Below are 576716 nucleotides of genomic sequence, written 5' to 3' on the forward strand. Positions count from 1 at the left end.
CTTCTTTCTGAGTTTACACCATTATTTTGTTCTTTCTGCTAAGCTGCTCTCTCTGCATCAGCTAGCACACAGCTCATAATTGCTACATGGCCTTTCAGCTGCAGTCTTCTCCACCAACCAGCAACTTCTCTCTTTTACTTTAGTTCAAATTCCTGAAAATCTAAGTGGACAAGCTTATTTTTCCAGTAAGGCCACAAATTTCTGGCTAGCCTCTGGATGTATTCTTTTGGTCAGGTGTATACTCTGGGTCTAATAAGGCTTAGCCACTTCAGAGCACGGATGGTTAGGTGTGAGGGGCTGTGGGCAGGCAGCCAGGCAAACACAGACATTTCTAGTACATAGAGCCATTGCAGCCATACGGACACCAATGCTCTTTATGGTCCCAAGTCCTGCTCATTAGTCCTCAATTCAAAGCATCTACTTTCTGCCTCCATGTCCCTTCCTGATCAAATGACTTCCCTATTGTTTTCTATTGTTATATCCCTGTGTTATATATAAACTGTGCATCTGTAAAATTTCTATGATAAATAATATATCCATGTCTCTGCCTTGATCCTAAAGGCAACAGAAAGCCCCTGCAGTGCCATTCCCCTCCCCACCCCCAGCCTATTCCACTTATGTGTTTGAATGGCAGGTAAGAAATCCCACGTGTCTTTACAGAGATCCTATTGTGGACACACCCTAAAGTAACCCCATAATGTGTCATACCTTTGCAAATCCCTCTTCTTTAGTTAAGTTTGGGTGGAAACTGTGACTTGCTTCTACCCAATAGAAAATGGCAAATGTGAAGGAATTTTGCAGATGTAATAAAAGTCCCAAATCAGTTGATTTTGAGTTAATTGAAAGGGTTATTCTAGGTCAGCCTGACTTAATTAATTGAAAGTCCTTGAAAGAAAGACTACTACCCTACTCTCTATATATGAAGACACATTCTCCTGGTGGCTTGAAGGAACTGAAGAAATGAATTCTGCCAACAACCTGATTGAATTTAGAAACACATTTTTCCCCAGTCAAATCCCCAGCTAAGAACACAGTTCAGGTGATACCCAGACTGCAACCTTGTGAGTTTGAGCAGAGTGTTCATCCAAGTCATGTGTGCACTGCGAACCTACAGAACCTGAGATAATAAATGTGCTTTGTTTTAATCCACTAAGGTTGTGGCAATTTGTTATGTAGCGTTAGAATACAAACACAAATTTTCCATTCTAGTTCATTGTAAAAGACAAATATTTAGAGTCTCCATGTTATTTTAGTTCTTTAGACCCCACTCTGATTTTGACTTGGACCTTTTTTTCTTTATTTGAGTTTTACATGCTCACTGTAAAAATAGAAATAGCTTAATTCATTTCCTTAATATACTCCTATTTGGAGATGTATTCTTTTCCTGTATTTTCTCATGTCAGTGTCTTAAGACTAACTTTAGACTTTCTTTCAGGGGACCACACATGACTGGAATATTTCTCTTCCACCCCTAACCACATAATCATCTCTTTTTCATATCATGTCATCTATCATTTTCAGCTTTTGGTTCTTATGAGCATAGACACAAAGACCCTGACTGTGAAATGTGCATGTCTACTCCTCTCTTTGAGGTCTAATTCTTTTTTTTCTTTATGCTTGTGAATATTTACTTAATCGTTTCAATAAAGTCATTCTTGAAATTCTGAGAGTGATTACTTAAATAATGATTTTGTAAGGCCAAAGCATTTATGTTGGGATATTTTATCCCATAATTTATCTCTTTGTTACTTCTAAATGTTCATGTATCAAGTTTCATTTGGTAAAAGTTGACATATTTTTTTTGGTCAGTGTTTAATACTTTATTATTTATAAGTTTATAAATGCTCTTTATTCTGCTTACTGTATCTTTAGTCTTAAACTATATTTGAGTGTCTTGCCTTTCTAAGAAGTTCTATACAATACTTACCATAGTGCAGAATATGTCATATAATTTAGGAGTCAATTAGTTAAATAATATGTTTTTAGATTCCACAGTGCTAGGAGTTGAGGGTATAGAGACATGAAGAGTTAACTCTTTTTTTTATTCCCACCAGCACATACATTTTCAGAGACTTTAGAAAGTCACAAAAGTTATTGTTTGACTATTTGGTACATAGTCTATTTAAAGGAAAATCTTACTTTAGAATGTGTTTAATGGTATGTGTTTGAAAAGCCAAGATTTTCATTTATCATACACATGGAAATAAAAAAAATTGAGATGAAATATTGATGAGACAAATTTCTTCTGTTTATTATGACAAAAATTCTCAAACACTGATTTGAAATTGAAGTGATTAAGAGTTTCTATTTCCCAAAGGGAAATACAGAGTATGTAATCAAGCTCTTGTCCACATTTGCCTGAAAAAATATATAATGCTGTATATAGGTCCCTTATTCAATAGGTTAAAAGTCAAATTTTAATTTTAAAGGGAAAATGAAATCCCAAATTTTGATGCCTGGTAGAAATCAGAATAGGGGTGATGGATAGGAATAGTTATGTATGTTCACTTTGATCTGGAGGGAATAAGGAAACATCCAGTAATCACATTTCTAAATGTATATCAGAGTAGATAATCCTTTAAGTGCTCTATTCAATTAATTAATTAAGCTTATATCTCATTCAGGTATACAAATTATCCTCTTTAAGGGAAAGAAGCTTAGGGAAATATTTAGAGGGAAATTAATTCAAAGAGCTATTGTTGAAACATTGAAGTCATATGAACACGTTATCACACAAACTATAGCAGAAACTGGTTTTCCTTGTTAGCATACTCAAGTCAGTATAATGCATCGATAAGGAACACACTAAACATTTCCAGAGGTAAGGTTTGTAATTGTGTTAAGTAGCAGGGCATGTTTAACACACTTGCATTGTGTTAGTTCAGGGCATGTATTTCTCTTTTAGAAAGCTGCCTTTGAGTTAAATACCAAAATCTTGGAAACTTCTGATAGTAGCCAGTGTTAATTATTTTTCTTTGGGATGAGTCAAGTAGATAATTTGACATCTCCTTATTTGTACACATATTTAAATCACGGTTTTTACTTTATTGTGAAGAATGAAAGAAGTAGAATATTCATAGGAAACAGAAGGAGACTTTCTTGTGTTGTTTTTTAATTGTTTTAATGTGCACAGAAAAGTGTAAATAAAACAGTTATGCTTATTTAACAAAGAATGTGCTGACATCCTTGTTCTACCTAGTTGTTCTAAGTTTGCTGTAGGTGCTTCTAGGCGCCCCCAGATGGCGCCCTGGAGCCCATTCTCTCCTGTGGCCGACCAGTTGGCAGGCTGCAAGGGAGAATGAGATTGAAGCGGCAGGGCTTAACCCCGTGCAGCCGAGAGAGATGGGTTGCAGAAGGACTCCGAGAGGCAGCTGCAACAGGGCGTCACTCACTGTCCAAGTATATCCATTTCTGAGCGCAAAAGGAAGAACTTAAGCGGGCGGCAGTTGGAATATAAATTTCTTTGTAGTATTAAAAAGCAGCATGGATCATGGGCAGCTGAGCTGGTACGTGCAAGTGAAACTACTGAATGGAATTGTGCTGGGTAGGAACCCGTCTGATCATTCTTTGTGTACCAAATGTTCTGTGTCCTGACTTGTGCCTATGTGTATACAGTCATTTCATTTTCACCTGGCTCATGGGGACTTGGGGTTACAATCTTTCATTTTTCCAACAAGATACATTGAACGCTTCACAGAACATTGTTTATTGATAGAAATATGCCCTAGTAATGGTCTAAAGAAACACATGATAATAGCACCAAAATACTTTTTTTAATGTTTCTTTGTTAGAAGGAAAAAAAGAAAGTAAACCTAAACCATATTACCGTGTATGTTTACCCGATATTACTTTTAAAAGACAACAGACTATATATACATATATATATATATATATATATATATATATATATATATATATATAACTATATATGTGTGTGTGTGTGTTTATATATATATATATATATATATATATATATATAAAACTACTATGGACTAGATATTAAATCACTTTTACCTGTGGGTACAGACATAAACACACCTGTAAAATATGAATGGTTTTCACATCTGTGTGCCAGAAAGAACATTATGTAGCTACGCTGACAGTATGATGAAAAATACATATCTTGTGTATACATTTTGTATGGTCTAATGTGCCATGTGAACGTGTGGTGTGTGTGTAGACAATACCATATATATGTGACCTAGATGCAGAATTATTTTGTTACACAGTTATAAAAGTGTGTTGGAGATGGATAGATTCTTGCACCTTCATAAACAATATGTCTATGTAGTTTACTTAGTATAAAGATCATCTATTGCCTAAAAAACAAATTTAAAGAATGTACTGTTATATTTTAAATTTCTCCAGTTTCATCCAGCACTTAGTTTTCTGTGTTTTTTATATTCTGGTGAAAGCTTTCTTTTCTTTTCTTTTCTTTTCTTTTCTTTTCTTTTCTTTTCTTTTCTTTTCTTTTCTTTTCTTTTCTTTTTTCTCTTCTCTTGTTTTCTCTTCTCTTCACTTTTCTTTCTTTCTTTCTTTCTTTCTTTTTATTTGAACATAAAGCATTGGCTAAAGTGATTATATGGACATACATTGCATAGATATATAAATATAGGTTCTCTGGGCTTGAGGTTACTGATAGCTGCAATTCACTAGAGCTTTGAAAACTTGAGAGTTCTGACTGGAAGTTTACATTAGAAAGTAGCCAGAAAATTGAAAGATTCAAAAGCTCAGAACTAAACTGGAAATAACAGAGGCTGAGGTTTTACTCTTAGTGTTATTACTCTAAATAATGTTAGGATGCTTATAAACTTGTATGTATTCTCTTGTAACAAATGTGTGCATGAAGCAAATACTGAATTTTATGCTCTGCCATTGCACACAAGCAAATACAACACAATTCAGCATAAGAACTATGTGTTGGAGCTAACTATGTAAGACAGCATGCTAAGTAAAGCCTGAGATACCAAGAAAACTTAGAAACAGTCCTGCCCTCAAAGATTTGCCAGTCATATGACTACAATGGACATATTCATGAATATGAATATACAGTAAAATACAAATCTAAATAGATGCTATTAGAGAGGGACATGCACAAGGTGTATAACATTTAAATGGACGGAGAACTCTGACTTAGGGCTTTTGCTAAGGGCTTTGTTTTAGAAGGCTCTCCTCTTGGGATGGGTAGAAATAACAGTTTTGGTAGGTGACGATGATAATGTTCAGTCAGACGTTTCGTTTGTGTAGGGTACGGCCTTCTTCACTGACCTCAGATGTGAGCAGTAAGAGATAGTATTATACAGGTAGGTGGGGCAGTATCGGAGATGGCCTTGAGCATCAGGCTGAAAAGTTTGGATTTCATCATTAGTTTATACCCAGGACCACGAACAATACAGACATTCAGTACTCTTTTAGAAACATTGAGTCCTGCGCATAATAGTGAGAGCCAGTATGAAATTTTACAATAACTTTATCATTTATTTATGGTGTATCTACCATATTAAAACATAAGTTCCAAGACAAAGCAGTCTTTTTCAGTATTATATCCACAGAACCAAGAAACGTCTTGAAACATATTTATCTACTGTACAAATGAGTGAATGAATGGTACATGAGGATAAGGCCAGGATTCTATGTTATTTACATTTAGTTTTCCTAATAGTCATCAGGGAGTAACATGCTCAAAATTCACCAAGTGTTTAGAGCTGTTGTCCAAGCTGATTCCATTGTGGTGAAGGTAATGCAAAGCAAGTTCCCTAGAATAGCCACTATTGATGTTGAATCTTATTCTCTTTTTAACCTCTTTCATGAATAGTCTTGCCTTCACATTTCTAAAAGGGTTATTAAGATAATTATAAACTGCATAATTATTCGGGCAGAATTTACCAGTTCATCTTCATATCTGTACAGTAGACATGCAGTGGATATATAGTCACACAATATAGATGTATACTGGATATATAGAATGCTAAGCAAATAAATTCAAGGGAACAGTTTTAGGAATGCCTTTACACCCTGAAATAGATATTTACCTCTCTATGTGGATGCTCCAAATATTTGATTGTCTGCAACTTAGTTTAGTGCAAACTCTCCAGAGCCTCTTTATAATTCTGGGGGTGCAAAGTGATCACTTGAGAGATCCTCAGCTATTTGCTTCCATAGTTTTGGGGAGCTCTGAGGTAGCATAGTTGAGGTTCCAGCTCCATACAGGAAGGTAGTGTTTTTCTCTGTCCCTATGTAATGGTATCTGTACCTTTTATGGACAGGGACACACACGTGTAAAGAAACTAGTGAAGAAGAAAAAAATGTAGTCATTTGAAAGGATGATACTAAATAAAAATAGACATTTTAAAGAAACTTATAAACTTATAAATGAGGTTCACTCAACTAAGTTATAAATGTACGTGTACTGTCATACAAATGAAAAGGCCAAATAAACCATGTCATCAAACCAAAATCATGAAAAAATGTAAACACCTGGTGTTTCCCTTTTTGCCCAGGAAAGAGTTTTTTCTTCTGTGCTGAGATTTATGTATCTTCACTTACCTTTATATGATTCATCTAAAAAATACAAGGGTGGAATTTTCAGTTTAAAAATACATGTTCATGGGGATTCTATGTGTCAGTTAAACTGAGAATGCAGGATTTGTTTCACTTTGAGCTAATCTGTGCAGAGTCAGGATTTTTCTTTCATCAGTGTCAGTGTCCTGGTCTCTGTTCTGCTGGACCTGCTGTTAATGCTTTATTTTTAGCCCCTGTGAGAGGAGGTATAAGATATAGTGACCCAAGACTCGACCTATTCTAAGCCCTGGCCATGGCTGGACCTATAGACTAATGGGTTAGAGGAAGAACATCTTGTTCAAATAAAGCTGGAGATTCAGTTTCAGAGAAATATACTGCAGTATCTACTGCAGATTTTCCCCCCTAGTGGTTGACTTAAAGCTGTTCTGTTTTGTTTTGTCTTGTTTTGTTAACAATTGAAATAGACTTTTCTTCATATACTGGAGTGAGTTAGTTTGGTCAAAATTCTCTAACTTATGTTTTTAAAAACATGCTTCAGGAGAGCATATGCTTTTCTTTAAATGATCATTTTGAGAGATACAAAAACAATGTCTTGGAAAGCATACTGGGTCTTTTTCTTTATTCTTTGGAATGCTAGGCATCCAAAAACTACACAAATACAAAATACGCACATACAATGGAAATGTTCTACATTTGAATCCCATATTGTGCTCCTCTTTTTTAGTGTAGAAAAAAGTTTTCTTCTTCCTCTGATGTCCTGATGTCACTATTTTCTTTAGCCAAAGTTACTGAATCAGTTTAATATGATATTTAGCCTTTCCAACCAGACTGTAAACTCCTGAAGGAAGCAAATGAATTCCATGCTTCCTTTGAATCTCTCTATTAGACCAAACACACTGTCAGCCACACACAGCACTGAAGTTTGTTTTTTGACAATTAATGTTAACTTCTTTTTTTTTTCATACACGTTTAAATAAGTAGATGTTATAGAGCAGTGACTTTTAAGGGGCAACATGGAAGTCTTTCTAGAAGCTCTGTATACTGAGAACATTACACCTGACACACCATAGTAGAAAGAGAAAGTTCCTTCTCCTCGAATCAACTATTTAAAATGAGACATCTTTTTTAAAATAATGTTCGAAATATGGAGGTATCTATAAAGGCACAAAGCTTGCCTTCACTTGGTAAAGCTATTTCTATCTGGAATAGATACCTTCTGGCAAACCTGTGTCTCTCGGGTGTTGTGTAACTGCAGGTGGAATATTGTGCAGTCAGAACTGCTGAAAGGGGGGAATGAGAAGAGTTCCTAGCAACCACAGTTGACCTTAAGGGACCTTAGGGGCACTGACCATGTTTCAGAGCTGTTCGTGGGATGGTGGGGAGGGGAGGAAGCATGTATATTTTATAATGAGTATATTTATGAGCATACAGCAACCTGCCACCCCGATATATAAAAATGACTTAGCAGCAGCAAACTTGTATTTTAGCAAGTGCTAGAGGCAAACAACAAAGGATTTGTGGCTGTACTGTTAACAGGAATGAAGAACTTCTCTTCTTTCTCTAGTCCAAAAGCTAACATAGAGCTCTTGGTTCCTAAGATGTATTCTTTTCTGGTCTCAGGCTCATTAATGATGGAAGTAGGAGGGAGAGGGTATAAAGCGGCAGCTGCAGCTGTGGGCACTCAGATCATTTGTCACCTGGCATGAAGTTAGTGTTGGCAGCTCTGGAGTTCCAGCACAGAACACCAGGGAGCAAATGCCAGTTGATTGTTGTTCCTCACCAGCTTGCTGGCTAACTCTGACTCATTCTTCAGATCTCTGCTGAAGTGTTGCTTCCTCCGGGTAGCTTTGCCCGACCTCTCTTGAATATACTTAGCACCTTTTTCTCTGCTATTATGGCCTCAGATTCTCTTTTTTGCCATCACACTTCCCACTTGAGGACCTGCCTGCCCTCCTCACTAGACTAAAGGCAAGAGCTGAGTCTTGTCTAATATTGCTGTGTATCTGACTTACAACAGAACTGTGAATATTTATGAATACTGTTTGTTGCATGAGGGTTTAATGACTATGTATGGCCTTTAATGTCAGTAAAAGTTGTGTGTGACTCCTACTGTCACATATAAGAAATAACTAAACTCTTAGTCTCAGTGTCTTCATCTACAAATGGGTAGTGATATACCTGCCTCTTAGAGACAGTTGCTAGTTATAATAATAATTATTATTCTATGATTATTAATAATCATAGTTGTTCTATGATTATTTTCTCATGGGCTTTCTAAATATTAACTGAGTCAACGCTCAAAAAATGGCTTTACATTCTATTTTATATAAGAAATAGAGGCACAGAAAGATTAAGTTACTTGCTGCCCAAGGTCACAGAGAGAAGAATAATGAAAGTCAAAAACCTAGAATAGTTCCCAGGAGAGAGTAAACTTGTAGTACTAAGTGCTGGGATGGGGTGTACTACAATTTTATTTTGGGAAGGCTGATTCCCATGTAAATGAGAAATTACCCCACATAATTAAGAACGGTTTGTTCCCTGACTTCAGAGCCTTCTGTTGCAGATACTTTATTTGTAGAATTATGTCATTAGCAGTTCTTTACAAATTATAATTTGCAGTGCTTGCGTATTACAATAGTGTGGCTGTATTATAATTTCATATAATAATTTTGTTTGTGGTTAATATTCTTTTAGTTTTGGAAATTCCCCTATTGTTTCCAATTTTAGCCTATTTAAACAGGCTTGATATGCTGCTTTACACAACAGATATACCTCCTAACTAATCATATTTAGATGATTAATTAACATCAATAATAAGGTTGTTAAAAAGGGGTATGCATTCCTACTCAGAAGTAAACAGGCCAAATGAGGCATTTTAAAATGACTTCATGCTTAAGAAAATAACAAGGAAAAAATATAATTGCAGATGGAAATAAATTACTATTTCTTGAGTGACCATGATATACTATGACATACAAAGGTCAGCATTATAATCACCGTTTTACTGTGATGAGCTGGGACTCAAAGACATTGAATGACCAGATCAGGCCTTCTTAGTGGTACTGCCAGGATTCAAATACAAGTCTCCCCTGTGGGCCCTTATCTCTTTTATCCCATCATGTGATCTACACAGCATGCTGGCAGTGCTCATAGCTCCACATGATACTTAATTTTTTTTGAGACTCAGTTTCCCCTTGTGTAAAAATAGAAACAGTAATTCTCACTGCACAGGGTTTTGTGTGGTTTTTGTTTGTTTTGTTTTTTTTAAATCTGCATAGGGTTTTTGAATGTTATATGAAGACTGAGATCCTAAGGAATATATCTTAGGGGTCAGTGTTAGCACTGAGGTTGATAGATGTGTCATAAAGTACTCTCTCAAACTGATAGAGCGTGGGAATCTCCTAGGAGTTGAGGGACTGGCAGAAGGCTTGTTAACAATTAAAGGGGTTCATAACAAGCCCCCCAAAAATGTGCCATTTTGGCATGAATATTTTGAGCTGAAGGCAATCAAAACCAAGCAGACTCAAGAAAAACTTTTACCTTCCTTTAATTGCCTAAAGAATTTAGATTGGGGGGCCTGGCCCAGAAAGATAGATAACCTATCTGTGTGGCAGAACAAACATCTAATGACCAAACCTGTTATTCTTAATGTTCTGTGAATTACCCTCCTCCCCCTTGAAATCCCAGACCCTATGCCATTCCTTAGCTCATATAGACCTCAACTTCTTGTCCTGGCCTTGGATCTCACTGTCTTTGTAGGGAGTCTGTATATAAATAATTACATTTGCTTTCCCCGTGTTAATCTGTCTCATGTTAATGTCATTATTAGACCAACCAGAAGAACCTGGAAAGGCAGAAGAAAAATTTTTCCTCCTCAACACAATCCATATTCTCAGACACGAATCTAGGAGATTCAGATTCAGAAGCTGAGTGGGTCACTGTCTTTGTTTTTAACAAGTTCCCTTGGTGATTTTGATGATATATTACATGACAACCAGAGACATAGACAAGAAGACAGATAAGGCTGAAGGGAGGATGAAAAGTTTAAGATGAGACAGAAATTTGGCAGTCGTTGGATAGTGGTTGAAAATAGATTGAACCCATACCTCCCATGAGACAGCATGGATGAAAACTGTAAGGATTCAAAAACAACTCAGGACTTGAACGCTTTATTTTCCCAGGCCATTTAAAATACAAAACACATTAAAAGCACTTGAAACCAAAAGCAGAAATAATACGGAAGTGGCAGACAGTGAAAGGTTGACTGAGGTAGGTATGATGAGTGTTAAAGTAGGTTGTTTATGACAGTAAATACACTGGATCCTTGATGTCTGTGTATTATAACTACAAGTACACTTCCTAGACTAAGAAATCTGATTTGAATTTTTGTTCAGTGTAAGTGTCTTAGAATTAGTTCCTACTTTCTCTGCATTTCCATTCGACTTTTTCTAGCCTTTCATGCACGATAGCTGGTCATGAAACTGATCTTCCTTACTACAGAAGGAACTTCTGGAGGAGAGGGGTCCTGCCTTGTTCAAAAAAAGTTTGCAAGAAACAGTTTTAGAGTGACTTAGTCTTCCACCCACATTTTCATTATTTTTAATACTTGACAGAAACATTTTGTAACTTTAAAAAATGTTGTTCATTGGAACTCTTTAACATGATACTGATGGTTTTAGGACTTTTCATTTTTTCCTATTGTGGGTATTAGATGTGACTTTCTAAAGAGTACTGAAGAAAACATTTCTAATATCTGACTCCAGTGTTCTCTAAAACTGTGGGGTTTTTCTTCAGGAATTAGTAAACTATCTGACATTAATTTCTTTAAAATTATTGAAGGCATTAAATTCCTCGTTGTACCATCAGCAACAGAACATTTTTCAGTTATTCCAACTAATTGTATGGATCTGTTACTGAATAATAAACTTAATGAAAGCTACATATTTCACTGATAGAAAAGTGACATCCCTGGTTTATTAATAGGGTTTTTCTGGTTAAATATAATCTATAAGTTCTGGATAGTTGTATTTTTGAATTGGCCCTTGCATACACTCTTGAAATCTTAGAGAGTTAAAGAAGAGCTTGAGGAGTGATTTTCAGGATGAGCTGAGATCTCTACAATTTCAAAGCACTTTTAAAGAAGCTATGTCATAACTTCCCTTGCTAATCTATCACCATGTGAAGTTATCTGCATTGTTGTGAAATTCTTAGTTAAACCCTTTCCAAAATCTCTCCTGCTGCTACCGTATATATGCCCACGTCTCCCTGCTTGATCTTAGTGGAGACTGAGATAACCTAGTCACTGTCCTTTTAATACGTCGTTTAAATATTAGGAGTTATTATAAAAATCTTCCTCTGCAAATATTGCAGACAAGTTACCTATGTAGCCTTGCTTTCCTGATGATTTCCTTCTGCAGAGGACCTGGAGCAAGGTATGGCATACTTCACAGGAGGGGCTTCCCGGGGCCTCCTTGCCTTCTTATTACTAATTTTTAAAATAACTTTTAGCTGTCACTTCTTGACCTTCCCCATTTGCCTTTTCACCTTCCACTCTTGACCAGCTACAATCAGAAATGAAAAAGTTGGCGGCTGGATCCTTAAAAAACTCTTTACAGTATGATTTCATATATTCATGATTTTGTATGTACATTTCAGAGACACTTATCATTGTCCTTTAGGCATGTAGTATTCACATGCAGAGCTTTGTGCCAAACATTAAGTGGGTTTATAAATAATGCAAAAGAGTAAACCTTGCCCTTGAGGTATGTATATAATAACGGTAACAATGACATTACCACCCACTTGCTGTGTATTGAATCCTGATAATAATCCTAATGGTAGGTAATATTATGAATACATTGGGGGGAGGGGATTGTCTGACTAAATGACCATTTCATCTGGTTCCTGAGTAATGACTTTCTGTCAAAGTAAAAACCTCTTCTCTCCTTTAGCTTCGAAATTTAACCTGATATCATTGTTCCTTTACTATCATCTGCAGTAATTTCACCATAGTTTTGCACTAACATTTTCATGGTTACCAACATTTTCATTTTCATTCTTTTCATTTTGTAAGGTACCTTCTATTCTGGCATGCTCATGGATTTTTCAATTTGGTAGGGTTGTTGGGTCTCACTCATTGCCACTTTCTATACCGTCTATTCTAGCCAATGTCAATGGGGCTTATTATATAGATATCTCACATACAGGAAATTAGATTCACTGTACTGTCTTTGTGAAATTTGTACCCAGTTATTAAAATTGGGTACATTTCATGCAATAAATTACACTGCTATATGTTTATGATATCGTAAGACAATTTTAGAGACACTATTCACATCTACCGTTATGCTTTTTTTAGAATACACTTTTTCAGTTTTGCTGAAAAATATTATATATATATATATATATATATATATATATATGTATGTATACACACACACACATATATTTAATTGTTTACTTTTTTGTGTTGAAATATTTCTGGAAAATTAAAGTGGTGAGTCGCCCTAGCCTTTGTCAGTATTGAAAGATTAGGAAATTATTAAGTGCCAAAGAAATAATATATAGAGTTTGTGAAACATGAAAATCTTTTTCAGTAAGAAGAAGATGCTATTTGTCTGATTTTGATGATCTACATAACATTGAAAAGAATATGAAAAATCAAGGTTTGTATAATTACTGGGCTAGATATTAGAAAATGATGCTTTGCAAATTACTCTGCTATATTTTTAACTTTCATTTACTGCTGATAAGCAAACTGCAGAGCTTGAGAAATTGTTCTGTTTCATTTTGCCTAAAACGCTACTTAAACTGATCAATTACTGATTTAGGTTTTATTATAAAGTATTGTTGAGGAGGAAATTCCCTGTATGGAAATTTCCTGAAGGGAATGCAATGTTTCAAAATTGCTGTTGTGCAATGGTTTCTTAGGATCTGATAACAAATTGAATTATATCAAAACTAATTTATTACAAGGATAAATGTGAAATGCAGAAGACTAATGGAACTAAACGAATTTCAACCAATAAAACTCCAGGAAATATGCTTTCTTTTAAAAAAAAACTGCAGTGATGACAGAGATATCTTAATTGATGTGATGTCTATGGCTTCATTTTGATAGAGTAGTCTATTTAATTATTACTCAAAATATCAGCAGTGATGCATGAAACCTCACTTTCAAGTATTAAATCTGAATAGAATACATCAAATTATATTGCTAAAGGCAAGAATAAGGCCTGAGAAATAGCAGAAGGACTTTTATACCCCTCCCCATTTTTATTTTGTGTTTTGCTTGTTTGTTTGTGTGTGTTTTTTCAACACCCTCCCCTGTCTTCTCTCTTTCTTGGTCCATCCCACACCTAGAACAGCTTGGCGTAAAGAGAGTTCTGAGTGAGGAACTCCGGTAAGATTAGAACACTAAAAATAAGGTTTGGGTGGTGGGACAGGCAAAGCAGTTAAAGAGGTTTATTTCCATCCCAAGGTATATATATCTGCACCTGCCAGAAGACTGTGCCATCACAGTGGACTCTTTATTATTCAGAGAACTCCCTGCTTTGTGGAGATTTGGCCATAACCCCAGACTTGCTTCTCTGGAACACCTAACTTTGTACTTGGCTTCAGGCAGTACAGTCTACTTAGGAAGGATTGAGTTTTAACACAGTGGAAGACACTGTTAGCGTACTTGTGTAACTGTATAAACAAGCCCAAATTCCTAAGGCAGATATAAAGGGTTTGGGGGCACTATTTTGTGCACCCCAAAACATACCTCTTTTTCTACCGTATTAAAAGAGATTTTAAGATTTGTGTGCCATTAATATATTTTAAATGTGCATATTCAAATGTATTCCATGAAGTCTTTCTCAGCTTCATACTTAACATTTAACCATTTGGATATACAATTACTTCACCTTGTGTCCATGTGTTAGATAGTCAAAAATGTGTTTTCCTTTCAGTGCTACCCTCAAAGGACTATGATGTTTTTAACCTTCCTTGAAGAAGTTTTAACACTTCATAAAAATCAGATGTAACATACACCTTATGATACTTTCATCCAGTAGGAGAATACAGTATGTGCTTGTGCTGGCCCTTTGGATTCCTGATCTTTGGAAGTATGTATTTGTAAAATCTCAATAGTTAAAAAACATCACAAAGCCAACCATAAATAGCTACTGGTGTCTTTTGTTTGGCTACCAAACAAATAAAATAACTATAATCATTATGGTAGGGAAGAGACCATTTTTTATGTCCTGTTCTCAATGTATTCTCTCTAGGAATGTCTACTCAAAATTAAAGACTCATCAGAAATGAAATTATAGATGTTCATGTAAAGATAACAATATAATGGGGCATATTTAATGTGAATACTTCTCACTCTTTCATCCGTAAGAGAAAAACATATTAGAACTATGAAATCTCAGTATTTAAAAGAACATTAAAAAAATATTACAATCTAGCATCCAAGGTGAGGAGGTAGAGCTATGGGATGAAACTGTTGAGAGAATTTAGGGCCAGATAGTCTAGCACCTTCCATGTTCATTCAGAGGTTGACCTTTTATTCACTGGACACTGGAGGCTTATCTGTGGTTTCTGCATGGGATAATGGGACTATTGCTTTTATGTTTTAGGAAGGTAATCTTGGCAACAATGTGAAGGATGAGGTTTTTTTTTTTAATCTCATTGGGAGAATATGTAAGATTGAGCTAAGTAAGTGGCAGTAATAATGGAAAGGAGGGGGAGGATTTAGAAAGGCATTTTAGAAATAGATCGATAGATAAGGGAAAGTGAGGAGTTAAGGATTACCCAGAGATTTCTAGCTAATGTGATTGGGGAGCTAATGATACCATTAATCATAATAGGGAGCTGTAACAGTTTTATTGAGAGGAGACTTCAGCTTTTAAGGGGAAAGAGGGATAGTGGATGGAGTACAGATAGTGAGTTTGGAGTTGGTCATGCTTAGTTTGTTACCTGTTAGACTTCCATGTAGATCAGTCTTTCTTAACCTTGATACTACTGACATTTGGGGCTAGATAATTTTTTGTTGTGGAGAGCTACCTTGTGTATTGTAGGGTGTTTGGTAATATCTCTGGCCTCTACTCACTAGATGTAAATAGCACTGCTCTCAGTTGTACCAACTGAAAACGTCTCCACATTTTCCAAGTGTACTCTGAGTCAGGGACAAAATCCACCTCCCTCCCCCAGTTGAAAACCACTGATAAATATACAGCAAAGTGGGTGGTGCAATTGTGTGACTAGAATTTAGGATACAGATGAGACATGAAGTCAATATTTAGAATCATCAATAGTGGCAATTTAAGCAATGCAAGTAGATGAGATTGTGCAGAGTAAGAATGTAGATGATTATACCATTGATGCTTGAACAATGCAGGTTGAACTGCATAGGTTCACTTATACATGGAGTTTTTTCAGTAAATATCTCTATTCTTTTCTCTCTGTGTTTGGGAGGCCGCGGATGGAGAGGGCCAAGTTTACGCATTAATCGAGTCCATTTTATATGGAGGACTTGAGCATCCACAGATTTTGGCATCTGTGGGGGGTCCTGGAAGAAATCCTCCACAGATACCTAAGAACAACTAACTTTTTGGAAGTCAAAAGTTACACATGGATTTTCAACTACATAAGGGGTCAGTGCCCTTAACCCCTGTGTTGTTCAAAGGTCAACTGTATAGTTATCTAATTTTGCTTAAATACCTCCAAGGACTGAAAATTCCTAAACTCATAAGCTAGATTGAGACAATCCATTTTACTTTTGGATACTTTCAAATGTTTTATATTGTTATTGTTGGTATATGTTGTTACTTGTTGAGTCAAATTTCTTGTATTGAGTATAAATAAATCTTTCTGTGACTATTATTCTTTGGTTCTGCTATATTGTGATTTATAAGAAATATATATATGGTCTTCCACCAAATTGAATTTATGTTAATGAAGGTGACTTTTGGAAAGCACCAAAGAGGGGACTGGTCTCTGGGGGAAACAACCAAGATACAAGACTTGGAATTTTCAGTCCCATCCCTGATTTCTGGGGCTAGAGGTTGAATCAATCACCAATGGCAAATGAGTTAATCAGTCGTGGCTATGCAATGAAGCTTCCATTAAAAACTCAAAAGAAGGGAATTTGGAGAATGTACAGGTTGGGGAACCAGAATGTTTCCACATGCCACCATGCTGGGCCCCAGGCTCCATGAGGACACTGGGACCTTGTTTGGGACCTTGCCCTATGTATCTCTTTATCTGGCTATTGATTTATATCCTTAATATCCATTGTATTTAATTGATAATCCAGTGAGTGAACAACTGGGTTTCCTAAGTTCTGTGAGCTGTTCTAGCAAATTAATCAAACCCAAAGTGAGAGTTGTGGGAACCTCTCCTTTATTGCCAGTATGTCAGAAGTACAGGCAACAACTTGCACTTATGATTGGCATCCTGAGTTGGAGGCGATCATTGGAACCTCCAATCTGTAGCTGGTAGAATCAGAAGTACAGGTGACCTGGGCTTGCTATTGGTGTCTGAAGTGGAGGGTTGTCTGATGGGACTGAGCCCTTAACCTATGAAATTGGTTGCTCTCTCCAGATAGAAGGTGTCAGAACTGAGTTGAATTGTAGGACACCCAGATGGTGTCCCAAGAATTGCTTGTCTGTGTGGGAATCCCTTCCAACATTGGAATATGTACCAGCATACCAGAACCTATTTAAGTCCTAATTTTGCTTTCATGGAACACAAAGCAAATCTATTAAAACAAGTAATTTTTTTTCTAAATCCCTCCACGTATTTTAACACATTTACTGAATTAATTTCTAGAAGTCACTATTAGTTTCCTAGCTAAATAAGTATCCTTAATATTTTCAACTTTCTTTAATATGTGGTATTTTGACAATTTTTTGCAAAATGAGCATTCTCAATTAGATGATGAGCATATAAAATATCGTTCTTATGGTATACAGCAGAGAATAGAACAAACTCCATGTTTGACCTGCTCAGTTTAGAGGAAAACAAGCCTGTAATTTCCTGGGTTTTGTCACATCAGTTTTATTAGAACATCTCGGAATTGTATTAGCATTTTTGTCAGCCACATTATACCATTGTCTTTTTTTTTTCATTTTAATTCTGTGTGAACTTTCTGTTAAATCACATTCCATATCATCTACTACCGATGCTTTGTTTCTAACTCAAGCATGGAAATTTATTTTCATCCTTTAAAAATGCAGTCTTCTTTCATTTAGCCCATCATTTCAACTTGCCTGATCCTTTTGGATTATGATTTCATCATCCAACATGTTTATTATTCCTCCGAGTTTCATGCCATCTGCACAGTTGATCAGCAGACCCCACAGACACAGTCATTAATAAAAGTCACTAATAAAAACGTGAGTAGGTTAAGTCCAGAGTCAGTGGGATTACACAGTGCTATGGATTTTCTTTTCACTCTTCTTCCAGCTATTTTTTCTTAAAGGTCTTTTTATTTTCCTTTCAAATATAATCCTCCTGTAAGAAATGGTAAGGTAAGTTATATTCCATTTATAGAATGGAATGGAACATTGCCACTTGGAACAAAATGATTTTATTAAGTGATAAAAGAAGGATACAAATCTGAACACAAAACATGGCATCTATATCTATATGTAGATAGATAGATAGATAGATAGATAGATAGATAGATATAAATATTAGACCTAGCTTTAGATGTAGCTATAAAGCACAGCAGAATCTCAATGATAGTTGCCTCTAAAGTGGTAATTGTTCTTGATTTTTTTGTATTACTATTTTCCTAGTCTTAATTGTTATATAGTGTATTTGTCCCCTTTATATGAAGAAAATAAATATTAAAATATACTTCCATGTTATGTAATTTTGAATCAACAAAGTTTAAAGCAGAACCTGGGGGGAAATCCATGCATCGTCCCTGAGGACCAGAATTTGATGAAGAGGCCTGACCTTTAATCATAGGAGAAACCTTTTTAAAGAAAGTCACAGGTTTTCAGTGTTCTCTAAAAAGGGGAGCTGGAGTTGTGCTAGATTTCCCATCACCAATACTCTTCCCTCAGGGATCTCTTAAGAGATGACAGATGTGACTAGATAGGCCAGCAGAAACTGTCAGATGGGGAAACATACCTGCCTGTCTTAACAGGGTTGTTATAAAGATCAAATGAGATGTTAAGTGTGAAAAAATTTGTACATAAAATATTTACAAGTCCTATTCAAGGATAAGTTGTTTGTGAAAAGGAGTTTAATTTAAGTTACTTTAATTTGAATGAGTATTGTGCTTCATAAATATGTAGGAGGAATGCGTGACCATTCTTCAAGGTAAGTTCCTTGAAGGCCTTGAAGGCAGGGACCATGTCCTATTAATCTATATATCTCCCAACACCTCGCACATTACCTTACACTTATGAGTAAATATGCATGGATATAGGATGAATAACATTGCTGTCAATATTTGCAAAATAGTAATGATTTTTATTAAGATAAGAAAAATGAATAATAAATAGTGTTATACATTATCAAGTACTAACACTGTGATTCTGGCATCTTGGTGAAGAATTGATATCACTGAATGATAAACAGCATTTGATTTCCTTTTTCTGTTTCCTAATTTTAGGCACTCACTGAGATTTTATGTTTGGACCTGTTCTTTCTTTCTATCTTTATTAGTTTTATTTCATCCATTCATATGGTCTAAACTATCTTCTCTGTGCTGATGACCCTTACCAGTCTTGATTATTTTCAGTCCTACTTCTCTTGACTCTTTGCTAACCATCTCTTCTGGTTATCTTCATATACTCAAATTCAACATTTATAAAACCTACCTAGATTCAAAACCCTGCATTGAACACCCACCTTCCAAATATACATGCAACATACCCACTCTTTCAGGTGTTTTTTCTGTTAAGGATGCTAATCTTTCCTAGTCACTCATGCTAGATCCCATGTTCTTCTGGGTCCCCTTTCTCTAGCCTGTATCTCCATTATAACAAAAAGTTTTAAAATCATAATCCTTTTATCTCTAATTATATCCCTAGAATACATATTTTTCCTTAATTAGTTCTAAGACCAAGTACAGGTCTTCATGATTATTCATTTGACCATCACAATACTCTCTGCTAAGTTATCAAATTAAAATAACTCTTGTTTTATTCCTTCTCAGTTCAAAATCCTTTAATGACTACCCATTTACCTGCTAATTTGAATTATACCATTAAGATACCAGGAATATCATTTGAGAGGAATAGACTTGGGGAAATATTAACTTAATTCTTCAAGTTATTCTAAGCTTTAACCTTGTATACTGTGTTTCATATCATAACTCTGGGGTTCCACTCAAAACAGATATTTTACTTTCTTTTTTTGTATAATACTCCTGAAAGAAGGAAACAGGTGTTCACATGAGGGGAGTTGGGTTGGGATTTCAAATTCTTGGGCACAGAATGAAAGACCCACACCTACCAGTGTCAAATGAAAGGGTAATTTGGCTTCAACATTCAGGTAAAATCAGGCTATCTTTTGTCAAATGGCTGCAAGCTTTGGCTCCTTTGTCTGTGGTCCTGTTCAGTCTGGTACTAAGGAGCCAATTGAATCTGACTTAACGTTTATTTACCTTCCTACGGCCCTTACTTGACTTTCATTAAAAGGAAAGGTGGAATAAAGTGGGATGAGATTAGACACATGTAATGGAATAAGGAAGTCTTTTAGAGAGTCTAGAAAGAGGGAAAGGATGTTCTTTCTCAGAGAAATGTAGCAAGAAACTTCTATTCAGAGAAAGCATTATTGAGTAGCTCTACAGCCAGAAATGGTGAGTCAGGGGCAGGTTGATTAGAGAAGACTTAAGCTGGTCTAAATGGGTTGAGAAGACTTAATGACAATTCATAAAGAAGGTTATGAAGCAGCAGATTAGCAGAAAAAAAAATTTTTCAGTTGATTCAAATACAGTAATTTCATTTCACTTGTCCTATGTCATATTTAAAGGAGAAAAAAGCAGTTTGTGGATATGAAGCTTTTCCATTATTAAGTATGCCCAAAGGAAATGTTGACAAAAGAGATCAAAATAGATGTTTTGCTTTTGTTTTTTTGTAATGAAACCTGCAGACCTTCAAATAGAATTTTGGGATTAATATTTGAATCTAATATACTGTCTTTAAAAGCCCAAAGTGCTAATACTATTGAATCATTTATCTGTGCATTTCTAATTATTTTAAAGAAAAAGTAAGCTGAATCACATTAATGTTAAAGCATTAAATGTTAAAGCATCTTTTCTTCTTAATATAAAAAGTAAATGGAAAGTTACCAAAGACATTTTCTTTATAGTTTGAGAGATGAGAGAAATAGATAACGCTAACCATTAGGTATATTATTGTCGCAAATGAAAAGTGGTTTCATAATGTTTATCCAAAGCAGATATTAGTGTGGTAGATGATTTTGAACATTCCATTTAGAAGTTTTCTTTGGGATTTTTCTAGACTTTACTCCATTTAATGGAAAAATCACATTCTGGAAATCAGATTTTGGTGTACGATATTCCATTCATCCAGTGCCTTTGTCCCAATTTTCTTGAGTTGTACAGAGAGTTAAATTGCCTACCAGTATCTGGTACACAGAGTTAGAGTTTAAATTGATTATTCTTTGTTACCTCAACCCTTAAATCCTTCATGCTACTTTTCCACTATTCAAAGAGTAGTCCCTATCAAGATGTGATCTGAGAATAGTTTAGCCATAAACCCTTCAAGGTGTAATCTGCACATATAAAGAAGACTGTAGTTTTAAAGCCACTCCAACTAATAGTCCACCTTTACTTAGAAAACAAGCTCTCATTCTCCCTGAGATCATTTCTTCAGGAAAAGTCAACCTCTGGTTTGAAACACACAGAAAACTCCAGTCAGAGTACATAAGGAAAGAGTTTCTGTAACCTTGACATGAAGTTGGCACCCAAGGAATTCTCTGTGCTCTGTATGGGGATAAGGGTTGAAGGAAAGCCTCAGTGATTTAGTTCTCTAAGTTGTCGCAAAGCCCGTTTGTGAACTTCAACAAATCAAAATTAGCCTGAAGCAGAGGTTATTTATTTCCCATTTATTAATTTTGTTTTATTTTAATATCCTTGAAGTGTTGGGAGAAAAGGCCAGAAGAGGATCACACTTTTATAGTGGAGAGACTATTAACTATCTTTTTAGATGACAAGTATCAGATAAAGGGGTGAGCCACAGAGCAAGGATAGGCAGAATACAAAGAAGATGGTCTCTTGATTAGAGACTACTAAAGCCTGCTAACACATTGCTGAAAATATTAGATAACTTTAATAACTTTTTTCCCCTTCTTATTTTCTTTTTCTTCCTTTTCTTTTTCCCTTTACCACTTTATCTATTAAAAAAAAAAAAAAAAAAAAAAAAAAACTATTAAAAAGATTTCTAGATGAGGTTTGGAGTCACAGAAAAATTGAGAAAGTACACAGATTTTTCATATACACCCGGCTCCCACACATACATAGCCTCTCCTATTGTCAGTATTCCCCACCAGAGTGGTACATTTGTTACAACTGATAAACCCACATTGACACATCATAATCACACGGAGTCCATAGTTTACCTTGAGGTTCACTTTTGGCATTGCACAGTCTATGGGTTTGGGCAAATGTATAATGATATGTATCCATCATTATAGCACCACACTGTCTTGATCACTGTAGCTTTATTATAAGTCTTAATGTCAAGTACTGTTAGTCCTCCAATTTTGTTCTTCTTCAATGTCATGTGTGCTAGTCTCAGTCTTTCACCTCTCCACGTGAACCTTAGAATCAGTTTGTTGATTTCCACACACCAATTTTGGGGATTTTGATTGAGATTTTGTTAACTCTATAGATCTAGTTGGGAAGAAGTGGCATCTTGACAATATTGAGTCTTCCTGTCCAAAAACATGGACTATTTCTCGATTTATTTAGTTTTTATTTTCATTTTATTCTTCAGAGTTTTGTAGTTTTCCTCATACAGATATTGTACATATTTTGTTAGATTTATACCTAAGTATTTCATTTGGGGGTGGGGATTCTAATGTAAATAGTATTGAATTTTAAATTTCAAATTCCACCTGTTTACTGTTGGTATATAGGAAAGTGATTGACTTTTGTATATTTACTTTGTATCCTGCAACCTTTTAAAAAACATTTTTTTAAAATATAGCTAAAATACAATATTATATTAGTTTAAGGTGTACACCATAGTTATGCAACATTTATATACCTAAAGAAGTGATCACCATGAGAAATCCAGCAATCATCTGACACCATGTCATGCTATCCCAATATTATTGACTGTATTCCCTGTGCTAGACATTACATTCCAATGACTTGTTTTATACCTGGAAATTTGAACCTCTTATTCCCCTTTATCTTTTCCCTCTTCTCAATTTGTCAATTAAAGTTGACATTCAATATTACTTTTTATTAATTCCAAGTGTACAACACAATAGTTAGAAATTTATATAATGTATATAATTTAAGGAATGATCCCACTAACTAGTCTAGTACCCACCTAGCACTATACATAGTTATTACCATACTATTATATTCCCTTTGCTTTACTTTATATCCCAATGACTATTTTGTAACTTCCAATTTGTATTTCTTAATCCCTTCACCTTTTCACCCTGCCACCAACCCCCTAATACACCTGCTACCCATCTGACACCATACGTAGTTATTGAATGTATTCCTAATGCTATACCCTAAATACCCATGACTATTTATAACAATACTCTGTACTTCTTAGACCCTTCCCCTTTTTCACCCACCTTCTCAACCACCCTCCCATTTGGCAACCATCAAAATGTTCTCTGTATCTACGAATTTGTTTCTGTTTTGTTTATTTTGTTCTTTAGATTCCACTTATAAGTGAAATCATATGACATTTGTCTTTCACTGTCTGATTTACTGTACTCAGCACAATGCTCTCTAGGTTCATCCATGCTGTCACAGGTGACAAGATTTCATTATGTTTAATGGCTGAGTAATATTCCATTGTATATATACGCCACCTCTTCTTTATCCATTCATCCATTGATGGACACCCAGGCTGTGTCCATATTTTGGCCATTGTAAACAATACTGTAATAAACCTATGGATGCACCCATCCCCTCAAACTAGTGTTTTGAGTTTCTTAGGATAAATAACCTGAAGTGGGATTACAGCATCCTTTATTGTCTCTCCTTATAGTCTTTGTTTTAAAGTCTATTTTGTCTGGTATAAGTATTGCTTCCCCAGCTTTATACAATTTTTCATTTCCATTTTAATGAAATACCCTTTTCCATCCCTTACTTTCTGTCTTTCAGTCTGAAGTGAGTCTCTTGTAGGTAGCATATGTAAGAGTCTTGTTTCCTTATCCATTCAGCCACCCTATATCTTTTGATTAGAACATTTAATCCATTTACATTAAAAGTAATTATTGATACATATGTAATCACTGCTATTTTGTTATTCACATTTTTTGTCTTTTTTTTTTTTTTCTTCCCTTGTGCTTAAAGAAGTCCCTCTAACATTCCTTGTAATACAGGTTTAGTGATGATGAACTCCTTTAGGCTTTTCTTGTCTGGGAAGCTCTTTATCTGTCCTTTGATTTTAAATGATAACCTTGCTGGGTAGAGTAGTCTTGGTTGTAGGACTTGCTTTTCATTGCATTAAATATTTTGTGCTATCCTTTCTGGCCTGCAAAGTTTCTATTGAGAATTCAGCTGACAGTCTTCTGGGAGCTTCCTTATAAATTACTAGTTGACTTTCTCTTGCTGCTTTTAGGATTCTCTATTTGTTTTTAATCTTTGCCATTTTAATTATAATGTATCTAGGTGTGGACCTGTTTATGTTCATCCTGTTTGGGACTCTGTGCTTCCTGGACTTGTATGTCTATTTCCTTCACCTGGTTAGGAAAGTTTTCAGTCATTATTTCTTCAAATAGGTTTTCAATGTCTTGCTTTCTTCTCTTTCTGGTACTCCTATGATGTGAATGTTGTTAAGCTTGTTGTCCCAGAGGTCTTAAACTATCCTCACTTTTTTTGGATTTTTTTTTTCCTTTGTGCTGTTTCAGTTGGGTGTTTTTTGCTACTTTGTCTTCCAATGCTCATTCGATTCTCTGTTTCATTTAGTTTGCTGGTGATTCCTCCTAGCGCATTCTTCATTTCAATTACTGTATTATTCACTTCTGACTGGTTCTTTTTTATGGTTGTTATGTATTTTTTTAAATACTTGCTATCTCTTTGTTGAAGTTCTCACTAAGTTCCTTGAGCATCCTTATAACCATTATTTTGAACTCTGTAGATGGTAGGTTGCTTGTCTCCATTTTGTTTAGTTACTTTTCTGGAATTTTCTCCTCTTCTTTCATTTGGAACACATTTCTTTGTTTCCTCATTTTGTTTGCCTCCTTGTGTTTATTTTTATGTATTAAATATATCTGCTGTGTTCCCAATTTTGTCCAGGTGACCTTATGTAGTAGGTGTCCTGTAAGGCCCAGTGGCACAGTCTCCCTGGTCACCTGCTCTGGGTGCTTCAGCAGTATCCCTTGTATGGGTTGTATGTGCCTTCCTGTTAGAGTTGACCCTTGTTTGCTATTGGCACATCAGTGGGTGGGATTGATATTTAGGTTGACTGGCTGTGGGGTTTGGCTATAACCACAGCTTATGGGCTGCTGTGTGGAGAGCTTATCCCACTGAAAAGGATTTGCCTCAGGGGGCTCTGGTGACTGTTGAAATCAACCTTTGCGTGTGACTCTTGTGGGGCTAATTGGGTGGTGTTCTGCTGTGGTCTGAAGCCAACCTCCAATTATGTTTGTTCTAGGGCCTCTTGGGAGGGGTTCCAGTGCAGGTCCAGGTCACCCATTGCCTGTGACTGCTTGGGGACTACCTGGTAGGAGCTACAAAGTGATTCATGCCTGTGCTAAGCCTGGAGGGGCATGGGAGAGGCCACCCTATCAACTGAGGCCGTCTGTCTCTAGTACCTGGCCTGGCGTAGCTCCACAAAAAATCAGAACATCCTGAGAACTGTTGCCACCTGCTAGCTCCTTTAAGGTTCTGCTGCTGATAGAGCCTCCTACAGTATACACGTTGAGTGAGGCAAGGTCTCAGGGAATCACTAGAGTAGAAAGAGTTGTGATCACCAAATTAATGTAAATTCTGATTTGGTGAAAGTGCTGAACCTGGAGACACTCAGCAAAAGTCTCAGAGCACACTGAGGCCAGTCACTGCCCACCAGGGGTCTGCCAGACTCTGATAGTTTTCAAGAAAAAGTGCAATGTGGGTGGCACTGGCTGCTCATGGAGAAAGTGCCTCCGAAGTTGGGGAGTTGAATGGGGCAGATTCCCAGTGAATTGTCAGGGTGGAGCAGCAGAGCTCATCAGGCCAATCAGAATCAGATTTGCTGTGGTTGGGGCGGGCTCAACACAAGAAAGATGATGCCGGCCTGCTGGCTGTATGGGAGGCAGACCTGACACAGGGAAAATGCCAGCTGTCCTCCAGTCCTCCCCCTGAAGATACATGCTTCTGTCTGCCCCACCTGTCCACCCCCAGTATGTCTCCAACACCTCCCAACTCACTCTCCCTTCACTGGAGCCCAAGGTGAGTGCCTACGAGCAAATAAGTCTGTGTGAGAGCCATTTAAGAGGACACCTATGTTTCCCACAGCCTCTGTCCCACCCAGATGGTTGGAATCCCTACTGCTTTTTCATAGACAGATAATATGGGACCTCCACCTCCTGGCACCAGTACTCTGCTTGGGGAACCTGGTGTGTAGGGCTGAGGTCCCTCGCTCCTCCAGAGGGAACCTCCATGGCTGAGCTATCCCTTCTGATTTTGAACCATGACACGGAGGTTTGGGTCCCGTTCTGCATTTCCACCCCTCCTACCAGTTTCGATGTAGCTTCTTTATAGTTTTAGTCATAGGACTTCTGTTCAGCTAGACTTCAGATGGTTCTCCAGATTGATTGTTCTATAATTTAGTTGTAACTTTAATGTGTTCACAAAAGGACACAGGCACAGTGTTTATCTACTCTGCCATCTTGGATCACTCTCTTCTTTATCAGTTGAGGAAGTTCTCTGTTCCTTGATTTTTAAAATTTTTTGATAAGAATGGTGGCTGTTAGATTTTGTCAAATACTTTTTTCTACATCTATTAGTATGATCACGTGATATTTCTTTTTTAGCCTGTTGATTTGATGGGTTACATTAATTGATTTCACAAGTTAAACTATCTTTGCGTATTGGGTTAAATCATATTTGTTTATGTATATAATTGTTTTTATGTTTTGTTGGGTATTTGCTAATATTTTGTTGAGGATTTTGCATCTATGTTCATGAGAGATATTGCTGTGTAGTTTTCTTTTCTTGTAATTTATTTTTTCTGGTTTTGGTATTAGTAATGCTGACCTCGTAGAATGTAGAGGTATTTTCTCTGCTCTGTCCTCTGAAATAGATGATAAAAAATTGGTGTAATTTCTTCCTTAAATGTTTGGTAGAGTTCACCAGTGACTCTATCTGGGCCAAATGCTTTCTGTTTTGGAAAAAATATTAATTACTTATTTATTTAATAGGTATAAGTCTATTCAGATGTCTGTTTCTTCTTGTGTGAGTTTTCGCAGCTTGTGTCTTTCAAGGAATTGATCCATTTCATCTGGGTTATCAAATTTGTAGGTATGAGGTTGTCCATAGTATCCTTTTTCATTCCTTTTAATTTGGAAGAGATTTGTATTGATGTCCCCTCTTCATTTCTGATATTAGATATTCATGCCCTTGCTCTTTTTTCCTTAGCTTGGCTAGAGTCTTACTTTTTAGTTGATCTTTCCAAACAAAGAACCAGCTTTTGGTTGTGTTGATTTTCCTTATTGGTTTTGTTTTCAAATTTATTGATTCCTGCTCTAATTCTTGTTATTTGTTTTCTTCTGTGTACTTTGCATTTAATCCACTCTACTTTTTCTAGTGTATTAAGATGAAAACTTAGATTGATTTTCGATCTTCTTTTCTAATATATGTATTTAGTTCTATAAATTTCACTATAAGTACTGCTTTCTCTGTATCCCACAAATTTTGATAAATTGTGCTTTCATTTTTGTTTAATTAAAAATGTTTTAAAATTCCTCTTGAGAGTTCTTTCTTGACCTTATGTTATTTAGAAGTATGTTGCTTAATGTCCACATATTTTGGTGTTTTCCAGTTATATTTATGTTATTGATTTTTAGTCTAATTCCATTGTGGTTTGAGAGCTGATATAGTATGTTTTCTCTTCTTTTAAATTTATTGAGGCTCTGTTTCTTTTAAGGTTGGTCTTAAACCAGGAATTTTATAATTTGTATGATTATATGAAGATATTTCAAGCAGTATAATATACTTTTGTATATAAAGGCATACTCCCACATAGCTCCAATGAGTGACAGTTGTATTTACATTGATGAATTATTTCTATTTCCTCATGTAAAGTATTTCTCCTGAATCCCTATAATACAGAACATCCTTTCTCATTAATTCCTGAGTCTACTATACTTAAATAAGGTAAATTAAAAGTAAGAAAATTCTGCAGTATGATCCCACATTCTTTATTCTGCTTGACATTTCAACTTAGAAATTAAGTACAGAAATGGCTTCCTGAGCAATATTGAATTGATATGAAATATAAGTTTTAGAGCACTTCATTAATTTTTTTAAATTCTCTATATTTTTATTCTTTTTAAATTTGTCTTTTGAATGAATTATTTTGCAAAGTCACTCTGCCTTTAAATGATGTTATGAAGCTTTCAAGTACCCTATTTTAACTGCACAATCCAGATTTAATAGCTTACACACTGGTTTCTCAAAGTGAGGTTCCTGTAACAGAATCATGAGCATCACTGGGAAACTTGTTTGAAATTCACATTCTTAGGTTTATTCCCCAGAAGCACTATATCTGAATTTCTTGGACAGAAGTCTAGCAATCTCTTTCCACTGCCCTCCTAGTGATTCTGACACAGCTAAACTTTGAGAACGACTAGTTTGTAACAACAGATGCATGCAATGGATATAAGTTAACCAAGACGGCCTTGATTTAATAAAGTATGACTTTTTTCTTCTAAATTTCTGTTATTTGAATTTTTTTCTGTCAGTTTTCTACCTCTGCCTAAGATTTCTGTTTCTCACATTGCTGAAGTGTCCTGTATTGGAATTTTTAACAAACAATTCTTCTTTACTATGTTTTCTCTTGTTCTCTCCCTGAATTTATATTTCTTTTCAATAGTGACAAGCCTGCGTTTAAATCTCTGCTGTGCCATTAATTATGTGTCTTTGGGAAAGTGAATCGATTTTTCTGAGTCTTAGTTTCCTTGTCTGTAAAACTGGCGATGATGTTAGTTTATAGATAGCTTATTAGGACAAACTGATGTAATTATGTCAATTGGTGAAGTACCTGACACATAGTAAGGTCCATGCTTATCTGTCTGTCATCTCCCTCTGTTGATATGTGATAATATATTAAAGGGATTTCAGTCTGTTAGATTGGGTACAAATGTTAGTAATTGTCAATGTTAGGTCATAAAACAATATCTGTAACATCGATATTTGGGGGCAATATATTTTAACATGATTGAAACATGTCCCTTTATATTGTCTGATGGTTTTGAGTTGCCTTAAAGGTATTACTATATACCAAGTGTTTGTTTTGTTAGATATTCTGGGCCTACCTATAACGGTAAATTGGTTCCAATCTTACCAATTCTTTTTTACATTCTTCCCCTCACTTAAAACACCTTTGTCTCTCAGGCCAGAGCATGACATATATGTGTATCCTTATTTTTAAACTATTACCTCCATTTTCCTTCCTTTGACTCATTCTTTAGTTTATTTTCTAATCTTATGCCTCAGTAATTACAGCATCCCTACTTCAGATAAAATGGGCAAGTATATCATTACATTTAAAGTGCAAAGCAGTACAGAAAGCTAAAAGATCATAGGTTGTTTTTACTTTGTTTGACAGAAATTCTTCTGGTTCCACTATGGTTCTATGGAACAAAAGAAATGGCACTGAAGACAGCGTTAAATTCCACCTTTGGTTTTAAGTTAGTTTTCATAGATTGGCAACAAAATCCATAGCTTGTTCATTGGGCTTCTGAAATAATAAAGCAAAGTGAGAAAAATTCTAAAAAGAGTGACTACTGGAGACAACTAAAAAAATCCTTAGTTGATGAAAATAATAGAAAAACAATAATTAGACCAATTTTAGAAAGTTAACAGATACGAAAGTTATGCCTTTTAACTTCTTTAAAAATGATACCTTCCTTTTGTCTTCAAATATATGTGTGTGTGTGTGTGTGTGTGTGTGTGTCCTCTGCTTTATAACTTTCTAGCTTGATGTGCTATCCCATTCTGTTAAGTCTTTATAACTCATTACTTTACAGTCAGATTTTTTTGAGACTTTCTGCTTCCACGTTCCATCTTCCCTTTTCTTAACTTCATGAATTCTCATTTCTACCCCACCCCTCTATAGACCACTGCTTTCATGGAAGGTCAGCACTTTGTATAGGCAGGACTGATCTTCATATATCACTTACCCTTAGTACAGTGCATTGGGTTATAAACAGTGAGAGAAGGGACCACAGAGACCATTTATTGAAGCTAAGTGACCTAAGCTAAGAAGCTAAGTAACCTAATCAATGTCCCTTAACAAATTAGTGACTGAGGTGAAGTAGAACTCCTGTGCCCTGATTCCTAATTCAGTGTAGTTATGTGATAAAGAACTAACTTTCTAGTTCTAGAGGTAGAAATAGAAATGCCATCCCTTTCCTGTGCAGGAATGAGTCTTTACTAAGTTTGGTGATAGGTAACAATTCAGCATTTATTGTGTAACACATGCTTACTGAATGATACGTGTCTTGCATTGTGACCACATTTAATTTCAGTAATCCTATAAGGTCAGTTATTTTATTATCCCCATTTTAGGGGATAATACAGATTGGGAAAGTGAGGCATAAATAACCTGTCTAATATCAGACAAAGTCATAGATTCAGACAGACCGTATAAACAATAGTAAGAAGAAACACAGTCAGTCATCTTAGATTAAGGCTACCTTGGGTAACCAGGACATTGAATCCTTCCTTATCTGGTCACAGATGGGAAGGAACAGAAGTGGGAATGAACAGCATTGGCCTTGTTGGGTCTCAGTGGGTGTCTCAGTCTTGGCAAAGATTAGGTGTGTGTCCTGTAGCCTCAGGGACATTTCTACTATCCCATACTACCTTACCATCTTAACAGTACCTAATTCATGCCTTTTGTACAATGCATGTGAATTTTTATTTAAAGTAAATATTGAGTTTCACTATATGATGGAATCTATTATATAGTGGTAAACAAAACAGTCACCAAAATGCTAAGAGCAAGGGGAATGGTTTAACCACTGTCGTCCCTCAAAGAAACCTATATTCCCTCTCCACACCACTGTAGTCCCCATCATTTAGTGCTACTGATGCTAATTCAACCTCTATCCCTGTGTTTCCCACCCATTACTTTTCAATATAAATATACTCTTACTGCATTACATCTTGACAAGTCAACCTAGTACACAAAAACATATAATTATTTCAGCTTTTGTGCCATTCATTTATTGGCCCATTAATACCAGAAACATTCATTGAATGCCTACTCTAAGTATGAGACTTAGCTGAAACAAGGGCAGAAAATGAACACAACACAGTTCTGAACTTCAATTCTAATAATAAATAAATATACTAAGAAAGGCTAATAAACGAAATACAGGGCTAAACATAATAATAGTATTATAAAGTAGTCCTACTGTCTACCTATTATATTACAGACATTATATATGTGGGTATATATATATATATATATATATATATATATATATATGCCAAAAAATGTATACACATTTTAAGACAGGAAAAAAACTGTATTAAAATTGTAATACTCAATATATACCGATAACAAAAGATGAATGCAAGTCATGTGTATACATCTTTTTGGTACCCCCAGTATATATCAATTTTATAACAATTATTATCTACTTTACATGTACCAGGCACTATGTTTTACATGTGTTAGTTCAGTAAGCCCTGTGAGATAGGTATGACTAGTTCCATTTTATATAAGACTAAACTGAAGCTCGTGTAGGTGATTGTTCAGGGTTGCATAGCAGGTAATCAGTAGAGAAAAGAATCAATGAGAGCAATCAAACACCAAACCTATACTTTTCCTATTTCCTTATGACACCTCTCTGGTGTTAAAGCAATGTTCAGATTCTAGTTCATTCTACTTGGAGGATTTGGAGATGGTTTCAATAGAGGTTGTATGTAAACAAGGTGTGAAAGATAAGTAGGAATTCTGGAAATAACAATGTGTATTTCAACCCCAAAAAGGCATAAAGAGTGTGGTGTGGCAGTTTATTGGTTAGTAGTTTTATGGACCTGTTGTGTAGTATGTCCTACTTAAGGATTTGGAGACTTATTCTGCTCTAGCCAATGAAATAGCTCAATTATCTTGGCATTCACAAACATATTTATGTAAAAAAATACTATTCTTTAAATAGTATTTAAAATTATGTATATCCAAATATTGTTTAATATGGAACTGTAAGTTTCTGGAGAACAGGGTCCATATGATTTCTTTCTCTCAAGGAATTTTGTACAATAGCTCTGTAAAGATTTATTAATTTAAAAAAATAGACTTAGTCACGGAAACAGGAAGTTGTTTGAGCTACCAGTCCACTCAATAGTAAAAATAATATTACTGCCCCCTCTTGAGACTTGCCTTTGTTTGGGGCCCGCTCCAAACCCTTAGGAGTATACTTTCTCTCCTAATAATGGCCTTGAGCCACTGCTTTTTGCGTGGGCCCACTTTTATATCTTTGCAGTGTACTTTTTCTTCTAATAAACTGCTTTTTCACTACTTTAAAAAACAATATTACTACTACTAATATTATTTAAAAATGCTACTATGGTTTCTGAGGCTACCATTAGCATCATCACCATTCGCTTCACTAGCATCCTTCAAAAAATGATTCACTTCTTTGACACAAGTTAGTGAGGCCAATAGTGGAGATTTTATTCTATCAGCTTTCTCTTTCTTTCATGGACATAGACATTGACCCAGACCATTTCTGCACTTTCAAGGATCCCATGAGAGAATATGTATCAGTTACTGCAAATTCATCATCATCTGTCTTAAAAGAAACTAAAGTACATGCTTTACTGGTAGTGGGTCAGAAAATGTCATCTTCACATTGGAAATTCAGCAGTTTTTATGGTTGACCTCACAAATCATGTTACATATAAATTCAACTTGTGTTGCACCTTTATCATTATTTCATGGCCTACCAGATAGAGAAGCATTGCTTTTAAAATACATACCAAAGCATATATCAAAGATATTCTTAATAAGCTTTGGTCTAAATTCTCTTCTTACTAGCAGTAGGGCTTATCTTCTGCTTCTCACCTTGGAACACTAGGCCAAGGGACCCCTTATTTCATATACAGTGGTTTATTTAAATAAAACAGGATGAAATTTAAGTCAATGTGGTCTTTTAGTTGATTAAAAACCAGAGTAAACAATCCAAACCTAAAAACAAATCTTATGTTTTGCATATTGAAGAAAGACCAGAGAGATATATGAATGTGTTACAAAGCTTTGTAGTAGTATTAAAGTGAGAGGGCCAGGCTTTCTGTTATTTGAGAGTGAGCTGAAAACTTAAAGAACCTACATGAGTTTTTATTCAAACATAGGAGAAGGAATATTCCACTAAAGAAATTTAACATGTGTGGGGACACGAAAAACATAACTTTCCTCCCACCTTGTAGTTCTTCTAACTGGGCCAATAATCAAATTTAACATGAGACAGATTAACAGGAGAAAATGTCGAAGTTTGTTTTATGGATGTACATTTGGGGGTGCATATAAGGTCCAAAGAGGCATTAGGCAGTTGAGGTTTATATGCCATTCTGAAGCTAAGGAGAATGGGGTATGGTGGTTTGGCACTTCAAAGGGCAGGAAGTCAATTCACATGGAGATGAAAAAGCAAATATTTGGTAAATAAATGTTTGTTGGGCCATCATGAACAATATGACACAGAGAAGACTTTGAACAAATAGACCTTGCTAGGTTCCTCTCTGTCTATCACACATTAGTTTATATTAAACTGTAGTTATCTGTGATATCTCCCTTCCTGGAGCAAGTCCTCTTTCTAAATTCTTTTAGGCCATTAGGGGGAAGGCCAAAGGATTTTACTGAGTCATTTGTTCCTTAGTAACAAGATTAAAATCAACAACCCAAAATGTGTATTTTGGGGTGAAAAACTCTGCTTCCCTTCACAGGGCAGTGAGAGACAAACATGACTTATGTGTCCTCAGTCCTTTATGCTACATATAGGAGCTACATAATTAATTTTCCACATCACAACCCTTATTTACACAGTTTTAAAAGAAGTTGATATTTGAGGAATTGATTAGCATTTGAAAATGAAGAGATGTTTCCCATTACAATTCTCATTAGTAATGGAAATCCTAAGAATGGCCTTTGTATATCTGGGAAATCTCAGAAATTCTTCCAGCAAATTGAACAAACACTGGTGAAACTAGAAACATATTCTAAATATAATCCAATACAATCAAAATCAGGATTTACTTCTTTGAAGTATATGATATTAAAGAAAATGAAAATTTTGATTTCAAATGACATTTCCAAATCATAATATGTCATAAGACTGCCTATTTTATACTGAATCCCTCCTACTTCTCAAGCCATTTCCTTTCTTTTTTGAGGCATCCTACTTTTTAAATTTCTCCCATATGCAAATCATCACAGATTTACATCTATTTCTCAAAGGCTGTGTGAAGATCATCCTGAAATCCATTTTATCTCTGTTACTAATAAGATTACCCTATTTTTATTCATTCAACCCGCCAATAAATTATGAGAAAAATGAGAGACTACATCCAGTGGGCTCATGCGCCTCTGATGAATTTGATGAGTATATATCAGTGTTGGTCACTGATATCAAGGGATGATCCACATTATTGTACTTAAAATTGATTATTATTATTATTTATCATTTGACAGTCTCTGAAAAGATTTCAGAGGAACTGCAGGTCTTTTTGGTTGACCTACATATTAAATTGAAGGAAAGTTCTTAGTTGAAATTTAGTGTGCTAAGCGTTGTGCACATTCTGGTATCCTTCATGTGAATGAAAGTGAAGCCCTGGATACTTTATAAAGACATGAAAAGGAGAAGAAGTTTTACAGTATTTCAGAAAAGAAAACAGTAAGTAGAAAGATTAAAACTTTCAAAGTGATAAATTATAATTTTGCCAAACAGAAAGTAATATTTTGATGTCTTGTGAGAGTTTTTATAAAGTTAGATGAAGATGAAATGTGTGAAATGCAAGACATAAATATTGTGTATTAACTTTTTAAAGACAAATCATGTTGTGCTTTTGTTATAGTTACATATCCTTAAATCATCATGATATTTGTTATAATTTGTTCTGAATTGAAATCTCTATAATAGCATGACTGAGTAGTACTGAAAATAGGGGTTTGTCATTTTTAACTGCATTCTTTCCCCAGTTTGTTAGAAAAACATAGGAAATTTGTTCATTTGTGTGTCTCCAATGTACTGTTTTGATTTTTTTTTACTCAGAGAAACGCAGGCGTGTGTAATGTTTAAAACATACAAATAATATCTGTAGTATGACAGTATGTTAATCATAAAAATTACATCCATTTTAGGGTGATCTCTGAAATGTATATTTTGAAACACCACAGGAGAAAATTGGAAACCCATCCATTTAACAATTAGCTTCAATTAATTGAAAGTACATGTTAAAATTTAATGTGACTAATTTCTTGACCTGACTGTCCATACTTTAATATTGAGATACCTTATGTAGGTCCAAATCAGTAAGTTAAATTGTAAAGTTAGAATATCAATCTTCATTTTTTTCTGAGGTCCATTTTGTCACTTTACTCATTGAAGAATATTTTCCCAACTGTCAGTGTTCTAAAAACAACAACATTTGTAAATACATATTTTTTTTTTAAAGAGGACATGATCTCACAAGTTGAGAAACCCTACCATAGCATGCTCAAGTACAGAACATATGTGTTTTTGACCCACCAAGAGGTCAAAAGAAATACCAACAATAATGTCGTATAAGGCGATTTCACCAAACAAGGCTATCTGAGGGAACTGAGCCAGTAGTAGGTATTCAACATGGTTTTGAGACTCTGTCTCTTTTAAAGCTTTCAGATTTAAGGGATTGTAACAATGGTAGGAAAAAATAGACCAGCCTCTAACTGTAGCCTAAAGTTTATTCCATGCCCTTGTGCCTACTTTAAACTGCAAAAGAGAATTCTTAGAACCAGTCTGGGCAGTGTTCAATATTATTTTCAAAATACCTTAATTATTTTGTTCCTTTTCTTACATGCTATATACCTTTACCTTGGTTACGCCATCATCTAAAACCTTGCTACTCAAAATGTGTTTGCAGTTCACCAGTATTAGCATCACCCAGGAGCTTGTTAAAAGGCAGAATTTAGGGCCCTTCTTCAGATTTACTGAATTAGAATCTGCATTTTAACAAGTTTGTCAGATGATTCTTATGCACATTAGAGTGTGAGAAGTACTGGTTTACAAGACTCATCCTTAGTCTCTGGGAAACAAACTCCCTCTGGTGACATACAAGACGTAACATTTTCTTGTGATTTTCTCTGTTTCTACGTCTGTCCAGTTAATGCCTTCTGCTTTTGGAATGTCATTTTATCCTTTAAGCATTATTGATTCAGGCAAAATTTCACTTTATCATTGCTGTCTTCTAATACATAGTATATGTTTATTTCTATTTTTACTCTTGCTTTGCATCCCTTCTCCATAGAGCAACAACAGTGGTGTTTTAAAATTTAAATATCTCTCTCCATTCTCAGTTCATATCACTCCTCTCATTGTTTGCCATTATCCGGCAACACTGGCCTCATTTCTGTCAGATGAAAACACCAAACTCTTTCTTATCTCTGGCCCTTTGCCCTTCTTCTTCTCTCTGCTTATAATACACTGTCACTTGCATCTTCATGTGTATGTATTGGCCCTTCACTTGTCCTGTTAGCTCAAATACCCTTTCTTGTGAGGGGCCTCATATGTAAATCAGCTACTTTCTAAATATCAACTTTGTCATATCACAGTTGATATTACTTCAAAGTATATAACATAATATGAAATCACTAATTGTGGTTCAGGACTTTGTATATCTTACTCTCCTCTAACTTTCATGACCTGAAACAATGTTTGCTATACAATTAAGTCCTTCATAATTGTGATACATAAATAAATAAACAAATTTCCTTTTCTTATGCCCTTCTTTTTCAGTTCAGGTACTTAACTAAACATATACTGAGCCCACACTATGTTCCAATTATTTTCTAAATCCTGGTGATACAGTGAGGAAAATACGTACAGTCTTAGCTTCCAGGACATTCATGAGCTAGAGGAGAAAGACATGTTTAATGATATGTTATTACAAGTAGGATTTTGATAGGAGAGGAGGTCATTGTAGGCTGAGAAACATATACAGAGAAAGGCTGGTGTGCAAGAACCTAACTCAAAGTGGGTTAAGTTGTGCTTGAATCTCATGTTACAGAAATGGTGACACTCATTGAGATTCAAGCATAACTTAACCCACTTTGAATTATTTAAATAACAGAAGAAAATCACTGCTGAGAAGTAGAGGCAAAGAAAAACAAGAAAATGCAACAGCTAACACATTACTAGAAGGACTATCTAGGAAAACAATTAGATATTGAAACTCAGCTTTGACTGTGCATGTGAATTGTCTGGGAACCTTGTTAAATGATGAGAGATTGCTGAAGCGTAGCTTGTAAGAATGTCTCAGGATTTTCAGCGATGCCTGGGCTCCTCAACTCACCCAACCTAAATAACAAATAAATGAAAATAAAATGAACAAAAAAAGCCATGCAAACAAACAAAAAATATATTTTAAACAAAACAAAACAAAAACAAAAACACTGTAAAAGACAAAATGCACCAAACAATTAAGCATATGATTTTATTGTGGCTTTTACAATTGGGAGCGTGCTTATCAATGAGGAACATCTCCAGGAGAAGACAATTAGGGTTTCATAGATCAAAGGAGTGATTGAAGAAGTATGGAGATGGACTTTATCTTAGAATATGCGTGCAGAGGGTGGTCTCTTGCAATTAGTACAGTAAACACTTTTTGGTTCAAAATTAACTTTCTAACTCTCTGAAATCCTGTCATGTCTGATTAAGCCATCTTCTCTAAGAATGCTGTAATGTTAGTTGCCAATTATTCTCTAATGGAGTAAATATTCTCTAGTTCTTACTACAAAAGAGAAAGAAACGACTTTCATTTTGATATCAGATCCCTAGTCCAAAATAACAATAAAAATTGATGATAGAATAAAGTTGGCACAGTACAAAGTTAAATCCTAAAGTCCTAGAACATTATTATGTTTGAGGCTTTAACTCTTTTTCAGTGTTGAGGGAAGCAATGAAAAGAGAGACTTTGAAAGTTACGCCATTAAATTATTTCTCAAAAATAATGTTCCTCTTGGCACATGTGGGAGAGAGTTTGTTGTTCTCTTTCTTAATTTAGAGATTCATAGACATAGACATGTAACTACCTGAAGAGAGCATTTCAAGTGAAATTGGCGGTGGGAGGGGTATAGTAAATATCTACCACAGAAAGTGATCAAAGCAAGTCAAAGAAAATGTAGTCAGTGATGTTGGAGGCAGTTCAAAACAAAATTAGAATGGCTACATTCCTATATCTGACATATTTTGGATTGTGTCAAGAAAGATGCTTCAGAAGTTGTTGTCACTCAGATCAGAGTATTTGTAAAGACAAAATACACAAAACAAAGCCACTGGAAAGTGTCAGTGCTCTGAAATTTAAGCAAAAATCAAAGAGAAAAGATGACAATATAAGAAAATAATTGCTACTATGTGTGCACATGTACATGTATGAACTGATTTATTTAATTCTTTCTGAATTATAATTTATAACACATGTTGACATTTGGAATTCATAAACCATATCTATACCGAGGCAAGTTTTTTCCTAAATTAAAATTTCCTTCCTCCACATATTTTTTTTCTTTTCATTGTTTTTTATTTTTTTTTCCTTCCTACCAGCTTTGTCCTTAGTTCTTTTCTGAAATACTTAGTCTGTGTACAATTACTGTAAGGTTACCCCTTTTGATGTAGGAGATGTTGGATCTGCTGGCAGTTTCTGAGTGTGGGCCGGGATCATGTCTCGGAAAGCCAAAGAATGGAAACACAGACCACGGAGAGGCAAAAAGTTTTAAAAAGAGGATAGTTTATTAGATGCGGGAGAAGAGGTTGCAGCTCCCGAGCGGGAAGGGGTCCCGAATGGGGGGTGCCCCATGACTGAGGCAAAAGCTCTTACTTTTATACCTTCCCTTGCCTGCTTGGGGAAGGGGAGCTGTTTGAAGAAGGGAACTTGTTTGAAGAAGGGAACTGGCGCCTTCTAATGAAATTTGTCTACCAGGTTTGTTCGGCTTGCCCATCCTAAAGGAATTAGCAAAGTCACCCACTCTTATCTATCAGAGCAGCTCTATTTGTCAGGCCAAAATGAATTTTATGATTAACCTCAGGGCCTTGTTACATTATGTCCTGGAGCGAAGGAGTGATTTCAAAACCTGAAGTTTTAGGATATGCCTGTCTTTTCTTTATTCCACTAGGGACCTCCCTGTCTACCTAGGGACATGCTAACTCTCCTGTATCACTTTAATAGGACTCTGATCACTTTATAGAACTAGGTTTAACAAAGGTAAGTTACCAGGTTGACCTACCAGGGAGAAATATCTTTACCATCCCTCACTGAATTTAACTTTAAATCTGCTTCACCCTATCCCCATCTTCACACATAATATTTATACCTTCATTAGTGAAACCTGAGGTCCACCTAAGAGTAAGGTAAGAAGAGCCAGGCAGTTAATACATGAGTTAAAATGCCTTCATGGGGACTCTGACAATCATAGGGGTGAGTGAGACCGGTAAGGAGTAAGCATTGGGGATGAAGCTTCTGGCTTTCATGTATCTTGAAAGGTTACTACCTAGTATTTCTAAACATTACAGTTTTTATTTTAAAAATAGCCAGAATTCACATTGTAAATGAAACCTCTCAAATTGAAAAAAAATAAACAAAAACAAAAAGGCTTCTTTCTCTCTCTCTGCTTTGTCTCTCCTTTTTTTCTTTTTCTGTTTTTTTTTTTTTTTTTTAATATAATACATCTTTTCTAATAATACATTTTGAATATAATTTAATACATATCTGGGAGCACTAGTTTGAAACGTTTGATCATAGTCTTTGATATTTTAAAAAACGGGTACTAAGTAAGAATCTATTAACATTATATTAGAAATCTCTTCAAATAGTTGGCACTAGGATTGATATGCCAAGAATAGCGTTTTCATTAAACAGCCAGAATGTGCTCTAAGAAACTGCCTAGCCAAGCAAATAAATCTTGCATAGAATCCCGAAATACTATTGTTGACTGAGGCAGAGTCTTGTGAGATTTTTATCTATAAAAGTTGTACTTCAACCTGTCAGCTGTGGACTTGGGGGAGGATTTAGGTAAGATACTTGAAGAAATTAGTGTGTTTTCTTAATTTTGGAAATGTTTGCCCTTCATTATTGTTTTCTAAACACCAAATTCTCTAATTTTCTAAACATCGTTTTTCTTTCTTCTTTCTTCTTCTTTCTTTCTTTTTTTTTTTTTTTTTTTTGCATGGAACGGTAGAGAAACTCAGTAAGCCACATCAGTAGACCTAAATCAGACATATTTACACAAGATGTTTGCTACAGAGGTAGTAATACAGCTGGATTCCTGTTACTTTCATACACCTTTTGATGACGACTTAGAGATTATTCTAGGTTAGTGGTTCTCAGTTTTGGCTTCACATGAAAATAACTTGAGTTTTTAAATATTCTGATGCCATGACTCCATTCCAAAACAATTAAATAAGAGCCTTTTGGAAGGGTATGGGAAGGATCCAAAGGTGAGTAATTTTTCAGCTCTTTAAGTTGAGCAGAGAATTTTCTAAATGATATTCCCTAGAATTCTCCATTAAAGCAGGTGGTTATAAGAATCTTAAAAACCACGAGGACCAGAATGATCAATCATTCATTTAAAAAACATGTATTAAATGCTAACTCCGTATTAGATAGTATTTTGCTTGTGGGTAGGGGCGATATGAAAAAATTAATAAAATATTTTCTCGCCCTTCAAAGGTAAAATCTAATAATAGAAGTCAGTTATTATGAATGAGTGAAGTGTTAAAATTGCTTTGGTAGAAATATGCCTATAATAATAGGGAAAAGCTAGCTTGATCTGGAACTTAGTTGAGTTCCAGGAGGAAAAAAAAAAAAAATCACACAGGAATTGTCCCTTGAATGAACCTGAACAATGAATCAGTGGATATTTTTTGCCAAAATAGAGTAAGATATTGGGAGGGATACAGTCAGTACGGGTGAGAACAATTTATCCATGTTTGATCCACTGAAGACACTCAGTCCGAACATGACTCAGAAGTTGATTTTACTAACTAAAATTTAGTACATAAACAATTATTAAATGTCTTATTTTCATTAATGTTATTAATATAATTAACTTTACATTTTTATTACACCTGTCAGAGTAAAATTTTCAAACTTTAATATATATCATAACCATCTAGAGTGCTTGTTAAAACAGCCCCACCTCGCTTTCTGATTTATAGGGGGGAGGGGGATAAGGGCCCAACATTTGCATTTTCAACAGGTCCCAGGTGCTGCTGATGTTGCTGGTGGTCCAGCGACTACACTTTGAGATACACTGCCCTCCTATAAAGAATACCAGATGAGGTGATTTGGCCAGGGCTCAGGTGAGGACATTTTTAGTAAACCAATCCATCTTTTTGAACCTCATCACTTGTTAAATAAAGAGGTTGGACTTCAGGACAAAAGAACATCAGTACCCCAGGTAGGCTGATAATGAGTATGCTCTCAAAATGAAAATATTCTTTATAAAAGGATGAATGTTTTATGAGAAAAGAGCAAAGAAGTTTAACAGAATATTCAATCTCTGCTCTGACCAGAGCAATTCAGTTCAACCCCTGAACTTTAATACCCAATCAGCAAAATAAAACCCAGCCAGACCTACTATCCTTTGACGGTAGTTTAGAGATCATTGTTCCTCCCTTTCTTATCATCATATCCTCTCTGAACTGCAAGCTACCTTTTTAGAGTGTTTTTTCCAACTTCCAGTCTTGCTCTCTGTCAAAGGAGTTCTGGTATTTGTATGTATTAGTATGTATTTCTGCATCTCATTACATTTCCGTTGAGATCTTAGCATATGATGGTTGGGCCAGTGGAGGGAGCTATTTACTTGGGAATCACTGACCTTTTTGGTATATACAGTAGACAGAAGCACACTTTGCATTGCTAGTTAAGAACCTAGCGCTAAAACGTTTATTGTTCTGAGTCAGCATTTTCACTGAGCTGAACTCCTTATTTTGCTTTGAATTTGGAAAGAAAATCACCTTATATCAATGCCTCAAAGTACTGTACCTGCAATAACCTTTGTGACTAGGCAGAAGGTTGGTAGGAACTGGGCTTGAAAAGAAATGACCTGTAAGATAAGATGAGAAAAAGGCTATTTGCTGAATGTAGTAGTTCCTTACTGAGTGAATTTGAGGGTGCTGAGTCCTAACTCATAAATGGTATAGATTAGATTTGATAAGAAAAGTAAAAAAAAACAGTCTTTCTATCTTGTTGCATATTTATCATTAATTTAGGGTCATGTTTTCTTTGGAGTTCCGGAATTAACTCATTTTAACAGAAGGAGCAGTTAGTTGACTAAATATACTGTAAAATTTTAGGACTGATGAATAATGCCACTAATAGGAAGAAGACCAGGTATGTGAATAAAAGTGAATATTTGATAATGGCTGATAAAAATGTGAGGCTTCCATAACTTGAGATTCGCTTTTAAACTCAGAAGTTAAAAGTTCTGCTGTTTTTTACCTTAGTTATGCTTTTCTGTGACATGATATGGTTCATGATAGTTCAGAATATCTGGTAAACTTACAATTCATAATTTTTTTCTTTACTATTTATGAGATTACTTACAATGAGAACAGCAGCTTAGTTTATAAGATATTCAGTGGTTTGTTTCTATTAGTATTTCTCTAACTATGTAAACTTGTAGCATAGTTAACCTTTAATTGAAAATGATAGCCCAAAAGAATGGAGAGGGAAAATAGACTGATAGTCAGGAGTTCTAGATCTGGCTTCTTCTATTCTAGCAGTATGACTTTGTAAAAATTATTTACTCTCATAGACTTCAGGTTCCTTAATTTAAAATGATAAGGTTCAACTTCTAGGCTTTTCCAGTTCCCATAATTATTTATTTATTTATTTATGTATTTATGCATTAGTTTATTTATTTGTTTATTATTTTTCTAATGATTCCTGATTAGAATTAGGCCACTTGGTATACCAAACTAAGGTCAAAAACTGTACATATTTTAAAACCATGTTTCAAAACCAGATTTATATGAGAAAAGTATTCTAAATTGAATGTTATATGGTTAAGAAATACATATATCTCATTTTATAATTTTTCATCAGTTATTTGAGAATTAGTAGTACTATATTTACTAGGGTAATTTTTAATTATTAAAATTACTATTTCCTCTTTACTTTTATATAATATACTTTGTCATTCTTACAATCTATAAAAACAAAACAAAACAAAAACCTAAAATCTCCAAGAAAAAGAAATTATGGTGTAGTTCGAATTTTTAAAAGTAGACAATGTAAAGTCAGTCAGAATTCATATGAAGGAGGATAATATCAAAGGTCTTTATATTATGCATCACATAGTCACAAATGTTATTTTTCAGAGAGAAAGCTCTAAATATGATCATGATAAAATTATTGATGGAAACTAAAATATTAACCACAATTTAAGAAAGCAGACGCCAGGTTTTAGAAATCCTCCTAATGCCTCTAAAATATTATTATACCATTCTTATTTAGACTAAGAACCTTGAGGACTGCTTTTCAGTTTAATCCAGTAGCTTAAGCTCTATGAATCATTTGGCTGTGATTTTCTATTGATAACTAGTGGTTCTCTGTGATTAAAAAAAAAAAAAAAAAAAAGAAGGAAAAAAAATTGAGTTCAGAAACCTTTTCAGGGCAATCTGTTTGGTTGTGCAGAGCTCTCTCTTCCTACTAAAAAATTAGAAATATGACTTATGATTTTCCTCTCTAGCAATGGGGGTTATTACTTCATAATAATATACAGATTTGGATTTTGAATTGCATTTCAGACAATCAGAGACATTACTAAAGATCTTATTTTATGTGCTGGTAAATGTGTCAGTTTTGTATATCTCATCCCCAGGAAGCATTAATATGATTTTCTTAAACTCACATTTAGGAGGAAATAATGGAGAATTATGGGCATAGTCATTATTCATTGATTATCATTATCTTTTATACAGAATAGTCTCTGAAAATATAAGTTGGATTTATTTCACAACTCTTTTCTTCTGCATTTCCTTGTCTCTCTTTTTTTAAAATGTTAAGTTATTTTTTATTTGGAACTGGAGCCCCCTAACTTCTTGTGTAAAAACATTTCTAACTGGTTTGCCATCTATTAATCTTATATGCTTCTTAACAATAAATTCAGAATCATAACTCTTAGCAATTCGGAATCATAACTCTTAGCTTATAAACTTCACCTTGGCAGCATGCATCCAATTTTATAGTCCCCTCTACTGGCCTGAAATCACTAATGAGAGCATGAATGTCACAAGACAATGAGGATTGCCCATCAATTGCAGAGCTTAGTCCATTGTGTAATGAAATCTTGTTGTGTGCTTTCTTTGTTAGTGAATCCCGGCACATTTTCAGCAGCTTAGTGATATTGCTCATTTCATCACTTTGCAACTTTTTGTGTCATTTTGCGAACCATTACTGAACTTTATTTCATTTTGTATACCTACTAAGGCAGTGCCAGAATAATTGGCTCTAGAGTAGCTAAATAGGCACCAACAAAGGATAATGACACTGCTACAAGGGAAAGTATCAAATACGGTAAGAAATTGGAAACTACATTTACCGTATTTCTTTACACATTTTTAAAAGATTGTAAGACTAAAATAAAAGGCAAATAGATACTTAGTATTGAGAAATAAATAAATGGATACATGTATAAAAAGATTATAAAATAAAATGTGTAAGTCCCGTTTTAATATATCTCTCCCATTCCTACTTTTAATAGTCTGTATTTTTTCCTTCCCAACTTTTTTTTTTCCTGTGTGGGCTCAGAGCCAGACTTAATTTGAATTAAAGAAAAGGAAGTAGTAAGGTGTCATATGTTATACAGTTGAGACCTAGCACCAAAATTTAAATGTGTCATACAAATTTGTAATAAAAATATATATTGGGGTTTTGATTTTATATAAATGGGATCTTACTTTTTTAAATCTACAGTGTTCCCTAAGACAAACATACCACATTTTATTTAACTATTCATTATTGATGGACATTTAGTATTATTCAGTTTTTTATTCTTATGATGCTGTGAATTACTTACTTTGTATATATATATATATATGTATATGTATATATATATATATATATATATATATATATAGAGAGAGAGAGAGAGAGAGAGAGAGGTATTGAGGTATTTCTGTAAGACAGATTCCTTTTTGGTACAAAGAATATACACATTTAAAATCTCCATTCAAAATGTGTATACCAGTATACACTAAAACTTACACTGTATGCTTGTCCCATTTCTCCAGGATCTCAGTTTTTCTTTATTGATTGCCAATGTGCTGGTTGAAACCTGTTTATTTTAAACTTGGCCATTATCCTAGAATCTTGCATTATTTGTATGTATTTATCATTGTGGATAATATAATATGACACTGTAATATCACATACTATATTAGGAATAGGCACTGAATTTAAATGTTTATTTAGAAGTTAGAGATCTTTGACTACCTTTTCAGTTTTATCTAAACTTTTAAAAATTTTATTCAGGTATTTTTCCCTTTTCATCAAGTTTGGTAGTTAGGATATTATAAGAAATTGTATGGTAATGTAAATTTTTAAGATTATTAGCTGAAAGTTATACATAGACTTTGCTACCAGTTAAAAATAGATACTTATGGTTATGGTATTTCCCTATTCCTAATGTAGTTTATTATAGCTTTTTTTTCCCACAAGCCCTAAACACTTTTCTCTTTCGTTGATACTTTTTAAAGTCCACATTTGATTTTATTGCTTGAATTTATTATTGTTGTTTTAGACTATTATGACTGCTTCATTTTAATTTTTTTATTTTAGTTTTTATTTTCTTAGGCTCTTGTTTCCTCTGATTTCCTGAGATAAAAATTTTATGTCTTTTACTTTTTAATCTGTATTTTTATGACAAATATTTAAGACTAAAATTTTTCAGTTGAGTACCATTTTGACTACAATCACAGATTTTTGAGCTGGAGTATTTTTATTGTCTTTGGTTGAGATATTGAGGTATTTCTGTACGAGATTTTCTTATGGTCTATAATTTCTAATAGTCTGTAATTTGTTTTGATTTTGTCTTTAAACCGTAAGATATTCGGAGTATTCTAGAATTTTACAATTTTATTGTTCTTTGTACATTTTTGTTAATTTCTGTTAAAATTAATTTATAAATTTCTTAATTTTGAGCTGCATTTTATTTTGGTCAGATCATATTCTCAGTATAATTTTAATTTCTGTCTTTGTGGAATAGTTTGAGATTATTTTAGCAGCCTAATACATGTTCTTTTTTTGTAAAGTTACATAGCACGATTGTCTGAAAAACAAGTGTATTTTTCTACATTAGGTACAAAGTATTATGCTCACTTATATATACAAGTTTGTTATTTTTAATACTCATATTTTTATATAATTAGGGTTTTGTCCTGAAACCCATCTTTTTATGTATAAGCTTTCTATTTAATTTATATATAAAATTTGATTTATGGATATATTGTTTTCTTCCTATACTTATAAAGATTGAAAATATATTTGATAATATCATATGACAAAAGTTTATGATTGTTATCTGTTATATATATTTTGGTAGTGTCTACATTTCATTAATGTAAACTTTTTTTTTCCTATTGAATGGTTTTGCTCTGCGTTCCATTTTCTTACTATATTTGTGTTTCCTTTTATTTTCAACCTTAAATACTCTAATTTAAATACTTGTATGCACTGTCATGGCAACTTTTAGAATTTTTATCACTGTTCTTTATTTTTTAAGTTTAATAAATATTAATTCGTTTCTATTACATGTATGCATACATATATACACACTGATTATTTGAAATACAGTGGACATCTGTCTCAAAAAGCTCATAATCTATTAAAATTTTTGTTGAATATTAATCACATATATCCACTAAAAACAATTAATTCAACTCCATTATTTCAAATAATTGTGGAATCATAATTTCTATAAACATATTTCTAAGAATTTACTGATACTGTTTCAAGAATGTCATGTAAATGTGTTGCCAGATATTGGTCACAAATCTTGGCTAAAAGCATAAGGAAAGAATCAAATAAATAAAGAATGTAGGTCTTACAAGTCAAAAAATAAATTTTTGAAAGGATATTGAATAGCTTAAAAAAAAAAAAAATAACCAAACAAAAAATGGAGAGAAATAAGGAAAGTTAGGCAGCACCCAGCCCTGTAGCCAAAATCATTTCAGCAAAACGTTTCCCACTGCCAGTTCTGCTGAGCATTGAATGTCATAGTTGCTCTACTGCTACTAGCAGCACTATACTCTGGATTTGATTCCACTTCTGTCTCTGGAAACCACTGTCACCTCTTGCGGCTATAATGAATCATTTGCTTTGTAAATAAGAATGCCTGAGTCTTGTACTTAGGCAAGTTGCTCATGCCCTAACAATAAGAGAGGCCTGGGAAGAATGTCTTTGTCTTTATCTGGGCTCTGTGACTTCTGAAGTCAGGGATCAGTTCTATGTGCAACTCAGACTCATAGAGTAGGTATGTTCCAGTATAGAAAGAGGGTTCATATTCAGGGTCAGAAAAGAAATAAGAAGAAAGACAAATATCCACTACTGTATAGAAGAAATTAAAAACTTTGAGTTAAGATCTGTTGAATTTGGGGGTATAAGTAGTCAACCTTGGTTCATAAAAACATAAGCTATAAGGAACCATGGAAACCATCTAATTTAGCTGTTTCTTTTTTGTTTGTTTGTTTTGTTTTTAGTGAGGCAACTATGTGTGGTTCAGTGACTTGTCCATTGAAAACTAGCATGCTGTTCATTAATTCATACATTTAGCAGGTATTTACTGAAGACCTAATATGTATTAGACACAATTCCTGTTGCTAGGTAAATTGAAAACAGTAATAATAATAATAGAAGAAGAAGAAGGAGAAGAGGAAGGAGAAGGAGGAAGGGGGAGAAGGAGGAGGAATACATTTCCTGTCAAATATCTTACATTCTAATGAGAGGAGGCTGAAAAAAAATCAGGTAATCAGATTAAGAAGCATGATCTTTTCAGAGAGTGGTAATTTATGTAATGGGAGTGACCAGGAAGTGACTGGGAATGGAAGTCAGAAAGAAAGGTCAGGTTACACTGAGGAAATGACTTTACAATTGAAACTTGAACTGCCTAAAGAGGCAGCTGGCAACCATCCAAGGCAAGGGCATTCCAAGCATACGAACCAGCTCATTCTGAAGTCCTGATGAATGAACAAGCTTTGTGGGTTTAAGGTACAGAAGGAAGGCTTGTATGGTCGCAGCATAAGCGAGAAAGGACAATAGTGGCACAAGGTGAGATTGAAGAGACAATGTCTAAACTCTTGCTCATTTCATACATTATAGGTCAAGATTAGATATTAGTATGATTATCATTACTTTGTATTTTTTATGAAACTTTTCAATTTTATTTTTATCTTTCTATTCAGTATTTAACATTTTCACATTTATATGTTTTGGGGGGTGATTTTGTTTTCTTTTACCATTTTATGGTACTTACATTATTTCTCTGATGATTTTCCCCCTCCATCCTATCCATTCTTATGTTTTAGAATACCTTATCAATGGTTATGAAAATTGCATATATATGTCATATCTCTTAGCATTTATTTTCTATTTTAGAATAATATTTTGCTTGTTCTTCCAGTTTATTAATTTTATGTATAATGCTCTTCCATTTGCACTTTATAGTATATATTAAGAATAAAGTTTTGTCATTGTTCTGTTTTGCTTCGTGTGTGGGAGAATACCGGTGATACCGAAAAAACGTATGTAAGTGGACACTTTGGTCAACTCAAGCAGTCGTTCCCCGTAATCAGAAGTGTCTGAACACTGACGGTAACCACTTTGAGCACCTCTTGTAATTTCAGAAGTTAAATGTGATTTCTATTCATTTTTGTTATTGGTATATATTGAGTATTGCAATTTTAATACAGTTTTCCTTACTTAAAATGTGTATACATTTTTTTGGCACCCTCTGTAAATTAGCGTTTTGACTTCTGGGAACTGAATTTTAAAAAACATTCTATTTTTATTTTTATTTTCAGTTGTAGAGTTTTATCATATATTAAAGTTTCACTTATTTAATATTTATTTAGTTTACTTATTTTCACACTTTACATATTTTAACATTAAAGTACAAATTCAATATACAATAAACATTACTTATTTTAATATTTTAACTTGTTTGCTTATTTTATTTATTTATTTATTTTAAATTTACTCACTTATTTTAATATTTTAGTCTTTTCTTCTGTTAACTTTACTTCTTTAATTAACTTTATTTCCTTGGACCCTGGATAGTCCTGCATTTTTGTTGTTGATCGTGATCGTTTTATTTGTTTATTGTTTTTACTTTGCTAAAAACTTTCTTTCATCTTGCTGTTTTCCTGAAATGTTTGATGTCTCAAGATTTTCCACTCTTTTTTAAGGATAAGTAAGAGTTTGATTTGAACCATATTGGTAGCTGGTAGCTAGAGTGTATTTTCTCAGCAAAGTGAGTGCCAAAGATTTTATTTATAAACAAACTGACTTCCAAGTATATAAACTATTATGAAGAGGGAGAATCCCTAGTAATGAAGGTAGGTTATAATTCCTGCACACTTAGTTTCAGCGGTAGGGATGGTTATGTTACAGGAAAGCTTTAGGGAAATATAGGTGGCTCATTTCCTGTGTATGAGGTTCCGCATTCCTTGTCATAATATAGCTCATTACTTGGGACCACTGTCCTGCTGCTGTGTTCTCATTAATCACTGAGAATCGTGAGTGTCGTAATTTACTAATCTAGCTTTAGCTTTGTGATGCAGGGAATCCTTATGCTATTTCTCTGAGATTTTAAAATGCTCTTTACCCAACTGAAATGGATTTAACCACACAATTGCAATTTTAATTAATCATATGATTGAAATATTTTTTAAACTAGAATTTTGAGCAAGTATAAGGAAAAAAGAAGTTTCAGCATGCATCTCAACAATTTATCTCCCGTTTTTCCTTAAGCTCCTGTAGCATCTTTTCCACCAAAACAATAGAAAAAGGTAGCCAAGAAAAAGGTAGCCAAGGATATGATGCAGAGAGAAACATTTATTTAAAAATACTACATATCATTAACTTAGTAAATTGACTGCTCTAAACACTTTATACATATTAATTCATTTATATCTCCTAACACTCCCTGAGAAATAGGATTTGAACCCTATTAGACTTAGCTTCAAAATCCTTCCTTGTAAAGCCTACAATATGCTGTCTCTCCCTGTGCAAATTCTCAGAATTATGGTGATGCAATATCCCCAGCTATGCAGAGGCCTTTGAAAGCTTTGTGCCTCTCCAGGTCTCTTGGGGGCTGGAGGAGAAACTGATAGAATATGTGATGTTTGATCTCATGAATAATTGAATTCACTATTTTACTTCAATTAAAGAAAGGTATTAAAAGAAAATTTAAATGAGAGCCTGTTAGATGATTTGAAAAGGCACATTAGAAGGACCAAAGAAAACTAAAAATGTGAAAAAATGTAGTAATTACAAATTAAGGAAAACAAAGAAACTTGTCCAAAAAGAAAACAAAATGTAATTAGAGTGCACTGACTCAAGAGCAACAATATTTAACTATTCATAATAATGAAAGGACCAAATACTGATTTAACAGTAATGTGACATAATTGTATCTGGATTATAGAATAAGTTATAAGAACTAAATCTCAATTTATCCTAATGAGAAGACAATAGATAATCTATTAATTGAGAAATTCAGAGTTGGTGGAATTTCAAAATACAGCAGTAAATGCCAAGATAAATAATTAAAATAACTTCAAGTCCCCTGATTCTTGGGAGCAGAATTAAAAGGCTATTTTTCTTTTAAACAATTTTTAACTTTTTTCCACTATATTTTGAATTTTTTAAATAAGGACACAAATCATTTGCTAAAAACAATATATGTATTTTAAATGTAAGACTAGAGAAGGAAGCAAGAAAGATTGACAGAGAGAAGCTTTTTACAAACCAAAGTAGAGGAGAAGACAGTGGGAGAATAATTTCTGAAGACATTTGATAGATTTTACTGTTAATTTGATTTTAGAAGTCAAACGTTATTATGGATAATTATTGCATTTTACTTTGATGGTTTTGGTTAATTTAATATGTCCAGATGGGTCTCATCACCTTCTGTACCAAATTTATTCTCCTGTGCTCACATCTAAGTTCATTGCATCACCGTTTTCCTCATGTGTCTCATGTCTCAATTATGACATCCACAGTCTACCAAGTCATCTCAACCAGAACCTTGACATTGCCATCTTTGGCACCTCTGTCCTTTTTGTCTCCACAGATCACAAACTCCTGTCAATTCTATCTAATAATATATTGGTTCTCTCCTTTCAATTCCCCTCACTATTGCTGCGTTGTCTCCTGTTTGGCTTATTGCAAGACCCTTTAAATGCAAACTTCAACATTATCTCTTTTATCAACACTTTTATTATGAATAATTTCAAACATGAAAGCAGAGAGAAATGCATAATGTTTCCTCACAGCATCTAATTTAAAATATAATTTTATTTTAAGTTAATACCAGTATAACAATCTGAGTTTAAATGCTTTTCATTTACTCTCTGTATTTTGACACCCCATTTTTTTGATAGTTGTTTGTTTTCTAATTATATAGAAATTATATAACCATCATTTAATTTTAGGTATGGTTTATACTTAATATTTGCTGCCAAGCCTAATGCTCATGTTTATTCAGTCGTTTTCTTTGTGTGAAGCTTACTCTCAGTGAAGGGCTTTTTAAGAAAAATATTCTTGGAGCATTTGAGATCTTGCTTCCTGGCATATGTCGTCAGTTTGGATCAAATACACCCTTATAAAAATTCTTTAGAAAAAACAGTAATTTTTTGTTGTTGTTCATAATAGCTTGTAGTGTGTTGATTTGAAATAAATTTGGTTATCAATAAAATATTTGACTCATATTTTTTTTCCTTGAGTTTAATAAATATATCATTCTATTGTTTTCTGGCATGTTAAGGTTGAATAATCTGATAGCTATCTGATTTTTTTTTTTCTTGTCTTTAAGTCACTTGGTCTTTTGCCTGTAAGAAAAAAATAAGTCTCTGTTTTTAAAGTCCAATGGCTTTACCAGTGTATGTCTTGTTTTAGCTCTTCTGGGTGGATTTTCCCAAGTACTTAGTCTACTATTTCAATATTTTGTTTCAAGTCTTCTTTCAATTTAGAAAAATGTTTCTTAAATTATAGTTTTTAGTGTTTATTACATTTCATTGCTTTGATTTTGTTGGCTTCTGTCTCTCAATATTTTTAAGTACTTTGTAGCTACTTATTCACTTCTTTTTGATGAAAAGTTTCCTCCTTTCCATTTTCTACTTCTCTTAAGTACAGATCTTCTAGTTTAGTTTTTATTTCTAACATAGTTTCTTTTCTTCTAATTATTTTTAAGTTATATAAGATTTCTTGCAAGTCTATCTTCTCCAATTAAACCATATATGCATTTTTCTAATTCCAAAGTTTGTTTTTCTTTCATTATTCTATCATTTTATTAAGTTTCTTTAGCTTGTTTAGAACTACTAAGTCATTTTTCCCCCCTGGTGTTCTTTTATTTGCTATAGATAAGTTATTCTGCTCTTATTCTTGTTTAATTTAAAATATATTTGCCTGGGCTTTATTACAATTGTATCCTATTTTTTTTAATGTACAAATGAAATAGTCTTTTTTCCTGTACTCATAAAGGATACTTCAAGATAGCATTCCTAACTTCATAGCCCTAGAACTTCTGTAACTGTTATAGCTATTAAAAAATTATAGCCATGTACTTTTGAAATCTATTGGCTTTTTTTTTTCTTTCTCAATTCTGGCTGAACTTTCTCAATTTAGATTTTGTATCTTACAACTTCTCTTAATGTAGGACTGTTCTGGAAAAGCCACCGGATTAATTGGTTACAAGGGTCCATAAGGCCCAGCGTCTTCCACCACAAACTTTACACAGCATCCTTACACATGCTTTGAATCAGAATGCACACGCAACCCTGAACCAGTTTTGGCTGCTGTGCTCTGATTAGCTGGCCAAGTTTTTAAAGAGTATCATTTAGCAACCATCAGTTTGTACTCTGTATCTTTTGTTGTTTATTCTGTTGCTAGATGGGAGGTGGGTAGGGGATGGGTGAGAAGGGTGAAGGGATTAGGAGGTACAAATTGGTAGTCACAAAATAGTCATGAGGATGGAAATACAATATGGGAAATATCGTCAATAATATTGTAAAAACTATGTATACCATAAGTTGGGTACTAGGTGTATTGTGGAGATCATTTCATAAATTATATAAATGCTTAACCACTACACTGTACACCTGAAACTAATATAAAATAATATGTAATGTCACCTATAATTAAAAAGTAGTCACAAGATGTACTTGAAGTACAGCATAGGAAATATAGTCAATGGTATTAAAATAGCTGTGCACAGTGTCAAATGGGAGGTTATCACTGTGAGGTGGGTAAATGTCTAATCAACATGTTGTTTTGTACACCTGGAACTAATAATAAATAAATAAATAGTACCATCTATAGGTGACATGACGGTTCTCAGGCTCTCAGGTCTATCCAAATTCCCTTTGCTATCCCGCTGCTTACTTTTTCATATCTGCTGATACCATGTGGATCTTGTTTTGTTTTAGTTTTCTTTGGTTTTGTGTTGTATGTCTTTTATAACAGCTTTATTGAGCTATAATTCATATATCATAAAATTCTCACTTTGAAATGTACAGTTAGTAGTTTTCAGTATATTGTCGTGCGGGGCGGCCTGCGGGGTCTCTGCTCCCGCTCCCCATACAAGAACGCAAGACATGGTGAAGCCAAAAAGGAACACCCACGGAGCCATAGGCAGGGGACTCATACCACTATATTCTCTCTGGCGGCACTATACTCTCACTGGAGGCTGGATCCACACTGTCGGCAAACCGCCATCCACACTTGCCAGCCCAGCCGCCATCTTCTTGCTAGCCCCCACTCTTTTTCCTCTCTCTGCTAGCATAGCCACAGCAGTTATATTAGTGGCCAATGGCTCACTGGTTACAGCTGACGGCCAACTAGCCACAGCTGATGGCCATGCAATCACAGTTGATGGCCATTTACTACCTGAGCCAGCACCTGTCTATGTGAGGCTGAGAGCCTGGAAACTACTTTCCGGGGCTCTGCCCCCACAATATTCATAGAGTTGTGCAGCTCCAATATCTAATATTAGAAAAATTGTATCACCTAAAAAAAAACCTATTAGCAGTCATTCTGCATTACCCCTTACTTCCAGTCCCTGGCAACTACTAATTTACTATATGCTCCACTGGTTGACATACTCTGGACATTTGATAAAAACAGAGTCATCAAATCTGTGTGTGTGTGTGTGTGTGTGTGTGTGTGTGTGTGTGTGTACAGAGCTCCATAAAGTAGTTTCCAGGCTCTCAGCCTCACGTGGAAAGGTGCTGGCTCGGGTAGTAGATGGCCATCAGCTGTGGCTGATTGGCCGTCAGCTGTAGCCAGTTAGCCAATTAGCCGCTAATATAACTGCTGCAGCTACAGAGGAGAGCCGAGGAGAGTAGAGGAGAGTCGTGGGTCGGTTGGCAGAAAACGGACAGCAGGTCTCACGTCCGGTGAACCCAGCCTCCAGTGAGGCCATAGTGGTATGACTTCCCTACCTATGGCTCCGTGGGTGTTCCTTTTTGGCCTCACCATATCCTGCATTCTCATGTGGGGAATGGGACCAGAGACCCCGCAGGCCGCCCCGCAGGCCGCCCCGCACGACAAATGGCACAGCGTGCAGGGTCCCCCGCACGACAGTGTGTGTGTGTGTGTTCGATTTCTTTCACTTAGTATAATGTTTTCAAGGCTCATTGATATTGTATTATTTTTATATTGCTGAATAATATTCCATTATATGGATATACCACTGTGGGGACAGAGCCCCAGAAAGTAGTTTACAGGCTCTTGGCCTCACGTGGAGGAGTGCTGGCTCGGGTAGTAGATGGCCGTCAGCTGTGGCTGATTGGCCGTCAGCTGTAGCCAGTTAGCCAATTAGCCGCTAATATAACTGCTGCAGCTACGAAGGAGAGCCGAGGGGAGTGGAGGAGAGTGAAAGAGAGTCGTCGGTGGGTTGCAGACAAAACGGACAGCAGGTCGCACGTCCAGCGAACCCAGCCTCCAGTGAGACCGTAGTGGTATGACTCCCCTACCTATGGCTCCGTGGGTGTTCCTTTTTGGCCTCACCATATCCTGCGTTATGTGGGGAGCGGGACCAGAGACCCTGCAGGCCTCCCCGCACGACAACCACATTTGTTTATGTATTCATCAAATGATGATTATTTGGGTTCATTTATCCAGATCATAGTTTTACTTTCCAAAGCTCCTTAGAGTATTTCATTGCTCCTCGATCTCTCTATTTTCACTATACCAACTCTTACTCACCCTAATAAGCTTTATTTTACACAAAGAGGGACTATTTTAAATATATTTAAATATACAAATTCAGAGAAAAAAATGTAAGTATAAATGAAAGTAAAATTTAAAAAGTAAGTTTTAAAGATATTTCAAAAGTTGTCATTTAGAAACCACATGAGGGTATAAGACTCTAACTTCAGTGGGCTCTATTGTAAAGTTCTGAATTTTCTTTAATAGAAACCTTCAGTTACTGGATGGCCATCTAATAGAAATATTATAGAGAGTTTTCTGGCATCGTCTGCAAGTTACTCAAAATGATCATCAAGTCTCTGCCTCTGTGATGTTATGGATCCTCGAAATTATGAAAAGGTTTTAAATCATTGACAGTTTATGGTATAATTTTTAATGAAGATTTTTCATGGGGCATCTACTCACAGAAAGTATAGGCATTTTTATTATCTCACAAATTAATAAGTCCTAAAAAAGTTTTGAGCTCTTTTGCAAAATCTCAAATTAAAAATGAAGGAGCTTTGTAGTAAAATTAAGGATAGGCAAGGCCACTAAAAATCTGTAAAACTTTGAAGTAGGAACATTCCTTATAAATATACTGATGTAGTTACAGAGATATATGAAATTCCTAATGAGCATGAATATTACAGTACATATAGGACTTTATTAACCAAACTAGTAAAAGATAAAAATGTTACCTCTGAAAGGATGGGTGAGAAGGGTTTGAGTTAAGTTGTTCTATTATGGAGACAAAAATAAAAATTATAAGGTTAATTACTTTACAAGCAACACCATAACAGATTACTATAAACTGGTGGCTTGAAACAACAAACATTTATTTTTCATAGTTCTGGAGGTCATAGATCTAAAATCAAGGTGTCGTTAAGGCAGTGCTCCCTCCAGAAGCTCATGAGAAAATTCTGTTTCTTGCCTCTTTCAGCTTCTGGTGGTTTTTGGCATTCCTTGACTGTGGTTGGCCCACTCCTATCTTTGCTTTCATCTTCACATTGTCCCCTGTATGTCTTCTCTTCTTCTGTCTCAAATTTCTCTCTGCTTTTCTACTATAAGGATAGTTTTCTTTGGATTTAAGACCCATGCAGATAATCCAGGATAACACCTTCATCTCAAGATCCTTAATTACATTTGCAAATACTTTTTTCTTTTTTACTTTTCAAATAAGGCAATATTTACAGGTTCCAGGAATTAGAAAGTGGACATATATTTTTGGGGCTACCATTTCACCTAGTACACAAGTATCACAGCAAACTATGTAATAATTTTCAAGTCAGAAAAGTTTTCCTTTGTGGGATCAGTGTGCACCACATAAAATTCTTTCATGGCTTGCTGCATGGAGCAGTTACATGTCACAAAGAACTAAAGTGCTAGGGAATATCATGTATGAACCAATGCAATTTCCATATCACAATGACATCATTCCTACTTACCAGTTGTAAATGACTAATCCACTTTATAGAAAATACTCGTTGTAGCAGATAGGCTCTATCTTTCAGAATAAGCCTTAATAACACAAATATAAATTAGCTGAAAACTGCAGTGGTTCTGAAAATTTTAATTCCTATTAGTTTCAGAATTTTCAGAAAAACAAATTTATGTTCTAATTATTGAGAAAGACTGACAGAATAGCATTTTACCAGTCATTTAACTGGAATTTGAGGTGAATATACAGCAGAGGAAAAATATTTTATCACTAAAAATTATGAGTTTATAATAAAACCTAATTCCTAAAAAAGGTAGTGTTTGGATCCATTTAAGTAATGATATAAAACAGAAATGTTGAGAATGATTCACTTAAAAAAATATATATAATATCTACACACACACGTACAGGGGCTGCCAACAAAATGTATACACATTTTAAGAAAGGAAAAAACTGTATTAAAATTGTAATACTCAATATATAGTGATAACAAAAGATGAATACAAGTCACATTTGACTTCTGCAATTATAAGAGGTTCTCAAAGTGGTTACCATCATGTCCAGACACTTCTGATTACTGCAAACTATAGCTTGAGCATAGATAACATCTCTTCAAATATGTATACTATATACTATATATATATACTATATATATATACACACACACAAACAATATGTATACTATATATATAGTATACACATACACAATATGTATACTATATATATATATACACACACAATATGTATAATATATGTGTATACACACACACACACACACACATACATGCCGGGTGTGCAAAAAAAATGTTTACATATGACTTATATTCATCTTTTGTTATCACTATATATTGAGTATTACAATTTTAATACAGTTTTTTCCTTTCTTAAAATGTGTATACGGTTTTTGGTACCCTCTGTATATAAAATTTCAAAGATGGCATTATCATAATACAGACTTTATGACTTTAATTTTCAAGGTTCACAATGCGTTACTAAAATTTAAACTTTTCTAGCTTGGTTTTTTTTTTGCCCTTAAACTATTTTTGTCAACTGTAACAATGTGGAATATACCAAGTTATAGTATTTCCATCAATACCTTTTGTTGATGCAGACTGAAACTGAATCAGATCCACTGCATGTCTTTGGGGACTAACAAGGAAATCCTTTCATATTTTATTTCTGTCAGGTATTCTTTTAAGAGAATATAAAATACCTTACAGGTCAAGAATCATATTTAGAAGAGTCTCTGAAGGATTTGATTGCCTTGTTGAAACCCTGCACTGGTTTCAGTGAAATCATCCTGAGGTACACAATACCTTACAGAGTGTTTCTTATTTTGGAGTAAAAATAGAGATATTTTGAAATATGACCACAGTAAAGTGACATTGCCTGATACATGCTTCAAGAAATTGACAGTTAAAAACACTTTTTTTTTCTTAATAACTATTAGGCTACATTTCATAATTTCTCTTAGTAGCACTATTATATTAAAGAATATCCCATGTTTATAAAAATCAAGACATTTCTAGCACAACAAAGAAACAAGCTTTGGATTCACAAAATAATGCATGTTTTACACATATAGTGCAAACTGAGTCGCTTTCAGAAGTGAAGTTGGATTTGCTTTTGAAAAGGGCTTCCAATATTTATTCATTTGTAATGATTTTTTTAATGATTTATTTTTTAATTATTTTTAAGATGGAAACTTTCTGATTCATAGCCTATACTCTAAAGAAGGGAGTATCTTCTGTGTATCCCCTTCTGTTTTGCTTCTTTCTTAATCTTAAATACTTAATTACATTCTTCAAGTTAGTTTACTCATTTATTTGGTGGATTCTTATTAAAAGCATCATAATACATGTTTAAGACCCTCTTCAGTGTATGCCTTTATCAATTTCTTGATTATTATACTTCAAGTTAATTTAAAAAATCTTACAGTCAGTGAGCACTTAATGTTCTATGTGATGCTGTGCTCATAACTGTGTGGGCAAGGTGGATAGGATATGGTTACCCCAGATACTGGGTTTAGATCAGTGCAAAAGAGCTCCACAAATAAGGGGGACGTGAATAAAAAAAAATGAATTTATTAAAGAATACAGACACTTCTGCTCAGCACACCCATAATCTTAAACATTTGGTCTCATGATTGACACCATTCAGATCCTAAGAAAAGCTTCACTACATATCTTGGCACTTGTTCTTGAAGAAAAAGGTGATTGCATCTAAATGTTTTGAAGATTTATGGGTGGCACCACTGCCAATGTCAAAGGCTGACATCTTGCTTCAGAGTACAGAGAAAATCTGGGCGGTAGAAGCACTTAAAAAATACAAATTAATTAATTTTCAAAATCCTAGACTTCGAGTTGTGAGCACACAATGCAGTACACACATGACGTATTAATAAAATTGTACACTTGAAACTTATATAATGTTATTAATCGTTGTCACCCTAATAAATTTAATTAAAAAAGTATTTTCTTTCAGATAACATAAATGTTTTATATTCTTATATATGAAGTACTGTTTCCCAGGAATGCCAAGTGCTCATTTTCTTGAATCTCTTTTTTCTCCAATTTGTGATCCTTGAAGTACTCAGACATAAGCATATTTTTTACAAGTTTTGTACATTCTGGCTGAGGAACTTTTTCAGTATTTGACAATTCATATGTCTCTGTATTTTAAGTAAATGTAGGTCTAGATGTAATATTCCTAAAGCATAATACCAGTTCTTTACTGGGTAAGTAGATGGACACTGGCTAAAGACTTGGGGATAGTTCTACATTCATAAATATAATTATTTTAAATAAAATTTTCATAAAGTTAAGCTCATCTTTATAATTTTTAAAAGTTTTTGATGTGCATTAATGACTATTTTATTTTACCAGAGTATTTTGAATATTTTAACATAATAAATATATATGAAAATATTTTTGTTTTTCAAGTTTTGCATTCAATTTAATTACATAGTCAATTAAAATTTCCCATAATTTGGATAATTAGATTTTATTTCTTTAGATCATTATGTGAAAATCTTGATTATTGCTACCAGGATTAGTGATTTTGATGAAGGCAAGAAAATATATTTCGTGAAATAGACATGTAATAATTTATGAATATATATATGTTTACACATGTACATATGTACATATATGTATATAATGTATGTGTGTATATATATTTAAGCATCCTAGCAGCAGTTTATCCAATACACAGCATCCACACAGGTGTAGTGATAGCTAAATTTCTTTATCTTTGATATGTTACTAATTCAGTCTTCTGAACATAATAACTTGGCAAATATATATATATATATATATATATTTTGTCATTAGGGAGGTATATTTGCTAAAGTAACAGGATAGAGCATATTCTTTTAAGGTTTGTTAGTTTTATTTATACTTTTAAATACTAAGACATATGATATGTGGGCCTGCGTTTATCCTCATATCACGGGCCCTGTCAATGTCAGGGGCAAACCAGATTTGTTTTTTAGGAAGCTGCAGTTTAGTTGAGGAGAAAGGTGTACACAACAACCCAAGTAAATATCTGTGAAGAGCCCTAAGGTCATGTCCCAAAATGCCTACTATGCCCAGCATGCCAAGAAATAGAGTAACGTGACAAAATATGAGGTGTGCTCAGAAAGTACAGTGAATGTTTAAATTAAAATATATATATATGTACATATATATGTATTACAATAAAAGACACATTGCCATTTATCTCCCTCAAAATGTGCCCACATCTCCCTCAAAATATGCCCACATCTCCCTCAAAATATGCCCACATCTCCCTCAAAATATGCCCCCTCTCTTTGAACACTCTTATTCCATTGTTCTTGCCACTTTCTGAAGCAGTTCTGGAAGTCCTCTTTTGTGAGTGTCTTTAGTTGCGCTGTTGTGGCTGCCTCAATGTCCTGAATCATTTGGACTTTGGGGAAGAGCCAGAAGTCACACAATGCCAGATCCGGTGAACAAGATGGATGAGGACATACCTTAATATTTTTATTTGACAGAAATTGCCATATACCAGAAGTGATGAGCCTTTCCATTGTGATAAAAAAGAAATATGGTGAATGCTGCTACTGAGTGCCATCAACGGAAAGGCAGGGATCTTCAACATGGAGAGCAGCGTGTTAAACCTTTTCAACAGTGTGTGTGACAAATTTCAACGTGTTGGGTGCAATCAGTCAGGTGCGAACTACGGTTGAGAGAAGGTGTATTTTACAGTGTGCCTTCAATTATCCTCCATCATGACAATGCTCCGTGTTACACATCACTTCTGGTATATGGAAAATTCTGTCAAATAAAAATATTATTGTGTGTCCTCATCCACCTTATTCACCGGATCTGGCACTGTGTGACTTCTAGCTCTTCCCCAAAGTCAAAATAATTCAGGACCATGAGGCATCCATGACAGCACAACTGAAGACACTCATGGAAGACGACTTCCAGAACTGCTTCAGAAAGTGGCAAGAAGGATGGAGTAAGTGTCTTTAAAGTGAGGGGGAGTATTTTGAGGGGGATTAATGACAATGAGTCTTTTACTGTAATATTTTTTTTTTCCATTTAAACATTCACCATGCTGTTTGATCACATCTCGTATACTATATTCATGAATGCATTTCTTGTATAATAAAATAAACATTCATTGGGAAAAATTTGACAAATATAAAAAGGTATAAATTTTTACAAACAAAAATGCCAAGTTGTTGAGGAAACTATTATTAATATTTTAGCTATAGTTTTGCAGTCTTATTTAGTTGTGATTATTTTCTATATTCAAATATTGGCCTTTTACTCTTGTTTTCTATGTAGAAAACAAAATTTTCACTTTGAAAAATGTGTACATTAAAAATACTAAAAGTTATCTAGAATTTAAATAACTCAATATTTTTAGTATTATATATATACGTATACATGTATATATATATATACTTTAGGTATACTTTTAAATATACTATTCTTGTATATACATGTTTATTTTTATGCTGAATATTACACAGTTACTGAAGGAACATCACTGGTCTGAGATTCAAGAGAATATGAAAAGGGAGCTAAATCACACACAATATCATATCCTAAATGATTTATTATTATTTCTCAATTAAAATCAAAGCAATACAATAAATCAAGTAATTTAATATATATTTTAATTATCAAAAAATAATTAAGTTTGTTGGTTATTAAAATGTCTTTCTGTTTCTCTAACCAAACTAATAACTTTGAGGAGGCACACAAAACAAAACTTTGGTTTAATAATTCACTGAGTCTAGTAGCTCAATTGTATATTTTAAGTATTATTAGCAGGTGCCTGAAGAAAAAAAGCATGATTTCATGCTTTAAGCTTCTGTCAACTCAGGGAAAAGATTTTATCCGCACTTTTGATGAAGGATGTTTGCTTAAGAGATATTTCCTGGTACAGAGAAAGGAACAAGGGCAACAAAAACAAGCTGAAGGAAGTATTACAGGATTAAGCTCACACTTCACACTTTAGGCTATAGAATTGATTCTTGTCTTTAGCGTCCCAACAGAATAAGAAGTTCTGTTAATCCATTAATATGACTTTTTTCTTTTTATTATAAAGTATTATTTACTTCTTGATTTTTTGGGAGTTAAATTTTATATATATATATATATATATATATATATATATATATATATATATATAATAATAATTTTAAGTTTATTGGTGTGACAGTGGTTAGTAAAGTTACATAGGTTTCAGGTGTATAATTCTATAATACATTATCTATGTATTACATTGTGTGCTCACCACCCAGAGTCAGTTCTTCTATTTGTAATTTAAGATTTATTAGTGCCATTGTTTCTGAGACCATATACATCTAAGGACATCTTTTAGTCTTCTGCATGAATGGAAAATAACTTGAAGTGGTATAAAATTTCTGATTTTTAACATTTTCTTTTTAAATCCTATGGCATTACTCCACTATTTTCTGCAGAGGAGAGTTTGGAAACTAACCTGTCACTTATTCATTTTTCTATATGGATGACTTAGATCTATTTATCTTTACAAATCAAAATTTGCTATGGCTTAAGAATGTTTTTCGGTTTTGTTTTGTTTTGTTTTTTAAATTTAAGTTTATTGGGGTGACAATTGTTAATAAAGTTACATAGATATCAGGTGTACAATTCTATAATACATCATCTATATATCACATTGTGTGTTCACCACCCAAACTCAGTCCTCCTTCCATCATCATATATTTGATCCCCTTTACCCTCATCTACCACCCCTCTGCCCCTCCAACCTCTGGTAACCACTAAATTATTGTCTGTGTCTATGAATTTTTGTTTCTTCTTTTGTTTGCCTTGTTCTTTTGTTGTTTTCAGTTTTATATACCACATATCAGTGAAATCATATGGTTCTCTGCTTTTTCTGTCTGACTTATTTCGCTTAACATAATAATCTCAAGATCCATTGATGTTGTCATAAATGGTACTACCGTGTTTCCCCGAAAATAAGACCTAGCCAGACAATCAGCTCTAATGCGTCTTTTGGAGCAAAAATTAATATAAGACCCAGTGTTATTTTACTATAATATAAAACCAGGTGTTTAATATAAAATAATAAAAAATAATATAAATAATATAAATAATATAAATAATATAATATAATATAATATAATATAATTAATATAATATAATATAATATATGCCGGGTCTTATATTAATTTTTGCTCCAAAAGACGCATTAGAGTTGATTGTCCGGCTAGGGGAAACACAGTATTTCATCTTTTCTTATGGCAGAATAATATCCCATTGTGTATATAAACCACATCTTCTTTATCCATCTAAGGAAGTACACTTTGGTCGTTTTCATGTCTTGGCCACCAGAAATAAAGGAAGTAAAAGCCTGTATTTTATTTTATTTTTCTTAAAATGTAGTAATAATTTGGACTGCATTTTTCTCTTCTCTTTAATTTCAAGATATTTATATGATTGATTTATGATGTAGATCATTGCTTCTACTTCAGTTCATTTCATTTCTTTTTTGGAAACATTTTCTTGGAAACATCTCCCATGTTCCCTATCCTTTTTCCTTGCTCTAGGCCTCAGGAATTGCAAGTTCCCGTGTGATCTCCTCTCTACATAATTTCTCAATTCCTCTGAGAACCTACTTTGTTTTTATTTGGCTATGTGTGCTTGTTGACTGAGTACAGAGATTGTTTTTGACTCTTTTAGACATTTTTACATCCTTTCCCTTACCTAGGACATATGTCCCACTTTATACTCTTCTAATTCTCAATGCTATATTTCTAAACTGATCACTTGCCTCTTACTTTCAGTTCCTAAAAGGAAACCAAGCTATTCTTACAATAGTTCAAATATTCTTCAGTATGTATTTTTAAAATATTTTAAAGCTATACCAAAAATAATGATAAAATAGTCAGAGCCTCTTCATTCGAAATGAGGGTATCAAATACATTTTGCTATTTAAAATTAGTAACACTAATCAGATATTTCATAATGTCTTCTGCTCTGTTATTTGTTAATTATGTATTAGACTTTAAAAATGTTAGATATCTTTCTGTTTATCTCCTTCATCAAGAATTATTAAATGAAGGCCTAGAGAGATTAAGCTACTTACCTCTATTTCACAGGTAGTTTGTAGAGGACATGAAACTTCTGTCCCTTGTTCAAGGACTTTTGTACTAAAACATATGATTTCATCCTGGGTGAGAGATGTTTGGCCGGTGTATCTTTTTTAGAGCCATTTCTTTCTTTTGATTTACAACTATTTTAGCATATCTTCTAATAAAACAAGGTTGAGAGTTCTAACAGCAAGGCAGAGCAAATATCTGTGGTCCTCACTTAGCTGGATGTCAGAGTACTGGACTAACGTTGACAAATATTTAATCATCCGTCAGCCTCTTGTTGGTGACTTTGAATTAATCAATATCCAATCATGCATTTATGCCATCTGTATTCAGTTCAGCTTCAATGGTAAGCCTGATTCTATTTAGATTGGCTTTGAATCTATTTTACTCTGCACTCCCGTTATCACTATTGTGTATTTCTTATTACTATAGTTTCCTGAATTCTCCTTGTCTTCCTTTTAGGCTGTATTCAATGCTGATTCAAAATGTCTTACAAATAATAATAATAATAGTAACATTCTGATCATACCCATGAAGCAAAAGCCTGATTTTAGAGATGTAAATCACCAAGTGAAATTTAGGATTACAAAATTGGAAAGAACTATAGAGATCTTCTAACCCAGGGCTCTAGAGATCTTTGAATCAAAACCTGGGCATTCCTGAGATTCTTTCAGGGATATGCAAGGTCAAAACTAATTTCTTAGTAATTTTAAGGTGTTATTTCTTTTTAACTTTCATTCTCACATGACTATACAGTGAGCTTTTCCAGAGGCTACCAGAATAGATGCCAAAGATATGTCCAGCTGCCTTCTCCTAAACCAATAAAGAGATTTACAAACTGTAAAATAACGTCACACTTCTCAATACATTTTATTATAGACAGCACAGTTTTATTTTGTCCTTATAAATGTTTTTATATTAACATGTAATAAGTTTAGTTTTGTTATTTTAATGCAAATTAACACATTTAAAAAAAATTCTCAGTTTTGCAGCTTCTAATGCAGTAGAAGTTGTTACTCACTTTAAGACCTGTGTTTGATTTCTGATGTTAACATTTACAAGCTGTACAACTTAGGACAAGTTAATTAACCATGCTAAACCTTCTGCTTATAAGTAGAGGACTAAAATAGGATCATCAAAACAAACAAACAAAAACGCGTTTATTTATTTATTTTTACACTTTATTTAGACATTAAATATTATTTTATATTAATTTCATGTGGATAGCATAGTGGTTAGACATTGGTATAATTTAACAAGTAATCCTCCTGATTAGTATGGTACCCACCTGGAACTATGCATAGTTATTATCAAGTTATCAACTATAGTCTCTGTGCTTTACTTTATACACCCATGACTATTTTCTAATTACCAGTGTGTACTTCTTCCTTCCTTCACCTTTTTTGCCTTGTACCCCAATCAGCCTCCCATCTATCACCCCAATAAATCTAGTACCCATCTAACACCATACATAGTTATTACAATGTCATTGACTATATTGCTTATGCTATACTGTACATCCACATGACTACCGTATAACAACCAATTTGTACTTCTTAATCTCTCCCCCTTCTTTCCTACACACCCCCAACCCCCTCCCATCTGGCAACCATCAAAATGTTCTTTGTATCTATGACTTTGTTTCTGTTTTATTTGTTTAGTTTGTTCTTTAGATTTCACACATAAGTGAAATCACGTGGCATCTGTCTTTCTCTGTCTGACACTCCACTCAACAAAATACCCTCCAGGTCCATCCATGCCACCTCAGATGGCAAGAATCCATTCCCTTCCATGGCCAAGCAATATTCCATTGTACACATGTATATGTACCACCTGCTCTTTATCCATTCATCCATTGATGGACACCCAGGCTGCCTCCACATCTTGATCATTGTAAACAATGCTGCAGTGGACATATGCATGCACACATCTCCTCAAAGTAGCATTTTGGGTTTCTTCGAGTAAATACCCAGAAGTGGGATACTGGATCCTTCTTTGTCTCTTGTTATAGCTTTTTTTAAAGTCTATTTTGTCTGGTATAAATATTGCTACCACAGCTTTTTTGTTTGTTTCCATTTTCATGAAATATTTTTCCCATTCCTTTACTTTCAGTCTGTGTGTGACTTCGGAACTGCAGTGAGTCTCTTGTAAGCAGCATATGTAAGGGTCTTGTTTTCTTATTCATTCAGCCACTCTATCTTTTGAATGTAGTGTTTAATTTATTTACACTAAAAGTAATTATTGGTAGATATGTAGATATTGCACTTTATTATTCGTATTTTTTATCTTCTTTGTTTCATTCTTCTTAAAGAAATCCCTCTAACATTTCTTGTAATACTGTTTTCGTGATGATTAACTCCTTTAGCTTTTTCTTGTCTGGGAAGCTCTTTATGTGTCGATTTGAAACAATAGCCTTGCTGGGAAGAGTAAGCTTAGTTATAGGCCCTTGCTTTTCACTTTGAATATTTTGTGCCAATCCCTTCTGGCCTGCAAAGTTTGGGTTGGGAAATCAGCTGATGGTCTTATGAGAGCTCCCTTGTAGGTAACTAACTGCAGTTCTCTTACTGCTTTTAAGATTCTCTCTTTGTCTCTAACCTATGGCATTATAATTATGATATGTCTTGGTGTGGGCCTCTTTGAGTTCATCTCATTTGGAACTCTCCACACTTCCTGGGATAGATATCTAATTCCTTTGCCAGGTTAGGGAAGTTTTCTGTCATTATTTCTTCAAATAGGTCTTCAACTTCTCAGTCTCTTTCTTCTACTTCTGGTACCCCCATAATGTGAATGTTGATACACTTGATGTTGTCTCAGAGGCCCTTTAAACTCTCCTATTTTTTGGACTTTTTTTTTTTTGTTTGTTTGCTGTTCTGATTGGGTGTTTTCTGCTACCTTCTAAATCACTGATCTGATCCTCTACTTCATCTAATCTACTGTTGATTCCCTGTAATGTCTTCTTCATTTCAGTGTTTGGAACTCTGCATCTGGTAGATCTCTTGTCTCCATTTTCTTTAGTTATTTTTTCTGTTCTGTTCTTTTATTTGGGACATGTTTCTTTGTGTCCCCATTTTGGCTGACTCCCTGTGTTTGTTTCTATGTGTTAGCTAGGTCTGCTCTGCCTCCTGGTCTTAGTAGAGAGGCCTTATATAGTAGGTGTCTGGTGGCACCCAGTGGTGCAGTCTTCTTGGACATCAGAGCCAGGTGCTCCAGGTGTGTCCCTTGTATGAGTTCTCTGTGGCCTATGTTGTAATTGAGCCTTGGTTGCTGTTTACACATCAATGAGAGTGATTGACCCTCAGGCTACTTGGTTGTAAGGTCTGGCCATGACTACAGTGGAGGAGCTGTGGTGCAAGGGCTGACCCTATAGAGCAGGGTTAGCCCTAGTGGGGCTCTGGTGCCTGTCCAGTCTGTCTTTTGGATTTGTCATCCTTGGAGGCATCCGGGTTATCCTCCAGCTTGGTCTGAAGCTGTCTGTCAGGTGACCCAACCCTGGGGTCTCCTAGGAGGGGACCCACTGTCGGCCAAGTTTAGCCACAGCCTGTGCTCCTCCTAGGTCCAGCTGGTATGAACCACAAGTCAATCTGCAGATTGCTGCAGCTTGCACTGGGCTTAGATGTGCCTTGAGAGGACAATCTGCAAATCAAGGCTGGCTGCCACTAGTGCTGGTCTGAGGGCTACTCAGCCAGAGGTACAGGACATGCTGAAACCAAATGTTGCTTGTTTGGGTTTTGTGAACATTTGAGAGATTTTATGAAAGTCTAAAGCATGAGCTAAGATAGGTTGTACAGAAAAGCCACTGGAAGCTGCTTGGTTGTGCCTAAAAGTAGGGTAGGGTGGAGTCTCCAGGAATTACTAAGATGGGACAGATGAAAGTTGATAGCCAGTTTGTTGTACACTCAGATATGGTGTCTGGCGAGTCTGCACACAGGAAGGGGGGAGAGCTCAACAAAGAAACAGTGACTTCCGCCAGCTCCTCCATTGTGAGAAAGGTATCCTTCCAGCACTCGCCTGGACACCAGACAATTCAGTTCCTCCTCATATTTCCCTGCCAACATTCAAGCCACTGACCAAGCACTGGAGCTCAGAGTGAGTGAGTTCGATACCGAGTAAGTCCATGTGCGGTCCCTTTAAGAGGGTGCCTGGGAGTGCAGCTGCTCTCCATCTCACTCAGGCAGAGTCTCCTCTGGTTTTTACAAACAGAAGTTACGGGGTCTTTGCTCCCCAGCACTGGAACCCTGAACTACGGAGTCTGGTATGGGTCTGAAACCTCTCACTCCTCCTCCTGGGGCTACCTTGCAGCTGAGATATCCCTCCCGATATTTAATGATCACATGCAGGTGTGGGACCAGCCCATTCTGTGTCTGTGCCCCTTCTAATCTTGAGGTGGCTTCGTCTGTATGTCTGTAGTTGTAGGGCTTTTGTTCAGCTAGACTTCAGGCCATTCTCAGTGATGGTTGTTCTGTAGCTTAGTTGTAATTGATGTGGTCCTTAGAGTTGGTGAGCACAGTGTTTATCTACTCCACCATCTTGACCAGAATTCTAAAAAATGCAACTTGTCATTAATAAGTAAGATTCAGGATATTTATGTTGCCTTTTCTTTTAGAAATCGTGAAAGCATTTTGTAAATGGTAAAGTTTTATAAGAATATTTTAGCTGATTGTCATTAGCATTCAAATTTGTAGATGTCCCATACTAAATCCAATGCTATAATTTCCAGAATCAGAATTCCAGGTGCCGTGTTAAATTGTCCACTCTTTTTGTGCCTGGAATAACACTACTTTACCACATGGCTCTCTTTTTTCTAAATTTAGAAATAGAGTTTTGGAAAACTATATGTCTACCATCATGCTAAACAATAATAATAATAATAATAATAATAATAGTAATAATAATAATATTTTAATACAGAAGATCTGCTGAGTCATAGAACCACTCAAATAAGCCACATCATGACATACTGTTGTTGTTTTTTTGCATAAAATGTTTAAAACAATTCTCCATACTTTCTTTAAAGATTTCCCTTTTTAATGTTCTTTCAGGACTTCAGATTATAAAGTCTCAATTAGGTCTTTTTTTTTTTTTTTTAATTATTATTATTGACTATAGCTTCCCTTAATCTTTCTATAATTCTGGGGTACCAACCTGCAGCAACTAATTGCAGTTCACAAAGTGATTAGAAGGTAGGCTCTATTCAAAACTAAGAGTCCTAAGTACATAATTCAGGAGAATTCCTTTGAAAAAAGAGAAGATGGGACATAGAAAAACACATTACACTTTCAGTGGTAGAGATCTTTTCTTTGTGCATATCTTCTGTATTATAACTGCTCTGTACATCTGACAAAAGGATTTAGGTTGTAACTAAAAATTAATAAATATAATGGTTTCACTAAGTTTTGTATAAAAGATTTGTACAAAAACACTATTTGCTCTAAACATTTCACCAAATAAGACTATTTCTTTTATTGTATTCCTCACATCAGTAAAAAGTGGGGTGATCTATCCTCATAGTCTTTCTATTACATTTTGTACAATGGCATGCTTTTGCCTGATGGCTTTTAGGAACAGTTCAATTCTAGAAAGTCAAATGGCAAATTGGTTGACATTGGAATTAAATCCCTGTTCCTATCACTAATGAAATATTTTTAAAAATTTAAGGTATGGCAGCCTAAAGCACACTTTATCCACAGAAATTTAAGGAAAGCAAATATATATGAAACAAATTTGTGAATTTTAACTCATTCTGTAGTGCAGCTGTACAGAGAAAAAGTAACTACTTTATTTTTGCTATATTTAATGTGTGAATATTTCTCCTTAAATCCCAACCTTTGAGCTGTGTGTGTGTGTGGCAGAGGAGAAGAGGAGTGACTACCCAAATGCTTCTGTTAAGACCAATCTGATTATTTAAAGTATTGTTTAGTGTTTGCTTATTTTGGGACAAAACTTTTCAATTTCTCAAATTATCTCCTCACCCTTAAAATCACTATAATCCTATATAAATGATGGGGGTGAGGTTTTTGTGTCTTTGTAAATCTGAGAATAAAGGGACTTTGTGTTGATGATTGGGTGTGTAAAGGCACCTGCTGGTCTCCAGGGCAATAACTCTTTTCTACTTGCTCAGGACACATCCTGCAAGTGAAATTGCATTCTATTTTTTTGGTTAAGGTACTGAAGACCTGTCAGCCATTTTCTTATTGAGGATTCACCTTCTCCTCAGCACTCTTGAGCTGCCAGCCACTGCTACCTGACAGATATGATATCACCTCACCACATCATGACAATGCCATGGTGAGTTTTCTGGCTTTCATGGTGAGTAATGAATTGAATTACTTCCAATTCACACAGGAAGTAAAATCAGCCTGAGATAGATACATTTCACAGCTCCTCTCTCCTTGATCACACGTTGCTCTAGGTTAAATATGAAATACCCTGCAAAGTCACCTCCTGCCAGTGGTTTAAGAGGTAGTTGGGGGAGAAATTCCTGCTGTTGCTGCATTTTTCAGCAAACCATTTCTTCTTTCTACAATTTGTTTCAGGATTAAAATAGGGTGAGCTTTTTTTCTACTTCTTCTAAATCATATTCCTCTTCCTGCTGAGTTGAGCTAAGACTTAATGGCAGACACAGAAGAAGAAATTGTTGACAATGACTCTGCAGGCCTGTCTTTGGTATATTACATCAAAACTTGAAAAATAAATAAATAAATAAATCTGGTAAAGTATCTTTCAAGGGAGTAGCCAGACCTGCAAATTCAATATAGATGTATAAATGCATATTAAAGAAAAACAAAAAAAAAGTACAGGGAAAGACAAAATAGAAATGTCTTTAGATATTCAGTCTCTGGATGGTGATATAATGGGTCATTGTTATTATTGGTATGACTTTTTTTTATTTCCCACAATTTGCATTACTTTTCTGATCAGAAAAATAAAAAAGTACTAAAATGTATCTTTATTTTTTCAAATACCTCTAAAATGACTTTCCCCAGAGGTCTCCCTCTCCCATCCCACCCAAATAACAGAATAAAAACATGAACAAAGGAGAAATAAGACAAAATAGGTATTATTGGGTCATAGTTGAGAACTCATTTAGGATAAAACTAACTTACAGATGTAATTTATGAACATTATTACATGTGAACTTTTAAACAAAAAAATGTCATTTTGTTCCTTTCCCCATTATGGTAATGTCGGATTGAAGTATAACACCAGTTAACTGGCCTTATACAATAGTGAGATTGTTTATGTAAAAAGACACAAGAAACATATTTAAGTGTACCAAAAAGGGATAAACTTTAATCAGAACGAGAGATTTTTCAAAAGGCAGCATATTTCTGAAATCCCTTTTTAAACCCCTAAAATAAAAGGAATGGGCAGATGATTTCTGAGGTCTCTTCATACCACAGTATTCTCCGATAGCATGAAATCCGACACCCTAATGAAGGATAATGCAGCATTGAATCAGGCCAAAGAGATTTACTGATAGGAAATATGAGAAATCCCTATTAATCAGCAGAGTAAAGGAGCCTAGGGCTGGTTTATGGTTCATTTTTTTCAGAATAACAAAAATGAATAAAATAGAACTATATCTGATTTGAAATAATGATGCTAAAATAATGTCAACATGTGAAACCAAAGATTTCAGTATTTCAATTTTAATGTTAGATTGTATTGCACCTTTATAATTGTGCAATATAATTATACATTTTGATTATATTTATGGAATTACCTTTTAAATATAATCAATGCTACAAGCAAAGTATTTCATGCTTTTATTTTGTTCATATCTCATAGCATTCAGTAAGGTCAACCAGATGGGGCTTGATAACAATTAACTTCAGTGACACTTCATTTATCAGGAAACTCCTTTCTGGCTGACTCACCTATCTAAAACCCCAGAAAAATGTAGGAGATTGCCCCAAAGCCACTTAAAATCCATGTCACACTAAAATATATGTGAAAGCTTAAAATCAAAGTGATGATAGGAAAATGAAAAGATGGCAGGCTGATAGCAAAGGACACGAGAGATGATGGTAAAAACACAGAATCTTAGCAATTTGAGGACATTGCTAAGAAAAACATTGTTATATACTTTTCTTAATGCCAAATAAGGAATCTTTATATTAAGTCTCAGTATAATAATTGAGGCTCACAATGATGCTAATTATTTTAAGCACCAGTGAAGTTTATCATATTTGTATACAGATTTCATCAAAGATTATTAAAGAAATGCAGCTTTGACTCTTAAATGGATATATTTCAATTATCTGAAAAACACATTTTTGTAAAACTAGTTCATTTCATTGTAAAAAATTATGAGTAAAGCTAATAGTGTTTTTAAGTATCTTCCCTTTATTCTTCTTTCAGTGGAAACATCTATTATTTTCCATAAAGTCACCTAATATTGTTTTAAATTTTATATTTTAAATTCTTTATTTGCTTTTATATTTTAAATTCTTTATTTTATTTTATCTTTTCAGTTAGAGAGTAGATGATCTTAAGATTCTGAGAATAACTTTTTATATGGTATTTGTACAGATATCTAAAAGACTGCTTCTAAAACGCTGCTCTTTGTAACAACCCCTTGCTAGATTATAGCTTCTATAGGTTTGTAATCCATAAGGGATAGGTATAGGACAAGTGATGGCTATAGGGCAATTAAGAATGATAAATTACCAAAAAAAAATTGTATTACACATTTTTATGTATTTTCTGAGAAAAAATGTAATATTTAAAAAAGTAAAAGGTTCTGTTTAATCCTTTTACTTTTTTGAAGAAACATTAGGAACAGACCTGGGGCTGAGAAGTAGCAAGAGCACTTTCACATGAAGTTGCATGGAGATGAATGGGAGATCCAGAGATCTTTTCTTTGAGTATTGCAGACATTTAAAGCTGGTACAGACAATAGTAAATTAATAATAGCTAGATAAAGTCTAGGCGCCGAGGACTAGAGCTAAACATGGGCAATGGAATCAACAGAATCAATTAGCAGTAACAGAAAGAGAAAATGGGGAAAATGAGAAATTTCTAAGGTAGCTATAGACACTGAAAATGTGTTTGGGGGCATTTGTGAGACAACTGGTACGTGTGTGCTGAATATGTATAAAGGGGCTGGGATGGGGTGAAAAGTTTCTTGAGACTTCTACTTCTGAGTATCTAGCAGGATATAATTGAATAAAAAGTATGCAATTTAAGTTTCAAAACATTTTATTGTGTGCACACTTTTATAATATGAAATATAGTTATACCATGTAACATTCCCTGATATTATTAATAAAAAATACATCAATGATGTCTTCAAATACTCTTTCCTGGGTACTATTACTGTAAGGCAGTTTGTCATGTCAAAATTAAAAAGACACATCCTAATTATTACAATAAGGACCCATCTAATATTAGTTGCATTAATCATAAGTACCATTTTCTTGTCATGTGGCAAATTTGATACATTAAAATAGCATTTTTATTTAATTATACAACATTATTTTAATCAAAGAATTACATCCCTTCATATAGAATAATGATGCTTTTCATTTTTTAAGAACATGCATAAATTTCTATCAATTTTCAACTTAAACTCCTAAACTTAAATTTTATACAGATGGCAGTACAGTCACAATAGTAATGACTTGGCTATTTCTGGGGGCAGCTCAAAATTTCTTTCCAGTATCACCATTACCTAGATATTATGCCATTGCAGTCCTTTCAATTCATCTATTTCTAATTTTTTTAATAACTAGACTGTGCCTTCCATGAATGCAAAGGAGCATGTTTGAAAATTCACCATGTCGCACAGTACTTGGCATATACTGAACTAGATATTCAATATATGCCTATTCAGTAATTAAGAGAATAAATGAATAGTGGATTTTTCCTTTCTTTCTCAGTTCATTTGGCTGAATCTGGAGTACTGTGCCTAATTCTAGTCATTGCCATTCCTTTACAGGTTCCTGAAAGCTAACGTTGATTGAGACCAGATGTCCCAGGATAATGACCCCACATTTCACCATAATGCTTCACGTTCCTGAGCAATAATCCTAGAATCCTCACTTTTACAGTTAAGTCCGCCAGCTTGATTCCTCAAATACCAGGCCCTGTCACTGAATTATTTCCCCATAGCTGAGCTACAATATGCAGAATGTAACAAATACATTCTGTTTCACAACTATCGATTCATTGATTTAGATTTCCAAGTACTTGCTCTCTTCATTCCCAGTGCCTCAGGGGTAGTGGTTATGTCTTGGATTATCTAATCCTATGTAACTCTTTAACAGTTTCTTGCATGAATTTGATAATAAATGCATATTTATCTGTGATTTATTTAAAATTCACCATAATCATCTCCTTTGGATAAAACATTCGAGGTTGTATTAGATAAAATACAATCTCAATCGCTTCTTGGCCTTTTGGCTAAGATCAAGTGTAGATAAAATACAATCTCCAGTATATATCATACAGAACTATTATATTAAAAATATTCATTAATTTTCAATGATTTACCCACTTATAAATATTTACAAAGTATCTACTATATACAAGATTCCATATAAGGTAAAAACAGTATAGTTACAATAATAACAATATGATCTCTAGCTAGATGAGTTTACAGCCTAGTAGAAGATGTAAAAAAAATACTCAGATATAAAATATGAAATACTCAGAATATAAGAGCCATGAAAGATATAACACTGTGGTCATATCAGAATTCAAGGATCTGGTCTTATTCACCTCTATCTCCTCAGCTCCTAGCGCAAAGTCTAATGTTGTTATTAAAGTACTGGCTTTTTAAAAACTGGTTTTAATTATTTATACTGATTTTAAAAGTTATATTTTAAAACCTAAAAACATGTTACCAAATAAGACACAATTATTCAACCTTTTAGAGATGAAATAGAGGCTTATGGGTTTCATATCCTTTCTATTGCTGATGAAGCCATTTTTAGTTTTACCCTATTAACCATTGCACCAATTAAGCTCATATACCGTTTTCCCCCAAAAATAAGATCTAGGCAGACAATGAGCTCTAATGCGTCTTTTGGAGCAAAAATTAATGTAAGACCCGGTATTATTATATTATATTATATTATATTATATTATATTATATTATATTATATGAGACCCGGTCTTATATTAATTTTTGCTCTAAAAGACGCATTAGAGCTGATTGTCTAGCTAGGTCTTATTTTCGGGGAAACACAGTAGTATTCTTACACAGCACATTTCTTCTGTGCATAAATGGAAAGGAGTGTGGCTAGGTTTTACAATCAAGGCATGTATGTTTAGGTTGATCACCAACAGCTCAGTATTACGGTTTCCCATTGGAGTATTGTCATAAATGCATGGATAGTTTCTGCTTTAGTAGTCATGGTCTTTTATTACTGCTTTTTTTTTTTCTTTAATCAGACAAGGTTTATTTTCCTAAGGATCTAAATATCTATTTATGCATCTTAATTTTTCTTCTCACCCAGTAGAAATATCATTACTCTTTCACCTTTTGGCTTCTGGATCAGAAGCTTTCCTTTTCTCTTTGGATCAGAGACTCATGTCCTCTACATTGAAATCCACCAAATTATCCCATAGCAGATATTTCATCCACTCAAAATGGCATGACAGAACTAAAGTTGCTTATAGGAAATCACCAATACAGAGGTTATAGCAAATGCATGCAACCCTTCTGGCTTTTGTTTGTTTGTGTGTTTGTTTGTGTGTTTGTTTGTTTGTTTGTTTGTGTGTTTTAATGGAGAATCTTGGCATTGGTTTCAGAATGTCCTGATCCTTTGATCTCTGATGCCAGCTTCAAACAACATAGCAGTGTGAGTATAAAGGACTTAATATTTTCACATGTACCAAATATGATTGTAAACAAATCTAAACCTCCCCCACCTCATCCATAAAGAACTATCAAATTGCTCGAAGATCTAAAACAGCCAGTATTACAAATAGAATCCTCATATGTTTAATCTATGATAGTAATTATAGAAAAGAAAGCATCTTGACTTTGGAATGTTGAGCTAATAATTACTACAATTCTGTTTTTGCTCAGAGAAAGTGTTTTATACAAACATGGTCATTTCTGTCTTTACACCATAAATAAATGTTTATTATTTTTCTTTTTATGTTTTGTTTTCCTTCACCAATTATACTTGTTTTCTCATTCCTTTCTCAATGAGAGACTCACTAATTCAACAGCAAGAAGTACTCCAAAATTAGTAGAGAAACCAGTTAGATTTAAAAAGTGTAAAAGGAGGAAATAGAATAGAAAAATTTCTACATTCAGGCAGTTAAAGTCACATTTGTAAAATAAGAAGTCTACTATAAAAATACACAGTCAGAGAACATTAAAAAGTTATTGTGAATTAAAACTACAATTGCTAAAATAAAACAAATAAAAAACTAGTGTAAGAGCTGGATAAGGGAATAAAAATGCCAAATGAACAAATTAGTCACCTAGAAAATTGAACCAAAGTATTGTCCCCACCATCATTTCTTTGTTTTTGTGGTAATTGTCCTAAGTTAACTAAAAATACTCCCCAAATTAGAATTCATGAAAAGCATACTCTCCAATTAAATGTTATTGATAAACAGAATAATTATAAAGATATTAAACCAATTTATTTTAAAAAGTTTTTAAAAACCTTTTAAAATACTCCTGGAATAAAGAGAAAAGCAAAGCTGAAGTTACAAAATATTTAGAGTGAAAATGCAGCTAATCAACACCTACAGAGGAACGCCTCTACAGGGTTCAAGAGAAACTTCTATCTTACAACATACTCATTCATTATAGAAGAAGAGACTAAAAATATGTGAACCAAGCACTCAACAACAATAAAAAGCTGAAAAGAGCAAATAAAACCAAAATAATATGTTGGGTTGGTATGTAGTGATCAACAGCTTTCTTATATCTAATGAAAGAAAACATTATGGTAGCAGAGATAGAGACTTTCCAATAGTAATAAACTAGAAAATTATTGAACTTTATTCAAATATTCAGGACCTATATGAAAAAAATTATAATTTATTTACTGCTTGTCATAATTAAAGACCAAAATAAATGGCGAGGAACAAGGCAAAGTTAAAACTCAAAAGGACAAGGATTAAAATTTGAACTAATCAAATTTAAAACTTATGATTGGCAAAGGACATCATAACTACCACAAGCATTAAGATATAAAGCAGAGAATCAGAATATGTTTTCAATTAATCATTTTTTACTTTTTTTTTTTTTAGCCACCCCCATGCCACCCCACAAATACAACAAAATTTGAAATAGTCAAGGCTTCCTTCCAGGTATGGAGATCTCATTAGGATTTTCTGTCCTGAATTTTTTTTGAGCAAAATCTGGAAAATGTGAAAGCATAATTAGATTTTATACACTCTCTCGGATGTGATTTGTTAAAATTCTTAAATTTAGGCCTCCTAAATATTTTGAATGAGATCTGCAACTCATTTATGAGAATATTTTCCACAGGTATCTTTCATTAGGAAGCTATTTTCCCCGTTGGTACATTGGGTCGCCTCATTTTGCTGTTTGTTTCAGATTATGAAAGTTTACAGAGGTATTTTTTGGAATCATTTTCTGAGTAATCTCCTCAAATCATATTCCATTATATCAGTTAACATATAGTTTTAAGTGTATGTGTTATAAATATCTGTAACCAAATCATTTGAAGGCTTGATGAATTTTTGACAACGTTTGTACATTTTTTATGAAGTTACTAGTAATGCTTTACTAAGTAGTGCAATAAATTTTTATTTTTAATCCCTGTGCCCAATTTTGGAGTTGAGAAGGTTGTTGGTAATAAATGTATCATGTACACTAAAAAAAAAAAAAAAAGAATATGTTTTCAAAACATTAAAGGAAGGTGATTGGCCTCCTCAAGATAAAAAGCCCTTCAACAACTCAGTCTACCAATACCACTCATTTCTTCTTTGTCTGTCATGGGAAATGCACAGCATTTACAACTTTAATTATAAGTTTAAATCTCCAATAAATTCACAATACAAATGTGTAATTTCTGTGCATCTTTCCATGTGTACTCCAGGTTGGGATATTTAGTCTTTACTTTAATTCTGATGATGTAACTCTCACTGCCTTTTTTGTCTTTTTCTCATACTAAACCTTGACACTTGGTCCACAGCCTTGCTATTCCCCACCACTTATTTCCTCACATAACAGAGTAGATTACCCAATTTTTATTTTTAATTTTTCCTAGAAGTTAGAGATTTTTATTACCTACCATAAATTGAGTAATTAGTACTATTCAACTACTCAACTACTAGTAGTTGAATGACTACTATAAGTTGAGTACCTATCTAATATCAGTTGAGTAGACTGCTTATATTGTGGCTTTGGCATCTCCCTTAGTTGTTCAAAGAACATGTCTCCAGTGGTCCTGCAAACCCCATAGCAGAATCTGAAATACAACCACATATCTGGCCAGTAAATAGTGGGTCATAAGTATTTTACTGAAGCTCAGATATCTTAACTTATTCAGGAGCTTCTCAAAGAAATTGCACTAGGGACCAGAAGTACTTTTCACAGGCATTCTAGATACTGTCAAGAGAGCATTTGACATTCATCTGACAGATGCTGAAGGCTGTTTTGGGGGAAATTTGAGACTCCAGTACAGCTTGATTCCAATATGTGTGTTTTGGTAACCCTTCTCTAGGCAGCAATAGCCTTATCTGTAGTTATTATAGAAACTGAGGTGTCCCAAGAGTGAGGCATTTTAAAAGGAATAGCAGTTTAGCTTTGTTTACTTTCTTCAACGGCATGAACAGCATGTCCTGAAACACAAGAAAAGCTACACAATTTTTTGAGGTCATACCTTTATGTACGTGATTGTTCCATTTGTCTGTGTTGTGCTTTAATCCCACTCCTGAAACTCTAGAATCAATTAAATTCTAGAATATATTCTTATAAAGCACCTGCCAACCATACACACTCAATTATTCCATAATATTTTGGACAGGGGATACAATAAAATAGTAGGAATCTAGGCATTTGATGTTAATGCTGCTGAGTGATACTCACTCATTATTCTCTGGCATTCCTCGGGCCCGATTTGAAGCCTGCCATTAATTAATATGTAGAAAGCTTCTGTTCCTGTTGTCATTGGTTTCTCCCTTGGCCTTCTTATCAAGAATTTTGCTTTAAGGCAACACATCCTTGTCACGACATATAATCCCTTCCTTTGTATAAATTATTGTACTATAAGAGTAAGTTACTATTTTTAAATATTTACTACATGAGGCTGATGCCATACTAAGAACTTTAAAATATATATATTAGCTAATATTTATTGAATGTTAAGTGGTTTCTGATACTGTACTGAGACCTCTATCTACATTATCACATTTAATCTTCATAAAACTCTATGAAGTGTGCATTAGTAGCCCTGCTTACATATTATGAAAGTAACAACCAGAGTTTAAATAACTTGGTAGCGTTACAACATTATGAAATGCTACAGTTTAGAATTTACACCTAGGTCTCCCTGATAGCAAGAACTAGAACACCATCTCCTGAAACTGGTCATCGGTGTTACCTCCTTTGTAGAGTGGCAGTTACAACCAGAATCCATTCCAGCAGGCAGTTTCTGATGGAAAAGGATGTTGGCTTGGGGCCATCTGAGCACAAATTATTGTTCCCTCAGTGAATTTCAGATAGTCACACTTTTGTCCACTCTTTGACTTCCTCTAGCTCCTCATTTTTTATATTTAATAGTTTTAAGACTCTGGGGTCATACAAAACTAACTTATGCATCACAAAATTATAATCTGTTTCATTACAGGTAGAGTTCCTTTGTAGTATCCTTTTGTTCTTGGCTACAACATACAACATCTTTCATATGTCAAACATATTATAGTTGTCAAATTAAAAAAACACTGTTATAGTTCTCACTGTTTTGACAAAGATTATTTTCTTGATCAAACTTTATTCAGGCTCTGGAACCTTCTAGGCCCATCTGTGTAGTTCCTTGTAAAATTCAGTTTTTGCAATAACCCTGCTAAGTCAGAATCCCCACCCTCTTATATCCAATCACCCCCTATCTAATCAGATTTCTCATCCTCCACGACCCCCTCAGGTGTTGTCTGGTTACCCTGGCTTATGTTCAGCAAAAATCCTGTTAGGTCGGGTTAGCCAATTCCTTTTTATCCTTTAGGTTTCCTCTTTGCAATTTCCCATCCACTTGACCCACCATCCTGTTCCATCAGTATAAATTCCCACTTGCCCATGCTGGATGCAAAGTCACTTCCCCTCTCTTCACTTGGCAAACTCTGCTTTCAAGTCCCACGTTAAATGCCATATCTACGTGAGGCATATCCTGACCTTTATACAAAGATTCTCCAAAGAATTACATTTATACGTCTGTCATAGTAAGCATTGATTATATTGTAACTCATCTGTTTATATACCAATCTTCACACCAGTCAGAGAACTCATAATAAATTTTCACTGGCAACTACTTTATCTTCGTCAACCTGGTTTATTTGTTGATCCTCATTGGTCTTTTGTTCAGCAAATTGTCTTGAGAGACTAGCCTCTCTTAAAGATAACTTTTTTAGGCTTGTTGGAAGAATTCTTTTGGAAACAATGGTCTGGAGTATTCAAACTAAATTAAATAATAAATTGTTGAAACAAAAATCTTACAGCAGTCATAGTGAGATTAGAATCTTAGAAAAGTGCAAAGCAGGCTTGAAACAATTACCTACTGATTTCAGAGTTGCACACCATTTCAGGTAGAAACACTGAATGACACTTTTAAAAGTTTATGGACTATCCTAGTAAAGAGATACTAACTCACTGAGGCTTTAGTTTCCACAGAAGTAGCTGTTACTAATAGATTTTTCCAGAATTGCTGTCTGAGAAAATCTAAGTGCATGGATTTAAAGTGAATGTGGATTAATTGGTCACTTGGGGGAGATTATAGAGATCAATAAATGCAGAGGGCTGAAATCAGAAATCTGAGCCCCAAAAATATTTTTGGAATTGTCAGAAGAAAGCCATTTCCTGCAGAAACTTATCTCATAGCTGCTATAGTGTGTTGATAGAGTGATGCCCCCATCTAGCTATTTATTTACTTATTTGTTTACTTATTTACTTAACATATGTCTTCTATTTACTTAGTTGTGCATGAAGGGCATTATAGAAGCATACTTATGTATGATACTCTATCATCATATTTAAATTAAGGCATTATCATCATTATTTGAAACTTGCCTGGATCTCCCCAGACCTAGTACATTCATTTTTTTCCCCCAGTTGAGTTATACTGGTAGCTTAAGCCATTTTCTGGCTGGATCTAAAGCAAAACAACTAAGAAACTTGGAAAATTCCCAGGTTTCAGTACCCAGGATTATTCGCAGGTAGTGCCTTAGGAATGATTCTTGAAGCCCATACTTCCCCAATTTAAATTCTAATACTCCAGGGTAATAACTTGTGCTTTTGTACATGTTTTACCTAAGATGAACATATATATTTACGCATAACATTCTTTTATATTCTAGAGTATTTTTATTTTGGTTAGCAAGTATAGCACATATGATTAGTTCATTACTTAATTGAGGACTTGGAAAATCTTTTCTTTCCCCCCTCCTTCCGCCTCCCCACCCCCACTCCTGTTCAAGCCGTTGTTTCTCAGTCTAGTTGTGTAGGACACAGCTCCCTGGTCCATGCTGGTATTATGAGCTTTGCACTCCCCCTGGCTGAGGCAGTCAGTCGCCCGTCGCTGGTCACTCATACTGGCGGCTGGCCACTCACGCTGGCCACCAGCTGCTCATGGCAGCACATGGTAGCCCATAGCAACACACAGCAGCCTTGCGGCAGCCTATGGCAGCTAACCTTGACCTCTGGCTGCTCACTGCAGCCCAGCTCCAGGGAGAGCTGTTGTTCACAGTCTTAGCTGTAGAGGGCGCAGCTCACTGGCCCATGTGGTAATCGAACCAAGGACCTTGGCATTAGGAGCAAGCGCTCCAACCACCTGAGCTACTGGGCCAGCTCTAGAACTAGGAAAATTTTAAAATAATATTTTCTGTATGTGGTGATTCTATTCAATTAATGAAATTCTAGAACATTAACTCTGAGACAGTATTGATTAAGATGTGCATATATTTATTTGGATATGTCAGAATCCAAAATTCAACTTGATTTTAATAGTTAAGGTAGGATATGTTTTTTGCAATTGGAATGCTTTTAGAATTCCAGTATTAAAATATTCAAATTAGTGATAATTGGATACTTATCGGACATAGTCTATAGAGTCAGGAACATAAATCCATAATGAAGACTTTGATACAAATCTATATCAAGTAGAAATACTGTTGTTATAGCTATGTGTGGTGTTAGACGGGTAGTAGATTTGTTGGGGTTATCACTTTGTGAGGTGTGTAAACGTTTAATCAGTGTTTTGTACATCTGAAACTAATAATAAAAAATAATTTAAAAAGGAAGTACTATTATTTGTATATAACAGAATAAAGCACGAACAGAAATGATATAGCATGGATTATTACAGTATTACATAGTGAAAGAAAACAAAAAGTTACAAGAGGCAATATATTTGTATTATGTAAACAGAAAAATGCAACCTTTTAGGTAACTCGGCTAAGAACAAGTATTGTCACTGTATATGCAACAATTTTGTTTAGTTCTGTTGCATTTTTGCTTCTGAGGTACCTTGTTCTTTTACCTGCTACATGATATAATCTGTTTGGCAGCCAAAGCACCATGATATGATGTGACAGAAAATACCTACACTGTTTCCCCAAAAATAAGACCTAGCCGGACAATCAGCTCTAATGCATCTTTTGGAGCAAAATTAATATAAGACCGGGTATTACATTACATTACATTATATTATTTTATTTTATATGCCCAGTCTTATAGTAAAATAAGACCGGGTCTTATATTGATTTTTGTTCCAAAAGACGCATTAGACCTGATTGTCCGGCTAGGTCTTATTTTCGGGGAAACACGGTAGAAGACATTTACTTACGCATCACGGTACATTTACTTATGTATCACTAATGCTTATTTTCAGTTTAAATCAGAACTTTGAGGTATGACTAGAGTTGACAGATAGAGGCCAGTGTAGGGCTATTGGATTATAGGCATCTGTACCTTTAGAAGAATTTTATTATTTTATCTTTTTAATAAACTCAGCATACTTTTTTTCTCTCTTCAAAAGGAATGCAGTTTGAAGAACTTGTTTTCATGTATGTATTTCCTAGTAAATCACATTTATTTTATACAAGATGGAATTTTTTAATGTAGCTGGAAGGTTATGTCATTAACTCATTAAATTTTTATTTACTAGCCTCATATTTCTGTTAAATGTTTGGCTAATTAACTCACAGAATCTGACACAGGGTGATCTGTGGTGCTGTGTCTTTCAAGAATAACTGGGTATAATTTTAATGAAGTGTGCTTTATTTCAATGAATTTAATCTAAATGCTCTATTTTTTTTAAGAGAGATGTTTTAAGGAAATTAAAACATAAAATTTTGTATTTTTGTATTAACAATTATGTTTTATGAAGGTAAATATTGTTTTGTAAACAATACATATCATATTATTTATGTAGCATCTTTATTTTAACAGTAATTTTTATTAACTGAAATGATAAAGATAACTTTTTGAGTTGCTATTAATGCCTGAGGCTCTTTTTTAACTAGCAGTATCAGCAAAACAGGAAGTAAATCCAGAGCTAATGAAATGGAAGTTTCCATGGTTCTATCTTAAAATAGGAACGATGTAGTAATATGGTGATTAGCAGTGATTTCTTTAGTGTAAGCCCTAGGGATACAATTCTGCATATCATGTCCCTGCTAGTCATAGACTCCGGGCTGGTAGGGAGCAGAGATGAATATTAGGAGAACATTTGTTTGATTAACTCTAGTAAAGAAAAACTCACTACTTCATGAGTTCTCAATTTCTCTTGAAATGTTGACAACTCCATTAGCAGAATATAGTATTGAAATGTGTCAGATATGCCTGAGTAAAAGATCTATAAAATTAATTTTCAACTCTAGCTAAAAACAAAACAAAACACCATAATAACTCAAATTCAAGTCTTTGGAAGTGATCAGTTCTGCTTACATTCTGTTGTACTAACACAAGTTAAATCAAATGTTTTTTGTTTGTTTTGTTTTGTTTTTATTGAGGTAAAAGACAACAATATAAATAAGAGATGACATCCTTCATTTTGAGAGAATGAATGAATAACACTTCTCACTCCATTGCTTTGCCCTAACTTATAACTGTTAAGATTTATGGAGTAAATCAGTACCCTGTTTCCCCAAAAATAAGACCAAGTCAGACCATCAGCTCTAATGCGTCTTTTGGAGCAAAAATTAATATAAGACCCGGTCTTATATAAGACTCGGTATTATATTGTTATGTTACGTTATATTATATTATTTATATTATATTATACCCGGTCTTATATTAAAATAAGATCGGGTCTTATATTAATTTTTGCTCCAAAAGACACATTAGAGCTGATGGTCCAGCTAGGTCTTATTTTCGGTACTACATGTTCTATCTATTATAAGACAGACATGCTTTAAAATACTTAGGCCCTACATTAGCTAAGCGCTGTTATCTATGCTCTTATAAAACTAGATGAAGAATATTATTTGCTAATTTATCATTTCAATAAGAAAGTTTGAAAAATAGTCTCTTCTAGGTATGATGACACATTATCAGTGTAATAAGAAGGCCAAGTTTGTGACAGACTGTAATTGTAAAAGTACATGAGATACAGTCATTTATTGAAAACATTTACTCATAATTTCATTAATTCTATAATTTCTGTTCTGCTTTAAGTCATTGGTCTCTGAGGTAGTTAGATAACAGTTACTTTAGATTAAAGCTAATCAGATTGATCTCAATTTCTGAGTGAGGTAAAACACAAGTAGTAAGAGAAACACAAAACTATTATGAATCATATTTGGGGGGATGTAAAATCTGTAAATCAATATTTCTGAACCTACTGAATATGGTTTATAGGCTAAGAAGAAAATTATCCGTTGTCCTGAGGCTGAAAATTCTTAGGGAAACCAATAGTTCTGTGAGAAAGAAAACTTACCAGCTATTCTCAACACTTTTTTTGTGTGTGTTTTTTTCTGTTCTTTTTTTTTTTTAATCTGTTTGTTTATTTTTGTTTACCATTTACCCCAGTTACAACAAATGCTGGCTAGTCACTGCATTTAATTATTCATTATTTTAGTATTTATTTCAGGCTAATTATGTGCCTGGCTCTTAGTTAGGTACCTTCTGAGACACCCAGTTATTTCCCTCAAGAAGCTTAGAATATAGAAAAAGAGGGACAACATGAACACAAAGAGTTATAGTAATAGAAATATGTGATAACTGCATATATATGGTATACATGTGCTATGCATTTTAAATCGTTTAAACATGTAAATACATTGTAATAAATATTTTAATATTCATAGTATTAAAATATCACATACTTTTTATACTATAAAGTCATGTAGCACTTCATTTTTCACTTCTGCAAAAAGGGATGGTAAAAATAAAACCTAACTCACAGAATGATCTTGAGATTAAAATGAGATAATTAAAGTTTATAACACAGCACTATTTAATAATCATCAATTATTATTGAAGATTTCTAATAAATTAGTTTCTATCAATGTTTTCTAAATGTAATTCTCATTTCTATGATTTCTGCGGATTTTAATTAAAATTATATGTAAAATTTTCGTCTATTTTCCCTACCTTTGCAATTTTCTTTCACCATCCTTTCAGCCACGCCTTGAATATACACACCAAAAATATCCGTATTTTCTTTATTGGTACAATAGAGAGTGAATACTATAGGTAAAAGAGGTAATGATTTTGAAAATATCAATGTAATATCAGAAAAAGTGTAAAAATCAGAAAAAAAAAGTGTAAAATCAGAAAAAACAATCCCTGTTCTCAGGAAGGCAGCATTTTGCAGTGAAAACAATATTCACTAGACGTTAGAAAATAGTTTCTACTAACAGGCAGGGTAGTCTTGGGTAAGTTACTTCACTATAATTTTAGTTTCTTTTGTAAAAATAAGAGGCAGTGGACTAGATGATCTCTAAGTTTTATGATTTTAAGAATCCTATGTAAATGGAATGGGCAAATATCGTACAAAAACTTAAGGAAAATTTTCCAAGCAACCTAAAGCAAGCATATTTAAATTATAGAAGCAAATTAGTTTATTCTTAATCCTTCAGAAAGCTGCACACTTTAAAAGAAAAAAAAAGAAAAAACAATATAACTAAGAATTGTCTTCTTTCCAAAAATGAATGTATCTACTCTGGGTTAAAAGCCACGTTCTGGTTCTCTTTAGAGAACACAATATTTTGGGATTTATCCCAGCTAATAATCAATGCAGGACCCTGGGGCAAAACCTCAACACAGATGGATGCTGATCTGGTGGTAGCTACTGAATTTCACTACCTCTGGTTTAGCTGCTAGTAAATGAACGCTTGGGTAGTTTCATACACAGAACTGAAAGCAAGTAGAGGCGATAGCCCCAAGAGATGTCAGGAATGATAAATGCTAAAAACCTGGAAATTTAGTTGTTGATGGTTTGAGATAGTGTTCCAGCACAGTGAGTCCTGGGAACTGACAGTCAGATATCAAAGTGAGAAAGATCACTTCTAAATTTTTATGTAACTAGGTTAGAAAAGCCTTTGCACAGGAACTACAGATGCATATAAGCAGTATGTCATGAGAAAGTCATTTTCAAAGGCTACAGGGATTTGTGATTTTCTGATAACTATTAATGTACCTTCCTGATAGATTTTATATACAAGAATAAGATAACCCTAGCTGAACATTGCCCTGAGATCAAAAGTGTATGAATTTGTTCATGTTCTCAGTTTCACCTCATTGTATTGCATAATTTTTCTCATTAAATATCTTTTTTTGGACACTTGCTTGTAAGAGCCTGAAGGACAGAAACCAATGCTCTATTCTTTCTGTCTTTTTGTAGCCTAGGAAGGGCCGAGCAGTTATTAGTACATGATAGGCCCACAGTAATAAAGCTTTATATTTAGAAAAGCTCTCAAACACTTTTATATACCTTATTTCTTATAACAGCCTCATAATGAAAACAAAACAGATATTACCCATGTTTTACATAGAAAAAAACAAGTAAAACTGAAGTTCACAGATTTTAAATGGCTTGTCTGAGGTCAACAGCCCTAAATGATAGAGCTAGTACTTAAATCCCATTCTCCTCTTTTTAAACTTAAAAGCTTTAGCCATCATATCACCCTGATTTTTTCCCCCATTTCAGCAGGTGTGCTACCTTATAGAAACCTTAAATGGTTTCCTCTGTGTGACATTACTGACAAGGAGATGAGCCAAAATGCACGCCCAGGGTTAAAAGTTTATCATGTTGTTATTTGGTTCAGAGTAAGGATATTGAAAATAAAAGTATATCATTCTACTGAACACTTTAAATGGGGATACAGTTTGTCTCTGGAGATCCCTGGCTTAATTTATGTTCAGTTTTTGTTTGTTTGTTTGTTTGTTTGTTTTTGACATGAAAAGAAAGTATAATTGTAGAAGAGGCATACTGGAGAGAGAGAGAGAGAGAGCTAGTGTGAGGAAGACTTGGCACTTGACAGTATGAGAAAAAATGCTCTATCTTTCAGTAACAATAGCAAAAAAAAATTAAAAACTCAGATTATATTTAGTGGACTAAGAAATAAACTATATTCTGACAGACAGGAGATGAGCTATTACTTTTTGTTGGATAGGTTGTGTCCTCATTTGTAAAATGGATGTAGCGGTGTGAAATTTCTTTTGTACTAAGAGGAAAGGTTCACATGGTTTTCGATACATCTAACCTTTCACGTATTAACTGTGTAGAGTTTGCATAAGACTAAGAGAAAACATTTGGATGCCTTTGTTGCTATACCTAAAATAATCTTATGTGATGGTTGGAATGACCTTAATGATAGTAGACTTAGTATATAACTAATTCCTCTTGAATGGTGGCTACTGCAAATTGTGTTCTCTAGGAGTTACACTCTGTTCTGGCAAACCTGTGAAATATGTGGGCATTCCTTTGGGACCAGAGGGTTAGCCAAAATTGCTTGGGCATTCTTAAATTTACTTACATATTTGGTTCTCTCATCAGAGAACAAATCTCTGTAATAACTCTACATATGAAGTTTAGTACTAAAGTGTAAAGTCTAGAATAATCTATAAAACCTAAAGTTATGGTCACCTAATTTTAAGCCCTAATGATCTGTAGTGTTATGAAAGATATCACAGTTTGTCTTCATCACCTTTCCTTTTGATGAATCTTCGTTTTACTTCATGTACTCCAGCCTTGACTTTCCTGCCACCTCTCTAGAATTCTGGAGCCCTGTCTATGCCTGAATGTCCTTAGGTCCCTTTGGTCTCAAACTTTAAATATCAGCTTAATTATGAAATTCTTATGAAAATACTGCTTTATCTTCCCTACCCAAACCTAATTGGTGTGTTTCTCTTCCATTGTAAACTAGCAATTAATAAAAGCTTTGGTGAAATGATTCATGTTTAGATCTTTACAGTTATTCCTAAGTGAATGTGTAACCCCTAGGGCAGTACTTATATTTAAGCAAGGTATTACCTAAACCCCAACTGAAAGTGAAATTTTATATATTAGCCCATACTGTACTTTTGGTAGCGTGTGCTTTCAGGTAGTATTAGCATACATTCTAAGCATCCCTTAAGCCCACTGTCTTGGCAAATCACCTACTCCACCATACCTAAAAGGCAACCCTACCTCCAGCTCCAAGATGTCCATTAGAGAGCCTGGCTGCTGTCAGCCTACCAGGCGTGCAGCCAAGTGGCTATGAGCCTGCAGGTTTTGGTGCCAGAATGTCACGGCTTTCTCTCAAAGTTGTTTAGTAAAGTATAGACTGAGATTACCTACAATATCTGTTTTCTTCTCCCTACAGAAATGTGTCATGAGAATAAATGAGATAATTTAGGGAAAGAACTTTGAGATCCTAGGAAGAAAATGCATTTTATTTATTCATTATTGTTGCTTTTAGTATGATTAATAAATGCTACATTGAAGTTGGCCTGAAGGTAACGTCTAACACTTTACTATTGCTGTATTTGAATATAAAGTTTCTGCAAAATCGTTTCCAATTTGCTTTCAGACTACCAAGATATGGTGGGAGCTCTCATTTTATTGAATTCCAAGTCGTGAAATAGTTTTCCTTTCTAAGTCTGTAATGTAAACAATTTGCTTTGTAAGTAAACGGCATTTTTCAGAATTGACATGCTGTAATTTCCAATAAAAATGTAAACTAAATTGATGAATTCATTAGAAAGCATATAGTAAGGTGATACTCATTTATTTTCAAGGAATGAATACTACATGAATGCCTAGTTTATTTTCATTCTTATTGTTTTCATTCTATGCAAAACAATGAAGGAAACTCAAATAGCCTAAGGAGGAAAAATAGACAAATAAGTGCTTGTGAATGGAGAATAAAAAAGGAAAAACTTGCCACAGAAAAGACTATTAATTTGAATGCAATCTTCCCCTTTTTGTGCCTGTACAGAAGGCAGATCTTTTTTCTGCTCTGAGGAATTCCTACATTCCTGTTCCCTGAGATTAACTCTCCGACTTCCCGGCTGCCTAAATCCTACAGAGAGACACTAGTCAAGGCTGTTCAACTTCAGAGCATAAATACAGGCTCTAAACAGCAGGGATTCTGAACCATTACTCTAGCCTCATGACAGGCCTCAATTTTTTCTCTTTAATCTTCTCCTTCTTCATTCTCATTGGATCATTTGTATCTGACAGGGAACAGCCTGTCTCCTAGAACAGGAATGTCCTTATTTATCCCTGTACCAAACCCTCCAGGAAGCACAACTTCCTCTTCAAGGACAAATTAGGGATACTGTTTCACATTTGACATTTCTGGATTGACAAAAGATAGACAGTTTCCCTTCATTCAGATTTGTTTTTTTTTTCCTTTGAAGAAATAGGCTGAGTTCCACAGGGTCACAATGTGTTCCTTATTTGAAATGCTAGTACATTATAAAAAGAATTGTGATGCACCAAAATAATGTCTTAGACAACATTTATGTAATAGAACAAAAATATAATAAATTTTCTGGTATAATTCTTATACAGGCATAAGAATCCAATTCTCTTTGAATTCAAATGTATACATCAAATGATACTCCCCCAAATATTAGAATATGATATGCATTATTTTTATGAATAGTTATTATGAGAATACCATTTCATGTCTATATTCTAATAGCACTATCAATATAATGTATTCATATTATTACAGTTAGAAATGCTAATTCAAATCTGCATTACTTTATCAGAAAATGTAAAAAGGATGCCAAAATGTGTTTTAAGAAAATGAACCTAAGACCACAGAGATTTGTAGTTTATATTTCCAAATAGTTGGCAAAAAAAATAGAGAAAGAACACATATATTTTGGAGAAAAGATAAGTACTTTAAAATTGTGTAGGAATTTATTATTATAAGCAAGGAAATTTATTTTCGTATGTGCTAGAGATAATTTTTGGTCAGGAAATTACTCACCTAGGACACCATCAATTCTCTTTGACCCCTAGAATTTCTTGTAGTTCAAGGCTCCCCAAACTTCAGGACATTTTTTGATTTCTTCTAAATCGATGATTGTGGCTAGATACTCATTATAAAGTTTCTGAACCTAAGATTGAGGAGGGGTGGTGAGGGAAGGGTAATTGAGGATCTCCTACTATGTTCCTTTCTACTAGACATGACTGCAGTCTGCAGAGAAGGTATTTGAGGGTGATCTTTGAGGGTGATCTCAAGGAAATGAATTGCCTGAGAGGGCACTGTCAGTGGTCACCTGGTATTTGTAACCTGGGAGAAAACAAAACAAACAAGAATATAAAAAATATATAAACTGTGTAGAATCATGGAAAGTTAAAACTGGGAATAAAATTTTCAGTTCATGTAGTCTAAACCTTTTAATTGAGAAAAATTAGACTCAAAATGGTCAAATGGCATTACAACCAAGTAACATTAAACAGCATTGAATTTATCGTTTGCTTCTATAATATAACTCTATGGTGAGAGCCTAAAACGTCATGAGACCAGTTCCTTACTGCATTAAAGAGATGATGGAGGAGGTGAGTGTGTCAGGGAATGCAAAGTTGTAGAATGGAGGATCTAGTCACCAAGTTCTTTTCCACATCGTCTCAAAGGAAAACAAACAAACAAACAAACAAACAAAAAAACTACTTGTGGTAATAATTAGGCTGAGTTTAATTTCAAATTCAGAAAAACTTACCGAGCCTCTTCAATGCACCAAACCCTGTATTAGGTACTTCCACATTAGTTATCTCATTTAATTCTTACCACTACATTTGGAGTTAACACCTAGTTAGAGTTAGTATTAAAACCTATTGACAAGCATATTGATTTTAAAATTATCTACGAATTCCATATTCACAGTTTGAAATTAATTATTAAAACTTAATGGCAATCTGGTATAAAAACCAGATGCGTTGGGAAACAGAATTGTCTAGTTAAATGTGCCTTGGTCCATCTAAGTACTTTTTAAACCACCGGGTGTGTTTATCTTACTGTAGCTTATTTATGTAAGTTTGTATAGCCTGTAACATCATACGGTAATTTATGGATGATTTATGGGGGTTTCAAGGGCAATTTTGATTACACATGATCTTTGCCTGATGATCTTATATCTTAATCTCCAGAGAGGAGGCGATTTAATTGTGTGTAGTTATTAGACCAAAAATATTTAATAAATGTGTACATGAACCCGAAACAAAGTTTCTAGTCCATTGTTTCTGGCATTGTCAGCCTCAGACAACCTGCATCATAATAACCTGCGCTGTTACTGAAAATGCAGATTCCTGGGTCCACCTCACACCAACTGAACCAGAATCTCTGAGGGCTTGACTATGGATCTGCATTTTTAACAAACCCAGGGGTGTGGTCCATGCACACTGAAGTTTAGAAGCCTTGTTCTATATTGTTACTCCAAAATGTTCCCCCATTGCCACAGAGGGGTTAAGTTATTATAGCATCTGTGTAAGGTTTTCCCTCATTTATTTCTGTTATAATGTGGGAGATTGCATCTCATATGAATCAGGAAGGAGCTTGTCTTAAGAGGAAAAATTCTCATGGTTGGAGGCAATTATTTTCTTTTATTTTTTTTTTTGATGAATGTGTATTAGAAAGGAAAAATTAAAGTGCTTGTCTTATCCTGACATGAAGAAAGCCTTTGTACTATCAAATTAGGTAAATAACTTTAAGATGCCACATTTGTCTGCATTTGATACTTATTTTTGTTTCCCCTATCTACACAATCCATCTTAGTGAATAATGAAAGTGCTGTCCTCTTTTGTAATAGTCTCTAAATTGCAGTCATGGAAATCATCTTGAAAGGTCATCTTGTCCTTCCCTTGACCTCAAAGCATCATATACTTGAAATTCTATTTTTAAAAATTTCCACAATTGCAGTGTTCTGAAATCCCTTGGGAACCCATTTGGTGTTGAGCAGCCTTGTCCATTATCAAAAGCTTCTTTTTTACTTCCCCTGCTTTGCTATTAAAATTTATTTTTGTGTGTTGTGTTTTCAACCGAAATAAATATCTGGTCACCCGAAATTGTGGAATAACCCTTCATTGAATACCGTTAATAATGATCATTAAGCAGATCTTCTGTATCCTAAATGATATAAATCTTTTTAACCCTTCTTGGAATTCTTATTTAGTAACATTCAATTATTTCTCTTTCTCTATCCTGAACTCTCTTCATCCTTCTTAAGTTCTGAGGTGTGAATCTAGACACAGTAGGCTCTCACCAGTGCTGCATATAACAGGAGGATTACCTTGGTGTTCTTATTTACTGCACTCTTACTCATGAATCCTGTGGAACTCTGAGAGGCACAGATAAGATGTAAACAGCTGACCTGACGCTTATGGTCTTGAATAAGTCCATAGCACTTTTCATAAAGACAGGGATGTTATTCTGAGGCCCTGGATAGTTTGTATCATAGGTAATTAAATTTCCGTCTATGTGTGGGGTTCTAAGTTTCAGTTAGGTGAACTGTTTTTCACTTCCACAGGTAAAGCCATTATTGCAAAAACAGTTGTTTGAGTAGAACAGAACAGCTCTACATTTTGAAAGAGAGAGAAAGGACCACTTTATATCTAGCCTATACGAAGGCTAGCATTCCTTAGGGGTATGTAATGCAGTAATACAGGTTTCTGTTTTCCCAATCTAATGCACAAAATCCAATATGCCCTTTATATTTTTCTTTTATATCCTGATTTTACTTACTTATTCTAAGGCCTAACAGAAAAAAAAAAAATCTTAATAATAGCTTTCATTCACCAATTTCAATGAAAATTTAAATAAATGATGTTTAAAATAGAACACAAAATTGTCAAAGTGATAAGTCAGATTCACGCTTGTTTCATCAATTTAATTGGAAATGCAGAGGACTTTTGTTTTGGCTTGTTTTTTGTTGTCTCGGTCCATATTGAAAATGGCCAATGAAGTTGTATAGTACCTGTCCTAGTAAATTTGTTGAATATTTATTGTGTCAGAAGTGCAATCAGTTTAGGTGCCATCGGTGAGTCTAAAACAGTTTAGCACAATTTGTCTTTCTATGTGTTTTCTCATTTCCTATTGAAATAGGATTTTTTTTTGCCTTTTATTTTTAAAAGCAGTTTTCAGTGTTATCTCATTTATTTGAATCCAATACTTTTCTTTTTGAATTTCCTCCCAGCCAACCCTGGAACTTCAGGTCTCTCTCTCTTTTTTTTTTTTAACTTATTTGGATCTGCAGGTGGTCCAAAGACTCTTGATGTAGGTGAAGGCCAGATGACATGTGCAACCAGCTTTTGTTGCCCAAAAGGGTGAACTCACTAGCACATCCTTATCATCTCAATCTTCAACTCTTTCCCTGTCTTTCTACCCAACTACATTCTTGCTACTCTCCACTTGGCCTATGGGTGGGAACTGAAGAAAGTTTTGCAAAAATATTGAATGATTGAGCTGCATCTTGAAAAAACACAAAGGTCATCTGGCCATTCCCATGAAAAACATACTGCCTCAAGGATAAAATCTACATTCTTTTGTATGCACTTTATAATTTGACTCCATGCTATGCCAAAGTATTCTCCTTTTCAGTTTCTCTGCCCTCTTCTACACACACCTCCATCTTCTATTTTCCAGTTTATACCATTGTGCCCCTTTTGCTCTTGAATGCGTGCTGGTATGGTTGAAAAGTTGTATAATTACCCTTCTATTGTGGTGCTGCTCACACATTTAACACACTTGTAAATCTCTAAGTTTCTGTTAACAGAACCTTGTTTCTTTATGTTCCTATGGTAGTTAAAAAATGTTTGCTGTAATATTTACCACTTTTATTAACAGTTTTGTTGTTGTTGTTGTTTAGCAATCTGCCTTTTGCTCTAGAAAATATGCTTTTAGATGCCAAGACTATATAATCATTCATTCATTCAGCATTTTAAGATAGACGAGAAGTCAGGTACTGTTTTGTGTGATGTAACACTGATGAAGAAAACAAAGGAGGGCCATGTTTTCATGGTGCTTTTATTCTTTTTCTCTCTTTCTTTTTTTTTTTTTTTCTTTTGAGATGAGACAGCACATAACTGAAAAAAATAAAGTTTATTTCAGGTTGACAGAAAATAAAACAATGATATAATAAAAAGGTATTTCAGATTTCATCTAAATTTAGGAAAATCTTTAGCAAAATCATATCTAAAGATGTGATTCTTAAACTGGGACCTGAATGACAAGAATGTGTTCGCTATATAAAGATCTGGGAGAAGATAGTTCCAAACAGAAGGAATAGCATCCACTGAGTCCCAAACAGGAGAAACGAGCATAGTGGTTGGAGGAATTGAAAGGTCAACGTGACAGAGTAAAGGTCAAGGAGCATAGTCAGAGATAACATAGGAGAGGTAGTCAAGAAACATATGAACTCGTTATTAATAGCAATCCCTCAGTACAATTTTTAACCGATAGTATTGAAATTGATACTAATATAATATGTTTTAACTGTGTAATGAAGGATACTGGATGAAAAGGAAATGGATTAATAGATTTATATCCATAATCTTTAAATTATTCAAGGCAGTAATGGTTAAAGCACTATTATATATAGTATAGTATAGCATAGTATAATATAGTATATTACAGTATCCACATCAAAGACAGTGTATTTTTACACCATAAATGTTATTGTAGACAGATTAGCCATGCACAAAAGGAGGTTTAATATGAAAGGAAGCGATGTTGAAATAAATTGGATAATTTGTGAATATAAATCTTTGTATGGAAATATTAAAATGCATTAGACTATAACCTCTTAAAGGTAGGAACTACACCTGTTTTATCTTTGTGTAATATTAGATTATCTTCTACACAGGTATTTAATTAAAAAAAAATATATGTGTGTGTATATATATATGTGTGTGTGTATATATATATATATATATATATATATGATTATCTTTTAAAAGTTCACCCTTGTTTGCTTAGGTAGTCTTTTTTTTTTTAATCTCAAAGACTGAAGTATAACTTTTTGTCTAATTAGTCTCATTATAGTAATGTTAAATAATTTTTACTATTTTTCTATAAAGTGTGTTTAGATCAACTCCAAAATAATTCTGTGCATAAAATATTTTCTTTTATAGAAAATCATTGAGGATGACCTAGCATAATTAATAAATGAAAAAAATCACAAAATAATATTCTAAAGATAGAGAAATCCAACATTACAGGATTGTTTTCTTTCATGAAACATTAGGCAGATGGTTGAGATCACTGGTTCTTGATGAGTGGGAAGTAGGAACATCTCCGTGTTATTCCATGAACAACTGTCAGCTAACAAGTACATTTTTAGTGGAAAATTTGATAGAACCTAACATTCCACTTTTATATCAAAGTGTTTGTGCTCAAATAATCCCCATTTTGAGATTCTCTAATGATGACTGATCCATATCAGAGGCCAGGAATTCCCTGCAATATTTCATTAGGCTTGTCAACCAAATCTATTTATAAATTAGAATAAATGAGCATGTCAGCATAAGTTATTGTGGTAATTTGTGAAACTGTTAATGAGGTATTTTCAGAGATCATAAAAGGGAAGAGCTATGTCATTAAATTACTGCACAATAATTTTGTTTTGATACCATAAGTGAGCCAATATTTTATGAAAAAGGACACCCTGATGCATCAGTGAACTGAACATGGACAATTAAAAGTTTCAATGAAAGAAGTCTGATGTTATTTAGAGGTAGTTAAGACTTACAAAGGAATGTGAAGTTTAAAAAAAAAGTGATTATTTTGAATAAATTGGATATATATTTAACTTTTGGAAAGTAATTCATGAATATTCTGAAACAAATCAATAATAAGAACTACATACATTTATAAAAAAAAAAGATGCACTCAAACATTTTATAGTCTAACAAGTATGTGGTATTCTCAAATATACACCCAAACATTAAATGTTTACTGGGTGTTCAAGGGATAAACAAGTCTTACTAGTGAGATTTACACAGGGACAATCAGATAATCATGGCTATTAAATTTGGACTTTGCTGTGCTATCCTGTTGGAAAATGACATGGTTGCAAGAGAAAGAAGAATATGTGAGTTTATCTCAATTTGGGCACTGTTTTAAAATAAACTGTGTAAGTACTCTACTAAGAAATAGAGGGTGGTGATGTTGGCAGATATCACAGAGCTTTCTATCCAAAGAAGGGGAGAATGGGCTACTGGAATGGAAAACATCTCCATCTGCGTGGAGAGGAGGGAGTACCTGTGGTTTACCAGATGCCAACATTAGCGGTACTCTAGTGTTTGTAAAGAAACCAGTTAAGTAAATGTGTCCCTCTCAACCCTTTAGTTTTGCCTTTGTGATATCCAGAGACCCAGTAAAATTTTTGTATGCCTTTGGGAGCATTAATTAGAGACCAAATAAATCAAGGTTTGCACACCCCAAAGGCAATACAGTATATATTGACAGCGTGTGTGTGTGTGTGTGTGTGTGTGTGTCCTTGAGTCAGCTTTGACTCTTGGTGACCATATGAATGTCCACGATGTCCTGTCCTCAACAGCCCTGCACAGCTCCTGTAGACTCGTGCCTATGTCTTCTTTCATGGAGTCAATCATCTCATATGTGCTCCTCCTCTTTTCCTGCTGCTTTCTTTTTTCCCAGCATGATTGCTTTTTCCAAGAACCCTGCCTTCTCATGATTATCCCGGAGTAGAACAGCTTCCGTTTTGTCGTTTTTGCCTCCAGCAATAATTCAGGCTTAATTTGCTCTAAGACCCACTTGTTCATTTTTCTGGTGGTCTAGGGTATCCATGGAGTTCTCCTCCATATTTCAAATGAATCATTTTTTTTCTCCATCAACCTCCTTCACTGCCCAACTTTCACATCTGTATAGTAGTAAAGAAGTTATGAGGGTGTGGATGATCTTAGCCTTGATCTTCAATGACACATCTTTATTCTTGATAATCTTTTTCTTCCATTGTGTCCCTTCCAAGTCTCAGCCTTCTCTTGATTTCTTGGCTGTAGGCTCCATTTGAATGAGAGACTGAAGCATGGTAAGGCAAATCTTTAACTATTTCAATGATGCCATTGTCTATGTTTAAGTTGTATATCTGTTTTCCTGTCATGATTTTTGTTTTCTTGACATTCAAATGCAGTCCTGCTTTGGCACTTTCTTCTTTCCCTTTCATCAGTAGTCATTTCAATTATTGCTACTTTCTGCCAGTACAATTATGTCATCTACATATCTTAAGTTATTGATATTTCTTCCATCAATTTTTACTTCTCCTTCTTCTCAGTCTAGCCCTGGTTTTGGTATGATATATTCTGTGTACAGATTAAACAAATAAGGAGATAAAATGCAGTCTCTGTACACAAGGACTTAAGAGTCAAAATAGGAAAACATGATATAAATAGGTCTTCATGATACATTATGGTAAGTATAACTCATAAATGCGTTCCTTCTAACTGTAGTTTCATTTAATGTACTTTAATGTACCAAAGTAGATGAACACCTTTGTAAAATCTCTCCTACCTGGGGCCTGGGGCTTTTGTATAACTCAATAAGAAGATCATTACTGGCTTTGTTCTCTATTAAAAGCTAGGCCAGACCCATAAGTCTTGGAGTTGACTAATTTTAAACCTGATTGATGAGCATAATCATCATTGATTTTTCAGAAAATATCTATTGGGTGCTTACTGAGGATACAGGGACTCAGGTGAAAAACTGGGGGTGCTCTGAGATATAAGAGATCGCCTGCCTTGTAGAACCTATAATTTAAGTTGGGAGATAGAAGACACACATTGAAAGAAAAGTGAGTTATAAATGAGTGCATTAAAAAGTGCTATAATTCTTTAGGACAGTCACAGACATAGAGGTATGTGATCGCTAAGAAGGCTTTATGGAGAGGAATGCCTTCAGTTGGGACATAAAGCAAATGAAGTAATAATTTTAGCATGCTTTATGGTTGTAAAGTAATTTTACATACGTGTATGTTATTTAATTTGCTTGTTGCAAGAACGATGAACATTATGAATTTGCTCATGTTTAAGCTACTGGACCTCAGGAAATTTCAGGGTAGAGTTGCAAGTCTAATTCAGCCATTCTGTTTTGTTGCTTACTCTGTGTGACCCAGCGCTATTCAGTCAAGGACTTCTACCATCAGGTAGGCCCTTTATGGGAAAGTTGATCACCAAAATCTTGGAGGTAGTATAATAGTAAAAAGCATGGGACCTGGCCTTCAGTTCCTGCCATTACTCCATTTTAGCTACGTGACCTCTGACAAATTACCATACCTCCACTTCATCTATAAATCATCAAGGTAACATGATTCATTAATAGGTTGGTTTTGAGGATTAAATGAAATGATACCTGCAAAGTTCTTAGACTAGTATCTAGCCTGCATTAGGCTAATGGTTTCTTAAGTTTTGGGTGTTAGGGCCTTTTTATAAACTTAAGCATCATTGTGCATCCTAGAGAATGTTTATGTGGTTTATAGCTATCAATATTCACCATATAAAAATTAAAAAAAATTTCTCAATAAAAAATTGTGATAATAAACCCATTACAAGCTAAAATAAGTAAAATTTTTAGAAATAAAAACTATATTTTTCAGACGAAAATATTTAGTGAAAAGAGTGGCATTGTTACATTGTTATATTTTTTCAAGTTTAGTATTTGTCTTAATAAAATAGAGCTGGATTAGCACATCTTCTGCATGCAGTCTGTTGTGATATTTGGTTTTATAGAAGTATATGAAGAAAATCTGATCTTACACAGATATATAATTGAAAAATGGAGGGATATTTTTATATAATAGTGAATTTCTACTTTGATACTATAACAAAATTTGACAAATGATCGTTTGTTAATGGGTAATTGCAATATTGAATCTGAAATCATATAAATGAACTTTTGGAACACTATTACATTAAAGTTCACTGACCTATCATGTACCTTGAATGGATCTTCTACTGATGCATAATTTTATAGCATTGTGCATTGGTCATTTGAAAAATGTTGGTTAACTGAATTATGCTGATCTTACCAATGTTGACACATTTCATTATACAATATCAGAAAATCGCATTCATTAATGTCATCACTAATCATATTAGACAATCTTCAATTTTTGAGAGGATCTAAAGTTTATGATAATAGATGCAAGTTTTTTTATCTTATGTTTGCTTGAAATCTTCAATTTTATTACTAACAAATAATATCAGCTGTTTTTCTTAAAGTATAAACTTCGTTTATTTTTGAGAAAAATTCTGCCAAATAACCATCTGAGTAATTGTGGTTTGTCAGTTGTTCTTTCAAATAAAAAATGATCTTCCCAGTAAAAAGCAGCTAGTACTGCTCTCAACTCAACAATTGATTTTTTTGGAGATGACCATCGTACTTTAGTATGCAGCAGAAGTATCTATACATGTGTGAATTTTACATTTTATCACACAGAAGGGTAAAAAAGACATATTCAAGGATTGTGATTCAATTAAATTAATGTTTATGGCTTCATGGATATTCCTAAATGAATCTGACTTCTTTATTTTTTTTTTTTTTTAACTGTGTATGTTGTAGTACAAATTACAGTAATAATAGTACAGCTTGGTTCCAGTGCCTTGATGTTTGATGATAACCTAGCAGTTTTCTCCACTCTGCTTTACACTTTGGCACAAATGTCAAAAAAGTGAAAATGGCAAACAACATTTTAGTATTACAAAAATAGTTTTGACCTCATGAACCTCATGAGGGTATCTTGAAGACTCCAGGAATTTTAACCACACTTTGAGAACCACTGTACTAGACATTTATGTTAGTTATTATTACTATTAAGAAGGAAGACCCAAGGTCTGTGCAAAAAGTTAATAGAGTAGGTTAATGTGAATGGCAGATTCATGTAGGAAATACACTTGAAGATGTAACAGCCAGGTAGTGGAGAGTTCTGTTGTATAAGAAAAAAAAATCAAACAAACAAAACTAGATCTAACATCTCACTTGTTTTCAGGCTGCATCAGGCTGTCCCCATGAAGCATAGAAGAATGATTCTATCCAAAAAATGTACAGCAGTCAAATGGATATAGGCCATAAAACTAAATAGTCCACACAATGTTTGTGAACTTGGGTTGTTTAGTATTGTTCAAGTGTGTTACTTTCGTGTATCTAGTTTTGTTAAACTAAATGTGCCTGTCTTTATCTTTTATGGCACCCAGACCAAAGGAGAAGTTATTTATATATACTTACTGAACAATTATTGATTTCTATGCAAAACATATTTTATAGTCAAACTGTGTGTATGCATTAGTAACATCAACCAAGGAAGAGTGATTTTGCATTTAATAGATGGGAATTTTGAAAGTTATATTTAGGTGGACTTTATTTTATGTGCTTCTTAAGGAGAAGTATTCTATTATTTATGGTCTCTCATTTATAATTATATTTATCTGGAAAGGAAAATGCATTAAGGTATTCACCTCCATTAGGTTAATTTTACTGAAACTATCTTTAAAATTTAGAATTAACTTATTTATATAGAGCTTTGTATTTTGCAGTAAATATTTTACATATGTCATCCTCTCATCGAATATTCTTAAGAATCCTGTGAAATATGAGTCTTAGCCTCATTTAGCTGTTCTTCTTAAAAGACCCTCACGCCACAAAGCTGAGGATTGAGCATCAAGCCTTTAACATAGATCTTCTGATTTGTATTCAGTCTTAAAACAAATATACCTCAGTTACCTTCATTTTATATTAAAAATATATAATTTATCATACAGCTATATATGTAAAAATGTTAAAACCTTCCCCAAACTATGCTTTTTATATTATATCTGACATGGTCAAGTTACATTGTAAAACTACAATAAAAATTCTTGCAGCTCAGCTTCTGTTTGCCAGTAGAGGTTGCTCTTCGGTTAGCGATTACCATGAGATTATATCAAAAATATTAAACAGCTCATTGGAAGCTACGTTATGTAATTATGCAAAGTTAGATTTAAATTGAATAATGACTACTTGAGTGACTCTCACTCATGTTAATTTCTCCATATCATCAGAAATTATGCTCTTTACAAAGATATCTCTGTAACAGAGCAGAAAGTGCCATTCTTAAAATGACAACAGTTTATGGTTTGCCATGAGCTAAGAATTGCTAATTCAGAAAAATCAGAAAAAAATGAGGCTTATCAGGATGGATTTGTAAAATCATATACTAATTCAAATCATAACATTTATTTTGTTTGCTAAAAAAGTGCAAATCAGTGCATATCTCTTTAAATAAGTGTAAAAATGCAGGAAATTGCACATTTATAAGAAAAAATTTCATTATAAATAGTTCTGAAATTTTAAACATACTTGTTAATAAGCAGAATGGATACAACTAAGCAGTGATATAGAATGACTATTTTTATTTTTTGCACAGGTATGTGAATGTACCAAGTTCATTTAACAAAAAAACATTATAGAGTTTGAATTCGTGGTAATTCAAATATATAAAATTAATTAAACTAAATACTTTATTAAATTGCTACTCTAAAAACATATTTTGTATTAATAGTTTTAAAATGTTAGAGAACTTTAGCAAATAGAACTTCTGTCTTCATTGTTATGACTTTGAATATTTGAAAAAAGGAAATATTTCCTACAGTAATATGATTTTTTTTTTTTGCAAATATGCATTTGAAACCAAGAAGCATTTTTTCTGTAAAGAGCCAGATAGTAAATATTTTAAATTTTGCATACCATATGGTCTATATCATACTATTTAACTGCCACTGTAGCACAAAAACAGCCATAGACCATATGTAAAGGAATGAATGTGGCTTTGTTCCATAAAACTTTATTTACAAAACAGCTGATGGACCATATTTGGCTTGTGGTCAGTAGTTTGCCAATCCCTGGTCTATATCATAATATTACAGAAAAATAGAGTACATTATTTTTGTCAGTAATTTTTTTTATTTTTTATTTTGATACCAGTTGTCATTGTTTCATAGCATCTGTTGGGCTTACGACATTTAGTGTTCTATTTGTACATTACAATTAGGTTAATTTGCTTACATTATCAATATTTTTCCTCTTGATGCCATAGATTATATGCTTTCATATACATTTTTTTTGCATTCCAGTGTTACTACCCTTTCATAAGTAAAACTATAAATAAAATTTAGTTTAATTTTAAAATGTCACTCTAGGTAGGGGGAAAAAATCATGCGTACTATGGTTAAATCTGTTAGAAATTACAGCTTTAATTTTCTTTCCTTTTTTTTAACATCAATATTTATTTTCTCATAGATATATCCAAAATTATTTTTGTTAATTTTTGTTATTTTATGCTAATATATTTTAAATAATATATTAAAATTTGTTTTCAACTATCATGAATATGGACTCTATTCAATTAGTTTTATATTAGACAGGTAATAGTAGAATTTCAGTACTAAGATATTCTGTGAACATATGGATAAGTAAGTTATTTGGACTTTCTTCACAAGAGTTCTAATTCTATCTTTGTTATTTTATTTTATTGTAAAAATGTACTATAGTTGCATTTGTGTGACTGTTATATGGCAAAATTTTGATTAAGCCATTTTTAACATCGTTCAACCAATTGGCAAGCCTGACAAAAGTTGGTAATACAAAATATAATTTAGAAGCCATAGTTCCAATTATGTTTACCAGTAGCAATAGGAATAATAACACAATTAATAGCATTTGGAAACAACCATAATATTTACCTTTATGATTTCCTGATTTATTAAGTACCTTACAAATGAGGAAATAGACATTTAGAAAAGTTTGCTTATTTGTTTAGTCAATCTATGAAAACTATTTATTGAGCTTTTTAGGTGTATTAAGCAGGAGCAAGTTATACAACTTGCTCCAAAACTGAGATAACAGAGTTGGGATTCACAATACTCTGCAACTCCAACTATCTGTGGCTGATTTCTTCTCAGTTAGGAAATCACATGGGTCTGTAATATGAATGTACCTTGATTCAGAAACATGTGACTTCTGAATCTATAAACAAATCCTATTTTTCTGCTATTATGATCACATAACTAAAGCTTGAAATATGAGTATACCTACTACATGCCGAAAACACTGGTATTAAATATATAAATAAAATGGAAATCTGTATATACATTTGTAAGTACTTTTAAATATTGAAATATATGATTCACTGAACTATCTTCCAAAAGATGTTTCTTAAATTTAATATATTTAAGTATATGTTTTAATAATACTTTAGAACCAACAAAATTAATAGTAAAGTGACTTTTTAAAGTGTGTTGCTAAACCCTCTATGCATAATGTAAGAATTTTTTATATTACTTGTAAAGAGTAGTTGTTAATTTAGAACTTAATGTATATGAAAAAAGTACATGTATTTTTGTAACACAAATATTCACACTAAAAATGTAATCTTGGAGTTTTAAATTAATTTTATGTAAATTCAGTTAACTGTATTTTAAAAAAATTAAAAATTAAAATTTAACTTCTTCAAAGTTGCTCTTTGTTAAACTGAAAGAAAGTTTTCTTCAAATCCTTAATTATCTTAAAATAGTATTTTACTATGAGATATTAGTACTTTAATCCTGACATATGGTAATAAAGAATGTTTATCCATTAAGAAAAATAATGATGTAATATATTGTCAGTGTCATTTATTTAGTGCAGAAAATAATGTCACAAATAATTTGGAACAAAATTTAGATCACAATTGGCTTTTCTGCTAAGAAATTAAAATAAATTATTTAAATTGTAGCTTCCTGATTTGAATTAAGGATCTACATAAAGGATATGCATATGTTCAAAATTTTAATCTGAGAGCCCAGGAAATATGCATGTTAATATATGACATTTTGAATAACATATCTTGTTTCAAGTTATGCATACTTAAGTACATGTGACTTGTGTCTATTGAAATGCAGCATTAGTTTTAGTCAGATTCAGACGTTAGTAGGCATATGCGTGGTGTTTGGATCTGTCAGAGCTGTCAGTAGTTGCATGTTATCGTAGCTCATGGTGAGGAGAGTAATAGGCGGTAAACTTGAACCTAGAGCTAAACGTCCCCCATGAATAAACAGATTTAGCTGTATGTATATGAGAGCCCATGTCATTAGAGAGTACTCAGTACTTAAAATCCTGTCTCAAAATAAAAGTGGGCACATGGATTTGTTTCCTCAATTTACCATCACAAGAATTTAGCACTATAATGACTTCAGTATGTATATCCAAGCAATATGATTAGACCTAACTATGTCTTATGTGCAGTATTTTATTGAACTGTTAGCTAATGAGAATTTTTTTTTTTTAATAAATGAGAAAGACAGGAAGGGAGGGAGGGAGGGAGGGAGGGAGGGAGGGAGGGAGGGAGGGAGGGAGGGAGGGAGGAAGGAAAGAAGGAAGGGAGGAAGAAAGAAAATGACAGAAAAGGAGGGAGAGAGAGAAGGAGAGAGGGATTTAGGGAGGAAAGAAATGAGAGCGAGAGAGACAGAGAGAGACAGAGAATGAGACAGAGTGAAATCACTTATTGGATTTAAAAGTTGAACAGTTTGGGAAGCTTTGGGCTTGGCAGCTTAAGATCCATCACATTCACAGTTTCCTTCATGTGTTCTAGTACAGGGCTTGTATTCTACTATTGGCACAATAGATATGAAATAAATATTTGCTGATTGAACAGTACAACATATCAGTGTCCCAAACCCTTATAGAAGGTTGTATCATTTTTTAAACATTGACTAGTTCTTATTTACATGCAGAGTAATTTTCTAAGCATTTTATTAAAATTAATTAATCCTCCCCCAAATTTAATTAGGAAAGTGCCAATGTTATTACTATTTTATAATAAGGATGCTGAATTCCAGAGAGATTGGGTAACTTGTTCAATACCAAATCTGGAAAGATTCGGTCCAGGGCCAGTGCTGCGAATCACATCAATGATTCTGCTTCACATATAGGACCTTGAAATATCTGCCATCCAATTTTTATGAAAAGTCCATTTGAGATTGTGTGTGTGTGTGTGTGTGTGTGTGTGTGTGTGTGTTGGGAAGTGGGGTGCTGTTTAAAGGCCCCTACCTATATCTCAAATCTCAATACATCTCACCTACCTCTAGCACAAACTGAAGTACACAGTACATTTCATGGATTAGGTAGTGCATTTTACTCTCTTAGTAAGCATTTTATTCTCAGGAGAAAGGATCAATATACTTAGAAATAGATCTCCCCATATCAGGTTCTTCCCAGGAGAAGCATACCTCCCTTTTATAGTTCCTTCTCCATTCCAATGCAAACATGCTTTCTATAGTCTATAAATTATTCCTGAATCAAATTCTATATTTAGATGGCATTCAGAATTATTTTTATAATAACTCTGTACTATCTCCTTATTGAAATATTGACAGACACTTTAAGAAAGAATTATATGAAACTCAGTATTATAATACATTTATTACAGGGAGGTTGTTGGGGATTCGTTACAGCATTTAACTTCTCCTAAAGAGAGATGTTTCAGTCCTAAGTCCCAACAACTCTATTGCTTTCCTCAAATAATTAATGCGTTTATATTTTGTAGATAATGTGAATTGTGAGGCACACCATGATCCATTTCTTGCTTTGACCACCATAATATATTTTAAATTTGCAACTTTTTAAAAATAACTTCATCAACCTAATGACCTGCACAAATCTCATCTCACTTTCACTCAGTATTCATCTGCATTTTCCCTTAGTCCCTTAATTTTTAGTGAATTATTGTAGGCATTTGAAAGGTAGCCTTAATTTTTAAATGATCCATTGTAAAATAAATAAAATGCACAGGCTATTAGAAAGAATAAATATAGTAGTCAAAACAGTCACTCAATGTCAGAAATTGGAAACGGAATGCTTTAATGCACAGATGTTGGGGAGTTCAGGAGCGGGCAATAACTGAATGTGTAAGTTAGCAGTAAGGCAGTCAACCTCAGGATATCTTTTAGCCAACTCCTAAAAGATTGGAATGTGGGGCAAATTACTAAGACAAGCACTTCTGCATGCTGTATCCAGGTTTGAAGCTAGTATGTAAACTAAGGGCAGGACTAGATGAGAAACCCTGGAGTCAGTCTTGATAACTCTCACCTTTAACCCCTACATTTAAGTCATCAAGTCTAGTTGATGCTGTCTGGAAAACTTTTTCAAATGATTTTCTTTATGTCCATCTGCTGTTGCACCAGTCTCATCTGGAATATTGCAATGGCCTCATATTTGATCTGTCTCCTTCTTTTGTCTTTCCTAATGAAATTTTCGCATCTCAGCCAGAGTTATCTTTTTTTAAAACTACTAGCATGAATATGTCTCTACCATCTTTCTGTCCCTACATTTGTTTCCAATTTTCATTTTGATGAATTCTGGGGATTGATTTGTCCCCTTGTTTTTCTACTTCTGCCTACTTTTCTAGCCTCTTATTTCACACCATGTGAAATATTTTGTTTGTTTGTCTTGTTTCGTTGTTTTTGTTTGCTGTTGTTCTCTTTGACTCAGCCATGCTCACTATCCTCAGGGGTCTAGAATGAGTCCTTTTCCTTCCTGTCTAGGACTATTGAACGCAGTGCTTTTCTCTCTTTTTCTCTCCCTCGCTCCTTCCCTCTCTTCCTTCTCTAGTTTGCTCTCTTCTCTCTGCCCCCATATCTAGCTAATTCTTTCTCATATTTTGTATCTCATCTGACATGCCACTTCCTTAGTGATGAATTCTCCCTTGACCACTCAACCTGGCTGAGAGCCCAAGCTATATGCTGTCACAGCACACTGTACTTCCGTTGCATTCATCATATCTATAGCCCCAGCACCTAGCAGTCTTGGGCACACACTAATTCCTGTATAAATTGTTTAATGAAGAAATGCATGCCTAGCTGCAAGAATGATTTCATACTGATTTACATTAGGTTGTAGGTTGAACTAAACATCTTAAATTCCTCCTGGAAAAGGTCAGAGATTGCAGAGTCATGGCTAAGCAAGTAACCAGGTTTTGCATGATTTCAGAGCTATGGGTAGAGGAGACAGGGCCGGACAGATTGCCTCTGTATCTGCAATGAGACTCCAAATCACAGTAGATTTCAGATGCAGGGACTCTATGATTCTGAACTACCATGCCAACATGCTGTCCTAGCCAACAGCATTCCAGTTAAAAGAACTTGAACAGCTGATGTCTTTCACAGTGTACAAGTATAGGATCTCCCTGAAATCTTGTAAAATCTGCTGTGCTTTCAAATATAGCAAAGTTATTCCTGGATGCATTTTAAATGATAGATGAGATATCTTGGTCATTGAGGACCAAGCAATCTTATGATCACCATTTGTCCTCATCTTCATCACTTCAGTTTAGAAGTTAACCTATGAAATCCTATGGTTTTGTTGGGACAGAAGCTAGTAAGATATGATTAATCTTTAAAGGCCATTTTGGGTGGGTATGTTCTATGAATTTCTTTGATATATTTTGTAATAATTCATGAAATAAGATCAGGACTCCATTCCTTAAGAACAACTATCATGTTTTAGTGAACTTGTTTTTATTATAGAAATCAGACAAGCTTATATAGAAAATTTGGAAACTTCAGAACACTAAAGGTTACTCCAACCACCCCAAAACTACTATAGTTACTTTCTGGCATTTTGTCATGCATCTTTTAAAGGAAAATTCTTTAACTTGAAAATACAAACTCAGAAAAATACAGGCAAAGGATAAGCAATAGATAGTAAGAGATAAGGCAACAAAAAGAACCTGCAGCTGTGAACTCACAGGTTTGAGTCCGTCATACAGCTTATAGGAGAGATGATTTAGTGGGACAGAAATGAAAAATTTATTTCAGTTAATTTGAGTGAACTCTGCAATACCAATTTGAGCACATCTTGTAATTAATTGTAGAAGTCAAACGTGGCTTTTGTCCATCTTTTGTTATCAGTTTTTTAATAAAGTTTTCCTTTCTTAAAATTTGTATACATTTTTGTTTTTTGGCACCCTCTGTTTATATGTATTCCAAAATGTATTGTATGCCGTATCCTTTGATGTTCACTGTTACAATGATTTCCTCCATGATAGGAATGGCAATTTATCCTTATTCTTTTATTACTAAACATACTGTCTTCCTCTTTCTAAAATAATTATTTGCTTAAGTTCTCTACTCTCTTGTAATTATTGTTCACTGTCTACCTTCCTTATTGAATGGCAGATATCATCCAATAGACCTCATGTCTCCACCAAACAATTTAGAGGGCCTTTTTAAATTTTCTTTCACTTTTATGTCTTCTGCCTTCCTTATGTTGAATTTTGAATGCCAGTAACACAACCTGGAGATAAGTACTTTTATACAACACAGTTTATACTACACAACAGCACACCTTCCAAATGAAAACATTTTATAAAAGTTATTACAAGCATAACATGAACAAAGCTATCATTGAATTCATCTATACACTCTTATTGAGTGTAATTTGAAAACAAAGCATACATTTTACATTGAGAGGATCAGGGAAGTTGGAGTACAAGGCCTATGCACCTTAAATATATTGAAAATACTTGATAAAGTGTCATATTCCTGTTTGCAGCAACATTTTAAGTGTTCTATAACATTAAAAAACATTTTAAACAAATATAAAGATTTGTTGAATTTCCATGGAAACTTTTCCCTCTCTTATATTTAATAGTAATTATTGCTCTTCCTCTTTTTGATGTCAAGGTGTTCTTATTAGTATCACTCTATCCGCAGATTCCTGAAATTCTCACTGAGAAGAGACCTTTTTGTTAGACTATTAATTTGCTATTCAGTTCCTTGGAGAAGAACAATGTGACTACTTTATGGAATTTATATTCCAATCTGGTTATGACTTAGCCTTGTGCAGAGAGTCCTAGAGGACAGATCTTCTAAGCCGGTGCTACGGGAAGAATTAATAGTGGTACTGACAGAAATTTGAAAGGAAAGGCTTATTTAAATTAAGTTCTAGACTTAAATTTAGAAATATGGTGAGATATACAGTACTGACATCTTGAATGATATATGACATAAACTCAGGAGAGAAGTCAGAAATAAATATATATTAGCATTATCAGCATATAGATATTAATGACAAATCGACAGAAGAAAAAAGGAAAGGCGAAGCAACACTTTTTCTTTGAGCTTCATCATGTACTCTCATTTGGGAGGATAGTGAGGAGAGAATGTAAAGAAAAGAATCAGAAAGGTTTTGACCTCCAGCCAGGTCAAAGACACTCTAACCACGTGCAGTGTTAGGCAAGAAGACCTTTCTCAAGAATGAAGAGTTCGTCAGTGGTGACAAATACTGCAGTAAGATTTACTAGAACCAAAATCTAGAAGAGCACATTTGATTAGTCAATAGGAAATTAATTTGAAATTTACAGTGGATGTAGTATAGAAATGTACACTTGCAACCTATATAATTTTACTAACCAAGCATTTTAAAATATAGATGTTAAGAATGAAATTTAGAAGACAGACACCTCTTTCTTTGAGACCAAATGACAGAATAAGCGATAAATATGGTAAAAGTATTTCGCTGAGTTTGGGGCGATATTACTTGAAAAAGTTCATACTGGGAGTTTTTATTAAAATGTGTGTATGCAATTGGGAATTTTAAAGATATGGGGATATGTAAATTTTTGTATTCCTTCCTTGGGAGTGTGCTAAGAAATGAAAAGAAAAAAAAATGTGTGAATTAGATTATGTTTTGCAATAGTGAGTTCCCAGTAAGAGATGAATGCCATTCTTTTTTAGGGGAATTGAATGCCATGTTTTTTTTAGGGGAATTTGGCTTCATGTATTTAAATCTTTAATCAGCAATAATTCATGTTTTGGAAGCAGAGAAAAGGAAATAAACTCTGGGGGACTCTGAGATTGGAGATGTTTGCAGTGGTGAAAACAAAGGTCATGAGGAATTCTGGAGTTGGTTATAATTAGATTAAAGAACTGAGTAATTTGGCAGGGGTGAGTGATAGAAGTTCATACTGAGAATAAAAAGAGCAAATTTAGTGAACCTGAAAGAACAAGAAAAGTAAAGGGTTTATAATAATGGAGAGAAAGCACCTCATTTGAGATCTTCAAGTGGAGAGGGACTGGGTGATGTCCATGCTGATGAGAGTATAACATAAGGCTTGAAGAATGTAATTTGAACACAGGTTTTCATTTGATCCTATGATTAAACTATATTATCTTTCAGATTATATCATATAAAATAGATGTCAAGGAGAGAAGTTAATAGGTAGGCGATGGACTGGCAATGGGAAAATGGGATGGAAAGGATGATGGGGAACATGAAAAAAGAGAAAAATAATCCAGGTATTTGTTTTGTTTTAGCTGAAGGAGTCACATTTCTGAGGGATTCCAGGGATTAGTAGATAGGAAGGTTAGAAAAGTTCTGGAAGGATCACAACCACCCAACTTCAATTTGAGGTCTCAGAGAGAGGCTGAGCTTTCAAAGTTGTGAGTACACAAATTTACAAGAAGTGTTGGAGGTTTAAATAGGAGGAAACTGTGTGAATGTTAAGAAGTTATTGTTTTGCAGTCTGGAAATCCACTTTTCTACTCACATCGCCTTTAGATATATGTCTCCTTAATGATAATGGAAGCCAATGGGAAGATGTGTTTTTATAAAATCGTTTTACATGCCATGCTTTCTTGTTCTAAGAATGTCTATGTTGAAAATCATGCCAACATGCACATATTTAATGAGTAAGGATATATTTTTTTTAAATTTAGGATGTAAGACATTTATATGACTGCATATCTGTATTCAAAAATTAATCACCCAGTCATTTCCTCTACCTTCATCTCCGCCTACTTCGTTACACATACCCTGGATTCTCAATTCTATTATTTTCTGTTCCCCAAACATTTTCCTGTGTGTAGTCCTGCTTGATAGGCTTTCCTCACCCTGCCTCTCCCCAATCCTAAATGTTGAAGTCATACTAAATATCATTTATAAAAGCTATTTTCTCCACTCTTTTCTGAATTCTTCAGCCAACACATGTGCTATCTCTTTCTCTATATCCCCACTAGCATTTGTCAATATTTTTTATACTTAACACAGCCTTAATTTTTAGACTTAACTATATCCTGATTTTTGTGCACTTTTCTTCCTAGCATACTAAATTGTAAATGTATTCATCTTTGCATTCCCTGAAGTGCTTAACATGGTGTTTTATAGATAATAAGCTCCTATATTTGCTTGAAAATTTACTATTATAATATCTATAGTTTGTTTTGTTTTTTATTCAATACTATGCCTCCTTTTCATTTACTCAACTATATCATCTTTCAGATTGTAACATATATTCTCCAATGTGTTAATATAGTGTCACCCATTTTCTTTATACGGCTCCATAGCTCAGGGAATGTTTTAAATGCAGTAAAGATAGTTTTTGTTCTTGATGATACTTACATTAACTCACTGGGGAATTTACCTTTAAATTTTTCTTTTGCCTGTGGTGATATTTGACAAAAAGAATTGCAGACAATGGTAATTGTAGTTTTTTTCCTCAGAATCTGGAGAACCACTCTCTTAAAGACCTCTAAGATCTATGCGTATCCTCCAACAAATAGAAATATTTTACAAATCACAAACATCTAAGATTAGTTCATACCAGTAAAATTTTTAAAAAGGAGAATATGTTCTCATTAAAGAATGCCATAAACAATTGTAATCTTGTTATGTAATGGATTTTAAAAGCATCTTAAAATATCAATTACAGTTAAAGATAAACAGTAGTCCTACAATAAAGTAGTTACTGGAAAATGTAACAAAGAAACTCTTTTTATCTAAAACATTAATTTCTGGAAGAAAAAAATTAGTAATAATGTATATGATCATACTTGAAACTTGACAAAATTCCTAGTTATAATGCCAAGATAAATAAAGGGATTAATATTTGTTTAAGGTTATTAAAGCAAAACAAATGAATACATTTGATATTATATCATGATGTCATCTATGTCAAGTTAAGTATTGAGCAATTTGCTTCATGTGATATTAGACTAGTTTTTATTTTTGTAGTATATTAACCACACGTTCTCAGACTTTATTACCCTGGGGGTACAATAGAAAAACATGAGTAAAATAATAACAGAACAATCTCTCTCCTTTTGACTTAAATATATATACATAAAACCCCCAAATATGAAATAGGTATTACTACCAATATCCATTTTTCAAATAGTGGATCTCCTGGTTGAGGAATGGGACAGGTTGGGCTCTTCAGGAAGTAGTCTCTGAGATGAAGTTTAGGGACTAAGATATTTATTAGGGTCAGCTCTTGAAATTGACATCTTTGGAAGAGAGCAGAGAGAAGCAAGATCCAGAAGGAGAGGTCCAGCTTTGATGCAGACTGGACAGCCTCAGAGAACCTGAGAGGGAGCTCTGGAGCTAAAGCTGACTTGTCAAAATTGTCCCAGGTTGGGCTAAATTTGAAATGGTTCTACTGTTATATCCCTGCCTGCAACATCAATGGATGCAGCCTCCAGGAAGGGTGTAATCTTGGAAGAGGTGGGTCTACATCTCAAACAATCCCTTAAGAGCTGACAGCTGCAGGCTTTCTGCCAACAGCATTTCCAATATCTGGGCAAGAAGGCCTTCCTTGAAGAGGCATTTGGCAGAGTGTCTCTGTAATGATGACAAGTTTGCATGACCAAGATTACTGGAAGAAACTAGATTCAAACAAATCATGTTTATCTCCAAAGCTTCTGTTTTTAACTACTCTGCTAAAAATCCCTTGTCTCCCTCTCTTCTGAAGGTCCGGAAACCTTCCAATAGGCTGACAGCCTTGACCCTCAGTCTAGCCATTGCTCCTGTTGGAAGTACCATAGCTCATCTTTTGATGTCCGCCACTGAGCACACCTCAAGACTGTGCAAAGATAACCATCCCCACAATCATGAGACCACTCTAATGGAGCTTTACATTTTTTATTTGAGAGCACTTGAGCACTTGTACATTACACACACACACGCACACACACACGCGCGTGCATATGCTTCCACACATACAAAGTCTAACAATTAAGATCGTGAACTTATAAAAAAAAAATAAAAAAAAAAGATCGTGAACTTGTTGCTACAATGTTGCTAGCCTTTTTTGATATCAGAGGGATTAATCATTATGAATTTGTACCAACTGAACAAACAGTTAACCAAGTATACTATTTGGAAGTGCTTAAAAGGCTACGGGAAAAAGTTAGATGAAAATGACCCAAACTTTTTGCCAACAATTCATGGGTCTTGCATCATGATAATGCACCAGCTCACAGGGCTCTGTCTGTGAGGGAGTTTTTAGCCAGTAAACAAATAACAGTATTGGAACACCCTCCCTACTCACCTGGTCTGGCCCCAATTACTTCTTTCTTTACCTGAAGATGAAGGAAATATTGAAAGGAAGACATTTTGATGACATTCAGGATATCAAGGGTAATACGACGATAGCTCTGATGGCCATTCCAGAAAGAGAGCTCTAAACTTGCTTTGAAGGGTGGACTAGGCACTGGTGTCAGTGCATAGCTTCCCAAGGGGAGTACTTCAAAGGTGACCATAGTGATATTCAGTAATGAGGTATGTAGCACTTTTTCTAGGATGAGTCCAGGAATTCAACTGTCTGATCATGTATATTTTTGCATCACATATTTATTAAGTAGTTACTATTTGCCAGCAACTTGTAAACCTTAGTTTATGAATAAAGAGAAGAGTACAATGGTCTTGATTCGTAGAGCTTTGCATTTCACTGGTTCTTTAAATTGATCACAGTTCCCTTACTTCTAGATACTGGGGAATAAGTAAAACCAGTGATTTTATGCTTACCCACTTCTACTTTCAAAACAATTTCTTTTGCCTGGGAACCACCAGCATCTTCAGACCATGCACCTGGACTCTTTATTTCAAGTGGGATTTCTTTTCCTAATCTTGTTATACCATCGTGCGTAAGAGTCATTGTTTTGTCCTGAATTTTTGGTGGTGTGCTTCATCAACCATAGGACTTAATATCTTTCACATGGGACTTACAGGTGTTCACGTAAATAAAATCCTGGTTGGTCATGGTGCCCCAGACTTTAGGTGTCCTATTCTTAAGAACCCACTCTGGAATCATAGACACCTAAATATGGTGAAATGAATTTGATAGAACATTATAATAATACAAGATAAATGTTTCTACTCTGATGGCTGGTTGCAATTTTCAATTATAATTTTAGAAATTTCAAAATGAATGAAAATGTACTGTAGAGCTGATGCCAGGAGAAACTGAACCTCACTGTCTTTCACTGATACTTTCTCTTACCTTGGAATGTCTATCATGGGCAGAGTTTGGCTATTAAACTTACAGCCCAAATGTGTTAACAACCCTGGAGGTGGTCTCTCTTTCATGGGTGTTATTCTAGATTAGCTAACACAACACTTTCATAACTTTCTTCCACTTTCTCTTCCCTGCCATAGAACCTGGAAAACGTAAACACTCATTTTTTTCAATCTTCTTGGTGGTAGGAGTGGCCATGTTACACAGTTCCAGCCAATGTCTGTTGAGGAATTTCTGGGAAAGCATTTTCTTCTCTGATAAAATATCCAGATATTAGGGACATAGACCCCTCCTCTTAATTCTTGCCTTGAATGCTGACATGATTCCTTGAGTGGAGATAACCACGTTGTGTCCCTGAGGAGAAGGCTAAATTAATCTCACATCTGGTCCTAGCACTGCAAACTATGAAACCAACACCAGCAGCTGACTATCTTCAATCTTCTTGTTATGAGAGAAAAAAAAATAACCCCTATGATGTAGCCACTGTTGGTCTGATGTTCTTTTATTTTAGGATGAAAACAACCCTGTTATAAACAACTGTGCATGCATTCAAATGGCACTTTATAAATTTATAATGAGAAACTTAATTATCAAACCTATCAATATGTATTTCAATACGTATTGAAGATGAGAGGACCAAATTGTAAACAGCCTGGAGAGTATGGGTTCTGAACAAACAAGTTTCATTAGAAGAAAAGAATGTCAAATGACAACAGATTCAGATAACCTGGCCCATCATTGCCACAGTAGGAGTAGCTTTGCCTATGGGATGACATACTCCAAGCCCATTGCATGGGAATATGTTTACTCTGAACGGTGCGAGGATGAACCCTGAACATTTTTGCCATTGTGACTCTTTCTAACCTAGTTTCAGTACGTACCATCTGTGTAACCATAGGCAAGTTTCTTAGCCTCTGTGCCTCAATTTTAAATGATAATAATAATATTCCATAGTGTTTGTGTGAGGATTAAATGCAAAATACTTTAAAGAGCTTAGACTACTGCCTGGAATGTAGCAAATGCTCAGTAATTTTAGATATATTTTATGTCTAGTGAATTCTCCATCTTAAAGACATATGCTTACTCTCTATATTTTAATGTATTCAGTCAAGATAGAATCAGGTCTTGTGACTGCAGGTTCCTTCTGCTTCCTTAAGATAGTTTGCGTACATGTGCTCTGATTAATTATGCATTGCTGTAATTAACAAATCTAATGTTTAGAGAGGAATCTGTTTTCTTCACAACTATCTCACAATTTAAAATACAAATGTGTGTACTTTTGTAAAAATGAAGAAATTAGTACTGTTTATACACATGCATATAAATATATTTCCTCATAAAGTTTGATATGACCCAGTATACACTGGATACCGTCAAGTCAGGCAGCAGGGGCTTACATTCAGGGTAGCTGAGGAATTCTTCTGAGTGGCAAAGAAATTGTCAAAGCTCGCAGCTCACAGCCTGTTGCCAAGTGCTTCCTGCCCAGTATTCATTCCCTGCTGTCCAGTACTGCTCAAGTGTTCTGAGATTACCCTCTGTCAACTCCTGAGGTTTCTGAGCACTTTTCAAAATCTCCAACAAAACTTTTAAATGAAATAATGAGGCCAGTTAAGAATTGTGAGAGGCCTCCAGATGAAAAATCCTATGAAAGGGTGTCACAAATTGAGCCAAAATGGTTTTCAGCTGCATTGTAAAGAAACTAACAGATTACCAACCTCATGCTTCAAATTAATGAATGCTCAGGCACAATAATGGGTGACAATCTGCCAAGATTAAATACAGAACTAAACTGCAATCTCATTGAATAACACAAAAGTTTTGTATTTAAAAATCTAAAATTTTAATTGAGGAAGACAGAGAATCATGCAGATAATGGCTGATGTCTAATGCTATTTGTGTTTCTGTTAGTTATTAAAAGTGATGTTATTTTGTTTAGTTGTAAAATTTATATTCGTCCTTTCTCATAAATAGTCAATCTACCCTTCATATTAATTTGAATGACAAGAATGACACAATTGATTTTTTTTTGCAATAACCAGATTTTAAAATAATTTTTAAGCACTTTTGAAATCCTTTAAATTCCTGAAGGTCCTTTTCAGGTAAAACAAGCATCCCACTGAAAGATGGGGTCATTTAATAATTGTAGGGGAGGGCAGATGGTTGGCTCAATGGTTAGAGTACAGTGCTCATAATACCAACGTTGCCAGTTTTATTCCCACATGGGTCACTGAGAAAAAATGGCTTGAGCTTGGAGCTGAGACCCCTGTGGGTGGCCGGTTTTCTCAGTGGTTAGAGCGCAGTGCTCATAACACCAAGGTCACCTGTTCGATTCCCACATGGGCCAGTGAGTTGCACCCTCCACAACTAGATTGAAAACAACATGGAGCTAATGGGTCCTGGATTGACTTGACATGGAGCTAATGGGTCCTGGAAAAAACAAAACACACTGTTTCCCAATATTCCCCAATATTTCCCAATAAAAAAATAAATAACAATAATAATTGTAGGGAAAATGTTTCAGTATAACACAAATGTTTCTGATAACTCCATTGTTTTAAATTTGAGGGTCCTGTTGAGTCCAAATCTTAAGACTGTATTCATTAGTTATCTTCAGTGAAACATAATAAGCATGTGTAAAGATGGCAGTGCTTGATGCAAAAAAAAACACTACCAATATTATTACTTTTTAATAATCCAGAAGATATGTTAAGTAATTCACATATATTTCTCAATTAACTTAACCAACAATTGAAGTAGTTTTATTTTCTGCAGTTTCTAGATAAAATTAAAGCTTAAAGGGTTAAGTTACTGAGTGTAATTTAGTTAGTAAACTAATTTAAACTCAGATCTTTTGGAATCCAAAATCTGTGCTTTTAACCAATGATAATATACTTCATTATGAATATGAGATGAACAAACACAGTTTGCTTTTCACCATTTATTCTCTACTTTCATTCAAGTTGCTCAGGACCATCTAAATATTAGTGCTAAGTACATTCAGATACTCAGTTTTTTATCCTCCTCAATCTTAAGAAATAGCTTTTATAATCCCCATTTTATAGAGATTATGAATGTTTTTGAGAATTTAATTAAGCATCTAAATGAAAATTCCATCATTACTTCCTGTAGTAGGAATGATAGAGATGTTAAGAGTTCAGGAGTCTTTCCTTAAAGAGAATTTGCTAAGGTATGGACAATGTTTCAAGTTACCACAGACATGTGTTACTAAAGGTTTTGCTGTTGCAAAATATGTACTATATCTCTTCAGCGTCTGATAGCAGTTACCTAACTATTTGCCATTCATTTGCTAAACTAATTACCAGAAATCATAGGCTTTTCACTATGGTCACACTCCTTTTCCAAACAATATATGTATTACTCAAGATAGGTTAGAGTATGTTGAAGAATCATTTTAAAAAAGCAAATATCAGATACTGATGGCTTGATACTTTAAATGTTTATTTTTCACAGAGGCGACATCTGATTCATGCCAAGTGTCTTTGCTGGGTGTTTCTCCTCCAAGCATTGACTCATGGAGTTAAACTGTTTCCATCTTTTAGCCATGCTACTGGAAGAACATCTTCCAAGTCACCATGGCCAAAGAGAGGGCCGGAGGTGTGATGGGTGTTTTGAATGGCTAGAACAGTGAGTTTATTACAGCTCTTCTGCCTGTATTAAACTGGCAGTCACATGACCAACATAACTGCAAGGGTAACTGGGGAATCTAGAGGAGCGTATAAGAATAGCCTCTGCCAGCCTCTTACTGAATGCTCTTATTGAACTTCAAAACCTGATGAAACCCATAAAAGAACTGTACTTTTAAGATAACTGGAACAATTATGAATTAGGAAATCTGTAAGACCCATACCATGACATTTAACTGTGTATAGCAAAGTACACAATAATAATTATGCCCTTCTATGCCACTTAGAAGCTGCAGTTAGTTACAAAATTAACCTTTATTAAACTGGTTTTATAAAATCATGATTTTATGTGCAGAAGGAAAGGATCAAGGTTGTCTAGTAAAACAGGTATTAGAAAGTTGGGAGACCTATGCTATGGGGTCCAGATCTTGCTTTGAGCTAACCTGGCATAATATAGGATGTAACCTCTCCATGTGTCGTTCTCCTCAAGTTTAAAATGAGAAGGGCAGCTGATGTGTTCTCCTGATGCTCTATCCATAGAATACTATGGTTTCAGCTTTCTCAGAGGGCAGGACAGCAGTGGTCAGAGGCAGAAACTCTGGGGTAAGAATTATTTGGCTTAGCATTTATTAGCAGTGGGAATTAAACCTTCCATGCACTTCAGTTTTCTCATTCACAGAATGTTGCCTCAAATGTTTCTTGAGAATATTAAATGAGTTAATACATGGAAATTAATGTACCCAGAACATAATATTTAATAATTTTTGCTATTATCTTCATCTGAAAAAACAAACCTCTAAAAGAAAGCTTGATGGCTTTTCAGAAGTAACACATCTATTTGGGAGCAAAACTGGAAATAGAATCATGATTTTAGTTTTTTTTCATTTCTACTAGGCAACGTTATTACTAAAAATTCTAAATATTTTTATAAAATCATTGCTTCAGAAGTGATTATTTTCCATACAAGATATTAAAAATAAAAATGTAATCTTCCCCATCTACAGGAAAATGTTTACAGGTTTTCTTGCAAAATATCTATATAACTATAACTGCGGGGAAAAAATGTTGAGAGTTTTATTTATTTATTTTTTTTAATATGGAATTGAATGCTTAGTTATAGCAGCATCTTATTTCAGACCTAAATTTATTAAAAAATCAGATTTAAGATGTGAAATACCCGATCCTGTACATGGTGGCCTATAAGGCCATTATAGAAATTGGACAGCAGGATATTTTTCTGATTGTGAACATGGCATCAAAACTTTGATTTTCTTAAATCCCAGTGTTTTAGTAGTATTAATCGTACTCACTTAGCTAATAAAATAATTGTTACTAGTAAAACTTGTCATATTTTAAAATAAATATACAGTAATTCTTTCACAGAATTTAAAGAGGAAGAAACTTATTTAGTGACAATTTCTTATGACATGTTTCTCACTTGCTTTCAAATGTAATTTTAACAGTCAAGCTCAATGGGGTGGCTGGATGGCTCAGTTGGTTAGAGCGTGAGCTCTCGAACAACAAGGTTGCTGGTTCAATTCCCACATGGCACGGTGGGCTGCGTCCCCTGCAACTAAAGATTGAAAAATGGCAACTGGGCTTGGAGCTGAGCTGCACCCTCCACAACTAGATTAAAGGACAATGACTTGGAGCTGATGGGCCCTGGAGAAACACACTGTTCCCCAATATTCCCCAATAAAATTTATTAAAAAAAAATACAAACAAACAAAAAACAGCCAAGCTCAATGAAGGATATTATTACCCTCTGGTTCAGACAAGAATGAGCTCACGCACCTTGTGTATGGCAGGTCCAGGATTTATTCAAGCCCAAATGGCAAATCTTGGGTTAATTCTGCTGAACATCAGCCTCTCCCTCACTATCCAAATTAACTAGTAGGGCTTAATGGAATAAAAGAGGCATCCTATGATGAATCTAAAAGAAAGCGGGGTCTTAATCAGCTTTGAGGCTTACATTTTCATTCCTTGCTCTCAAAGCTGCTGAAACTTTCCCAGAAAGAGAATGGTTGTTCTTCAGACATGAGTATAAGAGTAGCTATATTTGGAAATTTTAAAGTACCATGCAGGTAATGTCATTGCTATTATTGTTTTTCTTATTTTAAATACAAATGTAGCTTAAATATGAATTTTTCCCACACAGAAATTACACATAATATACTCTCCCTAAGGTTATCAAATTAACCTTTTAATTATTAAATTCAATAGCTTCTTTATTATCAGTGGTCTACTTAATTTCTCTGTAGCTTCCTTTTTTTTAAAAGTATTTCCTATTTTATTGAGCTATTATTGACATAGAAGACATATAAGTATAAGGTATACAATATGATGATTGGATACACTTATATAATTGTAAAATGATTGCCACAGAAAGGTAGTCAATAGCTCCTTCCCCTCAAGTAGTTATGGGTTTTTTTTTGTGTGGTGATAGCATTTAAGATCTATTCTCTTGACACCTTTCAAGTATATAATGCAATATCATTAATTATAGTTACTATGCTGTGCACTAGGCTCCCAGATTTTAGTTGTTAAAGCTGGGAATTTATTTACTTCTTAAAACTCTTCTGTAGTGTCTTCTTGATGTCCCTTCTGTTTTGTTCTTTTCCTGTGTAGCCCCTCCTCCTACCATCCCTTCTGAGTCTCCTGCATCTTTTCTACACCCCTGCCTGTTGGGGCCTTGGTTGTCACTTCCAAAGTCTCCTCATCTGTCATCTCTTTAGAATGGTCACATTCAGTTGAGTGTTTGGTGTCTTCCAGTGGTTTTAATGGACAGTCTCAGGACAATAACTAAAAATGTGTACTTTTAGCTATAATCTGACTATAACCTGACACTTAAGTGCCAGACCTATATTTTTCAACTGATTTCACTGTCTTCACTCATTTTTTTTTCTTTTCTATTTCTCTTCTCACATTAATAGCATGATTAGCATCAACCAATTTTCCAACTTAGAAAAATAATAGTCACTCTTAATTTATCTCTCTCCTTCGTTGTCTAAATGTAGGTAGTTTCCAAGTATTATGTGTTTTAACTCTCATGTAGATCTGAAACCTCTGTCTCCTTTCTATTCTGACTTCTACTGACTTGGTTGGGATCTTCATTGATTCTTGTCAGATCTACCACAGTAGACTTCTAAATGGGTTTTTACCTCCCCAGCCTTCAGAACACAAGCAGCATCAATCATTTGGTTTGCCTTCTTACAATATTAATTTAAATGGAATGTACCCCCCAAATGCATCACAATATCTACAAGTTCCTCTCACAAACCTTGAGACATGAGACTTAAAAAATGGGACCCTGCAGTCAGAAAGACTTGGATTAGCAATCGATGCAACAATTCCACTACTTCTTTGTGAGTTTAAACAAGTTATTTGTTTCCTTAAAGCATAGGATGCCGCTCTGTAAATGGGATCATAGAGGAATATTGTGACAATTAGAGAAAATATGTGCAAAGCATTTACCACAGTTTTAGGAACACGATAGGTATTCGAGAAATGGTAACTAAGGTCTTTTCTAACTAACACATTATTGCCTATCCAACCCAGTAATTGAAGCATCAGTAAAACAGATTTTTCAGCTTTTTTCAAATGTCTGGTATTTTCTTGTCTATCTGTTCATGCTATTTGCTCAGACCAGTAATATCATTTTATACATTGGTTACTAAATAAATTCCTCCCTATCTATAGAGATTATGTATCATTTTTTTGTGTGAATCGTTCTGTGACATTTAGGCAGCATTTGTTTCTCTCTTATTATAATTCTTTGCTACTTGAAGAAGTCACTTGGGTAAGGAGGCACTCTGCCTCGTCATTCTGGCACCCAGATTATTTATATATTCAGTGAATATTTGCTGAATGAATGCAATATAATGTTTCTACAAATGCCTACATTATAGAATTGTGCCTAAATTCAATTGTAACTTTCATTTTTTCTCCTAGTCTTTTCCCAAAATCTAGCATTTTACCTATTTTTTTTTCTGATTCTTCAAGAATTCCTCCCTAAATCTTTTGCCCATTAAATACTTCCGTAAAATTATTGCCATGAGTGTAAGAGAGGGTTTTTGTTTGCCTCTTATTTTTAAGTGGCAAAATTGATCTTTAAAGTCATATCATAGAAAGAATAAACAATTTGAAGACAATCTGCCTAGGCCATTTCTTATAATAGATTTGTGATTCTTGGTAAGCTTATTAAAACTTCTTTATTTCAGTTACTTGAATGGGATTAATAATTCCTATGTCTAAGGTTAATGTGAAGTTTAAATGTAAAGTAAATATATACAGTTACTAGATAGTACTTGGAATAGAGTAGGCATTCAACAATTATCAAATGTCATCCATATTCTGACCACTTTTACTGAAATAAAAACATTTTCTTGAGATTTATAAAAACATAAAAATTCAAATAAACAAGGAAAGGATAAGAAGAAACAATTTGCAGAAGGTATATTAGTTAATATGAAAATATATTTATCTTCTGTAAAAACTAAAATTGAAAATTAAAGTAACCTTGAGAGGGCATTTTATATTCATGAAAGGTGCAATATTTTTAAACATAAAATACCTAATTCTAGAATGGTTTTGATGAATCTGGTGTATTAATTTATTGCTGTCTGCACTATAAATGTATACAATCCTTTCATAAAAGCAACATTTTTATATGTAATAAGACCTATAATGATAACTATGACTTTTAGCTTGATACATTTCTACTACTTTATTCTAGTTAAATAATTTAATAGAAATAGAAGACTATAGACATTAAGCTATTCATTAAGGCATTATCCAGAATTTGAAAAACTTGATAGTCAGCCAGAATTCCCAAAGTTATAATGATTTAATAAATAAATAGTAATGCTATGATTTAATATATAGGGATGTTATTTGAGCATTAAAAGTTAAACATGAATGTTATATAGTCCAGCTCTGTTCAAATAAAATATTATGTGAGCCAAATATATAATTTAAAATTTTCTAGTAGTCACAATATAAGTATAATTGATTTTAGCAATATATATTCTTAAACCAAATATCCAGAATATTATTTATCTCAACTTGTAATTAATATAAAAGACTTATCAATAAGATTTTTTTTCTACTAAGTCTTTGAGATCTCGTGCATATTTTACATTTACAACACATTTAAATTTGGACTGAACAGTGACAAACTACTCTCATTTTGGACAGGGAAGATTATATTCAAGAATATATTCAGGGTTATATTCAGGGAAGGTATATATTTAAGAGAAATAGAAATATTCTTACCAACATAAACACTATTATTTCAACTACTAGGATGAAGTATTGATTAATGCTTTAGTGTGCAAAAGAGTAAAATGAGGAGAATGAGTTCATGACTTTTTTTACACAAATTTAAATATTCTCATACTTTCATTTTTTTTCAATACAAGAGTCTTAAAATTTCAAACAAGTGCCTAATATGTAAACTACAGACATTCTGTCTATATGCCTTAATAGAAAATGATGATGAGCTTCAATTTGTATTATTTTCACATTTTAACCCTGTTTCCATGGAATTAGCAAGTCTTTCCAATTCAAAGCTGTTCAGTGTGCAAAATAGCTTGAGCATTTTCATAGAGTAACAAATAAATGACCTTTCTGGTTTAACTTAGTCTGGCAGCCTGCTATTTTTCACAGTTCCAACAGTCTATATTTGGTCAATCCTATAAGCAAGTAAAGTAAGAAAATGTATTCAGAACCCTATGAGAAAAAATATCGAGTATTGTGCCTTTCACGTATTAAACACAAAATACATAATTTTGAATCTGTTACTTGTATCAATTAAATTGGAGATGGATTTGTTAAAACCATTTTCTTGGTAGGATTTGTTTTTTCCTCATCTATTTCACTATGATGCCTCATAAGGGAGGAAAGACAGAAATATGAATAACCAGAGTGTTAGAATTTTTGACAGCTCTGGAGGTGAACACAGAATTTTTTAGTATAACCATTTTCCACCTTAACTTTTGTACATGAATGAAATATGTTAAGAATCTTGCTTTTCTTTTTCTCTTTTTACCACTTTATTGAGCTATGATTGACAGGTAGAAACTTATTCATATTTAATGTATACAACTAGATGAATTTAGGAGTAAATATACACTCATGAAACCATCACCACCATTGACATAGACATAGATATATGCATCATCTCTCAAATTTTCCTCTTGCCTTTTTATTATTTTTATTATTTGTGTATGCATTTATGTGTGTGTGATAAGAACACAACATATGTTCAACCCTATTTTAGGTATACAATACAGTGTTGTTACACTATGCTGTATAGGAGATCTCCAAAATTTATTTATTTTGAATAATTGAAACATTGTATCCTTTGACCATCACCTCCCCGCGGCCCCTGGTAACCATCATTCTATTCTCTGCTTCTATGAGTTTGACTATTTTAGATTTCACATGTACGTGAGCTCATACAATATTTACCTTTTATGTCTGGCTTATTTCACTTAGTCTGATGTCCTCCAGGTCCATCCATGTTATTGCAGATGGCAGGATTACGTTTTTTGGAATATATATATATATATATGCCATATATATATATATATTGGTTCATATATATGTGTATATATACATATATATATATATATATATATATATATATATATATATATATATATATATATATATATATATATATATATATCCCTGCATTTTCTTTATCCATTCATCCATTGACAAACATTTCAGTTGTTTTTATTTCTTGACCATTGTTGAGTAATGCTATCATGAACATGGGAGTGCATGTTCATTGGGAGTGCAAACTCTTCAAGATTCTAATTTTAATTCCTTTGCATAAATACCCAGAAGTGGAATTTCTATGAGTGTATATCATAAGGTAGTTCTATTTTTAAATAGAACCATTTATTTTTATATTTTTAAACTTTGTATTGTTTTTCATAATGGCTGCAACAATTTACATTCTCACCACCAGTGTGCCACGGTTGCCTTTTCACCACATCCTTGCCAACACTTATCATTGTTTTGTTTTTTGAATAATAACCATCCTAAAAGTTGTGAGGTGATATCTCATTGTGGTTTTGAGCTGCATTTCTCTGATGATTAGTGACATTAAGCACCTTTTCATATACATGTTGGCTATTTGTATATCTTTTTTGGTGACATGTCTATTCGGGTCCTTTGTCCATTTTTCAATTAGATTATTTTTTTCTATTGAGTTATAATAGTTCTTTATATATTTTGGATATTAACCTATTATTAGATGTATGGTTTATAAATATTTTCTCTCATTCTGTGGATTGCCTTTGATTTTGTTGATAGTTTTGCTGTGGTGAATTTTTTTTTTTTAATTTGATGTAATCTCAATTATTTTTGCTTTTGCCATGCTTTAGATTTTGTACCATATATATATATATATATATATGGTACAAATATATATGGTACAGATATATATGGTTCATATATATGTGTATATATGTATATATGGGAACAATGTCAAGGAGGTTTTTTTGTGTTTTCTTCTAAAAGTTTCACTGTTTCAGGTATTTAATTCATTTTGAGTTGATTTTTGTATATAGTGAGATGTAGGTCCAATTTCGTTCTTTTGCATATAGATATCCAGTTTTCCCAATATCATTTATTGAAGAGAGTGTACTTTCCCTATTTTATATTCATGGAGTCTTTGCGGAAGATCAGTTAGCCATATATGCGTGGTATTTCTGTGAGGTCTCTATTTTGTCCCCATGGTCTATATATCTGTTTTAATGCCAGCACAATATTATTTGCAATACAAAAGCATTGTAATAGAATTTGAAACCAGGAAATGCATTCTGGTCCTCTTTCTTTTTCTTTCTCAAAATTGCTTTGGCACTTTGGAGTCTTTTGTGGGTCCATATGAATTTTCGGATTTTTTTTTTCTGTTTCTGTGAAAAATGCCATTACAATTTTGATAAGGATTGAATTGAATCTCTAAGTCACTATGCATAGTATGGACATTGTAACAATATTAATTCTTCCAATCCATGAGCATGAGATATCTTTCCACTTAGTTGTGTTTCCTTCAAATTATTTCACAAGTGATTCACAGTTTTCAATGCATAGATCTTTAACAACCTTAATGAAATTTATTCTTAAATATTTTGCTATTTTTGATGCTATTATAATGTAATTATTTTCTTAATTTCTTTTTTGGGCATTTGTTGCTAGTGTACAGAAACAACTAATTTTTGTATGTTGATTTTGTATCTTGCAACTTCACTGAATTTGTTTATTAGTTCAACAGTTTTTATATTTTAAAATAATTTAGTCTCCAAACAGACAATTTTATACCTTTATTCTGATTTGGATGACTTTTATTTCTTATTCTTGTCTAACTGCTCTGGCTAGGACTTCCAGTACTATACTGAATAGGAGTGGTAAAAGTGGGCATCCTTGTCTTGTTCATGATCTTAGAGAAAACTTTTTCTGCTTTTTCTGGTTGAGTGTAACGTAAGCTGTGAGCTCATCATATATAGCTTTTATTATGTTTAAATACATTCCTTCTGTACCGAATTTGTTGAAAGTTTTTAATCAAAACTAATGTTGAAGTTTGTCAAATGTTCTGTTTGCATCTATTGAGATAATTATATAATTTTTACCTTTCATTATGTTCATGTGGTGTATCCTATTTATTGATTTGTAAATGAAGAACCACCCTTGCATCTAAAGGATAAACCCCAATTGAGCAGGGTATATGATCCTTTTAATCTGCTGTTAAATTCAGTTTTCTTATAATTTGTTGAGTACTTTTGCATGTATGTTTATCAGAGAAATTGGCCTGCATTTTTCTTTTCTTGTAATGTCCTTGTTTAGCTTTGGTATCAGGATAATGCTTGTCTCATAAAATGAGATTGGAAATGTCCTCTCTTTTTCCCCTTACTACAGGCCCTCTCCCCTTTCTCTTCCTCCTATCTACACCCACTGATTAAATTATTCTGATTCCCTCAGGGTACTGGGTGGGGTGAGACAGAAGTGGGCCTCCTGGGCAGTGCTTCACAATGCTAGGGAAGCCAGACATTTACTTAGCTCTCTTCTCCATGGGATAAATCACTGGCTGGGGGAGTCTCCTTTGACACTGAGTTGTGTCACCTTGGGGGAGGGGGGCGTCAATAAAGTGAAACTTCTTTTTACCTTCTTCCTGTATCTATTCTTAGATGTTTTGCTCTATTGACATGCTTGAACCTCCCAGATGGACTCCTGAACTCCCAGAAAGTTATTCTTGTCTGTGAGTTATTGTTCAAATCGTTGTTTCTGTGAGTGTGTGTATGGAGGGGTGAGACCAGAACTTCCTGTTCCACTATCTTGTGATGTCACTCTGAGTATTTCTGTGTCTTTTATATTTTATTAATTGTTATATATTTATTTAGTAATGATCTATAAAATATTTTTAAACTACAATGTAATTCCAGTTCTGTCAGAATTACATTTCCTGTAATTTTATTTTTATTTTTTTAAACTTGTTATTGGTTTCAGGAATACGAAACAACATAGTGCTCAAATATTTACATAACTCCCAATGTGATAACCCCAACAGATCTACCCACCTGACACTGTACATAGTTATTAGAACATTATAGACTATATCCCCAATGCTGCACTACACATCCCAGTGACTATTTTTTTAATTGTAGTTGACATTCAATATTATTTTATATTAGTTTCAGGTGTATAGCATAGTGGATAGACATTGACATAGTTTATGAAGTGATCCCCCCAATTAGTCTACTACCCATCTGACACTATACATAGATTTTACAATACTGTTGACTATATTCCCCATACTGTACTTTATATTTTGGTGACTCTCTTGCAACTACCAATTTGTAATTCTTAATCCCTTCATTCTCACCCATAGCCCATCCCCTCTCCTATCTAATAACCAGTCTGTTCTCTGTATCTATGCGTCTGTTTCTGTTTTGTTTGTTCATTTACTTTGTTCTTTACATTACACATATAAGTGAGATCATATGGAATTTGTCTTTCTCAGTCTGATTTATTTCACTAAGCATAATACCCTCTAAATATATCCATGTTGTTGCAAGTGGTAATATTTCATTCTTTTTATGGCAGAGTAATACTCCATTGTATAAATGTACCCCAATAGCTTTATCCAACCATCTATTGATGAGCATTTTGGTTGTTTCCATATCCTGGCTATTGTAAATAGTGCTGCAGTGACAATAGTGTTGCATATATCTTTTCAAATTACCATTTTGGATTTCTTTGGATAAATACATAGGAGTGAAATTGCTTGGTCATAAGGTAGCTCTATTTTTAATATTTTGAGGAAACTCCACACTGTTTTTCATAATGGCCGCACCAATTTGCAATCACACTAAAATTGCAGAGGGTTCCCATTTCTCCACAACCTTGCCAACACTTATCATTTGTTGATTTATTGAGGATGGCCATTGTGATATGTGAGGTGATAGCTCATTGTGGGTTTAATATTTCCCTGTAATTTTAATTTGTGTTTCAAACCAAGTTGCAAGCTGCTTGAGGGCAGGACCATTGTTTGTTATTGCTCACAACCCCAAATTACCTCAAATGGTGCTATGCCTAATGAAGTGTTCAAAATGTATTAATGTGATTTTATTTATAAACACTAAAGTAATGTAGATAGGATGAAAAATTATAAGCACAATAATTAAATTTATGTTTTTTATATATAATGATATAACACAGCTTTTAAATATTTTTGTATAATGAGCTATTAAAAATGTCTAATAGTGAATGATTATGCATTGCATTAAAGAAGAAAAAATGAAAATGTGGAGCTGATGCAGTGTGTCATTTGAGAATGTTGATAAAATCAAGTAAATGTTTCTTTATATCTTTTAATAACTCTCTTTGTAGAAAAATCCCCTTTTTACCACAACAACTAATTTTCTAACGAGCTATACCTTCAAACCAAGTTTAAGCAGTTATTGGTGATAATTTATTCCCTTTCTATCGACCTGCTTCAATGATTCAGATCATTTGAGTCTCAGTTTTAGTACTGTTTTCCTCTGCTTCTTTACTTTTCACTACCATTATGTTAGATCATTGTTCAAAAGAATAATCATAGTTGAGTTTATCTAATCTAAAGCAGATTTAGATGATAAATAAGAGTCTACTACAATTTGTAAACACTCCCTGGTTCCAGAAATTCAGTTTCATTTGTAAACCCCCACAGCTATGTCTGTACAATCTATCATCATCTATAGTATGCAAAGCCAGAATGTGATTACACATATTTTATAAAATAGGAACTGCTGAACACTGAATCCACTAGTTATTTCCTAGTGAAAAATCATTAGTGTGTGTATATATATATATGTATAATACTGTTATACATGTAGTAGTTTCTTAATGACTGACTAAATATAGTGTTTTTTTCTTACAACACAATCTTCAGTTTCTCCAAGAGTTATGCTAATTAGGTAGATTTTAAAATAGAATCACTTCATTATACTTCTTTTTTAGTTGTCTTGGAAACAACATAATAACACTAGTAAGATGTTTTCTTCTAGAAATGAAAAATAAAACATTTTGAGATGTTTAAGCTGTTTACAGTTCAAATTTGGAGGACAATATAAACTGACAATTGATTATAGATAATATAACAATTCATCAGGTGATAAAAAGATTAGATAGATAGATGATAGATGATAGACAGATAGACAGACAGTCAGACAGACAGACAGACAGACAGACAGGCAGATAGATAGATAGATAGATAGATAGATAGATAGATAGATAGATAGATAGATAGATAGATGACCGATGCTGATGAATTTCATTATTGTGGATCTACTGATTTTCCATTCAATTGATTTAACTGCTGAAACAGATTTTCAGGTTGGAACTCATCAAATATATGCATGGCAATAGTAGCAGCATTTTCAAAGAAGTCCTTAAATTCCCTATGGCAATGAAACATCTATTCTACTAGATCTCTTAATGCAAAATTTTGCTTAGTGCATGGTCTGGGTAACTTTGCTGAATTTCCTACGCTTGGATCAGTACTAATGGTGTTTTAGTTCTGCTCTCAGAAAATCAAGTGTTATGTCTTAATATATCAGAAATTTTATGGGGATTCTTTATAGAAAACAATCGGGAGGCAGAACATACCAGTTGTACTTCCTCTGAATGATGTGACTTCAAATTTTTGCACTCACAGAGTTAACTACTTTAATTAAGGACATAATTCCAATATATGTTTTTGGTCTGATATGTTAGTTTTTTTTCTTTGATTTCCACAGAACTGTGATCTGTATATTCTCAGAGGATACTGAAGCTCCCTGGATATGCCCACTTCTTGAGACATAAAGTAATTTAGATATTTATAAACTTAAAATTTTCAAAATGTATGTATCTTCCAGGGTTTGGTCCTAGGTCAGCCATTCTTCCCTATCAACTTTGTTCCTGTAGGTGACGTACCCAGTGCCATAACTTCTAATGTCATCTATACTAAACACTTGCCAGCCTTTCTCTCTCTTCTCAGCCTCAAACTTATATATCTAACTGTCTATTTGATCTCTCCATGTGGGTCTCAAAACACAGTTATGCTCTCATCTTCCTGTAATCTTCCCATTTTCTTTCTCCAGTCTTCCTCCTATCAATAAATAACATCACATCCACTCTATTGATTTAATTGACCTAGGCATTATCATTAATTTTCTTTCTCTCAGTTCCTGTACCTTACCCACCAGCAAATCTTGTTGCTTCTTTTCAAAATACACCTCATTTGCATTGCTACTATCCTAATCTAAGAAATTGTTGTTCATCTGGGCTAATTGCAATAGTCTATTTAATGGTTTATCTGTTTCTACTTTTGCTCCCTAATTAGCCATTCTGCACACAGCAGCCAGAGTGATCTTTTAAAATTCATGGCATCCTTCTGTTCTAAACCCTCCAAATGGCTTCTCATTGCACTTAGACTAAAATCCAAACTCCATACGAGCCTCTACATGATATAGTCACTGCCTCCCTCTCGAATCGTATTGCTTCTCTCTCTCACCTCCTTACTTCCTTTGCTCTAGCCACACTATGGTTCTTTAAGTTACTGGAAAACACCAAACTTCTTACCACTTTTGGAGCTTTGTTGCTTTTCCTTTTACTTGGAACTCTCTGATCTCTGATCTTCACATGTATGGCTACCTCTCATTATTCAGATTTCTGCCCAAATGTCATTTTCTCAGACCTTCCCTGACAATCCATCTAAAACTCTCCGCTCTCTCCATTTATCCACTGTTTTATTTTCTGCATAGCACTCACCGTTACCTGAATTTACCTTACTTGTATTTTTCTCTCTTTTAAAATAACTCTATTTGAACAGCAATATGTTCTGCCCTTTCATCACTCTATCTCCTAACTCTAGAAAAATAATTAGAGCATCCTAAACATTTATGCTGGGAAAGTATGGGCGAGAGAGAGAGAGAGAGAGAGAGAGAGAGAGAGAGAGAGAGAGAACAATATAATATTGAAGTGATTGACATTTAATGCACAATCCCCTTAATCTGGTTTTGGTAAATGCTGGTCTAAATGATTCTTAGACAGAAAAAGATTCTTTAGGCAAATCAGTTTGTGAGATTCTATTAGAGACTTATAATTTTTTTTAGTTGATTGTTCTATGAAGTTTTGTAGTAAAGAACCTATTTAGTCATATTTAATCAAATGAATCCCAAAGTTTGTTGGCCCAGGAAAAGTTTTATCCCCACTTTAACAAATTAACCTTTGGAAATGCTAATCTAAATCAGCATAGTATCACACTTGGAAAATAATTAAAATCACAAGAGGGTAATATCTTTTTTCAATTATGTTTAAAATGAAGCCTCAATAAATAAAAAATATATTTGCTGGTGTGTTTTTTGTTTGTTTGTTTGTTTCTTTCTTTGTTTTTTTGTTTTGTTTTGTTTTGTTTTTTTTTTGAGAATTCGATAGGGAATTAGAAATAACTGCATTGAGAAAAGAGGAAAAATACGTTAAAGAGAAAATTTAGTACACAGCACAGAAGTAACCAAGAGTAGAAATCCACACACACGCACACAAAAAAAACAATGACAAAAATGAAAAAGGAAAATAAAGATACTTTCAAATAGTTCCAGATTTAGAAGGATGTTATTGGGAAATTTTGAACAGAAAGCAATGTAGTCAGATAAAAAAGTATAATTATCAAACTTGTTCTTTAGAAGCCTATAAAAGATGGTATAACATGAACATGAATATTCTGGTTATAGCTAGGGAAAGTGATGTAATACCAGAAATTGAAAGTTAAATAATGGAGAAATTAGGGAGGTTAAATTGTGAGGAATGAGTCTGTGAAATGCGTATGCATAATATGGGGGGTTAGTTTTTAAAGCTGCTATTTAAAATAGCTGATTTTCAGCTTCATAAAATGTTACCAGCATGGCTGTAGTGCTTAGAACTTTCATCATAATAGTTATACTTTGCTTTAAGGCTTAGATGAAGAGCAAATATGTGTGTTTAAAAAAGTTTGTCATACATAGGCAATGTATTTTAACCCCCCAAAGGAAAAAATGTAAATTTGAATCCCCATGTCTCTGTATACCTATCCACAGAATCAGTTATATTTTTAAACCTTATTCCTGGAAGAACTGCAGATGTCAGATAGATTTAGAAAGCCAAAGTGTACCTTTGGGAATGACATGGCAGCAACTGAAATTGTATTTGGCCAAATTAAGAGTGTATGCCAAAGATGCCAAAAATCACAGTAACCTGGCAGGTGTGTAGCTATTATTTAACTGTATGGTCATTACTGATTTCTCTACTGAAAAAGTATTATTGGCTGTTTATGCAGTGAAATCGAGCCCATGATTTAGACAGATTATCTCCTTTTAATGTCAGTACTTGCTATTTGGAAATTGTATCCATTCACAAAATATGATTTCTGAAGGAAACCATTAAAAAAAAAGCTTCCAACAAGGTGTGTTACCACTCAGAAACAAAAATGAGAGAATATCAATTTAGGAATTATTTTTGGCTACAGTTTAATATTTATTATATTTCTTTCTTTCAGTACCAAATAGATTGGCTTGATCTCAGTGTTTATTGAATATCTCAAATCTAGATGTTTATTCTGTAAGACAACTAATAAGATCATAATTGTTTTAAATAATTTTCTCTATATGCTCATGGTTCCTGGATCTCTGCTTCCTCATCAGCAGTCTTGTGGTCAGTGTTGTAGTTTAGAAAGAATTCCATTCCCATAGTTCTTAAAATCCCTAATTGACCAAAGTTGTCCATGTGCATGAAAACATAGCATGTGTTCTTAAACTTAGGAGAGTTAATAATATGTATAGTCTCCTTCTCTGTATCTACATTATTGTCCTCCTGATAGAGAATGCTCAGTGAATTACGTTATATTTTAAAGTGGGAAAATGTGCTGTTTTGAAAGTCCTGGAATTTTTCTATTTTATCATTTGAGGAAGAATTTTATACAAAAAACATTTCTTCAAAAATTAAAGAGATACTTCAAATTATGAATGCATTATCCTGAAAAAAATCATATCAGGACACAAAGTTTATTTTTTATGTTTTTAAAATTTATTTAAGTGTGTTTTTCCAGGATCCATCAGCTCCAAGTAAAGTAGTTGTTTCAATCTAGTTGTGGAGGGCATAGCTCACAGTGGCCCATGTGGGGATAGAACCATCAACCTTGTTGTTAAGACCACTATGCTCTAACCAACTGAGCTAACTGGCTGCCCCTAAAGTTTATTTTTTAAGCTTCAAATGTAAACAAATAATCCAATTAATCATATCCATATATATGAAAAAAAGCTTTAAATTTGACCTGTGTTTGTATCCTGCCTCTTCCAGTTAGAGTACGAGTATATTTGGTCAATTCACTTCTCTTAAATTTAGTTCTTTGATTAATAATGTAAGTTTAATAATACCTATCAAATGGTGCTATTTGTAAAAAAAATGCAAAGAATTATTACTATTATCATTGTCACTTCATCACCACAGATTTATATCATTATGATTCTCATCAAATTTTATGGAGTCCACAGAAGATTCCAGAATGTCCACACTCACAATCATACATATAAATCTTAACCCACTATTCATGGTGTTAAAAGGTATTCAGAATTAATATACTATCAAGTAGCAAATATAATTTTAGCTAATTTTACCTATTCTATACTTACAGTTGCCAACATCTCTAAATAGCTACCTTGGACAAATAAGATACAGAAAGTATAAAATTTGGAAGATGAAAATATTTGATTCAAGTAAAATAAATTATCGCTTGCTTCTAGGCTGTTTTATGACGAAGTTGAAATCACAGTACAGGTTTTGGGGTACACATACACAAAAATTGATGCTTTATATTGAAATTTAATCCCCATAGTGTGTCTTAGGTAAAACAGTTATATAAGTTATAGAACTAAACAAATAAATTACATTTGCTAAAGTTATAATAAAATAATACTGATCAAAATAAATGACAATATAATAGAAAAATTAGCTTTCGTATGCAGAACATTTTATGCCATTTGTGCTGAACAATGATGTAATGTAAAATTAGGTTATTAAATAATCCAGAAACTCTCTAATTAAATACACAAATGAGTGTTCTTGACAGAATCAATGATCAACATTATTGAAGGCAAACTTCCAAATCTAGGAAGAAAACATAGACAAACAAATAAAGCATGCACATTTGGTAAATAAAATTGTGGATCATTTATCATTCATTCAGTTTAGTTTTTGTGTTATATATTTTCTGAGTTTTGTATTGCTTTTGCATGGTTTTGTATTTCCATAAGAAACACATAACGTACTATAATATAAATAACTAGGGTTGGATAGTCTGTGAATAGTCTGGTCCTTCATTCATCCATTCATCCACTAAGAAAACAAAAATGTCTGAGTATTTTCAATTGGCATTGTGACACAAAAATAAATGTCATGGCTCAGTCTCTCTCTCTCTCTCTCTCTCTCTCTCTCTCTCTCCCCCTGAGTGTATAGTGTCAAAGAAAAGTGTAATTTCAACTTTGAGACATTGACAAGAAAGGCTTTCGAGAGGAAAAATCACCTCTTCTAGGTTTCTTGAACTAGGTGTTGAAGCTTAACAAGGGCTTTCCCAAGCACTTTAGAGTTGTTTACTCCAAGAGTAGGAAAACAATCATGCAAAAGACCTGAGATAAGTGAAGTGTGACAAGATATATGAGTATGATGAAGACAGAGAGAGAAACTAAATCATGGGATACATTGTAATTGCATTTAAGAAGATTGGAGTTTCCACTGTGGCTAATGTAGTACCCTTGATGCTAATAACTGCATTTAAAAAACCAAAATAAAGATTTTCAGTTTTAAAAACTCATATGAAAGCAACAGGTCTAATGAATTGAGAGTGTGTTAGAGTCGAAGCAGAGACTTGAACCAGGAGGTTACTACATAATTTTACAAGACTTAGTGAGGACCTACATTAAGTCTATTAAATGAAGATAAACAAGAAAATGTGGTGGAAAAAAAAAAAAGGTAGGTTATAGTAGTAGTAATCTATTGCATGTGAAGTCAGGACAGTGAAAAAAAAAAGACTGCCAGATGGCTCTGTGATTCCAGGTTTGAATAATAAAGCTATCTAATTTTTTGTATCCAAATCAGATTTCTGAAAATGAAAGCAAGTTATAAAATAATCAAACTTTTAAAATATGACCATTTATTTCTTAATGAATTTGTTGGATTTTATATTAGTTAATGCATAAAGTACTTTCATTCAAAAACTATTTGAAAAAATAAAATTATTTGTACAAATAAAAATGTGTATTTGTGGGCCAGAAATATTTTTAATAAAGAAACTTTCCACCATAGAAAAATTAACTTTCAAAAGCTTTACTTAAAGTCCATGAATTAGATGAAAATATAAACCCTCATTGGGATTTAACCTTACTGACTTGCTGTTTGAAACAACTGTTAAGACTAATTTAAGACTAATTAAGAGTTGTTTACAAAGTTGTTCTTCGGAAAACAAAGCCAACCCATGAATAGTTGTTGTTACGCTTTTTGTATATACACAAGAAAACTTGTGATAGAAAGAGAGTGAAATTAATTTAAAATAGTCATTTAATCTAAATGAAATGTCAAATTTCACAGTGATACATAAACCCACTTTCAATAACTATATTAATTAAATCACGATCTACTAGAATAGGTTTTCTTTTCGAAATTTTAAACTAAATGTTGTTGCTTCTGCAGATTCATGATTTTTTTTCATGTGGTCTGCGATATCAGTATGGCCCCACATATGGTGGATGATAAACGTCAACAAATATATTGATTAAGTAATAGATTTTTTATTAAATTTCTACTTGGAATTTTTCAGGGGGGTTGTTTATTGATAAAAGAGTTTATTGCAAAATGAAAATTCCAGCAATCAGTGAAATAATTAGTTGCAAATATTCATCATAAACTATAGGACAAAAATCTTTATACGTACTAAATGTGTTGAGGCTACTGTATACTCTATGACAGGTCCTTGCAGCCTCTATTTCCTACATATATTTCATGTACATTTAACCTATACTTTCCCACATTTCAAAACTCCACTAAGTGGAGGGTTAACAACTTCGTGAAATTACAGACCAGGGGACAGGACGGGCATAACTGGTTAGGACATCAAATGGCCTGCAAGGGAAATCATGTCAAATATTTCTTCCACTACTACTTGAAACTAAAAGGAAATACCTTTCTGTTCTGTTTATGTCTAAGAACACTTTGTTTTATCATGTATATAATACTGCGTGTAGTTAACTTGTCTCTGGAAAGGATAAGGAAAAGATAGAAGTGTAAAAACTAGTTTTGTTTTGTTCTTTTTTTTCAGATTAATTACGTCAAAGTGAATAGTCTATTTACTTAATTGATTCTCACACACTACTAGATGACAGCATAATAAAACCTGGAAGTAAAAAAAAAAGATAATGGAGGTTTACCAAACCCAAATTATTTTAAGGCAATTATTAATAATCATACTTCTTATATGTTGAAAGTTGCGACAAGTAGTAACCTGAATAGGATGCAGAAACAAAGATAAACTAGTGCCGGCTTAAGCTAACCAATAGGTAAAGTCAGCCTATATGTGGTTGACTGGTCTACTAACTGATCTAGGGAAGAGAGAGTTTTAAGTTTTGATGATGAGTTAGCCATGATCAGTTATTGATCACTGTAGTACATCCAGGTGGCAGTGCCCAGGAGATATTTGGAAACGTTACTTTGGAGTACAAGAGAGTGATGAAAGGTAGAAATAGAAAATTGGAAGTTTTGGCATAGTAGTTGAAACCATGTGAGACGGAAGATTAGGTAAAATATTTTTAGCACTAATATTTGTTGAGCATTTTATTGGCAGTTTCTGGGAATAGAACCAATGGCCTTTGTCTAGACATTGACAACAAAGGATGGAACATAATGTAATTACTTTACTCTAAATGACTTGTGTATTAGTTTCTTATAGCTGTTGTAACAAATAACCACAAACTTGGTGGTTTAAAACAGAAATGTATTCTCCAACAGTTCTGGATGCCGTAAGTCCACAATAAGTATACCTAGGCCTGAATCAAGGTGTTACTATGGCCACATTTCCTCTGGATGCTTTCAGGGAGAATTAGTTTCTTCTCTTCCAGCTTCTGGGGGATGCTGACACTTCTTGGCCCATGGCCACATCACTCCTGTGTCTACTTCTGTCATCACATTGTTTACTTTTCTTCCTCTGTGGTAAAATCTCCCTCTGCTTCTGTCTTATAAGAATACATGTGGTTGTATTTAATGCCCACTCTGATAATCCAGGATAATCTCCCCATTTTAAGATCTTTAATTTAATCACATCTAAAAAGGCCTTTATTTCCATATAAGGTAACATTCACAGATTCCAGGGATTAGGACATGATTATCTTCGGGGCAGGGGGTAGAGGTTATTATCTGCCTACCACAACGTGTATTTACCTAATCAACATCAATCTGTGAATTATTTGTGCTATCTCTATCATCCCCGTTGTATTTGGAAGACTTGTGTCATGCAGGGTGTCATGCGGAGTCTAAGCTCCTGCTCCCTACATAAGAACGCAGGATATGGTGAGGCCAAAAAGGGACACCCCCGGAGCAATAGATAGGGGAATCATACCACTATAGTCTCGCTGGGGCTGCGTTGGAGACATAGGAAGCAGGAGCCACACTATCCGCAACCTGCCATCCACTTCTCTCTGCCAACCAACCTCACTTGCTAGCTGCAATCCGCCATGCTAACTGCAATCTGCTCTTGCTAGCTCAGCCACCATCTTCTTGCTAGCCCCCGTTTGCTGCTAGCGTAGCCACAGCAGTTATATTGGTGGCCCATGGCTCACTAGTTACAGCTGACGACCAACTAGCCACAGCTGATGGCCATCCAGTCACAGTTGATGGCCGTTTACTACCTGAGCCAGCACCTTTCCATGTGAGGCCGAGAACCTGGAAACTGCACTCCTGGCTCTGTCCCCACAACTTGGTACAAAAAATGTAATGTAAAATATCTCATAACTTTATTGATTATGAATTGAAATGACATTATAGCTATATTGTATTAAATAAACGGTCATTAAAATAATTTCACTTTTTAAATTTTTTCAATATGGCTACTCAAAAATTATAATTGCATATGAAATTAACATTACATTTCTATTAGCACCGTTCTAGAACATGTGTGAGTCTAATTAGCTTCATCTTATAGGAAAATTGATGTTTTCTTACAAATAAATAATTACAATCCTGAAAGCTGCACGCCAAGTTAATTAAAAGCTCAATTTTATCCGATAGCTGTTCTTTGCCCCTTTGTAATCCATACTTACTCAAACTATTTACTGCTGCCTTTCTTGATTTCACAGAAACAGACCAAAAGCACTTCATGTGAAATTACTGATCACCATGGACTCCGTTAGACACCATGAATCCAGATTCTAGTCACCTGAGAGCAAAAGCAAACCACCAAGAGGCACAGGAGCTCACTCTCGGCCCTGAGGAAGCATCTCACAGAGGCGGTCTCGCATGGTGAGTGCCAGGCCAACTGGCAATCTCTCAGCACTGAGAGGAAGTAATGTAATTTTGAGGAGTTTGACATTTTCTTTCAAAAGAAGTCAGATTCTAAATGGTGAAGGGTGGTGAGGAAATAAGGGGGCCATGTTTATGGTCGTGAGGGATCCAGGGAGAACTTATGGGAATGGAAAAGTCTTCCAAAGAAGGAGGCTTGAGATTTGAGAGCAGACCTGTGTGTAAGTCTGAGGGAAGAGTTGCAGAGGAGTGATCAGAGGAGAAAATCTAGGAGGGTCTCCGCAGTGAAGGTCTGTTGAGAGGGAGACGCCACTATTTGTCAAGCCTCTACTGTGTGCTGGGTAACTTCTTACATGTTAATCAAAGTCCATTTATAATATTCATTATGCAGGCCAAACATTTGTGGTGCAGAAAGATTAAACGATTTTCCCAAGGTCACAGCAAATAAGTATCAAGGCCAGATTTAGGATCCATTGATTACTGGGTGAATATTCTTTTAGACTGTTAATGCTAGATTAAAAGGTGAAACTGTGAGGGTGAAAAACACTGAGATAATTTGGGTGATTGGGGTGAAGGAGGGGGTTTGCAGGCCAGAGAAGTGTTTGTACTTGGAATCATTCATGGTAGCTATAGGAGTACATCACATCTAAAGGGCTCAGAGAAAAATGGGATATCGGTTGTCTTTTTAACTAGTCAAGGTTTTGAACTTAACCAGTTCCCTAGCATCCCAAGGTATTTCTGGTAAGCATAGACCTTCAGAGTTTTAGATACGTGCCTATAAGAAATATAAACAATGTTTAAACTTCGACCCCTCACAGATCTGAAAGAAACATAGTCAAAGACAGTTCAAGTTTTAGTTCATCTGTGAAAATGAAGGTATTGAAAGGACCAGTGTTGTGTGGGGTATCAGGTGGGGTCTCTGCTCCCTCTCCCTGCACAAGAACACAGGTGTTGTGCGGGGCGGCCTGCGGGGTCTCTACTCCCGCTCCCCACATAAGAACGCAGGATGTGGCTAGGCCCAAAAGGAATACCCATGGAGCCATAGGTGGGGAAGTCATACCACTGTGGTCTCACTGGAGGCTGGGTTCACACGATGTGCGACCTGCTGTCCACTTTTCTGCCAACCGATGGACGACTCTCCTCAACTCTGCTCCTCTTCCCTCCATAGCTGCAGCAGTTATATTAGTGGCCAATGGCTCAATGGTTACAGCTGACAGCCAACTAACCATAGCTGATGGCCATCTACCACCCGAGCCAGCACCCCTCCATATGAGGCCGAGAGCCTGGAAACTGCTCTCTGGAGCTCTGTCCCCACAACCAGTCTAGCTCATATTTACTGTATGTAATTTAAACATACCATGACTTCACCTCAGCTTCCAGAATTCCCAATTTTATACTTCCTAACTTATGCTCTTGTCATTAGAAATCATTTCATTTTCATTTTTTACCCAGAACCTTCAAGGACTGTGTCACGTGGGGCGGCCTGTGGGGTCTCTGTTCCCGCTCCCCACATAAGAACGCAGGATATGGTGAGGCCAAAAAGGAACACCCACGGAGCCATAGATAGGGGAGTCATACTATTATATTCTTGCTGGTGACACTATACTCCCACTGGAGGCTGGATCCACACTGTTCACAACCCTCACTGTACCGCTTGCAGGCTCAGCCACCAACCTCACTTGCTAGCTGCAATCCACCATGCTAACTGCAATCCGCTCTTGCTAGCTCAGCCACCATCTTCTTGCTAGCTCCCATTTTGCTGCTAGCGTAGCCACAGCAGTTATATTAGTGGCCAATGGCTCACTGGTTACAGTTGACGGCCAAGTAGCCACAGCTGATGGCCATCCAATCACAGTTGATGGCCATTTACTAGCTGAGCTAGCACCTTTCTATGTGAGGCGGAGAGCCTGGAAACTGCTCTCTGGGGCTCTGTCCCCACAGACTGAACATCTTTTCTTGAAATATTAGCATTCCCCTCATTTCAGTGGACTCTTCCAGTCATGGGTTCTGAGATAAGTTACTTTATCGATGCCTTTTCCTGGCACTGTTGGTCTCTAATCACTTAAGCATTCGATCTACAGCACATATAAGTAGATGATAGAGTAAATCTTGGAGATGAAGTGGGAGAAGAAGAAAATCCTATCCTCTAACAGACTTGGTTGACCATACATTTCCAAAGTCCAAATGTAACCTTTATTCTTAATGCTCTTTGGCAGTGTTATATTAACTGCTCAAGGTTTTCCTTATTCTGATTTCACAATATCCTTCCTTCCTTCTAGCTGTTAATCTTGCCTTTCATTTAGCCAAAATCAAGACATTTGTCTCAGGCTCTCTCATTTCACCTCATTTCAATCAATCACATAACAGAAAACAAAAAGTTGCTACATAACAACTTTTCATCCTTCCCTGAAGTCTGAGAGGGGAACATGCTATAAAGTTAATATCTTTAAGCTCTATCTGAAATCCCTTTTTGTTTTGCTTTTTTTTTAAATGACAACTGTAATTTTTACTTTTCTTCTGTTATCTTTAATTTCTCCTTTTGTAAAGATTCTTTTTCATGTCCTGATCATGGCTAACTTTTTTTCTTTTTAATTTTGGTAAATCAATAGGAAAAATGATATATCATTATTCTTTAAATTAACCTTTATGAATCATGTGAATAAAATATTAAATATTTGTTAGTTATTTCATTTCCTACCCAGTGAATTGCCTTTTAAACATTTATGCCGCATTTTTTATTTATAAATCAGTGTAAATTTTGCATTTTAAAAAACAAAACTTGTTTATGAGTTAACATGCAGCATTTGTCTATCATATTTGTGACAAGTACTTTTCAGTTTATTGTATCTTACTAATGTCAAAGAAATGGCAGAAATTTAAAAGTTAAACAAATTTAAAACTTAATTTTATATATCAGATGGGTCACTGTTTCCCTTTGTGATATCTTCAAATTCTTCTATACTTAGAGTGTTATGTGCTTTCTGTATTTCAGATTAATATATATTTATATATTTTTATATTACTGTTTTTATTTTATTTAAAGTTTTGAATTCATATAGCATTTTTTCATAATATTACCAGTTTATCATAAGTGTACAAAATAGCAAATCATCTTTAACTTGCTCAGTTCAATTCCTACTCCATGTCATTAATTTAGAAGGTACAATTTTCCAAAATTAAATAAAAATTGACAATTTTACTGATTCATTCTATTAGACTATGGGTAGCTTAGTAAGGATAAGAATCATGTCATATTTGTATTCTTACCATATAACATAAACCTTAATATATTATTTAAGACTATTTATAATACATAATATGCTTTCAATAAATGTTTGCTGAATTGGATTACAAAATTAGGTTATCATATTAAGTCAATGTCATGGTAATTATTGTGTTAATATAATACTTTTCAGTGTCTTTTAAAATCATACTCTTAACCAAGCCAACTTATATATCATTCGGTTGTCATCGTTCCTTATTCCTATATTCTTTCTTTTTTTCTATCCAGCTTTAGATGATGTTGGCATAGTCTCCTCTCTGCTTCTCATTCTAGAATCAGCTGCTTGATTTCAAAGGGCATGTATTTACCGTGTGTCTTTTATTCTTTCTGATCACTTTGAATGACCAGCCATCTTCAATCCCTAGGACTCCCTATCCGCATGAGCTTTTGTATAGGACTGGCCTTATCCATTCACAAATATGGCAGGCTTCACTTCCTTTATCTGCAGTAAGGAAAACACAGAGACTTAGTGTCCTGGTTTTATTTTTCTTAATATTGGAAAACAGATTGATCAAACTTTCTGGACTGTAGATTGTGTTTATAGTTTAAAACTTCCTGAAGCAAATGTAGAAGGTAGAGTGGAGTGACAGACAGAGGTGAATGCATGAAACTGACAAGACAATTGTATGAAAATCTTAATAGAATAAAATTAAGCACCTAGGTTGCCTTCTATAATTTTTTTAAAGAAATAAACTTGAAAAAGAAATAGATGTACATGTTGTTTTAAGGCTAGTCAGAACAAAAATAATAAGTCAGAGACACATTGAAAACTTTTACATGTGGATATCTAGTTTTCCCAACACTATTTGTTGATTAGACTGTCCTTTTTATATTGAATGGTTTCAGCATCAAATCGTTTTACCATGTATGTGAGGGTTTATTTCTGGGATGCTCTATTCTGTTACGTTGGTTTATATGTCTGTCTTTACACTAGTATCACACTGTTTTGATTATTATAGCTTTGTCATAAATTTCAATATCAGAAGTATGAGTCTTCCAAGTTTGTTTTGTTTTTTCAAGATTGTTTTGGCTATTCAGAGTCTCTTGAGATTCCACATGAATTTTAGGGTTGGCTTTTCTAAGTTTTTCAAAAAACATCATTGGGATTTTGACAGGGACTATATGAACCTAGATCACTATGGGTAGTATTGATATCTCAAGAATATTGAGTACTCCAATGTATAATATTGGATGTGTTTCCATTTATTTATATCGTCTTTAATGTTTTTCAGCAATATTTTATAGTTCTATTTTACAAGTTTATCACCTCATTGCTTAAGTTAATTTCTACATATTTTATTCATTGTGATGCTATTATAAATGGAATTGTTTTTGTAATTTCCTTTTCAGATTGTTTATTGTTAGTGTTTAGAAATTCAACTGATTCTTGTATTATTACTTTAATCCTACTACTGTGTTAGACTCATTTATTAGTTCTAATAGTTTTTTTCTTGTGAAACATTTAGGATTTTATACATAGAATGTTTCATCAGGTATCATTTTACTCCTTCCTTTCAAATTTAGATGCTTTTTTTTCCCCCCTCACCTAATTGCTCTGGCTAGAACTCCCAGTACTACCTTGAACAGAAGTGGCAAAAGTGGACATCCTTTCCTTGTTACTGATTTTTGAAGAAAAACTTTCAGTATTTTATAATTGAGTATGATGTTCACTGGGGTTTTTCCTACATGATTTGTATTATATTGAGGTGGTTTCTTTCTCTTCCTAGTTTGTTGAGTCTTTTTATTATGAAAGGTTGTTGAATTTTGTTAAATGCTTTTACTGCTTCCAATGAGATGATCATGATTTGTTATTTTTTATCTTCATTCTATTAATGTGATATATGATGATTTTTTATGTTGGACCATCATCTCATTCCATTAACAAATCCCACTTGGTCATGTTGTACAATCCATTTAATAAGCTCCTAAATTTGGCTGGCTAATATTTTGTTGAGTACTTTTATGTTTGTGTTCATAAAGGATATTGGTCTGTAGTTTTCTTTTTTGGTAGTGTCTTTGTCTGGCTTTGGTATCAGGATAATGTGAGACTCACAGAATGAGTTAGGAAATGTTCCCTTCTGGGTGTTTTTTTTTTCTTTCTATTTTTTATTTTTTTTTAAGAATTTGAGAAGGATTGGTACTGTAGTCCCCGCTCATTTGCAGTTTTGGTTTCCATAGTTTCAATTACCTACAGTCAACTGTGGTTGGAAAATATTAAATGGGAAATCCCAGTAATAAAAAATTTATAAGTTTTAAATTCTGTGTCATTCTAAGTAGCCTGATGAAATCTCCCATTATCTCATTTTGTCCCACCCACGATGTGATTTATCCCTTTGTCCAGCACATCCATGCTGTATATGCTACTGTCCCATTAGTCATTTAGTAGAAATCTTGGTTATCAGATCAGTTATAGACAGAAAGGCAGACAACCTTCAAATACATTTTATTACAGTATATTGTTACAATTGTTCTATTTTATTATTAGTTATTACTGTTTTCCTATTACTATACCTAACTTATAAATTAAACTTTATTATAGATATGTACATACAGGGAAAAAATCATAGTATGTACAGGGTTTGATACTATCCCTGCTTTCAGATACCCACTGCGATTTTTGGAACATATCCCCCATGGATAAGGGGAAACTACTGTATTAGGTTTTTAAGTGTTTGGTAGAATTCACCAGTGAAGTCATCAGATCTTGGAGTTTTCTTTGTGAGGAGAATTTTGATTACCGATTCAATTGCTTTACTAGTTATATGTCCATTCAGATTTTCTATTTATTTATGATTTAGTTTTCGAAGTCTTTGTGTTTCTAGGAATTTATCCATTCATCTAAGTTATCTAATATCTTGATGTGCAATTGTTTATAGTACACTCGTATATTCCTTTTTTATTTCTGTAGAATTGGTAGTATTTTTCCCACTTTCATTTTTTATTTTAGTAATTTGAATGGTGTCTCTTTTTTAAATCTATCTAACTAAAGGTCTGCCAATTTTGTTGATCTTCTCAAAGAACAAATTTTTGGTTTTATTTATTTTTCTCTGTTATTTTTCTCTTCTCTATTTTGATTATCTCTGCTTTAATTTTTATTACTTTCTTCCTTCTGCTAGCTTTGGGTTTAGTTTGTTCTTCTTTTTCTAGTTCCTTAAGTGTAAACTTTTATGATCTTTCTTTTGTTTTTATATGTTTTGCATTTTTTTTAAAATTTCAGCTTTATTGGTGTATAATTGATATATAAAATTATAAGATTTAAAGTATACATTGTAGTGATTTGGTATACATATACATTGTGAAAGAATTCCTTCCATGTAGTTATTCAACACATCATCACCTCACATTTTCTTTCTGTGTGTCTGTGTGAGAACATTTAAATTTTACTCTCTTACCAAATATAAATTATGCAATACAGTGTTATCAACTATATTCTCCATATTTTACATCAGATCCTTAGACAGTATTAATTTTATAGCTGAAAGTTTGTAGCTTTTACCAACCTCTTCCTATTCCCCCCACCCTCACTTGTTTTTTAATGTAAGTGCTTATAAATTTCCCCGTTATTGCTTTCACTGTGTCCCGTAAGTACTGGTATGTTGTATTTATGTTTTCATTTTTATTTTTTAGTTTCCCTAGTGATTTCTTAATTTATCTCTTGATAGTTTAAGAGTGGATTTTTTTTAATTGCCACCAATTTATGAATTTTCTTTTACCTCTATTGTTGAATTTTAGCTTCTTTGTGTGTGTGTGTGTGTGTGCGCGCGCGCGCACGCGCTTAGCCAAGATACTTTACATGATATTGGCACTTTGAAATCTACTGAGACTTAATTTGTTGTCTATCCTGGAAAATGTTTCATGTACACTTGAAAAGAATATGTATGCTATTGTTGGGTAGAGTGTTCTATGTATGTCTATTAGTAGTTTATTGTGTTAGTTAAGTCTTCTATTTCTTACTGTCTTCTGTCTAGTTGTTCTATCCATTATTGGGAGTGGGGTATTCAATAGTCTCTAATTATTATTATAAAACTGTCTATCTCTCCCTTTAATTCTGTCAGATTTTGCTTAATATATTTTGATAGTCTCTTTCTACATATATAAATGCTTATAACTGCTACATCTGCTTGCTGTTTTGAACATTTTATTAATATATACTAATGTGTTGCTTTATTTCTTGCAACCTTTTTGATTTAGACTCTATTTGTCTCATATTAGGATAGTCAGTTCTTCTTTGGTTACTATTTGCATGGAATATATTTCCCATCTTTTAACTTTCATTCTATTTGTGTCCTTGGATCTAATGTGAGTCTCTTATAGACAGAGTATAGTTTGATTGTATTGTTAGCCATTCTGGCCATCTCTGTGTTTTTCTTGGAAAGTTAATCAATTTATTTTTACAGGAATCTCTGATAAGGAAGTACTTACCTCTGTCATTTTGCTATTTGCTTTTTATATGTCTCATAACTTTTTTTGTCCCTCACTTCTTGCATTACGTTCTCTTTTTGTGTTTAGATTATTTCTTTTTGTTTTGGTAGTGAAATGTTTAAATTAATTTCTCATTTCCTTTTGTGTATATTCTATAGCTATTTTATTTATGGGGGATTACTATGGGGAATACATTTAACATCCTAAAGTTATAATACTCTAATTTGAATTTATACCAGCCTAATTTCAATAACATACAAAATCTGCTCACTTTCAGTACTTTTCCTACCACTTTTAGTTGTTGGTGTCACAAAATTACATCTTTATACATTGTGTGTCCCCAAATAAACTAATAATTCTCTTAAATTTATCTTTTAAATAACATGTGGAGTTACAAACCAAATTTACAATAATACTAACTTTTAGACTATTTTTGTATTAGTCTCTTATATTATGTATTAAAAAATAAAGTTACAAACCATTGTTACAATATAACACACTTTTATAATTTCCATGTATTTATATATTTTGAGACCATTATTTCTTCATATGGCTTCAAGTTACTGTGTAATGACCTTTCATTTCCCCGTGCAGGACTCCTTTGAGCATTTCTTGCAGGACAGATATAGTGATAATCAACTCCCTCAGCTTTTGTGTATCTGGGAGTGTCTTAATTTCTTCTTCATTCTTGCAGGACAGTTTGCCAGATATAGGATTTTTCAGTTGACCGTTTTGTTTGTTTGTCTTCTATTAACACTTTGAACATACTGGCCCACTGCCTTCCTGCCTATAAATTTCTGATGAGGAATATGCTCATATTCTTATTGAGGGTCCTTTGTATGTGATAAGTCACCTCTCTCTTTCTGCTTTCAAAATTCTCTTTGTATTTGGCTTTGGAAAGTTGATTGTAATGTGTCCTGATGTAGGTGTTGTTGAGATCCTTTTGCTTGGAATTTGTTGAACTTCTCGGATAGTTTTATTCACAGCTTCTATTGAATTTGAGGTTTTCAGCCATTATTTCTTCAAATGTCCTAAATGCCCATTTCTCTCTCTTTTAATTTTCCGTGACTCCCAAAATGCACAGGTTGATCTACCTGATGGTGTCCCATAGGTTCCTTAGGCTCTATTCACTTTTCATCTGTTTTTTTTTTTTTTTTTCTCGTTTGTTTGTTTGTTTGTTTTTTGTTTCTCAGACTCAATTTCCATTGTCTTCAAGTTTACACATCTTTACTCTGCTTGTCCAAATCTGCCTTTGGATGTGTAATTTTATATATAGATGGGAAGACCAATTCCTAGTGCTTTCTACTCTTCTATCTTCCCAGAACCCAACTCGCTTGATGTTTTGTTTTGTTTATTTGTTTGTTTGTTTTTTAAAAGATGTTATTGGGGAAGGGGAACAGGACTCTCTTGGGAAACATTGTGTACTTCCAGGACTTTTTTTTTTTTTCCAAGTCAAGTTGTTGTCCTTTCATTCTTAGTTGTGGAGGGTGCAGCTCAGCTTCAGGTCAAGTTGCCATTGCTAGTTGCAGGGAGCACAGCACACCATCCCTTGCGGGAGTTGAACTGGCAACCTTGTGGTTGAGAGCCTACTGGCCCATGGGAGAATCGAACCGGCAGCTTTCGGAGTTAGGAGCACAGAGCTCCAACCACCTGAGCCACCGGGCCAGCCCTTGCTTGATGTTTTAAAATAGCTACAGACTTACTTCAGTTACCACAGTAAAGACAATGTTTTATTGAATGAATTTTAATTTAAGTATGGTAATTATATTTATGTTCATTATATGCTCAAGAATATATATCATATCAGTAAAGGGTTTTCTTTATATTATTTACTTAAAATCCACACTTCTTTTAGCAGTAGTACAGGGACTTATGCATTTTTCTAATCAATGAAAAAGAAAAGATGCATAAGAAAGAAAATATTGAGTATGAATTTCTAGCCTGAAATTTTTTCTTGTCTTTTTCCTATAAAATACAAACTTATCACTGAGGTTGGATTAATTAAAGGAAGAAACATTTAGTTATTTGACAGTTCCCGCTGTTAATCCAGTTATTTAGTTACATCAAGCACAATCACTTTTATCAAGTTTGCTTCTTCAACCATTTTCCTGTTGAGATGTAGAACAGTGCCATTTATCCTAATGTGCTTATAAAGTTTTAATCCTAAATCAGAAACAATGACAGTCTCAGCCTATGTTATCATACTGACAGACTGGAAACTTTGCAACCCATGGAAGACATTTTAAAGGAATATTTATTTTCCATTCATCAGGCATTGAATTACTAAAAAATGTAAGTGCCTGTCATATATATATATATATATATATTACATCTTGGAGAACTATGGATGTAGAAGAGATCAAAACATGATAACTGCCTTTAAAGACCTTCTAGACCAGTAGCGAGAAGTGAATTTTGCTACCAAAAAAAAAAAGAAGTTTATTGAAGAATCATGAATTCTTCAATAAGGATTGAAAGAGGAGCTTACATTCTAAATAGAGGGATTGAAATTGTTCAAGGCAAAGAATTAAACCACATGACAATTAAAGGAACTATAAGTCATTTAGAATGGCCATTAGTATAGGTTACCTATGAGAGGAATCATGGCAAACACTGTGACTGGAGAGGTAGGCAGGCAGGGCTCAGGTCATGGCAAGCCTTGATAACAAGCTAAGGTGTTTGGGTTTTTTTTGAGATAAATGAAAGATTTTATACATGGAAATACAATAAACATATTTGAATTCCTGGGGTTGATAAATCTAAAACATTCTCATGCCTATTCAGAGAGTCTCCAGTAGAATCAAGCTCAGGTGTCCACCTCAATCACCATCCTGGGATTGGGTTTCCCTCTTTGTTTCATTCTTCCCAGTTTCCTACTGTAATTCCTTTGGAAACATTTTCCCAGATAAACTGCTCCTTGCAAACCTCTGTCTCAGGCTTTCCTTTTTGCGCCAAACTATGCTAAGGAAAAGTATAATAATGGAAGTGCTCAGCCATAACCACACAAGGAAATTATAAGATCCCTCAAATTTTCCAGAACACCTAGTGAATGTTACACCACAGCTGAAAACAATTACTTTACATGGATAGGTTTGGGAATGATATTTGCAAAGAAAATATATGTATTTTCTACATGTTGTATATGCTGTTCTAAATATGTCCTTCAGATTAAGTTTATTGATTTTGCCATTCAAATTCAGATTATCCATATTGGTGTGTCACAACAATGATGTTGGTACCATCATTTTGAAAATATGTAGGAGAAATAACTATTTCAGTTGTTACAGTTATGGTAGGGGAGTACTGTCCTTTTATTGGTGGAGGAGGCCATGGATAATAAATATTATTACAATGACTATGAGAGTGCCCAACAATAGACAAAATGCTATATGACTAACCTTCAATCCTAACTTTCTTTGACATGCACAAAGTATTTAATTGGTGTTTTATACTACAATGAGTTTTTATAAGCATATAATTACCATGAAGAAGAAGGGAAGATATAGTCAACACTGAGGAGGCAGAGAGTCAGAAACAGCTGGGTCCATGATGAACTTAGGTGTCTAATCAACTGATTAAAAATTTGTTCTCATTTGTACACTGGCTATGTTTGCTAATATATTCCCTGATTGGTTAAGCGTGTTTGAGTTTTTTTCCTTGTTTGTTTTATATATACAGCTAAAACCAACCTAACATTTTGACACAAAGATTTTTATTATGAGTTGTTATTGTTAGCATGAATGATCACCCCCATGATATAATCCATTAGTAAAATGAAAAAAAAAATCTTAATCTAAATTTTAAGAAATTTTAAATAATCACATTTATTTTAAATCTAGGCCCTTTAATAAACTTTCTAAACAAAGTACAATCAGTTTTCTTTATTTTCCAGGTATATAATTATACACCTACTGATAATTATTCACCATTTTCAAAATCTATATTTGAAGTGAGTATTGAATTTATCAATTGCATGATGAGCCTTGAGATGATGACATTATTATTTTTAAAAGGGTCTTTTGTATTTTTCTAATTTTAAAATCATTCGTGTATTCTGGGACATTACATAATTCAGTTAATAGCTTTTGATTTGCTATTTTTAAAATCTGTTTTAATCGGAGTACAAAATGATTTACTTTTTATACTATATTTGTAACACTTTGTAATATATTAAATTGGTTTCCATGCTTTTCTATACCATAGAAAATTTAAGTAGCATTTGTATTTTCAAAATTACCAGCAGAATTATATTCTTTATAGCTAAGAAAGTATCCTTCTTATCTCTCATGATTTTATTATCCTATGTCTATTTCTTAATTTTATTTAATTTTCAATTTCTCTCTTAATTATAATGGCCAAAGTTTTGTGCATATTTTTTTATTTATTTTAAAGATCCTGCTCTTGAGTATATTTACTAATTCTGCTCTTTTATGCTTTTTAAAAAAAAATTCCTTAATTTCTGCTATTGTTTGATTATTTTTACACAAAATGTAGTTCATATTATGTTACTATTTTGTTTAACATCATTCTTAATTAATTTATATTTGTATGAATGTACCATAACTTGCTATTTGCTTGTTTGAATTATTTATGCTATTTCTAAATTTCCCCCTTTTTTGCTATTATATATTAAACATTGTGATAAATATTATTATATATACTTTCTTGAGAATTCCTTTATTTCCTGAGGATAAATTCCTATAAGAAAAATTACTATGCTAAATAATTTTTCTTTTTCCAGCTTTGTTGTGCATTGGCAAATTAATTGCCTCTTAGAAAGTTTGTACAATATCCATTGTATGCATTCATAAGTTTGCTTTTGAATCATATGAAAATAGATTTAAATAACATTTGAGCTTTTTCTATCACTCTTATTAAAAATGTAAATGGGACTGGGTAACCCTATATTTCTTTTTTGTAATTTAAAAATTTATTGAAAAAATATCAAAGATATTTAGTTTTAGAATTATCTTAATGAGGATAAAAACAGATATGAAAATAGTAAATTTCCATAGAGATTTTGGTGCTATCCCCAGAAGTGATTTAGCGCTGAATTATAAACTTTTAACTCTAACTTTTCTACAAAGTCATGCTTTTACTTTATTATGTAAGTAGGGGAAGGGAAACTTCTCTGGGGTTGTTAATGTTTTCATTGAGATAAGTAAAAGAATCTCAATGTAGAGAAGCAGAATGAGGCTATTCTCTGTATGTTTAATAACCTCTCCTCTGTGACTTTCAGTTTCACTTTGTTTCTTGTCAAATTCTCTGAACTCTTCAAGGACACTCTAACAGTAGAAAAGCGCATTTCAACATAATTTAGAACAACAACAAAAACAACTCTCCTGGGCTTCCCTGACATAAAACTTCTCCAGTTTTATGTATTGAGATGATTGCTTGAAATGAGGGGACATAAGTTTATACTGAGACCCTTAACTGTTTATATTTTTTTGGAATCTGAAGAAAGAGATGGGAGGGGTGGCTGGTTAGCTCAGTTGGTTAGAGCATGGTACTAATAACACCAAGGTTGTGGGTTTGATCCCTGCATAGGCCACTGTGAGCTGCACCCTCTTTAAAAAAATAAATAAATGTAAAATAAAATCAAATAAAGACTGCAGGGCCCACCCTCGCCTCCGTAATTAAAAAAAAAAAAAAGAAAAGAAGAGAAAGAAAGAGATGGGAAAAGATAAGCCATTGGCTTTGGAGTTAGGAATACCTGTGTTCAAATTTGTGTTTGTTACGTATTCATTTAGTAACTTTGGGAAAGATAGTTAATATCCCTAAGTCTCAGAAAGATTTAATGATAGGATGAAAATTTATATAAATTTCCAATCTATTATTTATTATGTAAATATGTTTTCACTGTTCAATTGATGTGCATGTGTGGTGGCATATGTGTTTACACACACAATTTAGTAGGTTCATGAAGCATAAGCATATACAGTAGCCATTTTTTCTGAAGAAGAGAACTTATTGAAGGGAAATTTGTATACAAATTTCATATCCACCATCGATTGGCTACATGACCTTGGATAAGTTAATTGCTCTTCTGTTTTATGCACCATCCATCTTTTTTCCCTATACTGGCTAGTTGAAGAAATTGCTTGGGTAAGGTGAGGCTTTTTTTCCCCCCTGGAGCAGATTCTTTATCTTTTTCAGATCTTATACCCTAGCTAACCATCTCATTATACACACTGCTAAGGTTAAAGAAAGAATGTCCAACAGCAAAAATTTATTTTGTCTTTTAATGTCATTACCACTCATGCAGTATATTGTTTACATTTACACTAAACTACCACTTATTTAAATGTCTTACTTCTATCTGTCAATACTGGTATAACAATGATATAGCTTTTTATTTTTATTTGTGTATTAATCTGCTTAGAACATATGTCAAACTATTCCTGCAAAACACTGGCTGAACCAATCCTCAAGAGACATCTATATTGGATCAATAATTCCCTGGAGTTATGAACGTTTTTTGTTTTGTTTCAGTAGTTTCTTTTTCCCCTTCTTAATCTTTACTTGGGAAAATTTTGCATTCAGTTCACAATCAGGCTTATTCTGCTTTCCTCAACACAATAGTGGAAATGAAATAAAACGTATAGGTAGCATATTGTCAATACACAGTTACTGTAATGTTGCATTTACATGCCTTACAGATGTTTGCCTATGTAATTATTTAAAAGTATATTTTACATTGCTTTTATATAATGCCTATCAACAGAAAGCCAAGAGCTAAAAATTTAACTCTGAATATGTTTTTCACTAAAAATGTATAACAAATAATGTCATCTTTATTTCTATTATCATCAGTTCCATCTGATTGTGACATTAAGTGGCTGCCAGAAGATTGACCTCCTTACTCTCCATCACCTTCTTGAGTTCTTCACACCCTTCCTCCACTAATGGCCACTCCCAATAAAATCTTTTCTTCTTCCTCAGTAAATTACATTTTATATATAAACTGTATTCTTTACTTTCACACTGTTGTTTATTACTTATGTAAATATGTTTTCACTGTTCAATTGATTTAATTTTCTGTGAAAAATTATTTGGATATGTTGGTTTGGGATATAATGCATCATCTTTTCCTCATTAAAATGAGTGGAGATACATATATATATATATGTGTGTGTATATATATCCATATATACACACACACACACACACATATACGCATACACACACATATGTATATACAGGCAAAATATTCAGGAACAAATAAATCTTTTCAACTATAAAATGTGTATAAATTTATTCTCTAGAGCTTCATAAGACAGTATAACTTTTATTGCCTAGAAATGTAACTTCCTTGTTGAAAATCATAAATAAACCTTTACATTAAAAGTCATTAGTTGTTAAATTCCATAAGTATCATGCTACATATAAAATGCTACAAACTATACATTTAAAGGACATTTGTATCACTTATAAATTTCAAATATCATCATGTAAATTACATAAGAATCTTAATATACTGTATTAAAAATCTATAATTTAAAAGTGCCAAAATTTAATAATATAGCTAAGTTAAATTTTATTGTGCCAGTCTGTAGCATATTTTTTTCAATTCCCATCCTCCCACCCCCCTCTATAGCTGTGGGTCTGTTTCTGTTTCATTTATTTTTTTATTTATTTTTAGATTTCACATATAGGTGAGATCATATGGTACTTGTCTCTCTCTGACTTACTTCACTTAGCATAATATCCTCTAGGTTTATCCATGTTGTTGCAAATGGCAAGATTTCCTTCTTTTTATTGATGAATATAATATTCCATTGTGTGTGTGTGTGTGTGTGTGTGTGTGTGTGTGTGTGTGTGTGTACATACCTCATCTTCTTCATCCATTCATTTATTAATGGACATCTAGGCTGCTTCCGTGCCTAGACTATCACTGCTAATGCTGCAATGAACATAGGGGTGGATATATACCTTTTTGAATTAGTATTTTTATTTTCTTTCAATAAATACCCAGAAGTGGAATTGCTGGAGTATATGGCAGCTCTATTTTTAGTTTTTTGAGGAATCTCCATACTGTTTGCCATAGAGGCTGCACTAATTTACAATTCCACCAACAGGGTACAGAGTGGGATTGTAAATTAGTGAAGCCCTTGTTATTTGTTCATTTGTTGATGACAGCCATTCTGACAGATGTGAGATGGTATCACATTGTGGTTTTAATTTTCATTTCCCTGATGATTAGTGATGTTGAGCATCTTCTCATATGTCTGTTGGCCATCTGTATGTCCTCTTGAGAGACATGTCTATTCAGGTCCTTTGCCCATTTTTAAAACGGATTGTTGTTTTTTTGGTATTAATTTGTATGAGTTCTTTATATATTTTTGGATATTAACCCAGTATCAGATGTATCATTTACCAATATCTTTTCCCTTTCAGTCGGCTGTCTTTTTGTTTCATTGATGGTTTCCTTTGCTATGCAAAAACTTTTTATTTGATGTATTCCCATTTGTTTACTCTTTCTTGTGTTTTCCATGCTTAAGAAGATGTATCCAAAAAGATATTACTAGGAGTGATATCTAAAAGTTTACTGCCTATGTTTTCTTCTAGGAGTTTTATGGTTTCAAGTCTAACAGTTAAGTCTTTAATCCGTAAGAGTTTGTCTTTGTATATGGTGTAGAAAAGTCATCCAATTTCTTTTCTTTTCTTCTTTTTTTTTTTTTTTACACACAATGAGATGCAGTTTTGCCAACACCACTTATTGAAGAGACTGTATTTGCTGCATTGTATATCCTTGCCTTCTCTTTTATAGATTACTTGACCATTACTTGACCATATAAGTGAGGATTTATTTCTGGGTTCTATTCTATTCCATTGATCCATATATCTGTTTTTATTTTAGTACCATACATTATTGATTATCATAGCTTTGTAGTACAGTTTGATATCAGGGAGCTTGATGCCTTCCACTTTGTTCTTTCTCAAGATTTCTGTGGTTATTCAGGATCTTTTGTGGTTTCATATATATCCTAGGATTAGTTCTAATTCTGAGAAGAATGCCATTGGTATTGTAATAGGAATTGCACTGAATCTATATATTACTTTAACTAGTAAGGAAATTTTAGAAAGTGACTTTTTTCTACATCCCACTGTTTACAATAATGGTACCTTCCACACAGCCTTCCTTAGAATATATATTATTTGGAGCAATACTGAAATCTTGACGTCTTCAGCAGCACTTGTGGCTTTGTCCTTGTAAATTTAAATAAGCCATAGTTTGGGTGGTGATTTTGTATGTCCATCCATCCATCCCTCCCTCCCTCCCTACTTATCTACCTATTATTTATCTACAATAGGTTTATTAATCTCATTAAGGAAATATATATATATATATATATTTACTTGAAGCTCATTTAAATATAATGAACTGCAATCAACCTTGCTTGAAGAAGGGCTCCATAGATCTTCCCAAATGCTTCTATACATTATTATTGCACAAGTTGTTTAATTGCAACACCTTAATCTGTTGAATAAAAATAGGCATAATTTTTTTTGACCAAGTTGGTGACTGCATCAACATATCAGATAGAGGCTATGATTGTTAAAATATAAACCCTTAAAATAACCAAGTTACCAGAATCAGAGAAGCATAACAAGAAATATTTAGTGATTTTGTTAATGTCTGAAGGGAACATAGATTTTTTTTTTTTTTTTAAACCTAGAAAATATCCACTGAAGCTAGTAAGTTAAAACTAAGATACCTATTGAATGGCTTTGGCATTAGAAGAACCTGACTCTTGTCCTTGTAATAATAATATTGGTGAATCATAATAATATCAATGCTAATACTAATTACTATTTCTACTACCATAGATAATGTTTGCTAAACACAAAACTGACATGACCATTTTGCTTTAAGAATTTTATTTGATTTTGCATCCCCAGTGTGAAAAATGTTTTTATTACCCTTTTTTACCAATGAGGAAATAATCTTTAGAAATTAAAATAAATATACCAACAGTTTTGAGCTCATAAACTGAGAATTTGGCATTCAAAACCAGGTCGTTTTGACTATAGGATCTACCTTCTTAACCACAATGACCTATTATCTTGAAAATAATCAACTTTTTAGCACATTGGTTTCTTTATCTGTAAAATAAGAATATTGGATTAACAATACAATTTCTACGTAAAATATGTAATTTTCTTAAATATTAAAATGCACTGAACAGTTAAGGAGAAAAACTTTACTTAAAAAAATTATTTGTGGTGGTAGCACAGTGTGTAATATAAATATTTGTATTCACAATACCTTATGTCTTTCCTTGATTAATGTTTATGGACTTAGAAAATCACTTTACGAATGGGTAAAGAACACTAAATGCACAAAGTAGTCTCCTCTTTTAATTCTGCTTCTTTCATTTATTGTTTCATAATAATGTTTCTTATTTCAGTCCACTTGTTCATTTAGAGATTTCTTTTTTTGAGAATAGGTTTTGTAGCCTATTATTTATTATGTTGTTAGCTACCATGAAATCATATATATGTAATCATATATATATGTGTGTATATATATATATATATATATATATATATATATATATATATGCTGTTATATATATTTTATATATATTTATGCTGATATATATATATATATACATATTATTTTTTGGGGGATTTGCAATTACTTTTAAAATTTTTCTTAAATTTATTGAGGTGACATTGGTTAGTAAAATTACATAGGTTTCAAGTGTACATTTCTATAATACATCATGTATATATTGCATTGTGTTCACCACCTAGAGTCATTTTTCCTTCCATCCCATATATTTGACCCCCTTTACCCTCCTCTACCACCCCTTCCCTTCTGGATTTTTTATTTTTTTATTTTATTTGTTGCTTTGTTTTATATCCTACGTGTTAGTGAAGTCATATGGTTCTTGACTTTTTCTATCTTGTTTCACTTAGCAAGATAATCTCAAGATCCATCCATGTTAATCACAAATGGCAGTATTTCATCTTTTCTTATGGCCAAGTAATATATATAATGGAATATTACTTGGCCATAAGAAAAGATGAAATATATATATATACCAGTTCTTCTTTATTCAGTCATCTAGCAATGGACACTTCAGTTGTTTCCATGTCTTGGCCACTGTAAACAATTCTGCAGTGAACATAGGGGTCCCTATATCTTTATGTATAAATGTGTTCAGATTTAGATACCCAGAAGACGGATTTCTGCACCATATGATAATTCTATTCTTAATTTTTTGAGGAAACTCCATATTGTTTTCCATAGTGGCTATACCCATTTACATTTCCACCATCATTTTATGAGGGTTCTTCTCCACAACCTCTCTAGCACTTGCTATTATTTGTCTTGTTCATAATAGCCATTGTCACAGGTGTGAGGTAGTATCTCATTGTGGTTGATTTGAGAAAAAAGATGCCATCTGCGCCAACATGGATGGATCTTGAGATTATCATGCTAAGTGAAATAAGTCAGAAAAAGTTGAGAGCCATGGTTTCATTCATATGTGGGATACAAGACTGAAAGCAACAAATGAACATGACAAACAAACAAAAACTCATAGACACAGACAACAGTTTGGTGAATACTAGAGGGTATGGGGGTAGGAGGGATGGTAGAAGAGGGTAAAGGGGGTCAAATATATGGTGATGGAAGGAGAAATGACTCTGGGTGGTGAACACACAATGCGATAAATAGATGATGTATTATAGAAATGTACACTTGAAACCTATATAATTTTACTAACCAATGTCACTCCAATAAATTTAATAAAAAATTTAAAAAAGGATTATTTTAAATTTGATAAAAACAGGGGAATCGGTCATTATATAAGAGTTTTAAAGTAAATGTTTTGTTTTTATTTCTTCTTTCTGATTGGCTTATATAATGGCCCCTATCACTGTTTGACTTACAAAATCGATTACTAGGTAAGGGATTAAAATCTGGGAGATAAATTCTAGATGATACTTTAAAAAAGTATTGTACATCTGAAATATATGTAACTTTACTAACAATTGTCACCCCAACAAACTTTAATTAAAAACACAAACAAACAAACACAAAAACACCCTGTGTTGAAGATTTGATCCTCTAGAGTAGCCTTTCACTGTTATTAATAAAAGCTACAATTAACTATTCTATACATATGCAATTTATCTTGTTCCTTGTGTAGTACATGTGGAATCTCTTCTTTGATGTTTCTGTGGTAGCAAGAAGTAAACTTTATTTGTTAAGTGTATGTAAAGTGAGTTGGAGTTTTTATTTCCCAGCTACTAAATAGTTAAACTGGGCAAAACTAAAATGTGAAACAACCTTAGTCAAGATAATATATTTCAAATCTGAGGATTGCTTTCCCTGATCACAGTTAAACAATGTTAGTTTTACAGCAAATAGGAACAATTTCAGTACAGTCCTGTGTCTTTGCAGTTCCTCTTCAGAGTTATTTTAAACAAGTGTGTTATAAGGGGGGCGGGGGGTTAGGTAGAAGAGGGTAAAGGGGTCAAATATATGCTGATGGAAGGAGCACTGACTCTGGGTGGTGAACACATAATGTAATATATAGATTATTATAGAATTGTACACTTGAAATTATATAATTTTACTAACCAATTTCATCCCTGTAAATTTAGTTAAAAAAAAATCAGAAATGACGTGTCCTAAATTTACTGTATCATCTTTATTACTGATAGTAGACACATTATTTAAAATATTACACATAAACATTTAATGGCTATAGTTTTTATTAATGAATTTTATTTTTAACCATAATGTATTTGTGTTAAAAAATCCCCAAAAGTTAAATATAAATTCATAGGTGAATTAATATCATCTTAACTTATTTGATATAACTGTTATTCTATTAAATATGCTCAAGACATCATTAACTATATTTTATAAATATTTTTATTAGTAGTATAGTTAAAATATAATAGAATGCAGGTTCAGATGGCCAAGTCAGTTACAATGATTACAGTAATTTTATTTGAGATAATTTTTATTAGCATTGGCTAATTCATTGTGAGTATAATTATTTCATTCCCCAAAATAAAACCTATTGGCCAAAACAATTAAGTTTATCAAATAAATGAAGCAAATTATCAGAGAGCTCAAAAATACCTCTTTAGTTTTTAATACATCATGTATTTTATATTTGTTCCGTGCCTGCTACCAAAAGCTTTTGAGGCGACATAAAATTAGCTTGTGTATGTCTGTTTTAAAATTGAGTCAATTTTTAAAAGTGGAGAAATAATGTAACAGATAGCTTAGGTACATTACTTAAACCCTTAGTATATTAGGGGCACTTTGAGAACAAATGAGATAATATATTCAAATCTCTCCCTATAGGTTAAGTTATAATAAATATAAGTAATTATATTCATAGATAATTCCCAAGTGTCTATTTTAATAAACATATTTTTCTGATATAAATTCCTCAGTACCCTTTTTTACTGCTTATTTTCTTTCACTGGGAGTTCAGTGATCAGAAGATGAAATTGAATAGAGTTACAGACTCGGCACTTAGAAAGATTACTCAACACAGTGAAGACTGCCTGAAGTATATATGCTGAATTCATAATCATACATCAACCAGTGCGGAGGGTGTTCAGATATGTATTCGACATGAAGGGACTGCTTTTTACAGTAGCCTGTTCATGTGAGGGACCTGGCAAAGGTGGGACTCAGATGGTTAGAGCATAGCTGGAAGAATTATAAACATTTAAATAGCAATGACATTGATGTTGGACAATTTATAGTCACAACTTTCAAAAAAGAAAGAAAAGGGAAAAAAAAAATTAGGCTTCTTCTGCAACTTGAGCCATTGCTGGAATCCTCGCTTTTGGAGAAACTAATTTTTCTACCAGGAAGAAAAAGAGATGTCTAACAAGAATATGAGAAGACAAACCACAGACTGGGAGAGAACATTTGCAAAATACATATCTAATAAAGGACTGTTATCCAAAATATACAAAAGGGTCTTAAAATTCAACAATAAGAAAAATGCACAACCCAATTTTTTAAATGGGCCAAAAATCTAAACAGGCATCTTCTCAATGAAGATAAACATATGGCAAGTAAGCATGCGAACTGATGCTCCACATCATATGTCATCAGGAAGATGCAAATTAAAACTACAGTGAGATAGCACTACACACCTATTAGAATGCCCAAAATCTGGAGCACTGAAAATACCAAATGTTGGTGAGGATGTGGAGCAACGGGAACTCTGATTCACTGCTTGTGGGTTGCAAAATAGCACTCTGGAAGAGAGTTTACAGTTTCTTACAAAATTAAACATATGCTTACCATATGATTCAGCAATCGTGCTTCTTGGTATTTACCCAAATGAATTAATAACTTGTGCCCACACAAAAACCTGCACACAGATGTTTAAAGCAACTTTATTCATAATTTCCAAAATTTGGAAACACAGTAGGTGAATGGATAAAACATTTTGATGTTTGCTTATACCACAGTTTGATATGCTATCAAGCCATGAAAATACATTGAACAACCTTAAGTGCATATTAATAAGTTGAAATAAATCAATCTGAAAAGATACACATGGTATGATTATCAACTATATAACATTTAGGAAAAGGCAAAACTATAGAGACAGTAAAACGATCAGTGTTGCCAGGGTTTGAGGAAAGGAAAGCATGAACATGCAGAAAGCAGAGGATTTTTACGGCAGTGAAATTAATCTGTATGGTAATTGTGGATACATGTCATCATACATTTGTCAAAACCCATAGAATGTGCAACACTAAGAGTACTCTCTAGTGTCAACTATGGATTGGGGTGAAAATGATGTGTCAGTGTAGGTTCATTGATTATGACATCGCTCTGGTTGGGAATATTAATAGTGGGAAAGGCTGTGTATGTGTGGGGTAGGGGTATATGAGAAGTCTCTGTACTTTCCACTCAATTTTGCTGTGAACCTAAAAGTGCTCTGAAAAATAACAGTCTATGGAGAGAGAGAGAGAGAGAGAGAGAGAGAGAGAGAGAGAGAGAGAGAGACAGAGAGAGAGACAGAGAGAGAGACTGAGACTTTTGCAGAGTAAGGCCAACCAATTAAGCCCAGAAAAATTAAATCAGAATAAACCAAGGGATCCAGAAGAGATAAAAATTCTGCCACACTTTTGAAATCAGGTTGGATACAGACATGTTCTTATTGGACTAGGAAATATGAATTATTCAAACCCAATCATGAGACCCCTTAGAGACTCTTTCAAACTTTTTGAATTATCACCCACATACAAATACATTTTACATTGCAATCCATCATACGCAGACGTGCGTCATACATCTGCACACACAATTGAAGGAAAACATTTACTAAACAATTCTATACTTAATACATGCAATGCACTCTATTTCCTCTTTTATTCAACATTATTAAAAAATATGCTGGACATGATTTAGTTAACTGATTTTTCTCTTTTTTTAATTTTTACAACTCCAGTGTACAAAACATTGCCTGGAAGCCAGTCTAGTGTTCAGAGCAGAAACTGATAGGGTCAGTAACACAGAATGATTGCTGTATTTTTGGTGTTTTGCAGATCCCAGAATGGATACACAAAGCTAATTGATAACTTTCTGTTTACCTGGACATTTAGGGGTTGACTTGAGATGAGGCACTAAGGGACACGTTGTGGTTGAATGCACACATGAAGAACAGGTGCTCATAAATATCCCATTTCCCTCCTCTGCCCAGACGCATAGTCACTAGAGACTGACAGCTTTTGAATCCTAACTTCCAACTGCTGCTTTCCTGGGAATGGATTAGATTAGCCGGAAGAGCTTCTGATGGACACACGCAGCCAAGGGAAGCCACACATCATTCCCTGGGTTATCAGAAAGGAATCCTACCTTATACACAGAGAAAGAATGAAGAGTCAGTGTTGGGCAATGGAAAAAAGGACATGTTTATGACATGTTGCCCTACATTTTAAAAAATAACTATATTGATGTTTTCCTCAGAAATTGCATTGAAGATTAAATTGCTTTCAATCCTATTTTGGTTACCAAATAGTTCTGTTGTTGCATTGTTATTTTTGTAGTAGTACCGTGTTTCCCCAAAAATAAGACCTAGCAGGACCATCAGCTCTAATGCATCTTTTAGAGCAAAAATTAATACAAGACCCAGTCTCATATTATATTATATAAGACCCAGTCTTATATAAGACCCGGTATTATATTATATATTATATTATACCCTACCTTATATAATATTACATAAGACCCGTTCTTATTTTAATATAGTTATAATTATAATGCTCCAAAAGATGCATTAGAGCTGATGGTCTGGTTAGGTCTTATTTTCGGGGAAACACAGTAGTAATAATAACAGTTACTACTACTATCATTATTATCTTGAGAATACTGTATGCTATGACTTACCTACAAAGTGATAGGAGTTAGCTACAAACTTAAAATTAACATTAAAATCTCATATAGCTAAATTTTTGAATACTGTACAATACCTAGATTGTTCTTTAATCTACTTGTGGGTCTCATCTCACATTTGGAAGTTGCTGGCAAAGGGAGGGATTTAAAATACTAGTAAACCTAACTATAGCATAGGAATAAATTCAAGGAAGCTAAATTCACTTATTTAAAACACATTTTTAAATGAGTCATTTCATTTTTCTTTGTAGGAATGCAATGACACTCAACAAACCTGGGAAAAGATTAAGGCTCAAATCTTTAATTAATTATTATTTTTTTTAATTGGGGAATATTGGGGAACAGTGTGTTTTTCCAGGACCCATCAGCTCCAAGTCAAGTCGTTTTCAATCTAAGTTGTGGAGGGCGTAGTTCCCTGGCCCATGTGGGAATCAAGCTGGTGGCCTTGGTGTTATGAAGACTGAAATCTTAAAGCAACAAAACAGACAGATATGAGGGTTTAGATATAATTCAGTTTTACAAAGTTTTCTTTTAATCTCTCCGTAGTTCATGGCATTATTAGACATTTTTGTTATCTACCAGCCCCATTAAAAAGTAGAGAAGACAGAGAATGTGAATGGAGATCACTATTCCTTGGATTTTATTTGACATGATATACTATGGTGTTTTGAATATCCAGTTTTATGGGTCTCTGCTGAGAAATGGAAATCTTTGTCTTTTTTTGTCTGATTTAACACACTATTGAATACAGAAATTGTACTCAATCCAATACGATTCTTCATCTCTCAGTTTAAATATAGCCAAAATAAAATAGAAATCAATGACTGTTTTTAAAAAATGAATCAGATATAGCCCTCCCTCTCATATTAAAAAACAAACAAAACAACAACAACAAAACAAAAAACAAGAAAGAAAGAAAGAAAGAAAGAAAGAAAGAAAGAAAGAAAGAAAGAAAGAAAGAAAGAAAGAAAGAAAGAAAACATTTTCTTTATCAAATATCTTCTAGCCAGGGAGAATCATGCTCCAGGGCACTGGTTTAGTAGATTCCAAGGTCTAGTTCAGAATTAATATTTTAGTTTTAGTTGTGACAACTTAATATTAGCAAAATCTGTCATGTGATACATAATCATAACCCTTCCTCTGGTCCCATATATTGAAGTGATATTACATCAATTGTCCGTTGGGCTGGAGTGGAGTATTTTTGCTTCCTCTTTTGAGGCGTGCCATGACTGTTTCTCAAAGACTGTTCTGGGGACTGTTCACATTAATTGCTTGTCTAAAAAATTCTTCAATCCTATCCCCAGTCCTATTGACAAAGAAAGGATTTAGGATTCAGGAACTACTTTTTTAGAAAGTGCCTCTTGATTGTGAAATACTGGCATACTGGCCTATATTTCAGAATATATCCATATTCCATAGATAACTTTATTATTCTAATTAAATAGATTAGCAATCAAGAATGTTGCAATTAATAATAGCAAATTACTTACAATTAATATTATGCAAAATTTAAATTACATATTTAATTCAAACTGAAATAATATCTTAATATTTTAAGAAATAAAGATTTTAATGTAATTCAAAAATATTTATTATTTTTTAATTAGTTATTGGTAATTGGGAATTAGTTTAATTAGTAATTGGGAATCTAGTTAAAATTAAGAAATATATATGTGATATTAAAATTTACTAATATTTAACAATATAGTGACATTACATATTCCAAAGTAGGATAGTGTTTAATGTTCTCTGTATAAGATTTGTGCCAAGGAATTTATTTTTAAAGAAATGATATAGTTTATCAGATACTATGAGTAGAAGGAGGCTATGACTCCACTAACCCAAAATTTCCACTTTATTGGTGAGAAAAGAGAAGCAGAGCTAGGACCAGGGCTTGGCTCCCCAGGGCATTTTCCATTAGTGTCATTCTGACTTGTTATACATGTGCCTGTCAAATCAGGAAGAGGATTTGGCTAACAGCATAGACTTTGAACTCAGATTGATCTGGACTTGGGCGCTAATCTATTTTTGTAACATTAGAAAAGTTACTTAACTCGTTTCCTCAGCATATTGGGGAAAATAGAACCTACCTCATTAGATGGAAATAAATATTAAATGAGATACAGAGTATCGAGTATCTGACCCATTATTGCTATCTGCCTTATATATATTTACATACATTTATGTTTATAAATATTTATAGTTTGAATTTAATATTTTCTGTAGATAATGCATTCAAATATTTTTTAAAAATTAAAGCACTATGAAAAACTATATTGTGAAAATTTTCCCACCCAGCAAGTCTCCTTCTCCTTGCCTATAAATAAACTACATTTATTTGTTTGTGTGTGTCTGATTCTAGATTTTCTTTATGCAAATACTAGCAAGTGTGAATCAATATCTATTCTCTTTTTTCTTCATACATTAATGATGGCACACTATTTTATACATTTGTTTTGTTTTGACTGAACAAATTATATCTTGGAGGTCACTGCATGTCAAAATACAGAGAATGTCTCCATTTCTTTTTTACAGCAAATCATCATAATAGTAAACATTTTATGGCAATTAGCATACATGAGGCACTCTTTTAAATGTTTTACATGTATTAAGACATATGTAACAGCATATTCCTCAAATCCACACTATGAAATGTGTATTTGTTTCATCCTCCTTAATAGATGAAGTAGCCATGTTTGTGACTTGCCCCAAACCTCAGAAATATTAAGGGGTAATGTAAGAATTTGAACCTGTTAGTCTCACCACAATCTGTACTCTTAAACTTTGCCTTTCAGTTTTATAATCTCATTCTGTAGGTGAACTATTATTTATCCAAAATCATGTTGTTTCCAAACTTTTATTTTTATTAAAACCAATGCTGCAGTAAATAATCTTGGACAGAAAAACATGCAAATTATAATTCTGATCAATTTATAGAAGTCAGATTACTGGGTGAAATTGTAAATGCCTTTGTGATTTTGATAGATGTTACCAAATCACCATCTTTAGTGATTTTTAATATGTAGTCCCACCAGCAAAGTATGAGAGTCTTTATTTCCCCATAGCCCGGCTAACAGAGTATATTGCCAAACATTTAGATTTTTATCCCAAATAGGACAAAAATACTATTTCACTGTAGTGTTAATTGTTCTTATTAAGAATTAGGTTGAGAATCTTTCCATTTTTTTCAAGACCAATTTCCATTTCCTTTTCTGTCCATAACCTTTGCCAATTTTTAGAAATTGTAGTGTTGGTCTTTTTCTGATACATACATAGGAATTGACCCTTTGAATACAATGTAATTTGAATTTTTTTTCAGGTTTTTATTATTTAAAATAGACTTTATTTTGGGGAGCAGTTTTAGATTTACAGAAAAAATGTACAGAGAGTTTTTGAATATCTTGCACCCAGATTCCCTTATTACTAACACCTCACATTAATATGCTACAGTTATTACAATTAGTGAACTAATACTGATACTTTTTTTTTTTTAACTAAAGGCAATATTTTCTTTAGATTTCCTTTGTTTTTACCTAATGGTTTTTTTGTTTGGTTTTTTTGTTTGTTTGTTTTGTTTCATTTTTGTTTTTCTGCTTCAGGATCCCATCCAAATGATCACATTACCTTCAGTCATCAGGTCTCCTTAGGTTCCTTCTGTCTTAGTCACTTCAGCTGCTATAATGAAATACCATAGACTGGGTGGCTTAGTCAACATACATTTATTTCTCACAGTTCTGGAGGCTAGAAGTTCAATTTAAGGGTGCCAGTGGAAAGGTTCTTGGTTAGAGCTCTTTTCCTGGTTATATCTTCACATGGCCTTCCCTGGGTGCATGCACTCAGAGAGGGAGATATCTTCTGACTCTTGTTTTCCTTTTTTAAGGGTATTTACACCATCATGGAAACTCTACTCTTAAGACTTCATGTGAAACTAACTACCTCTCCAAGTCCCACCTCCAAATACCATCACATCAGGATTAGGAGGCTTCAACATTTGAATGTTGGGAGAATACAATCAGTTCATAACAGGCTCTTTTTCACTATGAAAGTTTGTCGGATTTTTCTTGTTTTTATTGACTTTGACAGTTTTGAGTTCTGTTCAGCTCTTTTGTCAGATGCCCCTCTATTGGGATTGCTGATTGTCATTTTTCTTTTCCTTCCTTTTCTTTTTTTTTTTTTTTTTTTTTTATGATTAGACTGAGGTTAGGGATTTGGGGAGGAAGACCACAGAGGTAAATTACCATTTTCATCACATCATGTCATGAGTACATGCTGTCACATGATTGATCACTGTTGATATTGACTTTGATCACCTGGCCAAGGTAGTGTTTGTAGTTGTTTCCGTTTTAAAGTTACTCTCCCACCCCACCCCCTTTCCATACTGTATTTTTTGGAAGAAAGCCACTGTGCCCAGCCCATACTTAAGTGTGGAGAGTTATGCTCCCCGAGGGGGTAATATCTACATACTCATAACTCACTTGGAATTGTTCTACATGGGAGATGTATTTATTATCCTTCCTTTATGCATTTATTAATTTATTTATATCAGTGTATAAAATCATAGAATTTTTATATTTTTGGTTGTAGTCCTATGTTACTTCTCATTTTATATTTTGATGGCTCAAAAAACCCTGTTTTTGGGAGCTCTTTCAGTTGGCTCGAGTGTCTCTTTGACATAACCCCATCAATGTATAGTTGATTTGTTTGAACTCACCTTCTAGCATTACAAGATACACTAGCCTCATCTTGTATATTTACAGCTCCAGTCCCAGAATCAGCCATTTCTTCAAAGAGTCTTGGTTTCTGTTATTGTGAAATAATATTAGAAACCAAGATCTGAGCACTGTGTGTGCTTGTTGCTATGGGGTGTCGTTGCCTTTAGGTTTTCTCAGCTGAAAAAGCAAGAAAATTACCACTTCTTGTATGTGTTTGTGTATAATATCTATATCCATAAATTAAACATAAGGTCATATGGATGTCTTCAACTCTAATCCATTACCACATGGATCATTCTAGTCCCCTTCCTTGATTAGCCATAAATCCCAATTTCAACATTAAAAGACCTGACTTCTACAGTCTGCCACCCATTTATTTATTACTCAATTCATATGTATATATATGAATTCATGTGTATATATATGTATATGTGTAACATAATTACACATATACATATATGTGTAATTAGTACTCCCATAAGAACTAAAGTACAGTGTGCATGTGCATTCCTTTTGTCTTTAGTTTTAGAGACTCAACTCATTTCCAGAGTTAATTAGGTCAGCACTTTTTCTCCTCATCTCCCTGAGTGAAGTCATTTCATATATTTGCAGTACAGTTAGATTCTCTTGTCTTCCTTCCTGGGTTTCCCAACCTCCTAAATGATTTTTTAAATTTGCATATATTAAGATTCACCTTTGTGCTTTAAAGTTTGATGTTTTGACAAATACATAATTTTATAACCAGCATTACAATATTCTACAGAATATTAATAGTCTAAACAATTGCATGAACTACTCCTATTTAATCTTCTCCCCAGAGCCTCTAGAAACCACTGATATTTTTATTGTCTTTATAGTTTTGCAATTTTCAAAAATTTATATAATTGGGATTACATAGTATACAGGTCTCTCAGACTGGCTTCTTGCACTTAACGATATGCATTTAAGGGTCACTCATTCTATGTGTGTGTGTGCATGTGCGTATGTGTGTCCTGATAGAGCACTTCTATTTTGTTGTTGAATAATGGAAGTACCACTGTCTAACTATTCACCTATTGAAGGGCATCTTAGTTAATTTTAGTTTTTGGTGATTATGAATAAAGTGGCTATAAACATTTGTGTACAGGTTGTATGTCAACATCAAATAATTGGGGTAAGTACCTAGGAGAATCATTGTTAAATCATATGGCAAGTGTTTTGTAAGAAATTGCCAAACTGTCTTCCAAAGGAACTATACCATTTTTATTTCCCATTAGCAATGAAAGGAGTTGCTCCAAAACCTTGCTAGCATTTGGCATTGTCAATTTTTTGCATTTTCGCCATTCTAATGAGTGTGTAGTTGTGTCTTACCGTTGTTGTGGTTTGCAATTTCTTAATTACAAATGAAGTTGAGCATCTTTTCATACGTTTATTTGTCAATGGTATATCTTCTTTGGTGGGTCTGTTTAGATCTTTTGCCCATATTTTCAATTGGGTTGTTTGTTTTCTTATTGTTGAGTTTTAAGTATTCTTCATATATTTTGAATAACATTCCTTTATCAGATATTTCTTTTGCAGATATTTTCTCCCACTCTGTGGCTTTTCCTTTCATCACCTTAACAATGTCTTTTGCAGAGCAGTTTTTAATTTCATTGATGTCCAGCTTACTGATTTTTTTACTTTTATGGATCATGGTTTTTGTGTTGTAGTGAAAAACCCATTGCCAAACCCAAGGCCACCTAGATTTTCTCCTATGTATCAAAATATTAATAGTTCAGAATACCTAGTATATTCCTCTCCTTAAGATGCTGGGACTGTTTTTGTTAAAGACAATAATTCGAGTCTGTGATTTATAGTAGTGCCTCTGGTAAGCATCAGGAAGGGGAAACCTATTTGATAGTGAGGTCATTCATTTATTATAATAACCAATAATATCTGAATGGAGAAAAGTAAATTTCTCTATCGGATTACAGTATAATTATTTTCTCAGAGTTTGAGCAATAATTTCACATGAAAGGCAAGAATATTTTATGTATGGTGAGTACATTAACAAAACTCCATGACCTTCTCAAAAGGAATACTATTTCTGAAATAGTAACATTAATAACATTTTCCCTATAAACTCAACCTAAGAAAGGCAAGTGTCTCTACTGGTTTGACAGTTCTTCCTATTTAGTTCTTACAATGGAATTAAGCTAATTAGGAAATATGAAACCTGTGAAACAAGCCTAATCATTCTAGAACACACCCCATTTGGTAAGATGAAATAACAAATCTTTGTGATTTTTCTTGGGGTCCTCTGAGAAAACTCAGATAATATTACTAGTTGTGAAAGATAACTTGCAAATTTTAGTTTAGTTTAGTTTTTAACTTAGGATCTGATCTCGAAAAGGAAAAATCAAAATAATTTTCAAAGGTGGTTTGATCACTTAATAAAGTAAGATCTTAGATGACTCAGAAACTGTACTTGTGTACCTATTTAATTAAAGTGATGAAATGTTTTAAAATAAACATAGAACAAAGTAGCAATATTATCAGGAACTCTAGTCTTTCACAAAGGAGAAACCTTTGTTCTCTCTGTTTTTGCTTATTGTTATGTTTATTTTAAGTAATCAAAAATATGATAAAGTTAATGTAAAATATAGAAAATTATTCTAGAGAGACCTGAAATCTCATGTGTGTCTCGGCAAATTATATAGAAGGTAAAGAGTAATTTTTAATATTCTATTTTAATAACTGTAAAACCAATTTACCATTTTAACAGCAATATAGTCAAATATAACATTTGGCAGTAAAGGATACAGGCTTTTCTTTCTTATGAATAAACCCATCAAAAGAGAGTAATCTTTGTCAAAATGTTAACACATTTTATTGTTCCTTTTCAGACCTTAATATACACATATGAAGCTATTTTAAACTAAGGCAATTAAAAACTCCCTCTACAAACCTACAACTTTAGAGAGCAATGTCAGTTTTGTGTTTCATTAACCTCTTTCACATTCTAGACTGCAGACAATTTAAGACAAAACTACTCTCTTTTTATCTTGATGAACAAAAACATATTCCATCACTTTGTCTCCACATTCATATGTCACTGCCACTATCACCCTAAGTATAGTCTCAACTGTCTTTGTTAATTATAACTTTTACCAAAATAACTATCCTCTATTTCATACAGCAAACTGAGAAGTAGGTAATTGAGATATTCCATGTATGAGCATTTTACCAGACCACCAAGGCTGACTCAATGAACTATACAAGTCAATTGACACTTGTTATGAAATAACAAGCCCAAATCTTTTAAAAATAAAATGTATGCTTACATTATACCCATATTGGTAAACCTAAGTGAAAGACATAGAGTCATTGTTTAAATTTTTAAACCCAAAGTATTAAATAAGCCTGATTTGTTCAAAGATTTATTTTAATTTTGTGATTTGGATTTTTAAAATAATTCTGAGGTAGTTTCCATAAGAATTTTTTCTTAAGATGTCTAGCATTCTCAAGGTATTAGAAGCTCACTTTTCTTATTTTCTGTGAATTTCAGAAACATTACATTTAGGTATAAGTGTATTTATCTTTATAAAACTTTAAGAAGCCTAATCATCTAATTTATTTTAATGCCCTCTGGTGGTAGAAAGATGTCACTTTCACACCAGGAAAGGTAAAAGCTCTTCTGAATTACAGACACGTAGAGAGCTTATAATTTTAATTCTACAACATCAATCACACTTCAGAAGTAAACCATAAACACAAAACCCACCAGTTCAGATATCAAAAAGCGATTTCCTTTCCCAGTGGGCACAGTATCCTTAAGAGATTTAAGTTCATATGTAGATAAACATGTGAGAAGACTAGCAAAACATTGTTCATTATCTCTCATCCAACAGAAAATCAACATCATCCACTGACAGAGATCTTCAAAGGGTCAAACCATAAAATCAAATTCCCAATTACTGCAGTCATGAATGTGAACAACTTACCAGCTCTGTGCAAATCAGACACAAACACAAAACACAAAATTGCTAGGAAAAAATAAAAAGTACAACTAGAGAGTCAGGAAATGTAAAATTCTGGGCTTCACTTTGAGAGTCGAAAAAGGTTTGCTAGGGCTTAAGGATCCCACGAGGTGCAATTTCCTGGCAATGCAATTTTTCTTGACTTCAGCAAGTACGTTTACTTGGGCGTCAAAGTAAATGACTTCCACGATTGTTAAAGGTTAAACACACATGATTCCCATGCAAATATTAAATAAACATGTACCAAATATTTTATTTAACTCAAGGAGGAAACCAATGCCGCTATAAAGTCATACCAAGGAACATTTAAGAAGCTAGGAGTTTTTGATAACGCTAGCCTAAGATTGCTGAGTTTGACTCATACTGGTTAATATCCATAATCTGTAAACTTTGGGGAGATCTTTTTTAACAGAAAAATATTATCAGAATTTCTACCAATCAACAATTCATACATTAAGCTAAGACCCTTTAAAGTTGTGAAAGAACCCAGTAAACAGAAACTAGAAAGTCAAGGCCAGTGCTGCACCAAAGAACACTTGGTAATCTCCGTGTTTTACCTATCTTGTTTATCTCCATGCTTTATGCAATATTCTTCACCAGGATCTATTTCAGATTCTTCCTTTTCCATTAATCATTTTCTTGTTTTATGGTTTTATCTTGGATCTCACTGAGGGTAGTAATTAGAACTTTTTTTATGTTATCTTTGTATCCTAAAGATTTTCAATCTCCTAGTGTCACTTTTTCAATTTTTCATTGTTTTTCACATTTATTTTATTGATTTTTTTTTTCCTTCAGTGTCCAGTGATCCTTGATTCTTTATTCACATTGATGGGTAAAATATATTCATTTGTGTAAGAGATTAGCAAAGCTTTTTTTTTTTTTCTTGTAACATTAGGGGTTATCTCTTTAATAGAGTAATTTTTGCATGGGTTGGTGACTGTTCTGTGTTAGGCGATTGTACAATTTGGCAATCAGGGTTTTCTATAGGATGCATGGGCTGCAAGAAGGCAGTTAATTTGATGACATCCACCATTTCAAAAGTAAAGTGTATTTGTGAGATAGTATTCTTTAATGTTATTCTCTCCTGAATGCCTTTGTTTTCCTTTTACTTTAGGATTTATTGCAAACTGGTGAAGTAGCTTATTTCTGCTCTACTTGTCTTTCAAGTCTCAGAGTTCTAACCAGGAGTCCTCTTCAGACAAAGATTCCTCCTTCTATGGAGGGTTAGTCCTTAAGACAAAGTTTGTTCCTTTCTACTGGTTGGTTTAAGAATGGAAAACCAGCCAAAGCCTGATTTGATAATATGCTCCAAATGCTCTAATTCCTCAGTCTCCTCTTCTGTATATTTGTTGATTTTGAGGTTGTAACACTTTAAAAACTCTCTTGAGGGGAAAATATCTCTTGGGAAGAACAATACATACCTTGCTTTTCTCAGGCTAAGGTTTTACTGTTGTGATTTCTCTACTATCCAATTATGTATGCCTTTTATCTTTCAGATTCTCTAATGAGAGTTCTCCTTTTCCCAGTGTTAATGTGGTTTCATTATTTTTAACTTAACATTATTTTTAATAATGTATTTTTGTCACTTAAATTCAAAATTAGTATGGAGGGTAGGGAAACATTTTGCTTAGTCTGCCATTTTTAACCAGAATTTAATCTGCAATAAACACTTATTTTTATTTTAGTTACAAACTATGAATTGAAATAAAGTCATTAAATATACTTGAACAATAGAAACACATATTTTGTAATAATACCGTGTTTCCCCAAAAATAAGACCTAGCCGGACAATCAGCTCTAATGCATCTTTTGGAACAAAAATTAATATAAGACTGGTCTTATATTATATAAACCCAGTCTTATATTAGATTATATTAGACCTGATCTTATATAAGACCTGGTATTATATTATATTATATTATATTATATTATATTATACCCGGTATGATATGATATGATATGATAGGATAGGATATGATATGATATGATATGATATGATATGATATGATATGATATAAGACCCGGTCTTATAGTAAAATAAGACCGGGTCTTATATTAATTTTTGCTCCAAAAGACGCATTAGAGCTGATTGTCCAGCTAGGTCTTATTTTCAGGGAAACAGATTATGTCATTTTTAAAATATACGTAAGATGTGTTGAGAGAAAAAATATTTTGCCTCTTCCTGCTTGGTCCCAGTTTACAGGGTCTGAAAATCAATTGACAATAAACAGATTAACAAGCAAAAAAGTCAGGTTACTTACACTTTCAAGCTCTCAAAAGTTGTTCAGTGATGAATAACTCACTGAATAGCCAGAAATAAAGGTTTGTATACCAAAATTAAAAAAAATGGAGAGGGGCATTTAGGGTTTCAATGGGAAGGTATAAAAGGTTCTATTGAGCTTTTTGATGCTGATCGAAATGGGCAGTTTGTCTCTAAGACAGCTGAATTCACAGGGAACTTTCTCTGAGGGAAGTTAATGGCAGTATATTTAGGAAGCTCTACTTTAGTCAGATCAAAGAAGTTCAGATAAGATTTCTTTTTGCATCTTCTGTAGCTTAAATGGTTTCACTTTGCAGTGATCTTTATACCAGCTTCTGCAATCCAAGTGGGTCTGTACATTTCCCCATTTGAAACTTCCCTATAGGTTTCACAAAAAAAGAAGCTATATTGACTGGTATGGGAAGAGATTTAGATTAGAAATTGTGAGGTAAGAAATCTGCAAAGGGGAAAATGAGCATTGGTTAAATAACTAAATAACTAACTAAATAAATAAATAAGCTGAAAAAGGCAAGTCTAAGGTGATTGCCCATAAACCAGTCTCCCAGTCCTGGGACTAGGTAAGATCAATCAAGTTAAATGGGTGTCTTTCACTTAAGGAGGCAGTGGTGCAAGAGATAACCTAGCACACATCAAAGTTAGGCTTCTATATAATGCAAGCAGTCAAGCATCCAATTAGGGGCATTTATAGGGGAACAAAATGATAAGAAAAGAGCAACAGCTGGAACAGACTATAAGCCTAGTTTTTGAGTCCAGAGTACAGATAGTCAAGGAGATCCTAGATAGAAGGCTCAACGTGTGTTTAAATGATGGAATGAGAACAGCAGTGGCAATCTGGTGGATTTCCCAGTTGGTAGTTTGTGGTTTTGGTGATGGCATAGATATCAGTATCATAGTCATAGTTATTTTCAGGGGCAAAGCGTGGAAGATGCAGATGTTTGGTGACCTCCCTGAGTGGCCCAGGCTGCTATGGTAAGGCCTTTGAAGTTTCTGTCAAGTTGCCTACCTTGGGCTTCCAGGGCTTTGGGGAAAGAGTAGCTACTATACAGCTTAGAGTCTCAGTAAAGATCTGGATAGTTTTTAGTTCTCAGTGATACCAAGTCAGGAGAGTGGGAGAAAAATTGGAAACATTAATTATTGACAAATCAATTTCTGGCAAATGTTAAAGATAGCAGGATCCAATTTACAAAGAGGTGAAAAATAACTCAAAGACAATGAAAAGGAGCAGAATCTGATAACCACACGGTGGGTTATAATTTCCATTAGAACATAAAATTTATCTCTATAGTAACTCCCGTTTTGATCAAAGATAATCAAAGTAAGATAGTTTTTGTTTATAAGCTAAGTCTCATTAAAGTTGGCCTGATTATTTTCATAAGTGCAGCACAAATAGTAATTGACCACATATGCTTCTTTTTAAATTTGCTTTAGTGGAACTTTCTATATAGGGCCTCAGATTGGACATTTAGAAGCTAACCCAAGCCAAGACCTCATCATTATATTTTACCTGCATTACCTCTAGATTTGGGCGAATTTCTCTCTTGTCAAAGACCCCCTAAATATCGTAAGTTTCCTGAGCTTGCCAGGGAGTGACCTTCTTCACTTACCTGTAAGGCTCAGAACCCGTATATGCCAAGTATCAGGCCAGTTTTTCCAAAGAAGGCTTTGTAAACATTGGCTTATAAAGTCATCTTAGTTCCTTGAAACTTTGTAGTCACATCTGATTCTTGTGGACAAAAAAGGGCCACATACTAAACCTGACAAGTTCAGGGGAGGCCCACATGGGAGGTCCTACAAACTCACAGACCAAAAGTAACCACATAGGATGGTCTGAACATAAAAATCCCTAACTAAAAAGCAGATCATGGCAGGTAGTCACATCCTTGGTCTGCATCTTCCTTGAAAAAGGTCTTTCTTTACCTTAAGTAAGCCTGTTTATTTTCTTTTTTGCGTCTAAGATAACATACCCTTGGAATGTCAAAGTACTCTTCTTTTCCAGACCCCTTAGGGTACAACCTCCTACAAGAACAGGAGACTACAGAACCCCTCATTGTTATCTAGTTCCCTAAATACCATCTCTATGTGCTGTAATTGTTAACTATCCTATACCCAGCAACCTAAAAGAAGCACGGGTCTCTGTTTTACTTTTTATTCAATTCCAGAGATTTTCCCACTTTGCTTTCTCCCACCTACATAATCTACAACCAATGGATTTCATGTAAACTTCCTGGCATCTTCTCTTTTGATTCAAATATGTAAAATAAGCTGTAGAACTACCATTCTTGGAAGCATTTCTCAATCCACTGAGATTTTGCTTCCTGTCACTTGTCATCTGTTTGGCTTAAATAAATGCTTGTAAGATTTTTTTCTTAGGCTGGATGTTCTTTCAATATTCTGTGTATATCATTCTCAAATATGACATTCCAGTTAAATCTTTGATAATATGATCAATTTTCCTAAGTATATTCTGTTATAAGAACAGATTCTCATTGAATTTATGCAAATAACTATATTCCCATGTAAGAATACTTAATAAGAATACTTAATGAATTCTAGAGGGAGAAAAGATAAATGTTTTACTTCTGTGTGCAAAAGTATAATCTACATTTCTCTAATTTAGAGATAGCTTAAGAGAAAAGAGAAAAGGGGTGCCTTAAATCTGGAAAATAGAACACTAAAGAACAAGTAATGTTCCAAAAAAGAGTTCATAAAAATTTATAATTATTTATCACTTCATTTAATCTCATGTAATTAGTTGCTGTTCTTCATTTAGTAGTTTTATGAACCCATCAGCTTCTCCACTAGAGTTCTAGAAATCCTTACTCGACCCAGTGGTATAATTTCAAAGTTATTAACATTATTAGAGGCATATACCTCAGAATACCTGTCATTGTCCTTTCCATGGGTCTCTGAGACAGTCCCTTTTGTTGAAGATGAAACATTCTGGCTTGTAGCTGACTGCAAAAAGTTTCAGGAAAGCATCAGAGTAAAATAATAACTACCTGTGGATGACAAGAAACTTAAAATAACTGTGGTTAAATATTTGACCAGAATTAATTAAAATAATATAATTGACAAGGAAATTTGGTGTTTTTGTGATGTACAACATTTTAAATAAGTAGAATTATGAATGATAACATTTATACCATTGTTTTCTACCATCAGATAAAGCAGCATAATGACATATTATGGACAGAAAGGACATTAAAAAAATTACAGGAATTTTATATAATTCCTGAAATGTTTATATTGATAACATTTACTCATACAAATATAACCTATAGAAGGTTAAGCCTCTCTTCTTATTTGACAATGTTTTTCATGACAGTCAACATATCAAATAAACCTAATTATTTTATAAATACCTCTTCTTTTACCAAGTGAAAGAACAAACTCTTTGAGACTTTTAAGTTCCCCAGGGAAACCTCAAAGTCAGCTCAAGATCAAAATTTGATTTCGGATATGATTTTGGGAACGGAAAATATCAAAAGTTGTCAAAAATGTCAAAAGCTATGAAAACTTGATTTAATAGGATCATATGTCCTAAAACAATTCTTAGTTATCTGTTCAACCAGATTTGTCTCTCCCCTCCCCTCCCCAAACGTTTTCCTTTTCTTTATTGCAGACCCTTTAAAACTTCCTATATCTTTTCAGGTTTTTGTCCTGCACTTTTCTTTTTCTCCTTTTGGAACTAACTTTAAACAACCTCTAAATAACTACCTTATGACAAAATTATTCTTTTTATTGTTCCCTTAATAAAAATACATCCTATATTCCTTGAGTACTTTTTATAATGGTTAATTTTATTTGACAACTTGACTGGGACATGGGGTACCCCTATTAAACATTATTTCCGGATGTGTCCCTGGGGGTGTTTTTGGATGAGATTAGCATTTGAATTGGTGGATTGAATAAAGCAGATCTCCCTATGCAATGTTAAAGGACATTAATCAATCCATTGAGGACCTGAATAGAACAAAATGGCAGAGGAAGAATAAATTCACTCTGCCAGACTAATAAGCTGAGATAACAGTCTTCTCCTGTGCTCTACTGGGACTTATATCATTAGTTCTCCTGGTTCTCAGAACTACATCATGGCTTTCCTTGGTTTTCAACCTGTACATGGTAGATTATGAGATTTCTCAGCCTTCGTAATTACATAAACTGATTCCTATAATAAATTTATAAGGCATATATATTTATTTATTTTATATACTGTTTCTCTGGGGAGCCCTTACTAATATACTTTTCAGTTTTGTTTTGTTTTTCCCTTCACCCTAATTGTTCAGTTTTATTTGCATGCATTGATTATAATTTTTTGTTCAATAGTAACCTTCATTTTACAAACTATGAAATAAACAATTAAGAATTACGTATCATATGTCAGTATTTTGTAGATTAGCAAATTTCATGAATATATAAATTTCACAATTTCTAGAGACATGTACTTCTTTATAGTACAATTTTTCAATGCGATAGAAAGACCATGAACTGACCATTAAGTTCATTAACTGACCCAAATTTTTAGTTTCTCTGCAAGAAGTCTATATGTATACATATATGATTAGCAACTAATGCTTCAGCATTTTAACTTAGTTAGAAATAATCTAGATATTTATTGAATAGCTATTACTTAGAATAATTCTAAGGTTTCAAGTTACCAAAAAGATTTTGGAAACTACTTTTACACAGACATATTATCAAGCAAATTATTGTTGAAATAAACTTTGTCAGAACCATGACACAATTTTATTAAAATTAAATCTATAAGTTTTATAATCTTAAGTATCTAGTAGATATAATATTAGCATATTTGTCTAGTAAGCTCCAGTAGAATAAAAATGCATGTCTGTATAACAGCTAACGCTGTCAGCTCTGAAGACATGCCAGTTTTATTACACCAACTATATTAAACTACTCTTTCTCACCAAGGGCTTATCCAAATCACATGAATTTGAAAATCATTTGAATTAGTTCCTACATTTCTGTGAGTTTTAGAACTATCTAATTTATATAAGGGCTTATTTTTCTCTAAGCCAATTAGAATAGAGCTCCTTTATTAATTTGGTAATTCCCTCCAAAGATAGGTAAATATCACCTATGCATAATATAGTATACCCGTATATACATACAGATAGACAAATGAAAGTAGAGATCTTAATGACTTTCATTATAAAATTTTAGTAATGAGTCAGTCATAAATACAGTAATATAAAATTCACTCGTTTATATATGAGTCAGTTCTCTTCTTTGCCCCAGTTTAAAATTTTATCTGAATTTCTGGCAGAGGGAAGAAGTTGTTACCTGTTCAATATGAATTCTAAAGCTTTCCATCAATATTTGTAGATACTTTTTTTTAACATTTTCTTGTGCCCTGACATGTAATCTTATGGAGACTGTGGAATAAATTTTGTTTCCAGTTAGTCCATTTATTTTCTTTGTGGGTCACTGAGTCCCTTAAGAGCCCCTGAAGTGTATTGGGGTACCAACCCTAAAGTTCGAATAACTGGATAGTTGAGGGGCTAAAGTAGGAAAGGGAGGTCTTAGTGGAGCCAGCTTGGGAGATTTACATTTTCTCAAAGGAGCCATTGACCTTCTAAATCATCCTTAGAGGTACCTTCCAAACTAAGAAGCCTGGGATTCTAACCTAGGTTCAGAGAGTATACTCATTTTACATCTGATTCAAACCAATGTATTTTTTATGGCTTACCCATGGACACAAAAGGTGTCCCCAAAGAGGGCACAAAAGATGCAGCCCCCACGACTAAAAATAGCCAAAGAGGGAGAAAATGAACAACAACAACAACAAAAACCTTTAAAAAAAAAAAAAGTAAGAATAAAAAACAAACAAAAGATTAAAAAAAAAAAAATAGCCAAGGAGAGAGAACACAAGAATCCCCATTGCTACAGGCAGTAGCAAAGGCAACAGGAACGAGACAAGATTTTCTTTTTTAGACTTAAATGAAATACCTGAGAGCTGGTAATGTTCAGTAAGATGCCAGCCGCGAATGGGGTGTCCAGGCTGCTCATATTTCTGCCTGGCTGGCTGCTAATTCTCAGGCACACAACCTGAACTCCAATCACTGATGGGGATGAAAAAGAGGATTCTATGGAAAGTAACTTCACAGGGTGATCTTAACTGGGCAGGTCATGGTGGGTAGTCATGCCCCAGGCATATAACTTTTTAGTAAAAGGTTTATCTTTGCCTTAAGCAAGTCATGTCCATTGTTTCTGTGCATCTAGGTTAACACAACTTTGAAATAAACCATTACCACCCTCAAGAGAGCACATAATCTTGCTAACTGTTCTGTAATTCAATCCCTGCCTTGCTTTCCCCACCTCCATGTACTCATACTCTTCCTTAAATTCCCTCCTTAATATCAAATGGATAAGAGAAGCTGTAAAACTGTTATTCTTGAGAGCATTTGAGATCTTGCTCCCTGGCACATATTGTCAATTTTGCGCCAATAAACTCTTTAAGAAAATTCTCTACAGGTTTGTATGTTTCTTACATCAACACAGATCTGACCATCTGCCCTCAGCCCACCCCAGGCAGTCAGAAAACCAGAGCGAACTCTCTCTCTGGCTCCAAAGTCAAGTTCTTAGGACACAAAACTGAGATGGGAGGAGAACCTCATCTACTTTTATTGGTGAGTCACAAATTCAGCAGCCTGTGATGTGGGCTAGAACAACAGGTTTATAAGGCCTATGATTCTCCTCCTTATGATAAGCAACAACACAAAAGACAGACAAACAGGATACCATGGCTATATATAACGAGTCACAGTATCCAGAGAACTAGTTCTAATCAAAAGTTTTCTGCTGTAATTCTAAATTTTGTAAAACTTCCTTTTAGAAAATATAAGAGGCTCTTGCTGTCCTTGCTGAACCAGACCCCAAGCAGAGATCTAGGAGTCTGACTAGTAAAAGTGTTTATTTTTGCTGGATTGGTCAGAGGTCCTGGGATCTAAGCTGCAGTCTCTGGTTCTAGCAGGGAGTCCCAGCCCTCCTACCCTAGTCATGAAAACTTTGGGGAAGAAAAACTTTTTCCGCTTCCAACTTGGGTCCAGTGATGGGCACCTGTAAATCAGCTGACAAAAAACAGCTTAACAGGAGAAGAAACAAAGTTTATTCACATGGACATGTGGGAGTTGGTCAGTGATAAGTAGCTCACTGAATGGCTAGAGATAAAAGTTTGTATACCAAACTTAACACAAGGTGTGGGAAGGTTTAGGGCTTCAATGAGAAGCAAAGGTTCTATTGGGCCTTTTTGATGCTGATAGTAGTGGGTATTCTGTCTCCATGGCAACTGAATTCATAGGAAACTCCCTCAGAGGTGGGTTAATGGCAGCTGTGTTTTCAGAAGGCTGTGCTTTAGTCAGATAAGAGAAGTCCAGATAAGATTTCTTTGTGCATCCTCTGTAGCTCAATGTTTTCCCTTTATACTAATCTTTATAACAACTCTGGAGTTTCAGTAGGTCACAACAGCTACTTTATATAACATTTCAGAATGTTTTATTTAAATTAGGTTAAATTTAAACCACAAAAACAAAAGCATATAAATTCTGGGGTAGAGAATTGAAAACAAAAGTAATGGCTCAGGATATAACAGAAAAAATAGTGAATTATTAGATATATATGAATACATTCTTGGAAAATTTCCTCCGATACTGTTTCTCAGTTTATCTGAAAATAAGAAATAATAATAAATATAAATGAATTGAATGCTAGCTAATTCTTATCAATAATAATATAAATGTAAGTAATATTGGTAAAATTTTTGAATGGGTGATTTAAAAGCATGTTTGTTTTACAAGACAATTTACAAAATTTTAATAAAGCTTAATTCTTAAAAATAGAATGATGACCATGACGAGAGCTTGAGTTTGATTCTTTCTGTTCATATTCTATTATGAATAATATACTTGGCAGAATATCTGGATATTCACCTTGTAGTTGTTTTTATTATTGTTACTACTGTTTTTTTATAATATGAAATCTGTAATTTGAAAAATGATGAGAAAATTTCAAATAGGATGATTCATGCATTTTTTTGTGTTACACATTATTCTATAGCTAAAAAGACAATTTCCTGATAATAAGCCAGATTAGTTAGCACGTTGTTAGGTAAACCGGGAGGTCCCTGGTGGAATAAACAAAAGGCAGCCATATGCTGAAACTCCAGGTTCTGGAATGTCTCCTTCACTCCAGGACAAAGATATGAGAACACACCTTGAAGTTAATAAATGATCTCATAAATCCCTTTTGTCTGGACAAAGGAGCAAATCTGATAGATAGGAATGGGTTTGTTAATCCTTTCAAAATGGGCAAACAGGACAAACCCGATAAATGAATTCCATTAGAAGGTGCCAGCCCCCTTCCCCAAGCAGGCAAAGGAAGGTATAAAGGTAAGAACTTTTGCGTCAGTCACTGGGCAACCCAATCGAGACCCCCCTCTTGTTCTGTGAGCTGTGACTCTTTACTCTTTACTTTAAATAAACTATCCTCTTTTACAATTCCTTGCTTCTCCTTGGTCTGTGCTTCCATTCTTCGGTTTCACAAGACGCCATCCCGGCACTCACTCACAAAGAAAATATTCTACATCAATAATATATTGGAGCTTAATAATCTGATTCTTTCCTTTAATTAATCTTTCCTAAAATTTACTGTTATTTTCCAAAAGTCTAAATCTTAAGAGGCAGGAAAGTGTTAAAGTATGTCCTCTTAAACAGTATACAAGACAGGCCACCTTGGGTAATGTAACAATACTCAAACCCATATGTATCAGCTGAGTTTTATTTCTAATACCGATAAAACAATCGCAGTTTCTCCTTACAAAGACACAGTTGGAATGGTATGCTTCTTCTTGTTCTGTGTTTGTGTTAATGTTAAAATATGGAACACAAGCTCCCTGTTAATGTATTACACTTCAACTTACACTTTCTTCTTAATGTTTTTTCATACTTATAAAATTGAGGGTTTACTGCATTAAAGAAACAATGCTGACTGGCATTGAATCTCTTTAAGAGATAATAGTTGAAAGGAAAGGAGAAAGATCTGAGATGATGAGTGAGGAAGATGGAGTGATGCCAGGGAAAATAAAATGCTCATTTTACTCAGGAGCATGTGAAAGTGAACGTGGTGGATAAGCGTAAAGAGAACCTGCAAATATTTAACAGTTAATTGTAATTTGAAAGAATGTTAACAATAAAAGAAATGTGACTTTCTTCTGTTTCTGTTCATTTTCATCCAGTGTTTCCTGTGTGGTTTACCTCATCTTGCATTTTTAAAGGGGATTTGGGCCTTATCACTCTTTCATTCACTTTCCTCTGCCTTTAGAACTTACAGAGGTAGCATTTGTTGTCATTGACAGGCATTTTATTGTCTTATCAGATGCTTTTGATAATTTCTTTGTTAAATTCACAGTCTCTACATCTGTAGGTTCCTTTTGTTTCCTCTTTGCAATAACTTGCTGAACAATATCTCTTCCCTCACTTCTTTCCCTTTGTTTTCTCCCTCTTTGCACTGGTCTCGACTCATTCTGACATTGTGTGCAGTTCTGTGCCACAAGTACATCTGCCTTACATATGTCTCTCTTTGTCACACTTCTTGGCTATTTTATTGCTGGGGAAAAACAAATACCATCTTTCCTGATTGCTTATCCTGTTCTATCAAACCACTTTAGTAACTATTTGAAATATTTTTGTAATGTCTGTTAAAAGATAATTTTCAGATAAAGGTAAAATGGACTGCTGTGTCTGCTAACTCTCATGAGGTGGATTTCCTCATGTGCTATTTAATATTTAGGTTTGAGCGGTATTTATGGGAGATCCATGTGCTAGTGGTTTTGTCTACCTCCTGGGTCCCTTGGTTTCTAGTATCTTAAATGCAGTGTAGAGGGGTTCTGCTGATTGTTTCAAGCTAAAGGCAACCAAGCTCCTGCAGGCTCAAGAGAAACTTCTGCTTCCCCTTAACTACCTAGAATTTGAATGAGAGGCCTTGCTCATAACGAGATTGTTAGAGATAATCTGTCTATAGGGCAGAGCAAATTACTGGTTACAGAATTTATGCTCTGCCTTCAATTACCTTCTGAAGCTTCAAGGTTATTATCGCATTTCTAGCTCAGAATGCCTTAAATACCTCATTTTCCTTTTTTGTCTCTGAACCTCTTATGTATGTGGGGTCTCTGACTCTCTTATGTATGCAAATGTGCATGGAAAAAGAAGGGGTTCTATGGAAGGTAACCTCCCAGGGTGATCTGATTTTAAATTCCTAACAGGACAGGTCATGGTGGGTGGTCACACCCCAGGAATATAACTTCTTTAGTAAAAGGTTTATCTTTGCCTTAAGCAAGCCCTATCCATTGTTTCTGTTTCTGTGCATCAAGATTAAGAAACCTTTAAAATAAGCCCTAACCACCCTCAAAAAAGCACATAATTTTGTTAACTATTCTGTAATCCAATTGTCACCTTGTTTTTGCCCACCTCCATGTCATTTTCCTTTCATTTCCTTAATTTTGCATGCATAAAAGAAGCTATAAAACTGTTATTCCCTGGAGCATTTGAGATTTTGCTCTCTGGGATATGTTGTCAAATAAATTCTTAGAAAAATGTTTTACATGTTTGGACATTTTTAACATTGACATTTCCTTGTGTAGTCAGCAGGATTCCCAAGAAGCCCACCAAGAGCACCCCGCAGACCTGGACCTGGTACTAGGTACAAGCAAGGGCCCACTCTGCTGCACTGGCTCCCTGCTCCACCTCCGGTGAACTTGGGTGAGTTTCTCTCAGAATTCCAGCCCTCCTCGAAGTAGCAGGTCATGACTTTACTTGAATTGTTTTTAGAAAATCCTCCATGTAGATAAGGGTTTAGATAAACTAAGGAAAGGAAAACAAAAATGTGTTGCTGCTTTTGATTTTGCCTTTTTTATTTGATTGCTTACCGAGAGTCTGAATAAAGTCTTTGCTGGTTAAATGAGAAACTGAAATCTCTTTAGCTCTGAAATAGGACACTTGCTTTCCCAACCCAAATAGCCAGTAGGTGACAATAGTTGTGCAGATCCCCAAATCTGGAGTGATGGAGATGGGCATGAAGAAGCGGTCAGTGAGGTAGCTAAGTGATCCCAGAAAAATCAGCGGGAGCCCTGGGGGAAATGGACAGGGTCCCTTGGAATGTCTTCACCCTGAGAGAGGGGCTTGAGAGAAGGGCCTTTGCCTTGGAAACCATCAATGTTCTGGCGGCATTAGGTAAGCTCTCGCTGGCCCTTGCCTGGGTATTCCTAAGAATCTTTGTGGGGTTGCCTGAGGAAAAATGTCCTCTAGGTCATAAAGGGGTCCTCCAGGGATATCCACTGCATTTGGCTCTTCCAGAAACATGCATGTAAAGACTGGTTTTCACTAGAAGTTTGTTCAGACTCTACAGATCTCAAAATTAATATGGGAAATCTGTGCCTCTGAGGCCAACAAGCCCCGTGAGAGTCAGCTTCCTGTTAATTCTACAGTGGCTGAAATGAGGATCCTTTGATACTTCTAAATTAATTTAGAAAAGGATGGCTATAAAATTAGGCAGAATGAATGGAAAGAAAAATATGAGAGACTGTCTCAGAATCTAAAAAGACCTTTTCCTCTAAGCTAAATGAAACTATGTAAAATGATTTATTGAAAAAAAAAAGAGGGAGAGATAAAGTATTTAGATAAATGGATCAACCTATGAGGTCATTTAGGTGTCAACCCACTTTTTTGAGGTATTAAAAATCGCTGTCCTTGTTTTAAAAGGGGATAGGTCATTTGGAACTTGACTTGTCAAGGACAGATATAAATTGTAAATGCTCCTAGGGTAAAACTTGGATCCAAATGTCCTTTTATAAACTAGTGAGTTTTTTTCCTGGCTACAATGATTCTGTTTGTGTCTGTCTATATGTGTATGTTGTAAATATGAGAGAATTTTCTACCTCCACATGGTATTATTAAAATGAAAGGCAAGTGCTCATAAGGATTGAGTGTTCTAAAATTCTCAGAAATGTAGAAACTAACTCAAATGCTTTTCAAGTTCATGTGATCTAAGTTCAACCCTTAGTAAACAAAAGCTAGGTTAAGTTTGTTGATTAAACAGACATGTCTTATTTTGCCTGGGTTTTACCAAAATATGTCCATGTTAATAATTGACTTTTATGTCTATGGAAAATATTTCTAGAGGTTTTAAAATGTCCAAGCTAAAAAATACTATATTATTATTATTATTATATTATTATTATTATATATATATTTTTGATACCTCTGGTCATTCACAGAATTCACAAGACTCAGAAAAGTAAGAAAGCAAGAAAAGATTTATTGAAAGTTAGGCAGCAAGGATGCCCATGGCAGTGTCTAGAGAAGACAGCTGCTGTGGGTTTCTGTTTAGAAAAGAGAGAAGCACCAGCAGAGGAGTTGATGGGGGCAGAGTCTAATGTAGACAGGTGCCCCGAGGCAGAGGGGCATAATTCAGAAAGAAGCACTGACAGAGAAGTTGTCAGGACAAAGTCTAGAATAGATAGCTGAAGTGGGTTTCTGTTTAGCTGGGGTTTTATATTTTTCTATTTCTATGCAGAATGTAGGGCACTTGTCAGCTTGCAGGGGGCTGCTGTTATAATTGGGCTTCTCTGGGAACTGTCCCATTCCCATCCATGTTAGATGCAGGTTGCTTGTCAGCTTGCAGGGGGCTTCTTCCAGGAAACCGTTCTGTTCCCATCTATGATGAGTTAGCTTTCAGGGGGTTGTCGTTGCAGTTGGCCTTCCTTGGGAACTGTTCAGCTCCCATCTAGATGGATGTAAGGTGCTTGTCAGCTTGCAGGTGCAGTTCTAGCCAGGAGATTCATAGCCAAGCAGTTAATTTTTAAGCTCGTTCCTGCTAACTCACAAGCTCACTCCTGTTAACTCTTTGCCTGTCTCATCTTGCTAGCTCACAAGCTCGCTCAGGTTAACTCTTTACCTTGTTGCGGAAAGCTGCAAGGACCAAGAAACTCAAGTGGCACGCAGAGATCAGAGATCAGGGAGAACACAGCTTTATTTCGCCAGTGGGCTCAGCGGGATTGTTCCCAAACACTAAGCACTCGCTGGGGTTGGGCATTTTGGTTATATAGCGGCGGGCTTCTGGGTTTGGGAGCATTGGCACCATTGCTATTGCTGCGCTAAAGGATTGGTTAAAGCTGGCTGGGGTGCCCGGGAGGTCCATCCCTAACAGCTGTGATCGCCAGATACTGCTCTGATGGGAAAGGGAAAGCCCCTGACGGCTGTGCCCACAGGAAAACTGCTCTAACAAGATATCAGAGGAGAGAGGGTAATGGGAAAGCCCCTAATGGCTGATATCACGGGTAACTACTCTAACGTGCTGGTAAAGTTCCTAGAGACTATGGTCTCCAGAAACTGCTTCAACAACCTATCTCATCAAATATTAATTGATTACTTCTTAGTTTTCATTAGACATTGTTGTTTTAAGGGTTAAAATACCGTGTTTCTCCGAAAATAAGACCTAGCTGGACCATCCCCTCTAATGCGTCTTTTGGAGCAAAAATTAATATAAGACCGGGTCTTATACAATATAATATAATATAATATAATGTAATATAATATAATATAATGTAACGTAACGTAACGTAACATAACATAACATAACATAACATAACACAGCATAACATAATGCAAGAACGGGTATAATATAATATAATATTATAATACCAGGTCTTATATTAATTTTTGCTCCAAAAGATACATTAGAGCTGATGGTCGGGATAGGTCTTATTTTTGAGGAAACATGGTCTTAATATATGTAGGAATAATTTTGCATTGTTTCAGAGGGCCCTGGAACACCTCCAAAGATTTGAAATTGTTTCAGAAGCATTGTAAAATAAGTGATGAAAACTTGTAGGAACACTGTATGGGTAAAAAATGGATGTAAATTAAACAAATAGTCAGAGCTATGGGAAACCCAAGACAGCTGCTTGGTTCTTCCCTGCTCCCTGGCTTTCCATCTTTCAGTTTTTGCATTCCTTCGTGCATCACAGTGTATTTCAGCTGAACTTAAATGAAGGACCTTATGAGCTGTCATTATTGAAAGGTGACATCTTACACTATTGCCAAGGTACTGTCGAGAAAATGCCAAGTTGGTAATGCATTCTTTCACAGCAAGCTCCCAGGAGACAAAGACTTCAATAGTCATTAACTGCCACTTGCAGATTTTGTTTATTAGAAAGGACACCAAATAAAAAACACTCCTTAACCTTGCTGGAAAGGACCTTATCAGGCACCGAACTGAAAATGAGTATCTATTCCTGCCTAGAAAATAAAAAAAACTCCTTGAGGACAAGAAGCTACCAACACCAGAGATAGACAACTATCGCAAGACATCAGCAAGGACTGCATACCTGTGGATTGATACTGAACTCAGAATCCATTTGTTTGATTGCCTTTACCTGTTTGCTAATGATATTGTTGTGGAAAACGGTGGAAACCGAAAGACTCAAGCAGCACGCAGAGATAAGGGAGAACATAGGTTTGTTACATCGGGAGGCTCAGCGGGATTGTTCCCAAAGACTGAGCACTTACTGGGGTTGGGCGCTTTGTTTTATAGGGTTAGGCCTCTGGGTTTGGGGGAGATTTGCGCCATTGCTATTGCGGTGCTAACTATTGGTTAAATCTGGCTGGGGTGCCAGGGTGGTCCGTCCCTAACAGCTGTGATCGCTCAATACTGTTTTGACGGGAAAGCCTCTAACTGCTGTGCTGGCAAGAAAGCTGCTCTGATAAGATATTGGAGGAGGGAGGGGACGGGAAAGCTCCCAAGGTTGTGCTCACAGGGAAACTGCTCCGATAAGATATTGGAGGAGGGAGGGGTACAGGAAAGCTCCCAAGGCTGTGCTCGCAGAAAAAAAAAAACAGACAAACAAAAAATCTCAACAATATTAGTCATAATAATGGCTATACTTGTTCTTTGGGTTTTTCTTTGTAGTCCAACTGTTCATGATTACTGACCATATATAACTGTTAATACTCTTTTCATTGGCTTATGTGTTATACCAGATGCCAAATACAGAAAATGAGACAGAAGGCAAAACTTGGATCATGGTAATTCATAGAATATAAATGATCCAGAGTGTGTGTTTTTTTGTGTTTTACTTTGTTTTTATTTCCTGCAATGAATGCCATAAAACCTGACTGCCTTCCATTTACCTGCCCTTCCCTTTTGGGGAAAATTTGGCCTCAACTCAGATCCTATGGTTACAGTATTGTCCCATCCTCAACAGTCAACAAGAGGATGTTGATACTGAGACTTTCTACGAATTAGCCTTTCTACCGCTGTGAGACCATACTATATGTCCAAAAGGTTAGTCATCAGTGCATCCTTTGGATTGATCTATGGCTATAAAGGACAACTGTGTACAAATAAAAAGGGATTCTATGGAAGGTAATCTCACAGGGTGATCTGATCATACACTTTTAACTGGGTAGGTCATGGTGGGAATTCACGCTCCAGGCATATAACATTTTAGTAGAAGGTTTATCTTTTCCTTAAGGAAGCCTTGTCCATTGTTTTTGTGCATCTAGGTTTACACACCTTTGAAATAAGCCATAACTACCCTCAGGAAAGCACAGAATCTTGGTAACTATCCTGTAACCCAATCCCTTCCTTCCTTTTTCATACCTCCATGTAATCTTTCTTAGATCCCTCCTTAACTTCAAATGCATAAAAGAAGCTACAGAACTGTTATTCTCATTCTCAGGAGCATTTGAGATCTTTCTCCCTGGCATATGTCATCAGTTTGGCTCAAATAAAGTCTTATAAAAATTCTCTAAAGGTTTGGATGTTTCTTACATTGACACAGGGTTCCCATACATATGTATGTAATTAGATTTTTTTCATTTTCTCTTACTAACCTGTCTCATGTCTATTTGATTATTAGACAAGCCAAAAGAAACTTGAGGGTAGAGGAGAATTTCTTCCCATAGCAGAAAAATCCTGAAAAAGTAGTCAAGTTGTCACTAATGTTTTAGGTTAGCTTTTAAAATATTTCATATATATATTACTTATTTTTCAGGGAATCACTATGATTAATATGTTGGGATTCATTTTTATATGTTTTTAGATAACTTTTAAGTCCTCTTCTTCACAACTCAAACTGATTTATGATTAAAGTATTTCATTTACCAAAACATTTACCTTAAATTCTTTATATATTCCAATTCCCTTTTTAAAAATCATATAACCATTTTTAATCTCACAACTATTTTTTTCAAAAATCAGTCTTCCTATTTTTAAAATAGAATAATGTAAGTTCAAATATTAATTACCTTAAATAATTTCATTTTATTAATTTGTATAGAAATAGAAATGATATAAGAATTTTTTTATTTTATTTTTTACCAAAATTTAAAAGAAAAAAGGAGAAAACAAAATATATCATAGATTTTAGAGCTGGAAAATTCTGCCTTAAAATTTTTTGTTATTCCATTTCAAGTCTATGTATAAAACATTTCCACCATTATTAAACTTTTTAAAGAGGTTCTATTCATTGCATATTTCTTGTTTCTAAATTTGATGAATACAGCTAAAAGTTATTTAATGAGACTTGGGTCACTAAACAAAAGTTGTTCATGAAAAATCAACTTATTTATATTTACATTACTTTTAAGCATAAAATATATAATATACAGAGGGTGCCAAAAATAGTATACACATTTTAAGAAAGGAAAAAAAAAGCTACTAAAATTGTAATACTCAATATATATTGATAACAAAAGATGAATACAAGTCATGTTTGACTTCTGCAATTACAAGAGGTGCTCAAAGTGGTTACCATCAACATTCAGACACTTCTGACTATGGTGAATTACTGCTTGAGCAATGTTGACCAAGTTGTCCACTTGGTCAACTAGGGGGTTTTTTGGTACCCCCTAGTGTGTTTGTGTGTGTGTATACATATTTATTTATATTTATATTTAAATTTACACTGAAAAAAGTTTAGACTTGTAAGCTGAACTAAATAATTTAACCCTTATTTGGAAATAATCTTATTTCCCAATAAGATTTGGAAAATATTTAGAGCTTCCCACAAAATTAGTTATGATACTGTGAGGAAAGAAGAAAATTTCCTGTACCTTCAAGGTTCTTTTGGATGGTCTAATAGTCAAATAGACATGAGACAGATTAGCGAGAGAAAACAACCAAGTTTAATATGCACATATGTATGGGAACCCCTCATGCATGAGAAAGTGAGAGATCCCACATATAGGAAAGGCTCAGAGACAGAAAGGGCAATTTAGCTGTATAAAACATTATGATCTAGGGATGAGGTAATGCACCTTGATGGCTTCAAAGAGTCCTTGCAGGCTGATAAGAGAAGATATTTAGTAAATAAAAAGTTTGCCCAGCTATATGGGTGGGTCAAAAAAAATTGTGCCGGATAATGTCTTATCCTCAGCAAGGACCATTATTCAAGTTTTTCTAGGTAGTTAAAGGGAGGGGTAGAACTTTCTCTTCGGCCCAAGCTAAAATAGCCCTTAGCTCAAAACAATCCACATACCACAGAAGCACATCTTGGGGTGACTTATTTTGAACTCCCACAACATCATCAGCTACACTTAAGCATTATAAAACATAGCAGCTGAATGTATCCTAACTGAATTCCATTTGGTAATTCTCATATAAACCAAATTAGTACTTCTCTGTAGTAGAACAGTGCATGACATAAAGTATACACAAAAATGTTTATCAAATAAGCAAGCACATGAACAAATGCATTCTCAACTGTGTTTTACTGTAATTACTAATATCTCCTTTCACACTCCAAAATGTCCTGGGGTGGGCAAGTAAATTATATGATTATCCTACTTATATTTAAGTGTATGTGAGAGAAAATAGAGAAATGTCCAGCTTGCTTCACTGTATTCATTTCTTTCCTGGGCCCTGAACTAAATGGTTTTACTATATGGATATGACCAGTTTCTATCTCAAAATATTACTATGGTTGCAAAAATCTAATGCCCAAATTTTCATATAATTAACTTATTTAAGTCAAAGCGTAGGTTGCCTATCTCTGTTTGACTTACATGATCAGGTAAAGTTGTTTATCTTCCAAGAGGACACTAGTGAAATGGAAAGAGCAATAGGTAAGTTTTAAAGCACAGCATTCAAATTGTATATGGGATGTGTGCTTATTTACGAGCCATTGCCAGTATAGCTTCTTATTGTCATCAGTAATGAAATAATGTGTAAGAAAGTGATTTGTAACATAAAAGTTCATAAAACAGAAATGAAGTAACAATAGTAGTCATTAACAACTGTTTACTTAATATGTCCATCTTCCAGCTTCTGGACATAGAGTAGAATTGTCCTTTGTTGCCCCTTGGAAGCTAAACAAATGGCTGAAGCAGAAATTTTAAAGGCCAGCCCATGATTTTTCACCACCTTTCCTTTCCATGAAAGCTTACATCAAAATTAAACTTTTGTGTGACCTGCCAAATATCTGAGGGGAACACTTGCTGTTCTGTTATGTAGCATGAGTGAGAAATCAATTTTTATGTTAAACCACTGATATTTTAATGTTACCATAACATAGCATAGCCTAACCTCAACTATGTCAATTACTAAAATAACCTTACGTAGAACTCATCAGCTTTCTGTGAAAAACAATTGCACTGTTTGATGTATACTGTTTCCCAGTCCCTCTCAGCACCTTGAACCTTACTATTCTGAAGTCAGATGGTCATCAGGACGTTTGTTTGTTTGTTTATTTTGTTTCAGTTTTAACTACATGGTCTACAATCCTTTTATGTGGAAAAAAGTCATGGAATTTTAGAGCTAGAAGAGATTTTAGAGATTATATAGTTCAACTCCACCGTTTAGATAGATCGTGTGTAAAAGTGTCTCCTAAATAGTTTCTGGCAGTTACTCATGTGAATTCAGCCAAGGTACTTAATCTTTCTGACTTTATTTTCCTTAACTGCAAAAATGCTGATAATTACACCTTCCTGTCAGATTTGTTTAAAAGATAGAGTGAGTGCATTTAAGTGAACCAATCAGATAATGTGGTCACAGGGCATCTATGTGCCCCTTGATTCCTTACAGTTTTCGTCAGGTTAGACAGGTAAAGAGTTGCACAGCTAGGACTTAAAGGAACATTTATAAAGAGCTTGACAATATTATTTTTATATCCATTAGCCATTTCCTACAAACTTCACAACCAACTTGTTATTCAGGCAAAACAGATACTATTATTATATCTATTTTACAATAGTCAGGTGAGACCCAGAAAGGCTATGATTTATCCAAGATCGTCTTGTTAGTATATAGCAGAGTTAGAGCTCGAACCAATGGCCTCTGATTTGAACATCACACTCTTGTCTTTTCCATCACCTTAAAGCATAAATTTGGGACTATGGACTTACTAGCCAGAGCTTTTCCACTATAAATAACCTTTGTGAAAGTGGGTATTTCTGATTTTCTCAATACAACAATTATAGTTAATATAATATTGCATAATAATGAATATGTTTTAGAATACATTGATTGGAGAAAAAAATCAAAATAAACTTCCATGGAACAAAAAACGTGTGTCTTTTTTCAAGTTTCGGGGAGGTAGCCTCTAAATCCTTGGACTTTTCTTAATGATAGGAGTGTCTTTGTTATTCACAGGGAGCCCTGATGATAAATTTATGCTAAGGAGATGACTGAAGGGTGACTCCTAGGTAATTTGTGCTAATGAAGTAACTCAGGATTGGGGCTGGCCAAGCCAGAAAGACCAATCACTTAATTATAAAGTTGGGAATTTTGAGCCAGGTGGTATCAGCCCAATCTCTGAGTAGGAGAGAGTGACTGGAGATGGAGTTTAATCTTATAGCCAAGAATAGAATCAATCATGCCTGTATAAGGAAACGCCCATAAAAACTTGGAACTAAAGCTCAGGTGAGCTTCCCTGGTTGACAATCTGTATATTGTCACACATGAATGTGCCAGGAAGGTGACATGTCCTGACACCAGGGGGAGAGGACAATGGAAACTACCTACTTGGGATCCTCTTAGGCATTTCTCTATGCTTCTCTTTTTTTAGCTCGTTCTGATTTGTATCCTTTTGCTACAATAAACGTGTAATCATAAGTATAGCATTTTCCCGAGTTCTGTAAGTCATTCTATTGAGTTATTGAACCTGAGGAGGTAGTGGAAACTCCTGAATTTATTATAGTCAGCTAGTCAGAGGGTGAGTGGCTTGGTGGCCCCTTAACTTGCAGGTGGTATCTGAATGAGAATACTCTCTTGGAGGAGTACTCTGTCCCTAATCTGTGAAATATGGCCCAACTCTGGGTTGTTGGTCCCAGAAGTTATCTCATAATCATACTTCAAAATCATAAATATATATGTCTATATAATGTAGAAAGTGCCATTTTTCTTATCCTTTTGACTCACAGGTAAACATACATAACATCTGCTGTTACCCCCCCCCTTTTTTTTTAAGTTTTCAATTATTTTTACTTTAATCAAGGATATTTCCAAATCTTAGAATTTTTGCCTTCATTTTTTTCCAAAAATTGTGTAGGACTAGTTTGTTATTCCCAATGTTCTTTAGTTATTTTATTTATTTTATGAGAACATAGTTTTCAAAACCTACAACATTATCTGAAGGAAATATGACAGAAAGTTAATATTTTTCTCTGGGACATGGACATGTGTTTCATTATATTGTCTCCATCTTTCTGCATGTGTGAATTATTTTCTTAAGTGTATCTATGTTTCAGTAATAATTTTGCTTTTTTCCCTGGCAAAGCTGAATAAATAAGTCATTACAATAATTGAACATAAAAAATCAGAGCATCACAGAAATTTGCAAATGCTACAATTCAGGGCTTTCTTTCTGTTTGTGGAGAGCTGCGATTGCATAGTTGTCTTTTTCAATCTCCTGGACAATGCAAACACATTTTCTACCAGAAACACATTCTCTCAGTAATTTGCTCTGCAGAATTGGTATCTTACTGGATGTAATGTTATATTGCCTGCATTGTTACTGATTAGCAATCTCACCATGTATTCTGCCCGGTCATTACCTGCCAACTCCATAATGAGAAAAAGGCTGCCATTCACAGGTTCTCAGTTGGTGAAATACTTTATTTTTGTATAACTTCATAATGCTGAAATTTGTTTTTTTTATGAATTTGTTAATGTCTCCCTGCTTTGCACCAATAACCTTAATGAAATTTGAATAGATACAATCTTAAAGTCATGACTAATAAAACTATTCATCTTGAGAGTACGTCAGTATTAGTATTTAATTTTCCTCTTGATAATAAAACATACGTATATAAATATTACTTTTTAGTTACTATTTAAACATCAACTTGACGACACTCAATGTGCTAAGTAGTCTTCATATTTTCATTTTCCTATTTCTTTCTTAAAATCTCTACCAAGGAAACAGGATCTGTATATATCTTGCACTGGGATATAAACCTCACCAGAGAAAGTGTTGTCTACTTCTTTAATTACATATCTAAAGAGCCTAGAATAATACTGGGGACATAGTGGACACTCAATAAATGTTAGTTGAATGAATGAATGGTTTTTACTGTTGTGTGAATTAAAGTTACAATTTAACTTATCAGCATCACACAACCTATAAACCTAAAATGATAATTTCAATGAGTATTTTAGTTATGTCACAATATCAGTTGGACAACACTTATACAACAATCATGTATTCACTGACTGAGAACTCTGTCTGGCAATATTTTTCTTATTCTAGAGTTTGCAGAAAGCATGATAAGATTTATGACCAATGAGAAATAGTGAAATGATTATACTGTGGTATCCTGCCAGATGATAATTCCAAAGAGATATTTGTATATTTTGCTCCACGGTGTATCAAAAGCCCCTAGAAGAAGTACTAGTACATATGAGTAGTTGGCACTCAGATCAATTAATATTGTTGAATAGTGAATTTTGTTTTCTGTGTATCTGCAAAGATTAACAGAATTATGGTACTTCAAAGTGAAAGCCACAATTTAAATGCATTTTCCATTATACCATGTTTTGTAACACTTTTCAGTATTCTTTTCTATATTTTATCTGATCCCAACAGTAATTCTGAAGATGCATAAAGCAAGTGTGATTATCTTTTAATAAATGTGCATGCTAAATTGTCTAAGAGCAAGTGAATTTTCTGAGAATATAGAATTAACTGAAGAATCATTGATAAATTGGTTTTAATAAAACAGCTTTTTAAGGCAGGGCTTTTTAAGAATTTACTGTTGTATGAGAAATTTTCATTATTTTAAATAATCATCTGAGAGCTATTATACAAGCATCATTATCTCATTTCATGAAAATAATGTATTAAAAAATAGTATACCATATAAAATACCCAATTCTTTGTGGTAAACAGATACAAAAGTAGAAACTTTATGGCTTCATGAATTTGCCTTTCTCTACTGTTAAAATTACTTGAGAACAGGTCCTATCTATTGCTTACTTAGTTCTCTGAATCAAGGAGAGTCTAAGTCTAGTACTAATTATTAGTAGACTCTTATTTAAAAATGATGGCAATGCTCTAATCCTCAGTAAATTTTAGTTCTTTAAGGCCAAAACTAAAAATTATGACCCAATTTATTATTTATTAGTCAAAGCATGGTACCAAGAACCCTTGCTCTTGTAAATTGGGGGTAGGTTGAAAATAATGGTCCGTTGTTAATAATGCTTGGTCAAAGTTAGACAGAATTTTATTTTGTTTATTTTTCATTTACTCTTTTTGTTTTTTTTAAGGTTTACAGCTTAGAGGATTTAATATACCAATGTGGAGAGTGACTTTCTAAATGTACACCGAACAGTATTTCCCTGATCTATTTGAACTTGAAAAAGAGATTCTCCTCTGTAGGACATCTTGTGGAATTACAGCTCTGTGGATCACACTTTGAGATATATTGCACTAGAAGTTTGTCTTATACCTGTCTCACTCTTCTGAACTGGTGGTCTTACTGGTTTCTGTAATACATGCTTCCTCCACTGTTTTTAATTTTATTTTATTTGTGCTAAGACACATTTACCCTGTTAACAAAGGTTTATGTATATAATACCGTATTGTTAAGTATAGGGACAATGTTGTATGGTAGATCTCTAGAATTTATTCATCTTATATAATTTAACTTTATGGCCATGGATTTGAAACTCTCCATTCCCCCTTTCCCATCCTTTGGCAACCAGCATTCTACTTTTTGATCCTATGAGTTTGACTACTTCAGATACCTCATATAAATGGAATCATGCAGCAATGTCCTTCTAAGACTGGTTTATTTTACTTAGCATAATGGTCTCCAGGATTATCCATGTTGTCAAATATGGCAAGATTTCCTTCTTTTATAAGGATAAATAATATTCCATTGTATGTATATTCCACATTTTCTTTATCCATTCATCTGTCAATGGTCATTTAGATTGTTTCTACGTCATAGTTATTGTGAATAGTACTTCAGTGAACACTGGAGTGCTAATATCTATTTGACATCCTGATTGCATTTATGTTGAATACATACCTAGAAATGGGATTGCTGGATGATATGGCAGTTCTGTTTTTAATTTTTGAAAAATTAGCGTACTGTTTCCCATAGCAGCTGCATCATTTTGCATTCCTACCAACAGTGTATAAAGTTACCAATTTTTCCACATCCTACCCAATACATTGTCTTTCTTTTTTCTTTTCTTTTCTTTTTTTTTTTTTAAATAATGACTATCCTAACAGGCGTGAGGTGAAAATCATTATGATTTTTATTTGATTTTACATTTCACTGATGATTAGTGACATTGAGTATCTGTTCATATACCTGTTGGCCATTTGTATGCATTCTTTGGAGAAATGTCTATTCAAGTCTTTAACCTGTTTTAAAATCAGGTTATTTTTATTTTTGCTGTCCAGGTGTATAAGATCCTTACATATTTTGCATACTAATCTGTTATCTGATATCTGTAACTTACAAATGTTTTCTTCTGTTCTGTAGGTTGTCTTTTCACTCTGTTGATTGTTTCCATTTCTTGCAGAAGTGTTTTAGTTTGATGGAGTCCCACTTGTCTATTTTTGCTTTTGTTGTCTGTGGTTTTGGTGTCATATCAATGAAATAATTACCAAGACCAATGTCATAAAGCTTTTTTTTTTTTTTTTTTTTCTGTTTTCTTGTTGGAGTTTTACAGTTTCAGGTCTTATGTTTAAATCTTTAATCCATTATGGGTTTATTTTTGTGTATGGTTTAAGACAGGGATCTAATTCATTCTTTTGCATATGGATATCCAGTTTTCCCAGCATCATTTGTTGAAGAGACTATCCTTTCCACATGTATGTTCTTGATACCCTTGTTGAAGATCAGTTGACTTTGTAGTTGACCTGGACTTACTTCTGAGCTCTCTATTCTGTTACATTGATATATGTCTTTCTTTATGGCTATGCAATGCTGTTTTAATTGCTGTAGCTTTGTAGTATATTTTGAAATCAGGAATTGTTTTTTGTTCTTTCTTATTAAGATGGTTTTGGCTATTAAGGGTCTTTTGTGGTCCCATATGAATTTTAGTATTGTTTTTTTCTTTTTAATTTCTGTGTACACTGCCATTGGAAGTTTGGTAAGGATTGTACTGAATCTATAGGTTGCATTGGGTATTAGGACATTTTAGCAATATTAAGTCTTTCAATTCATGAACACAGGATGTTTTCCCATTTGTTTGTATTTTTAATTTTTTATCAGTGTTTTCCAGTTTTTAGTGTACAAATGTTTTACCTCCTTAATTAAGTTTATTCATGAATATTTTATTATTTTTGATGCTATTGTAAATGGGATTACTACCCTAATATTCATTTCAGATAGTTCATTTTTAGTGTGTAGAAGTACAAGTGACTTTTTATACTGACTTTGTATCTTGCAACTTTACTGAATTTGTTTATTATGACTAACAGGTTTTTTTATGGGATCTTTAGGGTTTTCTCTATATAAAACCATGTCATGTGAAAACAGGAACATTGCACTTCTTGCTTTCTGGTTTGGATGCCTTTTATCTCTTTTTCTTGCCTAATTAATCTGCTTCCACTTCCAGTACTATATTGAATAGAAGTAGGATCTCCAGGTGGGAATTCCCACCCATTCTCAGGAATTTTTTTCGCTTTCCCATTCCCGAATCCCGAGGAAAGTTGGTCATGAAATCAGGAAAATTGGCTCTTTGAACTCAGGTGGTTGGTAGTATCGGCCATCACTTTGTGGGAATGATTCTTTGTGGAGAACAGAAAACAGTTTATATCTCGGGATTCAGAAAGGGGAAAATGAAAAAAATCGTGAGAACGAGTGGGAATTCCCGCCAGGAAACCCTAAATAGAAGTGGCAAGAGTGGGACATCCTTGCCTTTATCCTGATCTTAGAAGAAAAGCTTTAAGTTTTCCACCATTGTGTATGATGTTAACTGTGGGTTTTTCATATATGGACTTTATTATGTTGAGATCATTTCCTTCTATTTATAGTTTGTTGAGAGTTTTTTTTTATCATAAAATGGTATTGAGTTTTGTCATATGCTTTTCTGCATCAATTGAAATGATCATGTAATTTTTATTCTTCGTTCTATTAATATGGTGTATCATATTAATTGATTTCCATATGTTGAACAATTCTTGCATCACAGGGCTACATCCCACATGGTTATGGTGTGTGATCTTTTTAACAGACTATTGAATGTGGTTTGCTAGTATTTTATTGAGGAGTTTTGCATTTATCTTTATTAGGGGTATTGTCTTATAGTTTTTTTGTTTTGTTTTGTTTATTTTTTTGTTTTTGTTTTTGTTTTCTCATAGTATCTTTGTCTGTCTTTAATATCAGGACAATGCTGGCCTCATAAAGTGAGACTGAAAGTGTTTCTCTTTTCCACTAACATTCCATGGTTGTGGAAAGGTTACCAATACAAGGACATTATTTGAAAAAGAAAAAAGGAAGTTACTTCTTTTGAAGTAAAATGAAAAAAGAAAGCAGATGACATTGGATATTAGAGACAGCATACATTTTTAAAATGACATAGAAAATTGGAGATTGTGAAGCAAATTTGTTTACTTTAGACTTGGATGATTCTTCTTTGAGTGGTAATGTTTGGAGAAGGTCCGACTATGTTTCTTTTCCTATAAATCCAGTCCCACAACTTGATTTATATTGAATACTTATTCACAGGATCTTAGGTTTTAAATGCTGTTTAATGGTCTTCCACTTTTAGAAAACCTATATATAAAGCATAGACAAGAAGTGTAACTACCAACTGGTACATAAATAGTAGATGCTAATTTGTATAATATAGTTAAAGGTGCATTAATTTGTTTATTTGTGATATCTTTATATAATTAAGGTTTATAAATAAAAAATTGGGAAGAGAATATTGGGTGAGAAGAGGTTGAAAAAAGTGTAAATGTTCTATCCACTTTCTCAGTTACCCCCCAAGATTCCCCCAAAGGCTGTAAAGCTGTTGTTTATGTCAGATTCTCTATAAGCAGAATGCAATGGGAAATGTTGTGCTCATGATTTAAAGGTGTGATCTCAGGAGAAATCAGTAAAGGAATGAGAGAAGCAGGCTAGGGAAGGGAAAGGAGCTGCACAAGATGTCGTTTTAGCTACATTCTAGACTAGAATCCCCTAGGAGCTTTGGACAATAAATGGCTTGATGGTCTGTCATGACTTGGGATCAAGACGCAAGGCTTTTGTACATCTCCAATATTCTAGTTTGTCATTGACTATGAGTTGCAGCATGGAGGAAAGGAGACAGTGCCCAGTTTATTCCTAGTTACTTTTAGGAAGATGAATGTATGGTTAATTTTACTTGTCAACTTAACTGGGCCACTGGGTACCCAGATACTTGGTCCGACATTATTCTGCGTGTGTTTGAGAGGGTTTCTCTGGATGAGATGAAGGTTTGAATCAGTAAAGCCATTGCCCTTCCCAATGTGGGTGGGCCTCGTCAAATCAGTTGAAGATCTGAATAGAGTTACTCAGTAAGGAGTAACTCCTACAGGACTGGCTTCCAGTGGAGACATTCAGTTTTTTCCTGCCTGTGCACTTGAACTGAAACACTGACTCTTCCAAGATCTTGTGGCTACCAGTCCTCAGAATGGAACTATACTAGTAGCTTTTCTGGTTCTCAGGTCTTCAGACTCACACTGGAACTACACCATCAGCACACCTGGATCTTGAGCTTTCCAACTGCAAATCTTGGGACTTGTCAGCCTCCATAATTGGATGAGCCAATTACTTATAAAAAGTCTCTCTCTCTCTCGCTCCCTCTCTCCCTCTCCCTCTCCCTCTCCATATGTGTGTGTGTGTGTATGTGTGTGTGTGTATATATTTCTGTTTCTATAAAGAATCTTGACTAATACCATGATAGATGGATTTTATAACATAAATAAAATCTTCCAGGAAAGGGAAGTCAATGTGAGGCATTGGCAGAAGCACCCCAGGAAGCAGTAAAAGCAATCCCAAGGTGTTTGGGTGCAGGCAGCAACAACTTCTGCTCTAACTATGCATCCTGCTTTTATTAGTGCATCCATGTCACTTTAGGCTGTCATCCTGTATGCTATTATATGTAAAGGGTATCTATCTATCTGTCTGTGTCTGTCTGTGTGTGTGTCTATCTATCATCTATCTATCTATCTATCTATCTATCTATCTATCTATCTATCTATCATCCATCCATCCATCCATCCATCGATCCATCCTTCCTTTACATGTTCTAGGAAACTGTCTATATGCATCATATAAAAGCATCTCTATCTAGCCTTTAACTCTCAACCAATACCCCAGCTAATTTTTGTTAAGGTTGAAGTTTTGTGTATGTGCTTACAAAAATCTTGACTCTTTTAAATTCACCTTACAGTAAACTTTGTGCCCTATGATTTTATGCTCTTATTTAGTGCATAATCTACTCTAAAATAATATTTAGAATTTTAAGTTTACTTAATTTTAACGTAGTTTCAGTAGCTTTTATGCTCAGCAAAGCTATTCTCTATGCCAAATTACTACAGTATTTTTCTTGGAGACTTAGGTCTCCCCAAAATTCAGAAAGACATATAAAAATACTAGAGATAATCCAAACGATGATCAATCTATTAAATAAAGCTAAAACACTTACATCTTAGCAAAGGTTGTGGTAGTTGGTTACTTAGCATTGAGAGTGCAAAAGCTCCCCTTGAAAATTATAGAATTAATGAATACAACCATGGAAGCTTTAGGACTTCAAATTTCTTAGAGATCATCTTGTCCAATATACTTTTTCTCTATACAAGTAAACTGAGGAAGTGAATACAAAGTCAGCTGAGGCATACAGGATATATGTGAGCTAACTTTTCACTTTACATTTTTAACACCTTGATCAGCAATTATTCTTAGTTGGAGCACAGTATAAACTCATTTATATACAATAAATTTTTAATGTTGAAATCGTATTGCTCATGGCTCTAAATTCAACTGAGAAAATGTCTCAATGCGATTTTCCAAGAAATGTTTTATTAAATGGAATGTATCTTTTATAGAGAACAGACTACTCTGAACAAAATATAGCCATGATATTTTAAATAGTCTATCATTACAAACTTTTAAAACAATGATGATGACAGTGGCAACAACCACAACAGCAACATCAAAAGCACAGGTATGTTGATATATTTAATCCCCAAACAATCCCATGAGGTAGGTACTTTGTTCATATGAGCAAACTGGAATCTGACCCCAGTCACTCTGGCTCATAAAATTGTCTTCTCAACTGCTATATTCTTCTACAGAACAAATATGCTTTGAACACCTAACTTCTATTTAAAACAGTTGAATACATATTTAAACCATTTTCATACACATTTGCCAGAAACGTATGAACTTACAAGTACTATTTCAGTTCTTTTTTTTTTTTTTTTTTTGCAAATATCAAACACTGAACAGTTTTGTTTTGTTTTGTTTTCCTTTAAGTTTATTGGTGTGGCAATGGTTAGTAAAATTGCATAGGTTTCAAGTGTATATAATTCTATAGTACATTATCTATATATCACATTGTGTGTTCACCACCCAGAGACAGTTCTCTTCCCATCGCCATATATTTGCTCTGCTTTACCCTCTTCTACCGTCCCCCACCCTTACCCTCTGGTAACCACTAAACTGTTGTCTGTCTATGAGTTTTTGTTTCATTTGTTTGTCTTATTCCTTTGTTGCTTTCAGTTTTAGGAGGTCTGACAATTAAGTTTGTGAACTTCTTGCAACAATGTTGCTAACCTTTTTTGATATCAGAAGGATAATTCATTATGAATTTGTACCAACTGGAAAGTTGACCAACTTTACTATTTGGAAGTGCTGAAAAGGCTACATGAAAAAGTTAGACAACCTGAACTTTTCGCCAACAATTCATGGCTCTTGCACCATGACGATGTACCAGGTCACATGGTACTGTGAGGGAGTTTTTAGCCAGTAAACAAATAATTGTATTGGAACACCCTCCCTGCTCACCGGATCTTGCCCCCAGTGACTTCTTTCTTTACCCCAAAATAAAGGAAATTTTGAAAGGAAGACATTTTGATGACATTCAGGAGATCAAGGGTAATACAATGACAGCTCTGATGGCCATTCCAGAAAAAGAGTTCCAAAATTGCTTTGAAAGATGGACTAGGTGCTGGCATCAGTGCATAGCTTCCCAAGGGGAGTACATTGAAGGTGACCATAGTGATATTTAGCAACGAGGTATGTAGCACTTTTTCTAGGATGAGTTTGCGAACTTAATTGTCAGCCTCGTATAGCCCACGTATGAGTGAAGGCATGTGATTCTCGACTTTTTCTGTCTGATTTATTTCGCTTAGCATAATAATATCAAGATCCATACATGTAGTCACAAATGGCACTATTTCGTCTTTTCTTACGGCAGAATAGTATTCCGTTGTGTATATATACCACAACTTCTTTATCCAATCATCTATCGAAGGGCACTTTGATTGTTCCCATGTCTTGGCCACTGTAAATAATGCTGCAATGAAGTCGAAGTACATCTATCTTTACAGATACATATTTGCAGATTTTTGGGTAGATACCCAGGAGAGGGATTGCTGGGTCATATGGTAATTCTATTCTTAATTTTTTGAGGAACCTTCACACTGTCTTCCATAGAGGCTGCACCAATCTGTATTCCCACCAACAGTGTATGAGGGTTCCTTTTTCTCCACAGCCTCTCCAACATTTGTTACTATTTGTCTTGATGATAATCATTCTAACATGTGTGAGGTGATAGCTCATTGTGGTTTTGATTTGCATTTCCCTAATAGCTAGTGAAGTTGAGCACTGTTTCATATCTCTGTTGGCCATTTGTATGTCTTCTTGGGAGAAGTTTCTGCTCATTGGACAGTTATTAGATGTAATGTTATAGTCAAGTGCAGAATCATGCACTTTAGCATGACTCGATCAGTTTTTGAGTAATGCAGTTTGCTGTTTGAATATGGAGATAATGGTCCTGATCCACTGTCAGACGTTATATGTGTGGGTAGATTTTGCAGAATGAGAGATTGCATAGGCTGTAAAAATCATTCTTACAAGAAGTTACAATGGCACAGAAGTCAGGGGGGCTTAGTTTTAATTTCTGCTTTCTAAGTAGCCATCTGGCTTTAGCCAAGTCACTTAACTCTGTGAGAATCACTTTCCTCTACTTAAAATGAGGAGGTTGGATTTTGACCGTGATCAACTTGAAGATTCCCTCTAGGATGTTCTAACATTCTATGATTCTATGACCTCGGACTCATTAGTGTGGTTGGTGGTCAAACTTAGTCCCAAATGAAATACATTAGGTTTCTTTTTATATGTGGCAGATACTGTTCGATTTAAGATTCCCGTTTTAATTTCCATTTTGAGATCCTCTTTTTGCTGCTCTGTGCTCTTTCAGTAACCTTTGCTGTTAGAAGAGAACCAAAGTGCATGGAGTGAATAGAATTAGTTCTTTGAGTATTTTAAAGTTATTTAACAGGCTATAAAGTACAAGGATTTCAGAAGTTAAATGGCTAAATTTTACAAACAAACCTGAAGTCAGCCAGTGTATCAATTGTTCCCTGCTTGAACTGGAATGACAAATAAAATACATTGTCATACCTTATCCATGTAGACAGGTTATGTAATGTGTCAAGAGAGAAGAATGACTTTGGACCTGCCCTCTGGAAAAGATACCCTTACTTGGCATTCTTCACTGTGATCCTTCAACAGTGTATCTGAGTAGTTGGAAGCCAGCTGATACAATTGGAAAACACTGAATTCGTGGGAGGTAAGGGAGATATCTGCAACAGCTGAAGCAAAACGAACTTTTCTGCCGAGAAAGAGGCTTTGTTACAACCCTCTAAGCTTCGATGTCAATCCATCTGCAAGCAGGACAAGTGTGGGTGATATATGGAAAGGATATTTTAGAATCTGCTTGAGCTTGCCAATCTGGAGATTCGCCCAGGAAAGAGAGCCTCAGAAAAATCATGGTGAAAATAATCAAATTTTATTATATTTATGCAGAATTTGAGAGCCATGGAAACTAATTGGACAGACTCCCATTGCTAGCAGATAAAATTTTAATCATTAATAATTAAGATGACAGGAAACTCTTTTAACTGTTTTTCTCTAATATCTGTTGCAGTGATAAAATAAGTGTGTGGATTAGTTTTGTGTGATACCATGATGGAAAAAAATACTTTCCTTACATGCCCTTATAAAGCTAAACCTGCTTTCTTGTAACTTGCTGACTCTATTAAATCAGTTGCCAGTGCGGCTATGCTGTCAAATAGAAGTTATAGGAACATCTTTCTAAAATCAGAAGTATTTTATGTTGAATGCTCATGAAAATCACAAAAGCCCAGTGTTTGTTTCTTTAAAATGAATGTATGTTTAACATCTTGAATCATGCAAAGTATTTGTGACACTAAATAATAGTAATATACATTTTATTTCATGTGAACAGAATCTTTTTGTCAGTAAAGTGAAACACCCTGTATTAAAAATATTACTACTGCTCATTGGCTGTCTGTGTTACTGTCTTTTGCAGACATCAGTTGAATCACTATGATTTATTCCAAATGAGATCTTTTTAATGAAAATGCATCCCATAGACAAGCTAAAGATTTCCAGTAATATTGTAACAGCTTCTAAAGGAGACACAGTAGTGTTAAAGAGAAGCAAATGATTCTTGGGGTCAGTGCCAGAGAGCTATAGTTTCAATGTGTTGAATTAGTTCAAGTGATGACATGAATGAATGACTAGCAACTTAATTTGAAAGAAGGAAACATTTTTATTCAGGGACTTAGTCCAAATTTCCTAACAAAGTTATAAAGAATTAAAATGTGCCAAAAAGTTTTGGGATAACTTAGTTTTAATAAAAAAATGACTTTAGGGTATACTGATTAAGTTTGTGGGCAATAAAACAGTTTTCAGTTAGTGAAAATAAATGGAGTAAGTAATCATATTTACTTTTTCAAAAATTTTTAATATGTAGCTATTGAGATGGTCATCCTAAACATTTATTTAAAGGCACTAGAGTCTAGCATCTCAAATTACCATGCTGTTTTAGAATAGGTAGATAAATGGGACAGATTATATTTATTAACAATTGAGGTATTAAAATAATGGAATCCGTAGCACCCAAAATAGGGTAAAATTCACCAAAAGTTTAATTGGCCTGTGGCTTTTGGAATGCATTAGTATTGATGCACTCACTTTAAAAATAACAACACAATGAGCCCAAATATCATAGATCACTGCTGATAACTAGACAGCAATTATTACTGCACATTGTCAGTGAAGCTACTGTTTTAGATCCTATGATGATATAACATGGAATATATTCTGACCAGCTATATGAAATTGAAAGAAGCTACATTCATATTAAAGGTGATATTTAAGAAAGGGGCTCACTCATAAAATGTTAGAAAGTAACTTCTTTTGCTCTTAGTCGGCATCCGTAAACCATCTCTAAACTCAGTATATTTTCTATTTTATTCTTTTTACAGTGGCATAGTATATGCTTTGCTTTGGGGGAAATCATATTTCCAGATTTTGCAGTTAGGAATAGATTTGTTGTAGAAAATGTATCATTTCGTTTTGGTAGCTTTAATTCAAACTGTAATTGAATCATTGCATAACTGATTGTTGAATGGCTGCCATTCAGCACCTCGCATCACTGAGATTATAAACTCCGTGAAGACTGGGATGGTGTCTGCCCTCTGAAGCACAGCCTGGGCTCCTGGTACAGGGGCCCATAGCTAGTAACTGGAAGGGATGGGAATTCAAGCCCAAGCTGCTAACTCCATTCTCAGTGCTTTAGAGACTGCTTTGAATTTGTAAGTGACAAGGTACAAGCATCCAATGCATGGGTTTATTTCTCAGTGGAATCAAACATTACTAGTAAATAAACTATTGATATAGTGAAGAGCTTGACCAAATAACTCAATCTGTTCTTGTGATTTGATTTCATGGTTTACCATTTATGGAAATATCTTTAAGTTACAGTATATACTGTACATCATGATTCTAGAGCGTTCATGATTAATTCATTTCTCAGAGGGAAAATTAAATTTTCCAGGAAAACTTTTCCATAGTGTTCATCTCCCCAACTCTAGTTGAAAATGCTTGTCTTATTCTAAAGGAAAAATCCTAGACCAAATGTGAGTAAACATTGGCCATTTCCCCCACTCCATCCCCAAACTATCTATTGACCAGTTAGGCCACTGTTAGGAAATTATCTTAAATATCCTCTAAACTCCTTTCTGGTTCTGAATTTAATGAAATTATTTATGAACTAGTTTTATGAAATTAATACAGTAGCTATCAACTTATGTACATTTTACCTCTTTTAGTTATTAAAACAATGAAATAGATACTGACATTCCAATTGGAGTTGAGGAAAATGAGACAGAGAGGAATCCAAACCTAGGTCTTCCCAAGTTGACACAATCTTAAGTGATTATTCTGTAGTAAAATAAAGAGGACAATAAGTATACTATCGCTTATAGTATTTTATGAACATCAAATATGGTATAAAATATTGTGATTAATGTGGTCCATAAAATACAAAGTAATTCACACAACACAAGGTATTACTAGTGTCATTTAATCCAGGCGTCACAATACTGCAATTGGCGAGAAGAATCCTGAGTTGATATGAAATTCTACAAATACAAAAAATATAAAAATTATGGCTGCTGTAAAATTATAGGAGATCTCAAATATTTGGGACTTAACTTTTATGATTTTGTAATGTTTGATTCTTTAAATGGTGTAATCTTTTCAAAAAGTAACTGTGAGTATTATTAGCACTGTGTAGCTGGAACTCACTAGGCATTTTGGGAGTCCATGATAAGCATTCTTATTCTACCTTGGAGGAGAAAACCAGTCAGCCTGCTGTTAGCCCTCTTACAGCTTCATCTGAGGAGGATCATGTAGCATGTAGGGTCATATTTGTATCCAAGCATTTTGTTTATGTGTTTATTTCCCCTCTATATTTAGCAAATTTGATACCAAAGAAGAATCCAAGATTGAATTTCCCTGCTTTCCTGGCAGCTAAGAAACAGATGTTTGACCAAGTGAGATGAATCTCCATCACGCTTCAGTTCAGCAGGGGAAAAAAAAAAGAAAAACTAAAACAAGAAACAAAGGAAACAGGCTTTTTGAGAAAGTCATACCTGGTGAATAAGGCAGAGCTTAGCATAGACACTGAGTCTGAGAAGTAACCGTGACAGAATTGCTGAGAATAGAGTTCCATGTTCACAGCTTATAATGCCTGTGCTAGAATCAAGCCTGTGAGTAATTCAGTAGTGTGGTTTGGGTAACATTTCTGGTGGCATAACCTCTAAACCAAATTTTCTGGCCCTCCTGGAACTCTGACGGCTAATTTATATTGTTTCATAAAGTCATCCTCTGTTTCGCTTAATTTGTTCTCTTCTTGCTGCTAATAAACCGGACAACACTAAGCCTGTCACACATAGCAAGCTTGTGTTAGAATGATTATCCCTTAAAGATGTGCATGTCCTAATCCTTGGAACCTGTGAATATATGAAGGGAATGTGCAGATATGATTAAGATTAAAGACCTCGGAATGGCGAGGTTATCCTGGATTATCCAAGTGGACCCTATTTAATCACATAAATCCTTAAAAGCAGAGACATTTTTCTGGCTAAATCCAGAGAGAGAGCGCGAGAGATAAAGAGAGATGTGACAGAAGGAGAGGAAGGAGGATTTTGAGCTTGAGAATGAATCTATCTGCTGTTACTGGCTTTGAAGATGGAGAAAGGAGGGCACGCTCCACAAAATGCAGGCAATCTCCAGAGCCTGGGAGTGGCCCTCAGCTGACAACCAGCAAGAGAATGCAGACTTTAGTCCTGTTACTGACTGAAACTGAGTTGTATCTATAACCTGAATGACCAAGAAAATAGAATCTATTCTAGAGCCCACCAAATAATGAATTAGTAGTGTTTAAAGCCACTAGGTTTGTGGTTATAAAAAACTAATACAAGGCTAGAACAACTACAGTAGTTCATGGAGCAGTGTCTGACTGGGATTTTCTAACGTTAGTATAAAGCCAGGAAAGTTAAGGCTCTGGAGACATTGAGAGGATGGAGAGCCAGATGTGTAGTAACAAAGTACAAAGCTTATAATCATCTATTTTTGCATAGTGTGTTATCAATCATCAGGTATGCTCTTGGATTATAGAGCCAGTACCCAGTCTACATGGGCCACAAAAACTCTATCATTTATGTCTTGATTCTTGTTATAACCAACTTCATGCACTTGACCTTTCTTTGCTCTGGATCCTACCATATTCTCTTCCTGCCACTCATTCTTTTGTTTGCTGCCTTAAACCTGGCCGCAAGTGTACTAGTTGTCAACTTGGCTATGACATAATCCAGTCCAGTTTGACTATGATTCTGATTCTTCTCCTGCAGACTGCTTTGTTTCACTGTCTGCTCCAGCCTATATTTTAAGACTCTCAGTTTGACCTCTATGCCCAGATTCTCACTCAGAAAGATCTCTGTGCTTAATATCAGGAGGCAAAGTATAGAGCAGAAATAAGCAGTGAGATTGGTACATGGCAAAATTCAGAGGAGATAACATGAAATGCAAGATGAGGATTTGATCAGAAGATACAGAAATTACTCAGTGCTTATGACACTGGACAGTTAAACTGTTCATGCTTCTGCATCTCTATGTGTAAAATTTGGATAGTAATAGCACTTCATAGATTGTTGATAGTCCTGAAGAAAATAATACACTTAAAGCTCTTAGTGTAGTTTCTAGAACATAGCAAGTTCTTTATAAGTGATACCCATTTTTATTTTATAGGCTATATACGCTAGTGTACTTTGTGTATACAGAAAGCATATGGGGGGAGGAGGGTATGTCTTTTTAATTTTCTTTTCTCTACATTGAACTGTTGTTTTTGTGAAAAGTCCTTCAGTTTTTTAATATATCTGGTTATCAACATTTATTTAATAAATCTAAATATTAATACTTGGTTATTTTCAACTAACATGAAATTAGTATGAAGGCTCTTTAAGAAAGACTTAGCTTGATGAAAAAAATCAGTGATCAAAAGCCTTATTTTTCAAAGTATTGTCTGTGGGAATGTATTTGAATGTAAAATCTCAGACCCCACCTGAGGCCTACAAGTCAGAACCTGCATTTTAATAAGATACCCAAATCTGATGATCAAAAGTATAAACAGCAAAAATTGGAAAGGAAGCCAAATTAAAATTTAAATTATTTAAAGTTATCACTCCAATAAAACAATTCTTATTGCTTTTCTATTTTGTTTCAGCATTGATGAAAAGGGGAAAATTGCACTACCTATTTCATAAAGTAAAAAGATTTAATGACCCATATCACAATTTATTAGCTAATACATGGAAGCTTTCTGTAAATTGCCTGGCCAATAATAATGCTTATCAAATGTAAATATGACCAGTAGTCTTTATTAGCCCATTCCAATACACAAGCCTCCCTCTTCCCACACATCCAACAACGTAATGTAAATAACATCTATACAATAACCTGGGTACTCTGGTGCAACTAATCATTTGAAAAATGATCAGTGGTTTTAGTATTACATTAATACATTTGGCTTTCATGCTGTAAAGTAATAAACATTAATTCATAAAAAGGAAACACTTAGGACGGATTAAAGAATATATCCTTAATATGAAATGGAGTATGTAAACAAAGTCTGCAGCTCACCGTAACTTGTGATAAAATATTGAAAGCTTTTTATTTGAAATAAGAAAAAAGATGTGTGTTATCACCACTTCTATTCAACATTTTACTAGAAGTTCTACTCAAAATAATAAAAGAATCAAAAAGAAGAAATAATGAAGATTGAAAATAGAAATAAGTGTCATGATTTATAGATAGTATGTACTATACATAGAAATTAGAAATCAATCTCCAAATAAAGTATTAGAATTAAGAAGTGAGCTTAATAAAGTTATTAAGAAAGCTCATATATACATATCAAAAACAACTGCCACATGATCCAGTAAATGCTCTTCTGAGTAGTAACCAAAGGAAGAAAAATCAGTACCTTAAAGAGATGTCCATGTGCCTGTGTTCACTGCAACATTATTCAAAATAGCCAAGATATAGAAATAATCTAAGTGTCCATGGGTGGATGAATGGATAAAAAAAGTACATAATTTAGAATCAGCTTGTCAATTTTCACAAAAGTATCTTTTGGAGTTTTCACTCAGGTTGCAGTTTGTCTATATAAAAATATGTGGGGAATTTGACCATGTGCAGTCTTCCAATCCATGAAAAGAGTGCATTTACTCACTTATCCCTCAATAATACGTAAAGCTGTCTGGGTAGAGTTCTTGAAGGACATATTAGTCAGGATTCTCAAAATTAACCATCACATCTGATTTTGACTAATTTAATTCTTAGGACTTTGTTATATTTTATGCATTGAAAATTGTGTCTTTTAAAAGATATTTGATTTTGGCATTGGTATTTGGTATGTAGCTATACATCGTTTTGTTCACATTATTTTTCTTATTTTAAGTTATTTTTATTAACTGCAATAGCACTGAGCCTTTGGCCTAGCAGAAAAGATTTCCAAATATTTATACCACTTTAGTCTGGCTATTCTGTATTATTTAAGTAATGGTTTATGCACATTTCAATATTATCATTTCTCTGACATATTTTTTCCTAATGAAATCTATTTTGGGGAATGTGGTTAAAAATAATAGTTTTTAAATTCCCTATTCCAACTAAAACACCAATTTGATATGTTAAACATTTATCCATTTGCGTCTATAAAATTTCAGTTTTAAATAATAAAAACTTCCCTTGTTGGAAAACTCAACAGCAAAATTGCCCGCATTTTTTCGGCTCATGCCCCTCTTCCTCCACATATTTTCATATAGATAAACTGCAACCTGAGTGAAAACTCCAAAGGGCATTTTTCTGAAAATTGACAAGCTGATTCTAAAATTCTTAGAGAAATGCCACGAGCCAAGATTAGACAAGACATTCCTGATGAATAATAATATTGTTGGAGGACTTTCAGCAAGTCTCTTTACAGTGCTACAGTAAATAAGGAGCAGTGGTATTAAAGCAAAGTTAGAGCTATAGATCAATGAAATAGAAAAGAGAGCCTACATACGCATGAACACTTGATTTATGGAATTACTGAAGAATAGTGGAGGAAGAATTTTTTAAAAAATATAAATCAACTGAATATCAATTTGATAGAAAATAAATAAATGAAACCTGACCTGTACGTCACATCATATGCCAAAATCAATTCCAGGTGGATTTTAATATCTAAATGTGACATGCAAGAAGCATAGCCAGAAAAATAATAGAGTTGAATATCTTCATGATATTTGGAGAAGGCAGAATTTATTAACTACTATCCAAATAGCATTAATTATAAAAACAAAAAATGATAAAGTTGACTACATTAAATTAAGAACATCTGTTTAGAATAAAAACCTATTAACAGATTAATAATGTAAGACCAAATATGAGAAAATATTTTCTCACATGTAATTGATAAGAGTGCACTTGTGCATGCACATATATTTACCACCTAATAGGAAAAATGAACAAGGTATATGAAGAGATACTGTACAAAAATAGAATAGTAAAATGTCCTATAAAGGTACATAATTTGTTAATTTAAGTTGCATAATTCACTAACATTCAGGGAAATACAAGGGAAGTCTTTTATAAATTACCATTTTTAATCCACCAGAATGGGTAAAATTTAAAGAACTGGAATATAAACCATTGGAGATATGAAGCATCAATAATTATTGAATGTTCCTACTTGGTAAATTGGTACCAACATTTGGGAAAACAGTTTAGCATCATCTACTAATGTTGCAGATTTGCCTACGTCTTATGATCCAGCAATTTCAGTTCTAGGTGTACATTGGTGAAAGACATGCACAGAAAGACTGTATAAGAATGTTCATAGATACCCTCATACAACAGAATATATGCAGCAATGAAAATGAATGAACGATAGCTACAAAACTAGTTATATATATATATATATATATTTATAAATGGAATCATGAAATATACAGATATACTGGTTATATCTGTATATTTCATATGATTTAATTTATAAATATTTCTAACAGTAGAAAACTTAAGCTATTTTTTCAGATATCAGGGGAGTGGTTACTTCTGGGGAGGTGGGAATTTGTAAGGCTGGAGAAGATACAGAAAGAGGCTTCTGTGGTTGTGATCTATTTCTTGACCGGCATAATTGTTACATCATTGTCCTTTGTAATTATTTGTTGCATAGATTTGTTTTGTACACTTTTCTATGTATGTTTTATAATTCATAATATAAACATTTAAAAATCCTGATTGTTAATATAATAGAAATATTTGTTTAAATAAATATTTTGGTTACAAAGATTAAGTAAGCCTACATATATAGAAAGTGTACTAATCCATTTGCTTAGTTAGGTGTTGCACTTGTTTGTGTATATAGAAAACCACAGAAACGATATCATTTACATCCATCTGGCAGCACCCTAACTCTTTCAGGACAGTAGAGGTCATTTAGAAATTTACTTTCAAGTGAATTAACTCAGCCAAATAGATTTGTATAGCCTTTGATGCCAAATGTAAATAACAAAGCAGCCTCTACATGTAGGATTAGACAATGGAGGCTGACTTGTTTGAAAAAAACTAAGTTTCATCTGACAAAAAGGGAAAACAGTGTCATTAAAAAAAAAAAATCAAAACTCAATTATGATCACTTGTATTTCAGAGAAACTGTGCATTGGGCCTGGAGTGAATCCCCCATCTTTATTTATGAACTCTTCTTGTCAGATGACATCTCCTCCTGCACAGCTACACTAATATTACATTGAAAATAAGTTCCTCAGGAAAATGTAAGATACGTTGCTTTGTTGGAATTGGGTGCTCTATCAAGGCATATGAAGCCTGAGTAGATTTATTGTCTTATTGCCAGTTAAATTAGCAGCCTGTGTCTGACACTATGAATATTATACAAATTCCTTTTGTTATAGCTTTACTATTGAGTAAAGTACAATAGAGGGTCAGGTATTGATCTAACAACAAAGATCTACAATGAATATAATTATGCATCATGCTCCTAATTGGAATAGGCATAGAATCTACACATTTGAAATACAAAAATCAACCTAATCATTCAAGCAAATATTTGGTTAGAATTTTTATTTCTTTATCGTTTAAAAATAAACCTAGACTTTAAATTGATTTTCATTTAAAAAAAAATTCACTAACTTCTTTTAAGGGAGAATATAGTTTTCAATCACAAAATAAATGTAAGCCAATACTAATATAATTTATTATTTAATATACTACAAAACCATTTTACTTTAGATATTAAGGAAACTGAGATAATGAAGAAATATAGTTTCAGGCTAGGATTCCAAATACCTTGGTATATAATTACTTTAAGTATTCAAGAATTTAATAGATGCTTAAAAGGCCTTCTAGAAGCCATATATATATATATATATATATATATATATATATATATATATGTATTATCACAATAATTAATCAAGTGGGGAGCATTATCAATTGTACACAGAGAAGTCCAAAATATTCGAAAAAGACACTTGTAGCGACACTGATATGCTAAGAAGTCATACCACGGCAGTTACCCCCAAGTGAGGCACCTAAGTCTAAGTAAGAAGACTATAGACAAAAGTAAAAATGGATGAAACATTTCCTCTAATGATCATTTGAAGCAGGAACCATAAAAGTTTCAGACTATAAAAAGAAACAAAGCAATTTTAGAGACATTTAAATAACACAAACAAAAGACAAACAAGACCTTTCAGTCCAGAGATATTTTGCCTCATCTACACTAAAATCTTCTGAATAAGTATATATTTAATTGAGTGTGTGCAAGTCACCAAATATAAAAGGAAAATAATTAGTATTACCGTTTGCAGACATCTTTATTGCTCAGGGGCTTTTGAAGCTTGATTTTCTTTCAAATACTTTGTTCCTCTGGTCCTTTGGTATATTAACATCTATTTAGGCTTCCATAGTAATTAATTATCTGAACCTAATTTTGCTTAATATAATACCTTTTCCTGAAAGTGAAGGAGACTGTATCTCCTTGTCCAAAGGGTAAACCTCCACCACACTCCAGGTTTGCTCTCACCACCCTTGCTTTTGGTCTCTGGGTGGCTATAATTAGGTCATTTTGTTGCAAAACTGAGAAACAAGATTTGGCTGTGGAGATGGGGTGATATTTTGAGGAACACTCTGGGAAGTTGACTGTGACTAGAGCAGACACAAATATGAGAATACATGAAGTGGTTTGATTCAGGAAATCAGGATGCTCGAGACAACTGAGTGTTGACAATCTTGGCTTTGAAATGAGGTAGATCCCAACCTCTAAATACCCATGGTATTATTTTTTGGAGCAAGAGTTGTAGTAGGTGATAAAAGGGCTTCATCACGTCTAAGAAACATACAGCAAAAGGAAACAGGCACTAGTGATACAAATGTTCTCACACTAATGGCTCTCTTTGCATACCTGCTATTACTAACTAATATGCCTCTATAGATACACCCTTTTTTAATTTTTTTTTGAGTTGAGTCAGATATTATATTAGCAAAAAGACATTGAACAAAATAACAGATATTGTATTAGCAACAAGAGTTAGTTTAGTTTTTTGGTTTGTCTGTTTATTTTATCATGGTAAAACACATAACATGAAATTTACCATCTTTACTATTTTTTAAGTATGCAGTGTTAACTATGTGCACATTGTACAATGGATTTCTAGAAAAGTTTCATCTTGTACAACTGAAACTCTTTACTTATGGAATAACAAATCCCTTTTTCCCTTCCCCTCAGTCTCTGGCAACCACCATTCTACTTTCTAAGAGTCTGATTACATAATTTATATATGTAGGATCATGCAGTAATTGTCTTTTTGTGATTGGTTTATTTCACTCAGAATTATGTCCTCAAGTTTCATCCATGTTGTAACATGTGACAGAATTTCCTTCAGTTTTTTTAAGGCTGTATCTGTATACCACATTCTCTTTACCTATTGATTAATTAATGGACATTTATTTGCTTCCACCTCTTGGCTAAGGTGAATAATGCTGCAATGAACATGGGTATGCAATGTTTACTTTTTGAAAGGAGTTTTCTCTTACTAACCGTATGTTCTTTGAGATAAGTACATCAGGTTGGGTGGATGTTTTTGACCTCAGTAAAAGAGACTTCAGTGGAACAACGTATGGTGTAGACAAGTAAAAAGAACAAGTTATTTATAATTTTTATCAGCAAAAGAAAACAGAACATGAGAAGGAATAATTGAGGGGAAAAACTTATAAAATATGAAAGAGTAGATAATCTAACTAAATAAGTTAAGGTTGGGGATTTAAGCTTGGACTAAGAAGGAAAAAACTATTTCCTTTGAAACTTGGGACAATTGCGTATGTAAGCATATGTTTTTAGGTGAAGGATTTCATGCCTAGAATCCTCCATATTCTTTGTGAAATTAAAGACTAAATTGCCTATTTAAAACAAGGGTCACACACTATTGAGGCACATAAGAAAAATGATGCAAATTTTCCCTGAATAGAATTGGAGAGCAAACAGTTAAGAGAAACTTAAAATTTTCCAAGCAATTTGTATAACCTCATTGAAGTTAGAGAGCATATATATGTGCAGTGTACTGACCTGTGTAATTTTCTCCAAGGGCTATCAGCAGTCTAGTTGCTGACAGAAGTCTTGGCTGTTTCAGCATTGATTTATTCTTTCATTTTTACTCATTTAAAAGTGTACTGAGTGCATGTTATTTGCCAGGCACTGGGTGTTTTTTTGCACAGGACATGCACAACACACAAAAAAGTAGAATTCATGGATACCAGTTAGGGTTCACCTGGAGAAACAGAAGTGGTGGGAAAGCTCACAAGGAGGGTGAAGCGCCACATGCACAGGTTGAAGCGATCATCGGCAGGAGGAATTCCTGCTTCCTTAGGCAAAACTCAGACCTATTTTAAAGAACTTCCAAGCCATTCAGCCAAGCCCACCCAGTTTATCCAGTATAATCTTCCTTATTTAATGTCAACTGATTAGGAATTGGGAAAAGCCCTTCACAGCAACACCTAGATCAGGGTTTGTCCTAGAGACTATAGCCTAACCAAGCTGACATATAAAAACACTATTGTGCCACACTTAACAAGTTTATTTTCTAGTTCAGAGTAAGATAGACAGATGGTATTAGAGTTTGCTTGTACTGTGATACATGTGGGCACTTTTGAACACAGATCATGGACATCGTGAAAGGAAAGGTCTATCCTAAGCAGGAGCCAGCCAGGAGAGGTTGGAGAGGGGTGCAGGCAAAGGAAGCAACTTAAATAAAGATCCAAAATGAGCATCTCTCATTCAGAGAGCAGCAAGTACTTATTTTAATTTTGGCATGTGAGATAGGAAGAGATGAGGGAGGCAGTCAGAAGCACCTGAAGATTATAAAGGACAATATATACCACAATAAGACTTTTGGAAATTATCTTGAAAGTTATACAAAGCATTCTGGGTTGTTAACTGAGACAATGCACTTGAATTATCTATAACAATGCTTATTATATACTATATCCTCTACGGAACACATATTCTATTATATAAATTTATTTAAGAAAAACATTTGACATAATCAAATTACCCGCAACATGGAGAATACATCAATGTGGACAAAAATGAGGACATGGAGGCTATTACATAATTATAAATTGGAAATAATGTGGGAATTCAAATACTGTGAAAATGTAGAGACACAATGGGATCTGGTGAGTAATTGAATGTGGAAGCAAAGGAAATAAAGAAGATAGTACTTATATCCTTATTTCTGGCTCAACCCAGTAGGTGGATAACAGTACCACTACAAATAAGGGTATAGCAGGAGAATTTGGAGGGTAGAAGAGATGATAAGTTTAATATTGGGTATATAGAATTGGAGCAGCTTTAGAGACATTCGAATGTCAGAAATGTAGACAGGCACTTGGATATCTGAGTGTGAAGCTCAGATAAAAGAGGTCAGATGTGAAGACATAGATTAGTAGTTCTCAAACCCTAGCATGCATAAAAATGCCAAAAGATCTTGGTAAAGTGGAGATTTTAGAGCCACATTCCCTAAATTATTGATTCTTGAGAGCCATGTCCAAGAATTGAAAATTAGCTCATGGACTAACTTAGAGTCATGCTTATAAAAATTTTACAGAAGCTCTCAAAATGTCAACATATAAAAACAAAAGAGTAATATTATCAGAACTGTGGGAATAGATGAATTTGGCTAAGCAGACTAGGAAATGATGACAGATAAGAGTAGAACCCAGAAGAAGAGGATTGAACTCAAGGTCCATAAGTTTAGTACCTATGTTTTCTTCTATGCAGGTTATTGTTTCAAGTCTTATGCTTAGGTCTTTGATCCATTTTGAATTAATTTTGGTACACAGTGACAGATAACAGTCCATTTTCATTCTTTTGCACGTGGCTTTCCAATTCTCCCAGCATCATTTATTGAAGAGGCTGTCTTCTCCCCATTGTATGTTTTTGGCTTCTTTGTCGAAAATTATCTGTCCATATTTATGTGGGTTTGTTTCTGGGTTCTCAATTCTATTTCATTCGTTGGTGTGTCTGTTTTTCTGCCAATACCATACTGTTTTGATTATTGTTGCCCCGTAGTACAAGCTAAAGTCAGGGAGTGTGATACCTCCAGCATTGTTCTTTTTTTCTTAGGATTGCTTTGGCTATTCGGGGTCTTTTGTGGTTCCATAGAAATCTGATGATTTTTTTGTTCTATTTCTTTAAAAAATACCACTGGGATTTTGATGGGGATTGCATTAAATCTGTATATGGCTTTGGATAATATGGCTGTTATAGCTATGTTGAGTCTTCTAATCCATGAACATGGAATGTCTTTCCATTTCTTTATGTCTTCTTCAAGTTCTTTTAAAACTGTCTTATTGTTTTCCATATATAGGTCCTTCACATCCTTGGTTAAGTTTATTCCTAGGTATTTTATTCCTTTTGTTGCAATTGAAAAAGGAATTGCTTTTCATTTTTTTCTTTTAAATTTCTTTTTCTGAGGTTTTATTGTTAGTATATAGGAATGCAATGGACTTTTATATGTTGATTTTGTAGCCAGCCACTTTACTGTATTTGTTGATTGTTTCTAATAGCTTTTTGATGTAGTCTTTAGGGTTTTCTATATATAGCATCATGCCATCTGCAAAAAGAGACAATTTAACTTCTTCATTCCCAATTTGGAGGCTTTTATCCCTTTCTCTTTCTTGATTGCTCTGGCTAGGACTTCTGATACTATGTTGAACAGCAGAGGCGACAGGGACAGCCCTGTCAAGTTCCTGAACATAGAGCAAAGGGCTTCCGTTTCTCTGCGTTAATTATGATATTAACTGAGGGTTTGTCATAGATGGCCTTTGTTATGTTCAGGTATTTTCTTTCTATACCCATTTTATTAAGTGCTTTTTAATCATAAATGGATGTTGTATCTTGTCAAACACTTCTTCTTCATCTATTGGTATAATACTATAATTTTTGTCCTTTGTTTATGTGGTGTATCACATTGATGGATTTGCATACATTGAACCATTCTTGTGCTTCCTGGATGAGCTCCACTTGGTTGTGATGTATAATTTTTTTAATGCATTGTTGCATTCGATTTGCTAGAATTTTCTTTAGGGTTTTTGCATCTGTATTCATCAGATATATTGGTTTGTAGTTTTCTTTTTTTGTGTTATCCTTACCAGGTTTTGGTGTCAGGGTAGTGTTGGCCTCATAAAATTAGTTAGAGAGTATTGTCCATTCTTCAGTATTTTTTGGAAGAGTTGGAGTAGGACAGGTATTAGATCCTCTTTGAATATTTGGTAGAATTCACTAGTGAAGCCATCTGGTCCTGGACGTTTGCTTTTGGGAAAAACTGTAAGACATTCTTAAAAGAAATTGAAGAAGACACAAAAAAATGGAAAGACATTCCATGTTCATGGATTAGAAGACTCAACATAGTTAAAATGGCCATATTACCCAAAGCAATATACAGATTTAGTGCACTCCCCATCAAAATCCCAATGGTATTTTTTAAAGAAATAGGGAAAAAATCATCAGATTTATATGGAACCACAAAAGACCCCGAATAGCCAAAGCAATCCTAAGAAAAAAAGAACAATGCTGGAGGTATCACACTCCTTGACTTTAGCTTGTACCACAGGGCAGCAATAATCAAAACAGTATGGTATTGGCAGAAAAACAGACACACAGACCAATGGAATAGAATTGAGAACCCAGAAATAAACCCACATAAACATGGACAGATAATTTTCAACAAAGAAGCCAAAATCATACAATGGAGAGAAGACAGCCTCTTCAATAAATAATGCTGGGAGAATTGGAAAGCCACGTGCAAAAGAATGAAACTAGACTGCTTTCTGTCACTGTGTACCAAAATTAACTCAAAATGGATCAAAGACCTAAGCTTAAGACTTGAAACAAACTGCAGAGAAGAAAACATGAGTACTAAACCTATGGATCTTGGATTCAAAGTGGATTTTGTGAATTTGACTCCAAATGCAAGGCAAGTAAAAGCTGAAATAAATGAATGGGACTATATCAAACTAAAAAGCTCCTGCACAGCAAAAGAAACCATTGACAAAATAAAGAAGCAACCAACCAAATGGGAGAAGATTTTTACAAACAACACCTCCGGTAAGGGGATAATATCCAAAATATATAAGGAACTTATACAACTCAACAACAACAACAACAACAACAACAACAAAATCCAATTGCAAAATGGGCAGAGGACCTGAATAGACATATTTCCAAAGAGCACATACAGATGGCCAATAGACATATGAAAAAATGCTCAACATCATTAATCATCAGAGAAATGCAAATAAAAACCACAATGACATATCACCTCACATCAGTTAAAATGGCTATCATCAACAAAACAAATAATATTAGGTTGGTGCAAAAGTAATTGTGGTTTTTGCAATTATTTGTAACCTTTTAAACCACAATTACTTTTGCACCAACCTAATAACAAGTGTTAGAGAGGCTATGGATAAAAGGGAACCCTCATATGCTGTTAGTGGGAATGCAGATTTGTGCAGGCACTATCGAAGGCAGTATAGAGATTCCTGAAAAAATTAAGAATAGAATTACTATATGACTCAGCAATCCTTGTCTTGGGTATCTACCCCAAAATCTGAATACATTTATGCATAAAGATATATGTGCTCCGATGTTCACTGCCGCTTTATTTATGGTGGCCAACACATGGAAACAACCAAGTGTCCTTCGATAGATGATAAAGAAGTTGTGGTATATGTACACAGTGGAATACTATTCTGCCATAAGAAAAGATGAAATAGTGCCATTTGTGACAACATGATCATTATGATCTTGAGATCATAATGCTAAGCGAAATAAAACAGAAAAAGTCAAGAGCCATATGATTTCACTGATATGTGGTATAAAAAACTGAAAACAACAAAGGGACAAGACAAACAAATAGGGAAACAAAAACTCATAGACACAGGCAATAGTTTAGTGGTTACCACAGGGTGTGTGTGGGGGGGAGCAGGGAGGTAGAAGAGGAAAAAAGGGGTCAAATATATGGTGATGGAAGGAAAACTGACTCTGGGTGGTGAACACACAATGCGACATATAGGTGATGTATTACAGAATTGTACCCCTGAAACCTATGTAACTTTAGTAACACTTGTCACCCCAATGAACTTTAATTTAAAAAAAAGATAAAGATTGAACAGATGAGAAAGATCTTTCAATGGGAACTGAGAATGTTGAGTAAGAGGAAGTTATGAGGAACACCAGAAACATGGGAAGGAGAAACTTTCTAGAATGAAAAATCTAAACCACTGCCAAATGAGGTGGAGCAGTCAAGAATGATATTTATCTATAAGTGTCATTTGAATTATAAACAAACTCCTTGGAAAACCAATTTTCAATTAAGGTAAAGAAATGGAGATAGTGTTTGAAGAGATTCATTCAACCATTATTTATTGAGTTTGTATTCTGTCAGTCTCTCTTTTAAGCACTACGAACACAACAGCTAATAGTACAAAAAAAAAAATCTACATCCTAGTGTGTGAGATTTTTTTTTTTAAGCAATAAATATGTAGCAGCTTAGAAAGTGAGAGTACTATAGAAAATAATAAAGCAGGGGAAAATGTAATGCCAAGAGAGGGAAGCTTACTGTTTTACATGGGAGAGCAGCTCAGGTCAGACGGCAATTGAGCAATGAACCGCAGGAATTATATAAACAAACCACATAGATATCTGGATAAAGAATATTACAGGAAAAGGTAGCGGCAAAGGTTAAGGCCCTGTGTTGTGTGCATGTGTAGAATGTTTCAGCATTTGCAAGGAGAGCAGGTGGGTGTGGGAAAGAGTAGCAGGAGAAAAGGATGAAGAGATAGTAGGGTTCCAAGATGTGGGAGGCTTCACAGACCTTTGTAAGTTATTTAATTTTTATTCTGGATGATACGGGTTGGCACTGAGGAGTTTTGAAAAAAGGATAAAGTAATATGATGTATGTCTTCATAGGATCACTCTGACTGTTGCAATAATTCAAGTTAGAAATAGTGGTTTTGGCCAAGGGTAGAAGTGGAAATAATGAGAAGTTATTGGAATTGTTTTGTACACTTAAGATAACACTGAATGCATTGACTTGTGAATCGGACAAAGGTTATGAAAGAAAAACTTGAAGTATAATTCCAACCACAGTCATACCCCTTATATGTGGTTTTGCTTCCAGCAGTTGAGTTGCTCTCACAACTACAGTCCAAAAATAGTAAGTGGAGAATTCCAGAAATAAACAATTCATAAGTTTTAAATTGTACGCCATGATTACATCTCATGCCTCCCCACCCCCATCCCTCCCAGGATGTGAATCATCCCTTTGTTTCATGCTTGTATCTGCTACCTTTCCCACCCATTAGTCACTTAGTAGCTGTCTGGGTTATCATATCAACTGTCACAATATCACAGTGCTTGCGTTCAACTAATCATTATTTTACTTAATAATGCCACATACTTTTACTTAATAATGCCACATTATTTTACTTAATAATGCCACATAACTTTTATTACAGCATATTATTATAATTATTCTATTTTAGTTACTATTGTTAATATCTTACTGTGCCTAATTTATAAATTAAACTTTGTCATAGGTATGTATGTATAGGATATAATATATTAGTATATAAATATAATATACTTTGGGTTCGGGTCCACCCATGGTTTCAGGCATCCATGGGGGTCTTAGAATGTATTCCCTGTGGGTAACGGCAAATTACACTACGTAGACATAAACAACTGAAAGAACTGAATGATTGTTTACTTAAATAATGGAGAAGAAAACTGTGGAAAGGACGGTTCAGTCAGGGGTTGTCCAGGGTGGGGTGGGAGTAAATAGATCAGGTATCCAATATTAGGTGCGCTATGTTTGAGGTGTTTGTTTAAACATCCAAATAGTGATGTTGAAAACAAACTTGTATTTATGTATCTAGAATTCAGGGAAGAGATGGGGCTGGAGATATAAATTTGGAAGCAATTATGTAGATACCATGAGTTTGAGAAAAATCACCTAGAAAGTTAATGTAAAGGGAAAAGAAAAGAAGTCCAAAGACTGAGACTTGGGTTACTCCAGTATTTAGATGTCATGGAGTTGAAACAGGAGACAGAAAAGGAGACTGAAATCATATGGTCAGAGATGTAAGAAAAATACCGTGACCTACTGGGCCATATCTATTAGCTTACAGGTGTTTTAGTATTTCTTCCATAGTAATTCCACATTTTTCCTCCAGCTCACTCCACATTTTTTTTTTTTTCCCATCTCTAGGCCACACTTCTTGAAAGAGTAATCTTTTCTCACTGTCTCCAATTTCTCTCTTACAGTTCTCTCTTGGACTCATTCAATCAGGCTTCTGTTTCAACAATCAACCAGAAATGCTCTTTTCAAGGTCACAAGTTTACATCGTCTTTGCTAAAAGTAGAGGTCAATTCTCAGCTTTCATTTAACTTGGCCCATCAGTAGTGCTTTTCGTTTTGGATTTTTCTTTTTTTTCTTTTTATTTTTTTATTAGTTTCAGGTGCACAAGACAAAGTAATACTTAGACGTTTATCATTTATATCCCGCACACTGTGTGAACCCCCCTCCCCATATCCACTATCCCTCTGACATCGCACAGAGCCATTATATTTCCACTATCTCTATTCCTAATGCTGTACTCTGCTTCTTGTAAGTATATACATATATAAACTTGTACTTGACATTCATTATTGTTCAGCTTCAGCTTCAGGTGTACAATGCAGTGATCCGGCATCTACATCATCCTTGAGGTGGTCTCCCTAATGAGACAAGTGTCCATTGGATACCATACAAAATCTTTACAACATTATTGATTACATTCCCCAAATTAATTTCAAAACCCCGTGGCCATCTTATGGTTACTGTTTTCTAATCCCCTCACCTTCCCCCTTATCCCCACCCAGCCTCAATTTTTCCTCTATGTCTCCAAAACTGTTTCTGATTAGTTCATTCACTTATTCTTTTCTTTAGATTCCACATATAAGTGAGATCATATGGTATTTGTCTTTCTCTGTCTGACTTATTTCACTTAACATAATGTTCTCTAGGTCCATCCATGTTGTTGCAAATGGTAAGATGTCTTTCTTTATGGCTGCATAATACTCCATTGTATAAATGTACCACGGTTTCTTAATCCAGTCATCTACTGATGGGTATTTCGGTTGTTTTCATGTCTTGGCTATTGTGTATAGTACTGCAATAAACATAGGAGTGCATAAAGTTTTTTGAATTTGTGTTTTGGATTTCCCCGGATAAATACCTAGGAGTGGAATTGCTGGATCATAAGGTATTTCCATTTTCAGATTTTTGAGATACCTCCATACTGTTTTCCATGGTGGCTGCACCAATCTGCAATCCCACCAACAGTGCACAGGGGTTCCTTTTTCTCCACATCCGCGCTAGCATTTGTTATTTGTTGATTTATTGATGATACCCATTTTGACTGGGGTGAGGTGGTATCTCATTGTGGTTTTTAATTGCATTTCTCTAATGGTTAGTGAGGTTGAGCATTTTTTCATATGTCTGTTTGCCATCTGTATGTCCTTTTTAGAAAAATGTCTCCACATGTCCTCTGCCCATTTTTTAATTGGGTTGTTTGTTTTCTTGGAGTCGAGTTGAGTGAGTTTTTTGTAAATTTGTGATATTAACCCCTTATCAGATATATCATTGGCAAATATCTTTTCCCATTCAGTAGGATCCCTTTTTGTTTTATTGATAGTTTCCTTTGCTGTGAAAAAACTTTTTAGTTTGGTGTAATCCCACATGTGTATTTTTTCTCTTACTTCCCTTGTGCGAGGGGATATATCAGTAAAAATCTTACTCCGGTTAATGCCTGTGAAGTTTCTTTCTATATTTTCTTCTAGGAATTTTCTGGTTTCAGATCTTACATTTAAGTCTTTAAACCATTCTGAATTTATTTTTGTATATGGTATAAGGAGGTGGCCCAGCTTCATTTTTTTTGCATGTGTCTGTCCAGGTTTCCCAGCACCATTTATTGAACAGACTGTCTTTACCCCACCATATATTCTTGCTTCCATTGTCGTAAATTAAATGGCCATATAGGCATGGATTTATTTCTGGACTCTCTATTCTGTTCCATTGATCTATATGTCTGTTTTTATGCCAGTACCAAGCTGTTTGGATTACTGTAGCCTTGTAGTATAATTTGATGTCAGGTATCATTATACCTCCCACTGTGTTCTCATTTCTCAAAATTGCTGAGGCTATCTGGGGTCTTTTATGGTCCCACATATATTTTAGGATTATATGTTCTATTTCTGTGAAAAACATTGTTGGTAGTTTGATAGGAATTGCGTTGAATATGTATATTGCCTTAGGCAGTGTGGACATTTTAACTATATTAATTCTTCCTATCCATGAGCATGGTATGTGTTTCCATCTATTTGTATCTTCTTTCATTTCTTTCTTCAGTGTCTTATAATATTTTGAGTACAGATCTTTTACTTCTTTGGTTAAATTTATTCGCAGGTATTTTATAGTCTTTGAAGCAACTGTAAATTGGATTTTTTTTAATTTCTCCTTCTGATATTTTATTATTGGTATATACAAATGCAACTGATTTCTGAATATTAATTTTGTATCCTGCAACTTTACTAAATTCATCTATCAGCTCTAATAGTTTCTTGGTGGAGTCTTTAGGATTCTCCATATACAGTATCATGGCATCTGCATATAATGACAGTTTTACTTCCTCCTTACCAATTTGGATGCATTTTATTTCTTTTTCTTGTCTGATTGCTGTAGCTAGAACTTCCAGCACTATGTTGAATAGAAGTGGAGAAAGTGGGCAACCTTGCCTTGTTCCTGATCTTAAGGGGAATGGTTTCAGCTTTTCTCCATTGAATATGATGTTAGCTGTGGGTTTATCATATATATGGCCTTTATTATGTTGAGATATGATCCCTCTATTCCCATTTTCTTAAGGGTTTTTATCATAAATCGCTGCTGGATTTTCTCAAATGCTTTTTCTGCATCTATCGATATGATCATGTGATTTTTATTTTTCATTTTGTTGATGTGGTGTATCATATTAACTGATTTGCAGATGTTGTACCATGCTTGCATACCAAGGATGAATCCCACTTGATCATGGTGTATGATCTTTTAAATGTATTGCTGAATTTTGTTCACTAATATTTTGTTGAGCATTTTTGCATCTATGTTCATTAGCGATATCGGCCTGTAGTTTTCTTTTTTTGTGGTGTCTTTGTCTGATTTTGGGATCAGGGTGATAGTGGCTGCGTAAAAAGTGTTTGAGAGCCTTTCCTCCTTCTGGATTTTTTTGGAAGAGCTTGAGGAGAATAGGTGATAATTCTTTTTTGAATGTTTTGTAAAATTCACCTGTAAAGCCATCTGGTCCAGGGCTTTTGTTTGTTGGGAGATTGTTGATCACCGATTCAATTTCCCTGGTGGTAATGTCTATTCAGGTTTTCTGTTTCTTCTTGAGTTAGCCTTGGAAGGTTTTATGCCTCTAGAAAATTGTCCATTTCTTCCAAATTGTCAAATTTGTTGGCATATATTTACTCATAGTAATTTCTTAATTATTTTTGTATTTCTGTGGTGTCTCTTGTCACTTCTCCTCTTTCATTTCTGATTTTATTAATTTGGGTCCTCTCTCTCTTTTTTTTAATGAGTCTGGCTAAAGGTTTGTCTATTTTGTTTATCTTCTCTAAGAACCTACTCTTGGATTCATTGATCTTTTGTATTCTTTTTCTGGTTTCTATTTCATTTATTTCCACTTTGATCTTTATTATCTCCTTCCTTGTACTCCCTTTGGGCTTATTTCGCTGTTCTTTTTCCACATCCCTTAAGTGTGAAGATAAACTGTTGATTAGTGATTTTTTTCTTGTTTCTTTAGGTAGGCCTGCAATGCTATGAATCTCCCTCTTAGGACTGCTTTTGCAGCATCCTATAGACTTTGGGTCATCGTGTTTTCATTTTCGTTTGTCTCAAGATATCTTTTGATTTCTTCCTTGATCTCCTGGTTGATGCATTCATTATTTAGTAACATGTTATTCAGTCTCCATGAATTGGTGTGTCTTCCAGTTTTTTTCCTGTAGTTAATTTCTAATTTCATAGCACTGTGGTCAGAGAAGACAATTGGTATGATTTCAATTTTCTTAAATTTATCAAGACTTGTTTTGTGGCCTAACATATGGTCTATCTTGGAAAATGGTCCATGTGCGCTTGAGAAGAACGTGTATTCTGCAGCTTTGGGGTGAAATGTTCTGAAAATATCGATTAAATCCAAGTGGTCCAATGTGTCATTTAAGGCCGTTGTTCCCATATTGATTTTCTGTCTGGAAGATCTGCCCCTTGTTGTCAGAGGTGTGTTGAAGTCCCCTACTATGATAGTGTCACTGTTGATCTCTGTCTTTATGTCAGTCAATATCTGTTTTATATATTTAGGTGCTCCTATGTTGGGTGCGTACATGTTTACTAGGGTTATATCCTCTTGTTGGATCAATCCCTTTATTATTATATAGTGCCCATCTTTATCTTTAATATGTTCTTCATTTTAAAATCTATTTTGTCAGATGTAAGTATTGCAACTCCAGCTTTTATCTCATTTCCATTTGCGTAAAATATCTTACTGCAACCCTTCACTTTCAGCCTGTGTGTGTCTTTTGATCTGCGGTGAGTCTCTTGTATACAGCATATACAAGGATATTGTTTTCTTATCCACTCAGCACCCTATGTCTCTTGATTGGAGCATTTAATCCGTTTACATTTAAAGTGATTATTGATAGGTACATACTTATTGCCATTTTTAAATTTGTAGTTAGATTGTTTTCATCTTTCTTCTACTTACAGAAGTCCTTTTAGTATTTCCTGCAATGCTGGCTTGGTGGTAATAAATTCCTTTAGCTTATTCTTTTCTGGGAAGCTCTTTATCTCTCCATCAACTTTAAATGATAGCCTTGCTGGATAAAGCAATCTAGGTTGTAGGCCTTTGTTTTCCATCACTTTGAGTATCTCCTGCCACTCCCTCCTGGCCTTCAATGTTTCTGTAGAAAAGTCATTTGATAGTCTTATGGGAGTTCCCTTGTATGTAACCCTCTGTCTTTCTCTTGCTGCTTTTAGGATTCTCTCTTTGTCTTTAACTTTTGCCATTTTAACTATAATGTGTCTTGGTGTGGACCTGTTTGGGTTTATCCTGGTTGGAACTCTCTGAACTTTCTGGGCTTGTATGTTGGTTTCCTTCATCAGGTTAGGGAAGTTTTCGGACATTATTACTTCAAAAATATTCTCAATTCCTTGCTTCCTCTCTTCACCTTCTGGTATTCCTATGATGTGCATGTTGTTAAGCTTGATGTTATCCCAGAAGTCTCTTAAACCATCTTCATTGTTTTTTATTCTGTTTCCTTTCTGTTGTTCTGTTTGGGTGATCTCTGCTAACTTGTCTTCTAAGTCGCTGATTCGATCCTCTGCTTCATCTAACCTGCTGTTAATTCCTTCAAGTGAGTTCTTTATTTCAGTAATCGTGTTTTTCAGTTCTAATTGGTTGTTCATTATGATTTCTACATCCTTCTTTATGTCATCTCTAAGCTCCTTAAACATTTGTGTCATCAGTGTTCTGAACTCTGTCTCTGATAGGTTGGTTACCTCTGTTTCATTTGCTTCCATTTCTGGAGGTTTCTTCTGTTCTTTTATTTGGGACATGTTTCTTTGTTTCCTCATTCTGGCTGACTCTCTGTGTTTGCTTCAGTGTATTAGGTAGATCCCCTAGAGTTCTTAGTTCTTGCTGGGTTATCTTATGTAGTATGTGTCCTTTATATTTGACTTGCACTACTTCCTTCTTCTCTCCTGCATGTGCTCCAAAGGTGACTCTTGTGTTGTGTATACGGTCCTGTTAAAGAAGATTTTTAATTGCTTTTCACTTGTGAGTAGGTGGGGTTAATTCCTAGTCTGACTAGTTGTGAGACTTGGCTCTGCCCACCGCAGGGTGTTCTGCTGCGTGAGAGTTGACCACTTAAATGTGGTTTGGCCTCTATGGGCTCTTGTGCTTGTAGAGAATTCCCTCTGGGTGTGTCACTTGTAGGTCAAACCCAGTAGTGCTCTGGTTTGGTCTGGAGTTGGCCTCTGGGTGTGTTGAATCTTGTGCCTCTTAAGCTGGGCCCTGGTAGGGCAATTTCAGAACAAAGCAAATCACCAAGCACAACAACAACAAAGAAAAAAACCAAATATATTTACATGTAAAAACAACCAACAACCCACACTCAACACAGACAAAGATATCAAAGATATAAAGACAAAACAAAACAAAACAAAAAAGCAGCTCCAGTCTTGACTTAAGCCTACCAAGTAATCTCCAGGTTGTCCTCTGCTGTACCAAAGAGTCCTCTGCATATTGTGCAGGCAGAGCCGGTCACTTGGTGCCCAGAGTGACATTGGGACTGCAGATTTAGAGGCATGGGGCTGAGGGGTCTGGATGGTAGTTTCTACAAAGTCAGTGCAGTTTGTGCCCTTGCCTGCACCTATGCGTACTGAGAGTAGCACCATCAGCCCTGTGCCCAGTTCTCCTGAGTCTTAGGGCACTTTTTCCGTGTGTGTGTGTGTGTGTGTGTGTGTGTGTGTGTGTGTGTGGCGGGTGGGAGATTTCTGAGCTGCTGAAAGCCCAGAGCTACGTCTGCCGCCTACTGCTGATCCCTGGGAGTGCCTCTGCAGGTGTAATTGCCCTGCCCTAGGCAGGCCAGAAAGGATGGGGTCTGGGAATGGAGGGGTCTTCTCTCTTCCAGCCCAGCCATGTCACACTCTTCCCAGCCTCTTCCCTGGGTCAGAGCTGCAAGCTGGTCTTCCCAGAGCCTGAGAACTAAGGCTCCTCTGTAATCTGACACTACTCCTCAGTTCAGGGGCCAGTTTAAGTCTCTGGGGGGTAGGATTGGAAGAGTGTGGGGAGGGGCCCATGTATGGGGTTTGTGTCCTTTGCCTGACCTAGCGCCCAGCTGGAGGTTTCAACTGAGGTTATTGCCGCAAATGCTGGATATGCTGCCCCCTCAGTGAGAGAGATCAGCTGTGGGATGCAGGGAAAGAGCCCATCTCCTGGCTTTTGTGTTCTCTGTTCTGTCCTGGGATCCCCTGCATCTCTGCAACTGCGGATGCCGGCCGTGTTTCCACCGCCACAGATGCAGGCTCTATCTCCACAACCGCAGATGTGGGCAGAATCTCCACAGCCTCGGATACGGGCCGTGTCTCCACTCTGCTCCCTTCCCTCTTCCCCTGCTCGCCCAATTTGCCCACCTTCCAATAATCCTTGCACGAGTCTCTTAGCTGTTCTGTGTGATGAGCATAGAGTCCTTTGATGGGTTATAGATATATCCTGTTTGTGATAAGATCTTGAGGAGAACTCAAAAAGTGTGCCCCGCTGCTGCCATTCCTATGATGTCACTCCAGTAGTGTTTGATACAATTATATATCCTTCCACCTTTTTAAAATATTGGCTTTACTTGGTACTCTGTCCACCCTCACCCTGCACAATTCCTGCCTGACCAGAGCTTTACTTGGTTTCCAGGATGTTACTACGTTACTGTCTCTCTGTCCTCAATTCCCTCCTACATCTATGATGACTCCTGTTCATTCTCATTTGCTGATTCCCCATCATTTCCTTGAGATATATAGGTTTAGGCCTTGGAATTCTTATTTTTAATGTCTACATTCACTCCTTATGTAATCACCCATTTTCATAAACCTATCTGCTAATGGCTCCAAAATTTATCTCTATTCTAGACATTTTCTTTGAACTATAGACTTCTCTATAGAACTGCCTAATAAGTATTTCCACTTGAATGTCCAACAGCCCTTTTAGTATATTCAAAACTGATCTCATAATATTTGTCCTGAATAGATCCATTCTCAGTTTTCCACTTCACAGTAAATGACAACTCTAGTCATCTGGTACTTAATCAAAAAATCATACATCATACTCAACTCCTTTCACATCCTATATCTGATACAGAAGCAACTCTACTACCTTCAGTATATATTGAAATCATGCTATTATTCTGCTCAGTATAGTCCAGTAGCTTCCCTTTCCATTTTGAATAGAAACTGAAATCCTTAATTATCTACCAAGCCCACAGATCTGGCTTCCTATTATCTCTCTGATGTTTTCTCCTTACTCTCATTCACTAGATCTCAATCCATTGATGTTGCTGTTCCTCAAACATATAGGGCATGCTTTTGAATTAGGATCTTTACATTTGCTGCTCCCTTTTCTGGAAAGTTCTTCCCTTAGATATCCACATAAGCTAGTTCCTACCTTTTTTTTAGGCCTTTACTCAAATATCATTTTCTCACTGAGATCATAGGCCACCCTATCTAAAATTGTCTGCATTATTTTTCTCTTTAGTAAATTGATACATCCTGTGTTTTACTCAATGCTCCTGGTTATTATTTTTTCATCCAAACTAGAACACAAATTCCATATCTCCTGGGACTAGAACAATGCCTAGAACAATGCCTGGTGTGCAAGAGTCAATAAATACTTGCTAAAAATTGAATAACAAACCTAACCTCTTTCTCTTGCATTATCACCATCTCCCTCTTTGCTGGATCATCCCTACCAGCACACAAACATGATTTTAATGTCTCTCATCTTAAAAAAAAGAACCTCCTTTTAATCTCTAACTTCCCCTAGTTACCACCCACTCTTCTACTTTAATAGCAATACTTAACGTACAAGGTGTCTCTTTATAGTATTATTTCCTCTTCCTGCCCTCGCATCCATGCCATATCTTGCTCAAATAAGGCTTCCAATTACACCTGTCCCCTTGTCTCTGATGGCTTTTTTGTTGCCAAGAGAACAGTCACATCTTTGTCTTCTTTGTTTTCAAACCTCCTAGCAGCATTCAACATGGTTTAACATTTTCTCCTTCAGGACACACATTCTTCGCCTAGGTTATTGGATGACACGTTTGTACCTCTTGTCTTAGATTTTGCTCTTCCGTCTCGTTTGTACTTTATATGTCTGATTGGTAGAACATAGGTCACATACCTGATCTTCACCTCCACAGAAGGGTGGGAAAGTGAATTTTTATACTTATCTTTTAGTCAGAGGGGAGTCATAACTGGCAAATTAAAAAATATGGAAATATGTCCAAACGTGCTGGAGGCTAAAATATGACAAAAGTTCACTACATCTCCCCAGATCTAATTCATTATGGAAGACTCTGTGTTACCTTGAAAATATATATTGTATCCATATTTGTGTCTTCAGCTTTGCTGCATCACCTTAATTCAAGCTACCATCATCTGTTATCTGGAAAACTGAAATAGCTACCAGATCTTCTGTGGCCACATTTCCCCCTGTTGAGTACATTTTCCACACAGTAGCTAGAAGCATCTTTTTTTAAGAAAGTATTGATATCCAACCACTTAGAAGATTAATTGTTTTCCCATAGGACTTTCACTACGTTTAAACTCTTAACATGTCCTAAAAAGTTCTATATGATCTGGTCCCTTTAACTTCATAAAAGTCTCAGACACCCCATACTTTTCCTAATTTTCAGGGGCTTCTCATTCTTGAATCGTTTCCCTTGTCTTTCCCTTTGCCTGTAATATTCTGCTCCTGACAATATTCTGCTTCCAACAATCCTGGTGAGAACATAAGTTTAGTTTCTTCTTCCCATTCAGTTCTTATTTCAAAAGTACTTACCTCAGATAAACTTTTTCATGACTAAAATAATTAGCCATTCATCCTATCAGCCAGTCATTGTATTCTATCACTGTTTTCTGTTTTCTTTATGACACATGTTTTTGGCTTCTACTTCTGTTCCCCCCTCTCTAATATAAAAGCTACACAGGCCCTCACCATTTCACTAGAGCCTAAACATGTCACATAGTAGACACTCAATAAATTAGGTAAATTTACCAGTTCAACTCAACGATAATATCTAATTGAGAAGTGGAATAAGAGCCTATTTTTTTAGAGTATGGGTATGCTCAGCAACCTCCAAGATGACCCCAAGTGATCTCTACTTCCTGATATTTGTGCTCTGTGTACTTCTCTTCGCTTGAGTTTGGCTGAGTTATTGACTTGCTTCTAACAGAATAATGTGAGATGATGGGTTGTCACTTCTGAGATTAGGTGTACAAAAAGACTGTGACTTCTGCTTTGGGTTCCCTCTATTGCACTCTTACCCACATGCTCTGAGGGAATCCAGCTGCCATGTTGTAAGAAGCCCATATGGCAAAGAACTGATATTTTCAGTTAAGAGCCACCAACGACCTGAGACCTGCCAATAGCCACATGAGTGAGTTTGGAAGGGTTCTTGCCTCAGTCATGCTTTGACATGATTACAGCCCTGGAATCACTGAGCTAAGCAGTACACAAATTCCTGACCCGAAGAACTGTAAGATAATCAATATGTTTTGTTTTAAACAAAGTTTTGGGAAATCTATTACACAACTATAGTTAAATAAAATGGAAAACATCACCAGTATGGTGGATTTGGGTAGGGTGTTTAGTGGGAGATCTTCTGTAATCAGAAACTAGAATAAGGGAAGAAAATTAAAACCCACAATTCAGAGACGGTCACAAGATAGAAAACTGACGAGGAAACACTGTAGCCATTTTATTTACTTTTAAATTTTGTCTTTTTAGAGGCCAAGGCATTATTTTATTTTATTTTTTTTTCAGTTACAGTTGACATTCAATATCATTTTATATTTGTTTCAGATATATGGCATAGTGGTTAGACATTGATACAACTTATGTAATGATTTCCCCAATTAGTCTAGTATCCACCTGACGTCATACATAATTGTTGCAACATTATTGACTATTTTCTCTATGCTGTACTTTACATCCCCAAGACTATTTTGTAACTACTGCTTCGTATTTCTATTTCTTAATCCCTTCACCTTTTCACCCAGCTCCCCAATCACCTTCTCCTCTAGCAGCCATTAGTTTGTTTTCTATATCTATGAGTCTACCTTTCAGGTCCTCTTCCTCCAGCCACTTACTTAGCTGTAGGTGTGACAGAGGGTCATGGAGACCAGGAATGGAGCATCAATGTGAAGAAACAACAAACAATTACCAGATTAGCAATAGTAATGCACTTTAATACAACCTAAGAAGAAAGCATATTTTATGTAAGGTGATTTGTCTATATTAGTGTTCCAATTATAAAATGAAATTCTGATTCACAAAGAGACATTATTATGGGATCTAGAGCAATTACCATTGTTGATTTACAGTGAGAATCCCTGAGTCATTTCAACTGGACTTCAAAAATTTACATAAACTTCATTGTTTGTATAGAAAAGTAAACAGTTTGATTACCCTTTGCCAAGATCACTGTTTGAAAAGTTAGCTTCTGAAAGTATTGATATTTCAAGAGCATTAAATTATGAAAGTGAAAATTATATGACTTGTCAGTTCATTATGCTAAGAAGATTTGAAGAGTGAATTAGATTTTATAAAACATGTTGAATGTACTATATATTTTCACCATATCTTTAAGGTACCTCAAAGATATAAAGAGAAAAAAAAAACAAACTCATTTTAATTTTCTGTCTCCAAAATGCAATTTTATTCCTGGGCTGATTCAGCAGAGTAGAAATAATTTTGACATTTGTAGTTTCGAGATATGGTTTAATATAAGAATAAAAGTCCTTGTGGGAAATTTGTGTTTGTGGATTTAAAAATTTATGTTGAACAGTTTGAAAGTCTGAGGACTACTTTTACAGCTGAGAAAAAGGCAGACATTTGAAACTGAATTGAAAGTCTAAATCAACAGAATAGCTAACGTCTGCTCATATGATTAACATAGACTCGACTGTGATATTACTCTTGAACACATAAATAACACTGCATCACCTAATTCAAGAAACTCCCATCTCTAGGATCAGTGCCAATAAAAACTGGAGGTGGTAGGACTGAAAGAATTTTGATATTATCTCATTCTTGGCAACTCTTATATAGGTCATATGTAATTTTTATTTATAATAAAGTAAAGGTTAGTTTATAGTGGTAATCATACAGGTATCTTTATTTTTTAAATTGTAAACCTTTTTATTGTCAAGCGTGTAAGTTAGTTTTATGTATTATGTCACATATTGGCTGAAATTCATAGTAGACAGAGTACATCTATTCAGTTGAGGATTAAATCATAATTGGTGCTATATAATAAACATTTTGACTCAATTGCCCTTTATGACTAGTGATCAGAAACTTTATGTTTAAGAGTATAAATTTAAGACAATCACTTACCAGTGTGAAAACCTTAGGATAAGCATGTTAAGGTAAATGTGTCTATTAGTTTGTTACTGTGAATTAGTTACTACAAATTAATTAATATTCAGAGCATATTTTAAGATTAAAAAATAAAAATGTTACATAGGAAATAAACAATTTTTATATATTTGCATCATGTACTTAAAAATACTTACATTATGTTTGATGATGGTGATCACAATTTTATATATTTTCAGTATTAGAGTGAATCTAAAGTTACCAATATTATAATCTATCATGAAATGCATTAAGTGCATCCAGTGGTTATAGGAGTAAAATTTAACTTAAAGTAACAATACATATTATTTTTCACAGTTGATACTTTGTCTATAATTGTTTTAAAGTGTTTCTTTTGTTTGTTTGCTTTTATCTCTAATTTTGTTGTTGTTGCTGGGGTAGAATTTTCTTTAGATCTGAGTTAAATTCACCATTTGGGAATAGAATGTTGCTTTGAAAGATTAAAGCAGCACTTTGAGCCATTGAGAGAAACTGTAATATTATTTAGAGAAAACATTTTAAGAGATGAAAGGTTTATATAAAGTAAAATTGTATCTACAGTTTTAGGGTAAAGTAAGAATTGTGCTTCCAGAGATTACTGCATACATTTTAGTTGAAAGGAATTTCCCTGTGGTTTAGTGTTATTAAATTATATGAGTTATGAGCTTTTACAATTTTTTTTTGAGTTATCTATCATTGGCCATGTCATGCATGGAATTTGCTGGTACTGTGCACCAGGGGAAGAGTGTATTCCTTGGGCCCACTTTCTACAATGGGAATTATTCAGGATTAGAACATACTCACAGAGATTCCTACTCTAAAAACAAAACAAAACAGAAACAAACAAACAAAACAATAATAAAAGCATTGCTTTTAAAGATGTAGGGTTCTTTTGTATCATCTTCCTTGAGTATGTGAAATGTTTTATCATGTTTGAGCGTCACTAATTTTGAAGGTGAGTCAATGTTCTTTGAAGATTTGTTTGTAATAATTTCTCATAACCCTGCGCTGACTGAATCTGGAATGTTTAATAGAAAACATTCAGTTCTCGGATTTTTGTGGCTTTGGACTGAACCACTAATTATTGGATATATTTAGTGCAAAGTAAAACACTAAAGAATACAATTCAGGAAAAACAAGTCATTCACAGATAATACATCAAAATTCTCTGATTCTCAGAATTTGCTATCTCCCTATAATTTTGCCACACAGAGTGATAAAATCCTCCATCAGGATTCTTCAGTGTTCTTTTTCTTTTTTATTGAAACATTACAAACAACAGTTCATTATATAATTATTCTTCTGTTTATATTTATCATTACACAGCTATTATTTTTCAAAAATCCCAGGGACATTTAATAATACATACAGGGTTTAAGTTTTTAGATGTTCATTATATAAATCTCACCCTTAATTTCATCCCCATAGACACACACATTCATTTCAGATTGGTTAGTTTGCCAGGAGGTCCATCTATTAAAGATAATTTAAGTTTCGATAGAATGTTTCCAGGAAATTACCATGTTTATAGATCATTTTACTGGGTGTAGAGATACTTGTGTAAGGTGATCATTTCTATTTTGTGTGTGGTTTGAAAATTATGCTTACCTGGTTGGCATTAGCCAATCATGCCATAGCAATCGTTGGTGTAAAGTGTCATAATTGCTTTTTATCTTTTGGGTACAGGATGTCTTGCTATTGTCCTCCAGTCTGGTGACAGCAGCTACAGATCTCTTTGCATAAGAATACACTTATGTAATAGGTTTTGTTGAAATTTTTTGACAGAAATATTTTGGACGTACCTGCCTTAGCAACTTTTTCATTCATTTTCTTTCTTCATAATCTGTTTCCATAAAGTGATTATCCATTACATTTGAAATAATTATCACAATTATTACTACTTTTAATCATAATATTTTACCCTGAAACTACAAAATATGCAATTCATGATTATTCAATCACAAATCACTATTAATATGCTAGCATTTTATCTACTTCAGATCAATAATTAGTTGTCAGTGTGATCTCAAGCTAGACACTTCATTCTGCTTTTTGTTTTTTCGCCACTGTTTTCATCTTCTTTCTCTTTTTTCCAGTTAGCTTTCCAAAAAATGTGTCTTTCTTTGCAATGCTGTCTTATCAAATATGTGAAATTTCTTCTTGGAAGATAGTTTATAAATGCAAATATCTGGATCAGTTTTTCTCAGTATTATATTTTAATTGCTATTGAGAATCTATAGCATAAGTACTTGTGAATTGTATATTTTTAGCAATCAAGTAAGGAAGTAAATTATATTATTTTGTTTTTCCTTTATTATTATATTATATATTCTATTATACAATTAAGAATTTCAGTTATTGGATATATTTGCATTAGTTCCACTGTTAATAGATAACTCAGAAAAATACCCACACACAATACAAAGAGAAACAAAACTGGTATCTAAATAAAAAATGTAATTCACCTTAATAGTCATTTTTATTGCTAAATAGTATCTGAAGAAGATTGCCTCTTACAATTGCATTATATGACTATAAATCTAATTGGAAAAGAAAAAATTCTTAAAATAGTCTGTGAGCATGTTGACCCATCTTCAAAAGTTATGGGAAATAACTTACATAATCAATTATTACGATCTATGAGCATGAGTATGTACTAAAATATTTTCTATAAAATATTTTCTTTGTAGGGTAAAACAATAGTGTGTCATATTCTTTCCCAAAAATATCATCTTCATTTTGACTTAAATTTAATAGGAAATAGGCTTTGAAGAATAACTTGATTTTAAGTTTATGTCAAATAAAAGCATCTCTCTTGTTTTGCAAAATCTGAATCTTTGATCTTTCCAATCACAACTTATTGCAACCCCACATAAATATGCTATGAAATGGATATTATCAAGGTAAAGAAAGATTGATGTTACATAGTTTGCTTTCTTAGCATCAACTTTCTAAGATAAATTTTCTTTTATATATAAATTTTCATATATATATAAATTTTCATATATATGTGTGTGTGTGCATATATATATATATATATATATATATATATATATATATATATATATATATATATATATATCATGTCATTAAAAATGAACAAAGATATCCTAGGGATAAAACAGGTCTTTAGAGGTCATTATCCAGTTTCCAGAAGATACTACAACTCTGACAGATTGGTATCTTTTCTACTTTTATAAACCTCTGGAGAGACAGGTTCTATATCTTTAACAAATCTCAAATCTCACTGTGAGAAATTTTTAATTATTCCTAACCTAAAATACTCATATTTCAGTTTCAGATGATGGTGATGATGATGATTATAATTATTAATTTGGTTCTGGCTTCAGTTGAACTGAAGAACAAACTTTCTACATCTTGCACTGATACTGTTTCATATTTACGAAATTATTAAGTTACACCTCAGCTTTCTTATTTCTATACCAAGTCCTTGTTATTTCATTACCATCTTCAAATTTTCTCTGAAAAATTGTTACGCTTTGCAGATTGAGTTCTATTTTGCTGGTGGTATAGCTATTGTATAAATTAATAAATAGCATACCTGTAAATTTCAGCTTCATTATCTGTTATCACTTTATTAGAAATCAGCTAGATATATCATTACTGTTTGGAGAATATTTTGGATGGGATATATTCAAAACTGGCAGTTAGTGTATGCCAATTTTGTTTTTTTTTTTTGGAGCTCAAAGATACCATTAAAAAAGAGAGGTGATCTTTTTTCACCAGCATTGAAAAAAGAACATAAATTCTCATCAAATTTGTGAATATGCTTGGAATGGTGTGAATTATTATGTGCTAGGTGAAGTACACAAAAGTCATTTGTAGGGTAAAGTCTAGAAAGCAACTCAAAAGGCAGGGACTCACCAGAGAAGCCAAACATGAGGCACTATAAGAAAGCTTTTATACTTAATGCAAAGAGACAATGCTTATTAAAATGTCATGCCCATTATCTCAGGAGAGAGGTGGTGTTACTGACTCAGAAAGAGTATAGGGAGCCTACTGGGAAGCTGGAAATATTCTCAAGTGTGGCTTGGTGGTTAATAAGGGCATAATAATAAATATGTAAAACTTTACTTAAATGTTCACTTATGGTTTACGCATCTTGGTGAAAACCATACCTCAATTCAAAAGAAAAAGAAATCATGGACAGAAAAAATAAATAGTGGTTTAAAATCTGAATTGTAGTCACAAAGGCAGATGATCAAAATTGCAGGTGCTGACTTTTAGCTGCATTGTTTGCAACAGTGGCAACTCACAGTAGCATGTTGTAAATAGCCTTAAAGATTTCTTCATGTAATCATAGCTAATGATTTTTCAGAGCAATAACAACCAGCTAGTACATGCATGCATGTGTGTTTGCTTAGATGTAGATACGTGTATGCATATTTTTGTTGTAAACAATTGTTTTGCTTACTGCAACCAAGAAAGTACAGAAGAAATACAGTTAAATTAAAACCAACATGTCAGTTCAAAACCATATTCAAAAAAACATTGCTCCAATGTATTTCATCTTAATTTATTTGCTTGAAAGCATATTTGCTTGAAAACATCAATATATACTCCAAATTTCCTCACAGATGCACTGGGGAAATAGTATATTAGATTAAGAAATAATTTATCTTTGTAGGTATTATAACTAATAAAGTCTTACAATATATAGCCGGTTACTTAGGGACCAGAGTTTTGTTCACATCACTGAAATCAAGAGATAAAATAGGATATTTATGGGTGAGATTTATGGAACAGAGTACCTTATTAATATTTCTTTCAGCTTTATTGAGGTATATTTGACAAAATTGTAATATATTTAAAGTGTACAAGGTGATGATTTGATGTACCTACACAATGTGAAATGATTCCCATCAAGTTAATTAGCACATCCACCACCTCACATGTTTACCTTTTGTCCTTTTTGTTGTAAACATTAACTTTTCTCTCAGCAAATTTCAATTATACCATACAGTTGGTATCAACTAGTCACCATGTTATACATTTGATCTTCAGACCTTATTCATCTTATAACTGAAAGTTTGAAATCTTTACCAACCTCGCGCTATTTCTCCCACTCTCCAGACCCTGGAAACTACCATTCCATTCTGTAATGCCCTCCAGCTTCATCCATGTTGTAGCAAATGGCCGGATTTCCTGCTTTTTTTGAGGCTGAATTATATATATATATATATAATTTTATATTTATATTTACATATATACAAAGGATGACAAAAAATGTATACATATTTTAAGAAAGGAAAAAACTGTATTAAAATTGTAATACTAAATATATACTGAAAACAAAAGATGAATGCAAGTCATGTGTATACATTTTATTGGCATCCCTGGTATAAAATTTTACATATATATTTACACACACACACACATACACACACACACAGACACACACAGACAGAAGGTGCATATATATATATATATATACACACACACATATATATACATATATATACATATACATACATATATATATATATATATATATATATATATATATATATACTTTATTTTAAATTAACGTTTATTAGGTTTGCAATTGGTAGTAAAGTTACATAGATTTCAGGTGTATAATTCTGTAATATAGCACCTATATATCACATTGTTCACCACCCAGAGTCAGTTCTCTTTCCATCACCATATATTTGATCCCCTTTATATACACATTTTAAGAAAGGAAAAAAACTGTTAAAATTGTAATACTCAGTATATACCAATGACAAAAGATGAATATAAGTTATGTTTATACCTTTTTTTGGCACCCCCGGTATATAATTTTCTTTATCTGATCATCTGTTGGTAGGTTGTTTCCATACCGTGGCTATTGTGAATAATGAACATGGGCGTATAGACATCTTTTCAAGATAATGTTTTCTTTCAGCTGTACACCCAGAAGTGGGTTTACTGGATCATATGTTAATTCTAGTTTTAATTTCTTGAGGAACATCCACACGGTTTCCCACAGTGGCTGTACCAGTTTACATTCCCACCAGTGCAGAGATCCCTTTTCTCCACATTCTCACCAACATGTGTTGTCTCTTATCTTTTTGATGATATACATTCTCACAGGTGTGAGGTGATATCTCAGTTTGGTTTCAAATTGCATTTCCCTGATTAGTAATATTGAGCAATTTTTCATGTATGTGTTGGCCATTTGTAAGTCTTCTTTTTTGGAAACATGTCTATTCATGTCCTTTGCCTACTTTTAATTGTGTTATTTGTTTTTCTGTGTTAATTATTTTATTGAGTTGTATAAGTTAATTGCATATTTTAGATATTAACCCCTTTTTGGATATGTGATTTGCAAATATATTTCCCATTTCATAGATTGCCTTTTCATTTTGTTGATGGTTTCCTTTGCTGTGCAGAAGTTTTTTAGTTTGATATAGCCCCACTTGTTTATTTTTGCTTTTGTTGACTTTGCTTTGGGTATCAAATTCAAAGAAATAATATAATAATTGCCAAAACCAATGTCAAGACATTTTTTCCCTATGTTTTCTTCTGGGAGTTTTATGATTTCAGGTCTTACATTTCAGTCTTTAATTTATTTTGAATTCATTTTTGTGTATAATGTAAGATACGGGTCCAATTTCTTTTCTTTTCTTTCTTTCTTTTTTTTTTTTTTCTTATATATCTCTCTTTTTCCAGCACCATTAATTGAAGACACTCTTCCTTCTTCATTGTATACTCATATTCTTGGCTTCTTTGTCAGAAATCAATCACCCATATATGTGTGGGTTATTTTCTGGGTGATCTATTCTGTTCCATTGATCTGTGTCTGTTTTTAGGCCTATACCATACTCTTTTGATTATTATAGTTTTGTAATATTGTTTTAAATCAGGAAGTAAACCCCAACCTTTGTTCTTCTTTCCAAGATCAATTTGGCTAATTAGTGTCTTTTGAGGTTCAATATAAATTTTAGGATTTTTTTTTTTTTTAATTGAGATATACTTGATGTATTATATTAGTTTCAGGTGTACAACGTAACAATTCAATATGTGTATACATTACAAAAGTATTACCACAATGTACAGTTACCATTTGTCACCATACAAAACCATATATATATATTTTTTTTTCTTGTGATGAGAATTTCTAAGATTTACTCTCTAGGCAACTTTCAAACATGCAGTACAATATTATTGACTATAGTCACCATGCTGTACATTAATTACATCCCAATGACTTATTTATTTTATAACTGTAAGCTTGTACCTGTTGAACCCCCTTCACCCATTTTACCACAGGCGAATGGATGAACAAACTAAGGTAAACCCACACAGTGGAAATTCCTCCACAATAAATAGGGATAAACCAGATATGTGGTAGGTGGAATGATGCCTTCCCTCTTCCCCAAAGATTTTCAAGTCCTAATCTCCAGAATGTATGGATGTTTCCTTATCTGGGAAATGGTCCTAATTCAGACATGATTAAATAAAGAATCCTAAAAGATTCTTTATTGGGAGATTATCCTGGATTATCTAGTTGTCCCTGATGTTGTCACAGATATCCTTGTAATAGAGAGGCAGAAGATCAGAGAGGTGAAGAAGGCATAAATGAAAATGTGACCACAAAAGCAGAGATAGGAAGATATAACCATGAGACAAGGAATGCTGGCTGCCTCTGTTGGGACGTTTTATCCTGTTTGCATAGCTGCTAGGAACTTTCCGTCCCCCTCCTCCTCCGATACCTTATGAGAGCAGTTTCCTGCAAACACAGCAGTTAGAGGTTTTCCTGTCAAAACAGTGTTGAGTGATCACAGCTGTTAGGGACAGACCTTCCGGGCACCCCGGCCAGATTTAACCAATCCCTATCGTCACAATAGCAATAGCATGAATCCCCCCAAACCCGAGTCCTAACCCTATAAAACAAAGCACCGACCCCAGTAAGTGCTCATTCTTTGGGAACAATCCCGCCGAGCCCTCTAGCGTAATAAAGCTGTGTTCTCCCTGATCTCTGCTTTCGCTTGAGTCTCTTGGTCCTCGCCGCTTTTCCGCAACACCTCTAGATCTAGAAGCATCAAGGAATGGATACTCCCCTGCTAACCAGCCATGCTAACACTTGATTTTAGCCCCATCAGACTGTCTTGGACTTCTGTCCTCCAGAACTTCAAAATAATAAATCTGTGTATTTTAAGCAAGAATATTTGTGGTAATTTTTTACAACAGCAATAAGACACTAATACATAAAACAATGTGGATGAATATCAGAAACATCACATTAAGTGAAAGATAACTTGTAGCTGGGTAAGTTAAATTGTGTGTTGAATTTTGCATATGCATATACCCATCCCTGTCAAATCTAATCAAAGTGATAGAGTGAGATCCATACTGTGTCTGTTTGTTTATTCCCTCCTTCCTTACCTGTGACTATCTGGCTTCTTTGATTGTAAACCTCATTTCTAATATTTATGCACCAGTTTTCCACTCTGGAGTTGACTGTGGAATTGAGGTTGGTACTAAGAAAATGTCACCTATATTTAAGATTTATTTTTCCTTTCTTTCTAATCAGACTTTGCTTCTTTAAACTTCTTTCTTCTCTAATAGCTCTTCTTTCCATTAGCCCAGAACTCCAGAACTTTTTTTTTTTTTTTTTTAATTCTATGGTCTCCAAATAAGAAAAATCATTAGGTTAAAAACATTATCCTAGTATTTCTATTTTTTCTAAGAATAAGAAACATATTTATTCATACTGATATTTAGTAGTACTGCAAGAATTGATACTAGTGTTCTTTCTTGGGACATTTATCAGATGACAGAGTATGATAGCCTTAGTTAGTAAACAAAGTAGCCTGAGGGAAGAGTGAGCATTTCACAATAAAGGGGTTGATTAGCTTTTCGTGGATTTTTGTCCATTAAATATATTTATAGATTTTATAATCTTAAATAATAAAAAATAATCTCAATATTTAGCAATGAGATGGATCAAGACCTTGACAGTCTTCTGAACACACATGTGTTTGCTGGTAAAATGTATCAAAAGATGTTTTGAGTTTAAAAATTAGCTACTAATTTACAAATGGAAATTTTACATATCTGCTGATCTTTCTATCACAAAAAAGAGTGTTTTTTTATTGTATAATAACTAAAAAACATTTCTAAAAAAGTAAACACAATCTGTCTTTTAAATGTAAAAGTCAGTTTTAACATGAGTCAAAAGTAAGTGCTTTTTAGAAGAAAAGTAGTGTCATACAGAGTTCTGAATATGAACATTTGGAGGATTTTCTGTCACTGAAATTTATTGGAAAAAGGTAAGCATGTTACCTATAAAAGAGTGGCATATTTTAAATGAAAGCAAACAAACCTTGGCATTCAGGATTTTCTAATTAAAAAAAAAAAAAAAATCATCCAAAAGAAAATGGCAAGTGTACTTTAAGATCATATTTCTTTAAAATATTAAATAAAGCCTATTCAAGTGCAAAAACAACTGATTAAAATCGAGGATGAAAAGTTTTCAGTCAAATTTCCATAGATACTTTGCATAGTTGGTGGTTGAGATTTTTTTAAATGGTAGCATGATTCTTTAAAGTTTCCTCTTTTAAGAAGCTTTTAAACATATTTTGTACATTGTTAGAGTATAAAAAAATATCACTTAGAAATTCTAGCAGATTGTCAGGGAGAAATTAACAAGAATTAATATGTATACAAAAAGGATCTTTTTAAATATATATTGTGTTTGAAATATGTATGTTAAACATCATTTTGATGCTATTGGGCTCATCATTAATTACTGTTTATATGATTTTTATAAACCACACTATTATAAAATTGTGTATTATTTTACAAATCCTCCAATATGCATAGTGATAGTCTAATACATGGAATGAATTAGTGTTAAATGATCTAGCTTCCAGCTGAGGTCTGAGTGCAAAGTTATTAACTAGAACCGCATCTCTTCCCCCACCCCCAACAGTTTCTAGATGTGGGCATAAATTAGAAAAATAAAAGATAGTGGAAAAAATGTTAGAATGAAGAGTTGTTTATTTTTCTCTAATATTCCTCCCACATTTTTGGATGTATTATTATATCTTTTACTTGTAAACTCTTCAGGTGGTCTCCGTACTGCTGAATTAACATTTGTAGAGAGTAAAAAGGTGGAAATTCAAATAGGGTTGTGTCACTACACTTCATAAAATGTCTATTGTTTAAGAGGAGAATTTTAGCAAAGGACTTTCTTCTATAACTGGGCAGATATTTGTGTCATTAAGAGTGGATGCTCCATATAGTCTTTATCTCCATGTTCTAAAACACATTCTTCTTGGCTTGGCAACATTCTCCTGTATTTGTGTTTAGTTTCAGTAATTGTGCTCGTATCTACTTGTAAAACAGATCTCATTTGGTTACTAGACCAGATAAGCCTATTTGTGTACAGAACCCCAAGAGACTATAAAATGTAATCTCTTGAGGACTTAACATTTCTGTGAGTCAGGAGCAAAGCTAAAGTAAATTGGTAATCAGAGGCACCAAAGCCTAAAATTGTGGGTAGAGCTGACAGATACATTCTTTGTTCTATTAAAAGCTTGTAGCCACATTGTTTTTCCTCAATAACCTCCAAGAGAAACTGAGAGTGAACACAACACAAATGCCAATAGAAACATTTTAGCCATTAGCAAGCGTGCATTGATGGTCAACTATTAATTCTTAAAAATCCTATATTGAAATGAATGGTGCTCAGCTGGAATTTCTACTCACTTTGCTTATTTAGAACTAAAAAGAAAGCATGAATTATCTCCATGGCTGTCTTCACTGCATAGTATAATTTATGTGCTTTTGATTTTTCTTTCTCAGATTCTCTAGCAATTATCTGAAAGAGAGAAAATTGAGAAAATTGCCTTATTCACTAATCGTCAGTTCCACTTCCAGTGTTTGTATTGTACTTGGATTTTTTTGTATGTCTATATTCATATTTACTCAGTCTTCTTTTCCTCTTGAATTGGTAAGGAGTCGGACTGGATGACTCATTAGAAAGTGTATGGTAGAGGGTTGACATTTACTATACATATGAAGGGTCACTAAAGTAAACACAGGATACAAAATTCAATACAGCCAAATCAAGAAAAGGGAGTTAAGACGCAAAATCAAGCTTTTAGGAGAACTATGTGTGACTAGTGTTAAAAATAGATGAAAAAAGGTGAGTTTGGAAGCACTCCACCAGCTTGGAGGCAAGTGGGTATAGAATATTTTTATGTGATATCCGCAATCAATGGGGCTTGTCATAATGAGACCAATTCAATGACATTTGAAGTTTATTTTCAACTGATATGCATAATACTTGAGAATTAAAAAAAAAAGTCAAGCTTTATGAGTGTTGCCACGCAGCAGCCTACCCGTCTGTCTCCTTGTACCTGCCCCTAAAGCAAGGAGAGTCTGTGAGACGGATCCTTTCAGAGACTTTGCTTCACATTTGTGCTTGCACCTTATGTCTCCCTGTTTGGCCCCAGAAGGATGGCTGGTCAGCCAATGACCAGTAAGATTTCCCCCCCCACCCCCCCGGGGGAGATAACTCAAGCCAGGTGCAGCGGAGTGGGGACCCACAGGAGAACTCACGGTGTTTGTAGAGGTGGGCACAGTCCCCCACCTTCGCCCTGGTAAGGAAAGCCTGTGCCTCTGTGGCCGCATTCCTTCCCACAACCTGCAGGGGAAGAGACTCAATGATGTGCTCTCCATCTATTCATATGCACAAAGTTTTGTCCCTTGGGGAAGTACATACATCCTGAGACTTAAGTTTCCACTGCCTGCAGGCAAGGGTGATTGGCTTGAATCAGTTTCCTATTATAATAATGTATAGGATTCACAGATCTTGAGATTGACAAGCTTTATCCTCACCTAACTAATAAAAGCTAATGCATAGGCCCAATTCTTGACCCAGTCCTTGAGACTGCAGCCCCTTGGCCCCGCTTGCACTCTATTCATGGCTACTGTCTTTTCTTAACCCTGCACCACCCTCCTGACTCCCCACAACCCTCATCATGCTGGACGTGACTTATGAGGATAAACAGGGTCAAATATATGGTGATGAAAGGAGAATTGACTCTGGGTGGTGAACACACAATGTGATACATAGATGATGTATTACAGAATTGTACACTTGAAACCTATGTAACTTTACTAACATTTGTCACCCCAATACATTTTTATTTGAAAAAAAAGTTCAAGCTAGAGATCAAAGACAGTTCCTTTTGTTTTTCTTTTTAAATGATATGCAGTCATTATTGTATGTTAATATATAACAGGCTGTGACCTTATTTCACTTTTTCCCAGAAGTATACATTGTCTGGCAGTGCTACCTCTTCTTCACAGATGAGTGAATCATAGCAGCTTAGTGCAATGCCAGATCCTCCCATGTTCTCAAAAGATGGATTTGCTGTGGCATTGCTGGGTGGGTTTGCAAACAGACTCTTGTTGCTCAGATTCAAAAACTTTGTGGACTTCCCTTTTTCTTCTGGTAGCTAATGTCTCTAGGAAGTGCCGACTGTGATATCTAGTCACAGGCCAATACTGACGGATGCCACAGGGGTTGCAACCTCCTCCTGCCGTTGTGCCCAGAATTTGGGGTTTATGTGGTCCCTAGTTTGAATTCCTGGATCTGGACCCCAGTCTTAAATCTACTGAAGTAGCTCATTCTGAATCTCTGTATTTGTTGGTAATTAGATTTTTCAGCTTTATAGCAGTTTAACTTTAGGACTGTCAGCTGCTTTCCCAGGAGTCTCAGCTTGTCTGATTTCCTAGAGTATTTAATCAGGAGTATGGCAAAGACAAATGGCCAAATTCCAAAATAAACTAAATTAAGCAAAATTAAAGGGGAAACAGTGGTTTCCGTAGCATCCCCACACCCCGCCACTTCCCTGGTCTTTACTTTTTCCTGTAGTTTTATGGTCACGATCCTGCAGCTAGGCCTTCTCTATTTTGAGGGAAAGTCACCACTGCCAGCAGCAAATTCAGGTTTGCATATTTAGGATCCCAGGAGTAAGCAGAAGGAAAACTTCTCTGCTTCGGAACCTGAAAATCAATCCAGTACAGAACTGTAGCTCCTGGGTTACGAGCTCATAGGTGGCCCATTAACTGGGTCTAAAAAGCCTGAGTCATGTGCACATCTCTGTGCTCAACAAGAAAGGATGGGACTGATGTCAGGAATGTGAAACGGAAAACTTTCCAGACAGATAAAAAGCAGTATGCTTGTTTTTCCCTGGGATTTTTTTTTATGTTAAACTGCATTATTGAATAACTATCCCCTAGATTTAGCCCTCTTTCCAACTCAGCTTAAGTGGCTGGGCAACTCTCTGCTGAGGTCTAAATCTAGGACGTCACTGAAAACTATCAGACTAAGAATCATAATTCCCAGGCACTAGCACCAGTCCATTAGAAGCTCAGTGTGAATCTCTTAAGCTATTAGTAACTCAGTTTTCTTAACTTTAAAATGGGTATAATGAAGATACTATCCTATAGGGTAATTTGAGGACTAAATTAGGCAATATGTATTGATCCTTAAGAATAGTCCCTGGCATACAGTTAAAGTGATATAAGTATTAGTAACAATAATGATAATAATAATAATATCTGTAAGACTCAATTACCTTAGTCAAAAGAGTCACATTTATAATTAGGGAATTTGCCACTTAGGTACTTCTAGTTTTTTGACAATCAAATCTGTGAGCACATTTATGTGGTTTATTGAGAATATACTTGTTTAACTACAATGAGATGCTATTTCATACCAAGTCCAGTGACTAACATGAAAAATACTGACAGCTTCAAATTTTGGTAAAGATGTAGAATGTTTGAAATTCTAATATATTGCTGGTGGATGCTTAAACCGGATTAACTACTTTGCTGTTTTGTATTTCCTTTTAAAGTAAACATAGCCTATAACCTAGCAATTCCACTCCAATTTATTTACCCAAGAGATATGTAAATATATGTCTATAAGAAGGCTTGTACAAAAAGATTCAAAGCAGGTTTTTTCATAATGGCCCTAAACTGTGAACATCCCAAATGTCCGTCTACTAGTAAACAAATAAATAAATGCCACATATGCTTACAGTGGAATACTATTTAGTAACAAACTAAAAGTATGGACTTTTAATATACATTACAACCTGGATATATCTCAAAAACATTATGTTAAATGAAAAAAGCCATTCACAAAAAAGTATATGTATTGTATACTTCCATTACATAAAGTTCAAAGAATAGGCAGAACACATTTGTGATGATAGAAATTAGAAAAGTTGTTACCCAGGAGTAGGTGGATTGATTGGAAGAGGACATAAGTGAACTTTCTAGAATGATAGAAATGTTCTTTTTCTTTGTTGGGATAATAGCTTCACAGGTGTATGTACGCATTTATCAAAGCATGAATTGTACACTTCAGATCTACACATTTAAGTGTGTATACAATTTATCTCAATAAATTAGTAAATACATATATATTTGTCTCATATTTTAGGATAGTTTGCAAAAACATTGTCTATAATTTTTAATAAAACCAACATATTATTGTTTCCAGATGTTTGGCCAAACATTATTCATGAGGGTGTTTCTTGATGAGATTAGCATTTGAATCAATAGACTGAATACCTCAAATTATGCTCCCTAATATGGACGGGCCTCATCCAATTAATTGAGGATTTGACTAGAACTAAAAGGCTGAGTAAGAGGGAACTCCTCCGGCCTGACTTGTTGAGCTGGGACTTTGTTCTTTTCAGGCCTTTAGACTGAGACTGAAACATCTACTCTTCTCAGGCCTCCAGACTGTCAGCTTTTGGACTAGAATTTACACCACCAGCTCTTCTGGTTCTCAGACCTTTGGACTCAGACTGAAACTACACACCAGTCCTCTTGGGCCTCCACCTTGCTGTCTGCAGATCTTGGGACACCTCAGCCTCCATAATTGCATGAACCCATTCCACACATATAGTAATATATAAACACTGACAAATACAGAAGTACTATATATTATATATTATATATTATGTATATTATATAAATAGTTCTTCTGTATTTGTCAGTGTTTATATATAACTATGTGTGTGTGTATGTGTATGCACATAAACACTAATATAATCATGTATTTATATTTTTGATCAATTCACTTAACTTTGGGTCTTGCTAGAAATATGAATTAAATGAGTTTCCCTTATGAATCCATAGTCAAATAAGTTGATTTTGTTTAATGATCAAATATTGATTGGTCATAGGACACCGTTAGCAGCATAAAAGTGATTGTATTTCACACATTCATATCAGACAACTGACTACTTAGTCATGTCGCCTTCCACTCCCTGTCTTCTGGAGATACTAGTCCACTTGGAAGCTAATTTCCTCGGCATAACTCTTTTACCTTGCTGTAAAATTTTATTCTTAGAATTGAACCTCACATATTTAATTAACTCTTGGCTACATAATTCTCAACATCATTTTCTCAGTTATTGTCATCACTACTTCACCATCATCAGAGAGACATTAGCTTAATGGTTACGAGCATAGACTTTACCTCCAGAATTGCTAGCTGTTTGCCTTTAGTTAACCTCTCTGTACCTAGTTTCCATTGCTGTGGAAATAGTACCAGTTTCCCATTTTTGTTGCCACAAAATAACTTAATGCATTTCAAATACTTGAACAAATGTTCAGAAGAGCAGTGGACATAAAGTGATATCATCATTATCAAAAATAAAACTCTGTATATTGATACATTGCATTTATTACCATCATTAAGCATATATTATGTACCTGCCATGAGCTTTCAGGATTTTAAGGAAAAAGAGAGAGAGAGAGAGAGAGGACACAAGCTTTTCTAGTTTTATGAGCTATACCACCTAATGGTCATATTAAGCATTCACACATTCACATGTAGACCACATGATTAATTATAAAGTCATTTCAAAATATATATTGCATATGAAGTTAAAATATAAAGTATGGAGGAATATAAATTTGGTCTTATCTTAAATTTACACCTTCTCTTGGAGCATAATAATTTAGAGCAAAAATAAATGTATTGAAATGATACATTTTCATTGTTATATAAATGAAAGATTTATATAACATATTTTTATTACCATATACTTTTATAACAATTATCATGTAGCCTAAAAATCCCATTCCAAAAGGAGAAGAAATGGAAGACCAATAAAATTGAGTTGTCAATACTAACTAAATCAGTAACAGAACAAAGACCAAAATCTGATTTGGCTGACTCCCAGTTAGGATTAACTAAAATTTTTCATAAATCTAGCAACTAAAGAGATAGTATGAAGACGAGTTAAATTAGAGAAGAGTGGAATTTCATTTCAGATCATTAGAGGGAGAAACATGATTAAGATGAAGGAATAATTGTAGGATCTTGCTTATGATGGCTTTTACCTTAATTTTAAACCTAAAAATATATGAATCAAAAATGATGTCATTAATTTCTTGAGCTGGTTTTTCTTCGACTATAATCTCAAAACCATAATTTGTTTTCACTGAAGTAGTGAATAGTGCATCTTTGTTTACACCTTCTAACTTCCTTCAGGAGGCTATGGATAGAGTTCACTCTCCCAAAAAAATCCAATTTCTTCAACTGTGCACAGAAACTCTGTCTCTCTTTCTCTCTCAAAGACTTTTTGTTCACCCCACCACCACTTTTTCTTTATAATTTTCATCATCAATATCTCTCTCCTAAATTATTTCCATCATCAAACAAATATTTCCTATCTTTAAAAAGACTTACCTTGAACTTTTATATGAGGTCTGGCAATTAAGTTCACAAAATTGTTGCAACGATGTTGCTAACCTCTTTTGATATCAGAGGGATTATTCACTATGAATTTGTACCAACTGGACAAACAGTTAACCAAGTTTACTATTTGGAAGTGATGAAAAGGCTGTGTGAAAAAGTTAGACAACCTGAACTTTTCGCCAGCAATTCATGGGTCTTGCATCACGACAATGCACCAACTCACATAGCACTGCCTGTGAGAGAGTTTTTAGCCAGTAAACAAATAACTATATTGGAACACCCTCCCTACTCACCTGATCTGGCCCCGAATGACTTCTTTCTTTACCTAAAGATAAAGGAAAACATTTTGATGACATTCAGGGTAATACAACAATAGCTCTGATGGCCATTCCAGACAAAGAGTTCCAAAATTGCTTTGAAGGGTGGACTAGGCACTGGCATTGGTGCATAGCTTCCCAATGGGAGTATTTCGAAGGTGACCGTAGTGATATTCAGCAATGAAGTATGTAGCACTAGAGTGAGTTTGCAAACTTAATTGTCAGTATATTTCCAGCTTCTGTATTTTATAGCTCCCTTCAACAGCAAACTTTCTCAAAAAAGATCATTTATTATCACTATTCTCACTTTCACTCTCTCATTTGTTACCTCTCCTCAGTCTGATTTTTAACTTTTTATGTCCTTTGTCATTGGTTATGCCAAAGTTATCGATGACCTCTAGCAGATGTTGTATCCAGTGCTCACTCTTATAGGCTTAATTTAGTAGATATCTTAATGGAATGCAGTATTGCTGACCTTTCTTGATATGCTTCACTTATTGTGGCACACTATGTTTTCCAAAGATGGCTGCACCAATATTTCTCACATGCTTTTCCAACAAAGTGGCATTGAGAGACGGCATTTATGTTTCCTCCCTTCCCCTGTGAAGTGGGGTCTATGTTTCCTTCCCTTGAACTTCAGTGGATCTTTGAAGGTTGTTGACCAATGAAATGTGGTGGATTTAATATTGCATGGTTTATGAGAGTAGAGGATAAAAGGTGATGTGGCTTCCACCTGGCTCTCTCTCTTCTGACACATACCTTGGGAGCCCTGAACTGATGTGTAAGAACTCAACTTACCCGAAACCATTACTCTGGAGCGATTACATGGAGGTATTACATGAAGTTAGAGAAAAATGCTCTAGACTCCCCAGCTGTTCCATTTCCTACTTATGAGTCTTTACAGTATAGGCTCCAGTCACATGAGTAAAAAAGCAAGCTTTCCATGATTTCAGTTTTCACCCCAAACTGCCCCAGCTGGTATTTGGTAAAATGGAGTAGAGTAGAGCCCTGCTTAGTTTGGTGATTAGTAAGAAATTAAAAAAAATAAATAAATAAAAAATAAAAAAAAGCCTAAGTTTTGGAGTGTTTTTATTACACAGCCATAATAATGGAAATACTTGTGACTTCTACTGTAATAGGCAATTTGGATTTCCCTCACCTTCACTAGTTCCTCTTTCAAATCCTCTTTTATTGACTTCTATTTGTGTAATCAGCATTCTAATAGTAGAGTTTTCCAGGATCTGGGATTCCTATTCTTTTCTAAATACATTGTCTAAATTGCTTTATTTCATCATAGCCCATGGTATTTTATGTGGATGACCTCATCTCCCCCACCACATCACATTTCTATCTCTGATGTCTCCTCTGAATCCTTTAACTTCTAGGCATATATATGAAATGGCCTACTTAACATCGACACTTGGATATTTTTTAAGAGATCTAACTTAATGCATACAAAGCCAGGCTCTTAACCGTTTCTCCCTGTAAAACAGAACATGAACCTTGTTTACTCATAGTGCTCCTCATCTCAGAAAATAGGATTACAATTCACAGAATTTCTCAAGCACAAAATTTGGAAGTAAATTTTGATTCTTTCAGTGACTGCATCTTCTATTTTCACTGATTACACTTCTATGATGTATCGCCAAACTTTTCTTCATCTTTACTTCTTCTCCCTAGTGGAAGCTGCCATCATAACTTTCCTAAGCTATGGAAATAACCTCTTTAATTGTCTCCCTCCTTCAGTTTTACTACACATCATTCTATTTTTTACAGGATAGCCAGAGTAATATTTTCCCACAAATATCAGATCTCATTCCTAATCTGGTTCAAAGTCCTTTAATGTCCTCTCATATGGGCAAATTTTATTTTCCAAAGATGTCTCCCATATCCTGATCTTCTAATACGACTTGACGACACTATTATTCCAGTGGAAGTGACACTATAGGTGATAAAATCAGATAAAACCATGCCTGTTCTCTTGGACACTTGCTTTTGATTCCAGACCCCATGCTTGAATAAGACCTTGCAGCCTGTGGAGAGGCCTATATGGAGAAGAACTGAGACCCCCATCCTCAAATACGTTCCCAACCACTTACCAGTGTTAATTTGCCAGCCATATGAGGGAGCCATTTTGACATCTGGATCAGAGATGGGCTATCTACATCTAGATCTGCTGAGATTGCAGAATTATGAGCAAAGGAAATTGTTGTTGATAGTTCAAGTTGCTAAGTTTGGGGAAAGTTTCCTTTTTAAATATAATAATAGAAAACGAACACAGATTTTGGTACCTGAAAGTGGGATTCTGCTGTAAAACCCTAAAACATGTAGCACTGGCTTTGGAGCAGGCCATAAGAGAAAGTTAGAAGTCTTGACAAAATGTTAGCAAAATCCTAAGAATTTTGAGTCTGTCTTTGACAACTGAAAGAAAAATAAAGAAAATGTGATTGAAAGATGTTTGGACTGAAAAAAATTTTGGCAACAATATTACCTGAAGTAACATGGAAAATAGGAAATATTCCACTGAACTCAATGATCAAGCTAAAGGGATTTTCAGGCAACATATTTGAAGTGTCACCTGAACTTTTTACATTGCCTATGATATAATGTGAGGAGGACTGAGCTAAAAATGAACCCTTAAAAATAAAGAATCCAGAACTTTCTTAGTTTCAGAATAAATCTGTTTCTCTTTCCAAATCTCTCTAGGAGGCAAATGATGCTTAAATTTAGAACTGGCTTACAGGGGGACAATCGATAGTACTGTAAAATTCATTATTAAGATCTCAGACCTGAGATGGTTCCTCATTGAACCTTTCAGACAGACAAAAGCCGTTCTGTGGATCATAATGGTGTAATTTTCAGTCCTCTCCATGATATAATAAGGCTTGTAAGCTTCTCAAGGATGTTATCCCACAACAGCGTTGTGGTGAGATCAAGGAAGAGAATGACTTAAAAGATTTGTGGTTATAGCTTTTGTCTGATGGAGTGACTTATGAATCAATACACAGAAAGCCTACTAAATTGCTAAAGGAATTGTATCTACTTGTAATAAAAGGAATATCACAACATGACAAAAGACCCTGAATCCTCAAACCTTTAGAAGCAGAAAAAAAGGCTTACGAAGCCTTAGGGAAAAGGAAGGTGGACTCAGAAGGAAGGACCAAAAATGTATTGAGTTGAGCCAAGAGCCATGGAGAATAACACCCAGGGATTAGGACTGAACTCTGACCAAGGAACTGGTAACATGTACCTGGGTGGATTTCAGAACTGATGTGAACCAGTGGCTACGGTGTTCCTTCCCTTTTGCTGCCATTTTGAATGGGAGTTTCTATAGCAGTTATTCAGTGCCTGTTACATCATTAATTTGAGTATTTGGAGATCTAGAAAAATTATCTCCTTAAGTCATATGTGTCATATGCCATCTCATTGTAAAAAAGAATGCTGAAAAAGCAGTACGTAAGTAACTACTGCACATGAGTATCATCTATTTGCATGTATCTGTCTGGTTTTTACAACACCACTTGTTAAAGTGATTGTTCTTACTCCAGTGTATATTTTTACCATTTTTACCATAGATTACCATAGATTACCATTTTTTACCATAGATTAGTTGACCTTAGAAATAAATGATTGTCTATTCTTGGCTCTCTATTCTGTCCCATTGATCTATGTGTCTGTTTTTGTGCCAGTACCATAATATTTTGATTATTATAGTTTTGTAGTATAGTTTGAGATTAGGGAGTGTCATACCTCCAAATTTTTTCTTCTTTCTCAAGATTGCTTTGGGTATCCGTGTCTTTTGTAGTTCCATGTAAATTTTAGGATTATTTGTTCTAATTTCTAGAAGAATGACATAGGTATTTTGATAGGAATTTTCTTGAATTTATAAATTGCCTTAGGTAGTATGGTTATTTTGATGATATGAATCCTTCCAATCCATGAGTACATTATATCCTTCCATTTATTTGTCTTCTCTTCAATTTCTTTCTTCAATGTTTTATACAACATACAAAAATAAACTCAAAATGGATTGAAGACTTAAATGTAAGGCCTGAAATAATAAAACTCCTAGAAGAAAACATAGGAAGTAAACTATCTCACATCAGTCTGAGAAATATTTTTTTGGACACATCCCCTCAAGCAAGGGAAACAAAAGCAAAAACAAACACGTGGGACTACATCAAGCTAAAAAGCTTTTGCACAGCGAAGGAAACCTTCAACAAAACAAAAAGGCAACCAACTGAGTGGGAGAAAATATTTGCAAACGATATATTCAAGAAGGGATTGATATCTAAAATACATAAGAAATGCATACAACTCAACAACAACAACAACAACAAAACAACCCCATCGAAAAATGGGCAGAAAACACGAAAAGACATTTCTCCAAAGAAGATATACAGATGGTCAATTAATATATGAAAGGATGCTCAGCATCACTAATTATCAGGGAAATGCAAATCAAAACCACAATGCAAACCAAAATCACACCAGTCAGAATGGCTATTATCAAAAAGTCAACAAGCAATATGTGTTGGCCCGGATGTGGAGAAAAGGGAACACTTGTGCACTGTTGGTGGGACTGCAAACTGGTGCAGCCACTATGGAAAACACTATGGAGATTCCTCAAAAAAAAACTCAAAATGGATATACCATGTCACCCATCAATTCCACTTCTGGCTATTTATCCAAAGAAAACAAAAACCTAATTTGAAACAATATATGTACCCCTATGTTCACTGCAGTGCTATTTACAACAGACAAAATGTAGAAGCAACCTAAGTGGTCATATATAGACAAATGAGTAAAGAAGGGGTGATATATATATATATATATATATATATATATATATAATGGAACATCATTTGGCCATAAAAAAAAGAATGAAATCTTACCATTTACAACAACGTTTATCAGCTTAAGGGGCTTTTGCTAAGTAAAACGTTAGGGGGAGAAACACAAATAACATATGGTTTCACCTATATGTGGAATCTAAAAACAAAACAAAAGAAAAACAGTCTCATAGAAATAGAAACTAAAGGGATGGTTACCAGAAGGGAGGAGGTGGGGGAATGAGTGAAAAAGGGGAAGGGGAATATAGTCAATAATATTGATAAGTTTACAAGGTGAAAGATGATTACTAGAATTAGTGGGGTGATCACATCGTAAGGTATAAAAATGCTGAATCACTATCTTGTACACCTGAAACTAGTATAACTGATATATGAGTAAGATTATATACCAACTATGCTTATATGCTTAAATAAAAAAAAAGTATCATCTACACATAGATCTGATTTAGATAAGATTCTTGACTTTGAGTTGATGCAATTATTGAATGAGACTTTTCAGTCTTGGGAGAGCAAATGAATATATTTTACACATGGGAAGTATAAAAATTATTGTAACCTGAAGACAAACTGGCAGATTGTATTTTTTAATGATGGCTTTAACAAGACCTCCCATCTAACCTTTTTTTACTATATGACTTTGTTACTCTTCCCATCAAAAGCTGGGAGGATTGTGACAATGAATGCTATATGACTTTTGAGAGTGGGTCATAAAGCATGGTACATCTTTCTAGGTTACATAGAATGATTGCTTCTAGTACCTAACCACTATGTTTGTATAATGCTAAAAGTCCTGTGTAGAGAGGGTCATGTGAAGAAGAATCTAGGCACCTGGATTACAGTCTTGACTGAGCTCCCATCTCATAGCCAACACTAACATCCCAGTGATGTGAGTAAGCCATATTGAATCTTTCAGCCCCCAGATGAACTTTCAGCTGGTGCTGCATGGAAGATTGCAGATTTGTGAGCAAAATCATTAATGTTGTGGTTTAAGCCACAAAGTTTTGTAGTGGTTTGTTACATAGAATAGCCAACAGATACAACATTGAACATAAAAGAAAATCAAACACCTTCCTTGTCCTATGAAGCCCTGCATGATCTAATTTCTACCTGTTCTCCAACCTCACATCATACTATTCTCTACTGTGCTTGCTTTGTTCCAGTCACACTGACTTTTCTCCTGTTTTCTAAAATCTAGCTAGTTCGTGTCTTTAGGCTTCGTCATTGTACCTCACCTGATGAAAATATTCTTTCTCCAGGTCTTTAATTCAGGCTGAAGTTTATGGATTACCAAGAATTCCAGCCCATTTATTTTTATCATGGCACTTATATGTATCTGTCTATCTATATCTACATATCTACCGTGTTTCCTCGAAAATAAGTCCTAGCCAGACCATCAGCTGTAATGCGCTTTTTGGAGCAAAAATTAATATAAGACCTGATATTGTATATATTATATTATTATATTATATTATATTATATTATATTATATTATACTATACTGTATCACATCACATCACATCACATCACATCACATCATATTATACCCAGTCTTAGAGTAAAATATGACCGGGTCGTATATTAATTTTTGCTCCAAAAGACACATTAGATCTGATGGTTCAGCTGGGTCTTATTTTGGGGGAAACACTGTAGCTGTGTATCTGTCTACCTGTCTGTCTGTCTATCTATCCATCCATCTATCTATTATCATCTTCTATGTTCTCTCTTACCGTTCCCTTTATTAGACCAAACTCGATGAAAACAGAGACATTATATTTTTCAATTTTCTTCTCTATTACCTAGGACAGTAGTTGGCATATAGTAGATACTCCCCCAATATTTGTTGAGTGAATGGACCGATGGAAAGAAATATGAATTCTATTTTACATCATGGAGCAAAAAATAAATTTACATTTAATACAATATTTATTTTCTAGAAAAAATGATGCTATCTTTTTTTATTAAATTTATTAACTTGACGTATAAAAATGTTTATAATCTTGTGATATTGCGCAAAATAGGTTGATTTCTATACCACCTGGATCATCTTTTTGAATTTCTCATATCAATAAATAGCATAAAATAAAATCAAATTTTCAGATAAGCTTAGATATTTAGTTACTTGATTATTTTCAATTGATATAAATATTTTACTTCCTGTAAGGACATATATATATATATATATATATATATATATATATATATATATAATTTTGAAATGTTCTTTTTTTTTAATGCCTCTTTTTTTTATTTGGAGTTTAGTGTTACACTATTAAAAAAATTACTTTCCAGAGTATAGATAATAGTGAATAAAAGAAAACAAACAAACTAAATTTCCAGGAATTTGGAATATGAATCCTTGGCATAGTAGTGATATAGCTTTTCATCTAATCAGTATGTAAAACAGGGAAATAATTTTAACGTATTTAGTTGGAATTTACTTCTCTGCATGCCAAAGCCTGGGTAAGTGAGTGTACAAATATAGTTAGAAAGAGTTAGCCACCTCTTCAGAGTTCCAAAATTCATAAAAAGAATAGCCCTAGTGATTTCCTACCAAGGGTGGAGCAGTAGTTTGAGGTCTCATTAGCATCCAATTCTCACAGAGTCAGAGAATCTATTTAAATTTTAACCTGATGTTTGCAGCTTATCTCAATGTTCTTTGAGATTTCCTTAGATACATCCTTACTGAGAGATACACAAAATCCTTCAGGTTTGAGAGCAATAAAGAGCATGTGACAGCCTTAGGCCAACAGACGGTTTTTCACTATGATCACCACATCCCTGTTCTAAACAACCTCTACTGGTGGCTTTTGCACAAGAATCTATTGGGATTAGTAGTTGTAGACTCTAATTGATAATATTATTTCTTGTTTATATTCTTATTTCTTTGATAAGAGTGAGAGGCTGAGACTTCAGTAGATGTTACACTTATCTCTTATTGTATTAGCAAAATCATAATGCAATTCCACTTAAGTGCAAACACAGCAACAGCAATTATTACTTAATTGTAATTCCTAACTCACTGTAAATAAGCCAGCCCACACTTTACTAACCAATTTCCAATGCACATAAATAAAAGCGTACATTTAGCTTATCACAGTGCCTAACTCTCCCTGATGAGCAAAAATATTATATTGTGCTTATCTTGCAGTTTCACAAAATATCCCATTCATTTCCATACTGTTTATTCCCTGAAGCTATTATGTACAATATCACTTTCCTCATCACCTGCTTCCCACTGTTGGCTCCTTATCTTTTTCTTTAGACTCCTGCTTGACCTTTTTCCTCTATTAGTGACAGCTCCTTTGGCGATCTAGCTTCCTTCATTTTCCTTACCTTCTGATAATCTCATAACATCTTTCATCATTCAACACATATATTTTTTGCCTCTGCCATGCTATATTTGTAAAATACATAAAAGATTGGTGCTCTTATTTTATAGATGATGAAACTGAAGTACAGAAGATAAATGACTCTCTGGAGGCCATGATTTGTGGGCCTTGTAGTGGGTTTAATGGGAGGAAAGTGAGGTGAAATGCCAAATAGAGAAGTTAGAGAGAGCTGAGATGAGTGATAGAGACCTAAGAAAGAGGGAGTTAAATGGTCCAGAGCATAAATGACCTGAGGAACAGTCGAAATAAAAAGAGGGAAAGACTTTAAAATTGATGATCCCTCTGTTCTGATAACTTCAAAGTGCATATCAATTTGAAATCTCTATCACCTCATTGCATGGGGACAGATGATAAAAACACATACAGAGCATTTATCTCTTCCCAAAGCTTCCAAAATACACAAAATTCCTAAGATGTTGAGAGAAAGAAATAATATGAACATCTTAGATTTTATATCAGTTATTGACATTTCTTTTTATCCCTCCAAATACAGTTCATAAATTCAATTTAATATATTAGGTTGGTGCAAAAGCAATTGCGATTTCTGCATTTATTTTTAATCTTTTAAACCACAATTACTTTTGCACCAACCTAGTATTATTTAAACTTATCTACTTAACATGATATTGTTCAGTGGGCACATTCTATTTATTAAATATTAAGTACACATATTTCAGTGGCCTAAAATTATGCATTTATTATATTTTACGTATTTGGGAAGAAAAGTGACTTCAAAAAAGATTGTGGTCCCTAATATTATCACCTGCCTGATAATATCATCAACAGTGGACTTAAGGATGCTTTGTCCTTACTATGCTTTCTCAAAATTTACCAGTTTCCTCTGGTCATCTCTGGTTGCCTCAAGATTAGGTCCCTGTACACTTCTTTCTTCCTTTTTGTTTACATGGCCAATACTTTGTATATGATCGAAATCCAAAAGGTGCCCCTGGCATTCTGAAGTGTGCAAGCTGCAAAAATATATCTAATGGCCCTGCATCCGTTCCATATAACAGAATTTCTATTAGGTCCCCCAACAGAGCATACTCTAATTACTACAAAAAGAAAACAAACATATGCCTACTGATAAACAGATAATTTATTTGATGAGTGTCTACAATGAGGCAAGCTGTTTAAAAATCTTAGGAATTCAAAAGTGAATAGTACAGACCCAGCCCTACTTTCATAGAGCTTACATTCTAGGATGAAAAGTTTATTATTTATTATCTATAATAAATAATAATATAATAATAATAATAATAATAAAATAAAAATAGATAGAACAAAACATTGAGGAGTAATAATGCTAAGAAGGAAAATAAAGTGGGATAATAGGACAGACAGATATGGATGCTGTTTTAGGAAAAAGAAAACTTCTGTTAGGAGTGGAGCTATAAGCAGAAAAGCTACTCTGTAAGATGCTATATGAACAGAAATCTGAATATAGCAGATGAATCAGACTTCCATGCAAGTATGTGGAGGAATAGTATTTCGGGATGGAGGAATAACAAGTGAAAATGCCCTGAGACAAGAGTGTGCTCAGAGTACTTGAGGAAAAGCAGGGGAAACATTGTGCCTAGGGTGAAGTAGGCAACTAGTAGAATGATAGGAAATGAAGACCTGGAGAAAGCTAGGGATAAAGCCAACTAATGACTTATAAGCAAAATAAGACTGAAGAATTTATTCTAAGCACAATGGGGTACTACTGAAAGGCTTTGAGCACAGAAGTAACATTATCTGATTTGCCACTTAAAATGATCATTCTTGCTGCTGTGTGAAAATAGATGAGAGATCCAAGACAATAAGCAATGAGGCAAATTAGGAGGCTACAGAAGCTGACCATATTAAATATGATGATGACTTCACTTGGGTTGTTGTTTGTGGTGGAGGTAGGGAGAGGAATGAAAATAAGAACGTGCTCAAGCTAGCTCAGATTACCTTTGTTGTGACTACTTATCACTGAGAGATTAGATATGAGGTTTAAGACAAAAAGAAGGATGAAAAGTGATTCCAATGTTTTAATCCTGAGAAAATAGATAAGGGGTGGTGCCATTTTCTTTCATAAGGAACACTGGAAGACAAGAAAGTTGAGGGCAGAAAATAATAGGAATCAAGAGATTATGTCTGGAGCATTGAATTGAGGTGCCTAAAGACATCTAGTTAGAGATTATTGTGGTTTGTATTGGGTCAATTGAGCTAATCTGGAATTGTGTTTCCCAAAATTCCCTTCCCTGAATAGTTCTAAATGGGTCATAAGAGACATATTGCATGAGGTTTGGAAGGTAGAAGTGAAGCAGCAGCCATATTCTTTTTATTCTGAGAAGGATAACACAGGGAATGAGGTTTGTTTGAAGTGCACACATGTGGTCATTTATCTGCTGACTCACCTTGCTGATGTGAAGCAGGATCCAACTCTCAGAAACTTAAGGAGTATAAAAAAGAAAGCAAGTGTCTAGCACTGGTGATGTAATTTTCACTGTCGGCATTATAATGGATAAATGAATAGTGAGAATGAAGCATATCATTAAATAATGTGACAAGGGATTTATTTAAGTCATAATTAAAGAATCCTTGGCCAGAACAGATAACAGATACCTTTACACAAAGCTTGCATTGGTCCTGGAGCCTGGCAGGGGCTGGCAGTGTCTTTAAGAGGCTACAGAGTAAGATCTGCCATAGTTTTCTGGGCCTGTTAAAAATAGCCCTAGGCCAGACACATGCCATCCATCAGAATTAAGTGGATCACTCAGCACCTGCTTCCTGTACCCTGTCTTCTGTTATTCCATGTGCTTTCCCAAATACTGACGGGTCCTTGGCCCTTGCTTCTAGGTGTAACAGTGAGCTCTGCCCAGGGAAAAGGTAACAATCCCTGGAACAAGACATGCAAGCTGGGTATATATTTATCATCTCAGGATTGGGCTCCCATTACTAATAACAGCTGTTTTGTATCGAGTCCTCACTCTGTGCCAAGCTCTTGCAACACACATTCAGATTTATTTCATTTAATCCTGGCAACAGTGCAATAAGGCCAGGTCTACTATTATTACCATTTTGCATTTTAATAAACGTAGTTATAAAAATATTAAGTATATTTTTAAGGTCTCACAGTAAGTGGCAGAACAATAAGGATTCAGTCAAGTGCCACCTGCCACTAATGACTGATCTCACTATATTAAATTGCTCCATGGGTAAGCTTGCAGAAAGCTTCTTTCTCACAGAGATTTCTGGGAGTGTATGACTTGTTACTTTGAAATTAAACTCTGATGTGGGCCCGATATTCTTTGAAATCTTGATGGAGAGAGTAGAATCAGCAATAACTCTTGTGATATTTCAAAGGAAATAGCAAGTTTCTGTTTTGAAATTGGGATAACAGATATATCTTTAAGACAGGTGCTTTTATTAGTTAAAAATATCACTTGAATGAACCATATAACTAGGTAAATAAAAAGCTGACTCCACTATCAGAAAAGCCATTTCAGGCTCTTCATTATAAGCCATAAAAATGTTCTGTATAATAATGGAAAAATATGGTCACTCTGGTATATCTCTGCAGACCGGTATCTTCTGATTTTTTTGTTAATGGAATGTGACTTGACTGTTCTAGAAAACAACAGCTTGTGCTGTGGTGAATTCTGAGTGCTTGCTGGTGGAAAATTAGAGGCTGAATACCAAAAGGCAAAGACGATATTTTCCTGAGAGTCTCCTGGGATCCCAAGTCGAAGCAGTGGCAAGCTAGGTGACAAAGGTGAAGTATGGAGCTGGATCAACAATAGCTGGAATAAAAAGACAAAAAACACTACCCATGAGGCAGATGTCACCATCATAACCATGCATGTGCTGAAAAACATAGCCATAGTTATATAGAACAAAACTATTAGAAATAGAATTTCACATAATAATAGACTAAAAACATTTCCAGTAAACAGAGAATATCATTTTTTGAAAATACTCATCCAAAATTATTAGTTAAAAAAATCAATAAAATGCAACCAAAATTCATGTTATATTAATGGAAAACAGCATAATAAAATTAGAGTTTAAAAGCAAAAATAGTCAAAATTAACCTTTTAAAAATAAAAATAAATACTTTATTATTTGTGTTCAAGAGGAGATTAAAGTTTAAGTTATAGATTATTTGGAAATGAAACTCACTACATATCAAACCATACATCAAAATCATGCTTGAAATTTTATAGTAGCAAATGCATTTTTAACAAGGGTGATAATAAATGAAACTTGCATTCACCTCAAGAAGCTAACGAAATAACAAAATATACCCTAAAAAAGTTGAGAACCAAAACCAAGGTAGTTTATGGTCACTATGTCAAATAAAACTGAATTTGAACATACTTCTTGTCTTTCCATTAAACAAAAGTAAGAACAAGCAAAAATAAGTCAATTACTTGATCTATGAAAGTTAGATAGGACTGTGAACCAACTAAAATAGCTTTTAAACAAGACAGACAGCTTATTGATTAATACTCATTTTAAGACCCTCACTTCATGGTGGCCATCAATCCAAAACTATTATTTTGACCAGTTTCTCTCCTGGCAAGACTCACTTTAAACTCATCTAGTCCATGAACTAAAACCTCTGACATCTGCTTTCTGAGTGTCTCTCTTCCTCTGACGTCTGCTTTCTGAGACACTATACAAGACACTAATTATATTAAGGTGGTATTGTTTACTATATTAGGGCTAATAAAGTTAGCTTTGGTTGATGGATTATATTTCTGGAGGAATTTTAGGAAGTTAGTCATCTGAATGAAAAGAAAAAAATTCAGTAAATATTTTTAAAAAAATATTTAAATGAGGGGAAGTAACAAACCTTTTTCATAGAAAAATGTCCGGTACTGTATGGAGAAACTGACCATCAAGGAGGTGGAGCGAATTCTTGTTCTTTCTCTGTACTTCCCCATTGAAGATGGGCTAGACTTGCTGATATCCTCCAAAGAATCATATAAGGAAAGGGGGAAATGGTAAATTTACAGTGGAGAAAACTGACCAACACCTACCTTAACCAAATGATGAAGGTTAACATCACCAGTGATGCCCTAAGGACATCATTACCCCCAGATAGGAAGTGATGAGAAGGCACTTCCTTCTGTGGCATTCTTCCCCAAGCTCCATAGCACCAATCTAATCATGAGAAAAGCAACAGACAGACACATATTTGGGGACATTCAGAAGGAAAACAGGATACCTGCCCAGTGTGCCTTGAGATTTACAAAGTCCTGAAAATCAGTAAAGACTAAGAAACTATCATAGAGCAGAGGACACTGAGGAAATGGGACAAATATATGTAATGGGGTAGCCTGGTTTGAATCCTGGAATGAGGACACTGAAGGAAAACTGTTGAAATCCAAATAAATCTGGAGTTTAGTTATAGCAGCATTCAAAAAAAAAAAAAAAAAAAAGAATAAATTAGTAAATAAAACATAAACACAGCCAATAATCCTGATTAAAAACAGAAAAAAAAAATAATTAGTACTTACAAAGGGATATAACCAAAGATTCAGAGTTGATTTTTTTGTTTTTTGAACTTTTTAAGTTAAGTGTGTTCTTCCAGGACCCATCAGCTCCAAGTCAAGTAGTTGTTTTAATCTAGTTGTGGAGGGTGAAGTTCACAGTGGCCCATTTTGGGATCCAACCGGCAACCTTGTTGTTAAGAGCACTGCACTCTAACCAACTGAGCTAACCGGCTGGACCCCAGAGTTGATTTAAAAATGACTCTATTTTATTCTACTTTTTGAAAATGGAAATGTAATGACTTTTCTAAACCTGAAATACTTAAGATTTTTGTGAAAAAATACAAAACTTTATTTAAAAACTAAAGCATGCTAAAGTGCCGGTGTATGCCAAATGAACATATACACCCAATAAACTCTAATCACCATCAACAATTTAGTAAGGATATTGGTTAGCTATTTTCAAAGCTTATCTGAAAGAGTGAATGTGTAAGGAAAACCATGAATATGTTGATGGAAATCAATTACTCAGAGTGGTGAGCTATCACTGGCAGGTAGCAAACATGCTCTACAGTTATTGGTTAAAACAATACAGGGAAAGAGTAGTGCTTGTATATAATTTGCATAAAGATGCTAGGGGTATGCTGGGGGGAAAACACTGACTTAAGTTCCTGGTCTTTGAGATTCAAAGATTTAGAGTTCTGAAAAGGGGGACTCACATGGCCCTGACCAAGTTCTCCTTAGCAGGGAAGGTCATCAGAGGCCATAGAAGGGAACTCATCAGGAGTGAAGGCGGCATCATCTCAGAAAGCTCAGGTTGTTTACTGGTCAGGCTGATTCAATAAAGTGTGTGGATAAAACAAGCAGGCCCTGTGGATCCAGTCAGGCTGGCACTGGGGCTGTGGTATAGGGCTCTCCAGAGAAACAGAACCAACAGACATTTAGCATGGAAGTTGGTTAGTTATTTCCAAAGTTTAACTGGAAGAGTGAAAGTATAAGGAAAACCATGATTGTATGGAAATGTTGGAAATATATTTATGCCAAGACATTTTAAAAATATTTAAAAATAAATTAAATAGATTTAATGATGATATTATTTTGCACAAACTAAATCAGGGCTTGCAGCATAAAAATGGCACTACCTGATGTTGTATAGGGCCTTATGAGTTTGACACATGGGCTCTACTGTATCCCATGTGATGACTCAGTTCCTCCCTAGTGTTTTCCATTCACATTACCGTGAAATTTCTGTTGGAAAAGAAAAAAAATGGCATTATTTGGGCTTGACTTCTTAAGTAAGCATATCATCCATGGAGAAAGAGCATATTGTTGATGTTCTAAAACTACCTCAGTTCTTTTCTCATTTTCTCAGGGCCATTAAAGTAACCCCTCATGACACCAACTCATTTCCAAACTGATGTGCGATGTGGGCTCTGGAATCCCATGGCAGTTCTTGTTTATGGTGACCACCCTGGTGACCTGATATAAGCTCATGTATATAAAATGAAGAGGAAAATTAAACGATGCCCATTGAGAACTTGCGGATTACTGGAAGACATTTGCATACCTTTATTCAGTTTAAGAAACATGGGCCCTCAGCAAAGGTGAAAGCATTTTGAAAGCATTTTAAAGGAAAGGAAGTGCAGATTTTGGTCACTTTGTTCATTCAGTAAGGAAAAGATGAAAGATGCTATAATTGTACTTAATACCAGAGCAGCTTTTAGTACAGACGTCTAAAGCTTGAGCAGAGTCAAAAACAGGTCTATTGCAACAGAATGCACCCTCCTATAAGCAATACAGTGAATTTCATAAAATAAACACATTAATAGTCAATTCTGTATAATACAGAGTTATGAAGAACTTGAACAGAATATGGAAGACACATTTCCTGTACTGTGAATGCTTATAATCAACCAAAAAAAAAGTCAAATAGTCATGTAGAATAAGGTTTCAAGTCTGTCTGAATAACTGCCAAAACAAGTGGTAAAAATAATAAATACTTCAAAAATTCTGAGGGAGTTTGATTATTAGAGGGCATGATATGATATAAGGTACAGGAATTTGCCCTAGTAAAAATTTTTATAATAATGGACCATAATAAAATTCTGATTACTATAACACCAAATCTGTGTATTAAAAAACTGGCCAAATCATTATATTTCATCAAAAAATGGGATCTCAAATTTTAACTTCATTTAGACATATTGTGTTGCATGCTTAACACCTATAGAGAGAATTAATTTATATAATTATATTTATTAGATTCTAGAATTAGTGAAACAATTAAGAAACTATGATTATTCTGGATAATTCATCTCTGATTTGAACATGTTCCAGGTACCAACCATCTCTACTGTTTAACCAACTGTTCTAGAACAGACCATGGAATTTGCCTGGAGTGAGGATGACTAAGAATGATGACTTGGACTCAATTCTAGGTGATTTTTACTTTGATTTTTTTCCAAAGAAGCAAATAAACAAAGTGACTGATGCAATGAGATAAGGAAGTAGGTGTGTGGATACAATGACATACTTTGCCTCTCACACATCACCGAGCTGCTTCCAAATTTGGCGGTCTTGGCAATCCATTGGGAATGAGATGCAGCTGAATCAGAGTGAGATCTGTGGACTCATGGCCTTTTATGTCCCCAGTAGTCATGTTAGCACTCAGAAGCAACTTACACTATCTTAAAACGTAATAATTCCATCATTTAGAAACCTGCATCGCCATGCCATCTCTGCAGGGCCTTGGAGGTTCACTTTTATGAGCACTGAGGCATAGTTGGGCCTATCATACTACTAGTAATCCAATATCCTGTTTCCCTCTTTACCAGTGCATGGAAAAATTGCTTCTTAAAACAAAGGGAAAATGCAGGTACAAGAAATAAAGAAAATAAGAAAAAAAATGATATGTTTTTAATAAAATAATTCCAAATTATTTTGATAAAACATAAACTATACAGGATTATCTCACCATAGAATACTCTGCAAGGTTTTTTATTATTTTGAAATTTTATGAGTAGTCTCCATAATATACTCAGGAAATTTAGTATACAAATAAATGTTATCACAAATGAAATAATGGCATATTTATATATGATGTGATATATGAACTCCATCTGATACGGCAGCATCTTTTACATCCCCCCCTTCCTCTCAAAATAGACTGTGGAACATTATAAAATAGATTCCCTTTAGTTCATGACTTGTTCAGTTGCAAATTCATGTAAACTACAGGATCAGTTTGGCACCTGCTGTGATCATGAGTCTACTGCTGTTTCTCTAATCAGAAAACATTCCTATTAGATAAACCATCTGGCTTGAAAAGCATCCCTTTTGCATTCAAAATGGTTGTGTTAGAATTCAGCCAAAGTATATTTTAAAAGGAAAGATATGTCAGCAAGACCAGTCTGTTTTCAAATGGAATAGTCCTCTATTAAAATACCATTTATGGAATAAAAGCCATCTAATGAAAATATTACACAACATGAATATGTTCTAGTTACATGTGAAGAGGTAGGTGGTGGCAATCTTTGGCTCAGGCCATCCACTGAAATCTGCTAAAATGCAGTCGGTCGTAGTCATCATCTGAGCAGAGCCAACTAAATTGCCCATCATCTGATTGCAATTATTTTCATTGAAGTTAACATATCCTGAATGTTGCTTTGTGACCATCAGTATTACCTGTGGGTCCTAGGGTACTACTATTATTTGGTTATTGTCTGAATTATGTTTATTCTTGTGGATGTGAGTCATTTTTATTTATGCTCATATTCTTCAGGCTATATATATTTTATATCATTTAGTAAAAACAAACAATAAGAATATAATTTTGCTTTAGAAATATTTCATAGGAACTTAAAACATCTAGCCTTAATAGTTTAAGTGAATTTTGGGCACTGCTAACAGAATAAATAAAATATTGAAGCATGAGTGTCTTAAAGTTAATTAAAGCTTAAGGGTCACCAGGAAAAATGTGAAGTTTCAAAGAAATGCTGTTATTTGATCTTTTCTCTCTAATTATGTGTTTATCAAAATTGTATTGTATGCACGCGCTCGGTAAGATGTTCTTAGTTATATCTCAAAAAATAGAGACAAGGTCCCTGCCTGCGAGGAGTTTGCATCTAGTAGAAGTAGCAAGACTAATAGATAAAATAACCGCCTAGTCATGATATAGTGCCTGTGGACTGAAATTTAATTGAAAATAACAGAAAGATCATAAAAGAGAAAATTAGAATGGTGGAGGTAGAATTTAGAATTGTTTCGATGGTTCTGTTGGTGTTAGAAGGATAGAAGGCAAAAGGCAAGACCCTTGAAGTGAACACACACGGAAGAGCAGAAATGTGTACAGGTGAAATGACCTTTTACATAGCACATAATAGAATTTGAATTTGGATATGTCTAGGGTTTCCAGGCGGGAATTCCCGCCCTTTCTCTGTAATTTTTTTCTCTTTTCCGTTCCCAAATTCCAAGATATAAACTGTTTTCTGTTCTCCACTATGAATCGTTTCCACAAAGTGACAGCCGATACTACCAGCCATCTGGGTTCAAGGAGCCGATTTTCCCGATTTCCCAACCAACTTTTCCCAGGATTCAGGAATGGGAAAGTGAAAAAATTTCCTGAGAACAGGCTGGAATTCTCACCTGAAACCCTAGATATGTCGGACTTAAGGTATTGATAGCTATCCAGACTCCTTGTAATGTGAGCCAAATCATTTAGTATTTGCTTACACAAATCAATTCCCTCATTTATTGCTTTTATTTTCTCAATTGGACTGTGAGCTCCTTGCTACTGGGCATATATCATATTCTGGAGCACATACTAATTTATGATGCTTTGAACATTGTGGCAATCGAATGATACTTTTTCAAAGAAAGAATGTTTGAATGAGTACATAATAAATTCTGGTCATGTGATGTGTGTGTGTGTGTGTGTTTGATTAAAAACACATCTGTCATTTTCTGCTAACAATCCCAAAACTTTTTTATTGGCAGTGTGGCAAGTGAGTGTAAAGTGACTTTATTAAATTAATGTAAAAATATGATTATGCTGAAGAGAAAGAAATTGTAAAGATGAAATCCGAGGATTCCAGAAAATCCTAACAGCCTCCTCAGATTGACTTTTTTATCCTTTCTTGTTACCATTTCTTTTTTTTGCTGGCTTTAAAGTCCCACTATTGAAATCACTCTTTCGGAAAATACAACAGATATGAAATCATTGTCTCCAGGAGACTACCAAGAACACGCTTTATATTTTTGGAACTGTTATGTATTACTGGATCTAGAAATAGGTGTTGGAATACTTTGCCATCACACTATTAACAGGGACATTTTCATCAGATCTGGTAAAAACTTTGAAAGTAGGAAAGAGAGTTTTGCTCTGAAAGAAAATGATGAAGTATAGTTACATTTCAGTAGGCAGGGGAAAAAAAACCACACAGAAACAATTGCTAGGACTTGGGAAGGAGCACCATAAGTAATTAAACAAAAGCAAAAGCAAAGTGTGCCAAAACAGATCTACCTGCATATTCAGGGCGTGTGTGTGTGTGTGTGTATGTGTGTGTGTGTATGTGTGTGTACACATACACATTGTTATGCATCGTATAAAAGTCATGTCTCATAAATAAGCTGGTAAATTACAAAAATAATAAATAAAATAATAAATTTATAATAAGAAATAGTTACTTTCAATAATTGATGCTTATGTTCAATCTCAATATAAGCATCTTCTATTTTCTATTAAGAAGTACTTAAGAGTGGGGATTCAATAAATGTATTTAGCCAACAAACCCGTTTCTGATAGACATACAGGTTAATAAAAGTAACATATGCCATTTATTGATTATTTACACATGCCAGGTACTGTGCTGAGTGTTTATATATTCATATTTTATGATTCATTTCTCACTAACTCCTATGTTTTTTTAATAAATGAGGAGACTGTCAGACAGAGATATAAGAGCCTCTGCAATGCCATAGAGCAGAGCCTATGAATTTAATGCCTTAGCATCCCCATGCATTCTGACGCCAGTCTCGAAACAAAGGAGGAAATGAATGACTCAGTGTTGTTTTTATTGTTATGGTTGACATTTTCCAGATCTAGTGGACTTCCAAATCAGGATACTGTTCAGTAAAATACACTCATTAAAGTTGTTGGGGTGAACAACAAATAAGTGTTACCACTTGAAGGATGACAGTCTAGTTTGAGGCAAGACTTTTTGAAAGCCTTCAGTAAACCCAGAAGTGTGGATCTAATTCACAACATCTGAATCTGAGGTACTCAAGCTTCAAGGGCTTGTTGAATGATCATGAGAATATGCTATTGGATTCTTCTGATCTTGCCAAAAAGAAATAGACGAAACATGAAAGTATTCATGAATAAGCAATTGAATAATGATATGTTTTAACCATGGTTATGCATATATATATATATATATATATATATTTTTTTTTTTTTTTTTTTTCCCTTTCCCCATTCTTATTTTTTATATTAGCTTCAGGTGTATAAAAAAAATAATGATTAGACATTTACAACCCTCACAAAGTGATAACTGCCCCTCCCAATCTATTAGGTTAATGCAAAAGTAATTGCAGTTTTTACAACTATGTTTAACCTTTTAAATCGCAATTACTTTTGCACCAACCTAATACTACACTTGTGACGTCATATATAGCTATTATAATACCATTGACTAGGTATATTCCCTATGCTGTACTTTACATCCTGTATATTTAATTATAGTTGACATTCAGTATCATTCTATATCAGCTTCAGGTGTACAGCACAGTGGTCAGGCATCTACACAGTCTTTTTTAATCATGTGGACGTCCATGCAATCACAAGCAGAATAGCTAAGTGGTTTTTGTGCCTGCTTTTGTATCCCAGATCTGTCACTTTCTAGCTGCCTTACCTAGGATAAGCCACTTAACCTCTCTGTGCCTGAGTTTTTTCATCAAGGGTAGGTTTGAGGATTAAATGGGTCATATACTTAAACACTTAGAAGAAACAGTTCCTAACACAGAGTGAGCACTAAATACTGTTAGTCACTAATATATGGGTTTCATGTAGATGCTTATGGGAACAGAGCCAGGAGTGCAGTTTCCAGGCTCTCAGCCTCACATGGAAATGTGCTAGCTCAGGTAGTAAATGGCCATCAACTGTGATTGGATGGCCATCAGCTGTGGCTAGTTGGCCATCAGCTGTAACCAGTGAGCCATTGGCCACTAATATAACTGCTGTGGCTACAAAATGGGGGCTAGCAAGAAGATGGTGGCTGAGCTAGCAAGGGCAGATTGCAGAGAGGCGGATGCCGCCAGCGAGAATATAATGGTATGACTGCCTATCTATGGCTCCATGGGTGTTCCTGTTTGTCCTCACCATGTCCTGCATTCTTATGTGGGGAGCGGGACTAGAGACCTCACAGGCCGCCCTGCACGACACATGGCGCAGCGAGCAGGGTCCCCCGCATGACAATGCTCTTGAGATAGATGGATACACAGGTTACTTTAAATCACTGATTTTTAAATGTGAAAAGGTGACATATCAAAGGGAGGATGGAAAAAAAAGGTTTATCTGTATATAAACCTCCCTGGAAATTCTGATATGTTCCTTCTCCCCCATCCTGACCTATACCAAGATTCTTATCCTTCTCCCAACTGAGAATCCTAAGTTCTAATGAGAGATCTTACTTACAGGACTCTCTTGCAAATGTGAGTGGTATGGAGGCAGTAAAAGATTAAAAGCATTGATTTAGGTAGAGTTGGATCACATGATCTTACCTGTCTAAATAATAGCTTTCTTCACTCAGGTTTTTGACTTGTTTTATGAAACAAGTTCTGAACCTCGCTGGAATGTAATAATCCTCAACAGTGAGGGTAACATCCACTCCAAGTGCCCTCAATATGAATCTCCAAGTGATAGGCTGCTTACTTAGCAAAGTTCCAGGAATAAAGTGTATCACCCTTGGGACTAGGAGTATTCTCTGTTAACTGGCAAGAGCTTCGTATAACTGATTGTCTTCTTTGCCTTTAATGGTATGCAAAAATAGTAGATATGCATGTTTTTACATATGATTGATCAAAGATGCAAGTTACCAAAAGAGCTGTAGGGTATATGATCTCCTGTTATAGAAGTAAGCCCCCATGAGATGGCAGTTACAGTATTTTTATTATTATTACTATTATACTTAGGAAAAATATTTTTTATATTATCACAAAAGAACCTGAGTATGTTTACACTCACCTAGTTTATTTCATATTTAGTTCCTAACACATTTTTATTAGTTTCTACTTTTGGTTGAATTGTGCTCCCCAGAAAGGTAAGTTGAAGTTCTAATCCCTACTACTTGTGAATGTGACCTTATGTGAAAATAGGGACTTTGCAGATATAATCAAGTTAAATATCATCATCATTAGGGTGGCCCCTAAATTCAGTGACTGTTGTTCTTATAAGTAGAGAGAGATTTGGATATAGAGACGCAGACACGCACAGAGGAAAGATGGCCATGTGAAGATGGAGGCAAAATTTGAGTGATGGAGCTACCATCAAGGAATGCCAAGGAATGCTTGTAACCATCCAAAGCTAGGAAGAAGCAAGAAAGGATTCTCTGGAGCATTCAGAGAGAATATGACCCAGCAGACATCTGAATTTTGAGAACTGTGAGAGAATAAATTGATTTTGCTTTAAGTTTGTGGTGTTTTGTTAGGGCAGCGCTAGGAAACTAATACAGTTTGCATGTTCCACCACACTCCAACCACAATGACCTCATTTTAGATCCTCAAACACATTAAGTATTTTCCTTCCTTGATTCATTTGCACAGGCTGTTCACTCTGCCTGGAATGCTCTTCTACAGATCTCTCTATGGCTGACTTTTACTTTTCATTAAGGACTTAACACAGGCCAGAGACGTTCCCTGAGGATGTGAATTAAAGTAGCCAGTCATTTATTCTTCACCATGGCAGCCTAATTTGACTCCAACATAGAAATGATATTGAATATTTTTCTGTTTTATGTATTCTTTTCTCTGTGGGTTTATTTACTTTGGTTCCTCCACCACTAGAATACAAACTCTATGAGAAAAAGGATTCTGTATATTTGTTCAGTACCTAGAATATAGTCTGGTGAACGTAGACATTCAATAAATATTGACTGAATGAATAATTAAGTCATATTTTTTTTTACCCCTTGAAACAGAATACTGTGATGTCAGAGGATAAGGTCCTGGAATATATTAGTTGTGTCAATGTTATAAAGGGCTATTGTATGTCTCTATGAGCACGACATTTATGATATTTTTAGTTTTGCCATTTCAGTTAGTAAAATTGGGCTTGCAAAAATTATTTCATACATATTATTTTATATCTGAATAACTAACAGATATTGCCACAGTAGCAATACCTGAAAAGCACATTTTCTACTTTGGATACTCCTAATTTTTCCGAATTAGCTGCAGACAGAAAAGTCAGCTTTTAGCAAGTTTTCCTTCTTTCAGACAACAAATTCCTAAAGGTCATAGTTGATATATTCTGCAGTGTTTGGTTAAGTTGTCAAGAATACAAAGTAGAATCTGATTTGCTCTTTCTTGATAATCCTAATGTAGTTAGGCATAATGCATGAATATGTAACAGTGTGCTTATGAAGGAAGTTGATGGGTTGAACGGAACTGAGAACTTCTCTAATTTCCTCTTCAGGCAGTGTTTTTCATAAATATTTCCAACACAAATGACCTCCTTCATTTGATAACTTTGGTGAAATTCTTGCCTACAATTTTAGTGAGAATGATATTAACAAACTTCCTAAAATGTTCTGGAATTTTCAGATACTTTTCAGTCTTGAAACTGCCATTCCAAGTTGTTGATATCTTTGACATTCATCAGAATTCATTTTTGGATTTTTTAAAAAAGTTGTAGTTCTGATTTGCAATAACCTATATAGCCTTGTGTGTTATTTTGTCATAATGAATAGTTTTATTTACATGCATTTATTAAGTATTTTATTTCTTTCAATTGATAACTTGAGATCTGTTTCCAATATTAATTTTATTTTTAAAATACCTATTTTTAACTTTCTATTCACTTTGTTACCCTGTTAGTCATCAAACCATCCCATTTTTGTTCTATTGCTCAGCTCCTTAAACATTAGGAAGGATCCATTCTCTCTTTTTCTCTTCCTTTTCCTCACCTCCCATGTTCAATTGATTCATAAAACCCATGCACGTTTTATTATTTTTTAATTTTCTTAATTCTTTATTAGTTTTAGGTGTACAAAACAATCTAATAGACATTTATACCCCTCACAAAGTGCTAACCCTCCTCCCCCAATCTACTACCCCTCTGACATGGTATAGAGCTTTTACAGTTCCACTCACTCTATTACTTATGCTGTACTCCACATCTTATGGGATATATATATATATATATATATATACATATATATGTATACATATATATATATATATACACACACACATATATATGTGTGTATATATATATATATATATATATATATATATATATATATATTTAGTTATAGTTATAGTTGACATTCATTATTAGTCAGCTTCAACTTCAGGTGTACACAGGCACCTACACCGTTCATGAAATGGTCTCCCTAATAAGACAACTGTGCATCAAATACCCTAAAAAATCTTTACAACATCATTGATTATATTCCCCAAACTGTCTTTCTTATCCATGGTTAGACATTTTTTTTAAAAGAGGACATGCAGATGGCAAACAGACATGAAAAAAAGGCTCAACCTCACTAATCATTAGAGAAATGCAAATAAAAACCACAATGAGATATCACCTCACCCCAGTCAGAATGGCTATCATTAATAAATTAACAAACAGCAAGTGTTGGCGAGGATGTGGACAAAAAGGATCCCTTGTGCACTGTTGGTGGGATTGGAGACTGATGCAGCCATTATGGAAATCAGTATGGAGGTATCTTGAAAAATTGGAAATGGAACTACCTTATGACCCAGCAATTCCACTCCTGTGTATCTATCCAGAGAAATCCAAAATACTAATTCTAAAAAAAAAACTATGCACCCTATGTTTATTGCAGCACTATTTACAATAGCCAAGATGTGGAAACAACCAAAATGTCCATCAGTAGATGACTGGATTAAGAAACTGTGGTACATTTATACAACAGAGTATTACTTGGCCATAAAGAAGACTGAAATCTTACCAGTTGCAATAGTATAGATGGACTTAGAGAACATTATATTAAGTGAAATAAGTCAGACAGAGAAAGACAAATACCGTATGATCTCACTTATATGTGGAATTTAAAGAATAGAATAAATGAACAAACTAATCAGAGACATAGAGAAAAAACTGAGGGTTGGTAGATGGGAGAGGGGTGGGAAATAGGGAGCAGGTAAGGGGATTAGAAAGTACAATCAGTAACCACATGTTTTATTTTTAAAACTGCTTTTCCTTCTCTCCAACGCTATCACCAGAACAACCAAATAAACTTCTGATGGACCCTCCTCACTTAACTATGCTATATGATTCATTCCCTCGCACCTGAGTGACTGGAAAAAAGTGAATACTATCCTGCTACCACCATGCATCATACTGTGAAATAACATGCACTGTGCTTAGCCTAGTAAGGGTCCTTACTAGGACCCTTAGGGACAGCAGGATCGACCCTTCCAACTTCTCTAACATTGACTTATTTTCTGTCTTCGGACAAGCTGAGATCATCCCCCCCTTCTTTTCCCAGATCTGGCTGTCTGCCTACTCAGTTAGGTTACAGGTCATATATTACCTCTTCAGAAATACCAGTATTTAACTCCATCTAAATATGTGTCACTGTCATTTTGTTTTGTTTTGCTTTGTTTTTGTAACAGATAGCTTTTCACCCTTATTCATTTCTAACTACATCCTGAGTTTGTATACCCTCTTTACATAGCCATGTGTTTCATAGGGTGTAGGCTTTCGCCCCATGAGTTTAAATCTTTGTAAGTCTCACCCAATAGTTTTCAATCAACAGCAGGCTCCTACACAGATTTTGATATCATTGATATGAGGTTAAAAACCTTTAAAAAAAATCAATTATGGTATTTTGAGTATGCGTTCAGTGATTTCCTGCAATGGGTTACAATTTTATAAATAAGATTTAAGAAAGATTGCTTCTGAGAAATGGTCTTTGTCTTAAAAGGGAGATCAAAGAAGATCTATCCTCTCAACAATCAATGCTTCATTGTTGTATAAAAACAAGAAGGTTGGCACAGTTGGCACTGCCTAGGAAGGTGGGTAAAAGCCAACATCAGGATGTCAGAGAAGATAGACAGAGAGAGCCAGAATGGCATTGTTGAGTTAGGTAACACACTACACTAACTCTAGTCTTTTTTTTTTTTAATGTAAGGTAATAAATCTCACTCTTATTTAAGCCATTTTAAAATTGGATCCAAATTAATTGCAGACCAAAGCACCTTAACTGATATATTTCCTACTTTGGTACCCTGTCCAGTTGTCTGAGTAAAGGCAATATAATCTGAAATTACCTTGCTTATTTATTTATTTATGCATTTCTTTCTTTTTTTCTTTTCTTTTCTTTTGTCTTTCTTTTCCTGCATTTTAAGAAAAAGAACATTGTTTTATATTCATTTCTGACTCAGTGCCTAGAATATTGTTTGGCACATAGTAGATGCTGAATGAATATGCCAAAATATATGATGAATACATTCAATCTGTCAAATTTATCTTCTTAACATCTAAAGGTAAACTTCTCTATGCTCATTTACTATCACAGCTTTAGTTTATTAGCTTTTTCCAGGAATACTTTAATATTCTGTATTAAAATATCTCTTTCACACTCTACCAATTCATCTTCCACATTGCTACTGGAGTGGAAAAGATTTTACCTGCTTAAAATCTGTCTATAGTGTCCTAAGGCCTACAAAGGCAAATTCATACTCTACTGCATGGTAGACATCAAACCTTTACCTGCTTATCCAGCTTGTCTGCTTCCAGTCTATACTACAGTTATACCTAAGATCTTATATTTCTTTTAACAAACGACATGTAGTAGGCAGTATTCTAAGATGGTTCATAAGATTCCTACCTCCTAGAACACAAACTCTGTATAGTACCTCCCTTTCAGTGTGGAACCTTAATCAGTGAGCCTTTTTAAATGAGGATGTAGAAGTCAGACGTGGAAGAATTCAGAGATATTGCAGCAGATGCCCTGCTGGCCACAAGAGACTTCAGTCATATAACCACAAGGAATTAAATTCAACCAACAACCTGAATAAGCTTAGAAGCAGACCTGAAACTGCAGAGAAGAACCCTATCCAGGAAGACGTTTTGAGTGCAGCTTTGTGAGACACTAAGCAGACAATACCCCGAATTCCAACCTATACAACTGAGATAATAGGTATATGTTTTTCTGAGCTGCTATGTTTGTGGTAATGTGTTATGCAGCAGTAGAACACTGATACAACATGTTTTCTTAATCTCCTTGTCATTCACTCCTTGTTTTGTCTAATTTGTCTACCATGTCTGCCTGGTAGATACTGTCCCACTGTTCAAGATTCAACTCATACGTTATCTCCTTTAGGAATCCTTCCCTGCAAAACACCTTTTTCCCAACCCTCGCTAATTTGTTTTGCCGTGTCTTATTCTTCCCCTCAGTGGTTTTCATTGTGCTAACATTACTTCTTATGTATGTCTATTATATTAGAGTAGCAGTGTCCTTATTTTGAACTAAAGCTACAGTCCCTGTCTGGGCAAGACCAGTGTTACACTGGAACCAAGTTTTCATGATTCTCCTGATAAAAGTGTATGTCAAGTGTCCCTGGAGGCTCACGGAGATATCCAAGAGAGGACGCAACCTGGAGCAGCAGTGACCAGGTTCTTGTCTTCACACAAGAAAGAATTCAAGTGCAAGACAGATGCAGGAAAACACAGGAAGTTTATTTAAACATAAGTACACACTTGAGAGGGAAGTGCAGGGGAACTCAGAGCAAGTTGCACCAAGGAAGTCCTGACCAGGGGTATTTATACCTTCCAGGGGATAGTTTTGGTAACATTTCATTGACGAGACTCATCAGTTTCCTTCCAGTATGTAGGATCCTCAGTTTCCTGCTCTTTCTTCCATATTTGGCTCCTTTGGCACTGTCATGGGGTCAGATACATGCTGGGAGTTGTAGTAATCACAATGTAAATGAGAGTATAAGGACCTTATAATTAGCTAAAGTTCAGGTCCTGGTCAAAGGGATTAGCCATGCTGGATAAAACTGTTTCTTGTTCTTTTCCAGCTGCTGGTGCCAGATACAGTCACTTGTTAACTTTATAACCAGTGAGGCACATCACGTTGTACCCTGGAGGGGGTTGTCAGTTTCCTAGGCTAAATATCCTGCCTCACAAGTATCCCGAAGATATTTGATTGTCTCAGCAGCAATGCGGCAGGTTTTTGTGAGAGTGTAACATTAATCTTACTGTAACTTAGATTTCTCCCTACATTAACCCTCAACAGATTAAGATTTGTTAAGTCCATAGTTGATGATAGAGAAGGTAAAAACAAAATTTTAACAATTGACTTATGGTTTACAATGGCATAATAATGACACCTCTATTACAGTGGCCTCTTCTTTCTGAAATTATTCCAAAACAACGAGAATTGTAAGAAAGAGTTGAGAAAAACAGCTCCATTTTTGGTGAAACCAGAAACTATCTGTAGCTCTAAAAACTACATGAAGGATGCCTGCTAAGTCCAATGAAAATATGATGCAAAAAAATGCTGAGAAAGGAAACCTGCAGCCGTACCATCAGATGATGCTGGCATAGAGAACTCTCCCACATAGGTGGTCACTCACCCTAAAAGATAAAATATCACTAACAATTGCATTTCTAGAATAGTAGGACAGGCTAAGGGAGCTTTTCTAATCCTTGTTTATCATCACAGAGAAGCAAGAAGATGAAGCTGGAGAAGAGAGCACACAAATATGGTGAATGTACAGAAAGCAACCTGCCACAGAGGCCAGATAAATGAAAGCCTTAGAACTGTCAGCCGCCCTGCAGCTTCTGATTTCTTTCAGCGGGGAGAAATAAAAGGTAAATAATCCCTCTCCCTCTGTATATTTCTCACTATGTGTGTACATGTGCTCATGTGTTTGTGTAAATCGTATATACTCATACATGCTGTTATATTATGTCTAAGGAACCCAAAATGCAACTTGAATTATTAAAAAGGAATGCCTTCTTGTTGCACACAGAGACACGTAGTATTAGAAGAATCTCAGCTAATTGTAAACTTGAAACTTTGTGTCATAAGAAATTTCTTATGAACAAGGGAGATATCCTGGTGGCTTATAAACTGTTCTCACTCTTATGCAGCAGCAACCTCAGTAAATACCCAGAAATATATATCAGTTACATACGCATTAAAAGCGGGAATATTCAAGTCACAGTCTCCAGATGGGTTTGAAGGAATAAGGAAGATATAAAGTCCGCTTGAGAACTGGGGGAGGGAGTTTTTCCGAATACCTGACAATATCCTCACCTTGAACAGACAGTATTATTCGCAATCTGCTCCTCCAACAGAAGTATTAGATATGAGCACAAAAGTTGTTCCCTTTTTTGGGATCTTTTGATCAATCCCATCACTTTATACTTATGAAAATGATGCAATTATGTATTTTTAGTGTAATTTAAAATAATTAAAAGGATAGCAGAAAACAACCAATTAAAGTTTGTCAGCAGTTCAAAGAAATAAGCACAATTTACTATAAAAATTATATCTATTGATACTGAACATTATTTTGATCAAAGGCCAAGCCATACTAGATATGATTGCTAAGGTATATACTTCTTTTATATGTTATATAAAGGCAATCCCTTTCTAATGTATACATTTTGCATGTGTGTGTATATATATCTATATATATGTAACATGAACATATGCACATATACATATGTCTTTTATGAGAGAAAATAAGAGAACTTGTAGTAGAGTTGAGAACAAATAAGGAAATTGACTACCATAACTTATATTTAATATTATTTTGTAAATGCACTGGTTAATGGTATTTACATGAAAAAATGGGGTATAAAAATTGGTAAATAGGAAACAAAGTTAAAATTATTTATAGTGATATCATTGAATATCTATAAAACCCGAAAAAAAACAGTAAAAAGGTATGATAAGCAATAAGAGATTTCAATAAGATGGTTGGTGCAAAGTCTATATATATATATATCATATATATGTTAAAAATGTATGCACATTTTAAGAAAAGAAAAGTCTATATTAAAATTGTAATACTCAATATATATCAATAACAAAAGATGAATATAAGTCATGCTTGACTTCTGCAATTACAAGAGGTGCTCAAAGTGGTTAGCATCAGTGTAATTTTAATAGAATTTCTCCTTTCTTAAAATGTATATACTTTTTGTGTATATATATATATATATATATATATATATATATATATATAAATATGTACTGTTTTGTATATATATATGTGTTTTGTATATATATTTATTAGAAAAATATTGTTAGAAAGGGTAATGGAAGAAAGTGTTTCATTTACAATAGCCACACAATTATAAAATATGTCTGAATAACCTAAAAAAGAAAATATAGCTGCATTCTATGAAAAGACTATTATATTATGTCTAAGGGACCCAAAAGGAAACTTGAATTATTAAAAAGGAATGCCTTCTTGTTGCACACAGAGACATGTAGTATTAGAAGAATCTCAGCTAATTGTAAATCATTGTGTAAATTGTGATGCCTGTAGTCTACCAATAGGATATTTTTCATTAGTGATAAACAAGCTGATTTGAAAATTCATGTGGATAAATAAATCTTTGAGATTAACTAGGAAATTTTTGAAAGGTAAGACTCATCAGGTTGACTTGAATACCTGAAGATATTTAAGCACATGAAATATTATAAATGTTAATAATTAAAGTAGTGTAGTATTTATTCATAAACAGAACAATGGTAAAGAGTCCAAATATAATGCAGATATGTATGGGAATCTGGTACATGCTAAAAATGGCATTTAGGTCAGTGGAGAAAATATAGATTAATAATGGTGTTGTGTAATTGGTTAGTCACATTGAAAGAAAAAGTTTGTACCACAACCTCATTTCTTATAATCATTTGGAGATATAGGTAGTAATTAAATTAAGAAGATGAAAGAAGAAGAGAAAAACAAAAAGAGGAAACTATACAATTATTAAAATAAAATTTGATTTTTTATATTTTAAAAAATAATTTTGAAATGGGAAAAGCCTCTATAAATATTAAACAAAATTACAAGAACTGAGACCACCTGCATTAATATAATTAATTGTTAGGATTGAGAACTGAGACCACCTGTATCAACATAATTTAACTGTTTGCGCCATAAAATTCTTGCCTAAGAAGATAAGCCTAAAAATCATTAAATAACTTCACTGTTTACTTTAGGAAATTCTTGCAAATCAACTCATCTGGGTAAACAGTTTGCTTACTGGATGAAAAACTCACTCTCAGGACAAAAATTTGCTCACCGAGAATCTCTTCAGTACCCTTGCTTTGCTGTGTCCACCAGTCCTACACCATTATGTCATGAACTTTGCCCAGTTCAGCCAGTTCTCCACCTTGAAAGACACAACGGTAAACCATCTGTGTGTAGACCCACAAACCCTTTAAGTACCATTTCCTAACGTTCACTTTTTGAGATACTACTAAGATTCTCTCAAGGTAGTTTTTCCCTTGCTATAGTAATTTTTTTAAATTCAGATTTACTTGATCAGTAGGTTTTCCTGGTAATCCATTGTAGACAGTTGATAATCCAAAGCAATTTAAAAACTTCATATGGAAGACATACCAAATCAAAAGAAAAGTGATAAAGTGGGAAGTTGTGATATGATAAATGATAAACTTGAATACAAGTCATTGACAAAATTTTATTTACCTAAACATTTTAAAGACCCAATGAATTGGGGAAAAAAAATGGAAAAGTGTTACATACATGAAAAAATGTTTGTATCACGTGAAATACAAATGGTTTTAAAATACATGAAAATGAGCTCAACATAGATTATTTTGTCAGTAATGCATATGCTGTTTTTCAATTTTCAGATTGTCAAAGGTCAAAGTATTGTAAATATGGGGAAACATTGTTGCAGAGTTTGTTTGGATGCAGCTTCTTTTTTTTTTCTCTACCTCCCCCCTTTTTCATCCCCCCACAACTCCCAGTCAAGCTGTTGCTGTTCTCATTCTAGTTATGGGCATTATGGGCATTGCGCTCTACCCAGCTGAGCCAGTTGGTCGCAGGCTGCTGCCCAGCAACTCATAGCACCTCTCAACACCTGCTGGGCGTGTACGCTTGCCGCCATCCGCTCACAGCAGCCCACGGCAGGCCGTGGCAGCCCAGCTCAGGGTGGAACCGTTGTTCTCAATCTAACTGTAGATGGCACAGCTCACTGGCTCATGAGGGAATTCAACCGGCGACCTTGTTGTTAACCGTATTGCCCTGAAAATAAGACCTAACTGGAAAATAAGCCCTACCCCAAAAATAAGCCTCAGGTAAGATTGTCAGCCAGATGGACACATTTAGTGCACCCATTGCAACACATGATGGATGTATTGAATTATAAAATAATATTAATATATAATTAACTATAAATAAATAATGCTATTGACTTTAATACTTAAAATAAATGATAATATAAATGATAATTAAGTATTTGTAAATACCTGAGTGGGCCACTTTGGATGAGAGGTAAATACCTATGTAAACAGGTGAACTTGAGACTTATTGTTGAATGACCAGTTGGAGTACAGACACAACATTGAATAAGGTGCACACTTGATAACAAACGGACATGGTTGTGTCTAATATGAATCTTCATATGTTGTAATCTGAATCTTCATATGTTGTAATGGACGTACTTAATGCATTTGTATGAAATAAAGAAATGTTTTCTGAATTTTGGTGCCTGAAATTTTTCATTGCTTTTGTGTGGACCATCATTCTTAATTGTCATCATTTTTGTTGCTACTTCTGTCTCATAAGTCTTCAGTTAACACTTGATTTAATGGTAGATTTAAAGGGAACAATATTTTGGATGCTATACAAGATGAGGGCAAAAAGAAAGCTATTCTGTTGAGTACAAGAAAGGAATTGTGAAGGACTCTCGGGGCAAGAATCTTAAGGCTTTCTGCAAAGAGAAGTTGGATATCCGAATGGTCTGAAAATGGTGAGCAGAGGATGACAACCTTAGTCAATAAATGGATGAGGGAAAAACTAAGAAACACAAGTGTGAATCAGGTTGGCAACCATTATTTCCTGAGCTGGGAGACATCATCTGTGAATGGATTGTTGACAGAAGAGCAAAGTCTTTGGTTGTGCGTAGGGCTGGTATTCAAGCATTTGCCCTTGCAATGGCACCACAGTTAGAAATATCCACAGAAGAATTAAAAGCCTCATAACATTGGGCTGGATGGCTTCCTTCAGTGATGTGAACTGTCTCTAAGATCGACAACACTGTTCAAGCTGGAAGATACTGAACTTATTAAATGTGCACTTGCATTCAAGTCCTTTGTTGATGGTATCGACTTTTCTAAATACAAACTCTCCAACATGATTGCTATGGATGAAACTGCAGTGTTTATGGGCCAAGGATCCCAAAGGACAATTGATCAGAGAGGTGCCTCGTCAATCTACATTCCCTCCACTGGTTACAAAAGTGCATGTGTTACTTGTATTTTGGAAATTCATCTGGATGGAAAGAAAGCCCACCTCTAATCATCACTAAGGGCAAGAAAGATAAGGTTGAACATGTTTCAGGCATTTATGTTCTTGAAACCGAAAAAGCCTGGTGCACACAAGCAGTTATAAGGAAGTGGGTAGATTTTATGCTGCCACTTATTTTGTGAAGTGGTCAAAGAAGTCTGCTAATCTGGGATTCAACCAGCACTCGCTGCTCTACAGACATGAAGAACTTCCTTGCAGCAAGAAGAATAGATCAAATAATGATTCCCGCAGGAATGGCTGTCTATTTCCAGACTCTTGATATTACAATTAACAAGCCATTCAAGGGCCATTTGTGTATGGAAATCAATGACTACATTGAAAATAGAATTAAGAGAAATCAGCGTGGAAACTGTGTGAAGCTTAGCCTACAAGAGGTCGTGAGTTGAGTGAAGAATTCATGGGATAAAATCCCTGATAGCTGTGTTGCCAATGCACTACGAGCAGGCTGCATAGACAAGAAGTACTCCTTTAAGGAGAGCTCTATTGCTGGACATGAGAGACTGGGGCCAATGATTCTACAGAAAATGGAGTCACAAGAAATTCAAGCCAGAATTTGGGGTTTGGAGAATTATGACTATGTTCCAGAAGAAGATGACATGATTGTATTTGAATAAATGTAAATTTTTGTACATGAATAAGTGAATAAATGCAGATTGTTGTACATGGATAAATGTAGATTGTTGTACATGAAAAAAATAAGACATCCCCTGAAAATAAGCCCTAATGCATCTTTTGGAGCTAAAATTAATTTAAGACCCAGTCTTGTTTTTGGGGAAATATGGTAGGAGCATAGTGCTCCAACCACCTGAGCCACCTGGCCGCCCCTGGATTCAGCTTCTATGGAGTGCAACATGGCAATATTTATTACAATTTTAAATGCACATAGGCTTTGACCAAGGGATTCTACTTCCAGGAATTTACCCTCCAGATAGATTCCTATTAAGTGAAAAAATATATATGTATGAGGTTACTCATTTTAGCTATTTCTGGGAAGAGCAAAGGATTAAAACCTTTAAAATATCCATTATGATGGTATAATTAAAAAGTGACATTTGAAAGCAGCTACTATACATACTAAGATATGTACTCATGTCCACAGCATGTTAACTTTTAAAAAATTATTGAACGGGAGTGTGATTTTTATGCTATGATTCTAGGAGGAAAAGATATATCATTCAAAAGAGCAGTATAAAAACTCTTACACTGAAGTTAACAAAATGGTTTAGGGAGATAAATACTTTCCACTGCAAATTCTTTTCAACGCTTTGTCAAAAAATGTGCATTTTTTTTAACTCTTCACCCCAATAACATTGACAAAGAGAGCTTGTTTCATTAAAAACTCTGCTGCTTTAGAACCAATATAATAAATACACTTAAAGGGAATAGAGGTCCTTTCTGTATTTCTGCATGGTAGGCAGTGGGGCAAGGCACGTTGAATCTGTAGCAAAGGGAGGCTCCTTCCGTCCAGCACAGTTACAGTGGGGGTGTCAGTGCCCACAGCAGCAGTAGTGGTGCCCAGATGGCGGCTGGTGAACCAACGCTGGAAACACTGACAGGATAGCTTCATGTGGGCAGCACAAAATGTATCGGTGGATACAATATAAGACAAGTCCCGCAGGAAAATGATAAGAAGGTGAATTCACGTTGGTGCTCTCAAGACTGTTTATGAGGATATGTGAAATCCCTCTGCAACCCTATCCCTGGGTAACCCCTGACACTGGGAAAGACTTGGCAGAGAACTTGAGGTTTTGCAAAAGCAAGTGAAGATGTAGAATGAGGACGTAGCTTGTGCTACTCGAGCTACTGTGGTCAGGGGATAAAGAAAGGATCATGGTAGGGCACAAAAATTAAAACAAATATATAATGTTTTTTTGTAAGAGTTTTTAATAACAACAAAAAGTGTATATCAAAATTATCTAGGCACTCATGCTTGGGGTCAAGTCCTCAAATGTTAATGAATTTTAATGGAGCTAATAAAAAATGGCCCCTATAAGCAAAAGAAACACTTAAGGTATACTTAAGGATATTCTTTCTTCTCACTCAGGTGCTCAGAATTCAGTTCCAAACAACTTGTTCTGAGTAGCTCTCCCTCACTGAACAAGGAATGGCTAGCAGTGGGAATGATAGGAAATAGGTAGCATGTGAATATCTCATCAGACCCCCAGTCCTGCCTGCTTATTCAGCTTTATTTTACTTTCATCTTTACTGTTCTAGCCACCACAATACTCCTTGCTTCAGTCATACTAGTGTTCCGAGTCCTTATTGAAAAGCATTTGCTCTAGTGAGCTGCAGGGAGTGGGCTGGCAGGAGTCCTTCCCAGACCTGCTGCTCCCCTGAGGACCATGCCAAGCAGCTGGGTCTTTTCAGAGCTTCTCAGCATCACAGGAAGCAGCAGATTCCTCCACTGCCTTCACACCTCAAGCCTGCATAATGTCAGGGCTTAAGACAACCAGTACCCTAGGATTGCTATTAGTTTGGAAAATCAATCAATAAGCAACTTGAAATTAATTCCCTATCACGTAAACATTATATTAAGGTTGAAGCATAACATAAAGAATCGGATAGCATGATGATTTCAGCCGATAGCTAATTTTGTTTTTCGAATTTCCTTTAGTATTCATTACCTTTACTACTCTTGGTATTAAGGGGCAGGAAATGCTTTTCATTTTTTTATTGCTTTGTATTTGCTCAATATATATTTGTGACTATATCTTAAGTGCCAGTTTTCTGTGGAAACTTGGAAAGATTTTGAACTAACAAGATTATTATTATTATTATTTAATCAAAACATATTGTATTAAAGAAAATGTTTTGCGCGGGAAGTAGGAAAAGGAGAATGATGCTTCTTGTTGGTGAATTCTGTCCTAATCAATGCTTTATTAAGTGGTCTCCATTCATCATTGCCTCTACACTGTGGACTCATGTCCTGACTTGAAACACATATCCCCCTGTCGTAGGTGAATAGTGTCCCCCAAAATTCATCCCCATGTGCAACTTCAGACTGCGACCTTATTTGGAAATGAGAAGGCCATGTGAAGACTTACTAGGAGGAAAGCCATGTGAAGATGGAGGCAAAGATGGGAGAGGTGCATCTAGAAACCAAGGAAAACAAAAGACTGTCAGTAACCACCAGAAGCTAGAAGAGGCATGAGACAGTTTTGTTCTTCAGAGCTTCCAGAAGAACTCAACTTTGCCAACACCTTGAGTTCAGAATTCTAACATTCAGAACTGTGAGAGAACAAATTTCTGTTGTCTTAAGCAACCCAGTTTGTGGTACGTTGTTATTACAGCCCTAGGAAACTATTATACCCTCTCAAAGACAATATCCAATAAAAGGACATTTTATATTATATTTAATTTTATTGTAATGCCAAAAATTTTGCCTCTATTAAGTAACATTATTGAAGGCAACTAACATTTATTGAACATATTCTGATTTCTAGGCACTATTCATTAATAATCCACACAACTACTGTGGAATAAACATTAGTACCCCAAACTCACAGATTAGATTATTGTAATCTTTAGGGGGGGAAGGATCTTGTAGTATTAAGTAGATGAGTCACTATTTAAATTCATTTGTATTTACCTCAGTATTTATAGTCTACCTATTAATTTATAAGGAGAGAAAAATGAATTATTTTAACATATAACAAGATTTTAAATCACACTAAACAAAGAAAAGAGCACTCAACCTTTATCAGTGTGCAATCTCTGTATTTAATTTTTCTTCTCCAGAGCTGCAAGAGGTTGGACGATGTGTCATCAATCAGAATGAGCTTACAAATTCATTTAGAAGCACAGGCACATTGGAGGGTGCTATATAGTCAATTCCCTTTTTCAATGAGAGTGCTCTCTGACACCACAAAGCTTTCATGTCAGAGTAAGCCTAATGACAAGACCATTACTTCAGGTATTGACCAAAATTGCAAACAGAAGAGCAATAGGTAGGTTTTCCTAAAGATGTTCTTACAAAGTGGAAACAGTTGAACAAATGCATTACTCTCTTTTTTAAGTAGAGTTTGCCTTTTACTCTATATTAGTTCATGCCTGTGATCCTTAATGATAGATTGATTTATAGCAAAGCAGTTCTTACCTTGTAAAGGAAGCATCTGTTATAATGATGGGACCAACAATAGTGTTGTGACAGTTCATTAAAAGTATAAGAGTGTTTGGGTTGAGAAGAGTGACTGTGTGGCTCGTCTCCAGCCTACACTGCATCCAACACTGGGATTCAGACCTACTGGATCTGTCAGGGGGATTCATGTGGCAGAGGACTGGAGAGGCTTTGAGAGAGAATTTATTTTAAGGGATAATGGGGACATCAGAGCACAGGCCTCTATTTATAAAACTTTAGCTCTAAAAAGAGAGATGTATTAGTTTGATAAGGCTGCCATTACAAAGTAACACAGACTGGGTGATTCACATACAACAATCTATTTTCTCGCAGTTTTGGACTCTGGAAATTTGAGATTAAGGCGTCGGCAAGGTTACTTTCTTCTAAGGCCTTTCTCCTTGGCGTGTCGATCACCATCTTCTCCTTGTTTCTTCACATGGTCTTCCCTCTGTACATGTCTGTGTCCACATTTCCTTTTCCTATAAGGACACCCATAATATTAGAATAGAGCCCACCCTAGTGATGTCATTTTAACTTAAATACCTCTGTAAAGGGCCTATCTCCAAATACAGTCACATCTGAAATATGGGGGGGTTGGGGGAGGGTTAGATGTTCAACATATACATTTTGGAGAGATACAGTTCAGCTCATCAAAGGAGAGATGATTCTCAGTACAATGTTATAATTGTCAAAAAATTAGTCCTTGATCCAGATGTCCATAGATCTATGTCTAATTCCTTTGAAGGTTTTGAAAGATGTAGACTCTAAGGCATACAATAACTCTGTGACAAAACATAATAGCCAAAGTGTGAGAAGCATCCTGCACTACTGCATTGGACATAGTGCCCATGGAGAATCTTCTGGATTCACAGTGTTAAAGATGCTGAAGAAATAAAAAAATAAAAAAAAGAAAAGAAATTCCACTGACACTAGCAAGAACTAAGCTCCCAACTATTTTCTGTTGTACCTATTCCTAAATCTAGGTCATCATGATTCAGTCCTATGGTCCCTGCATCTTGTCCCATGATTAATACAACCTCATTTTCTTCATACCTTTCAAGAATTTGAACAGTGAAAATTCTCTAAAAAGCAAACAAGCATAGAAAAAACTTTACCTGGCCATCCTCATTTTTTCTGGTAAAGTCTTTAAGCTTCTTGCTCTCCATAAAACTGTCATGTGCTGTTCCCATGTTTCCATATTTTTATAAGAGCTTTGAGCTAATGGCTTTCTTTTTCCTTCTCCTACAAGAGCCACACTTGCTTTCTGAGATAACCATCACAGCAGGGATAGAAGTTCCTGGCAGAGAAAGAGGCAGCAGTAATGCCCAGCAAAGGTGACGGTGCCAGTGGCAGCAGTAGAGATTATTAACAGTGATTCCAAAGCCAGATGGAAACAGTTCAGCCATAGGGGACAAAGTGTAAGTCAAAATGTCTCCCTATAGTATTCAAACAGAGTGGTTTGGCAACAGACAACCCTGTGGGAAGCTGAATCAAGATGAAAAGGAGGAAAGAATCCATGAAGTTACAGGACTTATCCCTGAGGATAAGGAACCTTTTGGAATATACACATAATTTGGAATATACATTTTAACAGGGACTGAAGTTTCAATGACAGTAAGAGGAGGGAGACCCTTGAGATAAATGGGCCTCTATTACCGATATGACCCAGGACAGTAACTTTGTATCATTCTTGTGAATGATACTTCCATAGAGTTGTGTTCTAGGGAGACCATTTTATAGAATGCTGCATTCTACCATATTCTATATTCATATTGTGTTTTCTAGGAATGGTCTGGCCTGAAACAGTGCAACTGCTCATGTCCATGAAATGTGACCCAATATTAAGTCTTAATTTTGGTTGCCTTTAAGAAACACCTTAGATGTACATATTAATGCATTTTCACATGTATAATTATATTTTAATCTCTTTATTCTCATAAGTTCTATTAGATAAACATTATATTGTTCATACCTAATGAAGTAGAAAATTGAGGAGTTATTAATATTTTGCTGTTTCTATTATAACGTATTTCAATAGTACAATTCTTAGCACAGTAAGTGTTCAGTAAATATTTGATAACTATCATAAAATAGATGTTTTAAATCTTCATGGATATGAAAACTATTCACAGTCAACCACACCGGTAAGAATAGAGAGTTGCTTATGTCTTTAATTTTCATGAAGATAAGAAATCCCCTCCCCCCCGAAGCCCCCAGCTCCTTGATGGCCAAGAAAAGATAATACTTAACTTAGTACCACACTCAATTAAAAGTAAATGATATATATATATATATTTTTTCTCCTAGTAGACTAGTAATGATGGGGACATAATTAGAAAATAATTTTCCTATCTGAAGACAAAAATCCATTCATTTATTCAACAAATATGTATTGAGCATTTACTATGTGTCAGGTACTATTCTTGGTGTTGATGGATTAGCAATGAGAAAACAAAATAAAAAACCTGCACTTAAGTGAGCTTATATTCTGTATTTAATTACTTCCTCTTAGGATTTGCATTACAGTGATTTAACTTTGGGAATCATCATCTAGTATTTTTTATGACTTCATAATTGAAGATAGTATATAAGTCATGTCTTGTCCTCTTACAAATGACAGAATTCCAATTCACTCTGGCTTTAAAAAAAGAAAGAAAGGAAAAAAAAAAAAAAAAAAGAATCGTTGAGCAAACATGGCTGAATACAGGAACTCTTGTTGAAACATGAAGTTCCCCGTCTTCCCTATTACTTACTCTGTTACCTTGCATTGACCTTGTTTACTGGCAGGCTATCTACATGCAGGCTTCCAAAACTCCAGGTTTACATTCTACCAGTTTATAATCCCAGGGGGAAAAATATCTCTTTTCTATAGTTCTAACAAAAATCTCAGGTAATACTGTTATTGGTTATGAATGTGTCCACTCATGAATAAATCCCTGACATACAGGCAGTGACCTCATGTCTTGAGCCAGTGGAGGGACTTGTCTCATCTGAACAACATAAACTGCTAATAGATTAGTTAAGGAAAATGCCATTTTGTTACCAAATAAATGAGCTTTAAATTTGGACAGACAACCACAGAACTACATTCTAGCTCTTGATGCATACTGAAATTAAGTGATTTTTCACATGGAATTTAAAGGACTTTGGAACCAAAGCCAAATTGGGTCTTAGATTCCTAAATCCTAGGCCAGAATTATTTAATGGTCTTCACTGTCAGTTTTTATTATGGAGAGTAAATAAGATCATGAGCTAATTGTTCTTTGAAAAAGTAATAATGTGCTGAATAAATGGCTATTATACGTGATTCTTAGGCAATAATCTAGAAAGCTCCAGATGTCCTGATTTAATTTGTGCACTTAAAATTATTGTATCTGAGTGAATGTTTTATTAAAATTATTTGGAAAGTATGATATAATAGGTGGATTTTTTATTCAGTGGGTTTGATAATAACCATTTAGAGATGTCTTCTGGGCTAAGACAACAAGAAGTTCTCTCTTACATAAAGAATGAGAAGCGTTGGGTAATATTTTTGTTTGAATAGGGCTCCAGGCTCTAATATAAGGCTTCATAATGGCTGTACTCAGTCCACTCACTCAGCTCTCTCCACGCTCTGAGTACTATCAAACTTCCCCAAGATCAACTCACTGGTCTGGTAGCTCTTTCCCCAATCCTCTAAACTACTTCTCTCCTAAGGGAAATCATTCCTTCCTTATTGCTTCCCCTAGAAGAGCAGCATTCTTGTCTCTCCTGAAAATATATTTCTCCTTCTTATCTGGCAAGAGACACTTAGGGCCTACTAAATCCAGATTTGGAAACATCAACAACCCTAAAACCAGTTCTCCTTTCCTTGAGGAAAAGGGAAAGCTTAATAATTAATTTTCTTATAGAAGTGAGGAGAAATTTTGTATTCTATTTTAATATAGCAAGGCAAAGAAAAAAAGTTATATTTTCACATTAAAACAGTGGGAAACATTTTGGCACAACTCCATGTAATAATTTTTGTTAAATATAAGTAGATTTTTCCATTATAAATTTTAAAAAGTTTTTTAAAAAACATGACAGAAATTTAACTTTTTTTAAACATAAATATATCCCTAATAAAATATATACATAATCAAAATTAATTAATCTTAAGGGAGAACTTACTTGAAAAATTGGTCTTAATATGACTAAACTTTAGCAAGCCAGAACTTTGATGAAGTAAGTAACGGACTCCTAAATATATAGAAAAGAAAGTGACCTTAAAATTTGTCATGTCCCTCCAAAACATTTTATAGTTTAAAAAACTGTTCAGAGTAATGATTTATCCATGTATGTAATTAAAAATATCATTTTTCAGGTATGCAACAGTATATGTCCTGATCAAGTTTGCTTCAAGTTTGTAACGATTATATATTAACTGTTTTATTTATTAGCTTGTTAAATTTATTTCCTATAAATTATAATAACTATTCAAGATGGTATCACTTCTTAAATAGTGTATTGTATATTATGATAAAACTTCAGCGTGCTAGAAATTGTTTCCTCCATTATTTTTCAAGAAATCATTCAGCATCCACAACATTTATGAGAAACAAACACAGAAACTCTATATTAAGAGACTACAGAAGGAGCTAATTCTTAAAACCGAAATGGAATGAATGTCCACAGCAGTGAGTATTCATCAGAAAAGGCCTATGTGTAGAACTAAATTAAAAAAAAAAAAAAAAGCCACTCTTGCATCTCAGGAGTCCAGCAAAAATTACTCATTGAAGATAAAGTAAACATTTTAAAATAAGGTGAAAAACTAAATATCTTCACTGTAATAATAACATCAAGAGGGAATTGGCTAGAAGTAGAGGAGAAAGGATTAAATGAGAAATATATATATATATATATATATATATATATATATATATATATATATATATGATACACACAAACACGAGTCATGATAGAAAATGCAGGAATGTTTAAAAAAAATTAAAGTAAAAGACACATTGCCATTAATCCCCCTCAAAACACTCCTCCTGACTTTGAACACACTTATCCCATCGTTCTTGCCACTTTCTGAAGCATTCTGGAAATCCTCTTTTGTGTCTTTCGTTGTGCTGTCATGGCTGCCTCAATGTCCTGAATCGATTCAACACGTTTACCTTTCATGGTCATTTTGATGTTGGGGAAGAGTCAGAAGTCACACAGTGCCAGATCCGGTGAAAAGGGTGGATGAGGACCCACCATATGTTTTTGTTTGACAGCAATTGCCATACTAGAAGCAATGTGTGACACGGGACATTGTCATGATGGAGAATGAAGTAAAGACACTCATGAAAGGAGACTTCCAGAACATGCTTCAGAACATGGCAAGAATGATGGGATGTGTGTCTGAAGCGAGGGAGGATATATTGAGGGTGATGAATGGCAATGTGTCTTTTACTGTAATAATTTTTTAAATCTAAATATTCACCATATTTTTTATCATATTGTGTGTGTGTGTGTATATGTGTATGTGTGTATATATACCGTGTTTCCCCGAAAATAAGACCTAACTGGAAAAGAAGCCCTAATGCGTCTTTTGGAGCAAAAATTAATATAAGACCCAGTCTTATTTTCGGGGAAATAACTGTATTAGGTAGGGCTACTATGTCTCCTGTTCTTACTGTGTTCCCCTGAAAATAAGACCTGGTCTTATATTAACTTTTGCTCCAAAAGACTCATTAGGGTTTCTTTTCTGGTTAGGTCTTATTTTCGGGGAAACACGGTATATATAACCATAGGAAACAGTTTTCTCTGTGAGGATGGAAGAAAAAAAAAAGTCCTTGTATGGAGGGGTGAGGGGAAGAACTATATAATACTATTGCCTATTGTCATTGACAAAGAGTAAAATCTCAAAAAATTCAAATTCAGAATCCTGGATCATAGGAAAATCTCCACTTAGCATAAAACATATTCCTACACCATCAGAAATGCGAACTTCCTAGGTGTCAGAACAATAAGTGTATAACAATTAAACAAACAAACAAGAACATAATGATATTTATTATAAGATAGTTTCACTACAGAATAGGCAAAATATATTATGCCTAAATATTTCTGTTTGAATTGTAATAATTGAATAAGAAGTATTGCCACCCAGTAATAATGAACTTACCTTTTTTTTTTTTTTTAAGATTTTATTGGGGAAGGGGAACAGGACTTTATTGGGGAACAGTGTGTACTTCCAGGACTTCTTTTTTTTTTTTTTTTTTCCAAATCAAGCTGTTGTTCTTTCAATCTTATTTGTGGAGGGAGCCATTCAGCTTCAAGTTGTTGTCCTTTCAGTCTTAGTTGTGGAGGGCACAGCTCAGCTCCAGGTCCAGTTGCCATTGTCAGTTGCAGGGGCCACAGCCCACCATCCCTTGAGGGAGTCGAGGAATTGAACTGGCAACCTTTTGATTGAGAGCCCACTGGCCCATGTAGGAATCAAACCAGCAGCCTTCAGAGTTAGGAGCATGGAGCTCTAACCGCCTGAGCCACCAGGCCAGCCCATGAACTTACCTTTTAAAGACTCCCTTACTGAAGTTAAGTAGAACACTTAGGAAAAAAAATAAAAAAATAAAAAAAAAATCAAACTAACGATCTACTTGAAGATGTTGGAGCAATAACATGAGAGTAAAGATCAACTGGGCTGTTCTTCTGGGGAAAGGTGGAGTTCCATGATATATTAGAGCTCCTTTTCTCCAAAAGACATTTGTTGATTGTAGATATAGTGGCAGAGGTGTTGAATAGCACACTTTGACAGCTTTTTATTGCTACAAGGGCAAGACAAGGACTTTAAGACATGTCAAGAGGGATGCCAACTGAACCACCCTTACTTTGTACATAAACCTCTGAGGACACTAATTCAGGAGTAACAATAAACTCAAGTCAATCAGAGCTACATTCCAATTTCAAATCACTTTAGCCTTAGAAATTTCATTATAATGATCCTAAATATAAGACCCAGTCACCTGGCAGAAAATGTATCTTTTTAAAGTAACGTTAGTCATAGGTCTCACAGTATTTATACAAACATTTTTGCAAGTACAACATTGAATACAAAATAAAGAAATAATTAGATAAACAAAGAGATAAAACATAAACAAAGATCACCAGAAGCAGCAGGTAACAAAAAAGAGACAAGTGATGACATTATAAGGGGCAGACATGAAAAAGACAAAAAAAAATGTTAATTCTAGGAGAGAACTGGGAATTATATAAAAGAATACAATTGAACTTCTAGAACTGAAAAAAATCTAATATAGGAAATAAGAACTCGATAAGCAGGTTTAAGTGATTACAAAGAGCTAAGCAAAAAAATAGCTAAATATAAGTTAAAGGGAATATTTAGAAAAGATCACAAATAAATGGTACAAGATGTAAAAGAGGGACTAAAATATGTGAAGAATAAGTGCCAAAAATAAGTGCCTGACAAACTCTGAGTAGGATAAATAAAACTAAGTTTCTAACTACGTACATTATAGTAAACTCCTAAGGAAAATACTACGTAGTGAAATTCAGATAAATATAAAAAATGTATACATCATAAGTAATTGGGTTTATTACAGAAATGGAGGTGAGTTTTAATATTGAAATAGCAACAATTGTTATTCATCATATTAAGAAAATATATTAAGAAAATCATCTAATCTCCATTTGTTCAGGAAAACCCTTTAACAAAATCAATATTCATTCAAGATAAAAAATAATCTTAGCAAAAGACGAATAAATGATAATTTATTTTTTATAAAATATATTTACAACAATCTGAAATGTTTAAACACTTTTTTGAGAGGGGAAACAAGGTAAGACTACTTCCTATTATCTTGCTACTTATTGCTATGCTGAGTCCTCACCTATGTAGCAAGACAAAAAATAAATAATAGCTAAAGAAATTGGGAATTAAGAAAGACTGTCCCCATTTGAGATGGCAAATGTCACAGAAAAATTATTAGAAATATAATAACTTGTTAAATTTCTTCAATGCAAAGTTAATATTTAACAAGTGAATTTCTATATATCAGCTTTTATAGACAGAATTACGCCCCTCACACAAATTCGTATGTTGAAATGCTAAACCCCAATGTGATTTTATTTGGAGAGAGGCACGTTAAAGAGGTACCTAAGCTTAAGTTTGGTAACAAGGATGGGAGCCTAATTCAATATGACTGATGTCCTTAGGAAAAGAGGAAGAGACACCAGGGACAAACATACAAAGAGAGGGTCACCTGAAGGCCAGAGAGAAAGGCCTCAGGGGAAACCAAGTCTGTCAATACCTGGATCTGGGACTTCCAGCCTCCAGAACTGTGAGAGAAAAAAAAGAAAAAAGAAAAAAAAAAAAATATATATATATATATATATATGTATATATATATATATATATATATATATATATATATATATATATACACATACATACATACATATGTATATATAGTTTGTTTGTTAAAGTCACCCAGTCAGTGTGTGGTATTTTGTTATGTCAGCCAAACTTATACGTCAGCCAAAAAAATTAGAACATGACAATAAATATATATATATATTTAAATGCACTAAAAATAATTGGAAATTAATAGCTGATGTGAAAAACTTCTATCTTAGACTGTTTTCTTCCAGAAACAGACCATGAAGGAAGAATATATATATATATGGAATCATATGAAAGAAACAAAAATGAAAACTATTGAACTGTGTTGTCTTTGTGAAATGAGATTTGATGCATGGGAGTTAGGGGTGCTGGGGAGATTTTCTCTACATAACTCACTTTTATACTTTTCATTTTTTTAATTATGTGAATGTATTACTCAGAAACTTGGCTTTAATAATTTGATTCTTTTAAATAAAATTGAAGTGAAAATAGATTTATAAGAATTATTTGATAATATGAAATATGTCAGGCTCTCTGCAACATTAATTTAGTGAAACAAAGATGAAAGATGCCATTACCAAAGTTACTTTCTTGTCTTCAAAAATTATCTTAAAAAAATTATCTTCCAAGTTTTTATCAACATTTTTCATATTGTCAGTTCCATTTAAAACATCCTGTCATTTATTTTTTATAACAAATAAATCAGAATTCCTTAGTTTATATTCACACCTCTCTCATATATGGGTTTATGTTTTGATGAGGGTTGCTTTATTTCTTTGAATTTAGAATTTTTTTATTCTCAGAAGAAAATTGTACTTTTGTGGTTAATGTGGTATAAGACAAAACTTTTCTTCAAGTTTCTATTTCTATTTTATTTTAGAAAAAAAATGCAGGCAAGTATCATTACAAATAATATCTTTGGCAAAATTTTGTCTTGATATCTGTAATAACATATATATTCAGGCATGTATTTTGGTCTGAAAGCTGATTCAGTAAGGCAATACAGGAAAGGAGATAGTGAAAAATAAAATAAAATAAAATCTCCAGGTTAACTTCAGCATGAGAGAAATAATTATTTAAAATAAAATGTTGCTATTTTATTTTTTAAATTGTTTACTGACATTCCTATATGTGCCAGGGTTGATCTATTCAACAGATATTGGTTCAGTTTTCACTTGAAACCATATTGTATGTTGCAGACACAAAGCAGGTAAAATATTATCCCTTCTAGAAAGAAGTTTGTATATTATTGAAGACGGTAGACAATTCAAACCAGCATTGCAGTATAATGGAAGTGTTTCATGAATATATGTACTGGTGGTATGTGATTGTGAAAGGCTGGAAATGGGAGCTTTATTTATTTATATTATTCTGGAACAATAAGAATGATTTCCAAGGAGAAACAATACTTGTTATTACATTTGAAGGTTGAATAAGATTGTCGCAATTCCTCACCTGAAAAGACTCTCCCTTTATTGATGATCTTTTTAATTTCTGTGGAAATGTGTGCTTCTCCTTACATCTGTCACACTTTTAATCATATCTGATACTGTGATAAAACTGAGCATGTCTCTCATGCAATTCTCTCCTTTGATATCAGTTTTCTGTCTAGTCTCTTCTAGTACCCATAAATTTCCCTACATTTTCTTTCTTTTGTTTTAAAATGCTACACTGTTATAGTCATTGTCTACTGTTCAAATTGTTTCTCTCCAACAACTCTTAAATTAGTACCACAGAGACCACTAAATATAACATCCATTCTTATTAAATGAACATCATAAGGACTTTCACTAAGCCACATTTTTGTTGTTGTTGTTTTGTTTTTCTTTTCTTCTTATGGACAAATTTTTAAACATAACAAAAATAATGGAAATAATATAATGAAACTTCATAAACATATCACCATCCCCAAACCATAAACACCTGGCTAATCTTGTCCCATACATATCCCATACATACCTAGTCCATTTCCCATGTGTAAATAAGCAGAAATATGAAAATTCTATAAAAGAATAAAAGGGAAATTCTAGAAATCAAAAAACCTATAGCAGAAATCAAGAATGCACATTAGAATACTGGGCATGCCAAGGAAGGTAGTAATCTTGAATACATTGGTAAAATCTATCCAAACTGAAACTCAGAGAGAAAAAAAAAGATGGAATAGAGTAAGAAATGAACAAATGCAAAGATGTAATTTATATATAATGGGAATACCAGAAGGAGAAGAAACAGAAATGGGCAGAAGAAATATTTAAAGGCGTAATGGCTGAAATTTTCCAAAATTAATAACAGACACTAAACCACATTCCAGGAAGCTTGAGTTATAAAAAAGTCTATAAAAATAAAGGACAAAAATCATCTGATTATATCAATTGATGCAGAAAAAGCATGTGACAAGATACAACATCCATTTATAATTAAAATACTTAATAAAATAGATATAGAAGGAAATACCTTAACATAATAAAGGCCATATATGACAAACCCTCAGCTAATCTCATAACTAATGGTGAAAAACTGAAGCCCTTTGCTCTACGTTCAGGAACACGACAGGGCTGTCCCCTATCACCTCTGCTTTTCAACATAGTGTTGGAAGTCCTTGCCAGACAATCAGACAAGAGAAAGAAATAAAAGGCATCCAAATTGGGAATGAAGAAGTTAAATTATCACTCTTTGCAGATGACATGATGCTATATATAGAAACCCCTAAAGACTCCGCCAAAAAGCTATTAGAAACAATCAACGAATAAAGTAAAGTTGCTGGATACAAAATCAATGTACAAAAGTCTATTGCATTCCTATATACTAACAATGAAATCTCAGAAAAAGAAATACAAAAAAACAATTCCTTTTGCAATTGCAGCAAAAAGAATAAAATACCTAGGAATAAACTTAACCAAGGATGTGAAAGACCTATATTCTGAAAACTATAAGACATTTTTAAAAGAAATTGAAGAAGACACAAAGAAATGGAAAGACATTCCGTGCTCATGGATTGGAAGAATCAACATAGTTAAAATGGCCATATTACCCAAAGCAATACACAGATTTAATGCAATTCCCATCAAAATCCCAATGGCATTTTTTAAAGAAATAGAACAAAAAATCATCAGATTTGTTTGGAACCACAAAAGACCCCGAATAGCCAAAACAATCTTAAGAGAAAAGAACAATACTGGAGGTATCACACTTCCTGACTTTGGCTTGTACTACAGGGCTACAATAATCAAAACAGCATAGTATTGGCAGAAAAACAGAAACATAGACCAATGGAATAGAATTGAGAACACAGAAATAAAACCACATAAATATGGACAGACAGTTTTTGACAAAGAAGCAAAAAACATACAATGGAGATAAGAGAGCCTCTTCAATAAATGGTGCTGGCAGAATTGGGTAGCCATGTGCAAAAGAATGAAACTGGACTGCTATCTGTCACCATGTAACAAAATAATTCAAAATGGATCAAAGACTTAAGCATAAGACCTGAAACAATAAACTGCACAGAAGAAAACATTAATACTAAACTTATGGACCTTGGGTTCAAAGAGCATTTTATGAATTTGACTCCAAAAGCAAGGGAAATGAAAGCTAAAATAAACAAATGGGACTATATGAAACTTAAAAGCTTCTGTACAGCAAAAGAAACCATCGACAAAATAAAGAGGCAACCAACGGAATGGGAGAAGATTTTTGCAAACAGTGCCGCCGATCAGGAGCTAATATCCAAAATATACAAGGAACTCATGCAACTCAACAAAAAAACAAACAACACAATTGAAAAATGGGCAGACTATCTGAAGAGACATTTCTTCAAAGAGGACATACAAATGGCAAATAGACATATGAAAAAATGCTCAACATCACTAATCGTCAGAGAAATGCAAATAAAAACCACAATGAGATATCACCTCACCCCAGTCAGAATGGCTATCATCAACAAGACAAATAGTAACAAGAACCCTCATACACTGTTGGTGGGAATGCAGATTGGTGCAGCTGTTATGGAAGGCAGTGTGGAGGTTCCTCAAAAAATTACGAATAGAATTACCATATGACCCAGCAATCCCTCTCCTGGGTATCCCAAAAAATCTGAAAACATTTATACAGTGGCCAAGACATGGAAACAACCAAAATATCCTTCGATAGATGAATGGATAAAGAAGTTGTGGTATATGTACACAATGGAATACTATTCAGCTGTAAGAAAAGATGATATAGGACCATTTGTGACAACATGGATGGATATTGAGAGTATAATGCTAAGCAAAATAAGTCAGACAGAATAAGCAGAGAACCATATGATTTCACTGATATGTGGTATATAAACCAAAAACAACAAAAGAATAAGACAAACAAATGAGAAACAAAAACTCATAGACACAGACAATAGTTTAGCGGTTACCAGATGGTAAGGGGGGTGGGGGTGGGAGATGAGGGTAAGGGGGATCAAATATATGGTGATGGAACGAGAACTGACTCTGGTGAACACACAATGGGATTTATAGATGATGTAATACAGAATTGTACACCTGAAATCTATGTAATTTTATTACCAATGGTCACCCCAATAAATTTAAAAAAAAAGAAAAAGAAAAAGAAACACTAACCATGTAGAATTCATTAATCAGTGAAATTATCCTTCAAAAGAGGAGAAGTAAAGACTTTCTCAGACATTCTGAAGCTGAATGAACAAGTTTGCTACCAATAGACTTGCCTGGAAAGAAATGTTAAAAGATGTGCTTCAAGGAAAAGTAAAATGATGAAAATGAGAAACTCAGATCTACATAAGGAAGGGAAGAACATAAGAGAACAAATAAATGAAGGTAGAATAAAACCTTTAGTTTTTCCTATTAGTAACTGATTAATAAATAACTATTCAAAATAATAACAACCATGTATTAGAGAAGGCAGAAAAAGAAGGGGAGATTTTAAAAAAGAAATAAAGAACAACTGCAATGAATAGGAAACAGTAACCTGTGTGATAGATGTTAATCTAACTATATCAATAATCACTAAATATGAATGGTCTACATTTACAAATTTAAAGAGAGAGACTGACAGAGTGGATAAAAAAACAAAATCCAGTTATATGGTGTTTACACAAAACAAACTTTAAGCATGAAGACACAACACAGATAGATGCAAAAAATGTATCTAGACATTGGCATTACACTTTTCACAAAAATTAACTCAAATGAATAATAAACATATAAAATGAAAGATTATAATATTTCTAGAGGATAACATAGGAACTTTGAGTTTGGCCACGAGTTTTAAGTTACAAGTAGCACCCAAAGTATTATAAATGAAAGTAAAACATAATAATTTGGACATATTATGGGAAAATATTTGTAAAGTAGATATCTAATAAAGGACATATCCAAAATATACAAAGAACTCTTAAAAGTCACCAATAAGAAGACTGACAACTCAATTTAAGAATGGGCAAAAGATCCACCTAAAATCTGTGTAGTTTTACCAACTGTTGTCACCCCAATACATTTTAATTAAAAAAAAAATCATTAAACCCAAAATGAATTGTAATTCTTGTTTAAATGAAATTTGAAATATGCCATATTTGTTTGCTCTTCAGTTCAGTACCTATTAACTGAAATAGTCCTGGAAAGCTATTAAGACTTCATGGGTCTCGATGTCTCTTTTTAAAAAGTGCTCATAATAATAGCTACCTCAGAAACTTACTGAGTGAACAGTAAAAGAGACAAATTATATCAGTGTGGTTATTTGTTGCTATAAATTATTAGTCAAACCAAGACACACTAATGTGAATATTTATTCCTTTGGACTCAGTTTTTTTTCAGTTTTTTTTTTTTTTTAATTAGTCAAAGAATAAGAGCTCCAAAGAAAACATTTCACTGTTTCTCTAAAAACAATCTTTATTACAAATAGTATTTAATTTAATTTAATCTAGTGTTCCCCTGACATATTCGTTGGGACAGGAAACCACTGAAAAATCAGTAACAGTGTAAATCTGTAATAAAATAACCTGAAGCATTTGTATGTGCTTCAAGGACTATAATTATTCTTAATGACCCTGGTAACTAGTATCTTTATATATAGGTTTTAAGACATGACTTCAATACAACTAATGCTATAGTTATTGGCTTAGAGAATTTGCGATTTTTGCCTCATTTTCTCATATTTCTCTAACTGGCTTTTAAATTATTGATAAAACTGTAGTGAAAGTAACATAAAATTTAGCTTCTATACTAAGAAGAACATATTGGTAGCTATATTGAAAAACTATAACAAATTATCCCAAAACTTCACAGCTTAAACCAATAAATGTTTATTATCTTACAGTTTCTCTGGGTCAGCTATCTTGATGTGGCTTAGCCAAGAGCCATTGGCTCAAAGTCTATTGTGAATCTGTTCCCAAGCTGTCAGCTGTGTCTCATTTGAACGATCCATTGCAGGGAGGGAGATCTGCCCTCAATTCCACTCATGTGGTTGTAGGCAGTATCTCATACCACATAGGATGGTCTACAGGGTTCTGATAGAACATGGTGGTTGATTTTCCCCAGGGTGAGCAATCCAAGAGAAAATGTGAGAGAGTATGTCTAAGAAGCCATAGTTTTTTTATAACCTAATCTTGGAAGGGACATTCCAGCACTTTTACTACATTTTATTCACTACAAGTGAGTCAGTTAGTATAGCCCGCACACAAGGACATGGGATTACACAAGGGCATGGATCCTAGGATGCAGGGATCACTGGGGACCGTCCCAGGTGCTCTTTACCCTACTGCTTTCCATAGTGCCTCAGATGAGACTTGGAATAACATCATACTATGCATGTCATATTAGGAAATTGTGGATGTCCTAGTAAGATGAAATAAGAATAAGAATATTATAAACTCCTTTAAATATCCTATTCAAGTTCACTGAAATGTTCACAGAGACAAGTGAAAAATTACTATGTATTGATAATCTTTAAGAAATAGAAGTAAAATCGGAGATTCTGGAGGCAGAGTACAAGAAAATGTTCTATTTTTAAAAAGTATGTAGTGAATATAAAAGTTTCATGGAAACAACCTACTGAGAAGCTTGATTAATGCTTCTCAAAATATTGTAAACACTCAAGAATAATAACATAAGGATCATAAGGAACTCACTTTGGGTTCACTAAATAGAAACAGAGCAAACCTATAGATGTGCCTTTTAGACTGGGAGATCATGTGATATCTTTATTGCAGAAAAACACACACAAATGTTTGGCAGAGACCCTTTCTCCTCCTTCTCCTCCTCCTTGCTAAAATGACTGACTATGCAACAAATAATAGCATTGTTATTGTTCTCCTACTGATTAAAATATACCAATAATATTGATTAATTACTGATAATACCTCAGACAGGCTCTAATAAAGTGAAAAAAATATTTGCTGAAACAAATACTTTACTGTTTATTAGATAGCCTCAAAAAAAAAAAAAAAATTTACTGTAACCAGCGCTGTTTAATGCTTTTTGTCAATGAATTTTAGGAGTCCAAGATTAAATTTTCAGATTTTACAGAGCTGGAAGAGATTAATATTACAATACAAAATTGAGTTACAAATGTGAATGGATCAACAATGAGCTAAATAAAAAATAAAAAATGGATCTCAACAGAAATGAAAATAAAATTCTTTAACTAGCTTTAAAGAAGCAATTTTATTATAGGAATGTAGTTGAAAAATGTTATATTTTGGTGAGCCAGGCTTGCTGTGAAAACAAACAAACAAACAAACAAGCAAATAGTGGGGAAATAATTTAATTTAATTTAATCAAACCAAAAATCAGACATTAGGGAGCACTACTGCAATGGGTTGAAGGAAAACCCATTTTCACAGATATGACTGCAGAGAAACAATAAAATTCCCTGCTCTAGAAGAAGAAATCCAGATGTGAGGGTCTAGAAAGGGACTGATCTTTTATTTAAATCAACGTTTCTCAAACTTCTTGTTCTTGGTTATTTTCCTCTTAGAAATTATTAAGGACTCCAAAAAGTTTTTGTTTAAGGGTTACATCTATTAATATTTACCCAATTAGAATTTTAAAATATATATTATTTATTTAAAAATAAAAATAATAAACCTACCATATGTTAACAAAAAGAGGCTTTTTTAAATGAAAAAAATAACTATTTTTTGCCAAACCAGGAGAAAACCTTAAAGAAAATACTGGTATTATTTTAATATTAGGTTGGTGCAAAAGTAATTGAAGTTTTTGCAATTATGTTTGACATTTTAAACTGCAGTTACTTTTATACCAACCTAATAGTTTTGCACATCTGTTTAATATCTGGATTAATACAAGACACCTGGATTCTCATATCTTCTCTGCATTCAATCTGTTGCATAGTGTTTTACTTTGGTTGTAATATGTGAAGACAGTCCAGCCTCAAAGACATATGTTGTTCAAAAAGTGAAGAGTATTTTAATAGCCTTTTTATATAGTTAAGAATAGTATTTTTTGTTCTTATTATGCTGAAACTAGACAAGTGATACTTTCTAAAATGTTGCAATATGAATTCTGAAACCTCATTGAGCTTTTTCTACTCTATTACATTAAAATCCATTGGTTCATCTTCCATTTTGAATGTATCCTTATATACATGGAATGATCATTTGGAAAACGTTTCACTGATGTATGCATATCTCCCAATAATGACATATTTCACTAACAAAATAGTAAAAATAAATCACATTCATTTTTATCACTACTGAACTCATCAGAAAAGTTTCTATGTGTTGGGAAGCTAAGAAGCTCAAGATGATGGATATCTGCTTTCCAAATTTCTAATGTTTTACTTCAAAGCTCCAATTTTATTATTACCCATTAAATTCAATTGTTTTATTTGAAGGGGTAGATTCATTTAGTTCATATTGAAAAAAAAAAAATTTGCTGAATATCCAAGACTAAACAACCGTACTTGGTCTTTCTATAGTTCTTTAAAATAAAATGGTGTTTCAGAAGAAAAGTGTCTAGATCTGCTTACAACTCAAATTGCACAAGTGGTTTTCCTTCAGACAACCACAGTAATTCAGTTCTAAATAAAAGGGCTTTATGCATATTTTCCATTTAATTGCACAGAATATTAAAAAAATTCTAGATGATTAATATATAATAAAATAAATATTTTTTGCTACTTGATCAAAGAAATTTTTAAGTGAATTGGATTTTTTTTTTTTTTAACTTCAAATTGCTGTGAAGAATTCAGATTACTAGCACAGCTAGGCACCATTACTTTGACTGATGCTTAAGTACCTGGAGCTTTATGTGCCATTGCTTTTGAACTATGAATGTCATCACAGTGAAAAGGCAAATAACATCTTAGTATGATTAGGAAAATTGTCTTACCCTCATGGATGCCCCAGAACAGTATTGAGGACACCTAGTCTGTAAACTACACATTGATTACGTGATAATTCTTATTTTAAAATTATCAAGACTTGGAGATTAATGCTGCTATTGTGTGTAACGTTGGATAGAGTACTTTTTATTAAAGTAGTTGATGACAAAGAAGCTTAGAGCATCAGACTTAGACAGCAAATTTGGACTTTCACAAAACAAACATAACACATCAAGTTGGTCCAAGATAATTTTCTAGGTTTTGGGAGTTATCACAGAATTACTGCCAATTCAGGACTGTTGTAAGCATGAAATTCTTATTTAAAGAGTAATGGAAAGTTATGCAAGTGTCTTAACTCTACAATGGTTTGCATGCATTCCTTATGTTCATTATATCACTCAAGGGGAACAATCGAGAAAGTTTTAGACCAAGGTACTTAATATATATGAGATTTTCCAACTTTTATTAAAGTTCTTGCAACTCGTAGTAAAGAATAAACTTGTACATATAATTTCTAGAGCCATAATTATATTTTCATTGGTTTGGGTCTTTATTCTGATTTAGTGGGGTCTGGGGTGACCCACAAAATTGTTCAGCATGCCACAGCTCCCACAGGATAAGATTCAATCGTGTTGTTTAGAATGTAATTTAATTCACTTGAGCCATGGAATGTTCACCTGCAGTGCAATGCATCTAGTTCTGCATTATAATGTATAACCTTTTTATTTACAGATAGTAAAAATTAGAATTTATTTTTTCTCTTATTATGTTTCATGTATTTGCTTTGGTTCTTCTTGATTCTACACATTTAAAAACTAGTAGTTATATAGTTTTATTATTATTTCATGAGTTTCTTTCTTAGTGCACCTACTTATAATGAATCAGTATTTTTCTGTTTGTCTTTTTAAAAATTTAGTTGTCAATTAGTAACAAATCATCATTCAGCTATGGAGGAGGTAAGCTTATAAATTGTATGAGATCATATCACAAGAGAGTACATGAAGTAAATGACTAAAATTTTCCATATAGAAAACTAAGAGAAACAGCAGTGTTTTATACAAAAATTTTTGAAATATTTGAGATTTTGTGCTGTTACAGAGATCATATATGAAACCAATGGTGGAAATTAAAAAATACAGACTGGTCTTTTCTAGTAAACATAGTAATAAATGTATGTGAAAAAAATATTGTAACCAGTTTACGTTTCAAAAAAACCTTTCTTTGCTTTATGATTATTTCCTCATTTAATTCTCACAAGTCTGGAAGTATTTTTTTTTTTTTTTTTAATCTCTGACTTTCAGATAAGAACCTTGAGATACAGAGAAAGAAAAAAGAAAAAAAAATCACTAGTTTCTCAAGATCACATAGCCAGGAAATGATGTAGTCAGAGTCTAGGCCCAGGCAATCTGATCTCAGAATCTATGAACTTAAACTTCATGCTATTTTTGAAGGAAATGTTGTCTGGAAGTGACAATGAAACACAGAGAGAATACTAATAAAAGTATTTCCTTGTCCAGAGACACAAGTGTGGAAGAATGAACGTCTTCTTCCCCTTAAGAAAGCTTCAGGAAAAAGAAAAAAAGTCAGTTCTTAGCCTCAGGCAAGGACAAGAAAGGAAAGTTCTGTGAAGCGTTTCAGATTAAAGGAGTTTCTCTTTATAATGAACAGGGGTTTCAGAGATTGCTGTGGAAGGAGTCGGGAGGAAATACAGGCCATCATAGATATAAGAATATCAATTATATAAGTCTTACAAGGCTATGAAGTATGGTGCTATTAACTGGCCTTGCAGTGTCAGGTTGAGTCGTGTTCTGCCTACACCTAACAGTGTATGGTACTTGCTTAGGATTCTAAGTAAAATACTGAAGAGCTATGTCATTGACCCTAAGAGTTCCCTCCTCTGGGAGGACTGGGGACCCTTCCTGGAGAAATCAATAATGGCGACTACACAGTTGTATATTTCATTTCTAGCTGTTTGTTTGCTTATTTGATTTATTATGTTTCCCTTTTAAAGTCCTGACTTGTATATATATATATATATATATATATATATATATATATATATATATATATATTTAGTTATATAAAAAATTAAAGATGAGTACAAGAATACAATTAATATATATGCTCACTATTAAAAAGTTTTGTGTTTAGTTCAAATTATTCACTGCTTTCTAAAGAAATAATAATTTACAGATGTAGGACATACTCTATGTTCTTTCTTTATCTCATGTTATTCTATCTCTGTCGCGTCCAGCGCAACACGGGCAGTGAGGGTGCGAGAAGGGGCGGCGTTGGGTTAGGTTTTAAGAAAGAAAGAAACAGACTTAATGCAGTTAAATCTCAGAAGGCCAGGGGGTCTCTCAGTCACCAGAGACTGGAGCCCCGAATCGGGCCAACTGGTGGCTTTTATTGATAATCATGCAAGGAAGTAGCATTATCTTTTCCACGGTCTGTGAATCTCATACATCATGTCACAAAAGTGAATCAAAACAATTATCTTTGTCCCCAAGCAGCCGGAGCAGAAAGTCTCGTGATGACTTAGGTGAGGTATGCACCTCCTTGGGGGCAAGTCTCGCATGTTGTAACAGTTCCGTTTCGGTAAGTGGAGAGAGCTGATCTTTATTGCCCTTATGACTTCTCTCACAATCAGGTGAGAGAGGAAAGCCAGAGTCAGTAATGGCTTTTCCCAGGCAGTAGGGAAGGGGAAGCAAGGCTCCTTCCTGAATTTTCTAAGGCAGCTCATTGGGGGACACCACTTGGTTCCGCCTTCTTAGGTTGTATCACATGTGAGATACCTTACCCGTCTTTGGCTGCCAACCATCTTTTGGGGACCAAACAGAGAGATGTAAGGTGTAAAATATTGAGATAAGCAAAGTCCCAAAAAGGCACAATCTCACAGACTTTTCTTTCCTCAAAGAAAGACACGGGGGGACTGCTGACTAGGCTGCTGTGTGACAACATATCTCCAGAGGAAAAAAACACTATTTTTTAATTTGATGCAAATTCAAACTCTATGTTTATATTAACACAATATAAGAGTACTATATAAAAGATTTTTTTATTAGACAAACACTAAATACTTAATTAACATTTCTGCTTATTTTATGAGTGCTTTTACTTTATATCAAATAGAAAAATTAGTGGGATAAATACTGTAATAAATCATGGGTTAAAAAATTTAAATTAAGTGAAAGCTTTAGGGAGAAAATTATAAAACACAATTAAAAGTCATCAAAGAAGATTTGAATAAATAAAAATATATTAATGTTTGTGAATATTAAGGCTTAATGTTGAAAATGTTAAATTTCCCCAAATTAAAACATAATGATAATGTAATTACAATCAAAATTCCAATAGCTTGTTGGGGAATTTTGATAAATTGATTATACATTTTTATGAACATGTAAAATTTCAGATCAAGACTGTTCAAAGCAATTCTGAGAAAAAAAACAAAAGAAAAAAGAGAAATTGAAAGTGGTGGGATGTTCTCATACTAAATCAGTCAGTATGATTATTTTTTACCTTGGTGAACACTGCCAGTTGTTTTCCAAAGAAATATATGGCAACTTGGTAAAAAAAAAAAAAAAAAATCAAACCATAAAAATGAGGAAAGGATAGACTTCTGGAGGGAAAAATACAATAGATCCCTATCTTATATTAGGCATAAAATAAATTTCAATTAGTATAAAGATCTAAAATGAAAAATAGATATTTGCTAGTATTGAAATACCATATGTATTTTGGGCAACTTGGGATAAAGAATGATATCTATGCAAGAAATCATAAGAAAAAGTTTAATATATTTGATTCTATATATGTTAAACGTTTTTATAATAAAGCAGCACATATGCAAAGGTGAATAAAAGGAAAGACCATAATAAGCTATTTTCCACAGATCTAGTAGATTACATTAGTGTCAGCATTTACAGAATATTTACAAATCAATAATAAAAAACTCAGTAAGAAAATGGAGAGAATATACATAGCTATTTCAAAGAAGATAAAACACAAATGTCTAATAAACATATGAAGAGCCACTTAGCGCAATTAGTAATCAGGGATGCAAATTAAAGTATCAGGATACTATTTTACACTCATCATCAGATGGGTAAAAAACTTGATCTAATAGTATGAACTATTTATGAATATATAGAGAAGTGGGAGTCTTAAGTATTATTGATCACATGTAAATCATAACTTTGGAAAGCAACTGGCAATTTTTAACAGTGTTGAAAATAAGCATCTCTGTATACTCAGATTCCACTTCTTGTATATGAACTTGAGAAACTACTCACTTGTGTACAGGGAATGCATAGCAATATTCTTTCCTGATTTCTTAGTATTCCACGAGGGCTTAAACATTGAGGTTCTAAAATACTACAAAGGTTTTGATAGAGTAAAGATAATTGCCACTTATATTTGAACTTATAACCCCAAGGGCATAGATCCATTGCCAGTCTATGGTGTGTTAAAATTTATGGTGTATGTATCTTTAAAATGTTTTGAGCTGTTGTTGCTGGCTTTGAAGAGCAGGAGTTTACAATGTTATTCTCAATCTAAATCCAAGAAAATTTTACTTAATTTTAATAAAATAAATGCTTTCTAAAATATTTGATCATTAGAACAGAGCATATTACCTTGTCAACTAGTGAGACTTGTTACTGGTAGCATTCATACAGAAATTGCAGGAAATACAATGGACATTATTTCTCTGTATTAATTGATTGCAAATAACAGAAACTTTAATTAGTATTAATTTAAACAAGTAAACATTTTGTTATGTGACACCAAAGAGGCCAGAGGTAGCCATCTTATAAGATTGATAAGGTGGATGGACAACGATGGGTAGCATATCTCTAAATCCCTTAGACTTTTCTTCTGTTTGTCCCTATTGTTACAAGATGGTCCTTTTACCTGAAGGGATTCAATCAACATTTCAGGAAGGAATAGGATAATGAGCAAAAGGCAAAAGGATGTAATGTCAGTTGATTTTTTCTCTCTTTTTAAAATGTATTTTATGTTGAGGTAAATTAGTTAATAACATATAAATTTCAGGTGTATAATACTTAATTCAATATTTGTATCCTCTGTTGTGTGCTCACCACCCCAAGTTCTAATTTCCATCTATTACCATATATTCAACTGCTTTTATCTATTGCTCTCCCCACCCACCCACCCACTTTCCCCTCAGATAATCACCATATTGTTTTCTATATCAATAAATTTGTTTTTATTATATTTTGTTAATTCAGTTGTTACTTTTTTGTTTTGTATTCCACATATGAAAGCAACAGAATGCACATTCTTTCCAATACATGGAACATTCTCAAGGATAATTCATATGTTGGGAAACAAGAATCTCAATAAATTTAAGAAGATCAAAATCATATCAAGCATATTTTTTGACCACAGTAGTATGAAGCTAGAAATCAACTACAAGAAGAAAGTTGGAAAAAAAAATGTGGAGATTAAAAAACATTCTACTGAACAATTATTGGGTCAGTGAAGAAAGAAAGGAGAAAAGATAAAAAGAGACAAACAAAATGAAAATAAAGCATACCCAAATCTTTGGAATATAGTAAAAGGAGTTCTTAAAAGGAAGTTCACAACAATACAAGCCTCCCTCAAAAAACAAACAAATAAAAATCTCAAATAATCTAAAATTACACCTTAAAGATCTAGAAAAGGATGAACAAACAAAGCCCCAAATCAATAGAAGGAAAACAATATACAAAAATTAAAGTGGAAATTCATGAAATAGAGAAATGAAATGAAGAGCTAGTTAGTTCTTTGAAAAGATGAACAAAACTGACAAACCTTTAGCTAGATGCACTAAGGGAAAAAGACAAAAGACTTTAATAAATCAGAAATGAAAGAGGAGAAAGCATAACAGATACCACAGATACAACAGGTACAAAGGATCATACAAGAATACTATGAAACGCTATATACCACCAAATTGGACAACCTAGAAGAAATGGACAGATTCTCAGAATTATACAATCTTCCCAGGCTTACTGAAGAAGAATTTAGAAAGTTGAAAGATCAATCACTAGAAAGGAAATTGAAACAGTAATCAGAAACCTCCCCAAAAACAAAAGTCCAGGACCAGATGGCTTCAGTGGTGAATTCTACCAAATATTCAAAGATTTAGTATCTATCGTGTCAAACTCTTACAAAAAAATTGAAGAAGAGGCAATGCTTCCTAACTTATTTGTCAAGGCCAACATTACCCTGATACCAAAACCAGGCAAGAACAACACACACAAAAAGTTACAGACCAATACCTCTGATTAATATAGATGAAAAAATCCTCACCAAAATACTAACAAATTTAATACAACAATGCATTAAAAGGATCATACACCATGATCACGTGGAATTTATTCCAGGGATGCAGCGATGGTTCAACATCCATAAATCTGTCAGCATGATACACCACATTAACATAATATGATCATCTCAATAGAAATAGAAAAAGCATTTGACAAAAAAAACAACATCCATTTATGATAAAGAAAAGGAAAAAATTCAATAAAATGAGTATAGAAGGCAAGTTCCTCAGCATAATAAAGACCAGATATGGTAAACCCACAACTAACATCATAATCAACCATGAAAAACTGAAACCTTTTTCTCTAAGGAACAAGTCAAAGATATCTTCTCTTGCCATTCTTATTCAACATAATGCTGGAATTCCTAGCCAGAGCAATTAGGCAAGACAAAGAAATAAAAGGCATCCAAATTGGAAAGAAAGAAATAAAACTGTCACTACTTGCAGATGCCATGGTCTTATATATAAAAAACCCTGAAGACCACACACACACACACACACACACACACACACACACACACTACTGGAAATGAATAAAAGAATACAGTAAAGTTGCAGAATCATTTATCTTCTTATCAGGAAGCCAAAAGTTTTCCTAGAAACCTCATCCAATTTATTTCTGCAGATATCTCATTGGTACTAACTGGATTACAAGTCTGGTCAAAAGGAACCATACTATGACAACTAGATAAAACCAATCACAACCATCCTTTGGGGAAATCCTTGAGATTAAAGGACCTCCAATATAAATGGAACAAAGTAGAGTTTTCATAGAAAACAGGGGAAGAATGAACAGTGTGAAACACACATTGTTTTTTCCATGCCCCCACTTTTGCACTTAATACAATAGTGATTCACCTGCTTAACTCTTTATGATAGACGTTTAAAAATTTGTTGAAACAAAAACTGTAAATAAAGTTTTTATGGACTTAGTATCCTAGTATATAGAACTGTGCTTTCCACCACATCAAGCATCAGGGATTTTATATATATTTTTTAATTATGAATGCATAATGTTAAATAAATAATTTATACATCAATATGTTCAACAAAGTGGTATCTATGTTTTCTAAAAAAATCTAAATTTTCTTTATTCTAATAAGATTATTTTATTTTTAAGATTGTAAATAAAATTCTGATAAAAATATCATGTTTGTGTATTTTGATTTTTATAACTTCCAGTCAAAAACAAAACAAAACAAAACAAAAAAAACCCCTAAGGCAAATATTTACAAACAATGAATTAATTTTAGGAAATTTTGAAAACATTGAGTTTGATAATCAGGCAATTACTTAAATGATTGCATATTTGCTACCATATCTTCTTTGTAAACAACAAAAAATGGTTGTGTATCACTTGTATTCTTTGGAAGAATAGACACTAGTAACTTATGTATAGAGCATGTGTCTTTATTAAGAAAACAATCTGTTAATATTGATGAAAGTTATTAATAAATGAGGGCCATTTTTTGTGCTTAATAGGAAACATTTTGCATAATCAATCAAGAATAGAAATTTTATAACTGGAGACAGACTTAATTACTATCAAATAATTATTCAAAAAAGACAAAATTAGAATGATAGTAAAGATATACAGAAGCTATCGTGAAAACTAGGGGGGAAATGAGACCACTAAAATGTGTTTTCTAAGGTTAAGTTCTTTGAAAATTACTGCTAATTTAAAAGTCTGCTTTCTATGCCCAGGATATCTTTGGATAACTATAGAAATATGACCTTAATATTAAAAATAAACATTTCATTAAGCTAGATATTTCTTTGAATCATTTGATTTGTTCTTGTCTGCAACCTTTCTGTCCATTGCTGATTAAATATGAAATAATGATTTTCTATTAAAAACAATTTCCTTTGAACAACAACAAAAAAGTCTCTTAAAAAATTTCTCACTGAGTTTTGTTTATATATCATATAGATCCCATCAAATGCAGAGTGAATTCTGTTCTTCCTTAAAAAAAAAAAAAAGGTAAAATAAATCAGAAGAGAGACAAAGGTAAGAAATAATCTGACACTTGACTTTCAGGATTTATGAGCTCTATAATATCAGAAACTGTTTTGTTTACTAAACACTTTCTAGTCTTGCCTTCCTCTAATATTATCCTCATCAACTCCATCAAACATGATTTTTTCCCTAAAAACCTTAATGCCATATAGCACCCTAAAAAATGTAGCGTAGATCCATTTATCCCCAAAGTGGACTTCATTTCCCACATTATTTGTATACTTTCCCCAGTCACTTCTAATTAAAATGAATTCTTAACATGGGCATTTGACATTTTCTCAATGTGAAATATGAATGAAATGATCTTTATAAAAACTTCACCACCTAATTAATAACACTGTGGTTACTATGCAAATGACACTTCAAGATAAGTCACCTAGTTTTCTAATACATACAGTGATTTTCAAAGAGTGGCTTCTAGCATAGCATCACCTGAAACTTGTCAAAAATGCAAATTCTTGTGTTACCTCTCCCAGACCTACTTACTGACTTAGAATCTCTGGGAATAGGGCCCAGGATTTTATGTTTTGATAAGCCCTCCAGATGATTCTGATACAAATTACAGTACCTGTAATGCTGTATGCATAGAAATTCTGGAACCTTCCCAATATTGATGACATCACATAGGGAAATAACCTGGTTTTATTATATAGAATTTTTCTTTTTATCTTGCAGGATCAATTACAGTTCTTTACTGCAGTAGAAATTTATTCTCAGCCTTGTTATTTTGGAGTGAACTAAAACAGGAACTTCAAAATCAGGTGACAAAGAAAACACTTTTTTCTTTTTTTTTCAAACAGCTGTGATAGTAAATTCCAGGGAGAGAGACATTTTGATGGCTGATAAAATGTATAAATTTTTGCTAAGAGGTATCTTGGATGAAATGGGAATTTTTCCATCATGGATTTTTAATTCAATGTCCACCCATTTCTGTCTAACCTGTTGCCTTTGAATGTAGGAGATAAAAGCATTGCATGGGAGCCCATGTTATTAATGGCTATTGCCCTTTGGTAATTGACTGATGCACTTAACTTTTAAAACTCTCGAATCTACTTCAAAATATTCCTTCACAGAGGATGAATTTAGATACAGTGTTTTGTTTTGTTTTGGACTATGCTACTACTTTCAGAAAAGTAAAACAGCTTACTCTAGAGAAGGATTTTAAAAAATTATCAGTAGTTGAAATCTAATCTGATTTGAGACTTGCTAATGAAAGTCCACACTGTGACAATGCGTAAAAAACAGACGGGATTTCAAATGTCCTTAAGACTTACTATAAGATAGTCAATGTAAAACATGTTTTCCATTGGTGCTTTAAAGACTATCTTTAAATGTTTATATGGTAGAAAGGAAGAGTGAGATAGGGAAGGAAGAAAGGGAAAAGTGAGAAAAAGAAAGGAGATTGTGTTAACATAATTAAACTTATAACTAGGGTACTTGAATATATTATCAAATGGAGAATATAGCTTATATAAATCAATTCATTTATCAAGAAAAGTGTCCTAAAGCTACAATAAAAGAGTGTTTTAATAAACATGTCAATGCCATGTGGATTGTTGATATCCTGTAGGACTTGAGATAACAAATTAAGGGCTCACAATACAGGCATTGTCAGAATCAGAATGTCTGTTTTAGTGAATAATTTTTCATCAAATGTTCTAAATTTATCTAAAATAGAAATGGCATTGACTGTTGTCACTGAAAAACATTTCACTAAAGAAAAAAGGAAAAACTGAAAAAAAAAAGTTAAACTATTCTCAGAGAGGACAAATTAACTTTCATACAACAAATGCATTAATAAGATGTTATAGTTATTAAAATACTCTTTAAAAGATCACTTGTTTAGTTTCCTAACTTATAAATATACTTTTTGTGTCCATTGACTATTAAAAAAACAAAACAAAAAACAATTATTTCAAACTTCAGAAAAATGGATGATACCTTAAATAATTATAGCAAGAAGTGCACAAGAAGTATAATATTCCCATACAATCTGGAACAATCCTTTGAACAAAGAAGCATTCCAGTAATTATCTGTTGAACAGAAATTACAAAAAATAAAAATAAATAAAAATAACAACAATGAATTTTTAAAATACATTTATATAAATAAAATATCACTAAATATGTTTTATAACGTTTTCCCTCATAATGAAAACATCTAAAAAGGTAAAAAAATGTCAGAAACAGAGATCACAACCTGCTAGCACCAAATAGAGTCTAGTTGTGTGAGTGTGTGTGTGTGTGTGTGTGTGTGTGTGTGAAAATTTTGTTGAGGTCATCTTAAAGAGTTCACCAACATTTATTCCCTAGCAAGAATCATATATAGAGGGTGTCAAAAAAATGTATACACATTTTAAGAAAGGGAAAAACTGTATTAAAATTGTAGTACTCAATATATACCAATAACAAAAGATGAATACAAATCATGTATATACATTTTTTTGGCACCCCTGGTATAGCCCCAGGGCTTGTAAGGGTAAATTTAAAAAAATAAATAAATAAAATCCCTGGTACAAAAGGGAAAAGAGACTCCTTTCTGTGCTTCTTTTCTTTCAAAGTATTTCATTAAAAAGACCAAAAAAAATAAAAAAAGAAAAGAAAAAAATTATATATATATAATTTTACATATATATATATATTTTTTTTACATATATATATGTAAAATTGGTAACTTTCCCCCCCTTGGAGATTCTCAAAATCTTTTTCAAACCTAAATAAGGCTCTCATGAGCTTTACAAATGAAAAGTCTTTCTCAAAGACTTGGGAGACATCTCCTTGAAATGTAACCATCCCCTATCTTTCAATTTCTAAGGAAGTATAGGTGCCTAATTTCAGTGAGCTCCTCATTCCAAAATTACTATCTGCCATATATACATGAGTTTATTTTTTCTTTGAAGAAAACTAATTAACTAAGACAAATGGTCATTCTGTTTCCAGGTGAATTTAGGATGAACTATATGTGACAAATGGTGGTGTTATTTCCTCTCGCTTGATGACTAATGATTATTTGTCTTGAAAAAAAATATGCAATAGGTTATAGTTGCTTGACTATATAAAAGGGTAAGAATTCTTTCTGTCTTGACAATCTCTAACAAATTGCCTGTGATGTGCATGGTATTTGACTGCTTACTTAATAATAAAACTGTTTTATTTCTCTCCTATGTGGAACATTTTTCTGAGTTGGGAGGAAATTTTGTTTTTAATTATATTTTCCCAATAGTGTGTAACAGAGGGCTTGACACACAAACTATTAATTGGCTGAAGATATTTAATAATACAAACAAAGCAAGTGGCCAACTTAATATATATATATTCTCCTACATAATAATTGTATTTGCATGATTTTCTGTATTAATTTTTCATCTTTTCGTTGAATATCAAATTCAATTAAATCTCAAGGATAAAAAACAAAACAGTGACAAATCGGAGAACTTCTGTTCAGGGTAGGGTGCTTAGAGAAAATAAAATGTGATGAAATGTAGGAGAAGAAAAGTTTTCCCTTCTTCCCCTCTAGGTTCCTTTGGCTGGTCTGATAATTAAATTGACAAGGACAGAATAACAGGAGAAAAACAAGAAATTTAATTTGATTCGTGCAGGAAACCCATAGATATCAGGCTCCAAAAAGTGACAAAGCAGACAGTTTTTATAACTTTTAGACAGAGAGACAATAAATTTGTGAAGAATTGACAAGACAAAGAAGTTTGGGGTTGGAGTAGTAAATTAGTTGAGAAGTAACAGGTTTGTTGCTTTCTTGGCCCCAAATTTCCTATCTCTGGTGACAAGGATGTCTTCTGCCCTCCTGGTACAGGTAGGCTACCTTTCATAAGCAAAATTTATTTCCTTCTTTCAGGGTGTCTTTCTTGCACTTGTTTCTTAGGTAACTTTAATTCAAAATAATCAATATGCCAAAGTGGCATATTCTGTTCCCTTCAGAAACAAAAGTGCCATTTAGATTATTAAACATTGAGGAAATCCCTAAAGGGTAATGGAAAAATTGGAAAATAAAGCAGCAATGGTTGAAAATCATTAGGTACAATAGACCATTCATGGTACTGGAATTTTTAAAACTTACTCTGGAAGAAAGGAACTCATAAATGTAAAATAAGGGCATAGGGGCCAAAGGATAATGGGATAATAAAATAAATAGTGCAAGTAAAAATAGGACAAAATGACTAAGTTGAGCAGGATCCTTTCTGAGGACACTGAACTTGTGTAAAAAAAAAAATGTGAATATGTGTAGATGGTTGCATAGCTGAACAGAATTATATATCATATGGGTTTATAATTATTAAGATTAAATCAATAAAAATTGGCATTCAGCTGTTTATCATAAATTATTACACATTTATATATTTTCTTTTACTTATTTAATATATTGATTCAAGGCATAGGAAAATCTATCTGAAAAAATATAAAATATGAAAAATACACTTTGTTATAAGAATGTTTTCTTGAATACCTACAGAAGGTGAGGTGCTACAGAAGATAGAAAGACAATATAATCTCTACCTTCAAATATAATGATCTACATAAAATAGACAATGATCAACTAGATACTCAATCAGAATATATTAAATAATTACAAAATAAAGCTATTGTGAACACTTGCCATCATGGTGTAATTTTGGAAGTTTTTAATGACAGCACAACTAAAGACTTAATTTAGCATTAGCTTCCATGACAAAAACATAGTCACTAACAAGAACAATAGTCAAGCAAAAAAAAAAATTTATATATATATATGTATATATATATATATATATATATATATACATACATATATACATATATATATACACATATATATATACATATATATATAAATGAATTATAACTTTGAGCAACTCTACTCCTCTGTGAAATCTTCAAGATGAGTTAGGAAACTTACAGTAGATTGTTAAATTATGATAACTTAAATAGATGATTAATAAGCCAATTAATCCTAACAAAAATATGATTTTTCTTTGTTAAAAAGTTTTATCTGTGATTCCATCTTTCAACAATGCATCATAAATTAATATTGAACCAGAAGATTAAACCATGTATTAAAGAATCTCAACTGTTTTCTACAGAAAAGCATGTGCAATGTAGCAGAAGCATGCATTCAAGGAGCAGGTATGTAATGCTGAGGGGAGTGAGGGGCGGCTTTGAGAATGATTATGAAAAGAGAGATTATAAATTTTGTAAACAATTCAAAATATGTTGAGTTTTCTACTTTACTAAGCCTATCCTGATATCCATATCTCCTAGGGTAAAATGGACTTTGAGCTGCCATCATATTATGTTACCTACAATGTTCTATTGCGTTTCATTGACCCATTTGTACTTCCCTTCACTAGGCTGGGTTCTACTTGGCTTCATTTCTGAGTTAATTCCTTAAACAATGAAGGAATAATAACTAATATTATACCAGATTTTTGGAAATTACACTTGATGTTACAGCTATTGATTATGTCTTTTGGGATATTACTGGTTTTTAAACAATTTATTTCTGTCTGGTATCCCTGAAGTATTCAACTGATTGTCCTCAAACTGCCCCCCTCACCTCTACACTGTGTGTTGAACATGGTCGACATGTGCTACAAAATGTAATTGCAAACATTTCTACAGACTGTACAGACAGATCACTGTTCTCACACTGTTCTTTCCAATAACCAGAATATTTACTCCAAAGGACAAGTATGTTTTCAGCAAATGCTGAAGGAGTAGAAACAGGCACTAGCTACTGTCACATCAAAAAAAGAACAACTGAGGAAGTTAAAATATTTGGTGACAAAAAGAGATTTTACTTTGGTGGTAAAAACACAATGCAGTATACAAGTGATGTATTATAGGGTTGTACACTTGAAACCCATATAATTTTATTAACCAATGTCACCCCAATAAATTTAGTAAAAATAACCTGAGCTTTATATATTTTTTTCTTTTCTCAGAATTCAGGTTTTTATGAAATCTTACTCTTTGCAGAAAATTCATGAATCTTGTCAGTCACTGTAAAAAGAGTCCAGTCTACTTTTTCTTTTGCTCACCTCATCATTTTCTTTCCTAAATTCAACTGTTCAGGGAAAGACCTATGACAGACATCAGAAATTTCCAAAGCAGAATAAACCAAAATCCAAGTCATATGGATATATATTTTTTTAATCAAGAACTCATAATAACGCTTCTGGAAAAGCAAATAAGAGAGAAGTTTGTTTCTTAGCTCAAATAAATGATTTCTTCCAAGTTTGTTTTATACATGGATCAAAGTCTATCAATTAATTGTTTTTGCTAAGAAAGAGTTGCTGCAGATTTACTCTGAAGACCACACGTTGTAAGTGCTTTTTTCCTCTAACAACAGCGACAACAACAACAACAACAACAAAACACTACTACTACTACTATTACTACTACTACTACTACTAATAATAATAATAATCCTAGTTTTAGGAATCCCTACGTGAAATCAAGGCTTCATTACTTTCTACTTGTTTGTACTCTATAATTAATCTTCCTGAAGCTCAATTACTCAATCTAAAAAAGTGGGAATATTACATAAACTTCCTGGAATTGTAAGGGAAATTAAATATTATTTATAAACAGTAAGCACAAAACAGACACACAGTAGCTGCTCGCTGAATATTAGTTCTTCAGTCTGATACTATCTGAAACTATCTGGAGAGTGTGATTTTAATTCATACACTGTGTCATTTGTAAATCACAAATACAATTTGTCAGTTTGACTGGCTTCTATAGAATACATATTCAAAGGAGGTAACCTTACAGTAGTGGTATATAATGGTGGTACAAAAGCATCATTGGGATTGTTTATTGTTGCTTTCAGAATGTTAGCAAAAAGGGTAAATAGATCTTTATTATGTTGCAGCAATTATAAAAAAGTAAAACAAGGAAATACACAAACAGCAAACAAACTATCATATTGTTCATATTCCAAACGATTTTCATATTTTGGGGCATTTTTCTAGAAGATTTTTGTTGAATTATAATTTTCATAGTAACGACTATAAAAGAAACTCTTATTAAAGTAATGTTGAATTAAAACTGGCCCATGAAAAATCCAGTCCAGTATTATACTGCATCTTTGCTTCTATGATATTATTTAACTGAAAATATAAATTAAAATATTGATTTCCACAGTAATCTCAGTCCATATATTTCAAATGTGTCTTGTTTGTGTACTCTATACCATTCAGTGAAAGGGGGATTTTTCTGGATCAGGTAGCTTTTAATCTCTAATCTACATGAGACCCATAGAGTCTCTAGCTACTCTACAATCGCTTTTTTAAGGAAAGGTAACAAGGGTTTAGGAGTGTATTTATTTGTCAGTTACACACAATACTGTGAAACTAATCTCGCAATATGTGAGGTTAAAAGGAATCTTTCAGTGTGATTCTCCCCTTTAAAGTATTTTAATACAAAAATTCTAGAGCAATTATTTTTTACATCACTTATCACAGTTCTACTACTACTGCCCTCCCCCCAACCCCCTTGTCTAAATGGGCTAAACACCTACGAGATCCCCACAATCTTATAGCATTCTTTGCCTTGGTCGCAGAATTTGACTTGAACCACTGGGTATGGATTATGGATATGGAATTGAAAGAATCCTTAGCACTTATCAGCTTGATTTCTACATCTACGACATTTAGTCAAGATTTGTGTCAGTATAAAGAAAGTATTCCTGTGCCGCTGAAGTCTGAGACTTCTTCCTTCTGTATATCAAGACAGACAGATACTTCAAATTGTTTTGTTTCCTTGTGTATCTATTTCCTCATGTTATCCCTGTATCTTTTATAAGCACCTATTTTAAAATGAGTACTCAGTGTCCTTTTGACATAATTGAGCACCAATCTGATGGGAAGCATTTGGTGTGCTGGTTAATGATATGATCACATGGGGTTGTTTAAAATTGTGTGAAAACAGCCTCAAAATGCAGATTTTAGTACTCTATGTTCCTTTCCATTTCTTTTTGCACTTCCTTCCTTTTAAACCGTTTATTGTCCATTATAACAAATGTGTCAAAATATTTATTAAACTTTGCTGATGTGGTCCCTTATTTATTTATTTTTTCTTTTTCTTTGAAAAGATAAATTCAGATGGTCTGGAAATACAAAAAAAAAAAAAGAAAAAAAAAGAAAGAAAAAAAAGTGACTGAAACAATATGTTCTATTTTTTTCTTTCTTTCTTTCTTTCTTTTTTTTGGCCTTAAGTAAAAATGATGCACAATGACTCACAACTGATTATCAGTCCTGGATGGTAGATTAATTTTATTATTTTCTGTACCTTTCTGTATTTTTTAAAATTGAAAAAAACTAGTAGTTACAGATCTTGTCTTTTCAGTTAAATTTTAGGATAACTGATGCTGTTGTTCTTTAGTTTTGTTGACGTTGTTGTTATTTTAAAAGGTATTTTTAAGACCAACACATGTCATACTTTGTTTCTTTTGATTTTTCCAGAGATTGATATGTTTCTTATAATAACAATTGGGAAAAATAGCTCCCTATACACATACTGAAAGATTATTTTAAAAATTTTACATATATAAAATGTTGTGTGTATATATATATATATATATATATATATATATATATATATACACATATATAATGTATAAATTAACATAACTTTATTAATGTATATTATATATAACTTTTAAAAATAAACTGAAATATTTCATTCATATAATTATATGTAATAAAACAAATATACTTGAAAGAGCTTAAATTGCAGTCAGTAGACCCAGGATCTAGGCACAGGGCTGTATAATTTTGCCTCTACGAACTTAGCCAAGTTTTTCAAGAGCTTCAGTTGGCCTTAGGGTTGATTGATTGTTGTTGTTATTGTAGTTGTGTTTTGGTTTGGGGTATTTTTCATAGATTCAGAATAACTGGAATGTATTTGCTTTTTGGGTCATTTCCAGAATGATCATACTGTGTTTCTATTATTTATACTTTAAAAAATTATGATTAAATAAATCAGTTTATGTCTGTTAATAATCATGGCGATATTTAGGCAATTTCCATTAGCTTGAGGTTGCCTGAATATTTTAGCTTAATAATTTGCAAATTTCCAAGGTATTTTATCATCTATTCAAATTAAAGATGCTTTCCATTTTAGGGCTGAACAGTTTTATTACTTTTTTTTTTTTTTTTTTAATTACAAAGAGTTACAGATCTTAGGAGCTGAAGAAAAACATATCAGAATTTTACATTTCAAGTCCTTATGCATTACATTCTCAAATAACTCAAAGATAGCCTGAGGTCCTATGAATTAAATTCAAAGTTACCCTTTTATGTCTCTATTAATTAAAAGTTCAAACAACTCAAATATATCAAGTCATCCTCAGACCAGAGTTGGCATTGTTTGCAGCCATTGAAGACAAATGACAGAGGTTTGCTTTTAGGTAATCCATGGATATCCACAGGAAATTTCTGGGCTATAGCTCTTGCAAAGAGAAAAGGTGTTCTAATCACTCTTTCCCTAACATTTTCTAGTTTCTGACATTTTTGGTAAAATTTATGTCAACTCATAATACAATCATGTTAGACCCCTGACCATGGAGATTAATCAAAGCTACTCTAAAGATCTCTCCAAATAAGATAAGAAGTCAAATTAGAATTGCAATAAGTTACTCACACAGTCTCTGTGCAGTTAAGATATTTTATATAATTTAAATTAAGATTTTTACACGTGGATTTGATTTACCTTGATTAAAAATACTTGTTATAATATTATATTTTTATTCCCATTGTAAAGAAAAATCAGTAAATGGCTGACATCAATATGATTTTTGGCCTAATATCTGAGTAGTCGTGAGATGCTCTACCACATGTTATCACAAATAAAATATTAAAAATATGTTGATCTTCCCAAAGTTCAATTTATTTGTGTTATGGCACAGATTCTTACAGAATATTGAGGCTAAGATACAAAGAAGTTGCTGAAAGTGTGAAAAATATGAAAAAGTTTTAAAAATCATTGGAGGCAATAAGGGATAAATGTGAGTCTAAAGAAATGCAAAGAAATCAAGAAAGAAAATCTTGAGAAATTCAGTCAAAGAAATAAAAATGACAAAAGGAATATGATTACTATACATGATAAATTTTAGAGGTACAGATGTAAGTAATAATTCCTAAAGGAGACAAGCCCCAATACATGTGAATGCACATGACACATTAATAAAACACAAACAATAATCATAGCATTAGTATTTGCTAATGAATGTGAAACTGAAATCAAATCAAATTACAATTAAATCAAAGTGAGAAAAAGAAAATTTTTAAAAAATGTCCTGATGTCAAAAGAAAAAATGTCATCCAAAGATCAAAATGTCAGACACAATTGATAAAGATAAACTTAAGAAAGTTCAGAGACAAAATAGTATAAGTGTTTGAATTACAAAAACAAAACAAAACAACAACAACAACAACAACAAACCTAAATACCAGAAAACTAATAGATCAATATCTTTTGGTGGGTTTCCAGAAGTTTATATTGCATCATTTTATGCTAAACAGTAAATGAAATAGATAATAATCTACCTCAAATTAAAATATATATATATATATAAGTATGTATGATTTCCTAAAATATTACTTAATGATGTAATTAAAATTATGGAAAATTGAAGAAGTCAAGAGTCAAATACCTGAAGATAACCATTATGGTGGATTGTATTTTCCTAAGTGACTAAATCAACATCTTGCATTCTCTTTTTATAACATATTTGCCATTTTTCCATTAAGAGATAGAGTCTATGTCCCTTCCCTTTGAACTAGAGCAGAACTTTGTGACTCTCACAACTGTTCTGGTTGAATTTTGTTCCCTACCCCTAACCCCCCAAAAAGAGTCCTATCCACCTGTACCTCAAAAGGTGACCTTATTTGTAAATAGGGTCATTGCAGATATAACACTGGGGCTGGAAATAGATACTAATACCAGTCTAGTGAATGGGAATTCTCTAGTAAACTTGTGTTTCAGACAGATACAGGAATATTCAAACACTGTGACCGAGAGTCCATATTTGTGTTTCAAAACATATTATTCAGATAGTTTTTATTTCTAGGAATGAAAGTGCCCAAATGATTGTTTTTTGTTTTGTTTTGTTTTGTTTTGTTTTTTTTCTTTTACCCATTCCATAGATTTGAGGAAGTTAAAGTTGTGAATATGAAAACCACAACACTTTGTCACAGGAACATATAGTTCCTTATAAAATACAGGAACTTTGATGGGACTGAGGTTATAGGCACATGTTAAGATTGTCATCTCTTGAACTTGAAAGGGACACAGCAATGGACAGAGATGGCAATAAAACTTACAGTAGAGCAAAGAGGAATGAAGCTTAGAAAACAGAACACAGTGAATGTTCCAGTTTGGCACTAGAGGTTAGGACAAGGAAGTTCATTTTTTTTATCTCTTTGCAAAGACTGCTTCCAGGGTACCTTAAATCATTAGATGTAATTAAACATGATATTTTGTATTTGTGAGGGGTGGCAGTCTAGGGTATTTGTTTTTGAATTTTTTTGTTAATATTAGTCATTCTAAAGCTTCTTTATCAGTATATAGTGAAAGGAAAGTGGTATTATTATCTGATATAAAGATTCAGTTTCTCAGGAAAAAAATGGTACAAATTCTGCACCTGATTAATTAAACTCTTCAGCTGTAAAGTAAGTTCACTGGTGCCAAGTGTAACATAAACGTCAAGATTTAATCTACGGTACTCAGAATAACAAGACTGAGGAAAAAAGCTTGGGAACCTCATATTAGAAATCAAGAACCCTAAACTGAGAGAGCACGAACGCTCGCGCGAGCGCTCTCTCAGTTTAGGGTTCTTGATTTCTAATATGAGATTCCCAAGTTTTTCCTAAGAAACAGAGATATTTCTGTTTCCCAAGAAACAAAGATATTTCTGGAAGTTTTTGGCTCCCTGCATTCCTTCTAGTGCATTCTTCATTTCAGTTATTATAGTCTTCATTTTTGACTGGTTCTTTTTCATGGTTTCTATGTCCTTTTTTATGCTTGCCATCTCTTTGTTGAAGTTCTCACTAAGTTCCTTGAGCATCCTTATAACCATTATTTTGAACTGTCTCTGGTAGGTTACTTGCCTCCATTTTGTTTAGTTCTTTTTCTGGAGTTTTCTCCTTTTCTTTCATTTGGGATGCATTTCTTTGTTTCCTCATTTTGGCTGCCTTTCTGTTTGTTTCTATGTATAAGGTAGATCTGCTATGTCCCCCAGTCTTGGCTGGGTGACTTTATGTAGTTGGTGCCTGTGGGGCCCAGTGGCACAGTCTCCCTGGTAACCTGCTTAGTAACCTGGTAACACAAGGAGTGTTCCTTGTGTGGGTTGTGTGTATCCTCCTGTTATAGTTGAGCCTTGGGGGTATTGGCGTATCAGTGGGTTGGATTGACCCTCTCGCTGACTGAGTATTGGGTTTGGCCTCATTCACAGCTTATAGGCTACTGAGTGGGGGGACTTACCCCCACTGAATGGGATTTGCCCCAGCAGGCTCTGGTGCCTGTTGAGATCACCCTTTGGGTGTGCCACTTGTGGGGCACATGTGCTCTGCTGTGGTGTGAAGCCAACCTCCAAGTATGCTCGTTCTGGAGCCTCTTGGGAGGGGCTCCAGTGCAGGCTCAGGTCACCCACTGCCTGTGACCAGCTGGGGACTACCTGGTAAGAGATATAAATCAATCTGTGGTTGTTCACTGACTGTGCTAACCCTGGAGGCACATGGGAGAGGCCACCCTGTGAACCAAGGACGTCTGCACCAGTACCAGGCCTGGGCTAGCTGCGCAAAAAGCCAGGACACGTCAAGGCCTACTGCCACCTGCTGTCTTCCTTAAGGATCAGTCACTGGTAAAGCCCCATGCAGTATGCAAGTTAGGTGAGGTAAGGTCATGTCTAAGGGAGTCACTAGAGTGGGAAGAGTTGTGGTCACCAGGTTCATGTAAATTCTGATTTGGTGCCAGTGCTGAACCTGGAGCTACTCAGCTAAAATCTCAGAACACACCGAGGCCATTGCTGCCCAAGTGGGGTCTTTCCAACTCTGATAGTTTTCCAAGAAAGAGTGCAATGCAGGTGTGGCTGGCTGCTCTTGGAGAAAGTGCCTCCAGTGTTGGGGAGTTGAGTAGGAGGGATTCCCAGTGAGTCAGCAGGGCGGAGCAGCAGAGCTCACCAGAACAATTAGATTCAGATTTGGCTGTAAACGTAGGGGGAGGGACCAACACGTTAAAGATGGTGTCCACCTGCTGGCTGCAGGAGAGGAAGACCTCACACAGGGAAAATGCTGACTGTCCTCCAGCCTCTGCCTGAAGCAACACAACTCAGTCTGCGCCTCCCATATGTCTCTGACACCCCTCAAATTACTGTCTCTTCACTGGAACCCAAGTTGAGTGCCTGCGAGCAAGTGAGTCTGTGCAACGGCTGTTTAAGAGGACACCTGGGTTTTCCACTACGTTCCATCCCACCTGAATGGTAGGAATCCCCACTGGTTTTCACAGCCACATGTTGTGGGGCTCCTCTTCCCAGTAATCTGTGCTGGGAGGCAGGTGTGGGGGTGGCTCCCTCACTTCTCTGGCGGGAAACTCCACGGCTGAGATATCTTTTCCAGTTCTCAACCGCCACATGGAGTTTCGGGGTTAGCCTGTTCCGTATCTCTCCCCCTCCTACCAGACTCGATGTGGCTCCTTCTTTATATCCTTAGTTATAAAACTTCTGTTCAGCCACACTTCAGATGGTTCTCCATGTGGGTTGTTCTATAATTTAGTTGTAATTTTCATTTAGTCATGGCAGGAAGCAGGCACAGTGTTTATCTATTTGGATCTTGGATCTTTCCAGTTCAGCCTCTTTATATGGTCTGGTATGAACTATCTTTAGCCAAGAGGCTACTGGGAACAATTTCAAGATGTTCATAGTGAACTCAGAGTGAATAATAACACTATGTTATCATAAAACTATGAGTCAGGGATTCATCTCCTTCTAAGACTTCCAGAAAAGGCTATCTGGTTCATCTTTCATAATTGCACCTCGTTTCAAATAGGTCTTGTCCCCACAGATTCATTGGGGTGAAATCACTAAGCAGAAAACTGTATTGACCAGCTCAGAGAGACAGGAAGTTAATGAAACAAAAGCAGAGTCTGTGAGGTGTTTGATATTCCTATCAGTGAAGCTTCTTTGTTACTCTGAAAAAGAAACAAGAGTAAGATAATATGGTTTATAATGTAGAGTGTAACCTTGGGAAGCAACATGAAATAGAAGTTCCATTTGTATGTCTTCTTTGGGAAAATGCCTATTGAAATCTTTTGCCCATTTTAAAATCAGGGTATTTGTGTTTTTGCTATTGAGTTGCAGAAGTTCTTTATATATTTTGAATATTAATTAACTCCTGTTGCAGGAGGTTATTGAGAGATGTGACTGCTGGTTTACCCACAAGCTGAACTTGGGCAGTTGGAGGCTACCCACCCCTCCATCATTCTTGGAATGTACATTCTTCTTCCCTTCCCTATTCCCAGAAGCTGCCCTAAGTGTAGAGCCTTGAGATAGAAATGTTGTGTTAAGACTATCTGGATGGTATACATGACTGAACCCAATTAAGGCTTCTATATAAACTTAAGATTTTGTGGGCAGGTGCAGAAAACTACTTGTCTTGCCCAAGACAAGCCTTGTAAGTAAATTCCCTTGCTCATTGATACTTCCACCTAACAATCTGGAGTGGTCTGGCCTTTTCTTTGGCTTTACCTACCCTCTGTGTATGGGGGTTAGTTTCAGATAATACCAGGAAGCTCCCAAGGAGGTCTTGAACCAACTAGTAACTCCTTATCAAATATATAATTATCAAATATTTTTCCTATTGCATATGTTGTCTTTTCATTCTGTTGATTGTTTTCTTTGCTGAGAAGATTTTTAGTTTGATATAGTCCCACTTGCCTATTTTTGCTTGTGCTACCTGTGTTTTGGTGTCATATCCAAGAAATAATTTCCAAGACCAATGCCAAAAAGCTTTTCTCCTGTCTTCTCATAGGAGTTTTACAGTTTCAGTTCTTACATTTAAGTCTTTAATCCATTTCGAGTTGCTTTTTATAATGGTGTATGGTAAAGGTCCAATTTCATTCTTTTGCATGTGATTATCCACTTTTTCCCAAAACCATTTATTGAAGAGATTATTCTTTCTCCATTGTGTACTCTTGGGACCCTGACAAAGATCAGTTGACTGTATACATGTATGTGAGAGTAAATCTCTGGGCCCCCATTCTGTTCCATTAATCAAGACATACAAATAGCCAGCAGGTATATGAAAAGGTTCTCACATAACTAATCATCAAGGGAATGCAAATTGAAACCACAATGTGATATCACACCTGCTAGCAAGACGATTGTCAAAAAGAAAAAAAGATAATGAATGTTGGTGAGGATGTGGAGAAACTGGAACATTTGTATAATATTTGTGGAATTAAAAAATTGTGCAGCTGCTGTGGAAACAGTAAGGAGGTTCCTCAAAAACTGAAAAATAGAACTAGTATATGATCCAATAACCCCAGCCCTGGGTATATATCCAAAATAATTAAAATTAGTATCTTGAAGAGATATCTGCAGTTCCATGTTCACTGTAGCATCACTGACAATAGCCAAGATATAAAAACAAGTTAAATGTCCATCAATAGATGAATGGGTAACACAAATGTTGCATGTACGTGCAATGGAATATTATCCCATTAAAAACAAATCCTGCCATATCTGACATAGCTGAACTTTGATGACATTATTCTCAGTGAAATATTCTAGTCACAGAAGAACAATTACTGCGTACATACCACTTATATGAGCTACCTGGAATAGTCAAATTCATAGAATCAGAGAGTAGAATGGTGATTGCCAAAGGCTTTCTTGGGAGTGGGGATAGAAAGTTCTTAGTCAACTAGCATAAAGTCTCAATTATGCAAGATGAATAATTTCTAGAGATCTGCTATATAGCATAGTGCCTACAGTTAACAATATATTGTGTAAATTAAAAAAATATATATGTGTGTGTATATATATACACATATGCATACATATATACATATATATGTATATATATACATATACACGTATACATATACATATATATGTATGTATATGTGTGTGTATATATGTATATATATATATGTATATATAATTTTTTTTAAGAGAGTGGAGCTCATGTTAAATGTTTTTACCACAATATGGGGGCGAGGGGCACAAGGAAACTTGTGGAGATGATGAATATGTTTATTACCTTGATTGTTGTTCTGGTTTCACGGGTTTATGTGTATGTACAAAGTCATCAAATCATATATACTAAATATGTGCAGTTTTCTGTATTATCATTACACCTTGACAAAACTGTTTTTGTTTTTTTTTAAAGGATGTTTCAGTTTTGAGATTGCATGAGTTTTGCCCATTTTTTTTGTTAGAAGACATTGTGGGCAAATGAGTGGCTACTTCCTTAGAATATAAAGAGTCTGTCTTTCCAGATAAGTGGTGGACAATAAAATGTCTACCAAATTCTTAGCAGTTCTTTTAAAATAAAAATTAAAAAGCTGAATGTAAAATCTGTATAGAAAAATAGAGTCAAGACTAAATAATATGATCTTAATGAAGACAAACTAAAGGACTTTACCAGATATCAAGCCTATTTATAAACCTACAGTGCTTATGACAGAGTGATCTTGATATAAGAGTAGATGAATGGACCAGTGTAATATAAATAGAGTGTCAAACACACATATATATGGTCATCTGATTTATGACAGAGATATCATAATGCCATGACATATTGAAGGGCATACATATGAATCGCAATAGAAATAGAATGGGCTTTTAATAAATGGTGCTGTATTAACCAAATATCCATATAGAAGAAAATAAATTTTACTCCTATCTCACTCTATATAATATCAAATTCATATGGATTATACTTCTAAATATGAAAGTTAAAACAATAAACGTTCTAGAAGAAAACATCTGACAATATGTAGACAGAATATATTAAGTAGAACAGAGAAAACACTAATCATAAAAGGAAAAAATATCATACATTGAATTGCATGAGGATTAAACATATCTGGTTATCAAAACAACACTATTTAGAAAGTGAAAAAGCAGGCCACACACTAGAAGATATTTGCCATGCATATATCTAACAACAGATTTATATCCAGCATATATAAAACTCTCACACATTTATGAGGAAAAGATAAACCAATTTTTAAAAATCTATAAAAGTCTTGAATGTACACTTCACAAAAGAAAATATTCAAATATCCACTATATCAACTATTAAAAAAAACACTCCACTTAATTAGTTAAAGGAAAATGTAAAAGAAAACCACAAGATAATACTTTATGCCTACCATAAGTGCTAAAGTTTAAGGCCGAGAATACCAAGGATTGTATAGCAACAGTGACACTCACACACTTTTGGTCAAAAAATAAATTGGCACAACCATTCTGGAAAACTAGCATGTCTGCTAAAGCATATCCTTTGATCCAGTAATTCCACTCCTATGATTATAGCCAACAGATTTGCATATGATTACCATAAATCATGTACCAGACTTAATGAAACAACTCCAATGTCAATCAACAATAAAGTGGATTAACAGTTTTTGATACATTCAAATAAACTTATAAGGCAGTGGTTCTCCTGTAGAGGCAATTTTACCTTTAGGGTGTTTGACAATGCCTAGAGACATGTTCAGTTGTCACACCCAGGGTTGCTATTGGCTTCTCTCAGGTAGATGTCAGAATACTGCTAAATATCCTGCCATCCACAGGACAACATTCTCTATAAAGAATTATCTGACCCTAAATGTGATCAGTGCACAAGTGAAAAAACCTGCTATAGAACTATGAAGTAAACTACACATAACCAAATGGACAAAATAAACCAGACACAGAGGAGTTTTATAGTGAATAATTCCATTTAATGAGAACTATAAAACCAAAACTAATGAAATCTATCATAATGCTTAAAAGTTAGCTTAATGATTATCTTTTTGGAGAACAGGGATTAGAAGGGCCAGGAAAGGGGTCGTTAATGGTAGTAATGTTCTATCCTGCATGGTTGCTCATTATATGTTTTCCTTTTGAAAATTTATTTAGCTGTGCATATTTTTTTATTTGTATACATTTTTTCTCTATATATGTGTATTTTTAGTGAGAAACTTATTAAAGTTTACTGGATTAGATAGTCCTCCTCTTAAAGACTTTGTGGCTACTACTCCATCAATGGTAAAGCCTTTCCAAACTCTATAGATCTTGTTCTTGGGAACTATAAAGAATAGAAATCATTTTCACTTTATCCTGCCGAGTGATTCAGCACTGTCTAATCATTACATCCCAGCTCAGCTCCAGATCAACCTTTACATATCAAAGGAAAGGGCCATCTCTTAGCATCACAAAAGACCAGATTTTGAGATGTTTTTAAAAAGATACTCACTTTATTTTGATGAGACAATTATGATTTGACATAATCATTTGTTTTCTTTGTGTTAAATAGATTTATAAATCAAGAATCATCAACTTTCATATATAAGTTATTTTTCTAACTTTGCTGAATGAATTATTTCTGAAAATGCAATAATTTCAGGGAAGTGGCAGCATCTAAATAGTTATTATTTTATTCCTGAATATACACAATAGATTTAACTAGGTTTGATATGATGAAGTTGGCAACAAAAATATGTAAGTGCATGTTTATATGTATGTTTCAACATTTCGTTTATTTCAACTGCAGCAGAAAAAGATAATGCTATACCCTTTAATATTATGTGAAAGAAAAATAATGACACAGTTACTGAAGCTTTTCTTTAAGTAATCATTAATTAAGACCAGAAAGTTTTTCATGTGACTTTAGGGCAAAATGGAAGTACATAGTGACATTTTAAATAACTTAAGATCAAGAGAACAAAATCAGGTCACATTTTACACTAAATTTGGCTATCATTTTATATTTATAAAACTAACACTACCTTGTGCAATGACATGTCATTTTTATTACTTTGTAAAATGAAGCATGATCTTGGATTTTTTACGTTTACCTCCAGAACACTGGCCAACATCCCCAGCCCTTGTGACTTTTTGGAGTACCACCAGGAAAATCTTAAACACCAAATCAGTTCAACTTGCTAATAAGCCAATAAGCAGGTCAACTTTCACTTCAAGGCAAAAACAAACAAACAAACAAAAAAAGGCAAAAAATCACCAATCAACTGTGTAGATTGTTTTGTTTATAAATCCATGCTACCTAACCTTGATTGGGACTGTAACACAGCCTCAAAATTCCAATTTGTCTCATCAGTTTCCTCTACTTTTTTGCAGAAAAGCAGTTTTATCTCTTCATTATTTCTTAACTCTTAATTCTGCCAGGATCCTTAGTCAAACTCTGGAGAAACTTAATTGTCTACTCTTACAACTAGGGTTGTCAGATGGGCTGTCTCCTAAAATTCAACTGCCAAACCTGAACAATTACGTGTAATTTCACTCACCTTGTTCTTTTTATCTCTTCTAAAATGGAACAGAAATACATTGCCCTACTCTAAAGATAATCCTTCTACCAAGCCACCAAAATTTATTTATTGTTTGAGGTATGCTTAAACAATACAGAGGATGTTTACATTAAAATTATACATATTACAGTAAGAGACACATTACCATTAATCCCCCTCAATACCCACCCCTGCACTTTGAACACACTTATCCCGTTGTTCTTGCTACTTTCTGAAGCAACTCTAGATGTGAAAAAGGAAAATGGAGCTCGAATCCAAAACCACAGCTATGCCTGCAATGGTGAATTTTAGTGACTCTTAATGAAGGAATAAGTAATAATTTGCTTCCTACATAGACTAGAATGATGAATTTTGCTTGTAAATAATAATTGGTGATGTAAAATTTTGAATAGAGATCTATTTAAGGCATTTGCTTTTCTTGAAAGTATAAGAATAAACCCAGTACACATTGTAACCAACATTTTCCTGTTGTTACAGATTCCTGAATAGGGCAGTATTATAATGTAGAAAGCATCATGTGGAAAACAAAATTATTAAATTCTTCAATGCTCACTTCTAAAAATAAAAGTACCAGTATCCAGTCAGGTATGAGAGTAACCAAACTGGTTCGATAATTGAGGAGAAAAGCAAGTTACCTGTTGTCAAGAAAACTTCTTGTGAAGGAGGTTATCCCTTCCTAGAGAGGTATAAAGGAATGGAAGTTCATAGTTGACCTCACTACTCAGATCTGAGTGAAGATATTTCCAAGAAGTTTGGCCAATATATTTTTATGTGGTGCAATACTAGAGGTGCCAAAAAAATGTATATAAGTGGACACTTTGGTCAACGTTTCTCAAGCAGTAGTTTGCTGTAATCAGAATTGTCTGAACATTGATGGCAACCACTTTGAGCACCTCTTGTAATCGCAGAAGTCAAATGTGACTTGTAGGCATCTTTTGTTATTGGTATATGTTGAGTATTACAATTTTAATACAGTTTTCCTTTCTTAAAATATGTATACGTTTTTTTGGCATCCTCTGTATATATTGAGAAAGGATGCATGCTGATCTGCCTCACTGCTAATGTAAGAATGACACTAAGATGACAGAGAGCTGGATTGTTTGAATGGTCAGCAGAGGAGGTATAAAAACTAGCCTATGTCACATCCCACTTCATGAGAGCTAAAAATATAGACCCATTCAAGTCTACAGCCTCCAAAATATGGAAACATCTCTATGCATAAAGACATTCATTATGCCATTGTTTAAGAGATAGGTCACCTGTATATTGGACTAACAGGCCTACAAATTCTTGATTGCTGCCCCGTCCTCCTTCTTAGTAAATAGCAGCATTCATTCAGTTGGTAAAGTCAAAATCTTATAGTTATTTCTGTCTTTTTCTTTTATACTCTTCTAGTTCATCAGCAAAGTGGGTCAGTTTTAACTGTAAATAGATTATAAACCTAATTATTCCTCTCTTTTTCACTACTGATATGCTAAAGTAAGTCACCATTGTGTATTGAACATAGTCAACACTCACTGAGTTTTTCTAGAAAAAACTAATTGGAAGCCATGTATGCATGTATTCATAGAATGATGATATGAAGATGCTTCCAATTCATTTTTGTCAAAACAAAACAAAACAACAAAAAAAAAAACAAACAGAAAAAACAATTTAAAAGGAAATGCCCATTACTTAATGAACTTTTTCAGCACTATCTTAATTATATATTTTTTTCCCTCTCAACAACTCTTCTCATTTATGGATGTAGAAGTTTTGCTCATTCTTCATGGTAATTTGAAATATTCTCCTCTCAAGGAACATTTCTCTCCTTCGTTCAAAAAAATGCTAATTCTCCCACCACTAAATCTCCATGTATACACTCTAGTGCTATCTCTCTATAGAGCTTAAAACATTGTTTCCTGACACTTGAGTTATTGTTCTGAATATGTTCCTTCCTCTATTGAATTACAAACTCCTTGAAGACATCTCTTTTTAAATATTAAGACACAACAGTCTAGGCTGTTGTCATATTAGAATCCCTTCCTCCCCCACCAGCGAATTAATGTGGTTGTAATACAACTTCTTTTTAACAAAACAGTCATAATACCCACATGTGCCACATATATAGCTTGTATCCTATTTGAACCCCCTACATAGCCTTAATAGGTATTTTATGTAAGTGAATGAGAGAATAAACACATGAATGAAAGAATTAAATATTCAACAAAGAGTAAAATATTTCCAGCTGGGTGAATTATAAAATGGTAAAATAAGAATGTTGATATTTCATGGTGATACATTTAAAATTTGCATATATGTATAAACAGAAAATGCAAGATGAAGGTTCTAAACTAATACTGATAATAATTCATTACCTGCACATGCAATATATAATTGGTTTGTTTAAAGAAGTCACATTATAATCACATTAAGTCACTTCAGGGTGTTTAATGTAACAATACCATACCCTGCTGTGTTATTACTTAAGTGGAGTTGCAATTTGGTTTCCCTGCTGACAATTCAATAGTATTTTCTAGACAAAGACAGACAGTAAGTTACATCAAATTATTTTTGTTTATCTAAGGAAAACATTGGTCAATATCATATGATCTGAGGCCAGCAACCTCTTTTTTCTGTAATCACACTGCATTTAAATAATAGTAAAGATAGCAGGCATTTTCAAATATTGTCTCAGTTCAATTTGGCACACAGTGGACAGCTCTGATATGCTGTACTATGCTTGCTGTTACATGAGATTTTGAGTATATAATTTAGTTGGGCAGCATATTTGCCTCACACTTTGCATATGAGATAAGACACATTTATTATTGTATTTACTTCTCAAGAGAAAGAATATCATTAATAATAACAACTAGTTAAGTTTGTAGGGCAAGTAGGATCAATCACAATTTACAGTTTTAGACACTGAATTGTAGCGATCCAGGATTCCAACAGTAGTGTCTCAACAATTAGTTCTGTCAATTTTGCATTGTAGAATATTATGCCACAGAATTACAACATTATATCTGATTTCCTCCTTATCTCACTATCAAAATCAAGTTCTACATGCAAATAAAGTGACCAACACCCTAGTCAAACCTCATAATTTCTTGACCATAACTTAATGTCATGCACTTAATCTTATCACTCTGAACACAAAATCCTTGAAGTTCAAAAGTTCAACGCTATATTTGTATACAAAATTTTGCCTTACAGGTCTCTTACACCATTAGTTCTACCCTGGCTGATAAAACCCTTAACAGTCTTTATCTTTGGGCACTCTCTGAGCTTCTCCTTCTTCTTCCTCTTCCTCCTTATTTATTTATTTATTTATTTATTTATTTGCCACACAATAACTCACTATAATCACTCTCTGGTTAAAAGCTTGAATCTATTTCTCCTCTTGCAATATTGTGCTCCTCCCAGCAATACCTTTCTCCACAACAGATCTACCAGATCTTCCCAGTATATAAGGGAGCCATGTGGGTCAATTCTACTTCAAACTGTGGATAAAAAAAAAAAAGAGTTCTATGGAATGTAACCTTACAGGGTGATCTGATCATAAATTCCTAACTGGGCAGATCATGGCTGGTAGTCACGGCCCAGGCATATAACTTCTTTAGTGAAAGGTTTATCTTTGCCTTAAGCAAGCCCTGTTCATTGTTTCTGTGCATCTAGGTTAACACATCTTTGACATAAACCATAACCATTCTCAAGAGAGAACATAGTCTTGCTAATGTCCTGTAATTCAATCCCCACCTTGCTTTCTCCCACCTCCATATGATCTCCCTTATGTCCCCTTCCTTAATTTCAAATGCATAAAAGAAGCTGCAAAACTATTATTCTTGGGAACAGCTGAGATCTTGCTCCCTGTTATATGTCTTCAGTGTAGCTAAGATAAACTCTTAAAAAATTCTCTACATGTTTGAATGTTTTCTTACTTTAACAAAATTCATGTTCCGTGTCCTCATTTGGTCCTCATTGTTGTCATATATACTTCATCATGAACCTGAGACAGCATAGGAACTTGGGCCAGAGGCTGAAGGAATGCCAGGTGGCCAGAAGGAACGCTGGATAAACTGACCACAAATATGCCACCACTCCATCACTCCCTACATTAAAGTACACAAGTAGCTTATTATTATCTCTCTTCCAACCGTTTACTTCCATACAGATCTCAAAACCACTTTTAGTTATGTTCAGTTGTTCATGGTTTGACTGCTATATGACCTTTCTGGGGTGGTGGTTTTGAGCAGTCTGCCATCTTGTCTCCACAGCACAGGTGCAAACATAGTCCTAGGCAATGTACCTGATAAACAAGCCTGCCTTAAAAAAAAAAAAAAAAAAATAGCCCACCACTTTCAAAAATCCCACCTTTTGGAGCAAGGCTGCCTTGTCCCCAGCACATAAAAGTAGCCAACCAGAGACAGCCTCTGAATCAGTTCTGAGCACCTCCCTTTCCCCTGTGCTGCCTCCCTTGTCCTGGAGCATAAGCTTAATAAAATTGGTCTGGAGATTTTTCTCGGGTTTTCTCTCAATTTCTATCTTGGGAAACCCAAGAACCCCAATGCCTGTAGCAAACTAGGAGCACCTCTTTCACACTTCCCTCTCTGAGTTTATTACAACTCACCTTACACCCAGGTTCTCTCTTTCTCCCCTTCAATCCTTTCAGGAGATGACTTGGTGATTTTATGTCAGAGAGAAAAGGGATGCCACCATTTGAGCTCATCTTTACTTCTTCAGTCCTAGGTCTGCTGAGTTATTTGCATTCTCAATCAGTCTTATTACTATTCTTTTTCTCACTTAAGTAAATAGTTTCTCTTTGCTTTGCTAAAAATAGAGTTTTCACCTATCAGTTGATTTCAGTCACTTGTATTTCCTGGAAAACCTTGTCTCACCTATTACCTCTTTTTACTTACACCTTTAAATTCATCTTTCATATTGACTATGTGTATCAAAGACTTTTAATGCTAAAAGATAAAAAACAACAAACAAAACAAACAAACAAACAAACAAAAAACCCTCCTGTAGTCTTCAATCTGTGCATTCTTTTATCTTTCTTTTTTACTCTCCTCCTGTCATGTCCTCATCATCCCTTCTCCCTTCCACTGACTCTTAGGAACAGCTACTTATACAGTAATGTTTCTCCAAGAAAGCTTCCATTGTATGCCTTTTGCTTTTATCTCCCATTTCATTGTGGTTGTGATTAGCGCCATTCATGGACTATTATCAGTTCTTCCTCCTTCTGCTGATATGACAGGATTGTACTTCTTTGCCTCCTTAAACTTGGGTGTTTTGTGCCTTGCCATTGAAATAAATATCAGAGCTGTCAGTGCTTTCCTATCCCCTAGGACCCCATTGCCATTTTAATGAACAAAGACTCCTGTGTTTTCACTGCCAACATTCAGAACTGTGATGATCTTTGGACCACTTGAGTCCAAAAAAATGCTTGGAATTCTATATCACCACAGAAGAAACCCTAAAAAAGTAACTGACAAGCAGCAAGGTATAACAATGCAGGTTCTGTGCCTCTCTGGACAATTTTCAGATGTGACTTGCCTAGTCTCCGGAGCTAACCTGTCGATGGTGCCACTATTTCATGACACTTTGCTTGATATTGCAGCATTTCTTGGCTTGCTTTCTTTTCAGTCCCACTTCCCCACTCTTTTACTGCTTTTAACTGCAAATACTTTATATTACTTTCACATGAACCATTAGCTTCGGTGCTACTTGTGAGGAACCCAAACTTAACGAAAATATGTACGGAATTGTCATGTGTCATGTTCAGTGGTAAAAAACCCATGTGTGATTTGCCCCTTACCTTTCCCTGTATCTTGGCAACTGGCAATATTCCAGACAATGACTGCTCTGTTGGCCTCGAGCCTGGACTGAGGACAAAGTGGAGCAGAGCCCATAGTTAACTCATGATGGACAGGCAGCATGAGAGAAAAATGAAACTTTATCATTTAAAGCTGCTGAGCTATCCCATTAATTGTTTCTACAGTATATTCTAGCCCATCGTTGTTCTATGGGCCTGAGTTTACATCCCCCTTGTATCAATTTATATAGTTTCAGGATAGGCTAGGATATGCTGTGGTGATAATTTCCTAAATCCAATGGTTTATAATAAGAAAGATTCACTTTTCCCCTGTGAGGTTCTCCTCACGCTGGACCCAGATGAGGGAGCACAGCATGAAACTTGCTGGTTGCTGTGGTGGAGGGGAAAACGTTCTGGATGCTACAATGAGATATTCAGAATATGACTCCCCTTACAACTCAGTGGTCAAAACTAATCTGATGGCAACAACAATGCAGTTTCACCAGGATCTTGGGAGACTGAGTGTGGAAACATTCAGAGAATAGAACTAATGATTGGTCCAGTTTTTAACCTGGTTTATCCAAACTACTCCCTGGATTTGTTGTCACCAATGACAAATCAAGTGAACACATATTAAGTCTATATTTCTGGAGCTTTCTGTAGCACTTTAAATTGTTGAATAGTTTATCCTTCACTAAATTCTTTGCATTTTTGCCTCTTGTTTTATTAAGGATGTTTTTACTATAAGTAATGAAAAAATATTACTGAATGCTTTAAAGATTAACATGAACTGTCTTTGGTTCAGGCAAGAAAAAAACCTGAAACCTCTAAAAATTCTCCTCCTACTAAATGCCTAGAAATTCTGGATGTAAAGAAGAAAAAAGAAAATAAAATCAAGTGGATAACTGAATGACAAAGAGGAAAATAAAAAGCTGAATCTTTTTTTATAAATTTAAAGTAGGGATATTTCCTTAAACAAGATGCAAAAAGCATAAACCATGAAAGAAATAGTACAGTACATTTAACACATTAAAAATTAAGTCTTTTGTAAGAATTGACATGTAAAATTGTTGAAATAAGACATGCAATATATTGAAAAGAAATATTTTTACCCACATATTGAATAAAGTGTTTGTATCAAGAATACATAGAAAGCTCCCGTGACTAAATTAAAAAAAAAAAAAAAAAAGAAAGAAAGAACTGATTAGAAAAGTTACAAAGTATATAAACAAGTCACAGAGAAGGGAATCTGAATGCTAAAATTCACATTTACAAGTAAGTTGAATATATACAACCTCATGAGTAATCAGGGAGATACAAATTAAAATCATAATGAAATGTGATTTTATCACCATCAAAATGGAAAAATGTAGTTAAATCCAATAAATTTTAAGTGCTAGTGAAACATCAACTATTATACTTGTACTTTGCTGGCAAAACCACAGATTAGTATAACATTAGGGAAGCAATTTTGCAATATCTAATAAATTGAAGTTGCATATACTTTCATCCCAGTAATCCTAAGTCTATCGAGACTCTCCCATGTATGCACACTTTTAAACACTATCTAATGCAGCAGTGTTTGTAATAGAATAAATGTGAAGAAACAATCACCACCTCTAAATATTCTTTGGTAGGTGACTACATAAATTGTGACTTATTTATACAGTAAAATATTATATAGCAAGTAAATTATATGAAATATATCATACAGTATCAACATCAATGTAGATATAACTATACTATAATGTTGAGGGAGGAAAGCAAGTGTATATACATATATATATATATGTATATATACATATATATGTATCTATGTATGTATTTATTTATTTATATATCTATCTATATCTATCTATCTATCTATATCTATATCTATATCTATATCTATATCTATATCTATATATATATAATATAATATTTTAAAAGCCAATAATATGTATTATTTATTAATTCATTATTGAGGTAAAAGTAAAATACTTGCCTATGAATAATATTTACCAACCTCATGCTACCACAGTAGTGATTACCCCTGAGGCTGGGGAAGGAATGCATACAGAAGAGAAGTAGGCAACTTTTAAGTTGGTCTCTGATGATTTTTTACCTCCTAATACTGTCAGGATGTTTTTTTCCTGCGGGCAGGGCTAGGAGCTCAATCCCCCTCCTCCTCCGATACGAATCGGGAGCAGTCTCTGGCGGGCACCATAGTTAGAGGCCTCCCCGTTAAAACAATGTTTAGCAATCACAGCTGCTAGGGACGGACCTCCCCAGCACCCCGGCCAGATTCGCCCCCCAACCCGGAGGCCTAACCCTATAAAACAAAGCACCCGACCCCAGTTAGTGCTCAGTCTTTGGGAACAAACCCGCTGAGCTGGCTGGCATAATAAAGCTGTCTTCTCCCTGATCTCTGCAAGCCGCTTGAGTCTCTTGGTCCTTGCTGCTTTTTCCACAACAATACCCACACTGTTGTTATATAATCACTTTCCTTTAGTATGGGCTGCACCTTATGACTCACTTTAAATAAATTATATATGGCAAAAGTAATTGGCTTCAGCGATTAGGTTATAAGAAGATACCGTATTTCCCTGAAATGAGACCTAATCAGAAAATAAGCCTTAGTGTGATTTTCAGGATTCTTGTAATATAAGCCCTACCCCAAAAATAAGCCCCAGTTAAGATCGTCAGCCAGATAGATGCATTTAGTACGTCCATTACAACACATGATGGACATATTGAATTATAAAATAGTAATATTAATATATGACTAAATATAAATAAATAATATTATTGGCATTAGTACTTAAAATAAATGATACTGTGTTTCCCTGAAAATGAAACCTAGCCAGACAATCAGCTCTAATGCGTCTTTTGAAGCAAAAATTAATTTAAGCCCATGTCTTATTTTACTACTATAATATAGGACCGGGTCTTATATAATACAAGACGTGGTCTTATATTAATTTTTGCTCCAAAAGACGCATTAGAGCTGATGGTCCGGCTAGGTCTCATTTTCGGGGAAACATGGTAATACAAATTATAATTAAGTATTTGTAAATACCCAAGCAACAAGTGGGCACCTTTGGACAAAAGGTAAATGCCTATGTAAATAGATGAACTCAAGAATTATTGTCGAATGACGGATTGGAGTACAGACACAATGCATGCATAACGTGCGCACTTGATAACAAATGGACATGGTTGTGTCTAATATGAATGTTCATAGTTCATTACATCATGTCTTGTAACAAACATACTCAATGCACTGTGTAAAATAAAGAAATGTTTTCTGAATTTTCGTGCCTGCAATTTTTCGTCGATTTTGTGTAGACCATCATTCTTAACTATCATCATTTTTGTTGCCACTCCCATCTCCTAAGTCTTCAGTTAACACTTGGTTTAATGATAGATTTAAAGGGAATAATATTTTGACCTCCAGACAAGATGAGTGCAAAAAGAAAGAGCTATTCCATCGAGTACAAGAAAGGAATCCCGTAGGACTCCTGGGGCAAGAATCTTATGGCTTTCTGCAAAAAGAAGAAGTTGGATCTCTGAATGGTCCGAAAATGGCGAGCAGAGTTCCATAACCTTAGTCAACAGGTGGATCAGGGAAATACGAAGAAGTGAAAGTGTGGATCAGGCCAGCAACCATTATTTCCTGAGCTGGAAGACATCTATGAATGGATTGCTGACAGGAGAGCAAAGGCTTTGGTTGTGTGCAGGGCTCATATTCAAGCATTTGCCCTTGCAATGGCACCACAGTTAGACATATCCCCAGAAGAATTCAAAGCATCACAAGATTGTCTGGATGGTTTCCTTCAGTGATACAAACTGTTTCTAAGATTGACGACACTGTTCAAGCTGGAAGATACTGAAGTTATTAAATGTGCACTTGCATTCAAATCCTTTGTTGATGGCATCAACTTTTCTAAATACCAATTCTCCAACATGATTGCTATGGATGAAACTGCAGTGTTTATGGGCCAAGAATCTCAAATGACAATTGATCAGAGGGGCGCCTCGTCAATCTACATTCCTTCCACTGGTTACAAAAGTGCATGTATTACCTGTATTTTGGCAATTCATCTGGATGGAAAGAAAGCTCCACCTCTAATCATTACTAAGGGCAAGAAAGATAAGATTGAAAGTGTTTCAGGCATTTATGTTCTTGAAACCGAAAAAGCCTGGTGCACTTAAACAGTTATAAGGAAGTGGGTCTATTTAATGCTGCCACTTTTTTTGGGAGGTGGCCAAAGAGGTCTGCTAGTGTGGGACTCAGCCAGCACTCACTGCACTAAAGACATGAAGAACTTTCTTGCAGAGAGAGTAGATCAAATAATGATTCCCTCCGGAATGACTGCCTATCTCCAGACTCTTGAAATTGCAATAAACAAGCCATTCAAGAACCATTTGCACGTGGAAATCAATGACTACACTGAAAACATAATGGAGAGAAGTCAGAGTGGAAACTTGGTGAAGCCTAGCCTGCAAGAGGTTGTGACTTGGGTGAAGAATTCATAGGATAAAATCACTGACAGCTGTGTTACCAGTGCACTACAAGCGGGCTACATAGACAAGAAGTGCTCCTTTAAGGAGAGATCTATTGCTGGACATGAGAGATTGGGGCCAATCTCTTAGGAAATGGAGTCACAAGAAATTCAAGCCAGAATTCAAGGTTTGGATAGTTATGACTATGTTCCAGAAGAAGATGACATTACTGTATTTGAATAAATGTAGATGTCTGTACATGAGTAAATCAATAAATGTGGATGGTTGTATATGAATAAATGAAGATCGTTGTACATGACAAAATAAAGCAACCCCTGACAACAAGTCCTAATGCGTCTTTTAGAGCAAACATTAATATAAGACCTGGTTTTATTTTCAGGGAAATATAGTAATGGCTATCATCTTGGGTTTTCTGTCTTACTTGAGGAAACCAGATGCCATGTTGTGGAGCTCTCCTATAGAAAGGCTCATGTGTCAAGGAACTGAGGGTGGCCTCTGGCCAGCAGGCAGTGAGGTACTGAGGCTGTTGTCCAACAGCCTGCGAGGAACTAAATCCTGGCAGCATCACATGTGTGATCTTGAAAGCAGATCCTCCCCCAGTCGAACCACTAGATGAGATCATAGCCCTGGCTGACTCCCTGATTACAGCCTTGTGAGAGACCTTGAAGCAGAAGCACCTGTGTAAGTCACATATAGATTCCTGCCCCACAGAAACTGTAAAATAATAATTGCCTATTGTTTTTAATCATTGAGTTTGGAATACTTTGTTAATGAGCAATAGAAAATTAATATAGGAAGGATGATGAAATGACTGAAAATGTCTGGCAGCCTGGAAAAATCAGCGGATTTCCACCATGCCTCTTTTTCCATTTCTGTGTCCTCAGCTTGGCTTTCCCAGTGTCTGTGTTTTTATTCTCATACTGATAGCCTTAACTTCATTCAAATCTAGCCAGTTATGTCCAGTAAATATAATGAAAGCTACATATATAATTTAAAATGTAATAGACAATAAACACCATGTTTAAAAAGTGAATAGAACCAGGTGAAATTCACTTTAATGTTATATATCTTCTTTAACTCAATATATTAAAAAAATATGTTCTATTCCAGCATATAATTTACATAAGTACATTATTGAGATATTTTACATTTTCTAATTCATATTAAATCTTGGAAATCTGATTTGTGTTGAACATCTCAATTTGGACACTGAATTTTCTTTAGAAGCATTTGGTGTGTATTTCATAAAATGTGGAGTTGAGAGAGTAGATTCACATTACAAATTTTTAAAAAATAGATTTAAAAGGTTTCCAATAATGAAATTGGGTCAGTTCTTAAATTAAAATTAATCAAAATTAAATGAATTTTAAAATTCCATTTCTTAGTTGTACTAGCCACATTTCAAGTACTCAATAGCCACGTGTGGCGAGTGGATGCTACATTGGACAGCCTGGCTCTAGAGGATGTTTCTCCTGACACAGAACTTTTGTTTTTCTCCACCTACCAGTCATTTTCCTTTGTAATTTTTGGCTAATTTGGGTGATATGTCATTTTCTAAACCAATCTCTATAAAAAGGGATGATGTTCCACATTACAGAAGTTGTTCTTAACTCTCTCTGTAGATTCATCTGGAGAGTTTTTGTTTGTTTTTAAATTCCCATTTCCCATTCTCACATTCAGAAATTCTGATGGACTTAATTGGTGCTGAGTCCCAAATTGGTATTTTTTCAGAGCTCCACCATTTCAAACAGTCTCTGGGCTCTTCTGCTGACATTTGAAATCCGGCTCCACACAATGCGCCACCCGGCTGCGTGCCAGCGCCCCATAGCCACAACTCTGCCACCATCCAGGGCTTGAATGAGTAATAGCAACAAAGAGGATTTCACAGAAGGATTCAAGATCAGCGCCGTCAAGAATCAGCCAGATGACAGTAAAACATTTATTGGAGGCTTCAGCTGGGAAATAAGCAACAGAGATTCGACTGAATTTTTGTCTCTATTTGGGAAAGTTGTAGACTACACAGTTAAAACATATCTAGTTCCCGGAAGATAAAGAGGATTTGGATTTGTGCTTTTTAAAGAGGTTGCTAGTGTTGATAAGAAACACAAACTGGATGGCCAATTGATAGACCCCAAAAGGGTCAACGCTTTAAAAGAGAAGGAACTACTCCAACAGTTTTTTGTGGGTGGGTTGAGCCCATATGCTTCTGAAGAACAAATTAAAGAATATTTGGAGGCTTTGGAGAGATTGAAAATATTGAACTTCCCATGGATACAAAAACAGATGAAAGAAGAGGATTTTGTTTCATCACACATGCAGATGAAGAGCCAGTAAAGAAATTGTTAGGAAGCAGCTATCAAATTGGTGGTTCTGGGAAGTGTGAAATCCAAGTTTCACAACCCAAAGAGATAAACAGGCAGGAACAGCAACAGCAGAAAGGAGGAAGAGGTGCTGCAGCTGGTGGAGGAGGTGGTACTAGGGGTCATGACCAAGGTCAGGGTCAAAACTGGAAGCAAGGATTTAATAACTATTATGATCAAGGATATAGGAATTACAGTTGTGCCTATGGTGGTGATCAAAACTACAGTGTCTATGATCATACTGGGTATAACTATGGGAACTATGCATATGGACAGGGATATGCAGTGGCCAACAGAGCACTTATGGCAAGGTGTCTCAAGGTGGCAATCACCAAAACTATTACCAGCCTCACAAAAGGAGGACATTAGGGAGAATGCAGGAGGAGATGCCAAAGTAACCCATCTTTAGGACGACACTAAAGTTTGGTCGTCTCTTGATGTAAGATGATCATTTTGTAAAATACTTTCTACTGTACAAGACACAATGGTGTCCAACTGTATATAGCTGCCAATTCATTTTCTTTGTTTTTACTTTGCCTTTTGCTCTCTGTCTTGTGACTCAACATGGATTTGAATTTATACGAATCTCTTTTGTATGATTTCATGTTAAACCTCAAGTAAATTCCTTATGTGAAAACAAAGCATAATCTCTTGCACAGACCCTGGGCATTGCTATTAAAGACAACCACCATCAAAACCACAGAAAAGCAAACAGGTTACTCTAACGCAAAGTCAAGGAAAGGAATTAATAACTGTTTGTAATCAGGGCTCAGACCTGAAGATTGTGCTTGGGATAGATTCCCCTGACAACACAGGGCTTCCTAGGAAGGAAAGATGATTACTAAGACCAAAAGCACAATTTTGATAGAAAGGAGAGATGCATTCTGTGTAAATAACCAGCCATGCCCATTATAAGTTCTAGGTTTTCTTTCTAACTCCAGGGTTTATCTTTGGTCTCCATTGCTGCTGTTATGCTCCTGGTCCCTCTTGAATGTTGGTGTTTCCTGGATTCTCTTTGCTACTAGCTTCTTCTATAACTAACTACATTTTGTTTTGTTTCTCTCTTCCTCACCTTGGGTTTTCACTAGCTGATGACTTTTGGCTCCAACCAGAATAATCCATATCATTCCTTTGCCTCCTACATTTCAGGTGATCACTTGAAAATGCTCCTGATTCATTGTATCTCTACTGCCAGACTTACTTGTTTATTTACATGAACTTTGATACTTCATATTAATACATCAATTTGTATTGCCTTTGTGATATAGCAGTTACTATATTTTGTAGCAGTGTAATTTATATATAACAGTATTTTTATAATTTTCAGCTACCCAGATGATTTTTTTTAAATTGAGAGCTATAAAATTTATTCCAGCTACACTAGTGTAATATGGACTTAATAGGTAAATATAATACGACAATGCCTGAAAACCTATAAAACTTTGGAAAAGTGGGATTTTAGTTTTAATGTGCTGGAATCCAGTTGTAATTATACTGCCAAGAACCACAGCTTTTCCACATTTATTGGCCTTTTGTCTAGCCTCTCTTCAATAGTTTCTAGTAGGGTGGAAAGACTTACATGGAATTTGTTAGAGAAGATGTTTATCGGTTATCTCAGAGGAACAGACAGAAAATCTATACAATATTATGTTGGAATGATTTGAAAGCATGACCAATGTAAATTTTCCAGAATGGGAACAGTTATTTCTCAAGTCAGTAGGTTATTTGGAGAAACATTTTGTAAGATGGTTCTGTCTTAAAATTGTTTACATTCCTTAACTCATTAATTTATCTTCTAAAATCCTATCCTAATGAAATAAACAAAAATGCAGTGAAACAATAGTAAAGGCTATTTTTCAGAATAGTCATTATATTGAGACTTTAGAAACATGCATTTACATTAATAAAGACAATTTAAGTAAGATGGACCATTATGCAAAAATTTAAACTTATGTTTATGAAAAAATTAAATCTAAGGGGACATATATTGGTTACACTATTAAGTGGGAAAAAAACAATACTAGAAATAGAAAAAAAAAATCCTAAAATTTGTATGGAACCTCAAAAGACCTATGATAGTCAAAGCAATTTTGAGAGAGAATACCAAAGCTGGAAGGAGAGGTTGGTAAAAGAGTGCAAACTTTGTAAAAATTAACTAGATGGAGGGAATTCTTTCACAATGTATACATATATCAAATCACAACAATGTACACTTTAACTATCTTACAATTTTATAAGTTAAGTTTATCTCAATAAAGCTAATATATATGTATATATATATACTTTTTTTTTAATTAAAGTTTATTGGGGTAACAATTGTTAGTAAAGTTGCAGAGATTTCAGGTGTACAATTCTGTAATACAGCTAAAATATTTTTAGTTGTAGAAGAAAGTATAGTACTTAAACAAGCATGGGGATGAGAATTTAGTCACTAGAACTGAACCCAGATGAAGAGTCCATTTAGAAAACAGGTTGGCAGTTTTGTTTGTTTGTTTGTTTGTTTAAATGAGAACCTACAATTATCATATTTCATATTCATTCAACACCTAGGTGTTTATAATGGCAAAATAAAACACAAGACTTGTATAAATGCAGCTTTATTTATAATAGCTCCCAACTGGAAACAACCCAAATGTCACAAATAAATAAAATTATGAACATACAGAAGATGAATTAGTATAAAAATATTAAACATTCTTGAATAATTTTAAAAATAAGGAAACATTTCCTATTTCTTTCAAATTACCTTTTCACATCCTGTGCAATGCACGGTATGGAGCAACCAGTTATACTACGAATACACAAAACCATATACCAAGAATGATTGGTAATGGCCAATATTTCAGGCAAGAGAGAAGGAAGTTAGTATATAGATTATATATGTGTGTGTGTGTGTGTGTGTGTGTGTGTGTGTATATATATATATATATATATATGAGAAATTTGATTATGATATGCCTTAATATAGTTTTCTTCTTGTTTCTTGCACTAGTTTTCACCACATTTGAAAAAAAAAAATTGAGTATTTCTTCAATTTTTGTTTGTTTGTTTGTTTTTCCCTTTACCTCTTCTTTGAAGATTTCAATAGCACATATATTTAGCTTTTTGATGTCTCAAAGATCACTGAGGTTCTGTTTTTGGTTGCTTATTTTGAGTGCTTTTTTTCTCTGTTTCATTTTTGATAGTTTTTGTTGCTGTGCCCTCAAGTTCACTAATATTTGTCTAATCTACTGTTAATTCCTCTCAGTATGCATCTTGGGCATAGCATTTTTCGTATATAGAAGTTCCATTTCATAAAATATGGTATATACCTTCCATGTCTCCACTTAACATATTCAATCTTTCCATTAGCTCCTTGAACATATGGAATACAGTTATAATAATGATTAAAGTCTTTATGTACTAATTTTATCATCTATGTAATTTCTGGGTTAATGTAGATTGGTGGATTTTTCTTCTAACTATGGATCTTACTTTCCTGCTTCTTTTCATTGCTTTACACCCTTACATACATTCATGAATTTAGTTCAGAGAAGCATTTATCTGCAAAGCACTGAAATTAATGTTTGTCATAAAACTTTGATTACATTCCTATATTGTCTTACAGTTTAAATTTAGATTATTGTGTGACTTTCATCCTCATTCTTTACAATCTTACATGGATTCCTTGCCTTTAACTTTTGTGTAAATTGGGTTCCAATATCTCTTTTTTCAATACCAACCATGATGTTTTATATACGCTTAGTTTTTCTCTTTTCCAATAGATGACCTCTCATTTGTTTTAATACTCCTGTGGGTCTTTCATCTATTATCCTCTCATGCTCTCGTTCTTTAAGGCTTATTTGTATTTAATCTTGCCAATAACTCAACGGGGAACTGAAAAAAATCAATATTTTCTATCTAGAAATGTTGACCAATCACCTATTTTCAGAACAAAAGCTAAACAGTAGTGAGAAAGAGAACACCTGCCTAGTTAACTGAATAATCCTGATAAACTCCAGAAAGTCACAAAGCAGGAGATATTGATGCCAAATTGCCTTCACTTTCTAGTTAATGATAGTTCATGTGAGTAAAGGCAGATTATTTCTGAGACAACTAACTCATAAATAGGGTCAATTAAATATTGTAAAAACGTTGAGAGTATTTTGTTTGGCCTAATGTGGGTTAGATTTTTCAAGTTTCCCTTTAAGGGCAAAAGCAAGCTCTCTAAAAACAAAATAAAACAAACAACAACAACAAAAACAGAGATAAGAAGCTGACTAGGAATTATTACCCAGAACTGGCATAAAAATGAATTAAGCTGGATGTTGAATGACATTAACAAATTGAATAATGTTAGGAACCAGAGAAGTGAGATTTATCATTGGTTCTTTGGAACAAAGTAAAACTAGAAATAAGGTTGGAAATTAAGTGCTTAAGAGTTATATCAATCTAAAAACAAAATAGTTTTGTATATTAAACACAAAAAGGTGTGAATGAGGCCAGAGACTACTGATAATATTTGAGCACATGTCTCGTGCGACACCTGTAACTCATTTGATCATTGACTTGGAGAGTGGGTTGGCTGGAGTTAAAAGCAAGATCTTTGTAGAAAATCTGATACAATCTACAAAAAGTCACTAGAACTAAGTGAGGTTAGCATGATTATAGGATATCAGATTAATATAAAATAATTAATTGTGTATCTACATATCAGCAATGAACAATCAGAAATTAACATTTAAAAATCAATGACATTTTTATAGCATCCAAAAAATGAACTACTTAACGATAAGTGTGACAAAAGATGTGTAAAACCCGTACAATAAAATCTATAATAACTAGTTCAGATAAATGAGAGAAAACCGAAATTAATTGAAACAACTGGATGACTATTTTTGGATGCAAGTTCTTTCCAAACTGACCTCTATGTTCAGACTAATGTTAATCAAAATCCCAGCAAGATATTTTTTGCAGAGATTGGAAAACTGATGATAAAGTTCATCTGAAAATCCAAAGGTCCTAGAATAGCCAAAGCAATTTTGATTTTGAAAAAGGACAATGTTGGAAGACTAACACTACTTTATATTGATAATTATTATAAAGCTACCATAATCAAAACAGCATGGTATCAGCATCAAATAGATGAATGGAACAGAGTAGAGTCCAGAATTCATATATATACAGTCATGGTTAATTGCTGATCATCATGCCTGAAACCTTCCAGATCCTCATATAAATGCTGACTGGCTTGAGTGCTTTTCTTCTTAGTAAGCTAATTAGTTTGTACTTTAAGAAAATGTAGACATTGCATATTTAAATTTTAATACTGATGCTTTTACTCAGTGTTTAATTTCATTAGAAATACATTAGTATAAGAGGATCTGACATAAAAAAAATCATCCTTGTGCACTGTTGGTGATAATGTAAAATGATGCAACTGCTATGAAAAATAGTGTAAAGATTCCTGAAAAAACTGAAAGTAGAAATACCGTATGATCCAGCAATCTCACTCCTGGGTATATATCCAAAATAATTGAAATAAGGGTTTTGAAAAGATATCTTCATTCTCATAATTATTGCAGCATTATTCACAATAACCAAGACACAGGTATAACCTAAGTGTCCATTAATGGATAAAGAAAAAAATACACACACGCGCACACACACACACACACACACACACACACACATAATAGAATATTGTTTAGCCCTGAGAAAGAGAGAAATACTGCCATATGTGATAGCATGGATGAATCTGGAGGACATTATGCTAAGTAAAATAAGCTGAGTCATGTTTGATAATAACTCATCTTTCAGCCCTAACCACTGAGCAATGCTGGCTTCTCTGCTGCCCCTTGCCCAGTTCAGCTACTGGTGGCTTTTCTCTAACTTTCAAGGCCATGGACTTGGCTGAACATTCACTGTAGAAATAGCCCATCCATCTCCTTAAAGATCCTTCTGAAAAGTGCTTCATTCCATGATCTGGTGATCCACAAATTACTCGAAACCTTTGTCCTATAGCATTCAATACTAATGGAGAGTCAAGTTTCTTTCTCTCATTCATCAAAAGGCATCATTTTCCTCTTCTTGTTCAACTATTTGGTGGTTTTATTCCCTCCATGAACCTAGACTTTTAAAATCAGTAAGTCCTATTTAGGAGCTGCGTTCAGGATGCCTCACTAGGTCTTCACAATTTATCCTTTTTGGCTCTAAATCAAACAAACAAACAAACAAACAAACAAAAAAAACACTATATACTCCCATTGTGGGGCATCAGATCTTCTAAACTTGAATAAATGCATCTTAAGGGGTAGGCTCTCTTTTTTTTATGCCTTACATGGCTCTGCATATAGCAAAATGCTCAAATGCTTTGCACCAAACAAATATAAGAAATTGTAAAACACTTGATGATATCTGAAATAGAGTTGAGAGCTGAATTATTCCTTTAATCCACCATGTTGGCCCTAGAGCATGTTGGGGATTACCACATTAAAAACAGTTTTTTGCTTAAATTCAGAAATACTACTGGGCCCTCATTAATTTGATCTTCATCAACTACAGGAAACACACTACTCAGTACTTACCCTTTGCTTTCACTTTGCTCTGTATTTAGGAAACTTGGTTCCATTTTCCATGTTATTATTTAGGATAGTTTAGAAAACATTTTTGGTATGCTAGGCTTCCTTAGGTAAGCATCCTTCCAGGTTTGATGAATTTGTGGGAATATTTATTTCTGGTATTCACTCTTAGGCAGTTCTATCCCCAGATTTATTCACAATCTGGAACTGTTAAAATAAAATAGTAGGGACTATGTTTATTCACTCCTGTATTATCAGTGTCCAGCTGAGTGCCTGGCACAAATATGGTTAGTGTGCTTACATTTAACAGTAACAAAACTTTCACCCATCTCCAAAAGCCATTATTTAAGTTTTCAGTTTTTAATTACTTTTTTACCATTTAAATAAGCAGTGCAAACTCATATTAAGAAGAAGTAAATAATCTGAGGAGTTTTTCTGGTCCACAAAAGTACAGGACAGTTTCAATCCAGTCAGTATAAAGAGATGACACTTGACTTGGGGGAACTTCCTTTAATGACAGAGAGACAACACGGGGATTTAAGAAATAGAGACATAACTATAGTGTAGACATTGAATAAGGTTAAGGCTACATTAGGCAGAAAGTGTATGTTTAAACCATCAGAGAAAATAATATTTGAGCTACCATCAATTGTTACATTTTAGGAGGTATTTATGGTACAATTATATTTTGCCCCACAGCACACCATGTGGAAATCTAAAATTTGTCTCTGTGTTGGCATCTTAGCTGGACATACTTTATGCTCCAGAATAACGGAATAATGATTTATGTGTTGATCATACCACATGCTGCTGAGGATGTGGTGCTTTCATTCATTGCTGGTCAGAATGCAAAATGGTACAGCCACTGGGGAAGACAGTCTGGAGGTGTCTTACAAAACAAAACACATGCTTACACAGGACGCAGCAATCTTGCTCCTTAATATTTACTCCAAGGAGTTGAAAACTTATGTTTTGCACATGGATATTTATAGCAGCTTTATTCAGAATTGCCAAAATTTGGAAGCAACCAAGCTATCCTTTAGTTGGAGAATGAATAAAAAACTGTGGTACAGCCAGACAATGGAATATTATTCAGTGCTAAAAATATATGAAAATTTCTGAAACGGAAATTTCTAAAAATAAATGAGCTGCCAAGCCATGGGAGAAATCTTAAATGCATTATTTCTAAGTGAAAGAAGCCAATCTGGAAAGGCTACACACTGTGTAATTCCAACTGTATGACATTTTGGAAAAGGCAAAACTATGGAGATAGTAACAAGAACAGTGGTTACCAAAGGTTTGGAGTGGGGTGGAGAAATGAATATGCAGAGCACAGAGAATGTTTAAGACAGTGAAAATACTCTATATGATATCATAATGATGAATACATGTCATTAAACATTGTACAAACCCAGGGACCCATAGAATGTACAAAAATAACAGTTGTAAACTGTGGACTTTGGGTGACTATGATAAGTCAGTGTAGAGTCATCGTTTGTAACAAATGTACCCCTCTCTTGGGAGATGTTGACAATGGGGGAAGCTGTGCATGTGTGGGGGCAGGGCGTATATGAGACATCTTTAAATTTTCAGTTTTTCTTCTGAGAACTTTCTTCCTCTTCCTAAATACATTGCTTTGAATTTCCTTTATTGTATGTCTTTTGATGGTACAGTCAGTTTGTTCTTTTGAGATGGGTTTTTATTTCATCCTTTTTTGAATTATAATTTCACAATTGTCACAGGTTGAGTTGGCCAAGAAACAAACTATGATACACAGGTAAGCATGCAATTATTTTATTAGAATTTTTAGGATTCACACTTGTGGAAGAAAATAAGATTGAGGCATGGGGGAAAAGGCTGTTGTTTTTAGTTGGACAGATTACCAAGCCTTTGAACCCTAGCATTGATTAGTCATTGGCTATGGTGTGCATGAGAAAAAAGCAGTGCCCTCAGTAAAGCAGCTTTTGCCAGCTGAGACAACACTTTAAGGGGGCTAAAAGTTCAGAGCTCTCTTCCTGAAGCATTCTCAGGTGCTGGTGTAACAAACTCTTCACTACTGAATATTGATATTAGCAATTCATTTCAGTGATTCCTCACAACTGTGCATAGAGTTTTATGCTGGTAGTTGTTTTCCATCATCACATAGAACTATGTGATAGATTTGTTTGTTTGTAGTTATAGAACAATGATTCCATTGTATTCTGGCTTCTATTGTGGCTGTTGAAAAAAGTAATTGGTTGAATTGTTTTATTCTAGATGATTTACTGTTTGTTCTGGTTACCTTTAAAATCTTTTAGTCTCTTATAAAAAAAGTTTTTCTTTTTCTTTTTTTTTTGGTTAATGTAGGTGTTCTGTAATTACACTATGATGTTTCAGTTGGAGGATTTTTGTCATTTATCTTACAAGCAATTTTGTGACTTAATGTGTGTGTGTGTGTGTGTGTGTGTGTTGACAATTATAGTAACTTAGCAATTTCCTTCTCAGTTTCATGTTTTCTGTCTTTCATAACCTTCCGGAACTCCAAATTGACATGTTAGACCAAATTCTATCTTGATGTTTCTTATGAAACCTTTCATATTTCTCTTAGCTTTGTCTCTTTGGATTGTGTTCTGCATAATTGTTTTTGCGCTATCATATTTTTTATTAATTCTCTTTTTGCTGTGTTTAATTTGTTGTTTAATCCATTCATAGAGTTTTTAATTTAAATTATTGTATTATTTTGTGAAGTTCGGTTTTGTTATTTGGCAGAATTGATTTGTTTCCTTTTTGTTTGTTTCCTTTTCATTTGTTTCCATATCATTGTTTTCTCAAAACATTATACATAATTGCTTTATAGTCTGTGTCTGGTAAATGTTAGATCTTATTTATATATAAGATTATGGACTTGGCATTGTATCATGAAATGTTTGAGAAATGGAATGTTAGCTGCCTGACCATTTTCCTTAGAACTTCGTGGAATACTTTTAAAGAGTAGATTGATGTAGAGTTTCTCTACAGTGTATCTGCCTTGGTCCTGCTAGTCAACTAGGGATCACTTTGAATAAAAATCTGTGATGTTTTCCAGACCACATAGTTAATGTGAATTTATATAAAAATGATGAGTATGTGGTTACAATTCAAAATGATGATTATGTGGTTGCAAATTCCCAGGGAATATCTTCCCCTATCAACTCAATAGCAGATTCATGACAGTTAATTATTCTTCAAAGTGGGATTTATTTCTCATTCATCCTTACATTGAGACTGTAACTACTTGAGGTCTCAAAGTTATGCCAGGTCTCCATTTAATATTGGGGTATTTTATTATGTTTGTAATATTGGGAATAACCTTTTGATCCTGTTCTCAATATCCTGTGCAGTCCCCAAATTCGACACTTAAGGGTTCTAGGTTTTGGCAGAAACATGATTTTGACTCTTAAATGTCTTCTAAGTTTCCTGTGTTCAATTTGTTTCTGGGATCTATGGATTTATTATTTTAAATGTTCGCCAATTAATTTTAAAATCAGACACACAGTATGTCTATCTGTGTATTTACATATTCCAATTATTTCAGGTATTTCAATAACACTTATAATTCAGGTATCTGTTCAACTATATTTCTGCAAATGTTCCATACATCAATATAAATACCAAATATGAATGCTTCATGCATTCTCAAAATTATCTTTTTATATGGATGAAATAAAGTGTTTATTTATTTTGCCAAATAATAAAATGGCCTTCATCACACTTTCCAAATACAATTCAAATATTTCCTTTTATGATACACTAAGACTCATTGATTTTTAGGTTACATGTCTAATTTTTTGTAAGTTATAAATTATTAATAAAGTCATTACATAGTAAAGTTAAAATGTAAACTCTAACATGATTGTGGGAGTATGATAAATTTGATATGGAAATCCAAAATCTTCAGAACAACGTTCTATCCTTCTAGCTTCATATATTTTGCTTAAGATAAAATAAAGAGAATTCACATTAAGCTATGCAATAAAACATTGTTATTTCAGACTTCTCAAAGTTATGTAAAATATATAAAATATGTAAGGGTAATGTTTATATATATATATATATATATATATATATATTTAAAATAGTAATGGAAAACTCAAAACAAAAATAATGTCCTTATTTCAGTCAGCTCTACTCTTGTATAGATTATTGAAATACATATACAATTTTAATGTAACTCAAAATAATTGAAAGAAATAAGAAGATTTAAGTATACAATGCTATAGTGTCCAAAGCTATGAGGAAATTCTGCATTTAATTCTAAGAAATCAAGAAATGTGATAAATAGTGTATTGTAATTCTGACCCCTATCATTCTTCAGATGAAACAGCTAGACATTTACCTCATGAAATTTCTGCTTTATACTGTGATAGTATTTTGATTTATCCTTTGTGAGTTATCTACAAAATAGAGCTACTTAACACTTTCACTAGATAACGATGACCTTTGAAAATTACTTGTGTCTCATGAAGATATATAAAAATACAAAATAGGGGACAGACTTTGGAAATTCTGGTAGGAGAGTATTGGAATTAAATGATTTGAAATTCCAAATACTTTGTAGTGGAGAGTTTGGCTGCAGTTGAATATAAAGGAGAGTTCAAAAGGCGTAAGAAATGTTGGTAGCTTCTATAGGCAGAAAATAGGAACTGCAGTGGGCAGAACTCTTCCTTTGGAAGGCAGCTCTGCCAATGTATGTTGTTATAGTAACAATATTAAGTTGGGAAAGGGATATTCCAGGTAGCATATGGAGGATAGCTCTGGGGAATCTAAAGGCAGGACATTTTAAGGTTCAGAGAAACATGCATGTACCATTCGGAATTTATAGCACATAAATGGAATTCAGAGAGAAGCTCAAGTCTGTGGAGAGGAAGGTGGAATGAGCAGTAATAAGGCCTAGAATGTACATGTGTATGGCAGATTATCATGGTAGAAATTTGGGGTCAGGAGTACAAAACTATCCAATAAGCCAGGGTATATGGTTGGATTGGAAGTGTAGTTATTGGGTAGAAGCTCAATATTTAGAATCGGGAAACAAAGAACAAAATTATATTAGCTTATAGGTCAATTATTTTTTGGAGCACAGTACCAAAATTAAAGCCTGTAGAACCAAAGGCAATATATTCGAGTGAAATGGTGATGTACAAAACAACAAGGCATGATGGAAACTGAAGTGAACTCCAGAATGCATGTCTCATGGTAAGGAGGCAGTTCTTAATGAGTCCAGGGCATAATTTGCATGGAGGGTCCATGGACAGATATTTATTTATGTATTCATTCATTCATTACCAGAGAAGACAGAGCTTTGATTTTGATAAATCTTATGGCAATTTGATTTTGACAACTAAATTGTTATTGTTTTTCAGGCTAAATTCCCTTCTTTTCAGTTCTCACTTTGATTTTTTTTTTTTTTTCTGTTGCTTTTTATTTTATTTTATTTTATTTTTTATATTAGTTTCAGGTGTATGAAATATCATAATGATTATACATTTATTTTGCTTCCTCTAAACTGGAGATTGACATCTATCTTCTCTTTAGGGTCAAGGATGTTTCACTGATGGCAGAGATTGAAAAGAGTATCACATTTGGCCTAGGATTCATTAAGTATTTTTCAGTCAGACTCAATTAAAAACCATCGGCTATTCTGGGCCCATATTAATCACACCAAGAGTCGCCCCCTGTCCTATTTATGAGGAAAAAGATCTCACTTTCCAAATCAGGATCAAAACAATTTAGGAAGACATCTATGCAATTAAATTCAACAAATATTTACTGAATAATGTCTGAGTGTTTAGCAGATTTCTTCAGCACTTGGTAATGACTCTTGTATTGCTTTTGCACTGTGTTAATATATTTATATGCACTTGTTGCCATTGTTGATTACTTGCTCAGTAGATAGTTTCTTTGGCTTTGCTTTTCTGTACCTGTATTTATCAATTTTTGTTATTCAATCTAGATTTAACAAGGCTTAGAAAACGCCTTCCTCCTTATCAATAGCCTTAATATAGTACTCTTCCCCTGATAAAAATTCTGAAGTACATTGAGTGTACAGAAATGCAGCAGTAGAGTAATTGGATTTATGTTCAAGAAATGGGTTTCTTGCCAACCAAACTTCATCCTTTACTCATCTGTTTTCAAGCTTTAACCTTTCTGTATGTGCACTCCAGGCTTGATCCAAGGGCTTTGTGTGCTGATATCAATTTTTTCTTCCTGAGGTGAATGAAATAGTGCATATTTGTATGTTAGTAATGCAAGGATCCTTCACAGTACTTTGAGAGATAAAGTGACTATAGAATTTTATTTAGGATTATGTAGTTTCAACATCATTAACAGTAGAGATCTGTAAACCTTCAAAAAGGAAATGTGTAAACCTTACAGTCTTTTTTGTTTGTTTCATTGGGGGAGGAACTTATACTATTTTTAAATTTTCGCCCAAATGTTCCTGAACATTGTTCAGATATTTAAAGCACAGATGCCCTCAAAATATTTAAAGGCTAACAAGTTAAACATGCTGTTTGCAATTTTGCTTAGAAGCTCTGGGAAGAATAAAAACAATATATATTGGACAAATAAATAAATATTTTATAATCTTAAAATATTTTCCATGGTATAAAAACATAGTTTTATCACTCTTTTCCAAGTTAATTCATATTTCATAGGTCTAAAAGTAAAAAGTTGAAACATTAATAAACAGTTTACAAGTCCAGAAAAATAGTATATTTTATCAGCCCAGAGTTGCCCTGCTATGGTTTTAAAGGAATTACTTTTTCACCTTGCCTTCAATTGCATAAAATTTGATTTGGCACTAGAAGTTAAATAAACTAGCTTCAAAAGTAAAACATTTTTTAAAGGATTTAAATTATCAAATCCATTATAAGATTAAATACTATCCTGAGAAATATGGAATAGATTCTTACAGCACAAATAGGAGTAACTAATATGAATTACATACTAATACAAAATTTTCATTAATTATGAGTAAGGTATTACAGCAAGTTCTTTACAGAAATTACCTAGTTAAATCCTTTCCATAAGTTCATGAGGCAAGTATAATAATGCCTATGCAGCACTATTTAGACATATTTATTATCTTTGGAGACCTATCCCCTTTTACACAGACATGCTTTCTTGATTTAATAATATGGCAAGTCACTAGTGCTGTGGTAGCAAATAAGACCCTTTCTTATAAGCATCTTAGAAGATAATCAATTTTCAATGCAATGACCTTGGGCTTTTATTTGACTGGTTAGGGTATTGGAGTAGAGGATAAGAGGTGTTTTTTGTTGTTGTTTTTTTATATTAGATTCATGGGGTGATTATAGTGTTTGTAGAGGGAAAGCGAGGAGACAAATGACTTAGAAAGAAAATAATAGAGGAGAAGCAAGCCATGAAATAGGCAAGTTGAGTAAGTTTTTCTGTGTGGTGTGTAATACAAAACCTGGTTACATATCTATTAGTAGCTTCAGTAAACTAGGCATTCTTTGCGAGTGCATGGTGGAGTTGGATCAATTTGGTGGTGTGGGGACAGAGCCCCAGAAAGCAGTTTCCAGGCTTTCGGCCTCACATAGAAAGTTGCTGGCTCAGGTAGTACATGGCCATCAACTGTGATTGAATGGCCATCAGCTGGACTAGTTGGCCATCAGCTGTAACCAGTGAGCCATTGGCCACTACTATAAATGCTGTAGCTACGCTAGCAGAAAATGGGGGCTAGCAAGAAGACGGTGGCTGAGCTAGCAAGCACGGATTGCGAGAGGTGGATGCCACCAGCGAGAATATAGTGGTGTGACTCCCCTACCTATGGCTCCATGGGTGTTCCTTTTGGCCTCACCATATCCTGCGTTCTTATGTGGGGAGCGGGAACAGAGACCCCGCAGGCCGCCCCACATGACACATGGCACAGTGAGCAGGGTCTCCCGCAAGACAGGTGGGTAGATAACAGCTGATATTTAGTGAATTCTTATTCTGGACCAAATATACAATCACCTTTATTCCCCCCAAAATGCTTTTAATGGTACTATTGCTATCCCTATTTTTAGATGAGGGAACCGATTCTTTGATAGTGTGGGGGCAGAGCCCCAGAAAGCAGTTTCCAGGCTCTCAGCCTCACATAGACAGGTAGTAAATGGCCATCAATGTGATTGGATGGCCATCAGCTGTGGCTAGTTGGTCGTCAGCTGTAACCAGTGAGCCATTGGCCACTAATATAACTGCTGTGGCTGTGCTAGCAGAGAGAAGAGAGAAAAAGAATGGAGGCTAGCAAGAAGATGGTGGCTGGGCTGGCAAGTGTGGATGGCGGTTTGCGGACAGTGTGAATCCAGCCTCCATTGAGAGTATAGTGCCGCCAGAGAGAATATAGTGGTATGACTCCCCTACCTATGGCTCCGTGGGTGTTCCTTTTTGGCCTCACCATATCCTGCGTTCTTATGTGGGGAGCGGGACCAGAGACCCCGCAGGCCTCTCTGCATGACAGATAGGTTTCATCGTTTGTCCAAATTTATTGAGTTGGTAAATGGTAGAGTGGGGAATTTTTAACCAAGACCCTGTGACTCCCGAGATGACAATCTTAATGATTGCACAATGATGCATGCTATTGTGAATCCCGTTTGAAATCAAGATCTGCTCCCATGATCCTGTCAAGTCTGATGGATACCTTTTCTACAGATGAGCAGACTGAAATTTAAGAGGTTCAATGATTAGCATAAGATTACTTAGCTAACGTAGGGAAGGGTCAGAATTTAATTCACATCTATTTCAAAAGCCCTTGAATTTTCCCTTTACCACATTTTAGATAAATGTGCTCAGTCTTTCTTAACGGAGGCAACAGTTTTGCTCCCTTAAAAAATGTTCATTGTAATTTTGGTTTAGTTGATTTGGTCTAGGTTAAATGATACTTAAAATAATTCCTCTGATAACAAATCTAACTCCATTTTTGATGTTTGACTGCTGTTAGCTTTTAAGCCCCACCACTCACCTTCCTCTTCCACCCTACATCTAGGCAAGCTGATAGAAAGCCCAGATGCTGCCTCTTTTGGCAGCTGCAAGGTCAGACCATGCAACTAAGGTCAGCACACCTGAGGGCCTTCATCAAGCTAACCACCCCTAATCACCATAAAAGTCAAGACAGTTTCTTTCCCAGCTCTCTAAATCCATTTTATGACTGGCTTGGGAGCCAGCATTGTCCTTCTAAGCCAGCCTCTTAGTGGGTAAATAAAGCTTTTCATATCTCCTTGGTGAGTGTGTGCTTGCGGTGTCATCAATTTTGACATGAGAATTAAATTTTAGGTGGGAGTCTATCTTATCTCAACAGAATCCCTACAACAGTTTCCAGTATATATTTTTTAAAAACTCAAGCAGAAAAGGAATTTGCTTAAAGGATATGTAATAGTTCATAATATTAACAGAAGGCTAGAACCAGGCTAAGAAATTGGGCAACTACCAAGAGCGTCTAGATAGCAAGAAAGAGAGCCAATATCATGCCTCAGGGACAGTATGGTTGGGATTTTGCTGCTGGCATTACTGGCACTGAGTACTTATCACTGTCTCCATTCTTGAACTCTCACAGCACTGATTGCCAACACTGCAGGAAAGTGTCCATATACCCAGATCATTTGGTCACCTTTTCAAGACTAAAACCTGGAGGTGTGAGCATTTAATTATCCACATTGTAGTCAGCCACAAAGCAGGGATAAGGTTTAACTGACTTCTTCTGATTAAATAATGTTTTCCATTAAGACATGTACAATTAAGATAACCTCAAAGAAGAAAGGTTGTTCTGATTTCAGAAAACACAAGAATATGTGCACCACAACATAATATCTCTTATATAGTAGTATTTTTGACACCGTAACATGAATCCTAAGTGATTATCATTTCTTCCTGAAATCCTTTATTAATTCATGTGGCTATTCTATTAGTTAACTACCTTTTTGATTATTTTTTTATTATTGATTTTCTTGTTCTTTCTAGTCCCCAAATAAATACACTTCTTAAGTTCTTCTCTTGCCATTTCTACTCTCCCATAGAGATAGCACTCATCTTCTTAGCCTTAACTTAGAACATGGGTGGTTCTAAGTCGCCATCTGTAATCCAAATATCTTTCTATGTAGACTGAGTCATTCATTTATATTTCCCTTCTGGATATTTACATCCAGATTTTCTCCTATAAGTTCAAAGTTAAAATGCCTAAGACCTAACCATCTTCTCCCAAATCCAGCTCTTCCCTAAGATTTACCTATCTCTGTAAGCTACCTTGTCTTGTAATCATCCCACTGACACCTTTGAGTATGCTTGCTTCCTAATGGCCTGTGTCACCAAGTGTTGTCAACTGCTGCACAAACTTTTTGCTAAATTGTTATAAACAGATTTATGTATATCAGAGGACATAAACTAAATTAGAATTTAACAGATCTGGCTGAAGATAACTTTGACAGGGCTTTATTGAATTCATGCATTTGTGTTTCAAACATTTTTGTTTGTTTTTGGTGAAATAAATTATTTGAGGAGAAATATAACAATTCCAGTTTAGAAGAGAAATATGTCTATTTTCAAGGGTTATCCCTAGAAATATAGACCAGGACAGATAAACCTCACAGCTTTTCATGCATTGGAAGTAACTATAATATTATGACTTCCTTTTAAAATGTGAATTTGCTCAAATATTATACAGATACTTCTTCTATGCTACTTGCTATCTTTTCTGCATCACCTGTCTGGCATTTTTGGCTGCTGTTTCCAGACTTATTGTTGTTGCTCATTAACTGATGCTGGGTGGTCTTCATAAAGTCATATCAGCAAACTGTGCTTTACCCCATGTCCCCACCATACACACACCTCTTATTCCCTGTCCCGGGCCTTACCTGTTGATGCCCAAGATGTCAGGAGACCTGCTTAGTGCCTACAATTTTGAAGTGAGGGGAAATTAATGCCTAGAACATGCAGTTCTGTCAATAGAATATCAAGCTGGATAAATTATTCTCTGTTCCTTCCAAACTATCATTATAACTAGTAGTCTGTATTCTTAGAAGACAGTCCCATGAGCTCAAGCAATCTGTTGTGCATTAAATAAGCATTAGTCATGCACTCTTGTGCTGGCTCTCCCTCCTTCCCTGCTTTACTCCCTTTTCCCTTACTGTCTTTGTAGGTTTTTCACTCCTTAGCAAAATGGAACTCCGAATTTCAGACTTTGCTTTTTGGGCAATCCCGTCTAATACAGGTGTGCTGCCTGTTTGACAAATAGCCCGAGGAGATTATTTAGGAGAAACTGGGCTTAAAGAACAAAATCATCTGGAGACTGCTAAGGCCCATGTGCGGGTAGTAGAGAGGGAGGTAAGGAGGTAGGGAAAAGTTATTTTAGGAGGAAAAGTTTGTAAGCATACTATTTATGGTAGAAGTTATCTATCTATATTGATGAACTATAGTTAAAAGGGAGTTAATCTACCAGTGAAAGTAAAATAGTAAATGTTTATGGAGGCTTTGTTTTCTAGGCACCAAAATGCCTGTATTTACATTACCTTATAAAGAGGCATCAAATTTGATACTTTCAATGACTAAAAGTAAGAGCAAAGTCCCGATCTGAAGCCAGATCTTCTTTTAGACTAATTTCATATCCTCAAGCTATCAATCATAAGAGTGAACGTAAATCACCAAAATAAGAAAGAGAATTTTGTATAACATAAAATAATCGCCACTTAGTAACGTCAGTGGGTTTGAAGAAATTCATTATGTTCAACAAGTGTACATATTGTGACTTATCTTTGAATTATTTGCTTAAGACCTGTGCTATTGAGTGTTGAGACATCATCTATACTAATACTGCTATCTTTTTGAAATGTTCTGGAACTGCTTATTGGTACAGGTTGGTAGGAAACATAATTCAATAAACTAATGAAAAATAATTCAGGCATAAAACCTGAGTTTTTCTTCATATGTTATAGTCAAACTACATTTATCACAGTAAAATTTCAATATTATAAATTTGTATTTAGATGAAAAGTAGTTCTCTCATTATCCTAGTCACTGATGTCACATATGGCAAACTCTATAAAAACTTTACATAAAAAAGATGGTGTTGAATTGCTTTAAAAGAATAAATTTTCTGCCTCTGAGTTAAAAAAAAAAAAAGAAAGGAAGAAACCTATGTCAAAATCCATCCATAACTTTAGTCACTTTAAATTTTTGAAATTAATTGTGTTATTTATAGTATAAGATTAAATTTACTTGGAAAATAAAATATCAAGTATTAGGCATAAAGTAGTTTCTCAAGAAATGAAAAAAATATATATTTTATATTTTAAATTTCTGGCACGTCTTACTGTGAACTTTTATTGAGGCAGTATTTGGCTTGGCAGTGACCCTGTGTAATTTACCTCCTCATCATACAAAAAGTGGCATATGATACTATGAAATTTTATGTTAAATTTGATGTATTTAATAGGTAAAAATTATTTGACAAAATATAAAAAGCAATAACAATAAAAGAAAAAATATAAATAATATTTCATCAATATTTTAAAGATTTTTCTCACCAAAAGACAACTTAAAGGATAATCCATACACTATGGAATACATTCAGAATATTGCAAAAAGGATTTATATCCAGAATACATACATAATCCTACAAATAAACAACAATAAGATGGATAACCCAGTCAAAAAAAAAAAAATGGTGAAAGACTTGAAGAAACACTTCACAAAAGATAACTGAATATATGAAAAGATGGCCAACATCTTTAGTCAATAAGGATATGCAAAATAAAGCAACAAGGAGATATTCATACCTTTAGAACTACCTTTTGCTAATCCAACGGGGCGAAATTATATAAAATGTTATCAAGTGTGTGGACCACTAGGAACTCTCAAATATTGCTAGTGGGTATTATAATAGTTTGCTAGGGCTGTCATAACAAAGTTCTGCAAAATGGATGGTTTAAACAACAGAAATCTATTGTCACATTTCTGGAGACTGGAAATGTGAAGTCAAGGAGTTGGCAAAATTGGTTCCTTTTGAGACCTGTGAAGGAAGGATCTCTTTCAGGCCTCTCTCTTTGGTCTACAGTGTTTTGCCTTTATATATATGTCTGTTTCCAAATTACACTATTTTGCAAGAACACCAGTATTATTGGATTAGGGCCCACTCTAATGGCCTCATTTTAACTTAACTAATTACATCCGCAACAACCCTATTTCGAAAGAAGGTCACATTCTGACGTACTGGGGAATAGGACTCCACATATAAATTCTGGAGGTACAAAATTCAATCCATAACAAGTATGACAATGGTACAGTCATTTTGTAGAAATGTTTGCAGTTACATATAGTTCTATACTACGAGCCAAAAATTTCACATTTAGGTATGTACTCAAGATATATGAAATCATATTTTGCCAAAAAAGATTTGTACAAAAATGTTTATAGCATCCTTATTCATAATAGATGATATCTGGGAATAATCCCAAATATCCATCAACAGGAAAAAGGTTAAACAAACTATGGCATATCCATACAATGAAATATTACTCAGCAATTAAAATGAATGAACTGAATGCAACATCATAAATCATTGTAAAAACATTACGTTAAATATAGAAGCCAGGGACAAAAGTGTTCCATCTTTATGTTTCCATTTATATTAAAATTAACAGCAGACAAAATTAATCTATCATATTAGAAATTAGAAAATGGTTTCCTGGAGAGTGAGGGAGAGATATTGACTAAAAAAAGCAAAAGGGAATATTCGGAAGTAATGAAAATGTTCTTATCTTGTTTTGGGTAGTGATCACACAATTATATTATCATCAAAACTCAACAAATCAAACACCTAAAATCTAGTATACTTCTAATTTAACCAGACCTGAATTACATACAAACACATATACTTACACTTATACAAATACATATAAATATGTTTATTTAAACTGGAACCAACTTTCCTAACTTCATGTTGCTAAAATTCAAGCATGTAAAAAAGAAAAATAATAAAATAAGCTTAAAAATGCAAACCACAGTTGACATTTCCTGATTTAGGCTTATTTTATACTAAAATTTTGTACTAAGAAAATAATCAGTGAATTTTAATGAAAGTGGAATTCAAGATTGTATAACAAGGGAATCCATAAATCTATTTAAAATTCCAGCATTCATGATTCTTCCTTTGAAAATAACACAATTCATACTTAGCAACTGCTCTAGATAACTTGCAATTTGATGTTCAAAAGAGCAAACGTAGTTTCCCAGGCTTCATAAGTTTCAGCTTCAACATAGTTGCTGATTTATCTATTAAGACTCGAATCAGGATAGAACAGATTATGCCATGGGCACAAGTAACCCCAATTCTCAATGATTAAACACACTAAAGTTTTTTTTTTGTGTGTGTGTGTTTTGTTTTGTTTTTTCTCACTTGGTCTACATATCCAATAGTGTTGCTAGTGTCTTTGCTCGTAAGAAGCAATTGCTGAAGAGTCTTCTCATTCACCATCACCTGGGAGGTGAAACTGGAGGGTCTCTGGCATTTAAGTTTTTGTAGGTGGTACATGGCTTCCACCTACAAATCACTGGGTAGAATTAGTTATGTGGCTATGTCCCATCTCAAGGAGAGGGGTATGTATCCTCTCTTGTCCTATAAGGCTGCCCTTGAAAGACTTATTTAATAAATTGTAAAAAAATATATATGAAATTTCAATATCCCTTCTTTCTTGCTTCAACTGCTCTTAATCAAGCAGTAAAAAATGGAGAACTCCAACTTTAACTGAAAAACAAAAAGGCAAAGATATTCATAATCTTATTACCCCAACCATTATAGTGATTTTAATTTTTCCATGATTTCATTTCAGCCATTGTTCATTAGAAGACATCATTTTACATATTAAATATTGCATATAGTTATATTTTCCTTTTCACTGACCAATATACTAGAAGTATTTTCCATGTATTTTACTGTATATTTAAGCAGATTATTGTGAAGTCTGTAAATCATAAAAATAATTTTTAACATTATAAGGCTCTGTGACAAAGATGTCTAATTTTTACCCCAATATCATTCCTTTCAAGGAAGTTAAAAAAACATAAAAAAATATATATATATATATATATATATATATATATATATATATATATATTTAGAGAAGCAAGTATCCAGGTAAGGATTGTATTTCCCAGCCTCCCTTGAAATTAAGGTCTATTTAGTTTTGACTAGTAAGAGGTAAAACGATCTTTTTTGACCAGTAGGTGGTAAGAAGTATTTTTGGGAATGACTTAAAATAAGAATGATCAGTTCCTTATTTACCCCTTTCCTCATCTGGAATTTAGACATGATGACTCAGTTTGAAAAAACTGGGAATATCAAGCTGAAATAAACCTAGGTTCTGAAAGAGAAGGCCTGAGTTGAAATGCCTTGAGCGAAAAACAACTAAGTTGTTCACCCATTATTCATTTTGTTTGATTTTATTTTAGTTCTGTTTTGTCATATGTTTCTGAATCTAAAACCACCAAATACAGGTTCAGAATTCCCCAGCAATATATATATATATATATATATATATATATATATATATATATATATATATGGCTTTTAGAAATGCATATATTTAAAAAAAGTACAAAAGTACAAAACAAAAATGAAAACTATTCACTCTCTATTTCCTCTTTGCAACATAACAATTGTTAAAAGTTTTGTTTTGTTCCTCCAAATAAATATTTATCTATCAATATAAATAAAGAGATATATAGCTATATACATGCATTTGAATGTGTTAGTTATATTAGTAGTTGTTTTGTTTCTGTCAATAGAGGCTGATGTAGAAAGAGATACATATTCATATGCACATTTTCCCTGATGTTAGCAACAATATAGAGCATCTGTTTATATGTTATGAAGGATAAAAAAATTCGCTTATTTTCACTTTCTTTTATCTCTCCTCTCTCCTTAATCTCCTTGATTTTGCTGTTATTTTTTTCTAACATTCTTTGTATAATGTTATATGACTACTTATATTTTTTATCTTGATTTTTCAAGTTTATTCAATATTTGTTAATTCTCTACCAAGAAAATGGAGAAAATTAATAGAATTCCATTATCTACTATTTTCAACTCTGCATCTCAATTTTTGTTTGTTGTTATTATGAAATGTTTAATAATAGAGTATAACATTTAATGTCTATACTACATTTTGTATAGTTTTATATGTTAATGATTTCAATGCTTATCATTGTCCTTTTTATAATGGTTTATCATTTTTATTTTGAGTTGCCTGGATTTTCCTAGTAGTTATATCTAAAAAGGCTCTCATGTTTGGAAATGTCTTCCTGCTTTCTATATACCTAACACTCTTTCTTGGGTCTTCATAATTTTACAGTCATTGCTCCGTTGTCTTCAGGAATTTTTCTGTGGATCATCATGGCTCTGGAAAACAGAGCCAGGTTTAATTAGTGGGTCCTTTCAGTCTCAGAAAATTCAGTTCTTTAATTTCAGGGAACAATTCCTATCATTTTGTTGTCAGTTTTTTTGCCCACACTTATTATATTTTTGTTTATGTCATGGGCATCATTTTCTTTAAACTGGGTCAGTTTTTTTTCTATCTTTTAATGATAATTCTGAAATATATAATGATACTTGATTGTTGGTTTATGCTTACAGATAAAGGGAAAGTTTGTTTTATATAAGTATTTTTACTTCATTTTCTCCCCAGTTTAAGAAGGTTGTTAGGTAAACAAAACTTAAGCCTAAATAATTTACGTTCAAATTTTTTCTTAAGATCTGAGAAAAGTGGCACAGGTAATTTTGCAGGATTTTGCATGCTGAAAAATATCCTTATTCTACCTTTAAATCTAATAGATGATTTGGTTGGATATATAATTCTGGGTGAAAGTTATTTCCTCTCAAAATTTTGAAGGTTTTACTTTATTTTCTTTAGCTTCTTGTGTTGCTATTCAAAAGTCTCATGTCATTCTGTATACATATTTTTTATATTAATATTATAATTTCTTTCTGAAAGCTTTTAAAATAGTTAATTTATTGTGTGAAGTTTCTTAATAATAAGTATTGACATTAATCTTTTTTCATTTACTTTTTTCACTTTACATTCAGTGATCCTTCATAATCTATAAATTCATGTCTCTCAGTTTTTATGACATTTTAATGTTACTTTTTCCATATTTTTATCTCCTCTATTTTAATTTATCTTTTTGGAACTCTTATTATTTGTGTTTAGAACATCAGAATGTTCTTTAAACCCATTTATCCTTTCTTAATTGAAATTTTTTTTTTGCTCTCTTTTCTAGAAGATTCTTCAATTTTATCTTTCTTCCTTTTATTTATACTATAAAATTATTGATTTCTTAGAGCTCTTTTTTTTTATGATCTGTGTTGCTTTGTATGGCACCCTGTTCTTTTTAGACAGATGGAATGCTTTTATTTATAGAAAATATTTGACCCTCTGTAGAGAATAAAACTCTGGACTCTGATAGCATGAAGGAAGAGAAATTACCTGGCAGTGCCAAGTGAAGGAGAGTCTTTAGGGTTCTAACTACTTATTAAACAAATTTCCAAACAATCCGATTTAGTTTAGCCTCACTTTCACCCCCTCTTTCTAAAAGATAACAGATGCTAACGATTCCTGAGCCTTTAAGTCTCTGTAGTGTAAACTGGGCTGCTTTATTGTTAATACCATGGCTTTAGAATTGAATTTTAGGACTTGGATTCCTTGTGTATGTTAAGTTACCATTCATAAATCTGTTTACAGTTCCTAAAATTGTTTTGATATTTCCTCTCCTATTCACTGTGTCCTTTTAGGTGCTTTGTGACTTTAAAAAAGTCACTTTTCTGTCATTTTAATAGTGTTTTGTGGATGGTAAAAATATAAGTATGTGTCTCCATTCTATCTTCATCAACTAAACAAAATCTTATTAAATTATTTGATAAAAATGATTATTGAGTATTTTTAATGTCACTCTTTAGTTGTTGCTGTTATATAAACAAAAAACAAAAAAAAGAAAGAAAATTTTAAATATAAGTAGGTTGCCAAGATGATAAGAGGAGGAGAGAAAAAGCCTACTTAACATGAAGACATGCAAGTTTTCTCATCTTGAAAGTGAGAATTATGTGACATGGGTTAGTAATAGCCATAGTAAGATACATTAAATTCTTTAGAACCTTTTTTATATTTTAATACAAATATTTAATTGTTTGATTGAATTAGCTCAAAGAAGTCATTTGAACTGCTCTGATCTAAATTAAGAAAATCCCTCATAATTTTTAAAATTTCCAAATGTTGCAATAACACCTCATGGGGATGAAAATAACCAATGTCAATAGTTATCTTGTCTACACAAGGTTTATGAAAGCTTAAGAAAAAATGCTGAGTTGATCACTGAGTTCTGTTTTGCGCTGTCTCCACCATCTCCCTCTCCTTCTCCTACCTTATCTCTTTAATCCCTCTCTCTAACTCTCTGCATCTTTTCTTTCTCACACATATATTTCGGTATCTGAATGTGGGTGCATGTAGAATGTAAGAAGAAAAGAAGAAACTGAATGCTATGGATTTGAAACTTCCTGACAAAACACAGCTGCATATGTTGGAGGACATTTTATTGAAAACATAAATTCCCATAAGCAGCACATGGAGTCCAATAGTTTTCAAGCTGAAAAGACTGCACTGCTGTATTGTGAACATTCTAACTGCATATTTGACAACTGTGGTAAATGTCAATTATGTAAATGGTAAAATGATATACTCTAGATTTATGTAGCACAAAGTGAGCTCATAATGGGAAAAAATTCCACATAAATAATTACTCGTGGGATTTTTGATTTCATACGTGGAATGAACTATTAATAAATGTGAGTGCAAACCACTGCTTTTCATCAGAGCATTAATAAATACATATGGATTAGAAACTGACAATAAAATACAGAGGAATTTAATAATGAAATTGCAATCACTTGGGATAATGCATGTTTAGGCATTAATCTTCAAAGTACCATTCTTGATCAGATCCTCTGCTACTTTCTACCAGATATTCAGTTGGAACATTTGTTTCTATTTAATACCACATAGAGGCTTTCAAAATAATGTCTGAATTTGATTTGCCTTTGCATTCAACCATCCAGTGACTTGCAAATGGTCTAGCCTCTCCAAGCACATTAGCTTTCTCAGTACCTTCCAGCAGTGCCATGCCCCCTACCTATTTTCCTTTCTGTTTCCAGTTAGTCCTGTTTCTGTGGATACTAAATTCTATGTCTTCATTCAGCACCTACTTATGGATGCCAGTTTCTTCATATTTCTCTTCCCTGTGTACTATGCCTGTGTTCTACTTATTGCCTTCTGTGCACTTTGTCATTTATCTATTTGGAGTGGATTCTCTCTTGAAATTCTTCTTGCATTTTTACTACTTGTCAATGTACTCATTTTTCAGTACTTAATTCCAGCTTTATAGACTCCACTTATTCTCTGAGTGTCACTTTTTTCTTTTCTTTCTTTTTTCTTTGCTTGAGTACTTCAACCTAATCCAAGCTCTTTCTATTCCTAAAATCTTTATCATTAACTTCATAATACAAAATCAGGTATGCTCTCTTGAATTATTATTATGATTATACTTTAAATTTCTCATAAGTCAGTCATGCAATTTGACTCTAACAAATTGCTTTACAAGTTATTAGTAACAGGCCTATAATAAATAGTTAATGAATGCCTATTTAATTCATCCTGGCATCACAAATAAATTCTAAAACAGCAGACATAACATCTTAAATGGTACAGTTAGAACCCAATGCCTGTTTTGTAAACTAGTTCAATGCATAAATCTTGTGAAAGTTATTAGAATTTAATCATTAATTAATTGATTTTAAGTTATTTTTCTATCTGTTGTAGTAAATGTTTTCTTACTACTTTTCTCTGAATTTTGTTAGATTATATACTCTTTTTCAATCACAACATATGATACTTTAAGTCACATCCTACATGTCGTTCAGCAATAAAGGAAAATTAAAAAAAAAAAAAAAAAACTCATTACTCAAGGGAGAGAAGAGCTATGAAGTGGTCAAAAAAGAAAAAAAAAGGGAAAAGAAAAACAGCAATCTTTAAATCTTCGATATTTACCAATTCTGTACAAAGCTCTTTTTAGAAAAGATGCTTTCACAAAAAAGTGTGTATCAGAAAAGTAAGCTGTGGTTCCTTCTGTGTTAGATAGAGATATGTTTTGGAATAAATCCAGCCTAATCTATGTTTCTTGATATACTTCTTCCTTTTTTTTTCTTTTTTTTTTGACGATCAAATACCTTTCTGAGCTCTCACTAGTCTGTTATTCTCATTCTTATAATATCACTGAGATTTTTCTGATTTTATTTTCTTCTCATTGAGAAGTTTAGGAAAGAGTCAAGCATAATACAAAACAGTGATGACTGACATGACTTTTAAACTTTTTTACGTTTAATTTGCATGTACAAGCAACCCTCTTGCGTAGTCTAACTTTAGTGTCTACTCCACTTCACAGCTGCAGAGAGCCCCCTAACAAGCCAAAATTAATTTACTTGCATATTTGTGCTACAGTTAAATTCATGATTATGTAGAGTAATTATCAAATTTGATGGATAAAACTATTTCAATGCATAAAATCTTGTGAAGGTATTAGAATTGGAACTTATTTGTTCTGCAGGGAAGATGTCTTGGGGGTGTCCTTCACCTTTACAAATTCTATTCGGGATTACAAAAAACTAATCAGTTATAACATGTACGTTAGCAGTCCTGTACTCTATGGACCCTTCTGTGAATGGCAGACTCAATATCTAGGTTTTACTACTTGGCTTCAGTGTTCCCAATAGAGTTCATTTCTCAATGTATAATTTATCATCTGTTAGGTGAATGTGGTATTAAGTATAAAATAGATTTCACTATTAATATCAAATATTTTTTGAACCCACGTTGTCTTCTACTCAGATTGTTCTCTCCCGTATACTTACACTTGATATCATGATCTGTTAATTACTAATATTCTGAGCAGTTTATTTCTGGGTGTCAACATTTCTACTTTCCTTTAATGAAACAAGTTTTATGTTGCAGAAAAGTATTTCCCATGTGAAAGCTTACACAAGCATATTCTGCATCTGTACTTCGATGGTTCCTCTGGTTTAAACTGAAAGCACAGATTTTCGGAAAATGAAATACAAGCTTATGCCATAAAGAAGTTGAATAGCTGGACCATAATGGATCAGTAATGAGCCATTAGTGACTGAGGTGAGGAAAAATTGCTGTAAAGTAATAAATGGCTTTGCAGCACATGTAACATTCACCGGGAACCAAATGTCAATGGGAATCCAGGTGCCAAGGCTTCCTGTGAGTTTACAAACTGTTCGGAAGAACATAAACAATTTATAGCTTATTGTAGAGAATAAAATGAAATGCTTAAATCCCCAATTCTCATTAAGCCTAAGCCACTTAGGTGGTAGAGAGAACAGTGTAAACAGTTAAGAAAATTGAGTAGCATACTGATTCCTTGCAGCCTTTCTAAAGTCAGACATATAATTATATTCTAAAGCAGTTGCCAACTGTGCTCTTTATTTCTTTGAAACTGGTTCTCTTTTCTGAAAGGTTAAGCAGAGACTTTAAATTCTCTGACTGGGATATATATGGGTCATTCTGAGAGGCACTTAGTATGTTCAAGAAATATTTGTTAAAAGCAAGTGTATTTTTAAAACTAATTTACAACCACTATAGCAAGAATTCTATTTAGTTAGAGAGGCTGTAACTTGTGTAACTGGAGCAGAATTCTAGAGGGTCCCACTAGGCCAGGCATTACCTTTTATTTTCTGGCAAGTAGAACATTCTGTGGGATCCAAGAGAAGGGGATGGAAGAGACAGCCTGGGAAGCAGAGAAGCACTCAGGACCCAGAAAAGTAACTGCTTATTATCCAGGAAGTATGTCGTATTTTAATCACCAGTATTGGCTGATCGTGGCATCATGGCTGCACATCAGCCCTGACTGAATGAATATCATCAGTAAGACTAAAAATCTGCCCAGCAAAGAATTCGTTAGTGCTGATGTTGCCATGGGACACTGTCACCAGATGTCCTTAATGAAACTGATGCCTTTTCTTTTTAATAGATATTTCTTCTGCTGTTCACAGATTAGAACATAAAGGCTCAGTCAAGTTATGTGACAATTTACAGAGCTAGGGAATGGCAGCTCAGGACTTTAGCACATATGATATTTTGCCATGCCCAGGGCTTATAAAACTATCTCTGCTGGAGAGTAAAAGACTCCTAACAGAGTCTGGTATGAGGGGTCCGAGTCCAAGTGAAAACTTGGAGTGGAGGTTGGCTCAGTGTAGGGAGAGAGAAGGCAAAAAGTGTATCCTTGGACACCTTTGTAACACTTTGTTGTTTATAAGTCTGAAATGAAATAAAACTTCAGATGTATTACCCAGTAAAGTACTTTGTGTGCAATATATTTAAATAAGGCTTAGCTATGGCAGGTTGTTCAGGGAAAATAGGTGCTCTGGAGAGAGAGGCTCCCTACTGAAGGAAGGTGAGCCCTCTTCATTGAGTTCACCAGGGCGATCTGTGAGGGCAGCTGCAGAGCCAGCCTGCCTAGTGTGAAGCCAAACTATACCCCTCACTAGGTGTGGGACATTGGGCACGTCACTTAATCTCTCTGAGCCTCAGTTCACTTATCTATATAATGCAGGGATCTTTTTCTTTACTCAATTGCTGTGAAATTTTTGTGAAATGATTTATATTTGAAGCTTAGCACAATAACTGGCAAAAAAAAAAAAAAGAAACAAGAAAAAACACTAAAAGAATGTTAGTCCTTACCATTGCTATTTTTACACAAGGGAAAGGAAAAGAGAAAGTCTTATCTTCAGAATATTAACAGCTGCTATAGAACTTTTTGTAGAGTGGGTATTTGATAAATGTTTGTTGAATGAGTGACCACTGAGTGATATGAAAGTAATTTCTTCCTTGACTTTTTTTTTCCTGTTTTTAGTATACCTTTCGACTCATGCAAATTATCCATTAGAGTCAAATTATTCATTATTACATGATTTAAAATTGTTTTCCCTGTAGATTTCTGGAGTTCTTTACATGGACAATAATAGGTTTTAAGATTGTGGCAGACTATAAATGATAATTTTATAAATAATAAATTCTAAGTTTGCTTCACTTTATATAGGTGTACTTATAAAGCATATACAATCAAACATAGTGTAGTATAACATAATGCTATAGTATAACAGAGTATAAATAAGCTAAAGACTTACTTAAATTATAGCATACAGTAATATTTGATATTTGTTATATGCTATGCACATCAACAAGAGCTATGGCATAGCACAACATGTAAGACATGGTCTCAGCCCTTAAGAGTACCACTGTAAGTTACCGGACGGAACATTCTTATTTATTTAATCACTTATATATTCATTTATTCAGTTAATCTACTAACATTTACTAGACACTTGCAATGTGTCATACACACTCTAGGCACTGAGGATACAATAATACAAAACACTTTTCTTACTTTTAAGCTGCTGCCAGTTCTGTGGAGGATATAACATGTTAAGTAATTAATTAAAATAAAATGTGTTAAATATTATAAGAGACCGATGGAGACACATGAATCAATGTGATACATCCTTATGACAAATTGAATATAAATGGTAAAGAGTTTGGTAAGAATTCATAGACTAGACAATTAAGGCCTTAAAAGATGTTTCTGAGGTCTAACCAATACATAACAGTAAATGATGTTAAGATAATTTCAGGATAGCTGGAAACAGTAATCTTCCTGGAGGAAATGGATCTAAAACAAATCTTAAATTATATTCTTTTTTGAAGTAGAAGGGAAGGCGTAGACCATTTGATACCTTAAGCTACTTGTTTACATCCAACTCTCCACCATGACTATCCACCTGCCAGGTGAGATCTTCATGTTTTCTACTTTGTACCATGAGTCATAGAATTCTTGTGGGAAGTGTCTTCAATGTTATTTGAATGAATATTCCATTATTCATGGTCTACAAGGTATATTTGGCATTTGGTCCCTAATACTGTTCTTTCTCCCTTTATCTAAACAGTCCCAGTGATTGAGTTACTTTCTGCTCCTTTTATATTTGTATTTAGAAAATGTCTCTCTTCTAGGCCAATTATTTCTCATAATTTTCTCCATTTGATACTCTTTTCATTAGATAGTCCTCAAAATTTTGTAAATGCTACTATTGTATTCAAAGTTCTCTTTCTTAAGATGAAGCATCCATAATTTATTCAACTATATCCATATGGTACAGTTTTTAGATCTTTGACCATTTGGAGAAGGTAAATAAAGGTACTTAGTAATGTTTTCCTCTAGCAGCAAGCATTGATTGACAACTCTTAATAAGACCTGGGGGTATCTTCCCACATTTGCTGATCTTTTTTTTTTAGAATAAAATGTCTCTAGTGCTTCTTTGTTCCCAGCCTTTTTCTTTATTCACACCATTTTTATTTATATCCCTGTCATTATTCTCCATTTCCTGCTATCATTACTTGGCCTTTTTAGGTAAATTGTCAGACTTATTGTGGTTATAGTGATATTATATGTATTTTGACCATAGTAGTTGGGTGATTAGTAAGAAAGGGGCTTAAACTCAGGTGTGTCCATATTATCTCTCTGGACTTCTATTTCCTCGTCTGTAAAATTAGGAGACTTGATTAGATATATTCTCAAGTCTGCCTGAGCTCTAAAATTGTTATACCATGTATCTATTATCCCATTGGACCAACTGGGGACATCAGAGGTAACTATTCTCTTAGCTGATGATACAATATCAATATTACAAAACAACAACAATACAGATAATTCCTAGTTGAAGCAGTTACCTACCATGATCTTTGTTCCTGCCTGGGATTCAGCAGAGTGTGTGTAATTTATAACAGCAGAAAAAGCAGTTGGGGGAGGGAGGGGAGGCCAACATGACCTTGGGATGAGGAGCGCAGCAATTGTTCTTTTCACATGAAAGAGAAAAATGAGGATAAATAAACACCACTTCATAGAGTAATAGACACCAAAGAAAAGAAAGGAGGACCATTGGTAAATAATGGGACAGTGCTACTATCTCTTGCCATTCTTTATTCTGTTCATGACATGAATGTAACCCCATAAATTACTTTCTAAAGCTGTAAGTGTTTTTCTTTGAAAAGAGATTCATCATCTATGATTCTGATTCCTTCCACTAAATTGAATGGAATCAATTGCATACCCTGTAATAATGCTGAATAAAAATTACCTTTGTGGGACCATAACCTTTTCCAAATAGCATAATAATTGAAATGCTACCCTGCTACATGACAATTGTGAGAATCTTACTTTCCCTCTTATTCCATATGAGACTGCAAAGTCTTGCAATGAAACAATGAATAAATAAGCTCAATACCTGCAACTTCATCTCCTTTCATCTGAGTAGGCCAGAATATCTCATTGTGCAAATCCTCAGGAGGAGTATGCTGTGATGTGTTCTGGTAATTTAGGAATTTATTAATTACATATTTCTTCCAAGAATTATACATAAAAGATTATAAAGATAAGCATATACATACTGCATAAATTAGTAATGCATATCTATGTGTGTGCATTCTCACACACATTCTAAAAGCATGTGTGCTTTTAGTTTATATAGTATACAGTGCTTTTCTGAGCGCTCATGTAATCTTCACAATTCATAATAAGCCTCTGGGGTATTATTATCACTATTTTAGATGAGAAATATGAGGCACTGAAAAGTGAAGTGATTTGACCAAAGTCACGCAGTAAAGTAATGGAGGAAGCAGTGTGACTCCAGAGACATTACTCTTATGCCATTGCTCATCTCTATTTAGTCATCTAGATATATTCCATAAATCTATATACTGAATATCTACCTCTTGTTTACTATGTATTTACTATGAAATTAACACATTTAACCAAACTGAATGTTGGCTTAGTAATGTTGCATTGACACATTTGGACTTGGGAGGTAGAAAAGGTGTACAAAATGGTGGAGACAACTAATTCCCACCAAAACTTAAAACTTGAAGTTTAAAACTGAAAATTAACCATGTCCTTTTTCTTCTCAAACACATTACCCCTTTGCTATGCTTTTATATGTGGACAGGAGAAGGAATAATCTGTTACCAAGGAGTTTTTCTATTTAATTATTAGTCATATCTTCAGGGTCTAGTAGAGGATAAAATACAATTCATAATTCTCCTCACAAATTGTATTGGGTCTTATTTCATTTTCCTTAGACGGAGGTAGAGGGTCTAAGACAGAGGCAGAGGAAGAGCTACATCATTCAAAAACCTAGGATAAGGAGGACAGTGATGAAGGAAAGTGACTTTGCAAGTGTATTATTCACACTTAGTCATCTCAGATGGAAGTAGTGATCTGGATCCTTGCTGTATTAAGAACACTAGCAGATGCTAGAAAATCCCAGTGTGTTATCATCCAAAATGACCAATATTTTATCTTCAATTAGTTATTTTATTATCTTAACTTTTCTTCTTCTAGGGCCCCAGAAAAAGAGTGGCTAATTGCTAGTGAAAACTCTCAAATATGCAGGAGTACCCTGGTGTAAGCCCATCTCTATGTTATTCTAGTTCAGCAGATACCAGGAATATAGCTCAGAACAAATGAAATTGTAATTTTTGGCAGTGAGGCTCAAGAATGGGATTTGTATTAGCTCTCCTGGTAATTACAATGTGCATTCAGAACACTTGGTGCATTCCCACTTAGATGTTATAATCCCATTTTAGCAGCTTAGATGCAAAGTCACGAAATGGGTATACTGAAAGGGGAAGCAGAAGACTGACGGAAATAGCAACTATTTGCCATATACATAGCTCATGGGACATTGCAGAATCTCAACCCTGTTTATGTCTTTAATATCATTCCATGCACTTCTCTTACTCCTTTACTATTGCATAACCTTTTTTATTTTCAATGTGTGAAATGTACCAAACACTTTAATGCTCCAGGATTTCATACATATTAGTCCCAATGCCTAGAACATACTTTTCCTTACTCTTTACCTGACTGGTGTAATATTTGCGGTGGAATTTTATTATGTCAATTTAGCATGGTTCCAAATTAGAAGTAATGACAAGAGATGTTTGGCAGGAGATTTGAAATGCAGAAGAGCAACATATATATCTTTCAACACTCAAACATTTGGTGCAAGGGGAAAGTGTGCAGGTACTGCTGTAGTTTGCACAGGCTTTTTTCTTCTCAGCTGGCTCACTTTGTTAGCAGAGAGCCGCAGTAGGGCCTTTAGCTAAATCAGAAATTACCAGATCATCCTTTAGCTTCCTCAACTCCTATACTAGGTGCATGGTTAGTTCTCTGACAAGGGTACCAACCTTTCCTGAATGCAACTTGAAACATTGAAGTTAGCAGCTTGAGGTGGTGAGAAAAGGATGCAAGTTCCAGAGCGTTCTGACCTGTTCCAGTGTATCCTCACTTTTCCCATTTCACATGCATCTTCGCTTCTCAACTTCTGACACTGCTGACGTTAGCCTCCAGCATCAGATGCAAAGATGGAAGCCTTACATTGTGTGCACTCAAATCTCTATAAGAAATCCCTGGTATATTCCAGTAATTCTGTTCCTTCAATTAAACACTGATTGATACCGTGTTTCCCCGAAAATAAAACCTAGCCGGACAATCAGTTCTAATGCGTCTTTTGGAGCAAAAATTAACATAAGACATGGTCTTATATTATATTATACTCAGTATTATATCACATTGTATTGTATTGTATTGTATTATATTATATTATACTATATTATATTATTATATTATATAATTATATTCAGTCTTATAGTAAAGTAAGACCAGGTCTTATATTAATTGTTGCTCAAAAAGACACAAATATCCCTCCTGGGGCGGGGGTGAGGGGGTCTTCCCAGATGTTGTTATCCAGAATGTGCCTTTTCTCACTCCTCTAGTTATACTCTATCTCATCAAATTGTTTATTTCTTTCCAAGCACTTACCATCATTTGCACTCATTTTATTAAGCTTCCATGCTGTTTGCCTGTCTTCCTCATTGCTCTGTGTATATTCAAAAGAAGGAGTTATGTCCGTCCTCTTTGGCACTTCATCTCCAATGTCTCTTATAGTGCCTAGTATACAGCAAATATTCATTAAATGTTTTTGTACATGTGAATGAATGAAAGCAATGAAAAGATAGATACTTTTTAAAATGGTAGCACTAAGGGCCACGTGAACAAAAAATTCAAAAAGAGATTGGTAGTTGGCTGACCATGTAAAAGACTATTGAAATGGATAAAGGCCTGGGAGGGGGCAGGGTGAAAAATGAAGGTGAATGATATGAGACATAGACAAAAAAATAAGACTAGATAGGTTAATATGATTCCTCTATGGAGAAGAAGATGGTGAAAAAGAAGGAAGAATCAAGATAAGAGATTTCTCATTTGATGGAAGAAACACAATCACTAATAGTGATATATCAGAAAATTTTTATAGTGCTTTGAGCTCACACAATGTGGGAGCTGATTAAAGCTACAGAAGGCTTCCTTCCGTGCATCTGGTGCTGGAGACTGAAGTCAGCAGTGCAGAAAGTCAGGGAGTTAAGCTGGATGTGAAATGGGGAGAGCGAGGGCAAACTGGAAAAGGTCAGGATGAGCTGGAACTTGTATCAGTTTCTCATTCCAGAATAATGCAGATGCTTCAACACATTAAAGATGATGAGCTGACTTTAGGGAGTAAGATACTGATTTTGAAGTTTTCAGTTCAGATGGAAATTTCCAGATAAAAGTCAGGATTGGTGACATACTAATTTAGATAACAGTGTTTCCCCAAAAATAAGACCTAGTCAGACAATCAGCTCTAATGCGTCTTTTGGAGCAAAAATTAATATAAGACCTGGTATTATATTATATTGCATTGCATTGCATTGCATTACATTGAATTGCATTACATTACATCACATTATATTATATTACATTACATAGACCTAGTCTTATATAACACTGGGTCTTATATTAAATTTTGCTCTAAAAGATGCATTAGAGCTGATGATCAGGCTAGGTCTTATTTTCGGGGAAACATGGTATTTCAGACAACGGTGTCATTTAAAGCTATGACAATAATTAAGATTATCCTGGCAGATTGTAGAATTGAGTTTGGAAGTCCAAAGAATTCTTAAATATTTATGATGTGGGAAGGCGAGTAAAAATACAAAGCTTAACAGATCAAAAAAGATTTTCCATGTTTTAAGTATAAAGTGACATTGTTTCCGGTCAGCATATAGCAAATTGAACAAACATCAAGCGCAAAAAAATAATCAATACTTCATCCTCTGAACCTACAGCTTAAATACTCATAGAACGCTATGAGTATTTAACATCCTTAATCATCATCTTCTAAAAAATAGGCAAATAGATTTATTTGTTTAACTATTATATTATAACATATAATTATTATGTTATATTACATTACATTACATTACATTACATTATATTATATTATATTATATTATACCTGGTCTTATAGTAAAATTATATAATATAATATAGTACTGGGTCTTATATTAATTTTTGTTCCAAAAGACACATTAGTGCTGATTATCTTGCTAGGTCTTATTTTTGGGGAAACACGGCATATTTGGTACATTGTAGATGACTTTGTCCTGCTTAGGTCAGTTGATTATTTAATGGCATATATTCAGACAGGCTGCTGGAACAATTCCTGTGGTTGTGTGGACATTGTCAATGATTCAAACAGCTTAAAGAGGGGGCTAATTGTGCTTTTTTAAAAAGCTCTGGAGTGGACATTGTTTACATTCTATATTTTTTATGATTCAATATCTGACCATCCCATTTTCAACTGGTGTTTACATTTAAAAACAATTCATACTAAAGTCACCTAACTTGGTAGCCATTCTATTGTTTTAAAGTAACTTAACCATATCTGTGTTATCATTCATTATATGTTGACTTTATTTTTGAACCTGATGGGAACCTGAGGGTGCAGGCAGAGAAAATGAATTATGAATCCATTAAATATTTTAATCAAAATTTCAATTAATTAATTAATTACAATTGTGTTAAGGAAAAATACAGAATTTAGGATAAAATATTTATATGTTACATTGTGTAACAACTGAGTGATTTTAATTGAATTGATTAATTCAATGTTTAAAAAGCATTTAAAAAAACTTAAATCTGTAAACAAAGTGGTTAATTGAATTATTTATTTCATTGTTTTTAAGATAGGGCTTATTAATATAATATCTTCTAAATAATGTCATTTATTTCTTGTTAAAGAACCACTTATAAAATTTCAGAAAAAAATTACTTGTTAACAGAAATATAATTAGAATTAACCCAACTATTCATCAGGAGAGAAGCTTTTAATCCTATAATGGTTTATCTATAGAACTAGGTATAGTAGGGTATTTGAAAAGAATGAGTTATATCTGTATGAGTTCAAGATAAATATATTATAAAATAAGATGTTTAAAAATAGAGTATATAATATTATCCAATTTTATTTAGGGGTCAAATAAGTTAATGTTAACATGTTAATACATGAATAGGAAAACAAAAACCCAAACTGGTGAAATAGTCACCTAACTCGGTACCTAGTAGATGTAATTTATTAACATATTCTGTAATATTTAAACTTTATGTAAAGAATACACATTACCTTTGTAATAAGAAAAGTCAGTAAGTATATATTTAAAGAGACAAATGAAATATTTCACCAGAGAGAAATTAGGTAAAATGATAGTAAGCATATTATTTCTGAGGTAAAACTTTTGAGTGAAGTTTTACAATGCAAAGTCAAAATATCTATGAAACTTGACCAAATAAAACACATTTTGTCCTAGGATTTCACTCTATATTCCATGTATTAGTTACTGAGTACTTCATAACAAATTACCCCAAAACTTTGTAGCTTAAACAATATTTATTTTCTCACCGTTTCTGTAGGTCAGGAGTCTGGGAGCAGTTGAGCTGGTTGGTTCTGACCAAGGTGTCTGATGAGGCTGTAGACAAGCTGTGGGTGGGACTGTAGTCCCATCTGAAGGTTTGGCAGGACAGGGGGAAGATCTGCTTCCAATCTCACTTATGTGGTTGCTGCCAGGCTAAAGTTCCCCATTGGCTGTTTGCCAAAGATTTCAGTATTTTGCCACATGGACCTCCGCACAGGTTTCCATGTGTACATATGTAATGGCAGCATACTTTTTCCAGACCAAGTCATCCTAGAGAGAGGACATACCCAAGCCTAAACTGGAGCCTTTTATAATTGAATCTTGGAAGTGACATATCAGAGTTTCTGCTGTATGCCATTAGTAGTGATGTACTGCATGTTATATTCAATTATTGTAATGAGTTATAGAATATATTAAACTAGTACAGTCAGAGTGGGTACTACACAAGTGTGACTAACAGGAGACAGAGATCATTATGTCATCAGAGCCATCCTACAGACTGCCTACCACGTCCTTTTTATATAGCTCTCTTCCTGTCCATAATGTTTATTGTCTTCTCATAATCCAAATATACACTGGTTTATTTGTTTACTGTCTCCTTCCACTAAAATATCAGTGACATGAGGGTAGAAACACTGCCCATTTTAATTTGTCACTAACGTGTAGAACAATACCTGGCTTACAGTAAGTGCTTAGTAAATATCTTTTGAATGATGGAATGAATGAAGGATTAGTGAATCTATATAAAACATTGTGAGGGGTTGGTTAGTAGCAAGAATTTTAAAATGTTTATTTAGTTGAGTTGATATTTTCATCATTTTACTCAGCTGCTTATTGTTTTATTCAAAAACATTTTAGCCTAAGAATTTCCATTTTAGCCTTAATCAGTTCCAAAGCTTTTGTTCTTTTGAGGGAATGGAGTAAAAGTAGTGGAAAAGTCTAGTGAATCCTTGTCTACAAATAGAAAATAAGACATTGGAAAAAACTCAACAGATAATTTTGTTCATAAAAGAGAGAAACTACACACACACACACACACACACACACACACACACATACACACACACGTCATTTCATTATATATAGAAGTATTTTGAAGAAAAAAAACACTATAATATATTTGTAGCTCCAGTTCAAAATCTATTTTTGACAGAGCAGAGTAAAACCATTTAATCTTTGTTGGGCCATGGTTTTCAGCAAAAGAACAATTATATTTCTTAATACCACTAAGCCCATTATAATGTTGAAATATCGGTGAAAATTGTAATTTAAATTATAATGGAAAAACTCTGAAAACTCAGCATTATTAAAAATTGCTGAAAATTCAAAATCTAAGTAGATGATTAAACACCTGGTTTAGGGGAAGAATACACAGTGGGCTAAATAAAGAAGACACTGAGTGTTAAGAATAGACTGAAATGATTCCAAACAGTTCTGAAGAAGTGAAAATAAGTTTGTGTCTATTGGGAAGAATATTGTGTCTATTTGGAGGTATGTTGTATCCAGGTCAACTAAAGAGTAGATATGCTTCAGTTGGCCTAACTGTGTCTATTCTGTTTGTCAGTGTTCATGCTGTACTACTTCTGGAATATTATTTTAAATATCATATCTGATATTATCTATTAGTTTATATTTGATTGGAGAAGGTAAATTTCAGCATTTTGTTTGTTTATTTGTTTTCCCCAACACATTTGATTAAACTTTTTCTTGCATGTTTGATCATGCACTATCACTCAAGCAATGCAACTATTTCTTTTTCTTAAATTTTAATTCCTTAAAATTATATAATTACACTCAAGGCCTCCTTACTTCCAGATAACTCATCACCTCATTAAGATCTGTGAGAGTCAACTCTCAATAAATAATTTGCTAAATGCAGGAATAATGTAGCCTACCAACACCATTACCTCTTTCTGATGTACTCCTACTTTCCATATCTCTGGGCAGTTTTATGATGGCATTCCTTCTGTTTTCTACACAACACTGCAAGTATAAATGAAAGCTTAGCATTCATTCCTTTCCTGAAAACTATCTCCTTTAAATTTACCTTAGCTTACAACTTTCACTCAAATATCCATTACAGTGTCTTTCCTTTATGTTGACTTCATTGTAACATTTTCCCCCACTGAAGTATGAACCCAGTCAGTATTTAGCATGCACTTATACCTGGAATGTCATTCGCTCACTACAAAAAAATAATAATAATTAATCAGCTATTAGTATAGATGCAGGCCTGTGCTAGTCAGTGGGGTACAATGATGAACAGAATAGAATCCCTATACTTTGGAGATCACAGAAATGTTGCCAAAGGAGGCAAATGATACATTGACTATTACAAAATTTAAGTACTACAGTATTATGAGAGAACACAGGAATACTTAACTCTGATAATGTTAGAGAAGGTGTCTTGAATGAGGTAATGTGTAAATTTAATTTTAAAAGAGGAATAAGAAATTTCCAGATAGAAAAGAAAATCACAGGCAGTAGTAGCTGTATTAAGCAATCTTTATTTAACTAATTGAATTAACTGTCCCTCTGTGAATCATCATAACACAGCCCTAAAGCCATCTTGGAATAGAAGATTGCTTTTTAGAGGAGTCCATTCTCTTCTTTTCCTATCACTTGGGTTGTATACGTATCACATTCTGTATTCTTAAAATTTCTGTCAGTGAAAATTTTATTATGATTCTATAATTAAAGACATATTACATAAACAGATGAAGCAGAAAAAAATAAAATTCACCTATATAAAACCTTATTGGAATATTTTGGAAAGGATTAAGATGAGTCTCTGAATACACTCCATCAGTTTAGGTATAGGGTATTGCTAAAATATATGGTGAAAAAAAATTTAAATATTTACTATAAGGATTTTGTTTTACTCTGATTGCTTTTTAGGTGTTCTTACTCTACTTCAAATATCCCAAATATAATTGTATATGGATCAGGTTATTACAAATCATGCAATTCCATGCAGTGGGCCCAGGATAAAGAAATACACTCAACTCCACCTTGGAATATTTTTGTTTTACCTTATAGCACTTTTATTTAACTTAAAGTATAAATATATTTTATTAATTATTCTCTATCTGTCAGATTTTTTTTTTTCAATGAAATGACCATTAAGCATTTTGATCTTTTCAGAAGAGTGTTTCTAAAAATCAGGAAGAGTGAAAAAACAAAACAAAAAACTATGGCCCCAAAAAGCCATTCTTGTTGGAAAAAAAAAAAAATCATGTTTTCCTATCCTTAAAAATTATTTGTATTGTCATTAGAATGTAAAATAATGTTCAAGACTAGGTTTGAAGTAACATTACCATGAAGGGGAAAAAGGAATACTGAGAGAAGCAAGTTTTATTTATTTTTTTTTTCAAGAAGAGACACCAGCAACCTCTATAGTAGTCACAAAAAGTACATAAAATATGAGTAATAAAAATTTTGCTATTATGTACAAAAGGTCATTCTCTATTACTAGATTGTTGGGGAAAAAAACTTTTTCTTTTGCTTAATCAACTTATATGCCAAGTATTATGCAAGTTACTCAGACTATGCAAGAAGAGTCACTCTCTTCTGGAAGGTAAGATCTGGTGGAAGGCATAACAAACAGAAAATTACAATTCTGCACTATAAGTAAATTCTACAGTTATAAATACTACATCAGTGTATTAGTTTACTATTGCTGCTTTAACAAATTACCACAAATTTGATGGCTTAAAACAACACATATTTACTCTTACCATCCTAAAATGCAGAAGTCCAGAGATGGGTAGAATTAAAGGACCGCTCTACCACTGATATCAATCAATCCATTAATCAACAAATATTTATAAGGAATTGAATTTTCAAAGCTCAATATATGGTACTACCTCTGTTCTTGTGGGATTTATAGCTCTTTAGCGTATGAGGCAGATGTTAATAAAATGATTACAAAAATGTAACATTGCAGTTACAACAGAGAAAAATCCATGAAGATAAATACCATGAGAGTAGAGGGAAGACTTGTTACTGGGAACCAGTAATAAGGGAATGGTTCCCTGAGGAAATTAAAGTGTGATACGAAGGAATCGTAAGAAATAAACAGGTAAAGGAGGGTCAAGTTCATTTAAGACAAAGAAACATATAAAAGACCCAGAGGTAAAGACTGAGGTTCTGTTAGGCAATTAAAAGAAGACCAGTGTGGTAAAACACAGAAACTAAAAACAATATAAGACTATACTAGGTTTTTAAAAACTTGTTTGTTAAAAATTTTAAGCAAGGATCTTGACCTGGTTAGACTTGTTTTGTGAGCTAGTTGCCTTCGTACAGATGGTCAGGGTGGATGCAGAGGTACAAGTTAATAGAACTGCATTGCAATAGCCTAGATAGGACCTCATAGCGCTTGTTCTAGGGACAAGATGTGGAGATAAAGAAAATAGGATGGAGCCTAGAGATTTGTAAGAGGTACTATCATAAGAACTGCAGGTGAATCTGAAATGTGAGAGAATATGAAGTGTAAACAATGATTTCTAGTAGCTTATCTTGAGAAAATGAATACATGCTAATGCTGTTCAGAGTTAAGTACCACTTAGGGAGACTCAGGTTTGCCAGGAGAGGATGAGGAATTACTTTTTGGATGTGCAGAGATGAAAATCGATTTTCTCTGAATTATGAAGCATTTCTGATGCCTGGGGTGCGACCGTGGTGGTAATCAAGTCAGAAGTAACAGGAGATTGGTAATGGCTTAGGGTTGAGGGTGTGAAGTCCCATTTTTCCACTACTACATAAGTGGGTTTTTTGCTGGGGATGAGTTGAGGATGGTGGGAGCATTTCACACGCAATGGTATTTGGGAATCCTGGATCTATGTAGCAAGAAACAGGCATATGGAACTTTTTCTACTTTCCGGTCTAACAGCCCATTTGCAAGTGTAAAATGAAATTGAAATGTTGAGACAACTGAAAAATTTGGAAATTTTGGTCTGAAAGTAGAATATTAGATTTAAATTTCCACAGTGGAAGATATTAGGGTAATGCTAAGGTTTAAGTGTTGGCCATGGATATAAATGAGTTGCACTTATTATTTAACACTGGTTCTTTTTCCAGCTGTGTGACTTTTGGCAGCTTATATGTAAATACTTGGCACTTATACATAGATATTTGGCACTTATATGTCCTGCCTGGAAAATGGGGATAATAACGATAGCTGTATTACAATAGCCTAGATAGGCATGTTGTGCATTTAAATTAATTAATATGTAAAATATGTAGCAAGTACCTAGAATCCTGTTGAATTCTGCATAAATGTTATTTTTATTATATGTAACATGTTAATTATTTTTTCCTCCATATTTATACTGTAGCATACCCTGAGTTCATAAAAAATTTTACCTTTCGCAGTTAGCAGAATAAAATAATACAACAAATTGTATTACATTTTTTCTTCGTAAATCTTTCTCCAACAGATAAGAAAATATTCACACTGTTTTTTATTAACAACTTGATAGCAGGTTCTCAATTGCACGAGAATTCTAATGACTGCAAATAACAAATGATAGTCCCCCTTTTAGAAGCATTTATTTAGTATATGTCCATAGGTGTATACTGTGGTCTCATAACTCTGCTAGTTTCTTCTCCTTATTGTTAATAATTATTACAAGTTAGATACCACTTGACATTTTCAGTACTAAAAACTTTTTAAAAACAAGAGCACAATTAAGTTGACATTAAGTCATTAAGCTGACATGAAGCCTCTCCAAATATAAACAGGGCTCCCTGTAAATACAAATAGAAAGAGGGGATACCACTCTTGAACAACTTGCTACTTTTGAATTATCTGATACATTAATTATCTCATTTAATTATCATAAAATAACTGTTAATAGGCATTAAGCTGATGAAACAAATGGCTGGAGTCAAAAGGCATTTGTCCAATATCACATGGCTATTAAGTAACAGGTACAATGTTCAAATCCAAGTATCTGTTTGGTTTCAACATTTGATTTAGTTGTTACTAAATTTGTCTTTACTAATATAAGAATTTGCGCTATCTGTAGTGGAGGCTAGACGTAATTTAGATGAGAGAAAATTATTTCATTTTAGAAAAGATTTTCCGGTAACATTCATATATTATCAAATGTTCTTCAGGGAAATAAAATGATCTGTGTTGGAAACACATGGAATACACATCCATTGGACTTCATAGTAAGTGCAGCAGAAATTAGGGAAGTTGCAAATGATATTTTTAGAAGTGCACTTATCACAGATCAGATTCCTGAAGACTAGAAAATGGTTGTCATAACACATAACACATTTATCAGAAAGGCATTAAATGATGACAAGCACAGGAACAGAAAATTGGTTAGCTTAACATAAATTATGGGGAAAACTGCATTAAAAAACCAAGTACAGAAAATAAATGCTTACAAAGACATGCCACATTCAAAATGAAAAATAAAATTGCTTCAGTATTGCTTCAATAACTTATTTTGGTTACCATGTCAGACACTGCTTCCAATAACTTGTGGGCTATACACTGACATTTATATTTATACTAGTTTCCCAACTAAAACCATGCATTTATAGTTTCTAATACAACAAATGTGGTCATGGCTCAAAATAAAGAAGCACAAATACTTATCAGTAGTGATCTTCCAATTAAATATGTTAGCATGGCTTTGTGCTTGGTCTTCTCATAAGTATATTTAGCCATTCTATTATCTAATAAGGAAGTGCTAGATGTATAGATTAATTATTGTTATATATCCAACCACTCCAAACTCAATGGTTTAACACAAAAATTACTTATTCTCGTACCTCTGGGGCTTCCCAGGGTTTGCTGATATAGGCTAAGCTTGGTATGGCAGCTGTGCTTCGAGCTGTGGGTCTAGTTGGGCTTGGCTGGTACAACTCTACTTTAGGTTCATCTTGGGACACAGACTGTGGTGGTATCCAGGTGTGTTGGTTAATTTTCGGTGTTAACTTGACTGAGCCATAGGGTACCCAGAAACATGGTCAATATTTTTCTGGGTGTGTCTGTGAGGGTGATTTCAGATGACAGTAACATTTGAATCAATAGAGTGAGTAAAACAGATTACCTTTCCTAATGTGGGTGATTTTCATCCAATCAGCCAGAGAATTTAATAAAACATAAAGACTCAGTCTGTCTCAGGTGAGGGGGAAATCCTCTTTCTGACTGCTTTGAGCTGGGACATAGGTCTTTTAGAACTAGTTAGGACTCCAACTGAAACATTGGCTCTTTTTGAGTCTTGAACCTACTGGCTTGCTAATTGCATATCTCAGTGATCAGATACGTTCAATTACGAAATATGTTTGATTATGAAAGTTCCACTAATTTTACAATCTTGAAGAATCTTCTTGGTGTCTAATCATAGGTCACAGACAAATGAGTACTTGATCATAATAATGAATCTGATAATGGATCATGAGATTTATGTTCCATATAGATATAACAGGTGATAATCTACACTATATAATTTAACGGACAAATGGAAACTACTTACCTAAAGTACATTATTTTACTTATTTATCAATATCTGTAATGTATTTATCAGAGCACACATATTAATGATATCTTCTTATTCCTCCTATCCCTTCACCCCAATATAGCTTAGGATAGGCAACATATTGTTTTCAATTTACATTAAAGAGCAAAAGACTATTTACAAACCTTTAGATTGATTTATCAAGGTCATTTTTTCAAATTAGTTTATCAAACCATTCTTTTAAAGATCTGGTTCTTGCTCACTTTTCAAGATTTATCTTCTGTCCTTTCATCCTTTATACTCCATGGTCTCTATCTACAGACACATTATTACTTTTTTTCTTTCATTGGAATTTGCATGCCAATTACTCTTCATACAGTGTGAGTTGTTAGAGGACAGAGATGATAAACTTTTTATCCTATGGATATAAAATATGTCTAACATTTTTTGTCAGATATTATTCTACACACCAGAGACAAAAGATATTGGATACAGTCTTGTTTTGATTCTAGTAGTTTTGGTCTATGGTGAGTGCTAAATATATATTTCTTGACTGTTATGCACCAAATAAATATTAGGTTGATGCAAAAATAATTGCATTTTAAAGGTTAAAAATAATTGCAAAAACTGCAATTACTTTTGCACAACCTAATAATTTTTGAATAAATTTTAAACTCAATTTTTTTTTATTTTAACAATTTAAAGCTGAATTTTAAGTTGATAGACTTTATTCCAAGACAAAAATGTAGTTGATAATTTTTACTTATCAGAAAATGTATCTGTAAATTTATCTGTAAATTCTGGGGGCAGAATTTTGTCCCCAGGACTTTTGACCTTGGGTCACATCAGTGAATATCTTATATTACATGGCAAAAACAAACAAATAACAAACAAACAAACAAACAAAAACTTTGCAGATGTAATTAAGGTTGCTAATCAGTTGACTTCAAGATAGAAAGATTTTGGATTATCTAGGAAGGCCCAATGCAATCACATGAACACTTAAAATCAGAAGAGGAACTCAGAGAAATGTGGATAAAGGGGAAATGAGAGATATTTGAAGTATGTGAAGGACTTCACCTGCTCTTGTTAGCTTGAAGATTGAGGGAACAATGTGAAAAGCAGAAGAAAATGAATTCTGCCAACAACTAGTGATCTTAGAAAAGGACCTCAAGCTTTATATTGAATTGCAGCCCTGCTGACACTTTGATTTCAGCCTTGTAAGATGCTGAGGAGAGAATCCACTTAACCATGCCAGACATTTGACCGATGAAAATTGTGGAATAATAAATAATCACAGTTGTAAGCTCTATATTTATGATAATTTGTTATGCAGTAATGGAAATCTAATATACTATCTAAATCAATGTCCATTAGTATTATGGTTTTAGTTTCTAAGACAACACTTCGATGTTGAGATTTATCACATAGAAAAATGATAAACTTAATTAATTAAATGTAATTGTATGTTTAAGGCATTATAATAATGTCACCCTATTTACTTTTAGTGAAACCATAACCAATGTATAGACGACAGTATGCGAGTCTGTGTATGTTTCTAAATAGGTTTTGTGTTACAATAGAAAAAGCACTGGGTCAGCTCCCTAAATAGCAGACTTCAAGTCCAATACTATCCATTTGACACTAAGGAAATCGTTTGTTTTATCTGCATACCATATTTCATCTTTTTAAAATGTTGTCATACTAGGTATCCTCTAGTCTCATAGGGCTGTAAAATTCTAGCATAATAAGTACAAATGCACTTCGTAAAGTATAAAACATAATGTAAATGTGACATTATTATTAGACTGTTGCTATGTGTAGTATCACTGTCTATGTTTTTTAGTTAATTCAGAATAGTTTCCATAATTCCTCAATAATTAGGTTTCATAATTAGATGTAGTTTTCTCAAAAAGATAAATGGATCAATAGATGGGTACCTGGATAGACAATTTAAGGTATATGTATTTAAATTAAAAAAAATATATATATATCATTGTGTTCTAAGGAAGATTTAAAATATATTTAGCAAATCCCTCTTTCTGCCTAAGTGATTTTAGAGGGTTAATATTGCAAATGTCTCACTCATTAAATGCTGCTGAGTAATTTATATACTTTTTTAAAGCAAAGTTGCTCAAGCAGCAAATTCAAAGTGACAAGTCTCTTAATATCATATATGTGACATTATTCATTTTGCAGCATTTGAAGGAGATGCTAAAAATAGTAGGTCATTAAATCACAAATGTACACAGTCTTTTCTAAGGTCTAGGTACTCACAAGTCTAAAATCACAAAGAAAAGATGAAGGCACTAAAAAGCTCATTAATATAAATAATGAAGTGAGCAAAACAGACATTGCCTTAGGCAGTACAATTATCAGTCAATAAGTCCTTATCGGTTGTCTATGTTATTATCTCTATTTTGGGTACTTCATTTCTTATATTTTAATCTAGCAATTCTCTTTTTACTTCCTGGATTCTTGTGTTATTTTCTGGTACACAAACTGAGCTACTAAAGATTTAACACAATCAATCTACATTTAAGGGGTTTTACTAAATCTTTATTAATACTGGATTTTCAAATTTTAAGATGTTTTAATTTTTCAATGGTTTTCAAAAATATGGCTATGATGTGCATTGATATGCTTTGCCTTGCATTTATTCTGATTGGGTTTGCTGAACTTCTTTTATCTGTGGGTCCATAGTTTTCATCAAATAATGATATTCCTTGGCCATTATTTCATCAAGTGTTTATTCTTCTCCTTTTTGGATTTATTCTCTTTGTGCTTCTTTCTATTACTATCGTGTTTCCCCGAAAATAAGAGTGTGTCTTATATTAATTTTTACTCCAAAAGATGCATTAGAGCTTATGTTCAGGGGATGTCATCCTGAGAAATCATGCTAGGGCTTATTTTCTGGTTAGGTCTTATTTTTGGGGAAACATGATATGTCTTCAAGCACTTTGATCTTTTCTTCTGCAACATTTAATCTGCTGCTAATACCCTCAGGTATATTATTTCTTTCAAATATTGCTTTACACTTCTAAGAGTTCTATGGTCTTCTTGCTACCTTTTGGTGTTTTTTGCTATCTTCTAGTTCACCCCTCATCATGTTCATAGTTTTATTTATATTCTTGAGCATTTGGGGCATATACATTATAGCAATTTTAAGATGCTTGTCTATTAATTCCCTCATTGCTGTCATTTCTTCATCTTTCATCTGATTTATTTTTCTGTTGGTTATAGGCAATATTTTTTCCTGCTTCTTTGCATATCTAGTAATTTTGCATTCGATGATGGACATTATGAATTTTACATTGTTGGGTGATGGATTTTGTTTCATTTCTTTAAAGAGGCTTGGGAGTTTCTCTGTCTTGGGATGTTCTCGGTCTGTAAGTTACTTGCTGTTGATTTGATCCTCTTAGAAGAGCTAGTAAGCATTGTTAGGGTGGGTTCAGAGAAGTCTTTAGTTTAAACTGATTTGACCTAACTTCTAAAGTGATTATCTTATGTGGACTATCTGATGGCCCATATATTTAAATGTATTTCTGCTTTTGGCTTTTTTTTTTTTAATTATAGGATTTGTTTAGATTGAAATTGCCCAGCCACCTCATGGAATGTCACCTCATTCATGTAAAGATCAGTGATAAAGGTACATATTCAGAGTCCTCTGTGTAATTTTCCTAAGATCTCCTGTGCTGTTGACTCTTCTTTGTTATTCTTCCCAATACATTTATATCCTTTATCTTTAACTTCTTGCTCTTCAACTCATTGCAACTACTTGCCTTTGTTTGGTTTCTCTTTCCCTGCACCACAGATTGGAAACTACTGTTGGAAAGTAACCTATGTCAATCATAAGGCGGGCTTATTTGCTTCCTTTCTGCCAAGTATCACAGTCCAATTTTGGCTGTTGTCTTATGTTTGAAACCTGTTATTTCATATGTACATATGAAATAGTTGTTTACAATAGCAGGGTCATTCTCATTGCAGTGCTTTATGGGCAGAAATGGAAATACTCTTGAAGTCATTTAAAAAAAATAATTTACCTATCTCTTTCACTGAAAAGGTCTAGAGATAATAATATACACATAAAGATACTTAGTACCTACATCTTTGTTTTAAAATTCTATTCACTATCAAAATGAACCAGAACTCCTTAGAACAATGAATGATTTCAGATATGGAGCAGGGAAAGTAAAAGATGAGATTGGAAATAGTTGTTACACTGGAAAGTAAAAAGTGCTAAACAGTAATAATAAAGCTGATATGACTATACTAATATTAGATAAAATAGACTTCAAGACACAGTGTATTACCAGGTATAAGGAATATTCATAATGATAAAAGAGTTAATTTAATAAGAGGATCTGAAAATATTTAACTTGTCTGTACCTAAACTTGTATGTAACAGAGTTCAACAAAATGTGAAGTAATAACTGTAGGATTTAAAGGGAGAACTAGAGAAATCCATCATTATTGTTATACATACTGTATAATTTTATTTACATACATATCTAGAACATTAAATACTATTCTAATCTATGGAAAATCTGAATAATGGTTGTGCTTGTTGGGGTTTTGACTGTAAAGGAGCTATGATATTTTATCAGGGTGATGAAATTCTTGACTGTAATGGAGGTATCACAGGAGAACACATTTGTCAAACTCCTTGGGCTATACACTTAAATCTGTGCATTGTATTCCATGTAAATTCTCTCTCAACAAACTTCAAAGCACTACCCAGTGTTCTATAATATATAATGCCTTTTTGTCAGCACATTTAATTTTGGATTTTCTATATATTTATACGTATTATTCCCCTGTTGGAATAGTATGGAGTCCTGACTGAGTTATTTACTTTTGCAATTTTGCAGCACTTAACCCAATTTAGATAATCAATAAATGTCAATTGAGCAAATAAAAATTAACTATAGATATTGAGCTCAACATTTTAAATTGGACTAACTTTGTTTTGTATTATATTGTAGGGGTTGAGAGAAACGATGCCCCATAGGATAAATTCACCTACTGCCTGATTTTGTAGGGTCCATGAGCTAGGAATTGTGTTTACATTGTAAATGGTTCGAAAAAATCAAAAGAAGAAAATGTTATTTGACAAGAGAAAATTTATATGAAATTCAAATTTCAGAATCCCTAAATAAAGTTTTACTATAATAGAGGAAAGTAAAAGGATGGGAAAATAAATATTTCATGCAAACACTGAATATGATAAAGCTGATATGGTTTTAGAACACAGAATATTACCAGATATAAATAAGGAGAATTCATAAAAGTAAAAGTTGAAAGTGCTGTTGCCAGTGCTGAGATAGAGCCCAGGAATCTTAACAAGCCCTCAAGCCCTCTGTAACAAAACTTGTTGTAGAGTAATTGGAGTAACAGAATAAGTCCTAATCATAAGCCACACAAATAATCAGCTATTTCACAAGATGCAAAGTAACAGATGGGGTCATGCAACAGATTTAGTAAAAGGAGTATAAGTGATTATGTAGGCTACAGGAGTGGATACAGTTCGGAAGGCTGTGAGATAGGAGATAACTGGTTTCTGCCTACACAGTTTCAGCAGCTTTGCAAAGATGAGATTTATAAATACTTTATAAATTAAAGAAATTAACTACAGCATCACTAAACTGAAAGTACCACCTACACCACTTGCACAGTTTTCTATTAATAGTGAGTGAAGCATTAGCTGCCAAGGCCCTGGAATAAATTATTATGGAATTAGAGCTTGCAGAGATGAGTTATTGTCTCTCATACGCACATTACTTGTAGCAAGAAAATACCATATTTGGAGTCAATCTCTTGTAAAGTCTAAAAACTTCACAGTTACAGTGATATAAGAGCTTAGACTTACAGCCTTGTTAACGTTTTATAGAAATGGGGTGGAGAAGATAAAATGGATAATAATTTAAATGAAGATGACGTGGTTCTTCAGTACATCTTGATCCTTTTTTGGTCTCTCAGATACTTGTAATAGTATAAGCAGGCATTTCTTGTTTTAAAAAAAAGCTCATTATTGTATGGTATTATGTATCAAGAAGTGAATCAATTCATTACTAATTACATGAAAAATTACAGTTACAAAATGTTAAGGTCCACACGTAATAAATTGTAATCTATCTGCAATGTGAGCAAAAAGGGGTTTTGGATCAGGATCGCATATCTATAATTAATATAATGATTATAACTCTTAATGGCAAATAACAAAACCACTCGGAATGGCTTAATCAAAAGGAAAATTTATGGGGTGGCTGATTAGCTCAGTCGGTTAGAGTGCGGTGCTCTTAACAACAAGGTTGCCGGTTCTATCCACACATGGGCCACTGTGAGCTGTGCCCTCCATAACTAGATTGAAACAACTAGTCAACTTGGAGCTGATGGGTTCTGGAAAAACACACTTAAAATAAATTTTTTAAAAAAGTTTTTTTTTTTTTTTTTTTTTTTTTAAAAAGGAAAATTTATAACCAGATTAAATATAAGGATAATTCACAGTTTACAAGGACCTCATGTGCCCAGGACTCAGGAAAAGGACTACAACTACTAACATAATTGTTATTAGTGCTTTCTCTTCAGTGATTATTTTGGGCTGGTTTCTTGTTCAGTCTTGATGCTGACCAACCTCCTCTCACAGTTAAAAATGGTCTCCTCTAGTTTTCAAATTTAGAATCTTCTATTGTAGAGGGATGTCATAATCAAGATTAATGTCTAGAATCCTTGCTAAGGAACTATTTGGCCCAGTCGGTGTCAGTAACTTACCATTCCTAGTCTAACCACAGTGAGTCCTGCAGCCCTGCTACTGTGTCCAGAGAAACAAGTCTCACTGTTCTAATCGGACACGTACTCACCAGTCAAACCAGAAAATGTAGTAATAGAATCAACTGACAAGAAATCAGTGTCTAAAAAACATCATCCATAAAACAAAAATGTTTTGCTTGCCCTGGTTATAACTTTATAGGTTTGTTGAGCAGAAAAATGAAATGATGTATGTTAGTAATATTTGCAATTTTTTTTGGTACTGATCTGAGCTTCCTCAATATGTTTAAAGAATTGTTTTCTTTATAATTGTAGTTGGAAAACTAAGCTCCCTGCACATACTATAGAAGCTAAAAATGCTAGATTCGCACATTCCAAGACTGTCTAACACTTCAGGCATGAACATGTGACCCAGGTGTGCGGTGTGCCACTCAGGGACATTCCACAGGAACTGTACATTTTGATGTAGAGTTGCCATTAGTAGAGATCTTGGTGTTGGGCCATGGCATCTCAGGTAGTTGTGTCACCTCGACCTCATCCCAGACAGAGGGCACAGTGGTGCTGTGGCAGCATTCAGGGTTTGTTATACCCTATCTTCCCTGACTGTGTTAATATCATCATTATTACCTTAGCCCAGATTGCTACTTTTTCGAGACTGGCTCTTCCAGTTCCCGGTGCTTTTTCTCTATTCTCTTCAATTCAAACATATAAACAATACATTTTTCAATAAATTTATTTTCTGCTTAGGTAAAAAAAAATTAGATCCACCTGAGCTGGTTTCTGTTGCTTGTAACTTAGAATTCCAATAAATAGTAAAAGCTAATAAATAGGGAAAGTACTCATAAAACAAAATTCATTAATGCTGAATATTTGACTTTCATTTATAGCCCTCAGTCAACCGACCTGGAAAGGTACTGAGAAAAAAGAAAACAGTAAGATGAGTCCATGCCCTTTTAAAATTAACATCTATATGCATTTGTCAGAATTCATTGAAAGGACAGTAAGGTTATGCATTTAATTGCATATATAATTGACCTCAAGCACAGCAACAAAAAAGCACTGGAAAGAAATATCACATTCCGGTTAATAATATATACGTTGAAGTATTTATGGGAATACACAAGATGAATAGATATGTGATAAGGCAAATATAGTAAAATGTTAATTGTTGCAGAGACTGTAAAATTCTTTTAACTTTTCTCTGTGTTTGAAGATTATCCTAATGAAATGTTAGAATGAAATAAGCACCTAATGAGTCAGCACATCCTAACATAAAGAATGAATTCTCATCTAATATTTCCATGTATTTCAGAATCTAGAAGAATCTCTATTTCTACTGCTTTCATTATAGTATTTCATATGCTTTAAACTCATTTACCTTTGAAGTTTCTAAGTTCAATGTGTACCGCTCACTGTTTATAATGGGTCATCTTAAATATTCCTTTCAAGTTTTTTATTCCACAATGAATAGTTATGCATTTTAGAAATACAGAAGAGCAAACTCTGAAAATATAAATTATCTATATACTCACTACTCAGAGATATTTGGTGTGCATTTTTTTAGAATTTAATAAGTGCCCTTTTAAAAGTTGGAGAGACTACAGCAAATGTATGGGAATCTGTATCATTTTCGTCATTTAAAGGATCTGGTCAGAAATACTGCTTTTTAAAATCCAAATTTATTATTGCTCACCTGGACCTTATCATGACAAATATTTGTTTTTATCCTTCAGATTTATTATCATTGACCTCTTCCATGGATATTTCATATTTTATTGATTTTCTCAACCAATACAGTATTGTGCATGCGCTTCATAGTACAATATTATTGGATTGTTCTGTCTCAATAGCTTAGGGACTGAGATGTTTATCACATATTGCCTAATAGGCACCATTATGAATAGTGCCACAAAAATAGTATAAAGGAAATACAATTTATTTTAAGAAATAGTAAACAGATCGTTTTGTTGGAAGTTTAAGACAGGTAACTTCTCTGACCCCCCTCCCTGTTCTTGAACCTTAACAGCTTTAAGAAAAATAAAATAAGATGCTTGTCGCCCCTTGTCCAGTGCGCTCAGTAAATGTAAGAGATAATTGCTCTTAGTATGTTACTTTCAATTTGCATATTGTTAGCATATTGAGACTCAAATGTGCAAAAAACATGTGTACTCAATTTTTTTAACATTTTCCCATAAATGTTTTGCACATTAATGACATTTTTATTCAGCCCTTTTTCATTGATAATGCAGTCTTATCTCTAGCTTAGATGAGTTCTGATACCACAAAGTCTGAATTTTTTGTCTCAGCAAATGAGATTTTGTTATTTAAGAATCTAAGATAATGAACCTCACCGAATGTTTTAGATTCTTTGGCAAGACATTATTATTATTATTATTATTATTATTATTATTATTTACCTCTATATTGGACTAGTGACTCTGTTACTCTATTTGTGTGTAATCAGTTATTAAAGAAAATAAAGGCTTTTTTCCTCATTATATATTATTTATTTTTTTATTTTTGATTTAAAGCTTTCCCATTTGTCATGTAAGAGCATTACTGATCTATTCAAATTCTTTGTAAAATTCTCACTTTCTATCAATGTTTGCTATATTTTTTCAATCAGAAAGAACAAATTATATTTTAGTTTTGCTATCTTCCTTATCTAATGGAATTACCCTTCCAACCCACCTTATGTGAGTCAACTGACATGTGGCAAGTACCAGCTTCACAGATGGATCACTAATGGCAATCACACAATCGCTGAGTTTTGCAACACAGGTGCTTAGATTGGCTTTGCTTGCCTGCCAGTAATATACAGATTTTTGGCAGACCCCCACAATTGTAAAAAGCAAAGAGAGAGCACATACCCATTTAGTTGGCACTCATCCTTCTCCGTAATGGGCCCTACAGTTGAGCCAGACTCACTGCTATCATTTGCCTCTTAGTCCCTGAATCACTGTCATATTCTTGACCCCTACCTGCAACTTGCAAAGAAGCCATTTTGGTTTAATTACTAATGTGCAAATTTAGTATAAAAATAATGTGTTCCTTCATGCAATATTTACTACCAGCAGAAGAGTGGAAACCAAGAAGCTTGAAGACAATAGTTTTTCTTCCCAATCCAAAATGAAGTGTTTCTACAACAAAAACAAAAATACATTTAGAACATGTTTTCTTTGATAAAAATGTCATATATTTGCTTTTAGTTTTCAAATGAAACGTCTGATTTTTCAAATGTACTTTTGTCCTTCGTACTTAAAGATGTATCTAGAAAGAATGATTACTATTTATATGCATGTGGGTGGGTCTGAAAATACTGCTTGTGAGCTATTTTTCAGCATGAGTGCGTATCAAAAATTGTCTTTAGTTAGAATTTATGCACTGGGCTTGTTTCCAGGGATCCTAAGATGAACTGGAGATAAACTCACTCTTGAGGAACTCATGGTAGAGTTGATGAGAATGTGTGTGACAACTTTTACTCAAAAGTGTAAATAAAGTGAATTGATACTGCTCAGAGAGAGGCAGTTGTGCCTGATAAGAGTCAAGGAAATCAGTAGAAATTGTCACATACTTAGGGTTTAGAGGATGTATAGTACTTCATTACAAAAGTATACAAATATAGGTAGTTTAAACAAAGGAAATTGAAGAGTAGGTTTGTTTTGGAAAATGGGCTTTATGTATGTTTGTTAAGATTTACTAGAGATAATGTTTGAAGAGATAGTATTGCATCAGAAATGAAGCTCTAATAATTTATCCTAAGGAATATGGACTTTATTTAAATATAGGTAATGTAAATTGTAAGCATTTCCAGAACAGAATACTTGAATTACACCCTTAACTAATAACCGTGTCCCACTTCCTGAGTTTCCTCACCTCAGCTGCCCATCTCACTGTACCACAATACACTGAGTTAATTGAGCCAAAAATCTTAGTTATTCTCACATCCTCCTTTTCCTTCATACCCATATTCAATCCACTAACAAGCTTTGATGATTTCATCATCAAAGAATATTCCATTTTCTTACTTGAACCTTCACTGTTATTATTCATTTTCAAGCCACAATCATTTCCTGTCTGGACTATTTTAGTAGTGTCCTTATTGGTCTCCCTGCTTCTGCTTGGCCCACCATTCCCAGCAATCTATTTGTCACAAAGCAGTCAGAATGATCTTTTAAAAATCTAAATCAGAACAAACCATTCCCATGCTTATTACCCTTCTAACAGCTCTCCACTGAATTTAAGATAAAATATAAAGCCCTAATTCTCTTATAAGATCTACATGATTCAACTTTATCTCATGTGGTTCCTTGCTATTGTTCCTAAACTCCAATCTTTTCCTCAAACACAATTAAACTTAATTTTGTCTTGGGGTCTTTGCACTAGCCTAGAATAATTTTTCTAAGATTATTTGCATTCTGGACCCCGAGGGGAAAAACATAATTTGATGTGAATCCCAAGAAGGAATTTATGTGCTGAGATGGACTCCCCATGGTCAATCTAGGGCATAAATTTTACAATTAAAAGAGCTAAATGGCTATTTGTTGACAGGGGCTTCTCACATGCTCTGGATACTAGGAAGAAACTCAGACTGAGCTCTCAACTTCCCACACTACGTCCTGCTTATGTGCACCGTCTGAGTCAGCTTTATAAGGGAGTTTCTGATTTCGTCTTTCAGCCAATGAATTAAGACTTTCACGGTCCAATCAGAACTGTCCATGACAACCAATCAAGACACAGAATAATGACCAATTACAACTGCATGATTCGGACTAATCAGAAAGTGTACAAATTTGGATTATCCCATTTACATAAAATGGACCTAATTGGGAACCTGGGCAGAAACTTTTGCTATAAAACTATCCTCCTCTTTGTCTTGGCTGAACACAATTGCGGTTGCCACCTGAATCTGTGTCTCCCAGGCGACAGTTCCTTTTGCTCAAATAAATTTTTTTTAAAATTCTTTATTACAGTCTAAAATTAACTTTGATTTACAGCATAAGGTCTTATTCTTATTATTTTCATATCAGATTTAGGTAACACTGACTTGGGGGACCATTTATAACCACTCACCCTAAGTTATCCTCCAGGCATACACAAACACAGTGCTCTTCTATGTATGATCTTCTGAGCAGTTGGAAATGAAAATAAGGAATTTGTGGCAGAATGTAAAACAATGTACTACTTTCTTTACTGAGAAAGATTTGGTGTGTAACAAAAAATATCAACAATAATATTCTATGTGTAAGAATCATACTTGCTTTATTCAGAAATTACAGAAGCCAGTGTGGTAGAAATTCATGGAAGAAGTAGCTTTATCATGACCAGAGAACAGGCATGATTATCTGACAACTTGTCTGGGTATTCTTACTTTTTGCCATTTATTACCCTCTTGTTACATCTTATTAATAGAAAAATGGAAAAAGGGAGTGTTTATGGATAACATAAAGTTCAAAGGTATCCTGTTAGGGTGTGATTATGATACCAAAATGTTGGTGCTACTTTTCCTTTATGTTATGAGAGGGAGAAATGACCTGGGCTAGGCAGGTTCTCATATCCATTTTATCTATTACAACAAACTAGGATATAGATACATTCGGATGTTGATTGAAGTAAACTATAAGTTCCCATTTTAACATCCCATTGTGGAAGACAAAAAAATTGTATTTTCATTTAAGAAGTTTATATATATATATATACACACACATATTTGTTTACTTTTATTTTTTTATTTATTTTTTTTCTTTCCTGTAAAAGAATCAATGCTCTGGTTTAGATCCCATAGTTATGCATCATAGAACATGGAAGAGCCGTTTTGGCCTGAAAATGTTAAAGACAGGTGTTTACAGTTATCCATAGACATTAAAGAACTTTAGTAAATCTCTTGCCAAATATATAATTTTGAAAAGCATGGCCTTCATGCATTAGTTAGCAGCAAAATGCTACTCCGAGTAGTTGAAAGTATTAACATGTTGGATGGCATAGTTTTACATCATCCATTGTATTGCTGAACAAGGCCTACGAAAAGTAACAGTATGGGTATCCTGTGGTTACTGCATTTTTTCCCCCAAGAATAATTAACAAATTTCACTGCCTTTTGAAATTACATGTAATTATTTGTTTTGAATACATAATATATGCACGTTACAAAGTATAGAAAGCTCTCAAAGATAGAACATGAAAAATAAATTTTCAGTTCTACATTTCTATCATTGCCATCTAATTCCTTCCTCAGAGTCACACTTTTATTCTTTTAAAGTGTGTTTCCAGAGATAATTATTTTTAAATAGAAATCATAATACATCTATTATATTAGGCTCATTGATTTCTTCAAATTCAAAAACCTTGGAGATTTTCCATATTAGCACGTAGAGACTTACCTCATCTAACTGCTGCATGGTATTCTATCTTATGAATAAACCAAATTAGCTTCAGTACCATCCTATTACTGAACATTTATCATGTGTTTTAATCTTTCTAATAAAGAAGAGTTTTGAGTATTATAGAATTTCTAGGATATGTCCATTACTCTTTCTTTCCTGAGAAACAGTGCCCTTTTTTCAATTTTCTTAAATTATGCCATCAATTCTTTTTGTCCTCCTATTTCATTTCACACTTAGCAAGGTGATTGTATTCATCTCCTTTTAAAATATTTTCTATTCATCTTTGTCTATTTTTACTCTTTCTTTACTTTTATTTTATGTCATTTACTTTTCAATCCTATCATATTTCACTGTGTTTTCAGCCAGGCTAGTTATTTATTTGTTTATTTTTTTTTTGTGTTCCTCCTAATGTGGGCTTCATACCTGAGATTTTTTCTCCCTCTTATTTCTTTTCTGTGCTTTGCTAACTTATCTGTTGTCTTTCTCTGTTACCTACCACATTTTTCGTGAATTCTTGTATCTCTGCTTTGAAGTACTGGTTTTGCCATTTCTTGTTTTATTATTAAGATTTTAAAAAATGTAATGGGAATATATTTGTGCACCATTTTTATCTGCGTCATGAAATCATTTGTTTTATCCTAGTGAATCTTTTATTTTCCTGTGTTCTTCCTCTTTATTCTAACAGTTTCCTATAATTCCTGCGCCAGTCTCTTAATTTCAATGAATTGAATTCTGGGACCAATAATTTGCAGAAATTTTGTGTGAGGCAGAAATTTTTCTTAGGATATTATTGAATTAGGGCATTATTTCCCTAGCTTATTATTGAAATAAATTATTATATTCAACATAAATTTTTATATTTAATTATATTTAAAATCTCTTAGCTTAATGATCCCCACATGTTCATCTTAACCTTCATTAACCATGACTATCTTAAAAAAATGAAAAAAAAAAAGGCATTGGGTGAATTTAATATGTCTAAGCAACAAGAGTTGATTTATTCCTTCTCAATGTTAGCAGCATCATGCCTCTTGACTTTTAATTAAATAACACACCTCAATTGAAAACAAAAGGAGTCTGTAAATGCTACTGTACCTATAAGTATATAACATATGTCTGAGAGTCATTGAGTATACGATAAAGAAATAAAATCATTGGTAGAAATGCTCAAACAGAAAATTGTAGTGCTGTGGTTCAATAAAAATAATTTTACAGCTCTTGTGAATATTATCTGATGGTGTTGACATTAGTTGACAACTTATTGGTTGTCTTTTTCTATAGAAAAAATAATACCAATATTGTGATCAATAAAGATCTCTATCACACTGATTTACCTACAGTTTTTGAGGATGCAGTTTTTTTCTTCCTTTTTAGGATAGGATTTTGTGCACTGGCATCACACATAATTCCAAACTATACCCCTTTATGTTTTCAGAGTTTAAAAAATCTTTGCCCCTGCAGGTCAGCAGCATTTGGACTCTACTAGTTAAAAAAAATCACGTTTCTAGTACTGAAAACTGAGCCAGGCAAAGAGAAAAGCAGACCTCTTAAGGTAAATCCTGGTGCATCCCAGGGCCATGCAATGCTGAAATGTGGGGAAAAAACAAAAAACAAACAAACAAAACAAAACAAAACAAAAAAACCAAGTAAAATGAAAAATAAACTGAAATGTGGCACTGATAAGGCAATTTTATGATTATCACAACTACCTTGGAGAGGAAACTTCCTGGAACCAAGAAAAATATTCCTTCCTCTAGAATTTCCTCTTAGACCCTACCAGATGTTGGATTTCCCTACTGATAAGTTAAAATTACATTAAATATAATTTGTTTTCTCTTATTTTGTGTGTGTCTGAAGGATTAGACCAGGAATTCTCACCTACTTCTGCCAAAATTTATCTCAGTATTTATGTCACATAATACTGTTTGCATAAAACTATGGAAAACAAGTTCATCTAAAAGGAATGACCATATCCAAAGATAACCTGCTTTTGTAATTCTGTTAGTGCAGAAATAATAAGAATTTTTCAAAGAATATTTATAACAACAAACATTTATTTTAAAAGATTAAAGGGAATTTTGCATGTATGAAATTGTAACAATGACTCATGGAGAAGTTGAAATAAGAAAAGCTACATGGAATGCAAAATAAAAATGATAAAATTTAATGAAAATAATGGTGGTAATAGAATAATGGGTTAGATATAGAAGATAAATCTTGGAGGAGGAACAAACACTGGGGAGGAAACTTCCTAATTCAAGGTGTTTCAGAGGAGAACAAAGAAAAATTAAAGTGAGGCTAAAGTGGGACAGATTCATGTAATTGGACCCATGTGGTAACAGGACTACGGGAGGTGAAAACAGTGAACAGAGCAAAAATAATAAAGACATCTATCTGAACACTGTCACAAAATGAAGATCTATTTTAACTGGTAGATGGAAAATCTAGGGAAAATTACATTACATAAATAATAATTAGCTGTATTTTGGTGAAATTTTATATATATGTATCAGTTTCCTATGACTACTAATACATTAACACAAAGTTGATGGTTTAAACAATGTAAATTTATTCTCTCATAGTTCTAGAAGTTAGAAGATTGAAATCAGTTTCACTGTACCGAAACCAAGGTGTCAACAGGGCCACCTTTCCTCCATAGGCTCCAGGGAAGGATTCATTCTTTGTCTCTTCTAGATTCTCATGACTGCTGACATTGCTTAGCTTGTGGCTCAGTCACTCCAATCTCTGCCTTTCCTCTTGTGTGTCAGATCTCCTTGTTTCTCTCTTATAAGAACACATGTGGTTGTATTTACTGCCTTCCTGGATAATCCAATATTATCTCTCCCTCTCAAAATCTTTAACTTAATCACTTTGAAAAATTATTTCATGAATTATAAGGTAACATTAAAAGTGCCAGGGATTAGGAATGTCTTTGGGAGGGGAATAATTTAGCCTGCAAAATATATATGTATAAATCTTCTAAGCATCAGAGATATAGGTTATATGCATGGAAAAATCTAATTGTTCTTAAACTTTTATTCTGTAGAGAAGTCTATGAAGTTGAGGAAAGTATATTTCAATCATGATATAAATTCTGTAAAATATTCACTTATTTGCAAAGGCAACTAAAATATTTTCTCAGCTATAAAAAAGCTTGGTTTATTTTTCCTGAAGAAAAAAAAATATATTTTTGAATTACAGATGGATGGGAGACAAGTCAAGGTTAGAAACTTAAGAGGAAGAAAGTTGTTTTATAAAGATCTGGCAATAAGCACTGTAGCTTACCAGATACTTAAACATCAAATTAAGTTTCAGTGCTGGAGTGCTGGCTCTGCTCAGTTCAGATTTACACTCAGTCTCTAGGTAATTTCCTTCCATCCCATGGTCTTATATACTATCCTGATGTTGGAGACAACCTAAATTATATCTCTAATCTAGACATCTTCCCTCAACTCCACTCTCATTTTACAAAGTGCTTTTTCTAGCTCTTTCTTAGATATCCAGTTATGCAGATGCTCTGGAATTTGACCCAGTCCTTGGTAGCTTTCAATCTACAATAAGATAAATAAATAGGTGCATCTCTAACTGGCTTTAATGCCAGGTGAATTGAGAGGAAGGACATGATACTCACTCTCTGTCTTTGAAATCTTCAAAAATCTAACAAGAAAGAAGGAACAGTGTTCTGTTAGAATTCTCACTTAATATTTTGCACCTGACTTCAAAGAGACAACTCCAAGGGAGATTATTAAAATTTTATCTTTCATGGTTATATGAAAATGTTAATTCACTTACCAAAGAGAATATTATACACACATTTGGTTTAAAATTGTAATGCTACAGCAGATGTTAGCATTTATTATTGTTCACTTATTTATTACCTTGCACGAAAAGAGTAACTTCAAAATTAACATATTACAATGTTGTCAAACAAAGATAGCACATTCAACTAATGAAAACCAGGGAAATATTTTTAAGAACAGTGGGAAAGGAAGAGTTCTCTTGGATTAAAAATGTTGTTTTGTGCCTAGGGCTATAGATTAAAGGCTCATTTCCAATGATGTGGTGAAAAACCATAGCTAAACCAAGTTTTGCTCTTCCCAAAACTCATATGTTTCTGGGAATCCTCTTCAAGGAAATTATATATATATGTATGTATATATATGGTGCCAAAAAATGTATACACATTTTAAGAAAGGAAAACTGTATTCAAATCATAATACTCACTAACAAAATCTTAATAACCAACAACAAAAAATGAATACAAGTCACATTTGACTTCTGCAATTACAAGAAATGCTCAAAGTGGTTACCATCAGCATCCACACTCTTCTGATTACAGTGAACTACTGCTTGAGCAATGTTGACCAAAGTGTCCACGTGTATACACTTTTGGGCACACCCAGTCTTTATAAAATTGCAAATGCAAAATTACATACAGCACCCTCAAAGGAGTCCTTGCAAGTAAGGATTCCTGAAGTTTAAGTTATATACATTTCATGATAATTGTTTTCTCTGGGAAAATGTTATTTTCTAGGCTCTGTTCCCAAAGGCCAAATGGAATAATGAAAATTTGCATTGCAGATGCAAATGTAATCCTTTATATCACCAATGACTTCTAGACCATAGCACAAAGTTCTGCAGCTCTTCTTTTGCATTATGGAAACGAAAAAAAAGAAGAGATAAAAGGAAAAGAAAAGAAACCCTACATGCAAGTTGAATTTTTCCACTGCCATTCTGTTAGGAAAACAGCATGACCATGAAAACTTAAATTTGATGTAGAAAGGAAGAAGAAAAAAAAAATACCCTGAAATATTAAGAAATGCTAAAAATGATAATTGCCAAACACTTGAGATTGACAGAGGTATGCAAATTGTTATCTGCCTAAGATCTAAAATATATTAGGGAAAAACTACCAAAAAATAGGTATTCAATACCTCATAAATTTAATACTGCTATCATCTTCATTAGATTGTTAAGAGAGTCACTATTTCTGAAGGATATCTGCTGCATGAAAAATATTTGTTTTTTCGTGATATGGCAATAAAAAATTGATAGAAATGTGAGTATGCCCTAGGCACTTTAAGTAAAGTTTTAGAATTTGCTTTAGTCTGTTAAAGTAAAAAATGCATTGGACAAAGTTAACAAGCAAAGGAGACGTTTTTAAAGTCTACTGCAATACAGGAGGAAAACTGAATTCAACTTCATTGCAACAAAAGCTGTGAAGGTTTTTAAATGCTGAAGTAAACTAGTGGAAAAGTACCGGAGGACGTTGGGCAAGTGTTGACCAATGGGATGTGTTGAGCACATTGAGTTGACAAGTGTTTCTCTATAATTGGGCCATCTGTGTTTGGTAATTGGCTCCCATTAAAGTTAGTTTCCTACTTTACACAGAGACTGAGAGATGAAGGCACTAACTCAATTCATGTTTAGTTTCAAAGCAATGGTTCCCAGGTCCTTGAGAAAGACATTTCCTGCATAGTAAAACTGGCAAGAGGCTGCTAGATTTACATACATTTCAAGGGGCAGAGAAAGAATTACAAAGATTTCTAAAGTAAATGCTGTAAGAAATGAGAGGTCAGAGGCCTCCCGTCACGGAGAAATCTGTGCAAAGTTTAGTCAAGCTGAAGGGAACATTAAGGCTATTTGGTCAAGGCAATGGCTTTCAATTTATATTCCAGTTTGAACCAGCTATGTCAATATTTCTCTGGTGTTTCCCACCACCACTTTGGTTAAAATTGGCAGTGGCGTATTTTAGATAGATGTTATATACACAGATAGATGATAGATAGATAGATAGATAGATAGATAGATAGATAGATAGATAGATAGATGATAGATACAGATACTCATAAATACATAGATAATTTCCTTCGCATTATATTTCAAGGATGTTATAATTCTTAACATTGTTAAATACATTTTTATAGTTTATTCTCCAGAGTCTTCTTTGATAGCTTTTTTTTCTTCCCTGAATTGTTGAAGGAAATAAAAAACAATTAAAAAATAATGAAAGGTCTCACTTCAGAAAAACAAGGTAATATAGTAATTGATTGCCTCGAGGGTATCTGTTAATTCTTCTTACATGAAAAATAACTCTTACTACTCACCTACTTAGTTTAATAATCATTAAGTAATTAATCCAAACAACATCTCTTTATGATCCTAGAAAATTGCTTGACATTACTTTGAAAGATCACAAGACAGTCAATACTTTTCATGTGAAAAGTATACTGGAAAACAGGAATTAAAATTCTGATTTCTTATCTTGAATTTGAATTATTATTACCAAATATTGTCAAGTGAGCAAATTCTGCATTAGTTCAAAGCAAACAATGATGTACTCTAATAACCGCTATGATATAAACCACCGTAAAATATATATATTTAATTTACTATTTCTTATTTTTCACTCTCTCCAGAACATAAAAATGATATCCTGAAAAGATAACTTTATAGAGAGTAGAGGTTTTAAAAAGAAGTGAGCGTCCCAAATTTATTCTCCAAATTCAGTTATCTCTGTTATAGTTTCTTGTGCAGAAAAAAAACAATTAGGCTTTCAGATATCAGTAACAAGTACATTTCTTACATAAAATTTCAAGTTTTATAGTTATATGCTTGTGAGTACTAAAACAATATGAATACAGAAATATCAACCCAGTTCTTTAAATTAAGCATCTGGAATATGTTGTTGGTTCCCAAACTTTGCTGTACATTGGAACCAATTAGGGATCATTAAAAAATATTGGTGCCTGGCTCCCACCCTCACCTTGTGATTTAATTAGTATGGGGTGTAGCATGGATAGTAGGATTTTTATTGACTTCCCAGATCATTCTAATATGTAACAAAGTTTGGAAACTACTGATCTAGGACCTATAATTTCTTCCCTATCAAAATCATTGTCTTTTAATCTGGCGAGACAAACAGAGCTATCATAGAAAAATAAATTAATGCATCTCAACCTGAAGAAATCAGAATCACCTGAAGAATATTAAAAAAAAAAAAATAGTGTCTTGGCTCTACTCTCAGAGACTCTAATTTAATTGACTGATATATGCAGGCCATATGTAGGTAGCTATTCCAGGTATTCAAATGTGTAGTCAAGGTTGAAGGTGGAGAATCCTTGAGTTAAATAACCCATATATCAATGTGAAATTATCTACTCATCTAATATGTATACCATATGCTATTCCATGTCTCATCACCTCTTCTGCCCTGAAACACCCAATTGCCTAGACAGCTCATTTGGATAAATTTAGTTCCAGGTGGTGGCTCTCCCCTTCTCCCTCTTCCTCCTCCCCCTTCTTCCCCCTCCTCTTCTTCCTCCTCTTCTTTAGCTTTTGTTTCATGCTTCCTCTTGGCTCCACAAAGATTCACAATGCAATTTTTCTCCCACATACCAGTAGTGGAACTGAACTCTGCTGTATCTTATACTCTTATTCATACACTCAATCAACAAATACCATACAGAGTGTGGTGGCACTGTGCAAGCACGTCCTAGCTGAGAATCCAAAGATGAATTTCATAAGATCAAGGCATTGACAATTGCTTGGAAATTCAGGTTTTCACCTCTTAGGGTAACCATAAAAGGAGTAAATGGGTCTAAGAAAATGAGCAATGGCTGGCAAAAAATCTAGCCTTCTTTGGGTGAGATAAATTCATTTTGTGTTTTGTGTATATGGCTATTTGTGTTTGCATTTACCTCTAAAATCACAATGCCACTTCTACTGCCTTAATTCTCTGATAAATCTGAAACTAGGTGAGATTTTGGACCAGGGACAAGACAGAGTAAGGTCAGCTAAACGAAAAGAAACTGGGGCCAAATTGAGAAAGGAATTTCCTTCCTCCTTTCTTTCTTTTTTTTTTTTTTTTCCCTTTGTTTCTCCTCTCCTCTCCTCTCCTCTCCTCTCCTCTCCTCTCCTCTCCTCTCCTCTCCTCTCCTCTCCTCTCCTCTCCTCTCCTCTCCTCTCCTCTCCTCTCCTCTCCTCCCCTCCCCTCCCCTCCCCTCCCCTCCCCTCCCCTCCCCTCTCCACTCCCTCCCTCCTCCCCTCCTTCTCTTCCTTTCTATTTTTGTTTCTTTCTTTTTTTCTTCCCTCTGCAAACCAGTTATACCTTCCCAATATTTTGATTGACAATATTCCTCACTCAGCATCCACACAATAGGTCTACTATACTGCTTCAATTAATTTGTAAATAAATTGCTTTCCAATTACAGCAGCACATTCCAGTGACATATGACAATGACTGTTGTGTTTTATCACAAATTGCCCTATATATTATATATTTAAACATTATTTTATAATTATATATTTATGCAGAATAAATGTTTATATTTATAAAATATATTTCATATCTTGCATTAGTTTTTAATGCTTGATTAGATGGCCATCATATATAATTATAATGCACTCTGCTTTCCTAATATTGCCAAATCCTTTTTCCCCCGCTCTTGGAAACATGCAGTGAAATTTTTCACTGTGATCCCTTGCTGGATATTAATAGAATTATGTTTGTATAAATGCATGTATGTATGCATATACCTGTATGAGTGTGCAGGATGTGTATATGTGCTTGTGTTTAAATCTGGTTGTGTTTTCTTTATTTTTTGACATTGTGAATGTTCCACCAAAATTACATTGATAAAAGCACTATTGCTTTATATTTATATTAAGTACATTAAGTAAAAAAACTTGTATTTCCTATTTTTCTTACCATCCTAATTTTCAAACAAGCTCTATAAAGAGAATACTTTTATTGAATTAAGTAAGGCTATAGCTGCAACTGGATACTGTATTAAAAGTTGAGTTTGTCACCTTTCTTCAGCAATGTCAAGAAGGTTCAATTTATCAGAATATTCTGCTAAAAATGTCATAGCTGCAATTATGTTAAGGTTTATCCCTGGAATTTAATTTCTGATTCATCAGAAATTAATTATCTTACCTTTAAAAATCATTGTCTTTATGCAGATATTATCCGGCAGCCATTTTTTTTTAAACCAAAACTAGTTATAATATTTTTAATATGTTACCTTAATCCTCATAAATATCACGTGGATACCAAACCATAAAGCTAATATCCTGACACTGGTTGGACTAATTATACTTGTTCTGTTGTAACCTTAGACATAATAATCCTTCACATTTTGGGGAAACATACTTCAAAAATTTACCAAAAGTAGGTGACAGCCTCTGTGGTTTTGTGTACTTGCTGATATAATATCTTTCCATGTTTGCGCTATAGCAATGGTTTTATACCATTTTATGGTTTTAATATTTATATACTGTTAATATATCAAATAACCATATCTTCTTTTATTTATGAGTCTGCTGACTCACAAGTCTTCAAGAAGCCAGAAATACTGATTTACATCATTTTCTGAACAATTTTTTTCTCTTCTGGTTTGGGATCCCAGAATTAGAATCCTACATTTAAACTATCCTTTAAATGGCTATCATAGGAAGGAAAATTATATAGACTCTGTTGTACAAGTGTGTTTTTAAAAAGCCTTCACCTAACTTCTTGTAAAGGTACAGGACACAGGGAACTCATGTTAATTTTTTTACAGAACAAAGACACAATGTTTTATGTGCAGGCTCACACTTGTTGCATTTGGGTAAAAGCTTCAGAGTAAGTCAAGTGTTGTCTAGGTAAAATTCAAGAACAAATCCATTTATTGTCCAAGGTGGGATGAAATTGTCCATAGGAACTTTCCATAACAGGAATATGTCATATGAGACAGCTTAAAGAAATTCTACCATCACCAGCTTTGTTTTTCTAATGATTGCCCTCATCAAGAGTATTTTTAATGGGTCTTTTATGCTGTTGAACAAATATCATCCTGATATTTCATATATTAGAGGATTCCACATGAAAAAGAGGATCAAGTGATTCCAAAAAACATAATGAATCCTGGAAGAATGGCACCTGAAATCAAGATAGTGGTGTAGAATGGAAAGCCTGATAATTTACCTATTATTTGTGTGTGTGTATGTGTTTTTCTTCATCACTGGATGAGGGAAGAACTATAAAGCAAAAATGTGCACTTACATTTTGATATCAAAATGAAGTGATATCAAAACTGACTTGGCTTGTATAGCGACTCTCTCTTACCTACTGAATCTGATAAAGTACCATGAACTTTGAGTAAGGATGGCAGACTCGTACTGGATCTCACTTAAGACAAGTAAACAATGTGATACGCTTTAACCAACAGTGTAAAGACCTATAGACTCACTTTATCCTATCCTGAGTGCTGGTTTTCAATGCTTAATTAGCATAATCAACGAATATGGCCTTTTTCAGAAACTTAACAACCCCCAACTTCTCCGTTAGTGAACTATTCAGTGATCTTACCCAATAGATGTGTTCCTTTGTCACACAAGTTAGTCAATGCAGCTTTGTAGTTTTTTTAATTATAAAAATAATATAATTTATCTGTTGAAAGTATAAACATTTCACTCTTGGAATTGAACAATTTCCCTATGAAAATCCTAATATTTTGGGGTCCAGCCAGGGTTCTTCTTTCCCAAATGGTACATGACTTCTGACTTGGGACTTTGGATCAACTACATTTTTTATTTCTGAATTATAGGAACAGTAATTGACATATACATGTTTGGGGAGAGTCAAAGAGTGGGGAGTTGAGAAAAGGCAAGAGTTGAAAGTATATAGAATATAATTTGAGGACTCTAAGCATACATATTTTTAAAAATATAAACAAGAATTCATTATATTGCCTTACTTTTGTTTCTTGGTAGCAACATTTTATTTCTATCCAAGTGATGAAGCCTCTTATTTTAAACTTCCCTTTTGTTTTCTCTTAAAAACAAAGGGGCCAAGTATTTTCTGTTTGTTTTTATAACTCATATTGACACTAAATTCATAAATTAATTAGAGGAAGCAGTATTGTAAATTATAGTATCCTGTGTTTTAAGACCTAATTAATTGTTAAAATATAACTTTTTATAAGTGATAATAAAAATAAATATTCAATAAAAAGAGAATACAGACATTTATTAGGAAAAATATTAAAGTTATTTGGGAAAGAGTTTGAAGCTTCAAATCATTTTAATATGCATATAATTGCCAAACTTTATATTGTGAAATTTAATTTAACATGTTCTGGCCATTTGGGTTTTGAAATGCTAGGTACAATGCTAAATGAAAGATGTGAGAAATCGATATTATCCTTTGGCATTTTTGTTCAACTATATAATAACTTTCTTACTAGGTGTATAAGAGAGCTACTGATAGTTTTGCCTTGATCTACAGAAAAGCGAACATTCTATAAAGGGTAAATCTATTAATTAGAGACCTGCACAGCTTTCTTTCTTGCTAGTGTAATCGTTAAATTGATTTTTCCAGTCCATCATGTAATTGTTCCAGCGATGGAATCCTGCTTTCCACTCTTGTTCTGCTTCATCAATATTTCCTGTAAAACATGGAATAAATTGAGTTAATCTAAATTTTAATCTCTTTATGTTAATTGAAAAATAATTTTGATTACAGATGCCATTTTCTCCAAGTATGCTGCACAGAAACTTTTTATTCTTTATTATCAGCTTTTCTCACTACCTGAAAAGATTTTCATAAAATGTTTATACATTATAAGAAAATACAAATAATACATATGTATAAAATATATATAAAATATAAAAATATATAAAACAAAATTCAAAGATGATTGTATATATTAAATTATGTCAAATTATATTTTATTACATATGTTTTTGTTTCTAAGATTATAGATATTATTCTATTTTCTTGATTTCCCTATTTATAACAAAAAATCTCATTTAATAAATATCATTTATATATAATTATATAGCAGAGTATTATTTCTAATGAACAAGTTTATATCTCAATATTTTGCATAGAGAGAACTTGGTGATTGACATTCTATAAAGATTTTACACTCAGCCTATTAAAGTATATTTTAATTAAAAACGATGCATGGTTATTGAAAGCAGTTTATTGAAACTACTATAGGAAAGCAGTCTGATTCTGCTTTGCAAATCAGAAAGATGACTAAGACAGTCTCTTCTTTTCAGTAGTCTGCAAAGTGTATGTTTTTGTCAAGGGAAGAGGAGTGTTTATGCCAGAAAAAATGTGAGACAATGAAACAAAAGTGGTTGATGTACTGTAAGAACCTTGAAATGTTGACTTATTTGAAAGTGGATTACATTAAAGAATAAAGTTTGTGAACAATAGAAACTCTTAAATTACAAACTTTTAAAATTATGTATTTTTGTTCTTAATAGAAATATATATGATCAGTCTAGAAGATGATTTAAATTATATAAATTTTAAGGTATTTTATACATGGTAGTTCTCTTCTTAAACTTTTAGGATGCTGAGATCTTATCATTGAATAAATAACAAAAGTTTAAGTTATTTCTACTTTCCTAAAAATAAGGACTTAAAATTGTTTTAATGTATAATTTTCAGTTTGGAATTTTGGATTAATTATAACTTTGTAAGATATTAATTTAGAGAAGACAGTTCATGTAATCTCATACTATATTATAATATTCTTTCATACTATTAACAATGGAGCACATTCAGTGATTGATTTTTAGTTTAGATAAAAATCAAAATATTAAATATTTTCTATTAAAATAGTCCTTGTAATTTTGGATAAATTTAAGTTTGAAATGTTTTTAATGCTTGGACATTGGACACATATTTGAGAATTTATACAAAAATATCCTGTTTTTATGTAAAAATGGCTTTTAAAAGATCAATGACTACAGTTTCTTTGTGAAAAAAACAATTTCTCTAAAGAGTTAAAAACATTAGATGTGAAAGATAAATATCATATGAAATGACCCACTCTTAATGTTATTTTTATGATAATTAAATACTGTTTAAAGTGTTACTTACATGAAATAAGGATTCTAAAGTTCAGAAAAAACAAAATTTTTGATATAACAAATAAATGATTGATAATTTACACCATGAATTTTAAAACTTAGAGGAAATGTCCTAGATCTGATTTTCTTTTCTTGTTGATAGAATGATTCCAAATCCACTGATTCATATAAATACAAATTTATTTCCTTATGTGTCATAATCAAACATCTATATGATTGAACATATTGAAATACTTTATTTTTTAGTGTACAAATGCTCTGTAAACCTGACTCCATTTTTCATTTAGAAGTACTAAACAGTAAGACAATAAAATATAAAACATTTAATTATTTTCTAACCAAATCCAGTGGAACTGGATACACCATTATAAAAATAATAAAAAAAACTTGATTCCCATGACATAACTCAAAACCAAAATTAGAAGTTTTTCTCCTACCCCCTCCTCCTTTCCTTTCAAAAATGGAATGCAACTTAAATACCTATAGATTTACCATCTGTGAAATGTAGATTGATTTGTTTTTTAATTAACAAGGTACTGCAGTGTGAAATAAGGAAAGAACATTAGTATAGGCTTTGGAGTGACATGGGTTGAAATTCCAGCTTGACCATTATCTATATTAGTGACAGAAAAATGCATTACTTTTCAAATTATTTTTACAACTATACATGGTGTTCGTAATACCTATTTTGCAATATTACTGTGAAGCATGTATGAGGTGGTGTGTATATTCTGAAATCAAGCTCTGTGAACCTATTGGGAACTCCACTAATGCATTTACTGTCCTTGTCACAAAAATTTATTCCTAACTTTTCTCTTCATTGAATCCATGTACAGCTAGATCAATACCAGTAGTTCATAAACATACTGACACCATTTTTTCAGGATTTTTGTAATCTTTGTTGTACCCATATTGTGGTCTCATTAAAACAAAAAAGTCAGTCTTTCCTACAGAAAGAGTAATAGTAAAAAAGCTGTCTTTTATTTTGTCAATTAAAAAAGAGTAAGTGATCTTTCACCAGAGCTGTGTGTATTTCATCAAATCTGAGGAATTAGGAGAGAACACAGAGAAATGAGTCAACCCAAAATTATTAATGGATGTCAAGTTAGAAGAAGAGATTAAATTGATATTGAATTCTGCTGAGCATTATAATAATAAAAAAAACAAAAACAAAACACTATAGTTTATGTATTTGAGAGTTCACAGAAAATTATTCTGTCCCTGTTACTACTTACTTGTTTCCATGTTTGTCAACCAATTATTACAATTATCAAGAAATGCGTAACTCTTTATGCAGTAAATCACAACGTATTAGTTGTCCTATTGTAATTTTGATTGTGGGTGTGACAGTAGAGTGAACTACTATAAACTCAGGATAGGCTTTGTGAAAATTTCATGTACTTTAAAAGTGACATAAAAAAGATAATTTGATTCAATTATCATGTTACCCAAAGCCGTTTTGTTTTGTTTTACTTTTAATAAGGGATTAAATATTCAGACTTATGAAAACAGCAAAACAGTTTGATTTTTTTCTCCAAATTGGCTTCCCACTCTCATTTTTGGTTTCCAGTCCTGCTGATTAGCAAATACCAGTAAATGATTCTTCCAAGTGACCAATCCAAGTGGTGTCTCAGCTCTTAAATTTATATCTGGTCCTCTTTAGTTTTGGCAAGTAACAGTATTTCATGATTTATTGAAAGGCCCAAGGAGGAGCCACTGGATCTAATGTTTGTTTTTATTAAGAACATGTGAAAGTCAAAGATTTTCTTTTCCTTCAAATAAATTTACTCTTCCAATTTCAGTAAAAATCATTGATATATTATTGACATTGAATGGGTCATTTCTTTCTTTTTTTCTTTTAAAATGATTCTGAGCTATTATAGAGTTACATTCTTAGTGAAAACTCTGAATTTGGTAACATTTGAAACAAATATTGTACATTTTATTTCTTGCAGGTGCATGCAGTTGGGGCATGTGCTAAAGAATGGTTGAAAGTTAAGTACTAGAATCATGTCTTAGGGATCATTTTATTTGAGAAGATTCATTGCTCAAATGTAAACTACTGCTCAAATGACACTTATAAAGCTTTATTAGTCTTCCAATTTGAATGAGGTCAGCATCACATTTCTCCTTTTAAGAAATCCAGTCTGTAGTGATTCTTTGAAATTTTCTTTTACTTGTAGAGCTGCATTTTTTAAAAAAATAGTACTTTCATAAATACTTCCATCCAGTTCATCTGAATAACCTCAATTTTCAAAACATTGAAAATTGAAATGTTTAAAGTTTTGCAACTTGAAAAATTTAAGGTATGATAAGAAAATGTGCTCTTAACATTTTTAAACCCTTCTGTTATCCATTATTTCTAAAAGTTAAAAACATGCAATGTCACAATGGTTTTGTTTGTTTAAATTTATTTTTTATTATTAATGAATATATTGTTGATGTTATAAAATATGCATTTACTTTAAACTTTATACTATATATATAATGTAACTTTTTGAAGGAATTATCTGGGAAAAAATAGTGCTAAAATATTAAATTACATTTTCAAGACACAAGGCACTATCCCAGAGCATGGTACTAACACAGGGCAGGTATGGTATTTCTATACAGTTTTGCTGGAACTATAATAGAAATTTGTTCAGCACTGCAAAGGAAAGGGAAGCAGCTGGCCAAAAATATCTGAGTTTGTTTATTAAACCTGTTTAATGGCAGTGGAGTATTTAGAGGTAGAGATTTTGAAGTATATCTTCAAAAATTGCTAATATTCAAATTTTATTTTATCAACAAATTACTTGCAATAGACCATATGTGCCTTAACCAGAATGCTCGATTTGGCTTATAATAAATTAGTCATTTTCACTTCCCCCAACCCCACTCTTATTTTTTTTCTCAAATTATGACCCTCTCATTTAAAAATATTTTAAGTAAAGATTAAGACTGCGTAGTCTGCGATGTGTTAAGTGGTACCTCTTCTGGTCTCTTGGCAGATGAAATGCGTTACCTCATTGTTATTTACACCCGGAGGACACAAGGGCAGTACTGTAGCTCTGCCAAGGGATGCAGAAGCCCATCTCTGGTTATACATTATGTCACAGAACATTTGGCAATACACAGAGCACTGGTATGTCAGAAACCTTTCCCAAACAGATGGAGTACAAAATTATAATTTTAGTGAGTAATGTCTGATAATCAAAAGGCAAATTCAACAATCAAATAAAGTTCTGAGATGCTCATATTTGAGTGAAACGAACTCCTTTCTTTTCTAAATAAGAAACTGAAAACATCTACTGTATTGTGGTATCCAATATGTAGTATGAAAAGTATAGTGTTGTGATGAACAGAATGGCAAAGTATATAGAAACTGGCCAGCAATATGTCCGATGGTTGAAAGTCAATTACTTTTATTTGAAAAAAATGAGGGCAGAAAATATACCAGAAGAGCCACATGGGTTGTAAACAGCTGGGCATTTTAAAACCAGGCCTTGGGTTTGATATGTACGTCATTTTTCTCACAAAAGATGTGATCATTCGAGTTGATTACTCAAGTTGATTTAAGTAATTTGTCACTAATGGATTTTAAAATAATATGATAATCTGAATCATTTTCCAAGTATTTCCTTATATGTCTAGGTAATCACTTCCTGAAGATTAGTTAACTAAATAACTATTTGCTTGTTGTGTTATGTAATATATGTACATGTTGTTAGATAAATATCTCCAATTTCAGATAATTTGCAAATATTTGGATTGTGTTTTTAAACGTGTAAATTTTAGAGTTTTTTTTTTCATTTAGAAATCAAGGGTTCATTTTTAAATGAATTTGTTTTTATCTATTTTTGAATATAAATTATATTTAGTTCTATATTTTATTAGTTCCAGTTTTTAGTTGTATAAATTATTTTATATTTTTATTTATTCATTATATATTAATTAATTACAAAAATGTTGGCTGAGTAGCAAGTAGTACACTATTTTAATTCCACTACTAAGTTTTATGTTCTTTCGGGAAACTTTCTATTTTAGTTTTCTTTATTTAACTACGAAAGTGCTGCTTATATAGCAAGCCCTCAAAACTTATCCAAACTTGCTGGAAGAAAGTTCTTAATATAATGTACTTGTTGGAATCAAACAATTGTAAAGTCACAGATTAACACCATCACTGTGCCTCGGATAGTCTACCTTATCCCCCCTTTACATAATCTACAACCAATTATTTAATCACATACGAAAAACACACCTGTCATTTCCAAGACTTTGGGAAAAAATAGTGTCCAGAATCGGCATTGTTGAGCACGTAGCTTAGTGTATACTTTTGGTGACTCTGTATTCAAAGTTAAATATTTTTGTTCAGTGCTTTTGAAGACAGGCCATCTTGTATTACTATTCTGGGTCCCATTTGGATTTCTAAAAAAAAATAAAGAAAGACATTATAATTCTACTGAAATCATTGTTAGATAAAAATAATACTGTTTTCAAAAACCAACAAGAGCTTTTTAAAAAGTCAGAAAAAAAATTGTGGATTTGTTTTGATGATGTGAAGCATAAATAAACTGGGTTGAATGTTTTCAGTACTTTAAAGGACTATGTTAGTTAAAATTGTAGGAAGTAAAATGTGAAGAACTTTTTTGCATGCATTTCTGCTTTATATACAAGGGAAAGTGTATTTGTTTTTAATTTCAATCATGCTAATGTTTTCTTTTTCAAAATGCTTAAATAGGCAATGTTACTTTTGTTTCATCTTTTTCCCTTATCTTTTCACCATGAACATTAACACCATCTACTTAATATCTCTTACATCTATTTCTTTCTATTTGTTCTTATCCTTACTTCCTGAGTGTGGAACTGATTACATATTTTTCTATTATGGAACAACCTTGTTGCATTAAGAGCCTTCAGTCTCACTTTTATATTGATCTTACATTTTTGTAGATGTGTTCACTGCCTAAAATCCTTCCATAATCTCCCTGTGGGTTCAGGAAAAGGTTAATAAACATGATGTCACCCACATTCCCAAGCTTATTTTCAGATATTTTCTTCATGAGCCAACCAACAGGAATTAGGGATAGTTTGTTAGCAATTTCCTCCTTATTTCATTTCCTTACCTTTGCCCTATTGTATTACTTCTGCTTGATATCCCTTCATTCCTTAACATCATGAGCCTAAGTCAATTCAGAACCTTTGTGTTCTCTTTTTGTGCTGATATTTCTTTTATCTTTCATTTCGATTTTTAAATCAATATCATTTAACTCTATTATTTTAGAAATTCATTGTTTTGGGTTCATTTACACCTTTGTATCACTCAATAATATATTATCACCTAGGTAACTAAACAGAAACTCAAAGAGTGAGCATTTTTAGTGCCTCCAACTAGTCAGTCACCAGAGATTCTACAGACTTTCCTTTAATATAGCTTTAAGCTATAATTATGAGTTAGACATGGTTCTGGAAATACAAATAAATAGGGAAAACATAGTTTCCCTCAGGGCATTTTCAAACAAGAATACCCATGAAAACAAATAACCAATTATGGTAGCCTAAATCAAGCATAAACAAAGGACTACAAACTGTCAGAAGAGGGAGCAATCACTGCATGTTTGAAAGGGAAATTACCTGAAGGAATGAGATTCTAGCTGAAGTAAGGAGAGGAAATAAGGAACTGAACCAGAAAGAAAAGTTGGGAAAGCTAACGAGAGGAAATAGATTTAACAAAGGCACAGATTATGAGTGTTCATCTTAGTTCAAATAACAATGAGAAAGCTAATTTTCTTGGATTCTAGCATAGACGAGATCCTATTATTAGAATTGTAGCTTTAGAATATTGGTATTACCACATTAGGATCTGACAGCCTGGAAAAATGGTTTAGACTTTAGGTTGCAGGCATTTACTATATTTAAGGGATTTTTCACCTAAATTGCTTACAATGAACATAACATTTTAGAATTATTGATCTGGGGATGGTATCTAGAATAATCAGCAAATCTATAAAGCAGTCACAGATACTTTCATCATAAGCAGAAGACTAAAGTGATAAGGATTAGTAAGTCATTCCTTTCTCTTAGGTTCATTCTGCTGTAAGCAAAATCATATAAGAAAAACTCCAGTTTAACTTTCCTAAAAGTTCACACAAAATTCTTCATCATTTAATATCTTCTATAGATTATTAATAGATGTAAAGTTGGGAGTAGTGATAGTAGATACAAGATTTTTTGTTTGTTTGTTTGTTTGTTTTCCAAAAGTCTATGAACCCAGCAAATTTTGGAAAGAGAAGCAGGCATTTATTCAGTATGATTACCTAGAGGTAGATTATGCTATCAAGAACTTGTATGAAATAAGCACCATACATTCATATTTTGTCGTAAAAGCAGACATATTCAACCATGAATTCCGGAGCTTTAGCAATAAATAGCTTCTTGATGGACTAGTTGATTTTATGTAGGAATTGGATGATTCAATAAGAATTATTAAAAACCAGAGCTATTCAAGCTAAACCCATATCATAACAGGATTGAAACATCCTGCTTTAGGGTATTATTTGAGAGAGGTCATGAAGAAAATTTCTCCAGATCACAGATGGCACACTTGTCTAGGTGAATTATGGAGTCTTCCTTTAAAGCTTTAAAGCTTTAGAAACTAACAAGTACAGCTGCTGGAGGCTGGATATTAAACCAAGAAAACCATTGGTCTGATTCGGTACAGCAATTCTTATGTTCCTAAATTGCCCACTTTACTTCTAATTCCACTCTAATTAACTTATGGCACCATTTTAACAGCACATTCATCTGGCTTCTGCAAATGGTGACTTAAACAGACCTGACTTGTACTTGAGTTCAAGAGTGAAGCACTAATGCACTGCCAGTATTCATTTAACAAACTTTGTCCTATGAAATAACTCATGACATTCCAAATTACAATTCAGAGATAATAAAATTCCTGTGCCTATGGATGCAGATAGAGTTTTCAAAAAGTGATTGAAATAGCTATTGAAGTGATGTAACATTTTACTCTATAATTTGAAGAAATTTGCCAAGACTTTAAAACCTAACAAGAGAGGCAATAATCTTCCTATCTGTATCAATTAAAAACTTTGTGAAATAAAGCCTATTTTCCAGATACACAATTTTGAAACACAATGCAATTTTAATCTCAAAAGTATAAGATGCATTTAAACATATGCACTTTGCCATTTTTCAAAAATATTTCTGTTATTGTCACAAAATAATGACTTCAAAGTGATAATACCTAAAATTTTCCATGAAATAGAGTAATGTCTGCTTTATTTTTACTATCAGAATCTTTTTCTGCTGTATGGGATACAAAAGTGGTCTAAAGGTCATCTTACACTTTTCTTCTTATGTAGATTTGAAAGTTTTAAGACATAGCTTATTTAACCAAAATAAATCAGATTTCCTTTCTTGCATCTGTGTTTCAGGAAATTATCTGATTGTCATTTTATTTGAGCCCAGATTTCACAACACATTTCATAAATAGATTTTTAAAAAATTATATTAATTGACTCAGGCTGCCTGATATGAAGATGTAGTATAAATTCAGCTCCAAGCATCAAGTTTCCTTGGGATTATAAATCCCAATATTGTCTGCTAAACTTAAACTGAAATTATTATTCTTTTTGATTAAGAATTCCGAGATTATAATGTCTAAATAAGCTATACAAGGATTTTAAAATGAATATATTTGTTTGCTTTCCAATCTAGTATGATGAAGCCATGATTAGTAGTTGTAAATTGAAAGGCCTCCTGAAACATTCCACTGTCATAACAGGGCTAAGGGATAACAGCTTATATTGGATAATTTCTTAAATACACAAATATTTATGGATTCATATTCCATATCACATTACACTTAAATCAAATTGTATTTTAATTTAAGGAATAGAGGAACTATAAGAGAATCTGAATTTAGGAAAAAATTCATTCAACAAATATTATTGTCAGATTTATTTAAGTCACAGAAGATTCAAGAAAGACAAAATAGGCAGAAATTCCTGCCTGTTATAGTTTTCATTATTTTATAGTAAATGTTCACATTTAAAAACTACCACCACATAGAAAATCATATTTCACAGATAATCATTTCTCCAATTTCGGGAAAATTAGTATTCTGAGCCAAATAATGTGAAATTCTGCATCAGGTAAGTTTTTATTATGGCTATAAGACATTGTGTGCCAGTTTTAACATGTGCCTTACATGTAAACTTTTCACAATGATGTTACAGTTGAACATTTAAATAAAATTGATAATATAGCATATAACAGGTACCAAAGGATCAACATCTAAAAAGTGACACATGCAGATTTAGTACTCTTAGAAAAAAATTAGGAACTGATTGAGCAAAATAGAGCAAAAATAAAATAAAATGGAGACATTGAGTTAGTGTCATGAATAGTAATGGTAGCAGCAAATAAAATATTTCACAAGTTGCTTCTATCACTTTGACATATTTATATAAAGTACATACAAAACAATTTTGATATAATAAAAAAAAATTACTCTTCATATTTGAATATAAAATGATGAACATGAATGTATAATATAATCTGTTTTAGATAAATATGGAGACATGGGTGAAATAGAGACACTAATAAAAACCAAAGGATAAATAAAACCATGTTTTTCCCAAGATATATTCTCTGTTTCATTTTGCATATAGAAAACTCCTTAGGAATATAGATATTATAGAGAAGTATTTGATTCCTTCTAGAAGAATTTTCTGTGACTGCAGTATATTTATAAATTTGACCAAGTTCCATTACTGACTTTATTTAATTGAATACCCCCAAATCTGTGCAATCTTGAAAACTGACCCAAAGAGAGCTTTCTTTAATTAATTATCACATTTATTCCTAATTATATAACCAATGAAAATTAGTTTGATACCACTGAATTTTATTAAAGCAACTTAGTATTAATTCACGATTTCCAATATTTCAATCATATTGACTCCATTTTAATCTACAAGGCTAATCCTAGGTTGACTGATTAGTTTTGTGAAACTTCTTATACAGAACTTCAAGGTTTTCTACAGGCTTTCAAAATGAATCTTTAAAGACGAGTAGAATAATTTAAATAATTTGTCTTTTCATATATACATACATATGCACATAACATGCCCATTTCTGTGAATCTGACATATATATATATATATATATATATATATATATATATATATATGTGTGTGTATATATATATATACACACACACATATATCTATACATATACTATATATTTGTATATGCTCTATATAGTATATGTGTGTATATATGTATATGTATATGTATACACACACAAATATGTGTATGTACATGGATGTGTGTGTATGTGTGTATATGTTCTGCAACTTGAATATTAAGTATACCAAAAACATTTTGAGAAATATAATTTCCATAAAAATTTAATTTGTATTATAACATACTATTGTAACTCACTATAAGCATGCCATATTATATAAATAATAATTATATTTTGAGCTTCAGGTCAATCACATCTTATTTATTTTTTTCCTTGTCAGCATCTACCATAAGCCTGAACAGAAAATATATGCTTAATAAATGCTTGTTGAAATGAGAACTAAGTGAAAAGCCTTTAGAACTTTATACGTATACATTTTAAATTACATCAATATCAGTTACAAACTATTAATTTTCATAGTTTTAGAAGAGAGAAATTCACTTTATTCTCATGTGTTAAGATAAAAAAAAGTCTTGTAAATATTACTCTTCTAAGATTAAAAACTTGAAAAGTTACATTGACTCTTAAAGTGCCTAAAGAAATAATACTGTATTTGACTTCAAAGTACTACATCAGCTAATGAGGAATAACAATATGCATGAGCTTCTTTTAAGTCTGTTCACAAATTGAAACTCAACTCTTTCCAGGGCTCACTTATGTCCTCCATCTAAACTCACTGTATTTTGTTAGGGAGGTTTCTTTTTTTTTTTCTTTACTGTACTCTTTTCCCTCTGGATGTAATAAGGGAAAATATACTAGTTACAAAAGCAATATAGAGTTTATAATGTAGTTGTGCATAGATAATTTTTTATGATGGGTTATTTGCAATTTAGATTACACAAGTTCAGACAATTAAGTTTGTGAACTCATCTTAGAAAAAGTGCTACATACCTCATTACTGAATATCACTATGGTCACCTTCGAAGTACTCCCCTTGGGAAGCTATGCAGCAATGCCAGCGCGTAGTTGTGGGGACAGAGCCCCAGAAAGCAGTCTTCAAGCTCTCAGCCTCACATAGAAAGGTGCTAGCTCAGGTAGTAAATGGCCATCAACTGTGATTGGATGGCCATCAGCTGGGGCTAGTTGTCCATCAGCTGTAACCAGTGAGACATTGGCCACTAATATAACTGCTGTGGCTACACTAGCAGCAAATGGGGGCTAGCAAGAAGATGGTGGCTGAGCTACCAAGTGCGGATTGCAGTTAGCAGGGCGGATTGCAGCTAGCAAGTGAGGTTGGTTGGCAGAGACAGTGGATGGCGGGTTGCGGATAGTGTGGCTCCTGCCTCCTGTTTCTCCGACCCAGCTGCCAGCAAGACTATAGTGGTATGACTCCCCCATCTATGGTTCCGTGGGTGTTCCTTTTTGGCCTCACCACATCCTGCGTTCTTATGTGTGGAGCGGGACCAGAGACCCCGCTGGATGCCCCACATGACACTAGTTTACCCCTCAAAGCAGTTTTAGAACTCTCTTTCTGGAATGGCCTTCAGAGCTGTCGTAGTATTACCCTTGATGTCCTGAATGTCATTAAAATATCTTCATTTCAGTATTTCCTTTATCTTTGGGTAAAGACAGACGTCATTGGGGGACAGAGACAAGTGGATGGCGGGTTGCGGATAGTGTGGCTCCTGCCTCCTGTTTCTCCAAACCAGCTGCGAGCAAGACTATAGTGGTATGACTCCTCCAGATCAGGTGAGTGGGGAGGATGATCCAATACAGTTATTCATTTACTGGCTAAAAACTCCCTCACAGACAGTGTCGTCTGAGCTGGTGCATTATCATGATGCAAGAGCCATGAATTGGTGAAAAGTTCAGGTTGTTTTCATCTAACTTTTTCACGCAGCCTTTTCAGCACTTATAAATAGTAAACTTGGTTGACTGTCCAGTTGGTACAAATCCATAATGAATAATCCCTCTGATATCAAAACGGCTAGCAACATCGTTGCAATAAGTTTGTGAACTTAATTGTCAGGCCTCCTATTTAAGGCAAATATGTAAGTCTAGTTCACTTTTGTTACTTGCTTCCTCCCATCTCCTGACATTTCCATTGCAAACTATAGAAATTAAGAAAGTAATCACCGAAGAAAATGCCCTAGATTCATTAGTTTGTTAAGTTTTCTTCAAAAGGTTTGTTTTTCTAGGCAGGTATACTGGGTACCCGAGAGGCAGGATTCTATTAGTACACCAGGGAAGATTGCAGTAACTCAGAAATTCTCTGAAAATCACTTCTTGGGATAAATATATTATGTAAGTAGAGTCCATGGCCAAGTTGGTTATTAAATGTATATTATTCCATCTTTCCTAACTGGTGGATTGGGACGTATTCTCAACTTCACAGAGAAATAGGAATATAGATCTTTATGAGAGAAAGAGGAGAGGAGAGGAGGGCAGGGGAACGGAGCAGAGGGAAGAAGGGAGGAGAAGGAAAAGGCGGGAAGAATCTCAAAGGAAATACATAAACTGTATGATTCTGTCACCAAATTTGCTCAAAAGGCAAAACACATCAATGGGCTAAACCTTCTGGGGAAAGCATAAAAAGAGATAGGAAGATTTTTTTCACTCAACAGTAATAAAAAGGAACAGATTACATTTCAGTTAAATAAATACCATTAGAAAAATGAGGTATATTTAGTTGCACAGCATCTTCTAACTTTAAGAATAATTAGCAACTGTTGTTACTAGGGGCCTTCAGAATATGGGATGAGGTTTCAGTGCTAGAAATATCAAAGGTCAATATGTTATAATATAGCTAGAAATGTGCTATGAAAGTGGATGGCTGGTAAGTAAGAAAAAAACATCCAGTCTAAAGGATGATTTTTAAAAAGTAAAGCTGAATGCATCATATAATGTGAGACTTCTTAAATGCTCCCAGGTGTCAGGAAACTTGTCTAACTTTTTTTTTTTTTTTTTAATTTTAATTGTAAGCACCTAACAAAGAAACTGGCGTGTGTTGGTAATCAGTGCTGTTAAACTGAGTCATATTTGAAGAAAAAAAAGAAAGAGAATACAAATGTCTTAAACACACACAAACATGTTTCTCCTCTTAATCTAAATTTAAATCTTCCAACACATTTTCACCTTTGCTGAGATGTATTTTTTCTAAATTTATAAGTAGGAATCAAATGCCCACTTTAAAGCACATTTTCTATGTTTTGTAAGGATATTTAAGTCTTAATTAGTATTTAGAAGAGGTTTTTGTACTTAATCCACTCTCCTAAATACTTCACTACCATAGTTGGATAGTCATGCAAACAAATTGATTCTCAGTGCACAGTTCTCATTTAGCAATTAGACCGCATTGTTGATCATCAGCTGAAAGGGCAAAAGGTTGCCAGATAAAAGATCCCAAAGATCTTAACTATACCATTGGTATGATGGATGAATAAAGCTTTCACGGTCTGGATTATTCTTTCTTCTTCCCTCTGCATTATTTGGGCAGAGAGTTTGCTTAATTAGCTAGAGAGTTAAAGAGGAATATTAGGCAATGTTTATCCTACTCCAGCTCTCCAGAAAATGAACTGGGCTGAATACTAGGTTGATTTAGAAACAACACTTTCTTCCCTCCCTCTTTTCCTTCCTTCTTTTTTCCTTTCTTTCCTTTTTTTCCTTCCTTCCTTCCTTCCTTCCTTCCTTCCTTCCTTCCTTCCTTCCTTCCTTCCTTCCTTTTTTCCATTCCTTTTATATACTCCTTCCCTCATTTCTTTCTTTCCTTCCATTTCTTTTTCTTTTTTATTAGCTTAGCAAGCACTTGCCTAATTAAAAATGTGCAAATGCATTATATTTGTACGTATTTTTGTTTTCTAATGACAGTAGAGCTACTATCAGTAACTACTATGATTTGGATGGAATCACATGAATCCCAGAGGGGCTATAGCACAAAGGTCTGTGGAAAGTTCAAATGCACATTCACATAATAACACAAGAGCACTTATTTTAATAAGGGGACAGGCAACATTAATTATGGATAAGAAACTAAATGCAAACTTGAAACCAATTGGCTTCTTTTGTGAGTCTTCCAAATTCTATCAGTTTTGCTCTTCTTCATGTCTGTTTGCTCTAGTCTTTGCCATAAATTTGAAGGCAGCAAGCCACAGTTTTCAGGAATAAGTCTAGGAAATGCCAAGAAAAAGTCCTGGAAATGTATTCTTAAAGTAGCATATAAAAGTCTTAAAATAGCTTGAATTTAATGGAACACTTGAACATTACAAGGAACTTGGGAAATCAAATGCTCTAAGAAAATTATATAAAACTTTAAATTATTGTGATTTTTTTTCTTGAATGGGTAGTTTGAACTTAAAATGTAATTATTCTTGAATTCAAAGTTATTTTCTTTATACCGCTATTCACTGGAGGTCCCTATAATTGACTAATGACCTCCATTAGACTGGAAAGCTTCATGAGAGCAGAGAACATGCCTGTTTTGTTCATTCCGGTAGCCTAGTGCAGTCAGTGTTCAATAAAAACTGCTTGGTAAAGGTTTTGACTACCAGAGAGCTTGCTTAAGTAAGTAAAACATTAGACTGTATTGTAATCAGTATAATTTAGATCCATCAATTTAATCTGTAGAGACAGACAACAAATAGAGTAATAAATATCAAAAATTCAGGTGATGATATTGTCTATGAAGAAAGACAAGATGTATAACCAAATATCTGTAAAGAGCATGTGATAATTCAGATTTGGCTAGTGAGTCACAGAAGATTGATGTGTGAGGAATTGAAGAACGGTAATGAAAGCAAACCTTACTTCCTGCACTGCTTCTTGGCTACATCTTTTTGGCTTTTACCTAGAAAGGGAAATGTGAGAGGGATGAACAGAGTGGACTTTGAGGTTCTTACAGATGCTAAATACAGCTCAGGCAATTCCTCCCAGATTCTTCTTTACCGACAATGATGAATGTGACTTCCGAATAACTTATTAATTGCAGCTAAGTCAGTCACAGGATTTTACTTCTATGTCCAAGGCAGGTGCACCATAACATAAACTACAAAGATAATTACTCTCTACAGAGAAGTATGATTTAATAACTTGTGAATTTAAAGGCAGTATTCATTGGAAGCTATGTCATGAATTGTATGCAAAAATATCTAAGATAATGCTGAGGAATTAAAAGTATCTTTTCTATGAAATTGCATACTGTTTTATGACTAAAGCTACAGAAATTTCTCTTTTTATGATCAGATCTATTTCCAACATTCTACATGAATATATGATTATGAAATTTAATTATAAATATGGAATATAATATATAAAATTAATAAATGTAATTTTTTTGAAATCAGAAATCTAAACATGTCCTTAATCTGAGAGATGGGATAAAAGTTAATTTTCTACATAGAAAATGGTGGCTTCATAAAGAAGATAAGAAGTATTCCTGCAATACATTCATTTTATAATTTTTTTTTTTCCCCTGACACTAGGCATTCTAAAGTATTACTTCAGATACCATAATTTAAAAACAATTTTGATATCAAGAAATGAGGTATGAAAAGTATTTATTAAAAATGTCATTGGTTGTGTAACCTCGGGCAATTTGCCTAAAGTCTTCAATCATCAGTTTATATGTAAAATAGGGATATTAATGCGTTTTACATAGAGTGGTTGTAAAGAATATGTAAAATACCTATTCAGAGTGTTTAGAGCCATGAGGGATCATAATAAAATATTTAATAAATGGAAGCTAAGAATATGACGAGGAAGACACAGCAATAGTGAAGATTGTAATATCACTGTCCATTCTGGCTCTTGCTTGCAGGCTTTCCGCAGTAGGAAACATAGTACTCACTGAACATGTTTTCCCAATAAAGCTTTGAGGTAGGTTTTATTAGAGAAAGAGAGGCAAAGAGGAATTAAGTACCTTGGAAACCACATAGCAAACATGCGCTTCAAAATTAAGTATATTTTTCTCTACCAGCCATATTCCTTCTGATCCATAATAGTTTGTTGGAAGTATAATAATAAAACAAGCCTTTTTCTGTGGAGGTGTAAGCAAAACCTAGATATCCATACTTAAGTGTGTTTATATTTTTCATTTTTAACGTGATTTTCTCCAATATTTTTAGGATTAAAAGTAATTAAAATGAAATAATATTTAATCTTTTAAAACTGTAAATTTAAAAATCTTTACCCTGACCCTTTTTTTAAGAAGCACATTCCAGCAGACATGCATTTATCAGTAATTTATATTATCTGCACAGTGATAAGAATGTTATCCATGAGATAGCTTTTAAATATATATTTATTTTTATGCTGTGTCTCTATTACTACTACCATTATTTTCTCCTATACTGTTAACCTGCTCTTTTGTCTGTATAGTTTGAGAAAAAAAAATCAGTTATGTTTCTGTTTCCTATGTTATAAATCAGTGATCCTCAATGGACAGGGAAATAAGAGTGAGGAGAAAATGATAGTGATAAGAAAACACATCTGATTAGGAGCCGTACCAGACTTATTTGCAGGACTTTTTAAAATTGCACATGCCTACTAAGAAATTTGATAAAAATACATGTTCCATTTCCTACCTTTAAAATCACAGTCCTTGTGACCAGAAGCAAATTAAGACTTCATTATTCAAATTATTGTATTAAATAAAAAATCAAATTGCCATTTAGATTTGGGTTCCCAGGGCGTCACTTTGACTCAAATTTTCTTTATGCCTCTACCCACTCCCATGAGAAACTCACCCATTCTCAGTTTTAATTATTCTTGTACATAATGAACTCTTATGATTTTCTCCACTCTTTCATCGATAGCACCTTGCTGTGGGCTCTGGTTGTGAAATCCCAGCCACTGCGTATACACCTATATGTACCATTCTGCTTTCCCTTCAACTCTATGGGAACACACCATCCTTAACCTCCATAAAAGCACACCCTTTCTGTGTTCTCCATTTCAATTAAAGTTCTCAACCCATTCCCAATATCACATTACACCCTAAGGAGTTGCATAATACATGATTTGGAATCACATTCTTTACAAACAGACTCTACTACTAAAAATTGATTGAACTTGTGCAAATACATAAATATATGTATTTATATATACACACATATATATTATATCTGAATAAAGTTATTCAACTTCTCAGAGCTTATTTATAGCCTATTTATATATATGTACATATATATTTATATATATATATATAAATAAATATATATGTGTGTGTGTGTGTATATATATATATATTTTTTTTTTTTTTTAAGAGTCTAGTTTATTGAAAGCAAAAGGTCAGAGCTCCCGAGTGGGAGGGGTTCCCGAATAGGGATGCCCCTAGCCACATATTTTTAATAAGCGGTCTCAAGACGAACAGATTGGCTGGAATATAGTGAACAGGGAGAGAATCTTAACAAAGGTAGCCAAATAATATGCTACGCGGGCTCTTCTAGATAATGATGAGAAATTTGGATTTTATTCTAATTAAAATAAGATGTCTCTGGAGAGCTATTATCTAGGCAGTGATAAGATCTTGCTTACATTTTGAAATGATAATGTCAACCACAGTGGGGAGAATAAACTATAGAGGGACTATAGTGGTTGGACCAAGGAGAGTAACTATTTGTAGTAAACCAGAAAAGATACATTGGTGGCATAAAACAAGCTTGAATCTGAAAATAGTGAGATCTAAGTTATTTTTGTATCTATTCTGAAGGTTGAGCTTATAGAACTTGGAATGGAGAAAGTAAGAATTTAAATATAGAAAAGGTTTGGGTTTTAAGCAACTTGCAAATGTAGGAGATATATTTACAGATATATAAACAGAATTCATGAAGATATCAATGCTGTTTAACATCATAGAAATAGATAAGATTGGTTAGGGAAATGTACAAGAAAAGATCTAAGAATCAGGCTTTTTAGAGCTTTAGAGGTGAGAAAGATGAGAAGAATGATTCGTTTATTCCTTTATCAAACAATTATTAATTATTCATTGACTACCTATGTGTGTCCAACAATGTACTAGACATATAATTCTAATTGAAATAAACAAAAAAAACTCTTCTTCTGGATCTTATGTTTTTGTGGGAGAAAGAGATGATGAATAAGATCAATCAGCTAAATAATGCTTGCAACGAGGGCAAAAATAAGCAGAGAAGGAAAATGTTAAGTGTATAGAGAGTTGAAAATGTGCTAAGGTTGCCAGGAAAGGTTCCAATGGAAAGGTTACTTTTGAGTGATCTGTAGAAAATACGGGATATATTTATGTAAATATCTGGAGAAGGAGACGGACTCAGCAAAGGACACTCACTGCAAAAGTTCTAAGTGTATCTAATATAGAAGTGTGCTGGTAAATTCAAGAAACAGTAAGGAAAGCAGTGTGGCTAATGTGGAATGGAGATCCTGTGTTGAGAACAGATGAAAGTTGAGCAAACACAGAAAATATAGACACCAGACACAGGCGAGTGAAAAAATACAAGTGGGAGATGATGGTGGTTTGAACTTAAATAGTAGCAGTGGAAGTTGTCAAGAAGTGGTTAAATTCTGGATATTTTTCAACTCATTCTATTTACTTATTTGTTTTATGCTGTAGTATAGGCATCACGTTCTTCACCTAAGTAATTCTGCATGCATTTCTCTCCCCCTAAAAATGACATATTCCTACTTAGTCAAACAACACTGTCATACCTAATACATTTAACAATAATTTCTTAATATTGCCATATGCCCAAACTACATTTATAAAAATTGTAGATTAAAATATACATAATGGACATTAATAATTATAAGCAATGTGTACTCTTGAAGTGAGTTGTGGCTTTGTTATTTTTTAAAGATCAAGTTCACAAAATGGATGTGGGGAATGATTAAAAGGGAGGCAGCAATGTTGATCCTTGAGGTTTTTGGCATAAGCAAGTAGAAGAATGGAGTGGTTTTAACTGAGATGGGGAAACCTAGAAGGAGTATATTAAAAGAAAAGTATGAATATTTAAAGTATGTGGTACTTATTATATATCTAAGTGTATATGTACATAAAGTCCAAGAGTTCAAGGAGAGGTCTGGGTTGCACACCTAACTTTGGAAGTCATCAGTATGTAGATGGTAGTTAAAGGCAGGAAACTGGATGAGATCACTTATGAAATGAGTATGTATGGAAAAGAGAACATGTTCAAAGACTGAGTTTTTGAACACTCAACATTCAGAGATGAAAAGAAGAAACACCAAAGGAGACTAAAATATCAGGTTCAGAAGGGTTAGGCAAAATCTGGGGATTGCTTCAAGGAGGAGTGAATGCACAAAGGTAAAACTCTGATGATAGGCTAAGTAAGATGATTGAGAAATAATTATACGATTTGGTAATGTGGAAGTTATTGCTGACAATTATGAAAGTTAGTCAACATGAGGTAAATGAGAGAGTGAAATAGTTTAAATACAGAATGAGAGGAGAAAAGTAGGTAACTGGTAAAGATAGTTCACTTAGAGAGTTTTGCTGTCAAAGAGAATAAGAAATGAGGAAGTAGCTATTGAACAATGTGAGTTCTTTTAAAAAAATATTAGATATATTGTATATTAGTAAAATAATGGGGATGACATATTAGAGAGGAAAAAATGATAATGAAGGAGGGAAGAAAAATCATTTTAAAGGCTAAGTTCTTGTATAGTCTTTACTAGATGGGCTCTACAGAAACTCACCCAGAGTAGAGAGAGGAGACAGAATACACATTGCTGAAGGAAGAAGGTAGAGTGCTTAGGCATGATTTTGATAGGTTGGTAGATTTGTTGAGCTGATTGAGTCTGTTTTTTGTTTTGTTTTGTTTTTTTCAGTGTAAATGCAACTTTATACCTGAAAGTGTGACTGGAGGATAAATTTTTAAGTTTCAAGGAGAGAGAAAAAATATATACATTCTGTAGAAAAGTTGGGAAAATAAATTGACTAGGGACATTTAATACTAGGCAACATTAAAGATCTTGAGTTTAAGGTCTCCAATTTATTAGCTCTGTGTGTGTGTGTGTGTGTGTGTGTGTGTGTGTGTGTGTGTATTTACAGGCACATTAAGCTGTTTGGGTACAATTATATATTTAGACATAAATAAGGCTGTAATTTCTGTAGGTGAGAAAGATTGAGAGAAAGGAGTTATATGATTGAATGGGTTATTTGTACGAACATTGAAATAATTTAAAACAATTACATGAATTATGGTAGAGAGAAGGAAAGTAAGCTAGATGCTAAAAATCTCCAGTGAATGAGTAGGATTTAAGCAGATGACTATAGCAAGAATAGGGAGCAGGATAGCATAGTCTGATATCATGTGATAGAATAGGCTTCAGTGAATGGGCTGAAGGGGGAAATAGAATCTTCATGATCAGCTAGACATCAATTAAAGCCAAAGAATGAAGGAAACATTCAGAATCCAGTGAATTCACTGCAGTGAATTTTGTTGTCAGACTCGGTATCCTAGAAGGAACAGTTGAAGGGGTTTGGAAGTCTGGAAACGTGGAAATTTGATTAGTGTATACTTCAGTATAGGTTGTTAAAGGAATGCAAATATACTTATACAGGGATTTTTAAACACAACATTATATGTCTTAGTGGCATAAAATGTTTGTTACATATTTTGAATATTTATCTTGATACTTGCACACTCATATGTATATAGGAAGATGAAGAGAAATTTAACTCTCTTCCTATGATTCTGGAGATCTAAGATATAGTACAAATGAATGACAATGATCTAAATCATTAAATATGAAGGTCATTATGATCTAAATCATTAAATATGGGTGCTTACTTTGCTAATTTTTTAACCTTTCTTTTTGACAAACTTAATTTAATTGCCTTCAGAAACACCACAAACTTCTTTTCTTTTTTTCTTTTTCTTCTAATTTTCCAGCCACTCCTTACTCTGAATTTTAGGCACCTTTTCCTTTGCTTCCTCCCTAACACTGGGTATTGACAATTATCCTAGGCCTGTTAGGCTTCTCATTCTGCCTAAAATATCTTAGCAATCACAGCCAATTTGATTGATTAAATTACCGTTTATAGCCGAGTACCTACTCAACACATCCCCGTGGATGTCTCATAGGCACTAATGCAACGTATGAGAAATCAATTCATCAATTTAACACTATCCTCACATGCACCCAACTCATTAAACGGTATGGCTAGTAAAGTCAGAAAACTGGATGACATTCATTCATTTCCCTTTCGCCTCACACCAAACCCTATTATGGCTTCTATCCACTGATCTCTCAAATCCATTGCCAGCCTGTTTTTTTCATTCCCAGTGTAACCCTGCTAATCTAGGTCATTATTATTGCTGCCTTGGATTATTGCAACAGTCCTCCAAATCCTTCTTCCTGTCACTTTTTCTCTTTTCTTTTTTTTTTTTTTTTTTTTTTTTTTTGCTCACTTCTAAGCCATCCTCTCCCCTATGGATAGGATGATCTTGTTAAAATTCAAATTTGAAAACATTCTCTGCTAATTTAAACAAGGAAACAAACAAAACAAAATGTTTCCACATGGATGGTACCTCTGGGATATAATCCAAAAAATAGCAGGATTTACAAATTTGACTTGGTTTCTGCATACCTCTCCAGATTCATGTTTCCCCATACTTGTCTTACTTTCTCTTGTTCTATCACCTTTGGGTCTTTATAATCTCATCTTTATAATAACAATTATGTAGTTTATTTTAATTTACCTGGATAATAGTCAAAATGATGAAATACTGTTCTCATTGTTTTAATGACCAAATTGGGTTCTTTCCATGTGTTGATTGGTTATGCAAAACTTAGTTGTTAAACTAGAGAGAAAAGAAAATGGCTTGATTAGAACACTGTAATCTTAGAAACAACTACAAATAATGATGTTATGTCTTTGGGAAGATAAGTTAAATACATATTATCAAACCTTCACTTTAAAACAACAATGATCTATCACATTTCCTTAATAAGTCATGATATTTTCTTCCTTTGGTTGGTGAAATGGAGATGGAAACTCAAATAGTACATAATTTTCATTTCTTATTTTTTGAGATAAATATTACAGAACAACAAAAGTTTCATTAGGTTTCTCACTTTAATTTATTAAATTTTCCAGCGTCTGATATATTTTTATAAGTTCAGGTTAAGAGCTCTTCAAATTGAGGTAAATTATACTTGAATTACAATATTTGTTTAACTTTCTGAAATCATACAATATTCTTTTTGTTGTTGCTGTTGTTGTTGCAATCTCTCATGATAAAGGCTATATTTAAAGTATTAGTTTATAGAAGTTTATTTGTCCAGTAAGTTTACTTAGGAAATATAGTTGAAATTCTTCCTATCTGAAACACAATAATATTTAATATAGTTAAAAAATTTATAGTTGTTGTTTAAAAAACAATTATCATGGCACAGTACACTGAGATAGTCATCTAAAAATGATTGAGAGCAAAATGAAGAAATTTTATTAGAATTTTTAAATTCAAAGTATTTTGCTCACAGTGAAATTTTTATGGTTAAATTTTGTTGAGTTAAATTTCATCAAGAAAATCTGACTACTTGGTATAGTCTTGCCTATTTTAAATAATGTTAAGTATTCTGACACCAGCTATTGAGAAAGGAGTAATAGATATATCAACGGCTGCTTATGAATTCATATACACTGATGAAAAATAGATTTCAAGGAATTTTTTTGGACTTGTCAGGTACATAACCAAATCTTTGTATACCAGTTACAGACATTAAAGGAAACAGTATAATATTTGCACGTTCCTTTTAGTAACTTTTGGTATATTTAATTTGTAAAACTGCAGTGATCTTTCATTTGAAAAAAGGCCATATAATTCACTGTGATAAAATTATCTGTAAGAAATATTTTCTATTTTATTTAAATATTAATTTGGTCTTCTTTTATAAACCTCATAAAAATATTTAATTTTAGAGGCTACGACTATATTGTGATTACTTTTTATTTGCTACAACATAAGGACAATTTTGAACAGCATTTGGACTGCTATGGATATACTTCTAAAATGTCATTCGTGTATATAAAACTGTGGCATAAACTACAGAAAAAGGCTGAATATAATCTTATCTGTGGGTAAGTTAAGAAAATGAAATGTAGGAAAATGAAAAAAAAAAAAACTGTCATCAGCGTTATACTTAGTTATTTACTCCTTTTGACTTTATGTATTATTAAGTTTTAATACTAAGAAAGTCACAGACTATTTTTACCTTGCATGTTTAAAATGTAAACAATCTATATGTGTTTCTCAAGTTTATTATGATTTTTTTTCCTTCTATGATAAATAAGTGTTCATAATGTTATTTCATATTTAGCTTGTGGAAGACAAAACTGTTATAAACTTTCATTTTCCCATATTGTAAAAATGTTTCACCTTTATTTTATGTTGTCTATTGGGGAATGGGGGATGCATGGGTAATATTTAGCCAATATCGGTGAAAATATTGAAGTCCTGGTACAAAAAAATAGCTAAACTCAATTTCCACGTAGTTTCAATTAAAAAATGTATGAAATTTTCAACTTTTATGTTAAGACCACATTACTGCCAAATTTGAATGTTCATGGATCTCTTGCATAACATACTGTTTCCCCGAAAATAAGACCTAGCCAGACAATCAGCTCTAATGTGTCTTTTGGAGCAAAAATTAATATGACTCGGTATTATAATTATATTATATGATATTACATTACATTACATTATATTATATTATAATTATACTAAAGACCGGGTCTTATATTATAGTAAAATAAAACCAGGTCTTATATTAATTTTTGCTCCATAAGACGCATTAGAGCTGATTGTCCGGCTAGGTCTCATTTTTTGGGAAACACGGTACTAAATACAACTTAAATACATAAAGAACACTTTATTTTTAATTGTTATAAGATAAGAATTTAGCATGAATAAGTAGATTTTAAAGACTTTTTTTTGACATTCAAGATGCTTTAACATGTCTCTTCCCATTATGTATCTATATAATGTCACATGCATAACTATTTAGATCCATTGCTTATATTTAGCATAAGTTTACCAGTGGTACATAAGGCAACTGTTTGTTAGGTATATTCCTCTTTAACTATCTAACCCATATTAAGTGCATTTTTTACAATCCAAGAGTAGCATACTTTCATATCACTGCACCTTCCAAGGTAAAGTATGTAATATGATGCTGTACACAAGTTCTTCAAGATAAGTGGCATAGTTTTTATGATTAAATTTACAATACTAAAAGTTGACTAAGCATGTCTAGTAGAGCATGGCCCTTAGTTAAATTTCCTTAACTGTCAATCTTTAAAAACAAACAAACAAAAAAAAACGTGGGTGGAAGATGAGGGTAAGGGGGATCAAATATATGGTGATGGAAGGAGAATTGACTCTAGGTGGTGAACACACAATGGGATTTATAGATGATGTAATATAGAATTGTACACCTGAAATCTATGTAATTTTACTAACAATGTCACCCCAATAAATTAAAAAAAATAAAATAAAATAATAGAACAAAATTTAGCAAAAAAAAAACAAAAAACGTGTTATCAGGACGAGTACTATTTTATTATCATAATGGAGAGCACCACTATATCTGGTATTTTATACAGGTCTTTAGAGTTTTAAACATTCTTAAGATTTTGGTTTTATTATATATGATTACTAGTAACATCATTAAAATTACCATTAATCATGCTTGCTACACGACAGACATTGTATTAAATGATTTAAATACATTCTCTATTTTCACACCAATTACAGAAGTTGAGGTTTATTTTGAAGACAAAAATAGTAAGTTTCAGGTAGACTATATTCTTGCTTATTGGATTTTAGAAATAGATATCTGACAATAAGAATTATTTTTATTATCTATAGTTATACTCAATGTGAGTTATGTATAATATTTTTTCCTGCTCAAGTTATGATTTTCTAGCAGCAGATTTGAATTCATAGACAAGATGTTATCAAACTTTTTTATATTGTTACTACTAAATCAAAACTTCTTGATATAAATATATCGTATTCTAGAAAAGTATACATTCCCAGTATATGTACTTCCTTCATTTGTGTGCTAATGTTATATTGTAAGGGACTCACTGCACACTTTGCATAGCTTTATCACTTTATGTCGTTTGTTCTCATTTTGTCATTGAGTGTGTTGTTGCCAGCATTCCACTTGAGGATAGGCTGTGATATTGGGACAAACACCACTAGTCAAATTACCACTGGGAGTAAGGATGCATTGTGTCATCAGCTCTGCTTTAGCAGTCATCTGGAGAATCAAGTTCTTCCATTTGAAATTGAGAGTAAAGTGTTAGAAATTGGTTTCCTTAGCAGCTTTTGAGGCAAGCTGTTGTTCCTTTTTTCTCTTAAAAATGTTTTTGTTCTGTAGTATACCAGTAAGTAAAGAACTGGTGTGGTGCTTTTAGCCTATATGACAAACTATGACAAGATCAGAAGATAAAAAACTTAGGGAAAACTTCTGGAAGAGAAATATTTGACTCAAGGTTAATACATGAACATATGCAGTTGGTGATGAAGTATCCTTTTTTTTTTTTTTTTTACATTTTACTTGTTATAAATTGACTGAAATTTGTTTCACAGCAATGATAATAAAGCCGCTGCAGTACATAATCGATAACTAAAATAGATGCAATAGATCTTTACTTTTTTAAATCAGCCACTGAAACAGTAGCAATGTTACATTTTAATTAATAGAGTATAAAACCCAAGAAATGAAACAATTTTACTCAAAAGTGGAAGACTCAAAGTGCAAATGAATCTTAAGTTGAGAGATTTAGATCTCTTCATTTAATAGGCAGTTAAATCCCCACTGAAGAAGTGAAATTAGAAATGATTCTGCACATGCAGGCTGAGGTCTGATTCTTCTTCTAATTAAATTTCCATATATTTCCAAAAGACACCAGTCTGAAATAAAAGTAAAGACATACTTACCCAAATATTCATGAACAGATGCCCACCTGTGTGCAAATATGCCTGAGAGGTGTGCAAGTGTGTGTGGAGAATGCATGATTGTGGAATAAATAGGAAAATAATAAAATACTTTTAAATATGAAAGATGTCTGGCATGAACAGACAATGGAAATATTCCCGAAATAACTGAATTCTCTGCATCTACCAAAAGCACAAACTGTGACTGACAAAATAAGTCAATTTAATTTGTTCTTCAAACATTAAAGTTTTAGATTCTGTTTTCAGCCTTAAATTTTTAATTTGTAAATCTGAAATAAAACAGTTTAATCTGGTAATTTATACTTATTTCCTTAGCAAGTTGGTAGGGCATATGGATAACCACTGTTTTATCTTCCTAAACACAGAATTATGAATAAGTACTAAACATAGTGGAGATTTGAAAAAAATACTAAAATCTAGAGTGACAAGTTGGCTAGGAGATCTAACAGAAAGAAACGGTCTTTGGTGTCAGAACAACTTGGGTCATGGCCCATTTCATATCATGTGTAGACATTTGACTTGCCCAATTTAACTCACCCTACTTCTTTATTTAACTAGTAGAGGTAATAACTGCTTAGCAAGTTTGTTACGAAAATTAAGTGGGTTCATATACTTGGAAGCACGTAGTCCAGAGTTAGAAACTTACTAAATTAATGTTTCCCTTTTTTCCCTTCCTTTCTTTTCTTTTCCCCATTCTCATCTTTCATTTTTAGTGTAGATTGATTCAACAGTTCAGAATATCTACAGTCTGGAGCCTAAAGACTGCAAATATTGGCTTTCATGCACAGGTAAGAAGCTGCCTCATTTCTATCAGAAACAAACAAAAATTTACATAAATATATATATTTGCTCTTTGTCCATTCTCAACATTTTGGTACCACATCTGAGATATACAATTTTATCAATAACCATTTGACAAATATATATATAAATATATTGACAAATATGTTGACAAATATATATATATATATATATATATATATATATATATATATATTATAATACTATAATAACTTCATCGAAAGATTTCATAGGAATGAATTTATAACTGGATAAAAATTGGATCTTTTAAGTCTTTTAATCTTTTGTGGTTCTACTACAAGAGTTAAAAGACAAAAGTGTTTTTCGTCATTTATACTCTATGTTTAAGTTTAAGGCATTAATTTGCTCTTGATGGCACAATAATCTAATATATTTTACATTCTAGACATTATAAAACTATCATTGTTTCAAATAAATGGCATGGTTGATTTTTCAACTGTTTACACTGGCATTTCTAATTTTGTAAACTACAATATCTTTATTTCTTTTTAAAGTCATTTCTTGCATTTTATTTATAACTCAGTTGTTCTGGAGCAGCACAGAAATAAATATAAATATTTTACATAAATGTTTCCATAGTTTTTTGCTTGTTACCAGTAGTATAGTTGATATTTATTTGGGTTGTCTTTAATGTGGTATTTTCCCATGATGAAAAATGTTTAACCAATATTCTATAAACATAATACTGTGAATAGGCCTATACCTTAATAGTGTGTGGATCTGGGAGAGGATTCCTTCTTAAATATGGATGTGTATTCTAGACGTTAAGGGACTATGCTTCAAAGCATTGTATATTGGCATTAGTTCTTCCAGGTTTCTTCTAGACCCTTTTCTCTGTTCTTTCTCATTTCAAGCTACTAAAAATATTCAGGATGCCTTTCATAATGTCATAGGATTTCCACAATTCTGTACTTGCTCAATTACCTTTACTTTCATTTTCAAGCATTCCAGGAGGGTCCTCTGCATACATTTTTTTTTTTTTGGGGGGGGGCAGGATTATGGTTTGAAACTTCACATTGATTATTTCAAAGTTCATTTTGACTACTTACCAATACAATTTAAAAGAAACTTTAATATGTAAGTGAAATCTTTTTGAGGTCAACTAATTTTTATATTATTCTTTTAGGTATTAAATTAGCAAATATTTTTGCTGATAATTTCACTATAATCATCTTTTATTCTCTTTTCTGTTTCTTTCCTTATTAAGTGAATATTTTTTATTCAATCACTAAAGACTGAAGATCAATTTCGATTTTTCGTCACCTCATTATCTTCCATTTGTAGATACCTGATTATGTTTATATCTAGAGCAGATTCACAATGGGAAAATTTAGTTATGGTACACCAACTTTTGTAAAGTCTTTTATAAAGTATTACTTTATAAAATAAAGGTTATTAACCCTAACCATAAAGAGTTGGTTGAGAGCATAGAATATTCTGTTTAAACCATAATTGATCCACAAATTAGATTCACTTATTCATACCAAAATCTTTCCCTAGTCCCAAAATGAAGGAAAAAAGTTAAAGCATAATGTTTAAATAAATTTCTAGGCCCAAGATGGAGCCGCTCTTGTCAGCAGGTGCTATGTCAGAAACTGAAACAGGTAATTTTTTTATTTCTGTAAATGCTCGACTTGACCAGAAGCACAGTCTATCCATTCAGCCAATCACCATGCATCAAACCAACTTCGGGCTCCATACTTATTTTCCTTGTTCCTTGATCTCGCTATATAAGATCAGATAGGCAACCCCAACCAGTCATGTTCTGTTGCTGTTATGTTGCTTCTAACGCTTTATAAAACTGGGTCTTGCTCAGACATCTCTCACTGCTTATGAGGCACAGTACTCACCCAATCCATAGATTTTTTTTTCCCCCTTTAAATAAAGAATTTGAAACTCATTACTAAATTGTTTTGTTTTTGTCATTTGACGATAATAAATGTAGATTTATAAGTTTTAAACAAATTTTCTGTAAAAGTTTCAACATAACAGAGGGCAATTTTAAAGATAAACTTCAATTTCATATTTAGAAGTTAATAATTTTTCTCACTTTAATATTACTTATTCATTACATATAAGTGATCTCCATTAATGGTAGAAAGAGAATGTACTTAAATTAACAAAATATAAACCACCAAGGTGGCTCTACACAATAATTTAGGTAGAGATAAAAAAACCTATCTTAATTTACACATAGTCTATTATAAGCCTGAATAACTAACAGAATATCTGAACCCAACTTTGATGGAGAAGTCAAAATCAGAACTTGTGTATGTTTGAATTGTGATCATTTTTAATAATTTTTAGATTTCTGTAACTTCCACAATGGTCACTTTGTAATAAACGTCCTTATATTACAAGGTGTGGATAATTTATTTTCCTATAACTCAAAGTGAAAAGTAGGTAGAACATTGGAAATTGTTATTTTTATAATTGGAATTGAAATCTGAGAATACAAATTCTAGTGTTATAAATAGAATTAGTTTGAAGATCCTACAGATAACATGTTTCCTGGTTTATGTTATTTTCCACTCATTCTTTATTTCAGGGTTCATCAATATGATTCAAAAGTCTTTATGAATATATTTTATGAAACACTCGTTTCCCAGAGACTATCTTTTCTTAAGCAGAACATTTAAAAACATATATCAAAAATAATAAAATAAACTCAAATGCATATTCAGAGCTTTAGAGATTCAGGCTAACAAAGGAAACCTTATTTCTATTATAATGTTAATATTTAGACCAGCTTTTGCCCCTATGATGTTAATCTTTACTTTCCTCAGCTCACTTAACACTTAATGGAAACCCTAAACATTCAAGCTGAGCCCCAAGCCAATCTTGAGAAATGTACCAGGAAATTAGAAATGCAGGTTGTCCCTTCAAAGCCCCATTATCCAATCCCTGCTGTCCTGATCCAGTGGTGAAAGCAAATTCTCACTTTTTTTTTTTTTTTTTTTTTTTCCTTCTGTTTTTCCTAGCAATTTGTGGGCCCTTCACGAAACTGTCCTCTGATCCCTTTCTCAGTTTTTGCCAAACCCTTCTCCTTCCAGTATTGTGTAGGCCATCTGACTTGCAGTTAAAGTTAACTGAGTTAGCAAAAACAAAACAGAACATCCAGTTGAATGTGAATTTCAGCTAAACAAGTAAATTTCTTTTAGTATAAATATGATCAATGCAGATTAGTGAGACATATACACACACGCACACAAATGTTGTTTAGCTAATCTAACAACTGGGTGTTCTGTACTTTATCTGGCAACCCTTCTTTAGTACGTGTCTTGAAAAATGTCAGGTATTTTACATATAGTTTCTCAAATTTGACAACCAAGGAGACAGGTATAAGCACTCCAACATTAAAGATAAGGAAAGTAAGGGCAAAAGAGTTTCAATTATTTGTTCTTTTCCTTTCCCAGTGGCACACAAAAATTCTAACAGAGAAGGAGCAAAGCATAGGGAAGATGTACCTGGTTTTCATCAGACCACATGGTTCAAGTTGGAGCTCTGGTTTTTACTAATACCTGTGGAATTTTCAGAAGCTTAAGGTCTTTAATCCTCGGTATCCTTATCATCATGACCTGTTGATGATGACCACACTTCCTAGGGAGCTGTCATAATGAAAGTGAAGTCTTGAGCACAGAACTAGCACATGTTAGCAGTTAATAAATTTTAATTAATGTTGTTATTAAAACGAACAGCACAATAGACTTAAAATGATTAACCCAAAGGCTACTTGGTCAGTATTTTCTTAAGAATATTCTGACCACACAAGGCTAATACTATTATTATTTGAAAATAGTATTCCTCAAGGGCTGGTATTTGTATTAAAACATATTCATTTTTTTAACACATTAATTTTTCTAAGAGACATTGTATATTTCTCTGCATGCTAATGGACATATAGAAGATACTACATAGCATGGTATGTGGTCCCAGAGTCAATATTTTGTCACTACTTTTACTAGTTTACATGTCAGAGGTTATTCCCCCAGCTGCTTGTCTTGCTGTCTGACTTCTCAGTCTTGTGAAGTTGTTTGCTTCCTGCCTTAGCTCTCAGAAACCTGTTGCTTCTGATTTGTCTCTCATCTTAAAAATAAAGGAAAAATACTTTAGAATTTAGACATATTACAAGTCAGTAAGTTCCAAATGATGAAATAAAACCCTTCTGTGGAATAAATATCAAAGAAATATCTCATGATAGCTTTTTCTTTTTTTATGTTCAAAATATTTAGATGGTAGTTTTATTTTCCCTTTGTTTCTCATTTCTTGATCCCCTTACTTTTTGCTCTGCAAAATCCAAGTTACTAAGTCTGACTTCTAAGTGGCTTGCATTGTATTTAGATGCATTGTTTTCTTTAAAAAAATTTAAAAAATAAATAATAAATTTTTAAAAATTAGATGATTATGATGCTAATATAGAAAAGGGGCATCAGTACTTTTTTTTTTCCCCCCAAACAAAAGAAGGAACTAGGAGGTTGGAGTCCAAGCCTGCTGTCTACCTGCTTCAAAACACAGAACTCAGGCAGACATTAATCACACAGAACAAACCAAAGGCTATTAAGCAAAGAGATTCCATTATGGCCGTTCCTGTAGTTAAGCCTACCACAAACAAGCCACAAGTTGTGCCTTACAAATTAAAGATAAACCTGCCCCTATTCTTGCATCTTACAGAAGTTAAAGATAAACTTACGTTGTTTTTGTTCCCTCCTTTACTCTATACCAAGACATTTTCCATGGAAGCAAGAAAACATACATACCTTAGCCAGTGGGGTGAGGTAGGGCTCTCTTCCACTAGCAATTAGAGACACCACTCTGTCTGTGGGTGTCCTTTCCTTTCTTTTCTCTCTTACTCTCTACTAAATGAACTTTCAGTTTAAACTCTATATTGGCTCATATTTGAATTCTTTCCTATGTGAACCAAAGTACCTTCTTGGCCCAGGGCTTGAGTCCCCACTCCTCTAGGGGATTTTTCTCCCAGGCGTCAATGCTGACACAAAACAAATTAGTCACATTTATTACTGTCCAATTCCTGTCAACATACAAACATGTTGCAATATTTCCTATATAAAAGAAAAAAAAACAACAATCAAAAAACCTCCTGCATTGTCTTGTCCTCACATCTCTTGATTTAATTGCCCTGCTCCATGTCAGATTAAAGCTCTTTGAAAATGTTGATTCAAATTACTATTTCTAATTCCTCTCCTCCCACTCTTTTAGGAATCTCCATTATGGTGTTACTTCCCACTGTTCCTTCAAAACATCACATGTCTTTGCCATCAATAACTTCCACATTTCTATACCCACATACCTTTATATACATACACGGTTTCATGTAGTGTTCACTATACTCATTCTAAATTTGATACAGAGAGTCACTCTCTCCTTAAAATGTTTTATTCATTTGGTCTTGGGGAGATACTTTGTTCTCTTAGTTGCCCTGCCAACTCATTGGCTACTCATTCTGTCTGGTGGTTGCTCTTCTTTGTCCTGACCTTTAACTTTGGAATTCTCAGACATCTGCTCTGTCTACAACCTCCACAAGAAATACCATCCTGTCTCAAAGCTTTATATACCATTGACATACTGTTAGATACCAAATTTATACCTTTAGCCCATACCTCTCTCTCTAATTCTAGACTTGAGTATCAGAATAGCTGTTTTATTGATCCAAGTGTCTGCAAAATAGGCACCTAAACTTAAAATATTTAAAATAGCACTTTTAATTACACAATCCCAACCGTATTCTCCCATAGTTACCCCTATCTCAGAAAATGATACCTCTATTGTTCTGGTAGCTGAGGTCAAAAACCTTAGAGCATCCTTGTCTCAATTTATTCTCTCATATCCCACATCCAAATTATCAGCAAACTCTGTCAGATCTTTTTTAAGAGTCTATCCTGAATCTGACCATTTCTTTCCATTTAAACCAAATCCAAGACACCTTCATTTCTCACCGGGATTGCTGTAATGGCCTCCTAGCTCTTTGTGTTTCATCTTTATTTACCTACTGATCAGAGAGATGCTTATAAAGTTTTGAGCATCTCAACTGTCACTCAACTGCCCCAAATCTTTCATGGCTTACAAATTCACTCAGAATGGATTCCAAGGACTGATCTAAGTTTCAAATCCTGTAGAACTTGGCCCTCTATACTTCTCTGACTTTACTTTCTACCACCCAGCACTCACACATACTAGCTTTCTTGTTGTTCCTGCAACATGTTAAATATATTTTTAGTCTTAGGGCACATCCTTGCTGCTTTCTCTTCTGAGGAAACTTCCCCAACGCCCACGTTGGGCGCCAAGTGCGACGGGCCAGCCGTCACGAGTCGGTGGGTTCCCGAATGGGGGAGTGGGAATGAATAAAAGACACTCTCACATATGATGGCGATCGCGGAACTTCAGTGATCCTGAAGACGCTGAGTTTATTTTGTCCCCAGAATTTATACCTTCTGTGGACGTGCAGTTTAGCAAGTACAAAAATGCATTATCTAGTTAACAGTGAATCTTTAACTTTAACACAGGAGACACAAAATTCACTGAAACTCCCAAATGTAATTATCTTATCAATAGCCCTGATAGGCATCAGCCTTCTGTTTTGGGAACTGGCCACTCCCACCACATTCCTGAGCAGCATGCAAGCACTCTTCAGATGCAGGCAGAGATAATTGCCTCAGGGGGAGGAAACAGGTTAAGCATAAACCGAGCCATTCTGTTAAGGCTTTAAAGTTAACTGCTTTAAAGTTAACTGCAACCATGGCTCCCCACATTTTTAGTCTTAGGGCACATCCTTGCTGCTTTCTCTTCTGAGGAAACTTCCCCAAAATATACACATAGTAATTTTCTCTCAGATATCCACTTGATTAAATCTGTCACTTTGCTCTGATATATGACCACCCAGAAATGGTATCACAATCCATTCAGGTCATGCTCTATGTCCCTGACTATGCTTAATATTTTTTCAGAGCACTGATCACTATAAGACATATAATTAGTTGTTTATTGTCTTTTTCCTTCTGTTAGGTTATATGACCTCTAAAAGTAGAGATTGTTTCTGTGTTTGTTTTTCCCCTCAGTATTCTCCCTTTTTTTTTCTTTTTTTGTTCTATTTTTCCCCTGCACAAATTTTCATTACTGCTACATCTGCTACATGATGCTTGGTACTTATAGGTTTTCAAATATATTTGTTGAATGACCTAAATGGAAAAATAAATAAACAAATCATCATAATATATGATTTATCCACATAAAAAAATTAAATTGTGATTAGCAAGTGCTCTACAAAAATGTAGATATTTTTATTTTTAGGAGTTTGATGAAATGTGTAATTTTTCATACTTCCAGAAACGTTATCAAACAAGTATGGTTGGCATTATGGATTTTAAGCAAAAGGTGAAATCTAACACATGAGACAACATTGAGTTATTATTTTGATTTGCAATGTTTTATCAAATAAAAATATGTTCAATTAATATTTTGACTCTAATCATAAAACAAATATTATTTTTATATCAATCCTTACAGATTGATAAACCAAAAATAATTCAATGTCATTTGTATGAGATAAAGACTTACTTGCTTTTACACAACAGAGACCTGGGGACAAGTTAATATTAACATTTTATTTATAATAAATCTGAAAATTACCTCAACAAGTTAATAGTACCTATCATGGTAATATGAAGGAATCCATTCCATAAAATATTAACATATAGAATATAATAGAGGGTGCAGTTATTTTATTTATTTATTTTTTAAGATTGATTTTTAATTTATTATTGGGTGTGGCTGACCCAGTGTTGAGAGTGCCCCGGGCAGTGCAGCTCTAGGTGGGTGGGGTGGGGTTCCAGGGTGTGGATTTTTACTAAATTAATGCAGTTTCGTTTCTTGCAATGGTGTGGGGCCTGTGACCATTTCACAATAATGTCCTGAGAACACTGCAGTCAGCCCCTGCTCTTCTTAAGCATGCAGGTTTCTGAGAACTGCCCAAGAGAAGCTGCAGTGCAGATTGTGATTCCACTTACTGCCCACCACCTAAAGTTCCCCAGGCTACTGCAGGACTCCACTGCTGTAAAAGGATTCCGCAGCTTGTAGGATGGGGCTGGCCACTCAGTAGTCAACAGTGCCTTTGACAATGCAGTACTAGCTGTGCAGGGAAGGACTTAGGGTGTCCCAAGGTGGTGTGCATGTATGGATTTTACCAGGCCAATGTAGTCTCAGATTTTGCCCTTTGGGGAAGGTTCAACATAGAAAAGATGACACCCTCCTGTAGGCTACATGGGAGGCAGGCTCCACACAAAGATATTGATTTCTATTCCTCCAGCCCTCGCTCAGAAGCCACACAACTCAGTCTTTCTCCATATGTCTCTGGTACCTCTCGAGTTGCTGCCCCTCCACTGGAGACCACATGAGAGTTCACAAGCAAATGAGTTTGTGTGAGTCCTTTCAAAGGGTGTCTGGGTTTCCAGCAACCTTGCATCTCACCAGGATGGGCAGACAGAGTTCTTGCTGATTTTTACTGCCGGATGTTGGGGGATCTTATCTTCCTGGTATAGGAACCCTGGGCTGGGGAGCCCAGTGTGGGACTGGGACCCTTTCCTCTTCCAGGGGGACCTCCCCCACCAAGGTGTATCTCCCTGGGTTAAACCACTATCTGTGGGTTTGGGGTCAGCTCATTTTTAGCATCTCTGCACCTCCTACCAGTCTCAATGTGGCTTCTTCTTTTTATCTTAGTTATAGTGGTTCTGTTCAGCTAGTTTTCATGTGATTCTTGAAGTTGATTGTTCTATAATTTACTTGCAATTTTGGTGTGATCCTGGGATGTAGTAGGCAAACTGTTTACCTAATCTGCCATCTTGGAGCCTCTTCAGTTATGATTTTTAGCACTCTGATCTTGAATGTTATTGACTGAGAAGGCAAATTGGAGCAAGAATAATTTATTGGAACCCATCAATCTGACCATACACAGTTTAGTTATATTTTATTATGGAACAGTCAAAGACACAGAGCACTATATACAGTAAAATATTTAAAGTCATTGCATTTTGTTCTTTGTGAAATTTGAAGTTATTATTTTGTATCTGACAAGTCTTTTAAAGTATTACATTTATGTGTATATTCCTGAAATTATGACTTTGATATTATAAAAAAGTAATTGATTAATTCTAATTTCAGACTGAAATTAAGATTTACAAATGTAATGGTTTTTTCTCAAAGTACAGAACACTTGGAAAACCATAGAGAACAAATCACATTAAGTTATTTCCAAGTATTGAATCCCATAAATATGATTTTCCATGTTTTAATGACCCACTTATATTACACAAGCATTAGTTTCCCCTTCTTCATTATGATAGAATATTTTGAAATACTTAGTCAAACATATTTTAGTTTTATAGCTATCTTTGTGGATGTAGCCCTTTAGGTATCTGGTTTCTCCTTCTTATTCCACTGTCACTGATGGTAAAATATTGCTGCACTCTGAAATAGTTTTGCAAGTGACCTTATGTACGTTTTAAATTGTCCCATAACACATTGTAATTCTTCCTTTTCAAATAAATTACACTAATGCATCTATCTATCTATTTATCTCTATCTATCTATCTATCTATCTATCTATCTATCTATCTATCTATCTATCTACCTATATGTTTAGCTACATCTATATACTATCTGGTAAACTTAAAGTACTTTAACAGGAATACTGCAGCTTACATTTATTGTTTTATTCCTTGCTGAATAATTCCTCACATAATTCCTAAGGGGGAATAAAGGACTTGAAGTAATAAAATATTAATGCTGTCATGATAGCAATAAAATAAATCCAAGGGGATTTGATCCCTGGCCCTTTTGCAAAGTCATCAAAATGTTCCAGTTAGGTTAATTATGATAATGTACCACAAATAATTATAGAATCAGAGGGTAAAGATTTTTTTGTTTTATTCTGGAAACCACATGAACTATTATCTGTCAGGAAACTTAATTATAAGCCTGACAATAATTGGACTAGATGGTCAGATGACAGTCTTTCACAAACTTAAACTTGTCTTTATATGTCATGATGTCTAATTTTAGTCTGTTCTCTGTCCTACCTCTGTAACATTAGCCAGGCAGGTATCCGCATGCTAGCATGTTAAAATTATAAGTTTGCAACTAAATGCATTTCCTAAACATATTTAATGACTCCTTTCAATAATTTGTGGTGAAGGCAGTCTGGCGAATGGATAATACAAGGAAATGAAAGCTAATAGTCTTGAGTCATAGTTAATCTTTGTTCTGTCACTTATTAGCTCCAATTCTCTTTTCTTCTGTAGACCACACATTTCTCACATGAAAAATGTCAGATAGTGTCATCACTTCAGCATTTTTTTATTCTAATAGAATCCATACATTTCATACCTTGTCAGTATAATGGTATCATTCACGTTAAAACTATCTTTAACTACTATCCCTTTGGTATATTTAAGATATCTCTTATTAAAAATGTGTTGTAATGACATCCTAGAATATTATTTTGTTAAGCTGAGAAACAATAAAAAATGAATGCAAGTGTAATTTGGAAATTAATTTCTTGGTGAAAAGATTTTCATAAATGCTATGTAACAAGAACAGACACATGCTAAAAGCCTATACAGAGATTCATAATTAGGGAGCATGGGTCTCTATTTATAGTTTATTTGACTTTTCCTCAGTTTTTCTATTACATTTTGGAAATATAAAATGATTCCAGGTGAGAAAAATCAAAGAATATACAAAGAAAATATACTCGTTTGTAAAAATCAGTGGAATTGAAATATTGTTTTTCAATTACTTTAGTCCTTGTTTCATATAGAAGTAAACAAGATAGACATATACCCATTAAACACTAAATAGTTATTAAATCAATTTCACATTATAAATATCAAAAATATGTTATTATTTAGTGCATTTCTAGTAGTACAATGAATTTATGGCAATGCATATGAAGCACCCATACCTTACTGTGTGTGTGTGTGTGTGTGTGTGTATGAAATGTATCTGCCAAATAATCAAATCAGAAAGTTCATTGCTTTAGAAATCTAGCACATTTGTAGTTTTTCATGATTACCATTACAATTTACTACACAGATGAAGCCTATTTTTAAATTCTCTCAATTATTTCAAAAAATCTTGTGTACTAAGAAATTTGGCTTAGCATTTAACGTAATCATACCTACTTCCCAGTACAAAAATCAGGAACTATTCTTACCTAGTTTTTACAGATAAGTGAACCATGGGACTGAAATTTTAGTAATATATTTTGGTTTTCATTTAATAAATTATTCATTTTATGATAAAGTTACTTATAGTGTAAAGGCATAAATAATAAATAAATAAAATACATGGGAGTAGCAGCAGATATGTTGCCATGAAGTTACTCACAAATACTTCGTTAAGTAATTTTTTGTTTTCATGATATCAAAATAGGACACAATAAAAGTGACTTGTGTCATAAAACTTTTTTCTGGCAAAAACGTCTTAGGAAACATTAACTGTTTTAGAGATGGGCTCCGAATATGTGAATTATCACTAAAAAAACAGAAGCACATAAATTGCCTCAATTCTGTAGCTTACCGTTATTTGTTTGAAAACTTAATTGATTAATTAATGTTAAGCTATGATATTAAACAATTGTACATTTTTAGGTGGAAGCCAAGTTTAATCTTAGATAAGACTAGATTGAAGTTGTTTTTGCTTGGTAGAGGAAAAATTGAATCTTTTAATGGAAAGGGGAAATGCAATGTCCTGTAAATGGTAAGGTATATTTCAATATATCAGTAAGAGAAGTATATTTATATCCCCATTTTACAGATAAAAATGAATAGTAGGGAATTTTAAGTAACTTGCCTAAGGTTATATATACATAGGATCTGTTGAAAGATTAACGTTGGACATATTAGGAAAATCACATACAATAGAGAAGACTGTGTAACTTCTCTGTGAATGGTAACCCCTTGAAGTTGTACAGGAGAGGAGCTATGAATATAGCACCAGAGAGGTTATAGTAAACAATAGATCCTCTGCAGCTGTAGGAGACAACTGGAGGAGTCCTGGAATCATAGTATTAATTGTATTTTGGCTTACTTTCCTTCTCTAGCTGTTTTGGTTTCTCTGATAAATCAAGTTTGGTTTCAACAATTTTTTATATCACTGTGATAGTGCTGAAAGGATGTCATTAAGTGCTGCTGAATTTAATTTGTTGGCCATCAAGTTATTGCTTGGATGAATAATAGACACAGATAGATATAGATATGGATATGGATATGGATATGGATATGGATATGGATATGGATATGGATATGGATATAGCTATAGATATAGATATGGAGAGTATTGATATTTCAACATATATTAGTACAGGATTTTGGAGGTAATGCACATATGGACCTGTGTGGTATTTGAGTAATGTTTTAAGTTCACTTTCAGAGATGAGATTGAGAGTAAGGCAGGAGCAGTCAAAGTACATATTGGTGGTAATTCCAATTAGCCAAACCCTATATTATATTATGGCTTCTGTTTTGTGAAGGATCTCAAGCACTGCTAAAGATACCAAATTTGAATACCATTCAGTGTTACCACAGAATAATGCTTTCTTTATTTTTGTCAGGAAATCAAATTATAAAGGCTTTTGTGTATCTTCAGAAGTGATAAGATCCTATAAAGTTACTGAAAAAACAAGTTCATGTAACTGAATGAGAAATATAAAGATTTAGAGTCTCTTAACATAGAAATAGGGGAAGAGGTTGAGCTTCTATATTCACCCATGATAGAGTGATTGAAACTGGATTAGCCTTCCCACCATAACCAATTGTAATATTGGACAACAACAAAAAAACAAGGCAATGAGAATGAGTTTCAGGAACAGGATAATAGGCAGCAGAAGTCCATGATATTAGGTTGGTGCAAAACTAATTGTGTTTTTTTCAATTATTAATATGTTTAACCTTTTAAACTGCAGTTACTTTTGCACCAACCTAATATTGTAGACAAGGAGAACTTCAAGGTGAGTCCATGTTTACTGTGGTTACTCACATGAGGATACTTTCTCGTCAAAGATGCAGGCTGCTTGAGCCTAAGCAGAGTATAGCAGTCCTACTGAGGTTAAGAGTCAGAAATAAGAATTCTGGGATAGGAGAGAAACTAGAATCTGTGAGACAGCACTCCAGAAAGGAGGGAGCTAGGCAAAAGAGGTGGGCTAGAATTCTCTGCAGGAATTCCCTGTAGATCTTTGGCTGAGACATAGGCTAAATATATAAATACAAGGTGAGAGTTGTATATAAATACAAGAGGCTGGCCAGAGAGAAGATGCTGCAGATCAGAAAAAAGATGTGACAAGTTGGAGAATGAAAAGCTATAATAATATTGACAACGCTTTGTTCACTTCTCATCAATACCTCATTGATATTCAGTTTCAGCTAAGTGGAAGGCTATACCTTAGCAGTGAGGAATACAATGTCTACGTACATCCTAACAGACTCTTAAGCAAAGTACTTGCAATAGGCTCAATAAAGACAGACTTTTGAGTTTAAGTTCTGCCAAGTTCGAGGGTCTGTAAAATATCTTGGACCTAAAATATGATGGATCCACTCTAACAAAATATAAACCAAGACTATAATACATTTAAGACAAATTTAACTCTATACACATCTCTTAATTGAATTGCCTGGTAAAACGAAACATATTTTGAGTGGAAGCATGCATTCTTCAGAGGAGGATAAACTAATACAGATTTTCTACTGCGTGTCGTCCACAGAATACTGTCCATAAATTTTAAAATTGCTAGGCATGCAAAGAAATAGGAAATTAGAGACTAAACCCCTGAACCAGATATCAGATGAGCACACAAAACCTTAAAGATATTTTAAATATGTTCAAGAACTAAAAGAACAATATTTTCTTAAATAGGAAACAGGGAGGAACACTTAGCAAAGAAATGAAATGAAACTACTAAAAAAATAAAGTAAACTTTAATTCTGAAAACTAAAATAAGTGACATGAATAAATTCAGCAGATGGGTTAAATCACAAATTGGAAAAGGTAGAAGAGTCAGTGAGTTTGCAGAGAAATCAATACAAATATTATCTAATTTGAAAAACAGAAGCAAAACTGAAAAAGAGAACAGAACCTTCGTGAGCTGTGCAAAAATATTAATCAGCCTTGTATATGTATAATTGGAGTTTTCGTAGGAGATGAGAATGAGAATGAGGCAGAAATAATATTTGATGAAATAATTACCCAAAATATCTCAAACGTGACATTACAAATAAACAGGAAGAATTTTGGTGAACTCCAGACCAAAACAAACAAACAAATAAATGAAGAAATCAAATTTGAGAAACATCGTGGACAAACTACTAAAAATCAAAGACAGAGAGAAAATTTTGATATCAACTGGGTGGTGGTGGTGGGGAGGAATTGTATGCAGGGGGAAAAATCATGTGAATAAAGGCCCATTTTACTTCAGAACTGAAGAGACAAGAAGATAATCTTTAGACTGATGAAAATAAAGCTGGATCAATTAGGAATTCTATCTTAAAAAAAACACATATCTTTCAATTGAGGTAAAATAAAGGCTTTTTTTAGATAAAAAAGCTGATAGAATTTGTAACTAGCCAATCTACAAAATGAGAAAGACTAAAGCATATTCTTTAGCATGAAGGAGAATGATACCAGATAAAAACTAGAATCCTCAGGAAAGAACAAAGAACATTGGAAACGTCAGATATGTGGCTAAATATGAAAAACTATTTTTCTTTTTATTTATACATTTACATAAATACAACTGGTTGTTTAAAACAATATTTCAGAGAGATTTTATATTATACATTGTCTAAACATATGACAACAACATGAAAACCCTGAAGAAGAATACATGAAACTATACTGTTGGTTTCTTACGTTTGAGAAGTAGTAAGAGTGAAAGAGAAAACGGAAAACACGAGTTGTGAAGAAAGTGGGAAATGTCAGTTGCAAACTGCAAAGCAGTTCAAAATTAACTCTAGGTAGACTGTTTTACACTAAAGAAACAATTGTTAATCTTCAAGCAACCAATAGAAAAAAATTAAAAGAAAAATAAAATGTGTATAAAAATAGAGTGGAATAATAAAAAAAATTCTCAATTAATGCAAAAAGAGCTGCGAAGGGGCAATAGGAAGGATGAATTAAAAAATAGCAAGATGGTTGACTTAAAACCATATCGATAATTATATTAAATGTTAAATGGATTCATTACACCAACTGTAAGAAAAGATTTTTAAAAAACATAGGTGGGTTGGATAAAAAGACGGAATGACACATTATGTACACATAAGCATGGGAAACTTGATGTGTCTATCTTAATATTAGACAAAGCCAATTTCAGGACAAAGAGATATTTCATAATGATGAAACAGTCAGCAATACATAGTCCTAAATGTGTATGGAATTAATAGGATGGATATAAATTTCTAAACAGAAAATTAGCAGATCTAAATGGAGAAAAAAATAAACCCACAACTATAGCTGAAGATGTTTATACCTCTCTTTTAGTATTTGAAACAAGTGAGAGAACAATTTTAGGAAGAATACTAAAAGATTGAGCAATCATGAAATAGTTATTTATGGAACACACCATGCCGAACAACTGAAGAACACAAAATTCTTTTTCAAGAACACATAAAATAATCCATATATACATAATATCCTGAGTCATAAAATAATTCCCAATATATCTCAAAGTGGAAATCTTACAGCATATAGTCTATTTTTCGAACCAGCTTAAATTAGAAATCCATAACAAGATATCTAGAAATTATCCAAATATTTGGAAGTTGAATAACAGACTACTAAACAACTCAGTGACAAAATTTTTTAAAAAGCACAAAGAAAAATTCAAAATTATTTTGAACCTAATCATAATGAAAAATACAATATATGCTTGACTTATTATTTAAGACGGAAAATAATTTATTAACACATCTTATGAACCATGAACTTGAAAACTCATTTTCCTGCATGAAAATTAAAACTGCTAGTTCTACTTTTTTACTTTCTTAACATGTCATTTTTGGGTCATGTGGAAGTAGAAACCTGTAGTTTCTCAATCTCTGCATTATTGACATTTGGAATGAATAATTCTTTGTTGTGGGGGCTGTCCTGTGCATTATAAGATGTTTAGCAGCTTCCCTGGCTTTTATCTTGCTAGCAGCACCAACACTCCCAGTCAAGAGAGTCAAAAACATCTTCAGACATTATTTCCTGGGTTAAGAATTACAGAGTTAGAACATCATGTTTGTGGTCAGACAGAAGTGGTTAGATTTCAAACTTAACACTTACCAACTTTGTTTCTATTGGAGTTTACTTAACTTTCTAAGCTTCTATATTTGTTCTTAAGTATGCTTTGAAAAAAACATAATGCATACCAGGAGATTAAAATTATGTTTGCCATCATGTCAAATCTCAAGACATATGATGTGTCTCTGTTCAATTGTGAAAATATGGACTCTAAAGAAACTCTCCTACTAAAATGACATCTTCTTATGGCTAAACTACTTAAAAAGTTTACTTTAATCTTTTGGTTTGTAATTTCATTTATATGAATTGATCATTATAATTAAAATTATGTCAACCTTCATTTATTTCTCATTAAAATATATTAATCATAGAAGTAGACTAGGGTTAAACAATCTATTCTATTAGGTGTCAAAGACTCTCTTCTTTGCTCTGTCATTGAGTGCCATAAACAAGACATTTACCACATCTGATTTTCAGAATTCTCCTTTGTGAAATAAAAAAATATAAATTCCTTGATTATTTCAACATGCAAAATATGAAGTCCTTTAAAAATTATAGGCATCAATAATTTTAAGAAATATTTCTCCTTAAAATATGTACAATCTCCAGAATTGTATGAAAGAATTAAAACATATTCAAATGTTTAATATGGATATATCCTTTAAAGAGAGAACAGAATGAAATATAAGTAGTTCTACTACAGCTCTAGAAATAAGATGCTCCTTCTTAAGTAGAAATTTAAGTTGATGTTGGAAAGGCACAACATAGTGCATATTGCACAACTACAGATAATATAATAGGCCACGTAGCTTATAAAAATTTTTTTACTCATACTAGCCTTGATCTGCTCTCATTAAATCATTAGCTAAATATTTGTATAGTATTATATATACCCAAGTCAGTACTTTAATGAGTATCCAACAAAGCCAATTTCTCTTTCAAGAGACTAGTTTAATCTAGTTTAGGAGGCTCAGGATACAATGGAAGACAGCTTACAGGGAAGGTACAGTCAATAACTTCTGTGAGAGTGCAAGGCAGTCTGAAGCAATTACAACTCTAGGAATTAAAGATATGCTTGATGAAACTTGTTGCTGAGGACGTTAAAAAATAGCAGGACTGTGTCATTACAAAGGAGAGGGGTAGATATCCTAAACAGGCACAGAGCAAAAAGAAGGCTCGAAGGTACAGCTAAGCTTTACCTAATCTTTGTCATTCATGAGATAACCGGCCAAAGCACCAAGCAGCCAGGTGTCGTTGGGGAGTACGTGTCACAGCAAGATTACAGAAGCCTCTTCATGTCAAATGGAAGAATTTTAGCTTTATATACAGTGGGTAAGCATCAAACAATTTTGCGAATTATATCATACAAGTACTTTATAGAAAAATACATATAGCGACATGAACTACAATGAATTTCAAATGGAGGATGAAAAGGAAAACCAGAAAGCAATCATACAATTATCAACAGTCTTTTCAATTAGAAAAGAGAGTATGTCAGACTGGGTTAATGCATCCATCAATTTATGAGTTTGTGCAAGCATTCCTTTTAAAAACAGACGCCCAAATTTCTATTTTTTTTAATTTATTCACATAAACAAATCTTATTTTCTATACAAATAGATTTTTATATTTAGAAAATATATAAATTAGAAAATATATTTCAACAGACTATTTTCTTCAGACTCTTCAGGACATAATATCACAGTATTTATAACATATGAGGGAAACATATGTTCTTTTGTAAAGTCTCTGATTATATAATATCAGCCGTATGACAGCCCAAGTGGAAAACAACTTAGCAAAACATGAATAGCTCCTGTCCAATATGCATTACCTGAAAGCTCTGACAATCCTATCAAGGAAAAAAATTGATAAAATGGCAAACACTGTATTTTTGGTAATCTGAGGGTCAAACCCATCACTATTTTGCCTTTTGCTTTCTACAAGCAGGTATGTGTTTCTTCAAGTATCATGTACTACTGTACCTCAGCTTAAGATAATAATGAGGAAAAGATATATTTCTATGCTTTCCTAAACCTGTGAACATTATAAATATTCAGGTTAAAAAACATGGTCACAGTAATTTTAATTCTCAAGGTAAATATTTTTTTCCACACCAGTTTTGTCTAACATTGCTGAAGTGCTTTGCAGTATTTTGGAAGTAAAATTAGAAAATATTTTTCATACCAGTTCTTTGATAATTTCTTTTGAGGACTCCGATGCAAAGAATTGAAATTCACTACGTAGTAAAAGACAAAACCAATGTAAAGTATAAAGAGAATAAATATTTAAAACATTTCTGTCCTTTAACGAAGTCTATACCAGACACCAAACATAGCTAAGCAAAACAAAACAAACAAAACCAAACAAGAACAATTACAAAAATTGGTACTTACCCATATTTGGCAAAATTTGCCCAGCGTTTCATTAGGGACCTACTCAAAATTTCCTCAGCTTTTGTGTAATTTACTCTTCTTTCCAAAGGTAAACCAAAGACAAATTCAATTTCATAACCATGCATCACTCCCATCCATTCTGGCCAAGGAAGTTTGGAGGATCGGTGTTCAAAATAGTAGAAAAAGGCATTTCCCAAATCTGAGAACTTTTTTGTGAACTCCAAGGCAGGGCATATGATATTGTAATCCCCGACAACATCATCCAAGGCTTCACGGTAATTCTCAGCTCTCTGATCATCGGACCAGTCCATGTAATGGAAAAGGATCGATTCCCTTCCAAAGTCACTCACTCCTGGAAAAAATATTTTTAAACCTTCCTGAAATTCTTTTCTAGTTATGATACTGTTGTTATCTTTGCTGAAACCAGGAGCGCCATATACTAAAAAGGCTGTCCCTTCATCTTTATTAACACCCACCAAGATCTGGGTTTTTTTGAATTGTCCAAGTTGGAGTAGTGTGTCCGGTGTGTCAGGGAGAAAATCACCATCCACAATTGGACCAAAGTTTACTGACAGAAGAGTCTCATAAGGGACAACAACTACTTCATTTAGAAGAATTTCCTGGGGATCTTTAGTTTGCAGGCATTTGATAATCTCAATCTCATTTTCTCTAGAGCAACCAACACATTTAGCTAAGGTCAATGTTCTATTCCTAGCTTCATAAAGAGATGTTACTGCCCAAGGAGCATTAGAAGATCCACTTTGCAGAATGGCTCTAGTAAACAATGGGTGGCTTCGAGGAGAAAGTAAATGAAGGCTAACTGAAACTGCTCCTGCACTTTCTCCAAAGAGAGTTACACTTTTAGGATTTCCACCAAAGGCTGCTATATTTTTTTGGACCCACTGAAGTGCCAACTGTTGGTCAAATAAGCCCACGTTTCCTGGTGCCTCGGGATTTCCTGGTAAAGCTAAGAATCCTAGGGCACCCACCCTATAGTTCATTGAAACTACAATAACTCTTTCAACTCGTGCCAGAAACTTGCCATCATAAACATGTAAAGATGCCGTTCCAGTTTGAAAACCACCACCATAGATCCATATCATTACAGTAGCATTTTTCGGTTTAGGTGCTGGAATCCACACATTCAGATATAAACAGTCTTCACTGAGGTCGGTATTTGGATTCCACATCTCTGATCCAAGGAAGCCTGGGAAACTTTGATCTGTGTTCTGATAGCAAGAATTTGCATATTTTGTGGCATTCCAAATATTAGACCACTTGCTCAAGGGTTGTGGTTTTTTGAAACGAAGTCTACCAAGAGGTGGCTGTGCATAGGGAATTCCAAGAAAGGCTATTACTGTGCCACCAAGAACTGGCAAGTTCATCCCTCTGATTTTACCATTCTTGGTTGTAATGACAATGTCTTCTTCAGTGTGTGACTTCCCAATAAGCACCCAGAGCAAAAGAAACCTCAAAAGACATTGGATGCATATGATTGTACCTTTGCTCTCCATATTGGTTTCTGAAAGAGAAGTAGGAAGTTTTAACAGCCTCATGCATCTAACATTGCATTTTATTGATGATAATTAAAATACAGTAGTTCTTATTAACCCTACAAATGAGGAAAACTAATAATTCTGCTACCACTATAAAAGCTTATGTTAAAAAAATGGTTGGAAATATTGCAGTGTCAATTTTGAAAATAAATAAGTGGAATGGAAAAGTAGAAATTATTTCACTTTGGAAAAACTCATTATCAAACCTCTGTAAGGAAGATTTGGTATTTTAAAGGGGAAGTTTGTCCCACACATAGATAGATAGATAGATAGATAGATAGATAGATAGATAGATAGATAGATAGATAGACAGATAGATAGACAGATAGATGATAGATAGATCATAGACAGATAGACATAGCCATAGATATAGATACAGATATAGTTATGCTTCTCTACCATACATAGATCCACCATCAGTAGTATAAGTGGTAGTCTCCTTATGCAGATATAATTTAATATTGGCTAGTGGAGGGAATACAAGATCATGTGTGCTTTGAAATATATACAGCTTTAGTCACAGGTGGCTGGCTCTTGATGGAACTGTGAAGTAGGTTAAGAACCTTTAAGGATCCTTAGATTTCTATTATTGTCTTTTTTTGTTTCCATGGTCCTTTCTGTGGTCCTTTTTGCCTAGTGGTTTCTTCCTCTATACACTCTTAGTCTATGGCTAGAACAGGTTTTGGAAAATATATTCATTGCGAATTAAATAACAAAACATGTAATAGTTGCATTTTATCCCACAAATTATGAAAACTAATAAATCTGCTACCACTATCGAGGCCTATGGGAAAAATTTGAAAGAGAGGGCTACGGATATATACCAGACAATTTCTCAGAAATTTAATAATCATGAAGGGCTTCTCCACCAGAATTACAATATCAATAGAGGCAACCAGAGGCTAGTGATACAATGTGTGGGAGGAGATACAGACTTAAAAGGAATTTTACACTCAGGGATTATTTTCTGCACATCTGTTAGTTTGTTAATTGATTAAAGTATGCACAACTAGTGAGGTTAAATGCGTTAACATGGTCGGATTTACTTGTATTCAATAGAAGACAAAATGAGTGAAATAAGGGGACAAAAGCTGAGAAATAACTGGGAAAAATGGAGGAAACAAAAGTAATCTTTGAGATCTACAAAATCATAACTATTTGGCATTTTACTAAATAATATGTATTTGATGATATGAAGAGACCATTTGGGGAGATCAAAGTTTTATTAAAAACTCATAATGCAATCTTGAGTTTTTAAAAAATAAAATAATTTAAAAAGCCAGATTCTGAAACTCCATGTGACAAAAAGGGACAGGAAAATGTAATGCAAATATAATTTAAAAATACTACCACCTTTATACAGCTGAAAGAAAACTGGATTCAAATTGTCCGATACAAACACGGAACTCATCAACATAACAAAGGTCCACAAATATACAAAGTCTTCTCTTTACTACTTTTTGATACTGTAATTATAAATCTAACCTATGTGTCTAAGAAGCTAATCCTCCAAGTATTAAGAATTTCTATTATTGTTATTATTATTATTATTATTATATTTTAATTTAGATTCTCTCAGAAGGCAGATAAGGCCCTAATCTGATACCTGTCCCAGATCTATGATACTCATTTTTAAAGTCAGCTTCATCACCACTGCTCGTAGGATAACTAGTGATCAACAAGTATTTTTGATCCCCCAAAATATCTAAATAAACTAATCCATTGATTATGGTATTTTGTTCAGTGCCCAGTCCTATAGTCTCTCTCTGTCTCTCATCTCTATTTCTATCTTTGTCTATGCCTATGGCTATGTCTATCTCTATGCATCTATATCTAATTCTGTTGATATCCATGTGTATATGCATATATTTACATATAAATGATTGTTATAATAAGGATTTCAAAAATCAAACAATATATATTTTTTAAGTTCTCAATATTGGTACAATTTGATTTGTGCTAAGACCAACATTTTATGTTATTGAAGTATACAATATTTCAATACTATTTTTACACTATGATATTTAGGTATTACAATTATAATAAATATAATTTGTTATATTATAAATAGCGATAAATAAAATGTAATAATATAAAGTTTCCTATAGACTTGACACTAATTAAATTTTATGTTTCTGACAGGTTTAGAGTTTTAGAGTCACTACTACTACAATTTTTTTTTTTTTTTCCTTCTGATAATTTCTATGTTCTTGCTTTTAAATAAATTGAGGAAAGCATTTGGAGAAGAACAAAAAGTGCTGTGATGCTTTTTTTTCCCCCCTTCTTTTGAACGCAGAAGGAGTTAAGATACAAAACTGGTTTACTCTAAACTGAATTTCAACAAATTAATCACAGCATCTCTGGAATTCATTTCTCCCTTTGGCTTAACTCAATCAATGTTCTTCTGAGTCTAACATCAAAATTGACTGTTTTTTTTCTTGGTTTTATATAAATATTATTCTGTGTTTATAAACCAAACATCAAATCTTAAGAATTTTTAGTCTGATAATTTTCAAACTCTTGTTCTACAGTTTATTAATTTTATTGCACAGTAAGTACAATTACTTGTATAACCAAATGATTTTGATTTTGTATGTAATTAATACACGTAATAATTTTCACTGCACATACAAAAAAAACAGCTACTATTACACCCAAAAGTTTGTAATACTCCTATTTCACTTAGTTTGATTTACAGTTACTTCTTGTATTTTATTTATATTTTGTGCTGAGTAGATCTTAATTTCATTTAATATGATTTATATAAATAATATTGCTTTTTCAACAATAATATTTATGAGTCACCACCTTATAAATAATGTAATTAGTAACATTCAAAAAGTCAACGTAAGAATGTGTCCATTACAAGAATAGTATATATAGTTCCAAACCACCTTCAGGCTTCCTGTTGGAGAGTGTTATGTACTGCATTATTAAATCTAGACTTTAATACTAAAATATGCATTCGTCCACATACTTATTGTTGGTATAGGCTAATATATTTATATTTAGCTGCAGTACTTTATTTAAATAGCATTATTTTGTCCTTTTCATAATCTGGTATTCTCCATACTAACATGTAGCTCTCTAGTTTTACCATTAAGAGATGTTTATATTTTTAATATATGTCATCACATGAATAAACAATCAAAAGAGAAATAATTAAAAGAGACTAAGAAAATGTTAGTCTATATCGCTAAATATTTATTAATAATTAAAATATTAAATAAAACATTGTTTTCTTTTATTAATTCTGGTGCAAAATAACTAGTGTCACATTAAATAAACAATTTAAACACTGAGAACACATAACATATTTAACATAAAAAATTGGGTAAATTTTCATGCCCAGTAAAACTAAGTATCTTGAATTTAGATCAATTAACTTAGTGTCATAATGTTTAACGTTTCAAAGAGGGGCATGAGTTTTTGTTTGGAATTGAAGAACAAATGAATGATGGGAGTGGGAAGGGGCAAAACCGTAAAACATAATGAATACTATACTGTTCCAAATTTAATAAATACTCCAGGATATAAAAATCTGGCGATTTTGGGAAAATATTCTAAACTTTTAAAAACACAACTTTCATAATAAAAAAGGAAAATAATCATTTATTTCATTTTGCATTTTAATTTAATTTTGAAAGTAGTATCAAAATTCCTTGATAAGAAATTGTAATGCTACACTATAAAATATGGATGGGTGTAATAAAATGATTGAAATAGGGAGCTATTTATTTACCATATATTTGCCATAATTGGATACCAACCAAGTTTTCAAAATAACTTGCCAGCTAAGGACTGCTTCAAGAATGGTCAAGCAAATATCGATAATAGTTTTCTGAGTATAGAGTAATTTTCCTATATTTTAAAAAGTTGAATATATGTTTCTATACAAAAATACTGGTTCTTAAAATGGTGGGAAAAGAGCTGTCTAGATAATATGATCTAGCACAAGCATCACTAAAATGTATTTGGTCAAATTAAAACAACTAAGCCTTTATACGAAACCTAAAAAAGCCTGTTTTGTTGCAGGCTAAGTGAAGTGGGGAATTGAGGAAGTCTGTTTATAAATAGACTATATAACTGCCTTTCAGAGACCCTTCAGGAACTAAAAGGATGTGTGCAGATAGAAGACACTATATTAGGTACGAGAAACAAGGCCTGTCTCGGTCTTCAATCAGGAAGTACATTCACGAAGTTTTGATTATATGAATTATTTGAATATTTAATGTTAAAGAGATATCTTGAGTCTTAGAAATTTGAATCTGTTCTTATGTTGACATCTATTCAGTTATAATTCTGTAACATCTGGGACAACTCAGTTTTTAAAAGAATGAATACATTTTGGGCTGAAAGTATTCAAATGAAGACAACATACAATTTAAACATGTATTATCAATTGTTACCAAGAAATTAATCTAAGCACAACCTAAATTGTAAATAGGATATCACTTGATAAGCTACTAGATTATGTTTTAAAAACTGAAATGTGCAGCAGAACCCAAATATTTTCTAACAATTAAAGAAGCAGGCATTCAAAACAAACTATAATAACAACAAATCTAGGAAAATAGTAACAATAAATCTAGGAAAATAAAACAGAACTTTGCAAATCCAATTAGAAATTTTATTTGCCATCCAAAAGCCCATCTTATTTCAAAGTCACAGAGAATTCTAATCATTTTCATTTAAAATATAAAGCCACTCTCTAAAGCTCTCAGTCATCCTTAAATAAAGTAGGTGAAATATGAATATATATTTATCATAACTATGAGGTTATATTATGGAAGACATTATACAGACTAGTGATAGTAACTCCTAATTGAGCTTATTAGCATACAATATATTCATAAAAATTTGGAAGGCATACTCTAAAAATAAAAAAAAAAAACAAATAGAAATGATAAACAATGACATAATTTTGTTTACATTTAGTTTACTTTTAACGTTCATACATTTTATAGTTAATGCTTAATTCTCTGGTTAAACAAGAATTGATGACATCAAAATAAAGATAGGTTTACAAGATTATAAGATGAGCAGAAGTTTATCTTTGCTTATAATTTCTATAATAATAAAAATAACAGTAAATGTAAAATATTTTGCTATAATTTACATACATATTAAAACAAAGAGGACAAACAGGCCAAAGGGAACAAAAGGTGTAAATCTAATTAAGAAAAATATTTTCCTTTTATATTAAAAAAAGTTAAAACTTTTCCAATTGATGTTAAAATTTCAGATGGCAAAATATTGGCTAAGAAATGTACCCTTGCAAGCCAGAAAATAAGATAATTATTCATTTTGTGCAACTTAAAAAACAAAACAAAAAAATAGATTAAAATTGGTCAAGACCACTTTTGTTACTCTTTTAAGGAGAAATTCAGTAAACAGTGCATTGAAGGCTAAAAAGCACAAAATGTTTTCCTTTAGTGTATGCGCTAAGGACATACATAACACTGACTCCACAAGTGCTATGATCTTTTGTACAAAGTTAAATAAATTCATTTTCTCAGCAGTTAAATGTATTCAGTCTGTGTTTCCTGAATACTAGTTAGATTTGATGCATGTTCCTGTTCACTTGTTTCATCTGTCCCATTTGCAATGACTGTCCCCCACAGAGCACCAAAGGGATCTAGCAAACACGTGAAGGGATCACAATCCTACAGAATGAGCTTCACAGTAACTTGCATCTCTATACGAAGATGTAAATGCAGAGCAACTTACCTGACCCACTGCAACAAAGATGATAAAGTTTTCAAGGAGTGGAAATCATGTAATACTTCAGGGAAATGCAGTATGCAGCTGCTGCTCCAGCCTGTAAATTGGACTGCACTGACATTACAATCAACTGTTACTGACAAAGCTCGCGAGAGTTGGCAGCAGCAACTTGATCTAGAAGCAGCCAATCTTTACTTTCTGACATCTGTTCAGAGGCTAATGGTATGAATGCAATAGTGATTCATTTACAAAAGTATTACCGGATTCAGGCTTCAAGATTGCAGGCGCTCATCTAAGTGAATTAAAAAAGAAACAGAAGCTACTTTAACAGAAGCTCAAATGGAACAGAAAATGTACATTTTCCTAACTACCAGAATTTTAAAGATTTTACTCTCTTTCATTGAATATATATTTTTCTTATGCTTGTTTTAAGGTTTAAAGATGTACAAGTTGTTCTAAATAAATGTTGTTATTGAAATCTTTGTAACTTCAATCTGTGCTAATGTAGTTATAAAGGAATGAGAAAGATAACAGGAAACAAAATAATTACTCTGTAGATAAAGGGATGGAAATCAAAAGTTAGTTATATTAACTGAATGAATGTCTCTGATATGTATGTCCTTTCATCCCCTGTCCCCCATAGCCCCCAAACCCCAAAACTTACTTAAGTCATACAAATCTCAGCGTTGGTAATTTCCTATTCAGAAGCCCTGCAGGCAGTCAGTGTAATGAGAAGCCACGATTTTCTAGTCAAGAGAAGGAAAATACAAAGAACAATCTTCACCAAACTCTATAGAAAAGACAATTTGTCAGATGAAAGTTTGCAAGCCCTCCAGGATGCATTTATGTGTTTCAGGCTTATCATCTTTTAATTAGATATTTGGGAAAACGAAAACAAAAAGAATGAACTGTTTAATGCTTGACTTCTCAAAGCACTTATTTCTTTAGCTTTCGCAAATGATTGCTTTCATTTTTAAATCTCTCAACTTGGGCATCACTATTGACTAACAATTAGGCAAGTAATTGTAGGTCAGCCCATTTTTGCTTTTCAATATTGTTTAAAATTTCAAACATGTCATTTTTATATCTATACGACCTTGTTCCAGTCATTGTAATTGCCAGCTTACATAAATTATTTTATTTTACTCCAAAAAGTATTTGGAGTAAAGTATTTGGAGTTAAAATATTTGGAGTTAAGTAAGTATTATTAAGCACAATTTCAGATAATGATCAGAATATATAAAGATCAGAATCTTGCTATATATCCTATCATTAGAAGCTATTGGAATCAAAATTTTAACCTAGATTTGTCTGATATTATTTCATGTCAACTGTTTCCAATACAATAGACATTTTGATCTTTTAAAAGTAACTTTTCTGGGAAAAGTGTTACTTAGGAGGTGTGTATTAGTAATAAACATCACAATCACAATGATTTGTAAGGTATTTAAAACATAGTTACACAAAATTTACAGAATATGTGGTCTATCTAAAAGGAGGAAACTTTGTTTGTAAAGGTAGTTCACTGACAATTATGCAATGGTTTGTAAAGAGATGGCATTTTTGTTTAAAATGTGGTTATTCTCATGGCCCACATGAAGGAGAGTTCATTGGTTTAATATATGTGATTTTTTTAATCCAAGTGTCAAATTTTTTCTCTCCAACACAGCTCTACTGCGTTACTTTCTATGCCAGCATTTGCTTGGTCTTACTCTCATCTCAAATCCTGCAATTGTTGAGGGATGCATTTGATGTTACAGAATTAAACAGCATTTTGTAAGCTCCTATAATCTACTTTCCACTACGTAAAACATATCACGTGTATACACATATTTCATTTTCATCTTTAAACTGGAAGTTAAACAATAAAGCAACCCATTCAAGCAGATTTTTATTTTTAACACATATTTCAACTGGCTAAAAACATCAATTGATTACAAAACCCGACAATGTTTCCTCTGCTCAATAGTTCTGCTTTAGCTACTGCCCCTTTAGTTCGTTTTCTCACATGATTTCTCGGCTGACCCATATTATTTGATGCATTATTTCAGTGCATTTCTCCTTCCTTTTTTATTTGAGGGTTTCTTCTTTTGTGGCTGACCATACAGCTGCTGTTTTCTTCTGTGATGTCATCATTTTTTTCACACATATCCAGTTTAAGTATGTAGGTCACGCTCAGTGAGTCTTGTTTCAGGGTCACTGGGCAAGTGCTAGTCTGTTACCTGAGATCCTGATCGTTAATGATCATGCTATTTAATGTTGAGTATGCCTTGTAAGTGACATTGCTGAAATATCACGCCACGATGACACAGATTAAACACTGCTCAGATTTCGTAACTGTGTATGTTGAAGCTGGGCCAGACAACTGTGATGGTCTTGACTATGACCATTTGCAGTTAGCCTATTAAAGTGGCTTTTTACTTTAAAGATTTTATTGTAACTTAGTTACCACTTAGCAGGTTGTTTTCTAGATAGCAGCATTAAGGAAATTTGAGACAGTGTGGGAAGTACCAATCCGGTATTATACATGAGCCTTCCTTAGGCGTACTGATGCCATGAAAATGACGTAATCTTTTATTAATACTTTCTTTCTTTTTTTTTTTTACAAGAGTAATGCCTTCTCTAAAGAATATGGATTACAAAAAACTGTATTTCCACATTTTACAGAGATTGAAAAGTTTATTTGATATATTCCATTCTAGTTTTTTGCTCTCATACATAGTTAATAGAGTTATACAAGTATATAGTGATAGTCAAATAAGTTATAATTTTGTTTCCTGTGTTTTATATTCATTTCATGATATTAACTTTTATTAAAATATTTGAATGAGTGAATGATATATTATCAATAAGTATACCATAATTTATTGCATCACTTGTTACTTATATGATGACAATAATAATTTTAGGTGCAACTGTAAGCTTTCTCAATATGTTTTTCCAGTAGTAGAATAATTCAATAGGACTAGTGCAAATTAGTTTTGTTTGTTTGTTTGTTTGTTTTTGCAATCTTCTGATATCCTTGGTAACTGTTGAATAAGAATACATTTTCAACAATTCAGGTAAAAGGAGAGAAATGTTCTTAATCAGAATAAATCTGAACAAGTCTCTGGAGCTAAGAGACTGGACTTTCAAATACGGATGTGGCAGGTGTTTACAGGTGGATTTCTTGACAGATTTTAGAAGTGGGCCGAGCCCTGCAGGCAAAAAAATAATTCTTTAATGGTGGCAGCTAATATGGAATTGTCTGCAGACAGTGGTATAAATAAGAGATGAAAAAATATCTTTTAGAAGTTAAGGGAGAGTGAATGATGGGGAGTCTGAAGTAGCCCTGTGCTTTTTATACAGGTATACAGGTAGATCATGTAAAGCGGTCTGGAAAGAGGTTTATTAAACACACCAGCAATTTGGCTTGATTGTAGGACACTAGACTCTAAGAAGATAATAAAATCAAGGAAAAGCCATAACTTTTAAGGAAATGTGGTACCAAATGTATTTTCATCAGTTACAAAGGCAGGAGACTCAAAGTAAAGAAATAAACTCTGAAACTGCATAGAAAGAAGGGCAAACTTACTTTTTTGAATATATATTTTAAAGCCAATTTTTAATAAACTTAATTTTGGAATCATTTTCGGTTCACAGCAAAATTGACCAGAAAGTACAAATTTCCCATATTCTCCCTTCCCCCACACAGCACAGCCACCCTCTCTATCAACATTTGACCAAGAGTGGCACATTTGTTACAATCCATGAACCTACACTGATATGTCATTATTACCCAAAATCCATAGTTTACATCAAGGCCCATTCTTGAGGTCGTATGTCCTATGGCTTTGGATAAATGTATAACAACATGCATCCACAATTATAGTATCATATAGACTATTTTTACTGCCCTAAAACTCCTTTGCACTCTATGAATTTACCCCTCCCTCCCCACCCCCAACCCTGGCAGTCACTAATCATTTTGCTTTTTTAATGTGAAAAAAGAGAGACAGAGAAGCAACACCCTTCTTTGTTTAAATCTAATTTAGTGAATTGGCTTAACTTAATTCTTGCCAAACACTTAATCAATCTTGGAGTTCTACTTTTAGAAAAATTGTACATTAGTATATTCCAGAATCAATCCAAGTGTTCTTTAATAATCCAGATTTCTGGACCACATCCTTAAACTTTGGCTTTTGTAGATCTGGGGTGGGTTTTTTTTTTTTTTCAGGGTTTTTTTGTTTTGTTTTGTTTTGTTTTTTTCGTTTTATTTGGGAATATTGGGGAACAGTGTATTACTCCAGGGCCCATCAACTCCAAGTCGTTGTCCTTCAATCTAGTTGTGGAGGGTGCAACTCAGCTCTAAGTCCAGTCACTGTTTTCAATCTTTAGTTGCAGGGGACACAACCCACCATCCCATGGGGGAATTGAACCAGCAACTTTGTTGTCAAGAGCTTGCACTCTAACCAACTGAGCCACCTGGTGGGGTGGGAGCTTTTAAACTAACCTCCTATGTGAGACTGATTCCGGAAGTTCACAGACTACACACTCTAAGAAGCAGAGTCCTGGGGCCTGGTTCCTCAGGAAATTGTTATTCTATCATGTATATGGATTATCTTTTTTTCTCCTATTTACTCTTGTGCAATTATACCTTTCCTTTAAGCTAATTTGGAATAGTGTCAAATATAATATTTTGTAGTCTACTTTTATATAATCGATGCTATCAAATAATTTTCTTTAACTTTATTGCCTGTATATTAATTGGTTTTGTGGATGTTCTATACTTTACCTAACTCACGTTTATTGCAAAGGTGGATTATTTTAAATGTGTCATGGAAATAGTAATATAGAATAGGACACAACAATTGTAATATTTTTACATATTGCTTACTTTTCATGGAATAATTACTTAAATTACAATTTTTCAAAAGATACGTACATTTTTATGGCGAAGACAAGTATGACCAACTACCTCCATAAACTATGATCAATTTATACTCTCACCGGCAATCTAAGAAAATGTGTGTCTCCTTTATTCTCCAAAGACAATTGATTATTGTATATTTTCCAATTTTTTTCATTTCACTTGATAAAACATAACTTTAATCCATTAGCTTATTACTGCGATCATCCATAGTTTCATGTGTTTATTAGTTTCTGAAAATGTAATTTTTTATTTAGATATAATTTCAAATTTATAGAAAAGTTTCAAAACATTATAAAAAACTCTCGTATACCTTTACCCAGATTTACTATGTGTTAATGTTTCGACTCATTTTCAATCATTCTTTCTTTCTTCATACATATGCATATGATAATATATGTAAATATATATGTACTTATTACTTCTTTCTTGAACTATTTCAGTATTATTTGCAGAAATACTTCTCCTTTATCTATAAACACTCCTGTAAGATCTATGGAAGTCCACCTGTCCTCTGGCTGTAGATATGAATGAATTCAATAAGCGGTCTGATAAATAGAATACAAAATTAGCCCTGTTATTGAGGAACAACTCCAACTTAAAGAATAAAGACAACTATGTAATACAAGTAGAAGGAATACTATATTAGAAACAAAAATTTCACAAACCTTGATGAAAATATTGAGTCAGGCAAGAATTAACAATTGGTATGAAAATTATTAGGTGTATGACTGATGGAGAACTAGATATTTAATACCCCTGAGAAACCACACAAGTTACATTCAGAATTTCATAACTTAAGCAGAAGCTCAAATTTAACATCACGGAGAGTGGAATCAATAGATTATTGGGCACACACATAACATTATCTACTTTAACAAAATTAATTGAATCTTTTATTGTTAAACTTTGAGATAAAACTTGCATTTGATATGAAATAAAGAAAATAAATGAACAAAATAAATTGTATCACAATGAAGTAACCAGGCAACTCCTAAAAGTGAGACATTCAGGCCTGGTCGTTTCAACAAAACAGTGAAGAAAGTTTCTTTGCACTACTGGAAAACATGTAAGGGACATGATAAGATGCAGGGCATGGTGCAGACTAGAAATGTGTTTGAATATCAGAAAGGATATTTTGGGGGTCAATTTTGGAAAGCTGAATAATTTGGGGATATTAGATTAGATGAGAATAACGGTGGTGAAAATTCTTGAATGTAAGAAGTGGGTTGAGGAACATTATGAGAAATATTATCCCATTGTAATATGCACATACACACACATATTCAAACAAAGAGTAAGATTTGGAAAGATATGCATTGTGGTTATTATTAAGTATGAATGGTGGTTATTGATATATAGTGTGTATATAAAATTTGTCTAAATGCTTGCCTGATTTTCTGATTTTCTGCACTACAAATGTACTGTTCCTCTAATCATTATTTATATATACACATGTAGAAAGTAAAATTCAAAGACACAAGTTAAAAATTCCACCCTGCACCTCATACTCAGATAATCTAACAAGATTCTTTACCTTGTGTTAATTGTTTTAGAGAATTGAAACTAGACAAAGGTTTGATATTATTGACATTATATAAACTTTATGGCAAAAGAAGTTAAGGACAGTAAAAAGAGAAGCTGTAGTTTGCAGAAGCTGTTGTAAAGAGATTTTAGGGTGGGGCAAGGAAATAGGTGAGAGGAAAATACAATTTAAAGAGAAAGGAGTGATGCAGGGAGCCATTCTAAAGAGTAGAAATGTTGGGAGTTGCATGCAAAGGAATGACTTTTAGGAAGGCACAGTGTTTGTGGTGACGTTAAATCCCTCCTGAAAATCCTCAGATTTATTAGTAGAGATGAACATTGTTTTTCAATGATTTGAAGCAAGTGTGTGTGTGTGTGTGTGTGTGTGTGTGTGCATGTGCACGCAAAAATATTTAGAACTGGGCCTAAAATGGTGAAGAGATATATGTAGTATAAAATAAAATAGTTATGCTATTTATGAGTTAGAAAATTATAACATTTTGCTTTTAGCCTCCATTTCTATAATGTAAAATGTTTCCTAATTTGCATATAACATGTTTAAGTAAAAAATAAGCTTCTTATGAAATAATTTTGATCATTATAAAAGCATATTTTGGAGTCATACAGTGACTTCTGAGACAAGCATTAAAAAAGAGCAACCTGTAGCCCCTTCTCTACCAGTGTCTTGCTTTTCGTTTCCAGGGTAATCTCTCCTCAGTATTTTTGTCCCCTGACAATCTTCTGTCTTCTAAGTTTTTTCCTCTTCATCATCTTTGAAACATTTCTGGATGCCACTTTTTCTTTCAAACTTTATTTTTATTACCCCAAGATGACTTTGCAAAGGCCAAAATTTAAATCTTATTTTTGGGGAAAGTAAGGAGAAATTTAGTCAAAAGCCACAATGTGTAAATTGTGAACTGCTGAGATTCACATGGTTTGCATCTAGATTATGAATCTACTGCCAAAAAGTCTGACATTTAGCTAAGCACTGGATTGCCAGCGCATTACTGCAGTTACTAAATATAATCAGGTAATTAATAATTAATCTTGCTATGTTTTAGTACAATCTGTATCTTGTTTTTCAGTCTGTTCATATTTGGTGATCACATACACAGAAAGGTTTCAATATACAAAATGAATTTATTCAGAGTATATTCCTAAATATGGAGAAGATTATTTTACTGGCCATGAGAAAACTTATATTAAGATAATTTGCTGCCTCCAAGTAATTGGTTTCCTCCTTAAAACCATCAGATGGCACTTTAGTCCTTCTCTGTATAATCATTCTTCTGATGTCAGATTTCTGGTTCTGTTTACATGATCAACATGACCTGAGACATAGATTAGTGCTACAGATTCCAAGAAACATGACTTGAAATGGTGACCTACTTGAGACTTTACAAAGTCTTCTTTTACAAATAGATATACATATCTAACTTATTTTTATACTATAACTGTTAAAACTATGGATGTCTAAGCATATGTAAATTTGTATCAGAATTAGAAAAATGATTACTACTTTCAAACACTTGAATAAGCCCGGATAAGTGGTCAGCGACAAAAGAGGAGAGTGCTTTTAGAGTAAATATCTTACCATAGTTTTTTTTTTTTCTTTTTTTCTTTTTTTTATTGGGGAATGGGAACAGGACTTTATTGGGGAACAGTGTGCACTTCCAGGACTTTTCTCCAAGTCAAGTTGTTGTCCTTTCAATCTTAGTTGTGGAGGGTTCTGTTCAGCTTCAAGTTGCTGTTCTTTCAGTCTTAGTTGTGGAGGGCGCAGCTCAGCTCCAGGTCCAGTTGCCGTTGCTAGTTGCAGGGGGCACAGCCCACCATCCCTTGCGGGACTCGAGGAATTGAACTGGCAACCTTGTGGTTGAGAGCCCACTGGCCCATGTGGGAATCGAACCGGCAGCCTTCGGAGTTAGGAGCATGGAGCTCTAACCGCCTGAGCCACCGGGCCAGCCCCTTACCATAGTTTTTTAAATGTTAATTTTCTTGTGTCACCTGCTTGTGTTTGAGTTTATCAAATGGATATCTTTTGTCTTTTTTTATTCAGAGCACCTTGCAAATTCCTTGGCACATAGTAAGTACTGTATACAATCTGGTAGTTGTTTGAATGTATACATGACTATATAAAAATTTTTCTTGAAACCAATTTAAATGTACAGCGTACCTATTTCTCTAAGAGTTTCATTGTTAGAAAGAGAAAGTATGCTTTTAAAACAAGAAATGTTTCTCATTACTGGGACTGTCTTTTGAAACCATTCATCTGTTGTAGGAGGTTAACTACTACAGGGATTTGTCAGTACTTTTCCTTAAGGTGCTTTCTGAACTAGTTCTATTCCAGCTGGATACCCTCGATGAAGCAATGTATTTGATAGTTAGATATGTCTCTTTCGTCTAAGGAATGAAATAGAAGATCTGGAATTTGAAATTCAGGAAGATGTTCTTGAACTAGTCACACACATTCCCAAGGTAGGTTATGCCAACTGTGATAGGCATGATATACAATGGCAAAGAGAAGCCTCATGGAATGCACGCTATGGTTATCACTCTCATGCATTAGTGATTATAATTGAAATCAACACCTTACTACTCTTGCTTCAAAGAAAATTTGTTTAAAGTTTCACCACACCCACCCAAGCTTATTTATGATGTCTTGAAAGCAAACCCTCCATAGTATTTTGAGAACATTTTGATGAGAACTTACATTTTTCCTTGGATTTTACTATATTTAATGGGACTCTGCTTTCTCAAATTGCAGACTTGTGTTACATTTGTCTGGGACACTCCAGGTATACACCCCTTTTCTCTGCATAATTATTATAGTGCTGTTTTTTTGTGTTTTTTTTTTACTCTCAGAAATGTAAAGGCAAGTTATATAGGGCCCTACTGATAGGTGAAAATTAGTCAATGAGAAATGTTATACATATATTTATGTGATAATAAGCAAATATAAACTCTGAGTTTTCAGTATCATCCTTTTATGTAATGATGTATCTGTTAATAACTTGTATATATTCAATTCAAGTGAAGAAGTGTATCTTTCCTTAGGAGGTCATGCTATAAACAAACCACGATTTTCAAAATCTTGTTGGAGTGATTACTTTTCATCATATTTTCTTCCCTGCATTGCCAAGGCATTTCTTCACTTGGTAGGATAAGCCTGACATATGAAAGATTTATTGACTGTGTAGTCTGGACTGTGACATCGTGATGAACACAAACCCTGCTTCTTGCCACTGACACTTCACCTTACAGGGTTGCAGCTGTGCTTAGCAACAGAATGCCAGATGGCACGGAGACATCAATTGATTAGTACTCAAGAACAATGTCACCTACCAGAACGGACTACAGACAAATTGACAAAGACAATGCAGTGGTTACAGGCCTGAATGATGAAGCCCTTTAAATAGGTTTATGGCTGAATTTTTTAAAATGTGTTGATATTTGGAAACTTTTGTTCATAGGGAAACATACAATGATAATTATATAACCATGCATGCTTTGATAGAAATCTTTTCATTAGGGCTTAATCCTCTTTACTTCTCTATATAGCTAGAAGTATAATATAACATATTAAAGCTCTTTGTTGTCTGTCATTGCAAATCCAAATTTATCCAAACTCTCTTTTTAAAATTCCTTCTTAGCCACCTTTTTTTTTGATAATCAGTTAACATTATAAACTTGGGCCAGAGAGAATGGCCAACAGAAGAATTGCCTACTAAAGACTTCTGGAATTCACAAACTGTCAGCATGAGTTATCTGTCCACAAAAAATATCTTTTATGAACAAGTCTTGTTTTAATAGAAGGTGTTTATTATCACATTTGACATCATTTTATGTAGCATATCTTGAATTTGCACTTAGACCTTGGCTATAAGGTATATCTGATGGGCTTCAATGCCAATATTTAAAAACACACATGCCAGGTTACTCAGCTTAGCTTTGGTAAATAAGTCACATTAATTGTTCAAAAATATTCCTGAGAAACTTCTTGATTGTTGAAGTTTCTTCTCATTTATTTGAAGAGATTCTAGTATGATAGTTAAAATTCTACTTGAACAGTTTATTGCTTCTTTTATATCATATGTAGATTGCCCATAACTGTTGTTTCAGATAAGGAGAGTTAATTTACTTAAGTGCATATATAATGTCACTTTGGATCAAAACTGACCTACTTATCTAGTATGTTACCAAAGTGCCTCACTTGCTATAAGAGAGGGCTTTACTGGGAAGATCTAAGAAGGATTATTAGAAATGAGAAGTCCCTGGGTTCTATCTCCTCTGTTTAGTTACGTATATTAACTCAGGATATATAACTATTCTCTATAACTGACCTCACTGTCTCTTGGAGTATACATTCCTGCTGATGATAGTGACATATGAGTGGCCCTTACTTTGCTTATTAAATGTAATTTGACCTCTACTGGTTTGAAATAGTTGCTTTCACTTAAACATTCAGTCAACATAAAGTTTAAGCATACTATCAGGGCTATTTTCTGCTTCAAAGGGTCTTTTCTCACCAGGACTTCCCTGTTTGATACCTTGGTTCACAGTGAAGCTTTCTAATCTTCACGGAAGGCATTGTCTGTGCATATATTGTCCTCACTGAACTCTGCCCTGACAGTCACTTCTGGACTGCTGTCTTCTCAGGTGTACCTGGTTCATTGGTTTTAGATCAGCATGTTGGTACTCACTGATAATGGGGTGGTTTCTCACTGCCTCAGATCACAAGATCATCAGATTCTGCAGCTCCCTTATTCTAATTCGGGGCACTTTTCAGTTCACAAGTCCCCAGCTGTGCCAGGTGCTCAAAGAGTGATTGAAGAACACCTGTGGCTCATGCACGTTTCAAGCAAGCTCTGAGATGGATCACTGGGACACCATCTCCAGCTCTCCTTCTGTGTATGGATGTCAAGCTGCTACTTCTCCTCTTCTGTGGCTATAATGTGTCCCAGGTACCAGGCCTTCCCTTTCAACTTGCTCTTTGTCCTATCTTGCATTTATTTTATCTTTTGCCCATCCCCTATGGGGGCTTTGATCCTTTATCAGAGGCCTACACAATATCTTAACAAACCCTCTATATATTTATATTCCTATCATTACCCACACATTCATTTCCTAAGTCACAGTAAAGCTGTCTTGATATCATTTATATACTATGTCCTTTCTACACTTTGGCTTTGGCAAAAAAAGGCTATGCCAGACCGCTAAATTTTATCTTGAGATTTGAAAAGAAGCTGCAAAAATGTAGAAAAAAATGAACAACAAAATCTGTTATTTTCTGGTAAGTTAAAAAATAAATAAATAAATAAAAATGTCTAATTTGAAAACCACAACTGATTAATACATTTTCAAAAGATTTTATTGAGTATATAGCTAATATACAACATTATATGAGTTTCAGGGATTCCATGGTTATTAAGATTTATGTACCTAAAGAAGTGATCACCATGATAAGTCCAACAACCATCTGACACTGCACCATGCTATCACAATATTATTGACTATCTTCTCCATGCTGTACATTACATCCCCAAGACTTATTTGTTTTATACCTAGAAATTTGGACCTCTTATTCCCCTTCACCTTCATCCCCTTTTTAATTTTTTTCAATTACAGTTGATATCCAATATTATTTTTATATTAATTTTGTATTTATAAGTGTTATTTATATTAATTTCAGGTGTACAGAATAGTGGTAAGACATATAATTATAATTATATAATTTACGAAATGATCCTCCTGACTAGTCTAGTACCCACCTAGCTGTATACATAATTACCATATTATTGACTATATTCCCTATGCTTTACTTTACATCCATCCCCATGACTATTTTGTAACTATCAATTTGTACTTTTTAATGCCTTCATCTTTTTCACTCATCTCCCAACTCCCTCCTATCTATCACCCAAACAAATCTAGTATCCATCTGACACAGTACATAGTTATCACAATATTATTGACTATTTTCCTTAGTGTTATAGCCTACATCCTCATAACTACTTTGTAACAACCAATTTGTACTTCTTAATCCCTTCCCCTTTTTTCATCCACACCCCCAACCCTCATCCCATCTGGCAACAATCAAAATGTTCTGTGTATCTGTTAGTTTGTTTCTGTTTTGCTTGTTTTGTTCATTAGATTCCACATATAAGCAAAATCACATTGCATCTGTCTTTTTCTGTCTGACACTCCATTCAGCACAATATCCTCCGTGTCCATCCATGCAGCCACAGATGGCAAGAACCCATTCCCTTCCCTAGCCAATCAATATTCCATTGCATATATGTTCCACCTTCTCTTTATTTATTCTTCCACTGATGGACACGCAGGCTGCCTCCACATCCTGGCCATTGTAAACAATGTTGCAATGAACACATGGATAAACACATCCCCTCGAAGTAGCATTTTGGGTTTCTATGGATAAATACCCTGAATTGGGAATACTAGGTCCTTCTTTGTCTCTTGTTATACCCTTTGGTTTAATGCATATTTTGTCTGGTATAAGTATTGCTACCACAGATTTTCTTTTCTTCCATTTTCATGAGTCATCAGGGCAGAGCATCGGAGCTCACCTGACCAATCAGATTCAGATTTGGACGTAAGCATAGGGGGAGGGTTCAACACATAAAAGATGGCGCCTGACTCCTGGCTGCACGAGAGGAAAACCCCATTCAGGGAAATAGCAACTTTCCTCCAGTTCCCCCCCAAGGCCACACACCTCAGTCTGCTCTCTGTATGCCTCTGAGGACCCCTAAGTCATCGTCCCTCCACCGGAGCCCAAGGTGAGTGCCTGCGAGCGCGTGAATCTGTGCACAGGCTCTTTAAGAGGATGCCTGGGTTTCCCACAGCCTTCCATCCCACCCAGATAGTCGGAATCCCCACTGTTTTTCACAGCCAGATGTCATAGAGGCTCCTCTTCCCGGCATCAGTGCTCCAGGCTGAGGATCCTGGTGTGAGTGGCAGGGCACCCTCACTCCTTCCGGGGGAAACCTCCACAGCCAAGATATCCCTCCTGATTCTCATGGAGGTTTGGGGCCGATCCATGTCTCCATCCCTACCAATCTTGATGTGGCTTGTTTATAATGTTTTTAGTTATAAGACTTCTCTTTGGCTAGACTTCAGATGGTTCTCCACGTTGATTGTTCTATACTTTCGCTGTATTTTTAATGTGTTCACAGAAGGATGCAGGCACAGTGTTTATGTACTCTGCCATCTTGGGTCTCTTCCCTCAGTAAGTTTTTATTTTTATTTTTATTTAGGCAGTATTTAAACTTCTTCTGATACAATATATACCATTATTTCAACTGTTATGAAAGCCAGGGTACAAATGAGATTATTGAGAATAGCATTGTACTGTTATTATCTGCAAAAATATTACCTCAATTACACCCTACCCCAGTAAAACGTTGATTTCCTGACAAACACACTTAATTTTATGTAAGGATGCCATTTCGTTCTAGAAATGAAAGCTAAATGTTGTCAAACTTTTTTTTCGATCACTTGCCATCTCTCCAACATCAGAAAACTAGAGGACACTATGTCTTACCCCAAAACAGTGGTTCTCAAAGTAGTTGTGCATCAGAATCACCTGAAGGGCTTGTTAAAGCAGATTTCTGGGCACTTCTCCCAGAGTTTCTGATTCAGTAGGTCTGCAGTGGGCCTGCCAGCACAGGCAAAGCTTTCTTTGAGCAGTTGTGTGTCATCATCCAACTGCGAAACACAATTGCATCTGATTCAGGAGGGATGTCAGCGTTCTTCCATCCTAAAAAAATGAAAATACTCTTGTCTGGCTTCCCATGACGTCTCCAAAGTGACTTAGTGTCCTCATTATCAGCTACACATTTTCTTTCTGGCCTGCATTTAAAGACCAGTCTTTTCCTACAAATTCTAACCTCTTCAAATATTCTCTAGGTCACAACACTTAGGACTTAAGCTGTGGAAATTTGTATTTTGTACTTAAAAAGAGGTTCCATATTTTGATGGAAATTCAAAGTCCAAGAAAGAAGATTTTAAGGTTGTTTTCTATGTCCTTTCTTTCTTTTGTCTTCTTTTCTTTTTTTCCTCTTTAACCTGTTTCTTCTTTGGTACCTTGTTTCCCTGAAAGTAAGACGTAGCCAGATAATCAGCTCTAATGCGTCTTTTGGAATATATATGTATATACATATACATATATATATATATATATACACACACACATATATATACATATATATATATATATATATGAAACATATATATTCATGAAACTATTGAATAAAAATATTCAATGAAACATATACATTCATTCATATGAATATATATATATATATATATATATATATATATATATATATTCCCCCCACAGGGCTCATGACCTTGTGTTCAAATAACTAGGTTTCTACTTTTTTTCTAGAGATTGGTAATTGCACTGTGGGACTGATATAAATCCCCATGGAACAACAGGTATAGGATGTTTACACCTCTACAGTCAAATAGCTAGGCCCTTTCTTTTATACATCATTCTAACGTCATAAATTTCCTGGTTTTATTTGAAAGGCTTATAAGTGGTCTGGAAGTAAATATTGGAGGCCCTATGTTTTCCATTTTGAATGGAGCTCTGACAAATCTTATAGCATAGGTGAGATGATTCGTGTGCAGTCTGCAGGAAATCATTGATGAAGTCCCGCATCAGGCAATGATGAGAAGCACACCTGTGTGACTCCTTAGCCCAGCACACGTGAGGAATATGCTCACATGGGAACTGATGTGCTCAAGCGTTGACGTGGATCCCATGTAGCTCTGTGATGGCAGTGTGACATCTGCTGGCCAGGCTTATGCTGCTGTATTTGCTTCTCCATGCACAGCCTCCATAAGTCTTATCAATGTTATTGCAGATTTCGGTGTCTTCTTCCGAACCCCATTCCAGGGCAGATGAGCTACATCTTCCTGGGGCTAAGTTACATTTCTTTCTCTATCACATCTCCAATCTGGTTGTGACATAGCTTATGTTTTACTATGTTAACTGCCTTCGCTTTTGCTTTTCAAGAACATTTTATTCTCTTAACAAAGTCCAATTTTTATAAATTGAAAGCTTTGACTTTCAAATAGACTCTCAAAAGTCTATTTTAATGATATTTTTCTTTCTTTATTTTTTTCCATTCCTCCACAATAAACTTAAAATTTCTTGCACAGCCCCGGAGGAGTCTAGACCTTCTGTAACTGAAGTACCATGACCTTAAATAGGAAGACAGTCACCTTGGTTTGTTGTTATTATTCCAGGTCAAGAATAGCTAAGGCATGATAATTAATGTAAAAATGTAAAAAGTGGTATTTTGGTAAAGAATAATCCATATCAGATACATGCTGCAATTTCACAAAAGATACCACTCTCTTAGTTATAAGAGCATAGTCATCCAAGACACGGCTTCCTTCTGTGACACAGATCTTATTGATCATTCTAGGACCAATGCTTAGCCCAGTGATTTGAATATTAAAAATCTTAATATATTTTAGTTGAATAGGTTAACAGAAGAAGGAGATGTATATATTAGTGCATCTTGATCATTTTAGTTTGTACATTCATATGGAAAATGTCAATAATGTAAGGTATTGAGGATTAATTTATGGCAGAAGTTCTTAAATTTTTGGAACTTGGATTCATTTGTACACTTAAAAATCACTGAGGATTCCAAATTTTTTTTTTTTTTTTTTTTAATGTCAGTTATACCTAATAATATTTGCAATGTTAGATTTTAAAACAGGAATTTTAAAACATATATATTCATTTAAACAGTAATAACACATTACATATTAAATACATTTTTAAGAAAAATAACTCCATTTTAGATCATAAAACAAGTTAGAAGAGTAGCATTAACATTTTTGAAAATCTTTTAAATGTTTGTCTTAATACAAGACAGTTGGATTCTCATATCTGCTTCGGATTTTATTTGTTGTGATAGCTCATATTATGTGACTTCTGGAAAACTCCACTGCACACTTATCATATAATAAGTGTGAAAAAGACAAATGAGGTCTCAGTGTTATGAAATGAATTTTGACTTTATGGAACCCCTGAAAGGGTCTTATGGATACCCAGGGATCTCCAGACCATATTTTGAAAACTGTTGGCCTAATTATTTCTTGAAAGTTTTCTTATCTTATGATAGCCACTAAACACAATACCTCAACCTAAGAAAAATAAGTAAAAGCAAAGAGTAAAGAGATGAAAATTAACAAAAATACAGGGAAAACTATTCCTTCTCTCATGTCTACTTAATTCATCCCCTCATACATTTTTCTGTATATTTAAAAAAATATTTCTTAACCAAAGTATATTTAACTTGAAGTATAAACTGAAGGAAGAAAAAATGTAACTCTCACATTTGCTGCTGAACCGATAAGGTATTATTATATTCATTTAATGAGAATATGACTATTCAAGGGCCAAATAAAAAAAATCTAAATATTGTCAAATTTATAAATTATAGTTTTAATATTGAGTGCTATAGTTTGTCTTAATGAAAATCCCTGATAATATTTAGAATTTTTAAAATGAAGACGTAAAATTTATTTATATCTCCAAATTTATACTTTCTTCAAACAATTTTCAAATGTGCTTTGGTAAAAATTGTTCATAATTCATTTTAGAAATATAAAGCTGAAAAACAGTTGGCACGTAATTTGGCTCATAATTCATCACCATTGATTTATTAAAGCTTAATAATAACTTCCAATATAATAAATACAAAATACATAGATGACAATTTCTTATGCATAATTTTGAAATATCAAGTCTAAAATGAAGTTAGCATAATAATTAGTAATATTTGAGCATGTTCCGTATGGTGCCATATCTGCTCCATTAATATCTTTAGAAAGTGTGTTGTGTGTACATGCTGGTATATATATGAGAGACAAACACAAAGACAGACAGAGACACAGAAACAGAGAGTAAATATAAATAAATTAGGGCCTAGAATATGCTAGGACCTATGTGTTTTTCTCCACAGGTAAATCAGAGAAACTCTTAATTTGTGTTCAGAGTTAAGACTCAGATGTTGGAATATTAGAGATTTAATTTTTTCAGTATTCTAGAGCCAAGAAATACATTGTTATGAACCATGTTTCTGCCAGTGATTTGTATTCATATTATGTCAAGTGATTTATCTGCCTTCCTCAGGAATCATCACTCAACATTCCAAATCACTAGATCTCTGTTAATATCATCTTAAAGTTCTTTACAACTCCAATTGATTAGCTTTGTGCCCTTGGAATCTTTTTTTTTTTTTTTTTCCCCCTGAATGGTTCATTTTACTTGCTATTCTGTAACTTGAATTTCAAGGAGAATGAACACAGCATCACAATCCAGATATCTTAATATCAACATTTCATTTTTTACTTGAAACAATATTTTCTTCATAAAACAAAATGAAGATTTTCTTTTGACAGCCTGGAGAGCTCTGTGGTGAAAATTAAAATCATTCTGAGATCTTTAAAACTAGTTTTGTGAATACCTTTAAGCCCAGAATATTTTCAGCTCTTTTTGTTAAAAATGAGTATATTCTAAATTGATCTTTTCCATCAAAAATTGCTCTGAGAAATATTTTACTTTCAAGATTAAGACCACCAAATATAATCAATTATTTTCCTGAGGAATGCATCACCCTGAAAGCAAAGCAACATCATTAAATATTACTAAAAGAAACCTCACCATATAAATGTCTTTCACAACAGAAGGCTCTGTCATTCTCTGAATGTGCAAGTGGTATGTGATCATGAACATCTCATTATAGGCATCTGTGCAAAGTTTCCTGATTCATGCCATGATTTCCACATATTGGATAATTTATCATAGTGCCATCTGCTTAAAAAACATAGTTGCCAACATGGATGGATTATCAAGAAAATAAATTATTTTGTGTCTTTATGTAAATGCTTTTGATGATATATGCATGTGAATTCTGCTTAGATCATTAGCTTTTAAAAGCAAAATAACATTGAAGAGATGGTATAACCATTGAAAATGAATATAATTTTAATCAAAGTAATAACTCCTAACAAAAATAATCACCAAGTATCAGTTGTTCTGGTCAGGTCATGAAAATAAATGTATAAAAAAAATAACAAAATAGTAATTTGGTGGGGGGAATCTGGGTTTTTCTCTCTCTCTCTCTCTTGCCATTTATGTTGGTATCATTTGGGCATAAACTTATTTCCTTAGAAATATAGTATATACACATTTAGTTAATTTGTATATGAGTACACTATTATCCCTTAGCACTTACTAAGGATTATATTGTAAATGATCAACAATGGAAATGGAATATAGTTTATCCAGGCTCTTATATCTCACAACTTTTTGAGAACATACCCTTAAATTGTAGCTCATAGAAAGTCTTACTATAAGAGATTTTGAAGTCACCTAGTCTAGTTCCTTTATTTTATGGTTGGGAAATTGTTATTTAGAGCAGTTAAATATTTACAGTGACAGAGATAGTTGTATTGATCAGGTGTTCTCCAGAGAAACAGAACCATTTGGATATGTATGTACATAGAAAGAGATTTATTTTAAGGAATTGGCTCACATGATTGTGGGGGTACAAGTCCAAAATCTGCAGGATAAGCCAGCAGGCTGGAGACTCAGGGAAGACTTGCCACCCAAGTTCAAAGGCAGTATGCTGACAGAATTTCTTCTTGCTCAGTGAAGGTCAGTCTTGGTTCCATTTGGACCTTCGACTAATTGGATGAAATTCACCCACATTATGCGACTAACCTGCTTTGCTCAAAGTCCAATAATTTAAATGTTAATCTCATCCAATAAATACTTTCACAGAAACCTCCAGAATAATGCTGGACCGAATATCTAGGCACCAGGGCCCAACCAAGTTGACATAAAAAATTAACCTTCTTGCTAGAGTATATGCTGCACCTACTGTGCTCTGTTATCAATGATTGGGGAACTGTTTGGGGACTTACACATGTCCCTTCACAAATATTTATTGCACACCACCCTCCCTTTAAGGAATTCAGTATGAAATTGCCATTGCAAAGTATATTTCTAAAAACTGTTATAAATACATGCCTTCCCTATCAAGGGAACTAAGATGCCTACTTAAGTTAACCGGTTTGAGGATGTTATATAAATATTAAACAATAAGATTGTCTGGAATTTTTCACACCACTTATAAAATTTAAATATGGTTTCAACTCTAGATCTATTTTGAAAGAAAAGGGGCATTAGTTTATTAAAGAGTAATTACTAAAATATTTGCACCACAAATCACAAATGTTGAAAGGACACTTCTCAAATAGACTTGATAAAATATTTTAACTAAAGGTGCATGTCAGCCCTTAAGATACCATTCTTTTGCATTTCTATATCTTTATTCCTACCATTTTTTCCTCTGCTCTTCCGAACACGCTTATTCTCTGAAACAAAGCTTAACCATCTCCCGAACTTCTAATTATTTTCCAGTGGCTCCCTTCCTCCATGATCCAAGAAAAATTTATATGTATTTCAATCCCAACACTTCTTGTGACATACCATATTTCCCCAAAAATAAGACCTAATGAGAAAATAAGCCCTAGTATGATTTTTCAGGATGACATCCCCTGAACATAAGTCCTAACTCATCTTTTTGGAGCAAACCTTAATATAAGACCTAGTCTTATTTTCAGGGAAACATAGTAGTTTAGAAGTTTAAGTGAATCAATATTGTTTTGTACAACATGTATTTTATCACACTTAGTTCCTTACAACAAGCATTTATATTATTAAATTATATTATTGTCAAAGTACTAAGTCAAAAATTTCTGGAACTACAAAAGGAAGCCTTTCAATTTTTTAGGACTAGTGTTTGGCCATTCTATTAACTGAAATAGATAGAATTCAACTTTTTGATGAGAATAAGTATGTCTCAAACTACATGTATATTTGTTCATGTTTTTTTTCCTTTCTTCATTAAAAAAACGAATGTCTGCTTAACGTTATATTTTAAGATCTAATATCAAAGTTTCACAGTTTTCTTATTCATTAATAGTGGAAGCATGTGTGTTTTGATTTCAAGGTTAATTTTAATCAAGGTAGAATAACATATATTTGGAATGTATAATATTTATCCCTCTCGTAGTGAAATAGTTGATAGAAGGTATTGTGTCTTATTTACCTCTTTATTGGTGGCACATGTCATCTGCCATCATAGTTACTACTCAATACTTGCTATTTTAAAAACACTAAGTAAAACATAGATAGTACGTGACTGTGTGGGGACAGAGCCAGGACTGTAGTTCCCAGGCTCTCGGCCTCACATGGAAAGGTGCTGGCTCGGGTAGTAAATGACTATCAACTGTGATTGGATGGTCATCGGCTGTGACTGGTTGGATGCCGGCTGTAACCGGTTGGGCAATTGGCCACTGATATAACTGCTGTGACTGCATTGGTTAGTTGGTTGGTTGGTTGGTTGGCAGGCAGAAAAGTGGATGGCAGTTTGAAGATGGTGTGGCTCCTGCTTCCTGTGTCTCCAACCCAGCCACCAGCAAGAATATAGTGGTATAACTCCCCTATCTATGGCTCCGTGGGTGTTCCCTTTTGACCGCAGCATATCCTGCATACTTATGTGGGGAGCAGTAGCTGAGACCTCGCATGACACCCTGCATGACAGATTGTTATTAAGGAAACTTGATTTTGGATTTGTACCAAGGCTAACCATAACAAAATCACAAATTTATTTTTCTATGCTGTCAGCACCATTTTAAAACACCCATTTTGCTAGTTACACATTTTTATACTTCACTAAATTCAGGGATCCCATGTTGTCTTTGTTTCTTTTCATCAGAAATAATTCTGTTTTAAATATCTCTCATTAAAGAGCATTTAATAACATGGAATCATCACCACTAATTTTGTTTTTAATTTAATTTACATAACAGAAATAGCAAAACAAATTGGTAGGGATAAATGCAAATATATATTGATTGTCAACTGCTATACTTGACATTTAGGTACATTTCATTTTGAAAATTATAATAAATAAAATATAAATACCTTATATACAGATAGAAATGCATGTTATAGTAAATACATGTACTTATGTTCTTAAGCCTGATCCTCTTCCCAAAAGTCTGTGAGACATTTTGGGCACTTCTTAGCTTTAACGGCATTAAGATAATCTAATGGGCCCAGTTCAATTTCCAATCAGGAACGCCAAGGTCACGAGAATTCTTAGTTTAAAAACTGGCAGTTGTCCAATCTTCGTATAGTAAAATATGGCTGGAAAAGTAGGGACAATGGCCTAATTTGGTAAAAATTCAAGGTGGAAGGGTGTTGATATGACAGCATCCTTTTTAAGTGTTTTTGCATAGGAAAGCCATTATGGTTTGCAAATTCAGTGTATTAGTTATCTGTCTCTGTGTAAAAAATTACCACAAACTTAAAGGCATAAAACAATGAAAATTTATTATCTCAAAGTATTTTGTGGGGCAGCAGTCTGGGCCCAGTTTAGCTGGCTTATTTGTTTAGGGTCTCATAAGGCCACAATAAAGGTCTAGCTTATCTAGAGGCTGGACTACGAAAGAATCTATTTTCATGTTCATTCAGGTTTTTGGCAGAATTCATGTCTGTGCAGCTATAGGTTGAGTGTCTGAGATTTTGGCTGGCTAGAGGTTGGAGGCCATTCTCAGCTGCTAGAGGCTGCCCCCATTTCCTAGAGGCTGCTGCAGTGCCTAGTCATATTGGCTTTCCCGGCATGTCATTTTACTTCATTAAGCCAGGAAGGAGAGTCTCTGGAGCAAGTTTACTAGCACGATGGAGTTTTATTTAATGTAACATAACCACAAGAGTGACATCCATCACCTACCTTTGCCAGATACTATTGATTAGATGCAAGACACAGGTCCTAGTCACACTCAGGGGGAAGTATTACACCAAAGCATGAAACTCATTAGGCAGGATCATGGCACGGGAGCAGAGGGACCTCAGCATCTGTCAGCCATATTCAGTAGAGACAGGTTTCATCAGCCCCAGATGAAAACAGCAGAAGTAAATTTTCTGTCAAGTCTTACATGACTAGCAAATTATGACACTAAGATTAAAAATTAATCTTTCTTGTTCCTAGAATGAAAACCTCAATATAAAAAAAGTTGCTCTCTGGCTCTTTTTCTTGGTTCCATAAGTTCCATACCACATCACAGCATCATGAACCAGTTCAGTCCTGGCTCTTGTCCCCACACCAGCTTCATCCTTGGCTTCCACCCAGTGTTCACCCTGCGTCTTGTTGGCAGATGATATGTTTCAGATGCCTGCATTCCACACCTGCTTCTGAAATTTAGCATACAGAGAGGCAAGGAAACAGGCCTCCAGCATACTGTCTGGGAAGAGAGATCCCAAGGCAAGCAGAACATAACTCAATAGAGAGCAGAGGAAAATCTACTGAAAAACATACAGTAATATGATTAAAATGAAGAAAAGTGAAAAGAAATGTTTCTTTCTTACATTCTACATGTTATATCTGGGGTTTAAAAATTGTAGACATGGCTATAAGTGCAAAATTGTAGGTGGCAAATTACTACCCTGAGGGTTGCATAGTTTAAAAATGTAAAAGTGAAGCAGGCTGCGGTCGATTTCTCTCCATTTGGGCAGGATGACAGAGGTGATCCTGGATGGATGGTAAGCAAGTATGTAGCAGAGATTACAATGGAAAGGCAAGAAGTTCAACTGGAGCCCAAACCAATCATCAACATGAAAGGACCAGAAATTGGGGTACAGTCCTGTGGTATATAGTCCCAAAAGCCAGAGACCAGAGAGACAGAGAGCAGTAAGGCTTCTGGAGTGTTATCCTAAGAAAATACCTAGGATGATTTGTTACTGTTCAGTTAGCTGGCTGCATATGTCAGGGATATAATCGAGAAGATGTGTGTCCTACAGCATCAGGAAATCCTGAATGCCCTTTGCTTTAGTCATTCTACGTGAGGCTATATATTCATTCATCTGATATAGCAGTGAATGAGAGACAAAAATACCTTTCATAGAATTTTTATTCCAGTCAGGGGACTCAAACTCTAGCATTATAAGGATGTATGTTACATAGTGATAGAAGATAAATCCCATGGAACAAGTAGTAGGTCAAAGAAGTTCAGAATTGTTAATTACTGGATAGTCTTCATTGAGAAGGTGACATTAAAAACAAAAACAAAAACAAACAAACAAAAAAAAACTCTTCAAAGAAATGAAGGTGTGAGCTAAACAGAACACTCTGATGTGGGTCCTGCCTGCTGTGCATGAGGGATAGCAAAGAGGAAAGTGCCTCTGGAGTGGACTGAACAAAGGGGTAGGTAGCTGTAGATGAGAGCAGAAAGGTTACGAGAGGCCTCATCATGTAAGACCTTGTAGGTCATCAGCAGGGTTTGGATTTTGACCCCAAGTGAAATTAGAAACCATTGGAGAGTTTAGATAGAAAACAAACAGTAAGCCTAGAGATTTCATTAGTGATATGTTACATCTACAAGCAGGTTTCAGTTTCCTCCTTGGTGACTGATTTCTGTCTACTCTTGCCTACCTCCAAGTAATTACAATCCTATCAGACTTACAGAAGTCTCCTGACCTTGCTTTCCTCTTTAATTACAGCAGTAGAGAAGCACTTGTGTTCTTTAACGTGGTTTGGGAAATAATACATAGAGATTAACACATACTCTTTAACCAAGCAGTACCCAATGGATGTACTTTATAATTTTATTTATTTTTCATGTTGATGCTTTGGTATTGTAATAACATTTTTTAAAATCTGTATAACTTTGCAAATAACTCTTTTGATGAGTATCTAAATCACCAAAATCCAATGAGAGTGATCTGTGTTACATCAGGTCCAGGACTCAGGTCTTGCTGCCTACAATTCATATCCTGATTTTGCATATTTCTGTTTATGTCTTTTAACTCTTTGTTAAATAGAAAATAAACTTTCTTCACACTTCTGATTTCAATGTTCCCTAAACACTTTTTTCCTCTTCCTCCACCCCTTACTTTTACTTTCATAGGTAGAGTCAATTATCTGGTTGCTGGGTAAAAGCTGTTGTTATTCATTTTCTAGTTGACTGAGCTAATCTACCAAAAGATATGAGCACTGAGGATATTATCTCTTCCATCTCCATTTTAAACCATTGTAAGTCAGAGAATAAAATGAGAGTGCTTGCTCTACAGACATAAACCCTGTCCCAATTTGGCTTCCCCTGACCTGGACTGGAGGTCAGCCATTTGATTCTCATTTAAACGCTGTGTCAAGATAACCTTAGAAAGCTGATATTTTGGCTTTTTCTTGTCTGTTTTGTTGGGAGTGGTGAGAGATATTTATTAGGCCTCTTCAAATCATAGATTAAAATCTCATATTAGTTTCAAGATACAAGATATTAGGAACTATGGCAACTAAAAGAAGGGGATATAATTGAGAAGCCATGATTTTCCATTGTTTTCAGTTGTGTGCTGCAATTTTCTTTATAAATCTTCATAGCTCTAAATTAAGGTTCCCTGTTGATTGAACTAAAATAAGTAGGCATATAATCTGTTTCTGTGTGTGGGCGCAGAGCCAGGAGTACAGTTTCCAGGCTCTCACCCTCACGTGGAAAGGTGCTCACTCTGGTAGTAAACGACCATCAACTGTGATTGGATGGCCATCAGCTGTGGCTAGTTGTCCATCAGCTGTAACCAGTGAGACATTGGCCACTAATATAACTACCATGGCTATGCTAGCAGCAAAATGGTAGCTAGCAAGAAGATGGTAGCTGAGCTAGCAAGGGCAGATTGCAGTTAGCAAGGCGGTTTGCAGCTAGCAAGTGAGGTTGGTTGGCAGAGAGAAATGGATAGCAGGTTGCGGATAGTGTGGTCCCTGCTTTCTGTGTCTCCAACCCAGCCGCCAGCAAGAATATAGTGGTATGTCTCCCCTATCTATAGCCATGCGTGTTCCTTTTTGGCCTCACCATGTCCTGCGTTCTTATGTGGGGAGCGGGACCAGAGACCCCGCTTGACACCCTGCATGACACTGTGTAAAAACAAAACAAAACAAAACAAACAAATAAAAAACACAGTGTAAAACTCTATCTTAAAATGCAAACCATAGATATTAACATGGATCACTCTTTTTAACTGAGGACAATTTATGTATAGAGAATTTGTGCATAGGTTTTAATTGTATAATTCATTGAGTTTTGACCAATGCAAACACCCATAAAGCCAACACCTCAGTCGAGATAGAGAACAGTTTCATCACCTCAGGAACTTTCAGGTAATTTTTAGAGAACATGATTTTCAAGGGGGTCGGGTAGGACCAAAGTGAGGAAACACCCAATTTAGAAAGTATCAGGATATCCAGGGTTATGCATAGTTTAAAAAGCATCCCTCCTCACAAATCACATGGCAGTTGGGAGGTGGGAGTTTATGGCCTACTTCTGCCTTTAGAGTGTTACTTATGAGTGTGTTGTGCAAGTGAAAGCTCTAAGCCTGGAAACTATGGGTGAAAAACCTAAAACATATAATGAAATTAACTCCCAGAAACAATATGGCACTTCTGTGTTTCTCAACCTTGTTTTCTCCCTGTTGAAACAACCTTAAACTCAGGCTTCACCATTTGTTGATTTGAAGGCAGAAATCTTCCCCTCAGATCTTTTGCCTAACTGGTTGAACAACCTGCTGGGTAGATGCAGTTTAGCTGAATGATCAGAGTATCTCTCCATGTTATCAGTTGTATCTCGTGCGTGCCATAATGAGTGAGTAAAAAGCTGTCAATGGGGATCCTCTCTGTAGAAGAGCTTCTACCACTCCTGGGATATTTATTTCCCACCCAGCTTTATTAAAATATAACTGACATATAACACTGTGTAAGTTTAAAGTGTACAGCATGATGATTTGATATAAGTATATACTGTGAAATGATTACCACAAAGTTGGTTAACATATTCTATCATCTCACATAATTACTGCTTGTGTGTGTGTGTATGTGTATAGCGTGTGTGTGGTGAGAACATTTATGACCTACATTTTTAGCAACTTTCAAGTATAAAATACAGTATTGTCACTATGCTGTAACTATGATATGCATAACTCTTCATCTTAGAATAGGAAGTCTGTACCTTTTGACCAACATTTCCCCATTTTTTCCACCCCTAGCCCCTGACAACCACCATTGTACTCTCTGTTTTTACGAGTCTGGCTTTTTGTAAGTCATATATAAGTGATATTATATAGTGTTCGTCTTTGTCTGACTTATTTCACTTAGCATAATGTTGGGATGTTGCTTTTATCATAAGGGAAAAAAATATGAATTCACTCCTGAAGGTGAACAAATTACTTTTTAATAGACATTTCAGCTGAATTTTTACAGCTAGATATAATTTGATATTTTATTTTTGGCTCCCCTGAAATGTGTTAGAAATCTGCAACATTTACAAAAATGCAAATTGCTTTAGTAAAGTAGCTCTAAAGATTTGTCATAGAAAACAAAATGATCAACCAAAAAACAAAACAAAACTTAAACAAACAAAACAAAAAAGCAAATTAAATGAAATTTTAAATAATATATTATCAAAAAATAGTAAGCATTAAGGGAATATTCTTCCAAATATCTTTAATGTAGATTAATATAATACTATGCTTGTTGATGGTGATGAGATGGAGGAGAAGATAAAGAAGGATAATAAGGAAGAGGAGGAGAAGGAGGAGGAAGAGGAGGAGGAGGAAGAGGAGGAGGAGGAGGAGGAGGAGGAGGAGGAGGAGGAGAAGAAGGAGAAATAGTATAACTTAATGGCTGCCTCCTAATACCAGCCTCTGATATGAAATCTTTGCATGCATCATCTCATTGCAGTCTCAGCAGATCTCTACAATATAGGTACCGTTATTATCCCTGGTTTGCAGTTAAGTAAACTGAGACTTAGCTACATTAAATGAGTGATGCCTGAGGTGACCCAACTGAAAAGTGTCAGACCCCGGGTTCAAAATCAAACAGTATGACACCAAAGACCTTAAATTCAATTCCCATGGCAATGTTTCTTCATGTGTGAGCCGTGAACCATTTACATCAGTGTCAGTAGAAAATAAAGGGTCTTTGGCCTCACATAAAACCTTGTGTCTATGTCCAATGCTAATTGTTAAAATTGACCAACCTCTTAAAACAAAATTCCAGTGCATATACTCTTCTAACAGCTAATATGTCTGCAAAGACAGAATGAATACAATGAACCATTTCATCTATAAACATATTTTCGGAATGGTATAAAAATAATTTGTGTCTATTTCTATTTTCAATGAAAATTGCCTAAATATGATGGCATCAAAAGAAAATAATTTGTTTTTACTAATATGATATTTTTAAAAAGGTGTTGTAATCCAATGGTTCTCAACTATTTGCCTGCCCCTCCACGCACCTAAGTAATAAAATGCACTCCTATCAGTAAAAATGGCTCACTGAAACAATGATTGAAAATAAGTAAGGAAGAGGATGTGTGTGAAAAAGAATACATGGTGAGGGTAGTAGTTAATTAAAATGATCTCTTTAGATCATTCTGAAGTAATCCTTAGTTTAGTTGAGAATCCTTGATGTCATTTTTATCAACAAGTACTACTGCTAATTTCAATTATGTGTTATTTTGAATCTCGTTGGAAAAAAAAATCACAGAATATAATTCTGGTGATATGCATAAAAATATTTATTTGGAAATCAAACATCACACATATAATAACTGAAAACACAAAACTTTCAGAAACTAGCCAAGAGCAAAGTCCATTTTATCTTGCTTTATTAAAAGGGAATCAAACATTACTTGCTATTCAATGAGGGGAAAAGTATATTCTTTCCACACAAAATTGCAGTTAATACATTTTATTGTGTAGTCAATATGTATAAGAAAAAGAAGCTTATAATATATTGTCCATGTTGATACAACACATTCTTTTGATATTAATATATAACTTATAGAAAATCGTTCAATTATTTCAGAGATTATTTTGCATTCTATCGTTATAAGTTCTAAATACTCTGATGCTCAAAAATCAACGATCAGTTCTTGTTTAGACTGACAGACATCCCCAAATTAAGATGTCATATAATTGAGTTATTCATTTTGAATAAAACCGCAATGCTAAACATTGCTACAGAGTGTAAACTGTAAAGGAAATTGTCATATCAATTAAGATGAAATCGGTAACGATCCACATGTTAAAAGTCATAATTGTGAAGGCTGAGTCATTACTGACGAACTTGAGTTTTATATGTTTATGAATAAATCATTGACATATTAACACTTTTCCTCTTGTTAGATCTATAGAAAATAGTAGTACAAGAAAAACTACTTTTGAGTCACCAAATTTCAAGCATTTTGAATTAAAAAAAATGCAAATGGATATACTCTGCACATCTCTAAAATCATAGCTCTACATCTCCACAGGGGTGCAAGACTGTCACAATAGAGTGTGGGAAACCATTATTTTCTTTGTTATTTTATACAACCTATCGCCTCTTGAAATCTTGTCTATTGCAGCTCTCTGTGTGTATCTTTTATCAACTCTACTGAACTATAAGATCTTTGAAGGTAGAGTCATAGTGTTCATCTTTGTTTTCATACTTGTAGCACAGAGACCTGACAGCGGTAGATTTTGAGTGAAAAAATTGTACTTTCCTGCATGCTCGTCTCATAAATGACCTGAGCAGAGAGGTTATGAAAACAGGTGTTCCATTTCCATGATATAAACCATGGGAGAGCCAGGACCTGTGGTTTCTTCAACCTATTATTACAGAACTAAGCTATTTATAGTTGTCATAAAAATTTGTCTCAACAACAACAAAAAACGTTTTCTCATTTAGGATGTGATTGCATTAAGATTTTTAAAGTTTCTTCTCTTCAATGCATTGTTAGAATTATTTAATATACTTATTCATCACCTACTACATGTAAGGCACTGAAGAAATAGGAAAGAAAAATATCAGTGTGTCTACTGCAGCACTCACAGACCTCACTGAGCATCTCAGGACTAAAGCAGTCAGGAATCAGCCTTAACAAGGAGGGGACAGTGTAATTTAGGAGAGAGGGGGTAAGAGGTGGAGTCAGGATTGCTAGACATTGTTCTGTATGCCCCACCAGAACAGTGCTAGGAGTCTGCTATAATCTAGAGTTCTAAGTACACTGTTTGAAAAGTATGTTTCCAATATAAGATTGTGGGTTAGTCATTTTAATATGAAGTCAGCTCTCCTTGAACATTTCAAACAGAGTCAAATGAGCTTTTATATTTTATTAAGAATTTTGTAGTGGAGATTTTATGATAAAAGTACCAGTGTTAATGTTGAGGGTTTGGTGAGATGGGAAGGGAGATACCTTAAGTATAATGTAACTGTTTTTGCTCTCATGACCCACTTAACTCATTCAACACCTTGATACTTTCTGCCTTTTACTGCAAATAAATTGTCCTCATATCCCCTGCTCCCTTCCTGTCAATATTAGCATCTAAGTACAATAATCAATAAATAATCTAACAGACTTGAGAATCTGTCTTATTCCCCCTTTATATTTCTTACACTACTTATGTTGGTCTCACAAGGACATATTTGTTAATATTAATTGAATGAGTTCCCAATAGTTGACTAGTGTGAGGACAAGTTTGAGATGTAAAGAAAATAATACTCTTAAGCTTGAATATTGGAAATATCTGAAATGATCCTCAATTTTCAAACAATTAAGAATAAAATAGTTACCAAAAAAATAAATTGAATATATTTTTTCCTGACTCAGAGGCAGAAACAGGACAAACTAAACAGAAACTCCAAATTATTTTAATCTTGGCTTAATCAGCAGGGTTACATTATAGAAAAGTCACTGTGACTCTAGTGGTGCATTAGGCATTTTTACTAATAAAGATTTAGTCATGCTTTGGATGATTTCAAAGTTTTTACATTGTAGGTATGCTATTCACCCCAATGTTTCACCAATATATGACCAATATGTTTGAGTAAAGAAAATGTGTTCAAGCTTTTAGTCACACTGAAAAAGGCTAATTTTAAAATTTAGATGATAGAATCAGTCTACATTAAGATATCTGCTTTCCAAATTGCTGGTATGGGTACTTTCATAAATCTGGACATCGAAAATTTATCTTCTATAGTGAAATGGTTAACTCTAAATATAATGAAATTAAAGCAGAGTTATGTTGAGTCATCTTAAAACGGATGGTAGGATCAAGTTCTGGTTGACAAGATTAAGCTCCATTAGTAAAGAATGAAGTGGAAGGAGGTTACTAAAAATTATCACAAAAGAAAATTAATTAATTCATATATACTATGTTCCAAGAGCTGTGCTAATTTCTGAGAATACAGAAGTAGTTCTTATTCTCATGGTTACAAAAGTAAATGAATAAACAAACATTCATAAAATAATTAGATACATATTAATCTGACAAATGTATATAATATGTATTCATATACTCAAGTACATTCCTTATGTAGTATGTACTATAAGGCAAAAACAATAACACAGTTTTCTACTTTAGATTGAGCTGTCAGGGAAAATAGCTCTTGGGAATTAATGCTCATGCTAATATCTGGAGGATGAGCAAAAGCTAGCCAAAGGAAGTCAGGGATTATTATAGGCAAAAACCCTAAAGTGAGATAGAGATTTATCTGTTGGAAAAAAAGGAAGGCAGTTCAGTTGGACAGGAACCTAACAAACAAGAGACAAGTGAAAGCTAATTTTGTGACTTTTATGAAAGCTGATGAGTTTTTTTTTTTTTTTTTTCTCAGTCCATCTTATGCATCCGCTGCCCTCTCTGTTGGTTTCATTTTCAGGCAGCTTTCTCTACATTGCAGCAAACATTTGCAGCTCGTCTTTAGGGCTCAGAACCTCAGAGACAGTTCTGCCTCCACAAATCTCTTTTTGAAATCTTTCCCATCTGATTTAAAGGCAATTTCTTTTTTCCAATTATTTGTGGGCAAAAATAGTGCTGTCTTTGAACTTGTCTAACGTGCCAAATATAAACTATAAGTAATTCTTGTAAGAGGCATCTTCAAAATATTTCCATGTCTGCCCACTTTCACCATAAGTGTCCCAGCTATCACCATCTTTTACTTGGATTATTGCAAGAGCTTTCTCAGTGATCGCTCTACTTCACACTTATTCTGTTTCAGTTTATTTTTTATGTAACAGCCACTTCTCTGATCTCATCTCTACCTCATCTTCTGTTCTCTCTTTGCTCACAGCTCCATTCACATTAAAAAGCCATAATTGTAGACAATTATTTCCAAGTTTTAGTTTGTCAGATCTATTTCATGAAATCATTTAAAGAATTATATGAAAGCATAGATATAAATGCTTGCTATCATGCTTCCTAATACGTTCTAATTAAATATTAGCAGTTATTAAACTTATTGTTGCTTATTGTAAAATTGACTAGTCAATAAAGACAAAAAATGCTGTGCATAGAGACTTTTATTGTGCTATTTCTCATTGTTGCTGTAAGTTAATACAATACCATTAGACTTTAAACAATGCATTTTCTTTTGTGATGCACCTAGTTAAAAAAGTTATTAATTTTATGGTAAATCTGCACTAAGTAGATAAACAATATTATTGAAACTCAAGATTTATACTCATATATCATAAATATATACATGCAAATGTTATATATATACATATATATATATGATCTGACAGTTAAGTTCGTGAACTTGTAACGATATTGCTAACATGCTAACATTTCTTGATATCACAGTGATTATTCATTATGAATTTGTACCAACTGGACAAACAGTTAACCAAGTTTACTGTTTGGAAATGCTGAAAAGTCTTTGTGAAAAAATTAGACGACCTGAACTTTTCGCCTACAATTCATGGCTCTTGCATCATGACAATGCACCAGCTCACATGGAACTTGTGTGAGGGAGGTTTTAGCCAGTATACAAATACCTGTATTAGAACACCCTCCTTACTCACCTAATCTGTCCCCCAATGACTTCTTTCTTTACTCGAAGTTCAGGGAAATATTGAAAGGAAGACATTTTGATGACATTCAGGACATCAAAGGCAATAGGACAGCTCTGATGGCCATTCCAGAAAAAGAGTTCCAAAATTTCTTTGAGGGGTGGACTAGGCACAGACATGGGGCATAGTTTCCCAAGGGGAGTACTTCAAAGGTGACCATAGTGATATTCAGCAATGAGGTATGTAGCACTTTTTCTAGGATGAGTTCTCGAACTTAATTGTCCAATTCGTACATACCTGAAATGTTATGAAGACATTTAAGAAGCAAATTTGTAGTACTTATCATCTACCTTACACTGAAGAGGTAGCAGACTTGGAAGGATTAATGCAATACTTTCAATCTTTAGTACTCAACTGACAGAAAAATTAATTAAAACCTAGAGAATCTTTCCCATGGTATGTAATGGTGGATGAAATACAGTATAATGTTTGGTCCTAGACATCAAATTCTTGTAATCAGGTTGTAGAAGCAAAACATAAACCTACCTACAGTGAACCCTAAGTCAAATTTGTGCCAGAGCAGGCAAACACAGTAACACCGTTACCAGCTATGGCCATAAAGGGGCCTGATGTGGAAGCCGATTCAAGTATTAAGTTGGTGCAAAAGTAACTGAGGTTTCAAAGGTTAAAAACAATTGAAAAACCCACAATTATTTTTGCACCAACCTAATAGAATTATTATGTACTATCTGGATCACTTGAGTTCTCTTTCTCCAGAAAGGACCTGGATGTGTTAAGATGAGGGCAAGCATTTGGAAGCAGAACTGAAAGACACACAGAAATGGCAGTGCATAGACATGTGCATCCGTCAAAACCAAAAGGGAATAAAGTCATGAATAAATGGCAGCTAAGATTAATCAAAAGCCACGTAGTGCAGAATAAATATATGGAGGAACAGGTGAAGAGTTAATAGTAGCCACAGGAAGGGTATAGGTAGAGAAAAAAGGAACTGACTCAATTAGAATGAAGTATAGCATTTCCCACTATTGTGAGATACTTGAAATATATTCAAGAATCCTTGAGATAGTTTAAATTCAAGCTGTAGGGGCTAGTCATGTTCCTGCTCCTGGATACCATGACATGAGATGAGGCTTTGTGGCTGACACTCCTACGCTTTGTGTTTCCATGTTAATCTTTATAATGAAGCTCCCATCTTACTATTATATGTGGTTACCTCATGTATTAGTTTCCTATTGCTGCTGTAACAAATTACCTCAAATTTAGTACCTCAAAACAACACAAATTTATCTTATAGCTCTAGAGGACAGAAGTCCTACCGTAGGTCTTACAGGGATAAAATCAAGGTGTTGGCAGGGCTGCATTCCTTTTCAAAGGAAGGCTCTGCTGGGAATTAATTAGCTTCCAGCCTTCCAATCTCTCTGACTCAGACACTCCTGCCTCCCCTTCACAAGGACTCTCAGAATTACATTAGACCCTCCTGAATCACCCAGTATAATTTCCCTATCTCAAGAAACTTAACCACATCTGCAAAGTCCCTTTACCATGTGGGGTACCATAAACACAGGTATTGCAGATTAGGAGATGGACATTTTTGGAGGTCCTTTATTCTGCCTACCACACCTCACATAATAAAACTTCCAGGAACTAATTGACCAATTGGTTTTACAGATAGCAATGTCATGGGAGTTTATTAGTAGGAGAAAAGTCTTAGTATTTGGCCTGTCAGAAGAGATGCAAGTTGGGTGGAATTTAGAAGGGTACATGAGGGTTTTTTTTGTTTTGTTTTGTTTTGTTTTGGTCAAAGAACAGGATGGATTCAGTTCCAGGGTGCATGCGGAGAAGAAAATAACGTAAGCAAAAAATGTGGATGAGGAAATAGGTTCAAAAGAGAGAGATTTCAGTTGGCTGGTGGAAGCAAACTAGTCACATAACAGAATAGATAGAGGGAAGCTTGTCAAGCAAGTTACATTAGGAGAAAATGTGGAATGTTTTGAAAGTCTAACAAAAACATTTTCATTTTAACCCATAATCATTGTCTTTCTAATATGATAACAATGGTAGGCTGTGGTAAAGAAAGTTCTGGAGAAACGATTCCAGGTAGCTATTGCAGTGTGTAGTCATTAAGTATTAAGCTAAGTTCCACCTAAGCTGTAGAGATAACAAATAGAATGGAAATTAAAGGGCAAATATAAAAATGCTGAATTTTGCTTTGAATCTAAAAAAAACAAAAAAACTTCATGTGATGAATACAGATACATAAAATGTTTATCTAGTGACTCTAGGTAGCTGTCATTAAAACACATTTTTGTACTATTTTTAAGTGTCACCTTTTATTCTGTCAATATGAGGAAATAATGGGATTGAGAAATCATAGCAGCAAATATAAAATAATACTTATATTTAATTTTGATTTATACTTAGGCATAAATATAAATTTATATTTTTCATGCTTTCATGTGAACATAAGTAAATATTGCTGAGAGTCAAGATGAAAACTGAAGTTTCACAGAAAAAAAAAGAAAGAACAGTGTGGCTTTTACAGTTTGACTCTATTCAGAAGGATTAATTATTCTTCTTGGCTTGGTACATATAGTTGAAAAAAGAGCTTGCTCTATTTCTGTGAGATTGATATGCCATATCATCACAAAGATAAGACAGAAAGAATTTTGTTTGGTTTATGAAGCCCTCTTTTGGAGGAATTCTTGTACTACTAATATAGAAGTGATATGTTTCTGTCAATCCAAATACCTAACCCCAAATATAAGAAAATAACAGTGACTACTTGAAAACAAGATCTATTTCAAGTACTATTGTCTTTGAAATTAGAAAGCAGACAATAAGATACTCACTGTAAGAAATGATGTGAAGCAGTTCAAAGAATGATTTGCTATGTGCAAGGTACTTGATGTGGTTTAGTTCTCACAAGAATACTACATTCTGATGTGAGGAAACAGATTCAGGAAGGTTAAATGTTTGCGGTCATATAGCTAGAAATTCGTGGTTGGCTTGGGGGCAGGTCAACCACAGTATTTCTATCCTAGTTACTCAGTTGCTGAAACTCTTTGTGTTATTAGGTTGGGGCAAAAGTAATTGTGGTTTAAAAGGTTAAAAATAATTGCAAAAACTACAATTACTTTTGCACCAACCTAACATATAGCATTGCCACTAGAAGATTAGAAATTTGAATCATATGTTCTCCAAGGTCTATTTCAGTACCAGTGTTTTATCAATATTAGTGTTTAGCTGGGGTTAGAATCTGATTCTTAGTTATCTCTCTTATGATTTTATAATATTTGTTTTTGTTTTATGATATTTTGTTTTTTATTTGATTTAATTTGACTTAATTCAAGGACAGATAAACACAAGCCATGAGGTAAAGCACAATTCTTGATAGCTAAGTTGTTTCAGTAGTTGCATTGATGCATGCCATTCAGAGTTTTGCATCTAATTAGTTATGAAATATATTTTAAATCAGAAGACCCAACAAGGAAGGCCTTATGGCATCCAAAGAGACTAAGTCTAGAAGAAAGCAATGATTTCTGCACCCCAATCAACATTTTAAAAAAAGGAAATAATAACAAAAAAACGCAAGACAGTGTATCAGTCAGATTGTTTGTTGTTCTACATCAGTGGTTCTCAAACCTGTCTGAACATATGAATAATACAGATTAATTTTCAAAAGATCAATATTTGGACCCCTCTGCAGTAGTTCTCCTTTGTCTGCTGTTGTGCTTTCTGTGGCTTCAGTTTCCTATGGTCAATTGCAGTTAGAAACTATTAATGCAAAATTCTGATATTAAACAATTCATAAATTTTAAATTGCATGCCTTTCTGAGTAGCATGGTGAAATCTTGCACTGTCCTGCTCCATCCCACCTGGGACATAACCCATCTTTTTGTCCAGTATATCTGTGCTGTGTACACTACCTATCCATTAGTCACTTAGTAGCTGTTTTTATTATCAGATCCATTATCAGAAAGAAAGACACCACATTCACATAACGTTTATTACAGTATATTGTTGTAATTGTTCTATTTTATGATTGTTGTTGTCAATCTCTTACTGTGACTAATTCATAAATTAAACTTTATCATAGGTATGCAGATACAGGAAAAATTAGTATATATATAGGGTTCAGTATTATCTGCGGTTTCAGGTATCCACTGGGGAGCTTGGAATGTATCCCCCATAGATAAAGGGGACTATTCTACCATGAAACTTTAATTTAATTAGTCTGTCATGAAGATGAATGATCTATATTTTTAAATATCACTTTGTATTTATAACTGTTATGGATGATGCTATGTGAATCTCATTAAAAACTGTGAGGAAATAATGTTTCTCCCTGGTTGGCAGTTCTACAATATTTATTGCTATTACAGTAAATTATTAGGTTAAGAACAAATTCTTCACTGGACAGTAGATATGCTAGACATTTTAGAACACGATAGGTTTTTATTGCATGACAAAAGAAAGCTCTGGGACCATATGATAAAAAGATAAGCATGGATTATTTTTATGAAGATCATAGCAACTAATTCCATCAAAATAATGTGTCTTTTCATTCCATGGATATCTATTTTTAAGTTTTGGTTTGTTTTTCAGTAGTGGCAATGGATGAAAATATTTTCAGATTACAAATTTCCAAATGGGCAACTCTGGAAACTTTGTATCTGGTTGGTCATTTATTAAAAGGTGAGTGGCCTGAGGGAAGGAACAGTACAAGGAAATTTTGTCTTTGTTATCATGATTTACAATTGTGAAAGGTCATGTCTGGGTTGTGTTTTCTAAGATGGCTTTATATTTTTATATGCTACTTCCAGGCTTCTCAGAATGTTGTTACTCATCCTCTTAAACTTGTGTCAAATAGACAAAGGGGAAGCCCAAGTGGATCTAACTGTTCTTGGACTGGTTCTTACTAAAGAGTGTTCACTTGGGTTTTTGCTTGTAATTTAAATGTTAACATTAACATTGCTAACAAACCTTGTAAAGACAACAATAGAGGAAAGCATAAGAAACTGCAATATGTGTATGGTTCCCCCCACAGACCAGCACTTCCAATTCTGTGGTTTGTATTTGGGAATTACTAGCTCTTGAAGTTAACACAATTAGATGGGTGATGGATGATCAAAACAGATTGTTCCAAGTTCAGGACTACCACCCACTGCCTGAGAAAATAAAGCAGGATAATTTTTTTTTTTTTCTGAAGCTGGAAAGCCAATGTTTTTACTGGTAATGCTGAGTAAATAAGAGTACATCTTGTGAGTAATAGGTGATGTTAATAGGAATCCATTTGTACTCGTTTGGTTTTGACCTTTTCCAATTTGTCCCTTCTTCCGTTTTCTCCATCTCATTAAATAACCTGCAATTACTCAATATTGAAAATAACTTTGATTTTTTTAAAGGAATTAGAAAAGTAGTAGTTTTTTAAAAAATAATTTGCCCTTCTGCATAATAAAAACAGTATTTTAAGCATAGTTGAGATGGAACATCTCAAAAATATCATCATCTGGAGAAAGAAGCCTTAGAAATAAAACATGTCAAACCAGTAAGTAAATTCTCTTGCCCCTTGCCATTTTATAACCCCATCATGGACAAATATAAGTCTTTAGGTGGAATCCAACCAACCTCCTGATCCATGACTGTACGCTGGCTATTTGGCTTTTGAGCCTATCTCATGGGAGGACAGACTGGCACTCCCTGTGGTCCTCAAACCTTTTTCTCAACTTTACATTGATATCTTATTACAAATTCACATGTCTATCCTTTATAGTTATTTCAGTTTTTCCCCATTTTTTCTTAAATTGGTAGGAACTTCACCTCACCTATCATCTCAGCAATTTACTTTGCTATGAGGTTGAATTTTTTTATACTTATCCCACTCATTTTTTTCTTCTTTCATTTTTTTCCACTTATAGTGGAAATGTGTGGTTCACCCTAAGAGCCAGGCTTACATCTATGTTGTGAATCCCATCTTCTCTATCATCATATAAAAGACCTTGTGTGAGAAATGTTGATGCTTATGTTGACTGTTCTCTTTAACAGAGAACGTGTGTTTTTTTTCTTACATTTAGTATAAAGAATCAACTTACATTAGGTTATTGGTAAAAAGTTATGATATTACTAAGAATTTTTGTGGAAATTGAATAATTGCTTTATGTCAAACACTACATAGAATTTTGCTCAAAAACCCAATTTAAAGTGTCTATTGTCTATCCCTCAGTCGTGTTACACTGTTGTCAGCCTTATGTCCTTTTTCTTTCCTTCCTACATACAGAGCCCAGCCATTCTGGTTCTACTTTGCCACTCCCAAATATAAAAAAAAAATTGTTCAACTACAAAATTATTCCTTTTCAGTCTTGTACTAAAGACTTTCCTACTTCAGTTCCATCTCAACCACAATTATACATGCTTTAACTGCTTCCACTTGATGGGATAAAACAATCAAACATGTGAACCCACACCCACATTCATGCATCCAACCCAAAGACTTTATTACCATCTATAAACAGGTAATTCCCCAATCCTATCCTCGATGTGCTTAGTAGACAGCTTATATACCTCAAACTCAGAATGTCCAAAATCAAATTTATCATTTTTTTCTCACAAATTTGCCCTCTCCAGTTTTTTTTTTTTTAATTTTAATTTTATTTTATTATTTCATTAAATAACCTGAAGTTATTCAAACTTGGAAAGAACTTTGATTTTTTTCCCATCCCGCATTACATTTAACAATCTTCAAATCCAATTGATCGGTTCTACCTATTCAATGTCCCTTAAACTGTATACTGATATCTCAGTGTACTGCCACTAGCATGAGCTACCACATTTGTTCTGACTACTGAAGTATTCTGTTGGTTTCCCTGCATCTACTTGCCAGGCTCCAACACATTATTTTCAAGTAAAAATCCAGCTGTGTCAGCTCTGCTTAAAATTTTCCAATGAATTTCCATTGCTCTTGGTATAGAATCTGAAATATTTAATATAGCTTATTATGGCCTCTGCATGAACCCATAACTTCCTCCCTATAACCGTTTCACCATACTTGACACACAGATATTCTAGACTTCTTTACATTTCTATAATATGCCAAATTATCATTGTGATCCAGTGCTTTGCATATGGTATATCCTCTGTTTAGAGTGAGCTGACCCATCCAATTCTGAATTTTCATGTCAATAATGTCTACTTTTCCATATAATGGCATTTTATCAGAGTGTTTTTTCATAACTCTGTAGACTAGGCTAAAGCTCCCTGCTATCTGCTCTTATATACAATGTTCTGCTCTGTATATCAACATGTGGTCATTCTGTCTAGATAATCTAATTCGTGAGGACAGCCACTCTCTTTGTCTTATACACAACTGAATTTCAGTGCTTTAGGACATGTTTTATCAATGCATGATTTATAGAATCAATTACATAACTGGCCATAAAACCTACACACATAGATGCATTTGTTTTGTTTTTCTCATTTGTTTGTTTGTTTGTCTTATAGATCAAATCCCTTCGGTGGTATACTAAAGGAACATGTATATATAGTGAAAATCAGAGACACAAATTATCTGAGGAAACCCAGGAACTGAGGGAAATGTAGTGTTAATTCCCAGAGTTTATTGCAGTTTTCCACAGTACATTGTATTACGTATTGACAAGAAGGGAGAATACATGGGCATATCATGTAATATTATTGACCACATCATGCAATATGATAGTTATCAATATTTTATTATTTATGAGGTCAGACAATTAAGTTCGCAAACTCATCCTATAATAGAAAAAGTGCTATATAATTCATTGCTGACTATCACTACAGTCACCTTTGAAGTACTCCCCTTGGGAAGCTATGTACCAATGACAGCACCTAGTCCACCCTTCAAAGCAATTTTGGAACTCTTTTTTCTGGAAAGGCCATCAGAACTGTCATTGTATTTCCCTTGATGTCCTGAATGTCATCAAAATGTCTTCCTTTCAATATTTCCTTTATCTTTGGGTAAAGAAAGAAGGCATTGGGGGCCAAATCAAGTGAGTAGGGAGGGTGTTCCAGTACAATTATTGGTTTACTGGCTAAAAACTCCCTTACAGACAGTGCTGTTTAAGCTAGTGCATTGTCGTGATGCAAGAATCATAAATTGTTGGTGAAAAGTTCTGGTAGTATAACTTCTTCACGCAGCCTTTTCAGCAGTTCCAAATAGTAAAGTTGGTTAATAGTTTAGTTGGTACAAATTCATAATGAATAATCCCTCTGATATCACAAAATGTTAGCAACATCATTGCAACAAGTTTGTGAACTTAATTGTCTGACATTCGTATATTCATTTATGTTTTCAGACTATGATCATGGTGTAGAATGGACATTTTGAACATAATTGTACACTTGGTTATAGTCTTCACCTGACTAATGCTGCTTCATTGCCTTTTTATACCCTAATAAACTTTCATAAATAAGTGCTGAAAAGAATGGTGTTCTTGGACAAATAGATTAGTGAGGCATAAAAACAGAGTAAATATTTGAAAAATTGCATCTGGAATAGAAGTACAAGAGGGAGTTCCAGCTTCTTAAAGAATGCTTTTCTAGAGACACATTTATTGTTCCTCTTTTTCTTTCCTCCCCTGAGAGAAACTGAGAAGGAGATTTCGTTTTAGCCAGGGGATTTCCTTTTGTTTGTAGTGTTTAGTAAATGTAATTTTTTTTTTTTTTTTTTTTGTAGCTGTATCTCACCCTCAAATTTATAAAAAAGAAAGAGGAAAAAAGAGTAGTCAGTCAATTTAGAGACTGAAGTAGCCACAAAAATTGTTCTTCCCAAGATATTGACAATCACAGTAGAAAAAAAATTATAATTACAATTGAAAACTTCATCTTAGCATAGACTGAAGTATTGGTACTGTTCTATAATCCCATGAGAGTGTTTTGCTTTGATACTTGGTTCTAATATAAACAATGCTTGCATCTTTTAATGGCAACACTAGCCATTGTCATCTGGTGCAAATGCAGATGTATATGATATGAAAGATATTTGGGTGTTGGAGGGCGTCTCAAGGGCAAGTCACAAACACCAGAGAGGTTCCAGACACGCATTGATGCCGGGTTCCACCTGAGTAAGCACCTGCCAAATTTACTCCAAAGATATTAAACCCTTAGCATTGGGGAGGCCAAAATGGTGGAAGGAGTACATGGAGAAGCATTTGGGAATCTAGTGATAGTGAGGAGTGGGCTGCACGGGGCCATATGTTCAAATTATTTTATAACAAGTATTTCCCATGACAGTTATTTGTTGTATCATTTCTATGAATATTGAATATTGAAATGTTAAAAACTATCCTCATTTTACAGGGCAGTTCCTGCTATTATTATGCACCAATAAAGGGCTCATACTAATGTTATGAGAATGCTAAACATGATTGGGGCATGCTTTAATTTTTAAGAAGTACTGTCCCAGGACGTCAAGCAGCCTATGGATATTGAATCACTAGAAGTAATTCACATCTGCAGTCTATGGATAGAAGACGTTGGACAATGTACTGTTTCCCCGAAAATAAGCCCTAGCTGGACAATGAGCTCTAATGTGTCTTTTAGAGCAAAAATTAATATAATTCCCGGTATTGTATTATATTATATTATATTATATTATATTATATTATATTATATTATATTATATATTATATATGACCCAGTCTTATATTTTACTATAAGACCCAATCTTATATAAGACCCTTGAGACACCCTCCAACACCCAAATATCTCTCATACCATATACATCTGCATTTGCACCAGATTACAATATCATATAATGCAATACAATACCAGGTCTTACATTAATTTTTGCTCCAAAAGACGCATTAGAGCTGATTGTCCAGCGAGGTCTTATTTTCAGGGAAACACGGCTAAAAATGTAACAAAGAAAAATGTCACTATCCCTAGATTATTACCAAGTGAACATCCCCAAAGTCCCCAATCCAGAGAAATTTTATTTCTAGGATACCCTGAGAGGAAGAGATTGTAGAAGATTTTGTCATATCTTGGATGGAGCTCAGAACAATCAGGCTGCAATGTATTTGACACTTTAGGGAAACATAGTGCTTTTTAAAATCAATGGTTTGTGAGAACATAGAAAATATGCTAGTATACTGTATATTCCCTTAGTTCCACATCCCTGTGCTTTCTCATCATGGAAGTTCATTTAAAAAACTCAAGAGTTATATGGCTCTGGGTAGACCATGGTAGTCTGAATAGGCTCATTATTAATAAATTGTTATAATATATCCTAAAATCAGAATGCCCTGAAGTGTTTTTGAGGAAGATGCTGGTTTTCAGCACCGAATTTGAGGAGCAGCTATAATTAAGTATTTATGGCTAATGACAAAAAGAAAGAATGCCTTTGTTGTCTCAAAGAGTTATATTATTTTGGATGCTCCAAGGCAGTGTTTCCCAATCTTTTTCATGGCCTGGTGTATGCCAAGAAAATATTTGTATGGGGACACAAGAGTAATTGAGAAGACTGCATAAGACAAGAAGGTGAAGAAGGTTGTCAGGCCAGATGACTCTAAAAGCCACCACTTAATGGTGAAGGGGAAGAAAACCACGATACTTTAAAATAAACAAAACAAAACAGAAAAACACCTCAAAATACTTTATTGATGTAAGATTAACAGACAAAAAGCTGGAAATATTTAATATACATGTCTTGATGAGTTTGGTGGGAAGTATAAACCCATGAAACCATCACCATAACCAAGGCCATAAACTTATCCATCACTCTCCAAAATTTTCCTCCTGTCATTTTTTTTTTTCTTCTTTTCCGGTAAGAGCACTTAACATAAGATCTGTGCTCTTAACAAATTTTTAAACACATAATACAGTGTTGTTATCTATAGGCTGTATGTTATACAGTAGCTCTCCAGAACTCACCTTGCATGACCGAAACTTTCTACCCTTTGACCAATACCAACCCCAGCCAATGTTAATCATTATTCTACTCTCTGGTTCTATGTGTTTGACTATTTTAGGTTCTTCATAAAAGTGGGATCATGTAGTGTTTATCCTTCTGCGTCTGGCCCATTTCACTTAGCATGATGCCCTCCAACACTTCAGTTCACATCAGCCTGTATTGACACACTGATTGGGAAGTTTACCCTCAAGTACTTCAGGGGACCTGCTACTTCATTTTGACTGAAAAGCTCATTGGGGACATGATTTAACTAGTTCATATAAAAGCTAGTTCATGTATGTTTTTAAATTTATTTTTGCATATTAGTTCATAATACATTATGTTGTGATATTTTTCTTGACTCAATAGTTTTTCCCATTTCATTCAATATTTTATTTATATCCTGTCTCCAATTTTCTTGATTTGCCTTGTGAGGATGTTTATCTAATTCAATTCATCTTTTTAAAGATCCAGCTTTTGGTTTGTTTAATATTCTATAGTATGCATCTGGTTCACTGTTTCATTGATTTCTGCTATCATATTTATTGTTTAATTTCTTATTGTTTCTTTAGATATACTCTACCCTCTTGAAAACAATTTTTGAGTTGAAAGCATTGCTTATTGTTTTTAATAGTAAGGTCATAAGGTATTATCTACATATAACAAATTACCTTTTTTAGTGTAAAATTCTGCAAACTTTGGTAAATGCATACAATTGCATAACAACCACCATACTCAAGATATAGAATGTTCCATCACTTCTCAGTTTCTTATGTGCCCCTTTATAGTTGATACTTTTCCCACTCTCAGTCTCTAAAAACCAAAGGTGTGCTTTCTGTCTCTATTGTTTTGTCTTTTCCAGAATGTCATATAAATGTAATCATGCAGTATGTAAGCTTTTGGACATTACTTCTTTCACTTGGCATAATTAAAATATAATAAGTACATGTTGTTTCATCTATTAGTAGTTTATTTCTCTTTATCACTGAGTATTCTTCCAAGTTGTGAAGAAATAGCCAGATAAGAGTATACTTGCTGTATTCAGTCACTGACTTGGAATATCTGGGAAGAGCATAATTTTAGCTCAAATAGTGGGGTAGATCCCAAAGACACTGCAGATGGGGCGACCTTCACACCTTATACGAGATTGCTTCTTGAAGCAAAAGTTGAGTGGAGTATTTCCATGATTGCCTCGCTCTACCACTGGGGCTAAAGGCATCTATTTTTCTATCATTGAGAAAGTAGTTGATCCATCCTTCTCTGGAGCCTCCTTGTCCTGAAGGGAAAGTTAACTTAGAAGAAAAGTTTGGTGGTACACAAAACAGCCCAGGGTCATGACTTGTATTCATCCTTTCCCTCCTTCCCCATCCATTCTAAGTTTCCTTCACACTCACTGATCATCTCTACAAGTTTTTGTGGTTTGTTTACCTGAAGTGATCCAAACCTTCATTTTTGAGATATTGAACCCATGGCATCCACGTGCTTCTCAAGCCAGATTTGCTGTATTTATCCATTTAGTTACAATTGGGAAAGGGGACACCAAGAAGAACCCAAATGAATTATTTGAGTTCCTCACATATTTTCTCTGTCCCAGTGGTGTAACAGCAGCTATGTCTTCTCTTGCGGATAAGTTTCAATTGTCTCTGCCTGGATGGGAACTCGTCTATTGATCAATCTTTGTGCCAAATCTTCTCTTTGGGCTAATTAACACTTCATTTGAGCTACATTACAATGAGTGTTTTTTTTTTTTTTTCTATTCCTTTTTTCTTCATCTTCTCTCACAGGTATCAGATCTTCATCATGGTCTGAATGCTTTCTTATCCTATTCCGTTCCCTTCTCCTTTTGTCATTCACAGTCATTATCCCAATACATATTTTGCACTATCAGCATTGTCTTTGCTTTTACTTCCCACAGGACAGAAACTGACACAATGAGATATGTGGGGAAGGGAACCAGAGTAAGTCAAATGAAAATTTCAGAGTTCTCTCCAAAAGAATGAAGACTTTTCCATTTGACTAGAATAAACCTAAATGAGATAAAGGGGTAATTTACTGAGCTTTACAGTATCTGGTAGGTAGTTCATAGATGCTTAAATAATAATGTTGGCCAGCACTGAAGAAGAAAACTTTAAAGCAAACTCACAGTTGGGCTTTTAACCTAAAATTGAAGAAGCAGGTATGTATAACCTAATTTTGCACTGTTAGGTATTAGTATCCTAATATTGCACTGTTGCCATTCACCCTCCTTGTTCTACTCAAGATTATTATTATTATTTAATCATTTAAATTAATTATTAATAGTATTTTTATGAATAATTCCATTATTATTTTTCATGTTTGGTACTTGGATCAGTGACTAATAATCTGAGCTATTATTCTCTTGTAAAAAGTTATACATGGAGGTACAACCTGCACTAGAGTAGGAGAGAAATAGACATCCTATTACAAACATACTGTAGGTAATGGATATGAGTCTCATTTTCAGTTAATCTGACTGTGAGTGCCTATTTTGTGTATATTACTTGATGGGTTTTGGTAGTTCAAAGATACAAGCCACAATGCTTTCCATAGAAAAGGTCATATATAGATTCAATGACAATATATTATAAATATATATTATGATGGATATTACAGTAGATGTAATCACATAGTTCTATGAGTTAATATAGGAAATTCCTTAACTTAGCCTGTGGTAGAGGGAGTAAGAAGGTGAAAAAACATTTTCTGTGATTTAAAGGAAATGATAACACAAAATATGAGGACTGCATGTTTGGAAAAATGAAAATCACTCTATATTGTTGAAGAATAGGTGAAAAATCTGTAGTATTTAGAGTTGTGCCTGAGGAAAAAAATGAAGACTTAATGAGGTTTAATAATGGAGTTAGATTTTTTTTTTTTAATAGCAGAGTGAAATAATATTTTCAAAATATCATTCATCAGTAATGTAAAATAAATATACATTTCAAATGTATGTTTATTATCTTTCTTCATTGATTTATAGTCAAATGATTGGCAGTTTAAAAAATCCTTAGATCAAAATGAGTGTACTTACTCTTCTGTGGAAGCATCAGAGGAGGGAGGCCTGGAGACATTTGTCATGATTCACAAACCCAAGAACATAAGAGAGAAAAGAGAGGGAGTCTTAGAAACTGTGATTCCTCAAATATACTGTTGAATAATACATTCATAGACTTTTTGAATGTTTTCTCTGTTTTGTCCTTTCCTTCTTTCTGATACATAGCTTGTCCTCTCTTAATCTTTACCTAATCTTTTGTTTGATGCTAAAAAAAAAAAATCAAAAAAACCATTCATTTCTAAGTACATCTGTATTCATGTGACTATAAGTGTAAATAAGAATCACTATTATTTAAATCCTAAAAGATATATCACATGTGTGTTTAGATAAATAGTACATATTCAAGGTTTATTTTTAATAACATTCATTTTATATACATATATATATTTATTTAAATAAGATAATTAGGTCCTCTGTTATGAGCCAGAAAATTATTCGAACCTACTATTTTCATGATAAATAAAATCCAAATAATATTTCTCAAGAGCTGAGATAACGCTTCTCTCTCTCTCTCTCTCTCTCTCTCTCTCTCTCTCTCTCTGTATATAATCTGTACTGCATTACTCAATATATAATTCGTCATAGATACCTTTGAATAACTAATGAAAATGACATTTTCTGCCTGGAAAAATCAATGTACTTTTATTCATCAGATAGTTTTCATAAAATTAACTTCATTGAAAATGTATTTCTCTTAGAAGAACAATCTTTATAAAGCGTTATATCTCTCTGGTTTATCTTTCTTGCAAAAATAATTTCAATTTTCAGAGAAATACATAAATTTTAAAAAAATTCTCAGTAAAATCAAAACTAAACTATTCCTGCACAGATGTGAATTTCTAGAGGAAACTTGAATAAGAAATTGGAATTTCAAACTGTCTTTTACATGGCAAAGTATAGTGATCTTTTTATCTTGTTGAGTTTGAATTTTTACTTTTTCAGTGATGAAATCTCTCATTCAAAGTTACTCACAGTGAGGTTCAATATCTGAACTCCTATCATTTGTTTTTCCAGGTAACCATAGCCTTATGTTAAGAATTACCAGATTCTCAAAGAATTTTGTGTTAGAATATATTTCATATTTCTCTTTTTTTCTTCATGTTAATGTGATTACATCTGGTTGAGGCTGAATTATGGGTGATGTATTGGCAAAAGTGACCTGATTTCACTTTTAAGGCCAGTTTAACAAAAGTATGATTCAAAAGAGAATTAACAGCTCTTAGGACTGTAAATTTTGGCTTGCATTAAAGGAAACAAGGTTTTTGATTTTTGACTCCAACCCAAAAAATCAATTCCACCAGCACTGAGAAATTTGAATAGCTGCCTACTTCTAGTCTATGGTTCTGGTTCCACTTTGGCCCTTAAAATTGCAGTCTTTGAGCAGCATACATTATGGTTATTGGAGAATGTTGAATGGAAGATTCATCTTATTTGTGAGACCAAAAACATCTTCCAAATCTTTATTGAGCTCTTTCCTGTCAAATAGTTTTGACAGTGGCTTTCTTGTACTCATAATAACAGTGAATTTCTACCAGTAGTTGAATCAAACACTTCAGTCCTACTCTTAAGAAAGCCTTCAGCATTCTATGTGCATAAAACTTGGTCTGTTCTTCTTCTTCTTTTTCAATCCAAGTGCTAATCTAATGCCCTTATTTCACTGCGGTTGATAACATTTACAACATTGGGTAAGTATATTTGTTTGTTTCCAAATAACCAAAATAAAATAAAAACTAGTTGAACACAAAACTAAAGTTGTGTGTTACAGAATCCAAAGATGATTGAAAGAACTGAATTACAAGAACAGCAATGCAGGTGGACCTCAGTCACTACTGTAAATAGGACCCACAAGAACTCTCTATTTTTCGCAGTGTATTGGTTATGTTTTTTTCTCATCACTTTTATTTTTTTCATATTCTAGGAAACATGACCGATAACTCCCAGTTTTAAATATTATAACTTCCACTTGGGAAGAATTTATCTAGAATATCAGCTTCCAGAGACTCATTAATACAGCTTGGTTCAGACACATTCTATTGTGATCAGTGTGGCCAGAGCATGAGGTTATATAACAACTTAGACTCTTCTAGGGTAGCAGTATAGATAGGACACTTGCACCAATAGGGTTAGGGGACAACGAGGAAGATGTTTTTATTGATGTCACCTATGATATGTTAAAATAAGTTTTAATGCTAATGGATGCCATACAGAAAAAAATACCACACAGTGTGGCTACTTTCTTCTGAAATCGGACAAACTAAGTCTCTCAAATGTTTCAGCAATGTTTAGAACAAACTATTTTTATTCTGGTCAATATTTTCTTTGACAAAGGTGTTTTTCACCATGTGGAAGTTGGAGACAGCCTTTACAGTTTTCAAAAGAAACTTAGCTTTAAAAATAAGAATTTTTTTCTTGATTGTGTCAATAGGAATGTAGCCTCAAATTGAAAACTAGGGACAAAAGAAAGCATTATTAGTTTTATCCAGTTAGCTAAAAAGGGTAAATGGCATATTTCTCAATAATACCAAGGCATATATAAAATAATTAAGGAAGCATTAGTAATTCTTTAGTAGATGGCATCATGGAAAAGAAAGCTTTGTTGCTTTGTTGTTTTAATTTTGTACTGTAGAAACTTTTAAACATATTTAAGAGTTTGAACAAATAATGTAATAAATTGCCCTGTAACCATCAAATAAATTGTATAATTATCAATGTATGTCTAATTTTATTTCACCTATATTTCTCATACTTGTCTTCACAATAGATTGTTTTAAAGTAAATGCTAGACATAAAATCATTTTTTCCTGTAATACTGAAATATGTATTCAGGAAATTTTAAAAAATTAACTTAGTTCTACTTGGTTGTTTGGATCTGATTCCCAAGGGTTTTATACATTGTGTTTGACTGCTGAGTCTCATGTCTCTTTACTTTTTTCCTTTTAATTAATTTTTTTTCCAAAAATGAAATAGATTTCTCACATTTTGAAGTTTTCATCTCTGTGAGAAAAGGGAATAACTGCTAATAGGTAGAGAGTTTCTCTTTGGGGTGATGCAAACATTCTGGAATTAGTGGTTTTGACTGTATAACTTTGTGAATGTACTACAGTCACTAAATTCCACAAGTTTATGTAGTGAATTTTAAGCTATGTAAATTGTATTTTTTTTAAAAAAATGAATTGAAATGAGAACATTTAAACTGGAATAGAATTAAGATATCTTCTGATCCAGTGGTTTCCAAAAAAGCTGATCATTTGAATCACATAAAGAGGTTTCTGTGTAATATTGATTTTCTACATATTCCTATTTCATAGATCTGAGGTGAGACACAGAAATATTAAATTTTAAAAGAGATTGTGTGATATTAGTTAATATTTAGTTTTCCGAACCCTTAAGAGGAAAATAGAGCCCAAAGAAAAGTGGCATGGCCAAGATCAAAGAGCTAGTAGCAGTTGGAACAAGAAGCCAAGCCTTTCAGTTTTTTAACTTGATCATTTCATAATGAATGCTGTGTTAGTTCCCATTACAGGCAGCTTCAAACCAATTCAACTGACATTCATTGCCCTTTATGTCTCTTGTATATCACATGGTGACCCAGGAAAAATCATTCAAGTTAGGCTTCCTCCTCATTTATCCTAGGCCAATGATCCATCTCTTTCCCATTTCTGCCCCCCTCCCTTCAAACTCACTGCTTGTTCCTTATCTGGGAAAAGAGAGCAGTGGGATGTATATTGCAAATTTAGATGATCAAGCTGAGGAAGAGGAAGTAGGTCAAAATAAATCTACAATTTTGTTTCAACACGATGGATTTAGGTATATTACTATTATTGTATTATTGCTGCCTCTTGCTACTTTTGTCTACCTGCCTTTTAAGCTCTCTCTCTCTCTCTCTCTCTCTCTCTCTCTCTCTCTCTCTCTCTCTCTCTCCTTTTTCTCTGCTTTGAGACCATGTTCTTAGCTCTTGAGAAGAAGGGCAAGCAAAGCAGAATTGATATGACTATATTCTATACTATGTGTTATTAATGCCTATGCAAATACTTTGTAACTAAAACAGTTATGTGGTTATATGTCTAAAAAAGATGGGCAGAAATAAAGGAGAAACTCTAAGCAGTTTCTAGGGCAATTATTAATGTGATTTTCACTTGACCTTTTAGATAACAGGATCTTTATTCTAGTTAGCCTAAAGCACACATCTGCCAGAAAACATTCTAGCACTTTTTACAGAATTAATAAAAGGAATATGAGGTCATAATTTAATATAGTGATTAATTTAATTACTTGAGTTAATAATTGTGAAGTGTTTAAAATATATTTGACACATAATGCTTTATAAACATTGGTTACTATTATGATCATTAATATTGCCAGAGGAATCACAACAGATTTCTTCCTATAGTATAACAGTGAAGATTTCTCTTCTGCCGCAGTTCTTGAGACAGTAAAGTTTGCTTCACTGTGGGTGAAGCATAGGCAATATTAAGGAATGTTAAAAAGGATTCTGGGATGGAAAACAAGACATGGAGGCAGGCATGTAAACTGATAGAGACCAAAATATTAAATAGACAAAGCACCAAGAACTCCTGACTCCTTCTTGCCAACGTATTTACATATATCTTCACTCAGGCATTAGCCTGGGAGGAAAGTAGGGAAGAGCAAGACTATTTGAGAGACTTAGCATTTTTTCTAGAGCAACTGAACATTAATGGAAAGAGCTGTTTAAATGATAAAAGGTAGTAAAGGGACCTCCCACAGTTATTCTTTTACTACCATGTTGTATTTCTTATTTTTCTCTGAGCATCTATTACCCATTCTTCCTGCAATTGCTTTATTTGGCAGTTGATCTCCTCACACTCTCAATCCATATGGATGAAGTGATTAACAGATAGAGTCTATATTACAGTCCTAAGAAATCAAAGCATCCCTTTCCCCTAAGAATACAGATTAGCTGTAAGCATGTGATATATGCCAGTCCAATATGAGAGTGACATTAATCCAAAAATAGGATAATAGAAAAGAAGTCCCATTTGTAATTTGCTTTGTATTTATTGAATATGAGTGTGTCTGGGAATTAGGAAATTAAATAAACTACACATAAGGTCAGACAATTAAGTTTACAAGCTCATCCTAGAAAAAGTGCTACATACCTCATTTCTGAATATCACTACGGTCACCTTTAAAGCACTCCCCTTGGGAAGCTATACACTGATGCCAATGTCTAGTCCACCCTTCAAAGCAATTTTGGAACTCTTTTTCTGGAATGGCCATCAGAGCTGTTGTCGTATTACGCTTGATGTCCTGAATGTCATCAAAATGTCTTCCTTTCAACATTTCCTTTATCTTCTGGTAAAGAAAGAAGTCATCAGGGGCCAGATCAGGTGAGCAGGGAGGGTGTTCCAATAGTTATTTGTTTACAGGCTAAGAACTCCCCAACAGACAGTGTCGTGTGAGCTGGTGCATTGTCGTGATGCAAGAGCCATGAATTGTTGGCGAAAAGTTCAGATTGTCTAACTTTTTCATGCAGGCTTTTAGCACTTCCAAATAGTAAACTTGGATAGCTGTTTGTCTGGTTGGTACAAATTCATAATGAATAATCCCTCTGATATTAAAAATTGTTAGCAGCATCATTGCAACAAAGTTTGTGAACTTAATTATCAAACTGGTATATGGTTTCATTTTTGTGGTCTCAATTCTTAATTGCATGTGTGTTTTAGCTAGAGCTGCATCTTATTTTGTAACATTAATATTAGTAGATGATATTTTTTCTCATGTAGAATCCAGTACAAAAGACTTAATAGTTTGACTTGACAGTTATTCTTTCTAAATTAACACAACAAAAATCCTCTCACATGTAGTTTATTTTTTTCTACCTTTTTGTAGTAGCTATATATGACTAAAAGTATTATCCCTTCTAGATCATAAGCGCCTTATGGACTGAGATTGTGTACTGCATTTTGTGTCCCTTGTTATGGAGTGAGGTTAATTTTTCCACTCATATATTTAACAGACTGTATGATTCTAGTTATCCATTGCTGTCTTCTCCACACTCTTCACCCTCATCACTGGAAACATCAGTTGCCTTTGATATAAGTGTCAAACAGATAGTGTTAGAGAAATTCAAAGGGCCACTGAAATAAATTTCTAGTGCCAAGATGGAGCCACTTCTGCCTGAGGCGCCAAGTCAGAAAACTGAAAGTTAGAAACTTTTGTGTTCTTCTAAATGCTCTGTTTGACCAGAAACACAGTATATCCAGACAGCCAATTCCCATTTCCCAAGAATCCTTAATGATTTCCTTATTCTATGTATGGTCATATATGACACCCTAGCCAGTCAACTTCAGCCACATACTCTTTCCATAGTCTCTGATTGTCTTCTTCTATAAAAGCTTCAACCCTCTTCCTTGCTTTGTAGTTTTCCCGATCTTTAAGATATAGCTACTGCCTAATTCATGAAGTGTAAAATAATATTATCTTAGATCACCTAAGTCTTTCTCTTTGATTATTTTAACATAACTAATTACATAATACTGCTGCTATCAAAACATGTCCAAAGGTTTCATGCCACTTATGATTTTGCGTTGTAAAATGGACCTGAGAGGGAGGTTTCTTATGAAAGAAGGAGAACAAAAAAACCAATAGATAGAGTTCTAATCTAATACATTAGGGACTATGGCCTCCACCTCCTCCCCATCATTCCCGATATTAAAAAAAAAGCAAAAACCAAAAAAACAAAAAACAGCAACATGAGATCGCTGTCATCAGGGTATTATGTTTCTACTGAGCCCTGGAACTGAAGTCTGGTGCCTCATCCAAACAGCAATAGGTAGGGTGATTAAGATAATGCTGAGAAAATTTCATTCCAGCTCATCCACTATGTTGTTTCTGGATTTAGAGTTCCACCAGACTTGCACAGGAAATACACTATTCAAAGAACAAGATCGTAAAAAGACATTTTTTTGTAATAATAAACAGTTGTAACTATTTATTACTATTGCTTACCCATCTGTAAATGAATGGACAAGTGAATGAGTGAATGAACATCATTTATAGGCCTGAGCATCAAGATGGGATTATTGTCACTTCTGCAGATGACATGATGCTATATATAGAAAACCTTAAAGATCCACCAAAAAGCTATTAGAAACAATGAATCAATATAGCAAAGTTGCCGGCCACAAAATCAACATACAAAACCCATTGCATTCCTATATACTAACAATGAAATCTCAGAAAAATAAATAATAATAATAAACAATTCCATTTTCAATTGCAACAAAAAGAATAAAATACCTAGGAATAAACTTAACCAAGGATGTGAAGGACCTATATATTGAAAACTATAAGACATTTTTAAAAGAAATTGAAGAAGACATAAGGAAATGGAAAGATATTTCTTGTTCATGGATTGGAAGAATCAACACAGTTAAAATGGACATATTACCCAAAGCAATATACAGATTTAATGCAATCCCCATCAGAATCCCACTGACATTTTTTAAAGATACAGAACAAAAATAATCAGATTTGTTTGGAACCACAAAAGACCCCAAATAGCCAAAGCAATCATAAGCAAACATAATAATGATGGAGGCGTCACACTCCCTGACTTTAGCCTGTACTACAGAGCAGCAATAATCAAAACAGCATGGTATTGGCAGAAAAACAGACACACAGACAAATGGAATAGGATTGAGAATCCAGAAATAAACCCACATAAATATGGACAGACAATTTTCGACAAAGGAGTCAAAAACATACAATGGAGAAGACAGTCTCTTCAATAAATGGTGCTGGGAGAAATGGAAAGCCATGTGAAAAAGAAGAAAACTGTATTGCTATCTGTGACCATGTACCAAAATTAACTGAAAATGGATCAAAGACCTAAACGTAAGACCTGGAACAATAAACTGCATAGAAGAAAACAGGTACTAAACTTACAGACCTTGGGTTCAAAGACGAATTTATGAATTTGACCTCAAAGGCAAGAGAAGTAAAAGCTAAAATAAATGAATGGGACTATATCAAACTAAAAAGCTTCTGCACAGCAAAAGAAACCACTGACAAAATAGAGAGGCAACCAACCTAATGGGAAAAGATTTTTGCAAACAGCGCCTCCGATAAGGGGCTAATATCCAAAATACGTAAGAAATTCATACAACTCAACAACAACAACAAAATAACCCAATTAAAAATTGGGCAGAGGGCCTGAATAGATATTATTCCAAAAAGGATATACAGATGGCTAGCAGACATATGAAAGACATATGAAAAGATACTCAACATCACTAATCATCAGAGAAATGCAAATAAAAACCACAATGAGATATCACCTCACACCAATTAGAATGGCTATCATCAACAAGACAAATAATAACAAGTGTTGGAGAGGCTGTGGAGAAAAAGAAACCCACATACACTTGCAGATCAGTGGAGCTGCTATGCAAGGCAGTGCGGAAGTTCCTCAAAAATTTAAGAATAGAATTACCATATGACCCATAAATCCCTCTCCTGGGTATCTACCCAAAAAATCTGAAAACATTTATCTGTAAAGATATACATGCTCCAATGTTCATTGCAGCTTTATTTACAGTGGCCAAGACTTGGGAACAACCATACTGTCCTTTGATAGATTACTGGATGAAGAACATGTGGTATACATACAAAATGGAATACAGCTCTGCTGTAAGAAATGTTGAAATGGTGCCATTTGCGACAAAATGGATGGATCTTGAAATTATTATGCTAAGTGAGATAAGTTATACTGAAAAAGTTGAGAACCATATGATTTCACTGATATGTAGACTATAAAACTGAAAGGAACAAAGGAACAAGACAAACAAATAAAGAAACAAAAACTCAAAGACACAGACAATAGTTTAGTGGTTACCAGAGGGTAAGGGGTAGATGAGGATAAAAGGGATCAAATATATGATGACGGAAGGAGAACTGACTCTGGGTAGTGAACATACAATGTGACATACAGATGACGTATTACAGAATTGTACATTTGAAATCTATGTAATTTTACTAACCATTGTCACCCCAGTAAATGTTAATTTTTTTTTTAAAGCCTCTTTACGGCAAAAAAAACCCAAAAACAAACAAACAAAAAACTTTATTTGGCTGATTTGCTATTGCAGAATAAAATTAGAAGTCATAGAAAATTCCAGAGGCTATAAACATCACCAGTGATTGCACTTTGGGGATCACCTACTTTAAATTTACGAGGTCTAAAATAGTGATGCTTAAAAACTCAATAAATGTTTGTTACATCAATTAGTGAATGCATCTTTGAGATTGTGCAAAAGAAGTTATAGCAATGTATATTGAAATGAGTGTTTGCAAGTAATCCTTTGCAGAAGCAAAGTTATTACACTTTCATTATGAGGAAGGGTACAGGAAACTTAAAGATTTTTGTAATCAATTATTATCTTTTTTTTTTTTTTTTTTTTTTTGTATGAGTTCAGTTCATTTTACAGCTGAGTGGAACTTGGGTGTAGAAAACAGGATTCTACTCAATGGACATCTGTCTGCAGTAGGCACATTCAAGTGACTCAAGTAGACATTCATCTCATTAGAAAGACTGCAAGGTTAGTGCTTTCCAAAGTTAGAGTGTGCATATTCTAATTTCTATTTTTTTTAATTTAAAAATTATTTTTTAAAGTCACGTGTCAGTGCAGTATGTGAAGTATCTTCAAGTAACACTGAAGAGTACCCACATCCACTCATTCCCTTATAGTATATTTTAACCTGGTTTAGTTCACTCTCTACCCAAAGCTATGGACAGTTAATTTCATACGAATGGTCTTTTAATAATAGAGTATTTAAATACCATGGAAGGAAATGTGGAATGTTCAAAACTCCTTTTTAATCACTCAGAAATTTACATGTCATCTTATAATGAAATACTCAAAATGAGATTTCAAATATAATGCACTACATATTTTTTGGAAACAAAAACCCAAATGTTCCAAATTTTCAAAAATTCCCTTGAAAAGACATAACTAAAATGTTGTCTATAGTAGTTTCCCAGGAAGATACTTCAAAATAACCAACTGCTGTTTAAGACAAGAGATTAATTTCAACAATACATGAGAAAGCTACTTTCAAAGTGACGTGTTACTGTGGCTGAAACTTTTTGAAAATAGATGTCTAGAAATCTTCTCATTATTGTCATTCCACTCCTTAAAATGGTGTAATATTCATCTATAGAAGCCCTCATATTTGCACACTAAAACTTAAAAGTATATCTTATTAGCTTAAAAATCTTTTAAATGAAGAATTTCAATGTGACTTGAATCTGTTGAAATTGTAAATGTACATATTTTGATTAGTTTACAAAACAACCAATGGAAAGATGAAAAGCAGCCAGTTAAATTTCACCAAAATTTTGGCAAATTTAGTAGATAAGATTGAGAGAAAAAGGAATTTATTTAGAACAGCTAATGGTGACCTTTATTAATGTGTATCTGTGTATGTTTATGAGCTATATTTTTCAGGTATGACAATGGGTATTAAACTAAACTAATTTAGGAACATAACTTCAAACCACTGTATCATAAAATGTTAAACCAAGCATATTCAATCACATTGGTTTAACTAAAAAATTAATTTATTAATAAATAATAGTGTCTCTGATAATTTTGTGTGCTGTTAACAAACAAAATCTCTTAAATATTTGTTTCATCTTTTTTTCTTCCTTGTAATGTTTTCATGTGTTGTTTAATACAATAGTATATAGATACAATTTACAAATAAATACATGCACATTTATTAGGATTCACATTCACATCTTTAATTGATAAGAATACATGTCAAAAATATTTAGAGACACATATACCAATTATCCTGCCCATAGTTCCCTCAGATACATGGATCTCTAAAGTAGCAAGAACAGACAGCTCACAGGGTAAACATTTCTGGGACCAAGACAGATAGAAAAAAACTGTGGCAGGCATTCACCAGCTTGACATTTTTCTGTTATACTCCCCATCTCCTTCCCTCTGCATTTGTAAATATTTATGTCTTTCAAAACATAAATGTCACATTTTTAAACAGTATTTGATGAGATAAAGCAGAAATTAGGATTCTAATCCAGAAAATATGACTCTAGAGCCAATGTTTTTAATGGTACTCCAATTTTTCTTTTTTGTTTCTAACACTTAAAACTGGTATTTCATACTTTTGTCAAAATTTGTTGTTATGATGTCAAGAACCATGTTAAATAATATATAGTCAGAGAGTTATATTTTTGTTCTTTTTTATTGTGAATGTTTTTAGTATTTCCTTATTGAGTATGATGTTGGCTGCTAATTTGAATTGTCATACACACACACGCATCTATAGTAATAAATATTACTTGTTTTCTTACATATTTAGAGAAGGTGGACAAAAATTGGGTGTTTATATTTATCTGATATTTTGTTTTATTTTATAGATTATAATCTTGCTCCCCCAGGGTTGCATTAGATTTATCAATTTGCTAAATATACTTGGAGCTATCCTTGCAGTCCCAGAATAAATTTACTTGGTCATAGTATATTACTGTTCTTAATATACTGCTAAAACAAATTTAATGATACTTGATAATTTGAGTCTCTAGTCATAAATATGTTTGTGTTTATTCTATATTGATCATCCTTTTTTTCAGTTTTATTAATTTTGCTTATTCTTTCCCTATGCAGTACAACATTTTTAATAGCATAGATGTATAATTTTTATTCTTTCAATTTGAGCGGACTTGCCTATGAAATAATTTAGCTCAGTGTATTTAAGTGGGGTGAAATTTTGACAATATGCTCATTTTATTCAGAGGTTATTTGATCCTTCAGGTTTCCTTTTTCTTTTTTTAAATTAAAGTTTATTGGGGTGACAATTTTTAGTAAAGTTCCATAGATTTCAGGTGTATAACTATGTAATACATCATCTCTATATATACATATCACATTGTGTGTTCATCACGCAGAACCATTCTCTTTCCATCACCATATATTTGATCCCCCTTACCCTCATCTACCACCCCCTCTCCCTTTACCCTCTGGTAACCACTAAACTATTGTCTGTGTCTATGAGTTTTTGTTCTTCATTTGTTTGTCTTGTTCTTTTGTTTTCAGTTTTATATACCACATATCAGTGAAATCATATGGTTCTCTACTTTTTCTGTCTCACTTATTCCGCTTAGCATAGTAATCTCAAGATCCATCCAAGCTGTCACAAATGGTACTATTTCATATTTTCTTATGGCAGAATAGTATGCCATTGTGTATATATACCAGAACTTTTTTATTTAATTATCCATCGAAGGACACTTTGGTTGTTTCCCTGTCTTGACCACCATAAATAAAGCTGCAATGAACATCGGAGCACATCTGCCTTTATGGATAAATGTTTTCAGATTTTTGGTGTAGATATCCAGGAGAGGGATTGCTGGATCATATGGTAATTCTATTCTAATTTTTTGAGGAAATTCCACACTGCCTTCCATAGCGGCTGCACCAATCTGCATTCTCATCAACAGTGTATGAGGGTTCCTTTTTCTCCACAGCCTCTCCAACACTTGTTACTATTTGTCTTGTTGATAATAGTCATTCTAACTGGTGTGAGGTGATATCTCATTGTGGTTTTTATTTCCATTTCTCTGATGATTAGTGATGTTGAGCATTTTTTCATGTGTCTATTTGCCATTTGTATGTCCTCTTTGGAGAAATGTCTCTTCAGGTCCTCTGCCATTTTTTAATTGGATTGTTTGTTTTTTGTTGTTGTTGAGTTGTATGAGTTCCTTATGTATTTCAGATATTAGCCCCTTATCAGAGGCACTGTTTGCAAAAATCTACTCCCATTCTGTTGGTTGCCTCTTTATTTCGCTGATGGTTTCTTTTGCTGTGCAGAAGCTTTTTAGTTTGATACAGTCCCCTTCATTTATTTTAGCTTTTACTTCCCTTGCTTTTGTAGTTAAATTCTTAAAATACTCTTTGAACCCAACATCTATAAGTTTAGTATCTATGTTTTCTTCTATGAAGTTTATTGTTTCAGGTCTTATGTTCAGGTCGTTGATCCATTTTGAATTAATTTTGGTACGTGGTGACAGACAGCAGTGCAGTTTCATTCTTTTACACGTGGCTATCCAATTCTCCCAGCACCATTTATTGAAGAGGCTTCCTTTTCTCCATTGTAAATGTTTGGCTTCTTTGTCGAAAATTATCTGCCCATATTTATGTGGGTTTATTTCTGGGTTCTCAGTTCTATTCCATTGGTCTGTGTATCTGTTTTTCTGCTAATACCATACTGTTTTGATTATTGTTGCCTTGTAGTACAAGCTGAAGTCAGGGAGTGTCATACCACTAGCATTTTTCTTTTTTTTTTATGATTGCTTTGGCTATTTGGGTCTTTCGTGTTCCATACAAATCTAATTATTTTTTCTTCTACTTCTTTAAAAAATGCCATTGGGATTTTGATGCGGATTGCATTAAATCTGTATATTGCTTAGGGTAATATGGCTATTTTAACTATGTTGATTCTTCCAATCCATGAGCACGGAATGTCTTTCCATTTCTTTGTGTCTTCTTCAATTTATTTTAAAAATGTCTTATAGTTTTCAGCATATAGGTCTTTTACATCCTTGGTTAAGTTTATTCCTAGGTATTTTATTCTTTTTGCTGCAATTTCAAAAGGAATTATTTTTTTGTATTTCTTTTTCTGATATTTCGTTTTTAGTATATAGGAATGCAATGGACTTTTGTACGTTGATTTTGTAGCCGTCAACTTCACTGTATTCATTGATTGTTTATAATAGCTTTTTGGTGGAGTCTTTAGGGTTTTCTATATATAGCATCTTGTCATCTGCAGAAAGTGACAATTTAACTTCTTCCTTCCAATTTGGATGCCTTTTATTTCTTTCTCTTGCCTAATTGCTTTGGCTAGGCCTTCAAATACTATGTTGAAAAGCAAAGGGGACAGCTGTGCCATGTTCCTGAATGTGGAGCAAAGGGCTTCAGTCTTTCACCATTGGTTATGATATTAACTGAGTGTGTGTCATATATGGCCTTTATTATGTTAAGGTATTTTCCTTCTATACCTATTTTATTAAGTGTTTTAGTCATAAATGGATGTTGTATCTTGTCAAATGCTTTTTCTGCATCTATTGATACAATCATATGGTTTTTGTCCTTTTTTTTGTTTATGTGATGTATCACATGGATCAATTTGCATATGCTGGACCCCCTTGTACCCCTGGGATGAACCCCACTTGGTCGTGATGAATAATCTTTATAATGCATTGTTGCATTCGATTTGCTAGAATTTTGTTTAGGATTTTTGCATCTGTATTCATCAGAGATACTGATCTGTATTTTTTTTTTTTTAATCCTTACCAGGTTTTGGTGTCAGGGTAATGTTGGCCTCATACAATGAGTTAGGGAGTATTGTCTCTTCTTCAATTTTTTGGAGGAGTTTGAGTAGGACAGGTGTTAGATCCTCGGAATGTTTGGTGGAATTCACTAGTGAAGCCATCTTGTCCTGGATTTTTGCTTTTGGGAAGTTTTTGGATGACTGATTCAATTTTCTTAGTGATCTATTTAGGTTTTCCACTTCCTTGTATTTCAGCCAAGGAATGCTATATGTTTCTAAGAACTTGTCCATTTCTTCTAGGTTGTTGAATTTGGTGGCATATAGTCCTTCATAGTATTCTTGGATGATCCTTTGTTTTTCTGTGGCATCCATGATAATTTCTCCTCGTTCATTTCTGATTTTGTTTATTTATGTCTTTTCTCTTTTTATCTTAGTCATTTTAGCCAAGGGTTTGTTAATTTAACTAATCTTTTCAAAGACCCTGCTCTTTGTCACATTAATTTTTTCTACTGCCTTTTTGTTCTCTGTTTCATTTAGTTCTGCTCTGATTTCTATTGTTTCCTTCCTTCTCTGACTTTGGATTTCATTTGTTTTTCTTTCTCTAGTTTTTTAAGTTGTAACATGAGGTTGTTTATCTGGGAAATTTCTTGTTTCTTGAGATTGGCCTGTAATGATATAAATTTCCCTCTGAAATCTGCTTTCAATGTGTCCCCCAAATTTTGGTAGGATATAGTTTCATTCTCATTTGTTTCTATGTATCTTTTCATCTCTCCTCTCATTTCTTCTTTATGAAGAAAGAAGTAACTCTTTAAAAGTATGTTTAATCTCCACATATTTGTGGGTTTCCCTGCTTTCTATTTACAGTTGATATCCAATTTCCAAGCCTTGTGATCAGAGAATATGCTTGGTATGATTTCAATCTTATTAAATTTTCTGAGGCTAGTTTTATGTTACAATATATGGTCTATCCCTGAGAATGTTTCATGTACACTAGAAAAGAATGTAGTCTGATACTCTAGGCTAATGTGCTCTATAAATGTCAATGATGTCCATTTCATCTATTGTGTCATTTAGGGCTGATATTTCTTTCTTTATTTTCTGTTTGGATGATCTAGCCATAGCTGCCAATGATGTATTTAGGTCCACTACTATAATTGTGTTTTCTTCAATTTCTCCCTTTAGTTCTGTTAGAAGTTGCTTGGTATATTCTGGTGCTCCCTGATTGGGGGCATAAATGTTGATGACTGTTATGTCTTCTTGTTGTATAGTCCCCTTTACCATTATAAAATGTCCATCTTTGTCCTTTGTTTTCACCCTGAAGTTGTTTCATCTGATATCAGTATAGCTACACTTGATTTCTCTGAATACCATTCCCTTGGAGTGTCAGTTTCCACTGTTTCACTTTGAGTCTATATTTGTCCTTGTACCTGAGATGTGTTTCTTGGAGGCAGCCTATGGTTGGGTTTAGTTTTTTGATCTAATCTTCTACTCTGTGCCTTTTTATCGGTGAGTTCAGTCCATTTACATTTAGGGTAATTATTTATATATGAGGATTGCCTATCATTCTGTCTTTGGTTTTCTGGTAAGAATGTGTCTCCATTCTTTCTTTGCCTTTTTTTTCTTTTTCTGTCTATTATTTTAGTGTGGTGGTATTCTGTGATTTTTCCCTGTTTCTTCTTTTATTATGTTATATATTTCAGTTCTGGATTTTTTTGAGTGGTTACCATTAAGTTTATGTAAAATAAATTTTTATATTTAGAGTATTCCATTTTCTTCAGCATGTGTATTTTCTCCATTCCCATATTCCAGTTCAGGCCTTTACTCTCCCACCTTTTATGTTAGTGTTGTTACAATTTATCCCTATTTATGCTGGTCGAATACCTCCTTCAGTATTTCTTGTAGTGAAGGCCCTCTGTTAGAAAATTCCCTCAGCTTCTGTATGTCTGGAAAGGTCTTTATTCCATCTTTATATCTAAAGGATATCTTTGCTGGATATATTATTCTTGGCTCATAATTTCTCTTTCAATTGTTTGAATATTTGATTCCACTCCCTCCTGGCTTGTAGAGTTTCTGCTGAAAAATCTGATGATAATCTAATGAGCTTTCCTTTATAGGTTACCATCTTTTTTTCCCTGGCTGCCTTAAAGATTCTTCTTTTTTTTTTTGGCATTAATTTTTGACAATGTGCCTTGGAGAAGGCTTGTTGGGGTTGAGGTAATTAGGTGTTCTATTTGCTTCTTGGATTCAAGGATTCAGTTCTTTCCACATGATTAGGAAGTTTTCATAGGTTATTTGTTTGAATATACTCTCTGTTCCCTTCTACCTTTCTTCTCCTTTTGGTATGCCCATTATTCTTATATTGCTCTTCCTGATGGAGTCAAAAAGTTCTAGTAGAGTTCTGTCATTTCTTTTACCTCTCAAGTCTCTCTCTTCTTTGATCTGTGTCATTTCCAGATTTCCATCTTCGATATTACTGATTCTTTCCTCCATGTGGTCAGCTCTATTATGTAAGCTGGCTATTTCATTCTTTATTTCTTTTATGGATTTCTTAATCTCCAAAAATTCTATTTGGTTCTTTTTCAAAATTTCAATCTCTTTGGTAAAATGTTCATTTTGTTCTTTGTTTGTGTTTCTGAGTTCATTAAACTAACTGTCTGTGTTTCTTGAATCTCATTGAGTTTTTTTTAAGAACTGTAATCTTGAATTCTCTGTCATTTAAGTTACATGTTTCATGTCTTTAAGTTCATTTTCTTAAAGTGCATTTCTTTTCATTTCTTTTCTGAGCTGCCTTGTTACCTTGGTTATTCATGGAATAACCAAGGCATCTCTTCCTATGCATCTACAGGAAGGGGTTCTGCAACACGTTGGTAGGAAGAAGTCTTTCATTTGCTTTCCAGTAGGTATTGGTAGAATGCTTTACTTTCTTTCCAGCTGCAGCCTTTAATTCTCTCTCATGCTGTAGTGTTATATTTTCTCTGTACTATGTCAGCTTTTCACACAATGTGGGGATTCCCTGGAAAGTGGGCTTCTCCTCTGTGAGCAGGATGCTTGGGTCTCAGGGCACTGCCTCTGTTGGGGGATGTGGAAAGCTTCTCAAGTTTCGAAGCTCTTCATATACTAGATTCAGGACCTGTGTGTTTTAGGGGCTCTGTTTACCCCTGCGGGGATACGCCCAGATAGGTGGGGTGGGAGGGGTGGGTTGTGAAAGGTGGCTGTGAGTAACGGAGGCGACCACCAGCACAGCCTGTCCCGCGCCCAGGGCTCTCTCACCTTTACTAGAACTAGTTGGACTGTGAATCCGTAGCTGTGGGCTACAGTTCTCAGAACTGCAAATATTCTGTTCTTTTGATCTGATGCTGCTACGTCACTACTTCTAGCATTGGGAGGGTGGGAGTGGGGTGAGCTCTGGGAGGATAGGGAGAGGTTGGCTAAGATTGGTGACTATGCCTTCTGTCCTCTGCTTGGCAGTGAGGACTTAAACCTCTATTTTCACCCTTATTCCCTCAGTCTTTGCTGTGAGCATTGTGTTCAGCTGTATTATATCCTGATCTCTTAGGTGGACTGTGGGCCATAAGGGGAGCGCCAGTAGTCCAAATTCTTCTCTCTCCCGTGACTGCGGTAGCTCCGGAGTGCAGCCAGCTTAGAGCTCCGAGCTCTGGTCTGCGTCCTGGGCCCGCATGGCCTGTGTTTCTGCACTTTCCATTTCCCTCCTCACCTGCTCATCCAATTTGCCACCTTTAGATTTCAGTTGCGTTTCTCTTAGTCTTGCTTGTCTGCTCCACAAGGAGTCCTTTGTGGAATTATAGTTCAATTTGTTACAAATTCCAGGGGAGATTTCAAGACGCTCACCTCATGCCACCATTTCTATGACATCATCTAGCATACTATCAGGTTTCCTAATATTTTTAAACTAATTTTGGAAGTTCACAATTTCCTAGGAAACTAGCATTTCATCTAAATTTGCAAATTTTTTTATAGTAGTGTGTGAAATTATGTCAGAGTGTTATTTCCATTTTTAAAAGATTTTTATTAGAAATATAGTTAGCATACAATATTATATTAGTTTCAGGTATACACCATAGTTATTCAACATTTATATGCCTAAAGAAATGATCATCATGGTAAGTCCAGCAACCATCTGGCACTGTACCACACAATCACAATATTATTGACTATATTCCCTATGCTGTACATTATATCCTCATGACTTATTATATTTTGTACCTGAAAATTTGGACCATGTATTGCCCTTCACCTTTCCCTGCTTTTTAAAATTTTCAGTTTCAGTTGATATTCAATATTATTTTATATTAATTTCAGGTATACCACTTATGGTTAGACATTAATTTAAAAAGTGATCACCTAGACTTATACCCACATACAGTATACACTACAGATATAACCATAGTATTGACTATATTCTCTATATTTTACATCCCCATGATTATTTTGTAACTACTAATTTGTACCTCTTAATCCCTTCCCCTTTTCACCCACACCCCCAAACCTTGCCGCCCTCTCCTCAGTCTGGCAACCATCAAAATGTTCTCTGTATCTATTGGTTCTGCTTCTGTTGTTTGTTTATATTGTTCCTTAGATTCTATAATACATATAAGCAAAATCACATTGCATCTGTCTTTCTCTGTCTGACATACTTCATTCTGCACATCACCCTCCAGGTCCATCCATGCCACTGCAGATGGCAATAACCCATTCCCTGCCCTGGCCGAGCAATACTCCACTGTATATACGTGCCAACTCTTCTTTATCTGTTCTATCGACAGGCACCCAGGCTGCCTCCACATCTTGGTGATTATAAACAATGCTGCAATGAACATATGGATATGCATGTCCCCTCAGAGAAGTGTTTTGTGTTTCTTCAGATAAATACCCTAAGTGAGATTAATGGGTTCTTATTTGTCTCTTGTTATAGTACTTGTTTAAAGTCTATTTTTTTGGTATAAATATTGCTACCCCAACAATTTTTTTTTTTTTTTTCCGTGAAATAACCTTTCCATCCCTTTACTTTTAGTCTCTGTGTTTCTTTCAAACTGAAGTGAGTCTCTTGTAGGCAGGATGTGTAAGGGCTTTGTTTTCTTATACACTCAGCCACCTTATGTTTTCTATTGGAGTATTTAATCCACTTATATGGAAAGCAATTGTTGATAGACATGTAGTTATTGCTGTTATATATGTTGATAGATATGTAGATATAGATATAGATATAGATATAGATATAGATATAGATATAGATATATAGATATAGATATAGATATAGATATAGATATAGATATATATATATATATATATATATATATATATAGATAGATAGATAGATAGATATATATAGATAGATAGATATATATATATATAATTCCCGTGGCTGGTTGAGGAGTACGTGGTAGGAGCTACAAAGTGATTCACAGTCAGTTACTGCCTATGCTGTATCTGGAGGTGCATGGGAGAGGCCACACTGCAAACCCAGAATGACTGCCACCAGTAACTAGTCTGGGATAGCTCTGCAAAAAGCCAGGACACTCTGAAACTTGGTGTCACCAGCCAGCTTCCATTAGGTTCAGCTGCTGATAAAGCCTGCTCTATGAAAGTTGGATGAGGCAGAGTCTTCCTGAGTCAGTAGGATGAACCAGGGGAGCTCACCAGGGCAATCCGATTCAGATTTGGCTGTGGTGGGGTGGGCTCAATGCAGGAAAGATGGCACCTGCCTGCGGGCTGCATGGGAGCAGGGCCCAACAGAGGGAAAATGGAGACTATCCCTCCAGTCCTCGCCCCAAAGTTACAAACCTCAGTTTCTCCCTATATGTCTCCATCACCCCAGCAGTCACTGTCTTTAGGCCAGAGCCCAGGGTGAGTGACTGTGTGGGCACTTAAAGACAATGTCTGGGTTTCCTGAAGCCTTCTATTTCACTCAGATATTTGGAATCCCCACTGTTTTTCGTAGCCAGAAGTTGTGGGGGCTCTTCCTGGCACCAGTACTCTGGGCTGGGGAGCCTTGTGTAGGGGTTGGGGCACTTGTTTCTTCATGGGAAACCTCTGTGGCTGAGGTTTCAACTGCCGCATGTTGTTTTGGGATGAGCTCTTTTTGAATCTCTGCCCCTCCTATCAGTCTCGATGTGGTTTCTTCTTTATATCCTTAGTTATAAAACTTCTGTAGAACTAGACTGCAGATGGTTCTCCAGGTTGATTGTTCTATAATTTAATTGTAATTTTGATGTGTTCACAGATAAGGCAAGCACAACGCTTATCTATTCTGCCATCATGGATCTCCTTTTTATTTCCCTTTTGTGTATTTGAATTTTAATCCTTTAACAACTTGACTGATACATAATTCACATACCACATAATTCTCTCATTTAAAGCATGTGATTCAGTGTTTTTAGTATATTCACAGAGTTGTACAACCACCACTGTAATCTAATTATGGAACATTTTTATTATGCCAAAGGAAAATTGAGTACAAATTGGTAGTCACTCTCCATTCCTCTTCCCACGCTCAGACTTGTCAACCTCTAATTTACTTTTTACTCTTATAGATTTGCCTCTTCTGAATATTTCATGTAAATGGAATAATATAATTTGTAGCTTTTTCATTTGGCTTCTTACATTTATATCATATTTTTAAGGTTTATCTTTGTTGTGATATGTTTCAGTACTTGATTCGTTTTTTATGGTTGAATAATGTTCCATTATATAGATACATCAAATTGCCTTTTTCATTCATTGATTACTGGATATTTGAGCTGTTTACACACTTTCTGGTTATTATGAATAATGCAGATATGAATATCTATGTACAAGTTTTTCTGTGGATGTATGTGATTATTCCTTTTGTATATATACTTAGAGTGGAAATGTTAGCTCAAATCTAATTTTCATAAGATTATAATAATGATATTATTTTAGAAATTCAGCAGGAGTGGACCTTAGAACATTTATTGAATTTATTTATGCCTTCATATTGTAAAAAACTTAAATAAGTTCCTTCTGCTTTCTATAGACTGTGCTGAAATTTGAAAAATAAATGAACATTAATGCATGTTTCAGGGAGATATTTTAAATTTTACTCATCTATGAGAGACCCATACAGATTTGTTATAGGAAAATTAGATTTTTTTTTCCGAAGAGCTGCCATGCAAGATATTAATTAGAGGTATGTAAGAAATTAAGAGTTGAAGCATGGGGAATTGATAAGATTTCCATGTGGGAAGTATACAGCAGCAAACAAAAATTATTCAATTATCTGTGTACCCAGTTGCAATTGATTTTATACTTTTCATCAAGGTAACTGATGCATATACTAAAATGTTGTGATTATACTTTTGAATTCTTTTACAAATGAATATTTTCAGATTCTGTTATTGGGTCATTTGGATGTATGTATATCCATCTGTATTTGTATCTCTTTCTCTGTTTATACACATACACACACACATACACATATTCACTAACACTGTGTGTGTGTGTATGTGTGTATATGTGTGTGTGTGTGTATATATATATATATATATATATATATATATATACATATACATATATATATATATACATACAACAGGACTAAAATAAATGTTCTTTTTTGTCTTTTCACACGATGTCTTTCTTCACCTTCTTTAGCAATTTTATTAAAATCCATCAAAATAATTAAAATTGTATGTAAGAGAGAGTAGTCTGGGTCATTTTAATTCATTTTTTATTCCCTACAGGATCCTTCATGGTCTAGATTTGGCTTATGATTTCAGAATTACCCAATTTTACATCCCACCCACCAACTCTCTGTGATCGTTGCTTACTGGCCTTTTCTCAAATCTGAGAGTCCCATTTTTCTCTTGTTGTCTGGAATGTATGATTGGCTTCTTCTTGTTCTTCAAGAATCAGATAGTTTCCCTCCTTGATCACTAGAATTTTTAGGATAGTAATCTCATTCTCTACCTTATTTAATTCCTTTAGAGCACTCATCGCAATGAGAAATTATTTTGTCTCTCTTCTACACTAAAATATAAGTTCCAATAAGGAAAAAGATCATGTCTATTTTATTCATCTTACAGAATTGTTAACATTGGAAATGATAGAATAAATATTTATGGAATAAAAACAGAAAATTTAAAAAACATCAAATCAAGTGATAATCCATAATCCGGTAATCCATAGAAAGATTAATAAATAAATAAGTAAACAAATAGCAAACTATCACCTCAGATGAATTCATTCAAAATGAATATATTTTTTTAATAACACATTCTTGTTTATATATGTGCAAATTGCCAAGAAAAATATAGGGTCTATTTTTGTTAATTTCATGGAATTTACAAAGGTAAAACAATTCTTTTAAAATTATTATTACACGTAAACTAAGGTTGAGAAAATTTGTCTGTCCTAGGTAGTGATTGTGAAAGGTGTATAACATTTATCCTTAAAATAATCAAACATACAAATTGTAGAGAGAATAGTGAATAGTGACAATACTATTTGTCATATTTTTCCTAAATATGCTGACATTGTTCTTTTTTTTGGATTGTTCTCAGAGGCTACCACACATTCTTTTGAATAGTCTCTGTCATGGAAAAGTGTTTATCATTTAAAGGTGAATTTCATTTTTGGAAACAAGAAAACCAATTTTGAGTTAAGTTTTCTGAATAAGAGTGATTAAGTTGTAAGACAGTGCTTAAATGATAGAAAAACAATATAACAAAAGTAATAAAGTAATAAGTCTAAACTTCATATAAGCTCACAAAACTGACCTTGAACTAAATACTAAGAAAGAAATTTCAAAGATTTTTAGAAAAATAATAATATTGGAATAACTTTATTGCCTCATAAATGTGACTTATAGTTTTAGTAAGTTTATCTAAATATCACCCTCTACTCACAATAGAAAGTTATCTTGTTAATTCATTTAAAATACCTAAGATCATCATCTATATGCTTTAATATAACTTGAGTGTATTTAGTGGGGGACTATACTGCATATATTTTCCTAAATTACCCATGGATTGAAAGAAAAAGTGAAAATTGTTGAGAGATGATTTGATAGCAATTGTTAATCTCTAATTCCATTTATTGTATTTAATTAGCAAAATGTTAAAATAATCCATCATTTCTCTTTTACTGAAATTTAATAATTACCGGAAATGTTCAAGTTATATAGCTGAAATTATTCTTAATGTAGGAATTAAAATATAGAGATTGCATAATGAAATTTATTTTTTATTCATAGATTAAAAGACGATGACTTTCACAATAAACTACTTTAAGAATAGTATACCTGAAAAAACTTAATTGCCAGGATAATAAAACAATTTCTATTACAATTTTATTTAATGTAATAGAAATAAATATTAAAAGATAACTAAAAATGCAGCTCATCTCACCCAGAGAAATCTGGTTTGACTATTTTCCTGGTGCTAACTCCAGTAAATATTGAATTCAGGAAACAGCTAGAAGACAATTTCAACTGCCTCTCCTTCTTTGTATTACATTTCTTTTCCAAACTCATATTCTTGAGCAAAAATTGCTGGTTGGGTCAAGTTAGCTCTCTTGCCATATCATTAGCTTCCAAGCTTCTGGGAAAATACATATCTAGCATGACCTCTGTAGTCTGAATGAGATCTAATCCTTTCATCAAGACCCACACAGAAATGGATTGCCAAAATTAGCAGTACATTTAAATGGCAGGGAATAAAAACAATGGAAAATAAATTTCTATCATTGTTCTTTTTAATGGAAGCATTTTAAGATGAACAGGTCATTAATTATCAGTGAGTATGGACACTAATATTTTATACGCTAATAACAAACTACTAGCAAGAAAATTCTACTTAGAGTGACCCAAAGACACTAACATTTCATGGATTAAAAAGGAAATGTAACCTCAACATACTACTTGGCATTTCCTATTGTTATTTTCTGGTGTTGTTTATTTTAATCTTTTTCCTATTCTTATATGTTCTTGTTTTTGTATTTGTTTTTTAGCTTTACAAAAAATTACATAGGGATAAAAACATATGATTACTAACTGAAAGGAAATAGGTCCTCTGATGCAGAGAGAAAGATAGAAAAACAGCAGTACTATTATCAATATCTTAACCTTGCAGAGTAGAAAGTCAATATTATTGAAGTGATGGAATAGACCTAAAATGTATAGCATTTATTTAAAATTTACAGATACAAACAATAGAAAATTGTAATAAGTAAATATTTTGAAAATAGTACAAAATGTATATTATTATGATTATATTTAATACAAATTATACATATTTAGGATTATTTTTATAAAGGTATCTTTCATTTTATTTTTACTTATTTTATAGTCTTATATAACTTTCACACTGCAATTATGCCAGTTAAATATTAAATTGTGTACAATAAGTAAAACAGGAACACAAGTTTATCATTGGTAGATAAATACTTTATTTGTGATGTTTTGTAATGCCTATTTATTTTCACAAAGCCTTCTAATTTATATAAGAGAAATACTTTTTAGAAGCTAACAAATACGGAAGGTAGTTTGACAAAATTCACATAGAGTTTAATAAAATGACATAAAAATAAATTGAAATCCACTTGCTGTGTTTTAAATACTGTAAGTCTTTTTGGTTATAATAGCTAATATTTTTGAGCATTTACTATGTTCCAGATCCTGTAACAATGTTTCACAGGCATTATTAACTATAATGTTCACAATGGCTCTATAAAGCAGGTACTGATATTTTTATCATTACCATTTTACAGATGAAGAAATTGCATTTTTCAGGGAAATCAATGAATTTACAAAGGTGACACAAAGAGTAAATGCTGAGGTGGCAATTACACTGAATTTTTCCTCTTCAAGTTCTTGTTCTTAACAGTGATTCAAGAATACCTCTCTTAATGTATCTGGTATATTCATATCACAAAGAACATTGTACAGTTGGAATATTATATTGGGCGAGTATACAAATTTGCTCAAGAGAGGAAAGGCAAACCAACAGAAAGAATATTTTGAAAACTTTCTTTAAAAATTATCAAATTTTAGATGATAGCAAAGGTGAATCAAAATATGTCAAACAGAGAATGGAAGTTTCCAGAGTATACTAGAAAGAGTGTAGGTGCATGGAAATGAAAATTTATAAATTTACACCTTAACAATTATTCTAAGCAATCAAAAGCTGATAGAGAAGTTTAGAGCTTTGTTTCTTGATGACTTTTATTTTATTTTATAAAGTTTAGATTTTTAAGTAAAGGCATTTTAAGTACTTTTTGGTGTTTCCATTTATTCTGCCACTTATCTTCTGCTCATTATTTTCCCCCACGCCTGTCTCTTAGCACTTTTATCAGCAAGAGGATAGGACAGAGAACTCAATTAACTTAAATTTTATTTACAGTACTAGTAAAAAGTTTAGTAGGTATTAAATGACTGGCTTGTCCCTTGCCCTCCATGGGTTCAATAGGAAATAGACCTAATTAGCCATTAAGAAGAAATGCTTTATTCAGAATTGTAAATGCACAGAGCAGAGCAGGGGAAGCTCTGGAGAGCCCGTGGCATTAAGAATTCCCTAAAAAAAAACAAACAAAAAAAAACCCTAAAGCAAAATCATAGTCATGGGTTGGCATTAAATGTATTTTCAACTAGATAAAAAAGCATTGAAATTTCTGTATTCTGATCCATCAGCTCACTGACCAACAAATAAGAGGTTTAATTGCTCTTAAAGGACTAAAAAATTTCATAGTGTCTGTACCATTGTTACAGCAGTTAAATTTCCAAATGGGCTTATATTCCAAATACAGATGGTCCTTAATTAAAATCAAGTTAGGCTGGTTATAGCTGCAAACTCTTTAGGTCATTTAAATATCCTTCTTATAGTTTCTGCATTTCACACAGGCAAGGCACAAACACACACACAGATATTTTCCTTATTAGATAAAATAGAACTATGGACACTTTAGTTTTTTTATTAGGAAGATTATTGATCAATATGTTACTGGTCAGAATGGCCTTAATGTTACCTCAATTTGATTTAACTTTAGACAGATTTATTGTTGACTGTAGTTCCCTGACCTCCCTTTCTTTCTGTTTTTTTTTTTTTTTTTTTTTTAGTTTTTATATAATTTTTATTTACTGACTGATTTCTTTATTATTTTTAATTAATTTATTTACTTAAGTTGCAGTTAACATTCAATATTATTTTATATTAGGTTCAGGTGTACTGCATAGTGGTTAGACTATAAGTTAAAAAACTTAGGCAGTGATCCCCCAATTAGCCTAGTACTCACCTGGCACTATCCATAGTTATTGCAACATTATTGAGTATATTCTCTACACTGTACTTTACATCCCCATGACTATTTTGTAACTACCAATTTGTACTTCTTAATCCCCTCACCTTTTTCACTCTGCTCCCCAATCCCCTCTGGCAACCATCAGTTTGTTCTCTGTATCCATGAGTCTCTTTCTGTTTTGTTTGTTCATTTATTTTGTTCTTTAGATTCCACATATAATTGAGATCATATGGTATTTGTCTTTCTCAGTCTGATGTATTTCACTTTGCGTAATACCCTCTAGGTCCATCCATATTGTTGCAAATGGTAAGATTTCATTTTTTGTGGATGAGTAATATTCCGTTGTATCAGTGTACCACTTCTTCTTTAACCAGCCATGTATTGATGTACATTTGAGTTGCTTCCATATCTTGGGTATTGTAAATAACGCATCAATGAGCATAAGGGTGCATATATATTTTTGAATTAGTGCTTTGGATTTCTTCGGATAAATAAATACCCAGAAGTAGAGTTGCTGGGTCATAAAGTAATTTGATTTTTAATTTTTTGAGAACCCTCCAAACTGCCTTCCATAGCGGCTGCACCAATTGCGATCCCACCAACAGTGTATGAGAGTTCCCTTTTCTCCACATCCTCAGCAATACTTGTTTGTTGATTTGTTGATGATTACCATCCTGACAGGTGCGAAGTGGTATCTCATTGTGGTTTTTATTTGCATTTCTCTGATGATTAGTGATGTTGAGCATCTTTTCATATCTCTATTGGCCATGTGTAAATCTTTTTTGGAGAAATGTCTATTTAGGTTCTCTGCACATTTGTTAATTGGAATGTTTGTGTTTTTTTGGTGTTGAGTTGTATGAGTTCTTCATAAATTTTGATATTAACACCTTAGCAGATGTATCATTGGTGAATATCTTATTCCCATTCAGTGGGATGTATTTAATTTTATTGATGATTTCCTTTGCTTTGCATAAAATTTTTAGTTTGATGTAGTCCCATTTGTTTACTTTTTCTTTTGTTTTCCTTGCCAAAAGAGAGAGATCAGAAAAAAATATCATTAAGAGCAATGTCAGAGTTTATTGCCTATGTTTTCTTCTAGAAGTTTTATGATTTTGGGTCTTACTTTTAAGTCTTTAATTCATTTTGAGTTTATTCTTGTATGTGGTATAAGAAGATGGTCCAGTTTCTTTCTTTTTCTTTTTCTTTTTTTATTTTTGCATGTATCTGTCTAGTTTTCCTAACACCATTTATTGAATAGGCTGTCTTTACCCGACTGTATGTTCTTGCCTCCTTTGTCATAGTTTAAATGACCATATAGGTGTGGGTTTATTTCTGGGCTCTCAATTCTGTTCCATTGACCTACATGTTTATTTTTATGCCACTACTATACAGTTTTGGTTACTATAGGCTTGTGGAATAGTTTGATATCAGGTAGTGGAATACGTTCAATTTTGTTCTTCTTTCTCAAGATTTTTTGACTATTCAGGGTCTTTTGTGGTTTCACATAAATTTTAGAATTATTTGTTTGAGTTCTATGAAAAATGCCGTTGCTATGTTGATAGGGATTGCATTTAATCTGTAGGTTGTTTTGGATTTATGGACATTTTAATGATGTTAATTCTTCCTATCCATGAGCATGGTAATGGTATATGTTTTCATTTATCTCTATCTTCATTAGTTTCTTTCTTCAGTGTCCTATCCTCACTTTTTTAGAGCGTTTACTTTAGAAAACTATAATTGAATTATTTTCTCTGCCCCCTTATGAATATACATAAATCTCCTTAAAAGTCTCTTGAGAGTCTCAAGACTTAAGGAATTTCTTTCTCAAGGACCTGGGAGCTACCCCTTTGAAATATAATCATCAAGGATGATAGTGTTTCAATCTCCCAGTCCCTATGGAAGGCTAGAAGAATAATTTAGGTGGGTATGTCACTCTAAGTTATAAAAATACCTCTTATCATGAAGATATGAGAAAGTTTATTTTTCCTTTGTGTAAGGTCAATCAGCAAACACAAGTTGCCTAAGCTTTCCCCCCAACTAAATTTTTGAAACTCTCCAGCCTTTGATTCAGTGGAGTTGAATAGACTTTCTCCTCTATTGCCAATAGCCTTTGTGAAAGTCTTCCTTGCCAGTTTAACTTTGTCCAGTGCAATTTTTCTTTCACAATCCTCAAAATACTTTACTGTGGAGACCTATAATTTTACATGGTTTTAGAGAGTTTTTGCATTCATATATGAAATATATAAGTACTTATGATACAAAATTAAATGTATGCCTTTGGTTTAAATTAAGTCAGTGGGCAAAAAGTTTTTGAGAACTTCTAAACATCCTAAACCTTGCCCTTGGAGTTTGCATTATCATTTTGCTATTTTCCCCAAAGTAAATAACAGCAATAACATCAATAACAATAATTGAAGGAGTTGAAAAGTAACAGAAGCTCATCAAAATTTAAGTTCTATAATTTGGGAATTGAATAATTAACCAATAAGCTAGTATACTAAATGCCTTATAGCTAGTTAACTTTAAATATGCCTTTATATTTTAATGCTAACATATAAACCACTTTATACTAGACCTATAAGTTATTTTACACATCCCAAAAATATATCAAGTTAAGGAGAATGTTGTGGAAAATAAGAGTTTAGATATGGGTTGATTGGCTTTAGACACTCACTGTACCCTTTGTGAGTTATTGGAATTCCTGCCATCAACTCCACTGAAATGTTGTAGATATGATGATGATGATGATGATGATGATGATGATGATGATGATTGTCATTATCTACAAAACAAAAATGTTGGTCAGTAGAAGACTGCTAGAATATATATATATATATTTGTTTTAAGAATTTGCCATTTGAAGTTCAGAAAGGAATTTTCAGAAGTTCAAATACATTTTGAGACAGACTTCTAATACGGTTAATGTCTGTTGAAAGCAATAGGAAAAAAAAACAAGTAAAAACAGTCCTGGATCACAGATTAAATGTAGCTCTTTTTCCACAGAAACATTAACAAACAAAACATGTTTCCCTTCTTTCTTCAGATAGCATGGTAAGTGTCTTGTGACTCAACCAAATGAACTTCTAATATTTTCAACCTATCCACTGCTCTATAGCTTTCCTGATACCACCTATTTCAGCTTTGGGAGCCCCTCTGCTCAGTGACTATAATCACTGCTTTCTGTATAGGACTGAGAGGTTTGAGCCCTCTATCTGACTTAAGCTTGGTTTATATAGGAGCAAAATTCTTTGAGGAGTGCCCTTTAATCATGAGGCATATGCTACTTTGGCCTGATTTCAACGTAAGGGCTAAGGAAAATTTCCAGGAGGGCAAGGCTGACTGTAAATATTTATATAGATCTTTTTAGTCAGTTTTTCAGGTAGTTTACCTCTGTTAGAACTGGTAAATTAATGTGGAAAATAAGAGCCCAAATAATAGTCAATGGTTTATGTCTGGTGTACCATAGGAGTTATCTTATTCAGGGAAATTTCCTGTGGGGAGCGAAAACCCCCTTATAGCAGTCAGGAACCACTGCAAAATCCTACCAAACAAGGGGAACTTTTTCTGTCATGTCTAAGTGGATTGAATGTTGGCATAATATACTATAGGCAGGTCTGAGCTTTAAAACAGTCCAGCGATTGCCATTCTTTCTCAAGCATCTTGACACCTCATCTCTCAAGTAAACTAGTCAATTTTCTAATGATTTTTCTAGTTTCTGCCTACAGTAGTTGTGAATTCTTCTTCTTTTACATTAAATGTAGGTACACATCTCTATAGTCTGAAAAAGGTCAGAACCTTCTGCCAACTGAGGACAAATCTTAGTACTAGTTATTACAATAGAGCAGACCATGGTTGACTGCCAGATTGACGAAGAAATCCCCCTGCCCAGAGGACAGTGAGCAAGGCCAGCTATTTTTAAACCTGTCCTGACACTCAATCTACCACCATCTTCTCATTAACAGGCAATAAAGGGAAGAAAAATGCATTGCAGACAGACATATAGTTTGGCCATCATTTTTACTGCTGATTGGATATACTTCTCTCAAATCCTGCCGATTGGCTTATGAAGCCTTCACCCATTCTCTTCCAGAATGTCATGTATGCCACAGCCCATCCCCATTACTAAAACTGTCAAGAAATGTGGGGTTAGAGGTTTTACTCTACTTGTAAGCTAATATGTTAGCCTGTCACTGTTTTTCAAATGCTTAGAGAAAACACAAAACACCTGGGTTAGAGACGAAGAAAAGATTATTTCTTATGGGAACAGCAGTAGTCAGAGAATCAGCATTTTTTATTTTTTGCATTGGTTCCCAGAGATACAATTTCCACAGAGTGGAGAAAAGAGAGCATATAATACTTGGACATGGAATAGATTGTGTTATAGGAAAGGTAAAACGAAATTAGAGAATCCTAAGGTTTTATAATAGGCAGTAAGCATTCCCATCTTTTGCTTTGGAGGAATACACTATCTCTAGCTTCCAACGCTGTTTGTTATACAAAAATCTATGTTAAAAAGTCTGATGTGGACTTATCATATATATACATGATTAGACGATAAATACCTGTGGGAATGTTGAAAGTGCTGTCTCTTAGTCATCCTGTCAACATTCCCACAGGCATTTATCTTCTAATGACATCAATCTCATATTCAGCACTTTCACTGTTTTTTTTCTTTATTGCACATTCATCTACCTTACTTTGCATGGTAACTGAGTATCATGAAAATAATTGTGCAAGCTGGAACTGTATAAGGCATAATTAATATCATAACCTTTAAAAATGTTTGTTACCACACTAAAAACTGTGTTAGTGTTGGTTATAAATACAGAGAAAGGAAAGAATAGTAAAGCTGATACCTATTTAGTATAGTTTAAACATTAGAAACATTGAGAATTAAAATGTTTTATTTATTTGTGAAAAATCCTATCAAGTTGTTGAACTTTCTTTCTTCTCATCTTATAACTTACAATGTAGAGTGAACACTTTTGTTTCCTTAAGAAATGTCATACATCTTTCTAAGTTTGGGTTAGCTTCCAACATTTGTCCTTTGTACTGTTCTGTTATAAAATATTTTCGAGAGATACTTTCATGTGAAAATTTTTTGCTGGTGTCACTTTCTCTAGGACATCTACATTCTTTTAAACATAATCACTTCCTTCATTTATGTTTAATAAGATTACCTTCACTAAGATCCTCTGGCAGCATATTGAGTGTCTCAAACAGTAGACTTGTCAACATTCCCATAGGCATTTGTGTTTTAATCACATCCAATTTCATATTCAGCAGTTTCACTGTTTGTTTCTGTTAGACTTTCATCTTTGTTGGCCAGTTCCCTCTTTTGATTATCAATTTTTTGAAAATGTCGTGTGGATTTATTACTGGTAAGCCAGGCGGCAACACAATTTCACACTTGCCTTCTGTGCATGAACTGGAATAAAAAATACATAGTGACCAATCACAAGCAGACTTTGAAAGAAGTGGCATGATTTGTCACTGATACAAATTGTTATTACATAGTGATTATGGAATAAAGACCTAGTAGTAAAATTTGTACCTTATGCAATTACTCACAGTTAATACTCCATGGTAACTGAAATCTGAGAGAGTGTGTGCTCTGTCTTTACAGTTATTGATGGACTTGAGAATTGCTGGGGAAGCTAGCAGTTATTTTCAGACTGCCAATCTTCCCTTTCTCCTTATAATGGAGTGAAGTTTTATCCCATTGTACTGGATCATTCTTTACACCTGTTGAAAGGGTTGTGAGGTTCTTTAGAATATGCATTCTCCACGTCAATCCTAGTTGATAGACTTGAGAACCTCTGCCAAATTATTTAATTCTCCAGAAAAATTCAGAAATAATTTCTGATGCAACAAATTTACAAAACAAAGTCAATACAGAGTGCCATTTATTTTGGAATAATTCATCTTTTAGAGAACGCCATGTGATATGTAATGTAAAGTTGCCATATTTACTCTCCATATAAGTTGGTAAAGTTATAAAACTTTATTTATTTGCTAATTAGAAACAAATGCATAGAATACCAATGTCTTTTGTGAAACTATTTGAATAATGACATTCTAATAACTTTTAAACATTTGTTTAAATTATAAGATTGTGTTTCCCTGACAGTTTTATTTTTGTGTGTCTAATTTCCACTAATTACAACTGTCGCAACTTGGATCAGTTACAAAAAAGCAATGTTTATCTATAATATACATTATTGCAAATATTAGTATTTAGAACAAGAAAAGTATTGTCTATTAAACCAAAATGATAATAAGTAGGTGCAGTTTTGGGTATTCCAATAACTGTGTATTTTGAATGGAGGAAAGTGTAATGATGATTTTTTTCCTTTATATTTCATTACTTAATAGATTTTCTCCACATAATTGGTCATGATCTCTGAGGGGAAAAAAAAGTACCTTATTGTTTTAAAAATAATACCAAGTATATTGGCACAGCATGTCCATTGGAATTGATGTTTTAGAAATAAAATTATTTTCAAGTAGTATCTTCTGCAATTAAACAAGTCAAACAACGTCCTTATATTTTGTTCTATGAAGGGCGATTTTTCTCATAATAGCATTTTGCAAAAAAATCTGTCATTCCAATTTTGATTGTTTTTTTCAAAATAAATTACTTTCAAATATGTGAAAGACTTTAAAGAGGTCTCTGAATAATGATGGTAACAGTAGAAATTAAATAAACTTGATAGCTAGTATTTGTTTTATTGCTAATACATTTTATGATTCAATAGCATTACAATGTTTTCCTAATTTTTGTTACAAAAGGAAAGTAAAACAAGAGTTTATTGTGGCAATACTTCATACTGGCCTACTTCTGTAAATTGTCTTTAAGCTCTAGGGTAAAGAGAAGAACATTCATGTTTTTAAATTGGATACAAAAGCAGTTTCTATCCCGTAGCTGTTGTAGCATGAATTGTGAGATGGAAACTATTAGGTATGTCTAAACATATTGTACTCAGCAAATTATAAACATTTTTTTTTTTTTTTTGGTGTGCTTTACCTGGGGTGAGCTTACTTAGATTTGTATTGAATATGTTAAAAGCATAATATAAGTTATTAAACATTTTCAGTTTCTAATAACATGATTCTCGAGGCATGTGATGCAAGCTCAGTGCTATTCCTTCAACATATTAATTCTTTTCAGAATAGAATATAGTCAATGTTTCTGGGGAAAAAAGGAAAGAAAGGAAGGAAGGAAAAAAAGCAGAAAGAAAAGGAGGGAGGGAGGGAGAGAGTCAGGGGAGAAGAAAACTGGAATAAGAAAGAAAGAAAAAAAAAGAAGTAAGCAACTATGACCAGTTATATTGAGGATGTGGGAATACAGGCAGGCACTTTAAGCATTGAAATAATGCCTTCATGATTAACCTCTGTAAGTAACCTTCATAATTAAATACCTTAAAGTTCTGTTATGTGGTATGTGTGAAGACAGCCAAAAGGTTATTTCTAACACATGTTCTTTCCATCACATGTGGAAATTCCTATTGATTTGATTACAACCCAGTTTTTAGATAAATATTTAGTGAAATGGGACATACATTCATAGTGTCCCTCTCTCTATAGGAAGGTACTAATTAAAGTTTTGCTTCTAAAATATATTTTATATTAAGAAAACATGGATTTAAAAAAATTGTTACAGGTGTTTATTTTAATATTCGTAATTTGGGAGCTAAGAGGAAGGGAAGTTGAATTTGTTAAGTTCTGTCTCTATATTTTCATTTTGATATTGAAATTACAATCAGTAAAAATGATAATCTTATCAGATTGGTTAATTCAGATTAAAAAGAGTAATCCATTGGTTCTTAACCCTATTTTCAGTATGATTAACATTATGCTTTCCTACCTATGTTCAATGTGCTTTTCTGTATAGTTATACTTACACAAAGCCATTTACATTTTATTTGAATTAACATCTCAACTTCTAATTGTAATTGTAGCATTAGCCACACTAATTTTAACATTTTGTATATTTCTTTACCTGGTTGGAATTGTCAATATCACTTCTGATTTTTGTTTTTTCCCTACGCTATTATCCACCTCATGAATGGCAAGCATAATGAGACTATTGTTGGTTTCATCATGTAACTTAGGACAGGTAGCCTTTGAAATCTGAGAGGAATGTTTGTTCTACCAGTAGTCAGTATACATCAGAGGAAAGACTTTCTCCTTATTGGCTTTCATCTGAACTATCCTCTCATTTCCCATAAGTTTTTCTTATATTTTCTTTCCCTGGAAACTTAACACATGGGGAAAAAAGGAAAGAAAGAAAGGAAGGAAGGAAGGAAAGAAAGAAGCAAAGCAGGGAGGGAGTCAGAGGAGAAGAAAACTGGAATAAGAAAGAAAAAGAAAATAAGAAGTAAACAATTATGACCAGTTATATTGAGATTCTAAGATGTGTTCTCTCATAGGATATCAACCAACAGCGGTGTGGTAACTACTGTAAGATTGAATTTATTATAGTAGTAGCATGAATACTTCCGCATTTATCTTAGCTAGCTTCACATTCCAATGTAGATTCAATCATTTTGATGATAGCTCAACATGAAGGATGAATGAAAAGAGCATGCATCTCTCTTCATCATGAAACACTCGCAATTGAGTTTTAATGCAATTGCTTGAGTGTATCAAGAAAACGCTTAGAGGAAATCCCGAGCACTACACAACACATCCACTCATTTCTTGTTAATAACAGCTCTGTCAGATAAAGAGAGGTAGGTCTTTTTGCAGTGGTATCATTGTAAGCCTTGGGAAAGGGCTGCCTGTCAAGTTCAAATAGAAGTTTACAGAAAGCACTTAAAATTTAAGCTGCCTGGATGGTTCTTTTAACCATATTGCACTATGCCTGTAGTTTTGATAGTTATACTTTGCCTCAATTAAAGGATGTCCATGTTAGTGACCTAAGTTACATTCTTAGGTGATTGCAATCGAAAAGAAGTTCAAAAGTGTAACTTTTTAAGGCTATGCCTGCATGTAAAATATACCTTTTCATACCAACTGTATTAATTTTATTTTTGTTTATATTGGAATTTCTAATGGATAGAGAGAATTCTCCTATGTAAGGATCATGCGCTATGGATTGTTGTGAATCATACTATTTCTCTGTCCTCTTACTTCTACAACTGAAGAGTAACAATTTCTATGATGCTTTTTCTGAAAAGTAAACCTACGTTAGTCTCTCTCTCTCTCTGTGTGTCTGTCTCTGTCTCTCTCTCTGTCTCTGTCTCTCTCTCTCTCTCTCTCTCTCTCTCTCTCTCTCTCTCATTTTAAAATAGTTTCTTTAAAATAATCAAAGTTTTTATTGTTTATGTGCTGGCACCAGACAGATACCAAGGCAAATTAAATAGAGGGTCTATAAACATTTTTTCACTCCTTTTGAAAGTAGATGCAACATTTTGCATTTAGAAATTGTGTATTCAAATGAGTTTTTACAGTGACAGGTACGAAGAAACTGAAGTATTTTAAAATATACTTTGTTATTGAGCTCAGAGTTTAAAGGTGTTTAAATGTAAATTATTATATTTCTGTTTAAATAGATTTTAGTCAAACAAAAACAACAATAAATTTTGGTAAGCTTAAATCTTCCCTTAGCCATTAAATTAGTCAACAAGGTCAACCATAATAAAATACCACAGACTAGGAGGCTTAAACAACTGAAATCTATGTTCTCATAGTTCTGGAGATGCAAATCAGAGATCAAGGTTCTCACAAGGTTAGTTCAACCACCCTTTCATTGCTTCCTCACATATGGGGAGAGAGAGAGAGAGATCTTGTGTCTCTTCTTATAACACCAGTCCTGTTGGATCAGGGTCACTCTTACGAGTTCATTTATCTTTAATTATTTCTTTACAGGCCCTATGTCCGAATATATTCACTTTGGGGTTAGAACTTCAACATATGAATTTTGAGGAAACACAATTCAATTTGTAATAGCCATCAATTTGTCAGTTCTGAATTACTGAATATGTTATTGTCAAAAATCAATTATAAACCAAGTTAGTGCTGGACAGTTAAACAGGACTAAAATGGAAAAATATATATTCTGATTTATCAAATGTATCTCCTTAAGTCAGATAACTTAATAGAGTTGAAAATAAGCCCCTGTAATTTATGATATAATTGCATTAGGAAAATGAGGATCCAGTTTGCTCTTATGACAAGAAAAAATTGAGGGGAGCCCCATAAACAATCTGAGCCCTTGTCACAGACTGACTCTGCAGCATTCCATCCATCCTGTTAGGTAGGCATCCTTAGAATCACCCCTGCTTCTCTAGCTTTCAGCAGAACGTTAGTATGAGGACAGAAGCAGCCAAGCAAAGGCCTCATAACATTGCCTTTGTAATACAATACATACTTCTTGTGCATGAAGGGGTTGAGATAGAGTGATTGGTACAATCTCTCTCTCTCTCTCTCTCTCTCTCTCTCTCTCTCTCTCTCTCTCTCTCTCTCTCCCTCTCCCTCCCTCTCTCACTTTCATTTCTTCCTTTTCTTCATGTTTTCTTTCTTTTAACCACCTGCTGTTAAAGAGTGCTTAATCTTACATAACAATATGGGTGTGTTAGGAGGAATACAAATAAGAACTCCATGTTACTTTAAGGTAATACAGAATGTCATCTGCTGCGGTGAACCAGGGACATAGATAGAGATAATAGAAGTTGGTTTTGGAGATAGAGCTCTGAGGCTTTGCTCTACTGCTCACAGTTTTGGTATCTCAATTTCGTACCTGCAAAAGGAGCATATCTTGTATCAAACTCATTAAGTTGTTTTCAGGAGTAGATGTAATAGCCATAATACAGTAACTTGCCCATAATAAAGGCAATGAAGATTGTTGTTATTCTTCTTTAGTACTATTGTATCAGAGTTTCATTTTAGGATTACAACAGGAGTAGAAGTTTCCTTAGGGACATGGATTACAATTTTGCATTATACTTCACTTTTGTTATAATTTAATACTATAAATGTACTAATCATGCAAAACAAACAAACAAACAAACAACAAACAAACAAACAACTATCATGTGCTTTATTGATTCTATTTTAGGCAAAATTACTGCTTGTATTTTTAATGGGACCCATATAGTAGTTGGTGAGTATTCTGAGAAAATGATTAGAAGACAGCCCTGTAGGAAAATTTGGTTTAAAAAGAATTCAAAAGTAATAGCAGGCATAAAACACAATGAGTCACTGCTGAATCTTACCAATGGAAAATATTCCTTATTTCAGGATCTAGCTTCAGATACCTATTCTGTCATTGGGGTTGGTGTAGTAAGTGGGTGAGAACCAGATATCAAAATGTGTATATGCTAATTTACTCTGGGGCTCATATTAAGGAATGTACACCCTAATCTCTAAATTAATCCTTCTTAAGTTTTTATGGGTTTCTTGATTCTTTCCCCCTCAATCCTTATCTATCATTCTACATAACATGAAGAGATAACAGTAATTGGCTGATGAGTTTAAGGGCTGCAGTACTAGGGAAAGTTTTGGCTTCATTAAGAGCTTCTTCTGAACAGATTATAGTATACTTATAGTGATTTTCAGGATGTTTGGCAATTTGCAGTGCTTTGCTGAATCTGAAAATTGTTATATAATCAGTTACATGCCTTTGTGTATGTTTTATTCCACTTCAGTAAGCCCAAAGCAATTGCTAGAAGCAGGCAACCTTGATGAAAATGTAAAAATGAGTTGAGTTTTCTTGGTTACTTACCAAGAGTCATTTTTTCTTCTACCTAGCTATACCATTCCCCAGTTGACTGATATTTTATTTTCTGATGCCTCTCTGTCCAGGTCCTAATCTTGTAGATATCATTTTATTCTCTGTATATTAACTTGGTGTTTAAGAGACTAAGCTTTGGATTGAGAGAAAACTGGATCTAAATTCCAACAGTAATACTTACTAGTTATGTATACTTGGGTGTGTCTCAGTTTTTCTATCTGTAAACTAAGTGTATTAATAGTTATGTCAGAAGTGTTTAATGTACTTATTTATATAAAGAACTTAAAATAATGCCTAGAAAGAGTAAATGCTAACGGAAAAAAAAAAAGGCGACCCTGTAAGAAGCATGTCAGCAATAGTGAATGAGGAGCACTGCCAACCCTTTTCCACAGAAACAACCATAACTGGTGAAATATAGCAACCATTTGAAGTCCTTGGAAATTGTCCTAAGGTCATAAAGAAAATGGGGAAACATTTATTCATGGAAAATATACTAAATCGTCATAAAAATAGTGAAAGTCTGTGATAACCTTTTTACTCCCACTCCCTGAACTCAGCATGATGGAAGCGCTACACGCAGGTAACAGCTAAAATCACAAAGTTCTCTCTTCTCACAGCTCTCAGTTGAGAGCTACAATATCTCTCCCAGTTCCATGTTGCAGAAGTTTTACTACAGGCAAGAAAGGCTGAGCAATCTGGTGTTCTCTTTTTTCACTTAGCCACCACTGATGGGACAAAAGTTCTATTTAGGTGAGGTGGATCAAGAATGTGAGAACCCCCAATCACCTTCACCACAGCTCACTCATAGCACAGCGATTTTAGAGTTGAGATGAGGCAAGCTGAGATGACAAGAGGCTACTGCTCCCAATCAGAACACTGCTTTTAAAGCAGGTGATCACTTTGACAGAAGCAAGCCACTGTCCACACCTACCACTACACTACAGTGGCTCAGAGATTCTGCCCAGGGGACAGGCAGGCTGTAAAAAAAGAGTTTATAACCTTCCCTAAATGGCCCGGATTTACTTGGAACAGAGTGTGGGGAAGTTAAAAAATCAGTGTGCTTGAAAAAGCAATGCACATTATGGTGGTAAACAATTAAGAACACACTGGTAGCTATATAATGGTAATAAGCACAATGATACACTAGCTAAAATTTCAATAGAAAGTACTATATATGAAAAAAAAAAGGAGACAAAGAAAAACTCTACTGGTGTGGGATTAAAACTTCAAGGACTGGCTTCAAAGACTATTCTTGAAAAGAGGCCCTAATTCAATTGGCTCAAATTATATAGCACTTTATGCCCCAGGGTGGTGTCAAAAACAATTCTGCACTCAGGCATCAATTAATGGATGCTGGATATGATACCAGTTGAGTAATATTTGCTAGAAGTTTACCAGGAAATTCAGAGAAAAACATACGAAAAGAGAACCTATCTCAAACCACTTTCATTCTGGGAGTGGGGATTCAGGGTGACTCTGTGCATGCTCATACTTGTTGCCTTTGAGGAGTGACATCCTAGGCTTCAGACTGCAGGGGAACTAGACTTCACTGAAATAATCTAGCCAAATAAACAGTGAATACATATCCAAACAAATGATAATAATAACAAGCTCTGGAATGGAGGTGAGAAGACTTACATACAGTTGTTACATTTAAATCTAAAATTTCCACTTTTCATCAAAAAAACAACAAAAGAAAATAACCCAAAAAACCAACAAACAAGAAGACATGCATAAAAAAAAGGAAAACAAGATCAACATAGAAAAGAAGCAGTTAACAGAAGTATCTTTGAGAAGTTCCAAGTGTTAGCTGTAGTAGACAAAGACTTAAAAGAAGCTATTATAAATAACATAAAACAAAAATAAAGGTAACAATTCTTACAGAATTAAATAAAAATTTGGTTATAAAGTCTTATTAAGTTGATAATTTCAATAAAAAGATAAATGTAAATTATAATAAAACAACCAAATGGATATTATCGAGTTGAAAAGAGCAAACACAAATTTAAAAAAAAAGAAAAATGTAGTGGGACTTTATATTAATTTGGAGCTGAAAGAATAAAAGACCAGTTAACTTAAGATATATCATTTAATGATTATGTAATATGAAGAGCATATAGATTTAAAAAATGAGTCAAGCCTCAGAGAAATGAGAAATATCATTACGTATATAAACATAAGTAATGGGAGTAACAGAAGGAGAAGAGAGAAAAGAAAGAGAAAAACAATTGACAAAATAATGGCTGAAAATTTCCCAAATTTGATGAGAAAAATTAATCTATATACCAGGAATTTCAAAATACTCCAGGTAAAATAAATACAAAGAGATCTGCACCCAGACAAGTCACAGTAAACATGTTGAAAAACAAAGATAAAATCTTGAAAGGAGCAAGATAAAAAAATTACTTGTCATGTAAAAGAAACAATGGCAGAATTGATAGGAGATAATTTAATTCAATAATAATACTTAGATATTACAATACTAGAAGTACAATAATAGGTAGAACAACTAGTGAAAAGATCACCAAGAAAGTAGATGGCTTGAATGACACTATATACAAACTAGTCCTTACAGACATCCATAGAGAAATTCACCCAACAACAAAGAATAACCTTTATTCTTTAATACATATGGAACATAATACAACATATCTGAGGCCATAAAGCAAATTTCAATAAATTAAAAGGACTACAATTATACAAAGTATATTGTCTGATTACAATGGAATGAAATTAGAAGCAATTGAAGAAAATTTGGAAAACTGAAAAATACTTGGATAGTAAACAACATATTTCTAAATAACCTAAATGTATAAGAAGAAATCACAAGAGAAGTTACAAAAGATTTTGAGATTAAAGAAAACAAAATCCAACATACCAAAATATATGGCATGCAGCTGACACAGTGGAATAAAGGGAAATGCGTAGCTGTAAATGCCTGTGCTTAAAAAAAGGAATAGCTAATATTGATGATCTAATGTCTCAACTTAAAACACTGAAAAAGTAAAGCAAATAATACATTTAAGGCAAATAGAATGAAATAAACAATAAGAATACAACAATAACTAATTAAATAGGAAAACAAAAGAGAAAAAACAAAAGTCGCACCTTTGAAAATATCAATAAAATGAACCTACCTTTACCTAGATTGATCCCCCCTCCACCCTCCAAAAACAGAGTTAAGGAAATCCCAAAGCACTGAAATCTGAAATGAAAAGAAGGACATCATTACCTTTCTTGCTAAAATAAAAATCTAAGGAGATGAGTTCTGTACGTCAATCTACCACAAACTTTAACTAGTGTTTGTTTTTATATATGTATTAGAAGCTGTTAGCTCTGGGAGAAAACCTGGGGGATTCTTTCAGATAAGGAGGCTTCATGGAAAAGGCAATTTACATGCCTTGAAAATTGGGTATGCTACTGATAAGTTGTGTTATGACAAATGTCATTCTTGGTTAAGGGAATAGCATGAATAATTAAAAATTTAAAAAGTAATAATAATTAGTATTATAGAATACGAAGTATTAAGGGGAAGTAATGAAATAAGACGCCAAAATGATGTGGAGCATGGAATGTGGAGATCAAAGAAGGATATTTTTTGAACTCATCATGGATCTATTTTTTGTAGAAATTTAATCAGCTGGGAGTATGTTGCAGGTCATTCTTAGGAGAAAGATGAAAGACAAGGATTTGCATAATGCATATGAGGATACTAGATGAAGTTGGAGCTTATATAGTAGAAAGAGATGTTAAAGTTTGCTTATCTGGGGAAGTATTTCAAGTTTAATGTGTAGGGCATCACATTAAATACTAGGGCATCATCAAAGTTGTCAGAGAAATAAGAGTAAAATGCTAAAAGCAACTCATACTGTTCTTTTCTTATTCCACATAGCACTAAGCAACCTTTAATTTTATGGCCTACTCATTTGTGCCTCTCACCCTTTCTATTGTAAACTTTTGGGGGACAGGAACCATGACTGCGTGCATGGCATTCAATAAACATTTGTTGAATATATGGATAAATGAAAGAAGGAAGAAATGTGTAACACATGATATAGTTTTAAAAGATCAACTAAAACATCAATGTTAACAAACAAATAGTGAAACCCAATCAAAACTTAAGATGCCCTAATTATTTCAAGTTGTATGAGAAGTGATTTCTCTAGATTTTCAAATATTAGGCAAATTGTTTGCATGCTTTAGTGTACATAAGAATTGCTTCATCAAAATACAGATTACTGTGCTCTCACTACCCCAGTTTTTTTATTCAATAGGTTTTAGTGCCCCAAACTTCATTTCTCTTCTTTTCTTTTCTTTTTTGTTTGCTTCTTTTGTTTTATTAAATTTATTGGGGTGAAATTGGTTAATAAAATTCAAGTGCACAATTGTATAATATATCAACTGTATATCACATTGTGTGTTCACCACCTACAGGCAGATCTCCTTCTGTAGCCATGCATTTGACCTCTTTACCCTTTTCTACCTCCCCCCATCTTCCTTTCCCTCTGGTAACTACCATATTGTTGTCTGTGTCTATGAGTTTTTGTTTGTTTTGTTAATTTGCTGCTTTCAGTTTTGTATCCCACATATAAGTGAAATCATATGGTTCTTGACTTTTTCCAGTTGATTTATTTTGTTTAGCATGATAATCTCAAGATCCATTAATGTTGCAAATGGCAGTATTAGATATTTTCTTATGGCGAAGTAATTGCAATATATACATATATACACACATGTGTATATATGTATGTATCATACATATATATGTATACATCATACATCATTTATATAGATATATATGTGATATATATATATATATATATATATATATATATATATATATATATATATATATATCCAATCATCTATTGAAGGACACTGGTTGTTTACATGTCTTGGCCAGCATGAATGATGCTGCAATGAACGTATGGGTACATATAGCTCTACAAATAAATGTTTTCAAACTCTTTGGGTAGTAGATACCCAGATGAGAGATTGTGGGGTCATGTAGTAACTCTATTCTTAATTTTTTGAGGAACCTTTACACTGTTTTCCATAGTGGCTGCACCAATTTACATTCCCACCAGCAGTGAATGAGGGTTCCTTTTCCTCTACAACCTCTCTAACACCTGTTATTATTACTTGTCTTGTTAATACTAGACATTCTAACAGGTGTGAGGTGATATCTCATTGTGGTTTTGATTTGCATTTCCCTACTAGCTAGTGAAGTTGAACATCTTTTCATATATTTGTTGGACATTTGTATGTCTTCTTGGGAGCAGTGTCTGTTCAAGTCCTCTGCCTAGTTTTTAATTGGATTTTTTTTGGTGTTTTTTTTTTTTTTTGTAATTGTTGTTGTTGTTGAGTTGTATCAGTTCTTTATATATTTTGGATATTAACTCCTTATTTTGGGTATCTTCTCCTTTTAGGTTGGTTGCCTTTTTGTTTTGTTGATGGTTTCTTTTGCTATGCAGAAACTTTTTAATTTGATACAGTCCCATTTATTTATTTTTGCTTTTACTTCTCTTGCGTTTAAGAACAAAAGTGGAGGTATCACTCTCCCTGACTTCAATTTATACTACAAAGTGACAGTAATGAAAACAGCATGTTATTGGCAGAAAATCAGACCAATGGAACATAATTGAGAGCCCAGAAATAAACCCACATATATATGGGCAAATAATTTTTGTCAAAGGAGCCAAAAACATACATGAAGAAAAGAAAACTTCTTCAATAAATGATGGTAGAAAAATTTGAAAGCCACGTGCAAAAACAAACAAACAAACAAACAAACAAACAGAAAAACCCAAAAAACTAGACTATTTGTCACCATACACAAAAATTAACCTAAACCTTCATTTCTAAAATGCTGTTAATGGTGAGTTAGGATATATATTGAGAAATGCTGAATTAGAATTATTTCTCCAATATTTTAATGTGGTTGTTCTCAGAAAGTAAGTTTAGCAACTATAAATAAACAATTTTCCATACTTCATGAAAAAACAACAACAAAAAACAAATAAAGCTAGAGATGAGTATTTTCACGTGGTTGGAAGTTCTATAATACAGTGAAAAGAGCCCATGTTGTGGCTCTAGTGGAACTAACTTTTGTTTCTACCTCCATTCCTTACTTGCTTTTGGCCTTAAACACATCACTGACCTCTGACTGAAGGTACATAGTAGTACTCAGTTAACAGTAACATCATAAGAGAGTGGCAAAAGCAATAGTTTGAGGATCAAAGAGATCTCTATGCAAGTCTCACATATATTCTAGTATGTGACAGAAAAATAATTTATTTGAACCTTAGTTTCCGCACATATAAAAATATTTAACTAATTGTGTCACTGTAAGGATTACAGAAGATAATACATATGAAAGACTGAAACATAACTACCACATAAGTATTTAATAAATAATTGTTAGAATTATTTTTGTATTCACTGTTTTAAATTCTCTCTTTCAAAAGAGAAAAATCTTACATGCAAAAATGTATTATTCTTACTCAGTTTTAATTAGGATTATTCATCCATTTATTTCCTTTCTTTCAAATTCCATGCTAATTGGGAACTTGTTGTCTCTACTCTATCAGAATGCAATTTATTCCCCTCATACAGCCCAACATATTTTGAACCAACAGAAATGGTCCATATAGTGTAACATATATTTATATAAATATAAAAGGAGGAATTTTGGATTCAGTGAAATGGTTTGCTATTATATCAATTTGGATATATAATGTGGAAATAAATAAAGACCAACCAAATAAGAACAAGTAAAGGATATTTATTCAGGGCTTGCTATATATAACAGGAGAGTAACTTGCATTTTGGCAGACAAAGGTACGCAGGCAGAAGAGGAAAGCTTTACAGTGGAAAATGTTAGGACTTCCTTCAGCCCTGAAGGAAGGCTATTGGTATGAGGCAGAAGGAGGTGGGCTAAACAGAAGTGAGTCATCCTATATGATTGGTTAGCGGTGTGTATTTGCCTTTCTCTGATGGTCCTACGTTTAAAGTGAGTTCAAAAATTATGGCAGTTATGAGTTATTTCAAATTCTGGCCACTTGGGATCAATTATTGCGGGGGTTATTGTTTGGCTTTCTGGATTGGTTGCTAGAGATAGCAACCAATCTGAGACTTCCTACAAGTCTGACTTATAGAAAGCAGGCTGGCTACCTGGGCTGGTTACTGTAAAAAAAAAAAAAAATGCGGGAGGGGCTTGGTTTCCTGGACTGGTTGCTGTAGATTTGGGTCACAGATCTATTTTTATTTATGGTTTGAACATTGTCCATTTGAAGATTTGGTACCTCAACAAAAATGGTGATTTAATAGAAAGTCTTAATATTTTAAGAATTTCCTAGATTGACTTTTGCACCTTTGTAAAGATTATGATATAAAAGTAAAGAGGTAGTAGACAGTCAAATAACAATAAAACAGAAACAGAAACAACATAAAACCCCCAGGGGCCAGTTAAAACTCATAGGGAAAGCAAAAGGATGTACCTTAAAAAAAAAAGGTGAGTGGATATTCATTGTAATTTCTTTTTATTTTTTTCCTCTATGATAGATATGAAAATAAATTTTATCTAGGGATAGTATAACACTATGCCAATTATAAAACGTTTCTTGTCAACTTGTTTGGTAAAAATGTCAAAGAATCACAGAAATTTATTTAAGAAATTAAAGGAAATAAGATAAAATATAGCATATATGGAAAGAAATATGCGGTGGATTTTTTTCTAATTCATATAATAGTGGTTTGCAAATATGCTGTACAATTTTATGAAATAATACAATAGCATTTTTTTTTCCTAGCAACTGTTTTTCTTGTTTATAAGAAAGGCTAAAATGAGTAAAACTCACTAACCATGTTAAAGCAAAACTTGCAAGTGTTAAGAATAGAGATTTTATAAAATTTGCACATTTAGTATATTATGTTTAAAAGTTGTAGCTAGTTTATTTTCACCCTTTTCATTGTGAACCATTGTGATTAGATTAAATTATTTCACTCAACATTATTAGCAGCAACACTTTTGGTTCAACTTTTGTTCTGCAATCTGTAGAAAAACCTATGGTTGACTTTACTTTTCGAAATAATTTAAAATAATCTGGTAAAGTATATATACATTAAATCTAACTTGCAAAATATTTCGAGATAGTAATACCAACTTTTCTAAATGATGGCTTTCTTGCTAAAATTTCATACATTTCAATAAGATCTTTCATTTACTTTATGATTTATTTAGAAAACTCAGAAATAAAATGAATCCCTAATATTTTATCATGTTAGAGCCAGACTGCCTAGTTGGAATTTGGTTCTAACTCTTACCAAATGTTGACCTTGGACAAATTGTTAACATCCCCATGCTGTAATTACCTTGTCTGTAAAATCGGCATAATAGTAGTATCTATTTCATGTTTTTTTTGTTTTTGTTTTTTTTAAGATTAAATTACTTAACGTGCGCAAAACATTTAGAACAATACCTGGTATAAAGTAAATGCTGAAAAAATTTAGCTATTTTTATTTTTATTTATGATACTGAGAAAGAGCCATTAAATGAAAAAAAATGATGATAAATGTTTTGAACTTAATTTTAAGCAATAAGCTATGTCCTAATACTTCAAATACAAACAGTGCCAGGACTAGAAACAAATCCCATGCAATTATTTTCAGCAGAACACTGTTAGTAATTTATTGAGTTCTGTTGCACTGGTTTTACTGTTGTGTTAACTTCTATTTTTGATCCTAGTTATTTATTTGAGCAGAAATAAGACTTGGAGATAATCAGTGTTGACATGATGACTACAGGACTTGGGTTATTTATGAACTATCACTGAGGGCTCAGAGAAAAATCTAAATCTGCTCAGGATTAAGCTTATCAAACGTGGAAAAAGTAAACAGTGCAGTTCAGCATAGCAGCACCGAAAAAACACTGGATTTAGAATTTAAATACACAGTTTTAAATCTTGCTTATGACAGCTATGTAACATGTACTTAATTTTTATCATCTTCATGTAACTGGTAAATGGAGGTAATAGCACATATTTTCTCAATATTTTGAATATGCAGTGAGTTAATTCCTGAAAAAATTAATGTCTAGACATTTTGTTGTTAGTGTTGCTATAGAAGATTGATCATTAGTTATTTTGTTACTTAGAGGCAAGAAATATAATCCAGTGTGAATTTTTTCATGGGCAGCCTTACAAAAGAAGGATTTCAATCCTTCTCTAAAACTGACTGAAAACACTTGAAGACTACACTAATTTTTCTAGGGACACTTGAATAATCACACAAGTCAAAACCAGATATTATGATTCATCTCTGCCAAATACAGTAAAGTTTGGATGAACTGAAAGATGGTTTTAAGAACATGTATGCCTGTGTATGTGTGTTAGTTCTGCTGACTTCCCAACAAGAAAGCAAAGGTAAAGGAAGAACCATTCAATATTTATTTACTTTGAATTACAAGGTTGAAAACTGTAGTGAAGTATAGGACACCCAAAGAAACTAAACAACAGAAATTAGATATTTTCATTTTTTACTACCCTGCAATCTCATTTTGAGAAATGGCTTTGAGATGACACAGGGTAGAAGGAAAGGGAATATGACTTTTGTCTTGATAACTGCTGACCAGAGTCAAGGAAGCAGAGATTTAAAATAGTAAACACTAAAGCATCAAACAGAACCTCACTTGAAGTACCTCATAGAGAACTGAGAGGGGAGGAATGCTGAAAACCAAGGGAGATGTATGTTCAAGGTAAAATCAGTGAGCGAGTGTTTTGAACAACATTCCTGAATTGCTAGCTGCTCTAGATCATTCCCTTTCCCCGCCCCCCACAGCATGCTTAAATGAACTGTGGAACCACCTAGCACTGATCTCATTCAAAAGTTCTTAAGGCAGTGTATTAGTGAGGGTTCTCCAGGGAAAGAAAACCAACAGGATGTGAATGTATATAGAGAGATTTATTTTAAGTAATTGACTCACACAATTACAGAGACATGATGAATCCAAAATCTAATGGGGTAGACTAACATGCTGGAGACTCAGCAAAGAGTTGCAGTTCCAGTCCAAAGGCAGTCAGGGGGCAGAATTCCTTCTTGCTTAGGAGAGGTCAGACTTTGTTTTATTAAGGGCTTTCAACTGGTTGGATGAGGCCCACCCACTTCATGGAAGGCTTTGGCTTTATTCAACATTCACCAATTTATATATTAATTTCACACACAAAAATACCTTCACAGAAACATTCAGAATAATCTTTGACCAAATATCTGGGCATCATGGCTCAGACAGGTTGATAAATAAAATTAACTGCCATGGGCAGTAAAGAAGTAGGGTTGCTCATCAATGAAATAAACAAAAATTTAAAAGTAGTAACAAAATATGAAAAGTGAAAGAGAAATTAAAACATTCCTCATTTTAAAAAATCTCAATGAAAAACAACAAATTATTTTCCATATGTTATTAGAATTAATGTAAATATGGACTTACTAAAAGAAAAGCGGATCAGATAACATCATTTTTCTGTTCAAACTTTTTATTGGCTGTTGAGTTCATTTAGAGAAAATAAAATCTTTGGAAGGATTTATAAAGCCTTGTGTTATTTGACCCCTTATTAATTATCTGACCTCATTTCTTTCTACATTTCCCCTTGATCACAGAGCTCTAGCCACACTCGCTTCTGATGTTCTTGACGTTCCAGCATGCCTTCCCCCTGAATTCTTACACTGGAGGTTCCTTTTGCCTTTTCTGAGGTGTTTGCACAACCATCTCCTTCACTTCTGCCCAGTGTTTGTTCAATTTCACCTTCTCAAGAAGCCAAGCGTATTTAACACTGCAAATTTCCCCACACTGTCTTCACATATTCACCTTCCTTTCTCTGCATTGTTTCTTCTTTTTTTTCTATAGCAAGTATCATATTCAAACATTCTATATTATTCACTTTTTTTCACTTTTGCCCTCACCACCCTGACCCAATTAAAATGTAACTTACACTGGGCAGGGACTTGGTGTGTTTTGTTCATTGATATATCACAAGCATCTAGAATAGTATCATAGCAGGTAGACAAAAGATTTGTTAAATGAATAGATAGATGAATGAAGCAGTGATTTTGAAGAAAAAAAATATAAAGCAGTGTTCCTATTCTAGAAAAAAAGTAGAAGTAGAAGCCAAAATTATTGAAGTTGAGCCATAAAAATAGTACAAACATATAGATACAGATAAAATTAAAATTAAGGTAAATAATATTTTGCTCAACTATGCAAAAAAGCTTGAATGTCTATGATGTATTATTTTTTCAGGGATACAAAAATTTCCAAACTTTATCTTAAAACACAGAAGATATTTACAATCCAAATACCTGAAAATATTGACAAACCTCAAGAACAGACATTTCTCAAGTAACAGGACAAGAAATTTTCATCAGTGAATTGTTTCGATGAAATATCATTCTGAAAATGAGATAATTCCGCTATAATTCAAAATGCCACAATGCACCGTAGGAGAAAATAGTTTCCCAAATTCATTTTTGACCCTACCCTAAGCCTGCTTCACATGACAAAACTAGTAGTGAAAAAACTAACTTCACTAATGAATTTAAAAGGAAAAAAAAAGCAGAAAATAAAAAATCAAGAAATATATTAATGCATATTATGAGACCAAAAAAAGTATCAATGATTTTAAGACTGTAAGAAATCAAGCTAGAAGATTAACTATTATAATTTACCATTTTAAATGTTGAAAAACAAAACACAATGTTACAGCAATTAACCTAGGTTGAAACTAACATATGAAGGCATAAATGTATTATTTAGATATAATTGGAAGATCAAAAATAAAATCGAATAAATATGATAATTCCATATGTGCTAAAAAAGACATTTCAAATCATTTGGGAGAAAACTGAGTATTCATTATGAAAACTGGCCAGCCAGTTGTAAAAAAAAAAAAGATGACCTGCAACTTTACGTGACTACTTGTATCAGGAGTAATTCCAGATGGATCGAATATTTAAATGTCAAAATGAGGCCAGGAGGCTATTAGAAGAAAAAACACATATTTTAAAAAGATAAACCTGGAATGGAGAAAACATTTTTAAATATAGAAACATACTTAAAAAGATGACAAATCCCTCAAAAGATATAGAGATTTGATCTTATTATATTTTATTTGAAAACTGAAACACAAAAAATAATGTTAAAATTTAGAAAGCAATGGCATGCTGGAAAAATATTTTAGATTACATATCAAAAGTAAAGAACTAGCCCTCTTTATATTAAAAAAAAATTCTTAAAAACCAAAAGACAAGAAAAAACTGTTGCCAAAAGATGATTCACACATACACAAAAACACAAGAACTTACAACCATCTAAATATGATGATCTGAAAAAGTACATATTAAATGAGGAAAATGTGACACATACGATTGGCATATGATTTTATTGCTATTATTTTGAGAAGAAAACACTGGGACTGTAAGTTGGTGAAAAACATGGTTTTGGAGCACAATTTGAAACATATTGTAAAATATGAAATACACATATTCTTTCGCCCACCAATCATTATTTGCATAAAAATAACACAGATTTCATATATATTATACATCTGCGTATGTATGAATTGTATATAGTCTCTGTGTGGAGACATACATCTATAAGCAGTGCCTAGAATTACAAAGAAATTATTAAGACTGATCATTTCCTTGCTAAACCCAGGATACAAGAGTAGAGTGATGAGTAGTCAGGGGAAAACAAACAATAACAAAGACCTGCAATCTTCAGTGTATATTTACCAATGCATTTATTTATTTATTTATTTATTTATTTATTTATTTATTTACTTTTGTACTCATCAGTATTTTTTTTTATTGTACGCCCTGATTGTTCTTTATGATTTATCTTAGTGTTTCTTAGGTTCACCTTAGTTCATGACACATGACAATTATCAGTCATGTATAGTCTGCTCTGATTAATTAGTTGATCAGTTATTTTTAGTAACACAATGAGCATCCATGAGTTCAAAACCCTGCACCAAGGCTAGAACTTTTGACAATAAACAACATGTACTATAAGTTCCCAACATAAACCATATACCTACCTTCTCCTACCAGAAAAAACAACTATCATAAATTCCCTATGTTTATCATTTTCTTGTTCTCCTCTTCACATTGTCTTATTATCTCTACATATATATTCCTGAAATATGTGTATTTTTTTTGAAATTATAAAAAAAAACTATAAAAAGTGTGGGGACTTAATTTTAAACTTCATATTTTATTCCTAAGATTCACTGATATTTTGGAACATTGCTATATTCAATAACTGCAGCAGTTAATATTCCATTGCATGAGTATCCTGTAGTATATTAATCTAGTCTCCTGCTGATCATCAGTAGACTTGTTTCTAAGTTTTCATTGTTATCAGCTGCTCCTATAAACATTCTGGAACATGATTGCTGCTGTTGATAGTCAGAGAATATTCTGCAACAGGAGAAAATGTCTGTTTTCCAGTGAGGATGTACCAATTTACAGTCCCATTAGCAATGTATCAGAGACCCTCTGACTAATATCTTGAACACTTAGCAATCTTCAGGCATTCAAGTTTTTGTAATTAATTGGTTGTAAACAGCATTTTTTTTGTAGTCTTGTCTTGCATTTTTCTGATCACCGTTGATGTTGAGTATCTTTTCCCATGTCTGTTTTCTCTTCTTTAAAATGCTTATTTATTTATGTCTCTTGACAATTTTTGTATTGGTAGTTTGTTCACTTCTTATTGATTTGTGTGATTTATGTATTTTTGAAATGTAAATATGATTTCATTTGTTCATAGCTTGCCATTTTCCCTCCCTGAAAGTAACTTTTGATGAAAAAAAGGTTGTAAATTTAATATATGGAAACATATTCACCTTTTAGAGTCAATCTTTTTTGTGTTTTGTTTAAGAAATTTTCCATACCCAATGTTCAAGCATATATTTACCTATATTTTATAGTATTAGGTTGGTGCAAAAGTAATTGCGGTTATTGCAATAATTTTTAATTTTTTAAACCACAATTACCTTTGCACCAACCTAATAAAAACAATTGAAGTTTTGTTTTTATCATTTCTCCATAATCTAGCTGGGTTATTTTTTATGTTACTGTGAGGAACAGATTCATTGTTTCCTGTTTTTCCGTATGTATAACAAATTTCAAAGATCAATTTTGATGAATAGTTTCTACCTTTACCATTTGATTGCTTTTCTAATTAAAAATAAAAGCAAAGGGAAATAACAAACACAATCCTAGGGTCTAGGATTAAACTCATTTTCACGTGGACATTAATCTACTTAAATAGATACACTTACATCATTTAAAACAATTCTATGTTCTTTTTCAAAGTAAATATTAGGGAGAGATTTACATGTCCATATGTACCCTGTGCTTATTTTCCAGTGATTTTTTTTTGTTTTTGTTTTTGTATTTCCCTCAAATTTTGCTATGAATGAACTAAGAAAATTCAAGGTAGGGCGCTTAAGTATCAAATTAAAAGCAGGGTTCAGGATGCTTAATTCTCAAATAGAAATATTAACATATTATAACATTATAAATTTTATTGTCCTTTTATTATTTTTAGGCACTGTTCAGTTATACATGCATGATCTCATTTTGTCCTCACAACAAGTCATATAGAGAGGTTTTATTATAGTCCCTAATTGGCACATGAGGGGGATTTAAACGGGTTATGTAATTTGCCTACATCATGTCATGTTTCCAGTTACTTGAACCTAATTTTCTATTATTCAAATACATAGTTATTTCCTATTATGTGAAATTATTTTTCTACTACCCTATTTTTTTTTTTTCTGTTTCTCATCCTATATTGTCTATGACCATGTCTATGTTTTACCTCTGTAGCTGACTGAACAAATTTATGCTCGGTCCTAATCCTCTTTTCATGAATGGGTCTTTTTTAAAATCCCAGATATATATATTTCTTCCTCTCGCATGTTGCTAAGAATGAAACAAGAAAACAAAATGTAGGATATTTGAGTGTGAAGTTACAAAAGAGATCAACTATCAAATAAAAGTTATTGCTTTCCACTATTCAAACCAGATCCCAAATATGATTTATTTTTTTAATGTTTATTTAAATAGAGAAGCTGAAAAAATGTATAGGTCAATATATGAAGATCAATGTAGCAAGTGTGTTGTACCACATGTATTTTACCAAGAATATATAAGAAATGGACCTGATCTTTCTTAATGGAAGTTATTTTACTTTTAGAAACAGAGTTTTTGAAAGGAGTATTGGTTAAAAAAAAAAAAAAAAATATATATATATATATATATATATATATATATATATATACACACACGTATATATATATATACACATATATATGTATATATATATATATATATATATATATATATATATATATATATTTAGAATTGTATACAGCATTAATTGAATAGTAACCAGCATGTAATTTCAACATTAAAATGTAACTACTAAAATAAAGAAAGCATTTTCTCCAGATGCCACCATACACCAGTAGCCCATCAAGCCCAGTATGACATTGATTCTTTCCCACTGTTTGAGCACTGATGCTCAGCAATGCCCTTGCTTGCAGATTCTGTCTTGGATGGCTCCATATGCTACTATAAGCTGGCAGTATAATCACTGTTCTCTGACAGAGGGTTGGCTGCGGCAGTAAACATGTCAAAGGGAGTAGCCAGCTACTTACTGAGCTTTAGGTGGCGCTGCCAGATGCCTTATCAATACTCTGTGCTGACACAGAAGATTTATGAAGAATCCAAACTGAATCAGTGTAGACACTGCTTGGGTACACAGAATCATTAGTTTTCTTCATATATCAGAATGGAAAGCCTTTCACTGTTTCTTACACATACTAATATTTTTTTGAAAAGAAAAGCTATTTACATATGAGCATAGTATCTTCTCCCATAGCTTCACATTCCCAACCAGTGCCTTAAGATTATTTTTCACTGCTCAATAGATGTATGTGTGTGTGTGTGTGTGTGTGTGTGTGTGTGTGTGTGTGTGTATTTCTTGTGTGAGTGTGAAGAACAGGGTAAAGGATGAATTTATGTGGGCCAATAGTTTTTTTGTTTTTGTTTTTGTTTTTTTTTTAACTTGGAGTATATAATGGATTATGTCTGTGAGGTAAAAACAAATACTTTTGTTGTATTTTAATTTAACATTGAGCAAAGTTGCCTGATGATACCCTAGCAGATTACCTATGTTTCAAACATATTTCTTCTTATTCCCATTGAATAACAGCTAACCAAATCCGTACGGGTGATCAGGGTTAATTATTCCTGCCAGTATGGTAATACTTACCATTGTCTCCTCATCTCTTAGCAATAGAAACCTAGAAGTTACTAGGTGGTTTGCCATAGTTTAAATCAGAATAGGACACTTGTTTACCCCTCTCCCTCCCACCCCCCACAGAAGTGATCCCCTTGGGGAACCATGATCTCCATATACATAGTGGTTAAAATTGTGTCTAAAAGAACAAAAATTCTCCAAGTAGGCCACTGTTGGGCCAACTTGTGCATTCACTCTTTGATTTTCAGTTCATGTATTCTGAGGGCAAGGAGCTTCCAGGTATTAGAGTGTGTGATACAGGTAATGAGTTTCATGTACAGATATATACTGCCTCCTTCCTCTGTGTTAAAGTGGGTTACCTGTTGTGATGTAATATGATATGGAATCATGTTCTGATGAGTCACTCTACCTCCTTAGTTATTAGTGGTGGATAAAGTGCTGCAAGCAGGAAAGGCATAACCATACCTGAAATATGTATCAGTTCAAGTCAAGATGGATCACTGACATCCCAGGATGGGAAGGCTCCAGTGTAATCAACATTCCACGATATAGGTAGTTGCTCTCCACAAAGAATGATGATGTATCGGGGCCTCAGCATAGCAATCTGTAGCTGGTAGATTGGGCTGTTGTCACTGTAGCTGGTTCAACTTTGGTAAGTGGGAGCCCATGTTGTTAGGCCCATGCAGAGTGTCCCTTCCACCATGGCTACTCTATTCATGTGTCCATTGTGGTTAATACTGTGATGGCTGCTAACACTGGCTAGATGATGTCAACTGGCGCAGCCATTCTGTATCCTTGGGTATTTACTTTAAAAAACACTAGATGATCTCTGCTGGGCATTGCCATACAAAACAAAGCTGTTCACATTTTGTACCCACTCTCATTGGCCCATCCACACATTTATTTCAAAGACTTTTTTGTCCCTCAGCTTCCAGGTTAATTTTAATTTAATTAATTAATTTGTTTTATTTTATTTTGAGGCTGCTGACCGATTAGTCATTTCACATGGCATTACCTCTGTGCACGCGCATATGCGCGCGCGCGCACACACACACACACACACACACACACACACACACACACACAGTAATTTGGTTTCCCTCCTACAGATCTGCCTTTGGGAGAATATTCCCTCATCACCATAGCCACGGTGAAGTGGGCTCTCTACTCCAATGGCAATCCACTTTTAGCATGCTCAAACTCACATTAATTCATCCTTGAAACACACTCAGGCATTTTCCTCCTCTGTCAGCTGATCATGAGGGGAGCACCATGCAGTCCTAGCTGTGAACGGAGGTTGCAGAATCTGTGCAGCAGGAGTGGATGGGATTGGAATCTGCCCTGTGGTTCTTTTTTCTCCCTAGTCATAAATGTACTTTTTCCATTTTATTATGTATTATTCCTGGACCTATCTGATGATATGACATGATGAATAAGTCTAAGAGAGCCAAGGTTGTTCTGGATACTCTTCAGAAATGAAATGTACTCCCACTCAAAATTTGGTTTGAATGTCCAGGCTGATAATGCCACACATATACCAAGAACAGTATGAAAAGTCTATTACTCACATAATGAGCTTTTCTGTGGAGATCAGAGTCTCTGTAGTAGGTTCAAAAATGTATTGAGAGAGAGATTAAGGAGGCTGGATTGGGGTTTTTATTGTGGTTAAGGAGTGGGGCCAGGAGGAGGGTTGCTACTAGTGTCAAAGGAGGGAGCGCCTGGGCTTTGTTATAGGTTTCCCAAATTTAGGACACAGGGCACAGAGAGAGGGGGTGAGGCTTAAAAGCTGTTAGCAAACATAACACAGGTCATTATGGGGAGTTATAGCTCCATGGTCATTTGATTTCTTGTAGCTCAGTAGCATACAAGTTTCAAATGGTGCACTAACTCCATTTTTTTTATATTTGCTGATAAAATTACCTTGCTCAAAACTCTAAGAGCTTACATTCTCCTATTAGGGCTTTCCATGAACCCCACCCAATGTCTTGTATTCCCATGGATAC

At 33.8% G+C, this 576716-nt stretch overlaps 1 protein-coding gene, 2 long non-coding RNA genes and 1 pseudogene across 12 annotated transcripts; 3 read left to right on the top strand and 1 right to left on the bottom strand.

Moving 5' to 3' along the window:
- Nucleotides 1-3298: 3298 nt before the first annotated feature.
- Nucleotides 3299-476303, top strand: LOC109449577 (uncharacterized). 9 transcript variants are annotated; one of them, XR_012494653.1, is made up of 12 exons: nt 3299-3506; nt 70780-70902; nt 74558-74668; nt 76375-76424; nt 140067-140229; nt 151827-151883; nt 185979-186096; nt 266667-266807; nt 270868-270968; nt 283452-283600; nt 447579-447653; nt 473551-476303. It is a non-coding gene; the product is annotated as an uncharacterized LOC109449577 (long non-coding RNA). The 9 variants fall into 9 exon arrangements; XR_012494647.1 differs by lacking the exon at nt 151827-151883; XR_012494654.1 differs by lacking the exons at nt 151827-151883; nt 266667-266807.
- LOC141570545 (uncharacterized) lies at nt 319164-326511 on the top strand. The gene is made up of 3 exons (XR_012494666.1): nt 319164-319251; nt 323469-323608; nt 326049-326511. It is a non-coding gene; the product is annotated as an uncharacterized LOC141570545 (long non-coding RNA).
- On the top strand, nt 350184-351084 carry LOC109449059 (heterogeneous nuclear ribonucleoprotein D-like; annotated as a pseudogene).
- On the bottom strand, nt 419837-473782 carry BCHE (butyrylcholinesterase). 2 transcript variants are annotated; one of them, XM_019735932.2, is made up of 4 exons: nt 473657-473782; nt 466371-467892; nt 425957-426123; nt 419837-420275 (listed from the first exon to the last, which is right to left on the bottom strand). In XM_019735932.2, exons 2-4 carry the CDS (start codon nt 467882-467884, stop codon nt 420151-420153), a joined length of 1806 nt encoding a protein of 601 aa, XP_019591491.2. In that variant the 5' UTR covers nt 467885-467892; nt 473657-473782; the 3' UTR covers nt 419837-420150. The 2 variants fall into 2 exon arrangements, with proteins under 2 accessions (XP_019591491.2, XP_074183475.1); XM_074327374.1 differs by lacking the exons at nt 419837-420275; nt 425957-426123 and adding an exon at nt 463720-463938 and having other exon boundaries at nt 473657-473781.
- Nucleotides 476304-576716: the final 100413 nt, after the last annotated feature.

Source organism: Rhinolophus sinicus, linkage group LG01 (genome assembly GCF_036562045.2).
Source record: "Rhinolophus sinicus isolate RSC01 linkage group LG01, ASM3656204v1, whole genome shotgun sequence".
Classification (NCBI taxonomy): domain Eukaryota; kingdom Metazoa; phylum Chordata; class Mammalia; order Chiroptera; family Rhinolophidae; genus Rhinolophus; species Rhinolophus sinicus.

Excerpts from the sequence above, each read along its gene's own strand:
- BCHE (XM_019735932.2), bottom strand. The coding sequence starts at position 467,884 with ATGGAGAGCAAAGGTACAATCATATGCATCCAATGTCTTTTGAGGTTT. Across the intron at positions 426,124-466,370 it reads GCAAATTTTGCCAAATATGG|AAATCCAAATGGGACCCAGA; the intron begins GTAAGTACCAAT and ends ATTTTTTTTTAG. Across the intron at positions 420,276-425,956 it reads CAAAGTCTTGGAAATGACAG|GAAATATTGATGAAGCAGAA; the intron begins GTGTGTTTTTCG and ends CATGTTTTACAG.